Source organism: Scomber japonicus, chromosome 14, assembly GCF_027409825.1.
Source record: "Scomber japonicus isolate fScoJap1 chromosome 14, fScoJap1.pri, whole genome shotgun sequence".
Lineage (NCBI taxonomy): Eukaryota > Metazoa > Chordata > Actinopteri > Scombriformes > Scombridae > Scomber > Scomber japonicus.
In genome coordinates, this window is record NC_070591.1 from 24,981,080 (window position 1) to 25,531,112 (window position 550,033).

Here is a 550,033-nt window from a genome sequence, read left to right on the forward strand (position 1 = left end):
TTAGTGATCCTTTCACATTTCTTCTGGGGTCAGTAGGTCAAATTGGTTAATGACCAAATACCTTCAATAAACCTCAGCTGTACTTTGTGCTTAATGCTAATTAGGAAATGTTGGCATGCTAACTGGATGGTGAACATGGAAACACATAAAAACACAAAATCATGAACATATAAATGCTAAACGTTATATCTGCTGAATCTCAGTATGTTAGCATTGTTGTTATCAGTATGTTAGTAGTATCTAGCTCACCACTGTACCTAAGTGCATTCTCACAAAGTCATTTGTATGGCAGTGGACTGTTGTGTTTGAATTATGTTTCCAATTATTTTAACTACTATTCAAGTTGTTTGAATCACAATCATATTTAAGAGGCTTGTCTTGTCAGAAACTGAAATGTACATGCATTATGATGAAATGAAAGCCATCTGATGTAGATACACACTTTTTCTCATTCATGGACTATAATAGTTCCAACCTAAACAATCCCATAATATTCTAAGCACGTTTGCTGGTGTATCAGTGTTTTATTAAAATCAGACATAAATATCGTGCAATGTCAAATCAATTCCTTTTAGAAAACTAAGGCAGAGGAGGGAAAAAAGCAGGCGATTGTTAACTCAAGAGAAAGAGAGAGAAAGTCAGTTCAAAGCACCGTCAGCTGACTTGTACTTCACTACACATTCCTAGTGCTCTGCCATTTCCTCATAGCAAATCTGACATTGCAGCCCCCCTGCAGAGTGCCATCCTACATCCCTGGATGAGTCTGCTGTCTAATGAGGGGCTTAGATTCAGACCCATTACTTCACCACTATCCAGGGCCTGTCTTTCTCATCATGTTGTTCAGCCTATCTGCACTCGCCTCCTTTCTACTTTACTGTTCAAAGTGTTCTTAAAAGCAAGCACTGTGGGAACTGAGTGGAGGCCAAACTCTATTATTACTTGTGTTTACAGATAGTAAAGAATGCACCAGGGCACTCAACATAAAGTCTGTGAGAGACCCATCAGTCCTGCACAATGCTAATCTTTAAAATTGGAGTCTGTCACTGTATTCTCAGGAGTTTCTGGTCATCATAAGAGTATTGTTGAGTCTTAATACCGTGACAATAGAGGAGATTCAACTTTTTCAGCCTCAGGGTGTAATACCACTGAACTGTTTGAATTGCTGATTTAGCTTGATTTGCTGTCAGTATAAATGTGCGGGAACAGGAGGACAACTTGTTTTAACATATTATCCTCAAAATGAACAAATAAAGGAAACTCATATTTTCAACATTACATCATAACGCACGTTGATCAGACATGTTTGTCACATCATAAGAGCTTCACATTTTGAAAATCTGCTGATCACAAAGTTCAGCTTTTATGAAACTCTGAAGCACTTCCATAAAGCAGTGTCTTGGAAATCTTAGCACCGACTGATGACACCTTAAATCAGGCAACAGAAAAAAACTTCTCATGAAAGCTTTTTCTATTTTAATATATACATTATGCGATAAACACCTTATTTTTAAAATAGACTTTTCCATTCATTTTTTTATTCATGCTAATACTACCTGGCCTGTACTTCTGAAAACTGCACAATTGCACCAGTCTTGTTGTAATTACAGGGTGAGCAATGTGCTATTCTAATGTTAATGCAAAGATAACAGCTCCCAAGTACAGGTTATCATCATGTAATTACATCCATTATGCTGTCAAAACAATGAAACAAAAGAAAACAAGCAAATTTTAAAATGTTAAGGGGAAAATTCAGTGGAGCGGATCAGCACACTTCACCCACAGCAAGCGTGCGTCCTGCTCTGAGTAGACAGCGGTAAAACAAGCCCATCTTTACACACAAACGCAACGTGTCTGAAATGAGTTTTGGTGTGGGGCTTCTACCTCTTGCTGTGAGGTGCTTTCTTCATCTAACACCCTTTCACCAAATGTCAATTGGCAAATAAGCCCAGCCCACCCCCCCAGAGAAGGCCCTGATTAGTCTACCAATTCTCTTTATAAAGGGTGGGAGGCAAGAAGATGCTAAATGTGGGTAAATAAGGAATTATAGACCTTTAAATGGTTGCCACCTCACACAATACTAATCATTTTAAATCCAGCAAACACACAGATGCAGACGAAGACACACAAATACACAAGGCTAACACACACAACCACTATCTGCATGACAGTTGTCTTATTTATGGTTTGCTTTTGTTCACAAAAACTCTAAATGTTTAAAAGGTTATCACCTGGCAAGCACAATATGAATGGAGACAAACAAGCGGAAGAAATATGTTAATATATATGTTATCATCTGCAGTACAAATCTTCTCTGACAAGATAAAGACACACAGTGACCAATGAGCCACTCTACAATCATTTGGTAAGTAGACAGCATTCCTTCTTTGGCTTTTGAACTTTCTCTGCCTCAGGCACTTTTTTGCCTCTCCACGACTGCAATTGTTCCGGTGTGGTCATCAACAATGACTTGGGTGTGTACGTAGCGTGTCTGCTGCTCCACGCTCCTCTGATTCCTGTTTTGCCATCTGAACAGGCCTCAACGACACACCCCACATCTTTAATGCGCTCACAGGGAAAGGCAGGAGACATCAGCCAGAGACCTGTGTGAGAAAACCAAGACATCCACAACGCTTCACTGCCAAAAGACAATTCAATCCAAATAGAAACTATATGGCATATATCATTCATGACAGCTAACTGAAAAAAATACAGTTTTCTGTTTGTATGAGCCAAGGCAGTAGCCAAAGACAAAAACTGGACAAAAAAAATATGAATTGAGTCAAAACTTGTTGAGTTTTTCCAACTAAAATGACTCAGTTGTGAGACAATTTGGGTCTATATTTATGCTTGATTTAATGCACTGCGCAATTAATACACATTTTCACTGCCTTAAGCAACGCTTCAGGCTTTAATTCAACTACTGGACAAGTAATGACCCAATTACCATACCAATACCAATTATTATACAGCCAGTCACTGGGTTCAACCCCACAGGTGTCCAGAGTGCAAGCCCAGAAACATCAAAAGACATCTTTTATGATCCTTTTTATGGTCTACTTGCTTTGCCCATTCTATTTACCCATGATGTCTTTCTCAATGCTAAACGAAGCATCATCTAACAATCTATTGCATGTCCAGCTATGCAGATGGACACTTTGTACAGGCCTTTGCCTTCACAAAATTAAAGAGATTAGTGATAATCGTTAAGCTTTTTCATATGCAATAAGACTCCTACTAATAATCTTTTGGCCTTTTTTCCATTTAAGATGTATGAGATATTCAGTCAGTCTCGTTAAGACATTTAACTGAGTACATTATAGCAGAAATAAGCGTGGTGTGGTTAAGAGACTGGAGAAAAAGTAAATGTTATGTGACTAATTGCAAGTTGCAGGGAAAGGCAACCATTTCCCATGGAGAAGGACTCATTTTGACTATGGCCAGTTTTGGGTGGATTTCTTGCAAAAGTACCTTCTTTTATTACATGTTTATGGTATAATTATGTGGTATCAAAGGGGCATGTCCAAAATACATACTATAAGTATATAAATTGCATGTTATACAAGTGAAACTTATGCTGCAGGGTTTGCTTATAAGCAATAATACAATGTTTTGTTTTGGGGGTTTTTAAACCACCACTGCTTCAGGTGTATTCACGATTAGTTCCTCCTCTCCGTGACTGACTTTGTACTAATCAGTGTACTAATGAGTTTGGCTGGAATGCAAACCTGCAACCTTATGGTCCTACTTGGCATATGGTAGCTCATCCTGGCTCCAGACAGTAATGAATAGCTAGTTTAACAAACTGACTGTGCTAACCACCAGAAAAACAATGCACATCCGATTGTTTATAGCATCTAATTTGTGTCCAAGGCCCAGGCCGAGCTGTCTATCCTGAAACTCCACCTCCGGTCTATCTGCACAGTCTGAGGAGACTACCCTCCCTCTGTTGCATCCACTCCTTGTGCTAAGTTCCTGGAAGACCACAGGAGTAATCAATGAGTCATGTGTCCTGATTACAACCAACTCCCTATGGGGCATCTTCAAAGGGCTCCAGAGGAGAAGGAGAGAGGGAGCTGCATTGCCCTCCATGGGGTAATTACAAGTTGGGGCTCCATGGTTTCTACTCCTTTTCTGTTAAGAGCAAGTCAGGCTTAAAGGCAGACCCGTTAACAATTCAGCCAGTCCTGTTAGCGCAGTAGGAGGCTCCCCCAACCACTGATCACCGACTGGTGGTGCATGCCATCCTAAATTATACTTACAAATCCACCCTTATGCACACATAAAAATATATGATCAAGCACAGTGTTTATTAGTGAGAGTAAAAAAGAGGAGAAAGAAAGGCAAAGACAAAAGATACTACAGAAAAAACACTGGGACACAGTTTCATGTTTGGTGCAGCTGAGTACACGTCTGTCTATTCCAGGAAAACGAGCCAAGTGTTTGAGTGTTTATGAGTTAAAAGGGGCTGTAAAACTAGACAAACACACTTAAACACTGTCTGGCTACCTTTAGGGCTTTTTTTCTCCACAACTTCCGTCCTGTCCAGTGATATTCGCACATATTTTGTTTTCTTATGCAGGTATATCTTTTACTCAGATAAAGTTTAAGTCCCAAATCACATGTATTTTTTTTTTCTTGTTGCAATTAAACATATTTTTAAATGTCTGAATAGAGCCACCACGACCACACATCCACCTTTATAGTATGTTTATTAATAGATTTTTTTCTGTTTATCATAAAGAGTGATGAATGATGAATTGTAATTACTGTAATTACAGTTTGATCTGAAGATGCATAAGTGAATCCAGTGTTGAGCAACTGTTGTCTATTTAGATGTCATCCTTTATCATTATGAATGTGAAACTTGGTTAATTAGTGTTTAAAATGATGACTAAATGGAGCGTTTACCAGGAGTGGTAAAGCATGGAGACTGTGTGGCTGATGATGTCTTTGGGTTAAGACTCCAGTAAGCCCCGTCTGCACAATAGCAAACAGAAAGGGGTGATCAGAGAAAAAACAGTCATTAGCTTCCTGTAATGAGGGAGAATAATACAGCAACAGTGTGTGTGTACATGTTTTTGCATGTGTGTGTATTTGTGTATTTGTTTCCATGTGACCTGTGCTACGAGTGTCAGGCAGAGGATTCTCATACAGGTCCTGCAGGTCTTTTGAATTTAAAAAAAACCCAGGTGCTCTACTATCTAAGAAAATGTTTTAAAGGGTACCCACACACTGCTTGCACTGTTTGAATTCTTACACTGTTGTGAATAGAAATGATTCTGCTGGCATGTAACCTGGTATGACTGTTGGCCCATGAAAATAAAGAAATAAAATGTAGTTATATTTGATTGTTTTTTTCATTGTTCTGACTTATTTCAGACTTTAATTTAATTATTTGTAGCAATAACATGTAATAAAGATGACTTATTATTTGTTTCAGATTCATTGCAATCCATATGACAGAAAAGTAGAGATCTTTGCAACCACATTATCAATAACTCATTAGTTCACACTGGATTATGTGCTTTATTTTGATGGTTGAAACAATTCTGTGGTTGAGAATATGAAAATATAGTGTACATCATGTAGCAACATGAAGTATGTCATTTAATTTCTCACAAGCTAGAACTCATTATCCACTACTGCCCTCTTGTGGACAAAACGTGGACAGTGCAGCAACTTTTGGTCTCTCCAAGTAATTATCTATAATGTTTCAGATACGGACAGTATTATCATGATTATGGGTAAATATAACATTAATTCATGTAAATGGCAAAGTCAGAACCTCTCGCTAACTTAGTTTATAAATAAATAATATGTTAATGTTGTTAATAGGTTCTTCTCAATATATAAATGATTTAAGGTACCACATTTACGGTTTGATATACAGACTCCTGGAATGTGTGTGTGTGTGTGTGTGTGTGGGGGGGGGGGGTAATTTTAATTGCAAAGATCCAACCCAGACCCATGTTTTAAGATGTACAGAACACATGAGTACATGAATAATGTGTGTAATGTGTTTTTTCAAAAAAAGTGAAAAAATAAAAAAGTAAAAAAGAATAAACTCACATAATGATAATGATAATAATAATAATGTATTATTATTATTATAATTATTAATAATAATAATCATCATCATAACAATAAGAAGAAGAAGAAGAAGAAGAAGAAGAAGAATGATGATTGATAATGATAATGATGATGATGATGACAATAATAATAATAATAATAATAATAATAATAATAATACATTCAAAGTGAGATTTAATTTAATTTGACTAAATTTTTAATAAACAAATAACACATAGGCTATAGATAATATAGACAAGCGTCTATGGAGCAACAGAAATAAAAAGTACATTACAGTGGAGTATTTATACAGCTTCAATAATACCGGCAGTTTGCGTCATTGTTCGCTAAAATAATTTCCATGCGGTCAGTCCCAACAGACCGAGCTGTGGAAAGTCACTTCACATGTAGTCATACAAGCACTCATTCAGTGGAAAACTCTCTACCAGTCGTTGGAGGTATTTGTTGGGAGAGAGTCTGGCAGTTGCCGGAGTAAATTGTTTTGACTTTATTGCCGATCACATCCACCCTCATTTTTATTAGGCTACTTTGGAAAAATGTTTGGTTCCACAGAAAATTACAGGAGATCAGATCGCAGTTTTATTTGATTCATTTACTTACTCTTTTGACCCAATTTTTATATTCACAAATCCAAATTCTTAAGCAAAAAACAAAACTTTCCAGAGCTTTCTGACCATATCAAACAATACATTTCTTCAGTACTAAAACTTATGATGTAATCTTTACGAGATATAACTTTTTATTTTATTATTTTATTACAAACCTGGCGTGTATACACAAAGTGCTGTAAACGTGTTGTATTGTTCTTTCAATAAAGCTTTTTTTTTTTTTTTTTTTTTGAAACCCTCTCCCAGTCTGGTAACAGTTGTCATTCTGATATGTCTGACTGCACTTGAAGGTAGCATCACACCCTAAATTTTCCCAACATCCGGGAACCTTTGGGAGCTCAGCAGTGTGGAAACTGGGTGAGGAGAGCGGCGGAGAGGCGGACTGATGACAGCTGTCAGTGCGGACAAAAACACTACCAATCTCTGAAGAGAAGCTGAATGGCTTTCCCTTAAAACCGCCAGGGGCAAAGGGACAACTCCTCTGCGGTGTCTTGGGTCATTTAAAGGTGTTGCGAAGGTAACTTTCCATATATTCGGCGAGGGGGAACATAAGAGACGGGAGGATCAAGTGCCAGGTCGCTTTCACTGTCTCTTAGCCCCTGTGCTAACTATCCAGCTAGCCTTGGCTCCCAGGAATTGTCTTCGGCTCATTGCTATGGAAAGGACTTATCTGGGTCGTTTTTGTTAAGCGTTAGCTTCAGCGGGAGCGGGGTAAAACCCTCATGTGGGGTAACTGTTTAATAGGAATGACGAGAGGACAAAATGCTAGTTAGCGCACCAATGAGCTGGCTAGCATAACCTTTTCGTTAACGTAAGATAATTAGCAAGCTAACGCTAACAGGGCAGCACACTGGTGAAACGTTCATGTTAAGTCAACTGAAGTAGTTAATTTCCCTTTTCTCTTAACAGACACAATGCAGGCACTCTAAGATTAGTTTTGCTAGTGGGTGGAAACTGTTGAAGTAAATCGGCGGGGATTAGCCCATCAAACGTCAACCGGGAGAGCTCATATCTCTGATCAAGGCGTTTTCTCCACCGGTGTACCAGTCAGCTGCCTCTTTTTGTCTGGGTGATTGAAATTGTTTGGATATCCATCACCACACTTGTCACCGTAACGATCAAGATTACAACAGCCTAGCCTTAACAGTGATCACCATGAGATCAGATTAAGCGTGTAACTCATCAGTATCATGCTCTTTGTGGACCTCATCATGCTGTTGTGTTCCAATCCGGATTTATAAAGTGACTGTGGTCCTGCATGTCACATCTCAAGCTGGTTCTTGTCAGCCACAACTGTTTATCCAAAGCTGTTGTCGGTGCCATACACGAGTGACGGTCTGTTTTTGGAGGAATGGAGGTTAGAGATAGGGAGTGAGGTTTGTTAATGAGAAGAGAGTGCATGAAATGCACATTGAAATGCAGTGGGAATTGGAGTCAGCCCAAAAACTTTACTCAAGTTAGATTATTCTATTTGCAATGATCTCCTGGCTGCGTTTACACACAAATAAGTTGCTGTAGCATTTAATTATTTGCTTGTGTGTCCCCCCCCCCCACTCTAGGTATTTGCCTACAGTGCTGTGTATTTTCTGGCCGTGCATATAATCGGTGGAGCTAAAGTTGCAGAGGCAACATGGGGACACAAGGCTCTGGAAGAAAGCGTGCCCCTCTTAAAGATCGATTCTCAGCAGAGGATGAGGCCTTGAGTAGCATTGCCCGGGAGGTAAGTTCATCCATCACACACACACACACACACACACACACACACACACACACACACACACACACACACACACACACACACTCCTCTATTTCCGTTTTGGAGCTTACTGGGATGAATCTCAGCTCTCTTCTTTCTACATTGCTCTTTTCCTCCATTGCTGAATCGATGCTAATGTGATTTTTTTTGTTGTTCTTGTTTTTGTGGTTTATCCTCATCCAGTGTAATGGGCTTCCTAAAATAGGTAGAGGATTGATTTGTCAGTCTTACATGTAGTTGTGCATTTTTGAATAAGGGGAACTTGAGTAGACAGTGAAACCATTATCAGAACAAATAGAATGGGCTGACATCTCAGAGAAACAGCTTTTACACTAAAACATATCGATTAATTGTATATACTTTGATATCCTCCCAAATGTCTATTCACATAAATTAATCAGACCTTCCTCTCTTTATAAAAATTGTCTCAGAGAGACTTTAAGTGCAAGGATGGTGGAAAATGTTGATGTTTTTTAAAAAAAAAAAGCTATACTTAAAACATCGGTGTCTGTTATCTGTGGGTGAATATTTGGGACAAGATTTGAATGCACAAAGCAACAGATTGGTAGCTCTTGTGTCACGTTAAGCTTTAGGCATGCTTCCAAAATCCTACATTCAACAACCAGACAGTCTGTTTAGTCAAGCCAAGCAACCCAAAGGTGTACCTCATCTATTATGCAACCAGTTTCTGTCTATTTGAAGAGCGGTGGTCAAAGTTGTGTCAGTGTACGGGCTTTCGATGCTCACGCTGCTGTTACGTGGACAATCAGGTTCTGCTGGTTGATTTGCGTCTCAGCCTAAGTTGAGTGGAGACAGCTGGTTTGGACCACAGAGAGACTGAGTTGACTCCTAGTGTTTTTATTTGGGGAGGAAAACACAAGCGGAGGAGGGAAGCTGCCTGGCTTGTAACAACTTGCCCTGAGATTATTCCATTTTGTTCCACAGCAGGGCCGCCATTCCTTTGCCTGCTTCCAGAGTGGCGTGGCTCAAACATGAAATGCAAAGATCCTTTTTTTGTTGTAGTTTTAAAGGTTTTTCATGATTAGTAGGAATATGTAAAATACCTGGGTCGTCTGTAGTTTTATCTGTTAAAGGTTTTTGATCCAGTCAAATGATTTATTGCTTTCACAGGTAAGCATTAAACTCTGGATAAATCAGCTTTTCATAAACATTTGCCTCAAGCGTTTTTTTAAGAATGGTTCGCTTGTGCTATTTGAAAGCTTTGCAGTGCCTCATTCTTGGGCACTAAGCACAAGGCTCCATTTGCGCTCTTTATAGTCATGCAGGCCGATCATAGAAACATGAGTCATCTGACCCTCCCAGTCAGGTCATAAATCTGAATCTCTTTGTGGAGCAAAGCAGAGATTAGATCAACTGTGCGGGGAGTTCACAGGGTCAGTGTCTAACTTGTTGCACATCACACTCCCAAACAAATGTTCATAACACGGCAGCTTCTGCCTCGTGTTGTCTGTGAACGCATACATCTTACAGCCTGCCTACGCTTGGCACGGATCCCCACTGAGAATGACTGTGAATTTGAGCCTGCACTGTCACCAGGCTGCTTCTGAGGCCTCTTACATTACCGGGCAGTCATTCCTTTTGAGTACCAACGCCTTGCTTACAAATCTGACGCCGGCCAAGCGTTCGAATTAGATCACCTCGTACCTGTTGTCACTCAGATTAGGATCTAAGGGAGCCAGTGGTGCTTCAGCTAGGCAATCATTGACATTTGTGTGTGTATCAAGGGAGTATGTCTGTGGGAGGTATAGTTCATAGTTCATATCTTTGATTTGTGATATCAACAAGTCGTTATATGAATGGAAAATGTCACACTTTCTTTTTCCATGTCTGGTTAGGATATTGTTTATGCTGGAGAGAACAAGACACACATTAATGTGTCTGTCAATAACTGATGGGCACATGGTGGCTGCTGGGCTGGTTCACAGTGTGAGCCAAATTCATCCCCTGATAATGCATGCCTTTTAACATATACTGTTTTTAAAAATAGTTGTCATGTTTTTGTTTTGTTAAAAATATCGCCTTAAACACCAAACACCAAGCATCGATTAGTTTGATGCGATTTTAATGTTTGCATTAACGTTTGCACAACAGACCAGTTTAGTTCACATGAAGCAGACTGTACAAGCCTGTTTTTAAAACTGACTATTCATGCATTTCAAAAAATGTACCTATTTTAGGATCTATTGTATGTGTGTGTCTATAGTTAATTTTTACATACCTAGAATGCTGCTTGTTTTGGTCCTTTTTTTGACATAGATTTGATTAAATTGTTGAGTTGACTCAGCAAAAGGTTAACTATTTATCATTTAAATGCAGCTGCCTAAAACATACATTATTTTGAGATTCCTACAAAATAAATTCTCCATTTATTGATTATTCAGGATGTTACAGTATTACAGCTGCTGTAGTTTGTGTTTCATTTAATTGTAATATGTGTTTGCAAGTCCCATGTTACTTTAAATATTTTAATATTGTGTTTATTGTTTTCATTGTTGGAAAGCCTGCCCAGACTTCCCAGAAGCCAGATGTCTTCACATAACTTTTACTATCAATATCAAAATGTTTTGGTAAACTACTATCATATCAGCACTAGTTGATTTATTATTTTTTATTTAACACTGTGACACATGTAATTTTGTGCATATAAACAGATTTTACACTCACTGTGGAGTATTAGCTGGTTTATGGTACTCTCTGAGTTAAGACATTTCACTGTCGTGAGTGCTCCAGGTGATCTCACGGTTGATGGCTGGACTGTTACTGCCCAACGTGCTGGAGGTGTGTTTGACGGTGAACTTCTGCTGCTCAGATTTCCCTGCCAGTCCCATGATGTGGCTGTCGAGAGAGAGAGCTGAGGCCGGATGGTCCAGGCTATAGATAGGACAGAGACAGAGAGCTCAGCTGTGCTGCTGTGCAGAGCAGGTCATACTGTCAGACAGCTCAACAGGTGCAGAGCGCACAGCCAGCCGTCCCTCTTGCTTTCTCATTTGGTCTCTCAGCTTTACGTCCTTCTACTCCTTGTACAAAGTATGTTTTATTGTAGGCTAAAGACACAAAATCATACAGAGCAGTTGTGAAGTCTCACTTGGTAAAACAGTGTTGAAACATACGTCTTTCTTCTGTTTGGTTTTAATCTAGTTATAGAACACATCACGTCGTTGTAAATATAAGATTTGTGTTGTATTTTTATGTAATGATCAGCATTGTTTCTCACTCATTACAACAACAAATTATAACTATAAAACAAGATTTTATAGATATTACACTCCTGTTTAGTATTATGTCCATCTGAATACAAGTCAGAGCCACAAATGACTCTCTCTCTCTCTCTCTTTTAAAAAAAAAAGAAAAAATGTTTTCAATATAGATCAACATTTTCCTTTTCCACAGCATGTGCAAGTTTAAAAAAGAAAGAGTTGAATGTGGCTTGTTGTTCAGCATTAGTATAAAAACAGCATTCGTTCACTCTGGGCTGTTATTGAAACAGGAATAGCCGATACCCGCAGGCCTTCTACTCTGGCATCACAGATAAGAAATTGCTGGAATGCTGACCGTGTTTGTCTGCGATGAGTTACTGTACACATTACACACAGCATTTATGAACTGTCTTTTATTTAGAGATAACAGGCTAGCCTACATCAGCAAGTGTGACATTCTTTGTTTGTTGGGATGTTTTTAGTTTCAGAGCATGTATGATATGGTGACCTGAAGGCAATGGAAGGATCGTCTGTGCCTGTTTGTCACCTGTGTATGTGTGACTCCTCATGGCTGTACAGCGACTCGCCTAAATTAGCTCCTTCTGCTGAGGTGCTCTGTAAAATTAGCCGCTGTTCATATTCTGACTCAGCTGGGGGCAAATTGTGTGATGACTTTTCTTACCACCCCCCACCAACACGCTCGGCACACACACGGGAAAGTTTTATCGGGCCTAGTTTGGCTCTGAGTTCAACATGTTTGTGCTCCATAAGGGTCAGATATTCCGATATTGTTGAATCACCTCCATGTTTACTGACGGAGTAGAGCCCGCTAGCATGACTCACTTTCTCTTTGTACTACACTCTCTCTCCAGTGAGGTCTTGAAATGAGCCCTCCTGAAACTGATGGTTAGCACATGTTGCTGGTGATGAGGCGTCCTAAGCGCTCACTGAGGACAGGACTACAAAAAAATGTGACTTATTGAGCGAAGCAGTCAGCCAGAGCTCGCTGTACAGAATAGCAAGCTCTGATGAGCATTTATGCTATACAGTGTCTTTAATGTAGCCCAATGGATACATGTAAGAGTGTATGTGTATATATATATATATATATATGTGTATATATATATATATATATATATATATATATATATATATATATATATATATATATATATATATATATATATATATATATAACCTACATGTTTTAATGATCTCTAAATGTGTTGATTTAAAGAAGTGTGACTGCGATATGTACTGAGCTGAGTTTTAAATTGGGAAGTAAAACTTAAACTATGTGATGGCGTCACCGTCTCTAAACTATCTCAACCACATCCTTGGCATTTTTCCACTGCAATGTCTTGTGGCTTAAGGTCTGAAACGTGCACCATCATCAGTGAATCTGTGAAAATATTGGCTGATATGTCAACATGGCAGAATTGTTGGTTTGTTTCAATCTCTTCAACTATGTAGTGTTTTTTGTTAGCTATTAATAATCAGTCTCTTTTAGAAAAGTGAATGAATCTGATGCTGTGTGTTGCTTATCTCTATCTTGATAGAATATCAAAAAAACCTAATTAATGGCTAAAAATAGTTCAACACTTTTTCAAGACTGTAAAGGATACTGTAATCGCTCTTCATGATTATACTGAACCCGAAGAAACCGATTTTTAGGGAAAGTGAACAGGGACAAAGTCCACAGCTGAACTTGAAAATGCATTTTCTTTTACTCAGAATGGGGGTTTGTGGATTTTGGCCCTTTCACTTATGTACATTGGAATGGCAGTCGGTATGGACTGAGAGAAGAATTACAGCCACCAAAACCTGTTTGAGTGTACACACATGGGCACGTGAGTTCACAATGTGATCCGTCCTTTTTATAAGCTGCGGTGAAGGAATCAAATAAACCCATGTGCTCATTTCCTAGTGTCTTATGTCTTACAGGAAAGGAAGAACTCAAGTATCCAAATATACTTGTCTTTTTTTCTTCCTTTTTTAACTCAAAACCTTTTTTTTTTTTGACTGGGTGTGTCTACAGTGAACAGCACCTCTACAAGTTTCCATTCACTGCTAACAAGTGTGTTCATGTTGTGTCTCACAGGCGGAGGCCAGGCTGGCAGCGAAGAGGGCAGCTCGGGCGGAGGCCAGGGATATTCGAATGAGGGAACTGGAACGACAGCAGAAAGAGGTATATAACATGAAACTGCACACACTGGCAAACATGGACTCTATTCAACCCAACGAATGAGCCAGTACGCCTCCCAGTAACTGTTGCTGCTCCCAATACAGATCTCTTGTATGGACTGATCATGGGAACTCTGGTTGATTACAGCAATAACTGCCCCAGTGGCTTTAAAAATGTACAAAAATACACCCTGAGAAAACAAAAATAAAAGTGCTGCATGTCCACAGATGTAACCAAAACTTCTATTCTTGAAGTAAATGTCATCCCGTTTTTTTTTTTTTTTTTTAACATTTCAGCAGTTTTAAGTGAAGTATGGTTTCATGTTTTTTTTCCTGGCACTTCCTCCCCTCTGTCCAGCTTTCTTACCACCGCTCATCAGGCAGCAGTAGCAGCAAAAAATGGGGTCAGATCCACCAGTGGATGGTGAGCAAGCAAGCGAGAGAGAGAGAGAGAGAGAGAGAGAGAGAGAGCATCGCAGCACTCTCACTCTAACTCTACTAACACAGCCTGTTGTGTGTTGGATTGTGAGCCCTGGTCAACCCTGACCGTTTAGCTACACTTGACTCACTGTGCCTCACTGTGGAAATATGCCTCAGCGGCGTATTTGCTTTGGAGACACCGTAATCTGTGACCGTGTGTATTTTGTAGAGCTGCTTTGGCCTTTGACTTTATTTAGTGTGGGTGAGTCCGCATGAGAGGAGGCGGTTTGGGTTTTTAACTAAACTCCTCCAACCCTAAGCTACTTCAGATGTGATGGATGGTTCAGAATGTCGAAGAACCACTTTTGCATGGATTTAATCTGCAAGTGTGTCGACGTGGTAAAGAAAAGCAGAGATGCTTGTAGCGTGTGTCGTTCCATTTGCCTTTTTTTTTTAAAGGTCAAGGTTCTTGTATATCATTAGTCTTGCTATCGTACTCAAAAGGGGGATAACATATTTGCTAATGTTTATGACTCTCATTTGATTATAAACATGATGACAGAAGTTGTTTTTGCATGGTTTGGGCTTCGCCTAGCAACCGTTGAACATTGCCGTGACCTTTGACACGCCTGTGACTGAGCGTCTTTACTTTCATTCTATAATGCTGACCAACTTTCCTTCCTGACTCCAGGCTGACACAGAAAAAGCCAGATCCTCTAGTAGTAGTCGCTCCAGCAGCCGTCTCCAGCGGGTCTGTACCCCCCCCTACACACACGCATACACACACACACACACACACTCCCTCCCCCTTTTTTTTCTCTGCCTGTATTTCCTTTCTTCTTTCTCCTTTAATCCTGCAGTTAATCTCTCATCACCCATGTTCCTCTTTGTCTGCTTTTCTGCTGTGACTCCGTGTTTCCACATCAACAGGGGCTGGATGATGATGTCATGTCAGTCCGCAGCTACAGGGTGCGTACATGTTACACCCCCACCAGTGTTATTAAGACCATGCACTCATAGGGGCACAATGATGTGTGAAGGCCATTGTTCTCATTAAGAAAACACTGTTAAATCAACACATTTTGGTGAAATACTTTTATTAAGTGGTGCCCAACATACTTTTGTCCTAGAGAAGATGTGTCCCAATGTTTGACTTTCTCTCTGTTTTGTATTTGAAGTCGACCTCATCAGCTATACGTGACTTGCCGAGTCGATCCAGTTCCCGTAGAAAAGGCGGTTTGGTGCGTTTGTGTGTTTGTGTGTGAGAGCAAACTGTATATTTGTGTGCTGTTGGCAACATGTTGGATATTTGTATTCTCAGCATGTAAGCAAAGTTTAGGTCTGACTAATTTCTTCTGCTAAGCAAAACTAACTTGTGTTTTTAAAGACACATTTTAGAGTAAACAACTTCAGATAGTATACTTCCTGTATCCACTTATCGTCAACCAGCCCTCTCTACTCATGCTTCAGATTTTTATTTTTTTCACATTTCACATGACTCATTAAGTTACACCTGGAAGGAGACACCTCAGAATTTCCCTCTTCAAAATTTGGTATGAGAATATTTTAGCTACTAATTTTAGCTCCATTTTCTTTGTGCTGGAAATGCATTTATCTATGAATCAGCATAGCTAAAGGCAGTCATAATATACCATCAAACACCAACATGTACATAGAAAAACAAAGGAAATTGCTTTTAGCCATAATTCAACATTATTTATGACAAGCTTTATTTTTTTAAATGAAAGACTTCATAAGGACAGTTTAGAGCACTAAAAGTGCTGATGCCTTTGAATTTGTACCTGGTTGATACAGAAATAGAAACTAACCTTAAGGCCAGCACTGCATTTTCAACATCATATTTCCTTTAGTTAATAACTTCACACAACTGACGAGTGCCATTAACAAATGATTTGTTAGTCACCTGAAGCTTTGGGCACGGTGTGGGAACATAAATGGATTGCTGTGTTGGTTGATTAAACCTATTGAACAACTAACTTCTTGTTGGTTAGACACATGAAATGTATGAAGTCAGTGCAGACCTGACAGTCTAACCAGCTTCTCAGGTGTTTGATCTATTTCTGATCACATTTCTTGTGACTCCTGTTTTCTCTTCAGTCTGATAGCCTCTCCACCATCTCCACCCTCAAGACTTCCCGCTCCACTGTATGTACCTGTGTGTTGATCATCCATTTATCTCTGCCTCATGCTCCTCTGCCAGTCATTTTTTCTTATTTTAAGTTGTTTGATTGTTTTCTGGGATGAACAGAGTTCTGTGTACAATGACCTGCATGGACATAAAAAGACTTCATCCAGCTCCTCCAGGAAGGATCTGCTGGTCAGTGTACTCCTTTTAGTGTTATTGTTGTTGCTGCTGCAGCCTCAAGCATGGAGGCACTGTAGTCTAATCTCGGTAGCTTGCTTTGGTGATTTACTGTTGGATCAACTTACCCCTCAATAAGTCACTGTTTATTGCTTGTGAAGTGTTGTGCAGATATTAAATGGATCTGAGACAGAAGTCTTAACACTCGAGGATAAAATTTGTTATGTCAGTGTTTATTTGAGGTCGTATTATGTTGCTACCCTTCCAGACTGGACTGTACCACGATCAAAGGAATTACAGCACCCTAACGAAGACCAAACCAACGCCTTCTTCCACCTCTTCCACCTATCAGCCACGGGTCGGTTCTCTTCTCAGTGTTGTCCAACATTAAGCCTTTTACACAGTCTCATAGGGTTAAGGCCTTTCTCTCTGAAGTCAGTTGAAGCAGTATATTCCTATGTAGATGGATTGAACGTGTTCCAACTTAGCTGTTGTATAACTGCAATAACTTATTGTTTGTGTGTCATAGAAACATCAAGCAAAGAAAAATATGCCAAATGTTGCCCAGTTATGTTGTAGAAAGTCATAACAGTACTTTTAGAATGAGGTATCTATTCACTTGTAACAGTTGGTCATTTGAATTCATGCAAATTACTCGCTGAATGATGAAGGTGGTGCTCCACCAGCATTTAAAACAGTCGACAGGGACATCATCACCTCACCTCACCTCACTTCACTTTTTGGCTGCAGGCCCTAAATGTGTTACAGGGTCAGCAAAACATTCATCCTGTTTCCATGCACTTTAGCTCTTCAATCCTTCTCCACCTCCACATTCCCAGTACAGCCTTCCTCTGTCCTCTAAACTGGCCCTTCCTCTCCGACAGGCCACCACCTCCTCGTCCTCCACCATTGGCACGGGTCTGCCCCGCAGCTACAGCGTGGTCAGTCTCTGCCCAGCATCTCACTGCATGCCTTTTAGTTACCTTAAAGAGTATACGTTCCCCCCCCCTCTCTTGTGGCCACATACATCTGATAGGATGCCCAGGGTGGCCGCCTGAGGCTGCTTATATTTAGCTCCTTGACAATCTGAGCACTTGGCAGAGGCCCGGGGATTTGTGCGTCAGTTAGATAAGGCAGGTGTTTGTGTGAAGCCAGAGCTTTTGTTGTAGAGCACAGAAACAAATGGCCTACTTCATGTTAGAAATACTGTCTTTCTGTTCACTGCATGACGCAAAGAAAAGTCCTTCTTCTACAACCTACACAACTACTGCGTCATAAGTTTGTTTTCTCCCCCTCGTGTTTTGCTGAGTCCTGAATTGTCTCCCACGTGTGCCCTCAGGCCTCTATTTACGACGACGCCAGCATTTACGGCTCAGGCCACAGTTCAAGAGCCGTAAGTCCTCCTAATGCTTGTCAGTGAGCGTTTCAGCATTGTCACCGCCACAACAGCCTTACTGTTGTGGTGGTGACTTGAGGTCTGTTTTCATGTTGATCCCGTGTCCTGACATCCTCCTCCTCCTCCTCCTCCCCATCCACAGCCCTCTGAATACAGCTGGTACTCCTCTGGAGCCAGCTCCACTCGCAGCAGCCCTGCGGTGAGCACCCCGAAAACTACTGCCACCCATGCATGATGTCAGCTAACACCATACACAAGACACCCACTGCTAACAGATACCCCCCACCCCCCTCCCAATTCACCCCCTCTAGGCAGCAGGCCTGCCTCCGACTTGGGACTGTCACCTTATACCAACTGACTTGCTTTAGGGAAAAATCATGATTTGACATTAAATTGTGTGAATAAAGGGCTTCTTCTGCAGTGCTGTGCAAGCTAAGAATTGGTTGGAAGTTTGTCTGATCTGACTTAATTATTTTTGGTGCATTTGATAAAATTATCCTAATTGCATGATTGGCGTTACTGTAGGATTACAGGCATTGGAGTGATCTAATGATCTGTGTAATGTAAAGACTGCTGCTGGATATCTACAGATTACTGTTTGGAGGGGGAAAAAATGCATGCGTGTGTGAGAGAAAGCCTTGGGCATTCAGCCATTCCTCCATTACTTAGGGTCCTCATCATGTGTGTTTGTGTGTATGCGTGTTCCTCTCAGTCTTCCTCAGATGATGACACTGTCAGCAGCGTGTCCCAGGACCGCTTCAGACGAGGCCGCAGGGACAGTGCGGTGAGCTGTAGGGACCGGGCTGTGCACCATCCACACTGTTTAATGCTGTTCTTTCACTCTAGTCACACTTGTTGATGATCCAGTTATCAAAGCTTTTTTTTTTTGACTGTTGAATTCATTGTCAGGGTATAAAAGTAGTGTGGTGAATTGAAAAACAACAATGGTAATCTATTGAGTGTCACTGTTTTCATTCTGTTCCTTCTTCTATGTTGTCTTTTACCCTTTTTTTGGTGCTCTCCTATTCTTTGTTTCTCCTCCTTTTCCTCTGCTCTTCATCCTTTGTGTGTGTGTGTTGTAAGCAGTCGTCTGACTTCTCGGACATTAGTGAGTCGGCTGCTGATTATTTCAGCCGCTCCAACCGAAGGGGCAGTATTGTGTCCGATCTCGATGATTTGAGCATCCCAGATCTGGACGCTGTAAGTGGCGGATATGCAGCGAGACATGCAGTGCAACAATGAACAATGAATGGTTTTAAAAAAACTGACGCATGATTAAAAGTAACATTTTGGTTTTCAAAACTCATCTCACAGCCTGTTTTTTAATTTAATTTTATTGTTGTTGTTTTTTTTCTTTTTTATTGACAACCTTATGAATGAGTGGATTGGCACACGGGTTGCCGGTCTGGATGCGAGTACTGTGCTGCAGTGTGTGTGCAGCAGCATGGACTTGGATCTGATATAGTATTTTTTAGTAAATGATGTGGTGTGATCGATTCATAGTTTAACGTTCTGCACATTCTGTGAACATGCAGCACTTACCCCCGACTCACATAACCCTTCGACTAACTCCCCAATTTACAGATAAGGAAACGACTACGAGCATGACCACACAGGATGCACACTCCGCAAAAATAGTCTTTATCTCATTTTCCAATGTTTTCTTCTTTTTCTTTCAGCTGGATGAAAAATGTGACAAGCAGTATACAGATTATAGTCGGGTGAGTGCACCGTCAATTTGCATTTTCTTTGCTTCTTTTTCCAGAAACTCTCACCTAAAAAAAAAACAAAACAAATGGGTTTCCATTGAGAAGTTGTGGTACTTGGTTTTGAAACTCAGTAGCTACATATAGGGTACCACAGTGGCTGATTTCCTCAAGAATGTAAGAACAAGCCAAGCCTGTGTGCAGACCACAGTAGAGCTAGACTGATTTTGTATTTTGCGGTCTAAGCAATGCTATTTTTTGCGCAAACCCTCTGCTTACTTCAACTTTCACTCTCTACCACATCGTGAATAAGAGAGTGGGAACAAGATATATTATGATTGTGTCGTTTTAGAAGTCAGTAGGTTAAATCGTACACCGACTTATAAATTAGTGCCTACTGTGCAGTGGATTGTCACAGTTTAAGCACTACAACGCATCAACAAAGAAGTCCAGCCTGGCTTTTAAACACACAGCCTGGCTTTTAAACACATAGCCTGTGGAGACTGTGAGCTAGTTAATCAAGTTTATAAAGCTTCAGCTCAGCGTGTGATGGTGACAATGCCTCCCTCAGGGGGATTTGAATAGGACAGGGTCACTAAAGAGCCCTGCGGTGTCAGGTGATGGTGTTAAATGACATATTGTTTCTGTGTCTGTGTGTGTTGGTGTGTTTTTTCTAACTGTACTTCTGTGGCATGATGTGTTTCTAGCCGTCTTCCCGCTGTGCAACCCCAGGCCTCTCAGCAGCCACCTTGGCATCACTGGGCGGCACCTCGTCACGACGGGGCAGCACAGACACCGGCAGCGTCTATGACCCCGACACCAGTCTGAGTGAACTTAGGGTAAGGCCTCCACTACAACCAGTGGCACATTCTATACATTTGACTGAATAAAACGAATACATATAACGTTGACCCAAGCTTTTATTTGTTTATTATAGTTCTTAAATGCTAAATCACATTATTTTGAGCATTTTATGTTTACACCTTTTCCATCTGCATATGAACCTCCAACAGCATTGCCTCAGTTTTTACTCTCCCTGCTGTTCTGAGTCTCTGCTTTAACAGTTTTTTCTTTACGTATGCACGGGGACGACTGGATGTGACATGTGTCCTGCGAAGCTGTTCCTTATATCTGGGTGTGCAGGTCATGTGTATGCCAGCTGGACTGTCTTTGAGATGGCGGCACGGGTGCTTTGTTATCTCTCCTCCTTGATAATCCCCCCCTCCCCCCTCCCCATTTCCCCACACACCCCCTCTGATGCCCCAGTTCACCCCAACCAATTCCTTCCATCTGCTCTACAGGATATCTATGAACTAAAGGACCAGATTCAGGATGTAGAGGGGCGATACATGCAAGGGCTTAAAGAGCTGAAGGTAGAGGGGCTTGGGCTCACAGCATGCCTTCTCTTGTCCTCTGGGAGCAGTATGGCGTCACTAACCCACCCCCCCCCCTTTTGCCTCCCTACTCATACCCCTCTGTACCCCCGTCCCTTACTCCTGTACCTCCTAACACCACAGCCGTGTCTTTGCGTGCTCCCAGTCTGAATTGCGTAACGACCCTTCCTTTTTTTTTTTGCATGATCTTTCCCGCACTTCCTGTTTTGATTCAACTCACTTGGTCGAGTGGCCTGAAAATGAAGACACTCCCACTATTCTGCTGGGCTCAAAGTTGTAAGAAGAAAAGTAACATGCTCCACCTGCTGACAGATAACAGTCACGGTTTGACTCTCACTCAGGCTTTCATTGTCACGGTGTTGGATGGCCTTTTGGTTTGACTTCAGAAGCTTCCTGTTACCTTTAGGGGAGAAAATAGTAGTTTACTAACAAACCTGACTCCCGGCTCCTTCTTGGTAGAGTGTGATACAGCTGACACACTGCGGCTAGATTACTTTCCACGATCTTGTTTCCTGGTTCTCTTGTAGTTCTCTCTTTCAGATCCCGTTTTCACACTATCGTCGCCTTGTTTCACTCCTAAAAGTGACTCAATGCATTTTTTTAAATGTCGTGTGATCAGTTTCATTTCTTTCATTTACATATTAGTTCCAAACAGCCTGCTTATAAATGAGCATGTGCTAAAAAAAAAAAAAAAAAAAAAGTTCAATCAAAACTATTTAACCTCCTCAATCCAATCAATCTTACATTTTAAATATTAGGAAAGACTTGTTAGCGTGTTTGGTGTTCCGTGTTCTGCACAAACTAATTCTTTTTGTGCCAGATAAGCCCACCTGATGCATGTAGGTGAGCTGTGCTTTTTTGTTTTTAATCAGTTTTACTCTGCTCATTAACATGCACCCCCGCCCCCCTACCAGGAGTCACTCGTAGAGGTGGAGGAGAAGTATAAGAAAGCCATGGTATCGAACGCACAGCTGGACAACGACAAAGCCAACCTCATCTACCAAGTGGACACACTAAAGGACGTCATAGAGGAGATGGAGGAGCAAATGTCAGAGATGAAAAGGGAGCTGGAAGATAAGTCGAAGGTGAAATATGGAGCATGTGTGACGAAGCTTATTAACATACCATGTTAGAAATATTTGCACATTTAATGTAAGTACATTTCTGACTATTGATGTGGCTTTAATGTTCTCTCTCTGGTTTCAGGAACTAGAAAGACAAAAGCACACGTGTTCAGTTCTGCAGCATAAACAAGAAGAACTGAAAGAGGGAATCCGTCAGAGAGATGAGCTTATAGAGGTATGGCTGCTCCTGCATTGGGAGAACAAACAGTTTGTGCCAGTGTGCCCACATCAGACTTAACTTCTGTCAACACCTTGAAAAGTGTTGGTGCTTCTGTGCAGGCTGCAAACTAGACTCTGTCCTGCAGGAACCTGATAAGCAATGATTGGCACTGGCCTGCCTCTAGGTCCTCGTTCTCTGTCCCTTCTGACATTTAGCTCCTTCTCATTGTCCCATCTGACTCTGAACATTATCTTCCATTCCTTTCCCAGCATTTTCCTCATGAAAATAGTGTCTTCCCTTCTTGTTTCATCCCTTTCTTTCTCTTTCAGTGTTTTCATGTATGTGCTTTTTTCTGTTTTTTTTTTACTTCTTCTTGTTCCATTCAATTGTTCCTATTGTGTTCTTCTCTTGTATCGTGTCATCTTGTTACTGCTCAACGCCGCTCCAGGAGAGCCAGCGAATGCAGACTAAGTTAGATGCCCTCACCAGGGAAGTGTTTGATCTGCAGGAAACGATAAACTGGAAGGACAAAAAGATCGGGGTAGGAGGTCCCACACGGGTGCTCTGACAGATGATGAGAGGCAAAGGAGCTGGTGGTGGAGTTCAGCCTCCAGACAGAAAGTGTCCATCCAGCTCTTTTGCCTTTCATGCTGTCTCTGCATGATGGAGACCCTTAGGTCTTAGGCATTAGCACCCACCTGGACCCATTCACAGTTTGAATTTTTGCATGTCAAAATAACAGGGTTCCCAGTTTGATCCTGTAACCTGAGCTAACAGTGAAAGTGTGCTGGCACAGTGTTAAAGCTTGCAGTGGACAGTCTGTGAAATAAAAATATCAGGATGTGAAAGAGAAATGTGCATTATCATATCATTAGTGAGTAAATATTCTAGCATGACATGCATGTTTCGTCTGTGGATCAGTTCATTCGTTAGGCCATGAAGTCAGATCCTGAGTAATGAACGCATTATATTGTAGATATATATGCAGAGTGCAAAATCAGAAAGAATGACCTCCCTCCTTACAGACTCTCATTAGTCCCTGTGCTCTACCTCTTCCTCTCCTCTTAACTCCTTTCCTGTAACTTCTCCTGTAAGCATGCAGCCTTGTCCTCATCTGTGTGTACTGTTTGTTTCTCCATCTACATGTGCACAGTGCATGTTTGTGCATGGAAGATGTGCCGTTTGCATGTGATGTGGCATGTCTGTCCAGAGTCTATCCAACTTCTCCTCTGCCTCTTCTCCTCTCTTGTCTTCTCTTCTCTCGTCTGTGTGGCCAGGCCCTAGAGAGGCAGAAAGAGTACTTTGATTGCATTAGGAATGAGAGAGATGAGCTCAGAGATGAGCTCGCTGACATCAAGGGGAAGGCCAAAGCAGGAGAGGTAGGTCCTCCTAAGTCCCACAAGAAAAAAAAAAACAAGCTTAGAGGCATGAGTTGCTGGCCAAAAATGAGTCGTGGCCGTAAACTTACTTTTCTAGCTTTTCCTTCTGTTGGAAGCCAGTTTAATGCTATCAAACCTGCTACTGTGTTCTTTTTCATTTTGCCTTTCTGTTTTTCTTCTCATTTTTATTCTACATGTTCTTGCCAATGTTTTCACTACTTGCTGGCTCTGCAAAAACTCATATGGTACCATTATGTTAATCTTAAGTTTACCATGACTACAGTGCAACCATATCAAATTACTGGTGGATTTACCTCTCAGTGAGGGTATGCATTTAAAAGCCACTGCATGCAGTCGCCACGGTAACCTACCACAGCGACACACACACAACAGTCGGCATCTGCCATCCTGTATTCAAGTGGTACAAAAACTTCTAAAACGGTCAAGAGCGACTGCACAAACAAGATTCAGGAAGTTTAACAATATTAGATGAAATCTGAGTATTATAACAAACCTGTTCAAACACAACCACAATACAACTTTGAATTCCTTGTTATGATTAATAGACCAGATGTCATTGTTTGTGCCTTCAGGCTTTGATTGCAACATTAGTTCCTAAGTGTTGAGCTAAGTAATGTATTTACATGTGTTACAACATTTCAGCATCTACTTAGTGTTCAGACATTTGTTTAACTTTCTGTATCACGGCTCTGTTTGTTTGGTAATGATGAGGGTAGTAACATGGCAAACAAACGCTGCTGTCCTGCTCAGTATCTGTGTTCCCTCCTCACAGCAACATGGGCTGGTCATCATCCCAGATGGCACACCAAACGGAGATGTCAACCATGAGCCTCTGTCCTCAGGGATCACTGTGGTCTCCCAGGAGGCCGCCCAGGTGCTGGAGTCTGCAGGAGAGGGCCCGCTGGGTGAGTCAGAGACATGAGCTCAGAGAGATCAGTGTGTTTACTCAGTCTAACTCTTTTTCATCGCAGACTCTAATCAAACAGCTTTACTTTACTTTAAGGATTAGTGGATAGTGGTTTATTATCTTGATTAGTAATGGAATATTAAGCTCCATTTACATGTATCTAATTTCATCTGCGTGTTGTCAGTGAATTGCGCTCGTAAAATGTGTTTTCCTGCTGTGTTGTAGATGTCAGGCTACGGAAGTTGGCAGAGGAGAAGGATGAGCTGCTGGCTCAGATCAGGAAGCTGAAGAATCAGATGGAGGAGGAGAGACAGAAACACTCAAAGATGGACAGTGCGTACACAGACGGGGAGAGGATGGAAAACGGTACAGATCTCCACCTTATTGAGATGCAGAGTAAGTTGACTGTCCCCACCTCAACCTTTTTAAATATGGATCTACACACACATGAAATGATCTTTTTAATATTTTTATTCCTTATTCACAAACTCACTGATGTCTGTTTTCCTTTTTAGGAGATGCCAACAGACAGATTAGTGAATACAAGTTCAAGCTTTCTAAGGCAGAACAGGAAATAGGTACAATGGAACAAAATGTAAGTTAAAGAGAAAAAACTTTACTATATTTCAATTATAAAAAATATGATACACAGAGATCAGTAGAGGTCAGTTTGAGGGCAGTACGTCACCAGTTTGTTCTCTTTTTGTGTTTACTTTCAGATTAGCAGACTTGAAGGGCAAGTGTCCAGGTACAAAACATCAGCAGACAACTCAGAGAAAATAGAAGATGAACTAAAAGCAGAAAAGAGGAAACTACAAAGAGAGGTAAGGAAACAGATTAAGTTGTATTTTTATAGCGTGAATCTTGATCAGGCCTAATATAATATCCCCCATCTCTCACCCCTCTCCACACACAGCTGCGCACAGCTCTAGACAAGAACGAGGAGATGGAGATGACCAACAACCACCTAGTAAAGCGCCTTGAAAAGATGAAGGCCAACAGGAACGCACTTCTGTCACAGCAGTGAGGCAAGGCAGCGTCACCACAGAAGCCCTTAAACTCGCACCTCAGACCTCTGACTGCCATATTGCGCCTGGAGCACATTTCCTTCTCTTTTTTTTTTCAGCTGTAACACTTTAAGATTTGTAGCTAACCAAAAAACACTTACAAAACTTGTAGCACAGGCAAAAAAACGGAACTGTCTTTTTTTTTTCTTTTTTTTTTTAAACAGGAAGTTTGTTTCGTCTGGCAAGCCACCGGTATTTTCAGAGGAATGACTCAGAAACTTAACTAATAAAACTATAAAGTTGCTGGGAGATAAACTTGAGGAAATTTCTCTAGTCACTACTTAATTTTTTCAGAGCTTTGTACTACATCATGTTATCCACAAGATTTTATTTCTCTGGCTGGGTGCTTGGCTGTATTTAGTTTTGTTGTTTTTCTTTTTTTTTTTTTTTTTTGTTGTTGTTGTTTTGTTTTTTTTGATATGTTGCATGAATGAGTATAATGATGCTTTTAAACTATTCAACCCTCACGGCTGCTCCTCATGGCCCCTGCACCTTCCCAGCTTCCCCTTACACAGTGAAGTGCCTTTTCACACTATTCACACTAGGAGACTGGGGATCTGCACCGCTCGACGAAACAATAATCGTTTTAACAGGTACAGAATGATGTATTTAAAAAAAAAAAAAGGTGCAGTCATCGTTTGAAAATATATAGAACCAACTGTGTCTGCTGCGGTTTCATTGAAATGTTTCAAATATTTAAAAGATTTCTTGAAAATAAATGTGTAATTTACAGAACTATACAGTATACAATGTGTATCCTTTCCATGATGTAGTTTTGCATTTATTCAACCCTTCCTGTTGTCTTCCCCGTCGACTGTTTAACTTTTGTCTTCCTGGGTCAGTTTTGTCTTGTTAGACTGTTTATAAAGCATAAAATATAAATATACCTTTTTAGCCAACTCCATTCCAACATATTACCATTAAGGTTTACACTTATTTTTGGACATTATGGTCAATAGGCCTCATTTAAATGAAATCATCGCTCATTTTTGAGATAAGAAAGCATACATTTTTAATTATTTCAACTAAATTTAAGATAAGAGGAAAATATGTTGATGGCTTATCAAAAAATATTTGAATGGGCAGCACATAATCACATCTGTTGTTTCCCGGGCTAAAATTACCCCATTTGGCTCTTTTTTTAAAGCATAAAGTATAAATTATCATCCAATTCAATGAAAGTAGTTATACTTGCAAAGGATGTAAGTAATATGAAACCATCCACATGAACCAGCAGGCAAAAACCCATCTTTAAAACAGGTCAAATTTGACCCGAGGACAGCAGGAGGGTTAAATATTTGAATCAGTATAGTTAGGTGAGGTGTGAATGGTACTTTTTCCAAAGTTAATACCCAGTAATATTTCAGAATATTTAATCAGCTGCTATGAGGGAATTTTAAATGTCTGTTGGAAAAGAAAAGGCCAAATTTTGCCCTTTCAAATCTGTAGTTTGGCTCTTTATCCTCTTTTCTGTTTCCAGACAAGTTAATCTGTGACTGGAATAAGGATACAGGCGTAGTTAGGGATTTCTGTGAAGGAGTATAGATCATGGAAATACAATTTTGCAGGTTTCCTTCACTCATGGAAAATCTGTAGGAGCTGTAGAATGTAATATTCCAAGCTTATACAGGCTTTAGGAACTTGTAATTGTCTGTGAAGTATGTGGAAACACAAATTCAGGTGTTAATTTCCTTCATGCTGAGCTCTGATCCCTCAGCTCTGCACACGAGTCTCAGACTGACAGGGGAAGAGTAGATGTAATAAAAGTTAAGCCCGGTACGCTGCCACATTTTAGGCATCGTTATGGGACTCATGACCCAATTCTATTTTTCCTGGCTCCGTGTCCAGAGTCTTACTTTTAGAAAACCATGTGAAGGCTTGGCACTTATAGATAGACCATTCAGAGCCAGCATTTCCTCTGACAGAAACTCCTCATGGAAATATGATTTGCACAAAAAAAGTTTCATACAAAAGTTTTTATTTACAAGACAAATGTTACATCGAGTACAAAAGAGCAGCATATAGGGTTGATCTTTCAGTCGGATTCAGCACCTCTCAAACACTTTATAGAGGTCGGGTAAGTTGGCTATCTGCAGCACGGTGCCATCCTCGCTCAAGCGCTTTGGAGGACTGAAGAGGGTTCGTAAAGCCTTGAAGATGACGTGCTCGACTTTCCAACGCCACGAGTTCAGCTCAGCATCCTGAAAGGAGCGTAACAAATCAGTCATCAGTTCAACTCTTTGTCATTAACGTGTTATGTTCTTGTAAAGCAAAGGAAGTTCAAACGAGTGCAAGCATTCTGCTAGAATTGATAACAGAGGGCGTTATTGAACATGTGAGCTCCTCCACACCTGCTCCTCTCCCGGCTCTGCCTCCAGGATGTACTGCTTCCTGATGGAGTAGAAGACGCTGCACTCCTTGCTGAAGTCTCTGAAGCACTCCTTCTCATTGTCCCAATTCACCTGCACAAAACCACCAAGCAAAAAACTTTAGATGCAGTTTGTGTTTCCAGAAACACCTCTTCAAAAGGAAGAGAGACTAGACAAGAACTTTCACCTCAGTAGCCAAGCGTAGGATGAACATTGGGAGGCCCTCCATGACGGGAGTGTACTTATCGAGCAGTAATGGCAGTCCTATCAGATTTCCTTCCTAAAATGTAAAAAAAAAAAAATTGAAATTGAACCTCGAAGCTTTGGTCTTTAGAGTACAAGATAGTATTTCTGCCCAGTGGGCGTACACTGACCTGGTCTATCTCCATGGAAAAGTAGTCTTCCAGCATCTCAGCTTTGTTCTTCAGGAAGTCCACTATGTACTGAGCCAAGCCTTCTTTGGGCCCATCCTCCTCTGTCCAGCCGCTCTCCTCAGACTCCAGAGCCAGCATGGCCAGGTCATAAAGCGGTGCAGGTGTCTAAATTCACACAATTATCCATTTTAAAAATCATAATCTGTACAATATATTCAGATTATTCACAATCTAGACTCGATGTTACTTACAGATAGTCTTAATACTCCGAAATTCCCAAAGTCATAGATCAGTATTTGGTAGAAAAGCTCCTGGCTGCGACAGGAAAAAAAGAAAAAAGGAGTGAAATGAGACAAAAAGTGGTGAATGAAACCTCTGCAGTGAGCTGTGTGGGTTTGCTGTGGCTCTGACCTGAGTTTGCTGGTGTTGAGCAGGTACAGTTTGGTGTGATGTTGGATCAGAGTCCACTGGGGATTGACGCAGCCCACGAAGGAGTGATTCTGCAGCATCTCCTGAAGTCCTGCGCACACAGGTAGAAAAGTAAAATAGTCAATGAGTATAATAAGATCTATAATTGTTCTATTTACAGCTTTTAAACTTGACTAATAAAGTTGAAGCGTTTATTCTTCCATGGTACCTTTGTGTGTGTTCTCTGTGATCTCAGTTCTCAGTTCTTTGATGCTGTTCAGTTTGATAACCCGTCTCTTGGACGTGGCTGCAACCATCTGGTCCTCGTCTTGTTTTTCCTGCTGCTGCTCTGTCCTTGGCCGCTTCCTGGTTCATAATAAAACACACAAACACACCGCTGTCACACCCCCCACACACACACTGCATGTTCACTTCATATTATTTAATGCAAGCAGCCATAAACCCAGTCAGACATAACTCAGCTTACAGTGTGAGAAACATTTTATCACACAATTAATGAGAGGTAAATACTCGTCCTAATTAAAGCAACATGACAAGTTATATGTGCAATACAAAAAAATGGCCACTTGGGGGCGAAAGAAATTCACAATTTGACAAACTTGCTTTCAACATGCCATTATCTTATAAAAAGTAGTTATGACTATGTAAAAAAAACTGCCTATTTGTAAATCCTACAGACATAGAGCAACACTGGAAATTATTTGGAATCCTGTGTCTAGCCACTTGGTAAATGTGAGACTAATATTTACTTCTTTTTTTCTGATTTTGTGTTTACCAGCTCCATATGTCTGGGTCTCTAACTGCTAGTCTTCAGCAGCTGCTCATTAACATTGTCTCTCTGCTGTATTGTGCTGAGCAGGTCGCCCGCAGCAGGTTTATCTTTTTTTTTTTAAGAAAATAATTGCCAGCTGCTGAAAGCAGGGTTAATGAGAACTGGGGAGGCCTGACTGCACTGTAAAAAAGGTTAAAAACACTTAGCGAAAAGCTGCAAATACACTGTTAGTATAAAAAAGTATCAATTAGCTAGATCTTAATCTTAAACTTAATCTTTCAAAAACACAAACTGTCATACTGACCTACTATAACCTGCTGATGTGCTAAAGGTCAGTGATATTTAGTTACTGATTGGCCTGAGGGTGAATTACTTAAGTTATAAGGGAGGGATGTTTACTTTACTACACTCTTCTTCACACTCTTACTCAACTGTTTTTTCTGCTGTTCAATGTTCATGTCTGCTTGCGCTGCACTTACACAATCAACACCTTTTCTGAGTTGTGAAAGAAATCATAATTACTCACTATGATATAAAAATGATGTGAAGAAATACTGCGTAATACTAGCCCACATAAACGAGCGCTGACATGACGCACTAAAGTTTGACGTGATTTACACGCCAACGCCCACTTTCACAGGAAATCACCTTTGAACGTCGTGAGCACTGACGCTGCTTTCTTTGTCGTTTTGTGGCACCTCTGCCTCCTGTTCATCCAGGGCCTGCAGCATGTCTGCGTCATCTGTGTCATCCATGTCTACGCTGTGTGGCTGGACGGTCGTGGTCCTGCTGCTGCTGCTGCTGCTGCTGCTGCTGGGACCAGCAGGTTCAGGGTCAGGAGGCGGCTTCTCTTTTGGCTGGAGGAAGGCGTCCAGCTTCTGAGCACGACAATCGGTCCTCACCATCTGATGTGCGTAGACTCGCTCTCCCGGCTCTGCTGTGGTGCTGGAGGACTTCACCTCACTGCCGCCTGACACTGACAGCCCCGGCAGCAACGTCTGCACAAACACACCAAAAGTTTCTGTCATCATACACTGACTGGTGCATTTTTGTAAAGAAAGTGGACACACTTCTGACTGGTGATCTGCAGGAGGAAAGCTCAGCAAGAACATGTTCAATTGCTGTAATAATGTCAACACATTTACAGAAATAGTCATCCAGACATATCATACCTGAGTGAAATATGTGCGGGAGGAGTTGGAGCCAAGCAGCTTGCTCTCGATGTGCTTCTGAACGCTCTCAATGACGTTGTCTTCATGCAGGAAATGCACCTCGTGTTTTGTGGGATGGACGTTCACGTCTACATTCTGCGGAGCGATCTCCAAGCTGTGATGATGAGAAGGAATCCGAGAATATAGAAATGCATTTTTTTTCAACAATGTAGAACATAGACAAATGCACCTGTAGTTACCTAAGATAAAGAAAAGGGTGTGAATTCTTAGGCAGGTATGCAGCGTAAACCGTCTCGATGGCCTTCTTCAAAGCACTCGACTCCACCAGACGATCTGCGAGATAACAGATCACATTCTCCATTTAACAAAGTGCTAAACAAGATTAAACGATGTTCACCAGTGAAGCTGCGTTTCCACGGCACGTACGGTTGATGAAGAGGATCAGCAAGCATTTCTTGACCGAGTAGTTTGCGTTTGAGATGTAGCCTTTCATCTTATAAGCGAGCTTCAGATCCTCGCAGCCGACCTCGATCAGCTCCCTGGGAACATACCACAAAGCCAGTCATGCAGTCGGTCTTAAAGGTGATAAAAAGTCACATATTGTAACCGAAAAGCATCAAAGCCATTTCTTTCTTTTGTTTGATTAATACCTGCTGACTGCGTTGCCAAAAACTCCTCGAATATTATCCACCACAGATGCATTGGGCAGAGTCCTCACGTCAGCCACAGTCTCTCCTTGCTGGAAAAGAAGAAGGAGAACGTTAAAACAGACTGTAAAGTAAGATGCGCTTGAAATAGCTAGTTTCCTGCAGTAGCTTTGTTCTAAGTCAAGTATTTATTAAAAAAAACAAGAAAAAAAACACACCTTCTTGACAGAGAAGCTTTTCCCTGAATTGTGTATGGCGTACCTGCAAAATAGCATGCTTGATGTGAATCTGGATAAGAAGTTATCCAAACAAAATGATGTTCATCCAAAAAAAAAAAAAAAAAAAAAAACTAGCAGCTTTCATGAGAAACACGAGGAGAAAAACTCAGACCTGCTGACCACCTCTACGATCCTGGAGTACTCATCACTGGGGCTTTTTAAAGCTTTCCTCCTGGTGGATACATTATAAAAGAGGTCCTCCACCTGCGGACAAGACAGGAAAACGTGTAATGTTCTAAAACATCTGTTAACTTCATTGTGTAGGAGATGTAATGGTGCAAAAACTCACTATGATTTGTGTTCCCTGGTTTCCGGCACAGGGTTTAGGCGGGCCTTTTAGTTTGCCATCACTGTAGTTTGCTCTGCACAATAACAGAGTGACAGAAGTGTTTCATCAATAAAAACCCCATCATCCTGGTTAGTTTATAAACATGCATGAGGAGCAAATATTTCAAATGTAACCATACCTGTAGGCACACTTGGCATCTGCTGTCTTTGTTGTTATGGTCACATGAGCAACGTGGCTTATACTAGCAAGAGCCTGCAAACAAGTACGCAGACGACAGGTGTGTCAACATTTTATACAGTACATGTGTAGCTGAAGGTGGGATCGCTGCTGACAGAGCCGCTCACCTCTCCTCTGAATCCATAGGTCGCAATAGCCGAGAGGTCCTCAAAAGTCTGGAGTTTACTTGTGGTGAACCGTTCACAAACGATTTCCATATCTTCTCTCTGCATTGGAAGAAAGATGGATATCTCGGTCAGTCAGATAAAAGTAAAGTCTCTTATGTGTGTCCAAAGGGGGCAACTATTCCCATCAACCAACATCTTAATATCTAAGCTCATACTATGGTGTATTTGAGCCAGGTCCTGCTGTACAGCTGGTGCAGTGTATGACATCAATGTAACAGCTGTAGTAAATATTAGATGGGTGAAAAGGCAGCACCGGGACACGAGACTGAATGAAAACAAACACAGTCTCTGAACCAGAAACTGACCCAAACTGGTGGAGGGGCCAAACTCACTTAGGTCATGTGATTCAATCTAAGCCAGACATTTTCATTAAACAGACATCACTGAAGCCAACTAGACAGTTTGCACAGAGGTCAATTGCGAGGGAATGAGATGTATCACCCTGACGCCAGTGCCGTTGTCCTGAATCTGGAGGAGCTTCAGCCCGCCGTCCTTCGCTGTCACCTGGATGTTTGTGGACTTGGCATCCAGACTGTAATATGTCCAAACACAAACTGTAGTTATTACACAGCACTGTTGCTTTTGATGTGGAGTTATCCACTCAGTCTGCAGTGCTGCAATTAATAGAACTAGTGTTGTTAAGCTGCTTTGCCTCTAACGTGATGTAAACAACAGAGGCTACTTCACCACTGTCTACCTGTATTAGTCCCACAGCTGATTGTTTGAGACAGTACTTCAATATCTAACTTTAACTCACGATTTAAAATCAATTGCATTGTGTAACTTAGGCTAGTTAGTTACCAGTTTTCAATCATTTCCTTCACAGCATTGGCAGGACGCTGGATAACTTCTCCTGCAGCTATCCTGTTGACAACAGTCTCGTCGAGCCTCCGGATAACTCCTGCCATGTTTCACAGTGCCGCCTGCTCAGTTTCAGGGTTGTTAAACTGCACAAAGTAAACCAATCAAAATATCAAAAAAGGTGCATATTCAACCCAAAATGTCACATCGCCACTCGTGCTAAGAAACCGAGGCATGCATGAGATCAGAGATGACGAAAACATAGGAGCTCTCACTCCCCCTCAAAGTGTATCATTTCATTATTCTCGCTCAATAACCGCTGTATGTGTGTCACTTAGGAAGTTAAACCAACTCATTTACCTACAGCAAAGCCACAGTCATATACAATTGACGACTTCATGTCATTCATGGCAGCTATTTAAACTTTTTTTCTAAAAATCGACAATTTTCTTACGCTCAAGTGATTCATTATCTTAAACATAGACGATCTTCGATGATACAGCGCGGGTAGAATGACGCGGACGCGCTACATGGTAAACCCAGACCAGCAAAAGATATCGCGAGATTAAGTAGTTTGACCCAAACCACGATCTTTCCCTAAATTTACCTAAATGTGACCAAGTTGCTTTTGTGCCTACACTTAACCAGACTTCACCCACAGCGTTGTCACTTCATAAAACATCATTATTTTGCACAATGAAAAAAACAACGCGTGCAGGTCTCGCGAGACCCACGCAAATATAGGGTAACCATCTAGGCACGACCGGAGACAACGTGGGTCAGCGCCTGCTCTTATAAATAGAAAAACACTGCTGAAAGTCTTCTTAAATATTGTGGTAGATTGAAGCGTCCATATAGCGCTCCTGCAAATTAACCACAAATCATTTACATCCATAGATACAGAGCACACACTGTTCCACATGATACATTTTGCCACAAAGCATAAAAGAATAAAAGTTTATATCAGTATCTTTTCTGATAGATCTGTATACGCTTGTAATTCATGTTAATAATAAACAAACCAATGTAATGTAATTTTACCACTATATTTCTTTTGATCTGTGAGTGCTGGTAATGACCTGATTTAGTAGGTGTAATCTCTGCTGTGTCTACATAGGCAAAAATGTTAAGTAATCAGATAAAGTAAATTGTCACCCCGAGGAAGGTATCTTTTTGTTTCGCTTTCAGAGAGCTTAAAGGTTAGGATCAATTGCAGAGCAGCAAAAATTCCAGGTCATTTAATCTATACTTAGTACTTTCATTTTTATATGGTCATACAGTTTTACTACCTTACCCTCTTCAGTATATTCACTTACAAGGGCTTCAGTGTAATCTTCAACTGTGCACATAGTTGGCCAGACTGCTTATGGGATTTTTACCAGCTGAACAGTGGTGGTCCCAAAATCTGCAAATACAAATAATGTTCTCAGAAATTTTTTTCTCAGATAAAAACTAATCTAAGCTATACTTGCAAATGTTACAGTAGGGGCCAAAGTTATGTTGCTAGGCTGCTAAACTGTGGCCTCAGACTGGATGACCTCAACAGAATAAAATGTTGTAAGTAGGCTGTCCAGGGAGTGGCGCTATTTGGATGTCATGACCAAGCAATACGTCAATGCTGTCCACTCGACAAACGCACTATAGTCAAATACCTGCAGCTGGAAAATAAACTGGACAATTGGGGAGTTCAGTGTCTCCCTCTCTATCTGAAAATATCCAATTCAACCATTGTGGAATAGTGTTAGAATTTATATGTATTATACATATTCAGAAGACAATTGACATTTATATTCAATAGTCCTAATTCTCAAATATCTTAGTAAATATAGGTAGAGTTGTAAGGACAGAATATGAGGATAAAATGTACTGGTAATAATGTCCTGTTTTGTCTGAAAAGTGTTACTGCCATGTTTATCAGTCTCTTTGTCTCACTGCCTCTGCAGAGGTTAAGTAGGGCAACCTGGTTGAAAGAATATGATCTTATTTATAATTTAGAAAGCTTATGTCAATGTTTGAGTTATGAAATCATGCAGTGACATAAGACTTCTGACCTGTTTTCCTTCCTGACCTTGTAAATCCAATCACATTCCTTGACAGCCTCCAAACAAGGGAAACTGGCTGTTTCTGTATAACCTACACTTCCTTTTACAGAAAAATACAAACCCTCCACTGGAGAACTTGTAACGCTAACTTGACACAGTTTACTACTGTAGTTTAGAGGCTCATTGTGCCGCTCTTTGAACCTTCGCCAACAACTATTCAGTGCCACAAACCAGCTAACCACAGGCAGACGCAAACACAGATCACAAAATCAAAAGGAAGAACCAGAAAGGTCACTGAAAGTGTGACGGGAAGTCAGCTTGGAATTACAGACTAGTGGAAAAAAGTGACTCTCTAAGTCCATGTCTTTACTTTGCACATTTGTCACATTCAGTGATCTGCTCATTCAGCTGTGTATGCTCTTTTTGCAGCTGAATCCCAGGGTTGACTCAGAAAACAAGGAGTGATATCAGTAAGACAACAAGCACATTTTCCTGCAACAGCAATGCAGTCACTGAATCCAGATGGATGTATTTATACCTCACCATGGCATCGATCATGTACTGTTCAAGTTGCTCCACCTCTCCCTTTAGGTGCCGGTGGAAACACCGGCCATTGTTGTGTCTCATCAGACATGTAATGGAGGGATATGATGTCTATCGTGAGACATCTGTCTCTGACTCAATGCAGGACGTTCCAGTATGTGCTGTAGCTGCAGGATGTGCCACAGGATACAGTACAATAGACCTGCAAAGTAATCAGGAAAAACAAATTGATTGATGAAGGACAACAATGAAAAATGTAAAGCACAGTTGCTATGGCCTGTTGTTGCTGTCATCTCTTCAACAGATTGCGACTGTTTAAAAAGAACTGCCACTGCCACTCCTGTAGTGACCTGCCACTCACGATGACAGGCACACACAAGCACACATGCTAAAGTGATTGCACACATATTTGCAGGTGCAGACAAGCAAGCACACACAGAAGATAATGTCAAACTGTGTCTGAACAGGACCCTAAAAGGAGATCTCATTAAAGCGTACAGTACAAATCTCTTGTAGTAGCCCACAGATACACAGAGCTGAGTACACTCCTAAATAAATAAACACTGCCAACAAGCTATATGACAGTCAAATCAGATACAAATGCACTCCTGCTGATTAGTCCGCTCATTGTGTGGATTGAGGTCAGCACTCAATCGCAGCTTCATGTGCACATGATCTGCAGATCAAAAGAGAGATACCATTATATTATATTATAAACACAACCTGGACCCATTCCACACCTCTCTGCTGCTGTGTGTCGATAAGCAGCTGACATATATGCCACACTGACAAGAGCCTTTTGTTTCTACTGGTGTGGTTTTGTCTCACCTGTGTGTTTATGTCTGTGCCTTTTTCCACCAGCGAGGTGATGATCCCTGGCTGGACACCATACGTTCTGACAAAGCTGCGGGGCGATGACTGTCATTACACCCAAAGACAGGGGGGCTGAACAGTAGAGAAAGTAAATGTTGTGAGAATACAGTCATCTGTGGAATTTGGCATGGCCTCTCCAAGGGACAAATATAGAAGAGCCTGTTTTTCCTCTAATGATAAGGGAGGTCGCTCAGATATTAACTACTTCATTAAAATCAAATTAATTCTCCTCTGCTCTTCGCTTACGATTTTTTAAATTTCATAATAACTTCTGAATCACTGTTTAATATGCCCTTAAGGACTTTGTGTCATAGCCAGTCATCATCACATAACACTTAACGTTCCCGTCTAAGTGTCTTGACTTGCACTCATTTGTAACTGTGCTAATTCATCATCCTCTTAATTCTACCTTCATCATGTCTCTGGGTGAGCATGATCTCACCTCCTTGAGAACTGCTGAGACTTCCTGTGTCGTTCCATCAAATGTTGCATTCAGGAATGGATTCTGCAGCTGCCGCTCTTCCTTTTTCTATTGTTTTCCCATCCTCTTCCTCTCTTCCTCCTCCTACTTTCCCCTTATCAGCACCACAAAAGCCTTGAGACATGTTATAAACAAAACATGTACACATACATTCCTTGGTAAATGCAAGGTAGTGGTAGAAGTGGAAAAGTTTAACAGCGGCTGTTCACCTAGTATTACTGACCAAAGATACACATTATTACATTTTTAAAACTGTAGATAATAACAATAATAATAATAATAATCTGTAGCTATAGTCAGCTCCATATGGTTTATAATGAGGCTTTAGCAAGGCTAACCACTCTGTCAGGCTTCACTTGAAGACACAGTGGTGCTTTCAGCTACATGCTAATGCAGCATGCTAACATGCTCACAATAAGAATACCAATATGCTGATTTTTGAGTGTAATGTTTACCATGTTCCCTATATTAGTTTGGCATATTAACATGATAATATTTTCTCATTAATCCAAAACAAATTGCAGCTGGGGCTGATGGGAATACCATTCGTTTTGCAGGTATTCAGTCATTAACCAATGGACACATTAAAAATGTGTGAATGGAATATGAAGTTAGAAAATCACCAGTGTTTCATTGGTTTAGTAGTTGTTGAGGCATTTCAGTCAAAACCACAAATGTCAACTTCGTGACGCTAAAGAAAATGTCATGGGAAATGTTTTAGCCTGCACCAGTTGGGTGAACCCACCTTTTTACAACCTGTTTGCACATGTAAGTGCTCACATTAAAACACCAGTCCAGCCACACCTTCCATTTAAAGTTATGCTTTAAAGCACTTTGTGTTGAGCTACTGCTTTTAGGACATACAGTTATCATTGGATTTCCTGTATTTCTTTGTATATGTCATGTTCTTATGTTATTCCCTTAAACCAAATGTTTAAAGAATATCAAACACACCAGCTATAGTCTCTTAATATACAGTATGGCCATCGCAGCCCAAGCCCCCCAGGTTGGCACCACACCAACACACCTGCACTGTACATGTTTGATGTAGTTATTCAACAGTATCAAATCTTTGGGAAGCACAAATACAGTAAAACATCTTAAATCTGACCCCAGTGCTGCTGTAAGACTATATCCAACAGACGTAAACAGTAAGAAATATATCTCTTAAAACTTTTACTATGCTTAACTTATTCTACAAGGCCACCCACCATGTAGATGCAGTTATCAGTTCAATTTAATGTACTCTGGAATGTGTTTACCACAAGGGATACTGCGTTTTTGTCCACCTTTCACAATGTGACATTGTGTTATCACACAAATCATATCAGTTACACTGTGAGTTTATGTGAGAGTCAAACATTCCTAGAGATGTCTTATGAAGGGGGTGGGGTGGTGGTCACAGTGTTTGGATCAAGTTTCACAATCGAAGCTGTCAAAAAACAAAAGCCAGATAACAAATGTGTGTTTTTCTGAGAGCTACAAAGATTAAAGAGTCCAGCAATGAATGCTGCCAAATGGTATGTGATGTAGCAACTATCGATTAACCCAGTGAACATTAATTATGATGTTTCTATTCCAAGTGCTCTTCTGTGTGCCTGGGGTGGTGCCAGAAGGAAACAATGAGGAATTGTCTTCATGTCTTCACTTGAGCAGCTAAGTTGCATCACTTCCTTTACTTCTGTTACGTCGGATTCCATCCTCACGAGGCTATTTTAGGTCTGAGTGTGGAGCAATCCTTACAGGGAAAATCACAGTATTTTGTCTCTCTCTCTCCTTCCAGGGTTTAACAAAACATGCAATATAAGGTCCTATCTTGGACTCCCAGATGGCCTTCTTCCAACTTCAAAGCGTGGTTTCCACATAAGCCCTCTCACTATTTTTGTATCATAGAGTTACACCCTGTCTGGTAAGAGGTAAGCTCATCTCAGTCTGCGGGCATTATTGTAAATGGTGCTGGAAATGTTTTTAGTGAACCATGAAAAGCTACAAAAGATTGAATGTTAGCACCATGTTGGCAGAGGGAGCTTCTCCTGCAAGCTTTGCTCTGCTCTTTTGTTTGTGTTATTCAACTGAACCTCTGTCAAAAGATGACAGTCTTTATATTAATCGACCTCACCCAGTGCCATCACTGTTTGTTGATGTACTTGTCACAATAAGTAGGTTGAGGTTAAGACATAAACAGGTTTTCTTTGTTACCATTGGGACTTAAATCAAACATAGTTTGAATTCAAAATGTTAAGCAGGGCTTATTATGTATGGCTGGCCAATCACTGTGCAATGATAGATGTCCTGTTACAAGTACATGAAAAGGAGTCTATTATGGGCTTATGACAGCATCGGTTAATGGATTAATAAATGTTGAATAAGTCATAAATAAGTATAAATCAAGAGACCTTTACAGTTCAAGAAAAGGGCTGGAAGACATTTTACTTTTCCTGCAACTCTAGATACATTTAACATGAAGTGCTTTTTAGAGTGAAAGTCTTACAACCAGCTACCACGATGACATTTAATTATCTCCGTGACATTTAATGACAATTACTCAGGATTTCTCAATGTCTACAATACCCTTTTCAAAATACCAGTAAATCTGGTTGTGGGGTTTTCAGTGTACGCAGTAGTTTGACATTAGTAATGAATCATGTGGTTGTTCAGGTATGGCGTTAGTGGTATTACCAAACATATCTGCATTAACTCAAACTACCACCAAGTTATTGCCACTATTGCCAATAAACTGTGGGCTCCCTAAAGCTGTCAGCCTGGTTCAACTTAAGGGTTTGGAAGATACAGTGTCTGAAACGCCCTCGGACCTCTCATCATTTATGTGACTGTCAAAAAAAAACAATCCCACCCAATCCCAACTACTTCAAGCAGTGATTGGCTGGGTGTGCTGTGTTAAGAAAATAAACAGTATTTGTAGCCAAATGAGTGAAACACCTTTGAGAAAAGTTGTGTTATCCACATTTGAACATTTATCAAATTTCACTAATATCAACAACAGCTGAATTTTGATCCTGCCTTTGAGTGTTAGTATTTCAAACACCTTTGAACACCTTTGCCTTAAGACGTGGTTGGAATTCAAATTGTACAAACATCTTGTGAGTATGCTGAAACCTCAAGTGCAGTTGCCCACTTTATGCAACCTTCTTTATGAGGCTTCTTTTATCTTTTATAACAAGATAGTTTTCCTTGTTTTTAGAACTTAAAGTGGTACCAAATTCAGTTATGTCATCATCACCAAACTGACCCTTGTTTTACCTTTCAAACATTACTGTAATGTTTATGAAATTAGTAAGATTTGCATACATTTGATAGAAGTTCCTCTTTTTCAGCCCTGAAAGAAACATCACTTTGGAATTGACAAACCAGAGAAACTGACTCAATCTCCTGATGAGTCCAAGTTCTTGATGAATACTTTTAGCCAGACCAAATCTAATGTGGCCGTGCCCATCAAGAAAAAGGTATTTATTTCTGTATGATGAAAATGTCTTGTTATCTTCAAATCAACACCTTTCCTGTCTTTCTTGCTTCAAAAGGCTTTAAAGTCACGATTTTCCTTTCTTTGCTTTATCAGCATGTCAATCTTTTCTGTCCAACTGCCCAGTCCAGTATTCCCCTGCCTTCCAGGTCAATTAAAACAAAGAAATAACATCTTGAGAGAGGCAGCTGCTTGATGAGCTGTATTTATGGACATGGACTCCTTCTACTATAGCATGACTTCTGTGGAAACAGGTTTGGACAGAAACACAAACATAAAAATTTGACTTGTCTTTATGTATGTATGCATTGCAAAAACATACATTTGACTGTTGTTTTCATTCTCTCTGAAAGGTTGACGGTCATTTCATCTGGAATAAACACATGATTCAAGACCTTGTCAACCTTAAAGTAACACACAGAAATACAGAGAGACGCGACTTATGGTTGTTTTTTTATTACTAGAATATTTGAAAATTGCTTACAGTCATAGCATTTTTCACTATATTTTTATTACAAGTGTTTGCTCATAGAACAGAGCTGGCCCTGCTGAGTAAACTTGTCAGTTGCATGAGCAGATGATTATCAGGCTTCAGTCACAAGAGTATGAAAATACTTGGTGAATAGGACTGTTAACAGCTCTCATGTTGAAAGATTATCTGCTTTGGAAACAGAAAAATCAGTAGTTTTTTTAAATCACTGTAGCTTTTTTAAAGGATGACACAATATAGTTCTTTTCAGATTTTACACAATGACTTTAGGCTAGAATAAATATTAAAAGACAAAACAAGATAAAGAGACAAGCTGTGACGCAGGATAATGTTTGAATAGTGCAACATATGCTTTATACACACATATTATTAATTAGCCACTCGGCACTTTTACCACAGTCCATAACAGCAATTGAGCAGCTGTGAACAGATAACAGATGTGCAGGGTTCAGCATGGACACAGAGGAGTGAGGAGCAGAAGTGAATAAACGGTGGAGCTCTAATCGAGGCGGGGCGACATTTGACGACGGCACTGTGTTTTTTCTCTCTCTCTCTCTCTCTTTCTTTTTGCTCAGTCTCAAACATACTCGCCAACATGCCTGAAGCATGATAATAAACTGGTTCAGCTGGGTGACGTTGGGAAAGCGATGGACCTAAAACTTTAGGCAAGTCCCACCTGGACTAGAAGCGCGACATGTTGTGGAAGAAAACATGGTGAAGAGGGCAAGATGACGAAACTTTGAGGAGTAAATATCATCAAGGGTAAGTTGAACAAATAAAGCCGGAGCTGTACGATAGTCAGTTATTGACCGATGTTTATATGGAGGATAAAGTCTGACATATGGTAAGCGACTCTGACGTGGGCTGCTTCATTGTAACCTGATGTTGTTGATACGTTTAAGGCCTGAGTGGGCTAAAAGATTTGGACTCTCACAACTTTCATACCACTAGCTATTTAAATCCCTGAAGTGTTTGTTTTGTATCTCCAGTGTTGTTTTCTTAGTGTCTTGTATGGATTATTTAGTGATTATCTGTAGAAGTGAGGTTTTACACGAACTTGCAAATGGTGACTTGAGTTTTTGGCCAGAGGGAGGAGCCACACCCATAACCATCGATCCTGTGGTTACATCTTCTCCCATTCATCATACAGTTCATTTTTTAAATTTTTTTTTACTAGTATAGTGTAAACTGAGAAGATCATTGAGGTAGGCTAAAGGCTCTTTTTCTTGTTAAGAGAATAATGTCCAGAAATGAATTGTCTTGCTGACTGCCATGGTTGGAAAACATATTATGACATGTAGATTGTTTTTTCTGATATCATTATTTGGCAAAATCACATGAAATTATCAAGTGGATTTACAATCCAATTATCTGTCTTCCAGTGTTGTGCATTCCATCTGACAGAACATTTGCAACATGTGAAACGGAAACTACAATGACTAGTTGAATAGTTTCAGTTACTGTTTATTTGAAAACAATATGGACCAAGTGAAAACATGATGTGATCGATACATAATAATACACTTCTAATTAAAGATGATAACCAATGGCATAGACTTTAAGGAGGCAACTAATGATCTTTTTTTTTTATTTCTAGAGTATTCCTTTTATGGTTTGGTTAATAAAATGACAGATAATGGTGGAAAATCCCCATCACAAGTTCTCAAAACCCAATGTGATGTCTTGTTTTGTTTGGCCAAGCAGTCAAACCCCTTAACATTCATTTTACTGCTCGAAGTCTTTTTTTTTTTTAAAGGATTGAAGTGGTTGTCAAAATTGTTACAGGTAAATTTGTTGCCATTGTTAATCAGCTACAGTTCAGTTCAGTGCAGTTGTTTTTATTGTCTCCTAAGGGAAACTTGACTTACAGACAGGTTAAAACTATCTAAAACTTAATCACATGTAAAAACAAGACAGACAAATCACAGACAACAATCAAGTCTGGCTGAATTAAAACCACTAAAAAGAGAACAGCTTTAAATAGATGACAATCTTATTGTGTTGTTTGGTGACCCTGAAACAAATATGTGGTGTGAAAATTATTATGTAGCCTACAATAAAATGTATTATCTGTCTCTCCGTAGCCAACAACATGGCACGTCGCTCTCAGTGTTCCTCTGCTGGGGATAACCCCCTGGACCCCAACTACCTCCCTCCTCATTATCGGGAAGAGTACCGCTTGGCTGTTGACGCACTGGTTGAGGAGGACTTGGAGGGATACTACGACGTCCTCCAAAAATCAGATGTGGTGGACTTCTTGTCCACACCTGAGATTCACTTTATTCGGAGCTCTGTTCAGGTGCCTCAGCAGAGCAGCCAGAAGGAACACCATTTTCATGACACTGGGGGAGATGGTTCCTCAGACACATACTGGCCGATCCACTCGGACCTGGACCCCCCAGGCCTGGACCTTGGCTGGCCTCACCTGCATCACTTCAATGTACCCACAGAGGTCACTACTCTGATTAACCCCCCAGAGCCTTACATGCCGAGTATCAAGGAGCAGGCACGGAGACTTATTAAGAATGCTCAGCAGGTCAGTCTTTCACTTTCTTAATGGAGGTGGATTTAGACCTTTCTTTGAGTAATCATGCTCATAACAGCTTTGCTTTCATATCGTCTTTGTTTGTTGCTTTTGTCTCTGTAGGTGATTGCCATAGTGATGGACATGTTTACTGATGTTGACATGTTTGCGGATATTCTCAATGCTGCCATGAGGAATGTTGCTGTCTATGTTATTTTAGACGAGCAGAATGCACATCACTTCATCAACATGGTGTCCAATTGCAGAGTAAATCTAGAGAGCATCCAGGTGAGTCCATGTTGTTTCATAAAATGTTTTGCATTTTGAGCTGTAATAAAACTTTATTGTTATATAAAAACACAAGAGAAGCAGATTTAAGTTCCATTACAAATCCAGGATATTACGTTTCCTTCCTTTCACCTCATATCCTCCCAGTCAGCACAAGCCACAACCCCACCCACCACAGAGGCTCCCACTGTTTTTTTGGAAAGGTTTCAAACTCTGAACCTGAAGTTTTTAAAAGCAGAAGTGTAAATACTTTGAAAGTTGAATGAACTCTTAACTCTCACTTGTGACTGCAGTAACATTTTATTAACTAATTTTATATTCATCACTCTTTGACTACTGTTTGACTACAGAAGCAGAAAAACACAAACTATGTCGATGTGCTATTACAGTAGGTTTGTAGATAATTTAGTGATAAGAATGATGATATTCTATATTTTCCTTTTTTTATCAACAATTCCCACAGAAAGACTAAAACCAACAATGAACTGATCCTTATAAAAAGTATTATACATTTGCTAGAAATGTTAAAATCTAGTTATTACACAAAAAACAGTGAACATTATATTTAAGAACTGTTTTATTTTCATCCACCAATGTCTGTTAAGTCTGTCAAGTCTTACATGCTATGTCATGAGTCATGTCGTGTTCGCCTCATGTGTTGGTTTTTCTTGTTTGTTATTTGTTGTACATATTAAGTTGTATGTATAAATGCTTTATCTGTGTTATGTGCCTCTTGTATTTGCCTGTAATACTATTTTGTATTTGTTTTATATGGTTGCTTAGATATACATTAGTCAAGTGGATAAATCTGGCAGTTACCTCACAATGATGTCCCTCATATATAGTATTTTTCCATTGATGGAAACCACAAAAAATGACTAACTACTGCATGTTAATATAAAGAGGAACTTGAAAGTAGCCATTTTATATCTCTCTGTTTTGGAAGTGGCAGTGTTAATGCAATGCTGCCACCTACTGTAGCCTGAATTGCAATTAAGAACATAAACACCTCTGCATTTCATACTTAAGCTCAGTATTAACTGTAGGTGACCTGATACGTATGTTGCAGTTTCTACGTGTGAGAACAGTGACTGGCACCACATATCACTGTCGCTCAGGGAAAACCTTCAAAGGTCAGATGATGGATCGCTTCTTGTTGACAGACTGCAGGGCTGTGCTGAGTGGAAACTACAGGTGAGATTTGAAACTACTACAGAAAACCATAATTCTATACATTACACAAGAGTTTATTTTCTGAATGTATTTAGACACCAAATTTGTTTGGACGTGAGTTTGAAATAAATTTAGTGTGTTTATTAAGTCCTTCTTCTTTTCATTGTCCAGCTTCATGTGGTCTTTCGAGAAGATACACCGTTGTATGGCACACCTTTTCCTTGGACAGCTTGTATCAACTTTTGATGAAGAGTTTCGGATTCTGTTTGCTCAGTCACAACCGCTGAATATTGAAAATGTGCCTGCTCCAATGGAAGAGTTTAACCCTCTACAAAAGAGGCAATACCCACATGAAAGAACTTCACTGTACAGACCCCCCAGGAAGTTTCATCCAGATGATGATCGTACTGATATTGATTGGAGAATGATGCCCCTTAAAAATCCTTCAGATCCGCACAGAAGGTTCTCATCCATGCAGTCACTAGTAGATCCCTCATTGGATCCGGGCCACTCCAGGATGCCCACTATGGAAAATCCTGCCTTCAAACGGCACAGTTTCGCAGAAGGTGGTCATGGTAGATACTCTTATCCATTCCTGCAGTCACAGGAGTTGCCAGACCCTGAATCCCAGGGAAGGCATTTTGACAGGGGCCAACAGTCAAATGTAAGAGCAGGACCCGAGGCAAACTACAGTGGCTATGACAAATTTTGGAGTCAAGACAAGTCAGGTCATTCACCAGATGAGTATTCTGATCCTGGTTTACCACAAGACACGGATAACTTTGACCCTGTGCTAAACTATTTATCATCTACCAGAAATGTAGAATTTGACGAGGGCTCAGACAGCTTCCTGCCTGCAGGAGATTTACCATTAACTTCATCTTACCCTAGAAGATTGAGTTTAGACCAGCCCTATGCATGTCAAACCTCTCCCACACCCTCTAATCCAACTGATCAGAAGCAGTTTTTCCCACCTAGCAGTGACCGCAAGGATCCCATGGTGAAACGGGGCCTAAGAAACTATAGGATTAGCTCTTACCTCAGTGCTTTCGATAATCCAGGAGATGAAGGCCTGCCACTGGCACCACCTCAAGTGCCAGATCCTTTAGACGAACAATCTAACCCCGCCATACAGCAGAAAAAAACAGGCATGTTTTCAGTTCCTAAAATCCCTCAATTCAGAGAATTTAAGGTTCCTGCTTTACGCAGGGCAAGTCAGATGCCAAATTATGTCAAACATGTACGAGAACGATCAGAGAAATCACCTGATGAAAGTACTGCAGTGGAAGTGGAAACCAAATCGACACCAACACCTTCAGAATCATCATCCACAACTGAGGGAGACAAGACAGAGGAGGCAGAGCAAAATGAACCAAAGGAACCAAAGACTGGTGTTCTTCGAAGGGAGGAGTCATTCCGTAGGAAATACAATCCAGCAGTACCGAGGAGTTCGAGATTAAGATCTTCTCTGATATTCAGCTCTCTGGACCAGCAAACTTCTGCAGGCCAACAGGATGAGGAGGGTGACAAAAATGAGGCAGAACAGACAAAATTACCTTATGTTTCTAAGATTTTGGGACAAAAAAGAAAAGAACCTTTTGAATGGAGAAGTTACATAAAATCAGCCACTTTTGATAGCTCCGGACTTGAAGCTTCAAAACCAGATGACGGAACTAGTAAAGCAGAAGAGAGAGATTCATCCTCAAAGGACCCACCAGAAAACCCTGAGGTACAAGAGTCATTAAAACAATCAAATGTAGCAAAAGCTACTGATTCACCATCAATGCCCCGATCCAATTCCTCTGAAGCTGAGCTGCCCAAAACTGATCAACTAGTACAACCACCCATATCTTTGGTCACTCCACTCTTTTTAGATATGAATGATCCTGATGAGCGGCTCAAGTTTTTCAAAGAAATGGCAGCCAAACGCAGAGCTGCAAAGGCTGCTGAAGCTGAAAAGAGCACAGTGCATGCTCCGATGAAAGCAACAACTGATCTTAATGTCAGTGATGAAACAAAGAAGTGGGGAAGTCAGGTCAATATTGACCCCAATACCTCCAAATCTTGTGAAGAGGAACAAACCACAGTCTCAACTGATTCAGAGAAAATAGAGATGAAGAACAACCAAGCAGCAGCATCCTTGCCTGTTTGTGCAGAAATAGAGACCCCTCAGACTGAACCACCAGAAGACACAAAGCTATCAAAACATGCTGTAAAAGAGCCTAGTCCCTGTCAGTCACCTATAACAACAACAACAAATGCAAATGTTCCATCTCTTGTGCAAGGTACTGATAAAAGTGAAAAGCCCAATTCCATTCCTCAGACCACTCATAGTCCCACAGCTTTCAGTTTTGCCCCTCTTTCCACTCCAGCAGCGACTGTATCATCTGATATCACCCAAGAAGACTCAAGCTCAACCCCGACATCCAGCATACTGTCCCCAATATCTGACAAAATAGAAGCAAAGGAATGTGTCAGCCACCCCCTACCTGAATTGGGCCAATCAGTGGACAAAGCATTACAAACATACACTTCTTCTGACATGCAAGCAGAATCTACTCAAGCTCTGTTAGATTCTGTAGCAGTTGACTCCTCTCATGTTGAATTTGATATTTCTCCTGACAAATGTGCTGCTGGTTCAGTCCCCTCCTCATTAGAGTCCACTACAAAGACAAACTCTGAGGAATCTTGTTGGATATTGTCTGATTCACAAAAAGATGCATCACCAAAGGGCACTAAAGCGGATAGCATAACTCCTAGCCTTAGCTCTCCATCAACTGAGCGGTGTTTACCCATTGTATCTGATCTGGAAAGTGGTAACTCAGACCAGACATCAGACCAAAAAGGGGCCATTACTCCTAAACGTACCCCAGGAGACGCTGTAGATGAGCAATCAGGAGCTAGCTCTCTTCTTACTCCAGACATCCCTCCTGATGCCTCCCAGTCTGAAACAAGTACATGTTCTCAAGATGCACCGACACTAGCAAACTATCCCTCAGAACTTTATCCAACAGGCTCTGACTCTTCCACTCCTGCTGATTCAATACTATGTTCTTCTCCTCTGTCTGAGTCAATTGGATCTGTCATGTCCCCTGAGGCTGAAAAAACAGAAACCAACATGCCTGTATTGCACAGTTCCTCAGATGCTATTTCTTTCACCAGTGAGACTCCACCAGACTCAAACAATGCTCTGCACCCAACAGAATCTTCCTTTAGTCCAACTGAGCCTACCTCAATAGTCACATCAGTCACAACAGAACCTGATCTGCCAAGCAAAAGATCTGAATCTGTTACATCTGAAAGCCACACTTCAGAGTCATCTGTACCTGCCGATATTAGTTTTACAGATGAGCATGAACTGTCTGAACCTTTTGAGGAAGCAAATGTGGACACTGAAGCTACAAACAAGGTAAATAATACTACTACACGAGAATCAAATGACCAAGCAAGGCAAAATAACTCCTCGAAGGTGGCAGAAGCTGCATCAGATGAAGTCGTTCCTCTGTCACCACAGTCCGAGAAGCCAAAGTCTCGCTACCACTCATCAACTGCCAAAGTGCTTTCAAGCAGCAACCTCAGAGATGATACAAAGCTGCTACTAGGGCAAATTTCTGCAAATAGCCAAAACAGGAATGAGATGACCAAAGAGCTTCCTGTCACTGATGATGAGAAAGAAGATAAAGCTGATAAAAATACCATAAGGGCGAAAGAAAGTGGGATCAGGCCATTCAGCAGAGCACCGCCGAAGTCAGCTGAGGAGCGCAAGGAACTGCTGGAGAAGATCCAGAGCATGAGGAAGGAGAGGAAAGTTTACAGTCGCTTTGAGGTATGAATACATTAATATGATTGCTACTGTATCAGTTCATAATTAGACTCATTACATTTGTTTGCCTCTGCTGTAAAATCATTTTGTGTCACTTTTACTTTCACAGATGGCACCTTAGGTGGGATACGAAGAAAGTTGTGAGGATAAATAGTATATCCAGAAAAAAATGCAAAACGATGGACAAGTGAAATGATGAACAAATGATGAACTTACGAAAGACATGAACTTACAGAAAGAAACTCCTACAAATTAGTACAGATGTGCCATGATTGACAAAGGGCTTCCTTCTATGGGTGAGTCACCAAGAGTCTTCTGGTGAAAATGACATGAACTGAGACTACGTATGTGTGATGTTTTTACTGACTTCATGGGTGAAGTGCAATGTTATGGAGTCTGTCCTTGCCTTTTTTTACAGCATTGACAGCCATCACATAAATATCAGTTGGGGGTTTCAAGTGTAACATATAATCTAAAGTACCCCAAGCTTGTAAAAGTGTATCATAACATGCTGACATGTATTTGACAATCATTTTAAACAAAGATGCTGATAAAAATGTGTTTTTGTGAAACAGGTGGATATGTACATTCATATCCATGCAGGACTGTAAATGTTTTGATAGGAATTAATTGTAATTGTTTAATTTACTGAAATCTTAATCAAACATGAACAAAACTGAAATTGTGAACATAGTTCATTAGTGCATATGTCATTGCATACCATACAGTATGTATTGTGTTTCTTTTTCTCTTCTACAGTGAGAGTCTTTAAGATGTCAGTTATGTCAGTTTGAGTTAAGTTAATTCAACCAAATTACACGCACAGAAAATATGTAAAAATATGTTCAAGCTTACCTCTGTGGTACATTGCCATGCAGATACTTACCAGTCATTATTCTTTTTATTTTAGTTTGTTTTTAAGGCTAATGCCAATACTTGAGACATGACAGTCTTAACCCCTATTTGTACAGACTTTGAGATATTTTTCACAACAAAACAATGAAGGTAAAAATAGAGTTTGAGCAACACTAGAGTCAGATCAAAACCATAGCGACCTGGATGGCTACATTCCACTGCAGAGGAAAGTATGGTGTCATTTCTTTGTAATTTGGATAAACCAACCCTTTCTATTGTCTCTGAAAATTTGCCTGAACTTGTAATTGTCCCTGAAAATGTGCCTTTTTCAATAAGAACCTGTCATGCCTGTTTATAAAAGAAATGTTGAAACAGCAAAGAATTTACATCGTAATGTGTAGAGTTTTACTCTGCATGTTAAAATTTTTTAATGGATTTATGGTGGTTGTAAATATTTGTTTGTTTTTTAATTAAAAATATGTCTTTATCAGGATATCTATACAGAATGTGTTTTGTGTTTTTGGCTCCTGTGTCAAATGGAATTTAAATTGGTTTTGTTTGAATTCCAATTAAGAGAAATATATGAATATCCACATTAAATTCATTAGCTTTTAGTACATATTGTCATTTCAGTTATTGAATGTTATTGATCTTGAAAGGCTGTAGCTTTATATTGATATATAAAAGAAATCATTGATGTTAATTAACAGTAATGATAATTAATAGTTTTATGTTAACTGGGAAATTCCAAACTTGGGCTTAAGTGAACTTTTAATAAGCAGGAAAGGTCTAAAGAGGATCATTTTATCAAGGTACACAACTGTAAATGTGACAAACTCCTACTTTTTAAAATGATATTGTACAGGTAAGATATACACCTACATATTTGGTGATGTAACGTGGTTGATTGCAGTATACTGTATATTAAAAATTGTTTGATAACATTTTGAGCAACAAATTATGACAGAACTTACTTATGATTCTGATGCCACCCTCAGGCCACATTTTACTTTTCTGGCCTGTGTCTAGTATGATGTGATATGTGATGTCATATTTCTTTTCAGTTGCAAATCCGTCCTTCCATAAGCAGGTCAGAGGTCAAGGTCAGCTAACAAATAGAGTACCTGATGCTTGCTGGGATTGAATGTGTTACTCAAGGACACACGCTCATGGTCTACAATAAATGACAAACATCTGCCAGCTTGCTGCTTTCTAGTGTTTTCTGTAATAAAGACTTCAAATATCATTGTTAAATGAAACTCATTCTAAAGACATTTGTGTGATTTACTTAACATTGTAAGGCCTCTGTTGCAAAACACCAGGAACCCGATTAGGTTCACTGTGAATGAAATTTCAATTTAGTCACATGCTACAGTGCATTGCTTGTGAAAGAAGGACTCCTGTGCTTCACAAGAAACAGTGGGCCTCTTGTCTTGCAGATATCTTGATAAGCTCTGGCTGAATTACACTAATCTTTACAGAACCTTCACTGCCTGCAGTACCCGAAGGGAAAATTCACACTTGGAACAGCAGTTTTTACCATTGTTTAATGTATTTTTGCTGTTAGCATAAGTTTATAATAATGACTTCAATCCTGAGGAGAGTGTATCACATCACTGCATTCAGCTGGTATGCTTTTATTGTAAAGAGTCTTGCTGCAAAGGATGGAGAAGAGTTGCCACCAGGAATCTTTGTTTATGGAGGACCTTGGAAGTACCTCACTTTTTTGAATTTGGTGAGTACATTGTGTATTTCTAGGTGATAGACTTGATATAAACAATGTCATCATTTCTAAGATAGATATTTAGAAAGCATATTGGGGGGAAAATTGATTCATTCATTAATGTTACTTGTAATGTTTCAGTTATTGCAAATGTCATTCTTTGGACTGGCTGCAGTGAATGATCTCCAGCCTGGGAAAAACACAGAGAGCACCCTGCACAGATGTAAAGACCTTCTCTTCTCTGTGTTTGCCTTCCCTGTGGGCATGGTGAGAAACCAGTTTTAGGAAAAACTTCTGTTAATCATAAAATTGTTCTGCTTTGTGTTAACTCTGTTTTCTGCACTTCATTTAGTTTGTTGTTGCACTTTTCTGGTCGATCTTTGCCTATGACAGAGAATTGGTCTACCCTGCTACTATTGACACCTTCTTCCCCCCTTGGATAAACCATGCTATGGTCTGTAATTGTGCATTTTCAACCATCTTAGGCCAAAAATGTAATAAAGTTAATAATAATCTCCTGTCATAAACATAAACATAATGAGTTATTCCTTATCTGTTTTCTCAGCACACATTTGTCCTTCCCATTTTACTTGGAGAAGTTCTGGTGCAGCCTCATGTCTACCCACAGACTAAACATGCGCTGGCTGCATTAGGAGTTGTGGGTGTAGCCTACTTGTCCTGGTAAGTGATGATGAGTTAGCATGTACAGTAGAATCATGTCAAAGCTTGTATGCATTGCAACCTTTTCAGCTTTTGAAATAATGATATCTGTCTTGATTTAGTATTGTGTAGTGTTGTATATAGTCTTACTGTAACTAGTCCACGCTAGTCCACTGCAGCAGTATGTATCTTTTCACAATGCAAATAGCTTGAGGGTGAAAACTGTTTTTGAGATCTGATTCAGATTTGCATATGTCATGTAAGACGTTTTTTATTATGTTGAGTGTCAGTTGCATAATGGAACTAAGTACATTTAATCGTGTACTGTACTTGTGCTTTACTTGAGTATTTCCATGTTATGCTACTTCATACTTTCTACTCCACTGCATTCACATAAAATACAACATATTGTTAGAGATGAAACCAGTGGTTTCCAACCTTTTTGTCTTTTGACATCTTACAAAAACTAGTGTGTAGTCAGGGTCACATTTCAGATGTCTGTGAGTTGTTAACAGCTCCACCAAATAGTGATATATCCCTATAAACTTCACTCCCTCCTGTACCTCCCATTAATCAACTCATAACCACTCAGATTTATCTGCTGACACTTTGGAGGGCTCTGAACCCCAGGTTGGGAACCACTGGACTAAACTAGTTAACTGTATATAAGGTAGTTTAAACTATCTCCAACAGTTACAACACTGAAGTTATTAATAATCTAATGATTTCATATATAATGATATATCAGTTAGAGAGACCAAACCACTACTATTACTGCAATACTTTAACTACATCGAGCTGATGTAATTAAAGTACTTTTATAATATACTATACAATATGTACTTTACTTATACTATATAATAACACTTTTACTGGTCATGCAGGGCTTTTATTTGTAATGGAGTATGTTTACATTGTTTTATTGACACTTTTACTTAAGTAAAAGATCTGAATACCTCTTCCAGCACTGCTGGGGGTTTTCCTATCTTAATAATCAGTGTCATCAGTTGAAACTGTGCCGGTGAATATTTGCACAAGACATACAACATTTTTCTTAGGACAGATAGTACAAGATGAACTGTTAGATACAGTGATTGTGAGAGTTGCTTTTCCTTCCTTTTTCTCTGAATATGTTTTGCAGGATTGTATGGGTGTACTTGTCAGTTGGGATTTGGGTATATCCCCTCCTCGGGCACTTCAGCACAGCTGGTGTGGTGGGCTTCTTCTTTTTCAACATGTTGGTGGTGACTTTGTTCTACGTGCTAGGAGACAAACTCAACAGACATTTCTGGAGTAAGAGACCTTAGCAAGTTACCACTGGGGAGAAAGAAATTAGCTAAAGTTAACTCACCTCTAATCTCCTTATCTTTCTATCTATGTCTCTTTTATTGTAGGTAAGGACCTGAACAAAATGATGGCGAAACCAAAGTGACTCTGTGACTCTCAGCTTCTCTGCCAAATGACAAAATGGATTAATAGTAATCCCTGAAAGCAAGACTATGTAACTTTTGAAGGAACAAATAACACATTCTTCCTCTTAGAAATGAACACATGGATTTATTAGCAATGTAGTACACCATTGTCAATTTCAATACACTCAAGGCTTTTACTGCTTACAGATGTATTTGGTGGCTGTTAGCTAATATTAGCAACTTTATATTGCTAACAATACAATACAACTTTGCAGTCTTTGACTGTTTCTGTCCCACTGTCATACAGTTGCATTTCTTAATAATTGAAGTTTAGCACTTATATCACCATCATTTGTAGTCACAGTGGCTATTGTTCAGCAAGGATGCCTAATCTGACTTTAAAGGGATTCATTGCTTTCTCTATAGAAACTGTAACAACTAATGAATTGTGTAACACTCATGCTTCTTATATAAATGTAACAGTTTAAATGAATAAAGCAATTGAAATACCAAAGTAAGCCCAATAAAGCAAGTTCCACAAACAACAGAGCATGTAATCCTTCTTTGTCTGTTTTAATGTTATGTAATATATCAGAGGCTTTTTTTCAATCCACATATTCACTCATTTCAAATGTTTTTTTATACAGTTATACAAAAATAATAAAATAATAATTTGTAACAACAATCATAATAATAAAGCAGTCAGGATCCTTCATCAAAATGGTCACATCCACATTAAGCACCACAGAGTTCCTCCCCACATCAAGGGGGGGGGGGGGGGGGGGTTATATCTATTTGACTGAATAAAGTGCATATTTTTCCATTAATGATGGAACATTTGGTGCCTTGCCAGAGTAGCTTGATTTGGGGTAAAAAACAGTCCACAATGCTTAACAGCCGTGACCTCATCTCATCACAAATCCATCAATATCTCCAGGAACTGCTGCGTCTTTGTGTGTATTAACTACTGTAACTGTGCAGATTTTTCAAAGGAGATCATCAGCTGTTCAGGTCCCTGTAGCCTTTAAGGTGGTGGAGGTAGTTTGGATCTGCATCCACCAGTCCAACTGAAAGGATCCTGGCCAATAAATGCACATCTTCTTCACTAAGGTCCTTCTGATGAAGAGAAGCAAGTCAAGCATTTAAATTCCAGTTATTATAAATAATTACAGCATTTTCCTGTTTTTTTTTTTTTTTTTTTTAACTACTCACCATCTTGTTGACAGCGGAGTCATGCAACTGTGATTTTTGAAGAGTATGTCCCTGCCAAAGATAAAAATCATTTTAGAAAACCATACTTTATTTCCTGCTTCCTTATACTGGACTAAGAGCTGCAGGACACTTATTGTTTCTTTCTTTCTCGTTAATACTGAAATACTGATTCATGTATTAATACTTTTTTTCTTTTCATACTCATATTTAGATTTTGTTACTTTAAATACTCAATCATACACAACAGTAACAAAAATGTTTACTCACATCTTTGAGCCCTTTTGTAAAGAGCATTATGATGAAGAGGAGGCCAGTAACGATCTATGAACATTGAAAAGAACAGCATTCAGTATTACACAAAGGCCATAGTCCTCACAAGACAAGAACTGTGATTAATGGACACTGATGTTTACTCACAGCTAAAAGAAATGAAAATAAGCTATAAAGGCATTTTTACTTACAACCAGCAAGTGCAACATCTGTATTCCTCTTGGCTCTGTCCTGCTTGTGCGCTGATTTGTAACTTAATGTGAGTTAAATAAGTTCCTGCTGCTCCCAGACAGTCGACCTCAGAAAAAAAACACCCAGGAAGAACCAGCAATACTGGATTTTCAAGAGACAAACGTTCTCGCGCCTCAAAGATGTGATCATAAGACAAATGTTCTGTTACGCAAATGACTGCGTAACACAGGCTGTTGTTGTGGAAAGAAGGGCTATCCATGCTTTCAGTGTTAACGCATTATACAGTTTAGATCAATAGTTCTTGTTCGTCACCTGCAAATAGCAATTAAAGAGAAGAGTTATGACTGGTCCAGGAACTATGACTTCACACTATGAAGCAGCACTGAGAATTTCTTGGGAACCTAAAATAAACCACCAGCTGTCCATAAGCATTGTGTTTACACCAAATATACGTTTAAGTTTAATGATGTAGTTCATTGGAAATAAAATGTTGCTCTGTCAAAATAATACTTTATCAGAATTAAAGGACAAATTCACAATTTTTTCAAGTCTGGTGTCCACCTGAATATTGAAACAGGTTTTTCGCTTCATTCCTCCTGCTAATAATGACCATTAGAAGATCCCTTCATAATGCACTTACAAAGTAAGTAATGGGGGCCAAAATCGACTATCCTTTGTGTAAAAGGTATATTTATAGGTTTATCTGAAGCAAATAAGAAGCTTCAGCCATCTCAATTAGACAGATCAGATCATGTTTCACTGTGAGATGAGAAGAGCAAAAATGGGGAACTTGAAACTAAAGGGACTTTGTAAGACATTTGATTGATCTGAACAGCTGAAGCGTCATATAAGCTTCAGATAAACTTTTAAATACATTTTGCTAAAAAGGAGGACTGTGAACTTTGTCCCCTATCACTTACATTGAAAGCACATTATGATCACTTATTTTTTCATTGAGTGAGTGACTGACTGTATATATGTATATATGTATAGGCTATGTATAAAGCCAGCCACACTGCCTTATTTGCCCCTCATAAGACTAATCAGGTCTTCAGTAATCAGGCTTGAAAAAGGCAGATAAGGTTCAGTAGACATGTTCCAGATCTTTCCAGGAACCCAAGATAGCCAAAAATATACACACAGAATATAAAACAATTATTATGCTGTAAATACTTTAAATATTGCAATATAAATAATATAGACTATTATATTCACCTCATATTTTAATTTAATATCCTCTAGTACAGTTTTCTATATCACACTGTAATTTATATTGTGGATATTAATCTATACTTTAATTAGAGTTAGTTGATAAGAATATGAGCTCTGAGAACCTCATCAGCACACTTTATGTCAATAATAATGATGTAGTTATTCACAACGACATACATACAACATAATATACATAATAAACTGTGTATGTCTCTCTGTGTATGGGGGACTGTGTGTGTGTGTGTGTGTTTTCGCACATATACGGTGTGTGTATGGTGCTCATACTATGTATAGCTGTGGAGCTATCTCGAACATTTTAGATGCTTCCTGACGCTTATTCGCCTCTGTAAAGACAAAAGTGTGAAATCACTACCACTTCCGGTTTAATGAGCGTGCCTTCAAATTAAAGGTCAGCACATTTGTAATTAAGGTGCTATCAAATTTACATAACAGGTTTCTAATAATGAATAGTCTCTGTATTTGGTGAAACTGCAGTACTTTCAGGTGGTCAGTTAGAGATGCAGTGGGGAAATTTACACATAAAAAAAATCATCCATAGTGAATGGGCCGAAATGGGCCCTATGTGTCAATGGGTTTCATGTAGGCCCCCCATGTCATCTGCCCAAGTGGACTTGATGCAGGATTACACTTTGTTTTAGGTGTGCCCCAACTGGGCATCATATGCAGGACCCATCTCGGTCCCAGCATTAAGGTCTATGTGGGTACTACATGGGGACTACATGGGCTGAAATATGGGTTGAAAGTAGGTTTTTCCATGGGTTCAGTGTTGTCCCCATGCATGTCCACATGAGTTTCATACAGGATTACACTGAGTTTTAGGTGGATTAAATTTAAAAATGGTGCTCCACTGGAAAACACAATAACTGGAAAACAGTGGCTGGAAGTGTAAAAATTGAAAGTGATGCTTTTACTCATTCATTGTGGGGATGTTCTTTTCTTTCTCCTTTTTGAAAACAAGTAATTTAAAGTATGGGGGAGTGGTTGTTAAGGCCACTGCCAGAGTTTTCCTATAAGGAGATTGACCTCTCCTACCATTAGGCATGTCCAAACAAACTTTTGGACTTGTACAGGCAGGCCTTATTAACATTTCAAGGATTGTTCTCCACCAATGGAAGAGCCACACAAAACCAGATCTTACTGACCTTTTCAGGTTGATGGCAGACATTGCCTCTTTTGAGGCTCTAATCACAATGACGAATAATTGCCAAGGGAAGTTTTGTGAAGGTCGGTCTAATTTTCTGATGTATAAAGGAAGGACCCTCACAGGAAACATTTTTAAGGAAAATGTGTCACTTGTTGATACATGATGTCCCTTATATCTTTATATCTATCCTATATTTATATCCACAGTTTGTTTGTTTTTTACTATTCTTGTAGCTACTTCTGTTTGCCCAAATTTAGTTTGTTTTGTTTTCTTCTGTTTGCTCTCACTGCTTACTGTAACAACTGCTATTGTGTTTCATTTTGTATATTGAACAAGTTAATAAAAACTTTAATTACAAGAAAAGAAAGAAACTTGAATTTAAAGTTGCACTATCTAGTACAGTGGTTCAGGTCAGTACAGCCCCCCTCCAGGGGTTATTGAGGTCCTTTAATTCAATCCATAAATAACACAATGGCAGAATGTGTGACTATTTGGGTTTCATACACTTTCTGTAATAAAACGTTGAAAGCAGAAATCTTATCAGATAAGGGTCTGTGGTCTAATTTGTGTCAGTTTAGGGGTTGTTGAAGTAAAAGAGTTTGAGAGTCACTGCTCCAGACTGCATAGCTTCTCTGTTAAACACACAACGACTTCTATCTCTAAAAGTAACACCGGTAATAAGCATTTGCAGAGCGGCAAACTTGACACCTGTTTCTGCTGTTTGCTTTTTCCCCAACCTGCATTCCGCGATGAGCTTCTCTACTCTGCCTCTGATTGGCTAATACTTGTTGCCTTCGTTGGTTAGATTGGTTAGGAGTAGGCATGCAGCGTGAGATTGGCCGGGGTTGGGTAAGAATATCGGGACCAGAGCCAATCAGAGGCAGGGGAGGGCGGGTCTTTTCGGAATGCGGGTGGAGGAGAAAAATATCGTTTCTCCAGCAGTTGTTGACTGACTCTTGACAACAAGGTCTCATTTTGACATCTGACAACAGCGACTGAAAATGTGCGCTGGAAAACAGTAACTGTGTCGGGTTTGGTAAGATTTTCTATTTGGCTTTTTATCGTTCTAAGTAAGAAAAACTCTGTGTTATGGATAACGCATGACAGTAACTTGTGAACACACTTTCGACAAAGATAAAGAGATAACACGTCTTTTAGTTTGTGTTACTCAGCTAAGCAGTTACCTAAAATATATAATAATTTAATGAATGAACTCCCAGTTACAGTATGTTAAGACTGCAGGCTGTTGAAGGAAATTCGTGTTTTGTCCATGTTACCACGTGTCGTGAGCTTTATCTATAGTTTGTATCTTTAGACAGTTTACCGCCTGTAGTTACACCGGTGTTACACTTCATCTGGTAACCCTTTATATTTTGTGACCTGCAGTGCTAAAAGAAGTAGCCTACTCAGTTCCTTTATTTAAGTAAAAGTGTCAATACCACAAAAAAAATTCCATTACAAATAAAAATCGTGTATTTATAATCCTACTTAATAACCGTATTACCAGCTAAATTGACTAAATTAGTACTAAAGTTAAATTAAATTAAAACTAAAGTAAAAGTAAATTAATACTGAAGTGAAAGTAAATGAGTAATAAAGTAAAAGCACAAATTCTGCTTATTCTTCCTCTATATAGAATTGGTATTTTTTTAAGTAGGATTTTAAATGCATCTACTTGTATTTGAGTATCTTTACATTGCAGTACTAATTACAGCCTAACTGATTATTGGCTTACAACAGACATATTAGTATTGGCATATATGTCATATATCTGTTTTATGCATATATAGGCAGCATTTTATGTATATTTTATCCTTCTTCTTAATTCAAGTTTAATACATACCAATATTGGAGGCTAAATGTGTTTTTTCATTTATAGTAATTCATAAGTAGATTCTCAGTGATGTCATTTTATACAGTAAAGTTTATTGTTACAGTTTAGGGTACATCTCAAGTGTTTGATAACTGCATTTGAGGCATCAATGCAAAACATGTGTGTTTATATAGCTATACAGTACCAGTCAAAAGTTTGGACACACTTTCCCATTCACATCAATGAGAAAGTGTGTCCAAACTTTTGACCAGTACTGTATATATTCTGCATAGATAAGATTAAAAAATGTTATGCCCTAATGTCAGTATATTGGCCCCAAAAATCCAGTATTGGTCAGGCCCTAGATTTGATATCTGATCTGAGCACTTCTTCCAACACTGCAGGTCACAGAATCTGATGGGTCACCAAATACAGTGTAACACCCCTCTAATGGTTTGACAACTAAACTTAGGAACAAACAGCAGGTGATCCATAATAATATTATTCTGTATTCACAGTGTCTCCTGTGCAAAGAAAAACATCTAAAACAAATGTTTTGTCCCTGTTGCCATAAAACATCTTAATCAGTGAGGACTTTTGGACTTTTTGAAGTCAGCCTGCTCCCTCAGTAAACAGTAGCACTTTATATCTATTTATTTATAACTCTGATTCAGTCCTCACCATCGAGTATTTCATGCTCCTTTGAACCTATCTTCTGTTGAAAGTGTTTTAATGTGTCCTGTCTGGATGTGATGTGTTTTAATGTACTTGTTTTAATAGCAGATTTCTGCACATGCAAGCCAAGCACAAATTGCTGCCTTTTATACAAAGTTACATTCTATTAAACCCCTAATCAATATTCTTTTAACTTCTGTGGACCATGTTGGGTTTCACTTAAAGATGCTATCCTTTATATTTTTGTCTTTTTGTGTATAGCATATGATTCACATCATTTTCCAACTCTTTCGTGCTCTATGAATGGAGGCATTGTCATCCTGAAAGAGACCAATCCCATCAGGATGGAATGTTTCATCATAGGATAAAGGTGATCACTCAGAACAACTTTGTATTGATTTGCAGAGACCCTTCCCTTGTAAGGGAACAAGTGGACCCAAACCATGCCAGCAAAATGCCCCCTACAGCATAACAGAGCCACCAGATCCTCTCACTGTAGGGGTCAAGCATTCAGACCTGTACTGTTCTCTTGTTGTACGCCACACATGCGCTCGCCCACTCATCGAGAATAATGTGAAGGATGACTCATCTGACCATATCCCCTTTTTATGGGTTTTTATGGTTTTTGCACCACTGAACTCTCAAAAGTGCATTCATCTTTGTAATGAGTGGTTTATGCACTGCCACTCTACTATAACATCCCGCTCTATGTAATTGTTGACAGCCTGTTCTTGCTGACAGTCTGAGCACGTCCTGCATTGACATTCTCAGTCACCTGAGGAAGAGTTGCTCTTCTGTTTTTCCTTACACTAATGCACAAGCATTATGGTGTGTCGTCACCCCCCAATTTCAAACCCTATTCACTGATATCTTTCCCCTAGATCACTGTTCCTATTTAAAGAGCAGCCAGTTGAGCAATCATTGTGACTGAAGCTCCTGCCATCCGTGCCACAACAACAAACCCTCCTTCAAAGTCACTTAGATCTTTTCCTCTTGCCATCTTGATACAAAAAGAATCAACTGGGCCTGCTTTGCGTTTTTATACATGCCACAGAGCATGATGGGATGTTTATTGCTTAATTGTACCATGAAGTGCACCTGTGTGGATGCATCTGCTGTTATTTAGGTTTTTCCTTTCATTTCCCCCCAACTGTATGTAATATAATGGCAAATTAACTTAATCAACGGTCATGACTGATTTGACATTATTTCTGTTTTGAATATTGAAACATCATCATATAAATTACAATAGAGATATGTCGGTTTTTTAATCCATACGCTTTAATTTGAAGAGCCAGGCGCACAAACCGGAAGTGGTTTGTATTTTCAGGCGATAGTCTCTAGCTTAACTCCGCCATCGCCGTTCATTTTTACTGTAGCTTACTTGGCTAATCTGTTTACATGTTACCCGGCCCACTGCGAGTTCATTATTTAGTTGTTTTGTATGTCGTTAAACTCTGCAGACATTAATTTAGCCAACCACAGGGCCTCGTCTGTTTCACACCGAGAGATAACGGTCTGCAAGCTGTAACGTTATTGGGCTAACTTGCCTTGCTAGGTGACACCAGCTCAAAGTGCATCCTGCAGCTCAAACTATGGAGGTCTGAATGAGGTCTGTGAGGTTGTAACAGCCGAGGTATCTCTCGTGTTTCTACAGAGACGAGGATCCTGCTGGCGTGTGTGAGCTGGAGCCAACAAAGACACATCTACAATGTTGTGTTGGGGCAATGCTTCCTACGGACAGCTGGGCTTGGGTGGGATTGATGAGGAGATAGTGGTGGAGCCACGAAAATGTGAGTTCTTTCACGGGAAGCAAGTGTGTGATGTGGGGTGTGGCCGCAGACACACCGCCTTCCTGCTGGAGGATGGGACAGTGTACACCTGTGGCTGCAACGACCTGGGCCAGCTGGGACATGAGAAGTCCAGAAAGAAACCAGGTTGATTTTTAATACATCTTTTTTTTTTAAATCATTATGGCATTAAAATGACTCATCACATTAACACTTTGTCTTTGTCTTGTATTAGAACAGGTTGTGGCTCTGGATGCACAGATCATAGTGGCAGTGTCATGTGGAGAGTCCCATACACTCGCCCTGAATGACAAAGGGCAGGTTTTCTCCTGGGGCCTGGGCTCAGATGGGCAGCTGGGCCTAAATAACTTTGAAGAATGTGTTCGCGTGCCTAGGTGAATTAGAAATGTTATGCTAAGATGATGTCTCACAAGCCACCACTAAAAGAAATCACGTCTAAATCCTTTCTGTCTCTCTCTCTGAAAATGGCAGAAACATCAAGACGTTGTCAGATGTTCAAATTGCTCAGGTAGCCTGTGGGTACTGGCACTCCCATGCACTTTCAAGAGGTGGGGCATGCTTTGCACAACACATAATACAGATTTTTTTTCATTCATTATGTTTTCTTCACATGAATCCTTTTCGACACATCTCTATTCACAGGGGGCCAAGTGTTCTCCTGGGGCCAGAATCGATACGGACAACTTGGGATAGGAATAACCGGACAGAGCATTCCCCAACCCCAAAGCATTCAGTCTCTGCAGGGCATTCCTTTTGCTCAGATATCGGCTGGTGGCGCTCACAGCTTTGCCCTCACTCTCTCAGGAGCGGTGTTCGGTTGGGGGTGCAACAAATTCGGTCAGCTGGGTCTCAATGATCGCAATGGTGAGGGGATAAAAAAGATGTGTCCAAACCTTAATCTGTGAGTGAGCATTCAATCTCTAAATTCAGACTAATTGTATGAAGGGCTTTTTCTTTTTTTTCTCAGATCGGTGTTTCCCAGCACTGCTGAAGTCGCTCAGATCACAGAGAGTGATTTACGTCTCCTGTGGAGAAGATCATACAGCAGCACTGACCAAGGTAACGTATATATTTTTTGTTATGTGTGTGATTAGTGTTAGTGGTGAATTCATAGTTTTACATCTTGGAACTTAATAGTATAATTTTTGGAATTGTTGGCTTTGATTTACATTTTGAATTGTTGAGATATGGAGTCACATGGACTCCACTTAACACAGCTTTACAATGATGTAATGAGCTTCGCAAATACAAACATTTAGATCATCAGTTTCATTTACAGTTTCACTAAATGCTCCAAACGTCATTTAGAAGCAAAGATCAAGGTGAACAATTGAACCGAGGTGAATGCCTCAATCAGACACATTGTAAAACTGTGTTACGTGGCTTTGCTAAGTTCAGTAAGTCAAAGTGAAACCAAGGACCAGCCCTCCAAAATCTAATGGAAGGTTTTAGGGTTTAACTTGGGTAATTGTTTTGATTTCTACTATATAATAATCACCTCTTTTAAATAAGCTCATATCACAGTAATTAAACTAGTTAGTAATGCTGTCATAAATAAAATGACTGAACTACTACTTTGGTGGTTAAACTCATAAGTTCCTCCTTCAGTAGTGCAGTGTGTGTAATATTATATAGCTGATTGTCACTTTTTGGGGATAGCTTGATTGAAATCACAACTCTGATTAAACCCTCTGCGCTCTTTAATCCTGTATAAAGCACAGTTTGCTAACCTTTTTAGCCTCGCAGCGCTCTCGTCCATGAGAAGGTCAAAATAACTGCTGTTGTTGATTTCACAGGAAGGAGGTGTGTTTACATTTGGAGCAGGAGGGTACGGACAGCTCGGACATAACTCTACAAACCACGAAATCAACCCAAGGAAAGTGTTTGAGCTCATGGGAAATGTAGTCACGCAGATTGCATGTGGAAGGTAAAACGTCCTGTTTATTGTTCATTAAATGCAATGTTGCATGCACACTTCAATGTAATATGAAATAAACAGCATGCAGTATTAGTCTGGTGAGAAGATTTGAAATCATACTTAAACGACTTACAGTTCTCAAACTGCTGTGTAACGACAGGCAGCACACTTTGGCTTTCACGCCCTCGTGTGGAAAGATGGACTCTTTTGGGCTCGGGGGTAACGGGCAACTCGGTACACGCTCCACTTGCAACAGAAAAAGCCCTGGCCCTGTCAAATGCGCCTGGGTAGCCTCCAGTGCTCCAACAGGTGAGATGCAGTCAATTAAAGCAGCATAAAAGCATTTCTGATGGACTAGAGGGCAGAAAGAAACTTGAGAGAAGCACACAGAGTAATACGCTCCAGACCTGGCTGCTGATTTAATATCCTGTATCAAAAATATTACATGGTAGACCTTTATTCAGTACTCTACGTGTATTTAAGTCATTGCAACCTCTTTGTTTATTTCTTGCTTTTGTTACGTCACATTACAGAAATGCAACAGAGCTGCTGTGTCAAGAGGATTTATGCTGGAGGAGACCAGAGCTTTTCTCACTATTGCACTGCCAATGTAAGTTTTTATAAACACATGACTTCTGACATTTTGAGCACTCAATTAATAAGTCTGCTTATGTAAGTTCAGACTTGAATATTGAATATTATGTCTTGAATATTTCTTGTAGCAGAGCCTGCAGAACTTGGATGACGTAAGGATACAAGACCCCAGCAGGAGACTTTGCACCTTGAATGAGGACATTATACAGAAGTGGCTGAATCACTCACCAGGAAGAATCCCGCTGGAAGTCTCCAAGTAATGTCTCCTCACATGAACTTGAACCGCATATTATTGGATGAGTCGTCATGGTGCTGTAATGTCTTATTTGTGAACAGCAGTCACACTAATGACTTGCCTTTTATAATTCCCTTTAGTGAGATTGACCTCGTGTTCTCCTCAGCAAGCTGCCTCAATGGATCGTTTCTGTCTACGAGGTAATCACTATTTAAATGGAGTCAATGTTCATCCACAGTTGGGTCCAAAAGTCTTAACCCGTTGCTAATGACTTTGTTTTCATTATGGTTAAATCCAAGACATTTTCTTCACTGATTTTAAATTATTTTCAGACTATCTAGAGCTAGTATATGTTACATTTGATAAGTCTAGTTAATTAGTCTTATTGCCATAACATATATAATGTCAATCTATATTTATTGCACATTTTTAATATAATTGCATCATGTTAAATTGATTGTTTATTTTGCTTATGTTGTTTATATTAATTATAAATGAAAATAAATGTTTATATGTTTTATATGAATTATGTCCTCTGTTTTCAAATATATTAAACAGAGGAAGTGAAAATGATTAAAATCACCGTATTCATGTTTATGCAGTAACACAGCAGCTAATAACATCACATTGTTGCTGGTTGTTATGGTAACACAACATGCTTTGTAACATGTGAATTTTGCAGGTGCTGAGGACAACATTTCTTATGAAGGATGCTGACTCAGTGCTATGTTGTAGTATGAAGCTGTAGTCAGTGTAGTTGTTGGATTGGATTGTACAATAATGAGACTCCCTCATGTATGTAAAAGTAGTGGGAGAGTGGCCATCTTGGTCTCAGTCTCATTAACTGCCTCTCTCTTTTACACAGTCATCCAGATCACTACAGTACCAGCAGTAAATGTTCAGGGGTGGATATGAACATGGCTCGTCTCCTGTTACACAGAGTGATTCAGCAAGATCACCCAGAGATCGCTCAGCAGGTCAGTGGTCAGGAAGTAAATGCTTTAGTCAGTGCACCATATCCATGTCTGTTAGTCTCTCTACTAAAGTGTCAAAAATGATGCTTAATTATACTAACATGTAAACATATGGTGTATATATGCTGTAAATGTACAACATACAATCCTCCTCCACACAGCTATCATTCCTCTAATAGTGGCAGCATGTATTTTACTTCCCACTACCTCCTTTTATCACAGTGATTTTAAAACAAGCACTAAGTCATGTGGCCAGTTCAGATTATTACCAGACCTTAACAGATCTGCATACTGTCTTCTGTCACTCTCAGATTGCTGCAAGTCTGGAGAAGAACCTGATTCCCAGACTAAGCAGCTCTCCTCCAGACATTGAAGCCTTGAGACTCTACCTCACTCTCCCTGAATGTCCTCTCTTCAGCGACAGAAAAAACTATGTGACCATCGCTATCCAGTTTGCCAAATCAATCATCAGCTTGAAAGATGCTCCACTGAAAGTTCTAGGTAGGACCAAGAACGATTTTCATACATGCAGTTTTTTCTCGTGTTTGACATGTTTGGTCTTGTATTTGCTTCAGGAAACTGGTGGTCCACATTTGAACCCCCGTTCTTCCAGCGGCTGGTAGAGTTGTACAAAGAGGTGGTGGTCTATCTGCTCCAGATGCACAAGGTGGGCATTCCCTCAGTAGAGCAGAGAATTTTCACCTGTTTCCTGGAAACGTCCCTCCGACTCTTGGAGATCCTGCACATGGTGAGTAATGAGAAAATCTATGAATTTGTGTCACCACAGCTGTTTTACATCATGCAGTGCTTTGCAGAACAGAACTGTTGATGACGTGAATTTTCCTGTTGCCCCAGGTGAGCGAGAGAGCAGGACACATAATACAGTACGATAAATTCTACATCCATGAGCTGGATGACTTGATAGACATCAGAAATGACTACGTCACATGGGTTCAGAGGCAAATGTACCCAATGGTGAGTCTACTGTTGTTGTCAGCTCCACTTTTCTCTTTGTTACATTTGTTTATGATTCATTAATTAATGTCTCTGTGTCTTCAGGGTCATGATGGCGTGGTGACTCTGTGCAGGTATCCTTTTGTTTTTGATGCCCAAGCAAAGACCACACTACTTCAGACTGATGCTGTCATACAAATGCAGGTAATGCACATTCTCTCTCTAATTTTTCCTTCCCTCATTCGATCCTGAAACATAATAAGGGAATTATTATTATATTGATAGATGGCGGTGGACCAGGCACAGATGCAAAACTTCAGCTCCATGTTCCTGCCCGCCGTGGAATCTGTAAACCCATGCCTCATCCTCATCGTCCGGAGGGAAAACATTGTTGGAGACACCATGGAAGTTCTCAGGAAGTCCAAGAATGTTGACTACAAGAAACCACTCAAGGTTCATTTACTGGATATTTTATGAAAGTGATTATTACTTTTAGCTCCCCCAGAAAATGTTGTTTTTGCTCATCTCCTGTGGTGTGACTTGTTTCTGTGCTGCAGTGACGTACATGTGTTCTTTGACATCACTGTTGGGTGTGGTCAGAGGTGAAAGAGGCTTGAAACCAGGTCTTTGAAGCCAATTTGTGGCACAAGTGGCCAAATTGTGTAATTACAACTCTACGTGACCGAAAAAGACTTTTGTCCAATAGACTTGCATTGTGAAAGAGACATCTATTAATCAGTGGATGCATTTTTTTGAACGAAATTATTGGTTTCACTATTAAAAATTGGATCCATTTGGCCCAATAATATTTGGAAAGTCCACAAGAGACACACAGTTTAATTGTTTTATCCCCATTTAAATTACCTGAAGGGGTTAAACCAAAAGTTGCCAATGCACTTGATCTGTAGGCGCCACAGATTTGGAAGCTGTGCGAAAGAAATCAAACCTTTTTGGCTTCATACACCACTGAACATCTTTCATAGGAATGAACAGGATGCTGCCTCTGATGTTGTATCCAGAGAAACACTCGTTTTTAGCCTACTGTTTTACTCTTAAAGTTTAAAACTGGGTAAGATTATGTGCAGCTTGATTAATTTAAGGAGTCATACAAAACAATACTGATTGTACTATCTGTCATTCATGGATGAATTCTTTAAATATTGCTATTACTTTCCTTTTCCCGCTTCCAAAACACATGTTTACAAAGGTGTTAGTTGAAGTTCAAAGTTGCTATAACTTTCCTAACCTGTCCATGGCAGGTGATCTTTGTTGGAGAAGAGGCAGTCGATGCAGGAGGTGTGAGAAAGGAATTCTTCCTGCTGATCATGAAAGAGCTGCTGGATCCCAAATACGGCATGTTCCGTTACCATGAGGAGTCCAGGCTCATCTGGTTTTCAAACAAGGTACTTCACGGTGTGATTGACCTTCATACCCTCACACTGCTATAATATCACTTACCACTATGTAGAAGTGCACTCTGAAACAACCTCAATAATGGGGACACTGAAGTGGTCTTATGTGAATTGGTACAATTGAATGTCATATCCTGTTTAGAGCTAACCAGATAAATGAAATCTTAATCAAGTATTTTCTAGTTCTTTTTAGATAAAGATAATAAGTATAATAATAATAATAATAATAATAAGTACACACACTATTTGGCCTTAGTAATATTACACCAGTGTATAACTGTATTTATCAACTTTATGACTAGAGAGATACAAATGCATGGAAACCATGATTGTCACTCATAGATGGATTTTACAGTATATTCATGTCAGTGTTTTAAAGCAGACAATGTTACTCTGTGTGATATATGTTGGACTGACAGTCAATGAATGTTTCTTCCAGACCTTTGAGGACATTGACTTGTTCAACCTAATCGGGATCATCTGTGGTCTGGCCATCTACAATCTCACGATAGTGGAACTCAACTTCCCGGTGGCCCTTTATAAGAAGCTCCTGAAGAGGAAGCCGACATTAGATGACCTGAAAGAGCTAATGCCAGATGTGGGAAGGTCAGATCAAGGATCAGTCATCTGAGGTTTCCATTTATCATGTCTATATGAATGTCAGTTTGCCTCAGTATCACTTTTGCTGCACCTGAAATGTTTTCTTTTAATATTTTAATTATATTACCACACAAACTATGTCGATTGAAAGATTTTTGAAATAGTGTTGAGTATTAGTAAGTTAATCGTAGTCTAAAAAAAGTACCAAAAATATTGTAAAATATGTGTTTCTTTTTTCTGTCTTTTAAACTAGGAGTCTGCAGCAGTTACTGGACTATGCAGAAGATGACCTTGAGGAAACCTTCTGTTTGAACTTCACAGTAAGATGATTGTCCCCTGTGGAGCATTAAGAATAGAACTAGTTGTGATATCTGCATACTAAATCAGCAAAATCCAAACGTCTGGTTTTTTTTTTTAGATCACAGAAGAAAACTATGGTGCCACAGAGGTTTTGGAACTAGTGTCTAATGGCGAAAACATCAATGTTAATAATTCAAACCGGTAATATCAAGCTTTTCTTGGATGTTGTGTTAACCAATAGAAAATATTGCTTAAGAGCCAATTGTTTTTTGAGATGGTCTTCTGAAACACACTGTCTTGATGGTTGCACCAGAGGAAGGTTCATTATAGCAACTATATTTTATATATATATATATATATATATATATTTTTTTTTTAAATAATAATAACTATGAAGTTGTTCCTAACCTTTTAATCAATGAATCATTTCACCTCAGGATTCACTGTAGTCTCTTTATTGTTTGCTAAACTCTTTCAGTTTTAGCAATCCAGTCATGTGAAATTAACAGAAGTCATATTCTTTTTCATCAGTGTCTTTTTTTCTTTTATTCCTCTAGGCAGGACTTTGTCAGTGCGTACGTAGACTACGTTTTCAACACATCAGTGGCTCCACTATTTGAGTGCTTCTTTGCAGGCTTCCACAAGGTGTGCGGTGGCAAAGTTTTGGAGCTTTTCCAGCCTAACGAACTGCAGGCCATGGTGATCGGCAACACCAACTACGACTGGACGGAGCTCGAAAAGGTGTTGGGAATGGAAATATTTCAGTGATTCATTTTCAAGCTCGACAATGTAATCTTCAGAAAGGGACAATAACAATCTATCATGCAGGACCTGATGACAAAACTAAGTATCTAGAAATGTATCAAATATTTCTACTCTTGGTACACTGTCTTTTTTTATCTCTCATATCTCATCTGTCAGTGGATCATAAATGTATATATTATACATGCAGACACCTCCAGTTTTCAGTAAAAACTTACACATTTTCAAAGTTGGCTGAGTAACTTGAAATGGCACAAATAACTTTTTGTTTTCATTTTAGAGTACTGAATATAAAGGGGAGTACTGGGCCGACCATCCCACCATCAGGCTTTTCTGGGAAGTGTTCCACAGTCTTCCTTTAGAAAAGAAGAAACAGTTCCTCTGTAAGTGTTGCTCTTCATACATGACGTGTTAAAAATGTTAGAGAAGCTGTTGCTGCAATGAGATGTAATGAAAAATGTCTCTCGTCTCTTCAGTGTTCCTCACAGGAAGTGATCGCATACCCATCTTGGGCATGAAAAGTCTGAAACTGGTGATCCAGCCCACTGGCGGAGGGGAGCATTACTTACCTGTTGCACACACCTGTTTCAACCTGCTGGACTTGCCCAAGTACACGAGTCTAGAAACACTCCGCGAGAAGCTTCTACAAGCTATAGATCACAATCAAGGCTTTAACCTGGCGTGATAGAGCACAGATATAACTGGAACCTCAACTCCAGACTGTTGATGGCTACCACATTCCCAAATGATGATGTTTAGCAGACTTCTCTGAGTTCTGCTAAAGGAAATGAACATTGGATGGAAAGAAGAGGTGGCCACATGACACTACAAGTGATTAAAAGTTGGATGTCTTAGACGTTAATCTTGACTTCGATTTTTCAGCTTTTTTTTCCCTCCATGCCATCACAGTATTTGTTGCGCTATTACAAGTTGATTCACGTTTGATATTGCTCTTGTAGATATGCTTTTATTAATGTTTGGATATGACAAGTATGATGAAGCAAACTACTGTTACTTACAGTACAGGGCATGCATACAGCAACATAAATACCTGTAAAATATAATCAAATGCAGTAGCCCTACCTTTCTGAAGCTTGCAATGGAATTTAATGTAATAATGAGATGTTTCTTTTATGTTTATACTGATGAAAAAATATATCAGAAGCACTTCAACCTAACCTAAGCAAACACTGTCGTCTTAGAAATGGTCAGATTTAAATCAACACCTCTTTTTACATTTTAAGCTTCACTGTGGTAGTAGTTACTCCGTGGCTACTGCAGTGAATCATGCAGTATTTTGCAGGAACTAATGATGTTGTGTCCACTCCCTGTGCATTAAAATGTTTGATTCATTATGTTTGACATAAAGTTCTGTTGTGATGTTTGAGAAAGAGCAGTGCAAAGCGTTTGCTTTAGATGCTGAGTGGATTTTCTTGGCTGTAAGCTTTAAAACAATCCACAAATAAAAACTTAAGTGCAGCCATTGAAATGTGAATTACTGTTGGGAGAAACTACTGAATGATGAATGGCTGATTAGATTTGAGTTTACATTATTACACTATTTGGCTCTTTAAAAGCAATTTGTACATTCACCAATCACCTTGGGACTGTGCCGATGTACGAAGAGTTTTCATTCATTTTTAATACTGTCAGTTACAAAGCTGCATACTGTGAGCATATAACAGTGATCCATTGAATTTACAGTAAAGGGTCAAACATTTACAAGACAATGCTCTTCAAATGATGTGATGATATGGCCAAGACAAATTCTTAATCTACTGTGTAATACAGAAATAACTGAAGTCAGTGCATTATTTCTAGTATTTTATCAAATGCTGAAATCAATGAAACTAGTTCATATTTTTGGCTTTAATAGATTTCCTTGCTCTTTGTCACAGCTTAATTGATTTTAACTTGTTAACTTATCTGATGAAAGATTTCTGCACACTTCGATCTGTGCTGTATTCCCTTTATTTTTGAGCTTTCGTACTGTCAGACCTTCACCAAAAGCTTAAATGAAGTGAATACTGCATATATCTAAGTATGCAGATATCTCTTAAATCAAGTTTGGACCCGTCCATAACCTCATAAAGACTTAGTTGGGTGGAGCAGTGGTCATCTTGCATAACCTGTTTGTTTATTAAAAACCTAACAACAGAATTCTATTGAGACAGTCCAGTTCAGGCACACATTTTAATGCTACACTGTACACATGAAATGATATGCAGACATTGCAAGTATATGGCCATGAAGAAGGCAAATAGGTACGATACACCATTTATACAGAGCTTTTTGGTGTTGAGTTCAGTTTCAGTGGGGCAACTCGTGGTGGACCAGTTTGTAGTGGGAACCACAGGAAGGACAGCGCTGGCAATCTCCCTCATGAAGCCAGAACCACACTATAGCAGTGTTGTCTTCTTCACCTGCAGACAATTATATTATGGTAATCATGGTTTATCATCTACACAGTCATTTTTAAAAAAACAGACCATTCCTTTAATGTGTACTACTTACACACGCAGCCCACCAGCCTCTGGGTTCCAATGCATGGTACAATATGAGGATCTTCCTTGGTTCCACCATACTGCTTTTGCTTCAGTATACTGTAGGGATCCTGCAATGTGAATATGAATAGAACAGGTTCATACTGTGTAAGAATTAAAGAGAGCACTTGCACTTGTACAGTAGCCTACCTTTCCCTGTTTAAAGGCCTGCAGGACACGTCTCTCCAATCCAGCAGCCTGTTCCTCATCTGTTGGTATGCCTGAAAATTACATACAGCAAAGTTTTATTTGACATAAAGGGTCATTATAAATTTGAAACCACCTTCAAAGTCGCCATGCCAGCTTGTGCCCTGTGCACATCACACTCGGTCACTGGGTACCACCCACACCAACCAACCACTGTCCTTTATCAGGATACTGGCACCACACCAACAGACGCCTGCCAAAGAAGGTGGGTCTACCAGAGGCCTTTCCACTAGTTAGAATCCAAATGACCTTCATTATTTGATTTTAACACTGTGGGCGTATTGAAATTGAGCTTGTCCGTGGTACATACTTTTTTTTAACGCCACATAAAGTCACCACAAAGTTTATTTACTGAAAACAAACAAAGCAGTATTATCTACTATCTGTATATAACGCAGCACCAGTGGAGTGGTAGTTGGTTAAAGTGTTACAGACGCCCTGTATGATAGTGTATGGCGTTGTAGCCACCTAACTGCGTAATAAACTAAAAATACCGCTTGATACAGACTGCCAGTGAAGCCCCCTCAAGTTCCCAGCCTATACACATTGATAACCGCTGACAGGGAAGCTTTCACTTTTCAATCCATATGGGCCTGTTTAAAATGTCGTTAATAATCCAACTCTTACCTTTCAGAGTGCCCATGGCTCGGTGTGACCGTGTAGCCAACACATAGCTCCTCAGCTGCAATGTTTTTGTACAAGTTCGAAGGAGAAGTCGTCCTGCCATCCTGGTCTCACTGTCAGGTTACCGCGAATGACCCGACACAGCGAGCCGCGGACTGAAATGACCCCGACAACCGTGTGAGTGACAGGTGGTTTGGGCCAATAGGAGCAGAAACACAGCTGCATTAACCAATGACAGAGGGCAGCGCGAGGAACAGGTGTAAAATATCATATACAGACATGGCGAAAATCACAATAGGTCTATTTATTTTTATTGGCTTTTCATTGGATTTGTTTGTATTGATTTAATCCTATTGAACAACCGAGAGATTCACTTAGTAACGTTTTTTTGGAGAAGGTAAGGCAAGGCAAGGCAAGGCAAGGCAGTTTTATTTGTATCTAGCGCATTTCATACTCAATGGCAACTCAATGTGCTTTACATAAAACAGAAAAACATGTAATTTGAGAAACATTAAAACATACAATTAACCCCCCCCCCCCCCATAATAAAAACAAAGTACAGGAAAATAGAAAGACATAAATAAAATGATCGCAACATAAATTAATAAATTAGCTTTAAAATCATTAAAAGGACATAGAGTGCAAATTAAAGATTAAAATGCGAAGTGCTTTAAAAGAGCTCAATCATAAGCACAGGAGAAGAGAAATGTTTTTAACCTGGATTTAAAAGTGTTCACAGTTGGGGCTGATTTCAGTTCTGCTGGTAGTTTGTTCCAGTTGTGTGCAGCATAACAGCTAAAAGCTGCTTCACCATGTTTAGTTTGAACTCTGGGCTCAACTATCTGACCTGAGTCAGTAGATCTCAGAGCTCTACTGGGTTTATATTCTACTAACATGTCATTCATGTATTCTGGACCTAAACCATTCAGTGATTTAGGTACTGACATCTTGTTGGAAATTTCACAACAAATTGCAAAGCTAAAGTCATTACACACATGAACTGGACACACACAAAGAGAGAAAGAAAAACCTCTAAGTTATATCCAGTGTCGCAATAATTGGCTTGATTGATAGCTAGTAGATGACTCAATAACTACTTTCAACCATGGGCCAACTTGTTATAGCCTAGATAACAAAATAAATACAAAACGAAACAAAACAAAAACTCCAAACTGAATGCAAATCGTGTAGGGAAAATACTATTAGTGCTCTTCTTAATTAATCATCATAGTAAAACTCTGGAAATTCCCTGTGCCAGACTCGGGAATTATCAAATAGGCTGAATAAAACTTAAATATCTATAGTTTCCTTGGTGTCAAAAAGTCAGATTGGCAAAACACAGCGTTGTAAAGATTAATTAAATGAAAAATTAAACTCACACTTAAATCACTTCAACATTGGTATTTGAATTAACCTCATTTGTATGATTGATATACTCCAGTTGGAGGCGATGTCGGTCAAACAGCTCCGTTTCTGATGGTTCAAGTTATAAATAAGAAGTACGAGCATTAATGAAGCAGTTTTAACTTGTAAAGAAATGATGTTCTTGTGTATCTGTGATGCAGCGCTGCCTGTGATAAATAGTAGTTGCTTCTCTTGTCCAGGAGGAGGCAGTGTGGGACAGACTAAACTGCATTGGTTTGGGAGGTTTGTTGCAGTGGTTTCACATGTAAAGACGTGAGGTTTGAGCGTGTGTGTCATCACAGCTGTTTGTTATAAAGTGTACAGAGTGTAAAAAGACTGGGTCCCGCTGTATTACTCAGGCTGCACTACAGCGTCTATTCACAGGCGCGATCCTACTACTGAGCGGCACGGGGGCTTTGACCTGCTCCGTTTCCGACCTGGGCCGGTGCACCCCTCCTTAGACGACCTGGTAGTCCCGGGCTCCCCCAGGAGCACCATATCGATACCGAACTTAGTGCGGACACCCGATCGGCATAGTCCACTGCAGTTCAGAACTCCTGAGCTCAAACGATCCTCCAGCCTCAGCCTCCCAGTAACTTGGATTACAGGCGCGCGCCACCGCACCCGGCAAGAAATACCTGCATTCACCGGGGTTTTGGAGTTTAACGACGGTGACGTCACGAACACACTGCAGGGCATCGAGCGATGAAAGAACGGCTTGCAGTGTTGAGGGTTCATCAAGCACAAGTTTCCCAAAGATCATTCACTGATGAAGACTCATGTTTTTAATCATGATTTATGGATTTATAACGTGTCTTTATGTCTGAATGCTGTTTTAATTATATGTTCATGAGGAATTCACTGATATCATCCTCCTCTCTCATGTCCTGTAGCTTATTGACAAACAGTGGATTGCTTACTCTTATTTTCAGTGGTTTTGAGTGATACAATAACCTAGTGGTAGGCAAAAAGTGGTGCTTGGACCAAATCCAGCCCTGCAGTAAGAATATTTGACTCTGTGATGAGAACTTTCATGATGTACATCAAATTTTTACATCATTTTTCACAAAAATTCTGTAAATAACACATTAAACAGGCTACTGTAAATCCTAGCTATATGGTGATATAACCTTTGTAACTGCCCACATGTCAGTTCATTTAATTCTCATTTATTTATTTATTTCTTAGTTCCTACCTGCGTTTCAGTTGAGGCGGATGCATTGTTTTGTATTTGTTTCTACACGGTACAAATTTAGTGACACACCACCTGGCAGGGCATGGCAGGGAAACCACACGGTTGGTTGTCTCCACACTCGGTAAAGTTGATATGAGTTGAGTTACGACATTAAAGGTAAATAAAGAAGACAAAGACAGAAGAAAGGACAAGATTCAGCCCCTTTGGTAGTGTGCAGCCTACGAGGTGTGTTTTATTGGTGTATATGTGTAATATTATTAAGCTGCTAGCTCTGAATTAGCGCATGTATTTACCAGATTGTTTGTTTACTTTCATCTTCTTTAGTTCTCACGGGTTGGTCGGTGAATAAATTAAACCCTGTTTTGAAACGAGCTCGGGTCTCATGCTTTACTATCGAGAGGAGCTACAGTGAGAACTCGACTGCTTCGCGTGAGTAGCCGAGGAAACGCCGCTGGAGCACGGTGATCCACGGGCGGGATGAAGCTTATCTACGTTGCGGGTGCGCCGTTTTATTGCCGTCCTCACAGCAACCAAGGAAGCAGCCAGGAGGCTTAAGGTGTTATCGTGTGGATTTGAGTGAATAAAAGACCTTGAGTGCCTTGCACAAGAGACTTAAACATTTTTGCATTTTCAAGTTGTACTTACCTTTCACTGCTGAAGTCTGTTGACATTCATTGATGCAAATAATGAGTAGTGTTAATCGATAGTTACACTGTAAAAAATGTGTCAAAACAAGTAATGTTAATATTAAGATAATAGCGCCACAGTAATTTAAAGGCGCATTGCAAGTGTTTATTACATTTCTAACTTACCTGTGCTAGAGTTAACACTCACTGGTGGTAACAAGAGTATAAGTGAATAAGCCAAACTATTGAACAAAAAGGCATAACTATTGCTACATGTTAAAACTGAGTTTGATTCAGCTACGCTAAGGTTATTTCAGTCATTCTGTAAGTAACTACAAGGCTAAGAGTAGTATCACATTTAAATCTAACTGAAGTAATCAAAGTAAAATGTCACACATACAATCTTTCTCTGAGAGTGAGAGAAATGGTGGTGGTGAAGACATACAGCAGCATGGAACAGACACACAACCACAAGCATCTGAAGGCATCGAAGCTGCTAACCAGGCTTCTTCGTCAGAGCCACAAAGAAGTCAAAGAGCTCGCAAGTTAACGGAAAAGGGCCAAGAATTGCACAAGGAGCAACTTAAAAGGGTTGAACACCGTTTCATCAAGAGCTATGACAAGTGGAAAGCAGTCATTAAGGATGCTAAAGGAGTGCTGAGTGAAGAGTGCCCAAACAGCCTGCTGCATGAACACATTACTAAGGTGAATGATGCTGCAAATGACCTGAACGATGTCTATGAAGAGTTGAGACACATTGACATTCCAGACCCTGACACACGTCGCAGAATAGACACCTGTGAAGCAGTAACAAAGACAATAATTAAAACTGCTAAAGGTTATCTACACACAGAAACTGATGAAGATCAAGGGATTGAAAAACAAGACAGCAAAGAGAGAGATGGAGAATCTGTGTTTAAGTCTGCAGCATCAGATAGAACAAGCATCTCTCACCATACCAAATCCATGTCCGCCAGGTCTTCAGTTCATTCTCGAAGTAACTCAAAGGTCACATCCAGACGCTCAAGCCAGTATTCTGCTCACAGACGGGAGGCTGCTGCTGAAGTCGCCGCCAATGAAGCTGCTTTGCAGGTACTGTTAGAGAAAGAACGTCATATCAAAGAACTCGAACAACTTGAGGCAGAAAATGCAGAGAGGCAAAGGGCACTAGAGGCCAAGCGACGAGAAGTGGAACGATTGGAGACAGTGAAGAAGTTAAAGGTTGCCAAGGCACGTCAGAAAGTCTATGACGAAAATGAATGTTCAGATGATGAAATAGATCAACTGCTCCATCAACGTGTCTCCCTAAAAGAGAAGGAAGAAATTAAAGATGAAAGTAACCTGTCTCAACGTCAGCCTCCACCACAAGCGGTGACACTGCTAGGGAGAGAAGACAGCACAGCAGCTCTTGTGAGAGTGTTTGCAGAGTCCATCAGTGCAAGTCGTCTTCCTATACCTGAACCAACAATATTCAGCGGTGATCCACTCAGATTCAATGACTGGAAAGTTTCATTTCAGACACTCATTGACAGAAAAACCATACCAGGTGAAGAAAAGATATATTACCTGCGAAAGTATGTGAGTGGCACAGCCAAGAAAGCCATAGAGAGCTACTTCCTGCTAGGCACAGAGTCAGCCTATCATGCAGCATGGACTATCCTAGAAGAGAGATATGGCAATCCATTCCTCATCGCCAAAGCTTTCAGGGACAAGCTTGATTCATGGCCCAAGATAAACTCCAAGAGCAGTGTGGAACTTCAAGAACTTGCTGACTTCCTCCGCAGCTGTGAGGCAGCCATGTTTCAAATCAAGGGCCTTGAAGTACTCAATGACTGTAATGAGAATCAGAAGATACTCGCTAAACTTCCAGATTGGCTGACCTCTAGATGGAATAGGAAGGTCATGGAAGTACAAGAGCAAAGTCACAAGTTTCCAAGCTTCAGCAACTTTGTTCAGTTCCTCACACGTGAAGCCAGAATCGCTTGCAACCCAATAACATCTCTCCATGCTCTCAAGCCAAGTGAAAGTGAGAAGAACAAGGTTTCAAGGAACAGAGCCCCTGGAGCAAAGGTGCTAGCAACAAACTCAGGTGAAAAAACTGTTGTTGCCAGTTGTGCTTTCTGTGAGAAGGCAGGTCACAGTTTACTCAAGTGTTACAAGTTCATGGATGAAACAGTCTCTTCACGAGTTAAGTTTGTTCAGGAGAACAAGTTGTGTTTCGGTTGTCTACAATCTGGCCATCGCTCAAAGGAATGTGAAAGGAGACAGACCTGCAACATATGTGAAAAAGGACATCCAACTTGCCTCCATGACAATCGCACTAAAGAAAGAAAGATGCTAACAAGGGCTAATGGAGCAGGTAACCATGACAAGTGGAAGGACGGAGGCATTGAACGACGACCAGACAAAGCAGTGAGATCCTCATTTGAAGCAATGTCAAACAGAGTCATACAGAACATAAAAGACACTCATACATCCACTATCATTCCGGTGTGGGTGTCAGCCACAAGTGAGCCTGATTGTGAAATTCTTGTGTACGCACTTCTAGACACACAGAGTGACACAACCTTCCTCCTTGAAGAAACTGCAAAGGCTCTGCGCACAAAGAATGAACCAGTTCAGTTAAAGCTGTCCACCATGGCTTCAAGAAACACCATCGTGCCATGTGAAAGAATTACTGGCCTGCAAGTAAGAGGATTTTACTCAAACAAGGTAATTCCTCTGCCAGTTACCTATACAAGAGACTTCATACCTGCAAATAGAGAACATATTCCCACACCAGAGACGGCTAAAGTTTGGCCTCACCTTGAACACATTGCAGCTGAGATAGCTCCTCTTCAAAGTTGTGATGTTGGCTTGTTAATTGGCTACAACTGTCCTCAAGCTCTCGTTCCAAGACAGGTGCTGCCTGGCGAAGGAAATCAGCCGTTCGGACTGAAAACAGACTTGGGCTGGAGCATTGTAGGCTATGGCAACTTCTGTCTTGATTATGGAGATGCAATAGGAGTAAGTCACCAAGTTGTAGTGAAGCAAGTCATTCCAGATTGTCAGTTGGCTTCAGACGTGACAAGTGAAGTGCATTATGTCTGCAGAACACAGATCAAGGAAATAGTCTCACCTGTAGATGTCATTAAGGTCCTCGAGTCTGACTTCGTCGAAAGAGCTTCAGATGACACAAGCATCTCACAAGAAGACCTTCGATTCCTGTCGCAGATGCAAGGGAGCATCCGGCTCAACGATGATGGTCACTACGAGATGCCGCTACCTTTCAAGAAGGAGAGACCTAACTTGCCAAACAACAAGGTATGCGCCATCCATCGTCTCAGATGCTTAGAAAGGAAACTGAAAAGAAATGAACAGTACTACAAGGACTACAAAACCTTCATGGATGACATCATAGCTCGCGGAGATGCAGAAAGGGTTCCTGAAGAAGATATCAACAAGACTCCAGCGTGGTACATTCCCCATCACGGGGTGTATCATCCGCAGAAGCCCGGAAAGATCCGCGTCGTCTTTGACTGTTCTGCAAGGTTTCAAGAGACTTCCTTAAACGACCATCTACTAACTGGCCCGGAGTTGACAAACAACTTAGTCGGAGTCCTTTGTCGTTTTCGTAGAGGTCCTGTGGCGATAATGTGCGACATCGAGCGCATGTTTCATCAATTCTGTGTGAAGGCAGAAGACCAAGATTACTTGCGTTTCCTTTGGTGGGAGGAAGGAAATCTGGAAGCTCAACCATCTATCTACCGGATGAAAGTCCACTTGTTTGGAGCAGCTTCTTCCCCAGGCTGCGCCAACTTTGGACTAAGACATCTTGCTGATGAAGGACGGGGAAGATTCAGTCAAGACACAGTTCAGTTCATCAAAAGAAATTTCTACGTTGATGATGGGCTGGCAAGTGTCACATCTCAAAGGCAAGCCATCCAACTAGTGAAGGAAGCTCGAGAACTCTGCAGCACAGGCAAACTCCGGCTGCATAAGTTCATCTCAACTAGTGAGGAAGTCATGGCCACAATTCCTAAGGAGGAATGTGTTGAGGCTGCCAAGGATCTGGACATGGCGCTGGGTGAATATCATATGGAAAGAGCTCTTGGCATTCAGTGGTGTGTGACCTCAGATGAGTTCCAGTTCCGAGTAGTTGTCAAACAGAATCCACTCACCCGAAGAGGAGTCTTGTCCACAGTCGCCTCAATATTTGACCCACTGGGATTTGTAGCACCGTTCATCCTGGTAGGGAAAAGGATTGTCCAGCAGATGTGTCGCGACAAGCTCAGTTGGGATGACACCTTACCTGACGACCTTCGACCTCTGTGGGAATCCTGGCTCCTAGACCTGAAAAACCTGGCTGGTGTGAAGATCCAGAGGTGCTACGTTCCACCAAACTTCGAAGTTCTGCACTATGAGTTACATCATTTCTCCGATGCCAGTGTGTCAGGATATGGAGAGTGTTCATATCTCAGAGTGATCAGTACATCGGGTGAAGTGCACTGTACTCTAGTCATGGGAAGGTCAAGAGTCGCTCCTACTAAGGTGACCACCATACCAAGACTAGAGCTGTCAGCGGCAGTAGTGGCAGTCAGAGTCAGCGACATGCTCAAAAGAGAGCTTGAAGTGGATTGTGTGCAAGAAGTCTTCTGGACAGATTCAAAGATTGTTCTGGGCTACATCAGTAACGAAGCCAGAAGATTTCATGTGTTCGTAGCTAATCGTGTAGAACGTATCAAACAAAGTACAGAATCTGCACAATGGAGGTACGTTACTTCGGAAGAAAACCCGGCTGATCATGCCTCAAGAGGTCTCTCAGCTGACCAGCTGTTAACATCTAACTGGTTCACAGGCCCAGACCTGCTTTGGCAGAAAGAGTTACCAACTGGAGATGTCAAGGTGGGAGAGATCCCAAGTAGTGACCCAGAGCTCAAGAAGGCCCAAGTTTATGACGTGCAGGCAAAGGAGGTGAGGTCACTGTTGGATCGTCTACACAAATTCTCAGATTGGTCAAGGTTGGTGAAGGCCATTGCTAGATTAAAGCGCCTTGCTAGAGAAGTCAAAGGTCTGAAGTCACGGTCCTGTGAAGCCACAAGCCTAGAGGAAAGGAGGGAAGCACAGTTAACCATAATAAAAATGGTTCAAGAAACAAACCTCTCTCAAGAGATCCAGTATCTCCAGCATCATAAGGAGACACCACCGAAGTCTAAGCTGCACAGACTGAGTCCATTCCTGGATGATCAGAGTATCATCAGAGTTGGAGGCCGCTTGACTCATGCTCCCTTACATCCACATGTAAAGCATCCGGCGGTTCTTCCAAGAGACAGTCACATCTCATCATTGCTGGTCAAGCACTATCATGAAAGAGTGCACCATCAAGGCCGGGGAATGACCACAAATGAGCTCCGTTCTAACGGCATATGGATCCTCGGATGCAGCCATCTGGTCTCATCCCATATCTACAAGTGCACCAAGTGCAGGAAATTCAGAAGAGGTTTGGAACAACAAAGGATGTCAGATCTTCCTGTAGACCGAACAGAAGCAACACCACCATTCACTTTCTGTGGCATGGATTGTTTCGGTCCGTTTTACATCAAGGAAGGGAGAAAAGAGTTAAAGAAGTACGGACTGTTACTCACCTGTATGTGCTCCAGGGCAATTCACATTGAAATGCTCGATGACTTGACCTCGGATGCCTTCATTAACGCCCTGCGTTCATTCATTGCCATTCGTGGAGCAGTGCGGCAGATCAGGTGTGATCAGGGGACAAACTTCGTTGGTGCGAGGCGAGAGTTTGTTGAAGCATTGAGAGAGATGGATCAAGAGGAACTCAAGGAGAGGGGATGCGAGTTCATCTTTAATACCCCAGCCTCAAGCCACATGGGCGGAGTCTGGGAAAGACAGATCCGCACCATCAGAAGTGTTTTGATGTCTATCCTAGAAGAGTCTGCCAAACAACTTGACTCCTCCTCTCTACGAACATTCCTATATGAGGTCATGGCAGTAGTGAATAGCAGGCCACTGACTACAGATAACCTGAATGATTCATCCAGTCCAGAGCCATTGACACCAAACCACATTCTGACCATGAAGTCCACAATCATATCACCTCCCCCTGGGAAGTTCATCAGGGAAGACCTTTACCTGCGGAAGAGATGGCGTCGAGTTCAACTCCTGGCCAACAACTTCTGGTCACGTTGGAAGAAGGAGTATCTTTTACATCTCCAAAACAGACAAAGGTGGACTAAGGATCGCAGAAATGCACAGGTCAACGACATTGTTCTTCTGAAGGATGATGGGATACCACGAAACAGATGGAAGTTAGCCAAGGTCATGCAAGTTCATCCTGGGAAGGATGGGAGAGTGAGGACGCTCACGTTGTTACTCAGTGATCCAACACTGGATACAATGGGAAGACGCACTTCCAAACCAGTCTACCTGGAGAGGCCTATTCAGAAGACAGTTACACTGTTGGAAGCAGACTAAAGACCGCAGTGTACCATTCTCGCACTCTCAGTGTTATTAGCTGGCCTTATTGATTGTTATTGACTTGTTACATGATAGTATTTGAAGTAATGTTCATATACAGTATATATGTCTCCCATAAGTCGTTCTAAGAAAATCACTCGTGATTTGGTGGGAGTGTAACTGCCCACATGTCAGTTCATTTAATTCTCATTTATTTATTTATTTCTTAGTTCCTACCTGCGTTTCAGTTGAGGCGGATGCATTGTTTTGTATTTGTTTCTACACGGTACAAATTTAGTGACACACCACCTGGCAGGGCATGGCAGGGAAACCACACGGTTGGTTGTCTCCACACTCGGTAAAGTTGATATGAGTTGAGTTACGACATTAAAGGTAAATAAAGAAGACAAAGACAGAAGAAAGGACAAGATTCAGCCCCTTTGGTAGTGTGCAGCCTACGAGGTGTGTTTTATTGGTGTATATGTGTAATATTATTAAGCTGCTAGCTCTGAATTAGCGCATGTATTTACCAGATTGTTTGTTTACTTTCATCTTCTTTAGTTCTCACGGGTTGGTCGGTGAATAAATTAAACCCTGTTTTGAAACGAGCTCGGGTCTCATGCTTTACTATCGAGAGGAGCTACAACCTTGTTACATCTGATGCTGCCCCGGCAGGAGGAGAGGCATTCAAACTATGGTTGTGTCATGCAATTCAACAGTGAAGGTGCTGAAATCAAGTCTAATGAACCTACGAGAAATGAATGTTTAATGTGTGTTAATTTCTACAATTTGAGCCAGAACAGACAAAACATTTGTTCTTCACCAACACAAATGTACGATTAGAATAGAAATTTACTATAAAAATCAAAGGATTTTGGATAGAGACCAGCCAATGTGACAGCCATCAATTGTCATTTTTGCCTAACACTAGCTTATAGCATCAGCAAACCATTGAAATTGAGAGTAGGCAATAAACTACAATAATAGAGAGGAGGATAATAAGTGAATTTAAAGCAAAAATGTGAATATTAAGTGTGAATCGATGCATTCAGCTCATGTTTTAGTACACACCAAACAGTTCACAGTTTGACAAGAAACTCACAATATTTTTATGAATGCACAGAAAGAACAACCCAGTGATTGTTAAGAAAAGTGTCTTGTAAGTTGATCTGTCAGTTTGTAATAGCTAATTGCCAGGAAGTAAAACATGCAGAGAAGGCCTGATGTGTACAAGTATTTATTTATTCCAATATTTATTGGTCTCATTGGCCAGTCTCTATTAAAAGACATGTTATTTTTAATACAGAATTTCTACTTATATTAAATGCTTTGAATGTTGGTGCAGCTGCTCTTTGATTTACATTTAGATTGCAGATTGCAAGGGTCAGCAAGAGATTCAATCATGTGTCATTTAGTTGCGGGAGGGGGATTGTGTTCTTAAAAAGATTTTTCAGTGAATGATCTTTGGTAAACGGTTGTGCTTGATGAACCTTCAACACCACTAGATACCGCTGCAGCGTGTTTCCTGGTGACGTCACCGTCGTTAAACTCCAAAACCCCGGTGAATGCAGGTGTTTGTCACCGGGTGCGGTGGCGCGCGCCTGTAATCCAAGTTACTGGGAGGCTGAGGCTGGAGGATCGTTTGAGCTCAGGAGTTCTGAACTGCAGTGGACTATGCCGATCGGGTGTCCACACTAAGTTCGGTATCGATATGGTGCTCCTGGGGGAGCCCGGAAGTACCAGGTCGTCTAAGGAGGGGTGCACCGGCCCAGGTCGGAAACGGAGCAGGTCAAATCCCCCGTGCCGCTCAGTAGTGGGATCGCGCCTGTGAATAGACGCTGTAGTGCAGCCTGAGTAATACAGCAGGACCCAGTCTTTTTACACTCTGTACACTTTGTAACAAACAGTTAACCCATGCACGCTCAAATATCACGTCCTTACATGTTAAACTACTTCATGTTCAGCAACAAACATCCCAAGCCAATGCAGTTTAGTCTGTCCCACACTGCCTCCACCTGGACAAGAGGAGCAACTACTGTCACTCAACAATCAATACAGCAACACAGATACACAACACTACAGGCTATACTGTTCACTATTACAAGCTTTTCAAAGCAGAAAAAGCAGAGACAAAATGCTGAAACATAAATAAAATATGTCCACAATAATGTGGGCAAGACATTCAAACCCACAGAATCTTCTTATCACAAAAATTGAAGTCAAACATTTAGTTGTCAGGTTATTGTTGCTGTTGTTATGTGTGTCTTTCTAATATCAGCAAATATGTGAATATTAAGTGTGAATCGATGCATTCCGCTCATGGTTTAGTACACACCACACAGTTCACAGTTTGACAAGAAACTCACAATATTTTTATGAATGCACAGAAAGAACAACCCAGTGTTTGTTAAGAAAAGTGTCTTGTAAGTTGATCTGTCAGTTTGTAATAGCTAATTGCCAGGAAGTAAAACATGCAGAGAAGGCCTGATGTGTATAAGTATAGTACCGATGTAAGCAAACCATAATGACTAAGATTTATCCCAATATTTATTGGTCTCATTGGCCAGTCTCTATTAAAAGACATTTTATTTTTAATGATAAATTTCTACTCATATCAAATGCTTTGAATGTTGGTGCAGCTGCTCTTTGATTTACATTTAGATTGCAGATTGCAAGGGTCAGCAAGAGATTCAATCATGTGTTATTTAGTTGCGGAAGGGGGGGGTTTAAAAGATTTTTCAGTGAATGATCTTTGGTAAACGGTTGTGCTTGATGAACCTTCAACACCACTACATGCCACTGCAGCGTGTTTCCTGGTGACGTCACCGTCGTTAAACTCCAAAACCCCGGTGAATGCAGGTATTTCTCGCCGGGTGCGGTGGCGCGCGCCTGTAATCCAAGTTACTGGGAGGCTGAGGCTGGAGGATCGTTTGAGCTCAGGAGTTCTAAACTGCAGTGGACTATGCCGATCGGGTGTCCACACTAAGTTCGGTATCGATATGGTGCTCCTGGGGGAGCCCGGAAGTACCAGGTCGTCTAAGGAGGGGTGCACCGGCCCAGGTCGGAAACGGAGCAGGTCAAATCCCCCGTGCCGCTCAGTAGTGGGATCGCGCCTGTGAATAGACGCTGTAGTGCAGCCTGAGTAATACAGCGGGACCCAGTCTTTTTTACACTCTGTACACTTTATAACAAACAGCTAACCCATGCACGCTCAAACCTCACGTCTTTACATGTTAAACTACTTCATGTTCAGCAACAAACATCCCAAACCAATGCTGTTCAGTCTGTCCCACACTACCTCCACCTGGACAAGAGGAGCAACTACTATCACTCAACAATCAATGTAGCACCACAGGTACACAACACTACAGGCTATACTGTTCACTATTACAAGCTTTTCTGTCAACTTTTAAATGAATTCGGCGGAGAAAAAATGCTGAAACATAAATAAAATATGTCCACAATAATGTGAGCAAGACATTCAGACCCACAGACTCTTCTTATCACAAACATTTAAGTCAAACATTTAGTTGTCAGGTTTTTGTTGCTATTGTTATGTGTGTCTTTCTAATATCAGCAAAAATGTGAATATTAATTGTGAATCGATGCATTCAGCTCATAGTTTAGTACACACCACACAGTTCGTGGTTTGGCAAGAAACTCACAATATTTTTATGAATGCACAGAAAGAACAACCCAGTGATTGTTAAGAAAAGTGTCTTGTAAGTTGATCTGTCAGTTTGTAATAGCTAATTGCCAGGAAGTAAAACATGCAGAGAAGGCCTGATGTGTACAAGTATAGTACTGATGTAAGCAAACCATAATGACTAAGATTTATCCCAATATTTATTGGTCTCATTGGCCAGTCTCTATTAAAAGACATGTTATTTTTAATGATAAATTTCTACTCATATCAAATGCTTTGAATGTTGGTGCAGCTGCTCTTTGATTTACATTTAGATTGCAGATTGCAAGGGTCAGCAAGAGATTCAATCAAACGTTATTTAGTTGGGAGGGGGGGTTAAAGATTTTTCAGTGAGTGATCTTTGGTAAACGGTTGTGCTTGATGAACCTTCAACACCACTGGATGCCACTGCAGCGTGTTTCCTGGTGACGTCACCGTCGTTAAACTCCAAAACCCCGGTGAATGCAGGTGTTTCTCGCCGGGTGCGGTGGCGCGCGCCTGTAATCCAAGTTACTGGGAGGCTGAGGCTGGAGGATCGTTTGAGCTCAGGAGTTCTGAACTGCAGTGGACTATGCCGATCGGGTGTCCACACTAAGTTCGGTATCGATATGGTGCTCCTGGGGGAGCCCGGAAGTACCAGGTCGTCTAAGGAGGGGTGCACCGGCCCAGGTCGGAAACGGAGCAGGTCAAATCCCCCGTGCCGCTCAGTAGTGGGATCGCGCCTGTGAATAGACGCTGTAGTGCAGCCTGAGTAATACAGCGGGACCCAGTCCTTTTACACTCTGTACACTTTGTAACAAACAGTTAACCCATGCACGCTCAAACCTCACGTCTTTACATGTTAAACTACTTCATGTTCAGCAACAAACATCCCAAACCAATGCAGTGTAGTCTGTCCTACACTGCCTCCACTTGGACGAGAGGAGCAACTACTGTCACTCAACAATCAATGCAGCAACACAGATAGGTATATAACACTACAGGCTATACTGTTCACTATTTCAAGCTTTTCAAAGCAGAAAAAGCAGAGACAAAATGCTGAAACATAAATAAAATATGTCCACAATAATGTGGGCAAGACATTCAGACCCACAGAATCTTCTTATCACAAACATTTAAGTCAAACATTTAGTTGTCAGGTTATTGTTGCTGTTGTTATGTGTGTCTTTCTAATATCATCAAAAATGTGAATATTAAGTGTGAATCGATGCATTCAGCTCATGGTTTAGTACACACCACACAATTCACAGTTTGGCAAGAAACTCACAATATTTTTATGAATGCACAGAAAGAACAACCCAGTGATTGTTAAGAAAAGTGTCTTGTAAGTTGATCTGTCAGTTTGTAATAGCTAATTGCCAGGAAGTAAAACATGCAGAGAAGGCCTGATGTGTACAAGTATAGTACTGATGTAAGCAAACCATAATGACTAAGATTTATCCCAATATTTATTGGTCTCATTGGCCAGTCTCTATTAAAAGACATGTTATTTTTAATGATAAATTTGTACTCATATCAAATGCTTTGAATGTTGGTGCAGCTGCTCTTTGATTTACATGTAGATTGCAGATTGCAAAGGTCAGCAAGAGATTCAATCATACGTTATTTAGTTGGGGGGATTGTGTATTTTTTAAAGAATTTTCAGTGAGTGATCTTTGGTAAACGGTTGTGCTTGATGAACCTTCAACACTGTATGTCATTTTCTCACCACTAGATGCCGCTGCAGCGTGTTTCTTGGTGACGTCACCGTCGTTAAACTCCAAAACCCCGATGAATGCAGGTATTTCTCGACGGGTGCGGTGGCGCGCGCCTGTAATCCAAGTTACTGGGAGGCTGAGGCTGGAGGATCGTTTGAGCTCAGGAGTTCTGACCTGCAGTGGACTATGCCGATCGGGTGTCCACACTAAATTCGGTATCGATATGGTGCTCCTGGGGGAGCCCGGAAGTACCAGGTTGTCTAAGGAGGGGTGCACCGGCCCAGGTCGGAAACGGAGCAGGTCAAATCCCCCGTGCCGCTCAGTAGTGGGATCGCGCCTGTGAATAGACGCTGTAGTGCAGCCTGAGTAATACAGCGGGACCCAGTCTTTTAACACTCTGTACACTTTATAACAAACAGTTAACCCATGCACGCTCAAACCTCACGTCTTTACATGTTAAACTACTTCATGTTCAGCAGCAAACATCTGGACTACTTCATGTTTTACTTCCAGCAAACATCTGGACAAGAGGAGCACCTAGGCCTACTGTCACTCAACAATCAATGCAGCAACACAGATAGATATATAACACTACAGGCTATACTGTTCACTATTACAAGCTTTTCTGTCAACTTTTAAATGAACTCGGCGAAGAAAAAATGCTGAAACATAAATAAAATATGTCCACAATAATGTGGGAAAGACATTCAGACCCACAGAATCTTCTTATCACAAACATTTAAGTCAAACATTTAGTTGTCAGGTTATTGTTGCTGTTGTTATGTGTGTCTTTCTAATATCAGCAAAAATGTGAATATTAAGTGTGAATCGATGCATTTAGCTCATGGTTTAGTACACACCACACAGTTCACAGTTTGACAAGAAACTCATAATATTTTTATGAATGCACAGAAAGAACAACCCAGTGATTGTTAAGAAAAGTGTCTTGTAAGTTGATCTGTCAGTCTGTAATAGCTAATTGCCAGGAAGTAAAACATGCAGAGAAGGCCTGATGTGTACAAGTATAGTACTGATGTAAGCAAACCATAATGACTTTGATTTATCCCAATATTTATTGGTCTCATTGGCCAGTCTCTATTAAAAGACATTTTATTTTTAATGATAAATTTCTACTCATATTAAATGCTTTGAATGTTGGTGCAGCTGCTCTTTGATTTACATTTAGACTACAGATTGCAAGGGTCAGCAAGAGATTCAATCAAACGTTATTTAGTTGGGAGGGGGGGGTTAAAGATTTTTCAGTGAGTGATCTTTGGTAAACGGTTGTGCTTGATGAACCTTCAACACCACTGGATGCCACTGCAGCGTGTTTCCTGGTGACGTCACCGTCGTTAAACTCCAAAACCCCGGTGAATGCAGGTGTTTCTCGCCGGGTGCGGTGGCGCGCGCCTGTAATCCAAGTTACTGGGAGGCTGAGGCTGGAGGATCGTTTGAGCTCAGGAGTTCTGAACTGCAGTGGACTATGCCGATCGGGTGTCCACACTAAGTTCGGTATCGATATGGTGCTCCTGGGGGAGCCCGGAAGTACCAGGTCGTCTAAGGAGGGGTGCACCGGCCCAGGTCGGAAACGGAGCAGGTCAAATCCCCCGTGCCGCTCAGTAGTGGGATCGCGCCTGTGAATAGACGCTGTAGTGCAGCCTGAGTAATACAACGGGACCCAGTCTTTTCACACTCTGTACACTTTATAACAAACAGCTAACCCATGCACGTTCAAACCTCACGTCTTTACATGTTAAACTACTTCATGTTCAGCAACAAACATCCCAAACCAATGCAGTTTAGTCTGTCCTACACTGCCTCCACCTGGACTAGAGGAGCAACTACTGTTACTCAACAATCAATGCAGCAACACAGATAGGTATAACACTACAGGCTATACTGTTCACTATTACAAGCTTTTCAAAGCAGAAAAAGCAGAGACAAAATGCTGAAAAATAAATAAAATATGTCCACAATAATGTGGGAAAGACATTCAGACCCACACAATCTTCTTATCACAAACATTTAAGTCAAACATTTAGTTGTCAGGTTATTGTTGCTATTGTTATGTGTGTCTTTCTAATATCAACAAAAATGTGAATATTAAGTGTGAATCGATGCATTCAGCTCATGGTTTAGTACACACCACACAGTTCACAGTTTGACAAGAAACTCACAATATTTTTATGAATGCACAGAAAGAACAACCCAGTGATTGTTAAGAAAAGTGTCTTGTAAGTTGATCTGTCAGTTTGTAATAGCTAATTGCCAGGAAGTAAAACATGCAGAGAAGGCCTGATGTGTACAAGTATAGTACTGATGTAAGCAAACCATAATGACTTTGATTTATCCCAATATTTATTGGTCTCATTGGCCAGTCTCTATTAAAAGACATTTTATTTTTAATGATAAATTTCTACTCATATCAAATGCTTTGAATGTTGGTGCAGCTGCTCTTTGATTTACATGTAGGCTAGATTGCAGATTGCAAAGGTCAGCAAGAGATTCAATCATACGTTATTTAGTTGGGGGGATTGTGTATTTTTTAAAGAATTTTCAGTGAGTGATCTTTGGTAAACGATTGTGCTTGATGAACCTTCAACACTGTATGTCATTTTCTCACCACGAGATGCCGCTGCAGCGTGTTTCTTGGTGACGTCACCGTCGTTAAACTCCAAAACCCCGATGAATGCAGGTATTTCTCGCCGGGTGCGGTGGCGCGCGCCTGTAATCCAAGTTACTGGGAGGCTGAGACTGGAGGATCGTTTGAGCTCAGGAGTTCTGAACTGCAGTGGACTATGCCGATCGGGTGTCCACACTAAGTTCGGTATCGATATGGTGCTCCTGGGGGAGCCCGGAAGTACCAGGTCGTCTAAGGAGAGGTGCACCGGCCCAGGTCGGAAACGGAGCACGTCAAATCCCCCGTGCCGCTCAGTAGTGGGATCGCGCCTGTGAATAGACGCTGTAGTGCAGCCTGAGTAATACAGCGGGACCCAGTTTTTTTACACTCTGTACACTTTATAACAAACAGTTAACCCATGCACGTTCAAACCTCACGTCTTTACATGTTAAACTACTTCATGTTCAGCAGCAAACATCTGGACTACTTCATGTTTTACTTCCAGCAAACATCTGGACAAGAGGAACACCTAGGCCTACTGTCACTCAACAATCAATGCAGCAACACAGATAGTATAACACTACAGGCTATACTGTTCACTATTACAAGCTTTTCTGTCAACTTTTAAATGAATTCGGCGGAGAAAAAATGCTGAAACATAAATAAAATATGTCCACAATAATGTGGGAAAGACATTCAGACCCACAGAATCTTCTTATCACAAACATTTAAGTCAAACATTTAGTTGTCAGGTTATTGTTGCTGTTGTTATGTGTGTCTTTCTAATATCAGCAAAAATGTGAATATTAAGTGTGAATCGATGCATTCAGCTCATGGTTTAGTACACACCACACAGTTCACGGTTTGACAAGAAACTCACAATATTTTTATGAATGCACAGAAAGAACAACCCAGTGATTGTTAATAAAAGTGTCTTGTAAGTTGATCTGTCAGTTTGTAATAGCTAATTGCCAGGAAGTAAAACATGCAGAGAAGGCCTGATGTGTACAAGTATAGTACTGATGTAAGCAAACCATAATGACTTTGATTTATCCCAATATTTATTGGTCTCATTGGCCAGTCTCTATTAAAAGACATTTTATTTTTAATGATAAATTTCTACTCATATCAAATGCTTTGAATGTTGGTGCAGCTGCTCTTTGATTTACATTTAGATTGCAGATTGCAAGGGTCAGCAAGAGATTCAATCATGTGTTATTTAGTTGCGGAAGGGGGGGGTTTAAAAGATTTTTCAGTGAATGATCTTTGGTAAACGGTTGTGCTTGATGAACCTTCAACACCACTACATGCCACTGCAGCGTGTTTCCTGGTGACGTCACCGTCGTTAAACTCCAAAACCCCGGTGAATGCAGGTATTTCTCGCCGGGTGCGGTGGCGCGCGCCTGTAATCCAAGTTACTGGGAGGCTGAGGCTGGAGGATCGTTTGAGCTCAGGAGTTCTAAACTGCAGTGGACTATGCCGATCGGGTGTCCACACTAAGTTCGGTATCGATATGGTGCTCCTGGGGGAGCCCGGAAGTACCAGGTCGTCTAAGGAGGGGTGCACCGGCCCAGGTCGGAAACGGAGCAGGTCAAATCCCCCGTGCCGCTCAGTAGTGGGATCGCGCCTGTGAATAGACGCTGTAGTGCAGCCTGAGTAATACAGCGGGACCCAGTCTTTTTTACACTCTGTACACTTTATAACAAACAGCTAACCCATGCACGCTCAAACCTCACGTCTTTACATGTTAAACTACTTCATGTTCAGCAACAAACATCCCAAACCAATGCTGTTCAGTCTGTCCCACACTACCTCCACCTGGACAAGAGGAGCAACTACTATCACTCAACAATCAATGTAGCACCACAGGTACACAACACTACAGGCTATACTGTTCACTATTACAAGCTTTTCTGTCAACTTTTAAATGAATTCGGCGGAGAAAAAATGCTGAAACATAAATAAAATATGTCCACAATAATGTGAGCAAGACATTCAGACCCACAGACTCTTCTTATCACAAACATTTAAGTCAAACATTTAGTTGTCAGGTTTTTGTTGCTATTGTTATGTGTGTCTTTCTAATATCAGCAAAAATGTGAATATTAATTGTGAATCGATGCATTCAGCTCATAGTTTAGTACACACCACACAGTTCGTGGTTTGGCAAGAAACTCACAATATTTTTATGAATGCACAGAAAGAACAACCCAGTGATTGTTAAGAAAAGTGTCTTGTAAGTTGATCTGTCAGTTTGTAATAGCTAATTGCCAGGAAGTAAAACATGCAGAGAAGGCCTGATGTGTACAAGTATAGTACTGATGTAAGCAAACCATAATGACTAAGATTTATCCCAATATTTATTGGTCTCATTGGCCAGTCTCTATTAAAAGACATGTTATTTTTAATGATAAATTTCTACTCATATCAAATGCTTTGAATGTTGGTGCAGCTGCTCTTTGATTTACATTTAGATTGCAGATTGCAAGGGTCAGCAAGAGATTCAATCAAACGTTATTTAGTTGGGAGGGGGGGTTAAAGATTTTTCAGTGAGTGATCTTTGGTAAACGGTTGTGCTTGATGAACCTTCAACACCACTGGATGCCACTGCAGCGTGTTTCCTGGTGACGTCACCGTCGTTAAACTCCAAAACCCCGGTGAATGCAGGTGTTTCTCGCCGGGTGCGGTGGCGCGCGCCTGTAATCCAAGTTACTGGGAGGCTGAGGCTGGAGGATCGTTTGAGCTCAGGAGTTCTGAACTGCAGTGGACTATGCCGATCGGGTGTCCACACTAAGTTCGGTATCGATATGGTGCTCCTGGGGGAGCCCGGAAGTACCAGGTCGTCTAAGGAGGGGTGCACCGGCCCAGGTCGGAAACGGAGCAGGTCAAATCCCCCGTGCCGCTCAGTAGTGGGATCGCGCCTGTGAATAGACGCTGTAGTGCAGCCTGAGTAATACAGCGGGACCCAGTCCTTTTACACTCTGTACACTTTGTAACAAACAGTTAACCCATGCACGCTCAAACCTCACGTCTTTACATGTTAAACTACTTCATGTTCAGCAACAAACATCCCAAACCAATGCAGTGTAGTCTGTCCTACACTGCCTCCACTTGGACGAGAGGAGCAACTACTGTCACTCAACAATCAATGCAGCAACACAGATAGGTATATAACACTACAGGCTATACTGTTCACTATTTCAAGCTTTTCAAAGCAGAAAAAGCAGAGACAAAATGCTGAAACATAAATAAAATATGTCCACAATAATGTGGGCAAGACATTCAGACCCACAGAATCTTCTTATCACAAACATTTAAGTCAAACATTTAGTTGTCAGGTTATTGTTGCTGTTGTTATGTGTGTCTTTCTAATATCATCAAAAATGTGAATATTAAGTGTGAATCGATGCATTCAGCTCATGGTTTAGTACACACCACACAATTCACAGTTTGGCAAGAAACTCACAATATTTTTATGAATGCACAGAAAGAACAACCCAGTGATTGTTAAGAAAAGTGTCTTGTAAGTTGATCTGTCAGTTTGTAATAGCTAATTGCCAGGAAGTAAAACATGCAGAGAAGGCCTGATGTGTACAAGTATAGTACTGATGTAAGCAAACCATAATGACTAAGATTTATCCCAATATTTATTGGTCTCATTGGCCAGTCTCTATTAAAAGACATGTTATTTTTAATGATAAATTTGTACTCATATCAAATGCTTTGAATGTTGGTGCAGCTGCTCTTTGATTTACATGTAGATTGCAGATTGCAAAGGTCAGCAAGAGATTCAATCATACGTTATTTAGTTGGGGGGATTGTGTATTTTTTAAAGAATTTTCAGTGAGTGATCTTTGGTAAACGGTTGTGCTTGATGAACCTTCAACACTGTATGTCATTTTCTCACCACTAGATGCCGCTGCAGCGTGTTTCTTGGTGACGTCACCGTCGTTAAACTCCAAAACCCCGATGAATGCAGGTATTTCTCGACGGGTGCGGTGGCGCGCGCCTGTAATCCAAGTTACTGGGAGGCTGAGGCTGGAGGATCGTTTGAGCTCAGGAGTTCTGAACTGCAGTGGACTATGCCGATCGGGTGTCCACACTAAATTCGGTATCGATATGGTGCTCCTGGGGGAGCCCGGAAGTACCAGGTTGTCTAAGGAGGGGTGCACCGGCCCAGGTCGGAAACGGAGCAGGTCAAATCCCCCGTGCCGCTCAGTAGTGGGATCGCGCCTGTGAATAGACGCTGTAGTGCAGCCTGAGTAATACAGCGGGACCCAGTCTTTTAACACTCTGTACACTTTATAACAAACAGTTAACCCATGCACGCTCAAACCTCACGTCTTTACATGTTAAACTACTTCATGTTCAGCAGCAAACATCTGGACTACTTCATGTTTTACTTCCAGCAAACATCTGGACAAGAGGAGCACCTAGGCCTACTGTCACTCAACAATCAATGCAGCAACACAGATAGATATATAACACTACAGGCTATACTGTTCACTATTACAAGCTTTTCTGTCAACTTTTAAATGAACTCGGCGAAGAAAAAATGCTGAAACATAAATAAAATATGTCCACAATAATGTGGGAAAGACATTCAGACCCACAGAATCTTCTTATCACAAACATTTAAGTCAAACATTTAGTTGTCAGGTTATTGTTGCTGTTGTTATGTGTGTCTTTCTAATATCAGCAAAAATGTGAATATTAAGTGTGAATCGATGCATTTAGCTCATGGTTTAGTACACACCACACAGTTCACAGTTTGACAAGAAACTCATAATATTTTTATGAATGCACAGAAAGAACAACCCAGTGATTGTTAAGAAAAGTGTCTTGTAAGTTGATCTGTCAGTCTGTAATAGCTAATTGCCAGGAAGTAAAACATGCAGAGAAGGCCTGATGTGTACAAGTATAGTACTGATGTAAGCAAACCATAATGACTTTGATTTATCCCAATATTTATTGGTCTCATTGGCCAGTCTCTATTAAAAGACATTTTATTTTTAATGATAAATTTCTACTCATATTAAATGCTTTGAATGTTGGTGCAGCTGCTCTTTGATTTACATTTAGACTACAGATTGCAAGGGTCAGCAAGAGATTCAATCAAACGTTATTTAGTTGGGAGGGGGGGGTTAAAGATTTTTCAGTGAGTGATCTTTGGTAAACGGTTGTGCTTGATGAACCTTCAACACCACTGGATGCCACTGCAGCGTGTTTCCTGGTGACGTCACCGTCGTTAAACTCCAAAACCCCGGTGAATGCAGGTGTTTCTCGCCGGGTGCGGTGGCGCGCGCCTGTAATCCAAGTTACTGGGAGGCTGAGGCTGGAGGATCGTTTGAGCTCAGGAGTTCTGAACTGCAGTGGACTATGCCGATCGGGTGTCCACACTAAGTTCGGTATCGATATGGTGCTCCTGGGGGAGCCCGGAAGTACCAGGTCGTCTAAGGAGGGGTGCACCGGCCCAGGTCGGAAACGGAGCAGGTCAAATCCCCCGTGCCGCTCAGTAGTGGGATCGCGCCTGTGAATAGACGCTGTAGTGCAGCCTGAGTAATACAACGGGACCCAGTCTTTTCACACTCTGTACACTTTATAACAAACAGCTAACCCATGCACGTTCAAACCTCACGTCTTTACATGTTAAACTACTTCATGTTCAGCAACAAACATCCCAAACCAATGCAGTTTAGTCTGTCCTACACTGCCTCCACCTGGACTAGAGGAGCAACTACTGTTACTCAACAATCAATGCAGCAACACAGATAGGTATAACACTACAGGCTATACTGTTCACTATTACAAGCTTTTCAAAGCAGAAAAAGCAGAGACAAAATGCTGAAAAATAAATAAAATATGTCCACAATAATGTGGGAAAGACATTCAGACCCACAGAATCTTCTTATCACAAACATTTAAGTCAAACATTTAGTTGTCAGGTTATTGTTGCTGTTGTTATGTGTGTCTTTCTAATATCAGCAAAAATGTGAATATTAAGTGTGAATCGATGCATTCAGCTCATGGTTTAGTACACACCACACAGTTCACGGTTTGACAAGAAACTCACAATATTTTTATGAATGCACAGAAAGAACAACCCAGTGATTGTTAATAAAAGTGTCTTGTAAGTTGATCTGTCAGTTTGTAATAGCTAATTGCCAGGAAGTAAAACATGCAGAGAAGGCCTGATGTGTACAAGTATAGTACTGATGTAAGCAAACCATAATGACTTTGATTTATCCCAATATTTATTGGTCTCATTGGCCAGTCTCTATTAAAAGACATTTTATTTTTAATGATAAATTTCTACTCATATCAAATGCTTTGAATGTTGGTGCAGCTGCTCTTTGATTTACATTTAGATTGCAGATTGCAAGGGTCAGCAAGAGATTCAATCATGTGTTATTTAGTTGCGGAAGGGGGGGGTTTAAAAGATTTTTCAGTGAATGATCTTTGGTAAACGGTTGTGCTTGATGAACCTTCAACACCACTACATGCCACTGCAGCGTGTTTCCTGGTGACGTCACCGTCGTTAAACTCCAAAACCCCGGTGAATGCAGGTATTTCTCGCCGGGTGCGGTGGCGCGCGCCTGTAATCCAAGTTACTGGGAGGCTGAGGCTGGAGGATCGTTTGAGCTCAGGAGTTCTAAACTGCAGTGGACTATGCCGATCGGGTGTCCACACTAAGTTCGGTATCGATATGGTGCTCCTGGGGGAGCCCGGAAGTACCAGGTCGTCTAAGGAGGGGTGCACCGGCCCAGGTCGGAAACGGAGCAGGTCAAATCCCCCGTGCCGCTCAGTAGTGGGATCGCGCCTGTGAATAGACGCTGTAGTGCAGCCTGAGTAATACAGCGGGACCCAGTCTTTTTTACACTCTGTACACTTTATAACAAACAGCTAACCCATGCACGCTCAAACCTCACGTCTTTACATGTTAAACTACTTCATGTTCAGCAACAAACATCCCAAACCAATGCTGTTCAGTCTGTCCCACACTACCTCCACCTGGACAAGAGGAGCAACTACTATCACTCAACAATCAATGTAGCACCACAGGTACACAACACTACAGGCTATACTGTTCACTATTACAAGCTTTTCTGTCAACTTTTAAATGAATTCGGCGGAGAAAAAATGCTGAAACATAAATAAAATATGTCCACAATAATGTGAGCAAGACATTCAGACCCACAGACTCTTCTTATCACAAACATTTAAGTCAAACATTTAGTTGTCAGGTTTTTGTTGCTATTGTTATGTGTGTCTTTCTAATATCAGCAAAAATGTGAATATTAATTGTGAATCGATGCATTCAGCTCATAGTTTAGTACACACCACACAGTTCGTGGTTTGGCAAGAAACTCACAATATTTTTATGAATGCACAGAAAGAACAACCCAGTGATTGTTAAGAAAAGTGTCTTGTAAGTTGATCTGTCAGTTTGTAATAGCTAATTGCCAGGAAGTAAAACATGCAGAGAAGGCCTGATGTGTACAAGTATAGTACTGATGTAAGCAAACCATAATGACTAAGATTTATCCCAATATTTATTGGTCTCATTGGCCAGTCTCTATTAAAAGACATGTTATTTTTAATGATAAATTTGTACTCATATCAAATGCTTTGAATGTTGGTGCAGCTGCTCTTTGATTTACATTTAGATTGCAGATTGCAAGGGTCAGCAAGAGATTCAATCAAACGTTATTTAGTTGGGAGGGGGGGTTAAAGATTTTTCAGTGAGTGATCTTTGGTAAACGGTTGTGCTTGATGAACCTTCAACACCACTGGATGCCACTGCAGCGTGTTTCCTGGTGACGTCACCGTCGTTAAACTCCAAAACCCCGGTGAATGCAGGTGTTTCTCGCCGGGTGCGGTGGCGCGCGCCTGTAATCCAAGTTACTGGGAGGCTGAGGCTGGAGGATCGTTTGAGCTCAGGAGTTCTGAACTGCAGTGGACTATGCCGATCGGGTGTCCACACTAAGTTCGGTATCGATATGGTGCTCCTGGGGGAGCCCGGAAGTACCAGGTCGTCTAAGGAGGGGTGCACCGGCCCAGGTCGGAAACGGAGCAGGTCAAATCCCCCGTGCCGCTCAGTAGTGGGATCGCGCCTGTGAATAGACGCTGTAGTGCAGCCTGAGTAATACAGCGGGACCCAGTCTTTTTTACACTCTGTACACTTTATAACAAACAGCTAACCCATGCACGCTCAAACCTCACGTCTTTACATGTTAAACTACTTCATGTTCAGCAACAAACATCCCAAACCAATGCTGTTCAGTCTGTCCCACACTACCTCCACCTGGACAAGAGGAGCAACTACTATCACTCAACAATCAATGTAGCACCACAGGTACACAACACTACAGGCTATACTGTTCACTATTACAAGCTTTTCTGTCAACTTTTAAATGAATTCGGCGGAGAAAAAATGCTGAAACATAAATAAAATATGTCCACAATAATGTGAGCAAGACATTCAGACCCACAGACTCTTCTTATCACAAACATTTAAGTCAAACATTTAGTTGTCAGGTTTTTGTTGCTATTGTTATGTGTGTCTTTCTAATATCAGCAAAAATGTGAATATTAATTGTGAATCGATGCATTCAGCTCATAGTTTAGTACACACCACACAGTTCGTGGTTTGGCAAGAAACTCACAATATTTTTATGAATGCACAGAAAGAACAACCCAGTGATTGTTAAGAAAAGTGTCTTGTAAGTTGATCTGTCAGTTTGTAATAGCTAATTGCCAGGAAGTAAAACATGCAGAGAAGGCCTGATGTGTACAAGTATAGTACTGATGTAAGCAAACCATAATGACTAAGATTTATCCCAATATTTATTGGTCTCATTGGCCAGTCTCTATTAAAAGACATTTTATTTTTAATACAAAATTTCTACTCATATTAAATGCTTTGAATGTTGGTGCAGCTGCTCTATGATTTACATTTAGACTACAGATTGCAAGGGTCAGCAAGAGATTCAATCATGTGTTATTTAGTTGCGGAAGGGGGGGGTTTAAAAGATTTTTCAGTGAATGATCTTTGGTAAACGGTTGTGCTTGATGAACCTTCAACACCACTACACGCCACTGCAGCGTGTTTCCTGGTGACGTCACCGTCGTTAAACTCCAAAACCCCGGTGAATGCAGGTATTTCTCGCCGGGTGCGGTGGCGCGCGCCTGTAATCCAAGTTACTGGGAGGCTGAGGCTGGAGGATCGTTTGAGCTCAGGAGTTCTGAACTGCAGTGGACTATGCCGATCGGGTGTCCACACTAAGTTCGGTATCGATATGGTGCTCCTGGGGGAGCCCGGAAGTACCAGGTCGTCTAAGGAGGGGTGCACCGGCCCAGGTCGGAAACGGAGCAGGTCAAAGCCCCCGTGCCGCTCAGTAGTGGGATCGCGCCTGTGAATAGACGCTGTAGTGCAGCCTGAGTAATACAGCGGGACCCAGTCTTTTTACACTCTGCACACTTTGTAACAAACAGTTGCGTTGACATGCACGCTCAAACATCACGTTTTTACACGTTAACCTGCTTTATGTTCATCAAGAAACATCCCAAACCAATGCTGTTTAGTCTGTCCTACACTGCCTCCACCTGGACTAGACGAGCAACTACTGTCACTCAACAATCAATGCAGCAACACAGATAGGTATATAACACTACAGGCTATACTGTTCACTATTACAAGCTTTTCAAAGCAGAAAAAGCAGAGACAAAATGCTGAAAAATAAATAAAATATGTCCACAATAATGTGGGAAAGACATTCAGACCCACAGAATCTTCTTATCACAAACATTTAAGTCAAACATTTAGTTGTCAGGTTATTGTTGCTATTGTTATGTGTGTCTTTCTAATATCAGCAAAAATGTGAATATTAAGTGTGAATCGATGCATTCAGCTCATGGTTTAGTACACACCACACAATTCACAGTTTGGCAAGAAACTCACAATATTTTTATGAATGCACAGAAAGAACAACCCAGTGATTGTTAAGAAAAGTGTCTTGTAAGTTGATCTGTCAGTTTGTAATAGCTAATTGCCAGGAAGTAAAACATGCAGAGAAGGCCTGATGTGTACAAGTATAGTACTGATGTAAGCAAACCATAATGACTAAGATTTATCCCAATATTTATTGGTCTCATTGGCCAGTCTCTATTAAAAGACATGTTATTTTTAATGATAAATTTGTACTCATATCAAATGCTTTGAATGTTGGTGCAGCTGCTCTTTGATTTACATGTAGATTGCAGATTGCAAAGGTCAGCAAGAGATTCAATCATACGTTATTTAGTTGGGGGGATTGTGTATTTTTTAAAGAATTTTCAGTGAGTGATCTTTGGTAAACGGTTGTGCTTGATGAACCTTCAACACTGTATGTCATTTTCTCACCACTAGATGCCGCTGCAGCGTGTTTCTTGGTGACGTCACCGTCGTTAAACTCCAAAACCCCGATGAATGCAGGTATTTCTCGACGGGTGCGGTGGCGCGCGCCTGTAATCCAAGTTACTGGGAGGCTGAGGCTGGAGGATCGTTTGAGCTCAGGAGTTCTGAACTGCAGTGGACTATGCCGATCGGGTGTCCACACTAAATTCGGTATCGATATGGTGCTCCTGGGGGAGCCCGGAAGTACCAGGTTGTCTAAGGAGGGGTGCACCGGCCCAGGTCGGAAACGGAGCAGGTCAAATCCCCCGTGCCGCTCAGTAGTGGGATCGCGCCTGTGAATAGACGCTGTAGTGCAGCCTGAGTAATACAGCGGGACCCAGTCTTTTAACACTCTGTACACTTTATAACAAACAGTTAACCCATGCACGCTCAAACCTCACGTCTTTACATGTTAAACTACTTCATGTTCAGCAGCAAACATCTGGACTACTTCATGTTTTACTTCCAGCAAACATCTGGACAAGAGGAGCACCTAGGCCTACTGTCACTCAACAATCAATGCAGCAACACAGATAGATATATAACACTACAGGCTATACTGTTCACTATTACAAGCTTTTCTGTCAACTTTTAAATGAACTCGGCGAAGAAAAAATGCTGAAACATAAATAAAATATGTCCACAATAATGTGGGAAAGACATTCAGACCCACAGAATCTTCTTATCACAAACATTTAAGTCAAACATTTAGTTGTCAGGTTATTGTTGCTGTTGTTATGTGTGTCTTTCTAATATCAGCAAAAATGTGAATATTAAGTGTGAATCGATGCATTTAGCTCATGGTTTAGTACACACCACACAGTTCACAGTTTGACAAGAAACTCATAATATTTTTATGAATGCACAGAAAGAACAACCCAGTGATTGTTAAGAAAAGTGTCTTGTAAGTTGATCTGTCAGTCTGTAATAGCTAATTGCCAGGAAGTAAAACATGCAGAGAAGGCCTGATGTGTACAAGTATAGTACTGATGTAAGCAAACCATAATGACTAAGATTTATCCCAATATTTATTGGTCTCATTGGCCAGTCTCTATTAAAAGACATTTTATTTTTAATACAAAATTTCTACTCATATTAAATGCTTTGAATGTTGGTGCAGCTGCTCTTTGATTTACATTTAGACTACAGATTGCAAGGGTCAGCAAGAGATTCAATCAAACGTTATTTAGTTGGGAGGGGGGGGTTAAAGATTTTTCAGTGAGTGATCTTTGGTAAACGGTTGTGCTTGATGAACCTTCAACACAACTGGATGCCACTGCAGCGTGTTTCCTGGTGACGTCACCGTCGTTAAACTCCAAAACCCCGGTGAATGCAGGTGTTTCTCGCCGGGTGCGGTGGCGCGCGCCTGTAATCCAAGTTACTGGGAGGCTGAGGCTGGAGGATCGTTTGAGCTCAGGAGTTCTGAATTGCAGTGGACTATGCCGATCGGGTGTCCACACTAAGTTCGGTATCGATATGGTGCTCCTGGGGGAGCCCGGAAGTACCAGGTCGTCTAAGGAGGGGTGCACCGGCCCAGGTCGGAAACGGAGCAGGTCAAATCCCCCGTGCCGCTCAGTAGTGGGATCGCGCCTGTGAATAGACGCTGTAGTGCAGCCTGAGTAATACAACGGGACCCAGTCTTTTCACACTCTGTACACTTTATAACAAACAGCTAACCCATGCACGTTCAAACCTCACGTCTTTACATGTTAAACTACTTCATGTTCAGCAACAAACATCCCAAACCAATGCAGTTTAGTCTGTCCTACACTGCCTCCACCTGGACTAGAGGAGCAACTACTGTCACTCAACAATCAATGCAGCAACACAGATAGGTATAACACTACAGGCTATACTGTTCACTATTACAAGCTTTTCAAAGCAGAAAAAGCAGAGACAAAATGCTGAAAAATAAATAAAATATGTCCACAATAATGTGGGAAAGACATTCAGACCCACACAATCTTCTTATCACAAACATTTAAGTCAAACATTTAGTTGTCAGGTTATTGTTGCTGTTGTTATGTGTGTCTTTCTAATATCAACAAAAATGTGAATATTAAGTGTGAATCGATGCATTCAGCTCATGGTTTAGTACACACCACACAGTTCACAGTTTGACAAGAAACTCATAATATTTTTATGAATGCACAGAAAGAACAACCCAGTGATTGTTAAGAAAAGTGTCTTGTAAGTTGATCTGTCAGTTTGTAATAGCTAATTGCCAGGAAGTAAAACATGCAGAGAAGGCCTGATGTGTACAAGTATAGTACTGATGTAAGCAAACCATAATGACTTTGATTTATCCCAATATTTATTGGTCTCATTGGCCAGTCTCTATTAAAAGACATTTTATTTTTAATGATAAATTTCTACTCATATCAAATGCTTTGAATGTTGGTGCAGCTGCTCTTTGATTTACATGTAGGCTAGATTGCAGATTGCAAAGGTCAGCAAGAGATTCAATCATACGTTATTTAGTTGGGGGGATTGTGTATTTTTTAAAGAATTTTCAGTGAGTGATCTTTGGTAAACGATTGTGCTTGATGAACCTTCAACACTGTATGTCATTTTCTCACCACGAGATGCCGCTGCAGCGTGTTTCTTGGTGACGTCACCGTCGTTAAACTCCAAAACCCCGATGAATGCAGGTATTTCTCGCCGGGTGCGGTGGCGCGCGCCTGTAATCCAAGTTACTGGGAGGCTGAGACTGGAGGATCGTTTGAGCTCAGGAGTTCTGAACTGCAGTGGACTATGCCGATCGGGTGTCCACACTAAGTTCGGTATCGATATGGTGCTCCTGGGGGAGCCCGGAAGTACCAGGTCGTCTAAGGAGAGGTGCACCGGCCCAGGTCGGAAACGGAGCACGTCAAATCCCCCGTGCCGCTCAGTAGTGGGATCGCGCCTGTGAATAGACGCTGTAGTGCAGCCTGAGTAATACAGCGGGACCCAGTTTTTTTACACTCTGTACACTTTATAACAAACAGTTAACCCATGCACGTTCAAACCTCATGTCTTTACATGTTAAACTACTTCATGTTCAGCAGCAAACATCTGGACTACTTCATGTTTTACTTCCAGCAAACATCTGGACAAGAGGAACACCTAGGCCTACTGTCACTCAACAATCAATGCAGCAACACAGATAGTATAACACTACAGGCTATACTGTTCACTATTACAAGCTTTTCTGTCAACTTTTAAATGAATTCGGCGGAGAAAAAATGCTGAAACATAAATAAAATATGTCCACAATAATGTGGGAAAGACATTCAGACCCACAGAATCTTCTTATCACAAACATTTAAGTCAAACATTTAGTTGTCAGGTTATTGTTGCTGTTGTTATGTGTGTCTTTCTAATATCAGCAAAAATGTGAATATTAAGTGTGAATCGATGCATTCAGCTCATGGTTTAGTACACACCACACAGTTCACGGTTTGACAAGAAACTCACAATATTTTTATGAATGCACAGAAAGAACAACCCAGTGATTGTTAATAAAAGTGTCTTGTAAGTTGATCTGTCAGTTTGTAATAGCTAATTGCCAGGAAGTAAAACATGCAGAGAAGGCCTGATGTGTACAAGTATAGTACTGATGTAAGCAAACCATAGTGACTTTGATTTATCCCAATATTTATTGGTCTCATTGGCCAGTCTCTATTAAAAGACATTTTATTTTTAATGATAAATTTCTACTCATATCAAATGCTTTGAATGTTGGTGCAGCTGCTCTTTGATTTACATTTAGATTGCAGATTGCAAGGGTCAGCAAGAGATTCAATCAAACGTTATTTAGTTGGGAGGGGGGGTTAAAGATTTTTCAGTGAGTGATCTTTGGTAAACGGTTGTGCTTGATGAACCTTCAACACCACTGGATGCCACTGCAGCGTGTTTCCTGGTGACGTCACCGTCGTTAAACTCCAAAACCCCGGTGAATGCAGGTGTTTCTCGCCGGGTGCGGTGGCGCGCGCCTGTAATCCAAGTTACTGGGAGGCTGAGGCTGGAGGATCGTTTGAGCTCAGGAGTTCTGAACTGCAGTGGACTATGCCGATCGGGTGTCCACACTAAGTTCGGTATCGATATGGTGCTCCTGGGGGAGCCCGGAAGTACCAGGTCGTCTAAGGAGGGGTGCACCGGCCCAGGTCGGAAACGGAGCAGGTCAAATCCCCCGTGCCGCTCAGTAGTGGGATCGCGCCTGTGAATAGACGCTGTAGTGCAGCCTGAGTAATACAGCGGGACCCAGTCTTTTTTACACTCTGTACACTTTATAACAAACAGCTAACCCATGCACGCTCAAACCTCACGTCTTTACATGTTAAACTACTTCATGTTCAGCAACAAACATCCCAAACCAATGCTGTTCAGTCTGTCCCACACTACCTCCACCTGGACAAGAGGAGCAACTACTATCACTCAACAATCAATGTAGCACCACAGGTACACAACACTACAGGCTATACTGTTCACTATTACAAGCTTTTCTGTCAACTTTTAAATGAATTCGGCGGAGAAAAAATGCTGAAACATAAATAAAATATGTCCACAATAATGTGAGCAAGACATTCAGACCCACAGACTCTTCTTATCACAAACATTTAAGTCAAACATTTAGTTGTCAGGTTTTTGTTGCTATTGTTATGTGTGTCTTTCTAATATCAGCAAAAATGTGAATATTAATTGTGAATCGATGCATTCAGCTCATAGTTTAGTACACACCACACAGTTCGTGGTTTGGCAAGAAACTCACAATATTTTTATGAATGCACAGAAAGAACAACCCAGTGATTGTTAAGAAAAGTGTCTTGTAAGTTGATCTGTCAGTTTGTAATAGCTAATTGCCAGGAAGTAAAACATGCAGAGAAGGCCTGATGTGTACAAGTATAGTACTGATGTAAGCAAACCATAATGACTAAGATTTATCCCAATATTTATTGGTCTCATTGGCCAGTCTCTATTAAAAGACATTTTATTTTTAATACAAAATTTCTACTCATATTAAATGCTTTGAATGTTGGTGCAGCTGCTCTATGATTTACATTTAGACTACAGATTGCAAGGGTCAGCAAGAGATTCAATCATGTGTTATTTAGTTGCGGAAGGGGGGGGTTTAAAAGATTTTTCAGTGAATGATCTTTGGTAAACGGTTGTGCTTGATGAACCTTCAACACCACTACATGCCACTGCAGCGTGTTTCCTGGTGACGTCACCGTCGTTAAACTCCAAAACCCCGGTGAATGCAGGTATTTCTCGCCGGGTGCGGTGGCGCGCGCCTGTAATCCAAGTTACTGGGAGGCTGAGGCTGGAGGATCGTTTGAGCTCAGGAGTTCTGAACTGCAGTGGACTATGCCGATCGGGTGTCCACACTAAGTTCGGTATCGATATGGTGCTCCTGGGGGAGCCCGGAAGTACCAGGTCGTCTAAGGAGGGGTGCACCGGCCCAGGTCGGAAACGGAGCAGGTCAAAGCCCCCGTGCCGCTCAGTAGTGGGATCGCGCCTGTGAATAGACGCTGTAGTGCAGCCTGAGTAATACAGCGGGACCCAGTCTTTTTACACTCTGCACACTTTGTAACAAACAGTTGCGTTGACATGCACGCTCAAACATCACGTTTTTACACGTTAACCTGCTTTATGTTCATCAAGAAACATCCCAAACCAATGCTGTTTAGTCTGTCCCCACACTGCCTCCACCTGGACAAGACAACAACAACTACTGTCACTCACAACAATCAATGCAGCACCACAGATACATAACACTACAGTCTATACTGTTCACTGTTACAAGCTTTTCTGTCAACTTTTAAATGAACTTGGTGAAGAAAAAAATGTTTTTATAGGCCAAATCTTCAGGTATTAAGGATTGCGTACATCAGTACTAATTGTAAACATCAGGCTTCCTGTTTTATGTTCTTGTAACTATTACAAACTGACAGATCTCCTGTTACTTCATAAAACTATTGTGAGTTTCTTGTCAAACAGTGAATTGTGTGGTGTGTACTGAACCATGAGCTGAATGTATTGCTTCACCCTTACTGTTAACATTTTTGCTGATATTAGAAACACACATAACAGCAACAACAACCTGACAACTAAATGTATGAGTTAAATGTTTGTGATAAGAAGATTCTGTGGGTCTAATTATTTTATCCAAATGTGGAATGTTTTTTTTACCGTATCAGCATGTTCTCTCCGCTGAGTTCAGTAAAAAAAAAATGGAGAAACTATTGTAATAGTGAGCATAATAGATTGTAGTGTTGTGTATCTGTGGTGCTGTCTGTGATTAATAGTAATTGCTACTCTCGTCCAGGTGGAGGCAGTATGGGACAGACTAAACTGCATTCGTTTGGGATGTTTGTTGCTGAACATGAAGTAGTTTAACATGTAAAGACGTGAGGTTTGAACGTGCATGGGTTAGCTGTTTGTTATAAAGTGTACAGAGTGTAAAAAGACTGGGTCCCGCTGTATTACTCAGGCTGCACTACAGCGTCTATTCACAGGCGCGATCCCACTACTGAGCGGCACGGGGGATTTGACCTGCTCCGTTTCCGACCTGGGCCGGTGCACCCCTCCTTAGACAACCTGGTACTTCCGGGCTCCCCCAGGAGCACCATATCGATACCGAACTTAGTGTGGACACCCGATCGGCATAGTCCACTGCAGTTCAGAACTCCTGAGCTCAAACGATCCTCCAGCCTCAGCCTCCCAGTAACTTGGATTACAGGCGCGCGCCACCGCACCCGGCGAGAAATGCCCGCACTCACCGGAGTTTTGGAGTTTAACGACGGTGACGTCACCAAGAAACACACTGCATCGGTATCTAACGACGAAGGTTCATCAAGCCCAACTATTTCCCAAAAATCACCCACTGTTAATGTCTCATGTTTTTAATCAAGATTGATGGTTTTATAACATGTCTTTATGCTGTTTTAATCATATGATCATTATGAATTCAATGATATTATCTTCATCTCTCATGAATTGTAGCTTATTGACATAAGTGACTACTCTCCATAATTTCGCTGGTTAGCATGATACAATAACCCAGTGGTAGGCAAACAGCGGCCCGTGGCCCAAAGGAGCTCCACAATAGCCTATTTCAAAACATTTAATATCAGAATATAGATTTACTGTGAAACATAACAGGTCTTTGAACAGAGACTGGTCAATGGGACAGATATCAGTTGGGCTAAATCATTAAGGTTTGTTTATGTAGAGGGTGTGGAAAAAGCCTTTTAGAATTAGGTGAAACTAACGCCCCCCTTATTTTATTTTTTTACAAAAAATGTAATTTCATGTATTTAAAAATTACAGAGAACAAGTTACTTTCTAAAACTTTTCGAACATACATCTGGTTGATATTCCATTTTGTGACCATAGGTGGCACTGTGATACTTGAGCCCATGCTGCTCCCGTAGGAGACAGAATAAAGTGGCGCTTGAGGTAGTGACACACCACTGAAATGTGTTGTACTGCTCCACAGGTATGTACAAAAATTTGAAATACAACTATAAGCATACTGTGTAGACATTGGGAAATCATTTAATTACGGGTGCAGTTTAAAAATGCTCAAGTACTGGGTTTGAACGGAGTTATATTATGTTTATGTAGCAAGCTAGCGCACTAGCTATTGTTTTCATTTCTGACAGTGCAAATTTTAAGTTTTTATTGACTGCACTTGAAATATGATATCTGTCATTGTGTAGTGGTTTTGTAGCGTTGTAGTTTGTATAATAGCCACCAGCAGATAGTGCAGGTTCATGTACTTTGGTATATTTGTGTTAAGGAGCGATACATTAGGCTACATGTATATAAGCATGTTGCTATGGGGATGTAATGTTGTTCATTATTTCAATGTAGTTATTTCATGTGAGCTTTATTTTTATGTATTCGTTAATGTAGCCACAGCATGCGCTTTCACTGTTTGTCTTACCATTTATGTATTGGTAATGACATGCATTTAGAGTCAGACTAAAGCAGCTGCCTGATATTAAGGCTTATCGATACATTAATAGGTTTATTGAGTGTGAGATGAGATGTAGGCTACGTCATGTTGGGGAGACAGAATAAAATGGCGCTTGAGGTAGTAACACACCACTGAAATGTGTTGTTTCTTACTGCTCCACAGTACATCTTTCGCTGTGCAGCAAAATAGGTACCGGCCCAGGTACCCCTAAGCTTGAGGCCGGTAACATTTACATCAGTGTTACTTCTTGTAAATATCAGGCCTCCTCTGCATGTTTTACAGTACTTCATGGTACATATAAAAAATTGATAGATCAATTTACAAAAATATATTTCAAACAACGACTCAGGTGTTCTTTTCCTGTCTGAATTTCTGAACATAAAGAAAAGGAAACGTCCTTTTAGATGACAGAGCAATTTTGAAAAAACAAAAACTTCATAATTGATCAAAGTTATAGGCCAGTTCTGACATTCAATAATCAGACAATATGATGGAATATATCACACAACTTTATATATTCACTGGAGGTGAACCAATATGTTGCACCATGACATAGAGCAGTACAAAATTATGACAATATACAGTGTGGATCTGAAAATGGATTGCTATTTTCATCTCATATATTACGATAAAGGACACATTTTTGTTTGCATATATTAAATAACAAATTGACTTTGTTGTAAATGTTGAGTTTCTTGTCAAACTGTGCACTGTGTGGTGTGTACTGAACCATGCACTAACTGCATCATTTCACCCTTAATCTTTACATTTTGTGCTGATATCAGACACACTAACAACAACGACAGCCTTACAACAAAATGTAAAATTTGTTTGTGATCAGGATATTCTGTAGGTGTGATTGTTTTCCCAAATTATTGTGGACATATTTTATTTACTGTATCAGAAAAATAAACAGACAGTTTTTTCACAGAAAGTTCATTTAAAAGTTGTGAGAATAGCTTGTAATAGTGAACATTGTAGCCTGTAGTGTTGTGTATCTGTTGTGATTGATAGTAATTGCTCCTCTTGTCCAGGTGGAGGCAGTGTGGGACAGACTAAACTGCATTGGTTTGGGAGGTTTCTTGATGAACATGAAGCATTGTCACATGTAAAGATGTGATGTTTGAGCGTGTGTGTCATCACAGCTGTTTGTTATTAAGTGTACAGAGTGTGAAAAGACTGGGTCCCGCTGTATTACTCAGGCTGCACTACAGCGTCTATTCACAGGCGCGATCCCACTACTGACCTGCTCCGTTTCTGACCTGGGCCAGTGCACCCCTCCTTAGACGACCTGGTAGTCCTGGGCAGTGGTGTACACAAGGAGGAGGCGAGGGGGGGCGATTGCCCCTGCTCGTGTCCCAGTTGTTGAAAAACGTGTGCTAAACTGCCTTCTTGGGAGCTAAAAAAATGGTGGAGATATAATCTAATAAAGTTATATGTCCTTTAAATTTTCATACACAGTTTCTTTGGGGTCTGTAACAGTTTCTGTAGTGTAGTGGTTATCACGTTCACCTCACACACGAAAGGTCCGTGATTCAAAACTGGGTAGAAGCAGTTCTTTGATTTCTTTGTGTTTTCATTGTAGAATAAATAAAACCTCACAGCTGATAAACTTTGTTTAAAACTAATTTGATAACACTTCACCATGCCTAATAAACTATGTTATTAAAGCATTTTAAATACAGTTTCTATTTTTATTGATTTCAATCTTATATTTCTGTTTACAATGTACAACACTAGTTAAAACTGTAGAAAACAGCGTAGAAATTCATACTATATCTATATATATATGTATTTTAATTAGAGTAAATGTACTTATATTTGCCACGACTTTATTTGCGTGTGTGAATGATGCAGGTTTATATCCTGTCTGCATTTGACAGGGAGGATCATGCATCATGTTGTTGATATGTTGGTAAATAATGAACAGCTTGTAGAAAAGTGAAACCTCCCCGTCGGGGAATCGAACCCCGGTCTTCCGCGTGACAGGCGGAGATACTGTCCACTATACTAACGAGGAATTGAACTAACAATCCATCAGAGACGTTAATCATTTAGTATTTACGTACTAATGAATATGGTTGTTGATAATACTTGAATTCAGGACAGTTCTTCATCCCTTGTATGAATGCTTTATGAATAACGTTTTATTATTATTATTATTGCTATTTTGTGTAGGTGTTTGTGTAGCACTCAACTGACACCTTTTTCTGTTGATGAACTCATCATTTCAATCAAAGTGTGTGTGAGTTGTCAGTCTTGTAATAATATTTTTTGTCTGTAGTTGTATTGTAAACACAGTGATGAGGACAAATTCACAAACTCTTCAAATTTCATTCAACTGTTTACATCACTGATATTCTTTTGTTGTGTGCTTTATTTCACTGCTATTGTCCTAAATGACTCTTACCGTTGTGTTCAGTTCAAAAAGTGGATCTACACCCAGTGTTTTTTTATTTTAAAGTTGAAAGGAAAGAAAAAGAAAAACAAGATCATGAAAAGACAAGACAAAGGAAGCTATGGAAGTATATTGCTGCCACGCCAGAAAATCAGTATCAGTAAACATCCAAAGTTCATTGTTCAATAATTATTATCATTATCATTAAAATTATTGTTATTATCATTATTATTATAAGAATATACTATTTATCTCATTAATGTTGATCTGTTTTTCTTTTTCTGGGGTGGCAGCAATATGTTTCCATAGCAACAGAAAAATAAACACAAAGACTGCAACTTCTCCTCCTCCTCATTGTCTCTCTGCCTCTTTCAGCGAGTTGTTGTTGCTGTTCGTCTCTGACCTCCTCTACACACTCCTCCTCCTCCTGCTTGTCTCTGACCTCCTCTACACTCCTCTTTCTCCTGCTTGTCTCCGAACTCCTCTACACATTCCTCCTCCTCCTCACAGGACAGCACATGATGTTTCTTAAAGTCCTCATGCACCTCCTAAACACCTCCCCACACATGTTATTGGCAGCAGGAGGAGGAAGAGAAAAAGTCAAATCTTCAACAACTGGCCTCTGTTCCTCTATGTCTCTGTTGTCAAGGAGACCAGTGTCAATCTTCTCTTGGAACAGATGAAGGGAGGGTGATGGAACATTGTCTAGTATTTGTCTCTGTCCTCCTCCGTTTGGTCCTCTCCTCCTCTTCCTCAGGCAAGTCCTCCTCTTCCATGTACACCGCCTTTTCTTCATCCTCCTCCACTTCTTTCTCTCGCTCCTCCTCCTTGGTGTTGCTCGGCGTCTTTGCTGTTGCTCCTCCTGAAGGTCCTCTTCCTTCTCCTCACTGGACTCCTGCTTCCAAGAGTCGTCATCTGGTCCCTGAACATCTGAATTATTATTAAACTTACCTTCATAGTTGAAGTGGTCCTGCTCCTCTTCCTCCTCGTACTCCTCATACTCCTCGTACGCCTTGTACTCCTCGTACTCCTCCACCAGTCTTGTCACCACAATCTCATTGAAGGTGATAGGAGCAGACAGATGTTCGGGGCTGCCGTAAACCTGCAGTTTCAAAAGAAAAGCATCAAAATGATAATTTTCTTGTGTGTCTTTGATAGTGACAAATGGATTTACAGTGTCAAACACCAGCTGGATTTAAAAAGTGTACCTCAGTGAAGCAGTGGGCCACCGAGCAGAGGTACGGCAGCTTCACCGTTGGTTCCTCATCACCCTGGTTCTCCTGGTCCTTCTGGCACAGCTGGGTGTAGAAACCACAGCAACAACCATCATGCATTAAGTTAAAGAAAAGGAGAAAAAATGTATGTGTGTGTGTGTGTTGGCACTTACAATTAAAACGGCTGGTGTCCTCAGTCCTCAACTGGGGGATGAATGGAGGCTCTTCGTCCAAAAGGAACCTCCAGCAGAGACCTCTAAAAAACCTCACCTCTCCAGCTCCTCCTGGGGAACAAGTGAGACAAACAGATGTTGTAAATCCACACAAAAAATTGAGAATGTGAAGAAACAACAAGTCTCCCATCAGCTCTCATCCTGTCTCTATCCATGTCTTCATCATTAGTGAATGTGACACTAACCTGTCCCCAGACGTCTCATTGCATTCTTCTGAAGGAGAAGGCTGATCAGGTCCTGGGCATCAGTTCCTGGGGCTGCTTCCCCCTCTAGCCAGATGATATCATCTGAGAAATAACAAAAAGCACATATCAGTAATCCAAACATCTTTAAACAAGTTCAAAGTAAAAGAAACAAGAAACAAGAAATTCAACCACATGTTGCTAGACTTTCATGAAAATCACAAAGTAGGATAATGCACATTTTGAATGATCTTTTAACATAAAGAAAGATTCATTTAGATCTGCTAGCATGACTTAAATATAGAAGGGTCAATGATGTTTTTTTGTGTCCATATATTTATCATTCTTTTGTAGTTACACCATTTGACATTTTTAGGAGTATTCAGTCTAACTTTTGGTAAAAAAAAAAATGGGATGAAAGAGATGAACTGAAGTAAAGATTCTTACCTTCAATGATGCGCTTGTTCAGGTCGGCATCGTCTATCCCATCAAATGGAACAACACCCACCAGGAACTCAAAAAGGATGATCCCTAGGGCCCACCAGTCCACAGGCTTTCCATACCACACCTCTAGTATGTTCTCTGGGGCCATATAATAAGGAGTGCCCACTGTCTGAAGGTAGGAAACAGAACATAATTAGAACAACGATCCAGGTTTGAGCTCAATAAGCACAGAAGAGAAAAATCAAAGACTTACATCTTTGTCTGTGAATTCCTGCACGATCCTCATTACCGGTGCTTTTGGAATATCTTGGGCAATGTTCAGTTGACCGATTTTTGAGAGGCCAAAATCGGTCACCTTGATGTGGCCGGTGGAAGTGACCAACATGCTACAACAGAGGAAAGCAGAAACATGTCTCATGTTAGATTACACACCAAACTCTAACTCTACATGTCAGATTGATAGGACAGATTGATGACTCACTTGGCAGGTTTCAGGTCCCTGTGAATGATTCCATAGCTATGCAGATATTCCAAAGCCATGGTCGTCTCTGCTATGTAGGTTCTTGCCATCTTTGAGGAAAAGCGTTCCTCCAGCAAGGAGGCACAATCCCCACCTAGAAGGACAGGAAGAGACATGTTCTCAGTGTGTGTTGGGTGGGTAGCATGGATGGGCGCCATAGATAATAGAGGGAAGTCAGTTTAAAGCTCATTTATGTGTTCTATCTCTGTCTAAACAAACAACTTTCTTACCTGCTACATATTCCATGACAACACGGAGGTCTCTGTTTGTCTCAAATGCACAAAGCATTGAGACTAAGTAGGCATTTTGGGTGTAGGAGAGAATGGCTCTCTCTGCCAACACCTGCTCAATGTCGTCCTCCGTGGTCAGGTTCCTCCAATTAATAACTTTCATGGCGAAAGCTTGACTGGTTCCTCTGTGGCAAACAAGGTTTACAGATCTGCACAAGAAGGAAAAGGAAACATGAGCAGCTTCTACTACCGAACATCAGCTCTGATTTAACAAGAAACTAAAAGATTCTTCAGTATGACATTTCTCTGTGTTTTGACTGAACTCTCTGTGGAGTCCAAACAGTCTGTTAGAATGTAAAGAAGTCTTACTCACCCAAAGCGAGTTAAATGAGTTAAATTTGAGTTAAATGTTTGTGATAAGAAGATTATGTGGGTCTAATTATTTTATCCAAATGTGGAATGTTTTATTTACTGTATCAGCATGTTCTCTCCGCTGAGTTCAGTAAAAAAAAATGGAGAAACGATTGTAATAGTGAACATTATAGCCTGTAGTGTTGTGTATCTGTGTTGCTGTCTGTGATTAATAGTAATTGCTACTCTCGTCCAGGTGGAGGCAGTGTGGGACAGACTAAACTGCATTGGTTTGGGATGTTTGTTGCTGAACATGAAGCAGTTTAACATGTAAGGACGTGATATTTGAGCGTGCATGTCGTCGCAGCTGTTTGTTACAAAGTGTACAGAGTGTAAAAAGACTGGGTCCCGCTGTATTACTCAGGCTGCACTACAGCGTCTATTCACAGGCGCGATCCCACTACTGAGCGGCACGGGGGATTTGACCTGCTCCGTTTCCGACCTGGGCCGGTGCACCCCTCCTTAGACGACCTGGTACTTCCGGGCTCCCCCAGGAGCACCATATCGATACCGAACTTAGTGTGGACACCCGATCGGCATAGTCCACTGCAGTTCAGAACTCCTGAGCTCAAACGATCCTCCAGCCTCAGCCTCCCAGTTACTTGGATTACAGGCGCGCGCCACCGCACCCGGCGAGAAATGCCCGCACTCACCGGAGTTTTGGAGTTTAACGACGGTGACGTCACCAATAAACACACTGCAGCGGTATCTAACGACGAAGGTTCATCAAGCCCATTAACTATTTCCCAAAAATCACCCACTGTTAATGTCTCATGTTTTTAATTCAGATTGATGGTTTTATAACATGTCTTTATGCTGTTTTAATCATATGATCATTATGAATTCAATGATATTATCTTCATCTCTCATGAATTGTAGCTTATTGACATAAGTGAATACGCTAGTGATACAATAACCCAGTGGTAGGCAAACAGCGGCTCGTGGACCAAAAGGAGCTCCACAATATTTCAAAACATTTAATATCAGAATATAAATTTACTATGAAACTTAACAGGTCTTTGAACAGAGACTGGTCAATGGGACAGATATCAGTTGGGTTAAATCATTAAGGTTTGTTCTTGTAAATATCAGGTCTCCTCTGCATGATTTACTGCATGGTACATATAAAAAATTGATAGACCAATTTACAAAAATATATTTTAAACAACGACTAAGGTTTTCTTTTCCTGTCTGAATTTCTGAACATAAAGAAAATGAAACGTTCTTTTAGATAACAAAGCAATTGTGAAAAAACAAAAACTTCATAATTGATCAAAGTTATAGGCCAGTTCTGACATTCAATAATCAGACAATATGATGGAATATATCACACAATAGTCACTGGAGGTGAACCAACATGTTGCACCATGATATAGAGCAGTACAAAATTATGACATAAACTGTGGATCTGAAAATGGATTGCAATTTTCATCTCATCAGTTATGATAACGGATACATTTTTGTTTGCATATGTAGTACACTCAAAATATGTGATAACTGTGGTATTTATTTTGAAACTGATCATATATTATTTTAAGTCGTGCTTTATTTTTGCTTATTTTAATAAGAAAGACTGTGCTGTAGGCTTTATTGACAGAGGTCCAAAATAATTAATTTTTCACATCTGTTGTGAGGATAAATGTTAGTAGAAAAGAGCGGAACCAAAGTGCGCAGGTACGCTTGTCGGAGGCTTCCTCCCCTTCTCCCAGAGAAAAATTGGGAAGAGAGCTGGTTCGTGTCAAACTGTGAACTGTGTGATGCACTAACTGCATCATGTCACCCTTAATCTTCACATTTTATGCTGACAAGAGACACACACTCACAACAACGACAATCTTACAACAACATTTAAAAATGTTTGTAATCAGGATATTCTGTAGGTGTGATTGTTTTGCCCAAATGACTGTAGTGTAACCTGTAGTGTTATGTATCAGCGATTGGTGTGAGTGATAGTAGTTGCTCCTCTTGTCCAGGTGGAGGCAGTGTGGGACGGACTAAACTGCATTGGTTTGGGGGGGATACTCGATGAACATGAAGCAGCCAAACATGTAAAAACGTGATGTTTGAGCGTGTGTGTCATCACAGCTGTTTGTTATAAAGTGTACAGAGTGTAAAAAAGACTGGGTCCCGCTGTATTACTCAGGCTGCACTACAGCGTCTATTCACAGGCGCGATCCCACTACTGAGCGGCACGGGGGCTTTGACCTGCTCCGTTTCCGACCTGGGCCGGTGCACCCCTCCTTAGACGACCTGGTGGTCCCGGGCTCCCCCAGGAGCACCATATCGATACCGAACTTAGTGCGGACACCCGATCGGCATAGTCCACTGCAGCTCAGAACTCCTGAGCTCAAACGATCCGCCAGCCTCAGCCTCCCAGTAACTTGGATTACAGGCGCGCGCCACCGCACCCGGCGAGAATGTACTGCTCATATCGGCCTTTTAGCTTCGACAAAAGTGACGTCATCGCAAACTCTGGTGACTGCTAGTGGTGAATCAGTGCAGCTGCAGTGTTGTTGCTCAGCGTCTCAACAGATCTCCGAAGTTCATTCACATATTTATGATAAATATCGAGTTTAGATGAATGTTGATGTGCTAATTCGTGGCAATTTCCGTTTGAACCGTGTGCACAAACATACATGCTTCTTTCGGTGTCAATTCAACCTGCTTTAATGTCTCGATTCGCAAAACGTTCAAACCTGAAAACGTTTCCTGTTCGAAAACAGGACAGAACAGTTGAAAGTGCACAGCTCAAACATGTAACTACATAATGTAGGACACATCTATCTCTTCTCAGTAATATCTCTAGACTTACTTTCTGTGGTCATACAGCATGTTGATGTTGAAGTGAACCACATGCTTTTATGACTACCTTTCCTGTGACAACCACAACAATATTTCACAACTTCACTTTCTTTTATAAAATGTACGAAAAATTTACTCTCAACTCATTTGTGTGCTTTCACTACTGTCAGCACATTAATTTCTCTCAGGACATTGTCTTCAACTCACACTTCAAACTCAATATATAATCTACATTTCAACAGTTTAACTCCTTTCTGGGTTTTAAAATTCAACTGTACCTTCAAATGTTTTCAGAAGGCTTCTTTCCACTTATGTAACCTGCTTGTTTGATTCATCCACAGTATCAGCAATTTTACCTTTAACTATTTTGTAGGTTTAGTTTGCAAGAGAAAGGATATGGAGGTGAAAACTCAAAGTCTGTATTATTGACATTTGGAATTGAAACTGTTTTGCTTTGTTTTAGCTCAAAACATTTATGGGTAAAACTATTCTTATTTGACATATGTGTGGCGTATTTTCATTGATTTCTAACGCGCTCACTTGTTTCTGTTACTAATTTCTCAAACATCATTACATCTTGTAAAGTGTGCAGGTAAACACATAACTATGATCATATTTTGGGACCTTGTTTCTAACCAGGGGTTCAATATTATCCTCTGTGAAATTACTGAATATGAATGTTATTAATAATGTCTTAGTCCTCTCTTCCACAGTCTTTAATTTCCCAACATTAACAAATTGTCTGACTGTTTTAATTTGGCCTGTTTGTCTACACTAATTACATTGCAAGTCTTGGTCTATGTCTAGAGAAAGAAAGCAAACTTGGATAAATGAAGTGAAATGTTTGCAGCTGAAAAGGGGAACTTTGGACCGCTTCACTTTGTGAATGACTTGATAAAGAAAAGCAACACCTTTTTTCAGGTTAGTAGGATTCAACTTAATTAACAATTAAGTTGAAATACACTGATAACAATTAAGGTTACCACAAACCTCTCTGGTGGTTAGATATGTGAAATACCCCATCTTATTTAAGCAAGAATAGAAATCAATGAATGATCCATACTGATAGACATTTTATGACAATTAATCATTTTCATACTATCATTACAATGTAATCCATGAAATGATACATACAAGCAGTTTTTATGTTCCCAACAAATATGCACTCAACTCAACAGTAACACAAAGGTACACATTACAGCATTACAGGTACTAGTCCAGTATCAGTTTTGATCACCTCTCCAATTGTGCACGAATGAACATAACAACTGAGCAAGACTTACAACATAAATTATCCACGTGATCTGTCAAACTGTAGATTCACAGATCCACCAGACACATTTAGCTTGTCATCTCCAGTTTATAGAGAAAAGTACGTGAAGTTACCCCATTCATAAAATTTGACAGCACAGTTAACAGGGTCCAAAGTGAATCAATGTGACAACAGTAAGACACAAACATTGAAACAATATTTATTTGGTGGAATGTTTAAATCTCATAATTTCTGAACTTCCGCAGTAGATTAGATGGTGAGTCAGCAGCCCAGCGAAAACGCCGATGGCAGTAATCACCTAGGTAACAAGGATGAAAAGTTCAATTTAATACAGTGCAAATAATAGATAGTCCTTGTTGGATCATAGTAAAAACTGAATGTGATGAGACACATTACAACCTCCTGACGTTAAGCACTGTTCAATAACCACATAATTCATAATTTACTAATGTGACATTCCTACATTATTAAAATAAAATATGTATTGTGTAAATTATAATGCAGCACCAGGAATTATATACTGTCTTAAGCTAAGTAGTGGAAAACCATGCTTAAATCTTATGAGGTCATAATCACTGTAGTTTACTTTAATGTGACTGTACATTTTGTTTTTGGACCACAACATCTTTATGGTAATTGTATTCCACTCAGACGGTAATTTTATTATAATTAATAAAAATTATAAATGAATGTTATTCAGTTGTACAGTTAATAGGAACCAAACCCTTGCTGCTGTTGCTGCTTCACATCAAAAGCTTTTCACCAAAGACAGACAAGAAAGGAGTCGACTGTGAAGTAGCTGCAGATTTTTCTTTAGGGAAAATCTCAATTAACTTGAAGTGTCCCGAGTGACCTAGAACACTTTGGAACAACTGCTGTGGTAGAAGATTATTCTAACATATAATAAATATCAGAATGACAATGCATCAAAACCTGCAGAAATGTTGTCATATGTGATTATGGAAATGCTCTTCATACTTGAATAGACTTCTTGTCCAATTCTCTGAATTCAGTTCATTATAGTGGATGTCTTGAAGTGCACCACACAACATTTTTACAAACAAGAGTTTCAAAGAGCTTTCTATAGCTTAATGTAACACCAGTGGGGCACTTGAAGAACCTGGAGTCTGATCATCAAGTGCATCTTATGGCAAAAGAATATTATGTGCATAGAGGAGTTACTGCTGGCCACAGTAAACAGTTTCTTAATCTTCTGGCTGCCTTACTTGAGGGTGGCGTTGCTTCATATGGGGGGGTCTCTGGTGCTTCCTGCTCAAAATGAGGGTCCTCTGCCTGAGAGGTGATTGGTTTCTCTGCTTCTGGGGCTTCCAACATTGGTTCCTTTTTATTTCTCACAGCCCAGTGCATTGACTGCATATAGGTGACACAACATATCACAAGGATTTCTAATTATCAAAATTATAAAGAATTTGGGGGAAAAAAAGAGAGAAGTAAAGACATTACATACAGTTTTTACAGAGTCGTTCAGGGCTTGCCATTCACGGAACGGAATAGTGATTCCACTTCTTTTCCAAAGGTCATAGTTTTTTCTTTTGGCTTCATTGCATAAAACCTCTTTGGCTTCCTGTAACTTTTGAAAGTCGGCCACTGTCAGACAGGAAGAAAATATCATGTGTGTCATATCTAACATGGCACATAATATAACAGAACTGGGAGGAACAGCCTCCTCTTTACATGCACTTGTAAGCAGCTCTCCATTAACATATTTTGCTTTGAAGTCAAGACGTCAGAAAGAAGCATTAACACTTTGTGGGAGAAGTCAGAAAATGAAGATACATTGGCAAAAAAAAAAAGAGTTAACATTGATTTCAAATCTTGAACTTGGATTATAAATCTGAAATGTGTCAGCAATTATTTTAAAACATACACCAGTGTGTCACAGCAATGGTCCATGAATCTACCTGCGCCCGGGTTGTCTAGATGCTTATCTGGGTGACATGCCAAGGCTCTGATCTTGTATTCATTGAGAATCTGTTCACCCTGTCAGGAAAAAGATGAAGAAGAAATGTAATTGTCTTTTGTTAATTTAACCATGTACAATTTCAGTCAAACAGTTATTTTTGAGGGATCACATTCATTATGGTAAAGCACATTAGATACACATTTATAAAACATGATTTTCTGAATACTAGCACACCTATACTTTCTTCCGTCTTGTTGTAAATGATACTGATCAGTGTCTTGACTGCACTCATTTTAATTAATCTAATATGGTTATTATAGTTATCCTGACTGGTCATTTCAATGCACAAAATCACTCAGTCTTTAGACACACGTGCAGATGCTACTGTTGTCAGACTATGATCTAAAATATAAAACAAAACATAATAATATATAATAAAACATTCTACGGACCGTCTATAATATATACATGTTGACATGATGGCTAAGTAATTATTAGACACAAATACTGTAACACAATACGGATCTGACATCTCTCATCAGCATCAACAGGTCTCTGCTGGTTCAGACTAACCTCTGGAACATACTGGATAGAATGAAGTAACCTTTTGACATAGCAATTTAGACAATTGCTTATCTCTGTGGTGTGGATGCGGTATCTTATGTTAATCTCGACTTTATTCAACCCTTAAACGTGTATGTTTTGGTTGGTGGATCTAAACAACCATTAGGTTATGTCATCCAGCAATTAGACTGAGCCATACCCACTGGCAACAAACTTACCGACGATAATTCATCACATCCCAATAACCCGTAATAATCCTCCAAGTCCTCTGGTTTGCAGTTCAAAACAGCCTCCATGTGAATCTGTTGTGGAAATGTGTCAGATTTGTTGTAAAGGAGAAGCTTGAGTGTGTGCTGGATTACAGCTGTTCGCTTCAATAGTTGATGCTGCGTGACTCACTGACAATATCTTTCAAGTTTATTCTATTATTGCTCTGTAAGAAAGCTTTAGGGAATTAATGGACAAACTCCCAGCTGATTGAAAATTCTCCCTCGGGTATTTCTCCTGAGTTGTGAGCAAAAAAATGAGCTGTAAATTTTCAGCATGTGACGCATGATGCGTTCAAGTGTCTCTCTAAAAGCTCTCACTCAGCTCGAGATTTCGAGTATTTGTGAGGACATGAAATTAAAACATAAGGAGAAAAAAAAAACACTGACATTGAATATTATTTCAGTCAACAATCAATAATTAGGTCATATGTATAAATGTGCACATTCATATACACACACACACATGTTTAAACACGTTTAAACACACAAAAGGCAGATACTCAATTCCCACAAATCAATACAAAACAATAACACAATTTCAAAGATTTCTTTAGTCTGAAAGAGGTTACAGTTAATAAAGTCTACCCTACACATCATATTTGACCCCCAAAAAGTAACATCAAACAAGACAAACAAAACTAACCAAACAAAAAGCCAACGTACATATCTTTGACTGAAATACATAATGACATAATATATGACCCTATGATAAAATTATATATATTCATGATTGGGCTATGTTGTAATCAAAAGGTATACAAGTCATACAAAAGTTAAAGATCTCCTCCAGACATAAAATACTGTATGATCTGGCTAAAATCATTTAAATTCTCTCCTTTTTTCCCTCATTAAAAATTCAAAATCTATGAATATGCAAATGTATTTCAGAAGTTTAACTGCTGTACACAAGATGTCTAATAGCCTATTTCACTTGAGCACTGGTGGCTTCAAGTTTCCATATCACAAATTAGTTGTGATGTCACAAATGCTCTTAAACACAGCCCATAAAATCTGTTGTTTTTTGTTGTTTTTTGTTTTTGTTTTGTTTTTGTTTTGTTTCGTTTTTTAATTGAGCACAGAGAAAATTTCCACTTTCAGCAGATGATAGTGAAAATAACAACAAACCGTGAAGCTCCAACATCAACTGTAGGAACAAGAAGAAAAACACAACAACGTGAGTCACTTGTCATTATAGAAAACTTAGTTTATTCACCATTTTGAGCCGTCGTGAGCACTAAAAATAATCCGACGGTGTTTGAAAGCAGCAACATTTTTGTTATGGTTTTATGTCAGCAACGTAAAGCAAGTGGGACGTGACAGCCGCGTCCATTGGTGGAGAGAGAGTCACGTGCTCTATGCAAATGAGCCAGCTGTGTCCGAGAGGAAGGCTCTGCCCAGCGGCTCTGCGGGCTGAAGATGGCGGACGAAGAGAGCAGTCTCGGAACGGCCTTTTCAGGCGCCTCCGGTATGGACGAACCTGCCGCCAAAAGGGCGAAAATGAGTCCGGTGACTAAAGTCGCCGAAGCAGATCCATTCTCGTGTGTTTCTGGCGCCGCGGAGAGTTGCGAGGCGGCAGGGAGTTGTGCGCAGCCAGCGGAGAAGGAAGCGAAGCCGGTGATGGCGGTGGAGCAGGCCGCAGCGGGAGCGCCAGGCGGAGACAACAATGGACTGGGACTGCTGCTCTCCCAGCCGCACAGACCGGCTGTGAGACTACACGACAGCGCTGCACTCGGGACAACGGAGGAAGGTGCTGGTAAGAAAGGAGCCGGGCTCTTAACAAAGCTTCAAGGTTTTACACGCCGTGTACTTGTTTCACTAACTTAACCGGTTAAGTCAACTTAATGAGGAACAGAAGATATAATGTTAAACGCAGTAAATATGTGTGTGTTTGTTTGTGTGTGAGTGCGTGTGTGTTGAGTGGTGTCTACGTCTCTGGGCAGCAACTTGAACTTTTGTCCAGGTGCCGCTTAAAAAGAAAAGTGAAAACAGTCTGTGTGACAAGAATGGAAGTATTGAATTTCATGATTTAATATATTCCATCTACAAAACTTTATAACCATCTCTTACATACCAGTGATCTCATGACCAGTTAAAGTTGAGGTTGTTGTCATGGATATCGAAAGTAACGGACTAAAGTGGTTATTAAAGTTATCACTCATGAATAAGTCATGTCTCGTTTTATTTGTCCATTTTCCAAACTTGGCTGTGCTTTAGATTTTCTTGGGCATGACGACCTTCCCTCCAACGGCCTGGCTGTCACACCGGACCACATCACAGAAGAAGATGACAGATCATCACATGCGAGCTCCAGCGACTGGACCCCTCAACCACAGATAGGTAAGTAGGATTTGACAAAAGCTGTTCCTGTTGTACTTTTTATTAAGCTTGTGATATCAAATGTCAAGTATCAGTGGCACAGCCTCCATACAAGTCATGCTGAGATGTTGCATTCTTGACCAGGTTCATACAGTTTCATCCAGCAACACATCAGAGAGACCGACCCGAGGACCATTCTGAGAGAGCTGCTGCCTGAGACTGTACTCCCACCAGATTTAGACGACATGACGTTGTGGCAGATCATCATCAACATCTCCGAACCACCAAAGAGAAAGAAGCGGAAGGATATCAACACCTTGGAAGATGTAGTCAGGCTACTCCATGACAGTAAAAGGATCCTTGTGCTGACGGGTGCTGGGGTACGTATTTACAGCAGTATCACATAAATTGATTTTTTTTAAAAAGGTGCAATATGTAAGAATCAGAACCTGCTCTCATTAGTGACACCGGTGGTCATTAAGTGAATTGCAGCCAGCATCCTGTTGCTCGCAGGAGTACTTGCACCACATTAGCACAAACAAGCAGCATCACCAACATTAGCCAGTTCAAACCACAATATCACAATATATTTAACATACTTTGTGGCAATGTTAGCTTACCTGTCCAATAGGAAGAAAGACAGCACAGGGACACAGGTTAGTGGGCTCCATTTCTAAGTTCATGTTGGTTATGGTTGCATCGTGTTGTTGCTGTAGGGGATTGGGAGAGAGGCAAGGCACTCTGGAGCACGCATAAACGGCAAATCCTCTTTCCTTGCAAAACCATCCTGAGTCATTTTTTATATATACAGTACCAGTCAAAAGTTTGGACATACTTTCTCATTGATGTGAATGGGAAGGTGTGTCAAACTTGACTGGTACTGTAAATCAGTGCACATACTGTCACAAGCAACCGAGAAAGACAGTAAAAGTATGATTTTATTCCTCATCTCTTACTTCACATCCTGTTAGAGTTTTAAATTAAAATTCTTACATATTTCACCTTATAATTACTGAGTATGACTATGTGTAAGTTGTTATGTTCATGCTGCTAAGCCAGAATGCTTGTTTGCTGTTTTCGCAGGTGTCCGTTTCATGTGGAATACCAGACTTTCGCTCCAGAGATGGAATATATGCGCGGCTTGCTGTAGATTTCCCTGATCTTCCAGACCCTCAAGCTATGTTTGACATTGAGTACTTCAGACGGGACCCAAGGCCATTTTTCAAGTTTGCTAAGGTTTGTTTCATGTATGATTTTTCTTGTGCATATTCTAATTTGATACACATACATGCTAATATAAACCTTTTGTAAGGTGCTACAGAGATAATGTCATGCACAGATACAGAAGCCTCCACATACTTGGGTTTGCAAACTTTGTGATGCTTTTGGTCTTACAGGGAAAACAAGGAAGAAGGAAGTAATTAAAAATAATATTCATATTAAAGTATGGCAGCCAGTAACGACTGTTTTCATTATCAGTTAATATGTCAATAATTTTTTTATTTTAAATTGTTAGGTCTATAAAATGGTGGAAAAATGTTGATTACTGTTTCCCAAAGCTTAAGACATCCTCAAATATCTTCTTTTGTTTCACCAAACAATCCATAACTCAAATATATTTACTTCATTATCATTAAAACCAGACAATATTCATGTTTGAGAAGCTGAAATCAGAGAACCTTTTCTCCTTAAAGAATGACTTCAGACAATTAATTGATTATTAAAAGAATTGGCAATTAATTTAAAAGCTGGCAACTAATCAGAAGTCCATCATATTGTCACATGACTTCCAATTTCAGTACTTCTACTACTAGTACTAATATGATACAATGTTTTTGTTTTGCTTGAGTATACCCTAGATGAGATACATGCTCTTTGTCTAAAGGTCTATGAAAAAGCTTGTAATGTAATATATGATGCTCGGATCCTTGTGTGTAAAGGCATCTTTAGTGTTGACATTGTGTTTAAAAGAGGATTCAGATCTAAATCTAACATGAGATGCTCTTAAACCTCTTTAGTTTGAACTGTGAGACGATAATAAAAAGTGTCTTGAGCATATCAGAGGGATAAGATGTTCAGGTTGTGTTCTAAACTTATGCAGGTTTTGTCACAGACTTTAAAGTATTTTAATTTTACAGGTGCAGAGTTAAGAGAAGTCAGCACAGGGAGGATGTGCGTGATTATTGCAGTGTTTTGATATTTGCTCACAAGCGCTGAATGCCTGCTCTCTGTTACAGGAGATCTACCCGGGTCAGTTCCAGCCTTCACCCTGCCACAAATTCATATCTATGCTGGATAAGCAGGGGACACTGCTGCGCAATTACACACAAAACATCGACACATTAGAACAAGTTGCTGGGGTTCAGAGAATTATCCAGTGTCATGGTAAGTGGTACAAAGAAAGATATCGTTTATTGTTTTTAAATATATAAAATGGTATAGATAAAAGGTCATTAATAACTATTTTATTTCAGGGTCATTTGCAACTGCTTCCTGTCTTGTCTGTAAACATAAAGTGGACTGTGAAGCTATAAGAGAAGACATCTTTAACCAGGTATTTATTCATTACAAACTGATGAATAACACATAATAAATAATGCAGTATTGATTCTGCATTATCAAAGTCAGCAGGCACTGTGTTTGTATTAAGGTATCTCCTGCAGCTCCTGAAGCCTATTGCATACTCTGCCTGTTCAGCAACAATGGAACTGAAAAAGCATTTATAATATCCATCATTTCTGGTGGAGCTATAACATGAAAATACTCCTTAACAAGCAACTTCCAATAGTAACTCCTGTAGAGCCAAAAGAAGCTGATCTGTATACGTTTTCATTGCGTACGCCAAGCATTCGGCATTAACACAGTGGCTCTGAAACCAAAGGCGTAAAGTTTTCACAGCAGACATGTCAAACACAGATGTAACAAATAACATTAACTGCTCAATTACATTGCAATGATTGTAACAGAGCCATAGTTAATGTTATTAGTTCCACCTGTGATTTTTCTGCTATAACAAAATGTGTGCTGCGGAAAAAGGCTGCTGGCAAATGCTAGCAGGGCTATCAAGGTTTAGCGATATGTAGTCAGAGAGCAAAACAAAGTGCAAGATAAACTGACTTTTTACTGGGAATAAAAAAAAAAAAAAAGAGTAATGCTCTTAAATCACCTGCTTCCAAAGAGGGACTGAAGAAGTATACAGTTTACATGCCTTTATATGTAATGGAACCGACAAATATGTGATCAGCTGTCATCTTTATTTTGGTCATATCTTTTTTCATCAGCAATGTTCAAATGTAAATTCTGACACCCAGGTCTAAATTTGATACTTCAGCCATTGCAGTTAAAACATTGTGATCGTAAACACCAACCAGCATCATTAACTTCACAGTGATTTTGGTTTTGTAAGATTGAATTATGCTGAGCAAGCAAAACTTAGATTTTTTTTTAATATTACATGAACATATTTTAAAATGTGACATGAGGTTGTCAGCTGCAGGTTGTCCTTCCCAAACATATGGCAGCATCCATTAGTCTGTCAGAGGGGTGTAAAAGTAAATCAGTGCTGTAGTTGCCTACAGTGAGGACATTGTCTAGTATTGTGGATATTATAGACAGACAACCCCCATGAAAATAAGGTTGAAATAAGACTTTAAATTAATTTTAATACAATAGTTTGTTCTAACAAAATGTATTCCCGCTGCAGGTCGTCCCTCATTGTCCGCGGTGTCCAGATATTCCTCTGGCAATCATGAAACCAGATATCGTCTTCTTTGGAGAGAATCTTCCAGAAATGTTCCACAGAGCCATGAAGCAGGATAAAGATGAGGTGGACCTCTTGATTGTCATTGGCTCCTCACTTAAAGTCCGACCAGTTGCCCTCATCCCAAGTATGTTGATTGACATGAATGCAATAACCAGTGATTTTTATAATGTGCCTGCAGTAAATTCAGAGATTTTGGCATGAAACGGTTTTTCTCTTCATCCCATCTAGACTCCATTCCTCATGAAGTGCCTCAGGTCTTGATCAATAGGGAGCAGCTGCCACACCTCAACTTTGATGTGGAGCTACTTGGGGACTGTGACGTCATCGTCAACGAGCTCTGTCATCGGTTGGGCGGGGACTTTGAGCAGCTTTGCTACAACACGGCAAGACTCGCGGAGATCACAGAGAAACCCCCTCGGTTACCAGAACAGCCACCAAGCGAGGCCTTGTCTGCTTCCAGTGATGCAGCACAGGAGGAGCAGAAGCAACACAGTACAGACTCAGTAATTAACCCTCCAGAGGAGACAGAATGTCCGAATATCACAGAGACTGCTGGTAATAACATTACACCTCCAGAGCCTTGTCCGAACGCTCAGTGTCCCAGCGAGGAGACGGCAGAGCCTTCAGAGTTACCAGCAGAAGAAACACCAAAAGAAGAGGCAGCGGAAGTGAAGAGCCAAACCTCTAACCTCGAATTTCGTAGACGATGCTGGATGAGTCGAATCAACAGGAGTCCAATCAGTAAACGCCTCGAGAGTAGGTTTTACATCACAGAAGATAGAACATTACGGTTTAATTAACATAACTTTATATGTATTTGAATGAGAGACCTTGGTGATTTTAAACTAGCCCCTTCAGTATAGTTTTTCCCTCAAACAGCATGCAAATGTAAATTATATCTGATTACTCACTAAATAATTATAAATGCATCTTCTCAATGCCAAAACAAAGTATGTTTCAGAGTTACACATCAATAGAGTCTCTCTCAATACTGAACTGTCAATTGCTTGTATTTGTTTTCTACAGCAGGCCAGTACCTGTTCCAAGCACCAAATCACTATATCTTCCACGGAGCAGAGGTTTACTCCGACTCTGAAGATGAGACGTCGAGCTCCTGCGAGAGTGACAGCGAGGAGTCTGAATGCAGTGGAGATGGGCCAGAAGAAGAGAGCGAGCCCGAGGAAGCCAGCTCACTAGAAGAGAGACACAATACAACAGAACACACTTTAGCCAATGAGGCCACATCAAGTGTGCAGACAGACAGTACTTCTGAAAAGACTCAGAGCACCGCACACCTTTAAATGTAAAATACCCAGTCGACAAAGCACTAATTGTCTTTTTTATATATATATATATATATATATACATATATACATATATATATGTGTATGTATATATATATGTATATATGTTTCGTATATTTTTGACTCATCAACCTTACTATTATTTTTCATAAAGTTGAAATTGCGTGACAACTTTGTGTGAATATGCAGTAATTTTTTTCTCCTTGTTTTTCTTTGTGCCCAGATTGGTCACATGCATTGTGTCTGAAACATCATACTGTATACTACTTCCTAAATAGAATGCAGTAGTTATTATTTTATTTTATTTTTTATTTCTTTCAATGTGCTCATCTCATTTTGCATTCACATTTATAGAAATTTAGCTGCTTTTGTCTACTGCGGCTTAGTACAATTGTAACAGTAGATCAAGCTTTAACTCTTCAATTGCAGCCATTGCAAGCAAAACAAATCAAATGTCAATCTCAGTCTGTAGTGTGATCTCAACTGTGGTCTAATGATGTGTTTTACAGTTGGTTCATGTTACAATTGCAAAACATGTAAATATTGTAAGCCTACTGCCTGCTAAATAGTGGGAACTAATGAGTTTCAGACACATACATAAATTATCTTCAGACGGTTTACTTGAACACGTTGTCTAACCTGCAATATAAACGGTTCAGCTCTGCCCTCTCATGATGGTAAAGTAAAGGAACAGTACTCTTTAATTTTTAGACCAAAGAACAGTTCACTGACACGCTCTTACGTTGTCATAAGCTTTGTATGTTTATTCTGTCATTTAAATCTCGGAAAAAATATAATTATTGACAAGGTGTTCCTTCTGACATGTGGCAGCTACTTTTTATGGTCAAGCCTCTTATTTTTATACTCTGATGTGAGACATACTCATCAAAGAGTAGATGATAGTTTTTATCTGTACAAAGGTATACTGAGTTGTAATATTAAGCCTTAGGATTATATTCAATGAGCTCACATTGAAAAAAAATGGCACTTTTCTCCTTCTTACAAAGCCAATTTTGTTGCCCTTGTCACTTTTCATAGAACAGAAGTGTTAGAACAGTTTAATTCATAAGACTGAGGAGTCTGCTGCCTGTAAAGATCAAGTGTTAGCAGTTAGACATATTTGTTGGATTCATGTGTACGCCAACATAATTCACATTTCCAACACAATGTTTTGTGTACGGTTCAAGGAAATAAGTTTTTTTTTTTTTTTTTTTTTTTTTACATCATTCTAGTTGTTATTTCTTCTGGGGTTCTCAGTAAAAAGAAAAATAATGAAAAATACTGATCACTCATTTCTGTTGTTTCATACACAGTTGGGATATTTGTCATCATATAGAGTGGTTCACATTGGACGCCTTCCAATTTATGATGCAAATGTAGATAGTGCGCCCTCTACCACACATGAGCCCACCCTGTCAGATCATTACACTTTCAAAAACGGGTGAAAGAATTACACTAAGAGATCAAGTAAGGCACATTTTAACATTATTACACACTGATACAAGTTTTTTTTATAAGAGCAATACTACAAAAATGTTTAGCATTATTGAATCATTTTTTGTTATGAACTTTATTAATAACAATTCAACATATATATATCAAGTTGGGACAAATAACATTATAAAAACACTATATGAGTACATCTAAATCCAGATAGACTAGAGGGGGGAAAACTAATATAAATACACAAGATAATTAGGACAAACCCATTATGAATTCATATAATCTGACAAATATCCAGAGCAGCTCTTTCTCTCATTTAATATAATAAATGCCTTAAAGGATGCCACAACAGTCGTGTGTCTAAATGAATATTGAAACAGGTTTTTCTTGCTGTAATCATTCCTCCTGTACTGACCATTAGAAGATCCCTTAATAGTACACTTATAATTTAAGTTGATAGGGAACAAAATCCACAGTCCTCCTTCTGTTCAAACATTTTTTATTTATTTATTATTATTTAGCACTTTATCTGAAGATAATATGATGCTTCAGCTATCCAAATGAGTCAAATCAAGTAGATAGCTTTCAACGTTAGTCTTTATAGCAAAGTCCCTCTTTTCTTTTTGTCAGGTCTACTATACTTCCACTGGAGATAAATAGGGAAACACAAGTCATTTGATGCTAAAAAGACTAAATGTGTCAGATATCCACTTGATATGACTAACTCAGACTGCTGAAGCCTCATATAAGCTTCACATCAACTTTCAAATGCATTTTTGCACTTGATGACTGGGAGTATGGAGCCAAAACTAATGGCCCTGATTTGGCTCCATATGTGTGTACACCATCAAATAGATAGTAAACACAGAGTATGATGAACAGGAGGGATTTTTACAGTGAGGAAAACCTTTGTCACTATATGGGCACCTGGCTGCTGTTTTAAGACAGGCAGAGAAAAATGTGAACTTGTCCTTTAACGGCTCCTCTTTAGAATCACATTTCACACCAGTTGGTGGAGGTAAAGCACCACATCTCTGTTTGCCAGCAGCGAAAACGACACCGCGAGGTAGAAGAAGAACTACGACGTGTCGTAAAAAAAAAATCCAGTCAACAACAGCAAACCCGAGATGGACTCCGCTGCAGACTGACACTTTGTATCTTCATTGTTGTGTCTGAAGATGCGGATCTAACGAAAGCAGGCTTCGGCACGCTGGGGCTGAAAAGATGGAGGCCATGGAAGACGACAGTGTGGAACTAAAAGACGATCACAATCACAACTACTGTGCGAGCAGCAGCAGCAGCAGTAAAGTCCGCTTGTATCTTAGCAGCCAGCTGTCGGCTCCGCAGCCTGTCTGTGCGGCGCTGCCGGGAGGAGAACCGGGGACCCGGCGGGGGAAGCAGCGGTCCGGCAGCAGCAGCACCGCAGCGGGGTCAAAGTTCATGGACTCGGATTCAGGCAGTGAGAGCAGCGAGGTCAGTGAGACAGACTGTTCTGCTGCACCGGCCGCTGTCGAAGGGAAATTCACCCTCGACTCGACTTCCAAGTTCCGTAAGTTGGTTTTCCTGCAGGGCCTGAGGTCCTGCAGCCGCCCAGCAGCTCGGCCCCGGCCCGATGCTCCTGTCTGTCAGGCCTTCAGTCTGCTACAAGCAGCTGTCTACCGGGTCAACAACATAACCAGCTGTCCTCTTCTTCCTCTTGTTCCTCTCAGTTTTAAATGCAATGGCCGTAGAAGACTACCGCAAAAACCACTGGCCAAACCTGGAGAAGGCTATCGACCGTCTGCTGATTCAGAACCCCACAGACCACATCTCTGTGTCGTATGCACAGATATACAGGTGAGCCACAGCTGGAGGACCAGTTATTGTACACACATCTGTCAGAAAGTAGGTCACGTCTGTACACTAACTCCACAAAACACTACAGTAAATACTCTAAAGTATAAGAAATGTTGGTAGATTTATGATGGCTTTATATTTTCATATTTTCTAGATTGAGACAGCTAGAGCCTCAATGATAAGTCGATTAATTTATTAGTTTCCAACTATGTTGATAAATGTTTGAGTCATTTTTTTTAAACGAAGAAAATCTAAATTCTCTGATTCCAGCTTCTCAAATGTGAATATTTTCTGTTTTCTTTCATCTTTAACAATAAATTGGACTGTTGGTCAGGACAAAACATGAAATATGAGGATGTTACCTTGACCTTTGGGAAACAATGATTTAAAATGTTAAGACAATCAGTTGATCAAGAATATTATCAACAGATTGATCAATATTGAAAATAAAGACAGCACAGGTGAAGTGATGTTGAAATCACACTGGATGTGACCCAGATTTACCAAAACAACATCCTCTGTTGATGGGATACACTCTGTAAAGTTTCTCTACATTTGAACTTAAACCAGAACTGCTGACTTTCCTTCCTGCTCTGATTTCCTCTTTTAAATTTTTTTTTCTAGTTACGTCTACAAGTGTGTTTGTCAGCAGCACTCTGAACTGCTCTACAATGATTTGACATCCAAAATAACAAGTCATCTACAACAAGTATCCACCCATCTACAAGTAAGAGAAAAGCTGCAAATGCAAGTGAATCACTAAATAATACATAAAGAGACTATTACGTACTAATGCTTTTGTTACCTTGTTTCCAGGCCAGCTCACCTGAGAACTTCATTGAGACCTTCAACATTGCGCTGACTCAATACACAGCTTCTCTTCAGTGCATAGTACCTGTATTTATGTACTTGGTAAGTAGTATTTTATTGTTGTAAAACCACAGAACTACACAAAACTTGGACTATTATATCAGACTTATAACCCATATAAACATGTGCTTGTTATTGTTGCTTTCAGAACAAGTTCTACATTGAGTCCAAGCTGAATAGAGACCTAAGAGAGGATCTGATGAAGCTGTTTGCTGATCACGTTGCAGAAAAACACGTCAACACACTGATGCGTGAGTACATTGCTTCAGTTTATCAGGATATGTGTGTAGGGTTGTGGCAGGTGCACTAAAGATGTTTTATTCCCAGCCATCAGAAATGACCCCTGAGACATTTTGTGTTTTTTTTCTTTCTTTTAGCTCTTCTCATTAAAGCTCATTCCATGCCTTTTGAAGTGCAGCCATCAACAATGGCCAGTGTGGTTAAAGGCCTCTACAGTCTCCGACCAGGTGAGTCAGGCATGTGTTTGTTACGTGTATATGAGATGTTTTAATATCACAAATTTCTCTGTTTCTTTCTTCTTTTTTTGCCTTCACAGCAAACAAATATCACTTTAAACATCATCTTCTGACTCCTAGATTGTCCCTTTTCCATCTCTTTCAGAGTGGGCCCAGTTAGCTCCAGCGCTCTTCTCTGGGTTTATTCCACAAATCAATCCTCCGGCTGTGGAGTCTCTGCTGTCCGACTACGCCGCTCACGACCAGAAGCTGCAGATGGAGCTCTCTATGAACGGATTTCCACGGTCAGTTTTGCAAGTTTTGTGAGTCTCGGATCTGGTTTCGTATTATAACCTGACTTTTGAGCTCGTGCTTTACTTTAAATGACTGATGAGTCTCTCTCTCTCTATTTTTCCAGAGGTGACCAGTCTCGCAAGCGGGCCAGCGATGACTCATGATAGGAGGGGCTCGGAGTCAGAACTATTACTGTGCCTCCAACTTCTTAATCGCACGTTGGCTCACTGCACTAGGTACAATGTTAACAATGTGTCAGTCTCATCTCTCTCGACTCAAGGTCACTTAACACTGTGAAGAGCAAAGATGACATGACGTTGGGAAGAATCTACCGCACTAAAAAAAAAACGCCGGTATTTGTCGGACGCTGCCGTGCGTGCCAAGATTTACGTTTTCCCTTATTTTTCAGAGTGCCTTTATGGTTCTGACTGAGTATCCTATCAAGAGAGAGTGGCTGATCATGGGTATTTCATTCCTAACCTTTAACATGGACGTGTCTTGTGTCGTTTTGATAACCCTGGGCTAATTAAGACTTTCTATTGCTGCTAAATAACACAGTCCACGTGTTAATACTACAAATCCCCTCATTTCACCTACTGTGTCTGTAACTCCCGAGGCTTCACTCAACACAAATGAGTGTGGGAACAACGGGAACTTGAGTCATTTGACCTCAACTATGATTCTTTTCTTCATGTTGCCTTTACTGTGTTGGTAAACCGGATTGTATTTTCCAGTTATACCAAAGAGGACTTGCTGTGTTTTTTTTGTTTTTTTTGTTTTTTTTTCTCTCTTCATTTACAACACATTGAATTCAAAGTTGACATTGTTAATGTTGTATGCTGTCTGAGTCACTGAGCCAATTTTTCTACTAACAAGTTTTAAGCTGTGGTTGACCCGTTTCTTTTTTAGATTCGAGTAAAATCATCCATCATCATTTAGAACAACATGTTTGTTTTAGCCTCGTGGGTAGAAAAGACGGGGATTGCCACGTAAGACATTACACTGAGTGCCAGAAAGCTCAGGCAAACACCTAAAAGTATTTGAGGATTTCCTAATTACACTTCAGTTTATGTGACAGCTTTCCTGCTTCGTCCCTTAACTGTACATATATTGAACCCGAGGCTTCAAAAACTTCACCAAACACATTATATGCAAATGTTTGGCCCAGGTCTGATGCACTTGTACATTAAACGTTTCTAACATGTATAGCCTGTTCATGATGTAAATAGTTTTTGTCTTTGCGGCGTGGTCAGTGTACACTAGCTTTCATCACAGGTGCATTTTTGTTTTAACGATTCACTCGAAACAGAAGGATTTGATACAAGCTGTTACACTGTTTTAAGTGTGATGTTAGACACTCAGGCTTGCTTTTCATTTCCGTCTGTGAGTCTCATTGTCTATCGAATACAGTCAATTTAATAATCACAGGGCACGGGGACAAATTTGTTTTCCACTCTTTGAGGTTTTACTGATGAAGCTGAATAAAATCAGAATCACTGCAGATGCCAAACACTGGATGTATTATGTTACTTTCTGTTTTTTCTTTAACGTGTTGCAAAAAATATCCATGTTAAAACAACTGTGAATAAATTCCACTTGGCTCAAAGGCTGTTTCAGAAATCTCTTGCACAGAAATACATTTTTTCCAAAAACCAACATGATCCATGACCCTGCCACAAGTTTTAGCATCAAAGGACACTAACAGTATTTTTTTTTACAGTGCATCACACACACACACACACACACACACACACACACACAATGCTTTGAAACTGATAATTGCTGTTAATTTGCTGTGTTAACATTAGTATACAAGAGGCTCAGTGAGGGGCTTCTAATTCTGTAGGACGGACGTCTCTGACAGACCACTGGAGGTGGAATCCCTTTACAGCACGCCCCCACTGGCCAATGAGCAGGGACGCCACCCAGACACATGGGCCAGGCCTCCCTAAAATAACCTGAGACCACTGCACTGACAAATGTTGCTACGTTTACTGGTGACAGGTTACCCTAGCTACTCGGCTCCATATTTTCCTGTAAACTCCAAGGTTAACTCCTGTGCAAAGAAACCGGGAAGGCTGGACAGCTGCCTGTGTCCAAGATTTCCCCAGGTGGCAGCAACCGGAAAACTGGAATCTCCCTGTTTGAGCACAGGTGCACTCTGAGGATTTACCAGTCCTTTCACAGGGGCCAGCTGGGTTTATTCTGAAGGTAAAACACACCATCCCCTAATTTAATTGTTGTTCACAGTGTCCAGATGATAGTCTTTCAGCATCAGCCTCATATGCTGTGAATAGCCTCAGAAAATCTCTGACATTGAGCCTCAGACAGGCTATTTTTATTTGACAGTCTATGTTCTGCTCCTATTTAATTAAATTATCTGCAGCCTGCATGGATGTTTGTTCCTGTGTTTAAGCAGAGGCCTGTTGTTCTGTGTGGGCTGTTTTAACGCCATGTTTTCTCACTCAGCAGTCTCCCATTTATGACAATTATAGTCCTGTTTGTGTAATTTGATTTATGATTGTTGTGACTGATCAAAATTACGATAACAAGGGCGCACAGGATGAGGTGGACTGCTTTTTTTTGTTGATTTTCTGTAAACTGACCCCTCGCTATTATTAGATATGACTTGGTGGGCTTGGAGCCTGTTTGCAAGGGATTAATGTACACAACAGCTGCAGCTTCAGGTCTGTTGGAAGGGCATTGCTGCCTCTCTTAATTGCGCCGATTTGAGTGTCAGTAGCATATGTGTACCCTATCTCATGTCTGTATTCAACACGCTGCTCATGCCGAGGGTCAAAAAGTTGTGAAAAAACTAAGCGTCATGTAGGTGTTACTGTGGGGTGGACAGGGATGAAAAAGCCTGTATGTAACCCATCAGATCTGGTGTCAGGGCATGAACCTGATAGCCTGTTGAGGCAAGAGGAAGGCTGAAATTAGGCTAAAATAAAAAGCTATTTTTACCAGATAATTCCTGCTTTTAACCACAGCCTCTGCATTCATGTTCTATCTTTGCACCAACTATTTAACATGAGATTGTTTATTGTGTGTTTATATCTTCGGTGCATATCATGTTTGAAAAATAGTTTTTAAATATTCAAAAGGATGAAAAGCAAGATATTACAAGATAGATACTTATTACTTTTCCTCTGTGTTACACTCCATGGCTCCATCAGTCATTATTCCTTTAGTCACTTCGAGGCCTGTAAGAAATGTCAATGACTTAATGCATGTTTTTTTATCCATTTATATACACTTCACATTACTGCTTATACATTGATATATTGATGTTTCATCTTCCAGACAGCTACTGGTTACAGTTATTTTGAGTCCAGCATGAATATCAACTTTTAAAGATCCTGAGAAATCTGTGAAACAGGTAAACACCCAATGAAGATTTAGTTTCCTTTATTTATTTTGTCAGTTAGGTTATTGCACAGTAAATCAGTAGCAAATGGACTGTTGGTTTCAGTAATTTAATTGAATTAACTGTTGTAAAATGTCACCACTGTGTATTGAACAATGAAACCTTGTGTCCTGGCTGCTCTCCAGTCAAAATGTTACAGTATGAATTCACTTGAGAAAATTAAATCAAATAATTGAGTCAACTGCAAAACAGCAACTCTTTTAATCCAACAATTAACCTAATTGGCCTTTTCACAATGTCTCCAGTTCTCAGATTCTATGGAGGTTCATTTTAAACCTATTCTGACCCACCTGTGACGGAGAAAATAATCTTAAAACCTACAGTATTTGTATTTTACAACACAAATGTAAATAAATGTGTTATGATTATTTTCCCAGCATGCAAGAGAACAACATTGACCAGCCACCGTCACTCTCTCAACTCTTAAGGGAGAGCTACCTGGCAGAGGCCAGAGCCCAGCAGCGCCATAGCGAGATGAGCCGCTCAGATGCTTCTTCCTCACGCCTTCAGATCTACGGGTCACTCAAAGGAAAGGCTGAGGACTCTGTGGGCCACAATGACCCACAGCTCCCAGACCTGTCAGCCTTCCTCAGCCAAGAGGAGCTGGATAAGAGTGTCAACCTTGCCTGCCAAGCCATCGGACATGAGCCTCGAGAGGAGAAGGCAGAGGTCAAGGCCTCTGTTACACCATCAGCCCCCTCTAACATCTCCTCAGGATCTTCCTCAACACCCCCTTCTGTTCCCTTCGTTAACCCCTCTCCTGCTCCCCCTGCTGCCCCCTCCGCTGTGCCCTTCACACAGCCAGTCCCTGAATTAAAAGAATTGCCAGCAACACACACAACATTCGCAGCAGAAAGAAAGATGCACAAGGCCTCCACACAGCAGGAGAACAAGGTGAAAAGCAGCAGGGACTCCAGTGAAGGATTCAATGACTTGAACAGGTCAGCAAGGAACACCCCATATGGTCCAGAGACCCAGTCCAAGAAGGAGTTCCTCAACAAGGCAGCAGACTTCATTGAGGAGCTCTCCTCTCTCTTCAAGGCCAACAGCTCCAAACGGGTACGACCGAGAGCATGCAAAACCCACAGGAGCAGGGTCCAGAACAAGAGCCAAAATGATGGGACAGTTTATCCCCTCAGTGCAGACAACAGAGAGCGCTGTGTCATGGACGTGGAGGCGGAGGAGGAGGGACCCAGCCCTGCTGTTAGCCACCAACCAGAGGTCCAGCTGGGCTCTGGGACTGAGCATGTGGAGTTTCAGGACTGCAGGATTACTGAGGAGCAGCAGTACGACTCGGCTTGCCAGGAGGCGGAGGAGGCTGAAAGCAGTGCCTCAACAGAAACTCCCTCCTACCCAGCAGAGCCTGTGTGTGAACCTCCTCACTTCATCCAGAAACTGAAAAGCAGGGAGGTTCCTGAGGGCAGCAAGGTCCAGTTAGACTGCATTGTAAGAGGACTCCCAGTGCCTGAAGTCCGGTAAGAAAAAACGCAAACAGTCAACCTGACTGACAATTTCTATTCTGATTGTTGCTTAGATGCCTGATTAAAGTTGATTTCTTAGTTTGCATCAGAATCAATATTTTCTACTTAGAGGCTTTTATTTAGAAATGTGTTTCATTGTAAACCTAATACTTGAGCAAGCTGAAAGTCCAGTGTGCTGTCAGCATTCTAGATTCTGAAGAGTAGGAAGGATCCAGGGCAAATTTATGGAACAGAAATGCCAAATATATATTTAAAATAATTTAATAACAATATTGTCATCAGACAGTTTGTCCACTAGAGAGCACTGTTTATTTTGTGACTATAAAATGTTCTGTATATATCTCGGGCAGTATTTTTTAATAACCATATTTAAGGGATCTTTATCTTTATCAACAATGAGTGTCAGGCATTTTAAATGATCAAATATTTTCTTTCTCAAATATTGATATTGGTCTTAAAAAATCCAGTGTGGGTCAGGCTCTAGTGTACACAGTACTAGTGAAAAGTTTGGACACATTTTCCCATTCCCTTGAATGAGAAAGTTTTTGGCTGGTACTGTACATTGTTTAAAAAACTATGCGTAGCTCACAATGTGAGCCATGACATTTTGTGTCTGAGCCTCAGATAGTACTGAATATTTGCTAAGTACTTTGAGATGTGTAAATTCAGATGAAGAGATGACAATTTTTTCCTCTGAGATCCTGAGATGAAAGTCAACAGCTAATCTGAGTGGTGTGAGTGTGTGTTTATGTAAGTGTGTGTGTGTGTGTGTGTGTGTGTGTGTGTGTGTGTGTGTGTGTGTGTGTGTGTGTGTGTGTGTGTGTGTGTGTGTGTGTGTGTGTGTGTTGTGTGTGTGTGTGTGTGTGTGTGTGTGTGTGTGTGTTCTTTAGTCATCAGGGTAATGTCTGGGACAAATATTAATCACAGTACTCTGTTGTTCTTACGAAAAATACCAGTAGGTTATTATCTAAATAGTGCTGTCTAAATCATTCATCATCAACAGTCAAAATGTGCCAAAATATGAGTGAAATTTAAACCTCTCATCCCATTCAGTGAACCATTTGTAAATTAAGTAGAATAAATGTTAAAAATCAAACATGACAATACAATACTTACTAATAAACACTGTTCTTAATGGTATGCTTTTTTTGGTTGTGGTAGCTTGTTAGATTTGTTGTAAAATCCTGGCTCGACATGTGGTGTTCCTCCAAGGACTACAAAGCCTTGGATTGAAGTGAAGCTGAGGTGTAAGACTATAGGGGGCATGGGCTTGTTAGTCCTACTGAACATTGTTGCACCACTAACATATACTTGTCTGGGGAGAATGTAGCTCTCTGCCATTTTTAGACCGGACTGGCACAGCGAGCTGTAGCCGTGTCTGATAATGGAACCGACTGAGCTCTTGAACACGCAGCAGAGTTAGGTGAGAATATTTATTCAGTTGTTCTTTGGTGGATATTTTCATGTGGTTTTTGTCTGGTGCTTACTTTCAGTTCAGGTCTTTTGCAAATGTACAGAGACTTAAGTCTTACTTAAGTATGTTGAAGCTTATATTGTACATTCAGCTGACATAAAGCACTTTATATTGGCTTTACTGTGATCTTGTTTTTCCTGACCATGCAGCTACTGTATGTGTGTGACTATGACTTAAAAGAAGTCAAAATAGAATTGTCAGGTTCATATTTCCCATCAGCTTGCAGTGGTGTTCTGTCTCTGGTGCGTCAGGGTATAGCATTGTGTGTATTCAGAGTCTATGTTTAGTCAGAGCTCCCAGGCTTCAGAGGGAATCTCCTCTCTGGTTCTGAACTCCGGAGGGAAAATAGCCCTGACAGGTGCAGTGAGCAGGGTCTTTGCCACACAGACCAGACATCTTCTCTACTACTCATGCTTTCAATTTAGACCCTTACTCACTATAAATGACATGGCTTGCTTCAAGTAGAACATAGACGGCATATTACAGCAACGTCTCCTGGGAACTGATCTTCAATGTGGCTTCATATTTTCACTGGACACCAGAAATGTTTAAATGAATTTCTCCCCATTAGATCAGCCACAGATTAGAGATTTGGGACATATCTAGATTCGTCTACACACTGATTTGAAAACATGTCAGATCATATTCAGATCTTGACGAAAGCACTGGTTATGATTTATGGATGTGCGGTTACGTTTTGCCCGAGAGTAACACATCACCTCATTCCTGTTTGTTTATTGGCTGGATTTTTATAAAGGATCAAAGCCTCATCTGCTCAAAATAGATGTACTTTGACATAGAGGCTGCTGCGCATGTTGCTGGTCTATACAGGGAAAGTTAAGAGGTTCATTAACACAGTTTTACAATGAATACACAGACTGTTGCCAGCTAAGTTACTAAGTAGGACTGAGCCAGGTAGGAAGTTTTTCATTCATCCATTACGTTTTAATGTGATTTTTGTCTGTTTATTCTAATTTGACAGCCTGCACTTAGAATATTGGGGGGGGAAATGCTTTGGTAGGTTGGTTGTGGGTTGAAATCAAACCTGAAATTTGCAACTTATTGTTTAGCAAAGAAAAAAAAACAAGACAGACTTTTGGGAGTCCTGTTGGCTCAGGGGTTTAAGGGGTTTAAGACATCACAATACCATGGTTTGAGTCTACTAAGGGTCACCATGGTCCGGATACCTGATACTTAGGATGTCTGTTTCAAAAAATGTGTTTCTTTAAAAAAGACTTCAGACAGCATTCAAAATTCTTCAGTTTCATTCACAAAAGTGAACATTTTTTCATGCCAGCCATTAGATGTTAGTTAGACTTACATCTATAAACTACATCTGCACCTGGTTCTGCATTCTATGTGGCTTTGAAAGGGTTTAAAAAGTCTTAAATTTAATTTGGTTAACACTGCACTACTCTAACTACTACTCTAATAAAAATGCCCAATAAATACTTGAAAATTATGTCTTATCTTCATAAAGATGTTTTCATAGAAGTAAACTTTTCATCAACACACTAGATTCATTGTGTTGTGCTCAACATCAACAGTGCATCGATATGGCCTCTAAACTGGCGTGGCATTGCTGGTATTGCTTCTTGTCTTACAGGGAAATGGATAGGTCTTGCTCATCGAAACGTTTTCCTCTTGGCCTGCATAACTCTACCTAATGGCACAAGGCCAGAAGCACTATTAGGAAACTGGGACCACTACTGGGAACACTCCACTGCCACACTACATGTTGCCAGCCTCATAGAAACAGTGGCAGATGGTTAACAGAGACAAACAAATACACTACAAGTAAAATTGATCAAAAGTAGCAAAGAATTGCAGTTACACATGGTCATGTTATTATTTCATTACAAATGCACAACCAGCCAATCCATCTCCACTTTGCTGGAGCTTGGAAAGAGATGGTCATCTCCTCTTTAAAAAAATGCAACTGATTGTGACACAACTGCATAGCTGGAGAATATTACATTTTTCATTTTGCCTTTACAGAAGTAGGGAAAAGTCCATGATAAAGTTACCCAGTTACAGAGCACCATTTGATCTTTACATTCCACCCCAACTATTAGCATGTCATTTGTTTGGGTCCTAACGCATTTAAAGGCATAAAAAGGCATCCAGAATTAATTTGTATGACTTTTTAAAAAAAAATCTCTGTGTCATTTCTCAGAAAGGTTTCAGAAAACATTAAATTCTACTTCAGCAAAGCTATATTTCCAATTTCAGGTGGTTTTGTGAGGGCAAGGAGTTGGAGAACAGCCCTGACATTCAGATCATCACCAATGGCGAGCTGCACTCTCTGATTATCGCAGAGGCATTTGAGGAAGATACTGGACGCTACTCCTGCTTTGCATCCAATTTCTATGGCACAGACTCAACGTCAGCTGAGATCTACGTCGAAGGTGATTCTCACATTTCTTTTTCCTGACCGACACCTTTACAGGGTCATGTAAAAAGCACTGTTAGTCACTTGTTTGTTCGGTCCCACAGGTGCATCCTCTTCGGATTCTGAGGGGGAGCAGCACTTTGAACACGTAGCTGAGTGAGTTTTTACTTTTTTGTCATTAACAATCTCTCCAAAAGTATCCTTAGCTACTTTATTGCCATGCTAAATGAGATCATCATATCATTCTTCCCTCTGTGATTTTGAAAGGCTGCAGAGGAAACAACCAACGTCAGTTCCATCTTTACCTCTGTCAAACCAAACCTTCTCTGAAGAAGCTGAAGACTCTCTGTCACTTCAACATATAGCAGCCACTGAGGAACCAGCAGAGGAGCCCTCCTCTCTGCCAACTAGCCAAATAGTCCAAGAACCTCTTCTACCAGTCCAGACAACAACCACTGTACTTCCAGTCCCAGAGATTCATAAATTATCTGTAGCATCCGCAGCTCAGCCTGCTCAGGAGGAGACAGTAGTGCTACCTGTGCAGGTGTTCACTACTTCACCGCCAAGTGATATAGAAACCCAGGAGGTGTCAACATCTGTCTCAGTCACATCCACACAACAGCCAGTGCAGACAGTTACATCAGTTCCAGTGAACTCAGTGATCTCATCTGTGTTGCCTGTCCAGGCAGCTCCAACACAAACACCCCAACCTGAGGTAGAACAACTAAAATGCTTCTTTCTGCTACATATTTTTAAATTATTAGCTCTTTATATTTTGACCAACATGTCTTCAGTGGGTTTTTTCATTTGTTTGCCTGTTTTCAGATTCAAACCTCTGACCACAACTTTCTGCAAGGACTGAACGGGCAACCAATCATGGCTGCCCCTGTGTTCGCAAAGGTAGAGAACTGCCTAAAAAGGATTTTGTTTATCCTGTCTGCTACTGACTATTATGTGTTTACCGATGTATCATATATCATATGCTATCACACTAGAGCCTGCAGGACCTCTTTGCATCAGAAGGCCAGCTGGTGGTGCTAGAGTGCCGTGTGAAAGGAATGCCATCACCTCGAGTGGATTGGTACCAGGAGGGAAAATTAATTGAAGACTCTCCTGATTTCAGGATCCTGCAGAAAAGTAAGTTATACTTAATCTCTCTAACAGTGTGTTACAGTCACAAGAGAAATGCATATTAGCTTTGGGTAGTTTTTTTTTGAAAGGTGTGCCTTTTGTTAATTCAAACACTCATAATTTGGTATTGTATTAAAAATAAAATTTTACTGCAGATGCAATTCCATTGTAATGGATAAGAAGCAAGATGAAAAATATGCAAGAAGGAGTAAAGTTTAATGACATAACAGCATCTTAAATCAGATCAACTTATTCAGTTTAATTCAAATTAATTCTGGGAAGTTCAAAATAAATTTGCCACCAAGTTTCTCGAGAAACTCAGTGGTCAGACAAGAAAATACAAAGGCAAGGTTTCTACAGTAATCATTAAAAATCCCCTTGACATGTTTCAAGATACATAAAAATACTCTACTATAATAATTTGTGTCTAGCATGGTTTCTCCTTCCCAAAAAAAGATGAAGAGAATAAAAATGTTGCAGTAAAATATTTTAAGGTTAAGAATGTGTTTACATGCACAAATCATATTATACAAGAGGCTGTTGATGCATTTGTGGCATTCCTCTTTGAATATTTGTTGTAGTCGTGGAATTCAGGCAACAATACTTAATATATTTCTTATGGGAAATTATAAACCGAATGTGGTAAATTATCAGTGATACTGATTTCTTAAAATGTGTATTAATAATTATTATTGAACCACTACCTCAAAAATTCTAGTTTATTACAGTTTAATAATGATTTTGGTACTCTTTTTCTTTCCAGAGCCCAGGTCTCCAGCTGAATCAGGTACATATTTCATTAAATCCTCAAATGTCAAAAACGTGAGTTTTGACTGCAGCTGCCTGTGTGTGCATGATGCTGCGGTGTGTAAACATTACTCTGCTGAAGTGTTTATAGTCGTTGGCCGAGGCTTCTGCTCTTCCTCTGTACAAAAGCCAGGGCAGCTTTTCCCCGACTCTGGACCTTATACGGTAGTCTCTCATCCTGTGTTGAACCTCCATGGCAGATCATTTCAAACTGCATTAGCTTCAGATAGACTCTCAGCCACCAGTGATACAAAGAAACCTCCCTGCTGCAGCATTTGAAACACGAGTCATGTGTCTTTCCTCTGGTATTAAGGCTCTCAGCTAGTTGAAATATGATGCAGTCATATCAAATCAACTTGATCATGTGAGTATTTTTTTTATCATTGTTTCTAGAGGAAATATGCACTTTGGTTATTGCTGAGGTCTTTCCTGAAGATTCAGGGATGTTCACTTGTACAGCAAGCAACAAGTATGGAACTGTGTCCAGCACTGCAGCACTAAGGGTCAAAGGTAACACTATCTGTTCCACCTTACAGAAACATGAGCATCATTTCAGTCTTGTGTCAATACACTGACTTTACTCCATTTTTCTGATTCTCTTCAGGAAATGGCAGCAACAGCAATCACATGAGGCCTTTTAGCAGTTCAACGGAGGAGTCCAATCGAATCCAAGAAGCTTCCACATCAGAACTTACAGCACCAACTGTCAATGTCAAGACAGAGATTACTGTGACCAACAGCATCAAGCCCCACTCCAGCACCATTCGCCTAGATCCTCTAGTGTCCAGCACCGTACGCCTGGACCCCTTAAACACTAGCACCTTTCGTTTGGACCCCAACAGCTCCAGCATGTTGCGTTCAGACCCCCTCCGCACCAGCCTGCCCAATTTGGAGCCCTCTAGTCTGACCAGCAGCTCCAACCTGAACTCTCGCAGCGTCAGCACCCCCAGCTTAGATCCTCTCTACTTCCACCAAGACCTTCCTGGATACAGTGGAGCACGTTCAGAACCACAGAGCAGTGGACAGGTGCCCTCATACCCAAAGCCCTTCACTGCTCTGCATGTGGTTGAGCAGGAAGTGTCCAGACCTCCGCTGACATCACTTGATACAGGTTCCAAAGTTAAGGAGACCCCAAACCATCAGAATGGGACCCCGTTTGTGGTACCCCTCCCTGACCCACCTCCTAACTCCTGCCTGAAGACAGGCAACCAGACAAACCACAAAGTCTCACGCTCCGGCTCCAGAGTCGGTCTGCGTGTGCACTTCAAACTGCCTGAGGATGAGGAAGATGAACGAAGTGATGTATCCAGTCCATTTGAAAATGATGCTCAGGCACTGCTCAGCAAAGAACCACCACCAGTGCTGGCTAAACCCAAACTGTGAGTAGAGCAGATACATGTAAATGTAAATTAATCTCAGGAATAGTGACATGATCAACCACAAGGCTGTCCAAATGCTCAGCATCAATATAGTATGAAGAAAAAAACCCTTACCAGATTAAGATTTTGCACATGGGTTAATCAAATCATGTCGTAACTTTGCATTACATCAAAGTGAATTTGATCCGCCTCCTCCTCCTCCACTCCAATGTAATCCTCCTCCTCTGGCTCAAATAGCAGCTATAATCAGTTGCAATTCACATATGAATGCATGAGGACTTCAAATGTGGACGTTCAGGCTTTCCAAAACAAAGGATGGCATTTTCTATTTGTAAGTTAATTTGCTAACTATGCAAACATTTCCAGCAATACTGTACATCTAATTGAGTAATTTGCTGTTTATTGCTGTTTTGTACATGCATCATAGACTTACAATAACAAAGATGATATGAAAGTTTGTGTCTTATTGTTTACTCATTAAATTAACAGTAGTTGCTGTTATATGTTAAAGTTAAGAGACTCCCTATTTAGAATGAAAGCTGAAAGTGTCTCGACAGTGTTTTGTTTGTAGGCTACTTGTTGGTAGCCCATAAAAGGGCAGAGTGTTCTTCATGCTGACTTTGGCTCATTCCTGCTGGGGTATACAGCACTTACTGGACTTACTGTAATTTATGAGAGGACTGCTCTGAGCCTCCTTTAACTTCACCATGTATAGAGTCTTTTTTTTACAGTTGATGTGTTATTTTGGTTTATGCTTGATCGACAGGGACCCAGCCCAGCTCCAGCTCCTGCACAACCAGGTCCTCATGGAGCAGCAGCAGGAAACAGAACCTCCAACCCAAACCCACACCCAGACTCAGTCCCAGCCACCATTTCAGATCCAGATCCAGCCTGAGGTGCAAAGCTCTCATGATGATCCACTGTGGCCACCCAGAACCCACCGTGAACTTCATCAACCACCTTTCCAGCCCTACCTGAACACCACAACTGCCAACTCTGCGCCTCCACTGACCACTGCCCCCCCTGCTCCCTTACTGAGCTCTGCTTCAACGCTCAATACAACGTTTTCACCTCTCAACACGTCTCCTGCTTCTCCTTCAAGCTCCCTCCAGTCTTTTCCTCAACTGAAGACCTCCTCACTGGTGTCATGTCCTCCTCCTGTGCCACAGCTCAGCACAGCTTCTCTTTTCAATTCAGCACCTGTAACCCATATGAACACCATCCATGCCTCCCACCTCAATGTGTCCCCTGCAGCTCTTGCTAGAACCACATCTACACCCCAGTTTTGCTCTCCCCCTGCACCTAACCTCAGTACGATCTCCACAGTTTCAACCCCGGCTCCACAGCAGGTAATATCTCCCACTCCTCTACTAAGAAGCACCCACGCCTCCCTCATGAACCTGACCCCCACCTCGCACAGCTTCAACTACGCCCGGCCCAAAGAGTTCCTAACCACCCAGACCTTCTCACCAGTCAGGAGTCCCTCTCCAACAGAATCCCCGGTCCCCCGGCTCCACGAGCTTGCTGCTGAGTTCAACTCCTCTGCAGCCAGCTCCCCAACCCCACCATTCTCCCCGCCACCCAGAATATTACCCACAAGGGTCCTTACATCTCCCACCAGTCCTCCATCCCTGGTGTCCTCACCCACGCCGGGTTCAGCGCCATTCCTGAACAGCATGTTTGCCATTCGAGCCCAATCCCCTCCCCAGGCCTCCTCTCCCACCTCCAGCAGCTCCACACCCAGTCCTATCCAGAACCCTGTGGCTTTCCTCAGCTCTGTCCTGCCCTTCTTAACCCCGAGTCATCCCACCAACTCCATGGGCCTGCCAAGGGGAGCTCCATCAGGGTACGCCCTGTCAGACTGATTGCAGTACGTATGACATTGGTGACCTATCACATGTTTTAATACAATTTTTGTGTTTCTTCAGGGTACACAAGAAGATGCCTAAGGGGCGCCCCATGTCAATCGAAGATATCCGTGAGAGCAAAGAAATTATCCTCCAAGACATTGAGAAAAAGCTTCGATTTAAAGACGATAGTCCAACATTTGCACATCAACAGGTAATTTCTACTTTTTTTCAATGTGCTCACTTGCAGCAATATAGTATTATATAAATAAGTGGCTAAGCATAAAAAAATTATTTGCTCAAAAGTTGGGTAGATGGGATTTTACAAATGTGTGCCTCAGCCATATCCCTGCTTAGTTAGACATTAGACGAATATTTGAAGTCGAATTTGGGTGAATGACTAGTTTGTTGACATGTTTGGTATGTGATTTTAAACTAACCAACAGTTGCAACCTAGTTTCCAACTGTTGATGAAGAAAATATCAACTAATGACTGTGCTGCATTCTCACTTGTCTCCAGATTTCTACTCGTGTATTTGGTTTGAGATCATTGTCACTTGATAGCTATAAGATAATAAATTGATCTCTTTGAAAATGAGTGACTCGGGCCAATGAGGAACTTGCATCATATAAGTACCCTACCAGCAGAGCATCAGTCATCATTCCCCTCCCAGTCATTCATGGTTATTCATTGTGTGTCCATGTACTGTAACAACACATGCATGCTAATAACAGTAGCTTGTTTGCTACCCCATCACTATTTGTATGTATGTACAGTACGTGTGTCGTTTGTTGGTGTTTATCATCCATCCCTATCCTCTCATAGAAGCTGAGTTATGAGGGGAAAACAGCGAGCAGACCCCTTGGACCAAACATTCCTGCTACTGTCGTTAGCTATGACGAGGTACAAGGATCTTCTCGTCCCAAGCACTGCTTTGCTCGAGGCTGTATGAGTTACAATGTTTCAGACTGAGATGAGGAATCTTTGTCTCATATACTTATCTAATTACCATGATTAATTAATACATCTAATCAAGCAAACTCCTGTTAACTAATATATAACCTGCACGATTGAGAACTTATTTTAGAGTAAAAGTTAAGGCAGTTATGCTCATGAAATGTAATAACTCTGGCTAATTCTCCAGTGGTATCATTTAACTAATTTCACATTTTTCCCCACTGACGATTGCAGCCTGTATTTTCTGATCCCATTTTAGATTTTCCTAAAACACCATCAGAACATGTTTCTTGTTAACTACACTTCTCAGAACCTACATATTGGCTTTACATTTCACACACCTTTTTATTTTTGTCTCTTTGTTAGCCCAAGTCACCTAAAAGTTAGTTAAGAATGATATCAAAACAGGTGCTTAAATGTCTAGATTTATTTTTCAAATGTTCATCATCTTCTCTGTTCTCTGTTTTACCCTCACCGTCAGTCAGTTTTGTTTTTATTTTGGTTGGATGAGCGTCATTTTATTCCAACCAGGAGTAATACTATCAAAAAGAAGCCACTGCACGATCTTTACCATTAAGTGGTATAAAGTCACAATATGTACCGTTTTGTTTGAAGATTTGAGTTTTGAATTGTAACTTTGATACCACTGCTGCTACATGGTGAACAGCTGCATGTTGTCTCATGTTCCCAATGATTGCTTGTTTTTTCTATGTAAAATATGCGCATGATATCATAGTCACACATTTATTTATACTTTTAGACAAGAAAAAAATGTGTGTAGTTGCGATTACTTTTATGTAGTGGTTTTCCTTTCTCAGGAGTACAAAGTGTCCAGTTTTGAGCAGAGACTTATGAGTGAGATTGAGTTTCGTTTGGAACGAACGCCGGTGGAGGAGTCGGATGACGAGGTGCAGCATGACGACGTCCCCAAGGGAAAATGCATTGCACCCATATTTGATAAGAAACTGAAGAACTTCAGAGCCATGGAAGGCGTGCCAGTCACTTTCTCATGTAAAGTAGTCGGAATCCCTGTTCCAAAGGTGAGAGGTCAACAACTGTGCTGTGCTGTGTGTATAAATAACAGCAGGATCTCTCGCTTTCATCTCTTCCATTAATCATTCATATCTGTGTCTCTCAACAGGTTTACTGGTTCAAGGATGGTAAGCAGATCTTGAGGAAAAACGTCCATTACAAGAAGATAAGAGAGGGGGACGGGACCTGTGCTTTACACATAGAGTCCACGACCAATGATGACGATGGCAACTACACCATTATGGCAGCTAATCCACAGGTAATTCTCAGTTTCCTGTTAATTTGTCGACACCTTCTCCTCAGCTGCACAATCTGATTTTTTTATTTGATTACTATCAGGGACGAATCAGCTGCTCGGGTCATTTGATAGTCCAAACAGGACCTCCCCGAAGTCGACTGACACCTATTCACTCTCAGAGGTGAGCAGGACTGAGTGTGCAGTGTGATCCACAGAGGTAAGAATCCCTCTGCAGCACAGGGAACAAGCCATTTATTGCGTTTCCTACCTGACTACATTTTGGGATATTGTGCATCTATCTATACTGAAATACTAACCTAAACCACAGACAAAGACAGGAAATGGATTAATGTACAGGTTTGTGTTTGTGTTCCATTTCATGCTTTGCTCACCTCTGCATGTTTTCAGGGTGCGAGCCCGCATACAGGAAGTGGAGAGTGAGCAAACGCAGGAGCGCTTTTTTCGGCCTCACTTCCTCCAGGCTCCAGGGGATATGCTAGCCCACGAGGGGAAGCTTTGCAGACTAGACTGTAAGGTAGGTAGCGGGTCAGAGCATGAAGTCAAATTCCTAAAAAATATATGCAGAATGTGTCCAAAAAGCAGTTCTTTTCGTCTTCCAGGTGAGTGGCCTTCCCAACCCTGAGCTGATGTGGTTGGTCAATGGACGGCCTATCTATCCAGACATTTACCACAAGATGCTGGTACGGGAGAATGGCGTCCACTCCCTAGTCATTGACCCTCTGACGCAAAATGATGCTGGTACATACACCTGCATTGCAAGCAACAAAGCGGGACAGAGCTCCTTCAGTCTAGAGCTTAAAGTTGTGGGTGAGGACTGAATAAATCAGTGACACTTCGCACTGTTAACACATTTTCAGATGAAAACAAATTCAGTAATTATGATGATGCCTCATGTGTAGGGCTGGGTGATATGGATAAAATCAAATATCACAATATTTTTGACCGAATACCTTGATATTGATATTGCAGCAATATTGTAGGGATGAATATCGGTGCCTTCACAAAATATTTACACAATGTGATTTCTGATAAATAATCATCAGTAATGTTGGTGTAATGACAAAGTGGGTAAAAGGCAAATAATACAACAGCTAGGACAATCTGGTAAGTTCAGAAAATTACCTTTAAAACCAGGAAAACGATATTACAATTTGTCAAACTAGCCAGTCAGTTAAACCTAGGGACGGCAAAATAATGACAAAGTGGGAAAAAGGCAAATAACAACAGCTAGAACACCAGGAAAAAAACACCTATGCTATATCACGATATTACGATATCCACATTGTAAGACGATATGTAGTCTCATATCACGATATCGATATAATATCAATATATTGCCCAGCCCTACTCATGTGTTGTTTGGAGGTTTCCAGTAATATAAGGCATTTCCAATTTAGAAAAAGAGATGAAGCACCCTCCCCAGTTTGTGGAGAAGCTGCAGAACATGGGTATTCCAGAGGGAGCCCCTGTCAGGCTGGAGTGTCGGGTGGTGGGTATGCCCCCTCCACTCATCTACTGGAAGAAAGACAATGACTCCATTCCTAGAACTAAGGACAGATTCAGGTCAGTAGGAGATCTACTGACAAAAAAAGTCATACCTCTATATATATTTTTTAAGTACCTGGCACTCTCTTTGAAAGTTCTGATGAATTGTCAATTGTGCATTTATTTCAGCATGCAACAGGATGCCACAGGATATGTGTGTCTCCTTATCCAGCCAACAACAAAAGATGATGCTGGCTGGTACACAGTGTCGGCCAAAAATGAAGCTGGAATTGTATCCTGCACCTGCAGACTCGATATCTATGGTACTAGGATCTGCAAAACCTCCATAAGTATAATTTTGGTCTGTCATTCTTTTGCATGTAGTAATCCAAGCTGTCTACTTCACCCTTAGCACAATGGCACCAGAGCATCCCTCCACCCATGAAGAAGGCCCCGCGCACAGGTAGCCGCTACGCAGCTCTGACAGGCCAGGGGCTCGACATCAAGTCCGCTTTCCCCACCTCGGACACCAGCCCCATCCTGTTCTCCAGCTCCCCTCCAGAGGTCACGCTAGAGAGTGAGGAGCTGTGAGCGGTGTACGTCGACCCTCAGGGGGATACAAGAAGAATGATTATCTGGGCAGATGGTCATGTGATTTGTGTGATGCATTTGAAGTGATAGTTTCAGAAAAGAACGGCAAGTATTGTTGTGCCACCTGCTAGATGTCAAAACTAGCAGCACTGATAGTGGGTTTGTCACCATTCCTATTTACTCAAGTCCTATGAGGAGTGTTTCACAATTCACAAACAAAAAAATGACAGATTTGCAAAGTCTTAGCTCATGAGCCATCATTGGAGTTGAATTTTGTTCTCTGACTGGTTTAAATGATTCACATTTGTTTTTCTACATCATATTTAGCTGTGAAGTTGAAGTTGTTGTTGCTCAATGTTGATGAAACATTAAATTTCAAGTTTCATTTAGTTTATCATCTGTTCTTAATTGTTACATTTTATTTTCAAGGTGATCCTTACACCGTTTATTTTTATTGAAAAGCATATATACCTGTACTGGTAGTAGTTTCTTAAACTTTAATATAAACTTTATATAAAAATAGTTATTGTTTGTTAATAATCAGAGCTAGTTTATAGTAGATTAATATACATTAGAATAATCTTCAGTTTATTTAAATGTCTCCATCAAGGCAGGATAATTTAACATTTAACTAAATTATTTCTTGAAATCCATCACTGGCTCACGTACTTGCACCATGTTTTTCATGTGCACGCATGCCAATGGCTGATAGAGATTCAGTACTATATAACTAAACAAACACGTGTCACAGTCATAGTAATAGTCTGCTGTTAGATGAGTCTTGTTCATTGTTTGTAGCTGATACACTGAAACACTTTCTTTAGCTTTTATTGCTTTCAGGTGATTTAATTCATCTTTGTTTTATCTTTTCAGTTGCACCTACAGTTCAGGATGCTTTATAAGAGGGAAGAGTCAGATTAGACTAAAAACTCACTTGTTTTTTTGTGTTACGACAGACCGCTGATACCAAAAAGTCTGCATCCCACAGAGGTTATTATTAAACTTTGATAGACACTGATTAAAATGAATTCAAGTCAGTTTAAAAAGAAAGGTTTGAAAGCACATGATGTAAAGTTGCACATTGTAAAATAGTTTTGTCCTCAGAATAAAGTTATATTTATTCAAAGGAGCGATGTTTTCTTTTCTGGAACAAGTGGTTATAATTCTCCATGCTGTATGCACAATTATTGTATCCCATCTTACAAAGTCTATTGAAAGGTTGAGAATTCTATTTTTCAGAACATTACTCCCATTAAAAGAGGTAATCAAGTGTTTTTTATCTATGTATAAGGTTAAAATGTGTTGAAATCTACATTTCTGCTCATTACCGTGAGCTTGACTACGCTGTAATAAAAACCCTATTAGCTTACACTGATGCCAAATTCCAAACAAATTGGAAAGCTCAGAAGCCAATTAAGCATTGCTAATCAGTCCAATTAGAAGGGAAGAGAGTTCAAATAGGCATAAAATTACATTCACCTTACGTGACCTAATTATACCCCGAGCCTCATTTGACCAGCTGCCAGACCTACTTCTTAGCTGCTATTTGTATCTGTTGCTAAGTAGAAAATAGCAGTGGGCTTTAAATTTGATCTGTGTGTGTGTGTGTTTTTGTTTGTTTGTTTGTGAGAAAAAGTTTCTTGGAAACTTTTATTTGTAATTCCTTATTTTATTAATTACACTATTAGCTCACTTGTTCTTATTGTTGTCATCATTTTTCACATATTTGAATTTTTTTGTGTGTCCTCAACTTTATTTCTGTAATATGAACACATCAGGTTTTAACTCACCAATACTCTGTATGTCACAAAACCAGAAATTACCTTATTTATTTTAAACTAAAAATCTTAGCAAACTTTTGATATGTTCCTTAATACTAATTAAAGAAAGTATGAGCTAATATATAATCCACTAATGATAATGAGATTTATCAAGTCAATCACACATGCAGAGAGAATCTTTTTGTTACACTTTCTCCAGAACTGAAACATACGCTTTGTGGCCTAATCTCCATTTCTCCATAAGGAGATTTAGACTTAATATGGAACATGTTTCTGTCAGAGCAGACGGGTCACTCCTCAGTTGTGACATATGGCTTTTGACAAGAAGGCATGGCTCAGCCATCGGTGCTCAAACAAGCCAATCATGTGAGGCGTTGGAAAAAAAAGAGTGGAAGACACGGAAGGGCCGGGCCACGTCTGAGACAAGGCCCTCAGACAAGACAAGCAGCAGCTGGCAAACTACATCAATCTGTAATCAATGAACCAACTGGTAGATGGGATTATATGCCTAATTGCACAGCTAACCAGTCCATCCCAAAATGACCAGACAGCATCAGCTTGTGTCCATGACCCAGTACCAGAGAGAGGCATTATTCTGGGCCTCCGACAATGATTAATCATTCATAACCTGCCTCTACACCCAAGCTTTGAGTTTGTCAATACACAGTGACAGGAGCTACACGTCCATCCTCACAAAGGAGGACAAAGATGATCGCAGAAGATATAGCAGCAGAAGTAGAGGAAGCATTCAGCTTTTTTAATCAAGTGTAAGCAGCAATTACATAATATAAAATTATTTTATATTAAAAGTACAAAATCCTGTATTCAAAAATGTAGCTGTACATACAAAGGTGTTACCCAAAAGGATAGTACAGCATTTGCTATATAAAAATGTACTCATTATGCTGAGTGTATACTTTTTGGGGTGCAACATTACTATATACAGTACATTATATTATTGTATCATCATTATTATTATTATTGATGTGTTAATGTGTGAAGAACATTTTGGCCAGTCTGTTTGAGAGTTTTAATTACTTTATACACTCTTGTACAAATGGGAGTTTTTCTTGCCAATGTCACTTATGGGGAATGTTGGGTCTCTGTAAATTAAAGAGTATGTCTAGACCTGCTATATGTGAAAAGTGGCCTGAGACTACTTCTGTTGTAATTTGACACTAAATAAATTAAACTGACTTGACTTGTATGATCCTTCTGTACTTAAGTACAGAATCTTAATCTGAAAAGTCACAGTAACTGTACCTGACAGATTAATATATCAGAGTAAAATATTTCTCTTTGGAAGGTAGTGAAATTGTAAATGGAGTAATAAGTATAAAACAGTATAAAACTAGAATACCTCCCCAGTAAAACTATATATGGTAAATGAAAGACCAATGTTATGTTTTTGAATGTAAATCTGATTTCTGCAGCTCCTGGGTGACATCAGTAGTGTGTTCGAGTGAGTGGATGTGTGTTGAAGTTGGAGGAACCTGCTCAGATCCTCCTGAATTACAGAATTCAATGTTGGCAGATGGGGAGGACAGACAGACAAATTATTCTGTCTGTCTCATTTTCTCGGACCACTACACAGATCAATTATTTATTTCACATGTGGTCCCCAGTACGTAAGGAACATTAATGCATCCCACATACTGTGATTCATTAAGAGCACTGATGAACACCCTTACAGACCAACTTTTACTATATATAGTAGAAATGTCTAGAAGATTTTTCCCATAGAGGAAAAACCTGCTCTCCAAATCTCAGATGTTGCCATAATCTGTAAACCATCTTGGTCCATATTGTCTGAGAGCCTTAATCCCCTGATGTGCTGTTAAAATCCCTCAGGTTACAGGCCACACTTACACTTCTGTTGCCTCAGGCTAATCTCAGATTATGGTTATTATCACATGGAGACCAGTTGCACGAGAAGTGAAAGGATTTTTTTAGTGGCTTTTGTAACTTAATAAAAGTGAATGCTTTTATCGTCAAGGAACCTTCAGAGATTTCATATTTAGTTTGTAATCAATTCATTAAATTGTGATACTTCAGATATATTTGCGTAATTGAAGACACAACAGCTAAATATAACAATTATTAGGTGGTAAACGTATACAAATTCCTTGCAAAAAAGGGAGGGTAGATTTTAGAAATAGATTTGAACTAAAAAACAAAGCACAAATACCTTACAATTAGATAACCTAAGAATTATATGGTCAGGTGAGATGTGTTTGTGCATATAATGAGACAATAAATAGCACTTTATCCAAAACATTGAAAACCTTTCTTTGACATAGTGCATACAGTGACTATTTAATAAAACATTATACTTTTTAAATTGCTATCTACTGACATTTGTTTCTGTTTACCTGAGAGTAATCAATGTATAACATTATTGGTGGATTCTCTGTTTAAATCCTAAATAGTTAATTCCTAGATGATGGACTCTAATGTAAACTAGAAAATATCCACAATCTTAGCCTTTTAAAAGTTTGTTTGGACCATCAGCTGTGGTGAGTTGTGCTACCAGATGGTAGACTTTTGGTGTTTGTGACACATGGCTCTGAGTGAAGCCATGGCCAGATAGCCCAGCCCAAGATAATTGGAATTTCATTAAGGTTTTGTTTGTGTGTATGTGTGTGTGTGTGTGTGTGTGTGTGTTGAGAGTGGGTGTGAGTGAGTGAGTGAGTGAGTGAGTGTGTGGGTGTGTGTTGAGAGTGGGTGTGGGTGTTTATGAGTCTGCATGGGTGTGTTACTCTATGAGCAATATTGAAGATGGGCGGGGGGCAGGGACTCCACCTGCTGCCACCTGTTCATCTGCCCCGCCTTATAAAAGCTGGTTCCTCACTGTGTTCAGGATCACAGACACCTTAGACTCTTCAGGCTGTCCACTATCTGGAGATACGAATATTTGACACTCAACACAAAGCTTGGACCAACAGCTTGGACATCAGTCAGGCTGTAACACAGAAGAGACCTCTGAGGATCCTTGAGGCTGAAACTGGAAACATCTCAGAACAATCTGTTGACTCATATCTGAGTCCTTCTGAGCTGAGGACATTCACCGGTTTAATTCTTCCAACAGAAGTCATGAAGTCCCGTCGACCCAGCTGCAGTGACTCTGGATCTGAGTCCTCAGAGCTGGACTCCAAGAGTCCAGAGAAATATGAGACTGCCACACGGCGAAGGATGGCTGCAAATGCCAGAGAGAGGAAGAGGATGCAGGGTTTGAACACAGCCTTCGATCGCTTACGCAAAGTTGTTCCCCAATGGGGCCAGGACAAAAAACTGTCCAAGTATGAAACCCTGCAGATGGCCCTCAGCTACATCATGGCCCTCAACCGGATCCTGACAGACCCCAGGAGGCACAACGCTCCTCACAGGCAGTGGCTGGACCTGCAGTTTGACTGTGTGCAGCCTGATAACTACCCCAGCCTCATGAGGTACGACTCTCCTACTGAACAGGAGTACATCCACTCGTCGTTCTCATACCAGTTCGATGGCCATCAGGTCCATGCATGAAAATGCTACGATTCTGGTAGATAATCAGTCATGTTGTGAGTGACAATGTGAAGATGTCTCCTCCAATCCAGGAGACAGTAAATACATTTGTATTGCATTATTTTCTTTTTGTTATATTTATCTAGTATCTGTATGACCACTGACCATCAGAAAGGCTTCTATTTCAAGTCTTTTATTTATTTTTTCTAGGAAACCCAGCAATGTTGAGCAGCTTTTTGTTCAAAGTATAGTAATGAAAGACATGTAGTGTCGTTATAATGACCATTAGATTGTACTGAAGATACAGGCAATGGTGTATTTCTATCAGTTATTTTGATATGGCCTTAAAATGTTGTGCAATTTTTAACGGATTCTGAGAAAATCATTGTGGTATTAGTTGCACAGTTAAAATCAACATGTAACTATTTTGTCGAAGTCCAAGTACGTGTTTGTAGAGTTGAAAAATAGACTTGCAAGAAGTTATTTTCCACATGCAGACCTCTATTTTGTTGAATTATAGTTTTTGATTGAAAATAAAAACTATTTTGTATGAAAAACATTTCTCTTGTTTCTTCATTGTCTCTTGAGTGCAGCCATGAGCTAATAATGAAGTTAAGAACAGGGTTTTTTATATTGCAGAGGAAAATGCTATTACTTCTACATCTACTGTATGCTGTTACAATAGATGCTAAGTAGGTTTTCACTTGATACACTGACAAAAATACTAAAACAATATTTTTTGCATCCAAATTGCATTATATAAATTTAAACATATTTAAAAGTGTACATTTCTAAAAGTTTTATAGTTTTCAATTAATTGAATTAACTAATTAGAAAGCACTGGAATTCCAACCCTCATAATCTCACTTATCTCCTTTGTGTAGCATTAAAACAGAGTTATCAATGAGGAAGAGTAATTTACAACACATCCTTTGTTTCATGTGTGTCAAGTTCCCAGTAGGAGTGATGACAGGTCATGTCCACTGCACTGTCTAGCTCCGCTCCCCGGGGAATAAATCATCCTTTTGTCCAGAGCTCCTGTGCTCTGAGATAAGACACTGTTACGTCAGTGGGGAGAACAATCTACAACATTTAAAATAGATTCCCTTTTTGCTTTTTGGGGGAACGGAATTCAAATCTGAGTACAATTGTTCTGTATAAAAAGTATTCTTTATGAAAAAAAAGTTAAAATTTTCTCTTTGAAAATAACCTTAAAGTATTACATTGACCCGTTTCTGTTACAGCATACTCTATTATAATAAGGAATGTCATCCACAAATATTCATTTTGGGAGCCACGCAGCTTCATTTAAATGGCAGTCATTAGCCATTGAAAAGTGATTGTTATAGATTTGAAAAAGTTTGAATGGTGGCACAAGCCGCAGCAGATTAAGGAAGCCTGTGTGCCAGATCCTGCCAGGGCTTCAGCGGGGGAGCAGAAATTAACTCTATTGTGTGGTAATGGCTGTGTGTAATCGCTCTGTTCAGAGCCGCTGAAGCATGAACATCCATAGCTGGACCCAAAGTGCATTAAGTATAGGACATTTACAGCAGTACTGTCCAACTGCTACTACCCTAAACATCTTATAAGTTGCAATTTGATTTGATCAGGGTAGTAACGTCTGAAATCATGCTGTTTTTACATTAGTTTAGATCCCAGTCTACTTGGTTTAATGCCTCCAACTACACAGAACAGATACATAGAAGGACAGGTGGATGTGCAAATGGATATTAGATACAAAATCACTGAACACTAAATTAAATATATCTAAAGTATCCATTAATTTGTCTGCTTCACTAATCATTGATATTAGCCAAGGGTGTTTAAGTGTTGAGAGGGCCTTGCTGGGTTGGCAGAAGAGCGTCGGCCGATAGACAAGGTGCCAAACACTGATACAGATGGTCATAATGATTCATACGCCACATTGAATGTTTGCATACCTAATAAACGCTTTCTGACAGTTGGCATGCCAAAAATGAATAGATGGCAGAGTCAAAAGTGCCTAATGGTAATGAGGCGGTGACCGTCAGTGACACTGCAATTAAGCTCTTCATTAATTCAGTCACAAGCGGCGAACAGTTGGTGACAGAAAAATAGAATTGACGTGCAAATAATTGATTTCCTCAATGGGAGGACATTATTGGATGAGTTGTTAATCGATAGTGACAACAATGTGCTCAGCATGGAAGTAATTGAGAGGGCCAAACAAAATTAAAATGTCTTTCAACTGCTGAATTATTAAGCCTTCCAACACAGCTAATGTTCTCTTTTATAAGACATTTCCAGTTCATTCATAGGTCGTTATGTGGTTTTGTAGAGAATACTGCTACAGAATCAAGTTCCTTAAACTTGGCAGGGTATACATATACGATTTCAGCTTTCACTGATTAGTTTGTAGCAGGGCCATTGTCAAGTTTTTCTGTTGATTTAATTGCATTTTACCAAATTGGCCAAGTTATTACTTAATTAGAGGCACCTGCTAACTGAAAACATAATCAAATGACAAAAAATGTCCCAAAATTTGAAACATGCTTAGGACAAGGTACAAGCTCTTATTGATAAGGGGTTGAATTGAAAATATGACCACTGACCAAAATAAGGTTACATTGTTTTTTTGAGTATTTGGGTAAACCATAAAGTATCCATGCATACATAAGCCAGCCATTAAAAACTGTACACCACTACAACCATGTCATCACCTCTGTGTTTTAACTGGGTCTAAATCTCAACACCTCAAAGGCTGCAGCAGTGGACCAACAGCTCCTCCCTCAACAAAGCTTATGTCATCCACTCTCTTTATAATCATCCCACCAGCAGGTGTTCAAAAGCTGCCTGCACGGCTCTGCTTCACTTTCCTCCCTGACCCTGAACGCCATCAGTCCAAACAGAGAAACAGGTGTCTCGCATCATGAAGTGCCTGAACAACCGCGCCGACAGCCACCTGACCGGGCAGGTGGAGTGTGAGTTGGACGCCATGGGCAACGGGGCCTGGGTAAACCAGGCCTACTGTGGCTCCCCTCCACCCCCATCCCGAGCCGTCAGCACCATCTACAACCCACAGCCTATCTTCCAGGGCTCCATGGACAGCATGTACAAACTGGACACCCCTAGCCCATTCCCAGAAGAACCAGAATCGGCTGACCAAAGCGTTGTGAAGAAACGTAGAGGCTGCTGCTCTTTTATCAAAGGTAAGAACACACTGTGATGAGTATTTCTGCTTTGAATGTAAGTTGACAACCACAATGGATTACACCTTGACTTTCTTTGGTACTGGTTCAGTCTTTGCCTGTAAAACCAACTAACCTCTCTTAATATCGTTTTTTTATAACCTTAAATTCTTCACTGTAGGCCTTTCGTGGAACATCAGCTGCTTTCTGTCTACCAATGATTGAAATCAATATACCCTTTGCATGATAGGTCTTCAAAACTGTGTCAACTATATAAATCATTTTGTATAAATGGTAACTTGAGCAACTCATATTTTCTGTAGGTTTGTGGAGTACAACATTGACTGAAAACACCTCAAACAACAGAGAACTCTTTGTCCGAACCACATTACGGGAATTACTGGTGTATATGGTGTTCCTGGTGGATATATGTCTCTGTAAGTATTCTAATCCAAAATTTTTGTGCATTTTCAATATGAATGTCTGTTGCTGACATTTACAGTTGTCTCAGAATTGAAGTAAAAAATGATGTTAATCACTCGGTCGAACAGCATTTGCAATTAATTCTTAATTATTCAAGGAAAGTTGTGAGGCTTGAATTAAATTTCATTTTACACTTGCTTAAATACTTGAATTTAATTTACTGAATGGTCACGAAGCATGAAAATTACAACTTTAAATATATAAATGTAGGGCTACAACTAACAACGATTTTCACTATCTATTAATCTTCTTGTTTCTTTTGGTCAACAAAATGTCAGAAAAAGTATTTAATTCATTATAATTTCTTGGTCAGAGGTGACATCTTTAGATGATGATAGTCCAAGACCCAAAGATATTCAGTTTACTATCATGTATGACACAAAAAAGCAATAAATCCTCATATTTTAGAACCCAAAACCAGTGTTTTAATAACTTATTTGATTTTCAAATAGTTGCTGTTAGATTTTCTGTCAATCGTCTAATCAATTCATTCATTCATTGTTGCCACTCTACATAAATGATCCATGTTGCGTCAAAAAAATGAATCATATAATTTTGTTGACTGTGCTGATGACTTGTCCTCACCATGTATATTTGGGAGGATGTCACTGTAAAGAGCACTTTAGACTGTTGATATAACATCAAAAGCTTCCCTCTACTTTAATGCCTACCACAAATGCCCTCCCCATCCCTCTGCCTGAAAGCCATTGTCCAGCTGAGCATTAGGATTGAAAGGGAGATGGGCACTGCTTTCTTGCCTTTTAGCGATAAGAGCATTTGGCCTCGTCCATTGTTGCTTTGTCTCGGTTAGATTTACATTGTTTGATGAGGCTATTTGTGTCGAGCCAGTGTGCTCCCTCTTCAAACAAATGACAGCCTCTAATCTGGATCCTTTTGACTGCTGTGGCATAAACAAAGCTAAACAACAAATCTTCATTGAGGCCTTGCACGTCTGCTTCTGAGTTGTCTTATCTTCGGGCCATTGAATTAAGCAACATTCAGAGCTGAGCCTGAGCAAAGCCAGATAGGAATCAATGACTTGGCATTAACAATGTGATTACGTTGTCTTTCAGTGACATACGGTATGACCAGCTCAAGCACCTACTATTACACTAAAGCCATGACGGACCTGTTTGTGAATACGGCCAGTGAAAATGGGGTTAAGTTTCAATCCATTGGCACCATGGCCGACTTCTGGAGTGTGAGTTTTACTCCATATTCATGTTCACCACAGTGACTAATCACGGAGAAAAGCCTCAATATGAAAAGAGTGTGTGATAATGCCAGACAACTTAACTTGAATCATACACAAATAAAAACGTACTTCTGTGTGCAATTAAAACTGTATCCACCCTCTTTTTACATTAACAGTATGCCCAGGGACCATTATTGAATGGCCTCTACTGGACTAAATGGTACAATAACCAGTCCATGGACAATGGAGACCAATCCTTCATCTACTATGAGAACATGCTGCTGGGAGTCCCCAGGATGAGGCAGATCAAGACCAAGAACAACTCCTGCAAAGTCCACAAAGACTTCCAAAATGAGATCATAGGATGTTTTGATGTCTACAATGATAAGAAGGAAGATGATCTCAGCTTTGGTCTCATTAATGGCACTGCGTGAGTGGCTCACTGTTTTCATTGCAGGGTCACCTTGGGTTTGCTGTTAAATACAAGGATTGATTGAAGAAAAGACAGATTTTAGTATTAGGGCTAGAGCTATGTTTGTACTGTCTGTTTCCTCTGCAGCTGGACCTACCACACAGAGAAAGAGATCAAGGGTTCTTCTCACTGGGGCTTGCTGACAACCTACAGTGGAGCAGGATACTATCAGGACCTCAGTCAAACCAAAGAAGAGAGCTCCATCATACTGACAGAACTGGTGGACAACCTTTGGCTTGACCGAGGAACCAGAGTAGTCTTCATCGACTTCTCTACTTACAACGCAAACATCAACATGTTCTGTGTCATCAGGTAAAGACCAGCTGACAACAGTAGGTCCAGACCCTCTAATCCTGATATATGGCAAGTCATTCCTTTACTGCTTTATCCACATCTTGCAGGTTGGTGGTTGAATTCCCAGCGACTGGTGGAGCCATCCCTTCCTACCAGATACGAACAGTGAAATTGATTCGTTACATCACCTATTGGGATTACTTCATCCTCGGTTGCGAGATGGTCTTCTGTTTGTTTATCCTCTACTATGTTGTGGAGGAGATTCTTGAACTGCGAATACACAAGTTTGCCTACTTTAAAAGCATCTGGAACATACTGGATATTGTGGTCATAATGGTAAGAAAATGTATTTGTTATTTTATTCAAACGTCCTGCCTTCCGATAGTCCTCAAAGAAGTGACACTGTTATCCTTTCCAGCTCGCCATTGTTGCCATCATATTCAATATCTTCCGTACTGTCAAAGTGGATAACTTGCTTGGCAAACTGCTACAAAAACCTGGTATCTACGCTGATTTCGAATTTCTGGCATTCTGGCAAACACAATACAACAACATGAATGCAGTGAACTTGTTCTTTGCATGGATCAAGGTAAAGTACTGCCATCTTCCACTCTGAAAGATTATGTAGAAACATTATGTAGCTGTGGCATCATCCTGTTAGACTGTTGTGTGTTTCTTCTTGTCCCTCTAGGTTTTCAAGTACATCAGTTTTAACAAGACAATGACTCAGCTGTCCTCCACACTGGGTCGATGTGCTAAAGATATCTTGGGATTTGCTGTCATGTTCTTCATTGTGTTCTTTGCCTACGCTCAGCTCGGATATTTGCTCTTTGGTACAGAGGTTGATACTTTCAGCACCTTCGTCAAGTGCATGTAAGAGGTGTACAAAGCAGCAGCGCCAGCAAAGATTTAAAAAGGATGATTAAGCGTCAACTAATCAGTCCCTCTCCTTTCTTCTTCTTGCAGCTTCACACAGTTCAGGATTATTCTTGGAGACTTTGATTATGATGCCATCGACCGTGCAAACAGAGTTCTTGGGCCAATCTATTTTGTCACTTACGTGTTCTTTGTTTTTTTTGTTCTACTGGTAAGCTGATCTGCTACACTAGATGTTTGATTATAAAAAGATAAAGACAAGTGTTCTCCTTACCTTTTCACGTGTTTGTTCTTTAGAACATGTTTTTGGCGATCATAAATGACACATACTCTGAGGTCAAGGAGGAGCTGTCATCCCAAAAAGATGAGCTGCAGATTACTGATATCATCAAACAGGTAACAGGAAATCCCAGTGTGATGTACATATAATGTAAAACACTAATACTGTTTAACAAATGCTGCATAATGTTGTCTTGTAATTCAGAGTTATATGAAGACATTCATGAAGCTGAAACTGAAAAATGAGAAAATATCAGATGTTCAGAAGGCTCTACGGTCTGGATCTGGAGAAATTGAATTCAAGGACTTCAGAGAAACTCTGAAGGAGTAAGTGACAAAAATATAAAAGAAGAATGTTATGCCAACTTATCCCAGCACCAAGCACAAAATATAACCCTCACCACTCTGATGATCTTGTAGGATGGGACATGCTGATCATGAAATTTCTGCAGCTTTCTCACGATTTGACTGTGATGGGAACCAAATTCTAGACCAAGATGAACAAGACAGGATGAAAACAGAGCTGGAAGAAAAGAGGGTTTGTTGTCTACAGGCTGTAACTTGATCAACATGGCAACTTCATATCATTAAATGTTTTACTTTCTTCTTTTTTGACTTGACAATTGGTAAAGCAGATGTTTATAGAGATAAATTCAAACAAACTATTGTTTTCTCAGGATGCTCTTTGTGCCGAACTCAACAATCTTGGAATTAATTATGAGAAAGATTTACTGGAGAAGCCTTCTATGACCTCAAATGATCAGAAGAACCACTCTAGTCAAACCACTGTGGATCGGGAACAGTTTATAAGGTCCAATGTTTTGAAGTACCTATTTTGTTCTTCAAATAAGAATTACAGACAATCACAATGGACTGATAGACTGGAAAATCTGAATTACCTCTCTTTCCATGGCAGGCTGAACAGGCAGGTTCTCCACCTTGAAAGCTCTGTGGCAGGCCTCACATCCAGGATTGAGTTGATTATGGAGAAACTGGGGTTACAAGACAAAACTAAAGGGAACAAATCAGCAGGGAAACTATCTGTGACCAAAAATGATGTGAGTACGAAAAAAAAAAATTAAACCTGGAGAAATGTCAGTAGTTGTATGCATCAAATGATCCTTTAATGGGAAGCCACATGTCTAAAACAAATCGCCTTCAGTGTACAAACACTAGAGATTCTTGGTTTACATGAAGTACATAAAGCGTACATTGATGCTACATAACAAATGTGTTGTAAATAATGCCTACAGGGCATAAATATGACATCAGGAAAATGTCTCAGATATTTTGAACATTCAGTATATACAAAGTTAATCTAGCAAATTAGACTAGACCTGTATGTCTGTTTAAGTTTTGTTCCTATAAATACAAAATATTTCATTTTCAGTTACCCCCTATCCAGACTGATGAAACTGCCTCAGATGGGAATGTCCTGCTTTGTGTGGACAGAGGGACAAAGGCTGAGATGTCATCACGGAGACCAACCATTCGCAACAAGTCTACATTTGACTGTCATATGTGATTAAACTCTGAGAAACAGAATCATTATGTGGAAGTCAGCTGACATGAGAATAACCAGTTCATTCATCAAACAATACTTTGTGCGTAACAAATTTTCAGGAACATCTGTTTGATGAAAAGATTCAGGTTCAGGTTTGTAAATGTTATGGTCGCCAGATCAACAACAGATTTGATTTAAACATGGCAAAATTCAGCATTTAAAAGTGCTTTTAAGTTAGTTACTCACATTTCACAAAAATATGTAGATATTGTACAAACATGTTTGAGATTGCTTAATAGTCTGCACTAGAGCTAAGACAATGAACTGGTTAAAGTTGAAGCTCAGATATATGACTACAATGTACTATGTTGTAGAGGAGACCTGAATGTACATCTACATATCATTAGTGCTGTGTAATATAAATGTATTTGAAGAGTAAGTTAGACAATTAAAGTTGTGCAATATAATTCATTATTAGACAGTATGTATGCAAAATAACATCTGACTAAATCAATGCTTGCTTTGCTTTAGTCGTTTATGAATAGCTCAATTCTATTACACCTGCTCAAAAATGATCAGCTTGTTCGCACAGAAATAAATCTAAAAAAAAAATCACAGCAAACTTATGATAAATTGGTGTCCATAACCGCAGTGCAGTGTGGTTTTACACTTCTTAGCATAATGGCAAACAAAAAGAAGGGGATGGATTTTGAGCAAATGTATAGAAACAACATGCTGTCTAGTATAAGCATTTACCATAATACTGTACAAAACTTAGAACCTCAGTTCAACTGTTAAAATGTATTTAACTATGTTTAGTAGAACAACTGAAAATACATAGTTTACATCAAATGTATGTTTCTCTGTCTGCAAAAAGCACAAATTATTAGTGTCTAATAAATATACTGAATGACCAGGTTTAAATGCTTCTTTATTTGAAGTGATTGAGTTTTCCACTTAAATGGAAAATGGATTCCATCCTTTATTAACATCACTCCTGCTGTTCAACCTATATGCATTATTGTCATAAAAGCAAATCGCCATTACATTCAATATTTTAAGCTACAAATATATTACATGTCAAAAGCGTGCAGTTCAAGCTGAAACATCACCTGCTTTCTGCTACTACCTGAAAATGGCACACAAACTTAAAAATGGGAAAATACACAATGGAAGATCATTTAGATTTGTGATGGAGCCTCCGTAAATAGAGTTTGAATTTACTGACACATCAATTAAGGCTTATTCATAAATCATATTGCTGAAATTTAATGATGGCATTTCATTTCATAACATTCTACCTAAAGTATGTACATTATTTCTTTCATGAAGGTTTGTGATCAATGTTTATATTTACACAATCAGCCAACATGACCCTGTTTTTATTACATTAAGTTCCGATAGCTCTAAACAAATCAAAAAGTTACATTATTATCAGGTTTGTTGGCTAGTGCACCAAGAAAAAGAGAGTGAAGGAAAGTGAAGTAACAAGGAGAATAATACAATGTACAAAATGGCACATATGAAAATTAAATCCAAATGGCAGGACGTCTTTATGAAATCCTCGTCATAATTTGCCTGTGATATTTAAATTGATTGCCTGTGATGGTAAATAAATTGTGAATGCACTGAGGGGGCAAAAGCAGTGCCCGCTGCCCTGACAAACTAATGATACATTTAGAAAACCTTCCACTTTGAGAGGATTACACGTTAAGTAAGATAGACTAATTGCATTTTATAGGAAGTCTAACATCTGATCACTTGAAGTGATGCAATATAATAAGGGGCCAGTTTTGCTGCTAAATTAAAGTTTGAATCTTTGCAAAACTCTTACAGTCATATGAAAGAAATGACTATAAATTAAGTGAGGTTAACAAGAGGAAGGCAAAAGTACAACGGAGTAATAGGGCCACATGCGGAAAAACTTTTTTTCTTTTTAAAAACTCAACATGACAACTTTAATGTCAGCACTTCGACATTAAACTCAAAATGTAGAGAATAAAGTTGAAAGATCATGCTGACTTTAATCTCAGCGTGTTGACATTTAAGTCGTTAAGTTTAAGTTTTTTTTCTCCTCATGTGGACCTAACACTACGTCGTACAAAAGGAAGGAAATATTTAAGATTTAATATTCCTCTAGGAAACCAGCCCAGAATCAGCATACAGAGTCAAACTATGTTTACAAAGTTTGGGCGTTATTAAGATCTTTTTTTACAACATTTTATTTATACAGTGAGCATATCATGTAGCACTTCCTTTGCCATGAGACACAGGATTATAAATTAGTCCAATCTAGGCTACATCAAGGTCAACTAAACTAAAATCCATCAAAGGTCTGCAAAGAACATGCTGATCACTCCAATATTTTTAAAAAAATCTAATTTTTTTTTTGTCTTTTAGAGCTATGAAGGTAAAATATTTTTTGTACATAGTTTACCCAAGAGTTACCAACACGTGCTTAAATGTCTATTAAAGCCACAGTTGTTTATACAAATAAGATGAGTTTCTTCACATGTACTGGAAAGGTAAACTACCGTCGCAGGGCCTCTATTCACAAAGCATTTTTATTAATATATCAAAATGAGACTGAATTTGTAGCTATTGGCTGAAGCTAAGCACAGACCAACGGTTAATAGGTTTTTGTGGCTCAGTGCAGTTTTTAAACACAAATTCATTGTGGCCCGCCAAGTCCTCTTGATCTGTACAACATCTCCGTCATCTTTGTGTGCCATTTTAAAAACAGGCATATATTACAAACATTAACTTAATCAATACTTGAAGACTTGAAATTTTGTCATCTATTGTATAAAATGACAGAAAAAATATCCCAAGTATGACAAGGAAATAAACATTTTGACAAGTCAGTAACAAACAATTTTTCCCTAGAATATGTTGAAACATTATAAACATATTGGCAAACTGAGAGCAGATATTGCTATAGTTTAATAATTCAATATTAATTTTTTATAAAGTTTGAGGTTTAAAAGGACTTGAATCATTGTCATACTCCAGTGAGATGCTGGAGATAAACGATGGCTTGTAGTACGTGTGCTTTTAGCTCCACTGAAAGGACTCAATCATTCTGGTTCTATGTACGTTCATTTTCACACTTGATGTTTTTGCTCCAACTTTGAATTTGAGAGGGGAACTACACAGGTTTTGACCCTATGGTCAACTTACTCAATGTGTGATGAGAGGAATGGTATTAAATGCTCTCTTTGTTTGGTAGATTGCTTTCTAGTGACCAATGTTATCACTGCAAATCCTCTCGTCACATGCTGCGTAAAGTTTCCAGAGGGTCAAACATTCAAAAAGCTGGTAACATCTACTTTGACAAAGACAGTTGGTTTGGCTTTACTTCAGAAGCCCAAGAGCACTTTTCTATAACAAAACTATGAATTATCATCAAATAAACTTTTAAAAAGTTCAGAGTGAAATGAACACTATCATTTAAAAAATTACTGTTTCGGAGCAACTATTAGCTACAAAGGCTTTGTGAATATGGCCCCCGTCCTTCTTTTACCACAGCAGCTGTGCAGATGAAAGAGTGCTGTGTAGTCTAAAAGGGTTGACAAACTCCTCTTGGTAATAGACTTAGGTTATGGCCGGCTCACTGTGTTTGGTAGCCAGCCATGCTGAAGTTGGCCAGGTTAGACATGACTGAACCAGGCGGGGCTGCAGCCTGAGCTGACGGGGATCCAAAACTTCCCACCCAGGCTGGTGACTGGGACTGCCTGTAAAGTTCCCACAAAGATCTGGTTAGTGTAAGTCCAGTCAGTCAATATGTACAAACACTTCTGTTTCATCCTTAAACGGTTTTGAAAATCTAAAAGGATTCAGGAGCATGTAATGACTGGCCTGTGATATACAAGTCGTAAAAAAAATACTTATGGATTAACTGAGCACATACAACAAAGCAAACTCACTCTACTCCAAATCCTTGCTGGTTCCATGTCTGGCCATACATGCTGTAGGAGGGAACTTGCCATCCATTGGTCACATACTGCTGCTGCTGCTGCTGCTGTTGCTGCTGCTGTTGCTGCTGCTGCTGCTGCCCATACTGCTGTTGAGGATTCCCATAGAGCTGATTCCACTGCCCCCACTGACCATATTCAACCTGGGTGACACCAACAAAGTTAGAAAATAGTTGTCTTGACTGCTCTGTTAAAATGGCCTCAGCAATCAATCAGGAGCAAATAGTCTTACAATCAAGAAAAATGTAAGTTATTGTTTTGAAAGGAATATTTGAGTGTTTCTTCTTCACTTTCTGATTCCTTTTTTCCCTATGACATGATGTTTTCCCCACCTGCTGTGGATTTTTAGCCATGTCAGGAGATTCTTTGCCCCAGTAGCACTTCACCATGTGTCCTTCAATAGCTGTGCCATTTACTGAAACAATGGCATGAGCAGCACTGTCATGGGAGGAAAACCTTTAAAAAAGAAGACAGAAGCATAGCGGGTAAATTTATAAAACAGAAAACTAAATTAAACAAAAAAGATAACGTGTTCAGTTTACTGATTACTCATAGTAGCACTGAGATGGAGACAGACGAAACAGAAAAGGCCACTCAAGCTGAGTCATGTATTGACTAGCATGTTATTGAGTTATGCAATGTGGTTTTGTTGACATCTAGAGGCCAGATTGTGGCAGTACCTGATGAAAGAGTATCCTTTCTCTGGGAAAACTCTAATTTCCATTATCTGACCAAACGGTGAGAAGGTCTGTCGCATCAAATGTTCTGAAAGAGAAAAAAAAAAGATGTTGATGCTTTGGCTATTTATAGAATATTTATGGTAAGCAATGACAGTATAGCAGTGTGACTAAGGGCTGTAACAACAGTCACTTACCAGATAGTCCTGACTGGATCCCTCCACAGTACACAGTACAGTTCTGTGGACTGGACTGAGTCACTACATCGTCAAACCTCAGCTGCTTTGAGCCGTCTGAAATTAACACAACAATCAGGCACGACAAAGTTCACTTCATATAAAAAGGTTGGAGCTTAAAATCAAATCCAAGCTAAAGCTGTGACTTCCATGGGATACATCAGAGCTAAAAATACAGTCTGGTCTGGTGCTTGAACTTATTTGGCTATACTACTAAGGCTGAATGTTTTTGAAAAACAATCTACTTGCAATTACTTTGACTGATACTGCAATTGTGATAACATTTGCAATGTTATAGGGAATGATCATTTTTACAAAATATTTTCCTTTTCATTGAAAAACATTAAAATGACTATGGTGTGATTTTTGTGGGGAAAAACAAACAAAGATGTTTTCTTAAGTGTGTAGAACATGACGTGTAGGCCAGGACATCTCTGTTACACCACAATATTTAATTTAAAATGATATTTTGACACAGTCTGCATTTAACAAAAAATGCACCACCTGCGATTTGGATAATTCAAGTAGGCCATATTGCAGTTTTGATCAAATTTGGATCCATTGTTAACCCCTATTTAAAATTAACATAAATATATTCTGAGTTTGGAAAAATATTGTCACATTAATAATATCAAGGACTGGGTGTCTCATTCGCCCTAGCAACAGAATTTCTCGTCCTCTGATACTTACTGTCCTGAGCGCTCTTTGGAGCTGGTGGCTTTCGCGTAGCCCAGTTGGTCCTGATTTGGCGTCCTCCAAGCCACTGTCCCCCCATGTTAACGATGGCATTCTCTGCATCCTATAAATCCAAATCAAACAGTTACCCCTCTGAATTTGATTAATCCATGAAGCTTATTAGTTGCCATAATCAATAATAGGAATACACATTACTGTTTGTAATCTCACTAATGTTTAAAATGGTGAAATTTAAGAAGACATAATGTAATGTTAGATGATTTAAGTTGTGAATATGGTTTTAACTAGGATTAATTCTACTTTTAATTATTGCAAATGTTTTAAAAGTAGGATAATAAACAGAAAATAGAAATAACCTTCAGTCTGTGTTCTTGCACTGGAGCCTTACCAGTTTGTTGTAGAAGGACACAAATCCATACCCCTTTGATTTGCCTGTCGTCATGTCCTTCACAACACGGGCATCCCTGGAGGGAAACGTGAAAACAACGTCAGTGCACTTTTCAGTTTAAATGCTTCAAACTAAAAAAAGGAACCACGCAAAACACACTGAACTGTGAATCCTCTACACTGTCCTACATTAATGTACATTAGCTATCATGACCCTGGACTGAGCACTGACTCGTACTGTAATGTTAACTTCAAAGCAACACTTGAAAACAAAAAGTATGTACAAACACATGCAGCCTACAGTAGTGGTTTTACATAAGTTCAGGTGTATTAATGGAGCCTTGCCACTAGAGCACCACTTCTTGTTCAGTTTTCAAAACAGTAGGCTACTGATTTAAATTCACAAAAAGGAACAGATTATATAGATTACCATGCATTCTTAAAATCTGCAATTGGTGCTCTTCCTATAAATAGAAATATATAGAAAATATCAAAAGAGAAAAAAAGGAATTAAACGGCATACATGGCCTGTTAACAGATTTCTTTATTTTTCCTGGTCAATTCTTTACCACCAATATGGAGTATGGAGTTTGGGGGAGCTGCAAATTTTGAGAAATTGACATTTTCAGAAATTTTGGAAGAGGATCATTGCACTATAAACAATACTATGAAAATCAAAATGAGACAATTTAAAACATAAGTTTAGAGGAATACATTGAGTATTGGAATTTGTTAAATCTAAGCTAAATCACGTTAATACAAAGCATCTACAAAAAAAGACATATGGAAAGAATGGAATAAATAGAGAAAAAAACTACATCTGAGTCTCCAGAGTGCACAGTTCCTTGCTGTTAGCCTTCAAGCTCCTGTCCAATCCTATGAGCATTTCTGTAAAATAACCAAAGTGCTATTACTTCACTGAGACCCACAACTAAAAGCTGTTAAGGTTCATACACAAAGCTTACATTTTTGCTGACACACAAGTTACTTACCATACCCTAAATACGCAAAGAAAAGCAACATTGGACTAAAAGCTAACACTTAACATGTTTGACCCTATGACATAAACACAGAGACACAATGCACAAATCACAAGTGAATAACTGCAATAAAGCACTCACTGGTTTACGGTAATTATGTTGTAATCAATTAAATTAGGTTGTTTCAATCTTTTAAGAATGTTTTTGAAAACAAAGCAGTGCATAATATCATAGTAAAAGGTTAAATCCATTCTTCTACTTTCATGCAATGCTTACAATTACATTAGTCCATCAACCATGTTTACATGCATGATTGTAGTACTCTTATGACATAAAAATGACAAAGAATACATTGGGTTGAACCAAACACGAAGCTGTTCACCTGAACACTAACCATCTCTGTTGACTTCAAAATATTCTCACTTTTGTGTGAGAAAAAGCATCAACTTCCCCAAACCTGCATATCTATGCATAAAGTGCTCATTCGCAGTGTTGAACAATCAAAAGGGTAGATAACATAAATCCATACAGATGTTCAGTAGTTTTAGACCTGTTTTTCCTGCAGGTGTTGATTGCACATTAAGAGTCTGTTTTCTTAATATTCATTTTTGCGTCTCTGTTTTGGTACGTTGTATTTAAAAGCTTTTCTTACCATTAAATTTTGGGAGGCAATTCAATACCCATGTTGCATGCAGGTAAACATGGTCAGGGATGGTTGTTTCAGAACATAAACTTAGGAGAAATTATTAAGAAGTACCTTAATGCTACCCAACTTTAGAAAAAACAATATGCTGGCACTGTAGTAATTATTGAACTGACCATAAAAGGAAACAACCTTTAAAGCAAAAACTTACGAGATTTTCCCAAAAGGTGCAAATGCAGCCTTGACATCCTCAGTGGTAATCTCAGGGCTCAAATCACCCACAAAAACATGGAAGTGATCTACAAAAAAACAACAAGAGGAATTAAACCATTTCCTATTCTCTGTTAAACTTTTTAGTACAGCAGATTAGAAGATCAATAGGTGAACACTTACTGGATGTGTCTTTCTTCTGGCTGCTTGGAGTGGTGGCCCAATTTACTTTGACCTCCTGAAAGCAGAAAAGCCACAAAGCGCATTTAAAATTCTAAGACATCACTTGTTTGTCTGTTCAAGGAATAGGAGCCACAGCACAGTTCAGACAACAGATGAATTGTCTAGTCTGACTATTATTTTAGACCAGAAAAACAACCCACCTTTCCTAATATCTTCCTCCCATTCATGGCTGCAAGGGCTGCAGCAGCGTCTCTGTGTTCAAAGAACTCCACGAAGCAGTAGGGGTCATTGCTTGTGTGCTGCAAGACACAAGGTCAAATGCAAAAGTTCAAATTATTATATCAGCTTTCCTGCATTACATTGAGGATAAGTGTGACTGCAATTTAAAAAAAAACTGATATCACATTTTTTCCAACTGTGAGTTCCATAAATTAAATCTGAACTTGTTTTTGTGTGTGTGAAAAGGATGTGAATGAAAGGTATAGAGGACATGCAGACAACAAGGAAGAGACATTCAGAAAGATACAACAAAACAATGTTATGCTACTTACCTCTGTGATCATTTTACAACTTTTACAAGGCCCTATCTGGGTGAAGAGTTGCAGAATCAAAATTTCCGTGACATCCCTGGAGAGGTTTCCCACATACCTGACAAGGAAATGGGGTTAATTTAGTGAGGGCTCAGTATCATCTTAGTAACGATGAGGTTGTACAGACAGTAATGGTTATTATAAAAAACTGACTAACAGACAGATTATTTCGGGTATTATCGTGAAGTGATGGCGAATTATTGCTGTGACGTTGTTTACATTGACTTGAATGACTTTACAAGCCGGCCTAACGCGAGGCACCAGATTAACTACATGAAGATATGAAGTGATCATGTTTTTATGTTTTTATTGCTTACATTTAACCTCGTGTTAACTAATCCCGTGTCACTGTTGTTGTCTGGCTAGTTAACGGAGCGATAACGTAATCACCGGGTTTGTGAAGGCAGCGCGTAGCTACCGTTAGCCACCGGTTAAGCTACCGTCACCTAAAGTTATTATATCCCTATTGTTACTTACAGGGTTTTGGGGTGGGTTTCTTCGTCCATGGCTGCTGCGGACAGTCACCAGAGGGAGAAAACGTTTAGCTAATTGCTGGTTAGGTAACGTTAATCGACTCCGATATATACGCTGCTCCTACAAGTAGCTAACTAGCCGTGAAGCTAGCTAACCGGGACGCCAGAATAAACGTCACGCGTGTGAAGTGCGCCGATGACGTCACAGTAAAGTAATAAAAAGTCGTAATTTTTTACAGGTTTATACATTTATTGAATACACCTATGTTTATCGGTGTTATTCGTTGACTAAGAGCAAAAAAAAAATCCCAGAAAGCGAACACATCCAGTATTTATATTTATCACGTCAGGCAGAGGCTATTATTGAAGTGCGATGGAAGGGTGCGCTTGTTTTTTTCACCGCTGGTCAACGGTTCAGGGCAGTCGGGACCTTTCTGGAAGATGATGAGCTCAGATGTGGAAAGGCTTCAGTGAGAGCACATGTAGAATAACACATTCATATTATGATCAACAAATGATCTTTTATAGCTGTGTTATTCTAACTGTACAAAAGTTGTATTGAGAGAAAAGGACAATAAATCAATTGTTTTACACTACATAAGACTAGGTATTTAGACAAAATGTGGGTAAAAAAAGACATTCACTACATTTTTGTACATATACATTTATTTAATGAATAAACACGTTAGAAAGTAAGCTATTAATTTATTTATATTTAGGCTATATGTTATTTATTTTTCAAAGTACAACTGTCAAATGCTCTTTTACACTGTCATCAACCAAATAAGGCAACATAATACATCAATTATTATCATCAATAAACGACAACAGTAATAATAAAAGGGGACACATAAATATATGAACAACCTGTACACATACTAGCCAATATGAAAGTATAAATTATGCGGAAAAAATGTAACTGAATAATATAAGACTGCTGAAAAATTCATTGCTGTCATACCCAATGGGTTTATGTGGACAGAAGAATGCATTACCATCTATTTTTATGCTAACAGTGGGGAGCCAAAAAGAAACCTTAAAAAATATTCTCACATACTGGCTTTAATGAGTTTATGCCATTATTATTAAAATGTCAATAAGTATAATTTATCCACTTTCATTATTAAATTATCCAGAAAATCTCCACCAAAGATCCTTGCATCTCTGGCTCCAATTTGTGTTGAGTAATAACACTGAAGTCGCCACTTCATTACAAGCCACCTTAGATAGGGGTCCAGGCAGGCCAGGGTGGTGGGCGGATACCAAACACATATCAGTGTTATTAGAATTCTTGCTAGTTGCTGAAGCTTGCAGAAGTCAGAGATGCTCCCTGAGAGATGCAAATATTCTGGAAACAACAACCTCACCACTGAATGAAGAATGTGATAATTATTTGGTGGTGTGATTCATGACCGGAATTTATGGAATTGTATGATTTATGACTCACCCAAGGAAAATAAAACATTATAAAAAAAATATGCATGCTACTATTGCATACACATTTGAAGACACAATCTACAGTATGCATTAGACTATACTCTAGGATTCATTTATATCTCCTGTAAGCTTTGTGTCGCTATATAATCCCTATGATATATTGGAAAATATTTATGAAGCAGATTTTTACACCTACAAACAACCATTCACAGGAATTGGCTCCATAGACTATGCAATAAAGCTCTTGTTAATGTCAGTCTTTTTTATTGTTTTATACAGAAATCAATTTGTCCTCAACTGTAGTTTCCAAACTGTGTTTGAGTACATCCTAGCCAAGCAAGGATGAATTTGATTTACTAGTATTTCCTTTATAGTATGAAGCTGAATGGGAGAATTCCTATGATTAAGGAATAACTGTCATCAAAGGTGTCACTGTGCCCACACTGTATCACACAACCACCGTTATATAACTGTGCACCAGATAAGCCCAGACTGAGTTCCCTTGGACAAGATTTTCCTCTAGTGGGAGTGCATCTATTTTTGGGGAATCTTTGGTTATGAACACATGCTTATCGGGATTCCCTGAAAATAGGTGGTCAAAGTGGGGGTTCCAGAGAAAACACAAGGGGCCACTGAGGGTCTAAGGGTGAGGATTTCCAAATCACTAGAGAGACGAAGGAAGAAGTCACAGTCAGTATCCTCATCTGCAGCAAAAATAAATAAATAATCCAACACACAAAAAAATCCCAAATGTATATCAGAGTTTACTTTGGGGGAGGGGGGGGGGGAGGGGTGGTGGGTCTGCGCCACAACAAGTTTGGGAACACATGCCATCTTATGCAGCGTTGTCCGCCCCCCACCAACCCCCCTACGAACCCCCCTACCAACATTTAACCCTGCTATTTCGAGAAACTTCCAGCCCACTTTTTCCACGTCACTTGAAGGAATCTTTAAAGCGTCCGTCGCCTGTATAAAATGTCTCAGTACTCGACAGGCAGAAGCAACATGAACGGCGTCAAGACTCAGTCACCGATACTGACCATGGCGAATAATGACAACGACCCTCTGCCCCTCGGATGGGAAGTCAAAATTGACCCGCAGACGGGATGGCCATTCTTCGTGGATCATAATAACCGCACGACAACCTGGAATGACCCCAGACACGACACGAAAAAGGTAAGAAAAAAAAGAAGACATATAAAAGAGCGTCGGGATAAAGTTAAGGATATGAATATAATGGCTTTTACGCATTTTCTGCTGCGTGTTGTGTCTCTTTTAGTGTGCGTTTAGTTTGATACGCTGTCAAACCAGCAGAAGCGCTGCGCTACATCACTGTTATATATTAATCTTGTTGACTATAGGCCTTGTTTGGCACCGTTACCTCCCCCTCACAGACAGCTCACAAGCCTATTATAACGGGTGATCAACCCTGTTATGTTCCCGTGTCATGATCTAAGACTATAATTACTCGATGACTCACCCTGCAGTATGTAAGGGCTACCTATGATGGGCTCCCAATGTTTTAATACCTCCATGCCTAGAAACACTGCGTCGCCCTGCTCATATTAAACTTTTTCCCTTACAAGGATTGAGGCTGGTCCAGTTTACTTTGGCCTGTGGAGTAAAACGTGTATCAGGAGGCGCTGGCTTCCCTGCAGAGCAATATGCAGCTGCTTTAAAAAAAAACACTTACTGCAGAGAAAACCAGGATAAATGAGAGGGAGTGAAATGGGCTTCACCCGTGTCAGTTAGTAATCTTTCGTCTCAGGGAGAGAAAAGGGGGGGGGGGGGGGGGGGACTGTTGCCCAAAGTTAGTGTCCCAAAGAATCTGCTAGAAAGAAAACAGCTGTCAGGGGATAAAATTGGTGCAATGCTGCTGGCAGTGTCCCCTACTGAAATGGCAGAGGGCAAAGGGTCGTTCACCGCTATTTCATAACTTTTGTCTTTGAGGGAAAATGACAGTGACTTACATTTAAATGCAGTTTTTTTGTCCTGCAGCCTCTTGTATGTGATTTCAGAGGCTACAAGCAGAACTTTGAACACTTTTGAGATATATCATTGACAGAGCGCTGAACTATTAGTGGACCTGTTGCTTGTAACCCTGCTTGGCTGTCAGTGGCAGGTGCTTATACTTGGCACACTAAGAATAATACAAAATACTATCTATAGTGATAGTGAGACTTACTTTTAGTCAGATTATTATGTTTACAAAGTACTGTGATATCTTTTCTTAACATCTATAGGTGTGGTCAAAGAACAGCGACACAAGAAAGTTCATTGAGTAATCAAATTATCTTTATAATTTATTGGAAGAGTATTGAAAAAAACATCTAATGTTGTTTGTTTAAATTTTAAGAAAGAAAAAGAAGTATGACACAATAATGATTGAATAACAGAGGCTATGCCAAAGTATTGTGTATGGGAGTGTCAGGAAAGACAGCCAGCTGAATGACGTCATACTGATTGTAGCATAGCAAAAATGTGAAACACAAACACAACAACTGTGACAGGAAATGGGCTAAAAGTCCATGTTAGCAGTCAGAAGCTATTTTTCACTTATCAAATACTCAGGGAGGTGTTACTTTTGGCATCCCCCTATGGAAATATCACATTTTAACCTATAACCTTTGCAATTAGCTCAGGACCCACAGCACTTTTCTGTTGTTAATAGCACCCAGTTTTGTTTTCTACATTAATATTCAACTATACAAACTCTGATAAGACTGTTGAAATGTATATGTAGCTTAATTCATGCTGCAATTTGGATACAGCTGATTTAAATGTAAATCTCTTTGTGGGGGAGTTAAGCACCTGAATAATGCATGAGATACACATAGCATTACTCCCTATACTCATGTATTGTATCAGAAAACACAGCTTGCATAAAATATTCAAGCACTATATTAGTTTTTTATTAAAATGATAACGCCTAACTTCTCGAATCAAACCAGTCACCTGGAAAATATGTAATGTGATCATGGCCCGTTTTAGGTTTTGAGATAATAATTCTAACCGAGCTTATAGTGACACTGTAATGAGATCATCGGACTCACTAATCATGTTTTGTTGCGATTAAATAGTTTTAATAAATACTTAATTAGTTAATTATCACCACTGTAGTTGCTTAAAATGTTTATAATGAATTGGTTTTATAAGCGCCTTGAGTAGTTTTAATTTGCTTTTCTGGATATTATAAAGAAATGAAATGATCTTTGTTACTCTTTGTTGTAAAGTGATTATTAGGTGTTACATGACACTTATGACAATATATCATTATACTACTGACTGTGCTGCAGGTCAGAGAAGTGTCAGCAAATGGACCCAACATACCTCCAGAACCAAGCCCTCAGGAGACACAGAAGACCTTTGTGAGGGAGATGAAGCACCCCATTCTTCGCCCAGGTTATGTCCCGATCCCAGTCTTCCACGAGGGCGCAGAGCTCAGACAGCAACAGCACCCATGTTACTCTTACATCCAGCCATCCACTGCACAGAATATCCGGACAGATGGGCGGACACCATCCCCAACGCCAGGGCTCCACTGCAGGCCTAGATCACCTTTACATGGACCTTCGGACAGCTGCTCCACTGAGCCTGGAATGGCCAGCTCACCTGTTTCACAAACAGCAGAGGTGAGACGTCTACATATGCTGCAATACAGTATAATTAGTATTCAGTTAAGAATCATAATTTTGGATTTGTTAATAAAATGACCAAATACTGAATTTTCACTGTTTCAACTTGACTTATTTTCAAGGTTTACACTACCCCACATCACCAACCCCCACGGCCCAGCAGCACTGGTCTCCAAGCAGGTTACATCCCCATCCCGGTGATCCATGAGGGGGGAGGAAGCCAAACACCAACACAGGCTCAGTTAAATCCCACTGTCTACTCTCAGCGTGTCCCCTACCCAGAGCACCAACAGCCCTTCCATCGCCTTCAGACAGAAGAATGGCCCAGCTACTCTACAGTAATGCAGCCTCCTCGGGAAAGGGCTTCTCCGATATTGCTTCCTCAGCATCGTGATTCTGCTGCTATTCACCTCCCTCCTCATATAAGAAGCCAGTCACCCATTGTCACTCAGGTGATGGGAGAAAGACCACCGGTAATTTTACTTTTGTGTGTTTTTACTGGGTCATCCATCGACAAGTTCAACAAGCGTTTGATTTTCATGTCAGTATGTGTTGACCTGAATATTGACATATCCTAACGACTTTTTTTTTTTTTAACATCCAAGGCTCAACAGCATATCCTCACAAGAGACCCACCCCAGAAAATGGAGCAGGAACCACATAGCCCACAGCCAAAACCTGAGATTGCTCCTTTCCCCCAGCCTTTGCATACAGAAGTCGATGGCCAGAAGCCTCAACAACCTCAACACTTCCAACAGCCTCCACCTCCACAACCTCAACACTTCCAGCAGCTACCCCCCCAGCAACCCCAGCAGTTCCAACAACCCCAGCAGTTCCAGCCACCCCAGCAGTTCCAGCCACCCCAGCAGTTCCAACAACAACCCCAGCAGTTCCAGCCACCCCAGCAGTTCCAACAACCCCAGCAGTTCCAGCCACCCCAGCAGTTCCAGCAACCCCAGCAGTTCCAGCAGACACCTCCTCAGACATCGCCACAGCCTCAGCAGCCTGAACAGTTAACGCAGCTGCAGCAACAGTTCCAGCATCCCCAGAAACCAGAGCAACCACAGCAACATACTGCAGACATCACAGTCCAAATACCTTCAAAACCGGAACCCCAGGACACGGCACCTGTTCCTCCAGAGGTTCCACCTGTAAAGGTAGAGGCCGAACTGCCTGCTCAGTGCCCTGTCCACCCAGGTGTGGCTAAAGTACAGCAGATAGTTGAGCGGGTCTCTGAGCTGGAGCAGAAGGTGAAATGTTTTGATGGAAAGAAGAATGATAAGAAATACTTGTTATTGGAGGAGCTGCTGACCAAAGAGCTCTTAGCATTGGACTCGGTTGACCCAGAGGGTCGTATAGATGTACGGCAGGCGAGACGTGACGGAGTCCGCCGTGTTCAAAACATACTGGAAGAACTGGAGCAACTGGAGGAACAGCCAACCAGGCCTGCAAGTGAGACCTCAATGGAGGGAGACAACCTGACACAGAAAGGAGAGCCCAGCATGATCACCAAGGAGAATGTTGGGATGGCAAAGGAGATTTCGTAAAGACTGCACACGTCGTAATCATGGGGAGAGGAGAATAGCCTGCTGTTTATTTGAATCTGTTCCGGCTCACTCACCACCTCCTCCTCTCTCTACAGCATTTGTGGAAGTTGCATGCATTGATTAACTGTGTTGGTATTTCCTGCCATTCAGCACATAATTGATGGTAGCTCAGCGCTGTCATGTTTTCAAGCCAATGTCGCTGCCTTTTATGTTGTGCCAATGTCTTCATAATGAGACAGCTGTCATGATCAAGGTGTTGACAATGATTTTTAGTCAAATTAAGTTTGAATATGAGGCCTTTATCAATAAATGGAAGAAACAGTATTTTCTTAAGAAATGTTACATGTAGTTGCCTTTTGTCTGATCAAATATTGTACGAAGCTTTTCTTAATCCAGTGAGCACATGAGTTGGTACACAAGGGCGAACATTTGGGGCTTTAAAGCAGAACTCACTGCAAAACTCAGTCAACAGAAAAGCATTTTCCCCTTTATTGCCACAGGGCCATGTTGAAGCTGCTTTGTCACAAAACACAATGAATATGTTGATTAGATGCTGCTTTTTAGTGCATTTACTTTTGCCGTCTTCGCACTTTGCCATCATTGACATCTATCATGCTGAGAGATCAGCAGCACTTCATTTGAGATATATCAGTTACACAAGTTTTGATTGGTGTGTTTGAGTGTTTGTATGTGCATTGGTTTACCTGTAATTTCAAAACAACATTATATCAGTATTTATATCATTATATAGTATTTTGGTACATTTATGAATGTGTAATGACAAATGGACCTGAGATGTGTAACCTACTTGAGATGTCAGACAATCAGCACTCAATGCTAATAAAGAATCACAGTTTAAGATTGTCAGAATGTCCTTGTATAAGTACCAAAGCCACAATCTGTAATAGCACTACAACAAAAATGGCCTAAAAGCCTTAAAAATACCAACTGTGAGAAGTTATTCAACTAATGGACAACACATGAAGTGCACAAAAACATCAATCTTATAATTTAAAACGTTCAAAATTATTTTTATTATTGCCCTCTGAGTGTTTGTGTAGTAAATTAAGATCATAAGCCATCTGTAATGGAGGGTCACTGCCTAATTCACCTTTACAAATTATGGATTGTGGCTTAGTGTTGATCACGGGTTATGAGTAGCAGACTAATATGTTGTTGAAAGCAAATCACGTTGGTATGGTTGAAATAAAATGTATTTGACATTCATTCTGACTAATATTTGAGTCCCAACAAAGAAACATGTTTTAAGACACACAAATACTACTGTTTGGAATACTAATTTGTGTCTGATATATTTTCTCACAAAAAATTAAATTATCTATTTAAAAGAGTTCTTAAAACTTGTGTAACTTGTTTATTGGGCCAGGATTAGCCTCCAAACTAGTTGTGATCTTACAAAATGATGTGTGTACATATACACCTTAAACACAGTGGTAAGCTGAGAACACAGATACTTTTCCTCTTAAGCAGATGAATATGGAAACTATCTTCTTAACATACAGTACATCATTCTGCACAGTGACAGATAATTCAAGGGTACTAAAAGTAAATTTGTCAGTGGAGAGGAACTTAAATCATGTGTGTGATCCCTATTGGACTGTGAAGATTGACTCTCAGTGCTGGTTGAATTTTTGGATAGGTAACAGTTATGTCTGTGTCAGCTCAGCTGCTCCCTGCTTTTTCCCTCAGGGCTCCACTGACTCATAACTTTGAAATTTGTGCCCCCTTATTCCTACCATATGTGGGTGCGAGTGGGTGTGTTTTTGGCCTTTTTATATATACAAATTACCTGAACCTGTTAAATAAAAAGAGATTAAATGAAATTAGTTTGGCGATGTTCTCACATAAATTAAAACCACTGAATTCCTCACAACTCAGAGGTGCTGAGAGTCATTGCTTGCCACACCTTGAAGACAGGAATCTACAAGCTATAAGACAAAGAAAAGACAAGATTAGGATAACTCAGACAATTGTAACATCCAAAATAACATCTTATAATCAACATACTATCTCTTCTAGAAATAGTTACATAATCACATAATATTTATGTAGTAAATATATAGTAAATATTTTACCATCATTTTTTTTCATCACTTCATTTACAGAAAGTATTGCTTATACGATGTGTGCCAATGAGACAATAAAACAACTAGGAATCATAATGAAATAAAGACATGACTTAACTTTGAATTTGTTGATACAGCAAGGACAAAGGGTAAAATAAAATCAGAGAAATCCCTTAGAACAGGGAATTTGTGCTTCAAGTAAAAAATATAATATTCCTGTCAATCCAATGTTGCAAATATAATAATTTCAATATGTAGCTACTCATTGTTACATACTCTTATTGGGGGTGGAAGGTTGGGAGTATGAGTTTTATTGAAACAAGTACAAGTGTACAAGTACATTTGGTAAATTTACAGTACTTTGTGTCCATTCTGTGAAGCCAAGCATTTTTCCAAGGTAATAAAAAGTGATATGGATATGATGAGCAATAAAGTCGTGGCAATTTACCTTACAGTTTCTTTGTAGGCTATGAGAACTGGACCAAAATGTACCAGGGTTTCTCTAAGAGCCCCACTAAATGAACAACATTGTCTTTCCTGAGTTTCTATAAATAACAAATGAGTTGGATAAAACCTGTGAAGAATTGAAAGCTTATTTCCTTAGCCGTGATACCTGCACACACCGGTGATGACGGCCAGCATTAAGTCACATGTTATTGTTTGGAGCAGGAAACTGGAGGTCGGTTGCGTCGTGAACGCGGCGCTCAACAGCGGCTCCCCGGGACATTTCTTCACTCATTAATGACGAGTTTGCCTTTTACTCTACCCGACATGACCGTGAGGAGGGATGCTTATGTGACAGAAAGCGAATGTAATTTCCAGTATGCGTAGAAAGTGGAATAAACGACCTATTAGCTCGCTAAGTTAGGTGGCTAGCCGCCGTAGCTCAGCAGCAGCAGCAGGAGCAGCAGCAGCACAGCCCGTGGGAAAAACGAGCTAACCGTGGCTAGCTACAGTCAGCCTCCGAGACGTGGAAGTTGGTGATTACCTGTACCCGTCTGTACAGCCTGCTTGTGACTTACTGTTGTGTAACGTAAAGGGACAACAATGGAGCTGTTTCAAGCCAAAGACGACTACATACTTCAGAGCGGGGACCGGGCGCTGTGGTGTAGCCGCAAAGACGGGAGCATGACGGTCAAACCTGGTACGTAGTGTCTGGATGACAACCGGCCATTTACCTGAAACTAACCCATCATTATAACCCTTTATATTGAGCTGCGGGATTTCTACACCTGACAGGAGTCTGCTAACATTATTTCCCCCGCTGTGTTTGTGAATATAATGTGGTCAAATGAAGGTCTTACTCGCAGCTGTCATCCGTTCATCCATGTAAATAGACCTCATCTGTGTAAATACACATTATCGAGATCATTGCTTCAAACACTCGCAATTGTCCAGCTTTCTTTAACACAAAACAAACTGGTTTGCCGTAGAAGAGACTGGCATTATTGAGATGTGTCATTCCTAAGTCTTGAAATCACCATCCTAGCTTTCGTAGCAATGCCAACACCCCAAACAGACCTTAAAGTCCCAGCTTTGCTTATGTTACACACTGAGGGGAAAACTAGACTCTCCAGTTTTTCTATTCACAGAACTAGTTTGTGTCTGTAATGAGCTTTACAAATGTTGTGTTTGACATATGGCTGCTTAACAGACACACACTTCCCAGTGGTGACAAAACTAGAACACTATATGGAATTGTTCACTATGTGCTTATATCTATATTTATATATAACCTAACCTGTGTGTGTGTGTGTAATGTGTTATATAAGTCTGAATTTGAGTGGCAGTAAAGCAGCTGCTTGCGTTACATCTTGGTCACATTGCAGAAGTGAGTTCTGTGAAAAAGAATTGGTCATGCCTAAATGAAATATGGTTGGCCGTGGGAATTACACTTTCCCAGCCAAACTGAAAGCACTGCTGAACTTAAAGCAGCGTTTCACCACAGATACCAGAAAGCTGAGCGTGTTATTCTCCGTGTCGCTTGAAGTTGTGCGGCTGTGCAGCCATCCTGAACAGGTTTTTAGTTGCACCACTGTTTCATTATTTAATTGGAAAAATGGGTTTCCACTCCTTGCTGGGTTTCCACTCCACCCCCTAAGGACATAGTGAACTTTTTCCATGATATTAGACATTCTGACTTGTGGTATTGTTTTAGTAGTTTGTGTTTCTGCGAGATAGTCCCTGTGGGGCCCTCTCAGCCAGTTCCCTTATACATGAAATTCTCTGGCTCTTTGAACAGGAAGAGTCATTGTCTGTGGTTGCCAGTGCCTACAATCAGTCTTCTCCACCCGTAGCCACACCCTTCACATTTTTCCAATTTTCTCCACTATGATGTTTAATCCATCACCAATGCTAAGCATTCCAGTTTTTCCTTACAGTCATCATGTTGGTGCGTGGCCATAACTGACTTCAAACTCGGCCTGGTGTTTGAACATGTTAGTAAATGTTGACAGGCTGATGACACTACTTTTTGCAAATGTATATGAAGAATTACATACCACCAAGATTGTTACAATTCTTGTGAGATCTTTTTCTCTTATGTGTACATTTACCGCAGTTGGCATTTCTAGGCTAAATCATCAAGTCAACAAGGTTAACAGTGTTTGACCGAGTATTGAAAAACGTTTTTGCATTGTAACAGGAAATCCACTAACCATGACTGTTTTGAGGTACCTTCTGTTTGGTTCATGCATCTGTTTCTGATAGAAGAAGCACACAAGCTTAAATGTTTCAAGAGCTGACTCGAGGCAAAGTGGCATATACAGTAGGAAACTGTGCTTGCAAATATGCATATGTAATATACAGAGTGATAGCATATCTGGCCTAAAGCATGCAATGCTTCGATTTGGCTACATCATTGTTCTAATGTTTCATTTCCATATTTTTATTTCAGCAACAGACCTGCTGCTAGCTTGGAACCCTGTGTGTTTGGGTTTGGTGGAAGGTGTCATAGGAAAGATACAGCTACACACAGGTGAGTACTATAGTCATCGAAAAACTTTTTAACATTTTCTTAGACTTTTACTGCTTTTTGCTCAGAGCAGGTAGATTGAGCTGATGGTAATGAGTCAGCTGATGACGAATCTGAGAGTCTGATTTTGTTGATGTGCCTCCTCAAAAGGTTGGAGGTCTGAAATTAAGCATTATACCCTTGACAAGAAAATGGAATGAACAATTATATTATTCGAGTACATCTGATAGATTAACATGATTTAAATATTTATTTACCAGATGCCTGCATTACTTAAAGAAATCTGCAGTAAACTGCTGGCGTGCAGCTGGTTTCACACCTTTTCAGAATGTGAGGAATTCTGCACCTATGACGCAACCCCTCCCCACCCCCATCCTCCTTCTTCTTTTCCTCTTGGCAGATCTTCCTCTCGGCCTTGTATTAATCCGTCAAAAAGCACTGGTGGGCCGTTTACCAGGCAACCACAAAGTCTACAAGATCACCAAGATAGCTGTCATCCCTCTGTCTGACGAGGAGCCCCAGGAGCTCGAGCTGGAGGTGTGCATACTAATACTGTTAAGTGTTCATAGTCTACTGTTTGAATAATTACACTCAGCCCCCCTTGACAATAATTATTACAGTGCGTTTGAAAATCCTAAATTGTTATTTAATGTACCCAAGAATACTTTGTATGCGTCAATGTGTGATTCATCTCTGATGGGCTGACAGTGGTTCGAAATGTCTTGTAGATCTTTTTTTACTTTATTAAAGTTCAGTTTTATTTTCACCCACATATTTGAAGTGACTATTGAATTGCAGGCAATGATTGTAAATGATCTCAGAGGAAGTTGAATATTGCTAAGATTTCAGTTTTTCAGGGGAGCTTCATGGATGGTGAGACAGAATATTTTCAAGTGAGTAATAATGGACGAGATAGATGGTTCCTGGATAGGCTTTTAGACCCCATCCTGTTGTACTTTGTGCTTGTACTGCAGAATGATCATTCCTCACCTTTTTGTTCCCAGAAAACCTATAGCTCAATATTGCTGTTAAGCTGTATAGTGTAGTACTTTAGGAAAATGGAAACTACATAAAGTACTGTGTATTGTAGTCTTTCGGTTGTATGTAGTGGGTAGTAATATTAGTAGTAGTGTTTTTTTGTGGTGTTCCACTTCAAATCTCACTGATTTCTCTGTAAGACAGTTTTCTTGTTTTCAGAATTTAAGGTGGTACCAAATTCATTTATTTCGTCATTTGCACATTTGCATACATTTGATAGAAGTTCCTCTTTTTCAGGCCTGCAAGAAGCATCACTTTGGAATTGACAAACCAGAGAAACTGACCCAGTCTCCCGATGAGTCCAAGTTCTTGATGAAAACTTTTAGCCAGATCAAATCTAATGTGGCCGTGCCCATCAAGAAAAAGGTAATTTTTTCTGTACATTTGATGAAAATGTCTTGTTATCTTCAAATCAACACATCACCTTTCCTGTCTTTCTCACTTTGAAAAGCTTTAAAGTCAGGATTTTCCTTTCTTTGCTTTATCAGCATGTCACTCTTTTCTGTCCACCTACCCAATCCAGTATTCCCCTGCCTTCCAGGTAAAGGAAAACAAAGAGAAAGAACGCCTGGAGAGGCGGCTGCTTGATGAGCTGTACAAAATATTCATGGACTCGGACTCCTTCTACTATAGCATGACGTATGACTTGACAAACACCGTGCAGCGCCGGGGAGACTCAGAAAAGTCCAGTTTACCCCTGTGGAAACAGGTTTGTAGAGATATGCAAACATAAAGTTGGACTTGTTATCTAATCTTTATGTACGTATTCCAAAAACATATGTCTGTCTGTTGCTTTCTTTCTTTCTGGAAGGTGGATGACCGTTTTTTCTGGAATAAACACATGATTCAAGACCTTATCAACCTTCAGGTAACACACAGAAATACAAAGCTGCACGACTTGTTGTTGTTTTCTTTTTTTAGAATTGATTTAAAAAACTGTGTCCCTAGATTTGATTCTTTGACCATTGCTGACAAAGTCATAGTATTTTTCATTACATGTGTCTGCTCAAAGAACAGAGCTTTCCCTGCTGGGTAAGCTTGTACGAGTGAATAATTATCAGGGCTTTGTCACAAGAGTATGAAAATACTCTGTGAATAGAAGTGTTAACAGCTCTTAAGTTATGAAAGATTATCTGCTTTAGAGACTTGTCGGATGCAAAATACTTCTTTAATCAACATGGCAAACAGCATATTAAACCTCTTACATTTTGAATCCTCCAGGTCCCAGATGTGGACTTCTGGGTTATACCAATCATCCAGGGCTTTGTTCAGGTGGAGGAACTTGTAGTGAATTACAATGAGACCTCTGATGAGGAGAGGAGCAGTCCAGAGACGCCACCACAGGAGATCACCTGTGTTGACGACATCCATCCCCGCTTCACCGTTGCCCTGATCTCCAGACGTAGCCGCCATCGTGCAGGTAACAATCCTAAACTACTATTAGTTTGGCTGAGACCGACTTTGATTCAGCCTGAATTTATGAGTGGTGTTCACCCCGTGTTCAAATAGGATTTCTTTCAGGAGAGACTTTACATAACTTGGTAGACAATGTTTTTTTTTATTCCCTTCCAGTGAAGCGTGATCTGTGATAAAAATAATCTTTGACTGGTGTTTATGCATTCTCCTTGCCTAAAGGGATGCGGTACAAACGCAGAGGAGTGGATACAGACGGCCATGTGGCTAACTATGTGGAGACGGAGCAGTTGATCCACGTGCACAGCCACACTCTGTCCTTTGTGCAGACTCGTGGCTCGGTGCCGGTCTTCTGGAGCCAGGCAGGGTACCGCTACAATCCCCGGCCACGCTTAGAGAAAGGTCAGTGGATCCTACATTATCTGGCACACAGTCTACAGAGAGGGTTTCACAGTGAGTGCACTGGGCCTTGCACTTCAGATTGTCAGAAATAACAGTTTACTCAGTCAGCTAGGTCGTATATATTCATTTAAAGATATCCAGTTGGTTATCTGTCTTTATTCTGACTGGAATTTAGAGAGATTAGTGAATGGATTTGGAGAATTTGATACATTTCCAAGTGAAATAAAAACTATGATTTGGTCCTTAGATCTTTATGGCATATGAAACACAGCATCAGTCTCCAAAGTAACAGTGATGTAACAATGTGTCAACAGCTATCATTTCTATGCGTATTTTCTGATGTTTCAGGGGAGAAGGAGACCATGGCTTACTTTTCTTCCCACTTTGAAGAGCAGCTTAACATCTGCAAGAAGCAGGTACGGTTGCTTTTCACATATGTATATTTGGATATGTAGTTTGAATCTTCTCACTGAGCTTTTTTCATGTACACTACCAACCTCCACATGCTACCTGAAAAATGACTCTGAGAACCAGAACCGGTAACATTAACCCTGACGGTTTCCTCTTTTATGCACCACTTAAGTGTTTGAAAATGTACTAAAGCAGATGTATTAATATTCACACAATAGTGTTGCTGATTAGGTGATGAGAGAAAAGTGTTGCTGGGTATGTATGTAGGTTATGTCACGCTTTTGAAACTGTTTAGCATCTCACTTTGTTTCCACAGAATTGGTTGAGCAGGGCTTAAATGTTATTGCACACAGATCTTAACTCTTCATTGTCTTCTTCAGGTCATCATTAACTTAGTGGACCAAAGTGGACGGGAGAAGCTGATTGGTGACGCATATCTAAAACAAGTCCTACTTTACAACAATCCAAACCTCACATACGTTTCATTTGACTTCCACGAACACTGGTGAGAGAAACCATTTCCTCCTGAGTGCAAATTTCTATTTAAGAACAATCTATTTTATGTCACAGTGCATTAACTTCCCCCCGCATGCTTCTTATATCCTGTTTCACAGCCGTGGTATGAAGTTTGAAAACGTGCAGATACTGACAGATGCGATCTCTGATATCATCACTGACATGAAGTGGGCCTGGTAAATGTCATGCTAGGTTTTTGGAATTTTCAAAGATAATATGATCTCTTGTGCATCTTCATTCGTCATTTTAAGTTAGAAAACAATGTTTAGCTTGTTGGTAAACGTGATTATTTAGTTAAACATCTTAATGTCGTGAATGTCTCATTCTGAGTGTATGTTTTTTTATCAGGGTGGACCAGGATGGAGTCATCTGCAAGCAAGAGGGTGTCTTTAGGGTCAACTGTATGGACTGTCTGGACAGGACAAACGTGGTCCAGGCAGCTGTTGCTCGGGTGGTGATGGAACATCAGGTGAGATCTTATACTTAATGCGAGGGAAAGCACATCTAAAAATAGTTATTACATGCTGTAGTGCAGCTATGCACTGTGAGTGCATCTTCCTTCCTGTACCTGTGACCATTTTAACTGAAACTTACATTGTTCTTTATCAACATCAGCATCTGAGAGATATTTCTTTTTAAAATTATAACAATATTTATGTAATAATCATCATTATCAACTTCATTGACTTAACTTATGTAGCAGTTTTCTAAAATTGTGATGACAAAGCGATTTACCAGTGACTCACCAGATTCACGTGGCTTCTCTGTTAGTTTGCAGGCAGTTTATACTGTATTTGTACAACAGATTACTGACATTTGCTTGTATTTGTTCAACAGATCACACACTAACAGTAGACCTTTTTCATGTCTGTACAGCACCACATGGCAACAGTAGCAGAAGAGATCTTAGGGAACACCGGCATCATAGTTTACACACTCAAAATATTTTCAGCTTTCTTGTAATCCTGCAATTCCCTATGTATTAATCTCGGATTACATCTTGGATTACATTTAATGAGCAAATACAAGTGTAAATTGAGCAGTTCATGAAACTGGATACAGGCTGACCTTTTCCCACTGGTGCAATGTAAACTGAAAGAGAGACAGCGTAACTGCAAGCCAATGGAGAAATGTCTCTTCTCTTCCCACAGCTGAAAAAGCTGGGTGTGATGCCTCCCGAGCAGCCTCTGCCTCCCAAGTGTTACAGGATTTATCAGATCATGTGGGCCAACAACGGAGACACCATCAGCAGACAGTACGCAGGCACGGCAGCACTTAAGGTAACATCGCTGTCTTCACACATTTGTTCACGTGTGAATTAGTGCTTTGTTGATATCATAGTTTAAGCTCTTTCTTTATCTAATCATTTTGTAATTTAGGATGAATGATAAATAGAGCACACAGTATTTGCAGTCATTTAAAGGATGATAAACATGAAGTGATTCAGAATGCAGCCTGATAAAAGCTAACCTATAGACTAAGACATGCACTGTGCTCTCCATTCACTACCAGAGTTGCAAATGCTATATGTGTGAAGAACACTGTGTCAATTATTTTTAGGGAGATTTCACCAGGACGGGGGAGAGAAAACTGGCTGGAGTGATGAAGGACGGTGTGAACTCAGCCAACCGCTACTATCTGAACCGCTTCAGGGACGCTTACAGACAAGCAGTCATTGGTATGAAAGATTTCAGCTACATACTGCATGTGTGTGTCTGTACTCATCTTGTCTCAAAAACAGCCTTTGATTGGATTTTCTGCCTCTCCCTAAAGACCTAATGATGGGGCTGCCAGTGACAGAGGACCTCTACTCCATCTTCAGTAAGGAGAAGGAGCATGAGGAGAAAGAGAAGGAAAGCCAAAGGGGAGCCCAGGAGCAGGTCAGCCTCCTGCTGCAGACCTACATGCAGCTGTTACTGCCTGATGATGAGAAGTTTCACGGTGGTTGGGCTCTGATCAACTGTGACATGAGGTTAGCGGACACTTTCCTTTCTAAGTATTTATGTGTGAACCTAATTCAACAGATACATCTTCTATACAATCTAGTGGACGCAGCCTGCTTCAGATTTATACATTGTTTTCAGAAGTTTGCAAAGTGCTCTTATCATGATATTTCTCTCTTATTTCCCATCAGCATTATTGATGCAACCAACAAAGAGGTGGATGTGCTGCTGCTTTTGTCTGACAAAGCCTACTACATTGCTTAGTAAGTCTCACTACAAATTTCCCAGAATGTTTTTTCTTAGAAATAATTTCCGCTGAATTCACTTACGTTTGCTTATTTGTAGTTACGATGAGGAAGCAGATAAAGTCAACCAATACCAGCGCCTCAATCTAGAGGGTTTGGAAAAGATAGAAATTGGTAAGTAGTAAGTTCCACTCAAAGGAGAAGTGAGGTTTCTTCCACACTGACTGAGTCATCCAACACTTCCTGAAAGTGTGTTTAACAGTTTCTCAGTAACCTTTCAGCTATATCGCTGCTGATTATGATTCATGCAAAGAAAGCACAACACTGAAAGTGGAAGTTTCAAGTGTGTGTGTGTGTGTATGTGTGTGTTTTTTTTAATAGTTTGTTTGTTTTTTTGTTTGCAGGTCCAGAGCCTACACTGTTTGGAAAGCCAAAGTATTGCTGTATGCGTTTGCATTACAGGAGTGAAGAGACAAGCGGATACTTTCACACACTGCGAGCCGCCACACGAAATCCTGAGGACGATGGAAAAGGTAGGATATAAAATAATTCTTTAAATTCTTTGACAGGCTTGAAAATGAAGCTTTGCAGATCATATTATCTACAGTGGTTGAGAAATCCATTGTGATGTATTTCAGATACATTACAATGCATTGCGGAGATGCTTCGCATTACGAAACAAGCCACAGGGCTGGATCTACTAGTGGTTGAAAAGAAGCTGGAGAGGTGAGTTGTCATTATGATAACAATAATAATAATAATAATAATAATAATAATAATAATAATGATAATAATGATGATGACAATAATAATAATATAAAAAATAATTAGCTCTCTTCCCTCTTATCATATAAACGTTTGCAGTCATAATGGCACAATTTAGATGACAAGAGCTTTGACGAGGGCTTTGAATTGTGTATTTTGTGTCTGTGCTTTAGGCGGCAGAGTAAACCTCATGAAGACATAATGGGGATCCAGAACAAACCTGCTGACCAAGTCCAGGGCAGCTCTGGTCTGGCACAGGGCAAAAGTTTCCTCCTCAACAAATTCTCCTCTCTCAATCAAAAAGTGAAACAGACCAAGACAAACGTCAACATTGGCCCCTTCGGGAAGCTGGGAAGCTTCTCCAAGCCTGACGTGGCGGTCAGTTTCCTGAAACCAACTATGCATGTCAACCTGTGGAAGTCGGACAGCAGCTTGGAAACATCAGATAGCAACCCTGGCACCGGAGCCCTGAAAGATATTGGTGACGAGCACTCTGAAATGTCTGACTCTGATTCCTATAATTCTGACCCAGAGCACCCGTGTGCTGGCTCCTTAGAAAACGTGGACTATGTGCTGCCCAGCTGTGGCATTGTAGCATCAAACCCACGACTGGGCAGTCGCTCCCAGTCCATCAGTAGCGCAGAGCTAAATATACCCTCCGTCATCCGGGTCACTGGCTGTGACGGAAAGCAGGAAAGCTCCCCCCAAGTCAGTGATGACAAGTCCCCAGGTGCCGCCTCTGTGGCTGAAGAAGCCATTCTGATTGACTTTGGCACACCCATTGATGCCTACTGCCACCAGTTTGTCCACGATGCACAGACCAAACCTGTTGAGGTATTTGGAGAGCAGCCGCTCAACCCTGTAGTGCCTGTGCAGAATAAGATCCCAGCAGACTCAGACAAGCAGCCAAGCTCTAAGCCGCAGCATCAGCAGGAGGAGCCCCAGCTCCCCAGGCCATCCCAGCTAGATGTCCAGTCCACTACCTCCAGTTCCAACCTCCTCACTGTCCAGAAGCCCAGCTCTGCGGCGTCAGGAGGCTCTCAGAGGAGTCTGTCCTCACAGTTGGAGGGCAGCCTCGGCCCTTCACCTGCCGACAGCAACGGAAGCCGAGTGGTGTCCCCCTTTGCCAAGATCAAGAGCTCCATGGTCCAGGTGGCCAGCCTCACTCAGGCTGGTCTCACCCAGGGCATCAACTTTGCCGTGGCGAAGGTACAAAAGAGCCCAGAGCCAGATACTGTCAACGAGGCCCAAGAGAACGAGCTGAAGGCAATGTTTACACAGTGCCAGACCAGGATCATTCAGATCTAGTGCTTTCCTTGTAGCAGGATTTTGTAGTAGTGCGTCATGTAGAAACTTCCAGTACAGTAGCGGTAGCAAAAGCTTGCACACAGCGTCACTACTAGGCCAAGAAATGCGCTCCTAAATTTGCCCTTTAGTCAAACTTTCCCCTGTTAAGGATGACTCTTGTACAGAAGTTAAAAATACAGTCAAATGCAAATGACAGCAATCATGTTTACATGCACACAATCATGAAACAATTCTCATAATCATAACAAAATACAGTTGATTGATCACAGTGTCAGGTGTTCACTTTTCTATGCGTTAATTATCAGTTGTCATCAATACATTTACTCCCTTTGGAAATTGCAGTGATGGGGATACCATGATTTTTCTGTTGTTCCAATGGTAACTGCAAAATGTGCAGGCTGAGTATAGAAATGATTAGTTATAGGTGAAATTAACATTGAATTAAATGTTTCTAAGTATTTATGTGTTTATGAAAATTTTAGACGGTAGTACATTTGATTGGAATGGGGGCATCCAAACAATAAATCACTCCAGAAATCCTGCTCCTGTGCTAAGATAATCAAAGTTGAAGAATATTCTCATCACGATTACATATAGAAAACAAAGTAGATATTTAAGTTTTTAAAACTTTTAAACTCATGTACCTGTGTTTTTGTGCATGTAAACATGTGACTGTCCTTAGTCTGAAAAGTAATTTTTCGATTCCCCCTTGCATGTGAGGTCGATGGTAACAACAGAGTTTGACGAGGCAGGTAATTATTAGCTGCATGTTGAAAGACCAACTCTGAATTCTCATGTACTGTATGTCATCCCATATGTGCAGGTCACCTATTGGCGTTTTGTGATATAGACCTCGTAATAACCTACAATTTGTAACAGTTGTCATAGAATCCGACCAAAATAACTTTTGTGATTCCCAAAGGACATCTCCGTGTGAACTATTATCCTTTGTATAGCTGTCAGAAACTAGCAAGACAACATACTGTACGTAAATATCCTATGTAATATCAATGTTGTCAAGTGTAACTTAGAAGATATACCGTTATAGAAACTATGACTACACAAGACCTAAGTAAGAGTATCCCGGTTGTTGATATGTACAGTGAGTTTTATGTTTATGCGTTCCCTGAGTAGAGCCTTCCCTTCAGCTTTTTGTATTGATGGCAGGGTGGCAGCTTAATATGTTCAAAGGGGTAAGAGCAATTATATTTTCAAAAGATTGCCTAGTGCTGTCATCACTAACTATGAAAAAAAACAGAAAAACTACTGGTTAGAATTGTTTTTGATAGATTCTATGTATTGAAATAACTATTCTGCTAATGGTTGTACTAATTCACTATATGAGGGGTTTGTTTGAACCGAGTCCTCGGCCAGCATTGTACATTGCATGTTTTGACAAAGACAAAGAGAGTAGCATATAGTAGGTATATATGCAATTGCACCCACCCAACTATTAGAGACACTGACGCTTTTATGCACTCCCCAAACCGAAAGCATATTTGCCTTAACAGGGAATTGAAGTGGGATTATGTATATCAGGTATTTATGGCAAAATCTACCTTTTTAAGTCCATCCTTACATGTTACATTTGGTGTACTGTATTAAAAGATCATGTTCAGGGTTACTGTATGTCATCAACATTTATCTTGGGATATTTCAGTTGAGGGCACATACAGTATATTCTCCATCACGTAAGGCACATTATAGAAATGAGCAGACTTTAGAGATGTGTGTGTGTGTACTGTTCAGTATGATTGTGTTCTGTTGCTGCTGGTATTTAGGAGTGTTCACTCCCTACATATTTATGTGCTATGAAGATGTAAACATTGATATGTTATAGATGTTTTTCTCTCCTTAACCTCAAGATTCCTCATTAATCCCCGATACAGTTGTTGTCATGAGAAAACAATCTCCTCCAGAACTATGACAAATCATAGTCCCCCAGAAGAAATGATAGCAAACCTGGGCTACCATTACCCCAGTGCTGTGTGTATATTGGTGTGTATTTATGGTAAATAATAATAATAATCTGGTCTGCCTTGAGTCGGAATATCCCAAGATAAAGGATCAACATATTTCATATTTTGTGTCATGTTTGCCTGTTTTCTGCGTTCAGCTTGCTCACCAGCAGATAAGATGTGGGATACACGTGTGTTTTATCTGACTAATTGTGCTAAGTGAGACTGTAAGCCTTGGCTGCTTCGTGGGTGCTACATTATATAGTTATCCAACCTGCTGATAGTGTGTGGTGCTGCCAAAGCTTTAAAAGGTAATCGCTGTAATGCAATATTTTAATGCAGAAGGTTAAAGGTGTTTTTTTTTTTTTTTTTTTTTAACTTTCTTCAGGATTGCAAACACTGGAGCAGTTCTCACGCTGAGCAGAAACATAATTCTGTCCTAAACTGGCTGTATTAAGCTAAAAAAAAGGAACAGTAATCCTCAACATTCCTAATAGAGACCATAATGCTAGAATATTGGTGTCTGGATTTTATATGCAAAAGCTGGCAGTTAATATTTGATTCAATTTGCTGGGTGAGATTTTTCTCCTTTCCCTTTGTTTTATACACAAAGTGCTTTTTGTGACCACCTCTTCATTTTATGGTCTGGGGTTATCCTCCCTGCCCATTCAGACCCCAGACCGTCACGCCATCACGTGACAAGAGGTCTTAAAGCATTTGATTTGCACTGTTTCAGCACATTTTCTAGCATTAGCACCATTTCATCCGAATGTCTGTGGTCAATGGTCATACCTTTCCTCTTTATCAACTGACTATTGTCATTGTTTTCCACAGTGTACTGAGATTGTATTGTATATTAAAGTATCCTATTTATTCTTATCCTCTTTGGGTGTGTTACTTGATAACAAAGGGCACTGTACACTTTTTGTCTAGGAAGATATTCCATTGGAATAAAATGTATATGAGTGAACAAGTGTTGCATGAGGTTTATTGTCAGATGCTTTAAGAAGTCACTGCTGACGTGTCAAACAGTTTGCCGGTAACATAAGCTGAATGAATACTGATGAAAGAAGGAAAATGCACAGTGGGGAAGAATTCTGCAGATTTCATTACTTTATTTACATATTTTTGAAGTTTAAAAAAATTATGAACATAGAAAACTTTGATCTGCAGCATGTCAGAATCTGCTGGCATGTGCCCCTCAGACGGCTGAATTTAAGGCACGATGACATATGATGTTACTATATGTACAAGCCATTAATATCATTAGTTCTTTATGTGAAAATAAATCTAAGCTGCACGTTGGTTAGGTTAAAAAATAAACGAACTAAATGGCATATGAAAAGCATCTTTATTACAAACTTTTTTTATTTATTTTTAGGTATCAAAAAGAAAATAAGCCATCTAGTTTGTTCCACTGTGTGATCATGGCTCGTTGCCATTGACACACTTGTGCTGCTCCATCCTGCTCCTCCGCAGCATCTCGATGTGTTTGGCTCTTAGCCAGCTGTCTCTGGACAGAGACGTCTGTCCCAGGCTGAGAGACAGCAACCTGATGATAGAGTCACAGTCAGCTACATCCCACTCAAACACGTCTCTGCTTGAAACTAACAAAATCAATACTGTGGCAATGTTTGTTTCATAGACTTCTTCAGGCAAAAAGCTAAAGTAAAATATATTGTTTAACTTTAGTTGCATTAACGCATGAAGTGATTACCATCCTCATTATGTCATATCTGGCATTTTCATTGTTTATTATCATCACTTTTTGTTGCATTTCTGAACACTTAACCTTTTAAAGAGTGCTCCGCAGGTTGCTGTTATTACTCGACACATAAAAGCAAAAAAACACTAAGGAAAGAAGCTTATATAAACATAGTCATAGCCCACCTTGCCACAACCAACATCCTATGGAGGTCCTCAGCTGATATGCTCTGGGGGTCGTCCTTCCTCATATCTACAAAGTCATCCTCCACCGACTGAGAACACCATGAGAAGGACAAGCAGTTACAGGATGGTTAATAGCAGACTGCTCAACAAAGACATAAACAAGCCTCCTGGACACACAATAGGATCCTCTAACTTCAAAGGAACTGGTACCAGTTTATTATTTTTTTAATAATATAAAATATACACTTAAAATAATAAAACATACACTTTATGTAAATCAGACAGTTCCCTAATTTTTTAGGGCTCATACATTTTCGCTCCTCGCTAATATGGATGTTTGTAGCTACAACAAACAGAAGACAAATTAAGTCTCTCACCTTCGTCAATTCTTCAGAGATACTGTAGTCCAGCAGCCGAGGCACACTTAGGTAGAGTCGGAACTTGTTCAGCTGTGATGAAGACGTTGGATGCATGTGGATGCTGCTCAGATACTCGTCCATGTGGTCCGGGGTTACCTGAGACTGCAGGTGGATCTGACAGTCTGACTGTGGGGTCAAAGACAGAGAGAAGTTTCACACTGTTCCAGTGAAAACCTTTTGACCTGGTAAAGCTACATGTCTGTCTACATGATGTCTATATTTTTTTCCACAGGTGTTGCTATGCAAAATAGGCCCTCTCTGTCTCTGTGTGCATGTGTGGTTTGGCATTTTCTCAAAACTTCACAGCATGCTAGACGGGAGCGAAGCCTTAGCGAGCTGATGGCGAAGCATCTGATCAGCTCATCAGCCAATAAGTATTCAATGTAAACACAGCCGTGTGCTTCTGACTTCTAATCAACCCCGGGTTGTTTACAGCGCGCTGCCCTTCACCACGGCCCTAATAGATGGACGAGCCTGACGCCTCTCCCAGGATTGTTCCTGTGGCACACAGCTGCCGTCATGGCAACCCATTAGACCAACACACAGGAATAGCACACAGCACATTCCTCAGGCTGTTCGCAACAGAGCGAGACCCGGGCTAAAGCCACCAGCTGGAGGGGTTTCTGCAACCGGCCAATGGCGGCTGAGATGACAGTGTGACGCCGGCTGGAAACAACCTCCGGCGTCTGACACGACTAAGTCTCATGAGAGGCCGGTGGAAACCTTACCCCTCCCTGGCCGGGCTGGGGAGGGTGGAGTGTGGTGGTGGAGTTAAAAGGGTGGGTGGGGTGTTGAGTTTTTGCTTTGCACGCCTCATCCCCGTTTGTCCTCACCGGCAGCAGCGAACGGCCCTCTGACGCGATGAGCACGTTAATATTGCAGGGGAATTCCATCTGGTGGTAGTTAAAGTCATAATCAACCTTCTGCCAGGAGATCACGTTCCCCAGGGCCGTGACGTTACGCACACCTGCAGCACACACACACACAGGAGAAGAAGATCCAACCTGGTTAGAGTTAAATCAGTCAACTCATGCTGATAAGTGTCTAAACGCAGAGAGGACACATTAACAGCAGACTTTGAGCGTCTCAGTGTCGTCCCCTCGTGGTTTCTTGAAACCTCACCTGTTGTGTCCAGCTGTCCCTGCTCCAGCTGGGTCTCGTCCAAAAAGAGGGATGTGTTTTTGGCCAGCTGCAGGCCTCCGCTCACTAGCCGGTTGGCCACATAATCTTTCTTAGGCACCAACCGCATCTGGTTCATGTTTTGGAGGTTCATGCCCAAATAGTGAGACTGCAGGGTGGCAAAAAACAAAGAAAAAACATTTATGAACAAATACGTATACTCTGAGATGGCATGAATATTCAATCGAGACTGTCCTGCACTCCTGGTTACTTACTGGGACACATTTCATCTCTAAATTAAAGTTCACATTCATGGTTCATTTTCTTTGTCAGCTTTGCAGATGAAGTGTGTTCACTCACAGAAGGCACGAGCTGCTGGATGATCTGGTGGAGGCGTTCGGTGTACGAGGAGACAGTTGGACATCCGCTCAGGTTCAGGGTGAATTTCCCCAGCGGGAGAACATCGTGTCTCGTATACCTACAAGACAAATCAAGCACACAGTTAAATATTTGTGATTAGGCTGATTTGGGGGTTTAGTATGTAGCCACAAAACAAAAGTAGTAAGGTTGCTGTTTGCAATCAGATCAAACTGACACTTACACATCAGAGATGAGATGCAGAATTAGGTACTCCGCAGCCAGGACGTCTCCCAGGAGGACGTGAGTGAAGTATGTGAGCAGCTCTGCTCTGACGGAGGCCATCTCGCTCAGGGTCGAGGACAGAACTGAAGAAGAGAGACAAAAAAAAAAAAAAAAAAGGTTAAAAAGAATCCCTGCAGCAACCTTTACAGTGGAAAGCATTCACTGCATTCTTCTTCTTCTTGGAATGCTACACGACATACATGAACTTTAACATAACAGCCCCTTTTTTCTGCTCCTCTGCACACAGCTGCAGGATGACAAGATAACATAGGGTTTCTTTTTGCCTCTTTGTTTGAAACACAGGGTTTTCATTACAGCTGGATTCATTCAGTGAGGCAAAGAGTCTGGAAATGCTAGAACATCAAAATACTCACTGATCTTATTTTCTTTCGTATAATCAATTAATAAGAAGTCTCCAAGTGCTCATTGTGTCTGAATTATAGGCCAAGATTTCCAATAGAAAACAGATAAAAGCTTTAACAAGTTAATTTGGTATTTTGTCTTATTAAATTACATCAAATTGATTGTCAATTAATTATCTGTCAGCAGATTAACAGATATAATTTCAGCTCATTTAAAGTTTTTGTATTTTTGTAAGTACGTAACTCAAACGTGTACATAGTATAATGACATTAGAGTCAATGTATGTAAAATAGTTGTAACCATAACAAGTTTAGGCTTTTGGTAAATTCCAGGTTACATTCAACAGACTGTCATTAAGTTATTTTAGTTGTATCCTGCTATTCTTCAGTTAAGTGTCAACACAGTATAATACAGCATGCCAAGGTACAGAGTTCAATGTAATGCTTTATGATATTTTTTAACTCAGCTGACATTTAAAAAAAAATTTTGTAGCAGGGCTGCTGGATTCACATTAGGTGTTAGGGCTATGCTCAATAAAATAATAGATAGGTGCTAAACAGTCAAATTGTGTTTGCCCATGTTTCAAAAAAGCTCTACACTGACGCACATATAGTTGTATGTTTTTAGTTGTTTTCGGTTTAGAGGCACTAAATATGTGAGAAGAGAATAAAAATGTATACAAATAGCGGCTGCACCGGATTATCATGCTGATGGACAACCACATCAGCATGAACAAGCAAAACCACGTGTGAAATTTAAATTCTGTCAGTCTTTAAAGAGTGTTAAAGACTGACATGGTGAGACAACATATTCTGGCTTTTCTGTTTCACTGTGTGGACTATTGTTTTACATAAAGGCTGACTTTATATTTTCCCTGTTTACATTTAGAATTTAGTCAAATACATGTAAAAGTTTTAGTTTATTTATCTGTTTGCAGAGCTGAAAATATCAGTTTTTAAAAATACTATTTCCTCTTGAGGAATGAATGCACACTTTGATTGTGACAAATGTTCAAAATGCTGTCCCTCTGAGACAGGATTGCAGCCATTTCAGTCAACATTTCACTACATCTCTTCTGGCAGTGACTCTGACTGACTCTGACATTTACAGAGACACACACACACACACACACACACACACATACATATATACACTGAGGATAAATAAATAGAAACTCTACTGTGTGTCCTTACAGGCGCTGTTGTCCTCTAAGGTGGCACAGGGCAGCAGGGGGTTGTTGTGTGGCAGTCGTTTGGCGTAGAGCATGTGGAGGCGGGGAACGAGTGAGGCTGGTGGGCTGTGCACTCTCTGCTCCTCTGCCGTCTCCATGCACTCTGCAGGGTCCAGTAGGGATGAGGAGGCGTCCCTGTGTGGACGAGCCAAGAGTGAGCAACAAACTGGCTGATCATCGCCAGAGGAGGGAAATTAAACTAATTGAAATATCTTACTTCTCGTCTGCCAGAGCACTGAGAGCTGGACTGACAGACAGGATGCCGTACACCTCCAGAGTATCATTCAGTTTGAAGCTGTCCCAGTTCTCATACACCTGCCAGCAACACATAGTAACACTTAATAATTCCTCTTCTACACTTAAAAAGCCTGCTGATATATTAGGTATCATGTCTGGGATTACATTTCAGAACAAACCTTTGATTTGACATGAATCATACATCAAGAAGTGTGTCAAATAGCAAGTTTAACACATTAAAAACAAGGATAAAAGAAAAATGACTCTTTTCGTGAGGGATGACATACCTTTACTAAGCATGAAGGGCCTTTCTCTCCTGGCAGAGGGAAGTTGAGGTCGAGATGGGAGGCAGACGCCGTCTGGCTGGAAGGAGCTTCTGTCTCCTGCCGCTTACAGTCTCCGTTGCCGTGGTGTTCTGTGGGATTTTGAGTACCTGCAGTAAGAGAGGGGAGGGCAGTTTGTATATTTAGCAAAACACACTTTAATATTCTAGTGTTGTTTGATCATTTATGGATTGTAGATGATCATGACTTGTGATTAAGATCAAGTTAATTGAGTGATAGCTCTGGAACAGCTCCTAAATGGACCTTGTGGTTATTTTGTGGATTATTTTATCAGCAAATGTTTCAAGTCAGGAAGGAACTCTGAACAAAATGGAAGTTAGCACAGTTGTCATGAAATTGTAGATGTTCAAACCAGGGTTATTAGAATGAACTAAAACTAACATGAAAACTAAAACTAGCTGTGAAAAAATAATTTAGTTACTGAAATAAAATAAAAAAGAGTTTTGTAAAACACTAAAACTAAACTGAACTGCAGATCAAATCAGCTTAGTTTTAGTTTTCTTCCTCCATTTTTACTGTATTCAGTTCAGTTTGACTTCTTGAGATAACGGGCTAGTACCAGTAGGGAGACCAGAAACCTAGCTAATTTTTACCTCAGTGTCAGGCATTAAGAACGAATGAAAATTTCAAAACTATAATAACCCTGGTTCAAACTCCATCTGTTGATGTAGACAAGATATTGATTGGAATCTCCAGAAGAGCTATTAAATAGACCTCAGACCTTGTGATATGGTGTCAAGTGGCAGAAAATGTCTACAAAATCGATGACACTCCATTGCAGCTGCACTAAAAACATTTGGTGTAGCAAATTCTGTAATGTGCAGATAAAGTTTCCCTCCTACTAAAGCCTACACAGCTGTAACCCCTTGTGAGGAACTGTATATTCAAGATGAGAAGATTAACATGCATCTCTGCCCATGACCTAGACTAAATTTAGAAGTTAACTGAAGAAAAATAAAGTCTACTAAAAACACATCTTGGTGGACATCCTGCTTTTTCAGTTGGGCTACACACTTGCTCATCTCATACCAGTATGTGGCTCTCTCTGTTTCTGCGGCTGTGTGTCCATGTCGTCCATGTCGTCGTCCTCCTCGTAGCTGCGTTTCTGTCTGCTCGGCACGTACGAGGTGGAAGGAACCACTCTGGCTTGACTTGAGCCGGCATAGCTGTGTGACAGAGTTAAGGAAAACTGGGCAGAAAATGACACGTGATAAAATTCAATATTTAACCGTCTCCTGTTTGAGAGGCTTTCCCATCAGGCATAATCTGGACCAGAGAAGGATATCTCTTTCACCCAGGGACTTTCTCCAGGAATAGGCACACAGTAGAAAGTTTGTCTCTCAGCAGTCACTGTATTTTTGGAGTTAAAATCAACCTGGAGATAAACACAAAAGTGAGTGTAGTTAATTGGCAAAGCTGAAGCTGGATTGAGGCTTTTATGGACCAAATGAATGACTGAACAGAGGAGGACTTACCCCACATTCTGTCACATCTTTGTACTTCCCACATCGCAGCACCTGCAGTGTGTCAGACAGTATAATTAAGATGATACAATCACAGATAACACATTATCAAATGCAAAAAAAAAAAAAGAGTGCCGGACACATGAGGACTTTGTTTATGCAAATAAGTGCACAGGGCGAGGATGGAGAAGTGCTCACTTTAGCCTTTGTAGACGGATCAACGGTCTCGTACACTCCCATGTAGAACTCCGGATCAAACATGTCTTGGATTAAACAGCGAAACTTGACCAGGCTGTTGGGCTTCAGGTAGTGCAGAGGGACGTCGTTCATAGATGGAACCTGAATCAGCATGAACGTATTTAACATGTACAAGAGGAGAGTGAGCTCAAACAGGCTGTGACATTAAGGTTTACGGATATCTTTGGCATCTCAGTGAAATTTAAAAAAAGGAGAGGATCTTGAGGATTCATTACCGAGGTAGGAGCGTCTTTTTGTTTCAGCTGATCTTTGAAGAATTCGACCACTTTGGCCTCCCATCCAGAGTTCGGGTTGTTCTGGGAATCAGCTGAAATATCAACAAGGGTATAATGTTATTCAAAGTACCAGGAATATATAATAATAGTGGGCTTGCAACTCAAGATTACTTTCATAGTTGATTATTCCAAAAATGTAGATGTTGTCTATGTTGTTTGGTCTATAAAATGACAGTTTCCAAAAGCCCAGATGTCTTATTTTGTCTACCACTTCAAGATGTTCAGTTTGCTGTCATAGAAGAAACCAAATAATATTAACATGAGAGGCTGTAACCAAAGATCTGTACTCGTATTGTCTCAAAAAATGACTCATAACAATCATTTATCAAAAATAGTCAGGGACTTATTTAAGAGTTGCCAACTCATCAATTCAACTCATTGTTACAGCTCTAAATACTAGTTAAGTTAGCTTTTGAATGTAGTTAGGTTACTTAGATGACATTAGCCACAAACTTAAGCATGTGATAATCAGAAAACTAAATGTAAATGTGATAACCCTAACCCTAGAAATGCATCAAAACAGCTGCATGGTGTCCATATTAGTTACTATCAGTCTAATATTGTTGTTTCAGGGTGGATAAGTATTTTTGTCACATTGGCAGCATAAGTAAATAATATTACTTTAGGGCTGATATTAACACACTTTATTTATAACTGAGAACATAATTAATATTGGTTACTTTTAGATAACATACTACATATTGAAAGTACTCACTAAAAGAAATATATCAGTTGTATTTAAGTTTTTTATGGTTTCATACATTGAACAGTTTACAGGAATCATCTGACGATCTTTGCATTTGAAGATATAAAATTGTGTTTTAATAATAATAATAATAATAATGACGAATAAAGAGTTTGAACATAATTCCTTTATGTCAAGACAAAGAAATGGCAAGTTTACATAACCTCTGAAACTGCACGTTAAAGCCATTTAAAACGAGTGTGAGGACAACTAAAGGACCTGTGGATGCCTCATGCTGTGGATTTTAGTTCAGATATGTGTGCACACAGTAAGTCTCCTACACTATTTCATATAACTTAAAGTGATAGTTATGTGAGGTGCAGGTGACATTAAAGCATAAAACAATATAAGAATAGCGCCCAAAAACGTATTATTTGTTACTTGTGGAGAATATGAAAAGCACATACACACAGTACATGTGAAAAGCATGGCAGCTAGCATTGCACGTAGCCACCAAGCTAACTAGCTAGTTATGAAGTAGCCTTTGACTCTCACCAAACATCCCTTCAACGACGCCCAGCGGGCTGTTGATCCAGGTGTTAGTCCAGTCCTGTGTGGAAGGCATCGTTTGCCAGTGACAGAAGTCAGGAGTATATAAAACAGGTCCGGTAAAAACCACTGAGAAAACAGTAGTTTGTTGACTTCCTCTCAGACGGGGACAGCAGGAGTCAGGGCGGGAAAGTTGCGTCACCGGCCAGGAAGCGAGGGTTTGTTTGTTTTGGGTATAGAGACCGACCGGAGTGCGGAGCTGTAGGAGCGGTCACATTCATTCACTTTAACATGCTGATGTTAACAGTCTTATTTTACAGTCTATGTTCTGAAATAGATTAACACCCATTTTATATGAAATTCTTCTTTCATATAAAATAAATGTTCTCATTTTAACTAATTAATGATGATGTGTGTAATATGCCATTAATACTGTAGCACTTTCCCTCAGCTCCACTATAATAAAAAAATACGTTACAAATTGAATATATCATTGTAATTAAAATGTGAAACTATTAAATACCCTCGTGCAGTGACCCGCTCTCGCCTTTAGGTGGCAGTAGAAGGAGAGTGTGTTTGTTTTTCTACCACCAACGAACTGCGGGTCAACAGACCTGCGTGTCTCCAGTAGATCTACAAACTATGTGTGCTGTGTGCTAAACGGTGTGTGCTGTATGTAATGCTTTATAGATCAGTGTTAGGGGAGAAATCTGCGTGGCGAACTGAGCGTGTGCTGCTTGCCTGCTCCGGTAGTGGGTACGTGTAATTTTAGGGGAAAATGGCAGAGAGGAAAAATAACAATGTTCCCAATACAAGTGCAAATTTATTGTTCAGCGCTGCTCCGGAATTTAACTTCAATGTGCCTTTCATGCCGGTGAGTCGGGCCTCTGGTCCGGCGGTGCTGTCAGGAGGTGAGATGAACTACTGACGGAGGAAATGTCTGAACCGTGTCGTTAGCAGGCTAGTTGAGCTAACCGGGGGAGCTGTCAGCTGTTATTTAGCCTGAAGGAGATAAAACGAGAACTAAACAGGGTGTTTGAGCTGGCAGACTGATTAGCTTAACATGGACTGGAGGATTTAACGATGTGGGGGCTCCAGGTTAACACTCTTTATTTAGTTGTACCCATTCTTTAACTGGGAATAGTGGTAATGGCAGAGATAGAAGTACACACAACTGTTTTCATCAGTAAAACTGTTTACTATGAATAATAAAACTATCAATACCACACAGTTAAACTACTGTAAAAGACCTGCCTTCAAATACTGAAAGTGAAAGAGAGGTGTTACCAGCAAAATGCCCTTTATTTACTTAATGTCTATTCGACGTGGAGCCTTTCATTCTGTGTTTAATTGTTATATTTTGTGAGTAAAAATCTGAAACGGCAACATAACCAGTAACATTTATCTGTCTGGTAAATGTAGTGGTATTATATTTTCCTCTGAAGTAGAAGTATGTCGTTTTTAAAAGTGGTTTGGGGGCTTTTGTAAGTTATTGCAGGGTACAGTGAGTTAGAGATGTAACATCATTTAGTATTTTTAATGTATTAACAACATAGTAAGCCTATAGCTGAGGGGGGCCCAGTCAGTTGCCTATTGGTAAAGTCTGCCCCTGTTGACAGTGGTGTGTTTTGGTCTGATGTTACATTACATGACATGGGGTACAGCTATTTTTGGGAGATATATCAACATTAAATTGTCTATCAAGTCCTAAATCAAGCCTTCTGTCTGACTTCTTTACAAAAAACAAACAAAAAACATTTACTCATATAATGTATTCTATATTGTTTTTAAGATCTGCCATCACAGTTAAATGTTCTTACTGCAAATGTGATTAAGCTTTACTCTCATGTTTATGTCCATCAGATGACTCCACTGATGTTGGAGAGGAAGACAGCTTTCTGGGTCAGACCTCTGGGAACGGACCAGCCCCCTCTACATTCAACTACTTCTCCAGCCCAGTAACCAGCAGTGATCCATTCGCTGCCATCGGCCAGTCGCCATGCCCTCCACCAGCACTCTCAGCAGCTCCTACGACAACAGGCATGGCGTCTGTTCCCAGCAGCGTCGGCATGGCTCCACCGCCAACGCTTCCAAGCTCCCAAATGAACCCAGCTACTCCGGTATTTGGCAGTGCAGTTTATCAGAGCCCTATGGGGCGTCACACTCCTCCCCCAAGCTCAATGACCCCGCCGCCTCCTCAGATGCAGCAACAGAGTCATAACCCGTACCGACACACCCCCACCAGCAGCAGAGCCAGTCCTTATATCCCAGCTCCAGAGGTCCTGCCACCGACCCACACACCTCAGCAGAATCCCTACTCCCTCACCTCTGCGCCACAAACATTCCCGCCGTCAGGACCCACATTCACAAGGGTAGATACAGATTCAGGTTCTTGATTAACTCATTAAGTTAAAGAGCTGACTGTTAACAGCACCAGCTACATGCCTAAAATATAACCACAGAGAATGAAGATGTTGATAATCAGCACATTGAACTTTTTTTCCCTCTCTCTTCAGCCTCCACCCACACAGATTCAGGGACCTCCACTGCCACCCACCACTGCTGGAGCAGTAGTCCCCGCTGGTCCCATGATGCCGTACAACTATAATGTTTATGAGCAGGTTCAGCCGCACTGGTTCTACTGCAAGATAGTAGAAGCAAAGAGTGTCTGGCTTCCTTTCAGCATTATCGACTCCCTTCAGCTAGAGGAGACGTTCAACTCAGGTGATATGACAGACTACACATGGTTGTCACACATATATTCCTACATATCTTACAATGGATGATGTGAAACTCTGATCTGCTCTAAAATTGCTGTTGTGGTCATTTTTTGTTACAGTTCAACCAGACCCAGAAAATGTGATCGTGCGCACAGACGGAGGACGTTACGACGTGCAGCTCTACGACCGCATGCGGAGTGCTGTTTACTGGGAGGAGGAGAACACGGAGGTCCGACGCTGCTCCTGGTTCTACAAAGGGGATACGGATAGCCGCTTTATCCCTTACTCTGAAGACTTTAGTGACAAGCTGGAGGTTCGTCTCACTAATGCATTTGATCCAAAACAGATATTATGACGCATATATTTCTCATCTACCTCTGCTTTGAATGAATGTCCAGTTTCTGTGTTGATTAAATGGTACTGTAGTTCAAAAGTGGTAGATCATCTCAGGTCTTAATGGTAAATTTGCGTGTTTCTTTAAACTCCAGGCAGAATATAAGAAAGCTGTATCTACCAACCAGTGGCACCGCAGACTGGAGTTCCCATCAGGAGAAACCATTGTCATGCACAATCCAAAGGTAAACCATTAGTCTGATTAGTAAATGGTAAATGGACTGTACTTATATAGCGCGTTTCTAGTCTGTGCGACGACTCAAAGCGCTTTACATGACAAGTCATTCACCCTTTCACACACATTCATACACTGATGGCAGTTGGCTACCACGCAGGGTGCCAACCTGCTCATCAGAGGGATCTAACCATTCATACACACTCATACACCGTTGGCACAGCAACGGGAGCAATTAGGGGTTAAGTGTCTTGCCCAAGGACACATCGGCATGTGGACTGGAGGAGCCGGGAATCGAACCACCAATCTTCCAATTGAAGGACGACCGCTCTACCTCCTGAGCCACAACCACTTAGTCTTAAGTGGTTGTATTGTGATCATTAATCCTGTTAGTTTGATTTAATAAGTGACAAGGCTTTGTTCTGTGTGGCTCTGTAGGTGATTGTGCAGTTTCAGCCCTCCTCCATACCAGACGAGTGGGGCACAACTCAGGATGGACAGACCAGGCCCAGAGTGGTCAAGAGAGGGATTGATGATGACCACGATGAAGTGCCTGATGGTAGTCAAGTTCCTCTTAACACAAACTCATTTGAAGTTTAGGCACTGATAGAAAAAGGTCTGTGAAGTCGATGAAAATCAGATTTCACTGTGAGATGCATTTTTATATCAGATTGTACATGCAATGCAGCTTAATAGTATTTTAACATAGCTATAACATAGCTAGATATAATAACCTTTATTTATGTTGTACTTTTCAAAAACAGCAAGATGAGATGCCCAGTTTATAGAGTGCTGGAACTGATCTCGAAGATCAATGAGCAACATAAAATTCAACATTTCTACTCTATGTACCTTTTCCAGGTGAGCTCCCCAAGGTGGATCATCTCGTGTTCATGGTTCATGGAATCGGTCCCGTGTGTGACCTGAGGTTCAGGAGCATGGTCGAGTGCGGTGAGTACAAAACATTCAAACCATTTCATCAGTATTTGTGTACCCTCTCTAATGACTCCTTTGAAATAAACTGGTCAAATCTTTGTGCTTTCAGTGGATGACTTCCGTAGCGTGTCGCTGAAGCTGCTGCAGAGTCACTTTAAGAAATCCATGGATGATCACGCCATCAGCCGGGTGGAGTTCCTGCCTGTCCAGTGGCACACGGCTCTACATGGAGACGCCACAGGGGTGGACAGGTGAGGAGAGGCAGGCTGGCTTTGAAAGTTTAGGAATAATAAACCAGACATAACAGAGATTGCCAGTCTAACTAAATGTACAAAATGAGTTTCATCACCTTTTTTCTATTGAGTTGCTCATTTGCTTTTATTTAGACCGCGCTAAGAACCTATTGGACTGACCTTACAATCATTGAAAAACTGTGTTATTTGGTTGAGATCCATTTAGTGTGCACACCAAGGTCATCGTACAGAAAGACTGAATAGACTGAAGTAATGAATAGCCTTTTTTTCTCTTTGTAGGAGGATAAAGAAGATTACCTTGCCCAGCACTGGACGCTTACGTCACTTTACAAATGAAACTTTGTTAGACGTGCTCTTCTACAACAGTCCAACTTACTGCCAGACCATCATGGACACAGTTGCCCTAGAAATTAACCGACTTTATGCCCTGTTCATGACGAGGAACCCAGACTACGCAGGAGGCATATCGGTGTCTGGACACAGCTTAGGTAATAAACCATTTCATTAGTAGAAACACTCCTGATATGTGTTTTATCTTCTGCTTAGTTGTTTTTAATCCTTTATTCTTCCAGGTTCCCTTATTCTCTTTGACCTGCTGTCAAATCAAAAGAATGGCTCTCCTGCACTTGTCACACCAATCATTCCCACTGCCAATGGAGACACTAAGCAGGTTAATCTATTGATTTAAGTTCATATGTACAGTAGAATGTCATCACTTATCCTGCTAATCAGTTGAAAAGGAGTACTGATGTGCTTCAAAGTAATGCCTCTATAAATAATTGTAAATTCTGCTTCTCAAATCAGGTGACAGCCCCCGTTCCACAAGCCGTAATACCTCCAGCTGTGGAAGAGGAGCCCAAAGAAGATGGGGAGGAGTTTGAGGATCTCTCTGCTATGCTGGAACATCTGGGCCTGTCTGAGTACAAGGGTACCTTTGACGAAGAGAAGATCGACATTGAATCTTTTGTAAGTTTGTATGAAAATTGTTAAAAATATGAGTCAGCAGTAATGTGACTACATCTTGGGCTTTTTTTAATGTTGATCTTATGAGACAGAGGTGGTTGTTTCAGTTTGTCCCTTTCTCGTGTTCTTTTAGCTCATGTGCACTATCGAGGACTTGAAGGAGATGGGGATCCCGCTGGGTCCGAGAAAAAAGATTTCTAAGTTTGTCAAAGAAAGGGTGACTAAGCAGGTAGGTTTGGCAACATGTCTTTTTTTTTTGTATGAGTAAGGCAAATGGTCAAAGTGATGATTAACTTGCTGTTTTTGTCTCTATCTTGCACATCAGGCAGCTCAGGAGAAGAAAGCTGAGGTCAAGGAGGTCAGTCAAGCTGTGGCGCTCCCACAAGCAGCAGCTGAAGTTCTCCCTGATCCCATTGCAAAGAAGCTTCCAGTGGGCAACACCGTCTCCTCCATCCACGTCAACTACAATTACTTTGAAGTTGGCACTGGACAGGTAGGTGTGATTGTTAAAGAGGATCTTAAAACTGTAGATTTGACTGGATGTTGAATGTTGAGTAATAACTATTAATACTTTTGCTCTGTAGGTGTCAGTGGTCTATCATGCTCTGGACTTTGAACCAATGAATTTCTTTGCCTTGGGTTCTCCGATTGGGATGTTCCTGACAGTCAGAGGCCTGGAGAAGATCGAAGAGACGTACCAGCTGCCAACATGCAAGGGATTCTTCAATATTTACCATCCAGTAAGCAAGTCTGCCAAACTGTCATCCTGTAGGACCAATTAATGTGTAGATGCCTTAAAAACATATTTACCCTCTTGGCTTAGTGTGTAAAGTTATTTTATACATAATCATAATCAGATAGAACTCTTAAAAGGAGTATTTTTTCTTATTAAGGTTTGTTACATATTTAATATCTATGTATTTGCTCATTCTTCTGTCTCGTCCAAAATATTTGCTTTAAAGTATACTGGAAAAGTGATTAAAGCAAATTAGCTGAGTCACTTTATGCACTGCCAGCTGACAATATCATTAATGGATTTTTTATTGTAGTTGGATCCGGTGGCGTACAGGATCGAGCCCTTGATCATACCAGATTTGGAACTGAAGCCTGTTTTGGTCCCACATCACAAAGGAAGGAAAAGGCTTCATCTTGGTACAACACTCAAAAGATGCTTCTTATTTCTTATATAATTTTTACTGCACACAACTAAATATAAGTTTGTCACGAGGTTAATGCTAAAGTCTGACACAGCCACACCTCTTCATACTGAGTTTTTGTGTAGTGTTATTATATGTTGTGTCCACAGCTCAGGCCTCTCCTGCCACTTATGGGTGGGGCGCTCTAATTTGTGAGCTGGCAAAATACAAAGACACTATTCTTATGTTGAAAATGCTGCAGCTCTATATTAGAGCAAACCGACTGAATGGTCTCTTCATAGAAATTATCCGACATGTGAGCTGATGAAGTTGTTTCTCTTGTTGTTTTTTAGACTGACATTTTAATGTGGCATTAAGAATAATTAGTGTTTTCTAACCATTGTTTAAATAAAATTATAATTAGATTTCTTAACATTTCTTTCTGCTTAGATGGATAGCAGCATGGCAGACACTGCTTTTAGTTCTAATTGAAAATCAGTTTAATGTTTCAATGCCTCTTAATACAGATGGTTTCAGTAATGCATCTCTCTGTTTCAGAGCTGAAGGAGAGTCTCTCCAGGATGGGTTCTGACCTGAAACATGGTTTTATCAGTTCCCTCAGGAGTGCCTGGCAAACACTCAATGACTTTGCTCGCGCTCACACCTCGTCTGCTCAGCTCCAGGCCGAGTTGGCCATGGTAGCCAGTCAGATCGCAGAGGAGGAGAAGCAGCAAGCGCAGGAGGGTGAGTTTATCTTTTACGATTTACAACAAGCAACTCAATCACTTTGTTTATGGATTGTGCGCGACTGATAAAACTGTAATAAATTCTTTCTGCTTAGTCACAGAGCACAAGATCTCAGAGAGCCCCGAGCCAATGAGAGAAGAAGAGCCTCAGGTGAAAGTCGGGATGCTGAACGGAGGGAATCGAATCGACTACGTCCTGCAGGAGAAGCCCATAGAGAGTTTTAATGAATACCTGTTTGCCCTCCAGAGCCATCTCTGCTACTGGTACAGAACACTTTGTTTTATTCAAACTCTTCAGTCATGTTTAAGTTTAAAGTCAATCCCTTCACCAATTTACAGTCGTAACATATAAAGAAGAAATATCCTGCCTGTTGGACCATTTGTCTATAAACAACATATTGTATAGTTCATGTTTAAGTGATTGTCAATTTCCATTCAAATGTAACTTTTCCCAACATTTTCCTCATTTTCTATAAATAATAAGATAGCATTATTTTGTTACAGTTTTCTTACTCTCAACAGGCATTTTACAAGGTATAACTCAAATACTGTTACTGTTTTGCGATAAGAACTTAATGTTTGTTGTTTTGTAGGGAATCTGAGGACACGGCCCTGCTTATTCTCAAAGAGATCTACAAGACCATGGGCATCCATCCAGAGCAGTTTGTACATTAATAAAGTGAAGTACCTGAGATGAAAATGAGCCTGTCTGAAATTTTGCCATTTCCTGGATTTTGATGATATTTTTTTTCTATGATTTTTCTCCTCATTTATTTTCTATTCATGTAGTTTACTGTATACAGATGAATAATACAACAGTATTATACCATTTGTCTTAAATTAAGAAACATATGAATGACCTGATAGATTAAAAAAATGTCTTGATTTGTTTGATATTTACATTTTTATAGCATAAATTATAGGAGTGGTCAGGTTTACTGGAAATACTCTATGTATCTAATGAAGTGCTAACAGCAGAAATGACAATAGCAGCAGTTAATGCAGCCTCCTGTAAGTTTTATTTCATGGCCATGTCAAAATAAATCATTTCCTTGCACAAGTATTTTGTGTTTGAATTGTTTTCTTCTGCTGAGAGGAAGAAATGTGAGCAGAGTTCATCTACAAAAAAAGCAAGAATATCTGAAAAAACACTGATTAAAAATGATTACAGTACAGGATGAGATGCAAGATTGACCTGCTTTCCTTTTTTAGATAAAATAACGCACTTCTTGTCTGCTCTATGTAAGAATCTGACAACTCTGCACATCAACATTACGCCTCTCACTTCTGACTTAACTGATCAGCTGTAATACGCTCTCTCATTATGAGTTAAATTAACAATTCTACAGCTGCTCACGCAGCTCTTGAAAAAACAATCTCTTTAATGTTTACTTTGAGCTTGTAGGCACGTACGACAAAAGTATTCAACTTACATGTATGAAACAAAGACATATTAGAAAAGTATTTACAAGAGTGGCGATCACATTCAATCTCAGTCCAGTATTCTGAGTAATAGTGCTGCGAGTGATTCTCACCAGGCATACATGACAAATCTTTGTTTATAATAATACTGGTCCACATAGACCTGATATCATAGCGCTGCATGCTATAAGCAGGTCTTTGCTCCTGGCTCTTTAGCTATTTAATCAACATGCTTCTCTGTTAAAATGAAGCTGTTGCCAGCAAAGGAAGATAAGTGACCGATTGTCACATTAAACACACAATAAAAAAGGTCCCTTTTTTACCACTTTGCCAGTCTGAAACAACCTACAACTATAATACCAGCTGAACAGTATGGCTCCACAGACGACTAATACACTGGATGAAATTGAACGATTGTGAATTGCTTTGATCTCTCTGACAGTTGGAAGTCAGTAGGATGCTATTAATATTTGATTCTACTTCTATTTTGGGAAAGTGCAACTTCTCATTATACCTTTTGTCAACAGCTGACTTCTTACCCTTTTGTTACAGTATTTTGTATTAAAAAGCCACTGCAAACTTTGACAGCTGGTCATATTTGGAAGTGTTTGATCATCTGAAACAGCTGAAATCTGCAGACTGAGGTCACACTCAGCAGTAAACAGTAATGAAGCAGCAGCAGCAGCAGCGTGAAGATGGCAAGTCAGCTGCTGTGTTTAAAAGCAAGTAGGACTGCTTAATGAGAAGTTATGTCTCCCAAGTTAATATCTGCATGCTTATTGAATTGATGTCAATATATAAAGTACAAAGTCAACCTAAGTCTGAGAGATATTTGTTTGACATGAGTAAATTTTCCCCCAGCAGGTTAAATATTAACAATTTGATCATTTACTCATGTTTGATACTGCTGTAGTTGTACCATCTAGTAAAGATTCACATTGGTCAATGTAGTTGTTTTTTTGTACATTCATTTGTCTACAGCTGTGCGGTGAAATGCAGAAGGATCCGTGTACATATGTCTTTGTTGTAGTGCATTAATAATGTCAGCACCTCACAGTCGTAACACTGGAATGACGTTGAGTGCGCAGAGTGCTGCTCATTCCTCTGCTTTGCTCTGAGTCTTGAAGGCCTGCTTGCGTAGGTGTGCCTCGATCTCCTCACGGAAAACCAGCATGCCCAGGTGAGAGTGTGAGGCCTCGTTCATGGCTTTGGACTGGATGCACATGCGGTACTGCTCCGGCGTCAGCTCGTCCGCGCACTGCTTCTCGTGCCACATGTGGAAGAGACCCGACACCGGCGTCCGGATCACGATCAGGTCGCTCCGGAGATACTTCCTGTACAAGTGGACGTCTTCGACACCCCAGCCTTTCACTTCAAGATCGAACCCCCCTGGAAGAAAAAAAAAAAAAAAGGATTCATAAGTGTTCAATCAAACTGAAAAACAGTTTTAAGGATTTACACTGCTGAGTATTATTAAATGAAGCGTCAGCGCTTACCAATATTAAGGAAATCTGAGCGATACTGACACGTCATTCCGAAGCCGAAATCTCTCCAGAATCCAGCATCCTTTTTGTGGATCTATTTAAGAACAGATAATAATGACTGTTAATGTTTGGTTGAATCTACATTGATAACAAAAATGACATACCATCTTTCTACTACTCAGAAATAAATGTGAACTTTCACAGTTCTTACCAGCTGGAGTTCAATGGGTGGAGCCAGCTCCAAATTTCCGTAGACGATGGCAGGATTGTACAAACTGAACACCACTGGATAGAAGACCTTCTTGTCTACGAAGCAGAATTAAACAAATTGCACAATATTCAGTCAAACACACACAAAAGCTCAAAAACTCTATTATGGTAATATATCTGTTCAAAATGTAGAAACATACTGGGAGCAGCGTGGACACGGCAGGTGTTGAGGAATTCTAATGTAAAATGGATGTCCACGTCGCAAAAAAACATTAAGACATCGCCTTTCTTCCAAGCGTGGGCTCCGATATCAAGACCCCGACCGCGGGAAAACTCCTCCTCCACTGGTATCAGAGTGTAATTGGAGAAGTTCTCCTCCCTGAAAAACAACAAATGCTGCACATTTAAACTGCCATGACACATCACTCTCAAAAGTAGCACAAGCATATCAAAAGGTTTTTCTCGGTGAAGGCACAAACCTCGACATTCTTTCCAAAGATGACTTCACCTCTTGCAGGCTCTCTTGCCCAAAATAAACCACAGTGAGGTAAACTCGTCTGTCCTGTTGTATGCACACCTCCCTGGGGAAATTCACACGCAGTATATTACACATTTTTCTAATTAATTACAACCATACACTGTAAGTTTGTTTTAAATTACACAACAAAGATGAAACTGATACATCTATTGTTTGCAGTTGAACATGCAAAGTCATGTCTGGCAGGCAGGGAGAGTTTCGGATGAACTCACCTGAAGTTGTGCAAGAACTGTGAGAATGTGTCGACTCTGCCTGACAGAGGCACAATGAGGTTGATTATCATTCCTGATGTTTCCACAGATGTGCTCCTGACCTTCATCAAGGGGCCGAAAGGCCTGAAGAGCGTGACGTGGCGGAAGCTGCTGGAATCCTCTTTGGCAAAGAAGAGCTCGTAGAGTGATCCTTTGTCCCGCTCGGTCCTGTACAGACCTGCCAAGTAACACGACATGAGCAACAATGCTAGACTGAGAGGTCTGGTAGTTACAGTTATTGTTTGCCAGGTTGTAGCGAGGCAGTGCGGGTCTTACCTTCAGTAAAGTGACCCTCTGTGTAGGTTTGTCTCTGCATTGGCATGTCGTCCTCCACGCCGTCCTCCTCATCGGGGTTGTTGATGATGTCCAGCGCGGCCTCGATGACCTCCACCAGCTCGTCCCTGCGGTCTTTGCGGACAGGTTTCTCCTCCGGGTGCCGTGTCAGCCCCATCTCCAGCTGGTACACCTTGGACGAGGTGAAACTCTCAAAGGGCACCAGTGCGTACTCGCTGGGCAGGCGTGCCCCCGTGTTGACCTCAGCTTTGTCGATCTGAGAGTGAAGGTACTCCAGCAGATCTCCCGGCTCCTGGTCTTTAGCCTCAGCCAATCCCTGCACCCCGGGTAGCTCCTTTTTATCCTGCATGAGCTTCAGCTTCTCGCTCATTTCCTGCAGCTCCTGCTTGAGCTGGGCGATCTGGCGCTTCAGGCTGGCGGCGCGGTTCAGGTGGCGCTCCTCCTGCTCCTGCAGCATGGCCTGGTAGTACTCCTTCCCGTAGTTCTCACCCGCAATGCCGGGCAGGACCAGGCTGATGTCTGCCGGAGGGGTGCACTCTAGCAGGTACGCGAACAGCAGCAGTACCAGCAGCAGGAAGAGGCCCAAGAAGAGCCAGCGGACCCGGCCCTGGAGCGGCAACCCCCGCCTGGGCATGGCGCTCACATACAAGCTATAGCGGACAGCTCAGCATTCCCTTTCCCCCTGTGGTCTCCTCTGAGATTAACTCATTCACATTACTTAAAATCTACTTCTGCACGCCATCTCAGAGGTTTGGGAAGACTTTTACAAATTTTTTCCTGAGCATATTTTTAGCGAGAGGAAGTGAGGCTTCAAAGATTTCTGTCGACTTTCATTCTTGTCATTATACTGTGAAGGTCTTGTTTCGATGTGTCAGCATCTTCACACATGGGTCCACTGTAAATCCATAAGATGATCACCTGGGGAGAAGCACACAGATCTATGAGACCAAAATAGATTTTTACTACACAAAGAGAAGTTAGTGAAGCCCTTCAGATAAATACTTTTAGTTCAGGTTAAAACATTAATAATCAGCAGATAATCAGCTTTATAGGCCCTATTCAGACATTAACCAGATATTATACATTATGTCACCATTCAATTACCCACAGTAATTAACCAACCTGCCAATGACTGTTTCATTCACAATAAATGAGATAAAACTATTTTCTGTGGACATTTTCTGTCAACCTCCTGGAATATTTCACAGATCAAACAAGGGCAGCAGGAATTAGCTGCACCTGAACTGTCCCCGCTAGCACACGGCTGCTAAACAACAGCAGGGGGAAAAGTGGTGAGCCAGGTCAACACACAGCCAGATACCGAAGACCGACATCCTGCTTTCCTTTCAAAATAAAAGCACGACACTCTGCAGGACAGCTCTGAAAACAAAAAGTAAAACGCCACGGAGCACTTTGTAGAGTGACAGGATGTCAGACAAGGATGAAATGTTCTTGGTTGCCTGTTTTAATTATCTTGTTACTTAGAAGCTTAAGAGGGCTCAGCTACTATATATATGTTCATATCAGCTGTTGACATGGCAAGATGCAGAAAATTAAAACAGTAAGCTGGACTTAAGAACATTTCTCTGCTCATTTAAGGAACTTTTTCAGTTCTGTTACCAGGCAAGAAATCTGCATAGTCTAGCCTTTATTATTATTATTATTATCATTATTATTATTACATTTTTCAAGCTAGGAGCACAGTGTTTTCCACAGTGAGCATAAAAGACAATTACACATATAAAAGGAAAAACTCAAGAAAAGCTCAAATCAAGCACACAATTAAAAGAAAATGTAAAAGAAATGCCCAAGTACAGTAAATCATCCAAAACATGTGAAACTATTAAAATATACTTCAAATCAGCTGGTTGCAAATGACCAATAAGATTAGTTGTCAGGCAAAAAGGCAAGTCTGTTAAAAATGTGTCTTCTTGAAGGTCATACAGTCGAAGCTACAACACAGAGAGATGCTGTTTTTCTACCATGACAGTCACAGCCTTTACCTGGCCTCCCAGGTGTAAATCAGTCTCCAGACGGCTATAATGAAAACCAGCAGGGCGCTGAGTCGACACGGCCACAGTCGGGAACCAATTCAACAAAACTGCTGCAGTTGTTTGTAGCTCGACAGAGAAAAGTGAGTGTTGATTCTTTTTTTTTCCTACACTAAGCACTTCCCTTTTCTCGTTCAAAGCACACAGCGCTGTTTACCAGAATGTGCCAATTCATGTTTCTCTGTTAAAAATCAGAGTTGAAAGCCAAAAATGTATCTGCAAGGACATTAGTTGAAACATTTTCTGAATGATAACCACAGGGAGAAGAAATGTTCACCAAGGACTCGCTCTGCTGATGCTATATCTCAAGGTTTTTAACCAGTCTTTAAAAAAAAGGGGGAACCAACAACAACAAGCTGCACTCTGAGAGCTGTGTTTTTGGGCTATTTCTGTGCAGAATTCATCAGCGGCTCCAAAAAGGAAGTCATAATTTGCATGGTGTGTATATTTGTGCCAAAAGCGCAGCGATGCAAACAGGAACGGTTTATTGGTCACACAGAGTCGAATCAGTGAGAACTAGTTAGGATGATTCCTGCTTTTTTAACACTGGTGGCATTAAATAAGAAGCTCTGCCTTTATATAAGCAGTGACACAGCAGCCTCACATGCAAACACAATCACATATAAATACTCTCCAGACATAATAGATAGTTACTTAAAACAATGTCCTACATTTATTTTATTGTTGCATTTTTTCAAGCTGCCATGTACTATAATAAAAATAAATGAAACATGAGTGGCTGACAGTTACAAAAGAGATTAACACTGTGGCTTCATGAAAGCACTTATCATGCACACTCATCATTATATTTAGATACAAGAACACGAACTCACAACTTCTGGTAAATTAACTTCATTATGTCCAGATTGTTAACCATACGTTGGCATTTTTCTGTGCTTTTACAATATCGTGCCTTACTATGTGTGTATGTCTATCTTAATGCCATGTATGTCCCCATTTGCACTGTTTTGGCGAAGCTGCAGCCTTCCTTTCTCTGCTCGTGTGCCTTCACAAAGTGTACTGACACTGAAAATGAATAGAATTCCTGTCACCTCATTGTAAGGAGAAACATTTAAAGTCAGTTTTAAATGAAGTTTGGTCATAAAACACCGTAGGATGATATGAGAGGAATTCCTGGGTTGTATGTTTGATGAAGAATGTTGGGAGAGGATTGTTTACAACATTGCAGACTATATAAAAGAGGGAAATTAATTCAATATAAACTACATTATAGACATCTGTAGATATTATTACAGCCCCAACAAGAAAATGGGTCAAATTAAAGGCAGTTTATGTTGTTGTTCTAAAACAAAACACAAAAGAATGCATTGTGGGAAAGTCTTATGGTTTCAGAAACACATGGGTGAATGGGTTAGTGTAAACAGCCCACATTACAAAAGTTATGTCTCCTTGGGGACAAAACTCTAGTGCAGACTAAATTTGCATTTACAGTATTAACATCTGGCTTAATAACATGTGCCCCTTTGATTCTTATACGAAGGAAAGAGCTTCAAACTCCCACACTGAACATGTGGAAGGAAAACATGATGGAAATGATTGCATGTGAAAAGATGCAGGGAAGACTGAACTGGAAAAGTGATTTGGTTAAAGAGCAATGGGACAGCTTCAGCAGGTTTATGTCCGGAAAAAGCAGCCTAACCATGACTCTAAATGGTTTGATACAGCAACATCTGTAACATCTGTGACTGCTGCCACGTACTAATGCCCACCACATTATTATAACTAAATAACTGCCTGTCTTATATCAGTGTCTAGTCGTTTATCTGCCTGTTCCTCTTTGTTTTTATTGTTCGATTTTAACAAAATAAAATTCAACAAAACTAATAATTAATGAACAATGAAAAAAAATAGTTTGGTGTATAACAGTTGTTCTAAAATACAACACAGGGCTATCCATGTGACTAAACCTGAGCTTTCGGTCCTCTCTTCTTTACTTTGAACAATCTCAGCCGGATGTGGACTCTGTTCTTCAGTTAGCTTAGCGACGGTCGTGCCTCCGCTCCGATTTCAGCTTATTTTATATCTTGTTACACAGCCCGCTAAATTGGTTTTATACCGTAACACCAACTACTCACCTCGGCCAGTGTGTTTCCATCTGTACGTGTCCTTACGGCTGAGGGTTTGGTGTGAAACCAGCAGCAGCACACAGCCTGTGTTGCAAAATGCCACGGAGCAAAGAGAAAAGAGTGGGACGCAATCTACTTCCGGTCAGCAACTAACCAATGGAGGCTTTGCGAGTGAGTGTCGTCATCAAACACGCTGAAACTCCGTGTTCACAATAATAACATTTTAATTTTTAATAAAACATTATTTACATTACATTACAGTATTATTTACATTATTATGGTTGTGTCTTGTAAATATCAATTGCAGAACACATCTTGTTAAGTGAATTTTCATTAAAATACTTTTTATGTATTCGACTATTTAATGATAATAATGATAATAATAATAATAATATAACAATAATAATAATATCCTAGCATTAAGTTTGTATCGCACTTTTCATTCCTGGTGAAACTCAAAGTGCTATAGTATTAATAACAAGGGTTGGGAAGGTTACTTTGGAAATGTAATGTTACAGATGACTAGTCACTCTATTTAAAATGTAATAAGTAATGTAACTATTTTTATTGCTTAAAGTAGTGTAACCCATTACATTTGATGATTACTTTTCTAATTTTCTAAAGACTGTTTAAATGTTGGGGTAAGTGTACCCATTAAGCACCAAAATCTAAGTTCAGGTGTTTTTCATGTATACTGACATGATTTATAAGGGAGATCATTTCTTATAAAGCAAGATTTATCTCTCATTTGAAAATGTATTCATTAGTTCAGGTAGATTTTGAAATATAGAATAGAATATAGAAAAGTAAAAAGTCTGGCATGGGTTTAATTGGTACTATGCCCATGTCATGATTTACTTACAACATATAAAACATGTCTAGTTTAATTAAACAGCATTATGTATTCAGTAACATGTTGAATATTTAAAAATGAGGGAGAAAAAACCTGTTCCTGAACAAAATCTTAAAGGTCTGACTTCAGATGTAACCCCCTTTGTAATAATCAACAATTCATAAGTAACTGTAATTTAAGTTACTGTAACGTATTACAGTTACATTTATTTTGTAATTAGATGACGTAACGCTGCTGTTTTGTGTTGGTTAACTGTTGAGACAAACCTCTTATCTGTAATGATACACTGGCTGACAACTTCTAAATTGAATTACAGATGAAGCGGACTCTATGAGACAGATTGCTTGTTCAATGTTTAAACATGGGATCTGTTGACACTATGTGGGGACTGGTGGGAAATGTTCCCATGAGGATCTATTTTTAGTCATTCTTTTATTTATTTCCTTTATTCATTTCCATAAAGGGTGGCAGTAGTCTGGAGCATATCCAGCAGCAAGCAATATGTGGAAAGCACTGAGACACCAGGCTATCACAGAGCTATTTCAGTCAATATTGCACACAGATTTTCTTTATTTGACAGATGTTTTGTTAGTGTTTCAGTCACAAAGGAGTCAACCAGCTGATACAGAGTTGCTTATCTAGTGTTATCAAGACTATACCATGATCAAAGTCCTAATATAGGAAGAGATGAAGAAGAAAGGGATAAGGGATGTAATTTTTATTACACATATTTTATGTTTTATACCGTAACTACTATCATCCCGCTGGTGTTTTCAACCTGCTTTAACATCTTTTATCCTTTAAATTGAATGTTTTGGGGTTTTTTTTCTGAATAAGATCGTTACTTACAACCAGAAGGTTAAGTAAAGCAGATTGGAGACTCAGTGCAAATGTGCAAATGGGAAAGGCACATAGTGTAGCTGTATGCCAGTTATGACATTTTGCATTATTCTGCAATATAGAATATCAACTAATAAATTGGCTACTGTGGAGTAATCTAAAACTACTGCTAAAAATGAGAGTATATAATGAATATGAGCAGATCATGTCTGGATATGAACTGAATCTAACGCATTATATAATGACATTAATAAAAGATTATTCACATAAATCAGCAAAGCATTGTAAAAATAAAAATGATAACACTTTTTAGGCACTTTCTATCTCCATGGTTTCACAACAGACATGAGTTGGACAGACATACTGCACATTTTTACTGTTTATTATTAATTGGAACATAATCAAATAACATAACAATGATAACACTCATTAGTTTACATAATCATACATCTTTCCCACAAAGATTTCCATGACAATGAATGAAAAAGTGAACTGTAGTTTGACAGGGGACATGGTCACAATCTACATTAAGTCTCATGTCCTTATACTGGACTAGCACTCAAGAGTTGATATATTTCATGTAAAAAACAAAAACAAACCCAAGAACAAAGCAAGAAAACCGTTCACTCGACATGTCTGTGTTACTTTTCTTTGGTAAGAACAGTTTTGAAACATCATGTTGGGAAAACACAAAATGGGTCTTTGACATTGTGAGGAGCACAATCCTCTGAAGTACAAACTTTACATTTCCAGAATAAGTTCAGCATTTTCCTTTTTGTCCCCTCAATCCCAGCTGTCTACAACAGGTGATGGTAAAGACGTCCCCTTTAATTCCTGGGCTGGAACACGATCTTCACAGTCGCACATTAATAATTGGAGGCTATTGTAGAAGCGGCACAGGCACTTAAAAGACATTGACACTGACATACAATCTGGTACAATAGTCATGCAGTGATACAAACTTGGCCAACATGACCGTGAGGTAATAATTAACATACTGAAGAGCTGAATGAAGCATGGTCTATGTTGATCCAGCTGGTTTTGCAGCAGAAAGACCCCAGTTTTAAACGCTGAATACCCGTGCAACAGAAATAAAAGGGAACCAACTTTAGCATCAGATTGTATATGTACAGTCTCATAGAAATATACACATCTACCGATTAGTCATCTTTTCTACAGTGGTGGTTTGTCTTTAGCTATCAAGCTTGTCCACAGCTTTAGCGGGTGAAGGCAAAGCCATCCAGTTTGCATAAACACTATCATTGGCATATCTTGTAAAGACTGGATTAGTGGCATCATGTCTGTTGAGTGGTACCGGGCTCTTCTCAGGCCAGTTCGGGTATGACATGCCTAAAAATGAGAACATATCATTTTTCTGCACTCAGTGAAAGACAAACAGCGTGCAGACAGTAAGGCTCTAAAATCAAACTCTGTAGTGCTGATCTCTGAAGAAAGTCCTGATTTGACCCTTAGAAATGTACATTTATGGCTTTGAATATAAGTGAGAGATCATATACGTTATTATTTATAGTTTTTTTATAACGTATCAAGGCTATAATGTTGCTTATGCCCGAGAATTTAACAGCAAATGAGAGTCTATTCTGTTATGTTCTTTACTCTTAACTAATGTCACCTAAGAGTTGGATTTAAAAGCCTTACTGTTCCTCTGGTCAGCACTGTGGAATCATTATAGATTAAAAGCTTATATACATTAGAAAGTCACGAAATTTAAGACAATCTGGAATTCAAACCACAATGAGTGATCGATTCAGCGAGGACCTGTTTCAAATGTCACACACTGTTTTCCTCAATGCAAACAAATATAATGAAATGACATGGAAGTATGATGGAATGACAAATTGAGCTATGTACAAATGAAGTGAAGCGTGAGTGTGAGCTGTATAAATTAGGATGAAGGGTATATCCAGTATTTACAAATGGAGCATTTTTGGTCAGCATTCATGTACATTAGAAGCAGGTCCAAATGAAAACAAAAAAATGCAAGACACAAGATCTTTTTTTGTCACTGAGCCTCTCATTTACGATGAAATGGGAGATATGTCAGCATTAATCAGCGAAAGGCATGCCTAGATCACAGTCACACACACTTGACTACGGAAAGCCAATCACAACTTGCCAAAAAAGAGAGCTTGTGTGCCCTGTTTCTAAAATCTAGTAAATGCATGGGAAATTCTACCATAGAGCTTGTTTTCAATCCATGTGGAGGGGAGGGTTCGAGGGAGAGGGGCGTTATTACAGTCCACTAGTGGTGTATCCTCTTCAGAGAGGGCGTCGTCGTACAGCAGGGCGTCGGCTGGCGTGGAAGCCGCCAGGTCCAGGTAATCCTGACAAGAGCAGATGAAGATGTGATTAGGGTGATTAAGGAGGAGAGGAGTTAAGGCATGCAAAGGCTGAGTGTGCTTATGCTAAAGGTGAGACACATGCAGAAAGAAATGTGCAGCCTTACTTATTGACTTGACCTGTACACTACCTCTTTCTGATAAAACTAGCCTGCTGTATTTTGGGATGCTTGCATTCCTCTGTCCTTAAAGGCTTCTTTATATAGCCTCACTTTAACAGCAGGAGCCTGACTGGTATGCTCTGTGATTATACTCTGCAAGGCCACATTTTAGGATTGCTTTTTAAGGGCTAATTATGGTATCTAAAGGGTTTGGGAAGAGTGACAGATCATAGAGTTGAAGCAGTGTGTGTGTGTGTGGCTCTAAACAGCAAGCTGACAAGAGGACATGTTGTCCGGCCAAAACGATACAGCGCTCATTTTTGGGGCCAACTGCAAATCAAAGAGGAGAGAAAAGCAAAAATCTCTAACTTCCCACTGCCAGATCTCAATGATTTAAGTTTTTGTCCTCTAATACTATTTTATATCATGTCCTTAATATACAGAGCTTTTTATATTTTGTTACTATATCTTATGTCATATTTATTGACTGTTTTTAAACATCTTAAATCTACTATCCCTTACTTCTTTCCTGTGGAAGAACATGAATCACGTATCATGATTTATTGGATAGCTTCACCATACCCGACTTTTCACCATCATCTTTTCCAGCTCTTTGCTGATGTCTGAGAATGTCGGCCTCTTGTCTGATTCTTGTTTCCAACAGCGTAGCATGAGGTTATACCTGCAGAAAGAAACATTTTTTTTACAGTGGCTGAAGTAAGTATCATTTAATTCTCCCAGCAGAGAGTCATTTTCCATGGCTGGCTGTCTAAATGTGGTGGAGGTGAGTTATTGCACTCAGTAGAAGTGAGGAGATGCTGTAAAGTAACACAGAGCAGAGCTCACATTTCCTCCGTGCAGTTCTCTGGTCTCTCCATCCTGTAGCCGGTCTTCAGGAGGTTAAACAGGCGTTCAGGAGCAATGCCTGGGTATGGATTACCTCCCAGTGTTACTATCTCCCACAACAGCACACCAAAGGACCAGCTGGAAGAAAACACAAGAGCTCATAAGAATATTTTAATAAGCAGTGAATGGAATAATCTGTGTAACTGCTTAAAATAATAGTTAAACATTTTGGGCAATACACTTATTTCCTTTCTTGCTGAGAATTAGATGAAGACATTGTCATGTCTGTATCCATCTTCTCATCTAACGCTCCCAAAATGTCAAACTATTCACTTTAAATGATGACTCTACTCACACGTCACTTTGTGTTGTGTAAATGTGATCAAACAAGGACTCTATTGCCATCCATTTTACAGGTATACGGCCCTTAAAAACAGTGAGAGAACCTGTTGTTAATTTTGAACTTGAAAGCTTGTAGAAAATGCACCAAAATGATGAATTTTCTGTCCTTTTTTCTTTACCTTGCTCCTCTTAACATAAGAGTCCTCTTCATACACGTCTCTTGAAAGGCCAAAGTCCGAGATCTTCATCTTTCGTCCTTCAGCCACAAGGACATTTCGTGCTGCAAGGTCCCTATGAACAAGCTGTCGAACCAAAATACTCAATTCGAATGCCTTATCTTCACAAACAGTAATAAATACCTTGAACTGAAAAGACTCATACCTTCATTTCGGCCAGGTATTGCATGCCTCTTGATATCTGCCATGCAAAGGAGATCAGGTCGCCCATTGTGAGTGCCCTGTCGTCTGGGTTCTCCAAGTAGCTGGAGTTTCGGTTGGCGTCTCTTCCCATGTAGCTTGGGCCAACTTTCCGGCTCTCACGCAAGAAGTTGCGGAGTGACCCATACTTGGCATATTCCACAATGAGGTACAATGGACCTATTCAGAGAAACAGCTTAGACTCCATCTGCAACACACATGCTCTGACCAAGGATTGCAGGAGGACCTAAAGTCTTACCGTCCTGGCTGCACGCTCCATACATCTTTATGACGTGCGGATGGTTGACTTGCTTCAGTAAAGTGAATTCTGACAGCAGGTCACGCAGCTCACTATGTGAGGCATTTTCTGTAATGGAGAAGAAGAGGGGATTGAAATGATGAAACCATTCATTGCCTCGGACAGTCACTCCTCATATATCACCATCACTTCCCAGTTTGTCTGCTCTTTGTTTGGCTCGTCTTACCTTTAAGCATTTTCACAGCCACAGTGGTGTAACCAGCTTTTCCTTTCAGCCTGAATGCCGTTGCCTTGACAACTTTCCCAAACTCTCCTTCTCCTAAAGTCTTGCCAAGCACCAGGTTTTTACGAGGAAATTCCCACTTTGGATCCTCCTGTTGAAACAACATAATGTCATTTCTGACTTCTCAACTGGCCCAATGTACTACTGTAAGAGAAAAGTACATCACAGGAGCAGCTTACAGGTATTTTGAAGGTGTCTGTCTCAATGGATTCCTGTGAGCCTCTGCGTAGGTTGTTAGCAGGGAAGCTGATTGGATAAGCCTGAGCTGGCCGGCGGAAAGTCATCTCAGCCGAGGCTATCGGGGGCTTGGGTGAGTTCTTGTGGTACCGGTGGATGAAGTATGAGGACAGGAGGATGGAGACGATGAAGGACAAGAGCAGAGCCGTGGCAATGATGGTCTTACACATATCGTCACATATCACCTCTGGAGGGGACAGAGTAGAGGATATCGCACAATACTGTCATTTTTCAAGAGCACCTCTGGTTTATTCTTGAGACGTCAGGAAGTATGATTTCGGTAAGGCAGCAGAGTTTTGTAATGACTCACCTTCTTCAGCTTCCTTCTCACAGAAACATTTCTGAGAGTAGCAGTAGCAGGTTCCATGGCCAGCCTGGATGCCGTTCCTCAGGCCTCGTTCATGACCTCCGATTACAGGTTCCTCTTCATGGACAGAAAAAATGCAAACACAGTGAATGCAACAGTCAGTTTTCCATCTTTAATTATTGGCAGAAACCCATCAGTGTAATAAAAAAAAAGCAATGCATTGTTTTTTCTTACTTGTGCAATCTTGTGGGCATATTGATGCATCTTTGCTTTCAACAGCATCACAAAAGCTGTCTGGACAAGTTCCCAGGTCAGGGGAGCAGGTCGAGTAATTTTCAGATATTCCTGGAATATGAGCACAAGGGAGAGAAAAGTGTTAGCAGGAAAACATAACCAGATGACAAACCATGCACACAGATTAATAACTACACCACTTTTGTTTTATTGTCACAGTTTTGTTCGTCCTGATGTAGGAATTACACGCAGCATGTAGCAGTCTAGATCAATACATCGATGTGCTGTTGCCATCATATGGTGTTGTTTGAACTTGTGTTTATCATAATTAAGACCATATTTTCGTTGTTACTTCCTGTTGTTACTTCCTGTTGCAAAAAGGATGTTAATGGAAAGGATGCACATGCTGGATCTGGTCAATTTATCTGTTCCACCAGCACAGAAGAAAACATGTTCCCTGTGAGGTTCTGATTTGTTTCTAGTTCAACTAATCTACAGTCTCATCATTTAATGAAAAAACATTCATTGATCTTAAAATGTTACATGGTGTATAGTTTTGATGTGTGATCTGTGTGTCTAACAGTAAAAACGCACCTCTCTCTGTGCCTTGCCTCCACTGGCATCTCCCTGTCGTCGCCCCCAGGCCTCGGGCTGACTCACAGTCTCCTCGCCGTCTGTTTTCTGCACAGGACAGGAACTGCTGGCTGTCCTGACTGGCCTTGCTTGCTGTGTACAACAGTGCCAAAAACACACATAACCTATTTATTAAAAGGCATCTGGGAGAGGGGAAAACTGTGGAGAAGAGTCAGCAGATGTGTGCCTGTTGAATAATGTAGGAATACATCTGTGCAACCCTGCACTGCCTTACTACTGCACTGGTTTACTGCTATTATACTAGAGAATTAAATCTAACTTCAGTAAGAAAAAACAAAAAAACAACACCTGTAAAATTGTAAAATAGAAAGTAGACACTGTTATAGTATATTTGCAGGCATCTTACCGTCACTATCAAGTATGATGTGGATCTGAGTGCTAGTCTCCAGCTGTGTGTACTCCTCCTGGGCTATAACAATGTACTGCAGGTCTTTGCACTCAGGTCTGCGCAGTGCTTCGGTGTCATTCACATAGAGCAGCCCCCACATCTCATCGGGGGCCTGTGTGATGCTTATGGCTGCATAGCAGGACTGCACATCAGCAGACGCGTTCTTATCTGGCACCTCGAGCCGGTATGTGACACTGAAGCCATCAGCCTGCTGGCAGTTTTCCACACAGACTCTGCCAACCTGAGAAGGAGAAGGGTTGAAAAGTAAATATTTGAATGACAGTGGGTAACTTAAGTCAAAGGATTAGGCTACATAGTGAAACACTTTCGTGGTATCTTGGAGACACTGATTAGTGAATTGCAGGCGGTTAGCCAGCAGGTGGCGTCTTTCAATATGTTCAAGAGTGAGTCATGGATTTTATCTATTAAAATGATTATAGCTCCTCTGTTGTCTATAACATTTACCCTGTAAGACATTTCAGATTCAATCTTTTCCTTATATGATAGCAAAACCTACTGCTGCATCAAACAACATCAGATATGGATCCATTTTTACCCTCTGTTGACCTTTAGTGTCTTTTAAAATTGTATGTTAGGCTTTTTTTTAGGTCCTCTGGTGGACATCTTTATTATCTTAAAACCTGTTGAACATGTTGATGTGACACCTCTACAGGTCAAGAGGCTTTTAGTGTGGGTTATTCTGTGTACTGAAAGCACCCAAACACATATTAGTAATTTCATTTATGAAATGATGTTATCAAGGTATTTTCATGTGTGCCCTTTAATAGCTTTGCTTAGTCATGTGATATACTGCTTTGAGTGTACTTCAATGAGAAACATTATTGTGCTAATTTGACAGCTGATTCTTGACCATTAGATACAACATTTGAAAAAACAAGCTCAACTCAAGGCCCACTTACTCTTGTTCTGGAGCTTATGACCATATTACATAGTCTTCATCAGCAGATTAACTTTTCATCCTGTCAAGCTCAATTTTTGCAGTCAACATGCATGAAAACTCCTGAAAGTGCTCCAGTGCTGAGCAAACTCTATCTGCTCCATGAAGGTTGGAATTACAGGAACAAGTTAGTAAGTGGGCATTGAGTTGAGATTGTTTTTCCATTACTCTGGTAGTAGGATTTAACACTCACACTTCCTGCCAAAGTGGGTCTAGGTGATTAAAAACAGGGAATTTGAATTTGTATGGTAAGTCGTCACAAGTACCTGTGCATAAAGAGAAGCCCTGCGTGTCAGTGTGAACATATGTGTGACGTTGGCGAAGCGAATTTGGACTGGTAAGATGGTGACATTGAAGTGCAGCAACACTGTTCCCTGTAGACCAGGGTAGGTGGTGTCATTGACTAGGTAGTCCAGCTGCAGGGTGCGATTCTCAGTCACATACAAGTTCCTCTTGAGGACAAGCTCTAAAGTCCACGAAAAAAACATGAAAATTATTATTAACAGTAATGTGTTAATTAAAACAGATGTGTTTCAGTAACGCTTAGAATAGATCACTTACGGTAGTTGTGGACGGTCTCTCGAATGCCACCATAAGCAACTTTCTTTTCAGTGAAGGTGCCTTTTATATCTAATGTGTCTTTTATCCATGGATCGCTGTTGAGCAAGGTTCCCACATACTTATTTTGACTCTGGTCTATGGGATAGATGGGAGTTAAATCCCTGTCAAAGACATACAAGGTACCAAAGGAGCCACCCTGGAGAAAGACAGGACAGAGAGCAATTTGGATCGTTACATACATGTGTCTCTAAATGTGCACTACAACATCTTTATATTTACAGTACCAGTCAAAACTTTTGACATACTTTTGATTAACAACACTAACAACATATTAAACAAAATTGATGAGAATCAGTCATCAATTAGTCTTCTCACTTTTGTCCGATTGTAGCTGATGACAATATCTGCCGTGTCTGTTCCATTCACATACGGTGCATTATCATCCTCATCGTTGACAAAAACATCCAGTGAAGTTTCCACCTTGGTGATGAGCGTCTCTGTCCGAACTGTGCAAACCAGCAGGAGCCTATAACGTTCACTCTCCTCTCGGTCTAAAGGAGCCGTCACAATCAGCTCTGTGGTGTTCTCGTTTACAGCAAATGGTGCTGGTGTGTCTGCAGCCAAAGGGAAACACAAAAAGCAGGTGAGTGTGTGTTTAAAGCCATAAAACATTTGAAATATATTGAGTAAGAAGCGGTATGGGTGTAATTTAATGTCTCTAACCTGACTCCACGCTGTAAGAGATGGTGTAGTTGGGGCAGATGTTGAGTCTGGTGAGACGTCGGAGTTGCCGCAAGGGCCCGGGGAACCTGTTCTCTGTGATGTGGGGATTGGAGGCGTCTCTGTGAGGGAAGCACAGTTCCTTCATGTCTGTTTGAGCACACTGCGGTATTGTGGCATTGACAAAGTCCAGGCTGATTCGAAGGGGGCCTCTGCACAGGGGCCTCTTGGTGAAGTTAGGTAACACCGTGGCATGCAGGTCCAACTTCGTCACAGACCATGAATTTTGATCTGATGAGATGCGGAACAAAAACAAAAACAAAGAGGCATTTTAATCTCAGGCAGTGCTCGTCATGATGACTGAGCTCTTTTTTTCCTTGTATGCAATTACATTATCATCTTGAAGGCAGAAACCTGAACATGGAGCCAAAGCATTATTAGTATGCAAAGAGTGTAAACTAATTTACTGTCATGTGTAGAGGATACCTGGCAGCCTATCACTAAAATGGGACCATATATTACTATTAAAAGGCTTGTATCCAACTCACTTAGCAAAGCAAAGTCGCTCTCCTCTAGGGTTTTGTTCAAAGATAGTATCCCGGTGATGACATCCAGGCTAAACCAGGAATTGAAGGACAGTCCTCTGTAGGGGTTCATCCAGCACAAGTAGTAATGTGGCTGCTCAGAGTCATTGTCCAGCATGGCGTGGATCTGGAGGATCGGCGTCCCTGCTGTCTGACCAACATAAATCGTCTCAATGTACTTATTCTGAGGGAAGTAGAGTGCTGTAGCTCCTGCAGAGAGAAGACATGAAAACGCCAGATGTTTAAAAATAGGCAACCAAGTGAATGACAGGGGGATCTGGCTATATTACTCTCAAGGAAAACATTGTGGTAACTGAAAAATGAGGCTTGACATTACTGCTGAGACCCCGTCTTATTACAGAGGAGGATAACAGCAGTTATCAGACATCTCTTTCAGGATATTTAACTGTGGCAACAATGCCCACTAAGAACGCTGTCTAGGCACTGAATGAAAATTAACACATACATGGAATATGACAGATTCATTTTATCCCCCTCTCCTCTGATCTTTCATCTCTCCTGTTCACGGAAATTGAAAGGAGGGCTCAAATGACACTTATGCAGCTCTTTTAATGAATTTCTCATGTGGTCAATAACATGTGGTTTCCGATTCTCCTTGTGTTCACCTTGAGATGTTTAATTACAAAGGATAACATGATATGGAAAAGAAATTAATCATTACCTGCCAGAGGGTGTGTGTGGTGGGGTAATCTATAAAGAGCTAAAGCAGGCTGTGTGTTTTACAGGAAAATGGAGATGTGAGTGTTCCTCCTGTAATTATATCCCTGTTATGTTCCTCTTTGACGACGGTAGGCGACCATTTAGGGAGTGCACTAATGTCATTAGCAGACAGCAAAACTAGATTTTCTATTTCTGTTGGTGCAGTTGAGGCCTCGGCTCTGGTTTCAGACATTGATTTAATTTAGCAGGGCTTGGATGACAGGAGGCTGAACTGATGGATAAAATGTGGCCGTCCTTCCTGAAGGATGGAGATACACTCAGGGAGGCTGCAGCGCTTTTTATTAAACGTGTTCCTGAGACAAAAACAAACAGCGGGCCACTTGTTTGTTCAGCCTGCCGGGACGATGGGAGTCAGTTTCATGGCTGTTTAGATCCTGGAGATAATTATCTATTTCCTAAATCTATTGCAGACAAATCAGAAACATTCATGTTCATGCTTGAAAATAGTTTCCTGATTAAGACCTTATGTGTCTCAGCTTTTTGATTTTTTCCTCGGTTTATGTTGTAATGCATCATCTATGATTGTGTGTGCAGATATATGTACAGTATATGTGTTGGGATATAGCAGGGGGGGATTAATGTTATGTGGTTATCTGCATGTTTCTGTGTGGAATACGTAAAGTGACACCAAATTTCCTGCGGCACAATAACTGACTATCCATCTTTCTATGTTTTGAGCACAGTTAAGTGTTAAGATCTGTTAGATGCCACATGATTTTCATATTGTGTTGCTGAAAGAAAAATCACTAATGAATCACAACTGCTCAATGGGAATATATACCCAGAAAGATAACACAGAGGCAAAAGAGTGATTGGCAAGCCTTTAAAATACATTTATAAAAACGTCTTATTTACATCTTTAAATGGTGTAGGTGAAGAGTGGACACTTTCAAAAAAGCAACCACTGGAATTAATCGATTTCATGTTTCCTTAGATATTAAAATGAATTCAAGAAAACATTTTAAAAGATGTGCATCCTTCCATGTGCAGCAGTGGATGTGGTGTTCAGCCATCATTAAAATTAGGTTAAATACAAGGAAATGTTTGTTTCTGCCTGGCCTGGATAGTACAGGATGTCATTCAAAGTGAATTTTGTAATGTTACCAAGCTTTAGAGATCCAGCTGTGGATGCCAAACCAGAATTTGGGACTATGAAAAAAAGATTCAAACTTTCCTCTTCAGTTAAACTGAGTGGTTTCAGCATTCTTCTTCTTTTTTTTTTAATGTGGATAAATACCGTCATTATATTAAAGTTTGTCTCCCTCACTTTTAAAGTTACTGGAAAGTCATGATGGAAAACAAACTGGTTCAGTGATCGTGGGTATTATTACTAACTGTTTATTACTAGAACTGCTTATTTACTGTTAATAACTACCACAACATGTTATAGGAAAAAATGAAACAAAGTGAAAGACATTATACAATGTGTAGGTCTCATGGATGTATTGTAAGAGCTCTTATAATACATCCATGGTAGGTCTAATCTATACCTATTATGGCCATTAGAGGGAGCTATTATCTTTCTGAGTGAGGCCCAAACCTGTCAGAATGGAAAACTGCAGCTTAATCATGATCACAATTTATTGTTAGACTGATGTCTGCACTAATTTAACAAAATGCTAAACAGTATGTATTTTTAACAAGCTAGAATAATCCACTTTTTTCTTCAGCACTAAAATTAATAAATAAAAATGTTTTCTTATATACAGAAACCTGACACGTGACACCGTCATTAATCAAACAGACCAGATGACAGCAGCTCTACAAATAAAACTAGAGGGTCCAACGTGTTAACCAGTGGGAGCTGAACGTATTTATGAATGCTAACCTTGGCTTGAAGCCACAGTGGCTGGACCCCATGCAACACAATTCGTTTATATCATTCAAAATTCAATTTCTTTCCAGGACCGAAGCCAACAGAAAGCAAGCAGTTTATATCAAAACTAATTAATTGAATGGATCAAGCAGGCCTCTCCAAGCAAATGGCATCTATGGTCTGTGATGCCATGATGACCATTTTCAGAGGCATGACTCATTACCTTCCCCAAATGATGCACAAGAATGACAGTAACACAGATTGTAATGATGTTTCACCTCTGACCATGCAGGGTTAATGACAGGAAAATATTAGAAGATGCAGTTCTTGTTTAATTTCCCTTCTCTGTGTTGGGACTGCTGGGAAATTCTTACTTTGAGACTATGACATGTAGATGTACAATAAGCTGTTGTTTGGAACAGATATGACCTGACATAACTCAATGTGTGCAAACATTACCATCATAAACAGGCTATTTACAGCCTTCAGACACCCATAAAACTGATGCTGGGCTGTCACATACAGTGTCATTTCTTCAAAAGCATGAGTAAGTAATTTTGCAAACAAAGACAATGTTTGAACAGGAGGACTCTTGTAGCAATCCATGTTTACAATAGATATCATTTACTGCTGAGTGGATAGTGAAATTGAACTCAACGCTGAACCAAGTGAAGAAAACCCCACAATAACAGGCCATCCTTTCCCTGGTTGTCCTTGATGAGTATAGCCTCCATCAGTTAATTATGTCCTGTGTCTCATATTTTAACTGTGGAAGGACAAAAAGGACAGACGCTCATCTCAAAATCTGAAACGGCGGGGGTCAGCCAGCCACAGACCACAGCGTGTCTCGGACTGGTCTGAGCTGATAGGGTGGGACGCCCTCTCCGTTGTCCCAGACAAAGACAGGAACTCAATTAGCTCAATGCGTGCTTGGGCTGATAGATTTACCAGCTATGAGCTCATGTGCTGGAGTAACCCACCGGCTTGCTAATCTACCTCTGTGGAAGTCTTGATTAAACAAACCATGGATCCACACCTACCACCCAGACGTCCTCACTGAACATCACTGTCAACAGCATGGCAGATCAGGAAAAGTGACTGTCGTATCTGCTCTATGATTCATTCCCTCGCTAATCTTGTTCGCAGACTGGCGCTCCAGCAGAAAGGGCTTAGCCCATGCAATGCCCTCTGTCTCCCAAGGTCAACGTACGCTGCATTTGCCCCTAGTAACGACCCATTGGAAAGGCTGTGTATCTGGCAGCAGACTAATCAATAACCGTACTAATCAACAGTGATGCTGATTGTTTTCCACTGATGAGGCAGACGGGGAGAAAGGCCGATGGCTGCATGTTTGCAATCATCCCTGTTGCACGTAATAAGGACCCACTCTTTTAGGCGACGCTGCTGTCTACGTACATGGCCATAGAAATATTACATCTAATGTATGGGTTTAATTTCACAGCCAGCACAACAATTTGGTCCATCAATATCCACACTTTCAAATAACCCATCATCTATTACAAAGTAGCTGCAGCCAGCAGCATTAAGGCACATTTCACCCAGTGATATCATGGTGATATAAATACAATAAATATCATAATCACTCTAAAACCTATCAAGATTACTTTTCTCCCAAAGATGTAACAGTTATGGGAATCGTTCTCTTCAAGGATTCAATTAACTAAGAAGCTGCACATTGAGTCATAATTCCACTTATGAAAGCTATTATTGATCATGATGTTTTGAAATCTTTCCCTCTTGGTTTCCTGTGCCAGTATGCATGAATGCTTCATCATACAGTATGACACTGTATCCAGAAGGTAGATTTAATATAGCCTAGATTGCGATGCTTTGAATCTCAAAACAATGAGGTTTAATAAGGGAAGAAAGTCATTTCCTGTCATGATGACAGTCATCAAACTTTTCATCAGAGTAGTGCGATATCTGATCATTGCTTGACTCAGTTTGGAGGAGGTAGTCAGGTTCCAGGTAGTTTAGTCAGTTTACTGTGGTGCATACCGTAACATAATAATCAATTACCCCATAATGTAATCCAATTATCCCTCAGAGAATACAAGAGCTGAGATCCAATGAAGCATGTTCATCAGTCATCAAGAAATCTAATAGAACATGTCCTCAGGGGTTTGTTGCAGGTACAAATTCAGTTTAAGAATTCCTATGGGAATGACAATGGCATAAAAAATTGAACATGAGGTACATCATACAGCTCCAGACTTTGAGTTTGACGCAAGAGTCATTAGACTGCCTTGATAAAACATCTCTATTCTCATCAGAGCAGTACCAAAAAGTAATCAGATTCACTAATCAGATGCAGGCAGAAGACATTAGAGCCCATAGCAAGATGCTGTACTGTGATTTGTATTTGCATTAATGAAGGTTTCAGTTTACTAGACGCTATCTGACCAGTGTTAACCTTTTTTGCCTCTTTGATATTTCCCCCTACTAACAGCATTCCAAATAAAGAACAACTCTCTAGAAACCTTAGCAGTAGAAACAAACCCACAAATAGTCTACAGTCATGTTTACAGCTCTGTGAGTGTGAGGATGTACTTAAGACACAGTGGTGCTTTGTGTTGAATGCTAACATCAGCATGCTGACAGTGTTCACAATGGTGATGGTAATATACTTGTATATAGCAGTTAATGTTTGCAGTGTCCACCATAGTTGTGTCTGTCTGTCTGTTTATGCTGATGGGAATATCATTAGTTTTGTTAGTCTTTGCTTATAAACCAAAGTAAATTTCAATGGCAGAAATTGGTGAGATATTTGAGTCTGGACTAAAATGGTGGACTGACCACATGACTAGACATGTAGCTACAGTGTATGTTTAGGCTACCTGACACAAACTTCATAATAAATATTACTGTCTTTCTATCAAGAGGTCTGTTGTGCTAATAAATAACGAACAAATAAAAAATAATTCCAATAAATTAAATATAATTGTGGGACTCTCTTTCCAGTTTGCCTTTTAACAGTGCTACAGCATGTGTAGCATTTTAGCATCGTTAGCTGAGCTGTACCTTCTTGTGCTACTAGTCTCTATACTGCTTGTCATGTTGTTTGTCACCACATTAGGTTTCACGGTGAATCTGATGGATAACCATGTGGATAACATTATAGAACAAAGGGAGGGATGCTGCTATATGGCGGGGGATGGAGGGTGCTGAGTTTCTTACGCTGGCAGGTGGAGGGAGCAGTGAAAGGCTGGTGGAAAAATAATTTCCAGCATGTTTACCCACTTCAGTTAAGTGAAGGATCAAACAAATGGACGTAGAGTGATGGGAACATTGTCTTTGTGACTAGAGGGCTTTACAGGAAAATAGGTATTAATTTTGAGCTTGTTACTTTATACTTCCCCAAGAAGGTACATTGAACCTTTAAACTCCAAAATAAGTTAACTCACATCCTGATCTGAGTCACACGCACCATGTGGATTCAAATGAGCTCTTTGTTTTGTAGTAAATGATGGGTCGAACACAGCGTGCACCACTAGGCAACTGGAAAATAACTTGTCAAGGCCCATGTGAAACGAGAGGGCTAAATGCCCCGAGGCCAAAATTTCAATCAATGTCTCCTTGTCCTTTCAACATAGCAAATTAGATTCTAACCATGCATGAGAAAGAAGTGTGACCCTGAACTGACTAGAGGATCAGGCAGAGAGCTTTGACAGGTAGGAGCAGCATCCATGCAACAGCAGCAACACAATGAGAGGTTGACACTGAGGCTTTTACCAACAGCAGTAATAATGAGCTAGGCAGTGCCCCTTAATTAGATATGACATAAAAAGTGTCAGTCCAGTTTGGTCAAAAACTTTACGAGTTGGTGTATTTTTGCCAATATTTTGCTATTTAAAAAATGCAACATTTGGCAGCAGGAGGACCTATAATTGAAGTTCAAACTGTCAAACTTTGAAAGCCTGAAACTGCTGCATCACCACTCTGATTCTGATAAAAGTTGGAGAGATGATTTTAGGTTTTTACTGATGTCTGTGCTTGCCTATTAACTTCTTTTGAAATTTCCTTCATGGCTTTGACTTTCTTTTTTTTTTTTGTCATGACATGTCTTCTGAGTTGTACCAGTTGTTGCTCATTATCCATTTAGAGGCCAGGGAGTTTGGGGTGAGTTGGGTGGAGGGGAAGCTAAGGCCAGATGTTGGAGTGGGAAAATGATTCTGTGGTTTTAGATCAAATGGTGAGGCCTGTTTTAAAAGCAATCCATTGGGGAAAAAAATAACCAAAACTGCAAAATTAAAAAAGACACATTTCCTGCTTCGGACCCACTGAAAGGTGGGTTATAATCAGTAACAGCAGATTGGTTTACAGCTATAAATCGCTTGTTTTTCTCCCAAAGACACAAAGAGATGTGATGCTGTTTACACAATATGATATAAGAGACAAACTCCTCAGCAAATAACTTGAATCATGATGTTTTTCAATTATACTAAGAGAGACGTAGTGACAGCAAGAGTGGACAATTGACAAGATTTATAATGCTTCCATGGGCAACACAAGACAGAAGCTTTACTAAATCATGTAATGTAATAAGGAACTAAATCAAATAGCAGCATGTATCAAATGAGATTTATTGGTCTGGTACCTCTCAAAAGCAAAGATGCTGATGAAAATGATCGTTCTAATGCGAGGAGATGGAGGAGCAGCTACAGGGACTGCAAACACGGCTTCCTCTGGGACGCAACAGTCATCACTGGAGATTACCACTTGGTTAAGGTTTCAAAGGTCAGAGACCAAAGCAGGGTCAACAATACAGTAGCAAGGTCACAGCGTAAGGTAAACTGGTCGATGCTTTTATGTGAAAACATCTGTGCCTCTTCTTGTTGAAGTGATGGATTACATGTGAGTGTCTGTTAAAAGGATTTGGTTAATTTCGATAAAGGCTTTCATCACGTTTGTCGAGTTGTTTAGTCATAAAAGGTACCACTGAGTTTGAACTTTAAAGATTTTTTTTTATCTCCACAAAGCTGCCAAACAACACTGTAGGCCTTCATCAATTCTTTGAACTAGTGTAATCATTAGCCAGGCTCCATTTGATGAGTCAAATAAATCACACGTTGTTTCAGAACGCTCTCCAAATGCACACCATGTCCAAAAGCTTTCCCCTCACATCAAAAATTCAAATCTTATCAAAACCATGACTAACCAAAAGATTTTAGTGCCTTGGAACTTGCCAGATGCTTGCTAAAAACACTTTTACATACTCTATAATCTTTAACTGCAGAAGCAAAGAGGTATTCCAGCCTCCAATCCACTATGATTTATGTCTTGAACTGTCTTCCTTCTTCTACTTTTCCTCTAAGTGCAGGGTGACGTCACATTGCTGCTAGTCACATTTTAAAATGCTGATCACTCTTATAGTGAGCGCTGATTGCCAATTTCCTTTGTTTGATTACCTCAGCAAGAAAAACTAAACTAATCAGTAACCTGTAACCTGCAGCAGTGACAATGTGAATTACACCACTTACTTATTGCATCTTTGGTTTTGTTTAATATCCTAAACAAATATTGCACCATTGCTCAGAGTCTAACCAATATGAAAACATTTGAATGTTAATGAATACATATCATGCTTCACGTAGTTCATATTAGAGTTTATGGAATAAATCAGAACATAATTTAATCACCTAGAAAATGTTCATGGATGCATTTATGTAATACTTAAGTTTGATAACTTACTTAAAGAGCAATATTGCACTTTTTATATTGCATTTTAAACACAAACATAGACAAATCCAACACAGTGGACACAAAAACTGAATATAACTTAGATCCCTAAAACATCTCATACAGCAAGATGTTATACTCAACGATAAGATTACACACAATCACACAAACATGTTGAGGAAAATGTCATGGCATCTGTGTATGTAAATGTATAAGGACAGTAATGCAACAACTAAACATCTGGGGCCAGATGCATAAACGATGGGTACACACAAAAAAACATGCACACTCCATTTCACACACATAAACTGGTATTTATAAACACAGAATGTGCGCACCTCACGCACCCTTCAGACCAGCGGACACGTGTTTGTCTAAAGCGATCTGAGATGTAGATGAAATATAAAGGTGAGAAACGGAAACTTTTTGTCAAACGTTGTTTTTGTAAAATTTGGCTAGATTTGTAAAAATGCCAAAGAAGGGCACATTTTTGTACGTAATATTGATAAATTACTTTTATGTGATTAATTCGATTATTCTTTTAATCTACACGAGTCAACATTTTACTTTGCTCTTAATATTCTTGTTTTATTTTTTAGTTATGACACGCCTTGTAAAAGTCAGTTTAGACATGAGCGCTATAGAGACTCATCATTGATTACATTTCTGAGATCTCACTGCTGACGATGGTTTACAGTCCATGTGATGAATTAATGACATGGACGGTAAAGAGCCGCCCGCCGTGCGTAATGACAGCTGTTCTGCTGTTGGAGAGCTTCGCCGGTGCAACAGAATCGGTGACGGCACTCCTTCTTTCCCGTTTGTTTCGCTGACAGGTGTACCTAGACATCATGTTGATATGAAAACGGCTACTTCAGGGCGTGTCTTCATATATTTAAGACCAATTGTGGGGGGGATAATGCTCGTGCACGTGAGCCCAGTTCCTCAATGACTGAGACTTAATAAACAGAAACGTGTAGGCTACACACAACTTTTTAAATCTGACGAAAACAATGGCTATGCGTATTTCTGGCTTTGTATGTATACACAGTTTTAGTCAAGAATCTACACAGAGTTTTATGAATCTGGCCCCAAGAGAGAAAAAATGAGAAATAATCAGATAAAATTAATTAATTAAAAATATCTAGATTTTTAAAAAGTAAATTCAGAAAACAAAACACAAGAATAAATAAATAAATAAAAATCAATAAAAAATAAATATCCCATTTTGTGACCAAAAAAAAAGCCACTTTGCCTATTTTCAATAATGTAATGTCATACCCTTTACAGGACCACTGTGTAAGATTTAGTGAGATCGAGTGGCAGAAATTCAATACAATATTCATAAGTATGTTTTAATTAGTGTATAATCAGATGAAACTGATAATCATTGTGTCTACATAGAGAGCAGGTCATCTTCCACAGAGGTTGCACCGCCATGTTTCTACAGTAACCCAGAATGGACAAACCAAACCCTGGGATTTTTCATGAGATTTTATAGCCACGTAGGTTCTCCTAGACCCCTGGAAGGGAGGGTGGTGGGTGGGTCTCTCTGGTTCTATTACATATGGAAATTTCCTACACAAACTGCCATATTTCTTCTCACATTGTTTAATCTGTGAAATTGACGTTCCACATTTGTTGTTAATATTCATATATAAGTCAAGTTACTGGAAAGGTTCACCATACCATTGACCAAAAACAGATTTCTCGCCTCTGCTGAGGAGTAAACATCTTATCTGTGAAGTCTGACAATCAAAGAGGTCACTGCTTTGATTCTGAATAAAACTACACATTTGTATCCGGAGTGATTTCTGGGCAGACCATACTTCTATTGAAGCTGTTCATATTTAAGAATTACTCCTTAATCAAATTAATACCCCAGAGTTAAAATTCCTCTATCTCCCCAGATGTTAAATCCTTCATCTGAACAGGCTGGAGCAAAATCAATGCTACACTGTATGGGAGCCAGGAAAGACAGTGTTTTTGTGCGATCCTCTAGCTTTCTTATTGCTTGCCAGGCTTACAGACTTGTTCTAATTAAGATGTTATTATCCACAACACTTTTAATTTTCCTCAAGTCTACGGCAAATAAAAAAGAACTTGACTGGATAATACCTGCTTTAAATGATTCCAGATCTAGCCACGTTGATTCTGGGTCATTATTAATGCACTCAGCTATGTAAAGAAGCTGTGCAGCCAACCGATAGAGACTAACGTTTAGACTGGCTAAACCTCCCTTCTCCACAGACATCTGTAACTCAGCCATTTCCAATCATGGTTTCCTTTGTCCAAAACTAACTAGACATTTACCCTTTTAATTGTTTTATTAGAGACCATTTGAAAACGATTAAGACGTCTCAGTAGAATATTCACTGTATGTAAGGCGATCCTTTCCAACATAGAAAGTGTAAAAGATGTCTTACTTTTTTAGAAGAGCATTGCTTCTAGAGATGGAGTCGAAAAACCTTTGGGTGACCATTTAAATGGAGATGGGCGATAAGGAGTGCAAGACTTCAGAAAATAATTTTATACCCAGAAAATTCACAAAATTACTTTATTACCTCCAAAACAGCTGGTATAGATGTCTTTGAATTAGTTATAAAGAGTAAGACATCATTGGCATATAAGGCTATTTTGTGATCTTTTTCACTAAAAGAGCCTCTGGACATGGCTCTGTTGTTAATGATGTCAGAAGTCAAAGCATCCTCCAAAAATGAGACAAAATCATCAACTTGACTATATACAGCAAAACCAATTTGGTGTGTCATTCTGAGGGTAGTTTAATATCGACCTGCAATCTAAACGTGTGTGTGCACTTGTACAACAGGCGATATTTTCCTAAAGAAAACAAACAGCCAGTGTTTGCCCAGAGATAGGAGCAGCTGCTGCACACCTGCCCGCAGCTCGCTTCTTCTCCCCTCTGAATAAGTGTAGGTCTTTTGTTGCAACAAACAGGCAGGTGAGGGACAGCGGCGTGTACGTAGGGTGTAGATTTCAGCGCCCATTTAATTACCATCACGTCCTTGACATTCGAAATCGAACTAGACCAACTGTGCACATCTATAAATATCAGGGAGAAATGCCTGCTTCACTGACAAATCCTTGTAGACCAAAGCAGAGCTGAGATGTAAATGCATGCAGCGTATGACTGAGCATCATATACTTTATTATGTGATGTGAATCTACATTATACAGCCCTTGTGAATGATGAGAACTACAGAAAGCTGCTGTCACAATGAAAAATAATCAGAGGACATTACAAACAACTGTGGCACCTTAAAAATCTCATTAATCATTTTAACAACACTGCAGGAAACAGCTCCCTTGGGCGATTACGTCGGCCTGTAGTTTATCAGTAACTCCACTTTTGCAGACATGAAATAGCACTGACCCCTTCACATGAAAATTTACTCCTCCCTCAAATCTAAATCCCACTCGAAGACTATGATGACAATCTTACTTTTACACTCCACGACCCCGATGAAAGCACCGTTAAGACCACTTTAAAGTCCCATAACAAATTCAGGAATTCCACACAATGGCCTATATTTGTCCGAGCATCACATCTGACATGCTTGCTGCACACTGAGATTTGCACACTCCTGAGCTATGAGGGACACTTTAAATATAGACTGCATGGGAGGACAGTGTTGGTACAGTTGGGCTGTGGGATTGTGAATGGGATTATAATATTATGATATATGGCTGTATTCATTTGACTCCAGGTTCCACTGTGCCATACCACGCATAACAACCAGCACACAATGCAAGTATCACTTTCTGCAGCCTGAAACAACGCTTGCATTGCGTTCGTGCCATTTCGGATACTTCTCGGACACTTCTCAGCCTCACAAAATGTTGTAATTGAGCTTTTGACATAAGCAAACAATTTCAATGTGTGTTTTGCCATCTAGACTTAAGGTCATTGGCTCTGTTTTTAACCAGCTCAGAAATCTTTCCCTCTCTGCATTTCTCTTCATTTTCTCCTCTCTTGGTCTTTTCTCTCTCTCCCCATGATAGCAGTTTTACAATGAATCATACATCTTATGAATTTAAAGTGCATCCCAAACCAAACATATTTTAGTTGCTGTTGTGCTGTGCTGCTCATACAACAAGTCAATTCTGATTGACAAGGAGAGCAAGAGAAGAAAGAGAGGAAGAGGGCTCTAAATAAAAATTGATGCAGACAGATTATTAGAGAGTATTAGAGATGTAAAGAAAACACTAATTTATAAATAACTCATTTTTTAAATTTATAACCTGAAGACTGGCATCTCCATCTTTTTTCAAGAAAGCCACAATACATTTGAAAGCATATACTTTAGTGCATGCAAAGCCTTAAAACTAAACATTTCCACCGGGTCTAACAGTGAAGCTGATGATGAAGCTTACCTTCCAGCAGCAGTGGCAGCAGCACCACAGCGATGATTCCCCGAGAGAAACCACAACTTGACCCCATATTCGCGAATCATAAGTGAAAGTTTCTGAACGCAAACGCGATTCAAAAAAAAAAAGTTCCCTTGTAGAAGACAAAATGTAAAAAGTCAAAAATCAAAAATCAAAAAAAATCAAAGCGATGAAAATAAATGCAGGAGGAGGAGGAGTAAACCAGTGCGTGTCCTGCGGGCGGTCAGATGAAGTCCTCAGTGTCCCATAGACATGCTGCTGCGCTCGGCTCCGGTGGCTGCTGCTGATGGGCTGACTGGTTGGTTGGCTGGCTGGCCGATGGGGGGGGGGGGGGGGGAGGTGGAGGTGTGGGAGGGAGGGAGGAGGTGTGGGAGGAAGGGTGGTGGTGGTGGTGGTGGTGGGGGTCACTGCTTCACTACTCACTGCCCCGCCACTTCCGCAGCAGCAGCAGGCAGCGCAGCATCTACAGGAAATTTAAGAGCATAATTTAACAGCAGGTCAGTCATCTCATTAACACTCTGCGGGGGGAAAATTATTAACAATTATCATTAAATGTGTAATGGTTCATTTTAAAGGTACAGGCGCAGTTTCCCCCCCCCCCAAAAGGGTATGAGGTGTGTTCTAATCACTGCTTCATTAGTCTATAACTGGCTTGTAATCATTTATTTATGCATTTTGAAATAGATGTAAGCCTACATCCAGCATCAGTGAGTGAGATTGATTTACACTTATAGTTTAGACTTTTTTTTAAAAGAGTCATTTGAAAACAGGTGTTCATGTGGAACGGCTTTAAATGAACTCCTGGGAGATATTGCACTGGGTTTTAAGCTGAATCATGAGCCATTTTACTGCTGAGATGCATCCAAAAACACCATGTGGATTAATAACATTTCACTACTGTCCAGCAGACACCCGCAGTTTTTCTATCTGTTCATAGTTGCCAGAACAAAACCAGCAAACTACTGGAAAAGACCAGCTGTGCCTCTCCCCGCTCAGGAAAGTGTGTCCGAAGCTGAAGGATGTGTTAAAGTGTGGGATCTCTGTGTGACTGGATAGTGTGGAGTGATGCATTGCTGCAGCCTCGGGGCAGGACACCAGTCACTCACACAGCAATCGCTCTCCAATCAATGTCTCTGCATGTAGCGAAAAGCACTGGAGCTCACTGGGCTGCAGAGGGGACAGCAGGGGCTTCTCAGGAGCTCCAGTAACTCACAGAGTGGGGGGAAACATATTAACATCACTGCTCTTATGATTGCACCTCTCCTCTTCAGTTTAGTCAATTCATCTCATTTATATCATAGGGAATATCATTGTGTGCTTAAGTGAAAAGCTGAAATTACTAAAAGGGAGTCAAAAGGCACAACACAAAAGAAAAAACATGGAATTCTTAACAAATTGTGCATTTATTCTTACTTTGTGCATCATTACATACAGTAACTCTTGAATAAAAGTCTCAGATACACAAAAACGTAATTATCTTTCTATTGTAAAAGCAATATTTCAGTTGAAAAGCCTGAATATCTGTTTCAAAGAATGTTATTGCTCACATGAATAGGTCTTACAGTGCTTAATTTACTCAGTATGTCATACTATCTTCATGTCTGAAGTAGATGTTCGTATGTTTATAATAAATGACCTGTAAAGCAGATACTGTATTAAAGTTTTCACTTACACTGTATGGGAAGACAAACGTAATTCGGTTGAGATAATGGGTATCATTATGTGATATAAGACACTGAGCGGTTTGCATGAGAACATTGTATCTGGGATAAAGTTTCCATATGACAGACTATAGGTATCCTGAGACATAGGCTCTAAAACAATCAATAGGTGCAAGGAAATGTGGTGGTGAACACATGGTATGTCAAACCACATGGGTTTCTTATAAGCAGTTTGAAAATGCTAGAATGACATGGAGTTGGATGTGTTTATCAGAAATTCAAACTGAAATGTAAGCATAGTATTTCTCACCTCCAGTCTGGATACTAATGTGGATCCTTGCAGTCTTTATTACTAGCTGTTATATTCATTTGGTTTTGAACCCATTATGCTGCAGTTACACTAAATCTCTCTGAATGAGTCAGCTAGATGCTTGAATTTAAATAAACAAAGAAGATACAAAACATATCTTAAGCCCTCTGCGGTGAGTATGTATTGATTTAATTTTCATCTCATGAAAAAGAAGCAATGCATTTCCATTGCTGGCACTAGTTTGGGAAAGCAATTATAGACTTGAGTCTTATTCAAGAAGGCAGGATGCACCTACTGGGATTCAAACAACAACTTCTGCTCATAAGAGAATTACCAAAACCACTACACCATATTACGAAATGTTGTTACGGCTTCTGAGGAGTGAGTAATATGATTTCCTCTGGAAGAAGAGCATGATGCTGTTTCATTTCATTAACTAGATGGTCATTTCATGATGTACACACACCTGACCTGATGCTGAGGCCACGCTGTTCAACACTGTCATACATCCTGCAAAAAACATGTAACCACATTGTCAATCATGTGTAAATATTATAATCTGGGTCTGAAAATGAACCCTGTTTCAGTGTGTTATTAGCTTTGTGTATAAAAAAAAAATGTAAATTTTAGACACGCAAAGGGCTCAGGCACTTTGAGAGGGCTTGTCGTTGTCCTCTGATGAATTGGATTTGTGTAATTTCCCTGATTTTCTAATAGGATGAGTGCAAGAGGTGTCGTTCCCATTAATGACACTCCTTTGTGAGCTGTGCATCTTGACCCCTATTAAGTACTGTCACTCGGACAGCAGATGGTACCCACACACACATAGAGAGAGAAGGAGTGGCCATGGCAACAGACTCATAATGGCTGGCCTGGTGTGTAGTGGAATCACTCGGCCTAATTTGTTAAGTACCACCTCAGTATATTTGATTTAATCAGTCTATTCAGGGTACAAAACAAGTGGCATCAAATAAATCCACAGCTGCCCAACAACAACCCTGGATCTGACATCTTTCTTCAAAACTGGGTGGTGGTCTCAAGACTTCACACATGACCATTTTCTACTTTTTTCTTGTGGTGGATGTTGATCTGATTGTATTTGACAGAAACGTCGGTCTTTTCTTGAATCTGGGCTGATTGTTTTATCAGATGAGTGGAATATTATGGAATATCTGTGCACTTCATGCAGATGTGTGTCTGAGCAGGCTGTACATCAATAAGAATTAAACTAAACTGATTAGGCCAAGAACTGTGAGCCAGCTTTTTACTTACATAGATGTTATAATACTTATCCAACCATGACAAGTATTTGGTTTTAATAGGAAAAAAAACATGATTGCATCTACAGAGTGAGAGAGACAAATAATCATCCCGTTTCATATTTTGAGGAAGAATTTCTTTCTGTACAGCAGGTAGGAGATGAGCACCCACAGTGCAGTTCCCCACAGGTTTTGGAAGAGCCACTCCCAGTGACTGTCCTGGAAGCGCATCTCCCAGCTGAAAGGGAAGTAGAAACCCAGGAGAGAGTGGCCAACATACACAAAAATGGAGTTCATGCCTGGAGAGAAGAAAAATACAAGGTGTTATTGAACAGGACTTTTCTGTTTTAATGGAAAATGTAATTTTCTCCAGTCATAATAATCTTGGCACTCACGTCCTCTGCTGTAGAGATTAGAGAAATTCAACTACAGTTGAACAGTATACTAGGGAAAGCTGTTTAAACTTCTTAAAGCTTTCTGAAAAAACATACATTTGACAATAATTTCAAACACTTGTCTCTGAGTCAGACTAAAAGTAAACTAATGAATGGAAGAAAAGCTCAACTTAGATCAAGCTGGAAATGACCTTTGATCTCTGTATGGCAAGCGATCAAGCCCCTCAAGGGGTTAATATTTTTCTAATATTAACCCCTGCTGAAGTATGACAATGCAATATATAAAATTATAAGTAACACATTTCTTTTATTACAGTAGGTGAATAGACTGTTTAGTTAGCAACAGTAGCTAATCCAGGGGGCTAATTTCTGTGTTGACTTTTGGTTTAACTGATAATAAAATGCTTGAAATGACAGAAATTGTATTATTTGGAAAGCCTTAGAAGGCTCACCCTGGTAGCCCTGATACATTTGCTTTGCAGTAGTTTGTGTTTCCCAAATCTCTACAGCTGAATGAGAAAGTGCAATGTTAGCATGACTCATGCGAAAATAACAGCAATAGTGAGAATAAAGCTGCTTTTACTGATTTTTTGTTACTTGGAGGTAGCAAACTCTGATACATTGTTTAATTAATTATGATTAATTAAACAAAAACACTTATTAGGCTACTGCGGATATAACAACATTACCATTCAATTGCAGTCATGCTTTGAACAAGCCTAATGAATAAAACCTAACATTTAACTCTGTTGTGCTCTCCACCAACTCTCCAGCTACTCTCCAGCTGACCTTCAGTTTGAACAGGTTTGGCTGGAGAACTAGGACAGTTCTGGACAGGTGGCTTATAGTAGGGTTTCTACAGCTGAAAACAGCTGTCTGCTTCCGGGAACAATGCTGATGAAAGTCAACAAAAACTGAAAGACACTAAAATGCTCCGTATAAGGGAAACTGCAGAGTTCACATACATGTAGTTTGTTAATATAAAAGTACTGATGATACCCGAAAAGAAATGTATTAGTCTTTGTCTGGGTGTCATGTGCCAACCATGTGTCTGAGGTTTTTATTTCCACCAAAGCATATACACCAGTATCATACAGTGAGCACTTTGGTTCATGACTAAACAGTACCTGGATATATGAATGGCTGTCCTCTCCACCAGCCCTTGATGTCAATGACAAAGTACATGACTCCCAGCAGCAGGAAGGAGAAACAGCCCATACACGTCACATAGGAAATTGACCTGAAGAGAACAGACCATCAACAACACTTTACAACAACAACAACATTTCATTGTGTACATTTGGGCATCACTAAAATGTGAGCTGAACGGTGTGAACAAGGGTGTAAAAACACTCAGTCTATCAATCCTCCACTGCAGATAAATAACACCCTGGTGTCTCGAGCTCTAGGACATTTTGCTGGATCGCTGAAAAGCATCAGTAGTGGATCTTTGGCACGTGCCCTGTGGAGCCGTGCCAGCCAGCCATGTCCCTGTCTGTTCCTAAGTGCAAGAATGTTTGATGTAATATCATCTAATGTAAAATGGCTGCCTCCTGGAGGCTCCTTTGCAGTGTTTTTTTTTATTTATTTATTTTTTATCTCAGCTGAAGTGGGGCCAAAAAGGACTCTTAGCTGGGAGTTAATTACTTCTAGACATCCAGGCTGGGACTCGTACTCAAGAGCTCAATAACCTGCGCATGATGAACTGCCTATAAAAGCCAGGCAGGTAATGGCAGGGGATGAACGCAGCTTTATCGGGGGCCCCTGTGGAACATCATGAAGAATTTGCTTACACATCACAGATGAAATGGTATTCTTCCTGCTGCAACATTAAAATGATTCACATCATATTAAGAGGGAATGTGGGAGTGGAACAAAAGCGCAGGTCATAAAGTAATCTCCGCCTGAGGTAGTAATTGCCCTGTATTTCATTCAAAATCATTACAAGAATTCATCAAGACGCCATACCTTGTTTTTCCAAAAAGGCATATGATAGTTTGGGAGCAGTCAGCCCGCACTGTGGTTATATAGATGCTTTTCCCAGAGCCTGAACCTACTCCATCACACATGGCTGGTAAAATGTGTAGTGAGTGCTTCTGCCAGGAGGGCTGGCGGGGTAGAAAGGATAAAGCATCCTATATTTTTCTGGCTGTAAGGAGTGATCATGTTAGGAGGGATGTATAACGGCTCCACCTCACACTCCTGACAGCCTGGGTGATTATTTACAGTCGTAGCTGTCGTTAGAGGTAAGTAAACGCGTGTTTTAGCAGCCTTGATTTGTGCCCGTTGGAAACCCATCCTTTCTTTTGTGAGAAAAGTGGCTGGATTTAGAGGGTCAGGAAGCACTTACCAAAGGTTTTTATTGACAGGTATAAATCCTCCGTCTCGTGTGCACTTAGAAAGGATGGCTGCAGAGATTCCCTGAGGGTGGAAATGAAACAGATTTCAAATCGATGTGGAGGGCGATAAAGCAATCTGTACCAGGCTGCTAAAATGTGAGGCAACAGAATCAAGCAAGTCGGGCAGATTAACCGATTATCTTGGCGTCAGATGAACAAGGTCCAACAAGTCACACAAACACACACAGCATTGGACTGTAAAAATGCCTATTCTACCACCGTGCTGGAATGTTGCCCTCTTCAAAAAGTGACTCCAGTAGTAGTGAAGAATCCACTGGAGGCCCAGTTGACTCTGCAGCCTCAATAACAGTGATAGACAAGAACTGCACAATCTGATGAACTCCACATCAATAAAAGCTTTTATTGTCTCATCTATTTACCTTTACATATGATTTAGATACTTGAAGAAACATTTCGTACTCCAGAGAGAAACCCAGGGCAGTGGATCAGAAGCCAAACATGCTTGTTAGGTGGATATCCATCATGTGTATAGATGACAGAATCGATGGTGTGGAAATAGCCTAGCCGGGGCTGGATTGAGTCTCCAGGCTATCCAGGCAGCAGGATATGGGATGGGGCTGGTATGTGGGGCAATCGCTCAATTTCAATCTCTCACTTCTGGAGCCTGATCGTTGGACTTTAATTAACATGGGCTGTTGTTTATTAGGAAGAAGATGCATGGCCGCCCCCGAAATATCAATCCGCCGAAATCACACTACAGTGAGCTCTAGTGTAAAAACTTGGCTTGTGTTTACTGTATCAACACTTTCTGGTTCTTTGTGAGCCTCCTGTGCATAATATCAATCCTGTGGTTGGGTGCCTGAAGAAATGAGCTCCCTCCTCCACCGAGGAGACTTGCTAATGTCAAGAGCACATGTCTGAAACAAGAGGCAGTTCAGCTCTGTTTCCTGCCTCCCCTCTGAGCCGAAATCGTATTAGAGAAGTCAATATCAAGAGCAGGCCAATCACTAAAACTAATTTAGCTTTTTTTTTGTCTGTGAAAACACTATGTAGGACTATAAATAGATTTAGCTACTGAGATAAAAGAGAAACCAAAGCAAACATACATACATGGAGCATGCGGGATGATTTTATAGGATGCTTTACACGTGGCTTGTATCTGTTTCTAAAATCAATGGGAAAAAAACCAAACGTCCTGCTCCTCGTGTCCAGCCACAGCAATGTGAGAAAATCTATTTTATTGTTATCCTTTATTTCAATCAACCAGGATTTGAAGTCCCTGTATTGATTTGTCACTAAACGCTGTATGATTTTGAATATATCGTTCCTAACATCATAATCTTGAGCATTCACACCATCTATCATTAACTGGAGAACCATGAGATACATCGGAAAAAACATAAAAGCCTAATGTTTATTTATTTCATCATGTGTTACTTTATCACTCGGTGCCTCTGGGAGAAGCCAAATGGATCTAATTTATTTCACCTCCCTCCAGCCACTCGCTCCAATGATAGTCAATAAGATTCAACACCGGGAGACAAAATGGGGAAATTTGTCATTTAAGAATTGAGGTTAATGACGTTAAATTCACACAACAGAATTTCAATTGATTCTCACATATATAAACTTGATTTGTCCTGATTCACAAACAAAAAAGAACCATTTCTTCCACTTCTTGACCTCTAATATTGGATTTATTATATTAGTAGCCTATTAAACCTATTGTAATCCTTTTGTTGGATTATAATCCTGTTGTTATATTGTGTATTTTAACAAAATTTATGTTTGCCATTTTCCCACCTCCTACTGAACCCTGGCAGTTCAAGACAGTGCAAATCTTTCTCAATAACATTTTTGATGGTTTATTCCCCATTTTTTAGCCATGCTATTTGCAAGGCACAAGGGATGGTAATGTTGATTTGTCAGTAAGTCCACCAAGATAGTCCAGACTGAAATATCTCATCAACCTTTAGATACATTGCTACAGAGTTTTGTATGGACATTCATGGTCCCACTAACTTTGCTGGTCCCTAGTTGCTTAAATACGTTAACAATATTTTAGCATGCTAACATGGTTAAGAAGGCTATACCTGCCAACAACAGCATGTTAGCATTATCATGGAGAGCATGTTAGCATGCTGATATTAGCATTTAGCCTAAGTAGAGCCTCACGTAGCAGTCAAAATGACCACAGATGCTGGGTTTTGTTTTTTTTACTGTACATGCTGAGGCTTTTTAGGATTTTTTTCTTGCCTTTTTAGAGAAGTATGGGCTGGGCAAGGATCCACTGCTAATTTGGGGCTGTAAACCCCACTGAAATATTGCTTGTGACATTGGGCTACACAAATATACTTCCTTAATCTAAGGACCTTCAATGTGGTTTATCACATGGCTCAAATAAATAAACCCCATACAGTTACATATACCCATCTGAAGCAAACTGACATCTAATGTAACAAAAGAGTCATATGCAACAACAACATAACTTGAAACTAATGGGATCTATTACTGTTTCTGTGTTTTCCCCGGCCGACTCTGCTGGCCCTTACTTTTCATCCTGCACAGTTTGATTTCAAAGGCTGAGTGATGCAGCCAGCTCCTCCAGCTCCATCATCGCTCCAGGTCACAGGACTGCCAGTTCAGGATGTCTGCCTCCACAGCATGCAGGCTCCCACTAACCCCGTTTTACAAACGAGCTCCATCTCTGGAGCATCTCACTGTACTTATAAAACAGTGGCTAAGCACAGTCCACCAAAGCCTGGCCTTTCTACATGGATATCTGTCAGTCTCGTTAGAGCAGACTCACAGCCTCCTGTCAAAGGTTTAGAAATGCAAAACGGGCCATCTCGTATAACACTTGGCTTCTCCCTTTGGGACATATTTCCCCTCTAAATGAAATAGAGGCCAGCCTGGCTCTTTTTGTGTTTTGAGACCACCCAGAACCAACACAGGGTCAAAACAAATATAACCTCTGTACTATCCGAGTAGATTTATGATGAAATGCACCTTTTTTTTCTGGATTTGAAAGAACTATAATCTATTTCTGTTTTACCACTTTACCGATAGTGATGTGTTTCATCTGTAAATGTTTTCTGAGACTTAGCCTGCAGGTGTATGAATTGATCCTGCTCTTCATCAGAATCTAGTGTACTGAGTTCATTACAGTGTAAGTAATATGCACAACTCTTATGATCTAAAACCACATGTGAGGCACACACAGGCAATGAGAGACAGTGTGCATCCCCCTGAGGCGTTGGATACCCATGTCTGCCCGGAAACACAGCCACACATGGTTGTTGTTTAATTGCACTGAGATCACACACATGTCCTCTACTCAATGGCTTCAGCAGTTATGACTAATACCTAAGTGGCTGCAAAACACACCAAAGACTTCACCTGCAAGGTAATATAAAGCAGCAAGACAGGGCAAGGCTTTGTTTGAGTCATACAAGCAGGAAAACGACTGAAGTGATTTGTTGCCTTAGTTTTAAATGATCAATAGACTTTTACAGTGAGTTACTTTACCAGCTGTGTTTTAAAACATCCACACCATGAAACCTACCAGGATGACAGCCCACACTAGGAATCGGCAGAGGATGTGGAAGTTTAACCCCTTGAAGCAGATGATAATTTTCCCCGCCTGTAGAGGAGGAGACAGAGATAAGCGCAGACTCCACAGATCATTCAATCATACATTTAACTGGAAATACCATGTAAACACAAACAACCGGCGTGCTCATTTATTTGCCCTTGGGTAACAAAATAGGCCTGGGATGTGGGTGTCAATGCTGCGTCCCTGACGTGGCGGTCACATTTCTCCTATCCTGTCGAGCCAGATGTGGGGTGTAAGTCATCCGCACCCTCTGATTAATTTGGTGATGATGAATATGTTTCAGCTGAGGACATTAGCACGGGCGAACACAGAGGAGGGCAGCGGACACCTGGCGTGTCGTCTAAGACTCGCTGATTGAAGGGCTCAGTGCTAACCGCCCACCGGGAATTGAGTAATGTGACTGCTTTCGAATGGCAACTTCCCACAACACAAACGGTTATAAGTGACACTGCTGCCGTCAGGGTGCATGAGCTGCCTTAGAGACTCTGGTCTAAAGACCAAAAGCTTTCCTCTCTGACAACATTTTGTTAATAAAGGAGGGCAGCTGTGCAGACTGAGGCAGGAAAAAGTCTTTCATATAACCTTTGTTTAAATACAGAGTTAACAATGTTTTTCAATATCAACATATTAGGGTTACTTATCCTCTATGCAAAGAAGCTATATTATAGAAATTACATTTCTTTTTGTCTAAATATCAAATTAAATGTTTTAAGAACTTAAGATTAAGAACATTACAACACATGGTTATGGATGTTTTCTGTCTCACAACAATAATACAAAAATAATATTTTAAATCCATTTTCTACAGAGAGAGCTTCTCCTGAGCAAGTTTTATTACATTTGAATGAAAGAAGCAGCTGCTGTCAGCCAATCAAGCTCCAGTGTTTTGAGGATTTAAAGGATCAGTTCACCAAAATCAAAGAATTTGAGATTTGCCAAGCTGACACCCAAAATTGTGTGGCATTAAAACTTTATTTGTGGCATTCAAATGTTAAAAAAATAAACATTTTAAAATCTCAAAATCAGCAGCTTCTTGCCTGAGACGACTGTATGTTCTGGTTCGTCTGGTTACACCTTTGAGAACTGAGTTGACTGAGTTTCAGCAGCAGTTACTGATCTCAAAACCTATGTTATTATTGTTTTTTTTTGGTGTGATTTGGGTGACCTGACCCTTTAATGAATTCATAGCTACCCAGTAAATAACATATTGACTAAACTTAACTGTATATGTGCAAAATGCAGTACCATGAAAAATGTTGCAGAATAATATGGGCCCTTTCAAAAAAGTTCTGACAAGATAATAGAAATACTGTACCACTTGTTGAATCATACAGACAAAATACTGTATGTGATCTGTCTTACCTGCATCCCCAGAAATCCCATGACAATGGAGTTGATTGTACCCAGAACCCCCTCTGGGTCAAAGGGCTGTGTGGTGTGATACATTTCCTGGAGAAGGTAAGATGAAAAGAACCAGTAAAGCTTTAAATCCGAGGTCTGCACATGGTCTTCTTATAACAAGATTAAATAATGTATATTGTATGAAAAAGATCTTACTTTGCATGTGGGGTACCTATACATGTTATCACCAAACATCCATCTATCAACGAGTCCTGCGGCGCCTCCAGTGCAGTTTGGGTAAAGGCCATTATCACCAATTCCACCAGCTCCCAAATACCCTCTGATAGCATTAAAGCACATAATCATTATAGAATAGGAAACTGTGCAGCACTTACTAATATTATAAAGTTATGTACTCAAATTTCAGGAAAAAACACAAGAGCTCTGGGAAAAAAGTGTTACTATTCGTACCCTACACATTATTTTCACACTGATGCCATGAAGGGTCATACAGATGGGGGGAAGAACACAAAAAGCTGCACTGAGCAGGAGACACAGAGCGAGGAAGATGGATCCTCTGCCTCCGCACCTCTTATTGCACATGACAGACTGAGATTGGCTAATTATGCCCTCTGAAGCATCCACCACGAGCCCATAAATCACGGTGGTTCATAACACCAGCAACTCAAGGTGCACAGTAGCACCACTGCTGCATCAGCCTCAAACTGGAGATCACTCCAGCGAGCAGAGATGGATGAAATTTACAATTTTAGCATGCATGTGTGGTTTATTGAGTAGATTAAGGCATGATACTGGGAGGCTTTTCTTGGACCTACGTGGGGCAGTTGGGTACAGGCAGGAGGAAGGTGATGCACAGCCACAGAGTCTCCAGTAGGATGATAATCAGCCACTGTGGCCAATACAGGACCACATCCTGGATGGGGTTCCACCAGTGATACTGCAGCATAAACAATTCAAAAATAATGTTAAATAGCTTTATTGGAAAATAAACTGTGATACGCCTACAGATAATCATGGTCCCAAGAGAATGAAACCTATTAACTTCAGTGATTCCATCACTTTTTCACTAGTTCCACCACATATGTGTTTTTGAGCGATATATCTAAAAAAAAACTTTTGTCATGAAATTTGAGAAATGTTTGCCCCCTTTAGGATGAATTAAAACAGTTTTGGTGAGCTACAGCCTTTTTTGCATGACACAATAAGAAAAGCACAGACATAAATAATACAATTAAAAATGGCTGAACTCCATTTTTGTTTCAGTTTAGGTGTCCTGGTGTTGTGCATGTTGGCTTTGTGTCACACCGGCTTATATTGGGAAACCTGAATAGGACTAGAATAGCAATTGTTTATGTTATTAGCAACACCTGAGCTTTCCTGTCTGCTGTGAAAAAATAAAAAGGCCTATTAGGCTAATATCAGCAAGTCAAAAATATAACTTGTGTAAGCTATATACTGTGGTGTAGGACCTAACAGCCTATCAGGAAAACTAATGATGTTCCCATCAGCTAATTAATTATCAAACAATAGTGTGTTAATCTAAGATAGCAAACACAGCAAACATAACTGCTAAACATCAGCATGTTAACTTTGTAAACATTTTACTGTAGCATGCTAATTTGGTGTTAGCATTAAGCTCAAAGCAGTCTCAAAGAGCCACTAGCATGGCTGTAGGCAGATGTATGCTTGCTCAGTTATCTGCAGGAACAAGGACGACACCACATGACAAAAATGGACCCAGAAAGGCAAGGTGCACACTTGAGATTGGACTTCTTTAATGTTGTTTCCCTGTTGTGCAATGACTGACGAAACTGAACTTGACAGAGCTGCTCACCTCTTTCAGTGGGATTTCTTCCTGGCCCCAGAAAGTCTGCAGGAGAGACAGAGCAAAGTAGGTGAAGGCCAGACGCTGCAGCACTCCAGGGATCCTCAGCCAGGACCAGGACACTGCAACACAGTCAAAAACTCACTACATAAACCCTCGTCTGTGCTTCAATACCCAATGATGAATATACTCAGACAAGCTATAGATACACAAGCTATAGATATAACTCACTAATGTAAAGCTAGTCGTGCTGATTTGAGCAAATTATAAATCAGGGAACTGATTGTATTGGTTTTCAATCATCCCTGTACTACAACTACAGCACTGCTACTTCCTGAAGAACGATGATGGACAGCACGAGGCGGTGGGGAAAAGCTGTCAGCTTTCCGGATGTGGACATGTCAAGAATGTGGGAAGCTAATCAAAGATTCCCAGTTATCTCTTGTCTCGACAAATTGGGTAGGATAGGATAGGCTCCTGGTTGAGAGATTGATGGTAATCTACACATTAGTTAATTGAAAACCTCTTTGCTGCACAAAGTGCCATAAAAACTGTGTAATCCCAATCATTGATCCCTACAAATCAAATAAGAGGCGGAAATCTCTTTTTTCACAGGAAAAGAGAAAGCTCTTGCTAATGACACATTTGTTAAATCTGCAGGTTACACCCTCCAAGGTAATCTTCACTAGTGTACCAGCACAAAGTTAAAGAAAAATCATCCTGAAAATCACAGTTTCAAGGTGAAGTGCTGGAAACTGTTAGACTTTCTCTGTCTGATCAATTGATGAATGTTTTTGTGTGAAATTAAGATCCTTTTGAAGGTCAATATCTTTTAAGATGTGAAAGTTCTGCTGTCTACTTCCCATCTCTGAGGCCTTTCAGTGAGAGACTGAATAAAAAACATTACTAGGTACAGAACTGTTTAAATCCATCAGAAAGTACAGCAAACAGGTGATTTAAAACATGCTTTTTGAAACATGCTTTGACTTTCTGACCCCATCTTCATATGACTAATCCTTTCTTAATTCATGACTCATCACAATCCAGTAAAGCAAAAAATCTATGAAATAGTCAAAGATGACATTTCAAAAACACCTAAAGCCAAATGAGTCAAATATGTCAATATTCAAAGGAATCAAGAAATCAACCTCATTTTTGTTGGATCATGTGCGTTTCAATGTATCCAATGGACTCTAGAATTTTTATATAAGTGTATCAGAGCATGTAAATCTTAATAAAGATATAAAAAGAAAGGGAAAGTTTCAAGGCCTGCAATGCTGCTTGACCATGGTTTACTGTCGATTTATAACCATAGTAACGTTTATTTGAAATGACTCATAGCTGATGTCAAAGGTTAACACCTTTTTCTGTCTCGTCTGACATTGAAACAGTTTAACATATTGAGCTGATACGACTCCATTCTCTTATTAGATCAAACTCTGTGACTGAACTGCCGAGGACGTCCTTGGAGACAGAGGGCAGAGCTGCAGTTTATGGTAAAAGTCACTGCGCTGTTATGAGCGGCTCCAGCAGCAGCAGCAGCAGCAGCAGCAGCGGCAGCTCTAACAGCAGCTGCATGGGGCTGAAGGGTGTAACACTATCTGTTTGTAATTGTCCATTACCGCAGTGGTTTGTTTTTGCTCAATCTGCCTCTGTTAAACGTCCCCTGGTGCTGGATTTTGAGACAGCACACACAATAACAATATTTTTGTTAACCCAGTTACGCAGACATCCACACAGGAAAGTCCATTAGCACCGGGGATGGCTAATGTGTGAAGGGCGTCCTGTGCATCCCCAGGTGGACGATGAAATGAGGATTTTCAGCCTGCTTCCCCTCCTTTAACCCTGACAAAGCCCTGCAAGCTTTTATCACAAATCTGGAGCTCAACCCTTATAACATCTTTGTCTGTGTTACCAGCCTAACTGCAGTTTATGAAAACAACGTTGCATAATGTAAAGATACTATTATGGATGCTTTAAAATACCTTGTTCCTAACAGTAATTTCAGCTTGTTATTACACACGCTCTAATGATGTTCCCGATATAGACCAGATGTTCAGAACAAACACGTCTACACAGAATATATTTAGTCCATTAACAACAACGGCTACATATTTTGCACCTACGTGGTCCGTCTCTTGGAGAATAGTTGAGGAAGCAGAAGCCGAGAATCAGGAGGACGACTGTTCTCCAGGAGATTTTGCGCAGCAGCTGCAGGCGGGTCACTCCTCTCTTTCGCATGGATTTGAAAGCCAACACCACTGAAGTCCCAATGATGAACACAAACCTTTAAGAAACAAAAGTATTGTCTCATTTAAATATATGTATATACGAACCAAAGTGTGCATATTGATGTATACTTCATACTAAATGAGTATGGGACTGAACAAACCTACCATGGCATCACAAGATCTGCCACAGTTAGACCTGCATAAAAATCAGAGACATGTATTAATATCAATAGACACAAAGATACTTGATTTCGACGTCATTATACAGAGTTCACAGGTCTAATCTCAGCAATCCAAAAAGACCACGAGGTGAATGAAGAACAATGTTAGGTCCATAAAGTGCTGTCTCTGTCATTAATGTTCCATTTTGAAAAGGTGTGATTAATAAATATCTGCGCTCCTGTGACAGTAACGGCCCTGCAGCACAGAAAAGATTAATCAAACCACCTCTTAAATCGATACACTCGTAGATGTGGCAAAAATGCTATTATAAAATTTAAATTGAGCACATCTCCAAATATTTAATGTATTTCATTAAAGTTTCCATGACATTTTTTGGACAACTTTTATTCACCGGGGGAAATGGACCCAGCATGTTTTAATGTTTCAACTACCACTGGTCACTGGTTGCTCAAGAGTACCTCCAGACCGTCCATTATTACTCATTTACTTCTCCCTCCCATACTGTCCCAGCTGCCATTTAAACACATCCCTCCTCCTCCTCCTCGTCTCCTCCTTGGTTGTTAATAACAATAAGCATCTATGGATCTCGCCTTTTATTTGGCCTGGATGAGAAATGGCATCCTGTGTGTTGGGTTTGAGGCTGCATTTATCATAATTAGTGACAACAGGTCAGACAAGTGCTGCAGACATGGTGAGGACAATGCTGCCATTAAATAATAGTCTTGCATTCAGTGCAGACCAGGCTCTGTGTTAGAGATTATTAATGAATTAATAGTAGATGGCTTCTTCCATGAAACAGACTAGAAGTTCTTGGTCCTTTCTAGCTTTTAAATCTACTTGATTGGCAAATGTAGACAGAAGACAGGAAACAAACTTATGCAGAACTGTGATACTGAACAAGCTTTTTTTCCCAGATTTGCTTCATAATTTCGTGCAAGTCTTGTACTTTACTTAACCATTCCACGGAGCATGTTGAAAGAACCAGTAGCCTCCTCCGCCATAGTTCACAAAAACCATCACAGTGAGGGCAAACCTACAAAGACAGCAGAGTCAGTTAGCACTATATCGCTCTATTCAGCAAATAGTAAATAGATGATGGAAATTTGTGGGAAAATTAAAAGCTGTCCTCCATTTTTAAAACATTGTAAACACATCAAACAGAGAATAAAACATCCATATCTTGCTGTTTTCTTACCATCAACCCAATACTTGATTCCTATATAATATAAACTTTTAAATTAAACTTAAAGAGGTCTAGGGAGGGGCTTTTCATTCTGTCACATTCCAAATGCAAGATAATGCAATCTAAGCATTATGAATCACTCAGGAAATGAACACTTGTCCTCTGGATCTCCTCAAGCAGGAGTGCTGACTAAAGACTTTGCATCTAATATATGATACACTTTATACTTTAGCACCGGCCAAGGCTGCTGAAACACAGCACACGTGATGGAGTGCTTCACCGAATCAGACTCTGGAGGAAAAAAAGGTGTTTGCATTGCATGTCAGAAAGTGGGTGGTTGCCATTACACAACACAAACTCGCAGAGGAATGTAAATTGCGTGGTAGAGCTGCGGTGGATGTTTGCTCCGAGGTGCATTCAATCCTTTCACCAATCTGAATACCTGAATTTTTTTGATTCATGTGTTATTCAATCAAAAAGGGAAAAAAAATCATAAAAGGGGTCTTTAAGAGTCGTAATGAGATTAGGAAAACCTCTAAGACCGAGACTATCTGATAAGGTGTACTGCCTCCTCTTGTTTTTCTGCTGAGATTCAATTAAGAGGGGCACCAAGCCATTACTGCTCTTTTAGCCCCAACCTGCTGATACAAGATTTTAATCGGCCGCTATCATCTCAAAAGCGCTATTAAAGTAGAGTAAACCCAGCTGCATGTGTCCATGTACTCTTTCGCTCTCTCACACACACAGATATGCACACTGGCTATCATTTAAATTTTGACAAACACATCCATTAGTCGCCATAGTGACAAAGACAAAGGTTAAATCACCGGGTGAAAACCATTGCAACATCAGAGCTTAGTGGCCATCTTTTTAATTAAAACACTCCATTTTAGGCAGATGACATTATAAATGCAGCTTATGTGACACTAGTGGATGCTAATTATGATTAAGGGAAACTCTAAACTCTTCCTAATTAATATGTTGTGTACTGAGATGTCTTTGTTTTATGTTGCACCAGAGTTAATACAAAAACAGATTATTATGAGATTGAAGCACCACAGGCTTGTTTGATTATTCCTAATCAGGTTTAAGTTGTAAATAATCCTTCCATTGAACATGTGTCATCTTAGTAATAGGCTTAAGTCGTGTTCGGGATTCAGTATTCATGATTTATAGCTAACAGATTACAGATGGACGGGTCTTTCTTGCAGCAGTGACAACTGGTTTATGACTAACTGATAGACGCTTATGGACCTCTTTCATTTGAGTCACTGTACATGCATTACCAATTAGAGTATCAGCTTAGTACATTTCACCATTGCAAATGGATAGCCACACTCTATCACTGCACCGTATTGAGTTACCTTCGGGCCATATCAAGCACACGGATACCCATAGTCAAAATAAATTACTACTACTTGAGTGCAAATGCCAAGGTTATTGCTCTGTGGCCAAACATCAGAGCATATCTGAAACCCAATCAGTGGAAAACTTGGAGCTTAGTCAAAATAAGGTACAGAATGAGTCAGCCACCTGGTGTTAAATGTGACTGACAATCCATTGTTTTGCTGTAATAGTTGTACTTTCTGTTATATGGCACCACTAACTACTGACGGTGCGATTTTCAACAGCAGGGAAACCGGCGACAGGCTTTTAGCAGTGGGCCACAAGATTAAAATCCAAATCCTTTTAGAAAAATTAACGTGCAACTGTAACTCCACAGTTCTCTGTATATCACGTCAGTGGAGCCTGAGCAATGATCAGAAAAACCTTTCAGCTCCCAAGAAAAGGCCTTTTGCCTTCAGAAATGTCTCAGCGTTTATGGCAAATGACTGATGTGTCTGTTCTCTGTAGAAAGTTGTTACTTATCAGGGTTATGGATCATAAGTCACGGGGCTGAGGAGGCACACGCAGCGTTAATCTCGAGAGCTGAGTCACAGTTTGATTAAGTGTCTTGTCAGGTATGAGAATTTTCCAGTTATACCAATCAGGTTGTCAATATGTGACAGGTATCTATAACCCGAGAGTGACATTTCAGCTAATAAGATTGATCAGGACTGTATCTAGGAGTGTAACTGAAGGGAAGTCAAATTTTAAAAAAAGTATTTAATTTATCCTTTCTTTGAACCTTTGCAACGTCATCCAAAAGGAAGCCACAGATGGAGAAGATGTCAGTTGTCCGCTGGATGCTGCCTCTGTGCTGCTGGATTTCCTCTCACTCTCCATTTTGGCAGGAGATCTATGGCCGTGTGGATGTGTGCTGATATGTTGACGGTATTATTACATCAATTATTTGGCAAGGGAGAGGTCAAAGCCACACCAGCATCCTGTTTCCAGAGAGGCGTGCTTTGTGTCTACCCCCAGGCCACAATTAAGGCTAGCAGGGAGCCCAGATTCAATCACATGCATCACTCTTGTCCAACAGAAACACACTGTTCCAAACCCGAGACGCGCTGATATCAGAAATCATGCCCAAAGCTATACCGCCTGATAACAGAAGCTTGGGGGACCATGTGGCCAGACTGTGACCCCTGTAATTATTCATTATGCTGGGCCTGTACATCTTCATCATGCCTCAGACGGCTCTAAAAGGAATTAGCATGTGAACGAGCCGCATGTGGTGATAGGCTGATGAACGGGATGGTTGTTGATGGCGTACATACCCTCGGAAAGTGTCCAGTGAGCGCAGACGCGTTGGTTTTGGTTTAGAGGCGTTGTTTTCAGCTTCAGAAGCATGTGCTCCATCCTGCAGAAACATTATAAGACAAAATAATGTCAACATGTATACTTTTAAATAACTAGTATTATAAGTAACAAACATTAGTTAACTAAACAGACAGTATGTGCCTTCTGTATGCATATGATGAACCTGTTTTAACTTCAACTGATGTTTCTCTGGATTTAATCTGTGTTGGCATGTTTTCAACTATACATATTAAAGCTGTACTAATTGACTTTTTGACCATTTGGGGGCAGTAGAACCACCAGTAAACATAACATATCATATTGTCGCCTTGTCATGTTGATGAACTGCAGACACGCACAGCATTAGCCTTCATTAGGACTCATGTTTTGTTCCACCTGATTTTTGTAAATCCAATGTTCCCTTTGTTTTCATCTCTGTTTTGCTCTGCCAATTCCTGCCAGTTTAGCTGCTGGATGCTCCATCAACTTTATTAGCCAGTCACTAACTTTATCTATCTGCCATTTGGTCCTGATCAGCTTACTTTTGCAAATAATTGTACCAAAAAAGTAGCGGGGTACAATGAGAGTAGTAAAACGTAACCAAAACAGATAAGTTGCACTCTGTAAAACCTGCATTTCATATAGTGATTTGACCCATTGTTGACATAAAAACATTGATTGGTAGTGTTGTTGTTTTTTAACTGATGCTGATTGAGCCTCTTTGGAGCTCTCTCTCCCAATGTTGCTTTAAAAATCACAAATTACTGATTGCCAGGGCTCTTTTAATAGTTGACAAGTTATGCTAATTAAGTATATAATGACCCTCTTCAGAAGCAGCGGTTAATTATAATTACAATACTTCATAATTAAAGTGTTCATTAGTTTGTGTACTCTAGGTGATTTAACTTTAAATTTAAAAAAGTAGAGAGGCTGAAAACAGTTGGCACATTTACAAATGCATAAAATGACAACACAAATATGCACTTGCTGCAACTACAATGAATATGGACAATATTCTTCGTAAGATTTGGCACTATATAATTATAATTGTTCCGAGATGTAAAAATGTTGACCGAACTGAAAATGTAAATTGCCACATGGGTCAGAACTCCTCAAAATGATGTTGAGCATCTCTGTGTCCCCTGAGCAGTGTGGCGGCGCCTCTTTCTCCTTCTCTCTGTGAAGGCAGCATTCAGATGACTCTGGCCTGCTGCCCTCTCAGTTGGATTAGCCTGACTCTCTGGCCTCCATGCAGCAGTTTAAAGAGCCAGAGCAGGAAGACACCAGCACTAATATGTCATGATTGATCTGCATGCCATCCAGACAGCATATGGAGGACAGAGACATCTTGCTTGGAAGAATGAGAGGAGCTATTCATGCTCACCAAAAATACACTGCAGCTCTTGCCATCAAGCAAGATGATTGGACAAATGCTTCCATGTAAGTCTGCTGTACAATTGGCTCTGCTAACATTTGTATCAATCATTCCATTAGTGTCTCCCAAACGGCTTGATGACTGGAGTCTCAGAGCAATCTTGGTATGCATCTCAGGCTGCGTAGTTGGCCAATGAAAATAATGCAATGTAACTGTTGGATCAAGGCAATGTTAACTTTTGACTACCAAAGTCAATCATTTCTGCTGTAAGGAAATAACTTTTATCACAGGAACAGGAATTTACAGGATTAAATAGACTAAAACAAAGAATAAAATATCCTAATATAAATGTCCAAACATATTTCTCATACACACATTAACAATGAACCAAACTATGGGTTTAATGTTGCATCTTGAAAATCTTCAGGGTGTTTAGTATCTTAAAATCGTACAGTTGATACTGAGGATGCTGCTACTTGAGTACTAATTTGATGGAAATCACTTGATTGGTTTATGATTGATTTCAGTCTGATCAATCACATTCTGCATTTGTGTCATCTCATTGCATTTATTAAGATATTAATTGAATGCATTTGACTTACATTATCCACTGAGCCCTGAGAGCCTTGGCAGCAAATGGTCTTAATAAATTTTGATGTGCGACGTCTCCTGTGAAAGGGACAACAAGTATGGGCTGCCTGCTTCTGATGGAGGAGTAATCATTGATGAATGGTATTTTCATTGAGGATGGCATAAAAAATCCAAAACATACCTGTAGATGTAAGGTGCCACAACAAACAAGAGTGCGATTATGGCCAGCAAGAGAACTGCCACCAGAAGAGCTAGATGAGAACAAATTTACAAATTGGTGTTGTGTAATCAAACCGTATCACCCTACATCATAGCCTCTTTGCCTGGACATGCATGTCTCTATCAGAACAGGATCTGACCAGGGATAAAAGCCCTGATTACCAGCCCAAACTGTCTGCTTTGCTTGCCTCCAGGCTCCCTTGTGGCTCTCTGTCAGTCAAGCAGTGTCAAAGGGGATCCCTCAAGTGACAAACAAGAACCTAATGGAAAACTCTTGGCCAATCCATCACAGAGCAATCACTCTGGGTAATCTAACCCTGCGGGTATCCAAAAAGGAAAATGTAAGGCTACACTGGAACATGGGCGGGGAAACAAAGACAGAGGGAAAGAGCTGGACTGCCAGAGGGCATCGTAGATGAAGTGGGGTTGAGATGATGTTATGCTGCAGCCTAGATGTCTTTTATTTGCTAAATAAATAAATAAATAATGACACTTACAAGAATCATAGAACAAGGATCAGGTTACATTTAGGCACTGGGAAACGTTGTCATTCCTTATATGCCTGTATCTCTATACCCTTACAGTAAATCACTACTTAATTTCGATTGCAGTTAATAGAAACATTAGTACACTGTACACAAAGCCAAATGCAACTTGATCTCATATTTACTGTTTTCAGCAAACCAAAAAAAGGCTAAATTATTGTTCTCTCATGAACACTGTCAACATTCTGTTATCAGCGAGATGTTTTACAACTGTGCTACAGATTATAAAACTATAACACACAGGCTCAGGAGATATCAGTATGGTCTTCTTGCGTCAAAGCAAAGAAAACAGGGAGACAGTGCGTGCTCTGTTTATCTACAGTGGAAAAACAAACAAGAAGAAGCCATTTTAACCCGGGCTGACATCCACACTATGACATCCACTCTGAACACAGAGTGGTCACTTAATCGCCTCTGAAAAGTCATGGCATCTCTGGTGTCCACTCATAAAAACACCATAAAGCTCTCAGCGGATGAAGTGAAACAACACTAGATCCCTGTTCGCAGGCATGGACGCTCTATTAGTTACTGTCAAAATAAACAGAAAATAAACGAAGGCTTTTCAAAATAACTACATCCCTCTGTTCATCAATACCTTTGTGAAAGTCGAACAAACACTTAATAAAAGTCAATATCTTGGATTTCTTTGTGAGAATTAAGGCTGCGGCAGGTGACTTGTGGTTTGTGGTACAATGCAAAATACAGTACTAATGTGATTAAAGGGTGGATCTGATAGCAGCTGCACAGAAACATATCCTTGAAGAGCACCGCACCAAACAAATGACCTCATGTAGCCCTGCAGCCAATCAATTGGAGACGCTGAAGTAAACTTTGAAATTCCCTAGCAGGGCAACTCTAACCTGTCTTGAGCTGCTGACCAGACCATTACTTAAGCTGAGCAAGTCCTATGGGGAGTTTGTATAATCACCAGTCTGCGAAGCTAATGGAAGCTCATCATACTGTGAGGGGTGCAGTTCCACTGACCATATATCTGCTCAGATAATGGCTACTTGGCCTTAAAAATCTGATCTACAACATAATCTGCAATATTGTTAAGTAGAGTGTACATTATGGAAAGAGATGCTTTCAAAATCCCATTACTCCCTAATCCTTCCACACTCCCTAATGTATTACCCACAATCCTCCACGCGCCGAGCCAGGCCTTCAAAACAAACAGAAAAGCTTTTCTTTTATCCCTTTTCAAGAAAGCATGTCGTATCTGATCAATACACATCATGTCCCAAGAGATGGATGAGAGTTACTGCTCAGTAGATGCGGATGGCCCGAGTGATTCTCCTCTTTGCTGACTCAATTAAGTAGAGAGTGGATCAAAGGTTCCCTTACTGTCACTGTTGTTCACCAGCACAATTATGTTGACTGCGGCTAATTATCATTCTTCATCCATGTTGTCCACTTACGCAGGTGTGCGTTGTTTGGTTTTTTATCCCAAGTGTGACTGCAGCTGGGATTACTGGCAGCGTCTATCTCCTCGATCCACACTGAGTAATGACCACCTTCCTCATATATCTGACTCCACCTGCATCCAAAACAGTGAAACATTGAGACACACTTTCCTTAAGAGCATCTAAAACCACAGGCTGTATTATTTGATCCTCTGTGAAATTATATTTCTGTTGAACCATACATTAAATTACTTTCCCCCCCTCCACTGCTGCCGTTTTTTCTCTTGACCTGATTGAAAAAAAAGGTCTTCCTATCTCCTGATGGTTTCATAACACAGATGCAGCTCAGGTGCACCACCTAGTGCCCATAGATCAGAAGTACCCCCCTTACCTCTTTGACCATCTCCACTTTCAGGCACCAAAAACATGCATTAAACACTCATATTGATCCACTGCTGGGATGACATACTAGCTATCACTTGGAGTGTTTTTCAAAGGAGAAAAGGAAATCAATAGCAGCACAGTCTGGTTAGAGACCTCAGCATTGATCTAAGAAGCCAAAGACCAGACCTCTGAGAGGCCCAGTGGCCTGTCATGCTGCAGCTGAGTCCCTGGCACCATGTTTACAGGTGACCCCCGAATGGATAGATCTGCCCCTGTTTCTTGTCAGTCCTGATTGTTCGTAAATATGGCAACCGTCTCTTCTAGTTAGCATCCCAGGTAAGGTTTCCACAGGACGTGTAAGCTTTGAAGCTTTAATGAGCCCTTTTCATCAATATTGGAATGTCAGGTCTTATTAACCCCAAAAAGACTCCTGATCGATACCCAGTGAGGTAGTTTAAGGGAGGGCATCACTCAGGTCCAGAAAGCAGGTCAGGATTACTCCCCCAGCCCTGTAAATAATCCAGCAAACTGCTAATGTAATCATCGGATGCCACCACAATATATTATGTTTAAAGACAAGAGCTATACACTCCCACAGGCAGAGTTCAGATGAGTAAACAGGAAACAAATCAGCTGTTTTACCTCCCTGATGAGAGCTGGTTTAATGTTATTGTTGCTCTGTTACAATATTAAACTTGTTACCTGCAAATAGTAGAATTCCTCATTTCTGAATCCACTCGCAAGGTCAAAGTGAATTTGGTGCTGATCACTGCAGTTTTGTTGTTCTTGCCACCTTTCACACTGACCAAATGCTGGAACACACACTGAAAAATAAAAACAGGAGTAACACTGAACAAATGTATATTGGATTCAAAAGTTTTGAGTGTAAAACCAGCTGCAGTCAAACTGATGCGGTCACAAGATGATTAAAGATATAAAACAGACAAATATGTATTTCTGATAAATTAGGTTTATGTTTTCTGACTTTTCCTCTATTTTTTTCCTTTTTTACTAGTGAAATAGTGGATATTCAATTGGATCTTAAATACTTTCAAATGAAACAATCTAAAGAGGGAAAAAAATCCCTTTTTAACAATTTTAGTGACTGAATCTGGGTGAGGAACACAAACAACTGAATGAACTGTTGACTGTGTTGACTTTATATATTGTGTACATTGCTATGAAAATGTTCAAATTGACAAATTCATACAGATATTTATGTTTTGGGGTAACTGCACTGATTTCGATGATGTTGATGTCTTAATAAGCACAGAAACCGGAACAGACAGTGAATATTCTTTACCTCGTAGCAATAATCTGAGGTGTAGAAGACAAACACTTCATCGGGAAGCTGGTTATGAAATGTTAACAAAGCCTGGTCCATTTTCACAGACTGTCCTGCATGGATTTAAAACAGCACTGATTTACAACTGGTGCACAAAGCTTCATGCACATCATAAATATAAGATAACAGGAGGGTCATCATTATGTTTATCAAGATTGTGATACTTACTCAATACTATTGACTGAGTCTGTAAACGATCTGACATGTTCACTATTGTATAAAATACAAATTTAACTTTTACTACAAGGACTAAACATTGACACAAGAAGCCAACTGCTGGTTGGATGCCTGAGAAACACAATCATCATCCACTAACTCCTGGACATGGAGAGACTTTTGTTGGAAAAACTTGATTAGCTTTTTTTATTACTCCTAAGCAAAAGTCCAAACAAACTGGTACACAACTTGTTGTTGGAGGGAATGTGGAAAGGTCATGGCTGATTATGCCCAGATATTTTGGTCCTGCTCCTCCATCCAGATTTTCTGGAAGGAAGTGACAAAGAAGCCGACTGCTCGATTGTTGGAATCTGAACTGAAAACATGATTTAATCTAGTTTGTTGGATATCACAAATCACACCCACTTTCACCACTAATGAATATAGGAAACTCGCCTGATTTGATGTGTCCTCCACAGCTGCTGGTTATAAGGATTAAAAAAGTTAGACCTGCTTGTAGTAATCTCCCAAGCTCCATGTTGCCACTTGTAAACAGCCACTTCCTCTGCTCATCTTTATAACACCCACACCAATATAAAAAACGGTCAAAGGGCAGTATGCATGCGTGGTTTGTGGTGTATGGAATCATTTTTAGGGCAGTATGGGTCTACAATCTCATGGAGTGGATGAGTAAAATACGAATGACTGATTGAAACAGACGACATATATGTAAGTGTGTGTTTTGGTGGAACAACATTTGTGCTATCATTTGACTCCAATCTAATGGTTTTGCTTCAAATTACAGCTCGCTTTCCTTTATAACCAAAACGCTAAAGTACTATTCTCATTTCCACATCCAGCCAACTGTTAAATGTTGATCACTTGTCACATCCTCTCCCTCTTTTCATTTCATTAGCCAGTTCATTTCCCTGAGCGCTCGCTGTGACAGATGAGTTCAGCGGGTTGATCTCGCAGGAGCAGCTCATTAACCTTTGACATGAACTCCAGTCGGCCGGGAAGCAAGGATTGCTTTAATGTTTGCTGCCACGTTGCGCAGACACATTACTAACAGAGTACTATTATTCTGAGCAAGTTCATGTCTGATATGTGTGTATATGTACAATATATAACAGATAGAGACAGAGAATAAAAGAGTGTACAAGAGGTGTCTTTATGCTTTCATCACACAGCAAACATTGCTGCCTCCGGGGCTTTGTGTTGACCCCTTTTCCGATAGCTGCCCTCACACATGCCTTGTGCAGCAGATGACAGTTTATGATTAAACCACAGATGCATGGATTAAACCTGTGTTGACAGGTGGCCGGGTAACCTTATCAGCAAGGATGATTTCTGCTCAGGCTTCTGTAGGGGCAGCTAAGCGGGACCTACAATGCAGCGTGTGTGTCAGATGGATTCATTCCAGTTTCTGCCACAGCAGATTTGCCTCTGTACAAGAGAGAGCTGGAGCTGAACCTTCTCTGTGCATGAAAATACTCTGCAAACATGGTGAGTACACAACCTCTCCACAGTGTGTGTGAGACACATAGATCCGCTTATTGCTTCACAAACCTGTTGAAATTTACTTAAACTCATAGTCAAAATGATAATACAATATTTAATGCTTACTAAGAGTGCTGTGGATATTTGATAGCTACAGCACTTTTTAAGACAGAGTTTAATATGTGTCAGCATGATTTTGCAGTTTTAATTGAAACCCTGATGAAAAGTAAGTCTTAAAAATTCAGGGATAAGAATGACATAAACATTTTTTTGTAGTATGGTTTCAGCCAGTGAGAGGGATGAATAGATGAGGTTTAAGCCAGTGGTCATTGTCTGTGTGCAGCAGCTGATAGAGCAGATTAGAGCGTTGCTATGATACCTGTTGATGTCACTGCTGTGTTTCAGGCTGTGCTCGTGATATCTGTTTGTGCTTGTTTGTGCATGACTGCTCCTGTGGTGGGGACAAAGCCTTCTACGGGCCCCCTCTTGTGCAATAAAATCAGAAATCAATTTGAGGAATGTTGTGAAATGTTTAGATTTGGAGTCAAGGTCATGGAGGCTGAATGAGATAAGCATAACTGACTTTAAATGCATGTGATCCTGCATCATGTGTCAAGATTAGGAACCAAAAGGGAAAAAAACACAAGCCCCACCTCCTCTCCCACCACCACATACCTTTGAACCATGCAAGTTTTTAACAGGGAATGCAGCCTCTCATTGTTTCCAGATGGGACCCTGTGCAACCAATCACAGTTTGTGTTTGTGAAGCTGCCCCTCTCAAATCTGTTGTACTGTTACCTCTGCTCTGTCCCTACAGGCCGGTAAGATCCAGAGTCTGACTGAAGAGGAGAGGGCCCACCTACTCCCCTTGCTACGCAACGCTCAATGGGTGGAGGTAGTGGGACGGGATGCCATTTACAAAGAGTTTATTTTTAAAGACTTCAATCAGGTTCCTTATTTATTATACTTCATTGCACTTGACTTCCTTACTTACTTTCACATTACTGGCAGGAACTGTACCTTATTCATTACTTGGGATGTGATCTTCTGTCCTGTCCTCCAGGCTTTTGGTTTCATGTCCAGAGTGGCGCTACAGGCAGAGAAGATGGACCATCATCCTGAGTGGTTCAATGTATATAATAAGGTAGAAAAAATTAATTACGAATAAATATTCAATTCAAATAAGTTGATAAACACAATCACAGCCCATGATTGGCTTCCCTTGCTGAAAAAGAGGCCAATATTGCTTCAATTTCATGACCCCATTTGACTAGGCTTACCTTCATTTATCTGCAGTATCATCAGGAACATTTTTCTTATGCTAAAGTAGACAAATATGCTCCTGTCATCACCTTTTGCACAAACTCTGTCCTAATAATTGAAGTGTATTGATTGAACACAACCTCTGCTTTCACGAAACCTGGCAGCTCACAAAGAGGTATAAGTGTAAACTTGTACACAGCAGTTTTCCTAGCTGATGCACATTCTTGTCTTTTAGCTGAAGCGACTAAAGCTGAGTATTAAAAGTGTTAGAATCAATAATTGTATATTAAAATTGTGTTATGCTACCTGCTCAGCAACAAACAGCAGACAGGTGAGCACGGTGAAGCATTTAGCAGTTACAAAGTCAGATATTTTCCTCAGAGTTGGTAGAGACAAAACAGAGCTAAAAGGAGAGCTAATATTAGACTTACATTTATCAGGTGGACAGAAACACGACTCCAGATAAATGTTGTGATGTTTCTCCATGTCTGCCATATGTTTGATAGCAAGTTAGCTTAATTTAACGAATTGTGTTGTTTTTACAGCTTGCAGTGCTGCCTCCTAGTGGCCAAAAATAAATCGATGCAGGTTAATTTTTACCCTGGGGAGTCACTGGATGGAATAGTCTAACCTACACCTTCAGAATTATCCTAATTTCCTTTTCCTATCACCTCTCAGTTCTTGAACACTTTTTCTACATGCTAGTTATTTTTCAGACATTTCAATATTCAACATAGTGTGCAATGTGCTGATTTGACACTGCATTTTTTGTTTACTCTGCATCTGAGAGTTCAAAATCTTTCATCTTGACATGTCAGCTACTTTCAGTGTGTACTATTAAAATAATACAAAATCAAAATCATAAAATCAAATGGCATTTCAATTGCTTTCAAGGCCCTCACTTCAGTTGACACATCAGTTTGTTGTCAATTGAGACAGAGATGACTTAATTTTATCATTCATTTTAGGTTCACAATGGGAAGGCTACAGTTTTATTTGTTGACTTGAGACTTTGTGATTTTTACTGACCTGTTAGCTTGCTCTTGTCACATGATGAGCGTCATACTCACATTTTCATCTTCCTGTGTTCACCCAGGTCCAGATCACTCTCAGCACACACGACTGTGGGGGGCTGTCCCAGCGTGATATAACTTTGGCCACCTTCATTGACCAGGCATCTCTGATGTGACCAACACACATTATCAGTTGATTCAACAGTGAAAAAAACTCAAGTGTTGAAAGTCACAGCTCTTCATATATTCATTCCACTGAGAAATCTCTGAAGATGTGACCTGCAACACCCAAAGAATATGAAACAATTACTTTCAGTTGTGAATAATGTAGCAGTCTGTAGGTGTTAAAATGATGCTGTTGTTGGTTTTGCATTTGGTCAATATGTGTGACATTATCTTCATGGTTAATGATAAAATCAGATTTCCACTTTAACCAAAATACCATCTCCTCGGTAACCATTCCCCTTCTTAATACAGCTGCCATTTACGATAATGTGTCTTTCTGTGACCAACAGTGTCTTATGTGGCAAATTTTTTGTACTGTTAGTAAAAAAGTTATTTTCTGCAAACCCATTATTGTCAAACAGTTCTTGTTATAACAGAAAAATGACCAGAAAAAATTAGACTGAATGCATTTTATTGAAAACAACATGGTGGACCATCTGCTGTGTTCAATTTAAGAGTATAACTGTGTTAATGTAACTGATTTTACTATGTTTGCTATGGATTAATTGCTAGTAGAAACCAGCAGGTGGTTCCTCATTACAAAGAAATCTGTTATACAAGGAGAGATTTAACAAAACTCTTTAAATCACATGTGAAGACTGGGTTAGACAAATCTCAAAGACCTTAATGCAAATGACCAGAGCTGAATAAAAAGTTCTTTTTACAAAATTCAACACTTTAAGACTGACAGAAGGTTTAATTTGTAAAAGGGCTGCCATATTAGATTTTTAATTTACAAATGTTAGTGTTAAAGTGATTTTGTCCACCCTGTGTATGTTTGAAAGAGCAGAGGAAATTAGTGATGTCAGATATAAGCCAAATCCCTGAGGCTGTTAGAGAGAAAAAGTTGTTAGTATCACAACACAAGTCCAAACCTCTGAAGGCACAGACGTGAAATCTCATCATTGCTACGAAAAACATCACCAAACTACAATAAAAGCGAGACAGATTCTAGATTTTCAGACAATGTCAGTTACTGATTAATGATTGCATTAAAGGTTTTTATTGAAAATTTCTTGAGGATGTTTTTCCAAAGCAAACAGGAAGGGACATATAGCTGGAAAAGTCTTTGTTTTTTTGCAGGGGTGCAGGTTTCCACACCCTACTGGGCACAGTATTGATGAATGGATCGACACATGATGATGGTTTTAGCTCCAATCGTTCTCTGGCTGTTGTAAGGTCCTTTAACCAGGCACTGACTGAAAGCTGGAAAAATCCACATTATATCCTGAAGACTGACAGGTCTCTGTCGTACTGACAACCAGACATGTTAGAGCCTAAATACATTCATGTCTAATCTCTTTAAAATTGTACGTAAAACAGTGCGTAAAAACATTAACACACACAAAAAAAAAGACTCACAAATGAAGTGATTAATAAACACCCAGTGGTCACACAAACGGTAAAACTACACTAACAAGGCTGATCATCTGTCATTCATTACTATTACCTTTCATAAAACATTAATAGATAACTCCCCTTCATTTTACTTCATTAAAGGGAATAGTTACGTATTGCACAAACAGAAGTAATTTCATGGAAATATACAATTTCAATAAGCAATATTGGGTAAGCACATGAAAGAAAAAACAGACAACAAAAAGGTCCTTTTGGTGTTACAGTAAGCATCTTTAACATCCTGGTTGTAAATAAGTACATATCGTGGTGAATAGATACATATTCACCAAAACACATCCAGTTTACAGACAGGGCAAAGAATAGAATTCCCCCCCAAGAAAATGTGTCAGTCTGTGGATCAAAAACCTCAATCACAGTGGATATCTTTCTCTTCAGTATCGGTATATCTAAGAACACTTGAATATGGTTTGTCAAATGCCCGAACATCGTGAAGTTTGAAATATTATTAGAAATGGAACTGAACAGTTGCCCTGTTGTTAGGATGCGTCTCAGTTGATGAATACATGACAATTGCATTGAGTAGAAACTGAGGTAGATTGAATTAGGAAACAATTATTAAAACAAAGTGGTACACAGGTGACTCCATGCAGACTACACAGGAAATTATGAATTTCTGCTACTTGATAACATACAGTGGACTTAAAATGTTTTTAACCAGACAGCCACTTTTGTTTTTACTTCTGACAAAACAAGTGATAAAATAATCAATGTGGCTGATAAGCTTTGGATTCCAGTAGCTGCTTCCATGTTCCTGGTTACAGCTTCTCCCTTTTGGAAAGTTCAATTTTAAAAACTATTTTGTTGAATATTAATTCAATCAAACGCTCCCATAATCCAAATCATTCTCCCAACCATTGTAGATGGACCACGAATGCAAACTTAAATGTACTAAAATCATACTAAGTGCTAACAAACTAGGACATACCGTGTGTTCATGCAGACTAATTTTTACCATAACACCAGAATTGTAGTTTCAAGTGATTTACAGATTAACCTGATATGTTCTTGCCAGGGCATAGCAGTGCTTTAACATTAAAAATGTTGTGTAAAAGAGAACTGTTTCATGATAGTGATAACCATACACCTTCAACAAGTATCCAAACGTGTGCAGCCAGCAGTGCATCAGGTTTCATGCTAGAGGGCAGCACAGCGATTCTAACAAGCTTTCAGTGGTCTGAGTTTTTGCTGAGTCATCACAGCTAGTGGAACGGTGATGGCAGCGGACTGAAATGTTCTGGCATAAAAAAAAAAACTGAATGGTTTTGCTATGCGATCAGTACAGATTATGACAGAAATATGCATTGAACAGAGGTTAAAATTGAAATGAAAAAACAAATAAAATAACACACGCACACACACACACACACACACACACACACTTTCACTATATTAATAAAATCAAATTAAAGATTAAAACTCATTGAAACCAGTCATTGCTTCCCTGTGCCATTTAGGCACAATGTTAGAAGTGATATCCCTCTGGGCTGATTAAAATGATGATGGCTTGTGCTTTAAAAATCTTTGCAGATGTTTTCCGTATGCTGTGGGTATGCAAGATAAGGCAACTATTGAGCTATTAACTCAGAGCACGGGGGGGAGGCGAGCATGCTTCCCTGCGTGCAGCGAGGATGGGCCAGGATGGCCCAATCCTGTTTCAGTGGGCTTTGCCATTGCCGTTCATGTGGCTGTTTGCTGACTTGGGCACCTCAGTGCTGTAGAGGCAGTCTAGGAAGCCTCGGGAGATCTCTGTAACCATGGATCTGTCGGGGATGGACTGGGCCATGCCGTAGATTGCTCCCTGAAACAACAGGAAGACATGAGGGACTTTAGAGACATATACAATCAGATCATCACTGTGATACTTGCAAGTAGAATAAAGATAATGATAAATGACTACTTGTACTCCAGAATATTTTTTAACAACAACCACCAGTGAACAGATTTTATAACCAAGCTGTATACATGTGCAATAGATGCAGAATGATGGCATTCACCTTATTTTAAAACACAGTGGTGTATTTGGTTGTATGGTAGACAAACCTGATTTATTTCATAATGAATTAAGATTATTTTTTATCTTTATTTTTATCTTATATTTTATTTATGTTTTAGCAGAATATTTTTAGACCAAGATGTTCCTCTTGACTTGGCTTTAGTTTTTCTATCTTTGATATGCTATGGTCTCATTTATTCCTTAAATATGCAATATAGGTTGTTGTTAGTCAAGCTTTTATTTGTTGTTCTGAACTTCTGATCTATGGTTGTGCTACCAACAAACCTGACTGGCACAATCCACTCCATTTCAAACTGGCACACACGCTGCTTGTGTCAACTTAAAAAGGACAACTTGTACATGAAGACCGAAGACAGGATGATTATACAACAAGAGTGATCTAGACGTAATATGTCTGAACCCAAATGAAAACTGTCTGGCCAGAGACAATTTAAAGCTGGATAATAATAACAACACTAATGACAATAAATGCAAAGCGTGCATACATCCTTACAATGCAGCACGTTCTCCTCCATGGATGTTCTGGTTTCCTACTACAATCCACTGACATGCAGGTTTCATGAACTGGAAACTCTAAATTCCCCCAAGGTGTGAATTTGTCAGTCTACATGTGTTGAGCTGTGTTGACTGATAACCTGTTAAATGGTTGCATCATATAATTGTTGAACCAAAGCAAAATGGCCCATTTTTTACCCTTGCAACTTTAGACAGATTCAATATTTTCTGGAATACACTTTTCACTGCTGTAGTGTCTTGACATATTTCTGCTGTTTTCTATTATAAAACTCTTGATGTGAGGTTATCCTGGTTATTCTCAACTAGAGCAGCAACTGGCCAGTCTTTCCATGATTGGCTCATCTGCTGAATATTTCCTTGATTAGTTGATGCCCTTCACAATATTTCCAAAGCCTAATCTGAAGTCTTCTTCTGCCCAAAAAATGATCCCAAATTATTATATTAATTATATTAATCAATTCATCAGCTGTATGGGCTCATATTAGATCTTAAAGTCAACAGTGAAGCATAATGAATAATGTTGGACAACAATATTATATTTAGTGCATGTACTGTGTATGAATGAGGTGCATATGCAGCGCTATCTCACCATTCCTGTGGTTTTCTCTTTGGGGTTCTTCAAGATGATGGCAACCTGCTCTTTGACATCACCGATAAATCGATCAGCAACGCCCGGCTGGGTGTGCAGAACTGTGCAACAAATGTGGATGCTGTGAAAAGATCATACAGTTGTTACACTGGTGAATATTTGCTGTACAATTAAATCTGTGAATTTACTATTGTCTGTTTAATAGCTACCTGGATGGGTACTGCAGTGTGTTCAGATTCCATCCCTTTGTCGTGAGTGCATTAGACAGACGGAAAATATCAAAAACATCTGAGCCTATTGCCACCACTGACACCTCCGGGTCCCCGAACACAAACACACCTTTCATCTTGCGAATTCTGTCACAAAGAATAAAAAAAGATAATTTTAAAACACTGGAGATGAGTTCAAGGTTCTCAGACTCAACTGTAGATAACTAAACTGAAGTCAATCTCTAATTAAAATAATCTAATTTATTCTGCGTGTCAACATATGACTTCAGCAGTACTAAACTGGATGTCTTACTCGGTTTTAATTTTGCATGCTGCATTGATGATCTTCCTGGTTGCATCAATGTATCCGTTCTCTCCCATGTGCATCATGGTCGCCCAGCAGGCGGCGATGATTCCTCCGGGCCTGGAGCCCGCTACAGAGGGCGAGGCATAGATTCCACCCTGCCAGTCTGGTGCAACAAAGTACTGATAGTGACGGTACTTTTTATCACTGTAGAGGACCACTGAGGAACCTTTGGGGGCATAGCCATACTGGAAAAGATGAGACACACATGATGCAGAATTAGAACAACTATTAAAGAACAGCCTGGAGCCTTTAAAAGTCATGAATACTGCATTACACATAGTTCAATGTCAATTACAACAGATTTGTTAGTAGATTTAATTGATTTTACATAGTTTTTGTAAATCCAATTTACAAGTCCATCGATTATCATAAAATTGTAATACAGTATGTAGAAATATGCATGAGTAACAATGAAAACATTGTGTTCAAATATGATGTAGTGTGATTGTAGATTTTAGTATTGCATGTTCTGTTTTTGAATTTAAAGTAAATGCAGAGTCACTCCTCACCTTGTGCGTGTCTGCAGAGATGCTGGTAACACCTTTTACCCTGAAGTCGAACGGGGCAAGTGTGTACCCGGCCTTGGCCATGAACACAATGAGAAAACCTCCCAGACAGGCATCCACATGCAGCGGGAGGTTGTAGCGCACAGCCAGCTGAAACACACCAGAGGGGAAAGTGTCAGACAGAGGAACTTCCCTATTTTCATTTCAGCACCTATTTAAAGGAAAAATCTTTTCACTTCTGACCTTAGCGACTTCCTCAACAGGATCTATGATTCCATGAGGAAACTGTGGTGTCGAGCACACGAGCATGGCTGTGTTCTTGTTGATTGCTCTTTTCATGGCCTGGAAGAGAGGAGGAGAAGCAGTATGGGAATAAGGCATGTCAAAGAGCAGCAGTCAATTAGCACCTACTGTCTGCACATGCTGAATTCTCACCTTCACATCTACTTTCATTGTTTTCTTGTCCAGAGGGACGTGAACAAGCTTCATCCCAAAGTAGTGTGCTGCTTTGTCAAAGGCTGCGTGGACGCTCACTGGTGCAACACTAAAGACATTACAACACAAAAATAAAAAAAAATTGTTAAAATTTGTTAGGAACAAGACTTGAAATGGAAAATCATGATTAAATATTTCCAGTTGAAAAAAAGAAGAAAAAAAAGGCGATACATTATAGAGACAAAGATACAGAAGGTTCAGAGAAAGACGAGGAAGTGATATTTTATTTCTATTTTCAGGTTAAAACCGAAGGAAGTTAAAAGAAACAATAAACTTGTGCAAGAACAAGAAGTATTTAAAATCAACCATGTCTAATAAAGTTCATCTTACATTTCAGGGTATTTGACACCACGTTCATATGCCATGTCTCTGTATGCCTTGCAGGCCATCAGTATACTCTCAGTTCCTCCTGAAGTAACCTGGACGAAAAGGCAGAGAGCTGTTAAATTAAGTCAACCTTTACATCCATCCTCAGCTTATACATCTTGTGAGTGTACATAAATGATAACTTACTGTGCCACAGGAGTTGGGTCCACCATGGAAAAGTGTGCAAGCCATTCTGACAACCTCTGCCTCCATCTTTCTTACACCAGGAAAGATGTCTGGGTGAAGTGGGTTGCTCCATGCAAAGTCTCCGTATACCTACAAACAAACAAACAAACAAAACCCCCAAAAAATGAGACACAAGATGGGAAGATCTGTGCAAACTCACATTTTTACTGTGAGCTATGAGTGGGAGGAATGAAAGGCAGTTGTTTATCCAAAAATATACAAAAAAGAAACAACTCAGTCCTACTTAATGAAGCGAAAAGCAACATGTTTTCAAGTTCAGCCTTGACTATTTGTGGCTGGGAAGCCAAAGTCCAGAGATGTATACAAGGACGCATACCTTCACCAGGAGTTTGGTCAGCGTTTCATCTCCCCAGTACACTGCACCAGAAACACATCCTTTCTCCCACTTCACCTCATCTGCAACAACAAATCATCAGTTAACCCAACAGAAAAAATGTTTGAATATGATAAAAGGACCACATACGTATCGGTAATGAAACTCAGCTGTAAAAACACTGGGGAAACTTAAATCTCCTCATGCAAACTTTAAAGTGGCGGAACATCAGATTAGAAATGCCTTTCGTGAAGTCGGGTATAAAGATAATGAGACATGAGGCAAAGCTTGGGGGATGAATGCTCACTTACTCAGAGTCTCGTACTCTCTGATTTTGTCCAGCACTTGGCTCTGTGAGAGACCTTTTGAGGGCAGCTGCTTAGTGTAGCTCATCCCCTCCTTCAGAGTACAAAGACTGGTAGACATGTCATCCAAAGCCTTGTTCAACTGGCTCTGAATCTGTCGGAAAGAGAGGATAGAGTCACTTTGGATATGTCAAGAGTGTGTGAGTGCAGTAAAAACAACAGAAAAGTTAAAGTAATCCCCTAAAATAAATAAAAGGTGAAGTGAAGCAGCAGCTTTCTGTGTTTTAGACTGAATCATGTGGTGAAATTTTCATTGTGCTATCAATCCTTCATGTAATTTTTTTGATAAAGTCCAACAGTGACTTCTCAGCTGGCCAGCTATTGACCAACAGTAACTGAATGTTATCATCAGTGCATGATGGTAAGTGTGCCAAAGGTCTGCCCCACCTCTTCTTCCCTGCTGCACACAGTCATCGAAGAGTGACTCATAACTGTAAAGAGCCTCAGACGACACAGTCAGTGCACATCTGTCGGGAGAAGGGGGAACAGATTCACCACTGATACTTACTGCTCCGCCAACAAAGGGTATTTTTCTGATGAGTCGAAAGCACTGCTTCTTGATTCTGGACACGAGACCTATTAGACCAAAAAAAAAAGGGGGGAAAAAAAAGATGAGGAAGCAGCTGTGGTGAAAACGCAGGCTCACATTTAACCACAAACATTAAACAGCTGACTGGGACATATAATCACAAGTCAAGACAAGAGGAAAAAGGCTCAGATTCACAAAGCAGTTCATTCTGATCCTGAAGATACACAGCTAGTCTTTTTTGAGAAGTCTCACTCTGTCTTACTTTCACTGGGAGGTGAAGACAGACGGGTGGAGCTGACCTTGTCAGGAATTTGAGCACTGATTGATTGATTGCAGATCTAGATTTTCTTGTTGATTGACGGCATTTCTCAGTCAAACTTACAAGAGGAACAAGAACTGTAGCTTGTTTTTGGGTGACTGAAAAAGCCCTACATTTTGTAGCTCAGATTTCCACATTTTGATGTGATTAACACACAGTAGTTTGGAGTTATGGCGGTTATAACAAAGCTCTGTGAAGGTGGCCTTTTGTCTGATATTGCATGCGTCATCTTGTGTGAGAGATTACTTTCTTGCTGGAAGAGAAATCCTTTGAGCCAGACTGCTCCCACTGTGGTGATGAAGGTCACTCCGATGATCTGCCATGGCTCCAGGTCTGCGCAGCGTGAGTTGACCTGTCGTCGGCCCTCCTCCAGGTACAGCAGGATCATCTCCTTATACACCTCCAAGGCACTCTGCATACAAAGACACGTGGCTGGTTACAGGAGGTTAGGGTTAGGGTTCTTCGAGCCCAAGAAGTCAGCAGATGTTACAAATCTGTTCGCTCGTGACAATTTCAATAAGGGGAAGGGACCACTGCATGCTCTGCGTTTATGACTCTGAGTCATTGTTTGACACCATCGTGACCACTTGATTTTAACATTAGGCAATCATTTAATATCACTGGTTTTCATTGAGAAACTACTGTGGTGAGACACATGAAGGAACCTGCATTTCATATGTTTCCTTGTACAGATATACAGAAATAATCCAGAAATTGAACAAGCTGTAAATCATGTTTTGCAATAGATGGTTCATTGCATTGCTTGCTCTTTTAAACAACGCTCTTAATTAATGAATGTGCCCATTATTTTCTCCATGACTCAACTACTTATTTAGTTTTATGAAACATTCGAAAATAGAGAAAACATGTCCATCTGAAAATCTTACACCCCAAGATTCCTTCATTTTGTTGCCATGAAACTGTTTGGGTGACTTTAGTCTTCCAATTGAAAAATCACATTTCTAAACTAATTAATGAGTCCAATACTCCCACAATACTTATTAAAACATGCCCTCCATCACCTCCCTGATAACCTCCATTATTGACTCCTCTCTGACTACTGGCACAACTCCCACTTCAGTGGGACACTCAACTCTGGAGGAAAAAAAACAACAACAAAAAAACCAAAACTGGTTTCAATTCTAGTGACCACAACAACTACTGCCCTGTTTCCAACTTTTCAACTCTAAAATCCTTGAGAGGGTAACTGTATCTCAACTCCAGATCTAACCCGATAACAATCATTTCATTGAACAATTCCAATATGACTTTTGCCTTGTCTTGGTTAAGATTACCAGCAACCTCCTCCAAGCAGCAGATTCCAGTCCACTCTACGCCCACATTTTATCTATGGTTGTACCCATTTTATTACAGATCCTTTATTTATTGTACGTTTTATCACTGATCTCATGATGGAAGGTGACCTTAACTGCCACGCAAGATTCCATTAAATACTTAAAAAAAAAAATGTATAAATGAAATGTATTAACATTATTATTATTATTAGTATTATTATTATTATTATTGTTATCATTGCTTCAACGATTGAATCAATTTACTGTATTATAAGATGAAGAAAAGAAGCACTTTTGTTGAAAAATACCTAAAACAATGAATTAATTATCAATATAGTTAATACTAATATTCAGTCAACTGACTGATTGATTAATTGACTAAACATTACAGGTCTACTTGATTAAATAAAAAGTTTAAAACCAAAGGATTGAATGTTAAAATGTTCCAACAAATGACTTTTTTAAGAAAGACTAACTTTGTAACTAGTTACTTTTAAAAAGCATCTTTCTCGAGGTAACGTCCTTGCTGTAGTGTTAAAACTTTTAAAATGATCCTCCACTAATTCCCACATATGTAGACATAATCCTTATATAATTAACTACAAACATACAGGTTAGTACTTACATCAGAAGACATGGTTAGCTCTACTCCTTCCATCACACCAACACTGTCAGCAGTTTTCTGAGTGACTACAGCAGACTGTCAGCTGCACAGACTGTCGGCTCCACGTCCTCCAGGTGAGAGTGAGAGAGACAGCGCTGTCAGCTGACTGGACGACTATCACCCGACTCCTCCCAGCTACCAAACCGGCAACAAAACAACCAGCCAGCGGAGTGGATGTTTTGCAATCAATCGCAATCAGATAACAAAGTCTGCCTTTACATAAACCTAACTAAAATGATAAAATCCTGATCACCAATAACTGCAGAAAGAGTAAAAAAAAACCTGTGAAAATGAGCCCGAATCACAGTTACATCATAGTAAATGACTTATGAATCATATTTCATAAGCGCAGTAAAATTATCTGTTTGCTCTATCCATTATCTATCCCCTGCGGTGATTTTATGACGCAATAGCATATAGTTTGATAGCGAGTGTGCTTGTCTCCACAGAATCTGATGGAGTAAAGCTTCAAAAGGTTCAAAGGACAATATTTAAGTTATCGCAATCTGCCCTACTTGAAATAAACATCCCATAATAGGCCCCCACCACTTGTGCAATGTGTTTATTGTCTCAAAGGACGTGATGAAGCACCGACTGATAAAAACTCACACGTTCGCACAGGTTCTCAAGTGAATGAAGCTTGAATCTGTGGGTGTCGCTGAGCCGCAACAGGAGTGGAATCCGCCCCCACTCTGCCCAGACTGCAGCTGTCCTACCTGCCTGTTTGGATTACACCTTCTCATACAGGTTTGGCAAGACTGTCCGCATAGAGCAGAGTGGGAAGCTATGGAAAATAATGTGCCACGTGTTGCCTGGGAGTGTTTGAGTTGTTTTTTTCACCAAAGGGATAACGTTGGTGTGTTAAGGTAAAGGGCAGGTGGAGCCATCGCCGCCACAAGTCCATGCTTCACCTGCCATAAAGAACAGATTGCAGGTTGTTATTTAACGCCGGTGCAAAAGGCAGAGGGTCATATAATGAGTGCGACCCCTCAGGACACAGGCCTCACTCTCTCTCTCTCTTTCTTATCCAACACGTTTTCTGTCTGTATTTCGCCTTCAGATCCACCCACACGTTTCCAAACCATTCAAATCTATCTTTGCCTCAGGAAAACTTACACCGAGTTAACACAAAGACTTGTGTACCAGTATTGTCCCCCTCATTGTTGAGGCTGTGGACGCCCATTCCTTTTGCTCCCCCTCATACACAACATTTGATTATTCTGTAAGGAGGCCTTTTGTTGCCTCGGAGAGGAGGTCATGTTCTCATGGAAATGTACTGGGTGTGTGAGGTGGCTGCTCCTGGATACATCAAGGGAGAAACAGACGACTTTGTACACACAGGAATCACCGCTGCTTAGTCAACAAGAGATTTAGAGATCATTCAAGGAGAGAATAATTACAGCTGTGGTGTCTGGAAAGTATTCTTTGACTGTCTGCTGCGCCTCTAGGCCACTGTGTCATGACCTGAATTTTGAAACCAAAAATCAAAATGAGGGTTATTTTATTCCATCTTCTTTTCTCTCCGCTGCTCTTTGAATGAGTGTAGGCAGGTTGGATGTTCATCTCATCTTCACTGACAGCAGATCTGTGCCAGAAGGAGCCGCCCTCTAGTGCCTAGCTGCTCTTTTGTCTGGCTGCTTGCTGTCCACTATCAACAAAAAGTTGATTGTGCTCCTTTAAAGGAAAACCCCACACAAATCTCAAACTGCTCTCTGGTGGCCTCACTAAAGACTAAAGCTTTTTGTTTAAACTTCCTGAAGGTTTATGTTGAGCAGGATATCTAATTTTAAACAAGTTGGCGCTACAATAAACAATAGGTCGCAGCTTTTAAACCTTTTTTTTTTTCTTTTACAGAGGAAGTACTCTACACTAACACGCATGCCATTAAAAAAGAAGAAACAGATGTTACCCAATAGAAGTGTTGCATAAAAGCTCTACGTGCAGCATTGATGTGATTAAAAACCTACTTTCTGGTATAAAGAAGAAGCAAAGTTATTCATATAAACACTTTAACAAGCAGCCATAAATCTGTAAAGTAATGCCTTTGGATATAAAGGTCGTTGCCAAACACTTCGAGCATCCCTGAGAGCAAAAACAAGTCAGGTCATTAGCTCACTTCACTGTTGATAAACAAGTGTGAGCTTCTAGCAGCGTCTTGTAGCAGCTCTGTCATCGTGCCAGCTACGATACACTGTTTAATGTACGAAAACGGGTTCAAGTGAAGCCTTTCCTACCCAGTAATCCATGTTGTCGAGGCCAAGTCTCACCGACAGCCCTCTTTTAGTGTGTGAGACTCGGGAAAGTCACCTCCAGCTGCCTGCTTTCTTCGGGCTCTCATCTACATGCTACTATCAAACACAGCCGTAGAGCTAATCCCGATTCAGGAAGTAAGCAGAGGGCTGGTATGGCTGCGCGCCACCTGCGCATGTGCAGATCTGACAATGCTGTGGCTGGGTGCAGTCGGATGGAGGTGTGAGGACTGTGCTGCATAGAGGCTTCTATAGATCTACTATAAAGCAGCATTGGCGTCCCATGTTTGAACACCCACAAATGAAGGATTGATGCTGAGTTCAAATACTCCTCGGTCCTCTCACCATCCGACCTAGAAAGAGTGATTCATGCACTCATATCATCCAGACTGGATTACTGTAACTCACTTTACCATGGCATTTCTCAATGTCCCATTCCCGTCTACAACTGATCCAGAACGCTGCTGCCAGTAAGTAACAAGATCAAAAAAAAAACAAAAAACGAGCCTACATCACCTCCATCCTTGCATCCTTACACTGGCTCCCCCTTCATCACAGGATTTAAAAATGCTCCTAATTATCTATAAATCCCACATGGTCTAGCCCCCACATATATTTCAGAACTTCTCACCCCTCCTAGAACACCATCAGACCCCTCAGATCCTCCCACCTCAGCATGTTGGCAGTGCCCCCTTCATTGAAAAAAAAGGGGCTGGGCACAGAGCTTTTTCTGTCAGCCTCTCTGCTCTGGAACAGCCTGCCAGAGGCCATGAGACAGGCTGAGTCTGTTGAAACTTTTAAAATGCATTGAAGACTCACTTTTATTCTCTGGCTTTAAATGGTGTTTAATATGTTGTATTTATTATTATTATGGTTTTAACTTTGTGACTAAATTTTCTTTGTGTTTTTTTAAAATTTTGATCATTCTCATGCTTGTATGTGCATATATATGCCTGCCTTTGTGAAGCACTTTGGTGCCATTTGCTTTTTAAAGTGCTTTTTGAATTAAATAAACTTGAAACTTAAAGTTCAGTGTCATATTAATAAAAATATAGCCTAAGTCTTCTTGAATCAAGTCAGACTGAAATGCTCTGTGACAGCAGAAAATCTGCATGGGTGTGTAACTGTTGTTTATTCATGAAACACATTTTCTGCATACATATTTGGGAGGCTAAACTGCCAAAAAATATCTTATTATATTGTGTTAAATAACATTTTGAATTTTAAAATATATGCTAATTTTACAGTCAATCAGTTTTGTAAAAAAAAACAAACAAAAAAAAAAAACAACCAACAACTATAAATACAAATATGAACAATAATCTATTGTATAAATAAAGGATATAAAATAACAGATTTACTGTCATGCAAAGCAGAACAGTTATTTTTTGTCTTTCTTTTTTTTAAATCACACTGGTTCATTAAGTGTTTTAATTTACACTATTGACTCGTGCCTTGCATAATGTCCTGTTAATGCAGTTGGTAATTTATCTCGTACTAACTCCTAAAAGGTCTTAGCAAGTTATATATTTAGTAGTACACATATTTACAACTTTTGAGGAGTCATTCACCTTTACTCTACTTATAGTTTCCATATTTTCGATATTTCCTGAATGCATCATTAGGGTTGCTTTTGTAACGCCGAGAAATGTTGTTGTATTTTTCAGAATGAAAACAGCGCCACACAGCAGCCGAGTGAAGGAACTGCAGTCAACAACGATCTACAATGTGCACTAACAATGCACACTGCTACTATGTGATAAAGGCAGACAGTACAAGCTTACATCTCACTTCTAGTTGACATATATTCTGTTTATTTTCACAGGGATGTTTTTGACTTTTATATTGATATAGAATCTGGACTGACAGAGAGAAAGTAGCCTACCTCTGTAAAAGTAACGACAGGAATTATAACAGCTTTACTCATTTAATTATTTGTGGCTTAATATGGATGGACCAGAAATTGTGAATCAACAGCTCAGGCGGAGTTTGTAGTGCACACATGGTGCTGCAGCTGGAAGTGACTTGCTGCAGGTTATTACGGGCCTACAGACAGGTTTGTTACAGATTTTAGTGGTAAAATGGGCATAAATAGGCTATTTAGTGAATCATATTTAGATTATAGTCACTGCAGAACCCCACTTGCCCATTTGGATGAAATTACCACGATTAAACACTTTATTTGTTAAATTATTTTATTTTCTTTTCAAATTTTTAAATGTAAATATATTTCAAGAAAACACCATATATAGTGAGAGTGAAATGCAAGTATTGAACTATTGATACCCATTTTGTAGAGTTGTGATAAAATTATAATATATATGTCCACTGGGTTCATACTAACAGTTAAAGAACGTGACAAAGTCTGTTAAGTTATGGTGTGTTTATGTTGGGCTTACTCAGTAGGAATGCAGAACACTGAAAAATGAAATAAGATATTTAATTTACACCATATATTTTTTTACACAAATTGGGCAACAAACAGACTGATTACATTTCAAAAGCTCTGCAAATAAGACCTTCTGATAAACTATTTTTTAAATAAACTATATTTTGTTATAATTTTTTATATATCAATATGATATAATAAAGTCAATGTTCATTGGCTAAACTCTAAATAGAGTATAAATAAAAAATAAAAATTTGGAAACCTTTTTTTTTTAATCCACCATGAGCCATTAATGAACATAAAGTTGGAGATCTAAACACACTATCAGAATAAACAAAAAAACATTCTGCGGTAGTTTAGGGGGTGAAAGGGGGCGACTTGCCCACAGCCCTATTTGTGCCTAAAATCTCCAATCCTTAGAAAAAGACAAACTGCCTCCAAAGGACAGCTATTCCACTGTAATTGGTGTACACTGTCTTCAAAAGCTGAGGTGAGAGGCACAATGCTTTGCCTGTGAAAGGAAACTCCAAAGCACATTAAAAGTGAATTACGTCTTGTCTAAAGTGTGTTCGGGGTCATTCTGGTCACGAGGCGCGCACCTCTCCAAAAGCGCACACGTCTCCAAAGGCGCACTCCATACTTTCTAAAAGGCAGTCACATTGTTGAGGGGTTTCACAAGAGGTGTACATATGGCATCCGGGTTGCAATTAAATGTTTTTAAGATGTTTTTCTTTTCTTGAAGAAGTTTCCTTTTCCCTTTTTTCTCCCTCCCGGCAGCTCTTTGGCAGAAAGAACAAGAGGAGGGGGGCACATTGAATGGCTTCGCTGCTAGTTTGGGATGACAACAATCTGGTCAGCGAGTTGTTGGACTTTGATTGCCCCCCTCAAAACGTCCTTCAAACAAAAAGCTGAAGACGAAAATAAAGCCCCACCTGGTACCTCTGTTTGCTAAAATAATAATAAATAGATTTCGTTTAATAAATAAGCAAAAGAGACTGTAAAGTGAAGTAGTAGAGGAAGTATTAATCAGGAGCATCGGGCAGGTATCACCTGCTCTGGAGCTTGCTCAGTTTATTGTTAAATATTGTTAAATCACTTTTCGTACCAAGTCTGCTCCCGATATCTGCTATTTCCACAGCAACTGGGCGCTTATGTTTGCCCATACTTTGCATAACAAGCAGGACACTACAGCACACTGATAAAAACTCAAGGAGAGAGACTGACAACTTCAAACCCACACCTGTCCATGATATCCGAATATGGATTTGGCTTCAATGATTATTTGTAAAGTGGTAATATTCAGTTTACTTTAGACTTTTCGTGCCTTTTATAACAGCAAGGCACCATCTCCTATCTCACTAGTATATTTGTCCAGTTTATTGAAAGCATATGGTTATCAGATTGTTCCCAAAACACATATTTAGACAGAAAGTTAAGGACTGCTTTTTGTGATCCTTTGTTGGCTATTGTAAATCATGTTCGAGCTGTGCCACACTCCCCCTCTCCCTGCCAGCAGAGCTGAAACGTGTCTGGACGCTGCTGATATTTTTTCAAAACAATCTTTAATCTTTACCTTTGTAAAAGTAAAACCATCTAATGAAACTGCAATGCGTCACTGAGTTGTGGCGATACTGGGCATGTTTTTGGAGATGTCATAGCGCACAGTTATAGGCTCACATTACTGAAGAAATCGAGTTTTTATTGTTGTCACACACAACAAGAGCCTTTGTACTCTCAGTTCACACAACAGGTTTCACCCTCTCAAATCCTCTTTGTTAGGTAACACCATGCGTAATTGTCTTTGTCCAACTACAGGAGTTTTGCGCTCTAACGCAGTAACAAACGTTTGTCCAAACATTTGTGGCATTAAACACTAAATTGTATTTGATATACGTGAGATTTCCTGCGCTAACAAAGAGATAAGCTATTCTTCAAAATAACCTTTAGCAATACTCAAATGAGAACCTATTTGCAGCAGCGTCAATGCCAACCTCATCAGGTCATGTGATATACGCACAATCAAAAATACGCAATGGCATATTTAATAATAAACAGTTTATTTTACAATAATCGTGGAAATGCTGTTGAATTCACCTCAGTTTTCGGTATTATGGCGAACTTGAAGTTGATTACAGGAGACCGTTTTCCACGTTACCATGACCACTGTGTATCCTGCAGGGCATGTGCCAATATTTTGAGTGCGTAAAATGTGGCATTACAAGCACCCTTAAAGATAGAGATCTGATAACACGTGAAAAAGCAAACTCACACCTCGTGCTAAAAAGTATTTCCATTCTGCAAGAAAAATCATTAAATGTGCCAAAATATTTCTTGTAATTCCACAGCTTTTGCGCACAAAACGCAACGACAACCAGCCTCATTCCAATTAATTAAAATACAGATATGAGAAGTACCAAAAAGTGCTGAGCAATCTGAAAACTCGAGCTGGACTCTTCCACCTATACTCATGTGTACTGTATTATTTTTTTACAGCATTTAAGCTGGGTGAATAACATTTGCGTAAAAAGTATCTTTCGTATTTTGCTGCGCTATTGACGCAAAACCACCGAAATATGAGAGTTTTATTTATACCAAGACGTCCTATACATTGTCACTGTAAGGTCCAATAATGACTGCACACACTTTTTGTTTGTTTGTTTGGTTTTTTAGTACCTTGGACAGTAAGTATGAACAATTACATTAAAAAAAAGATGTAACAGCTCAGACCTTTACTGGCCTTACATGCTCCCTGATTTTTAAATATTACCTCTAGACAGATTTTCATGGAACTGATATTTGATATTAACTCAAGAAAAGAAAAAAAGTTTGCTCTAAATCAGGCTTTAAAATGTGCTTATTGTGAACCTCTGTTCCACTTTACCACACACGTGTATTTGACTGAATATTACAAAGAATACACAAAGAAATGCAGCAGTGGGACTAATGAGAGAGAGAGTGAGAGAGAGAGGGGCAGAGGCTGAAGGACGCGCTGCCTGGAAGCTGATTGGCCACTTAACAGGCGCTGTTGATTCAGGCGCCCACCGTGCAGAAAGATAAGATAAAGGCCATATAAAATGACAGAGATGCGCATCCATCCCTCACTGTCAGCTGCACTTGTACACTGTCTCCTGCCTCCAGAGACAGGAAGGGATCACAAGGACGAGCGACACACTGTCTCCTCGAACGTCACCTGTCACAAGTAAGTGCAAATATATCACTCTGAAGTTACATTATTTATCATTTTGTGTATTTTAAGATACATTTTCTAGATACTAGAGCAGTTTCTTGCTCATTCTGCCTCTTTTTCCATCACTTAATTATTAGTAAGTGGTGAAAACCTGCAGATGAAATTATGTGGAATCATTTCAGCACAGTGATTGAGGGTTGTGGAGGTAGGATGACTATGATGATGATTTTCAACCCTAACAATTAAAAATATGAAGATTTTTACATTACATTTAATTGGACGACTCATTAAGACGTTACTATGGTAAAAAAAAAAAAAACTTGTACAATGGTGTTAGATTTATGTGTGGTTGTGCATCAGACTTTTAATTTCATCAACTTTAATTTTTCTTAACAGGATGTCTCCTAAAGTGCAGTGCGCCCCCAGTGACCTGCGCTCATCCACACACTCGCTCGGCAGGCTTTCCCCAAATGTCCCCCAACCTGTGAGTGAAGGAGGTGACAGCTCAGAGGTGTACAGTGAAGTCTTGCATGGAAAAGCTCAGACTTATAGCGGAGGGGAAGAAGCGTTGATGGAAAACCCAAAGCACAAACCCAGATGTGAGAGGCCTGGACTGAGAGGCAGGCGCAGGATGAAGGCGAACGACAGGGAGCGCCATCGGATGCACAATCTGAACTCTGCTCTGAACGCGCTGAGAAGCATCCTGCCCGCGCTGCCTGAGGACGCAAAGCTCACCAAGATTGAAACTCTGCGCTTTGCTCATAACTACATCTGGGCGCTCACAGAGACTCTACGCATGGCTGATCAACTCGGACACACGCCGGATTACGTGCCGGCGTCAAACCTGAGCAGCCCAACAAGTGTTGCATCTGCAGAGTGGGACTCAGCATCACCTACTGAGTCTTGTTGTTGGACCTCAGCTGATTTTGATCCAAGAAATTCTTACACATCTGCTCCTGGAAAGAACTGTAAAACGCTCACACGACATGAATCCAGTGTTTTCCCCCTTACCTTCTATGTCAAATCATTCTGTGGGGAAAAAGATCTCAGAAATACTTGGCAATAGCCTTTCTGATGACTTTTTCTGTTGTCATTTTTATGTGGAACTCTTAACATGTAAAATAATACTGTTCTTCATGGGTTGAATACCTGGGTTTATCAGAAAAAGGTGTTTTCCAGCTGCAGCATCACCCACATGCAGCATGTTCAGCCCATACAGAGCACTGCAGTGATTTTATCATTTACCAACACTTAAACTGCATCAACAGTTAAAGATAAAGTATTTTCTGGAGTGTACCATAATTTCCATCATTTTTGAGCACTTGGCACCAGACAATGATTTCATGATCATGTTACACTTGTATTGTAGACAGAACAATTTTAAGAAACCTTGAAGCACAATCAGTCTAGAAAGACAAGAGGTAATTGGTTTAAGCTAAAAATATTTATTTGGCAATGATATTCAGATGTGTTTTTGAGCCTTTTTACTGCATAAAAGTTGGTCTATTTATTTAATAAAAACTGTAAAAAACATATCAAGTGTCATCTTGTGGTTAAAAGTGGTCTGAGTTTCCATTGTTTCCATGATTCAAATGAACATAATGAACATGTACAAAGACAAACATTACTGACACATAGTGGCTACTTTCATTCAAATAGAAAATCATTTTTTTGTAGGGAGAGAAAAAAAAAAAAGGAAAAAAGAATACCGTCATTTCAGCGATTTTCCTTTTGCAGATGCCAAAGTTAATGTGCAAATCAACATTTTCAAACATGTAGTTCTTTACTGTCCTGCCTGCCAGTGACTGTACTGAAGCGTATTGCGAGAGAAGACCATTTCATAGTCTGAGGAGTAGCAAGAGCTAAATGTTGTAACGTCTTGAATTATGTCGCGGTGTCCTATACTGTCGTGCAGTCCAAGGCGGAGCTCCGTGGGGCGCTCTACTTGGGGAAGACTGTGACTACGTCGTAGCCCTCGGGCGGAGTCATCCGCTCACGTGCGTGCTTCTCACAGTAAATCTGGTCCTCCACAAAGAAATGTCCCTTCTGTTTTAGGTTGATGTTGCAGTCTGTGCAGGTGTAGCACTCGGGGTGACGGAACTTGTCCCGCAGCTTCACCACGATCCCCCTGAAGAGGAGAAATAAGCATCATTTTAAACATAATTAAGACTCTCACTCAAGAACTGGACTGCAACTGTTAAGGGCTGCACTACATGGCCAAAAGTAAGTGGACACCTGAGCATTTCACCCATCTGTGACTGTTAGACATCTCATTCCAAAACCACAAGCACTATAATCTGCTGCTTTAACAGCCTTGACTCTTCTGGTTTCAGTGAAGTTCTTATGATAAAAATAACATCCTTACATTTACTGCACACCACTAAATTTAAATCAGGAACATTTCTGTCCTACTCACATCTTCATCAGGTCAAAATGAAAAAAGATTTCCATTGGTGCTGCTTTCTAACAGTCTTGCAGTCACGTTCTTCACACCAAAATTTGAAAACCATTTCTTTACGGACTCCGCTTTGTACAGAGCGACATGTCTTACTTAAAAAAGAGCAAGTATTTCCCAAACTGTTGCTACAAAGTTGTTCATATTTCCTTTCACAGTTTCCACATACATCTGACCACAAGTTGTTAATATCACTAACTCTTTCAAACACACACTGCAAACTGTGTGTGTATGCATTCTGTAAACAGTTCAAGATGTAGTGGCTTGATTTTCATTGGTTTTAAATTATGCAAATTTATAAAGAATATAACAAAATAAATCACCAGATTGACATTGTAGAAACTAAAAGACGACAAGAAAGTGATTTTATGTATTATTCTCCATTGTGATCCTCCTAACAATAATATCAAACAGTAACTGAGTGCATAATTATCACCTGAGCAGATCTTAAGTATCGAAAGTCTTAATTGCACAATCTGTTGAAAATGTCTGTCTCTGTAAATAAATGGCATCAAATACTGAATCCAAAAGAGGACACTCTAATGCAAGTCAATAAAGAATGTTGAGAAAATGTTTATGGGGGAAATCAACTTATTAAAGCAAATGTAAGCAGTTAAGTAAAACACCAGTATAACAGCTATGGATACTGTTTTTACTGGCTTTAACTACAATTAACCACCAGGGGGTGACAAAGTCTTCAAAGACTCTAACTCCAAACTCCAAACCTCCAGGGTCCTTTGTCTTTCCTCACAATACAGTGGTGTAACAACACTGATAAACAAACAGCAAATATGACTACATTTCCAGAGAACAGGAGTGAACACACATCTGCACTGATAAGGTTTTGGATTCGAATGAAGCCATAAAATGACTCACACACTCAATTCAGTGCAAATTAAAATAGTATTGCAGGATCATAAACTACTTACACAATCCCAGATCCACATTTGTCACAGACAGATAACTTTTCTGTATTTCCCACTGATGATCCCATCTTTGTTGTTGGCGCTTTAACGCTCCTGAACCCTGACGGTTTATCACCATCGCCTACAAAACAATCACAAAACATCACACATCACAAGGACAACAGATGTTGAGAACAGAATAGAGAAAGAATAGACATTTCAAACAAGCTGTGGCCTTTGACCGCCATTACTTTATAGAAGAAATGAGTAATCTTGTAATAAGTGAATAATAAAAGCTTGGAGGGAGCTGTGAGTGGTAAAAACGCTGCGTACCTGTCTCGAGAATCTCCTGAAGCACCTTGAATGAAGCAGACTGTCGTGGAGGCTCATCAGACTCCTGGTTCTCCTGCAGCATTTTGTAGACCTCTGAGTCCGCCGCTACAGCCGGCCGTGTGCCCGCCACTGCTGGATCTGATGGAGCTCTACAAAGCAAATACGTCAAACCGTTAATTAAAAGCAAACAGCAAACATCTCATCTTGTCTTTAACACGAACTCAGACACTTTTTATGCTGACTTAGCGCTAAAAACAAAGAATTACGTTTCTGTTTGGCATCCCCAACAGATGTGAGACACAGACTACATATTGTTTGACTTAATATTCTGATGTGTTAGAGCTTCGCCTTTTACTGGCCTTAAAAGCTGCATGAAGTGATTTCATTCATTTCCACATTACTAATGAATTTTAACAACAGGAAATATCAGAAAGCCTTTTGGGGAGCTCCGTTTTTTTCACTGGGAACCAACATATTGATGTTACTGGGAGAGTGTTTCCAATTAATATAATGGATTCTTGTTGCATTGAATAAGCAGAGTTACAAAACGCAACTGCAATGTTGAAAGTTTATCACGTTGGGTAATGGGAAGTAAATAAGTAGGGGGATGGTTAAGGTTAAACCAAATGGAGTGTAAAATGTGAGTAACACACAATGTAACAAGTGTGCCGTGTTGAACAATAAGCTAAAGCATGTAAACAACCTGGAGGGCAGTGAACGTGTTGAAGCTGATGGGATGTGGACACACTTAAAGGATTTTTTTTTTTTTTAAAGCTGAGGGGAAAGCATGTTAGGATAAAACACCCACATAAATGGAAGTAAATTCATTTGACCTTTTTTATAATGGGTGTGAATAATTATGCTATTGTCAGAAGTGGTCATACAGACATAAAAAGTAAAGTAATAAAAATAATAGATGCAACAAAACGCAGTGAAAAGTGTGTCCTAATTTAAACCTAATCCAATCTGCAAGATTCATCCGAGGCTTAGAGGCCCACCATGAGTGCCTCACTCCCTCATTTCCTGTCCTCCCTCTGCTATCATCTACCATCTATAATGACAAAAATGCTCAAATGATTAAGAAAAAACAAACAACTAAATCAAACCCTGAGGCAGCTAAAGATTTAAAGTATTGTGATTAAGTCATTTTGGTCTACAGAAATGTGATGATGCCCCCACATTAAGCAAAGGCTGGTCAGACCACAGTGACACAGTGCCCACAAAACAATGGTTGGGCGAGCCTTGCGAGGATATGTAATGCCTAACTTATGACATGTATGAAACTCATAGCCAAATTACTGTCACATTTTACATATTTAAGTGGGAACTTTGAAATATTGAGGGAAGCACCCAGGACCCAGGACTAGCAGTCACACTCACAGCCAGCTGAGTAGATACATCTACATTCTACAGTCACTTCATTGTTTTTACATTTACAGAGACATACATGCTGTTTATGACCTATTTTGGTAATGGTCTTAAACAACCCTGCATTCTCTTTGGGAGTCTGTCTGTCTCGACTTAATCTTCATCCTCTTGGGACCTATAGTCTGGACTCTAGACTGGACATAAAGTAGCGTCACGTCTGCATTTTCTTACTTGCTGCCAGGCTCGTTGGGTGCAGTCAGGGTTTTCACTTCGTCCACGGCCGAGTTGAAGTTCTTGATGTTCTCTGAAGAGTAGAGACCGGAAGGGTTGTTGTACTGGCTGGTCACGACTTTGGAGCCGAAACCGCTGAACGGCAGAGCGCTCCTGTTGTGGGCAGAGCCGATGTGTTTCACCTCCTGTCCAACGCATCAGAAAATGGCACGGTTATAGATTTTAGTGCGGAGGAAGGAGAAGGTGGAGCAGTGCAGGAATCTGACATGTGTGAATTAAAAACGCCTGAAACATGCACTTAACGGTGGCCACAACTTTTGACGTCTTCTGATGAACTCTTATTTGACTTTTTTTTAAAGCATCTGCACATAGAAAAAATGATTACAAAATCCTTGAAATCACCATACCTCTCATGTTTTAAATTGTGCAGAGCCTGTTCGACTGAAAACGTCAAAAAAACAGCCTCGTTCACTTTTTCAAACGGCTGCTTTTAGTTTCATACCGTCACGCATAATTTAACAGGATAATGTACGACTGGTTTCTGCCTTAATTATAGCTAACTGTCTTTAAAGACAAACACGTCATGACACTGGCATGCCATCAAAGTGGGCACATAAATACCACCAAATCTAGCTCATGCTTCACAGTGGGAACACGGAAATGCCTCCAAATATAGCTCATGCTTCAAGCATCTGACATTTAAATTGCAGAATTACCCGAAGATTCTTTAAGAGCAAAGCGAGCTCACACAAAAGAATGTGGAACAATGTTACAATAGCCTAATTTGATCCAAAAAAAAGAAAAGAAATAAAAAGAAAACAGTGAAGAGGCGTCAAAGTGACAAACTGCAGACAAGCGTTTGCAACACGTTAGTCATTGTGAGGGAGAAACGCACAACATCTGTGACCTGTGAAGCAGTTTCCTACATGAATTCACACTTTGGCCTCAACTTTCCACTCTGCGGGCAGGAACTGAGGGTTGCGTCAGAGCTTGGCTGATACAACTAGCGTCTCCTAGGAAACCTCCTGTTGGGAAGTAAACAATGACTTCATCGTTGGCTGAATGAGAAGAAAAGCCCACAAGCCCCTGTGGCATGGTGGGAAAGAACATACAGACTTTCAGACACTGTTGGGCTACCTGTAAATGGGATTTCCCGGTTGTTGTTTTTTTACAGTAAAAAAAAGACTGTTGCGGAGGAGCTAATCTAAAAGCTCAACATTTAGCTTTGATGTAGAGTGAGCAGACACGCACCTTTGGCTCTGATGCAAGATTCATCTTGTACGGATGCGTCTTTCCTTCCTCTGTTGAAAGTGGAGACCACATTTTATTTTCTGTCCTGAAAAAAAAAAAAAGAGAGAAAGGAAGAAAGGGCTTCATAAATACTCGTGAAAGACATGATAATCACAGACTGACTTTAAATACAACCTGCCTGAAGTGTTATCCTTCCTGTTTCTGGGTGTGTTTTCCTGTGTAGCTGCACTTGAACGTGATAATATAAGGACTGTGACTTTAAATGCGACAGATCCCTTGCAGGTATGATTTTTTGGCTTGGGTTCCTCCATAGATTACTCCACCCTACACTCAACCCTTCTCTCTTAACTTGAACAAACATAGTTGCTCCAGCCTTCCTGTTTGGTCCATTTCAACATCCCTGCTACTTCACACAGTCAGATAGCTACTAGATATTATGTAGTGTGACACAGGGTTACAACACAGCTTAGCAAACATGCAATTCTCACTTGTCTGCTGAAATAAAGAGTTGAGCAAAACAAAAAGCTGAATCAGCCTTTTAAAAAAAGAAAGAAGCATGAATAAACATAATGGCACTCCCCCGAACACCTGGATGGTGGCTGAGCTGTCTCATATTACTCAGTGTTTTTCAGGCCTGCGGATATACAACTCAGACGGGCACTTGTTGCTACATCTTACCTGTCTACGGAGAGCACCATTTCCTCTATGCAGCCCTTGATCTTGTTCTGCGCCTGCAGGTGAGTCATGTACTCTGTCGCTTCTCCGTCGATAGCCAAGATCATGTCTCCAATACACAGGTTGGCCTGGGCGGCTTTACTCCCGGGGCTGACCTACGATGGGGGAGACACACAAATAATCAAAATCAGCAACTCTTCAGTGTGCGTGAGTTTTAAATATCAACATCAGATGTTATATGTAGGCAAATATTTAGTCCTCAGGGATTTCTTTAAGAAATAACACCACACAAGCACTCACGTAACTTTAAAAGTCATCATCACATTTCTACATAAAGCTTTTCATCTTCCTCATCTTCTCCTCTGCTGCTCTTCTTGAGATTTCATTTTTTACCCTGCTTAAAGTTTTTTCGGGCAGAGGGAGGAGGGGTTTCCTTATTCTGATCAATGATCTAAGGATTTGTATTAGTGATACTGGGCTATACAAATAAAACTGGCATGACTTCATCAGAGTCTATCGATACTACTAGTTTAAACTTTGCCCTTCAAGAACTTTTACACTCATCTCATTGTTTACAGGTAACAGACAGAGAGGGAGAGGGAGAGATAGAGAGATAGAGAGAGAGCGAGAGGTGTGTGTTCAGGCAGTGGCTGCGGCTTGAGATCTGCCTCTGGGGCACACACACGCTGTGTTGGAAGATAAAAGCTTGGAGCTAGGAGAGAGACTTTGGCACAGTCCAGGAATTCCTGATCACTTTTCCATGGGTGGAGTGGGACTGACCAACCGACAACATTAACAACAGGAACACGGCACTGTTCACTCAGGCAAAGTACACAGTGAGGAGTCATAATCCTGTTTGTTACTGTCACAGAAGGGTTAGGGTCACACTATAAAAAAAAAACCCTATTAATCAATGTATTGGTGTGTATTAGATAACAGGAGGAGTTTGGCTGCCTCTGGGTGTACACAGGAGTTTGTATTTTTCTTTTGGAGTGAGGAATGCAGAGAGATAAGAAACGAGCCAGTACAATAAGTCAAGCCTGGAGACATAATGTAGACATAATGAAACTATATTTAGACCTTTTGTCTTCTCAAGCTGAAGGCTGAAAACTCATTATGAACAACAAAGAAGACTGAAGAAGTTATCTCTCTAATCAAATGGAGGTTGAAGCACCAGTTTATGTCTACATGAAAGGATTAAACACAAAGTACCAAATTATTATTGTGTGGAGCTCAAAGTAAACACTCACAGAGGCAACATACCGTAACTAGAAAGAAGTGAAACTAACTCTGTTTCTACTAGTCTGCCCTCAATGGAGTTTAGTGGAGCAGAAGAAGAAACAATGAGAGGTGAAAGTTTTGTTAGGACAAGCCCGAATTACAGAAGCTCGCGGTTAAAAACTTACCCGGGAAACAGTCAGCGGCTGCTCGAAGTCTTTTCCCCCAACCAGCCTGAATCCCCAGGGACCAGGACCCTGCATGGCTACCCGCACAGGCATACTGTTACTGTTCACAGAGCCGACTGTTAATACTGAGATACTTGTAAGTTGTGTCTGAGAGCAACAGCAGCAGCACACTTCCTAGAGCACATATGACATGTGCAATGACCGACAGACAGAGGTTTCAGCGGGGCAGGAGCTCTGGAGCAGCATTAGAGGAAGAGGAGGACCCTAGACAGATGGACGAATGAGGTTTGAGGTTTCCACGCTGATAAGTGCCAAGATCGTGTATTGTAAAGATGTATCACTCCAAGCCGCAACAACCACGGCTTGAATTTTTTTTGCAACAAGTCATTATGATTTCCATCTCATTGAAATGTTGCTCTGTTAAAAGTGCGATATACGACATTCAGTCCTGATCTGACATGCCCAAGCGGGTCCACCATCTTGGACAACTATGTATAACAATCCATACCAAATTGGAATCAATAATATTAATAGCAATTTAAAATTTAGTTAAAATTATGATTATGTATTATTTTGGACAGCACCTGTCATAGCATAGCATTTTTTTGTCAATTCAATTCAATGCAATAGGCCTAGCATGAGCATCTCTGACCAAAACAAATGTAGGCTACACATCATTTACACAACAGCTCATGAAACTCAGATTATTAAAGTGCATTGCCTATTTCTTGCCTCAGTTTCCAGAAATATATTAAAGTGTCTGTTTAGTTGTAATATAAGAAAAGTTTGTGACCCAGCCGCCATGTCAAAAATAAGATTTGATGTCTGCCTACCCTAACCCATCGACATACCAAATTCATCCTCATCCTTCAAGATCATAAAAACTAAACATTGCTCTCCAGGGACATGTTCATATCTGCCTACCTCAGCTGCCAATGATGAAGTATCTACCAGTTCTTAACTAAGCACACAGGGACAAAGCCTTCTCTGTTGAATTTAATTATATATTTAGTTATGTATAATAATCAGCTTTGAGTTGAATGGATTTTCTAAGCTTTGGTTTCTTATAAACACTTTGTTTTCTCTGTTCCTTATAGACCTTTAATGTTTTTTGTTTAACTGTATTTATATTACACTGCAAATTAGTTAAAACATTAACAGGATTTTTCATATAGGCCTAGCTGCTGTATATAACAATGACTAATTCCCAGTAAACTATGACCTCTCATTATCTCATAATATTCAGTGTGCCTGGGTGAAGACAGTTGTGCAAACCAAGGCCGAGATACTGAAATGACATTTAATAGTGATGAATCATTTAATGAATGTAATTTATATACAATTAGTAAGTTGTCCCATTCATTCTAAAAGTTTTAATTTGACTATTTAGACAAATCAGATCTGTGTCTCGCCAACAGATGACAGTCCAACAGAAGTGCAACTGTTTCTTAACAAAGAACGCGTTGACAAATGAATGTTAGGCAAACACATCCTTCTCTATCTATTCATCTTTCAAACTCCTGTTTTCACTGTTCACCTTCCTGTTGTGTGGTTTTGAGAAAGACATTGTGCATTTGATTGATAGCAGTTGGTTTACTTTGCTTTAATGATAACCTACAACAGTGGTTCTCAAACTGACGGCCATCTGATAAGAGTTTTCCTTCTAGATGTTTTATTACATACAGTGTGTGAAACTCATGTCTACAACAGTCACACATTCTGTCATTGTGTTACTTATTGTGTTACCTCATGCCTGGTAAGTCCATTCAAACTGATGTCTTGATATTGCTGGGCTATGTCTATGTCGTAGTTTATGGTACTGGTCATGATTTGCTCTGAAACCATGGTAACAGTAATTTTAACAGTGAACAAACCATAGTGGACAAATTAATTTAGTGGTCAAACTAACACAATATATTAAACATACTATACAACAATAGACCTACATCTCCCTGCACTTGTAAAACTATGTTGCCCCCTTCCTTAAACAATGCTGAAAAGATCTGACCCATGATTGAACCTAATTGCCGACCCATTCCTCAAGGCCTATAAAAAGATCTTGTGCCATATTCGTTCATTTCTTACAGGTTAAAAGAAATTGTATGAAAAGACCAAAACCAACAATGGATTTATCCCACTAACAAGTAGTCTAGTGTCTGTGTAGCCTGATACAGCCCATTCCTCCTCCTTCAAACCACTGAAAACACCTAAATGAACCACACTGTTGCACTGAATGACTCTTTTATAATCAATACAAGACCCTGTAGTTTATTTTGAGTTGATCCCACTGCTATGATTATACTTGCCATAGTTCACCAAATATGTATCAAAGACTGAAAGAACTGAAAATAGACCCGAACAAAAGTGTTTGTGTAATGTTTGCTCAAACCTTTAGAGCTTTTAGTCTTCAACAGAAGAAAAATGGGCTTGAGGCTGATCACTGCCATATACAGTCAGAAAGTGATAGATGGGTGGACATCCTGTTGATTTTGGTCTTTTCATGGTACAAGAAAAATAAAGGATAACTCCACCTTTATCCTTTAAGAGCGTCACACACATTCAAAGAATAATCTAGCAACTTTTGTGTCTTTTCTGTCTTAGAGGAAATGTATCTGCGGCTCCTCTTTCCTCATTATAATTGTATCAGGATGCCTGTGTGACATCACTTATTTCAAAATCCATGTTCATCCAATGTAATACTCACACATTTGCTCAAATAAGGAACCATTGTTAACAGTATTTTATAACAAACTTCAAATGCATCTTTAAATCTGATTAAACTGATCAGCTACAAGAAGAAACACTAAACGTTTTTTCACCATTATGTAAATACTTTGAAAAGTAGAGCAGAGTGATCCCCCTGTTTTTTTTTTACCTCTCTCTGATGAGCTCCACTGTTTGTTTTAGGGATGTTGGCCTGCCAGTACGTCACTGTGTTGTATGCAAGCTTACCATTTATGGTAGAGCTAAATCCCAGGATGTGGAATGTGCCGCTCCCAAAAGTTGAATTCCTGCCAAAGGATTGCTGCTGAAAGTGGAGAGAAAAAGCTCCGGGCAGACTGACTGAATGAAACACGTCCTTTCTTGTGGGGTTGACAAACCAAGATACATCCTGAACAGGCCTCAAGGCTTGTCAGTGATGTAATCTTTGTGACTGTTAGTTTTAAACTAAAGTCCTCACAATGTTTTAGATGTAAACGTTTAGAGGTTTAAAAGATTGAAAAGTTATAAGTACATCTCTAGTGGCTCTTCATGCTGTAAACACACAACTGTCAACATTATCACACTAATGGGATTTTTTTTCTCCATCTGACATACTTATGAACACACTGTGGTTCTATAGGCCTCACAGGGCAGCCACATTATTTACATAAACTGCCTGATAGAAAAGAAGTTATCCTCTAATATTTATCACCAGCTTAACTCACTATTGTAGTGTTTCTACAACTGATCAGGGTGTAGCTGAAATGATCTAGGGTATAACAAAAAATGTTCTATGACTTTTGTCATCAGACAACAATTTGTAGTTCATAAATCCAGAGACTAACAGCTCCACCTTTGGCTCACATTAATTTGCATCATGAATACACAGCCACAGAGGAACTCTAAAACCATGTAACCAAATGTAGATTTCTGCAAGGCTTTACTCAACAGGTGAACTCACAGCTCTAACTCTGCTCTTAAATAAAAATGAACACAGGTAAATACACCAGATGGTTTAAATGGTTTATTAAATATTGCATAATACCGAAGTCACAGCAGTGTATAGTATCTTTATTTTAATATTGTCAATGTAACAGCACTGCAAATTGAAGCAAACAAACCAAACCTGTTGCAGGTTGTGTGTCTCATCAAACTAATTCATTCTCATGATTATTAATTATTAAGTCGAAGCATCGTGTCACACTTTAGGTACTTGCACAGTAACTGACAAGTTCTCAGTAAATGTTCTCCCATCACAGAGACTAGGACTATGGGAAAACCAGGGTTACATTAAATATGTCATGGATACATTTCAGTGATACTCAAAAAAACAAAAAAAACATCAATTTATGAAAATGAGGCACAATTTTGCATCTAACATAAGGCATTATAATCCTCACAAATGGCAGCGTAATGTTTGTATGCGTCAAACTTCCTGTGCTCTGTAACGCTCCACTCTGTGCTTTGTCAAAAAAAAAACTCCTTCAGGTAAATAAACCGCTGCGAGTGACCGAGACCTCAATCTGATGCTCTGGTCACCTGCAGTCTTATTTTTTATTTTACATATTTACAATCCTTCTTGTGCCGTGCTGCTCAACAGTCTGCGTGTTCATTCAACGATGAAAATTCAGACATTTTTTATTTTATTTTTTTACATATCATGTGTACACTGTGCCACATTCATATATTCATACATTCATACATCCTGTGATGTTTTATGGAGCACAATATCATAGAAACAATCGATAGTGAGTTGTGTTTTGACTACGTGAGTGATTGTGTGTTTCTTTTTTTTGTCAAAGTCCTTCATGCAGTGTGTTTTAGATGGAGCACATCTCTCTATGAACAGGTCAACAGACTCCCAACTGATCAGAACATTCATGAGAAGCTGGAGTTACACAGGAACAAAAATGTTTAGCCAGTGGTGGAGCGGGAAAAAAAACAACATGCTTTTGTAGTGACGCAAAATACCTGAACTTTATATCAGTGCTATACAGGCAAACCCATAACGTAGTATACTGTATTAAGTGTTTTATCTCGCTGGGAAAACAGTCTGTCAGAGGTGATCTGGGCGGAAAGAAACACCTGATGTTGTGGAGGATGAAGCGCTGATTGCTACTGGATTTTGTCAAACTGACGTACTGTCGGTTACCCAACTTAGATGGTGCAGCTTCAAATCAGTCAGGTCAGTGTTTATCACCGCTGCACAGATGCTCGCACATTCAGATGCAAAAACTAAACATACACTATTTAGATCTAGTGAATGATTCTGTTTTATCTTTGCATTGTGATGCTGCGTGTGCTCAGGCAATCATTTTATACTATTATTTTAGATTCATACTAAAAGGTAGGTTCACTGATAGTCTGGCAACGTGTGATTAGAAATGTTTGGATTCGAAATAAAGGATTTCAGCTACTTTAAATTCACTATGGCAACCCTCCTGGTATGCCTGTAAACCAAACTTACTTTTAAATACTTTTTTAGCAATTGTCTTACAAACTGCACCCGTCTGCTGCTCCGAGCAGGCAGCGGCAAGCGCAGAGAATGATTTGCAAGTACTATTTGACGTCTCTGTCAAGGATTGATGAGCACATCACAGCGGTTGATGACGACGAGGAATTTGATGAAAACACAAGAAAAAGGAAAACAATAGCTATCGTCTTTCTTTCTGTGTGTGTGTGTGTGTGTGTGTGTGTGTGTGTGTGTGGAGGATCCATTCTGACATGGGGTGTCACGTTGCAGGATCTGATGGTGCAGTAGATGTGGGAGCTCTGTAACTCTCAGGAAGGCCGCTTTGATGCTTTGATAGCAGAATTCAAAGCAGTCTTCCATCAGGGAGCTATTGAAGCCTCAAAGAGCGGACTGTTAACCCTGTCATCACTTCTGTTTCTCCTGAAGCTGAAGGTGTGAATACTGAGGCTGATAATGTTTCATGCTCCCATTTGATTTGTGCATGCTGTACTAACGCTGACCGAACCGTTCCGCTAACTGCTGTAAAAGTCACTACATATGAAAATATGACGCCATATTTGGAAGGCCTCTTAAAGTTTTCTGTACACATTTACATGGCGAGAACATACAATCCTGTCAGTAAGGGCATGGTTAAAATCTCAATCTGCTTTTAAAAATCTTCACAATTATTTTCTAAGACACATGGTCGGCTTTCACTTAAACGATTAAATTGCTTTTTGTATCATCAGTGATTAATCTACTACTATCATGTTAGGTGGGATCTCCCTAAATGACCAAACAGGAAGTTAAGTGCTACCACGCCTGTTCCGTGGTTCTGCAGAGAGCCAGGCGTCTACCACCAGCTACCTTACAGGCGTTCGGTCCCCCCCTCCCTCCCGCCCCCGGATAACGTACTTTACTTCTATTTTGACAGAAGAGATATAAAAGGACAAATAAATAGTCTCTGAAAATATAGGATGTGCATTATTTACACAGTTTCTCTTCACTTTTATCAGACGTGCAACACAGTCCACGTGTCCTGCTTTAGTGTTTGACATGTTGTCGGAGAAAAAAGAGAAGCTAACAGCACACTTCAATATTTTAGTATCTCTAGTCATGCACATGACTGTGTAATAACTGTTGTATAACAACCTTTGGATAGAAAATGAAGGCAATACTGACCTGGTGTTGAAAGCTTTTGAGTTATGAAAGCTATAATGTTTTTTCCAAATTAGCCAATACTGACTATATGATGATTAAAACAATGTCAATTCCATAAAAGAAAAGAAAAACATGTGTTATACCATTCTTAAGGGCCTTCATACATAAGGCTTTAAGTATTTAATCTCTGGTGGGATTTGAGTTTATGTCATTTTCTTGAATTTAAATCTAAAGGAGTCCAAAAAGTGAATCACCACATTAAATATCATACATGTAAAGTTTGTTGATCCAAACACTGAAATGTCTTCGATTCATGAGTTGTGTGGTTTTGCATCATACCTAGCTACTCATGACAAACACCTCTGGTCCTGAAAGGTAGCTCATGACAAACAGCTCCAACCTCACATCACATAAAAAATACATTCTGATACCCCTCCCAAAATCCAGTTCAGGTAATGAGATCCACTCTTTGATCCATACACTTTGCTCTGCTGCTGCCCTCCACGCTGAGGTGCGTACGTAAACACTTGTGTACTGTAAATTACATGGACAGGATGGAAGCTATCGTCTGTACAATAAAAGCTACTTTTGTGGTAGGTTTTTCTTTTCTTTTTTTTTTCACAGAGAAATTCCACTTGTGGAGACGGATGAATTTCTGCCAAGAAGTGTGTAAGATGTGGTCAAGGTATACACCATACTGAGGTTCGGGCAGTGAGCCAACAGCCGTCTCTGTCTTCGCCTCGTGCAGTTTGACATACCTCAGACCCAACCGATCACTTTCCCAGACAAAATGGATTCGCCTGGCTAAATGACTACTCTAACCAACAGCCATGCGCGATAGTAATGACTTCCCAAGCTTGACAGGCAACCATGTGTTACAGCAAGATTAGATAGCTTTACAGTTTCACCTCCTTCACGTAATTCCCCGGGAAAGTCCCAAATTGTTTTGTCCTCCTTGATGTACCTGAAGAGGAAGAGAAACAGATACATACACGTCAGGGAAACGAAAGTAAAGCATTCTCTTTCAGATTAAAGGTTCATATCACTTTCTTTTAGCACGATAATAACACATTTGAACTACTTTTCAACTCAGTGTGAGGTCTAAAGCATGCACATGTCACTCAGTCCTCTGCTGTCACTCTTTAGAAACCCTATACAGAAGGACATGACGCACTGAAGATGACTTCTACTTCTCCAGAAGACCTGTGCATGCACATTTCACGTGTGCTGGCCTTTTGCTGTCATGCTGCGGAAACCCTATATAGATGAGTGTGACGCAGTGAGTGTCATCTCTGAGGAATCTATGCCGACACATACCGACAAACCAGCCGTCGTCGCACTTCTCCATGACGCTGACGAGATCTCCCTCCTGGAGCTCCAGCTCGTCGTCATTCTGCGGCGCGTAACTGTACAGCGCCTGGAAACTGGGTCATAACACAAGGATAAATCGGTAAACACGTGAGGCTGAGAAGACATGAAATCTGTCATAATTAAAGGGTGGGTTCGACTTAATTGCGAGAAGGTCGAAACCAAACCGCAGATGGTTCCACATGAGCATCTAGGAGGTCATACTCACATTCCACAGTTGAGACGGTTCGGCTCCGGGCTGCTGCTGTGGGACTGGGGTTGCTGGGAAATGATGAGAGATTGTTTACTGGGGTGCGGGTGCAGTCTATGAACAGAGTCATGAGGGTGGTGGGACAGGGTGCTGCAGTACCTCACCGAGGTCTCAGCTATATTCAAGATCTCATTACATACTGCCTCCTAGTAGTAGTGGTGGTAGTAGTGGGGGGGGTGAGGTCATCACAGAAAGAAAGACGGCGGGCCCCACCGAGAGTCCCGGAAAGAGGCCGAGGTGAAGTTGAGGAGTTAATAGAAGGAGGGACGCGGTGTATTGAGAGGGGAGGAGGGGGGAGGTGGGTGCAGAGGCGAGACAGGAAGGAAGTCCGAGTAAGTAGTGAGGAAGAAAAGGAAGTGATCCGTTAAAAGCCAGGTGGAAAAAGCGGAGGAAGACGTTGGTGGAGCCCAGGAGGGAAGGCATGGAAAGTCAAGACACAAGAGTGAGTGTACAGGAAACATGACACATTAATCCACTCTTTCTTTTTTATTTCCAGGGTATTCAGTATGAACATGCAGAATTAAAAGGAATGCAGCATAGTGAAAGAATAGTTTTTTAAAGATGATAGTGATGAGTTAAAAAGTTAAACAGGATGATGAGGATATGTTTGGTTTTAATCCATAAAAAACAAACTAGAAACTGCACATTTAGTTTGAAAATCTTTAACCTTACCGCAAATGAGTTAACATTGTTGTTATCCTGGATGTCAAACAGCATCACGGGGCTTCTAGAGGTCCGTCCGTGATGGTCAATCTCATTCTTCATGAGCTGCAAAACACACATGTAACATCAGATGGGAAATTCATGGAGAAAAAAAAAGAAGCTCTTCTCTGGAGCTCTGGAGATGGCACCACGTCTTGTCTCCACCTGCTGTCACTATTAATCACACTTCAGTCGCAGCCTGTGAAGGTAAAAATTTCAACTTCGTCGCAGCTTTTGAAACAGGAGCCCACGTGTGAAATCTATAAATACTGGCTAATAAATATGCCACTATCCTAAATAAACTTCCAACCTCCAGCGGCATCCGAGGTTGTCACACCTCTGCACTTAACAACGACAACAACATGCAACCATATGCTGAATTTTATGAAGACTCGGTAATGTGAGCTCTTGAATTGGGTCCTGTAAATGCCAGCACAATAGCTCCTCTTACACACACAGTGAGGGCATCTGAAGCAGTCTGCGTAAACACTGTAAAAACTTTTGGTGTTAGTAGCGCACACACAAAACAACATGCAGACTTGCAGCCTCGAGCGAGGTGACCGGGTTTAACTTTTTTCCTGTCTTTCATAAACCAGTTGTTTCATCTCTCCATCAGCTTCGGGTAAAAATCTACAAGTTAGTCTTCCACACACAAATGTCAGCATCATCGACCCATTTTAGGGAATCAGATTGTGGCCAAAAACCCATTTTTCAGAGTGACCCTGAATGCAACACGGCACACCATGCAGAAGATACCTCTGCAGGGCTATTTCTGCTGCCCGGGGTTGCGCCTTCCCCCTCTGTTAACTCCTTCTCCCCCCTCAGCCAGCCCTCCAGCACCGGCCCGCCACAGGGGCTCATGCTGCGCGACAGACGTGAGGAGGGAGGGGAGAGCAGGAAGTCCTCACCCTGAGGCGGGGTGAACGTGAGGAAGGGTGTGGTGGAGTTGGGCCTGGGCGGGTAGGGCGGGGGCAGAGGGGAGGCAGATGGTGAGGCCATGGGGGAGACGCAGTATGGACTGCCGGTGATGAGAGGCACGGGGCTGGCAGAGTAAGGTGGGGGCAGGTACTCGCCGCAACGGTAGGACACCGTGGGCAGTGGCGGCAGGGGAGGGGTGGGGGCTGCAGGGGGGCTTCCGCCTCCCACGGTCAGGGAGATCCACTCGCTGGAGATGGCGTGCACCTCGGGGGACACGGAGCGACGGGGGGAACGAGGGAGGGGTAGTGGGGAGGTGGTCAGGCGATTACGGTACAGCTTTTTAGAGCAACGGGACCGTGGGTGTGGGAGGAGGAAGGAGATGGAAGCGGAGAGAAGAAGAGGGGATGAGAGAAAGAAAAGGAAAACGAAAGATGAGACAAAATTCACTGGGAAAAAGAAATTCAAATTAAATGTCAAGGAATCAAAGATGAGCACAGAAGAGACCAAACTTTAGGGAGACAACAAAATTCAGATGAATGTCGTGAATGTTTCCGACCAGTCTGGGTCCTTACCAGAGGAGAGGCGTTGGTGCTGCGCTGTGGGGACAGGCTGACGGGAGGGTCGGGATACTCCAACCCGTTTTTGACACGAGGCCGTCTGTTCACTTCTACGTAGGTGACGGGGAAGATACCTTGACGGTTAGTGCCTGAGATTTTGCCTTCGTACCAGTTCTCATCGACCCTACGAATCAGTGTGATCCTCTCTCCCTGCACACATTTGTTAGGTTTATAAATATCATTAAATGTTCATTCTTGGGATAAATAAAGCATAGAAACATCTCTATTTATTTGTATGTAATTGTAACAATGAATCCCAGAATTCTCACCTTTCTGAAGGACATTTCCACCACTGTGTCTCCAGTGAAGTTGAAGCGGGCAATAGCATCTCCGTATTCCAGCACCTGTACTGGGACGCATTTCTTTGGCTGGGCTTTTTCTGTGGGTGGCAGGAGCTGCACGAGAAGACCCACAAACAAAATCTCAAACTTTGTCTTCAGAAATGCACTAATGCAAAGTAACTATTTTTATGAGTCACTGTCACTGTTCAAAAAATGTGAATGTTAACAATGTGTGATACATGAAGGGAAGAGAAAGCCCACTCGTACCTCAACGTAACTTCGAGGGAAAATTCCAACTCTCCCGTGATGCTCTCCTTCATACCAGTTCTGATCCACCTGTCGGATGATGTACACGATGTCTCCCTTCTGAAACGGTAACTCCCTAAAAGATGTCGATGCAGAGAGATGAGTTACTTACATGAAATGACAGGAAATCATATTTTACAGTATGAAAATTAAATCAGTGTGACTTCATGCAGGCCTTTGTCTAACACCATTTCCTAGATAATGTGCCTGGAGTATAAAATGGGTGGGATTTGTTCACATCTTGGAATAAATAGATTATAACTACTAATGCTAAACAGTGACTTCCTGTGATTGTCTGATTTTCTGCCACTGCTTTATCCGGACTTACTAACCTCACCTGTAAGATATCCCTGCATGAGGAAACTGGTGACTGCTTCATCAATATAACAATATAACAATATAATACAACTGCTGTAAAGTTGGTTTTTTGCTGATGCTGTGTCAGAGAAGTGTTTATGAAGCTCAGTGTGACTTTTTGAGGCTGTAAATTCTGATATTGTACTTGTTCACCCACATACAGACTTTACTTCTACTTACTTTAGAGTTTCTGCTCTGAAGTCGAAGCGTGCCATAGCTGGAGTTCTCTGTGTAGACAGAAAAAAAAAGACTGTCAAAAAACTAGAAAAAGATGTTTTTTTTTCTCTCTTGTACATGCGCATCCTTCTCTCTGTTTGGCAACTATAATTTTAACTTTCTGGTATTTGTTGTGAACTGTAAATCTGCCTGACTGAATTGTCTTTTCAGTGCTCCCTCTGTGCATAAATATTCAAGCAACGCCAGGAATGACACACTTGTGACTGTGTTCCTTGTCCTCTGGAGAAGGCTCTGTTTGAAGCTACTGTGTGTTGTTTACTGTGAGACTGGACTGCCAAGAGAGCAGACACACCTTGGTAAACACGGCAAGGGTGCGACCAATTCAAGTGATGTCAATATCTGACCGCTGATCTGCTACAGATATGTAACCCGGTCAACATTAACAGTCTGGAAACCATTTGGAAACATTCATCGATAAACTCAACAACTCATATTTTGCCTTCAATCCCTGCTCTCACCCTTTGAATTTTTGACCCGGAGGAGAAAAGCCATCTGTCTGCAGAAATCCTGCTGATAAACTCATCACCACCCCCCCCCCCCCCCCCGCCCCCCACACACACATACACAGTCTGACTCACACACAAACTGTCAAAGCAGCTGCCGTCTTTTTCCTGCTTACAGAAGGATAAGACGCAGCCCTGCATTGTACCTCTACGCCCGATTTCCTTTTCTCCGAGTTATCTGTGATGTTGAGCAGGTCTCCGAATCGCTCATTGGTGATGAACTGGTGGTGTGTCGGCACAATGCCCGTGTGTCGCCTCGACGCCGTGTCAGCCTCTTCCTGTTCCCGCTTTAGCCGCCGCTGCTCCTCCAAGATTTTCTGCAAGGGGAAACAGACTGAATTGTTTGTCCCTCCAGATATGGGCCTCTTCTTCAACTCTTTTATTCATGTGACATACTCTTTTTGGGATTTAAAATATATGATTTCCTCATTCATAACACATGTCTCTTTACTAAAACATTGTCAGTGAGGTGTAATTCATGAAAGCCCGGCTTAAATTTAAAAGGAAAATCACCTCTTTGTCCCCATGACGCCTCCTCAATACTTCATCCGGGCTCTCCCCGTGTGCTGGGGACGAGTCTGTAACAGAGACATGAAGCGGATTACATCGTGAAGCGTTTTCACAGTCCACCTCAGTTGATTTTGTTAAAGAACAAAACTTTTCAAAACATAAGATGATGATATTGCAGTCAACTCCTTAAATTCCAATGAACAGAATAATAAAAATATACAATAATTACAACCACGCATGCTTTAAACAAATGACATAATCTCTTGCGGCACTAAAAGAAAAAGCACACACACACACACACACACACATATCAAAAGAAGGCAAATGTAACCCTGCATGCACATAGGAACAAACAGAATGATCCAATGCGTGTTCATGAAAAAAACAACAACAACAAATGAATACAGGAAACTAAATATGCAACCTACTGTGTCTTGGCCAAAAGAAAACAAACATGAAATCATGGTTTTACTGATGTTGATCGACCAACCAGCATCCATTATTTTACTGAAGTTTCACTGTATCAGCTAGAAAGCTTCAGTACTAAAATTTGTTCGCCATGCCACCATAGATGTTTCATTCTGTATCCCGGCGAGGGGGTCACAAGAAACAACTATTCATGTTACGGCTCTGTGTACAGCTTGTACATGAACCGAGTACCTGCTGTTACATAAAGAAATCAAAACAGGGGGGAAAAAAAAACGAAACCTTGTCCGGCTAAGACAAACCTTCAGAGTGTGAGAATGAAAGATGGAAGACATGAACAGTCTCCAAAAAAACAGAAGGAAAAAAAAACAAAGCAAATACAGACATGGTGAGACATCAGTTTGAGAGAGAGTATGCAATGTTGTATCATAAACATTACAGCTGAATGCTGGGATTGTAGTTTGTAAGGCCGGATGATTTCATTTTAAGGTAATGTATTGAAGGATATTAAACAAAAACCCAAAAATGATGTCTTAGTTTCATTTTTTTTACACTGTGTTGATACTAATTCTTGTATCAATGTAATGCTTATGCAGACTTTTATCACTCTACGCTTGCATACAACTCAAATCTGATGCCACCAGAAGATATATACATTACCAAAAGCTGCCTGAACCTCCTACAGTCACTGAGGTGTTTAGATGGATTTGTAGGGACCATACTCATTCACAGTGAAATGGAAGAGCACCAAACATCAAACTCAGAATGATATGGAGGCTTCCCTGTCACTTTGTAAACACGGCACACAGACTAGAGATGGAGGGTGGCGGCATTGCTTTGTGGAGAGAAGGGACACAAGGTGAAGATAGAGTCGAGATAAATGAGTGACCACACAAGGAGAGAGGAGGGTGACAGTGGTGAAGGGATGGAGATAGCCACCTCTGCGGTGAGCTGCCAGCGGCTGCAGTAGGTTCCCGTTGGCGTCGTAGCCCTGCCCGTTACTCAGGTGGTCAGTGTTGCCTCCCTCCCCGTTACTCAGCCTCTCCAGGACCTCCAGGGAGGATAGGCGCTGAGGGATCAGAGGTCGGGGCTCAGGGGACACGCTGCAGGGCCTGTAGGTGTTCGTTGTCACCTTGGTGGCTAACAGGGTCCTCCGCGCCTGGTGGGATTGCGGGTTTTTTCGTAACCTGAAGGGAGCAGGGCCCATCAGGAAGAGGTTCCCAGGCAGCGTGGTCTTCTTCTCCGCAGGTGGAGGCCGCTCCTGCTGCGCTGTGGCCTGCTGGCGCTCGTGCCTGAGAATGGTGGTGAAGCGGGTGTAGGAGGCTGGGCAGGAACCTTTGCATTTGCTGGGTTTGAGGTGGAGGTGATGGTTCAGGTGATGCAGGAGGTGGTGCTGGTGGTGGTGGTGGTTGTGTTGTGGAGGGGACGCTGTAAGCAGTGTTAAGGGACTCTTGGATTCACTGACAGCTGGGTGGATCCGTTCTGGAGAACTGTTCCTGAAGATCTGTTCGACCTCTGCCTCGGTGGCAGAGGGGGAATCAGTCCTGACATTGTGTCCATCCTCTGGGGAGGAGAAGATCTCCTCCACAGTCACACTGCCTGGTGAGAAGGCCTCGTCCCCGGTGCGCCTGTCCTCTGCCTCCACCGGGGAGCAGGCATTCGTCTGGGTGGTGTCAGCTACCAAAAGGGACTCCGCTGACACTGCAGACGCCATGTAGAGGTGGGCGGGGCTGTGGCTGTGGCTATGGCTGTGGCTGGAGTTCAGGGTGGGCAGGGAGGAGGAGCGGCTGGGCGCCGAGCTGGACCGCTGAATGATCATTTCAAATTTGCTGACCCGTGACAACACGGCGTCCCGTGGAATGTTACCCCCGTCATCAGCCTCTGACCTTTCAGCCCCGTCGCCCTTTGCCCTCTCAAAAAGAGAGGCCAGGCTGCGGACGCTGCCTTGAGGGCTGCAGCCAGCTGAGCTGGGCCGCTGGATGTGATGCATGGTCCTGTACAGGCTCGAAAACTCAGATGCACTCCTCCTAATTGCAGGGGAAACATTCCTGAGGCCGTCCGCACACTCAGTGCCACAGCTGGACTTGGAGCCTGAATGCTGTCCACTCTCCTCGGCTCCGGCACAGTCTGGATCACATGTCCCTGTATACAGAGCCTCACAGCTGTGAGCCTTTGGGTGCCTCACAGATTTAGTCCTGCTGTCCTCGCTGTCACCACTGGGCGGCAGTAGTTTGGGCTTGAATTTAGAGGGCAGGATTTGGGGTATGCAGGCTTTGGCAGCAGATAGAGGCTTCTTACTCTTACACTGGTTACCTATTGCATTACTGGCAAGAACTGATCGACTATTTACAGAGGAGCAGGGTGAAATTATATAGCCATTCCCACCTTTATAATCCACTGGCAAGCATGCAGGACAACAGAATAAACAACATATTAGATTACAATGGTCACAGGTTCACACACATACACACTAAAACAGAGTCAGGCACGTTTCTAAAGTAAAGACTAAGTTCCATTAAAAGTAGATGAAAAGAGGATTCAGACTTGATGCTGTGTACATTAAATAATAGATGACTGTTATTTTAACAGCATGGTACTGCAGCGTTACATGAAGAACTTTGTTAAAATGGAATAAGGGGAAATCTACAATCTAACAGATTCCTGTATAATCAGTATCACTGTAAACAACAACATAAGCAGTGAAACGTATAGTAAAGTATTTAAAGAGCAATATGCCATGAAATGTTATGTGATGTTGGAGGTCACGTAGGAATTCTCAACACTGACTGCAGTATCAATACATTTTAACAACAAAAAGGAAAAATAAAAAACAACTCATTCAAATCTTTTCTTCAGTTCATGTTACAGCTAAAATATTCTCCCACATGACCGCTGCATGACCCACTTCAACCTCTCACATATATTCTCCTCTACTTTTAGCAATTAGACTGGGGGCCGCTGTGATAAATGGCCTGTGGCACGGCTGTTAATATAGCGCTCCCCATACACGGGTGTAAATAAAAAATGTATCCTGAGTCAACCTGCCTGGTAAAATATGACTGTCAAAACCCTTGGAGAAATACTCGTGTCACTTCCTGGCTGTAGTGGGGGTTCATGATAGCGTCGCAGATGGAGCTGGGAAATGACACAACAACTTTCACATGCTGTGAGACACTTCTGCTTCATGAGTAACCCATCTGTCACATTCATATCTCGCAGACACAAACACACTGCGGAAGTTAACTTGATATTACCATATCCACGGCATGTGGGAATTAAAGAGTTATCATTCTAGCCACTAAAAAGCCCTTAAGGAGGCTCAGTTCTTTAAAACACAAAAGATTAACAGAGATATTTTTCTATTTTATGAGCACATGACACAAACACATGATGAAGTGTTTGGTTTCTAGTGCTCAGTTATTTCTTTGGGGTTGTCTATGCTTTACCTTGTGCCTGAAGAACAGTAACAAGCAACAGACTTTAATGATCAAGGTGGTGCCTCTGGCTGGCTAATGAAGGAGCGTGCTAGTCAGTTGACTGGAGTGCCAAATCCATTTACTGCATGGGTCTCCAGTTCGACAGGGTAACAGCTGAAATACAACTATCTTGGTATATATGTGTTTCAAGATCTCTGAAATAAATCAGTGAATTACACCCCCATTAAAGTGTTCTTACGTAGTTTTTAGATAAGATGTTGTGGAAATATACCAAACTTTAACTCTCAGCGGAAACTTTATTTCTCTTGTGTGTCTTCCCAGATGTCCATGAGTAGGGTCACACTGCCCCTGAGACTGATCTGTCCCTTCCTTTCTCTTCCATACATCTCCTCTCCTCCCCCAGCGTTTCTCTTGCTGGCCATGTGCGCAGGCATTCCTGCCCCTGACCTCACACTGACAGCTGACTTCCTCATGCCTGCCCACCCTCTGTGTCCCTCCTGTTTATCTCACCCCTGTCCTGTCGGGTTGTGAAGAGCACAGCTCTGTTTATCTCACTCGTCCCTCCTCATCCATCCCCTCCCTGGCTCTGGAACGCTCTGGAGTCTTGCCCTAAGCCTGCCTAGCGACTGGCGGCTCACAACTGGAGCAAGAGGGGGGAAAATCCCCAAGGTTAGCTTCCATCGACTTAGAAAGACAACCTCACTCTCTCCATGAGTTTTCCAAAGCAGATGGCCGGTACACGGTTGATGAAAACATCCATGGCATCAATAATAAATCAAAAGTTTCTAGGGGAATGAATGCTGCGAGGTGATTGGCCAATGCTGTGACATCTGGGAGTAAAGAAAATGTGTGGATTCCAACAAAAAGGTAAACGGAAACACATGTAGCCCTGTCTGACACTTTCAACAGTCCATTGGTGTCTGTAACTCATTGGTTCTGTCTCAGCAGGGAAGGCCTTTAATGGTGTACCGTCTATCCCACTGTACACATACATAAACATACACACCTGACATTTTACTGGCCTCATGTGGTAAGTGGTTAGTGTCCTACCTTTAGAGGAGGAGGAGCTGCCTTGGCGCTTGTTTAGGGCCCGTAGACCTTGTAAGGGAATGTCGCCGCCTTCTAGGACACTCTTGTAAACATGGCGGTCGCATTCTGGAGCCGCAGGCTCGCCTGTGGATGATCCTCCGTCCTTCTCCACCTCGCTGTGTCCAGACTTGCTCGAGGAGCTAGACAGTGGTGAGAGGAACGCAGACACCTAATTAAACACAGTCTAATTCATTCTGGGGAGTTGTGTTACATGTTTTTATGATAGACAGAGACACACAAATTGGTTAATGAGCTGTCATATGGTTCTTATTTAGTATATCTTGAGGTAATTCCTGCCTTTGCAGACAAGTGGGAGACAAAATAATCCAAGACAGAAAAAGCCAAAGTTGAGAAAGTGCAGGATTTGAAGGCTGATGTTGAGAGAAGGCATTCGCTACCACACATATCTTGGCATTCCAGAGAGGCCAACAGGACAGATTTCTATAAATATTCTCTGAGCATTCCCACATGGTGCATCAGCCCCTGCATTGCACCTGTAAAACTCTCAGGTTTACTCTCTTCCACATGCCACTCATGTGTTACTCATAGTGCTGCTCTATTTGTACAGACAAACATGGTCATTAAACTGACAGAGACTCCAGTGTCATCTAGTTGACACAAACAAGAAAAAAAAGAAAAAGAAAAGCCATACAAACACATTTCTCCAGAATTGGGAGAAAAAGTTATGTCTTTTCCAAAAATGTGTTTTACATTTGCTGTGTTGCCAAGCCAGAATTTTTTTACAAGCTTGCACAAATGTATGGATACATTACTCTCCTTGTTAACTACCTCAACAAGAAGCTCTTTCATTGCTGTCAGAAAAAAACACATGTGAACTGCTGACTGCAGAGAACCATTAAAATCATGTTGGTTCTAGGTTACTTTCCAGGATTCACATAAATGCTGTAGACGAAACAACGCTCTACAGGAAATTAACAGTGGAGGAGCTACGCAGGATTTGCGACAATCTCTTGGGAAGCTTCTGGTGAAATTTACTATTACTGCCTCGGTGCGAACCAGTGACACCACCTAGTGCAGATTAATTGTAATGTTATCTGTTTATCTGTAATGATGAGGAGTTACTTTAGATGCAAGTGTGCATATTGGATCTGCTGATTGCTACTACTGACACATGATGACAGCAGGAATTGTAAGGCTGTACACACGATTTGTGATTATTGATATCAGTCTTCTGCCAATTGTAACAATATCCACTTGCTATTTCAGCTTTTTTCTAGAATAATAACTATGATGCACACAGTGGGAATCTAATAGCAGTCTCTGAAAAACACATGAAACGACTTAGATGTTCATTCATTCATTTGATTACCTTTAACAGGCACATATGGTTTTAGCATTTTACAATCAAATATTATCTTTACGACAAAGTTCTTGAAAATGTCTCCAATTTCACAAAGACCTCAAAGCACAAAAAAATCACCCTGCCCTAAACATATGTGCCTTTGAAGGAAGTCTGTTTATGACTTGAGGTTTCCCTTTGAAAAGTTTGCGAGAGTGAGCTTCCACAAAGGCTCTCTCGGCCCCACATCAAGTGCCTCTTCACTTCAAAATTTACAAAAAGTCAATGACCGAAAAAGTTGGATTAGAAATCTCTTGGCCATGATGACATAATGATTGTAGCAGATGGAAAGTTCTGAGGAGCAATGGAGGGAGAACTTTATTTTCCCTGGACCGTAGCACGAGACAGTCACCGAGGCTCAGTCTTAAATTCCTTACATTTTATTACACAAACAAAAATAGAAGGCGTCAATCTCATCAGACAACAACAAACAAGATCGAGGGCTTGCTGAGCTTCGTTTTTTAATGTCGGCTAGCATCCCTTTTCATAATCCGGTTGCTGGTCATAGTGCTGTTCATGCACCCATTCAGAAGGAGATAACGGTTTTTAAGTTATGCAGCAGCTGGGCAGCAGAGTTCCCTCTATCCCAGTGACAACCAGGTTGCTGTCTTTAAATAAATCACCACATAGCAGCCATGTCTCCACACTACAACCCCCCCACCACCCTGAAAAAACACCATGAAACACGGACAGAGGACACACTGTTCTGGTAGCTTTTTGCCTTATTAACAGGATCTCCTCAGGAAGCAGGAGTCCCCCCGATGTAGGCGGGCAAGCTCTGCAGGGTGGAGAAATCTCACACTGACATTTATCCCAATAACATGCCCTAAATAATCACCAACGTGATGGAAGGAGGAAGCAAGATTGAAAGCACAAGTATTCATATAAGAAGAAGAGGCATGGACTTACTACTGCTGCAGGTCGGAGGCTGTTTCCAGGGGGCTGAAAGAGGGGGCACTCTGCAACAAACCAAACAAAGAAGTCATTGATAGATCCACAGGAAGGTCTCCTCCAGCTAGAACAGAAACAGGAGCATTAGCTGTGGCCAGATTCTCTCGGCTTTTCCTCTGTCGTTCGCTTGCTGGTCTGGGTTTCTGTCTCCAGCACCCGGGGTTCTTAGCGGCTCTGGACTGGGCTTGGCATCGAGGAGTAAGCGTGTGTTTTGGCCTGCATGCAAGTTGGAGAAAACAAGCGGCGGTGAGGAGAGTGGAGGGGAGGGGAAGCGGGGGAGTGGGCGGGTGGGTGTGCATCGGTCAGGGGGCGCCCATGTGGGGAGGGGGCTGTCACAAGCTCAGCCAATGGGCTGCTGTCTCCCAGTGAAGCCGTCTCTTTTGTCTGGTATTGAGTCACTCTCATTACCACTGGACCAGACCGGGGGACAATTAACCAGCTGGTGGTGCAAGCAGGCCGAATTACACACATACACACACACACACACACACACACACATACACACACATACACACACACATTTGACACTATCTCACACACTTACAGTCAAAAGGAGACACAAATGCTTACTGACAAAGTATAGAACACAGTAAAACATTATGAAAAAAGATTAAAAAAATAACAATGTTAAAGAGAAAAAGAGCACAAACATAAAGACAGGAAGAAATAAAACTGTGAGCACAAAGTGAGTGAAGAAATGTTATGAGACCATACCAGTATACGGAGTGGTTATTTCGGAGCAGATATTATCTCCAAAACACAGGGGTGTCCATTCAGTGTGGTAGCACCAGCCCATGAGCATTTTGAATGGTTTAGAGGCAACTAATTTTAGCCCACTGTTTCTGTTGCTTTCCTCTTTTCGGACGTCACAGCAGGTAAAAATAACAGACGTGACACGGGCACTATGAATAAGAGCACAAGTGTTGTTTGCAAATACGATTGCACAATCCCCATCCGAGCCAGCCTGGCCCTGCTGTTAATACCACATCCACTTCCCCATGGCGCGGCCAAGCCTCCGCTTCCCACACCAATGACCAGACAAGGAGCATTCTCAACTGCTCATTTGCCACAACATGCCTTCCCACTTAGTTGCCAGGGCAGGACGATCATTAATAACTCTTCAGAATAAATGCCGATCTTTAAAAGAACAGAACATCAGTCTGGCAGGTCTATATTCTGATCTATTTATAAAGCCAAATGTTCCATGTCGACTCGGAGAACATGCCAGTGTCATTGAATAATCTGTGGCTCTTCCTTGCGTCGCCACATCTTGTATCCCCCTTGACTCTCATCTCCAACAGGGGGAGAAGATAGTGTCCTCTGACACCCCTGGGTAATTGGGCTTACACACGGAGCATCAGTGGAAAGTAAACAGGAAACAAGCATGGAAAGCTTATCTGGAGCAAAGGAATGGAATCTTAATCTGGTTATTTACAAGATGCCTGATTAGTGTCATTTATGTGAACTTTTCTTGATGTCAAAGGGTAAAATAGTTCAATTTCAGAGCAATCCTACACTGACATCAATGAGAAACGTCACATTACACTGAGATGATTATGCAACTTTTCATCCAGTAGAGAGAGCGTGAAATAGAAATGTTGGGACTCATTTAACTTATCAGATAAAGACACACGCAACAGATGAAAGCATTGGCTTGAAGCAGTAACAGTGTGAAATGTCTGACGCAGTATATGGACATGAGCTAAGGCCTTGGTGAGTCAGTGGAACACCGATGACAACGTTTCTGCACAATTTCATGTGCGTGTTTCCTAACAGGTGTCTCCGGGCTACTCAGAGACCGGGCTCCTGTGTGCCGCTTTCATATTCAAAATAGCGATCATGAGTAGGTCATGGTAACATGAATCTCATTCTTTCCAGCACCTTATTTGTGTTGATGTGCTCTCATGAAAACAAACAGCTCCCCCAGTGTGAAGGGCCTGTTATAGCCACGCGCCCCTCGTCTCATCTACACTAAATGCTTAAAGGTAAAGGTTAAGTGTATAACAGAGGTTAAATATGAAAGCACAATGAGCTGGCGGGCTTACGGAGTTTCCTCCTTTAGAATATGTCAGGTGGTTTGGGGGGGTGGGGGGTGGAGTGGGAGGCTCCGTGTAACTCAGCGCTGAGACAGTGTGGCAGCAGCCCCCTCGTCAGCATATGCTCGACAGATGGAGTCACTCTGGCGGTTGTAGGGGGCCAAAATGTTTTTCCTGACCATAGTTATGTGTGGAATTCCAGCACCAGATAGCCACGTATATATCGATGAGCCTCTGTTTGACCGTAACTGCCACTGTATGTGTTTTCTGACTCCACCTGAGGCTAGGGGCTTGTTAATATTAATAACCAGGACCATTACTGTGATTACATACAGGTGTCACTATTATTCACCTGCTATTAGGTAACTAGAAGTGGCCATACAGGGATGAGTGATGATGATTTGACAGGAACAAGTAAAGAAGGAGTAAAAACAGTGTAGTCTTGTATGAATATTGAAGGTATTACTTACAGTAAGCCTGACAACTGACTAATTAGCAATATGAAACCACAAGAAGACAGGAATCAGATGAACTCTGAGTACTGTCAAGAAGCTTCTCTTTATTATAATACCACCTCTTTAGGAGAAATGGTTCTCTACAGCACTTTAGTGGTTATTAATAAGAACGAGAACTCAATAGTTCTGAGCCATGAAGGGCCAGCTCTTCATTTAACCCCAGGGCACTGTCGTTTTTGGAGACTTCCAGCCATATCTTCCCTTCAGTAATACCGAGTGAGAACTGATATGTCAATCAACCTCCAATGAGCCAGTGTGTCTGGCCGAGCCTTAAGGTCAAATACTGCACATACCAGGTGCAGCTTTAGAAGTGACTTTGACATTAAACAGGAGCCAGTCATCAAGCCGAGCTCATCTGGCAACCGTCCAGGCAGAGAGTCGGCTGCCTCCACCATTAAACCTCCTCCACATATACACTAACCAGGAGCCGCTATCAGCGAGAACAGGAGACTCTCCCCCTGCGTCTGGCTGATGCTCGGACATGACCTCATGTCGTAGTCAGTGGTGCCACCTCATATTATCCAGGGCGTGGCGACGTGGCCCTCACTGACAGAGAGCGAGGAGAAGCAACATCTGTTTGTGGGCAACCAGTGCCACGCTTGTCTGGTGCCAGCAAAGGCTCGAGGCATGGATTTGTCATGACACCGTATACCTAACTTCAACTGCTTCAACATGCCTGCACTCCCTTGGATATTTCGGTAAATATACCAGATAGCAGACAGGCGGCAATTATTATTTCAAGGGTCTGGGATTATCTTGGAGCCTAATGCTTGTGTGGACCGTGGCCTCTCCAAGTGAAGAGTGACTTCTGGATGAATCAGCTGGTCCAGCCCCTTGGCTTATGATATGCATTCTAGTTGGCAGGGTGCACCCCAAAACGAACCAAACAAAGTGTTACTCTTGGCTGTTGAGTAAATGACATGTAAGAACTAGGATGCTGCTGTGTTTGGCAAAAGATTGCAATGTATTACCTGATGAACTTAGAAAAGCCCTGTGATAATTGAATTGGTCCTTTATTATTAGCACTTGTGCTACTACCAGAGTATAATCAAATCTCCTAATCAATAATCAGTGCATTAAATAATCGTTATCTAAAGTACACAGGGGTAAAAGCCACAGCTAGTGTAAGTGGTTGTCTGTATCTGAGCTGATTCAGCGCCACAGATACAAATAAATTGCTGAGAGACACTTTCGAAGAGGGCAGAAATAGATCTCAGTTGACTATTTTAGATGCTATTGGGGGCAAACTTCTTTTTAAATTGTATGAGGTGAAGATGAGGAATGACAGCAACTACATCAAGGAGGCTGGAAAACACTTAGCGCACAAAGGATTGCTAATAAACAACCTAAAAAATCATAGAAAAATCAAAGAAAACAGAGATTATGACGAAAAATATGGATGTTTAAAAAGTGATCAGTAGCCTGTCTCATTAAGCCGAGTTGAAACGAAGTTTCCTCTAGTGCATGCCGTCACATAAATACTTTTTATGTGGAAGATCAATTAAAAAAGGAAATTGTTCAGTAAGATATTGTAAAGTGACAGTAGGGGTAGAATTGGAGCAGTCCTTACAGACAGACACAGTTTGTTTAGGTATTATTTAAACATAGATGTTATCACATGCAATAAAATACAATATACTGCCACTTTGAAGACAGCAACCACTTACCGCTTTGTCAAACTCCATCTCTGAAAAGAATTTATACCAAGGCTCATTCTCTAAATCTACATCCTCCGGACTTACATCCTGAGTCTAGGGGCATGGCAACGAGAAGAGGAGGAGAAAGACAAAGAGAAGACAGTTCAGACAGCACAGAATACACACCAAGGTAATGAGCCTATCAGACATTGTTGAATTTGCCAATGTTTCTATCCCTACAACTAATGATTTCATTATGACCGGTAAGTTAAGGGATAGGTTCATTTTTTTCAAGTCTATCTTATGACATAATTGGAAATATGCTTGTTTGCTTTCTTTCCAAGAGTTAAATGAGTGGACTGATATCACTTTGAATGTCTGCACGGTGAAACTGAAGCTGGAGCCGACAGTCAAATAGCATAGTTTAGCGCAAAGACTGGATATGGGGGGAGATAGCAATCCTGTCCAAAGGAAACAAAATCTGTCTAGCAACATTAACTTCTGGGAGTCTTGTTGACCCTGTGAACTTGCTAAGCTACGAGCAGGAAGTCAATGCACCCAGTCAAGAAACAGTTCGGCACATCCCTCATAAAACAACAACTTGTCATTTTTACACTTAGTTCTTTGAACAGATGAAACTAGCTAGTAATGATGGTTTAATTAGCTGGGTATAGTACTGGTAGGTAGATTTTGTTACCATTCCAGCATGCTAGCTGTTTCCCTGCTTCCAGTCTTTGTACTAAGATAAACTAAGCTATGCTAATTGTCTCCTGGGTATAGCTTCATATTGACCATACAAACATGAGTAGTATCAATCTTCTCATCTAACTCTCTGTAAGAAGGTAAATGAGCATACCTCCCAAAATGTTAAACTATTATTCACATATCCATATGTACAATAAATTAGTTACTGGTCACTGTAATTGTTTATACTGTCCATAATGTTACCATCCCTCCCCAAGAGAGCTCTAAAAAGACCTTAACTTTAGAAGATACTCACTTGATTTGACTAACTTATTTGGTAAACTTTTTTAAAGCATTTTTTCCCCCATCTCCGACAGTAAAATTGCCAAAATGGACAGAAATAACAATTATAGGGACCAATAGCTTATTCAATGTACATATAGGCATGTGGAAAAGTGGTGTTGTGAGCCTATCCTTTAAGCATGCCAATTAACCCCCCACATTTAGCTATTTAATGTGACCCATATATTGATAATTTTCATTTTATTCTATCTAATTAGAAGACACATACTGATACTAACAGATCATGCAAACACTTTCTTGAGCTGTGATATAATCATCTGAAAATTCTTTTGGAAGACCTAAAGATAAAGTATGACCATAACCCTTAGTTCTACAGACAGTGAAGAATAAACTTGATAGGAAAAAATGACCAGCTAAAGTAACAAGGACACTGAACTCCACTAAATGAGCTTGTAACTGAAAAACAAGACCAGGTCTATTATTTAACAATGGGTCCAGGATGAACTGGAGCGGACTGATGAGTGCATTTGTTGTCACTGGGAATGGGCCAAATACTGGCTAACAATATCCACTATGTTGATGTAGCTGAACATCAGACACACAGTGATTACATAATCAACAAACCACTTAAGCACAATCATGAACATCTCGATGTCCCCTTTTATGTAGGAGGGAAATACAAAAGACTGCAAAGTGCAAATCTAAAAATCTAAATATGAACGCATTTTTTCTGTTCTTTTCTTTTAAATAATATACTTTAGATCTGGGGAGCAGCTGTCAATCATCTCCTATATGTAACGAAGCTCATTCTAAAAAGACAGCCTTCAAGGACATTGAATAATGCTGCATCACTGGATTCAGTACGATCTATATAAGCTAGAGACAAAAGTAGGGTAGAGAGCATTATACTTTGTCTCAAGATAACACACAAGATCCATGTTTTGTGTCTATGCTGGGATCCACTCGCACACAGCTGATTCAGCCCAATAACCTTAAATTGAAGACGAGAAGACAATAGCTATCCTTGTAATTGATACTCCCCCCTCTGCCAAGCAGGATCATCTGTCACCGTAACAGTACACCGTTTAGGAATGTGGTGCACATGGCGATTCAGGCTAGACATACGCCGCCTTCGGAGCTGTTAGTGAAGCTGCCACCCGGGAGCTTAGATACAGAGGTTGGTTGGAGGTGGGAGGGGTGGATGGTGTGGTGGGTGGAGTGGGGGACAGCTCACACGACATGCACGCAGAGAAGGAGACAGAGAGAGAGAGAGGGAGAGAGGGAGAGAGAGAGACGAGGCAAACAGACAGGCGACTAGCATACCGTTCTGTCCAGCTTCAGCACCGACGATTTCCCCGGCTCGTACTCAAAGATGCTCTTGGGCTCGGCGCGGTACTTCCTGGTGTCTACCTTCTTATCCGGGGGCTCCCACTCGTTCCTGTGAAGAGGCGGGTGTTAGGGAGGGGTTGGGTGTGGGATGGAAGAGAGCCAATCCTTATCAAGTAGTCTCCATAGCAACCAGCTTAGGCTAAGATGTCCCCCCCCCCTCCAATCTAAACATGACGTCCGCCTCATTATCCTCTCTCTCTCCTTCTCTCTTCCCTTCTCTTCCTCTAATGATGATATGACAGAAAATCAAATTCACGGTCGAGCCAAATTCAATCAGATAAACAAGATTGGACCCACTGACAAAAAACAGAGCGCAGCATTTCCTGGGAGAATTCCTTATTAGACAGCCAATGCCAGAATTACTCTTCAAATAAGAAACACCCAATAAATTTTTTTTTTTTTCATCCACACAAAAACCACCTTTTCTTTAACGAACTGCCTTTTGAGCATCAGGAACATCAGGCAGCATTTCTCAGAAGTGGGCAAAGATGTGTTTAGGAAGCCACCCCCCTCCACACATAACTGCTGAAGAAGGAGGAAGGTCAGCCCTCGACATGTCATCAGCAGCTCTGTGAGGCAACAGTTTATCCTCCATCACCTGTCCTCCTTCATCACTCTATCACTCATTTCTCTGGGAGTAGATCAGTCTATGTCAGTGATGACATGTATGTGTGTGTGTGTGTGTGGAGGGGTGGAAGACTAAGCACACATTACGTCAAAACTGGAGGACACGGTATTTGAAGCTGCTGGAAACAGAATTTCTTCATATTCACAAATTCAGGGAGCAGGACTATCTTTTCTGCTCTGCTGTGTTAACAGTCATATGACACTGTGCTGTATTTAAATAAAGACCAATGCAAACGGACTTTTTTCTGCTAGTGTGACATTGAAGTGAAACTGAGAGAACACTGTTTTTAATGATCTACCATTACAGCCAACTGCCTGTTAAAGAAATGAACAGAAATAGGGTTTCTATAGTCAGTTATATTGATGCTATAAGTTACGTAATTTGTATATCTTTGTGTGAAGTATTCTAAGCTGCAAACAAGAAAAGTACTGTGCTTTTGTGTGAAATATCAAAGTGAATGTCATCTTGGGTGTTGCTGACCTTTTGGCAGGAGGTTTGAGGGAAGAGGATCGTGTTGGCACCGGCATCGACCGGCCTCTCGAATCGACCTCGTCACTTTTTGAGCGTGGGACTCCTTTAACTGAGAACAGACACCAACACGATGATGCACAGCTGCAATAATATTCCCAAATGATATGTATTATATTTCCAATTCCCAAACTCACCATCCTCCAAGTAGCCGAAAGGGTTTGGACCATCATCTGAAAGAGGAACAGAACACAATCAAAAGCCATTTATTGTCATTTTTATCTACAATCAGTTTTTTTTTCACTAATGCATCCAGCACAATACTAAATTATTCAGAAGGCAATGAAAACACTCTTTTTCCATGTTTCCCCCTGCTGCCTTACACCTTCCATTAGGCCAAGTATCACAGGCTTAGCAAACACAATCAAAGTGTGTCAAATCAAAGCACTTTACAGGAAGCAATACTGAGCTAAAAAGGGATCCAAGCATCGATGAGCATCAAGGCTCTGTATAATTAATGCAATGGCCATAGCCGCCACATTCAGCAGGACTTTTGCATAGACTGTATATTTGGTGTAAAGCAAAATCAGTCTCAACTGCACATGGATGTAATCACGTCGAGCTGGGACTGAGAAACAAGCCAAGTAAGAGCTACAGTAAGGCAACTTTTTCCTCTCCTCCTACACTAGGACACCAAAAATCATGACCTTAACTTTACTGATGAAAACTAAAATCCAAAAGAAGCTTGTTAGAAGCAGCACACAGCTCTAAGGGGTGTGCACAGCCTGAGAGGCTACTTCAGGGCAGCATAGTCTATAAAGTGCAAAGGGCTGCAGCAGCACCTAGTGGCTAGAACACGACACTACATCCCATTAACAGTGGGTTAAAGACTACATGCTCTATCATCAGGTTAAAACTACAACAGGTTACCATTAACATATATTGATAACATAATATTGAAAATTAATATTAGGCATAATAATAATGGTTTACAGCAAAAGGAGAAAAGCCATGAATAAGTTGTTATAATTTATGTAAAAGTAAAATGACACTACAAGGCTTCGTGCATCATCCTTGCCAACATTTCATCATCACTGTAAAACTGGGCTTTATCTGTAAACCTGTTTAGAGTTGAGCATGTTTAATCTTTTTTTTCCCCACATTAACTACAATATTTTTATTCAGTTGAAAAACTAGCATTTCGTGCTACTGAACTGTTCATAGCTCAAAATACGGGTCTATTATTCACCCATGTTAAAAAAAACTGAGCTGAAGGAAAGCACAGCATATATTTATTTATTGTTCAGCAGAGTATAATGTATTTATTGATTTTTAGTGGTTGATACATGAGGTCATTAACTTCCAACAGCCTGCTGACCTTCAAAATATCCTCAGAACAGCAAATCCGTTACATCAGGAAATCTGCACGAAACTTGCAGTGTATTCAATATTCATGGAAACAGCTGCACTGTGATATGGAATGGACGTCCGAAAAAAGATTTATATCCTTTCAAATACTTAGCACTAGCCACATGGCCAGGTAGAACAGATGAAACACAGCTGTAAGTATTTGAAAGGGCCCATGATGGCCGCAGATTAGTAAAGCCGACGGGAGTGGAGATACCGCTTTCGGATACCTTTTGATTTCATCTGAATGTCATAGTTGTCAGGGAAAATGTAGGTGGGGCGATAAGGGTTTTCCTCAATAGCCTCTGAGCACAGTGATGGAGAGACAGAGCACAACGTGACATAACATACTGACACATTCAGAAACACAGACAGAGTGTGGACACAAACATAGAAACTCATCAGACATACAAAGAAATGATGACAAACTCTCTCTTACCAGGTATTCTGTGTATCTGTTTGAACATGGTCTTGTACCAGTCTTTGGACTTTTCAGTGTTCTGAAATTAGGATGCAAATAAACCAGAAATGATATTAGAAATACTTAAATGTTCTAATTCATTTAATATAAATACCATACTATAAATCCATCTTCCTCTTATTACTGTTCTACTGCAACATCAAAGACCCATGTATCATGTGAACCAAACACCCACTAAACATTTGCATTTCTAGTAGATTAAGTCTTTATTCAGCAGAAGGTTTTGTTGCTCACCCGTACAGGCACAGTGGGCTTGTTGATAGGACTGAGGACAGGGGAGTGCAGCGATAGTCGCAGCCTCTTCCCATCCATGTCCGGGACCGGACTAACTGAGTGTCTCCCTGGATCAGGGCTTTTGTCCCTTTCTGGGGTTGGATCTGCAACACAAGACACGAAAAATCATCAAAAACCTGTAAACTGGAGAAAACTTGTTGAGAAATGTCAGAAAAAACTTGGGAGAGTTTAAGTTATACGGATGAAGAGGGCTGCATACAATAAATGGAGAAGAGAACAGACCTTTTCACAGCAAATATTTTGACATGTCATCACAGGAAAACACAGGTGTACCACTGTAATTAATAACAAAATTTAGTATTGGCAGTTCTGCTGTCCTTGTACTGTCTTTGTACTGTGTGTGCTGTTTCACTGCCATTGGTTACTGGGACACTTGGATTGAACTGAGCCATGATTAGCATCATTAGCTCCACCTGTGCTTCTCCTGGTATGACGTTAAAATGTCTGACATGAAAAAAGTCAGTTGTACTGGTGCATGTCCAAAAGTAGCATCATTTGAACACATAATGATAATGAAACTCAAAGAACTGTTAGTGTATGACAGACTGGGTTAACAATAAATAAATAAAATGGGTACATAATATACATAGAGAATATATGGACACTATGCAGTATTGTATAATACAGTATGAGCTCCATTTTTTGGCACAAATTTTTATTCTCTGCTATGAAATGGCAGCTTGTCAAGACTTAGCTTTTTGTTTTACAGCTCAGCTTGGCCAATTTTTACTTGTTGTTTCATAATGTATACTGAGTGCCATAAAAATGAAGGAGAATGATTAGCAGGACCACCTTAACTGTAGCAGCTCTAGCACACATTTAATGCATGAAATACAATTTAGTGACACAAAGTGATTTTTTGTGATGTGCAAACAAAAAAGTTGTTTTATTGTAAGTATACAGAATTATATTGTGTTTTTGTGGGTGACTTTTTACCAAATGACATGACAGTGCATTTCTTCCAAAATGTTACAATATAGCCATAATATTGTAATTATACTCTTTTATGATTATTGTTCTTTCTTTTTTCCTAATCCAGGTGAAACAGATGTGTCAGGTGTCAGGTGTGTAAGAAGAAGAAGAAGTAGAAGAAGAAAAAGAGAGAAGAAAATGTGATATAACAAACTGGAGCTCTAGGTAATCAATATATTGTATTGTAAACCCAATTAGAGAACCACAAACTATATTAAATCTAGTTTAACCCAACTACAATTGTTAGATTTCACCTGTGAGACCAACATTTATATTTATTCATATATTGAAATGCTACAGAGACATTAAAGCTGGTGGTAAATCACCAAATAGATGAATGTTTCAATTCATCGGTTAATATTCTCCTCAGGATGATGACATGCTGACCAGCTGACCATATCAGGAGTCCAGCTGCCATCAGCTGAGATGACCGGCCGGTCTCACCCAGCCAGCAGCTCCTCACATCTCCGAAAACATTGGAGCAAAATTCCAAAAGGTCGTTATTTGGATAAACTGACCACATATTGGGAATATTTACTTTCGTGCCTGAAAAAATATTAAAACTTAATGAATTGACATATCAATAGTCCTACAGTGAAAATTACAGCCGCTGCTAGTTACTGTGAAATGCATTCTGTGATACTTTGCTGTCCCAAGCTTAGGCAGCCTTTGGCTGACTTCGGCTAACGAATGGTGTAACTTCGTCACTCGGTCAGTGAGTGACTCAGTGATGGAGAGACTTTCGTGTACTGTATATAGGTCAGGCCCTGCTGTTGCGGTCCAACCAAATAAATGATATGATACTTAAAATGAATTATATAACCATTATTTCTCTGTATAGTCTGATACATTCTCTTTCAACAACATTCTCTTTCAACAACTGATTGTTTACAATGTGTAAAACACATTGAGCATGAGAATGGACTCTTTTACATCACGAGGCTTGTGGCAAACACATTCATCCTGTCAACAGTCATGGCAGTAGGAGGGTGGGAGTGACGGATGCTTCAGTTGAGTTGTTATAAATTTGGAACTGCTTTTGGTGATTTAAGAATTTAAAAATAAATTACAAATATTTGTTTGACATTAAAAGACCCCAGAGCATACCTTTCAAATGAGAAAGATGCTTTTGCTGCTCTGTTGTGGGAGAAGACAGACAAGGACAGAACAGTGAAATGTGACAAAGCAATGAAGCAAAAGTGTGAAAGCACTGCCTATGTGTAACACAGAGAAGACAAGACAATATTAATGGATTACAGACAACACACAGTTTGACCCCCTGCAGTTAAAAGTACCATAAGGTATACAAGCACACATATAAAAACATGTTAATGATAAACTTGAAAGCTTTTGGAAATGTATCTCGATACCCGTCGTCCACTACTGACAAACAGGTGTGCTCACCTCTGTTGTGCTGTAGCAGGACTATGGTGGGGTTAACTGTGCTAGTGCAGGGATAGATGGAGGATGGTGTGAAACAGTACTGGACACTAGTGGAGGCTGGAGCCTGATTTTCTTTTATGCTTTCTGGTGAGTTGGCCTGAAAGTAAGAAAATACATTGTTAAAGAGTTAAAAATAAAAAAAACAAAATATATCTTAAATCAAATGTCTCAAATCAAATGGCCCCAAAAATAAAGAGATCACAGAGTTCTTTTAATTGTCAAACTGCAGAGAGGCAAACAAAGATCCTTTGTTAAATGAGGTGGAAGTAAACGTACCTGGCACTGAGTGTTGTTTACAGGAGGTAAATCAGCTGTGATGTTGCTGCCTCCCTCAGCCAATCCTGCTTTAGAGCTGTCTCCATTAATCTGGCTTGTCCAGCCACCTAAGAAGAGTCCAGAGCTCTCTCAGTTTGGCAGCCAGTGCAGCAAGATTAAAAACACTGAGGATGATACTAAAACGTACAGTATACCAATTAACTTATAACAGAAAACCAGAAAACCACCAACAGCTGACTGCTAATCAAATAAATCTCCATTTCACTCCACTGGGCGTAAATGCTTTCATTGGTGGTTTTCATGCGCAGAGATGTTAATATTTCCAGGAAAGAAAAAAAAAAAAAAGATTCTCCCACAATCTGTGAACTTTGTCATGAGGACAAAGCATCTATTCAGTGAGCAGCAAAGGCTGTTTGTTCCAATGGCCTTTATATTCAGGCTCTACAACAATTAAAGCATCTCCCCAAAAGCCTTGGCCAGCCTCCAGTCCGGTTCCAATGTGCTCTACGTAACAAACAAGCCCACAGTCAAGGCCCCTGCTGCAAAGTGCAGTGTGGGCAGGCTGTAACAAAAGAGCTCTTTGACGCGCACATGAAAATATGAGCAATCGCCCTTTATCACCACTCTGAGTGTGCCCGGCAACTGAGCATACACTTCAAAACGTGATACATTATATAACTGTGATATCAAAACAGACCACTGAGAGGCATGTAAAGAATTTTTACAACTTGAGAACATGATGAAATGCTTTTTAAATTACAGCAACATTCAAATCCTCAGTCCAGATTCCACAGTGATGTGTCCCTCTTTCACACGGCCGTGCAACTATTACTGCCCTCCAAATATTTTTTCATCATGTGGAGAGTTACTGTGAAACAGCTGCGGCATTCGGTCTGACTCACTTGGCGTTGTGATGATGTTTGGCTCTTCAGTGATGCTGTCCTCATCGTCTATGTGGACGAGGGTGGCCCGCAGGGTTACGACTCCTTTCCCTTTGCACACTCTGCTAGGGTCCAGATCTGAAAACATTCAAAAACAATGTTCTCACTTCCAGAGCTCCTCATTGTACGAGACATACAGTAGCAATCTTACACTGTCAAGTGCGCTCCTGCTTCAGAGCTTCTGGGAATCCTCATTACTGCTACCTCATGATCCAAATGACCAGAATAGAACTGTATCATCTAAATCAGGCTGGCAAATTAACATCCTGCCGCCCTGTAAAACTAATTGCCATCATCGCACTGTCAGAGCTGGAAGTGGAGCAGCTGTCCTTTAAGTCTTTTTTTTTTTTTTCACGCAGGTTGATAAAGTGATGCCACATTGTAAACAAATCAATTTTAAAAGCATTCTCCTAAGTTTTTTTTGTGTGTATGAAGTGTACCACAGTTGTAGGTAATGAAAAATTGATGATGATGAGGAAGACGTCACCTGCGGAGGGAATCAGGTCAGGAGATCCTTTCATGGTTGACAGAGGCGTGATCTTGACAGTGCAGACCGATCGAGGACCTGGCAGGAATTCAGCACACACACACAAAAAGGACATTTTGGTGTGTGGAAAAACCACCACATCATCAAGTAAAATGTAGAAAGACAAAACACAAGCAGAATCCTTACACATTTTGTACTTAGAACAGCTTTAAATTAAAGTGTCTGCACATGACTTGACTGTCTTTGTGTTTCATAAGCTCTCATCTGTTAAACAGCATGCTTTGTGACTATTTATCATCAACAGTACCTTAACTTAATTATTCTGTTAAGTCAGATAAAGAGGAGACTTACTGACGCTCGGTCTCACACTGCCCTCTGCTGGACAGACCTGAAACAGAAACAGAGGAAGGACAGATATTCAGCACGGTGAAGTCAATGAACGGAACTCATATTTGGGAAGTGTATATACAGCAAATCAATGTGATGTATCATTTATTAAATATCAGCCTGCATAAATACAAGAAGGCAATCCAGCAAGGACACTCAAATATCACAGTTAGATCACCATTGATGATTGACAAAGACAGAGATTGAGTGCAATGCCTTCTGGTTAGTTTTCTTTAGGTTTAAGCTTTTCTTCCCTGAAATCCCTGAAAGCACACAGCAGATTTTAATTTTGTAAATTTTGTCTGACACTACTTACATATATCTTCTGATAGCAAAGATAGCTCTAACTTCTACTTTTCCCAGGCTCGAGACCCAGGGTAAGTTTGGTAACCAAGTCAGTGGTTTATTGCAGTGACGGCTTGTGGTATGTTGTGTAATTCGATATAATAGGCTGTGAGCACCAATGGAACAATATCACACATACAGAGATTTTCTAGTTTTGCTGTAACTCTTGCAAATACTGGAACCTATGCAATCAACAGCTGCAACTGAGAACTACATACAGCTAATGAAATAGTGTACAGTCTGAAATGAGATCCAGTGCAGCCAGACAGGAGGGTGGTGAACTTCAGTCATCAGTTTTAATTCAATTCTTGAGTTACATGATTGATCTGCCATGATGATGATCTATCATCATGATGTATCAGAGGTAAAGATTTTAGATTCTGATAGTTGTGTTATTCACACAGCAAGAAAGGGTTTTAAAAAGTAATAATCTTTCATGTTTCTGACATACTGTAAATAATGATGTTTTTTCAGTGCTATCTAATCCTAGTAAACCAATCTCACTGATATTAAAACTTACAGCAGAGGGAGTGAAAGGCGGCACAGACCAGAACAATCTGTTAACTGTGTCCTTACAGTCCAATATCACTATTACTCATGCCGGGTATGACAGAATACACATCCAAAAACAATGAAAAGTGGATGTCAACAGCTTCTATGTGTAAAATGAACTAAAACACATGCTCAAGATGATGACAATCAGTTAAAGAGCTGCTTTTTCCATTAACCTCTCGTTCATTAAGAGCTTGACACACATTACTTCTGCTGGCACTTTGGATGCCTTCACTTCTTTGAATTTTGTGACGAAGTTTGGCATGCCTCTGACCAGCGATATAAATTCTGAATCTTATCTACGTTCCCCTTTAAGAACAAGAAGGGAGGGTGGGGGTGAGAGAGAGAGAACAAACATATGTTAATCTGAGCTGCATCAGTGGAGCATGCAGAAGCAACACCAAGGCCACCAGAAAAGTAGCTGTGAAACACTTCCCATTGCTGTGCTGGGCCTCCCATTGTGCTCAGCCAGCACAACTGATTTAAGAGACGTCCCCATTTAAAATGCCAAGAAAAGGACTGATTGAGTCGAGACACAAATACACACACAGAGGCACTCAGTCACTCATGCATACATGTACACAAACACAAACAGTGGTTTCAGCCAACCAAATCCATCTGGACTGTATTCTAGGATGTCAGTCTTAAGCTGCATTTGAATTCTTAGCTTTGCTATTTCCCTAATAGTTTATGTGGGACTGTGTGTGTGCGTGCGCCGTGTTCACACATTGCAGTAAACAAGCCAACCTGCAGAACACGCAGGGGACTGATGTTCCAGCTGGAAACCTCTACAAATAGGCCTAAATGGATGAGGGAAAATGGGAGCGATTCCAACAAAGTCTCTTGGGGACAAGAAGCGAAAACCTTTTAAACATCTTCCAGTCTTGGAGCTGAGCTGTCCCCGAGCATCAGAACTCTGTGTTTATTTCCCTTCTCTCTTTAATAAAATCAACTCGCTTCCTGACCCCCTGTGTCCGGGAGACGTGATGCATCCATGATCTCATTTCCAAAACCATTAACTAACATTCCTTTGAGAAGTGCTTACACTGATCTCAACGCTACTTCCGCCGTATCCTCATATGAACCCCAAGACAGTGAATATACAGCTTAATGACATGGGAGTATCTGAACCTCTCACATATGATAGATAATGGGAAGATGACGGTTTGCAGTGTTCGGTTAGCTGTATAAACACACGAGAGCAGAGATCACCCTTGGCCTTTTTAGGAAGAGATGCTTCAGCGCAGACCCGGGCAAAGAACACCATCCATCCAGCCTGTGAGAGAGAAGCCAGCAGTGATCGTGCCAAGACAAACAGAAAAATGAGAGGAGACTTTATCAGCTGAACGCTTGTTAAACTCCAATTTACCTGAATGCCCAATCACAACTTATAATCGAGGAGGCTAATGGAGCTATCCACTTTCAAATGGGGTCAATTTTATCTGATCTCTTGCAAAAACAAAGGGATATGATGATAAAGTGGGGAACTCAAAGTTCAGCAGATAGTGAGGTTAACCAAAAGGCCAAAAGGTTGTAAAGTAACCGGGTTTAAAGTTTTCAGCTAATGTTCTCCAAAAGGGATTCTTGGTGAGCTGAGTCAAAGAGGAGAATTTTGAGATTTCTAATGAAAAAATGAGGTGTGACTCTGTTAGATTAGACAAGCAGTCTTATCATGGTAGCAGACAAAAACTGGAATCAAGCAAACCATTTGTTTCTCCTTTTACTTAAAAAAATGAAGAATGTGTAAGCGAAGTACTGTACATATTGAAGCAGTCCTCTTCAGCTTTGACTTCTTCTGATTGTCTCTAGAGACCGAAAACTCACAAACTCCAGCAAATTTAAAGCTGCACAGAACCATTTGTAAAAGTACGGGAATTATTCATGCACTGAAAAGTTCACTGAGGCTTCCAGGAAATCACAGCGAATGAAACACCCTCCCAACTCCAACCTGTGTGATTATCTACAAGCAAAAAAGTCCAGATGATTCATCCCGTTTGAGTAGTCTAATACTGGTACGTGACACAAACACTCACACACACACATACTGCAGATACATAAATCTCCAACTGAACTGAAGCTCTTGGGTATAACTAAAATACCTTTCCAAAACAAGCTACTCCCACAAGGCTGTGAGCATCCCAAAGAAAGATGTATTACCTACTTGATGATGAGCACAGCAAGTCCCGGAGGGGGAAACTCACAGTCCACCTACATCAGGTCCCTATGAAGCCTCCTGAGATGTCTGGCTAAGCTTTGAGGGTCCTGTCTGGGTGGGACGGTCCCAGCTTTGACCTTGACCCTCACTATACAGGGGGTCTGTTTGTTTTATACAACAGGCGTGCCCAGATGGACCTGTCACCACATGCCACCTGGGAATGTAGCACCCACTCAACAACTGTGCAGACCACCACATAAACCCCCCACCCCCACCCCCTCTCCCTGGAAATACTCCTGCAGGGCCAGTAGAGGAGAGACAGACAGGCCACTGGAGGACGGATGGAATTCACTACTGGATGATTTGAACCGCCCGTATGATTTTAATACCTCAGTCAACATGATGAACGACTGCAACGACTACTATTACTTACATGTTAATGAGTAGTTAAGTGTCTCTGTTACCAGTCTTTCAACAGTGATTAGAACTGTAAGAGGGCATGAAGATGGTATGTAAATACTACAGTTTGAAATATTTTGGGCATGGAACTAACAACTATTTTTGTTCTTGATTAATAGTAATACATAAATAACATGTTTTGATTCATAAATTTGATATTTAGTTTAAAAGAAAGTCATGGAAATTATGAAAAGTACATAAATTCATCATAAGGTCCCAGAAACTAAAGAGACAATGAGATAAAAGAGAAAAACAATCTTCGGATTTAAGAGTGTAGCCTAGTGAGTGTTTGTAATTTTTGCTTCATAAAATAACTTTAACAACTCCTTGATTATGAGATCAACTCAATAACAGACATAGGAAATGGAAATGTGCTCATTCGCATCAAAGGAAAGCAATGCCACCATATCTCTGCATTAACTATGGAGGGAGAGTTAGCTTAGCTTAGCATGGAGACTGGGAACAGCTAGCCAGATTCCCCTCAAAAACAAAACTTCGGTTTGTATATAGATTAAACAAATAAATACAAAATGTTAATTGAGCTTTTAAGGGGGTCGGTAAGCATATTTTCAGACAATTATTCAAATGTTGCTAACACACGAAACCAAAGACGATGAACATTTGAAACATAATGCTACGATAAGAAGCACTGTTGTGACTAAAAACAGCTTCACAGCCTCAGCGGCTAGTGTCGCTAATGACTGTTAGTCTTGTTGTATAACAGCTGATATTTGTGCCTATATCTATACATTTAAAAAAATAATGGAAAAAAATACACAAATGAAAAACTTCCCCACAGATTTCCCTTTTAAATTTACTTAGAGTGAAGCTGAAAGACTGACTGCACTTTCTGAATATCCAGTGAATCCAATTATTTTGTATTAGCAGCAACAATCAGTTTATCTGAATCAGGCTCTGGATTCTTTCTGTCTGTCCTCTCTGAAAACCAAACAAAGGTGGGGTGGTTCCAATGATGTATTTAATACAGGGGGTCTCTGTGCCATAGTCAGAGGCCACCTTAAAAATGAGCCATGTTCACACAAAAGAGCTCTCATCACATGCTCTGCTGTACTATGGACGGACAGAAAGGCCCGTTATGTAACACCATTTGACTTCTGCTTTGTCAACAAATGGCAGAGAGGAGAGAAGAGAAGCTATCCAGCGCTGTGTGTGGATCCCACCAAACAGCTCCAAACATGGCTCGAAAGGGCTGCTCCGGAGCAGCAGCTTATCCTCCTAATTGAGAAGACCCCCCCCCCCCCCAACGCCCACCCTCTCTCCACCCTCCCAACTCTCTTCCATAAACAGCGTCCACACTGGACGGCAGCCTGGGATTCTACACATTCCTCAACCAAGCTATTTGAAGTTCATTTCAAACAACTGCAGCATAAAAGGAAATGTATGTAACTTACACACTGCAGTCATTATAGGCCTCAGAGCAGGATTATGCATTCATGTTGATAATGGATGGAGCTTAAGTTGAGTCTATATGGATACTGCTTCTATGCCTTTGAATTATGTGAACCTCACCTAATGAAATATCACAGTTAAACAGACACTTATAGCATTAACAAGTTTAGAATGGTCCTTTGGTATCAGTGTCATATTGGGGGATTAATTTTGGGGATGTTTATGACCTTTAGGAAAAAAAGTGTCCTTATTTTCGAGGGCACAAAAAAAACAAACAAAAGCAGCCATTGCACCAGCCAATGAAAGATGTGTCCCCTCAGTGTTTGGAGGGGCCCGCCGCCTGCCAGCGTGTTCATGAGAGGCCCTGACAGTTATTGGATGTCATCATGGCCGGATCTCAGGGACAGAGAACACTTGGTTGGCACGTGTGAAGGTCCTGGGGAGGGCTGCAGTTGGTGGCATGGCCAAACTGCCTGTTACAGACACTGTGGTGGAGAGCCAGACTGCTTATAACGTGTCTGCTAGGCTTTTAGAGCCAGTGTAATAAGAATGTCAGTGAGCTGACAGTTTACCCAGGGTGATACATCTTCACAGCGAGGGCTGCAGGCTACACTCCAAGAGCGAGAAAGCTTGGATCGCAGGCCTGGAGTGAGGATAAACATGGAACTGAATATTCAAGTAGCTTTGGCATGTCTCTCTTTAGAAGACTTTCAGGGAGTTTACTTTTGAAGGAGCTGAGTAAAAAGTTCAAAATAAGGAAAGCTTATGAGCAAATATGGAGATAACTGATACACAGTAAGTGATAAGACTGGGAAAAGCAACTACCAAGCAAGTTCTCAAAGGTAGACTGACATTTAATTTGGGAATATGAATAAGAGTCACACACACAATGTTCATTTGATGTCATCACTTGATAACGAGCTCAGTTGTGCACGATAGATTCCTCCCGGCTTAGATAATGGGAGCGTACTGCACATTAGGTGAGCAGTGATGACAATTCAAATTATTGTCTGAGAGAGTGCTGAGAGTGTTTCCTCATCTCTGCTGGATGTTTTGACTCCGACGTGGAATGGAAGCTCTGAGCACGTTCCCTAATATAACTCTCTGCGCGCCTTGTGCGACAGGACTACTTGATAATTGAGTCATAGGATATGGCGGCTAAACATGAATATAAACAGCAATGTGATAATCCAGCAATTTTAAGTGCTATGAAGGTATCCTCGTGTGAAATGAGCGTGCAGCGGGACTCCAGCGGGTCCCCATCATCTGTCTATTTCAGGAATGCCAGTACAGTCTGACTAGTCCCGTCACACCCAGACACAAACACACCAGGCACCGCCATCAATAACAGCCAGGCTTCATAGGTGGCAGCACACATATCAGATTTTCATCATTGCTTATTACATTTTGTAGTGAGTGATTTATAAAGCTGCAATGCATCACTGCCACTTGGTAATTCTGGTTTGTGTGATGAGTAAGGACACATGCTGGTTCTTATTAAAATATCTGCCAACAACTGCAGTGATGCCGTTGTTTTCCATCAGTTCCTGACATGTGACACAGGGTAGAGGGGTGGTGGTGGTGACTGCGATGGAGGGCGGGTGCTGTTTAAATCCATCACCAAAGCATAAATTGTCTTTTCACTGCCTTGTTTACATGCATCCATGATCAGGGGGGCTTCTTTGTGCCACGGACCTTGAGAAGCCAAAGCATGACACTTCACTTCACCATCCACTTCAGCCAATGGTAGCAGATGGAGAAAGCGGACAGTGGTGGGGGGAGGAGAGGGTTGCTAAGCAACCTGTTGTAACATTAACATGGAGTGAAAACAGAAACCTGGTGTCTGGCTGAAACATCCGGCCTGATCCGAAGCCATCGTGTATTCACAGTAAAGACAAAGCAGTTTTTTTTCTCCAAATGCTGTGATCACAAAGGTTTTGTTCATGTAACAATACATGTATCATACATGAACTCAAGCTAACAAATGAGGTGGTTTTAGGAAAAATATAGCAAAATCCCTCAATTAATTTTCCTACTGTCCAATTTAACTTTGTGCCATATTAAAAAAATCGATTAATAATGCGTCATTGTTAGTCCATACTGATTCTGAAGACTTCCATTGGTATAGTACAACTCTACTGTTACTGTATTCATCAGAGCAACAAGTAACAGACAGTCCAGTAAAAAAGCAAGCACATTCTAATAAAACTCACCTAATATACACTATGTGTACTGTATATACAGTATGTGGCCATTTTACTTGAATAGACATTAAGTAAATAGTTCATATTCTCTAACATTCAGCAACAGTAATTTCCAAACAAATGGTGATCTTCTTGAAAAAAAACATACTGGGTGAACTAGACGGTACCTAGCTATGTTCAAATCTTTGAAACTGAGTTTTGAGATTCATGTCTTGGAGGTTTGTTCCTCTCAAATCCAGGGGGATCTGTGTAACGTGACTCTGAACAAACCTCATGAAATATTAACAACTGTGCTGGGTCCATATGAACAGGTCCCTTCCTACTCTACAGGTTATCATTTCTTTTAGTCACGCTCAAAGGGCTGAAATGCAACATCATGATTTATGATGTCTGTCCAAGCAAAAATTGCACATAACTGGCTCATAAAACTCCCAAACTTAACCGTCTGTTCGCATATTGTTTTGCATAGCGGCACTCTGCAACCCAAAATTGTCTCAACACATAAAAAGACTTGAAAACATCTGTTTTATAAAATGTAACAACAGTGTATAAAAATCGCTCTAAATTGCTCTAAAACTCTTAATTACACTTAAAACTTAGCGTGAGCCCCATATAAATTACACTGAGGCAGCTTAATCTGAAATACAAGCTATTATAACAGGATATATACAAATGCTGAGTCCCTCTATCTCAACAGAAAGTGGCACCCGGCATAGTTCATATTTGACTTGCTTTAGTTGCACAATATGTGCAAAAGGTCATGGCTGCTCTTTCAGTGACTGAACAAATGGCCCATGGCTGAGCTGCTGGGTACCAAACATATGACTGATGTTCCTGTTCTATCTACACACGCAAACCTGTCACCATCTCTGTGTAAACATCTACAACTCCTCTGCTGCCATGATGCAAACCAGGAGGCTGAGCTGCTACTGAGTCAATACTCCCGAGAACCTGAAAAACCTGCCATCCAGTGATGGAAGTGGACACAAGCTGTGCCTGGGAGGGATTTAAAATATTGTTTCACTCAGGGACGAAAACATCTGATATTATCATACAACAACTCTTTGAGGCTGAACTTAATGTATCCATTAAGTTCTGTAGGAGTTTGATGGATGTTCTGTTCTTCCTGAGTAAACATTGTCCAGATACTGTATCTCTATAGTAGTGCAACCATGTGATAAGACAAGCAGAAGAGAGTGCGATATTGTGAAACCTGCTGGCCTTATAACAAAACACTGAAACAGGTTGTTTTGAAAAAATCAGTCTAGCTGCTTTTTCTATGTCCTTGAAGCTGTTTGATGAATTATTTGTGTTAGGGTTAATATTTTATTAAGCTTGTTTGGTGTCACGTAACCCAAATCCCTCGGATTGAAAAAGAAATCATCATCTAAGTGAAATTATGAATGAAAAAAAAAACCCAGATAGAGCCCAGCATCTCAGCTGAGATTCAGAGGAAAACTATACAATAGCAGACCATCTAAATTTGCAAAGAGAATGATTTATTTTCTTTTTCTACTGGATGATTTCCAGTGGTTGAAATGTTGGATAGTCTTAACCCGTGATGGAGCTTCTATATTTATCTAATTTCTTATTGTGCTTATTGTGCAATGCTTTGAAGTGACACAACAAGAGGCATCCCTGAGTGTCTGTGTGTCTATAGGTCCACACTTGTGCTGTAAGGCAGTTGTTCATGTCACATGCTGTTCATTAGGAGGCTTCAGGCAGACCTGTTTTCTGTCAGACATAAAGTTTAACTTTCGGGTCCTCTGTGTCAATAACTGCAGAGAATAGTCACACTATAACTGTGCAGTTACAGCTGAGGCTCACTGACATGACACTAGAATAAGAAACTGTGCTGTAGTGACATCACAACATGTTCTTATCTTCTTAAACTCAGGCACTTCATGGACCATTTAACCACTAACAAAACCAGACAATTCCTCCAACCACCTTCAAAATCTTCTGATCAAACATGTCCATAGCAACAGCCTAATATCTGACAATACAGTGATGTATCTTACAGTGAAATACTATTCAATAAAGTGTCCCTGGCACCTCCATGCCGCATAGTATGCATTCCATTAAGTGCATGTTCCTGATGTCACAGCCTTATTGTATGCATGTGGAGTAGCCTGTGTCTGCTCCCTGTGACTCACAATGACAAACACTGCTGGACAAGCTCCACTGCTTACTGCCAATATAAGCAGATCACACTAGAAATTATTCAGTAGTCTATTTTACAGATGATCATGATACCAGGCAATGTTTGGTATACAGTCAGTAAGCATTTAAAACCCTGACGCGAGTATTTGGGGTTTTCCTCATGGGCATTCAGCTTCAGAGTGCGGCACCCATGACGGGTCGCATATCCAGTGTATGGATGTCTATACTGCAGTAACTGTCCCAAAGCCAGAGCTGCTGTCTGCTGCGGGACACACAAAATAAATATCTATTTTATAAAAATCATAGGAGCACCTCTGTTTTAAGAAGTCTGCTGGATTCACATGTAATGCCCGAGTGATGAATAAGAAATACATGCGGTGGTGCTGCATCGCGCGCTGATAGTACAAAGTCAGCTGTTATGGTGCCAAGGGGGAAAAAAATAAAAAAAATAAAAATAAAAGGTCGGTAAGGAATAATCATTTTTAAAATTCTCCACAAATAACATAAAAGAAAGACATCAGCAGACACTCAGCAGTGATTCAGAGGAGCTTACCTGTGTGTGATGGTAATCCAGCGCGGCGCTCGCTGCAGCTGCAGACACACTTCACTGAGCTCTGTGCGCAGACGGCTGCTCTCCACCAACGTCCTGTCAGCCTTCACACACACACACACACACACACACACACACACACACACACACACACACACACACACACACACACACACACACACACACACACACACACACTGGCCACCCAGCACCGTCCTTCACAATAAACGCCTGCACTCAGTCACTTCCTAATGCAGATGAGAAACTGCTCCATTGGATGGAAGCAGTGAAGAGGGTAACATGGTTGATATCTGCACTAGAAATGAACCATCTCACAATAAGAGGAATATAAAAAAAAATGAGGAGTATATTTTGACTTAAAGCTACACTGCAAGGGTTTTTGATTCCCCCTCCTGGCAGTGAGAGTAACTCCAAAAACACCACAGTCTACTCCATCACTACTGTAGCACATGTAACATTGTAGATAAATTGTTTTGTTCATCACACAATCCTAGAGAAATGTTTTTTGAAGTCTTATATGATTAAATTATATTACTCACCTCCAAGTTTATGTTTATGCATTTATTCAGCCAGCACAGGAATGTCAAGCCCAACACCAGATTATAAACTCTAATATATACTGTGAAATACAGACATGTTCTGGTGGTGAGAGACTTAATCAGCGTAATTCATATGTAAAAGTTCTGTACTGCAGGCTTAAAACCGTATTCAGAAAATGTCCTTTTTTTTGGTCTTGAGAAGAGTGCTGTATCTTTAGCTGCTACATAGTTCACTAACTTATCCTGTCTGTCTTTTTTTCTCTGCAAACAGCTGCTGTGTGGGGGAGAAAAGACTAGCGAGAATGAGCCAAAACAGTAAAGTTGGGGGCAACAAAACCAAAATAATAAGATGCAAAACACTAAAACACTGCATAGAGCTGTGACCATTAGAAACTAAGATTTACATTAGATGCAAGTTCTAACTGGGGTCTAAACAAATGTGTTGGTATTTCTACTCTTCTAAATTGAATGACTATGAGAAAACATTTTGCAGGATTCCATGTGCACCATATTACAAATGAAAAACCTTATATGTCCATATTAAATGTGAATCAGTACATGTCACAGTCATAAAATGTATTCACTGATGAAGTGAATTATTAATGTTAAATAGGATTATTTTTGCTTGGCATGTTTCTAATATTAGATAACTGTGTGGATGACAGTGGTCACAGGAAACACACTTGTTAATTTCAGTTGACAGAGTGCATGAGTCACTGCCCCAAAATAAATAATAAAAAAAAGACCCTTTACATATGTCAGCAAGTTCCCATGAAACAGTTCAAGTCAGCTTATTTATGAGATTAAAAAAAAACTAAAAAGAAACAAGCAAAACAAAACAAAGAAGAAAAAATAAAGAATATTAATAGAAACAACTTTGTTTTAACGCGTTTATAACCCTGAATGGTCAGCAGCCTACTGTTCATTATATAGCAAAAATACACTCTTTTTTTTACCTTGTCTAACATTTATTAGCCACATATCTTTGAAATTAATAAAATATACTTGTAATGATATTACAGCAGAAATATATACAGTACCAATCAAACGTTTGGGCACACTTTGACTGAGAAAGTGTGTTCAAAGTGTGTGGTTTTTTTTCACTTTGATGCAGTGTGTTTGTCAGTAAAGATTTTATTTTGAAAGTTTTGACCAGAAGTCCTATCTGGCTCTACTTTGTCACACTTTGTATGCGTCTCTCCCCAGAGAACTTCAGACAGGACATTTACAACAGTCAGGGTTCATTTAAATTCATAACCGTGAAATTGTCTGTAATTTGTGATTTAAGCAAACTACTTTGAGACAAACAATGAGAAAACATTAAGTATTCACACACATATAACAGCTGTTGGTGGGATTTCACCTGTGAAGCACCAACAGAGAAAATGGGGCACCATCAAGTGACCAAACTTCATATTGCACAAGAACAGAGAACATGCATATTGTAAGCAAGAATATAAATGGACTATATTTTCATAGCATTTCATTGGGAATACGTGTGAAATTCAGAATTTATGAAATCTGATGTACAGTACACAAAACTACAGTACACATTTGAGAAAGATACAATACAAACATCACATCAAATCTTTAAGAACCTTAACAAGTATTATGGTGACACCATCTGAGGTAAAATAAGTAGATATCAATGTCGCAAAAATCATAAGCACTGGATTATTACTTACAAAAAGGAATATTACATGTTTTTCTCTGGTGAACTGAACATACACTCTCTACTGAATAGTACCACACACACACGCACACGCACACACACACACACACACGCACACACACACACGCACACACATAGCTGACTTTTATGGGTAATGCTTTGTTCTGACACTCACACATATAATTAATTCAAGCAAAAAAGAAAAAAAAAACAAACAAAGAGAAAATAAACTAAATAAGCTCATCCATTCCTCTTACATAAAAAAAAAATCCACCCTACTACAATCCATAAAACCATGTGTTTATCACCGCATGCGGCGAGGTACAGGAGGTGCTGGGTCTGTGTATCTTTGAGCGGGTCTTTGAGGAAGTGCTCGAGTTGGGCAGGATATGTAGCGCTCTTGCAGCATCTTGTCTGGGACCCTACAACATAGAGAAACAACACTGTAAGGTTACTGGCACTGCTGCAGTGGTAAATGTACAGTGGGTGGGTGTCAGATCATCAGCAAGTGAAAAAACTAAACAGCATAGAAGCAGTAATCACATCCGCACTTTGAAACTAGGGCTTAATACAGTTTAGTGTACTGTAAATGTAGAAACTGGGTAAATGATACTATATCCTAGGCTGTTGATATGGAAATAATTAATTAACTGGTTGAATACATCTGTCATTGTGGTGGTTTTTACATCGTAAATATGAACTGAATTAATTTTTACATTTAAAATACAGCATGCACAATTAAGCAGTTACTATAAAAACTGTGACATTTTCAGGCTGGATGGCAAACTATGTGACACTCAACACAATATCAATGCTTTCTGATCCATTTGAACTGGTTTGATTATTTACAGTTCCATAGCTAGGTTTGCAAGGTGTCTATCTGTCCATGTACTATTAATAATTGTCTTTAAATTAATATAATTAATTACTTTACATTCAAATAGCCCATGTGATTATAAGGCTACCTCACTGACTAACCTACCAGACATGGCTTTTCTTCTAAGATAGAGTTTAGCCGATTTTTGTCCTCAAATAGTAACAGATTTAGCCATTGGTTTATTTAGTTACATAACAAACTTAATTATCATATCTCAGTTCATCAAAATGAACATCTTGTAATTACAAATACCATCTGCTGCATTGAAGAAAATCAATGAATAAATGTAACTTTAGTATGAGTTAAGGTTATCTCACCTGCTATCTTTAACCTTATGTAGTGCTCTTATTTTAGCTGTAGTTGTAGGTAGCTGTGCACTAAGTGATATGTTTTTTAGCCCCCAGAAACTCCAATGCAGTTTTATTTAGACTGTTGTAGTTACTGAGGATTTAGAACAGATTTCCACAGAAATGACACATTTCTGCAGTTGGTCAAAAGTCATATCCTGATCTCATGTCAGGTTTGACCAAATATGTACTTACTGTGTCCTGTTTTTGATGAACTAATGAAACTTAGGCTATGAAGTGTCATATCATTTTGTGTCACACTGCGTTGTATCACATTACATTATATTACACTGTGTTATGCTGAATTCTGCAGCAACTTTGTGTGTATCATATCATATTGATTGTATGGTGTTGTGTTGCCTTTATTGTTTAGTTGTGTACAATGTGTCCCATTACAGTATTTCATTATACTACAAAGAGAAGATGCAAAATTGCAACAGTCACTTGATCTTGAGACTCAGTGGAACTCACAAGTTAACACACAGTTTCTACACGGTGTGAAAAAGACATTACAGAACAGTTACTTCTCGATAAGATCTCACAGTGCTGTGAAATGATCAAAAATCAAACCTAGACATAAATGTTATCAGGTCACGTGGAGCACATGAAAAAAGTGGCACCTTTTTTGCCACGACGGTGTTTACTTTTAGAAATTCTATTTTGTAAATGTCAAACCAGAAATATTAATACTGTGAGGTGCTTTGAAGAACTTGGCCGATGATGAACTCATTGTGGGGATTTTCACTTATGTCAAAGGTCGCATCTGTAATTACCCTTTTACAATTGGTTTATGTTTGACCACAAGTAGAGCCCATATTTCTTTTAATATAAGATAAGAGATGCAAAACAGCCTTAGTCAGTATCATCGGAGTTCATTTCTATATTAATTTAGCAGAAATGTATTACAGTTATAGTAAACATTTAAAACCACCTCACTTTTATCTTACCTTTAAAAAAAGATCTCAGTATGCAGTCTCTGACCTCTATGCATGGGAGGTATTTATATGTTTAAACAGCATGAACATCTCAGCCCCTTCAACACCTTCACACATTTCCTCCCTCGTGTGTGAACATTTCCTCTTTACCACTTACTGTCTCATTCAGCATTACTTTATGGGTCTCTGTGTTGCAGTCACAAGCCCACATATGCTTGATATCTACTCTCTTATCATACTGTCTATTAGTCATTGTGGCATTGTATTAGCATATGATATTTGCAACAATGTATTGTTTTGTATGCAGCTGCATTGTATCGTATTATTCAGTACTGTCTTGTTCTGCATCCTACTATTAGTAAACTGAATTATTGGTCTCTAGACTGACCTTTCAGGGATCCGTGGAGGAATTCTGGGTGGAGGGACGACAGGTGCATTATCAGAGGGTCGTGGAGGTCGTGGTGGAAGAGGGAGGTTTTCTAATGAGTCCTTTTAAAAAAAACAAAAAAACAAAACATTTAGAAATGTAGAAAAGCCTTTTTTTTTAATTCAATGATCCACTTTACTCCTCCATCATTATTTATAAGATATGATAATGACATGAGTTGTGTTTTCAGTGTGTGTATGAAAAGTAAAATCTGCACAAAAAGATATCTTACATCTACAGTGTGTAGTAATTTCTGAGAAACCATTGAGCAATGTGTGCCAAAGATCAAAGATTTCATAAGCATGATTTGACTGACTGAAACTCATTATAATTGAATTCTGAAATACAAGAATTTCCGTACTTGCAAGCAGGAACTGAAGTAGCTGAAGTGGATGTATGAGTATGAAATGAAATGAAACCAAAAGTCTAGACACTTTCTCTATTACATGACATGTTACGACCACAAGTTCAGGCATGTTGAGCACAGCGAGAGAAAAACAAGGTTCAGTTTGGTTTACAGACATGATGCAGCAATTAAAAATGCTGTCATGAGGTGTCTGATTTTCCAGCATCCCACTTCCTAATGTAAAAGGATGGAGGTGCGCACACTGTGAAAACTGTTGATACCAAGAGCACTGAAGATGCAAATGCTCCTGTTGTATTGGCCTCACCTCGAATTCGGGCTCTGTCCCACTGCTGTAGCTCACAGTGCTGTGAATGCTGAGTCTGTTGCTCTCTGTACCTGATGTGAAGCAACAAACATGATTAAGTGGGAAGAAAACACGTGATTTCAAGCTTCTCTGAGGTTAGGGTTTCTGGTGAACTATGCAAGAAGACCACTTCGCAAAATGTGGTTAAAAATATGTTTGAGTCTCACAAATAAGATACAACAGGCCTGCAGCGAGGCATATAAGCGATCAGAGCGAGATTAAATTGAGCACAAGCCTGCAGAGAACAGACTGAATGTGAGAATCATGCAGTTGCCAGCAAAGAAATTAAAAGCAATGTTTGTCCTCTTCAGGTATTTGTAGTATGCATGTTTCTGATGTACATGGAATAAAAACACTTGAGATAAGATAAAATGAGTTGAGAGAAAAAACAATATACTATAATATAAACATACAGTAAGTGTTAAGGATTGAGTCTGACAAGAGGTTGCTAGATATTATCGAGCAGAGAAACTGTCTTTCACCTAGAAGCTTAATTAAGTGAAATCTGATAAACGTAAACCTTTAAAGATTGGATGTGTGTCAATGCAGATTTGAGGTATCACACATTTTCCATCTTGAGACGATGGGCAAAGCAGCAATGCAAGTTTGCTTCTTTCATGCTACATTTTTTGGCGAGATCTCAGGAAATATGTATAATATTGTCTTTGAATAATGGAGTCTGTGAATGACTTTAATCTGAGAAAATGTCTAGAATTAGCAGAGCAAGACTGAATCCCGTCAAGACTTAATACCCAAAGCTCATTAAAGATTTGTTTTCTTAGGTCATTCCCCCATTTGGTCTAATTTGCATTAGTAAAGTGACACACAGCATATGTGATTAAATGTCATAGAGATAGGGCATCATCAAGGTAGGACTTATTTGTAAATTGTGAATTAAGACGAAGAAGTACCAAAGCTTTTTTTTGTGGGTTGTGTAGTTTCTGATGATCACAAATCTGATAACGTTACTTCTATGAAATCTGTTTTCTGCAACTGAACAAAAGTCCCACTCAGGTAAAGGTCACCAACAGTACATAAATCTAAGCCCCTGTGTTATGTTATGTTACCAAGTTCAACTTGCGATGTGGGTAAGATGTATATCAAGAAATTCCAAGAAGGTACGAAAATGTCCTTAGGCCCTCAGTAAACCTACGTTTGTTTGCAGACACTTAGTGCTGCGTATGATGACACTACTGGAGATTTATTTATTAAAAGACATCTAACATAGTGTTTCTGTTGTATCTGCAGCCACTGTAAATGGAATAAGAGTTTTTCAACAACAGTGAAGCAGTTTTCATGTTGAAGTGAAAGCCCAGCATGCATGTAGCTTAAGAAAAATCTTGTTTATATGCAAAAATAGGAATATTACTTAGAGAAAGCAGAGAAAGTTTATCCTTAGTGAGTAACGTTATCTTGTAAAAAAAAGTGAAGTGAGACTGTAGTTGTGTTTATTTTGGGTGTGTCATTTACAGAAAAATGCTACACTGGCACTGATAGATGGGTGAGTGCTAAATTGTAAGCAATTATTGGAGCAAAGTGCATCATGCATCATACTGTAATAAAACAGAATAAGTAAACTGTGGTTTGTTCATAGAAGGTTATCATTAAATAATATCATTACCGTTAGCCAAATGTGCATAAATACTTTAGAGTCTGGCAGCCACAGGAATCCAGAGGACACATTAACACTTTATATTCTTCATGATTGATTGTATTACTTATTTCATATCAAGTAAGAAGAAATGTGTGTATTGAAAAACATCCTTCAGTTGCTGTATGAAAACCCCCCCACTCTGTCCTCTTCTTAATCTAGTTTTGGATTATTCCACTGGATTAAACTTGAAGCATTTTTCTTACTTCAGTATCAACAATAACAAATAGTCACAACTACTAAGTTGCACCCAGTTGGTTAAATAAAAAATGAAAAGCTTTTTTATCAAAAGTTTCACCAGCTATGTTTGTTGGTACTTCCAGTGTTAAAAGTAGAGTATGTAGAGTATTCATCTTTTTTTGGTCACAGCTTGAAGGTAACATCTAGAGAGAATTGAGAAGTAAACAGCTGCAGTCCTCCCTTACATTTCTTTGAGTGCAAACCAGTTATACACATGCTAATATTATGAGCCCTGACATATTCAACACATTTCTCTACCTGCTTATTTCTTGTGTCAGCCATGTGGAGGCCAGTCCATCATAAAGCAACAATGATTTACATAAGTTTAGAGTCTGGATCCCCCTAACATGCGTGTAATTGGAAAGAAGGAGGAAAGCCAAGTAAAAAGGAGCTTAGGAGCTGCACTTTGGTCCTTCTTGTCTAGTCATTTTTAAAGGAACAGGACGCACCACTCACTCAGTCACAGAGTTGCAAAAAACAACAACCAAAAAAAACAAAACAAAGAGGAAATGATCATTAGGACTCACTGGATGTGCTGGATGTGCTACCTGTTTTCCAGGTGCCTCTCTGAACAGTCTGAGCCACTGATGGGGGCGGAGCCACCACTCTGGGTGTCGGCTCATACACACCACACTCTAATGTCATGGTGGAGCCCCAGTATAAGTTCCTTTGCATCGGAGCACTTATCTCATAATCTAAAAAGGGGGAGACCACATCAAACTTTGGTATTTTTGAAAACAACAGGATGTAATTTTCCACTGTCTCACTGTATGTACAGTGAGACACTTATTAAGAATCATCATTTTACAGCAGTGAGAGACAATCACATTCAATCCATAGTGGAAATATATATTAATTCTATTCCACTTAAAGTTTCAAATATTTAAATAATGAAGGTTCAAATTATTCTACCAAGATCTTTTCCTGTCTTCTCTCTTTCTTTGTGACGTCTGGTGATGCTGTCTCGTAATCGCTTCAGATTTTCCTGAAGAAAAAAAACACCCACAAAACAGCAGCCACACTTTAGATTCAGTTCTTGACCAGTAATCAGCACCTGATCAGTCGTCAAAGTTCATATAGCAGATTTACCTGCTGATAGCGTATGGAGGTGGCCCTGCGTTCATGGTCAAACTGCCAGGCCTTGAACTCTTGGACAGCTTCATCCACAGTAATTTCTCCCACTTTCACCCTCTCCTGCAGAGATATGAGCTGTCTCTGTCCAGGTGTCTTCATCCCAGCGTAGGGGTCATACACAGGTGAGGGGGGCTCCGCCACAGGCTGAGCTGGACATCAAGACAATATTGTCATTCATTAAAAATAGAAGAGATATTTAACATTTAAAAAAAATTGTATTTTGCTAAATCATACATTTCTGGCTCCCTCCATAGGATTGAAATCAACCAATAATAAATAAATGAAAAGTAGACACACTTCAAACCTGTCCCTGACTGGATTCTTAAAATTCTTTTCAAAATTTAAACATTATGCTTTACCTGTATGATATCCTGTGTCCACGTTTTGGGAGGTATCTTTTTCTGAAAATACTGTCAAAAATATTGAGTCAATTGTTTTTGCTTGGAGAAAAACTTAATTAAATCTGATGTAGATTAGAACATTAAAGGAAAAACAGACTGCACAATACCTCTAGAGATGTAGGTCATAGGCCTATCAGGCTTAGGCTCATTTTCAGGTCTGGGAATGGGGGCTGGTGGACGGTTAAGAACTGCTGGGTTATAGGTACTATCTGAATCCACAGTGTAATAGATATCTTCTGGGCACATGTCGTATGGGTCCTCTTCTTCTTCTATTAGTTGATCTGAGTTATTGTGATCCTCACTTCTAAGGTTGTAGTCCTTGACTGCACTGGCTTGAGGTTTTGCTGGATGTCACAACATAAAGACATTATACATATATCATAAACTATATAGACAATGTTGCTATATGACGTCACTCATTTAAAAGTTATTAAAATGTTAGAATACCTTGGAAGAACTTCCTAAGCATAGCTTCTTCTGGGTTTTCATTTACCGCCTCCATCACTTCATCTGACAAAAACAACCACCAGACGCAAGCATGAAGTTATCATTCTGGATCAAACATGCAGGAATTGTTTTATATGATTTATTCTCCAAAATTAAACAAAATAAAATGATCTTAAACTTACATAGGTCCTCTGCGCATTCAGGGTTTATCCCAAGCATAGACTCGTATATGTCCTCTGTGACACCTGAGTACTTCATCATGATATCTTGAGATGATGTAGTTGACATCATCTCATACACCTCTGCACACTCTTCTGTATTGACGGTGTCTGCAATGTGAGACTTGAGCATGTCTGCTGTCTCCTAGATTTGTTTGAAGACACAGGCAGACATGAAATTACAAGACATGACACTTTAGCTGTCAGGAGAAAAATATTCAACACAGTTTTGGAGACAACATAAAAAAAATACAAATACAAAACACACATTATCACTGGACTTACAAGAAATTCATCCATGAACTGTCTGAGATCTGAGAAGCCACTCTTCTCTGCCAGCGTGTTTGGGTAGTCTCCGTCCTTGTTCATCACGCTGTAAGCCTGCAGAGCCCCGGGACTCTGAAGCAGAATGGTGGTCAGCTTCTTCAGGCCATACTTGGCAGCAAAGTGGAGCAGAGTAGGAAGTTCTTCGTTACGCTGATCTGAAGGACAAAGAGCACAAGATAAGACTGACTCCTAAAACCATTGACAACTAATGGCACAAGAAGTCCGTGTACTATACTCACATGACGCCATATTGTCTTCTTCTATTTGTCTGATTCCAAACAGCTGAAGACTAGTTGCAGGCATCTTGGATTTCAGTGAGTCAGTTAGCATATGGTCCACTGATTCCCTTAAATTGGACGTCATGTTGAATGCCTGGAAGTACAAAATACGTTAAATAAACCAAAAGAACTACTAAAACCAGCAGAGCCAGCGATGCTACTCACTGCGCGACAGAATGTCTCACCTGGCAGATGAAGTTAATGGGATCCGTTGCATTTTCTAGATACCGACTGACTTCTCCCATATTTGTATAGTATGTGACAGGCTTCAAACTGATACATGATTGGTCAGCGTACATAGTGAGTGATACCACTCCAGCAGGCATATCTAGTGTAGAAAAAAATGTAGTGATGTTAGATTTAAACCTGCCATTTGATTAGCAAACAGCTGTCTATTTACACATCTAGCACACAGTATGTAGCAACATTAGCATTCATTTGGAGTTGTGTCACTCGGCAAACTCAAAGCTGATTTATTAAGTCTTACTGAAGATACTCACCAGGGGCAGTGACACTTATAGTGTATTCATTCTCCAAAGTGCCTGGGACCCTTTTAGCATCTACATTTTCACATGAAAACTCCACCTCTGGTACCGAATGCTCATCCACTTTGTGTGTGAAAATAATAAAAATTCTTTCCCGCTCCTTAATACAAAATAAAGCAGAATTAATACCTCCTAGCAATTATTTTCAATAAAGACTATTACTTTGCAGTCAGTTTTCAAGAGGAGCTCATATTTATATAACTTATATACTTATAGCCAATATTAAATTAGTACTATTAAGGTTGTTTTTTTTTTGCTACAATTAACAGCAGTAGCAAAATGTATACACTAAGCATTGCACTTATTTAAATAAAGAAAACATGGATATAAATGTTAACACACTCCTGACACACAGTATCTCCATAGGAACAGTTCTCATCCATACTAATAATGCCTTCAATGTTATTACTATGTAATTACTTAAGTCTTACCCCACACAAGACTCTGTTTGGTTGTACAGTGAGACAGGTGACGTGCGTGGGTGAACTCATTTCCTCAGTTGCTGAATTCCCCAGGCTTACAGGTCCTTCATCCTCCAGGACAGGTTCTTTCTGCTCTTCTGACACCACTTCCTCTGTTTCATCAGTGGTGGGATTTTCAGTTGAAGAGGCTGCTGTGATGTGCAACCCAGCTGTGGCTACAGATATGGGAGAAATCTCATGTTCAGCCTCCGCTCGTCTACCTTTGAATAAAACAAAACAAAACCAAGTCAATACAAAAATAACATACACCTATATATTCTAGAGATTAAAGGTGGTTTTTATTTAGCCTTGAATTATAAATATAAATGTCTCGCTTACTTTTGCAGAGAGTTTTCGTTTTATCTGCTTATGTTTCAAGGTATCAGTATCTGAAAGTGCCACCACCCCAAGACAACGCAAGTGTGTATAATCGTATTTGTATTGTTTAAGACATTCAATAATCCACAGACCTCATTTTTCACAAGTTTTCATAGGGACTATTTCTCCAGGGGAAAGTTGCTGCAGTGAAAACCTGTGTAATGTCTGTGAATTATCCTCTATTAACCAGGAACAGTGTTGGAATGTACATTTACAGAAGGATTGTACTTAAGTATAATGTTAAGGTATTTGTACTTGATTCCAGTACCTCTATTTTATGCCACCACATTTATTTGAGAGCAATAGTTACTTGTTACTTTGTAGATTCAGAGTTTACATATAAAACGTGTGATGACATTATAAAGGATGATGTATTGCTATATATTAAACTATCGATCAGAATATAAAGTAGTTAACAGTTTGCACTTGAACTGCTACAACTTAAAATGATGTTTCATGTTAATGCATCACTAATAATGACATGTGTGAATATCATTACACGGCCGCCCTGCTGCATAATGACTGCTGAAAATGTCAATACGGGAAGTATATTTTTTTGCTGATAATACTTTACATAAAAAAGTACCCTTACTTAAAAATCCCCTGAGGACATTTTGAAATTTCTACATTACAGGTCCCGAAAATCTTGCTCACAAATGACCCAAAATAATGCTCATACTTATGTCTTAAACTCAAATGTAATGTGAGCACGTAGCAGCAGATGATGTACTTCTAGCATCAAAATCTGCACATATATCATACTGCAAGGTTAAGGTCCAAGTGAAGTAACAACAAATACAACTATTTTTGAGTGGAGGGGGACTTTAAGTAATCTTTTGAATGCAGGATTGCGTTTTGTACAAAATGATATTGCCACTTTTACTTGAGTAAAGTATCTGAATACTTCTTCCACCACTGACCACCACTGACTTTTATCCACTACGTAGGGAATTTACTTTACCCCCATTACAGTGGAGCATTGCAGTTACAAGTGTCAGAGGCCGATGTCTCAAAACTGCAGCATATAAAAGTGAAACTCACTATATAAAGAAACCACCAGTGTTAAGTGAGAAAATGTGTTTACTCTTTGGGTCTCTGAGCAGCTCAACTAAATATGAAACCATTTTTAACTTGATTGAAACTTTTAAAATGAACCTTAAAAAACCAGCAAAATGTGTGAGATCTATAAGTGAACAAAACAGAAATCAAGAAGTGTGACATGAAAATTTGACTTAACACAGATGGCTGAACGACACCTTGACATTTGTAACTATTGACGTACTGTCAGCGATGGCCTCCAGAATGGTGGAGATATAGAGAGCAGGCTCATCCTCAGAATATAGTTTCCTCCAGCTCGGCCAGTCTTCAAAGCTCTTCGTCAGTATTTCATCCTCTGACAATCCGCACACCAATGCCACCACTCTGTGCGAAGGGTACAGGAGTCTCTCAAGTGCCCCATGCAGTTCGGGGTCACAGAGGAAAAGGTCTATGAACGCTGCAGTGAGGAGCAGCACAATGCACTTGCAGCTATGGAAATATTCATAGTTATATCCGTGGACTTGATCGTCTGGGCTGACTGCGTACATCAAAATAGACCTTTTGCGGAATTTTCGAGAAGATTTCAAAATCTGCTGCAGATACGCCGCCCATTCCTGTGCCTCAGCAGTGTGCAGAATTACCAAGTCATATGTGGGAAGGGATCCATAATCTGTCGAAAAACAGAATATATAACTGTGTGATTAGTATGTACAGTCGATGCATTCAAACAAATTGCTTTACTGTAGCATGAAACTGGAAATTATATAATGATTAGTCGATAATTAGTTCCTTTTAAACATAATTTATCCTGCCTCGCCATTTAAAACTAATCACAATCCTGTAATCAGCTCAAACATTACACTAATGATATGACACTGGCGATATTATGTGTTAGTTTCCATGTTGCAGCAGGTAGTGTTTACTGTGGAAATGCTCCACAACATACCAGCTGTGGAATGTCAAGGTGACTGTGGTTAGAGAATGAATGTCCGATCTGTTTGATATTTCAGTGCAGAGCCAACAAGGACTTGTGCAAACATTGCACTGTGTCAACACTGGTCAGAGTAATTTTGTTTGACTCATTACAGTGTTTAATCAGGTCAAGTTCACCTCTGTAAACGCTAACTGGGAAAGAAACCCAACATATCGAGTATTCACCTTCATCACAGTTCACAGCGACGGCAGGGCAGCAAGACGTGCTATTTATGTGTTAATGGCCCGATAACATGAGTGATTACAATTTCTACTCATGGGAATTTATAAAATAACTGACATCTGAACTGAACCACACAGGAAGGCTAAGATGTTTGCTTCCTCTTTTTTTTTTTAAAGTACAGAAAAGAATTGTCAATGAAAATTAAGTTTAGGTTTTTTTAAATACAGTTCAATAAAAATGAGGGTGTATTTTAAAACGAAAGATTAAACAGTAATCCATACATTTAAAAAACTATAAAGTGCCATTTTAGTACAAATAAATGTCTATTGGGTATATCTTTGCCACCTGAAACTGACTCGAAAGCCAAACACAGAAGAAGTATTGTAGTTTACCTGCTTCAACACTTGAGACGTGTTCATCCATGGCTGTGAAGTCTCAAAGGCGCATAAAATCACCGCACAAGGAGCATAATTTGCTGGATTACGTCCTTTCGGTTACTCAGGTCTACTGAAGGTTCTTCAACTGAAACTACATTAGCTTTCACCAGCTATAGCCCTTCTTCTCAGTTGTATTAATAGCAACACTTAGTTTCCTGATTTTGGTGACTCTGCCCCACTTCCTGAAACAGTTGAAGAAGTGAGAAAATGCACCACAGTCATGTCAGAATGTGCAACATGTCTGCGATTGTACGTCATTAGTCACTTCTGGGGAGTTGATCATTCACACTTACAACAAAGAACATATATATGCAGTTCTAAGATAAGAGTTAGTGGGTTAAAGTGAGAGACACAGACCTTGACATGAAAGATTGATTAACATATATACTGTAGTCTTTTGAACACACACACACACACACACACACACACACACACACACACACAAACAGACACACACAGACGCACGCACGCAGGCAAGCACACACACACTCGCGCACACACATACACACAAACACACATAACTAACAATTCACCTGTCGTGTGGGTCACATGCTTCCGTTTTTTTCACTTCCTTAACCGTGCAGTGATGTGAGGAGTTTCGTAATACTGCACCACAGACATTGTGGCGCTGTAAGACCTTAGCTCAAAATAAACATCATGAAAATGTTACCTACAGTTTTTACGTAATGCTTTCACACTGAGGGGATTAACACCTAACTCTCAATATGTGTATGTTTACAAGCAATAAAAAAGGTTTTTATCATGATGATATGCCGTTTCTGTCTTTGTAAAGTTTGATACAAAATACTCTTTTATATAAATAACTGGCCTTGAAAGTGTGAAAGTGATTTTATTAGGGCTAAAATACTGGCTAAAAGTATCACACACAAACAGCACATTCACACCTAAGCACACACAATGTATTTCTCAAGTGAAACTGAATGAATTAGTCAGTCAACTGAATGAATTATCTGTATGGTGTAACTATTTCTTGGTATGTGAAGTCCCAGATTCCTCAACACTCTTTCCTCGAACACAGAATAACCACTTGCACCACAAATACAGCACCACACAGATATGACCACTAGAGGGCAGCAGACAATCACTGACACTGGCTGAATAACATTCCCATAATTGGTTGCCATGTAGACAGTCACCATAAGAAAGCTGTCACTACTAGCCACACAGGTGAGGGATCCAGGTACTTCTAAACATGTGTGGTAAATACTTGAGCAGTAATATCCCATCATGCTTATAGTATACACAATTATTTTATATCACAATTTCTCTAGTCTCTCACAGATGGTTTGTGCATGTTTGCATGATAAAACTACAGCTGCAAAAACAAAACCCAAATTTGCAATCCCAGCCCCCAACAGCTTAAGATGAGCTAAAGACACTACTGCTATGCCACATCAAAAGAGGACAACTATTTGTACTTCTGCAGGCCAGGAGGAGACGTGCAGCCTGTCTTGCTTCGGAGTGATAGACTTTAATAGTTAAAGGAAAAGAAAAGAACTTTATTGGTTTATGAACCCCGTAAACATAATTTTTGGAAAATCATATTGTAATATAGTTAGAAATTAAATATGGCTGTTTTTCAAAATGTTGTTTTTATTTGCCCTTCTATGAGTAAATTCTGGGTGTGTAAATATATGCTCTAAGTAGTGCCCTCCCCTTTCCATCATGGAACAAAGAAAGACTTTATATGCTATACACTAAACTACTGAATGTCTGTTATATAGGGAGCAGTGAATGAAGGAGTTCACAGCCTACATGTCATTTCTCCCTCTCCAATACAGATTATATACGACATATTCTATGTGTTAAAACTCAAATGAAATAATATAGATTAAAAAACAGCAAAATCACCCTCAGTCTAAAATGTGAGCAGGTGGTTTGAGCTGCAAGAACTTTACAGAGAGGCTGCAGAGTTAAAAATCCCTATCATGCACACTGCTTGTCATGCATGTGAAGTGTTGAAGGCTACACTTGTGCTACATTTTCCTGGCAAGGTTTTAACCAATTAGAGGGCAAGGTAAACGCCAATAAATACAAAGCAATCATGAGTGATCACCATCATTATATGAGAATTGATTGATCTGTGCTTACAGATTCTGTGCACCTGAAACAGCTTTTTTGACAGTCATCAACAAAACCCCAAACCATCACATTTCTTGTAGAAATTCTTGAGCAAACCTCCGGACGGTTGTCGAATCAAAGCCAAGAAGCTGTTCTTGGTGACTCGAAGCTTAAACACCTTTTGTTGGTGTTTGGCTTATTTCGCCATGTACCTGTATGCTTGCCATTCCCTGAATCAAAGTTTCCTAAAACTATAGTTACAAATTCACAAGAAAGAGTTTATTCACTTGTCCAAGCATGAATCCCAGCCGTGAAATCAATTTACATAGCTTTGCCTTTCTCCAATAATACAATTAGTTTTGTGTCTGCTTTGACCTCTTTCTACGACGTAGACCTTTTAATGTCCGCAGCAAAAGTTCACTCTGACTTCTGAAGCTGCCTGTGAAGAGCAGGGTGATCCATGACCCGTCTTTAAGTACAATTTCCTGTAGAAAAAGAATCCCCCTAATTTCTTCTAACTCTGCCATTAGCTACCATAAGCATGACCGGCCCGTTACCTTTTGTTTGGGCTCCCTTGAAACCACTATCTATTAGGTGGCTCAAATCAAATCCCTGCAGCCTGAGTTTAATAAGAGAATATTTTTGCTCCTATATTTTAACCTTGTTATCCAATATCCTGTCTTTTTACTCCTCAGTGTGTTTTCAGCACACAGAGCGACTCTGCTAGAGAGCTTGCCTCAGTTCACAACAGAGACCTGACATCCTGCCTCTCGGAGCACAAAAGTTCACCCAGGAGCTGCACGGACTAACAGCTTTGTCCTAGTCTGCTTTACTGGCACAGGATTAGTGAGTGTTGCAAACAGTTTACTACCTTTGAGCCAACTGTCATTTTTTGGTTTTACTCTACCTGGGGCATGCCTACATGTTGGCTGGATTGCTTTTTATAGGTTTCAATATGAGGCTGTTCACCTACATTTGGCTTATTTTACTAGAAAGTGCATATTTCATTTTTTTGTATAATTATTTAAAATTTGCATCTCAGTTAACTTATTGTTAATCAAAGTCATGAAATCTCCTTTGTAGCTGAGAGACACATGATTAATAGGGACTATATGGTTTATTTGTGCCAATTTTCTGAACTGCAGTTGATTTTTTTAAAGTCTACATAATGCTCTTCCTGCATGAGAGCTTCAACAATGGTAATTTTCAAGAAATGATGAAATATTTTAACATTGATTACCAAATATTTTTGCACTTTGAAATTGGGGTCTCTGCGCTCATAAAATTAGCTGAATTCAAAGAGAATTGTTTAATTCTAAAAGGGCAGAAAAACATGAAAAAAGCCATCACAACTGAAGAACAGAGCCCTCCGAGGCAGGAGGCTGCAACAGAGTGACAGTATTGTAGAGTACTGTACATCTAATATTGCCGACATAATGGTCATGTTACCGTCTCATTTACTGTACTTCCCCCATCCCAGGAAAGCTCTACCTCATATCTGCACTGCCTGTTAGGCTGTTTCACAGACTTTTAAGGTGAAGGAAACTAGAAACAAAGCACAATCCGAGGACATGGAGTGCAATCTTGAAATGGAAAACTGAAATGGGGAAAAGGGTCTCTAGCTGAAATGTTATTTGGATGATAGCCTGCATAAGAAAGGAACTGTGTTTGGTTTCTCATTGAGAGTCACCAGCAGGGCTCATTGTGATAAGAAAATAAGTCTAATGTTACCTGATCTGGTATAATGTGGACCAATTACCACTCCATTGCACTTCATTACAGGACTGTAATAGGGCCGGGGGTCAGTGCTTGAGATGGAGTGGCAGAGGAAAATTGAGTCGTCATTGATAATATGATAAAAACTGACAGTGAGAGGCCCCTCCAACAAATTATTGAAATTTACAGTTGATAGGGAAACACTATAACCTCATTTGGTAAGCAGCTGGCAAGCACTTGTACAAAGTAGGTCCTCCAACACAATGAGAGGCTTATAGAGGAAAGGAAATCTAAAACTATCACAGAATAGTTTAGACTCTTGCTCATTGGCTTCTTGCTTTGAGTGTGCATTTATTCAGTAATTTAGAAATATCTAAAGTCACGCAAAGTACTCCAGAGGACAGTATTTCTCCTTTGAACGAGTGGAGACATTCTGTGAAGCAGCATAACTCATCATTATATGTTGCAAAATAATAAGCTGGCAAAGAAATCTGTCTGAACAAACAAATCAGCTCTGACTATCATTATATTTATTTCTAGTGTCTCTCCACAGTGGAATAGAGAAGTGCAGAGGCTAACAAAAATATAAAATCAGCCAGTTTCTGTAAACCAGTGTGCTGGCAACCATTTGTTTGCCTCAGTTAAAGTGCCTCCATTTGAGGCCCCTTGAATAAATAAATCAAATAAACTACCGTCAGACATACATTTTCAATCCATCAAGGTAATCAGATTCTGTTTACCTCAATGGGAACTATTCTAAAATGTTATTAAAAACTTAAATGGAGTTTAGGTGTGGAATAACTAGGCATAGGAAATTATGAGCAAACAGCAGGATAAGATTCCAATTACTATTAAACAAGCATTGCATTGACTGGTAAAGAGGAAAATAGCTTTGACATTTTCCACAGCCGGTGCTCCCACCTGACAGGCTTTGTCGTATGACAGCACGGCAAATTCAATTCATGGGTTTTTAGAAATAAGGTAGTCAAAGCTCTCTGTCTCTCTTGAAATGTTGCTTAAAGGCCCGTTTTCAATTATTTGGCCCGTGGTCAACATCCATATGTGAGGTTCAGGAATACATACTTATTAAGGAGTAATAGTTTATATATTTTAACAATGTAACTATGACAGTTTGATGGAAGGATTGGAATAAATATATAGTATAAAAAAGAAATAAGACATAAAATATTTTATTGTTATGTTATTTTTAAAAGCTGAATCAAATGCATAAGGCAGTATATGTTAAAATGTGTTTCTTCTAGCTCGCTGTCATTTTCTTGAAGCACTTACTTACAACATGAAGAATTCAACAAGGCCATAACCTTGTACTGAGGGAAATATAATTTATGAACCATTTAGAAGACCAGTCACGTTTATCTCTCATATCTAAATAGGCAATATATTGAATGCATGCTTCATTGATCAAAACTGTTGTGGAACAACTTATCGAGCAACCATCTTTAACTACTATTTAAAGATCATTTTGCTTTCATCTACAGTCTCCACTCAGCTGAAATCACTTCAACATGATAAGACAGTCAATTTGGATGTCAGCTTTGGCTACAGTAATCACACTGGCCACTAGATAACTGTGACTTTATTTATTTATATTGAGCCCTGTGCGTGTCTAGTTGAAGATAATAGTTTCATTTTGCAGAGAAAGTTTGCCAGCTACCCTCATTGTGGAGCAAATGTGACAGATTTCTGCTTCATTAGGATTCATCGGGCTGACAAAGATGGATTCATAAGATGAATCAACAATAGCAAAAGCAATCTGCAGGATACCATGAATCTCTTGACGTTGCTTCTACTGGCTTAAATATGTGCTTTACAGCCCGAGGTTTACAGATGCCAGGTGACAGCAAAATTAAATATATGAATAGGTGCACTCTAAAAAGTACTGGTTCGAGAAATACCAAATATACACAATCCCCGCTTGTTACACTAATTCAACATTTGAATTAGATTTTTCTCAAAATTTTGTAAGCTAAATGTATTTTGGCATAATTAAAAATAAGGAGTCTTAGACAAGGCATGTTTTGGACACACAGGGGTTCTAAACAATTGAAGGAGCTATTGAGAGAATATCTATCAGGTTAAACATTGTTAGTGAACTGGACATTACATCCATTAATTCATGCTTGTGTAAATGGTTTAACACTGACAGTGATATACAAATCTAACAGCCATTATACTGATATATGAAACATGATGAGTTAAGAGGCTGTATTTTATAGAACTGAATCATATGGAAACTATTTTGCTCACATTTCTTTCTGGCGTTGGCATGGCCTGTATTTTCACTATACTGTTGCTATTATTTATAGAATCAACTGCAGGTGTTGTACCATCTTGCATTACTGTACTGTACTGTGTCTGTATTTTTTGCATTCTTTACAGTTTACTTTACTTTGCATTTGATAGCAAACATTTGCAAATAGTAAACTATGAATAATGAAAACACCCCGGAGGTTTTGATGGGACATGTGATCCAAGGACCAGATGTAATCAATATTTCCACATCAGTTCATGTTGATTTCTTGAGTTACTTATCAACAGGTCTATTTCAGCTCTAAGAATAACACCCATATACATTAATACTTCAGCTAGTCCTCCAGTATCATTTAAAATCTTCAATATGTCCGCCTGTAGCATGTTAGGACCCTTTTTGGTGGATTCTTGATGATATCGAACTGGTCTGTTTCCAGAAGTTATCTGTGGCCCTCGGAAAGACTATCAGTGACAGACTACCATTGTTTTGCTTGATGGCACTGTGCCAGATGGGGCTGTTTGTCCAAGTTAGCAATAGTAACATCGAAAGGTGGAACATTAAAAGGTCACTTATTGCACTGCTTCATTACATATGACAGCAGATGAAGCAGTATTGTTGAAGGATTAAGGAATATTTTATGGCATTTTTGCTTTAATGGTGTGCAGCGGAGGGTGACAGGAATAAGTCGGGGATGTCAGACAGCAAAGGTCATGAACCATGTGGAACAATAGAAACATAAGGCACCACTAGATATGGGTTAATTAAATGCAGATTTGATGATGACATCCATCCTGTTTTTGTTCCATTATAGGCTGGTACAGTAACCTGGGTCTACCTGCACTGGTATGGCTCCTTTGAGAAACTGATAAAGGTTCCTTCACAGTTCCAGTGTGAACAACCCATAAATGGATCCTAGTGGAACATTTCTTTGGGGTTTTCAAAATATCACCCAAACCGTTCCTACTGGGACTATTATGAAGGTTTTTTGGAAGTCACCTCAGGGGTTCATAAAATATTAAATATGGAGGAACTGTGAAAGGGGCCTCCAAGAAGCTTTAATTTTTAAATTAAAGTGCATACTTACAGAGATATTGCATTACAGAGCTTGTTATTGCCACTATTGCCAGTATAGCATGAGGATTTTGCACTTCCACAATTAAACACAAGAGGTCAGAGCTCCACTGCAAATACCATGAAATACTGTACCCTGGTGTTTAATCCATAGCTACTGTATGCCAGACATGCACTATTCATTGTTATCATAAAGGCCATTGCCTGAAAGATGTCTGTTGAAATAAGTTTGCTTAAAACATCATTACAAATCCAATTAATAGTGTCATTAAAGTAGATGAAAAGAGTGACAACATTGTGCGATTTGAAATTCCCTGAAATTACAGAAAGCCTACAGCTGAATACCAGGTAACAATCTGACTTGTCAGTGATGTTTAAATGTAGACATTGTTGAGGACGGTACTGCTATGGGCTTTACAGATTTGCATGAGCTGTACTTTAATGCTACACTTACGGTAATTATTGGATTGATAAAAATAAAAAAAAAACCCATCAGTGAGGTAGACTGTTAGCTGAAAAGTCCATGTTAAACTGCAGTGTATAGCTCTTTATAATATAGTACGTCCAATAATAAATCAATCATTTAAATCTGATATAAACAGCACATTTTAAAACTCATAAGCTATAGCTGTCAGCTGATCTTGTGAACATTGTTTTTACTGAAACCCTTTATTCAGAGTCCATGGTATGTATCAGTTACCAGGTCTATCTCTACTAACTGTCCACTTGACAACATACCATCATTCATGCCATGAGAGGATCAACAGAGCCACAGGAACTGACAATTTACCAGCTGATCAGTGCAATCAATCTTGTTTGTAAAAGGCTCCTGTTTATGTTTCTTTCAGAGTTATAGCAAATTAGTTTCCTGGCTTTACGTAAATGCCACTGCTAAGATACTGGATTTAAAATGTGAAACACTTCTGTTGTAGCAAACTGACTGAATATTTTCTGATAGAGTTTGTTAAAATTGTGTTGATTAACTGAATTTAGTCTGTAATAACATGCCCTCATATTTCCATAGGATTGCATTTCTGGGTTAGGGATCTGCTGTGGATGCTGCTGTTTTTGGGCATCTGTTGTACAGAGGTACACATACAAAGTATCCTCCTTCATTAATGCATTTAACTTGAACATCAAAGCACTACTGATAAATGTTTAGCTTGAAGAAGGGATTTAAATTCTTCATTTGTTTTTTCATTCTTTGAAACAAGTCAAGTCTCTCCTGATATTCAAAAAGTAAATTAAGCCAATTTAACCCATTAAAGAACACTGTCCCATCAATGAGTTTGTGGGGTTTTGGTTGTAAACATGTAAAGAATTACCTTTCAAATGAGACCAGGGTTATGAACAGTAACCTTTTCATTTTGGGTACATCATTTTTTAGTTTGTGCACAAAAATAGAGGTGCCTGGTAAAAGGTTAAAGGAATTACTTAATTTCTGTACTGTATATGGCAGTATATCTGCAGTCATATTGTAAGTAGCTGTCATACTGTAAATAGTCCTTAAAAATAGACAACCTATGCTATCAGTCTTTCTGAGGAAATACAAAAATAGACCCAATAAAAACTTTTGTCTTTATTATGTCCGATTTCTGTGGAATTACTGAGCTGGATGAGTGAGATCAGTAGTTCCACAGAAACACAAGGCAGATGTGAAAACTAGTCTGCGTCGGTGTCAGGTCTAATCGCTGATTGCACTTCCTGTATCATCATGAATACTGGCTAAAGTTAAAACACAGCCTTAATCCATCAAATGAAACTCCCTTTACATTTAAGTAAAACATAAATTTCTCTAATTAGCAAAGGACGCTGTTTCAACTTGCAAACATCAGCTAATAAACTAATTCTCTTCTAGAAAGCATTTCAGACAAACTGAACAAATGTTGCTATAGTTGCTAAATCCTGACGTAAGCATACTCACAATATCCCTAAAACAATGATGCTATTCATGCTACCTGATGTATCAACATTTTAAAAATGGTTTTGACAGCCAATCATTTCAGTCCACTTGTATACCGAATGCCACATATGCAAACCCGACAGGAGAGAATGAACACCAGTATCCCATTAATGCTAATCTGTCGTCTCCTTTCGCTGTCAGAAAATGTCCTCCATCTGACACGCCGTCCCCATTTCCTCCTCCATCATTGACAGCATTGACACTGAGAGGATTACAAGGTAAATCAATAAACACCATAGGCTTCATGAATGGGCACAAGTCTCGATGAAGTGATACCTTCAGCCCGGGTTAGGTCTATTTACCTGTGATATCAATCCACAGTGGAATCCCTGGGATCCATACTCTATAGTTAAGATCAGATGTCACCACGCTTAACAATGAGACGACACCTCGCTACTCTACAGCACAAATCCACCCAGTGTTGTTCAATCATAACGTGAACACCAGCTACCCAGATGTCAACGTTGATGCTACGTGACACAAAAGAGCCTTTGTTATCCTGTCTATCCCTTCTGTCCCTCTTGAATAAAATCATTATATTCACGTGTGCACAAGCTGATGGACTTAGTGCTCAAACTACACGATAAATTTAGCTCTAAAACTGGATTTTCTTAACTTCCTGCAACTTTAGCGACTTCGTATTTCCATTTTCAGTTGGATGGTAGATCTCTTAACTTTCAGCAAATGGCATGGGACAAGAAGAGGCAAGACTGCCGACCAGACAGACAAGCGTTCCACTCTCCAGCTCTTAACAAGCATAGTAATACATCAGTCAAAAGCAATAATTTTACTATTAATGAAATTCCAATTTGCCTTCAGTGCATTTCACGTTGACATTTTCCACATTGCAACAGTGCTTTGATAAAGTTTTTAAAATGCAAAAACGCATCTAAGAGGCTAAAGACCAGCCCGGGTGTCAGCGTGCCTGGCAGAGGACTATGGTACTTAATTTTTATCGCCATGTGCCCGGGGCATTGGAAGCCTGAATGTTAACATTGGCTCCATTTTCATTATCATCATATGATTATGGATTTTACTGCATTTAGCTGATAATACAACTAGGAGCTCACCTTAAAAGAAGTTGCTCGGAGGTTTCATTTCTGCCCAAATGAAATTTTCATTTGACAAACAAGTATAATTAGGCTGCACTTCTTGTTCAGTGTCAGTCTGTTTTCTGATTGAACTTAGACCAATTTGCTGCCACTAAATGAGTTTGAATAATTTCCATTCTGAATGTCTTGGGGACATTAGCTTTAGGAGTGCTAAGTGGCAGCATGCTTTTTGAAGTTGCTGATTATTTGATGCCACCCCTGTCTACCTATACGTTTTTGAGCTTACTTCAAAGTTACCAAGGGGAAAAAAAGCTCCACATAGCCTACCTTGGAGTACAATGAGAATTTGAAAGTGTTTTTTGGCCAGGTCTGGGAGGCAAAGTGAAAATTACTTTAATAAGTGTGTAATACACTTCGTTAGCTTCAATGCTCTTTGCTTCTTCACTTTATTTCTTTCATGTGGCCACTTTTATTGTACTGAATGAGCGGATTTGTTTCTGTTGAAACTGTACACCTAATAACTAATATTGTAGTATCAGTTTCATTAAACCTGCTAATTATAAATGAATACATTATGAATTATGAGAAGTGCTGCACAGCCAGCTGTCTTACAGTTATTGATAATAATGTGACACAATAATGTTCAGTATCCATCAGAGAATAAATGGTAAATCTGCTGCCTGTTAGGAGTTATACCACACTTTACCCATATGAAGTGTTTATTTTCCATCATACAATAACCATAAATATATTAGGAGACAAAACTGTTGCAGATTACCTACTATTAATAGCACTGTAAGCCTCTGCAGCCACAAGATGAGAAAAAAGCAGACCGCTATGGATGTCAGAGTAAAGTGCAGTTATTTGTATATTTCCCCCTAATGGATTTGGTAGATGATCTAAAATCTGAGTAACAGCTATTTCAGTGTGGGTAATCCAGTCATCCTCAAAAAAAAATAAAAAAACACCAATGTGGAAGGAAATTGAACGCGAGAAATGGAGTAAATAAACTGCGTGAGGGAATAAGAAATAGAGGATCACAAATAAAGCTCAATGTAGGATTGATGAGAGGAAATGGGGATTTTGACAATGTGATTAAGTAATGGTTTTAAAATATGGAAGCAGTGGTAAAAAGAGAATAATTTACTCGGGTATAAGAGCACTGCATGTCAATAAAGGGCAGAATTATATTTCATTATCATAAATAAAAACCAAACTGTGGCTTGGTTATGGAGGAGTTTAAGAACTGGTGAGACAGTGATCCTCCAAAGCAGCACTGTCCTCTGTGCAGAAGGATCATTTGAAAACCGAATGTTTCTTCTAGACCTCCTTTTGTTGGATGAATTTAACGATATTTTTCATTCATCACGATGAAGCGAGTAGGTGGCACACTGTAGCATAACAATTATAAATATTTACACATATAAAATCATGGTGGGTGTCCTGTAACATTACATTTGTAGACATATGACAGGAATGAAAAGATCATTTTCAAAGAAACAAATTCAGGCCTCCCTCCGACTCTGTCAAGGAACTCTGTGCCCAGAAACACAAGATCAAGCTCCTATTCCTGAAGTGGTACTAAATAACCAAACTACATACAAAGCAATGATGGTTTGCAGTACAGGGGACCGTTGAACTAACATGACAAAGGGCTCAGAGACCACTACAAAGTGGAGATAATGCTGTGGAGTCAACTAAAAAGACTTACTTACTGTGGATCCAAAAGGATTGCAGCACATCTGCAATTCATTTGCATTGTACTCATATTTCCAAGGAATGAAACAACTTCAAAATTGTACAACAAGCTGACTTACACAGTGATATTCTGTGGCTTTGTCAGTTCTCAAATCAATCACTCAATGAGTACATTAATGTGGAAAAAATGCCGTCAATCTGGTGAATGGTAATGGATAAACAATGTTGCAACAAATGACGACATTGAACTGAATTTCAGCGAAGTTTTGCTTATGTTGGCTGTTGAATAATAGAATAATGATAGAAAGACATGGGAAATGTTCATTTAATTGCACAGTTTCTACGGAAGGTTTTCATTAGGGTTTTACACTCAGTGCAAACTGAAAGGTAGGTTTTTGAAAGGTTTGCTGTTAGTTTCTGCATAAACTTCCCTGAATCATTATTCATTTTTGGTCGAATTTCTGTCTTCATACTCATCTGTCTTACTGAACCACTACAGCGGTCCAACAGGCACCCAATCTGAGTGCTATTACCAAAGTACTATAATATATAGTGGATACTTTGGAAAAGAAGGACAACAACAACAGTAACAACAAAAAAACACATAAAGGTAATGTACTCAAATGGGTCAACTTTTAAATGTTGGTAGTTCATGCATTTACATTTCTATGATGATGCTGTTGCTACATTTCCATAATTTCCTGTTTTAAGTCTTTCATTAGCTGAATGCAGGTGCCATGCAAAAATGTGAAAAAGCTTCTTACCACAACCTGAAAGCACAGAATTTTAATTGACGTGATGAAATTCTTTGCCAGGCGTGATTTGTGTCTCGTTCTGTATAATTCTATGACAGAAAGTGCTGACTTTTGCTCGTTAACGTCTGCCATAATGATTACCGAGAGCTTCGCAGCATTGTGGAGACAGGCAGCTTCTACCTGGTTTTCACATATTTGTGGTGTGTGGTGAAAGATTTAACTTTAAAATACTTTTTAGAGGATAATGATTATGTCTCAACTAGAAGCACTACATACACTGTGTTGTTGGCTAACCAGAAATGATGATAATAAAACATGTCTCAAGAATTTCTAACACCAAGCCATAAAAATGGATCACAGATTGACTGGATACGTATACTGTATATCCTGCCAATATCTATTCAATGTGGACATCTCAGTATCCATTAAGCATTCAGCGCAAGTCATTCAGTGACATTTTTGGATGCTGATACTAAACAAGCTATTTTATTACAGCAGGATTTTAAATCATTTATATAGCAAATAATAGAGAATAAGTACTTTGGTTGGTTTAACAATTGTAATGAAGGTGTCTTTGTGTATAAAGTATTTTATTTGGTTAATCAGACCATCTAAAACAAGAGATTCATGATACTGATCATTTATTTTGTTATAGTTACTTCTTAATTGACAGTTACTTGTTACTAAACTATTACCATCAAACACATATTTTAATTGTACTGTTCTATTTATATACTGTACTATTTCACTCATTTATTCTGTCATATTTCTGATTGTTAATGTGATGTGTGACCAGGTCATCCCTCATTCAATGTGTAAACTGACATTAAATTGAAATCATGGACTTTATCCATTTGTACTCTGAACCTACGTACCTACTTGCAATAGTAATGTTGTTATATAGTAATAATATTGTACTTCTATAATAAATTGAGCTTTCATAATAACATTACAAAATGACCAACTTAAATAATGACTTTGCTTGCTAACTGTAGTGCAAACAAAAAGTTTTAGAAGTAATTAGAACAAGTTAGAGATGATTTGTCATCTCCCCTGTTAAGGATTTCTAAAGATTAAATCTCTCTTAGCCCCCTCCACAAACACAAACAGTGATAAAGCCAAAATCAGATTTTGGTATCTACAGCCCACAGTTTGCATCCCTATCCATAAGAAAGCTGCTTAGCCTTGGCAGCTAGCGCATATATGAATTGCTCCAATGGCAGCAGAGTGCAAGATACCTCTGAACCGAGCGGTTAGGAGCACAGTTAGGACGAAACAATACAAATGATTTGTAGCCATAATTATTGAAGCCCTTGAGGTCCAGCAGTTTAAGTAGCCTTTTCATCATTAATAGCAGAGTTGATCACATGCTTTTGCTGTTGAGAGTTCACTCAGCTTCAATAACCATCAATATTCTGCCTCTATTCAGATCTATGGCTAAATCCCAGGTGAGTGACAGGTGCCAGCTACAGGGCTGTTAGGAGAGAGCGTTTGTTGATATAACCGTGTTTTCCTCTCTTTGAGCGACTGATCTGCAAAGGTACACATAAAGGCCCTCCTTCAGCAATGTACACAGAGCACTTCGAAAGGAGTACATAAAATGCCCCCCCCCCCACCTCCCCCCACACTCCTCCAACCCCCCTACAACATTAAACAGTGTGGAGGGGGTGCGGTGGGAGGCGAGGGAGGTGGCTGGAGGACTCAAACAAACGCTGGAGAGTGGCAAGTTTGCATTTGCCCATACCAACAAGCTCCTATCTCATTAACAAACCGCTGAAATAAAAGAGTGCTTTTTTGGCTCACAGCTATAAAAAAAATTATCATAGTGATGATGTTCCTCAGCCGTCAACAGAGCTGTGATAACGTTGTTTGATGATGACTTTCCCATGAATGTTAAGCAGCCGCCGCGGCAGAGGAAAGGAGCTTATCAGCGCCTAATGCCCATCTCTAATTCCTGCCCTTCTTGAACTAGCCATTTTCTAACAGCGTTAACTGTCAAATTTACATCCCGTCTTAATGCCACTAAAGAGTACGGGGGATGAAGAGTAAATGACAGCAGTGTAATGAGGAAGGCAAGGCATTCCTTCCTCCACTTTCTCTCCCCCTCTCTTTCTCTAAGTAGAAGGAGATTTCCACAATATGGGGGCTTTTTTTTTCTTCTACTGTGCCATGATGCCGTGATGGAGAGCTTACCTGTGAACTTATAGTACTGTAGGTGCACATGAGCTTAATTAGCAGCAGGCTCTTTTGTGAAAGAGGAAAAACAGCGTTTGTTTTTTTAAAGGCACTACAAATAAACACTGTACACAGCATACAACAAATTCTGATAATGAAGCACATGGGTGTGATCTACATTTAGAAGTAATCAGCAGTTTGTTTAGAAACTGATGGTGAATGGGATCAACTTGAGCTGAATAACTGCCACCATCAACAAAGCCGTGATTTTATTACGATAAATGGAGGCTAAGAGGGCGTATTTAGAGTACAGAATGACTGGCAATCACATCGTATTTGCTTTATTTAAGTGTATTTTCAATAAATTATTCCTTTTCACGCACTTCCTAACATCAATAAGAAAACAACTATTTCCCCATTATAATTAAGGCTTATTGGAAAATAACAATAACGCTGTTCTGTAGTGTAATACAGTTATATCATCATCATAAATCATAACACTGTAATAAGATTTAGTGAAAGACAGACATCCTGTGCTAAATCTCTTCTACCAAATGTTTTTTACATGATATGGTGGGAGTCCTACTGTAGGTTGCTTCTGCACATAATGAAACAAAACAAAGAACTACATCAGGATGTTAACTGAGTAAAACTGAGCTTTTGTTATCTGGGAGCTGACCACTTTTAATTCTGTGTTTCTAAATTGGCATTTTGGGTATTAAGTCAATTAAAAATGCTGAACTATAGCAGGACACAATCACTTCTGACATTCAAATAAAACAACGAGAAAATTGCATCAGCTTCTGTGCGAAAACAAATTTAGTTTTAGATTGATAGGGTGTTACTTTTGATATGTGTAGTTGTGCAAGTTTTTAATTCAATTATTTATTTTTATAATAAAATCATCCTGTTACTGGATCCTGTCCCGTCAATTAATATTTATAGTAGCTAGAGTACATTTTGCTTTCACAGCAAGCATAGAATCAGTCACACGTAAGGTGTTTTACTAATTTTCTTCTCAATACTGCATGGATTCCTATATAAACTGATCAGGTTTCCCAGTGAACGTTCCTCCCTTTTTCCCCAAGAAAGCCTCCATATTTATGCACACTTCTGCTCCTTTTTATGCAAATGAGACAAGTTGAAAGTTTTCTAATGTCTGCATGTAATTTAAGATGGCATTTAAGCCTCCTACCCTAGATGCTATCATCATAATTAATTCATCAGGTAATATTTCCCATTATTCCAAGGCATTATTTTATGTCAGGGTAGGTAATGAAATGCTACAAGGGCATGCACACTATTTAGCTACAAAGTAAAACACTGTCCTGTCCTCAGTACAGATTATTCAGAAGTCTAGTGGAAACTATAGAAAGAACACATTTTAAAATTACATCAGCTTTGGAATGGGATAAAATATGAACTTGCTACTTACATGCATGTATATATGTGATGGGTGATTATTTGACAAGATGAGCGCCATATCATTGTGTTGCTACTTTTGGACTCAATCAGTGTGGAGGGGTGGGGGGGGGGTTCATTTTCAATATTCAATCTCCATTCTCACACAGGAAAATTGGAATAAAGATAAACAGAAGAAAGGTTGTACCTTCCATCTATGCTGTTATAATCAACCATGCAAGTGAACCTATGAATATGTAGTCCATTTCATCTGAGGGGTCTGACTCTGGTAGGGCAGGCCAGTGGAGATTAAATCTCAGCTCATCTGATTGGACCATATAAAGATTCAAACTGGGTTAATTTCATGCCAATCTGGTTGCCTCCAGTGAAACTATCCAAAAGGCAAGAGGCTATAATGATTTGGAAAGGAAGAGACAACAGATAAATGGTGAAATGAAGTTGAAGGGCCTTCTTACCTTTGAGAAGAAATATTTCAATTTAAATGTATCACTTTATCAGGGTAAGGTCCTCCAGCTTTGCAGCTCTGAGATTACACCAATTAAACATCAAATATGGTGAACTAACTGCAAATGAAAAAAATGCTCCTGTTTAAGAGTTGGCTTTCTAGCTGTTGTTCAGACACATTTGGTTGCAACTGCAATTAGCTAAAGCTGCTGCATATAGATTATATAGAAGAGGTTAAAACGGGCCATGAAATTATTAGAAAGTGAATGTGTCTCAAATCTCTCAAGTGAATTGAGTAGTAGTATTTGATTTAAAGTCAGTTAATTGATTCATAGTTTTGGTCATTTAGTCAAGTAAACTATAAATATTTGATCATTAGAAAGAAATTATGTATATATATTTGCACATAAAATATTGTAATGTATATAACAGTGTAATATAAAAACTAAGCAATGCTAAACATATAATATCATTCCATTGTCATACACAAGTGTAAACAGATTGTAAACATGGTGCATATACTCTCAATATATGCACATAAAACCACCTCTGTATATAGAGTAAGATCTTTTTTTTGTCCAGCTCCTGCTCACTTCTATTTGTTTATCTGGTTGTCTTAGTTCTTCTTGTCTAGTTTATTCCTCTGTGCAGTTAAATTCTTTGTATTTGCCAACATACTTATCCAATAAAGTTAAGTCTAAATCTGATTCTTATTAATCGAGTCAATCTTTAACTGAGCGATTAAAAGGTAGCTTGAACAGTCAATCATGAAAACAATGTTTGGATTATTGGAGCATGTGTTTTCAAACCTCCATTAAAACTTGTGTTGTTTCCAGACACTTTAGGCTGCTAACAATTATTGCTATTCCATAGGTAAAACTATACATCAATATCAAACCTACGAGTTTGACATTTCACCTGAAAGATCATACCTGGCCTGACTGAGTGTTGGTAAAACCGGAAACATCCAGAAGACGCAGCAGTGCTTCATCTCGGTGATGAGGGCAAACCTTTCCTTTGCTCTGCAGCTTGCTGCTGCTGAGCTCTGCCTGTGGACACAATAGATTTGACACAAGAGTGCTGATGAATCTCATCAGTTTAATGTGTTTATGCTCGCTAAGCCCTAAAAGCTTATTGCTGTTCAATGGAGTGCTACAAAGTTACCTAATTTCCCCCCTGGTCGTCTCTCAGCACGTGGCCTCTCTCTGGGTCTGCTGGCAACACAGACTCCCAATAACATGATGTGCTCTGCAACCTGTGGAAGACAGAAGGCACGCTGTGTCTCCGTGATTTGTGTTATCGGGCAGAGAATAGACCTTGACAGAAATACAGTGAGCACAGATATTACAGTTTTTCCCCCCCCACCTTAAATTCAACCCATGACTGTCTCTCTCCCTCCACATTGATCCCTTTTTACAGCCTTTTCACACTAAGTGCTTTAGTCTTATCTCCGCTGCCCCCACCTCGCCTGTTTCACATTCTAACCAATGAGGCGGGCTGCCTATATGACAGCTAACACCCAGTATTAATTAAAATGTCATGCATCCAAATCAATATTGTAAAACAGTTCAAACACAACTCATCGCCACTGCTGTGATAAGTGCTTTTGGGGTGACAGGTAAGTCCAAAGAAAGAGATGCGGGAGAATAGTATGATGGAATTATCCAGAGAGAACATGTAACATTAAAATTTATGACCCCCCCTATGTGTTACTTCATCGCTCACAATTGCAAATTCTCCACACTGTCATGAAGTGCGCCGCGCTAAACTGACAGATCCATAAGTCAGCAGCAACAGGCCAGGAGGCTCGACGTGAGAACTCTTTAGCTTCAGACGTCTGACTGCAACGCGTTAAAAAGTGACTAATACACACTCATTTGGGGAAAGGAGGCTGTCAGAGGGAGGATTTATCAGCGCTACTAAAATAGCTGCAACCCCATCTGATTATGTTCCATGTTAACTCAGCTCTGTTGGGACAAAAACACACACACACACACACACACACACACACACAAAAAGAACACCGGTTATTACCAAACTATTTTTCCAGCAGACTTCTGTTACAAAAGGTGCAGTCTTTCACCATGAAAAGTTTCCATGAATAAAGTCAATAAAACTGAGAGCCGCCGACAGTATTTTCTCTCTCTCTCGCAATATTCCAACTATTATGTGCGACAAATAGGGTCGATTCAAAACTTTGTTAGACGCCGTACGTGTTCACACATACTCATTGAAAGACATTGTTCAAAAGCAATGCTCAGGATATGGATAGAATGTGACAAATTCTGTCAGAGTAAATATGGTTTAATAAATGAATTAGCTTCATAAATAATGGCTGTAATGACATTTTAGGGGACAATAAGCCTAAGCGTTGTCAGGAAATAGTTGATGTATGAGTTTCATGCCTCAGCGGTTCCTCAAAATGAATAGGCTTGGGAAGATAGCAGGGGCCTGCAACCAGCCTATTTCCTCGAATTATCTACTTGTTGTCAATTTGCACAGTGGAATTACACATGCAAATTGAACTGCCTGCACAAACACCACTTGGAGATGATAAAAACAAATTAACAAAGGCTATAGAAGGAGGATTTATTTCACTGGCTAACCCAGGTCAAGCAATACATGTATTTTACGATTGTGTGTACCCAATTTTGGTGTAATTATATCAGCAAATTATTCTTTGTAATCTTATTATTTTTCCCCCAACCTTCTCCTTACACACATAATTAACTTCCTTCGTATCCTTATGAGCGGATGAAAAAAAAAAAAAATCTGCTTGCCTCTGCATCCCAGTAACGTAGTTTAATCTGATTTGGGGTTCATTCTCCGCACCGTTCTCTGCAGCTGAAATCCAGAAAAAAAAGGTGAGAGGTTAACAGTTTAGTGAACTGTTTAGTGCAAGCGGCGGGTTAAGGAGCAGACAAATCTACATAGCAGAAGTCACAGTGTTAAAATATATATAATCACCTCTTAACATCATCCCTCATATTGGGGAGGAAATTAAGAGTCCCCGGACCTCCACGTTTGCTATTAGATATCTCATTTACTTTGTACACACAGCGCTAATCTGCACTAATGAATTCTGCCACACCAAGCCAGATCGAGATGACTTAAAATTATTACCACTTCCACAGATATGCCTTTCCTCATTTGAGGCTCAATTTGGCTGGCTCGCAAAAACAGTCTGTCACAGTAAGATACTAATAATTAGGGTTTTAAGATGATTAGTTTATCTCTGTGCTCTTACAGTCCTGCCTCTTATCCACCATGGCCAAAACTTAATAAGAGGCTCTAAGTTTTAAACAGCCAACTCCAAATTACCAAGAAATGACGGAAATAATGAACTGGAGCACATGCCAGGAAGAGAGAGACAGAGAGAGAAAGACAGCTGGAGAGAGAGAGAGAGAGAGAGAGAGAGAGAGAGAGAGAGAGAGAGAGAGAGAGAGAGAGAGAGAGGGAGAGAGAGAGAGAGAGAGGGAGAGAGAGAGAGAGAGGGGTGGATGGTGGGAAAGCTGAGAGACATTAATTCATGTGTGAAATAGAACACAAAGTCTAGTAATCAATAAGGAAAATGATTCAGACCTGTAATGCCAAAATTGTTTAGTATTAACAGGACTTTGTGACTCTCATTTACCTTCAGACGCCACAAACCGTGCTCATCAACTTGTCACACACGTAATTAAAGTCACGATAATGCTGAGTGAGTGATACCAGTTAATGGTTGCATATTTTAGAGGATGAGATAGAGATTTTACATGTGCGAGATGACATTCAATATATTATAGCATAAGCCTTATCAGCCCCAGTTTAATATGCACTGCGTTTGGCAGAGCTGGACTGAGGAAAATCTCTCATCTTTGGGTACAGGAAGGTCAAGGAGAGTGCAAGGTCTCCAGGTTTATTTTACATTTAGGCTACAATGAAGCTGGTTATTGAGCCTATACTTTTTTTTAAGTCAAGTGTCAAAAGCTGTCATCCAATTTCAGGTCAGATTTGTTGTTTGATCAGGCAATTTGTAACTTTAGGGATGCAACTAAAGCTAGTCATTATCCATTTGTCGGCATTTGTCACTAATTATATTGATTAATTTATTAGTAGGCTAGTATCTATTGTGGGAAAGGCCCAACACAAATTATCAGAGCCCAAAATAGTCTTCAGATATCTTGTTTTGTCTGACCAACAGGTCCAAAACAGCTTCAATTCACAATGATTTACACATAGAAAAGCAGAAAATATATCCATATAAGAAGCTGAAACCATTGAATGTGTTACATTTGATAAGCTAATGATAAACATTGGTGTTGATTAATTATCTGTCAGTTGATTAATTGATAAATTGAATAATAGTTTATTATCTTTCACAATTTAAGACTATTTTGTTTCGGCAAAGTTAGTCCACCACTGCTTGTGAACAACATATACCCTCTATATGAGGATAGTAAGTTATTTTAAAATAGTTCTCAAAAATGATATTGTTTTATTGTCACCAGTATCAATTAATATCAGGCAGCTCACAGCTCATGCAACAATGCTATTTTACCTGACATCATCCAGATAGTCCTTTCCTTTCCACATACACTGTCCAGCCAACTTGAGCTTGCCCTTAACCTTTTTTTTTTTTACCTATACATTGCTGTTGTAGGTCTCACTCTTTATTTCACATTCATATGGAACACAAAATGCAGGCTATAATTTATGTATATTATTGGCTTTGCAATAAGATGCAACCAAAAGAAAGCCTAATGGGAATGAGTGTGAAAGAGCAATTTAAGGGTAGCTAGATGTGCCTGTGCCAGTGCCAGGGGCTATACAAGATTTGCATGCTAATCATTCTAATAATAATGTAATACCCAAAGCACTCTGAGCAAATTGCGAACCATTGGTCATAGAAGGAAGCTTATCTCGCCCAGAACATGACACAAATATAGGTTAACATTTGAATGATTCCTGGTAATTCATGGACCTGTCAGTAGCCTGGCTCACCTCAATTAGAAATGCTCCACAACAGCCAAGCTACTCTCGACTTTACTTCACTGCAAAGACTCGCTTAGACGGCTATATAACTCCTTAAATTTGTTCCACACCTCTATTCTTCCCTAAAAATGTCACTAAACCGGGAAACTTTACATACAAAAACCGCTCTGTTCGCCATTATGACGCCAATTTAAAACGCAAAATATGTATTGTTCTGACAAACAAAACAACCAATGAGAGCTTTTAACTCGCTCTCGTGCTCAGTCATTACAAGTACAGCTTTGATTGGGTGATGTTGCGTTCAGGTCCACCGGTGTTGTGTCGAAGTCTGTAACCGTGTCAATATGTGTTTACTCTTACCTGAACACCACCAAACCTTATCACTTATCACTAACCACAACCATAACCTCGTCCTAACCCTAACCGCAGAGGTGGTACATTGTAGTAGGAGTTGAACATTATTTGAGGAGTAAGGGAGTAACAGACTTAGACACAACACCGGCTCTCAGCCAATTGGTGCCTTCCTTACTGTAGACGTCATCGTGTTTACCCGGAAATGAGAGCCATTCCAGCTAGCGACCGATGCTATCGAAATCTCTAATATATCGTAATTTATGTTCTTTCCCCTTTAATTAAATGAGTAATTGCCGTGTGTCGTACCGTCAGTATGTACAGTGGACTCCTGCCGAAGGGTTTAACAGAAGAAGACCTCAGTCCAGATGACGAGGAGCAGACAGAGGGTGAAAACTGTGAGAGCTCTGCTGAAAAGCGGAGCTCTGTCGGGGGAAATACTGGCTGCATGGTGGAGGAACAATCCTCTCACACTGTCACTGATGCAGACTGTGAATCTGCGACATGCAGCCTGCCTGGTATATCCCAGGAAATGTGGCAAGTATGTTGTTTTACAGTCACACTGTGAGCTACATGATAGTTACTGCTGCTGCTGCTACTGCTGTTTACCATTTCTGTTGGACCCCAGCCCTGCATGAACCTGCACTATCAAAATGTCATTAATGACTGTGTGTGTGTATCATATCATGATACATGTACAGCATTAGGAGATCACAGGTTGTGGTAAATTCAATTTGTCTTGTGTATTCAAGAAATTCCAAGATCTGCGGAAGAAGAAAGAAGAGATGAAGCCAACAGAGGTCCCAAGAAGAAGAAGAAGAAGAAGAAAACACAAGAAAGGTGTCAGTGCTAATTCAGCAGGGTTCACCACAGGTGATCCTGATGCATGCTGTCTAGATCATTTTAGTTTGTGGATGATGACCTAAACATAAAACACTAAGTATAATAGCATTTGCAGTGTGAAATAAATCCTCCTGAGGGTTATTGTTTATATTTTAATTTCTCAAGATGACATTAGCAGAGCAGAGGTCATGGAACCCCTGTACAGTGGAAATTCAATGTTGGAAACTGTGTTTCATTGATATTGATTCACAAAGATTGTAGTACATGTGTCTGTATGTGCAAGATCAAGTGGACCAAAGTATTTTAATCAATCTTTTAGACAAATCAAAGATAAACAATACCCATTATTATCCACACTAAAACCTTAGGTCATCCTCTTCCTGCTACTACTACTTTGCACACATGTAATACTGAAATCTATGAACCTTTAACTGTGTCTCTCTTATGTCATTCAGCAGGACCAGACAGTGAGGAACCTGCAGAGACAAGGTACCAAAATGTTATAATATTTAATAAAATAAGTTACAGTTGCTTATTCAACAGAAAAGCCAACATTCAAATAACAGTGAGTCCAGCAGGACTTTAAAAACAGTGTTGGTACATATGTAATGAACATTAAAACCCATTTTCTCTGTCAGCAGAGAGCTTCAGGAGGAGCAGGAGAAGCCCTGGGATGGGCTTAAGCAGTATTTTGGTGTAAATGATCGATTTCATCCCCCCGCATGTTCCAAACCCCCTCCGAAGGTAACAAAGACTCCTGCCTACCTTCCAACTTCTCTGCTGAGATTTAATGCTGTGTCTGTCGTAGCTGTTAGTAACACCTTCACATCCCTTGTGTTCCGGTGCCACTGTATCCTCTCATTGTTTTATGTGATATGACACATGGATTAGAAGAATCCTTACTGTAACTCAGCCTGACACTGAGAAGAATATTAAGGATTATGCTCAGCTACATTTAGTGATAAGATTAGGGAGACTCTCCTTTCTTGTGTGGTTGAGATTAAAGTGAGATGTAGGTTTTTCCGCTGTACAAATCCTAATGAAAACCAAAATTTAGCTTGACAGAAGAAGAGAGGGTTAGAGCACCTGATACAGACTCTGTGATTGTAGCTAGAACATTTAGATTAACGGTTAGATAACAAATGGGCAGGTGCTTCTACTTCTGTGGAATCCACCATTGAGACAATTCAAACTAAACTTTCTTTCATTTGAATACATTCCTCCATTTAAAGATGAATGAATACTTTAAATGCAAAAGCATGCAAATTGCCTATGAAGCAAAATATTTGCAAGCTTGATGAACATTATATCTGACCCAGTGAATGGAAACTGTTCTCATTTCAATTTGAAATCCTTTTAATGATTATTTTGGAGTATTTTGTGCTTAATTTTTTTTTTTCTCAGAGCAGAATATAAAATTGAATTTTTGCTGATTTTAGCCTAATTCTGAATAGGGCAACTATGAAAGGATAGAGAAATGATTAACAAGCTGAATGAAACAGAACTTGTCAGATCGACATAATGAGGGGTCCTTCATCCCTCAAATGCAATTCCTTCTAATTAATATATCATATTTCTTTTAATTCTGCCAACTCTGGCACACAGTCACTTCAGGATAAAAAAAAGCTATCATAGCGCAGAGACATCATTACTTTATCTGCGAACAGCGTGTTCTTCAGTGACCTCAAAACACATTTCAAGTTCAATCAATGTCAGCACCAGTATATGAAGAATAATAAGCTAAATCAAGACAAAGCAACCAGAGTTATAAAAAAAAGTGTTAGGATGTACATTAGATCCTTTAGCAAATGTACTAATTCTGCATTTTTAAGCCTGATGGTATTGTCCTTATACTTTTGCAGCTCAGGTCCTCAAACAATACATCAGAGGAGACCCGTTCATAATTACAGCCTCTTTCCAGTCTTTTTTTTTTTTTAGCATCATGAAATTTTTGGAGGCTGAAGAAATCTAGTGCTGCGCTTCTTCAGATTGGCTCATCACAGCAGAACTGCCTTGCCATCAGTAACCGGGGGCCTCTCTCTCTGCACCCCCCCCTCTGCTTAGGCCTGTAATGGAAATGTGTAATTAAAGAGTCACATTTATGTTTGGTAATCTCCTGTAGCATTTCTAAGATTTCCCCACTAATATCCAATCAAAAAGGTTTTCATTTGTGAAGGGAAATCTACATATTTGTAGTAATGGCAATCATATTAAAAATAAGGCCCTGGGGACTTTTGAAGTTACTCTTTGATTTTTTTTTCTCTCTCTACCCTTATTTCCCAAAAAAAAAAAAGAGAAGCTGAATTTTTTTCCCCCCCTCTTCTGCAGTCCGGCCTAGAAAAGAGCATAGAGGGGGCCATAGCTGAAGGGGACATTGCAAAGGCGGAGGAGATGAGCGACAGACTCGCCACTCGAGAGGTACGTTGTGCTGATAAGAGATCTTTGGGGTGTTCCCGCTGTGACAAATCAGGCTAATGGATCCGTGGCCATTTCTGCTGCAAAGACATAGAGGAACAAAAACACACGCAGACACCCACCATTCAGTCCTGCAGCCCTTTTCCATTGAGTTAATGGAAAGCCCTCCCCTTAGTTTTGAAGTGCTGCAGTGTCTAAAGGACTTTTGGCTCTGCTTTTTAATGAAGAGTACATTGCTTTCAAGCCAACTGTTAAATCATTCTCCAGGTAAGAGTTTCATACCTTTGAAGTGTACATGTCCCTAAATGCAGTGCCTGAAGTTTTGTAACTAACCGCCTTGGCAGGCATCAAGGATCAAGTGGTTTGAAACTAATTTAGCATAAAATGTAGCCCACACACACATATAATTGTGTTAAAAAGACATACAGCTGCGGTGTTACTTCTCCACTGGCGGAATTGCCGTACTTTGAGCATCAAAGTTAAACTTCTTTGTTTCATGATGCATGTTGCTCACAGCATCCCATAAGCTTTTTCATTTTGTAATAGTGGCAACACAAACATGTAACATACTGCAGGGTCCTCGTTGGTCTTGGATTGCAATAGAGTTGCGAAGTGGGTGGGGCAGCTGTTTATGGAACTATATTTCTCCACTTTGAATTCTTATTAAAATTTTTCTTTTCATGTTATCCTGAATATTATCCAGCACATAACACTGGAGTCTCCTGGATAATGTCATGATCCTATAGGTTTGTGTTATGGCTACATGTTTTTTTCCCATCAGACAGGTCTGGAGAAGAAGCCGGCAGAGGTGTGCAGCAGACATATAGTGAATTCAAAACATTTAGTTTTTAGCAGTTAAATAAATATAGTAAATAGTAAATAAATAATTCATTATTTTGGGAAATACTCTTAATAACCCTCTTTCTGGCAGAGCTAGATTGTTATCACTCTAATGTCTACACACTAAATTTGAAGCTAAAGACGGCAGCTGGTTACCTTAGCTTAGCTTCCCTTAAAACAGCTTCACTGGCTCCTTAAAAAAGGTTAAATAATATCACTACCGGTTTGTCTGAAGCTCACTAATTAACATGTTATATCATGTTTGTTAATTCCATACAAAAACCAAAGTGTAAAACCAACATTTGATATAGTTATAGTTCTTTGGACGGAGCCAGGCTAGCTGTTTCCCTCTGTCTCTAGTCTTTATGCTAAGCTAAGCTAAATGGCTGCTGACTCTAGCTTCATATTTAGTGTACATACATGAGAGAAGTATTAATAATCTTCTCTAATTCTCTTCTTTAAAGTGAATAAGCGTATTTATTGAACATGTTAAACTATTACTTTAAAGCTGCAGGTTGTATTATCATTTCTCAATACCATAATCTTTAGCAGCTCACTGAATGGTGCACATAATAGAATTTTAAGCCCTGTGATTGGATGTTTCTTAGCAAAATGCACGTTGGGAGTCGTAGTTAACTTCTCATCTAATATTTTTTTCCATGTTAACAGACCACAGCACCATGATGTGTGTCAAAGAACCATATATTTTCTAAAACAGTTTCCCTTGTACTCATGATTCAACTGTAAGAGTTTTATGCTCATCTAATCCCTAAAAAGTGCTCCAACTATGAGTCATGCAATTTACAGTCATTGTAACATTGTTTATGGGAAAACTGAATGGAAATTTTACCTATGCAACCACTTTGCAACTGAGGTGTATCAGAAATAACAGGAAAAAAACATGTGATAATTGGAAATTCACACTTGGGTGCCACCCAAAAAGATGATGTTCACCAAAACTGACACCACAGAAACAGCAGCAAAGAATGTGATTTTAGTCTGGCTTTTTGAAAGTAAATAAATAAATAAATAATAAACTTGTAGTGCTAAGATTAGCTTAATTATCAACAATTAGTTGATTAATCAATTAGTCGCTCAACAGAAAATGAATTAATTCATGGGTAACTAATTTGCTAATTAAATAATTGTTTTTTTTACATTTTCATTGACCAAAATGCTTTTATTGTATCTCTTGTTCCAGCATCTTAAATGTGGATATTTTCTGGTTTCTTTAATCCTCTGTGATTGTAAACGTGATATCTTTGAGTTGTGGACTGTTGGTCAGGACAAAACAACACATTTTAGGTTGCAACGTGGGCTTTGAGAAACACTCATTGGCATTTTTCACAATTTTCTGACATTTCAAAGACCAGATGACTAATCAATATATGGAATAATCATTAGTTGCAGCCCTAAGTCTCAGCAAAGCTTTTCCTGGGAAACGTGGGATCCAGAAACAAGTATCTGTGCTTAAAACTGGAAGAAAAAAAAAATCAGTTGTACTATTCATTGAATTGGCATTACATAAATGGCCTTGGTATCTCCAATGTGTAATAGACATTAGTGTGCAGCATCAGAGCCCTTCATATGCTCATCTTAACTACGCGCAGAGTGGTCAAATATGAGGGAGTTAAATGAAAGCCGCTGTGAGTGGCACCTGCGCTGTACTTTCAGAAAGCCTCTTAGAGCACCGTTGGATTGGTTTTAGCCTGAGCCGAGGTTCTCGCCTCTCTGGCACCTGCCTCACGTCTTGCCAGAACCGTGATGGGACGTGACAGCAATCTGGCATCCAGCGCTCATCATTGTTTAGCAGTGATAACTTCATTTTTATGAGAGTAGTGAATTGACCATTTTGAAATCCACCGAAATCCTAGATGACGTAAAGTTCTGTAGCGTTCATTTTTGAAGACGAAGAAAGGAAGTCGTGATTATATGGTGAGCACGGAGAGAAGTGCTAAAACTCTGACAGATTCTGATTCAGATAGAAAGGATTATGGTATATTTTAAACGATTGCAGCCTGTAATGCAGATGGCATTAAGACCAACGTGTTTGTTTACAGCCCTCCTGTTTCACTTTTGACAGGAGCACTGTGACAAACATTTAGAGGATCAATAATCCCCGCTGTGGCCAGAATCAATTTCAAGGTTATAATTGAGTGGCTCATTTGGTATGGAATGGCTTAGATGTTTAATTTGTTTATGGTCATAACACCAAGACATGATTGTGGCAAGCTTTTCACCGAGAGAATAGGAACAGGTTTTCTTCTCAAAAAATGCAAAAGCATTGCGACAGCTGTGAAGAACTAAAGAGGCCTGTTTGTCCCTCTAGGCATTGTTTTGTAAAGAAAACGCTGGTACATGTTGGATGACAATATTTCTGTGTATTTTCATCCTCAATCTAACGGTTTCCCACTTATCTCCTCAAAGCAAAGGGAGGGAAGATAGAAAGCTTGCTGTCAGTATCCTCCTTTTTATAAGACGAAAATGTTTGTTTTGAGCTCCCACAAATCAATTAATGATTTCCATTTGCTCCACTTTCTTCTTTTTAATCTGAACATTAAAACAATTTGGTAAAAACCTGTTTTGAAGGCTCCTTACAATTTCGGAGATATGTGCTCTTTCATCTGTCAAACTTCTGAGACGCGCTGCTCGGATATTGCAGGTTGAGGTTTTTTATTCTCGTTACACTTTAAAAAAAATATTTCCCAAGGCTGTAAGTCTTTGTTTTAGATGAATTCATGAAGACATGCTTAGTTTTTAAGTGAAAGTATTAACGCCCCCGAAGATGGAGCAAAGAAATCACATCCCCTTTTAGGTAACAAAATATTATTAATGTCTACATTGCTTAAACAAAGCTCCCTAATGTATTCCTTTAAACTGTGAAGATAACGTACTTCCTTTTCTTAAAAAGATGTCTGTTGATCCTCCTCAGCATGTTTAGATTGCTTTTCACAAGCCTTAGAAGACACTAAATAATGTGAAAAGCTTCTTGCCTCTAAAGTATTCCTAGTAGTTCAGTAGATTAAGGTGCAAGTCCTCCAATTAAGAAGACTGGGTCTCCATCCTTTGATTACTGCACATCATTTGAAACTGCTGAAAGTTGCATGTAGGCTAATTAATTCTGTAATTAGCATAACACTGAGTGACTGACACATACAGTATGAACGGCCCTAAGCGTTGTCAGGAGACATGATAGCATCCAGCAGCTCATATTTGACAGATTGATTTAGCAGCTGTTCCTGCTAAGTAACCCGGTGCAGAAAGTTGATAACGCATCAGACCTATAAAGCTCTGTGGAGCTTCCTGTGTCATCTAAAGACTAGTTTGACCACTAACTACACATAACACACTTATATTCACAATTACAACAAATGACAGATTCAATGCAACATGGGACCTTGACATGCAAAAAACACAAGCTTACAATGTAACAAATCAGATTTACTATACATGTATATGATATATATTATGAAGCATATATCAAATTGAAGCGTGACACAGGATAAAAACACTAAAGGTTGATGTAATTTGTTTCCATAATGGTCCTGACCATACAGACTTTAATTATAGCTCATACAATATTACTTATTATACAATCAGATCAATAAAATACTAAGAAATGTTTAAATAAATAAGTGAAACATTTTCTTTTTTCAATTCCCTTAATTGAAAACCTTCTATACCTGCCTTTAAATACTGTAATAGATTCTGAGTATCTTACATTATCTGGTAAGCTGTTCCATTTTTTTTTATCCCAACGCTATGAAAGGATGTAGATCCAAATGAGCCATATCTATGAATTGTGACTGCTTAGGATTATACATGTACAGGTTGTCTAAACACCTGTAAATATCTTGGTTCCTGGCCATTTAGGCTTTTTACACATGGGACTTACTGCTACATACTGAAGCCCTAACTATAGTGATCTAAAATATACATTATAGAACATTGAATGCATAACTCATTGTCCATGTTGAACCTTATTCTATCATTCAGCTCAACAAGGCTTCCAAATCAGTACTGCATTAACAATACAAATGTAGCACTAAACATAAAGTGATCATTTGTTTGTCATTTTTACACTATACCCTAAATATCAGCTCAGAAAGGCAATACCTGCTTTGTCGACTTTACACTTAGCTACATTACAATACTTTCTTTGTCACACTAATCCACCCTCTCGTTATAGTATTTCATTCAACTTCATCCTTACAACAAATAATTACCCCCTTGCTCTTTTTTTCTTTTAATAAAACAGAGCAACTGAGGTCTTTTGAAACAGCGAGGAGCTGTACTTTATATACAGTAAGTGAGCATATTTCACCACAAAAGACCGTCACACCATGTTAGAGCTTACAGTTCCCCCATATTACTCATCATAGCTATTAGAACGGCATTACCACTTCAAAACAGAAACTATCTTCTCTTTGTCACAATAGGGGGTGTCAAGTCAATTTTATGACTACCAGGAGCTGAGGAATATGAAAAATAAAAAGTATGTTACATGGCTGCTGGCCTCTCTTGAACCAGAATGAAAGAAATGGGACTGCAAATGACACCACACACAAAGAACCTACCTCATAGTGCAATATTTTTCTTATTAGTCTAGTTCATACAATATTTTGAGGCACTATGAAAGATCAGAATATCACAGACTCACTTGATTCTTTGATTCTTGATCTAGCCCAGGAGTTCCAGCACTGTTATAATTAAGACTGTTCACATCTTCTCCTTGCACTTTTGAACTCCATCATTACAGTAACATCCCGCAGTCCTCTGAGATTGCATAGATGCTGACCCTGAAAACTGATTACAAGTTTGTAACAAGGCTAGATGAATAACCCGTTAGCCCATAGCAACCACCGTGACCTATAATGTCTCTGGAGACCAATGTTGCTTTCTCCCCACTGTATATGCTACAATCTCTGTCTTGTCAAACCTCTTAAAATATGCCCTTAAAATATATATTTAAAAAAAATCTACAGTAGATACGTGATATGGTCTCTAAAAATAATCAAAGTTCAATTACATGCAGCTTTACAAAACCAAGATTCAGGTAATCGAAAGTCTTGTATTCAAGTGTAATGATTGTTCACCATGGTGGTAAAGGAACACACCTGAAGGCAATAATGTTAACATACGCTGCTCCTCTTCTGTCTATTACAGTGATTACATATTAGATTCAGGTGCTCAAGTCCAGAAATGACTGTTCATCATCCCGAGCTTCACACAAATGTCTAATAGGATAAAAATGATGAAGTGATGACATTTTATATCCAAAAAGTCAAAAGCCAACTTCACTATGACATCATGATATTCTGCAAAAAACACTTTTCTGACTATTATGCATCAACGTAACTCAGGAACAGAAAGGGAGGTTTTGACCATATTAAACATTTGGTCAGATACTGAATTGGTGACACTGACCTTGGTATCACTGATCTTCTGAGCTGCCTCGTTGAAGACCTTTGAATTTGTAGCCTCTTAGCAGCAACATTAATATTTGAATTGTCTACTGTCATGACTACACTTTAAATTCCTTAAAAGCCTTCACTACAAATATTCTGAGTCTAAACAAACATGGATATAAAGTACAACTTGACTGGTTGGCAGGCAGAGGTTTATTTCTAGTATTTCTCTGATGTCTGATTTCAATGAAGGATGTCTCATGATTGGTTTTATAAATGGAATCATATCCTGCTGATGCTGAATAGTGCATACAGCTACTTGTCTTTTAATGCCTATTGTGTTGTGATTCTTAATTGATTGCTCTTGGTGGCAGAGGACAATTTGTGTCACACTTAACTGGACTGTGCCTGCTTTTTAAAGTCCCATTGGACCAGTGGCTAGCAGGCAGCTCTCTGGATGGCCTTTGGGTGGTGGGTCTTTCTTTAGTCATTCTTCAAAGTATTGAATATGATTAACCTGATCAGTCTAAATAGTTGAATAAGTGCTCCCTTCTCATATTTAGATCACTCCATATACAGTTATTAACCATATGAATATGTATTAGCTGGAGCCATTTATGGTTTGTGTAGCTTTTGAACATGGGGATGGGTATAATATTCCCTCATTATGTTCCAGCTCAGATTTCAGTGGAAGCAGCAGCTGAAAGGAAAAAAAAAAAAAAAAAAGCCCCACTGTCCTTGAAATCTACCCTTCGGAAAGCCCTCGCTTAAATGCTGTGAAACGAAGGTGGCGTGGCATTTTGTCGGAGGAGACATGGTGGCTTAGTCGAAACAAAGAGCTGAACTAAGAGTGTTTCATGATATTTATGTCATTTAACACCTTTTTTTTTTTCTTCTCGCCACCTTCTCCCTGCCATGCCCGTGTTTGTAATCAAAAAATTAATGAGCGGCGCTTTTGTGGAAAAGTGGAGCCTTATCAGATTTTGACTCTCCCCGCCCTGCATCAGAGCACGACGGCTGACTCCGTCTCCCCTGCGAGGCCCCCCCACCCCCAGGCCACCACGCAAAGAGTTCAGGGAAACTCTCTTCTTTGTTCATTTTTCCTTCAGCGTAAGCAATTTATCACTGAATGAACTTTTATTGTATCTCTGGATGACTCACATTAAATTTTCGCCCATTAATTTTGAAATGGATTTTGAAATGGGTACTAAGCTTTTATCAAATGCCTGGGAATCTCATTTGGGATTATTGTATTTCATTAATTACTTGATAGACAAAGCATACTTTTCAATGTAGATTTGTGTGCTGTTTAATTAATTAGCATGTTTTCTCTTTTAATTAAAGGCATTTTTTAAAAATTAAAGCCCACAGCAAAACACATATATAATTTGTTTGTAATTAGGCCTTAATTGGTGGTAGTGGAAGCTTAGCACCCTCGGTTTCTTTTTTCATGATTGCCATTTTATTGCCAGTCACTCATTAATTAAACTGTTTTTTCTAATTAGCTTATAAAACTGTTGATGTCATATTATTGTAAGTGTGGGTTCAAAGCTGGCTAATAAGCCTACCCTACTCAGAAGAGGCAAGATAATGGAATGTGCACAAAGCAAGCGAACTTTCAGAGATTTTTTTTTGTCTACTCCCTAAAGATGACATGTCATGTGTATCTAGCATCAGATTACTAGAAGAGAAATGGAGACATTGCTGTACTACTGTGCCCTCCCTGGAGTGGCTCTCTTTTTTGCTTGCCATGTAATTCTGTTTGTCAAAGTGGTGGCGAGATTAGGAAAAGCTCTTGTAAGGCTGCCCCGTCAAAGACTGATAAACTTTCCAGGGAACAGTGTGAGAACGTAGAAGCGTGGAAGTGCACGTTGTACATTTGGACTTATTATTGTAATAGAAATGATGACATAATGTACTTATGTACTGTTTATGCTTTTGCGTTACATATTGTTTAATGGTGATTTTGGCTGAATTTAGTATTGAAACTATCATCTGAGATCTAAATGACAAAGTCCCAAACAGAGCTGTTAAGATTAGTCTGCTCATCAATCGTTCATCCTGTGGTGGAATGAAAGTAAAACAGATCAACAGAAAATGAATCAGTTGCTGTTTTCATAACTGATTAATCATTTAAATCCTTTTTTAATGCTAAAATGTCACGGTTTTGCTCTTCATATGTGAGGTCATGCTGTTCTCCTTGTCTTAAATGAAAGTCAACTAGACAAGATCAATCAATAATCAAAAATAATCATTAGTTCTATCACTTTATAAAAGAGTCAACTGGCTCCATCTGAACAGTAGAAAAGAAGCTGCTTGCATCAGGATGACATATAACAGTCACTGGGACCATTTACTTTCCTTTTCATACTAAGTATATATTTCTAATAATACTTGAGTAACACATTTAAGTATTAAGTATTTTGGGTGGCGTTGCTACTTTTACTAAAATAAAGGATCTGGATACTTCCTCCATGATTGAAATTAAGTGAATATTAGTCAATAACTATAGTGAAGAACAGTTAACATAGGAGTTTATGACCTTTGAGGTGTGTATGTTCACACCAGGTGATCATTATCACATCTATTGTCATATGTCTGTGTGTCTATTACTTCACTTTTTAAGATTTCAGGATGGATTAGTTGAATGAAACGTTGCATCCCGTCTTTTTTAAGGCGATACGGGTGGTATTGATTCATCTCCTGATCTTTTGACCCCCCCTCAGCCCCCCCTTCTCCCAGTGTTGCTGCAACACTGAGGCTCCGCGGCCAGAAACACATTTTTCTCCCTCCTCCGCCTCAGTCTGAAGAAATTATGCTGAAATAACACGCGAGCTGGCTAATCTGATATTCATTCCTTTCTTATATAGCCCTGCTTTCCAAAGTTGACTAAGGCCACATTATTTAGGCATTAAGGTAGTGTGATAAGGGAATTAGGCTGGTCATTAATCGTTTACACGTCAAATGCAGCAGAGCAGCTCGGGGAGGTGATTTAGCGAGGCAAAGCCATATAGCCCTTGTTAATCCACCTCTCACACGTTTTAATTGGAAGAGGCTTCCTGGATAGGAAATTTATGAATGGGTTTAAGGCCATTTCTTCCTTAAAGCCATCATTTATTTCATATTGTTAATAGGAGCTTTAACACTTTATCCACACAGAGATGCATTTTTCTCATCTTCCATTCAGCCATTGTCTTTCTGCACTTGCTGTTTAATTGCCACAGTTTTTTTTTTTTGTCGACCCTGCACTGCTCATAAAGACTCTCTAATGCTTCTTTTATTCATCAAACACCTGAGAAATGATGCAACAGAAAAGACAGAGTGTGAAACTGTTATTAAGATAGACTTGGTTTGCCTTGTGTCATTCTCAGCAGCTATGTTGTGTTTTCATTTTTTGTTTTTTTTTCTTCCCCCAAATAGTATTGAGGCCCCATGTTTGGGTCTCCACTCGAATCTCCATGACGACCCAAACATGAATGAACAGAAAACGGTACTATTGACTTAACCCTCCTAGTGGCCTTAAGCTGCTGCTGCTGCAGTGCCAGCATTGTGCACCATGAATTTTTTTTGCCTTCAAATCTTCCAAAGGTCAGAGTATTAATCCTCTGAATAAACCTTATTTTTAACAGGGCTGTGCACAGGCCACACAAGAGAGAGAGAGAGAAAGCAGGCACAGAGACATGGCTGTGATGGACACTTAATTGTACGTTAATATGTGGTGTAGTGGGAAGAATTGCCTTTTAGGAGCCACATAAACAAAGAATGCAGGAGGGTTTCCTGCCTTTATTCCAGCTTTGTACTCTCATTCTTATTTTTCACCAGCCTCTGATGTGAAAGGATTTGGCACTAAGACGCACGCAAGGGGGTGTGTATGTGTGTGTGTGTGTGTGTGTGTGTGTGAGGGGGTTGGGTGGGGGTGGGGGGGGATCCTGAAAAGTGGATCAAAAAAGTAAATGAAAAATAATGTCATATTACTGAAAATATGAGAGGCTAATTTGTGCCGACTTTTTGCTAATTTTGTTCTCGCCACAGAAAGAGGAGCCGTCACCTGCTCGGCGCCACAGCGCTGACAGTGCCAGTGATCCATGAAATAAGCTGCCGCTGGCTTTGTTCAGATAAGAATGAACAAATCTGCACAATGTACTGCTCTCGGAATCTCATTTTCATACTTGCATGCAGGCTAAAAGAAATAAGCTGTTTGCAGGCTTGATTAATCAGACATTTGAGGGGTTTTTTTTTTTGTCTCTTTGATCTGTTCTGTCTCCTAGGTAACTTGGTTGACATTAATGTTGAGCCCCAGTAAAGACAATCAGGGATTGTAGACTAAACTGATAAATAAAAAAAAAATGAAGACCTTCAATGCTTTAAATGTAGTAAAGGCTATGTTCTGAATTTAAAAGAGGTGAAAATGAGGGGCATGGAAGTGGGTTTTAATTTTGGTTTGGGGAATGTTTGGAGAAGGTGTGTTTTTGAGACCTTTTGCATTTCAAAATGCCCCCACAGAAGAGCAGGTTAATGTGGGTAATCCTCTTGTTGGAAAAAAAAAGAGGGAAAAATCTCTGACTGTAAATCTCCAAATGAACCCATTTAGCATCATGCAGTTTCATTCCATTTGCTCCCTGAATGAGGCGTCTGAGCCAAACGACTTTATTTCCCCGCAAACACAGAGCTGCTCTCGGATTTGTCAACAATTTAATAAACGTCTGCTTCATAATCTCGGCGCGCATCGGAGCCACTCGGAAGCATTTAGTACCTACACCACTCCATCAAGTAGCAGGGGAAACCCTGGCGTGACGTTATCTGCTGGCAGATCTACCGCAAACGTAAAAGCAATCACCAGCTCAAACTCTCTTTAAGACTAGAAGACATTATTTTGGGAGGGGGGGGGGGGTAATTTAAAACCCTATAAAAATGGCAAAGAACTGGAGAACTGTCATAGCATGTACGCTCCAGGTTATGCAGACGCTTTCACAAATCTTCCAGTGACTGTATAGATGAATGCCTTGAGGGCCCAGCCGGAGCCCAGCACTTGCAGCCAGCCGAAGCCCTTATCTTAAATCCAAGCAAAGTACCATTAATCTTTTTGAAAGACCTTTATGGCTTTTAATGTATCCCAAATTAGAACATTTTACACCCTTGGTTCCTGAAATATGGTGATAAAAAGCCTTTAGAGTTTAATTTTTCCTGCCTGCTCGCTCTGACCTGCTTAATCCCAGCATGCATTAGGAGATATTTTAGTTTCAGTCTTTCTAATAAAGTTTATCCCACTTAATTATAATTGAAACATTTTTTTTTTTTCTCCTAGCAGGTCTTTTTTTTTTTTTTTTTTTTTTTTCAAGTGGCGCAGTGGTGGCACATTTCTTCATTACCTTAAGACTTCTTCCCCTCTGATTGTACTCTGAATATTACAGAGAATTACCCCAAAGGTTCGGTGAAATTGTTCCAAGTTGTTTATCAAAGTTCCCCTTTGCTTGAATAATAAACCTATCTCAGGAGTGACAGAGGAGGCAGGATTTTTCCCTTTGTTTCCTGTGCTTCTGTGTGACTGGGGTTATTGGGATTATTCTGCTTCACAATACACACATGTCTTCCCTGGGATTTGAATGTTTGCCTCTTGCAGTCACGGTCATTCTCTTCACTTGTGATTTCAGGGACTGCCTGCAGTATTCCAAAACAGAAAAGTCTCTTTTACACTCGTGATGAGTGAAAAATGCCATTGCAACGTTTTTTTGTTTTTTTTTTGTTGTCGTTTTTTTTTTTTTTTTTGTCAGAGATGGGAAGAAAAATGGTAAAATGCTGAACGTTATTTCATTTGCACATTAAACAAGAAAAAAAAAGAAGCAATCAAATGAAACAATGTGCAGAGGAGACTATAAGCCAGGAGCCTCAAAATATGACTTCCTCTTAAAACACCTCAAACAAAAGGCAAAATAGATTAGAATAATTTGAATAAAACAACACTCCTGTAATGTATGGAGCTATGGGGCAATTCACCACTAACCCCCTCCCCACAACCCCCCACACCCCTCACGCCACCCTACACACACACACAAAAATGCTTGCACACACAATTATATACTCACATGCACACTCTCTCACATTTTGATGATACGTATGAAGCTAATATTCTAATGTATCTGGTTTCTGGTCTAGAGATACTTCCAATACGTCATGTGTTGCAGATTATTTCTCTAAAGCTACAATTTACAAGTTATTGTTTATAATCTGCAACATCCACTCAGACAGTTGTTTTTTTTTTTTGAGAAAACCACAAGAGGCACCTAACGAAGGTTGCAATGAAATGATTCATCTGCCAGTTAATTTCCCCATTAATCGTTCAATCTCGAAAATGTCCAATGTGACATGTTCAAATAGCTTAATATGACCGACCAACTGTACAAAATCCAAATATACTCAAATGACTATCATAGAAGAGTAAGAATAGAATAGAATAGAATAAAACTTTATTGTCCATGATGATGGAAATTCTATTTTTCAGAGGCTGGAATCTGTACGTTTGTGCTACTTTTCCTCATGATATTACTCATTCCTTATAAGCCATTCATCGATTGTCAAAACACATTTTCGGTCCATCAACCGAAAATGTCAATTAATCAACTTATGGTTTCAGCTTCAACGTCCTTATTTAGACACAGTACACCTCATTTTTACCACGCCATCACCTGTACATCCAAATATATTCATATCATAACCACCTAGTGTCTAAAGAAGAAGAATAGTTTTTAACTGCAGATGTAGAGAAAATAAACTTCTTAATGATGTATTTTATATCATTAAATGTTCAGTACACATGTAACATTTCCTGATATTAGTCTTATAAACACCTGTTATAGACCTGCTCAGTTTTATTGATATTTTCACACTGTAGTGCTGCATTATATTCATATATGTAATGTATCTTTGCTGTTGGAAAAAAATGACTGTTTATAACCAATGTCCGTGTTTTCTACTTTTACTTTCTCGGATATATGTATGCTATATATTACTACTCCTAATGTCTTGTAAAAGTGACTAAATGTTGAGATAATTCAGTCTTTATGTGCTGCAGCACAGGCAGCAGACACGCTGATGAGAAACCACCCTGACACATCACAGTCAGAAAGCTCTTCTTGCCACAGACTGATTTCCATTCTCTAATGGGCCCTATCCTCTGTCTGCCTCCTAAATAGCTGGCTGTGAAAATCGCTCAAGCCGCTGATTGCCGAGACTTTGTGCAACGCAAACAGGAAGAGGAAGCTTTGAGGGCAGCGCAGAAAAGGAAGAGGCAAATACCCTGGGGGTACGTCATCTCTCTCTCTCTCTCCCTCTCTCTCTCTCTCTCTCTCTCTCTCTCTCTCTCTCTCTCTCTCTCTCTCTCTCTCTCTCTCTCTCTCTCTCTCTCTCTCTCTCTCTCTCTCTCTCTCTCTCTCTCTCTCTCTCTCTCTCTCTCTCTCTGTCCTCCTGCTTACGTTTTCCATCAAACCTGCCACGTGGGACACACAGCCCAGTTAAGACCGAGCTGCTGAAGCTGGAGTTTGAATCATTACTCACACAGAGACTGAAATTGACAGTTTGAGTGTCTTCGTAATGGGTTTAATAATTGAATGTGTCCCTGTGTTGCAGGTTTGAGGCGAAAAAACGATGGGAAACCAAAAGCAACATGGGCTTCATGTGACAAAAAGAGGAAAAGAAGAGAGAGTCTGATTTTTTTTTTTTTTTTTTTGAAGTTAATTCAATAAAACTTGTGTTTTTTTAATGGTGGACTGATCCTGTTTAAAGACTTCACACCAGCTGAGTGTTTTGGGGTGGGGTGGGGTGGGGGGGGGGGGAGTCATACAGTTGGCTGAGGAAAAAACCCCATGCTGAGAGCACGAGAGAGAGAGAAAAAAAAATGATGGAGCATTCAAATTAATTCCTAAGGCGCCCATTGGAGTCTGCATTGTGTTATTTTTCATTACATTTCAGTGATTTGAGCATTCTGGCCTTTTTTTCCCCCTTCAAATTAAATCTGGTGTACATTACTGGATGATGCGTTTATTTATTGCTGTAAAGTGGGTTAATCATGAAGGCGCTCCTTTCTTCTTGTGAGGAAGAGAAAGGAAAGATTAGGCCCCTAATGCAATGTACAGGATAATGTGCGATAGGATTTGTGGGTAGAAAATGAAATTTGGCTGCTGTAAACTGTTGTGAGCGGTCGTAAACTGGAAGTTGAGCGCACGGGAGGAGGAGGAGGAGAAGGAGTGCGAAGACATGAAACAGAGGCTTTGCTGTTTGGCCCTCGCCCATGCTGGGAGACATGCTATTGTTTCTGAGCTCGAAACAAGAGGCACGCGCTGTTTCTCGAAGCCTACACTCGCCGCTCATTGTGAGACGAGCACTCTTCAGCATCTGTAAACTCGTCTTAAAGCTCAGATTCCCCTCGCTCTTACTTTGATCTTTTTTTGATCTGCAGCGTTTGCCTCCGCAGCTACACGCACTTCTTGAAACGCTCATTCTGATTCCAGGAAGTGTTAATTGCAAACAGCATGCAAAAAAAAAAAAAAGCACCAAGAACAATGATTACTTTTATTCATAATGCTTGCTTATATATATTTTTTCTCTCCCCCTACCATGGAAAATGATTGCTTTGCTTCAAGGTAATGAGAATTAAAATTAATCCACCTAAGTTGTTTGCATTGCACATATTTACATATTTGGGTACTTTTGTCCCCCTGGTGAGGCGGAGTACTCTCATCGCTTTGCTGCGTAGGCTGAATCAATGTGAGGTGAAATTAACAGAACATCAGCAATAAAAGTTTGTAGTCAATTAAATGATGATATAAAACACTTCAGCCAAAGACGGCATGGCGGATTGAGCAAATAAAGATTTTTGTATCGTTTTACATTCAAGCTAATCACGACTGTGTGTCTGAGAAGCTGTCAGTTGGTGAGAATTTGTGCTAATTAAACTATTAATTATCTCTGTAATGAGACGCGAGTTAAAACTGTGTTAAGCACATCAAAGTACGACATGGGATTTCTTCACTTTGATGACTGCTATGAAAAATATATCTTGACTGCGGAGTGAGGAAACATCAGAGATGCTTCATTAACTGAACAAAAGGAAGCTGAATTTTGGGGCCTTGGAAAGTTCTGGAGAAGTCCTCGACAACGACCAAACAGTTGAATAGTCTGGTTTCATTTGCAGAAAGGATGTCTGGATGCAGGTGATTATGGCATATTTTATTATAACAAACAAAACTTTACCTCTAATATTTAGTTTGACCTGCTCTTGGGTTTCATTTAATATCCCAGTGGACACATTTGCACGAGCAAATAGTTAAACAGCATCTGTAAATGTATGTTTTCCATTGGTGAAAGCCATCCTTTAAAGCTAGTGGTTGTCAGCGAACATGACCAGAGCTGATCCAAGAGCAGCGCGGCGCCGTATCAATAGCATCTCACTTTATTAATCTCTTTGAACACAGGATAATGCCTTGAGCAGAGATGATTCTGCTTTTAAGCTGGAAAATCCACTTTCCCCTCTCGTCATGTTGAGGAGCTGTTTTCAATAGTCTGTTACTGGAGGCCAATCTTAGCCCCCTGACCTAGGCTGATTTGTTGTGAAACGCGGAGACAAATTCCTTGGGCACATGTCGAACCACTTCTAGGAAAAGTGTTTGTTGTGTGGAGCAGGGGTAAAGAGGGGGAGGAAAAACAACAACAACAACAATCCCATTAAATGGTTGGAAAGCTGCTGTAGTATGAAAGGGAACATATGTTGCTGGTAACAAGACATCAGCGCTATCACCTGCTTCTATCACCAGCTAGAAGAGGATTAACTGGAAGGAGAGATCTCTGAGATGCAGCTGATAAAGGCCAGCAATGTTCAAAACACCTCACACGTTTGTTTGCGTTGTGTTCACATTTTTAATAAAACTACAACTTGTTACTCCTGTTATTTGTGTAATCTGGGAAAGGAAAATTTTCACTCTATAAATAATAATATTGATTATATTCTATCAATGAATTAGTGTTAAAAATATTAAATGTTTTACCTTCTTAAGGGTACAGAAGGTTTTTAAGGGGAAAATCATTTTCACATAAGAAATTACACTTGTTCTCATTGAAAATCTATTGTACGGTAGCCCAGAGGTGCAAAATACAATAAAACTGAATGAAATTCAAAATTGAAGTAGAAAATACAGTATTTAACATAAAACTACAACACAAAAAACATAATATTTCAGAAAGACACCAACAAAACAGGAAACACTACAATCATTTTACAGAACACACAAATAAGAAAATGCCAAAACTGAAACACTGAGAATCAGAGAAAATGAACAAAACTGAAATCACCATTTTTGACACACATTATCAACGCAGGAAAACACACAAAAATTATAATCAAACTAAAAAGACTTAAGAGAAAATGTATTTACCAAACGGAAAATTTAAGAACATTTTAGAAAATCTGACAACTAAACAGAAAACACATCTAAATCTTGAAATGTTGATTACCATCATTTCCAAATTGTGAACTGTCGTTGTGTTTATCTTTGTGTATTTAATGATAACGATCCTTTTTATTTAGTGATTTGTCCAGCAATGTTGTTTTGCCCTTCAAGGCCACCATAGAAACCCCAGAAATGTCAGTTTTCACATATGATATGAAATAAATGATGAGCACATCTTTGTACTGAAGGTATTTTTGAGTCCTTTATCCCAGAGTAACATACTGTGGGAGTGACAGGCAGTGTGGATGTTGACATATTCCTTGGCTGATTTAATGACCTGTTAAATTCTGGCACGTCTGCAGCCCTTTCAAATGTTTTGCAGCTTTAATTAGTGTAATCATCGCTCTTGAAAAAGGCCACAGGGTTGTTTAATGGGTCATGTTTGTCAAGATGCACAGAATTATAACACAAAAGACATGCCATTTATTCAGCGCAACAGACTTTGAGTGATTATGGGTGTCACAATTGATAATTAGAGAAAGAATTGATTCATCTGGAAGCCAAAATGAACCTCTGTGGTGTGAGGAAATTAGTTTGACAGTGTTTGGATGAGCAGTGTTTACTCTGCAGTGTGGCGGTGTGGGAACACTTTACCACTCCGATGGTAACTGAAGCAACATGCACACACTTACGCTCTCTGGACACGAGAGTCAGGAGACGTTTGATGTGACATCTGGAGCAGCAACACAATATTTTCAGTGGTGGCAAAACTTCATATGAAATTATGAAGTTACTGTTTCATTCTGCAGGCTTCTGACACATGATAAGCAGAGGTTATGGTTCCAATTTCAGGGAAGCAAAGTACAAAGTGTTTTGCACAGTTTCCTCAAACTGTGTGAATTAGGTCAAGCTTACAATATTTACAATTTGATAAAGACTGTTTAAATGCACTTCCTCTATAATTAAAAACCATAGTGTCGAATGTGGGTTACTTATACGCCCTCTTAATTGTTTCTTAGACAGAAACTGCTTGGAAAGCATCTATTTTATCATTTAGCATAACTTATAGAACAAAAAAATGAAAATGAACTTTCAATTAATTTCTTCCTTTTTGCTATCATGAAATAAAAACATTCCCAAGCACAAATATGCTGAGCGTGCACTCATTATGCATTCATCTTCACTCTGCAAACCACATATTGCATTTTATCTGAATGAATTATTAACCAAGTTAATGAATATTTCATTTTTCTTTATGGAATCATTTAACAGTCCCAACAGAGGTAATGACATCTTAAGCAGTGCCAAGTACCTGGAGAAAGAGGACAAACACCAGGAGACCACTGAATGAATATCAGCCAGGTTGACTTGTGCAACATGTGAGGATATATCACAATGTTATATCCATTTATTCTCTGTATATTGTTTTATCTCCTGGGTTACAGCAAGTTAACAACATACATCTCTGCTTGTGTTGTTGTGTGGAAGCACGCCTTCACTGTACAGCTTACACTGACCTGCTTTTATTTCCACACTCTTGGACATGAAATCCCTTTGTATCTTAAGAATGGACACAGCATGATCTACAGCAGCCGGGGGGGATTTACACTGAGTAAATGAATTTAATGGCTTAATTAACATTACCTTGATTTGTCCCAGGAAAGACCTTAGTAAGTCTGGCTTGTGTGGTAATTTATTGCTGCGTTCCTATATGAAGAACACTCACCTACTGTAGAGCAGCTAATTACAAACGCTGGCTTGATTAGAGACTGCCCCAGACTTGTTATTGATCAATTAATACTGGTAATTCTGTAGTTACACTATAACAGCAGTCAGCAGTGGTACTAGCAAGGTACATTGAATTAAAATGCTCTGTAGCAACATCACACCATCTTCTACTGTACTCTCTTACACTGATCTAAACTGTTGTGTTGACTCTAGATCTGTACTGTCGGGGTGAGCAGTACAACCCTTTTGTAAGCAGCAGTGTTGCCATGTTGAAGGCTTGTCTGACAGTCAGGGCAGGGCCGATGAGCAGGGAACCAATTTGTGTCCAAACCCCAAGGAACTTCAAACTCTCCCAAGTAATTCCCTCCATTCTGACTCCTTAAAACCTTGTCTCCACACAAACAATGGCAACGCTTTGTAAAAGTGACTCTAAAACCTCTGCCAAGCATAATTTATCATTTGAATGACAATAGACCACTTAGCACTGCTTAAATTATTTCTGTGCTCTATCTGCTACTTGACTGTCTTTGTGTTGTAACAGCGGACGATCATTAACGCCACGGGTGATGTGGTGCTCTCTTATCTCAGCCTCGGTCCTCTGAGTTTACTTTAGATAAAACTGCTCGGCCATGACAGCAACAACTTGTTTTTTTTTTGAAGACAAGTCTCAGTCATGACTTATTAGATTTAAGTGTAACAGAGTGAAGAATGTAGGAAGTAAAGTTGTAGTTTTATAGTGTTTTTTGTCATGTGAGAGGCTTCTTATAATGAATTTATCCTTGGGAAGGAACGGTCTTAATTGCAGCGGTCAAAAGAATGACTTATAGAGAACCTGAGAAGCTGAACATGAGAAAGAAAAGCAATTTCACAAGACTATCAAGCTGTCAATGGTTTTATTGGTCTGAGTTTGAGAAGCTAAATGCCAAATTGGAGGGGGGAGAAAAAAAATACTTTGAACTGCTGATAAAAGCACACTTTCACATCTGAGAGGGGTTCATTTCACTGAATTTTACTGCCTTGTCCACTGAGTTGCACCACTGGAACAGCTGGAGCTAAAAAGGGGATTCAGACAGGCACGGTTGTCATTTTCATAGTGTTAATGTGCTTTTTTTGGCTTAGATGTACACTACTGTGTGTATCATCTTGAATAGAATTAAAAGTGGGCACAGAAAGTCGAATTGCCCCCTCTTTTAATTGCCTCTTCAATGCCTGTTTCTTGTCTACAAGCATTCAAATATTTATCAACAGGATGCAAATAGAGGGTCATAAAAACATATTTCTGGAATCAAATGTTTCTGAAAAGGTTCATCATCAAAGAAGACATCATAAGGTTGAGATGGAGATTCAAAATAAAAATGAGGAAATAAGGTGGCAAAACAATACCTAATTTTTTTAGATACTAAAAGAAGTTAGCTTAGAGATATATTGTTATATTTAGTCATTAACTTCAGTAAGGCACCATCTGTGTCTTTTCCCACATATGAAATGCAAAATCAGAAAGACCAGCTGGAAATGAATGGTTTGTACCTATAGGACTGGAGCCAGTTCAGTCCTTTATGTCTTAAAGCTCCACAGCTGACAGACTCATGATTCACCTCAACCCTTTAAACCCCTTATCTCCCCCTCAAATTTCACTGAAACTTTCTTTAATTTTCTAACAGTATCACAGATAGTATATTGTTCTATTAGCTATATGATGTGGAAATGAAATAATCAAACCCAGAGTTTGTGTGTTGAAACGTAAGGTTGAGTTTAAAGGAACAGCTGTTTCCCCCAGCTTTCAGTCTTTATGATAAGCTAAGCTAACTGGCTGTAGCTTCATATTTAGCGCTTCATATATTAGAGTAGTACTGACCTTCTCATCTGTCTGAGAAAGCAAGCAAATAAGCCTATTACCCAAAATGCTGAACTATTCAACCCCTCAGTTCCATAAAATGTGCTCTCCAACTGCTTATTGTTGATAAAACTAAGAGTATTAAAGATACATTGTGTGTGCTGTGACACTAAATGATTTTCCAATTTTGATCTAAACAAAAGCAACATTTGAATTGTCATCGTGATGTGACCTAACAGTACGTATCATGCTCACCAGCAGTCAGGTACCACATTCCTGCAGCTTTGTGGCCCATCGTTCCTGTCTTGTTCTTCATACAGTGATAACTGCCATAATGAGATTTGCCATTAAGAGAGAAAAGAATGAAAAGGACCCCGGCCATCTGTATAGCTCACCATGGTAAAAGGCTGAATGCTATCAAGCCAGAATTCAATCGCTGAATTATACCCTCTTTGTGTGCGTAGGGCCAGTGAGTACCTCACACTATATTCATTTCAAAAAGGCCTCAATTTAATTAGTTCTCATATGTTGAAAAATTCATGAATTTGTCTGCAATTCCCCGTGCCATTGTTGGGAGTGACTTAAGCGGTGGTGTTAGGCTTTCAGGCGGTTTGGAAGGAAAAATAGCCCCCCACAAAAAAGAAACAACTGTTTATGTAAATAGACACTGCGTGTTTACTTGGTGGAAGAAAGCGAGGGCCCTGAACAGAGTGCTAAGCTTAGCGTGGCTCTGCCAAAGGGGACCTCTCACCATCAACTTCAGTCTTATTAAACTGATTACCAACTCCAGCTAATTAATCAGAGACAGTGCCCTTTCTTGTCATGCAGGGAGGGAGCTCAGTGTGTCTCACAGAGTTCCTCTCTCACCACCACCCCCTCCCATCTGCTCGCCTCTGTTCCCCCCTTTCTCCCTTTTCTTTTTCCAGCTTTGATTGAAGTAGGGGAATGGTAATTTTCATGCATCATCTGGGCCGGCAGGATGGGAGGACAAGTAGTAATTACCTTAAACAAACAAGGCCGAGATTGCTTGAGAAGCTACCTCTTTATTCAAGCTCGCGAAATAAGAAAACAGACGGAGAGCATAATGATTTCAAAACACATTTTACAGGCCATTTTGTTCATTTTTGTGTTCGATACGGTTATCGTCTTAGATAAGGAGTCGACCCAAAAAAAAAAATTTGGAGTGAATGAAAGGCGACGAGAAAAGCAGTTGTGTTCAGGTGCTGTAATGTAAAACGGAGCTTTTCAAACGTGATTTCACAGCCTGTGGTAGAAAGCATGAGGAAGAGCGTGAGGAAGAGCATGGACTGCAGGAACAAAATGCACAGAGAATGCTATTGTGAACCATGTGATCGAGTAATCTAATTCACCAATAAACCTGTTTCTGATTCTGATGCCAGTGTCACACCTGGGTTATTATTAGAATTGGTTATAACTGTACTAAACCTGGTCAGAACCGCAAGTCAGTCCTGTGAATTTGAACTTACTGCACTTCAAACAGCTGATGACACTTTCTAATGAATGATGATGTGCAAAACATGCTAATATATTGTGCTGATGAATAGCATTTAGCATCTTAGATACTCTAGCTGGTTAGCACTGTGCTGTGACTAACCACTTATATCATTGGTAAGAAAAACTTCATCATTATCATTAATATTATGAAAGATACTTTTAAAAATGAATTGCTGTAACTAATGTTTTTTTTCAATCATGAGTAATAATTGTATTGATCTGAAAACCCCAAAAAATATATTGGGGAAAACCCTAAAGATATTCAATTCACAATGAAATGAACAAGCAAACAGCATATTCCTCCATTTGTGATGCTGGAAGAATATAAATATTTATTCCATTAACATTAATAATGAATTAATCTCAAATGACTGCTCAATTAATCACCTAAACAGCATATTATACTATTGTGATGTAGCTGTTGAGTAACCTCTATTACCAATGTTCATGTGATGTGATGAAGGTTGTTTGTTTACTGACAGGCCCAAATATCAGTGTGAGGTATCAGTGTCCCTCATGGATATGACTACTATTACTATTACTACTGCTGCTGTTACATCTGGATTCCTCTTTTCTTTCCCTCAACTAAGAACCTGCTTTGTCAAAAAAAAAAAAAAAAGATAGTCTGGCTGCAAATAGCATTACTCAAATAAACTTTAATTGGATTCTGGACATACAGTAAGTGTAAAGATAAATAGAGTATTTAGCCGTCGCTTTGCACTGTGAATGCCCAGTTTTTCTCTTGGAGTGCTAATCCTTTACTGCTAAATCAAGCCTTCCCTGTTTGCTCCTCATTCCACTTTCCCGCTCGCAGTGACCGAGGGAGCTGCGAAAACACTCTGCATCCGGACACAACTGCTCCTCAGATGAGTGACTGCTTCGTTGGTGTATTGGCACGCTCAAAAAGCTTTTAATAGTTGCTTTAACTGTGTTGCAGGAGCAAATATGTGACCTTTTCCCATACTTGGTTTTATGATGAATGGGGGGAAATGTGCAGATAAAGATGCATTCTATATAAAACTTATATCCAAATAAAAATGTGCCAAATTATTTCATCCAGATTGTCAGACCAGGATGCAGCAAGCATGAGTATCCAGTCTGGCCCTTTTTGCCTCAAGAAATATGAGCTTTTGCGGGGCTTGAGAAGCTCAGATCCCCTTTCTCCCAACTCACACTTCCTGCTGTTCTGTCTGATTGTGTCGTCTTTGTCTTAGGCTGATGTGCTCGCCTCCTCCTCTGGAGAGGCTAATGCAGGCCCCCTTTTTTTTCCTACTGCAATCTCACCAAATGCCAAGTGTAACTGGTGCCCCTATTGCTCCTAATTAATGCGTGATTAAAGAGTGAAATAAGGGATTCTACCAGTGATTTGTTTTTTCAAGGAGTAAGAAATTAATCCCCTTTGGATCTTGCAGAATCATTTAAGGATTCTCCTTGTTCTGTTTATCAAATAAACCAAGTAATTAGAGACTTTAGATAAGTAGGCTAAATTGATGCCCGCCCTATGTCTTCCCTAGCTAGTGTTCGCTGATAGAAACAGCTGTGTTGCTCTGGTAATGTGCGGCATTATACTTGTCCAATAACAATGCCCTTTGTGTTTGCTAGTCTTGTAATTACGCCGGGGAGCCTCCTTGACCTTGGTAAGCACATCTATCTCACTTCAGAATCAGTGTATTTCATTTCTTAACCCACAAAGATACATCACAAGGGAGTTTACTGACATCCGCATGAATGTAATTCAGAGTACAGGCTACATTACTGGCAATGCACAATTGTGTAGTATGCAATAGTGCAGTTATCCAGGCTGATGATACATGCGCAGCCTCTGGCTATTTAACAGCGTAATCCTCTGCTAACTTATTGTAGCTCAAGCTCCACTGTATCTGGAGAGGCAGCAGTGTGATTTTTATTACTTTCACCTGAGTACCCAGGGGAGGTATCTTATCTCACCACTTGGTTTTATGCAGCTTGCTTTTGAAAGGTCTTCAAATGTTGGAAATTTGAATTTAGGCTGCATTTCTGACCAGGTAGACACATGAAGTGACTTCACTTGGCTTTTTTTTTTTTTTTCTTAAAGGGGTCGACCATTTCTGGTGTTGCATCAGTGTTTCCAACACTGCACCTGCAGCAAGTGTCCAGTCTGAGACCTCAAACAGACACTTTGAAGGCGAGAAGAGCCCGGCTTTTTAAATGACTTCATCCTGTCCAGATGAAAGGGAAAATGTTAGACCTCTGCATCACAAACACAGATTGAATACATGTGTTATGTTTTCCTGCTCTTTGCAGGAGCTCTGCTTATATTTTGCGTTATTAGCCAATAGAGCCCCACACGTGTTGTTTAGGACATATATTTATTGTTTGTTTTATTTCAATGTGCACACAAATGGAAAATTGTGCTTTTGAATTTCTAATTTATGCAGACAAATTAATAAGCTCTTAAATGACTAACAGCAAATACTGAAGTTACAAATAGTTATATAAGCAGTGGTCTAACACTTCTTTATATTTAAACTGAGGTGCCTCAAAATACTGGATTTCTTCATATTAATATTCTTATTATGACATTCATTACATCTGTCTTTGCTCCCTCAACACTCCTTTCAACACAGCTGTCAAACTACACTGGAGGTTCAGCAACAGTCAACATATTCGCACATACTGTATAGTACTGTGTAACTTAATGCAGTGAAAACTACACAGTAACAGTTGCCAGGCCTCTGATAATCTAATCTACATAAGCAGCTATCATTTGACGATTTTGGGTGTGGTTATTTTTTGGATTGAGCAACATTGTGTTATCTTTGACATTCCTTTAACCTGCAAGAAGTGATTTTTTGGTGGAGGGCAACCAAATAAACAAAACATTGACATATTATCATCTTTTAGTAAGTAAACTGTTGACTATTTCCACATCCAGCAGATATGGCGCAACGTTAGCATTCATTTAAAGTTGTTTTTCTGTTGTCTGGTGCACGTCAGTTAAATAGCTCCTTTCCTTTTAGCTCTGTTTTTGGTCTCCACCAACTGCTGGGGGAAATATGTGACTCTTTAACAGCTAACAGCTTGACTATGTTCACCACCTAGTCACTAACTTTGTATATGTGCTGTTTGGTGCTGGCCAGGCTGAATATAGGTTGTTACTATAAAAATACTGATTATAGCCACTTTAAACATATGTTGACAATATTGTTTAGCATGATGTTCTTTTACTCTGCACAAAGTAGTAGCTCTAGAACAGAAAATACGTAATTCAAGAGCCGTAATAACTCATTTGTGCACTAGAGTACAGAATATATCACAATAATCCAAATTTGTTTTTCTTGTTTTTTTTTCCTGAACATTTAAAGATATTACTACTAGTGTGTTATTAGAATATCTGTTGTTTTACTAATCCACCTTGCATATACAAATCATGTGAATCTGTCTTCATGTCTTGCTGATTGATTATTGGATTGTTTCTTGGGGTTTATAATTGTGATTTTGTGGATGAGCAGAAAGGAAATAATCGTGTTGTGCACAATGTGTAGCATTGTTACCTGTTAAAATGTGTACACATCTGCCGTAAACAACACTACAATGAGCATGCTTCTCTAGTTTTACCAACGATCTTAATTAGATTATGAGTTTAGGTAGAGGTGTGTGGAATTACAGATTAGCCACAAATAGATTGAATACATAGACCTGTTTCCACACGTTTAGTATTACAGCAAAGCCAATAATCCCTTGACTAGATTAACTGTATACATTTAAAATATACATGCTTGTTACAGTGATGGTGAGTAGGTGGATAATAAGTGGTCAGCTGTGTTTACCTGTTCAGTCCACTGTACTGTGCACTTGTTTTCCCCTCCCTCTTCCCTTCTTCTTCAATTTCGCTCCCTTTCTATTTCACTGACTTCTTATTCCCTCCTTCTTCTGGGCACACGGTCTGTCTGTGTTCTTTATTCTTTTACGGCAGGCCTAGCGCTGAGCCTTCCTCTAATTAGATCAGGAATTATGGTATGGATTAGGTGATGGAAGGGCATGCCAGTTCTTCTGACCATGGTAGCTATTTCAAGTCACCATTTCAAAGTTATGCGCTTAATGCCTCTCCCCCCCCCCCCCCCCCCCTCCCCTCTTTGCTTTGCATTATAACACAGCTGCAGGAAGAGTGACAAACACTGTTAATCTCTTGTTTGCTGGCAGTCCATTACAAAGGGGTAAAGCAGGATTTTTCTCCAGCGCTGTAAACACTCAAAATTCAGCATTGTCCATTACCTCTTAAACACAGCTGATAACAAGCATCATTAATTAAACTGTGGGAGTAAGTGGGGTTACATAAATTAAAATTAATAATCGGGAGCAAACAGAAATAGAATGCATGTTTCCGAATTGTTTCCTCTGAAACTCCCAAATGTATCTACGTACATTAAGAAGGTTTGGCTCCTGTTTCGCTTGTGATGTTTCCACCAATCCTAGGGATAGGTTTAGTCATGGAGTGCTCTTTTAATTTGTTTGCCACATTTGCACATTTTCCCAGAAAAAAATGATCAAGTAGGCATTTAATTACTTTAAGAAAATAAATCACTTCCCATAGCTATTGTGTTGCTGCCAAGTCTATTGCACATAAGCTGCAAAGAACATGAAATATTTCAGCACTTGTATTTGAAAAACCCACAGTTGAGTCAATTTTCAGCAAACAATGGTTAGAAATTTGACTCTGGTTTGTAGTTAGGGAGAAGGTGGACACCGCACAGCCAGAAATGGCAAACTGAAGCATATATAAGCATCACAAAACGCCTGACAGACAAACAATATCCATAAGATGCTCATTGTGGCCCATTATGTCCTATCTAATTATTGTCATCATATGGGTTTAGCTTGGATTCCTGTGTGTAATCACCAAGACTCATGAGTAAGAGAGGTGTAAATGTCTGAGGCATGATACAAATCCAGAATAGCATGTTGTGTTTATAGTGTTGACATTATATGAAACACCAGCGAGCCCTCAGAGGACTTCAGCATGCCTGACTGAAGACACAGCAGCCTGTAGCTCTGTTGTCAAGGTGAATCAAGTCAAGACATGCCCATCTACATCTGACAGCCATGAGCAAGGGAACTATACTTCCAAAACGTTTTTATAATTGAATTAATTTCATAAATGCGAGGACAGAATTCCATCATTTCACGTGATAATAATCCACAATATTCTGCTAATCTGCCACACATTTTACAGGTGAACCTTGGCAATGACTCCCATGAGCGACTGCTGGCACTGCCGGCGACTGAGATCACTTTCATACATAAATAAAAGCCACATTGGGCCGTAATTACACCTCAGGGGGGAGAAGAAAAAAAAAACAATCCACCTGATGAAGACTGATAATCAAAATCTGACAGAAAACTCCAAAACTCCCAAAAGGTGACACCAAATCCCCAGTGAGCCAAATTGAGCGATGGGTTGGACAAACATCTGCCAAAAGTCACAGTTGAAATCCATATGGCTGGGAGTTAATTGGCGCATGCAGGCCCGGGCTTGACGTGAGCATGGATACATAACAAGCTCTGTGGGTGGGCAGAGGTGGCTGGAGGTTTGAGGTCGGGCTTCGGTCCCCTCTCGTACCGTTTCACACGGGTGACCTGAAAGCTTATCTGAAACAGAGGAGGGGGGGGGGGGGGGGTCTCACAGCATTTCCTGCAAATGACATGTTAAATGTCTCACTAACGCCGGTGACCTCAGCCTAATGTATCGTCTGTTTCCTTACGGGGAGGAGAAGCATTGCGGACGGTAACTAATCACACAGACATAAAGGGAAGTTTAAAGATTTTAAAGGTCTTTCCGTGTTTTGTCATTTTGATCTGACATAACAACAGTGAAGCAGGACCTTTAGTGAGTTTAGCAGGTTTGCTGAAGCCTCAGTAATAAAGAATCACAGTACCCCCCGCCCCCCTCCCGCCCCCCTCCGCCCTCGGTTCCTTGCCACATTGGAGAAGCTTGATTCATTAGGACAGCAGGTCTCTTGTGGGAAATCTCGAGGGTCTTCTAGCCATACATGTGACTGGGATAACACACAAAAACACTCAAAGGGAGGGAAAAAAAGCCTCCCTGTACTTTACAAGAATACACTATACTACACTGACATCATTTGCATGTTTTTTTTTTGTTTTTTTGTTTAAACATCTTTCCACATTCATTCATGGCAAAACAAATGAGTTCTCAGTCAACAAATTGCCATAAGCGCTCCACCCCCACCAGCCGAGGGAATTTCCATTAAAGGCGTTTGAGTCAGAATCGGCGTACAAATAAATGACGCGCTCCTGGGAAATCACGGCAACAAGCAGATACATGTTAAAACTCAAGAGAGGCTTCTCATTCGAGCTGAAGAGGGCTTCCCAAAATCCAGATGTGGTGGAAGCGCAGACGGGGCTCAGGCCTCCTCACCAGTAATGAAGCAATTAGACAGACAATTATGAACACCTGTGACGCTGATTGGCACCATGCGGCTCCATCTCCTTCCACGGCACTAAAGACGCTCGAATGTTGCTAAAGTTAACCTCTAACAAGGCCTGTAATGACGACGAGGGCCAAAACACACCACACCGATGAGCACACACACACACACACACACATACATACACGTACACACTCACAGGAGGTTCACATTAAGAGGACGGGCTCATCCCACACAGCCGGTTGCGTCATGTATTATTGAAACCAGCCCTTGTATAAACACAACTCCAATAAATTGGGGTCTCAATTTTTCTGATTCATTAAGGTTAATGCAGTTTTAATTAGTGCTTGATTTGAAGCCTATTAGACGCAATTTATAAGTCCTTTTCGGGGACCTGCAAAATGACGTTGCGTGGGATTAATAAGATAAAAGGCACAAGTTGGAATTGTAGTCCCTCCTGGGTTAATGCACAGACTCAGGGATTCCTCTCTTTTCACTGTAACGGCTTGTTTATTTGCACAACTGCTTTCAGGCACATTAAAACAATCTAATGAATAGAGAGCTTTGGCTTCAGGGATTGCATCACCCATTGGATGAACAAATGAAATGGTGGTTATGGCCTGATTAAAAGGATGCTCAGGAAATAGGCTGAAACAGCTGAGGGCTCTATAATTATAAAGCATATAATAGGGATTGTGACAGCTTTTCACCTATCAGAACAACTTTACAGGCCATGTCTGATGCTCCTGCAGGTTTGGTTGGAATCAAACTCCATAGTTATGGTAAAGTAGACCTGATGCTCACTTCAAGTGCTGGCAGAGATGTAGGAATTCCCAGTGGAATGCACAAGAGCAACCTAATAAAGTGGTAAATATGATTGTGGTAACACTTACTTTAACCTCCTAGATTTAGGGACTCTATGAACATTATAAGGGGGTTATGGGGTGATTTTGGGGACAGAGTGCTCAAAGGAAGGTAGTCTGTGTTTGTTGGCTGGTGTGTTTCAGTTTTTTCTAATATGAGATTTGTATTTTTTTTCCATTCATTCTGGGGTGAAAATATCCAATATTATAGTAGTATAGTATAGTATAATATTCAAGTCCATCAGCACCAACACTTTTGCTGCTTGAGCCCAGTTCACTAAGCTGGTGGCTGTAAGAAACGTTTAGTGTTGAACAGCTCTTCATTTAAAAACAGAGCGCGGCTGTATTTTTACACACGCATATATATATACATATACATATACATATACATACACACACACACACACACACACACACATATATATATATATATTCATATTGTGATTTTTTTATTTTTTTGTGGGACAACTTCCTTTGTTTTACCCCAGTGTTCATACAGCCCCTTGGCATAATGTAGTTGTAAGCTGCTATAAGCACATTTGAGGATTGTATTAATGTTTTTGTCAATAATTAAAGCTTGTAACTCTCTAATTAAAACTCTAATTAAAAAAGTTATGAAGAATGTGTAACTGGTGTATTAACAATGAATGAAGGATTAACAGCACAGTATAACATATCTATCATACTATCCAATAATAACAAATGAGAAGGGCTAGGGTCAGGGTTAGGGTTAACATATATTCATATAAATATTTATGTCATGTAGTGAAAGTATGTTTTCTGAACAGGGGCACAGAGATCTCCTTAAAGGCTGAGAGAGTTGCTTATAAGACTTGTGCTTTTTCAGTACATGAAGTTTATGAAGATTGGAGGGAAATGTATTGGCCCAAATGTTATTACAAAAAACCCAAACTCCATCAGTCACATAGTAGACTTACTAAACAAGACATATTAGTCAGTCTCCAATGACTTCACATTTTATCTTGTTTGTTTCTTCCTATTTATTTTCCAATTTAATTTCTTATCATCCAAAATGCCAAATAAATGATGGTTAGAAGTTGGGAAAAGTTCTGCTCTATTTACTGATACATTATGAGCAAATAAAATGGGGTGTGAAAAAATATTACGAAAAAAAGAAAAAGAAATCATTAGCATAGAAATAATAGTGGTCATAAAATAGAACCCTGTGGTACACCACATTATTTGAACTGTGGTGGAAAACCAACCACTTGTCATTATATTTAGGTCCTTCTCACTCATATAACCTGTCACATTCTTGTCACATAATTAATAGTGCTAGGTGCTTTAGAAACATAAATTAAAAAATTAAAAAAAGGAAATCTGTTGTAATTCATAGCTGTGTGTATTTAGTCGATAAGTCGTAAAACTGATTGTTTGCTGAGGAATGAATGAAAAAGTAATATAACTAACACTTAATAATAATTAATAGACATGTTTACAATGCAGTGTGTTGTATATCAATCATTCATTTTCTGTTTATACATCCGTTAAAGATGCTTTTACAGATGGAGGTATAGTTACTACACTTGAGTGTTATAATAGATGTATTTATTTTCAATATACTGTTCATAAATGCTAAGTAGGAGGATAAAATAAAGTCTTCCCCTGTAATTATATTTGAAGTCTTTGTTTATAGGTCAACTGCCATTTTATTTTATGGATAGACAAATGTTGAGCTTTGTGCTAATAAAAGGAAACCAAATTAATTACATCTCCTCTTTAATCTGTCACTATGGCAGAATTCAGCTCAATGATGCTTGATTTCTAAAATAAATCACAAAAGGCATTCTTTGTTTGTATTAGTTATATCTATAAATATTTATTCTGGGAGCTGGAACTCACAAGGAGCTCTTGAATACAGAATAAAACAGTCTGATCATCCTTTCAACAGGAACATCTTTAATTCAGCTGGGCCGCTCGGATATTTTGAAAGCATCTTTCTTCGCTCTCATACAATGTAAAACATCAAAACCAGAACAAACAGTGAATAGTTCCCGCAGCTTCAGTGTGAGTGATAGTGAGCAGGCTTTTGAAACGGTATCAGTGCAGTGGAGATGGCTGAGAATTACAGGAACAGAGTGTAGAGCTGAACTGCTGACAGCAGGAGTCACAATACATTAGCAGATCCTCCAACTGGCTGCTCTTTCTGCATGACATGCCCACTATACTCCGTTCAATTGTTAACACACATTGTTTGACATTGTCACAGCTACATTTTTTCCCTCCTCTCTGTAGGCAGGAAAATTGTGTTCCAAACGAGGTTATGAGACAGGTGGAACTCCTGCTTATGGCTCGCAGGTTGTGGTGGAGAGCTCTCAGTTTTGCATGTTTGTAAATTGCCACCAGAAGTGTATAAAATGGTCCCATCTGTAAACTCCAGCTCCGCAGACCCACTTCAGAGACCTGAGATCAATTTTGGTGCATTTATTCTCTGAGAGAGGCACACAATGGGAGTTTGCTAAGGATCAGTTTTCAATTGGATAATAGTTTTGTGAAACGAGGGGATCTAGAGGGCATTGCTTTCACACATTCTTATGGCTTCATATCTCTGTAACATGAACCATGTACCGCTTCAGTCTCAACACCTCCACAAGCCTTTTTTTTTTCTCCCCCTTAAATCAAATTCAATTTGCACCTACAGGACTGTTCCACTACTATATTTTCAGACCATATTGCAGCTTCTCTTAATGAGATATTCAAACATATAATCAAATTGAGTCAAATTATAGCTTTGTTTTCTTTTAATTTTACAGTAATTTGCTTCCAAAGTCTCAACTGAGTGTCAGCTAAGGCAAGACGGTGTAGGTTTTTACACTGAAAACATTTATGATATCTATCTATCTATCTGTCTGTCTTATATATTAACATTACAGTTAATACACATATATATACTCTGTTCTCTCGTTGACTTGTCAGTTGCCTTTAACACTGTCCTCCTCTCTCCTCCTCTCTCCTTTAACCCAGTGCAGCCACTAGATGGGGTATGATAACCACAGAGAGGCTCTCCCAGTGGGACGCCTCGAGCTCTAGTGGGTGCTGCTGCACTCATGGGAGAGGTGAGGGGAGGAAATTGTCTGCCAAGTTTACCACAGATCCCTATCAGCTTCTCATTTGTTTTTACTGTTTCTTTCCAATTCAAATAATTCTCGAGCTAATTTAATGTTTCACTCGTACGGTTAAGTATTTATTACACATGGGAATTTTCATTACCAGTAAAAGTCTGTTGTTAAGTATGCTTCTCTGACACTATTGCAGTTTTTCTTGTATGGAGTTTGGTTATCGATTTCCAGAAGGTACAGATGTTAATTGGCATACAGATGTTCATAAAATAAGTTCATCTAATATTGAGAAGTTTCACAATTTAAAGCTTAAGATTTTTGCTATTTTAATTCATATACCTTGCTTTCTGGGTGAAAATAATTTCATTTTAATTTATGCCAATATAAAGAGTAGTAAAGTGTGTAATCCATTTGGTTTGGGAAGGAAAAGTGACTCAGCTCAAAATAACTTTAACTTGATTCAACAGTTTCTTTTACTCTCCAGATGGAGACACTAGTATTATCATCAACCTTAAACTGTAATTCCTAGACAAACATTTCCATTTTTATTAGATTATTAAAAAGGACAGAAACACTATCTTTTTTTGTTGAAGGAAACTAAACTAAAAAAAAAAAAAAAAAAAAAAAAGTTGGTGTCTAGTTCAAGTGAAATTTACAGCCTATGCAGTGTGCGCCATCATTTATTTAACACTGTTTGCTAGATTTCTGTCAGTTCCTACACTTGAGTTCAAATACATGTGCAGATGTGTAAGTACACAGATGTGCGATGTGTTGCTGTGACATGACCCTCTCCTTTCTCTCTCTGTGCTCGGATCATGACCTGACTCGTGTACAGTCAACTACACAGCAGTAAATGTACTCTGTAATGCTTCTTTCTCTTCTAAATGTTACCACTGAGCAGCTGTTGTCTTATATCCAAAATCTGTTGAGAAAAGCGAGATTCAAACAAAAAGAGAAGTAGAGAGAAATAGGATGAAACTGTTTTCACTTGTATAGTTTTTTTTTTTAAACTAAATTGAAATAACACTATAAATGAAAACAGATTCATTGGTTAATTTTGTTCATTAACTTTAATGCCGTGCTTGGAAAAGATTTATTGAGATCGTACTTTGTGTCTCATGTGTCAGCGGTGCTCAAACTGAGGCTCAGGGACTCCCAGGGGTCTCACAGGGATCTCCAGTATAACGAGGACTTCTTATTTTACTGGCTGGAGGTTAAATCTATATTAAGATAGACATAAGTGACTGATCTGATCAAAGTTTTATTGTCTCTTATCTCCTACCTACAGTTCAGACTGAAACTAAAAACTTTAGTCGAGGTTCTTTCTCAACAGCGTTTCTAATTTTGTGGTGTTACGTATTCAACATCATTCTGACAAACATAACAATAAGAAACCCGTGCTGCAGATAGGGAAGTGAAATGTTCATTTGTCTATTGAATTCATCTCATTTATAAAACACAGCTGCATTACTCGGGATCATAAATTGAAACCATTTTTTAGAAAGAGGGTCTCGTTCGGCTTTTCTATAAGTGCTTATGATTGGTTGAAATCAGTTGAAATTCATAACATGTACTGTACTTGTGCCTGCAGTCCTGGAAATGGTTAAAGAAATATTTTGGGGTAAAAAAAAAAAAAAAAAAAAAGAGCTCTCATAATTGCATTTTGCTCCTGCTTGTGAGGACTATTTTCAGAAGCTACTGTATTGTACTAGTGTGTGTGTGTGTGTGTGTGTGTGTGTGTGTGTGAGAGAGAGAGAGACAGAATAATATATCTGAAGAATATAAACAGCAACATTATTTTCTTGAGTTGTGTAAATCATTTTAGACAAATTGAGGCTCTACTTTCTCTCGGCCATCGCAGATCTTTTTTTATTTATTTATTGTAATGTGTAATATTTTGAATGAATGTCTGCAAATGACCTTTTATATCATATTGGCCATGTTGGATGTTCTCATAGCTTTCAACTGTATATATCCCTGAGCAGATAATTGTTTCACATTCCCTCGGTTTTATAGAGATGTTATTGAAATTTAAAAGTGCTCGGCGTGGAGCTTACAGTAATAACTGTAAGTAGTTATATTCTAATGATCTGGATATAGAGAATGTATTATCCATTATCTACATTAATGCTTTAAATGGTTCACAGAGAGTTCATTCACATCAATGGCCAAAATAGATTTATTTTACTTGGGGCACCTATGTCAACAGTAGTTACAGGAATTACTCTGGATGCGATCCCATTATAGGATGTCAAATATTTTGATGCCATTGGTAAATGGCAGAATGGTGTGGAGGACAACAACTGGATGGCAATTCTGCAATTCCTGGATCAGAATAAAAAATATACAGCCTGTCTGCTCACCTTTGCAATCTCAGGGCTCACCCCAGCCGGCAATGTAATACTGAACAATGAATTTTAAATAAAGTCAAACATTTGCTTCATGCTCCTCTACAGTTTAAACAAGACATTTCTGATGGGGACGTGTGGATTTATTGTAAGTAAGAGATATAAGAGATAACTTAATCCCCAATTGGATTGTAAACCCCACCTCCACTTCACATAGCTCCACCCTGCCACACCGCTTTCTTGACCTTTTGTCTCATTTCTCGGCGGGTAATGAATGCTTTCGGACTATTTCAGACGAAAAGATCTTGCACATAGTCCAGAGCATTGGAATGTCATATCAGAAAATCACCCAATCAGCATGCTGGTGTTGAGAGCAAACAGAGAGCGAGGCCGCAGCGTGCGCAGAACAGTGGTGGACTGGGTCGTCTGGATGTCAATATAATAGACTGGCTTATGATGTGTAAATAACACACCGCTTAATGGTCCTCTCCAACTCTGTCAGAGCATTTTGAATCACATGAAGGGCAGCGTCTCCCTCTCCACTATCCACTCCACAAGGTCTCGTCTCCCTCTATTCATCCTGCCCGTGTCTTTCATGCACTGAATTTAAAGGCTACAGCTAATATTTTAATAACAAATCATATGAGAGTTTTACAAAAAGGGACGTAAAAAGATCTGGGACCTATATAACAGTTTATTTCTTTTGTTAGTGTGATAAAGGTGAAATATGTTTCTTTTATGTTCTAATACAAAATGTCTTTACTCATCTATCTCTTGCTTTTTGTCTTCTCTCTTCCCATCCATTCAGGCAAAAAAAAAAAAAAAAAAGGGCTTAAAAAGTAAAATATGAGATGTATTGAGAAAAGAAAAAAGGCAGACATAGAGCAGAGGAACTGATTGATGGGGCATCACCAGAATAGTTTTTGACATCAAGCTTGCATTGGTATTTTCCATGTAACAAAAAAAAAAACATTCCACCTTATAACCTGAATGTTCAAAATTTCTAACTGAAACCTAACTGAAACTATTTATTAAAGATAAATAAAAACATGAGAGTTTTTGCAACTTTTATGTGTCTTTGAATGATTATTACAGTTACAGCTGTGTGTTAATTAAATAAACTGTAATATTCAATGATGTAGTTATAGTCATATCCTTCAAGTCAAAACACTTAGAGGAAAATGTATGAAACATCAAAAGCTTGAACACATGCAGACATATTTAAAAATACATTTATCACTTTAGCACTTTCCCCCATATTTTGTATAATTCATTCAATATATAAATATACTTAAAATACTGTTATTCCTCATTTCTTGGTTGCCTCAGTATTTTTACTATTTGTTGTTTAAGCAAAATAAACACACTTTATTACATTCTGACCCACTGAGTGTAAACACTAAAATCCAGCATTTGCTAAACATCATAATTAATTCTGCCAGATGAATGAATGCACGCAGGGCGGCAGACGCATTTAAAAAATATTTACAAACCAAATATGCCCCAGAGATATAATATGACACATAGGGTAATATTTTTGTGAATTAATAATCACAATACACACTTTTTTTTTTAACAAGTGTTTGATGTTGGGGTGTCCTAACAATGGTGAAAAACACCATGACATTTATTACAATAGCCTTGAAATTACAAGACTAAGTCAATGACACACTCTCACTGTGTATTTGCTTTATTTGTTTACAAATTTGAACAATTTTGACATTAATACAATACAATGCTTTCTGTGTTAATTTCACACTCTGTGCCATGCAAATGAGGTGCAGCTCTCTGTAGTTAAAAGTTAGAGGAGTGCCGTCCTGTTTATATATGTAACTAAATAAAGAACTACAGTTAAAGTCACACACACACACACACACATACACACACAATAATGTGACGGTGCTGCAGAATAAGCACACACTCAGGTCCATACATGATTTAAGTCAGTTGTAGAAGCTGCAGTCACATAACTTAAATGATGACGAGTCATTCACACCTGCTGATGACATACATCAGCCGTCATTACTGTCCCTTCCATTATAGACCTGCTGTATATGTGATACTCTGCCCTCGCAGTAATAAATAGACGTGACCTCAGTCAACGTATCACTCATGAGCCGTCTTTGATTTGGTCACTATTTCCGTCAGACCCAGGAGACACCAGCGGTTCCCACATCCACTGACCTTGGGAGTCTCTTTAGAGCCTCTCTCCAAACCCGCTGCTTCAAGGTTGCATCCAATCTGTCTGTTGTTTTTCTACATTAGTAAAACCTTAACCCTCCCTCATCCCTGGAGCCCCTTTTTTGAAAACTAACACCTGAAGTGGAAGGGCTGCAGTGAGAGGTGGCGTGGGAGTGCAGGTTGAGGTGGGTCAGATAGGGTGATCAAAAACAAAGCGCGAGGATAAAAAATATAATTTTACCTCCCCCATAATCCCGGGCTTCCAAGAATGACCTTTGATCTTGCAGCATGTGTGGTATGCTGAGCCGCCTGCTCGTGCTGCATGCTGCTCTGATCCTGGGAAGCAATCACCGAGCGCACTGCTATCAGAAAGGCTGCTGGGGAAACACTCTAAGCCTGAGTCTGGAGGTGAGCGCCGAGCAAAAAGCAAATGTGCAGGGATGGAAAAAATAACCAAGTGCAGCCAACCACATAGAAAGCCTGATGGGCCAGAGCGCTACATGATAAAGGTAAAGTGGATACTGTATCTACAACACAGCCTGAGGCCGGCTGTGATTCAACACCACACAAAAATAGAATGATCTTAACTGCTGAAATGTTGTTTAAAAGAAGACAATTATTTCAGCCCTTATTTTAATGAGCTGCATAACTATATTACTGTTCTTCTACTGCTTGAAATTACCAAAAGAAAAACAAATCCTATTTACTAACATTTTCATGAAATGTAAATTGCTGTTTATGATTATAATGTTTTCTTTTTTTGTGGAGGAATAAACTTTAAAATAGACTTTTTGACTGACGTTTCATGTTTATTGTATTTGCTTAATGTTTTATGTTTTCAAAAGGTGTCAAATCCAACCAGTGAATGTGTAATCACTGCTTCACAAGTTCGATCTCAGGGCCTTGGGCATGGCAAATTCCCCGCATGTGCGTTTATTTGATTGTTTAAGAGCGATTTCCGGAAACCAAGTTTTGGACGGCCAGGAGCTGCCTTGTAACAATTATGGGGTTAAATGGCAGTTGGCCACACAGGAGGGCATTTGCCTGCTGGCAGCCCCCTTCCTGCTCAGCAGGGTCAGAGGTCGCAGACTTTTCAGGAAAAGTCCATTTCTCAAGCGCCCTGAAACAGGTGGAGGCCCGGACAGCCCTGTTTACTTAAACAGCACAGGGGAAAATGGGAAAGATTAAACCAACGTATGCGCTCGGTGAGAAGAAGTGCGCTGCAAACTTTCTTTTTTGTTTTAGATTGTTAAAAAAGCCTGCAGCTCGTACAGATGCAGCAGTAGATCTGACATTGGTTGCTTTTTAAGTTTTATCAACATCATTTTTTCACAATCTAGTAATCTCAGAAACTGATAACTTTATACAGAGAAGCTGTTTCATCTGCGTTCATACTTTATAGCAACTCTGACTGAACGAGAGGGATTCACTACACATAAAATGAAGACCAAAGTGTCAGCGCCGGCGTAAAAAAGGAGTTTGAAGAAATGTTTCCTAAAATATAAGAGTGAGCCATGTTTTTACACCTGCATCTATAGATCTTCAATCAATGGGAAAGGGTTAATGCACTGAATTAAAAGAAAAAAGGGGCAAAAGGCTGCTTGGGCCGAACTCGACCCCTCAGTGCTCTCACTATTTGGATTGGTTAAATCGCTGGGACCTGGAGCTGAACCCATCAGGAAGGGCTTAAGTGTTTAGGATTAGGGATCTAAAAGGCATTTGGAGGCCCTGAATCAAACCCGCAGGACCGGGGCGGAGGCAAACCTTGGTGTTTGGCCTGCGTCGTAATCAAACAGGGGGAGCTAGGACCTTAGCGAAACTTCAGGAAGGGCCCACAGCAAAGAAAAAGGGTCCCAGCAAGAGGGGGCAGGCGAGGCGGCGTGGGCCTTTTTTCCCCGGCTGCAGAGTGACAACAGCTGGGGCGGTGTACGGTGGTGTGGCCCAAGGGCAAGGTCAGCCTGGCGGACCGGGGGGAACAGCAGGCGGATTGTTTTCACTGCACTAGTGAAAACAGCAAGCCGTGGAGACACTGAATGTCCCAGCTGCAGTTGTGGATTTCTAGTCCACAGTCTGACCCCATATTAACACTATGAAGGGAAGCTGGATCGCTAATGACCAGTGGCCTCTGGCCTCACCTGAGCTCCTCCCATACAGCAGCCATACCTCCGGACACACTGTGAGTGGATGTAAGGAGAGTTAACATTAATAGTTTACACCCTGGATTCATTCAAGTTGCTATTTGTAACTTAGATGTAGATGACTTTTGCTGTAGGAATATTCTAATGTACGCGTGGATGAATATTTTTGTGGATACTTTGATAATTCCTCAAATCCTACATGTGTATTAAACAAGAGCTACTAGTATTACTCCTAATATTACAAATCCAACTACCTCTACTACTAATACAAATAATTTCATATTTTAAAAATCACAGTCAAAGATGTGATTTAATTTAGACTAAATTTCTGGGAGTTGGTGTGTGGTTGCAGCACACAGAGAGTCAACCTGAATCCATCCATGAAAGCGTCAGGACTCACACATGTCCTCGGGCCTAATTGGTCTGGACAGTTAACATCAAAGAAAGCTGGGCTTTATATGTAATCTGTTCGCTCCTCTGCCACATTCTCATGCCGGCGCTTTTTTATATGTTCAAACGTTGTAATGAAGGTCATTCTCCATCAATTCACTTTGATCTAAAATGACAAAAATTTAGCATTTTAATGAAAAAAAAATATATTCTTCATCGCTTTCTTGCTCGGCCTGCTCATCTCAAGCACAGTTTTCCTTCACTTTCTCATTTTCTCTCCCTCTTTCTTCCCTGCCTTTATTTTTCCTCTCTGTGTGTGTGTGAAAACAACTCAACACAGCTTATATAAGGTAAATGAGACTATTTGGGAGGAAAGAAAGATCACAATAAAAATACCCTGTGAGTCTCATAATGCAGCCTCTGACATGCCCTAACACCTGCAACTGATATGTAATTAAACTGTGAGAAACTACCATGGTTTATAATGATTAACTACTTTTATGGATAGTACAGACTCAATTATCTGTAGAGTATAAAACACTTTTTGTGGTGCTTAAAATTTACCTCAGTGGAAATTCCCTCATAGCAGACTAAAGATTATCATTTAGCTTCTTAAATTGAGGGGAGGATTGTTGACTCTGTTTATTGCCACGCCAGTCTAAATCAGTGGGAAACGACAGTAATAGTCTCTTGGAATTCTCTTATAAATAACAAAGTTGCTCTGAGATGAAAGTTGCACATCACGGCATGCTCGGGCGCCGTCTGCTGCAGCTGTGCGTTTCTATCACTCTCTTATAATGAGAAATCAACTGTCTGCAGATCAGCTGCTGAAATGCTGTAACAAGCCATGAGCGCTAATACTTGAGGATCAGTTGCACTGGATGAGGCGGCTTTATCCAGTTATTAGGGTAATGTAATGGAGTCTCCTAATCCAAACCCACCAAACCCTTCCACCGTAGGGGGCACAATAGTGAGGCAACACGTTATTCTGCCACAAAGCTGACTTCCCCGCTAATATAGCAGGACACTGAGGCTCGCGGCCTGTTCAAACAAGTCCTTCACAGTATCTCCCATAAAATGATTTTCTCCCTTCTTTCTCTCTCCCCCACTTTTCCCAGCTAACTCGCTCCTCTCCAACAAACGCTCTGCTGGCAAGGCATATTCTACGCTCCTTAATGCCAAATTAAACCCCAACTCTTTTATTTTAAATGAGAAAAGGCAAAAGAGAGTGCTGACAATCTTGATTAGGCCAAAGAGAAGGAGGGGAGAGAAGAGGAGCAAAAAATTAAACGGTATTAAAAAAATATAGAACATTACATTAATGCCGTCCGGCACAATTGGTGCTAATTGGCAGATAATCCAGGAGCTCTGGGCTGCGTAATGCCGGGCTGAGTATAGGAACAAGCAGGGCCTCTTGTCCTCTCCCACCACAGAGTCCTACAAGCCATGGGATGGGGTCAGAGCGCGGTGGAGGGGGAGGGATTAGCACTGGCATTGTTGGCTCTTTCCATTGGAACATGACCTTGACGAGAGTTTGGTTCAAACCAACCCCCCCCCCTCTCTTCTTCCCAATATTCCAGCAACATGAACTTTAATAGGAGCATAATGGGCGGTTTTAGAGTGCCAAGAGAAACACATGAAACACAGAGACACCCCAAATAAAACCTGACATTCCAACACCTTTGAATTTGAACCCACTTGGGGAAAGACCTCTCGGAATAGAGTTCGCTCTATATTTATGCAACCCCAGACTGCAAATAGCTTCTCAAATTAGGATTATATGGATTTGAGCAGAGTGAAGTGGAATATATAATCCATGCACACACAAAATTAAGGAAAAAAAAACGACGTTTTGTCAAAATGGAATGAAAACTGTTTATCCTGGATTCTGCGAGTATTAAAGCAACAATTATAATAACACTCTGTGCTCAGAAACAGCAGTTCCATGTATAACAATCAAGTTAAAGTGTGCCAAAACAAGAGTGGTGATCCAAAGTGCTGTGGGAAAGCCAGTAAATGTTATGTGTTTTGAAAATGGTTACTGATAATCTTTATCCTAATCCCTTAATTGGGAGTCAATGTGGTCTCCAGTGAACATACAAAGCCGCTGGCTGGAAGGAACTCAGGACAGAAAAGAAGCTCTTAAGAGGGACCATCTACACCTGGGCGCTGAACACGCTTTTCACTACTCTGAGGAGGCTTTCAAGCAAGTCCTTGGCTGTGAAAGTTCCCATGTTAAAAGCACTACCTATTAAGGTACATCCGAAAGAGATGTATTTCCGCGCGGTGTTTGAAGATTTGCCATTTGCATGAAAAAAGGGCCTCGGCAAAACTGTAACTTGTGAACTGATCAAAAGCCAGAGGCCGTGCTTGAGTTGAATGGCTTTCCCCCTTTGACACGAAAGAGGCTCTCTTGAGGCGCCTTTGCGGCGGTGGCCTTGGAGGTTAGGAAAATGTAGCCCCTCAGACCAAACGAGACTATTCTCTGGAGTCTGGACAACACTTGAGTCTGGAGCAATAGAAAAGAGCCGGTTTGCCGCTGTGGATCAGTTCTTCAACGGGCCTCACTAACATTCCATAAGAGGGCTTTTACTATTCGTATGGACGGCCTTTCATGTTGAGAGGAGTGTGTGTTTGTGTCTGTGTGTGTGTGTGTGTGTGTGTCCTATGTGTTTACGTTATGCATATCTATGCATGTTTATGGCTGTGTTGTTTTTAACATGCTAATATTATTTTAAAATTACGGTAAACACTAAAACTGACTTTTAATCATTTTTAATTTAGATAACACTAAACACGTTGTTCTCCTAATTCAAAAAGTCGAATTTTAGGATTGCTTTTGTTGGAAAAGGTAGAGTTAAACATCTTGTTAAGAGTTTTGAAACATAAGAAAGTATAGCCATGCGAGGGAAAATAAATGTCTTAATAGGGGTCTCGCAGGTCACACACACACACATCCTTCCACTGAATGTATATTGGCGCAATCCTCCCTTGCAAACATCTTCAAAGTGGAAAGTGGAGCGATAAGGAGCTGGGGCATTTGTTATTCTTTCCAGGTCTATTGAATGTGTTTTGACTAGATGCTTTGCTTGGGAGAGGAGCTGTGGAGTTGAGCTGTGGAGCTGTGGAGCTGTGGAGCTGTGGCTGGGCTCTGTGACGGAGGGGAGAGGGCTTCACAGCAGGCCAGCCGTGCAGCGCCGTGTCCGCTCAGATTGATGGGTAAGTGCAGCTCAGTGACTGTCAGTCCAATCCAGCCACGACGCTCTATACGGAGACCCTTCCTACTACCCTACCCCCCCCATCCCCGATCCCCTCTTCCCCCTGCTCTGTGACTCAGCTGGTTTCACTTAGAGAACACGGAGAGAGGGGGTCACAGGGTCATACCATGACCTCATCAAATTAGCCCCAACCGAGTGAGGTGTTTAGCACGAGTTAAAACAAGTAATCTGAAGGGCATTAAATGCAAATGCGACGACCATATGCCCACTTCAAACACCCACGGCTCCCATCCAGCCGTGCTCCCCCTCTTGCCCTCTCGCGTACACACAGCGGAACCATTCACATGTATCACAGAGTGGGGGGCTGTTAAGATGACAATGGGTTTCTGTCATGCCGACCAGGTGCAAAACATTTCAACTGCTGGCCGAGTCCCGAGCTGTTTGATATCTGTTAACAGAACATTTGCGACGAGAAAGTCTGCAACTGAATTACTCTTTGCCTTTGAGAATAGATATCTCTTACATATATGTATTATGAGCATCCATATCTCTTTTCATCCTGACCTTAAACTTGGAATATGGAAATAAAGAGGGGGGGAGGAGGGGGTGCTTAGAAAGGTTATCCAGCAGTTCAGGGAGGAGAGGAGAGAAAAAAAAAAAAAAGAGAAAGAAAACGGCGGGGTAATACTTCTGCTGTGCTTCATAAACGCTACGCCATGTGCCCCTGTTAGTGGGAGCGAGGGCCTGGTCAGGTTGTGAAGATTATGGGCGAAGACTGATTTTGCCCCCTCGGGCGGTGGCCGAGCTGGGAACATGTGGCAGCTTATATGTGCTAATAAGCACCTGTGGAGAAGGGTGGGTGGGTGTGGGGGGGGGGGGGGGGGGGAGAGAAAACCCCCGCCGGGCTCTACAGCCGTGCCACCTGCACAGACCTCCACTGTGCCTCTGACTCACTGAGGGCTGGGAAACCTGATGAACATAACTACCACTCAGACACAGCGCTGGAAAAACTAGCAAACCATCTCCACTGACGAGAGAATTGAAGAATGAATCTGGAAATTCTTGTTTTATTTGGGAGATATGTTTTGGTGCTTGCCCGTAGGCGCTACCGCACTGTCTTTTCCTTTTAGTTTTCACTCGCTACAGATGTTCTTTTCTTTTAGCTGTCACTGCTCATGCAAACAAGTTCTTCTTTTTTTATCACAAACAAACATGCAGGAAATGTAAAATGCATCACTTCCTGTGCAGCGGAGCATTCTCCAGGAACGCGGATGCAAAACCGTTCAAAACTTGGCAGATTAGCAACGTGATACGACTGTCTGTGAATCCACAAAACTGTAAAATGACGCGGAATAACACCTCCTGAAATGTGTCATGAGTAGCACATTGAGGCCCCGACGGAGACTTGTATAAAAGTCCCACTTGTTCCAAGCTCCATAATGTGTGTGTGCATGCCGCGCACATTTCCAGTCTTCATCTCATTCAAAAACGGCGCACAGCTGCTGACGAGGAATGTGATAGCAAAAAGAAGACATTGTGGGAGAGCGCTCTCCTGTCAATCAAAACAAGTCTTATTAAATTTGTTTAAGCTGTGAAAGCATTTTGAAGAAAAGAAACAATGTTCTTCATGTGTTCTCCACGACCGCAAATTTTCCTCGACAAAGTTTCCAAGCAGACAAAATTTTCTTCAAATTAAGGTGGAAAGAGTATTAGATTTATTTTTTCCGCCAACACACAAAAAAAAAGAAGAAGAAGAAAAAAAAACGAGAACATCTCCAACTGAACTCCCAAATCCATGTGAATAGATTCATTCTTTTTCCAGCCTCGAAAAAACGGATAAATAGATGTGTAGGAAGGCTTTGTGCAAGTTTTTAAGTTCATGCCTAAGAGAGTAAATACAAATGAGTTCTTCACATGCTCAGTCTCATGTCAGTAATGCATCTCAGCAGCACATGTTTAGATGTGTGGGAAACAGGCAAATACCTAAACGTCGACTTAAAGAATAAGACATCGGTGTCTCCAGTTTATGAATCTTGCTTGCTTGTTCTCCCATCCGAGCGCTCTGTAAACCACATTAAAACCTGTCACTATTTAGAAAATATGCAACTCTGTAATCTCCAGAAATCTGCTTTGAGCCATGAGTGATGTACTTATGTATTTTTCAATGGCCAAATGTAGAGCACTAATCAGCCTCCAGTGATTTATGGGATTTCATATTTTTCACATCTGGGTTCCATATACAAAAGGAATACTTAAGACACCACTTTACTAGACTGTGCATACTTTATTGACAATCGGACTGTATCACCACAAACCTTCTCCTCTCTTTACGATTCGGGAGGTAGATGCCAGAAGTGAGGAGGGCTGTTTAGTGAGTGTGTGTGTGTGCGTGTGTGTGTGTGTGTGTGTGTGTGTGTGTGGAGATAGCGTGACCAGGCGCTACTGAGGAGGAAACAGAAAGGAATAAACTTTACTGTAATTTAGCCCCAAAAACACATTGTGAGTGACTCAGGCTATTTCATATGCTCCATAGAGGCAAATGAAAAATATTTATATTCAATAATAGAGGGACATTTTGACTTTTATCTGGAAGCTACAACCACTTCAAATATAAATGTAGCAGATTCTTGCTACTCTCAAAAGTTAGTTGAAACATTATTAATAAAAATTTCCAATTTGAATTTTAATTGAAGCGTCGACGCAACGGAGCACTTGAGAGAATGAACTTAGTATTAATTTCTTCTCCAGTTAGAGGGATGTTTGAGAAAATTAGCCTGTGTCAGCAAAAGAGTTATCAACCACATAATAAGATCCGCCGCGTTGGAGCTGATGTTTCTCAGCACTTGCGAGTCAGAAACATTACAAATATACACACGCATGCGTCATTAATTGGACGAATTCACATAATCTGCAAATTACATAGTTTAATTCACAGTTTGGTCATAATTATTAACACAAGTTCTTCCATGTGATTTTTTTAAAAAGAAGCATAAACTTTACAATTTATCTTCTAATTTATGGTCACCCCACCCCATTTCTCTTTCTTCATAACTATTGCTGACTTTGTCAAACTTAAATTATTCCTGCTGCTTGATGTTAAACTGCAGAGAAGCTTCTGTGTTCTGCACCTGAGAGATACTGATGCAATTAACAGCATGAACAGGTTTTACCTTTTTAATAGACGCCATGAGAAAACATTCATTTGGCATGAGTGTTACACTGCTTCTATGGCAACCCTGGAAACACAAGCAACCATCAAGCTGGTTTGTACTCATTAAACTTTTTTCCCCCCCCAAGATTAAAGGTAATTTTAGGGGAAATTAATAGAAATAAATAATACATTTCTAAATCAATAAATATATGCAAAGGAATGTACTGTCATCAACTGAAACCTTACGGGTACTTTCTAAGAATAAAATGCATTAAACTGACTTCACATATTTTCCAACAGTGTGAAACCTCATATGAGAACATGCAGAGTTTTTCCTCTCTCAGAGTATTAAATCATTTCACATTAATTGAGAAGTTTACATTCTAAACAACCACTAATAAGAACCCTTTGCTTCCATAATATTCCCTCTTGGGCCACCATTTAATAACATTACAGTCTTTCATTAACTAAACAAAGGAGGGTCTTCCTAGTTTACATGATGCAGATCTATTTCTGTGAGAACTACTGAGTTAGTGGAGCGTATTTGCCGTTGGCTTTAAATGAAAATAAGCCCCACACATCTCAAATCCCTTCCCTGAGACTCTGTGGGCTTTTGGTCCTTCAAGGAGCAAAAGTCTTTGATAGTGACTACATGTTTTAGACCCCCCCCCCCCCCCCCCTCCCTAAACTTCTAATAAATAGCTTCAAACGTAAAGGGATCCTGATCAGCGCTTTGAGTAAAGGAAGCATTGCAAGAGCATGAGATCAACCCCTGGATTATTCTGCCATTCTCTGAAAAGCAGCCCTCTCCAGCTCTTGGCCCGGGTATAATACCCATTGGTTGCCACAAGGAACACTATTCGGATTAAGTGGTGCCCCTTTCACGTATGCAACAAGTGACAAAGGAGGAGATTGGGCAACTAACCTGCTGTTTAGATAAATAAAGGTACTCTATCAGCTCTAATAATTGCTAACCCTCTCTCCTCTTGCTCCATTGTCTACTGACAAGTGCTGCTTGGCCTCCTTCTAATTGCTGACAGATTTGATTTTTCAGCGACAGCAGGCGCTCTGTTTGTGGCCTTTACATCAAGTAATTACTCTCTCCCTCTCTCCCCTGCTGCCACCTATTTTGTCCTCTGCTTTTCCTAAATCCTCCTCTTCCTTTTCCTCTTTCTGGAAGTAAATTTCCCGCTCCCTAAAAAACCTCTTTATCAGTGTCCTTCTATGTGAATTGAGCTTGGTTTCAATAACCGATGCTAATTATCCAGCGCTACATGAATAACACACTGGTCCTGGACTAAGTCTTTATAAACAGAAGTGTTCAGCGGTGAGGAAACGTGCAGACACACATAATAAAGTAAACACGTCATGTAAAAGAACTTTAACTGTGATAAATGTGTGTCCTTTAGGTTTAAAGTCTTAAAGGTATTTATCAGCTATGAAAATGTCTGCTAATCAGCACTTTAAAACCTGTGACTGTTAAAACCCACTAAGAAGCCAAATTATTATGACTAAAAATGTAGATATATTAGTTACAAACTGCTAAATTGTTTATTTTATCAAGAGGAACAGAATAAAATGCAATGATGCCCAAAAAAAGAAGGTTAACGAATGTTGCTGCCACTGTTGAAGTATTAAAAAATCTATAAACATGCACATCTGCTTTACCAAGAATTATTCTTTATTATAAACCCAGCTAATGACTGCTATCTAATAGAAGTGCCTATTATTCAGCATTTCTAGAAAGTTACGATGAATATTTGCATTTAAATTTCATTTTAAAAAACTTTGTAATTAGGAAAAAATGTTAAATTTTTATAATAAACACAAGTCAGTAGAAGATATTGTTGTGCAGAGGATTAGTTGTTGTTTAACACACTGGTTTCTTAACAAGTGCCTTGCCTCTCCTCTCCTCTGGCCTGTAGGCTGCGTGTAACAAGCGCTTCTACCCCATGGGAGAGCTAGAGGGCTCACTCCAAAAGCAGCAGAGCCCAGGAGAGACTTCACAATCACCCTCGCAACATTCAAAAGCTAATTATCCCAGGAACAAAAGTGCACTTTATTTTCACTTAACACAATTAGTCATAAACTGCGTTTCTGAGTTCTAAATCTACACAGGCTCCCATTCTCTGCCAATTATTCATAGTTTCATGTTCATATCACATTCAGAGTTTCAAAGCAAACATATTTTCAGTGCTGGTGTCTGTGTTAATCATCCCACCCACACATTTCATGGATTAGTCATTCACATTGCATGAAATATGAACCGGAGTGCAGCTCTGCCAACTATATACGTACGTATTATCCACAATATTTCTATTGGGGAGTTTGAGAGGGTTAGGTAGACACTATATATACACTGAGAGAGAGAGAGAGAGAGAGAGAGAGAGAGAGAGAGAGAGAGAGAGAGAGAGAGAGAGAGAGAGAGAGAGAGAGAGAGAGAGAGAGAGAGAGAGAGAGAGAGAGAGAGAGAGAATCAATGATTCCTAATCCACTCAACAAGCGGCTGAGATAATTATGCATTTCATAAATGATTAGCAAAATACAGGAATATTTAATCCCTCTTTGCATTGATGTTCTTTAAACAGCTCTTAGGTACACCAGGGCACATGATGAGCATCAAATTGGCCTTTCTGCTGGAAAATAGCATATTTGTGGCAAAAGCCGTGTTTGAATGTGTGTGTTTTTTTCGCAGGCATTAGAATTAGGTTTTTAACATATTCATAATTGAAAATGGAGAACTATTTACGAGCAGATGGAAAGGCTTAAAAGGCACAACGCTGTTATCAGAATCAATTCAAATTTAAGGGATTAACTATCAGGTGTGCCCGCACCATATGTGGATAGAGGTTGTTTCATATATTATTAAAGGTCCCACCGGAGCCAAGGTGAAACATATACTCAACTTGTGCTGCATGTTCAGCCACAAAACTTAATATATACATTAACTATTTTAACAGGCAGTTTTTAATCAGAAATTCGGTGTTTGCATCATGTCTGCTTGATCTGCAATATCCATGTATGTGTGTCTGTGTAGCAGCAATACGGGTGAAAAACATGAGTGTCCTTCCCTTCCAGCTCTTACTAAGGCAGCTGTGGTTTTGTAGAGACAGCGAGGAAGCTTTTAACCAGCACACATCTCCATCTCCAAAAAAACCCAACAACAAACAAACAACAGAAATACATTTTTAAAAAGTCTCTCAAGGAAGAGATGCTCTAAAAGGACTCATTTAATATCAAGAAATCACAATACAGTACCAACTGTGTACATCACAAAAGGTCATGAGCCTCAAATTGCCAATCAGAGATGTCAGCTCTGCTTAATGTCATCTGGGTAACCTTTTGTGGTTGATATACCACAAAAATTAGACAATACTTCAGCATTTCTCCATCATAGGCCTTGACCTTTATTGTCACACTGACAATGTAAAAATCATTTCCCCAACTATCAATATGCCATCGCCTCGCAGAAGTACGAGGGCTAATATCTATTAAAATACACTTTTCTGCTAACTGCTAAATTGAACTTGAACACTAAAGACACTATAAGCAAACAAACGGTGGTTAACATGTTAAAGACGCTGTAATCATGACATCTAGAGGACATGTTAATCCATAAGAAGATCAGAATGAGAATCAGCTGTTTTGGCCAAGTATGTTTACGCATATGAGGAGTTTAAATCTGGTTTCTACTGTAGTGGCTCTCGGTGCACTTAGATGTAGCTGGTGGAGATTAGAAAGTGTCAGTGACATATGGTGGAGAAGGGAATGTTAGCAGAAACAGCAGTGTGTCTAACCTGAGCCTGAGTGAGAAGTGACTCCAGGGAGAAATGACCGCATGCCTTCATCAGACACCTACACATCCATACTGATTCCACACACAGTCCCTAAAACACACAAAAACGTATATTACTCTCATGAATATTGTGAGTGTTGATCACCAGCGCTACTGGGGGTACTGATACTGGTACATGGCAGATCATGGCATGTATCATCTGACCTGACAAGTGTAATCTTTGAAATGTGTCATTCCAGGGTGAAGGGGTTCACACTTGCATGACCTTTAGCAGAGTGAATACAAAGGTCATCTGTTTGGGCGTTTATTAGCCAAAGATGGAAGGACATTATCTGCTCATTCATGACCCTTCCTGACATTATGCTGCAAAAGGAAGCATTTAGGGTTATATTCCAGCTTTTTGGCATTAATTGCTGAGGTTACCACAGTTTAATGATGCACTCTGTATCTCTATGTTCCTTCATACAAACACAATCCTTACAAAGTGTTCAAGATTTCGCCATAATTTTAGTTTAAAACATTCAAAAATGAACTAAAATATCAACAGAATGTGAAGAAATAACAGTTCTGACGTTACCTCAAAGACGTCTATATCCATTAAAGTTAGCATGCTAACCAGCTAGCTCTGGCCCCGTCCAGCCCTTACTGTCTCATGATACCAATGCGTGCCGGAGTGCTGATAGTGAGTCACTGTAGTGTCTAGTCGGCTCTCAGTCCAACACGAGAGGAAGAAGTAGTAGCACTGCCCTGAGCAGCCCTGAGTGGTGGAGATGAGTCAGCCTGAAAAATGCTGTGCTTTTCTCTGTAGGACTATCAATACATCACTTTATTAAGTTTCAATATTATTATAGGAAAGAAAGTAAGCATTTAGCTTCCCAATGTGTGGTCAGTTCATCCAAATAACTTCTATTTGGAGTTATTAGTTGTATCAATGTTGTGAGAGCAGCAGGCTGCTGCTGCAGATGCTGGCCGGATGAGACATCAACTGTTCAGCTGGATCTGATGAACCACACCGAGTTGCAGCATGAGCCATTTGGCATCGAAGCACATCGTAGTAAGCTGGATATTATATTGGAATATTATTGAAATATCATATCAATAAATAGGATCTCAAATGGATTACTGTGTTGTAAAATGGCAGCAATTAATGACAAAAAAAGAATGCTGTGTGTGGTAGAATAACTGCTGTTTCACCATCAGTGAGTTGTGGGATATTTATATGATTTACACATACCCTCTAGGCATGTGTAAGTATTTAGTTCTTACTCAGAGTTATGTTGTAACTTATCTCTGTGGTGCAACCGCTTTCTGATCTGTGCACTTCTTTGGTAATTTACTGCTAGCTCTAATGTCTCTGTAACGTTGTGATATCTTGATGATAACGTACAGATTACGTGTCCAGTTCTTACACATTGCACCTTTAAAAGAGGTTTTGGAAGAAAGTATGAATGGTAGATAATTCAGGTTCACCACTTCAGCATTATACTTCTTTAGTGATTTAAGAGGATTGATCTTTTGGTGGTAAAAGGTTGTGACTAGATTTTAATTTAGGATCTTCACATAGATTTTAAATACAGTATCACTCACTTAATATAAGTGATATAGTTATGGTTATTATAGAGCTAGTTCAGCAGAGGAAACACATCACCTGCTATTAAATGACTTTTAGCAACTCCGTCATCAGATAACTTCTGATCTATATATTAGTGTACTAGATTTAGTGTAAAATGTACAAATGTTAAGGACAATTAGAGCACACAGCTGTTGTATTAATGCACTTATGCACATCTACAGTATATAGTACATTTAGTCCTGGTGGTTTTACATTGCAGCTTTAAGCGCAGACATGCATCAACACTTTCAGTCCTGTTTGTTTGTTTGATACTTCCAAAAATAGTTCACATGTTTAAGTGATTTCTGGTAGAAAATTGGAGTAATGTGCAAAATAAGATGCAAATAGTAAATTGTGGTCTAGATCTGAGTCCAATAGTGACATACTGTATGTGGATATTGGTCAATAAGTAATTATCTCACATCAGAAATCAAAACACATTTCACCCCAGATTTCTTGTTTCTAGATTCATCTGTCTTATACACACTTAAGAATTACATTCAAAATTCAAATACACAATTCAGACATATTTGAATTAGCCCCAAAAATAATAATTCATGTACTTTCTGAAATGTTGAATTGATTGTGCATATGATAATATAATTGATCTATTTATTATAAAGTAAACCATCATTATTCCTGGACAGGATTTTTTATTATTATTATTCATATTCTTATTCTTAGTAGAAGTAGTAGTTCTATATTTTCAACCACTTTGAGTATTTCTACTCAGATAAAGATACACAATATAGATCTCTTGTACTACTGTACAGTGTACTATTAAAGTAACACATTTAGATGATTGAGCAGTTAGTTTGCAGGGAGGGAATGCTCTCTATGAATTGATTATTATCATATTTGATTTTCTGCTCATAAAGTTAATACTACAGATACATTCACATTTAAACCTATGAATCAATGCTTATTTATTGTATATACCCCTCAATATACTTGTTCATTCTTTGTTATTTTCAGCTGCACTTGCCCAGATACCCACAGTTATCAGTAGTTTCATCTTTATCTATACAAAAAGTCTGACTTTGCTATGTTTAATGTTTATCTGTGTTGAGTAAAATGTTAATTTGATACTTAATATAGGCAAATTGCTATAAAACTGTGCAGACTGAGTGGCTGTGTGGGATGTTTATCCTTGTAGAAACTGGTAATAAGCTGATTCCATTCTGCTCCTAGCTTTGAAGACTGGTAAACGTAATGATCCAGCCCACTCATGTTTTCTGTAGGGCTAAGGTAAAACCCTACTTTATATTTGTGTGTGTTTTTAACGCACAGTCTCTCCAATCGCAGTATACGTATTACACGATGAACGTCTCGCTGAATGTAACAGTTAACATATAAGCACATATTTCCTATTGACTATGCAAATGCTGGTACACTATATGTTCCACTTCCTTAGAAAAATGTTAATCTGGAGACTCATTTAGAGCATGTTTTACATTCATTACTTTAATCATTTTACTGTAAAATGCAGTCGGGTGATTATTTTTTTTATTTTGACTATGGTATATTACGTCTTCAGCAGCCTGGTTTACAAAATAAAGTAGCTCAAGGTAGCGTTGGACTGAAGAGATCTAAACAAGCCGAGAAAGCAACAACATAATGCATGCACCATGTGCTACAAAACCACCCATTTCTTCTGGACATTCGCAAGCCCTCGAAATGGATTATACAAAGATATAAGGAGTTTGAAATGGCCTAACCTTTTCTGCCGTTCCCAATTCATTCAGAGCTGACAGTTTTCCTTTTCTCTGCGAACATGCTCTTGTCATTAGCATGCCTCTGAACTCTGCCTCACAATGTCTCTTCTGAACAGTTCTGATGAATTATTTCATCCTGTATGGGGCTGACTCCGGGGCATACACATGTGGGTGCTTCCTCTGGCCTGGGTAGAGTCTTTTCATACGGGTGCAGGGTGGACACCTGCTCGCCTGACCCGCTAAACATGACCTCAGAGTGTGCTGCTGACATTAAACTGTGCATGTAAGAATGCACTAATTTAAAAGCCTAAGGGGACGCAGAGAGATTAATATCTGTATTTTTTTTTTAAGTGTTTATTGTATTTAATAAAAACATTAAGCTGTTTCTCCTTAAACGGGCAAATAGAGAGATTAGTTAGCGGCTTAAATATGAAATATGCAAGCACAGCAAATGTATATCTGTTACAATATCAGTAGGTGGTTGCAAACACAGTATTTGCACCTGATCATACATGTACACTGACTAAGCTGAATTAATTGGAAATGCATGTTTAAGTACTTCAATGTTGACAAGAAACTTTATATTAACAAAGTTCCACTGTTATTGACCCTGTCTGTAATTATTAGTGAAGTAGCGGTTCTTTTAATCTAGAAAGCTGTTGTTTCATTTCTATTGTCATTATGAGCATTCAAAGTCTGTTTTGCTCATGCCATTTGAGAAATATGTCATTATTCATATTTAAGAATAAAAATTATTGGACTTTTAAAAGTGAAAATAACACAGCATGAAGTTCATATTTCCCTAAGCTGACTTGTGTTTTAAGTACATTTGGTGAACATATGGGTCTCTTTGAACGGCACTGATAAATGAACTATTTTATCCTTGTGTTATGCAGATTTTTAAAACTAGTTTAGCATTTGTACAATTTGTGATGCTAACATGCTTTTGCAGAAATATACTGAATATTACAGAAATAAGAGGAATCCATCCATTCATTTTCCTTCACTTCTCCTAGTTTGTGTGTAAGTTAAGCAAACTCCCCCAAACATCCCTCTGCAGCACCAAACCACTTCTTCCAGCTCTTCCTATAGGAGATCCTAAAGGTAGTCCCTAGACAAATGGGATATGTAATCCTTCCAACATGTTCTGAAACCACCTGTTTGACATGCTTAGAATATCTTCACAAAGAGGCACCCAGGAGGAACCCAATCAGACGCCCAAACCCACTCACACTTGCTTCCTTTCAATGTAAAGGAGAAGAGGTTTTACCCTGAGCTCCTCGCCCTGTTTCAAAGGGTGACCCGGCCCTCTAAAACTGGGCTAATCTCAGATGTTTGTGCCCGTGATCTCATTATTTTGCTCTCTAAAAGCTCATGACGTGATGGTTGGAACTTGGATCAACTGGTAAATTGGAAGCTCAGATCTTCCTGTACTCAAACAATGTGATAAAATTATACCACTGCTGATCCATCCACTCATCTAATGCTCCGTCTTACCCTTACTCATAAACAAGAACTTGGGATAGCAGAACACCTTCCCTTGGGACTCAGCTGTGTTGTGAGTCCTCCAACAGGCTTCCGCACTGGCCAGTCAAATACATACAAGCTCACGAACCTGGTGGATGACTTTGTAACTTGAATGGCTTGTTTCTAGCCATTCTGATGGATGGTGAATTGAAAATGCTGTACAAATTTTCCAGTGTTGTAAAACCCTGTCATGGACATAGACATAAACTGCTGCGCTTGATTTTGGCATCTGACAGATCTATTACTTAAAACTAGCCTTCCTGGATCACATTTCATTGTCTCCCTTATACCTGAACTAACAAGCCCCCCCCCCCCCCCCCTGCCCTGAACCCCCGCGCCCACTACCACTACCACCACCAACGCAGCTGCTGGTGTTTTTTTTATTTTTTTGTTCTGAACACCCAGTAAGGGCGTAGGTGGGTGTTTTTTTTCTGCGGAGCGCCTTGGGCTCAGATTTGCGTTTGATATGGCTTATCATATCATCCATATCACTTTACACTCACAGTATGCTAGATTCTAGATTTAGGATGTGACAGCACAATAAAGCCAACAGAATTATACAGTAAAAAAAGCAAAGATGCAATTCTGAGGTCACCAACGCAGACGCTCCTGAATCTTTAGCTGCACCAACGCGCTCAGTAACCACCCGGACTGGGCAGAACACGCAGCCTTGGCAGAGCCCTGCATCCACCAAGAACCACTGTGTGCTTTGTTTTGCACGGTTTTGTCTTAGTAGCCCAGTATGGTACACCAGAGGACATCCTGTGTAATCACTGGGTTGGGAGTAGTGAGCTGTGCACAGAATATGACTGACATGCAGGAAGGAACACCTCCTGCAAAAACAAACTTGCCCAAATTATTTGACTAGACTCAAGAGTAGGAAGGTTTAAGATGTGTTTTTTTTCTAGAATTGGAGTCACTGATGATGATAATACCAAAATTGTGGTTAAAGCAACGTGTTTGAATATCCAGAGCTTATTGGCCAGTAGTAGGGTTGTGGATGTTGTAGATTTTCTGCTGTTAGTTTCACTTACTCTTTTCGAGGTTACAAGGTACAAATCAGGGCCTTTAGGGAGTCACCGGGCTGACATGTTTCCCCAGCTTAGCAGCCCTTTTTAGCTCTGCTCATCACGCTGCAGTCGCACATCTGCACCTATATATCAAAGCGGTGCACAAAAACATTCCTGAGAGCAAAGCAGAGGTGATTTGTGTGCCTTTCCCCTTCTTTTTTTATTAAAATTCATCTGTGATCTAACTGTTCGCTCGGCTAAAAGCTAGGCCTTTTAAATCAGTCATCTGTCCAGAACTTAGACCTGCACCACATTAAGACCAGCTCTGACATCACAACTGTTTCCCCTCTCCCCAACGCACCTCATGGCTCTTTCATATATTTTCTGTTGTCCTCAACAGATGGACAATCTTGCAGCCAGAGATTTTTTAAAGTGTTTAATAAATGTAATACAACCTATATAGTGTTAAAGAAAGGGGCCTAAACCAGAACCATGTGCACGGAGTGGATGGCGGCCGTTAGGGGCCACAGATAATATAGTTCAACATGTGGACCGGGCCATGCAGGCAGGTTCACTTACATGTTGGACAGTTTATGACCTTCAGCGCTGTTCCCTCGGAAAGTAGACCAAGTCCATACTTTACTACTTTCTAATTTACCAATGTATTCTCTACCAGTGCAGAGTAATAAAAGGATACAGGTGAGGTTGGAATGCAGTCTTTCATGTTTTATCTCACAAAGGAGCAGCACAGTGGTATTATGTTCCAATAGAGGGTAATATATGAAAGTGTTTGACTTATTGTCAAATTAAGGAAGAGTGTCATGACCCTGGTGGTGTATATGCATGCCTCTGGTCGTTATTTCATTCAGCTCAACACGACACTGCTAACCAAAACAGATAATAAAATATTTCTAAAAGGAATGTGAGTGGTGATGGGACTGGATAAATCACAAACACTTGGGAGTCAGCCAGGAGCTATGCAGTGTAAAGACTTCTAACAGAGTAAGAATGAGAGGCTTTATCACCTCTTGTCTTTGATTGTAAATAACACTGAGTGGCCTCATTACATGTTTTGCTTGCATTAAAACTTTGTCCCTTCTGGCCACCGTACAGAGGCTCAAAAGTCAATCAAACCTTCAGATTTTATAATGAATGATCCACCAGTGTGACAGTCATTATAAACTCACACTTTGTGCAAAACCACAGAATCATATTTTAAATTCAGAGTCAGAGTCAGAGTGGCAGATTAGGATAAAATCTGGTGTCCTGTTTCATGTATATTTTGCAATCATTTTCAATATATCAAGGAATATATTTGAATAAATATTATAATTTTCTGGAAAACAATTTTTTTTTGGCCAAATCCAGTGACTAAGATAGTTGAACATCAAGAAACTTATGACACTGATGCAACAAATACCACTATAAATCAATAAAAAGATCTATCCAGGCACTCCAAAAAATAGTGAGGAACAGATAAATTAAAAAGCCTTTATTGTAACTGGCTACTGCATATAATAAAGCCAACATGTTTCGACCTAATGCAGAGGTCTTCATCAGGGCTTAGTATTTATGCCATAAATCAGATTTGCAACATTACACACTGAGAGATATTCAAGTGATAGTTAGTATAGTCAGTATCTACATTTTTGAAAAGGTTCCTAAAATTTCCAAACATACAAACAAATATTTCAAGCTGAATTTGAACAAAATCTGTACAAAATTATACCTAATGATGCCTACAATTGTGGAGCAATACAAAACATGGCGTCCTTAGTCTCAACATAACGAAGTGTCAATAAAAAAGCAACTATAAACTGATGCAGAATACTGTCAGATTCTGTTCAATTGGATGATTTTTCTTAAGGCTGCTTAAGAGAAAATAAAATGGCCACATTAATGAAAAATTGTGACCAAAACACAAACCCACAAGTGTGTGGCTTTAAATAAATTCAATATATATTAAAAATGTATTTTCCATTATATGTCTGGCAAAAACACATTTAAAAACTGTTCCAGTTCATTTTAGATTTGATAGAAATCCATTTTCAAACACTGACTGTGATACAATAAAGCAAACATTTTTCCACATCCTTTACCTTTACATCGCTCAGTAATTATTCACCCAATGTTTATAACAACAGTTAATGAAAAACATGAGTGTAAGATCCACACATGTATTAAATGTTATCTGACTTACATTTCTGTTCAGCCTAATATTTCACTAAGCCTTAGCATTTCATTCAGAGATGTACTCTAGATAAGTGCAATAATCTCAGTTTGATGGATGGCCCAGCCGGAGCCTTAGGCCAGCAGTGTGTACACACTGCACTGGTTGCAGCAGGACGATAAAAACCAACATAGGCAGGTGTGTTTGGTTAAGATGCACTTGTCAAGTGGGGTGACAAGCATGTCTGTGTTCGTTCAAGTGAATCCCTTAGGCCTATCTGTACCTCCATGCCCCACTCATGAGACAAAAGCACTTCCCATGTTTGTATGATTTACCTCTCTCAAGTGCACTCACACTAACACTCACACACATACACACTCCTATGCACATATATAACATGTCTTACAAAAGGAAGTGTTAGCCAAAAATAATTCACCTGTGTTTAGCCTCTCATTACAGCTTACCTGTAAAGTGCACCCGAACTCATCACATTCTTTCCCTCTTTTTCTTCCTATGTCTTCATTTCTTTCTTTTCATATCTCTTGTGCATTTTTTGCGCAACACAATTATTTACGTTTCTTATCTAAGTTTTAATAACTTTGAAGCCGGTGTTTGCTGAGCGCGAGCGTGAATGTGCGCGCGCGTGCGTTGTGGAGTTTTTTTCTGTTTGAACTCGCCGGGGTGAGGCGGAAGTGACGTCACACGGGGAAGTGAAGCTCGCCGCTGGTCGACAGTAGCAGTGAATAGCAATGGATAGCAACAGCGGACACTAGTTGGCATTTTGCCTCGAAAAGCCCTTGCATGAATGTATTTGAGAAGCCAGTCTGTGCTGAGATGAAGAGCTGAATGTCCTGCCAGCGACGGTGAAAATGACACCGAGGTAAGAGGCTGTGTGTGTGTTTGTGTGTCTGTGGTAGCTTCAGTAGCTAGCCGCATACAGCTAACGTTATCCTGCAGCCTGGCTGAATGTAACAACAATAGCAAAGCTTCAGGTGTGTTTAAAGTTGCTTGAATGTGTAAACAGACCTTACAAGTCAGCTAAATATCAACTTGGTTCGTCAGGACAAACCTGGACAGGGATGCTCACTCTGATAGAGAAACACCCTAATTGAATTCACGTGCTTATGTCAGTCCTGTAGTTGTCACACTGTTTTCTTCTTAATGTGTGAATTGAAACCAGTTCCTGTTCAAGTTGAAGAACTGAGAAACAGACTGTAGAGATGAGAAGGCAGGGTCTGTCCTGGAGACCAGCCAGGACCCAGTGAATGAGGTGGCTGAGAGGAGAGTGATGGTCAAGCTGCTGGCCATCATGGACAACGCCTCTCATCCACTTCATCACACTGTGGCCAGGCAGAGATGCTCAGACTTCTTACCCACTGCCATCAGACTCTATAATTCATCCCTGGATTAACCATCATCACTCAGTATGTCTTTTTCCAAGCACTACACATTTGTATATTTCAATCCCGTAGAGTTTATTGCTAACTTTCATCATTATCTTTCTTTCTTTCAGTCTTTATTATCCTAATTTTAAATCTTGAGTCATTGCTGTCACACTAATGAAATAGAAATGTCCCTTTGGTGATTAATAAAGTACCACACCTACCTACCTATCTACCGTGAGTCATTTACAGACCAAACCTGGAGCTGCTCTGTGAACACGGAGTTATAAGCGGTTCCAGCAATCATTTTACTTGTATATGATTACATTTAGTAAGTCTTTGCCAGAAGCCCTTTACTCAAATATAATATATATGGAAGTAATATGTGAAACAATCATTCCATCACCCCACTGAGTCATTAATCCAGTGACAATGTACAAGATGTGTCACCAGATGAGATCATCAATTTCTATCTTGATTTCCAGCTTTAAGGAGACCTGTTTTTAGATATTGAATTTACTTTCCAACATAATTTAATATAATAATCTATATTTTACTCTTTATTTCCTGGAATTACTTCAAAATCATATACTGGTGCAAGTGAATGTCATCTGAAGTGACATAAATCATTAGTTGGCTTAATATCAATGTTCTCTGTGCACCACGTGAGTCATGTCATGGTTCTGGGAAAGACACTGATGCTGTTCTGTTTCTTTGTGTGTTTCTTTTTCTTCAGATGACTCACCAGTGGCTTGGACATCTATGATTTGACAGAAGATGAGGCTTGCTCAGTTTGTCAGACTTGTCATCGCTTGTAATGATCGCTACTGTAGTCACATAAACCACACTGACATGGACGACAAACTATTGTGAATCATGCTTGTTGCTTTTTGCACATCGCACTCACTAAAAAAACCTACAGCAGAAATTATCATTTAGTTTGTTTTGAATGGCTTTCAGTTAATCAGTGCTGACGATGTCACTGGGTGAGCAGTCTCAAAAGTGGTTTCCAACCCATGTCCAAGCCACTGTCCTTCAAGCAACCGGTTTACAGCCCAAAGGCAAAAATGGCACCAATGATGCCTACACCATCATCCAGCTGGGCAAAGAGAAGTACTCTACGTCGGTGGCCGAGAAGACGCTTAACCCTGTCTGGAGAGAAGAAGCCTCCTTTGAATTACCCGGTTTACTTCTGGAGGGTAACCCTGAAGTGTATGAACTCTGCTTCATAGTAATGCATCGGTCCTTGGTTGGGATGGACAAGTTCCTGGGTCAGAGGTCCATCAACCTTAACGAAATATTTGATAATAAGGAGCGAAAGAAAACTGAGTAAGTATCATCAAACTGAAGCAGCTTAGTCCTACAAATTATTTCACAACAAGTCATCCAGTCAAGTCCAAGTTTGTAATTGGGCTGCATTCCTTTTATTCTTCAGGGATAAACACAGATAACTGTTTGACTCTGCTGGTTCATCAGGTGATGTGTGTACACCCATTAAAATATGGAAATCACCAATCCAGAAGAAAATACAAGAATGACTGTTGCCAAATTTTCACCATCATTTTTAATTAATGTCAATTAATTAATTTAATTAATTAATCAATATGCCTCTTTTGGATTATCTGGGCAGAATGAAGTAAATCAGTGAAAATTGAAAATAATATTAAGGGTGACAGGGGTGTAACCATGATCATCTATTTTTGTATACATAATATACATAATACATGATTTCCTTACAAGAGAATACTTTAATTCTCTGATTACTGTGAATGATGAAATACTTGTTACAGGATAAACCGCAGGAGCTGCTGCATTCATTTGTACGGTAACTGACATTTAGATACTGGGGTGTGGGTTTTTTGGATGCCACACATTTGACTCATAGTCCTGCATCTGTGTATATATCTGCTAATAGAGAAGCCGACTTTTGAGAGGAAGTGGAAACTATTTGCAGGACTATTTCAGTCCTGTGTGGATCACAACATGAGCTAAACTGGTTGTTATTTCTTATGTTTGCTACATGTGTTATTTCCATATCAGGCGACATATGCGGACATAATGACAGTGTGTCATGTCTGGTGTGTTTATATTTTATATTCTGCTCTCAATTAAGTTGACGACTTAATTTTTTTTTTTTTATAGCAGCTGATTTTAAATTGTATTGTCCTTTTACTCTCTTTATGTACTTGTTTAAGAAATACATTTTATTAGGTAGATCTGTTTTAATTTAAAGAGCAGAAATGAAGTTGTTTGTGACCCAGAAGGTAACTTCTCTAATAGAAACACCAGATAGTTTCTCCTTCAGTTTTAGACCGTCTCACACAACAATCACACATGAGGTTTTACATTTGCGCTCAGTTATTGACCGCAGATTGTTCAAACTGGGGATTTTTCCATCTTGTTGACCCTCTATTGTTTGAGGCTTAGCAATGACTTGCCCTACATTGTTAAGAGATTATTTTTAGCTTGATCACTGACATGGTTAGCACCAGTTGGCCTAATTGAAACTAGTGGAGCAAGCTAAACATGCCTTGTTAGTCACTCCTTTACATGCAGAACAATTTATTTCCAAGGCGTGGATGTCCTTAGCCCTTTTTTTTGTTTGATTTGTTTGACTCTTGGCTGCTTCTGCGTAGAGTCTACTTTATCTAGTCATGTTTAAATGCTCTGATTTCCCTCCAGAGCTCAAAGGAATGCAAGTCAGGTGAAATAGAGACTCTAAACTGCCTGTAGGTGTGATATATTAGGTGTCAAAATGGTCGTCTTTCTATCTGTGTCACTGTTTGATAAACAGGCGACCTGTCAGGCTGTTAACTCGCCCTCTGCCTAGTGTGTGCTGGGATAGGGGCCGCTCCCTTGTGATTCATAAAAGGCTTGAACAGGAAGAGAAAATAAGTGAATGAATGGAGTAAACTACACCATCATAGCAAAAAGGGGGCAGTATGATATTAGGCTCATTTGGGAGGGGGGTTGTTGACCCTTAAAACACACATGCTGTTGCTTAAATCTACATTAAGGAAACGGGAACAAAGTAACCAAATTGGATCTGGTGTTAATTAGCCCGCTGCTCATTTCAACATGGGAAGACATTAGCCCACTTCCTCTCTGGCCATCAGCTTCGAGAATCACAATATGTTATAATCAGTGTGGACGGTTTGTATTTGTTTTAGGTGACTGAGCCGATGCACCTCGGAGCCGCCGACTTGTTCAGCAGAGGGTTCTGTAACGGATATGCCCGCTCCGCTTGTTGGCCTAATCCCACACTGCAGGCATACTCCACAATGATGCCAGGACCCTAGATAATATATCCACACTCCACAGCGGGGTCTGTGTTTCGCCGCGGCCCATCCGCAATGTTTTTTGAACTGACATATTGGGGAGGAAAAGCCCGTCTTGATATCTGAGTAGGCAGCCCCATAATTATCGCACACCTGTGTTTGTTGATTGTGAGGAGGTTTCCCAGCGGTCCGGGGCAGAGTGGGAGGATTGCGGTTCCAAGCACAGGGAGGTTTATCTTGGCCTTGAGATGCACGTGAGGTGCAGCCCCGGCCCCACGGCAGCGGCACGCTGTGGCTGCTGATCAGACCGAGCACGGGCGCGCAAGCCTGGGAATTGGAACCAGCAAAGAGGCCCTTTTTTTTTTTTGAACAGGCTCCCGGGCCACGAGCTTAGACGGTGTATAATAGCGTTCAACAGCTGCGGTTTTTCATAAAGCCAATACCAACACTTTCTTTTTTGGATTGCTGTGATAACTGATATTTCACATTGGAATCCACATAGTATTACAAATCTCTATTTAAAGTACAGGAAAGAAATAACAGCAATTGTATTAGAACAAATAGAGCCATGCAGAATGTTTCAGTCTCAGTTTAAAGGTTCTCCACTAAGAATCAATGTAAGATGGAACAAAATCAAACTGCACCATGATGGAGGCGGATGAGTGTGTGCAGGCCAGTGTTTATAATACACCCACAACACTTCCGAGACGAATGTGGCCAAAGCAGACAGAATCCACTGATAGAGTTGTCTAACGCTGGCTTCCTGAAGGACATTGTGACAAGCCTTCTAACACAGAGGATATGTCTCATTAGCATGTATGAACTGTTTGGTTTGCCCTGCGACGTGGCTTTCCAATTTCCCAATTGCTTGTCGTTGCATTTCTGAACAAAGGCCAGATTTGTGCAAATGCCACTTTATTTTGCTCAGAGTGAAAGCATAAATCCCATTACTTCCAGTTGAAAAAGCAAGAGAGGTTAAACAAATAGGGGGGGCCCAAAAAGCAGCCTGAAACGATCTATATTATTCAGCAGTGGGCTATTTCTTACGTTCAAGTTTGCAAATAATAATGTTTACCCCCCCCCCTCTCCCGAATGATAAATCGTATTCTCACTTGTGTCAAAAAAAAGTTCAAGCGATTTAAGCCTCTGTGTTTGTGTGTTGCTTTTGGATTAGTCTGCTCAAATTAGCCTTTTCACTGGTGTCCACAAAGCAGTAGGTTACGCACATTAGAGAGAATGTGGACTATTTCTTTTCCATTTGTTACATTGTTTAAGAGTGTAAGGACTTTTACCACATTCTGACTTTATATACTTGTCTTCCTGAATCATGTTGCATTAGGTGCAATCAACACAAAGGATTCCCATAAATCCTGTTCCTTTTTATATAAACTATCTCATTGACTATCCTCAGCCTAAAGCATCCTCCACTCTCATTTCAGCTGGTATACTTTGGAGTCCAAGCCGGGGAAGAAGAGGAAAGAACGAGGCCGCATCCAAGTCAGCATCCAGTTCATGAGGAACAACATGACAGCCAGCATGTTCGACCTGTCCATGAAGGAAAAGCCACGCTCGCCTTTCTCTAAACTGAAGGACAAGATGAAGGGTCGCAAACACGACAGCGGCTACGGCGACACATCTTCAGCCATCCTGCCTCGCTCCGCCATGTGCGACTCGGAACCCAGACGTCAGTCGTACGCCCCGGAACCGCAGCCCCAGCCCGAAGCCAAGGCGAAGAGGCCGCTACTCGCCGGTGCCCACAAGCTATCCGCAGCCCATTCCATGTCGGACCTCATCGGGACCCACTTCCGCCCCAAACTGGACTCCATGAACTCCATAGAAGAGAGCGGTGAGGACAAGCACTTTTTACGTTTCATATTTTGCATATATCATAAATTATGTTATATGAAATGAAAGATGGAAAAGTTACTTTTTTATTCTTGCTTTGTCTGTAGGGGATAAATTACACCAGTTTCAAGAGAATGTTATTTTTTTATATGAAGGATAAAAGGGCTCATTCTCAAGCAGTAAAATGACAAAGCAGTGTTACCATCACAGTATTTTGCATTGTGTGATAGTGTCTCTCCACACACTACTTTAATTGTCTATCTGTGATTTTAGGCTTCATTACTTGTCTTAATCTTAACATGGGGAGCAGTCGCAGTATCTACTGGCCATCAGTAGAGGTTGATAGACATCACTGAGCTTTGGGAACATATAAGGATAAAGTATATAAACTTTAATTAACTTAAAGATTAGTTTAGGTAAAACGTTTAGGTAAAATGTTAATCTATGACCTGTTTATTGGTCTCTGTTGCTAACCGGTGTAATATGTAAAAGCAGCCTCCCATCTTCCCTCTCAGTCTTTGAATTATTATGCCTGAAACTAACAGTTTTCACAATAACAACATTTGCTGGTAAAATGTAACATAAGTTAATAATCATAAAAATGCTGTCTCGCTTTATTGCTTAAGAATATCAGAGCTAAATGCCACTGGCCGTCCTGCACCATAATTTAGCCGAAATAGAGGATGGGTAAAAGCGGGGTGGTCTGAAATGTCAGTGGGTGGGAACTTTTTACGGTTAAGCAGATAGATATGCTGGGAAGCAAGATGCTGCAAGCAATTAGGCAACAATAGTCTGATATTCATTGCCAACATCCTAACTAAATAATCATAAAAGCCAATTAAGAAAGTATTACTCAACTTACTTGCCTGCTTCATCTTGACTGCACAGCTGTCTGGGGGAGTTTTGGCGATTTTATCCTTATCTTATCTGCTGCTGTGTGATTATTCAGATTGGCATGCAGGGGAACAGGACATAGCCAAAAGTTTGAAGGGTAGGAAATCACTATTGACAATAAAATATTTCTTTTGTGGAGAGAAATTAGTGGGAAGAGCCACATGAACAACTTGGAAACTAATGAGTGAATACACAACACAAAGAGCTAATTTTTACAGGTTATTGTATCTCTGTTAAACTGTAAAATCGTGCCTGTGAACAGGACACAACCTTTGATCAGTTTTAAATTAATCAGATCTAATAACATCAAATTAGTGATTGGTGTTGGTTGTTAAAAAGCCTAATTAAACCTGTCACAGATAATCACAAAAAACAAAAAAAATCACATACTTTTTTAAGACTATAATTGCCTCTCTCCATACATTCAAAACATTTTTCACAATAACTATGTCATGAGTTGACGTAATGCTTTGGGTTTTTGTTCCAGGGAGTGCAGCCGGCCCTCACAGGCGTTCCCAGAGCGAGGTGCCAGGCTACCAGGACGGCGAGGCACACAGTGACCCTTTCACTGATATCAGTGACGCCCTGCCACAGAAGTATGCCACGCTCCCACGCAACCGCAACCCATTTGAGGGGGAGCACGGGCAGCTGTGGGACCGGGCGGAGCGGAAAGAGAAAAAGGAGAAGGTCAGCCTACTGGAACGCGTGACGGGAAAGAAGGAAGGACGCAAGACCAGCAACGGGGGGCGTTCGGGTAGCTCCGGAGACTTGCGTTCCCCCAACCCTTTCAGCAGTGACTCACAAGCAGACACTAACCCGTTCATCTCCAACTACAAAGCCAGGTATTCCCCTTTTTAGTCTGCGCTATATGACACATAAAAAATGAGGGTGTTTCCAGTTTCCTTATGTACAACATTGCAATCATCTCCTCTCCAAAGGTTAAATATCAGTTTCTTAATAGAAAAAAACAACTCATTCTTTGTTCTTTCAATCTTTTCCATCTCTTGATATTGATAGATAATCTTAACGAATTTCAAAATCAATCTGTGGTTGACTTCAACACATTAATCCTTTTAACAAAATTCCTCATTTAACCCTTTTTGGCTAATTTTGAAATCCAGAGTCCCTCCCTCTCTTAACGGACAGGTTCACAATTTTTCCAAGTCCGTGTTAAAACAACAGTCAGGTGTCCATGTGAATAGTGAAAGAGGTTTTCTTAGCTGTAATTGTCCCTGCTGTTCATACAGGCTGTTAAAAGATCCCCTTCAAATGTGCCTTCAGTGTAAGTGATGGGGGCCAAAATCCACAGTGTGTTCACACAGTCATTTTCTGCAAGAATGCATTTAAAAGTTTATCTGAAGCTTATATGAGGCTTCAGATTCAGAACCCTAAATTGCTCCTGATGGTTGCACCAGTACCCTGCGTAGTATGCCATCGGGGTGTGTGTGTGTGTGTCTGTGAGAAAGGCTGAGTGAGCAACAGAAATATTGTAAATGCCATGTACATGCAGCCCTTTACATTTTGGCCATTTATTTTCTATCTATATACTCCTAGTCTTTTTTTTAAGCATCAAATTCCCTCTTGTTTCCTCCGACAGTGTTTCCCTGTTTATCTGTGATGGAAGTATACAGTACTAACTGAGACAAAGTAGTAAAAAGAGGCACTAAAAACACTGAAAGGTTGAAAGACATCTACTTCATTTGACTCATTGACATTACCGTCAGATACACTTTTAAATACATACTTGCACAAAAGGAGGACTGTGGATTTTGTCCCCCATCATTTACATTGTCACTCACATGGTCAGTATGAACAACAAGGAAAAACATGTTTCAGTGTTCATTTGGCCTCCTGACTGTTGTCTTAAGAGAGATTCGAAAAATTGTGAACTCGTCCTTTAAGGAGTAACACTATAAAATCTCCCCCTCTCTGACTAATACAAATGTTTTAGTAATTTGAGTCAAATCTCTGCCAGAGTTTTGTTTGATTATGTGTCTTAGCAATGTGAAATGTTAACCCCAAACTTGTTGTTTATAGTTTGCATTATGTGTGTGACTAGGAAACATGACTAACCTCCAAATCTGTTTCTGCCATGCGTTAAATTTGGCCTCCATCAGCGTCCAGCTGCTGTACAGCAGTGGTTGTCGACTTCTTTCCCTTGTAAATTTGTAGCATATCAATACTGTATGTTTTTCATCCCTCATCCTCATCAAAAGTAATCTCGATACCCCCATGAGGCCCAACCCAGGTTGACAAGCTCTGATCCACAGGATATTGGTTACAGCATTCTCGTAGGGTTTAGAATACCTCGTTGATTGAAATCTACTATCTTGATAGACCCCCCCTCCTCCCACCCTCATCTTCTATCTCATTCTTGTTGTCGTGTATTGTTGTTCAAACATTTCCACCGAGCCGACTCCATCTATTTCCTGCGTTACATAAAGAGTTGGTGAGCTCTGTGGCTAAGTTCTGGTTTATCAGAACAGAAGGTGTCATTAGTGGCTCTTTAGAGAGCCTGGGCTTGATAACGGAGCCCTCTGAGCAATCATAATGAGATCCTCTGCAGAGATAGACCACCCAATTAACCACTTATCTCTGTAGGCACTAGTCCATCATTTTTACTGCTGCTTTTGTCATACAGTAGCTTAGTGGTCATTCGTAATGTGGAGCGCAAATACAAAAAGGTAGTTTTAAAGTATATAAATATGTTGAAAAATACATTTACAGCCCAAAATATATACTTTAATACCTTCATGTGAATAAAAACCTTCTGATTGCTTTGCAGTGATAAAAAATCAACAGGAAATGAAGACATCACCTTTGGCCAAAGGAAGAAAGACAACGGCAAGAAAAAAGTAAGAAAGACAGCACAACAGCAGACGATTTGAGTTGCACATTGTCAGTTTTACCTGATAATGATTGAGATAAAAAATAAAGGAGGGTGGGGGTGACTTCAACAGTTACAACCATGTCATTACTTCATGTGTGGCGTTGCAGATTTTTAATTGAGAACTCTTAAGTTTCATTTGACATAGCAGCTGGTGACATTGATCTCCGCGGCCTCAGAAAATTCAGATGTGCCATTCAACTAATTAGCAGCTGCACACATCGGTCATCATGTCTGATCCAATCATAATTTGAAGCAGTGTGAAATTTCGGTCCTGCGAGGTCAATCATAGTGGCGCACGCACAGGGCCGATTCTGTAATTGGGTAGTTTTTGTCGAGAAAAAGGCATCGAAATGTCATTTGTTTTTCTTTTTTTAATGATCGTTTCATTATTTACACACAGCGTTTTTTACCCTTTCGGTGGTTGCATTCTGTTAGAAATTCTTGCATATTTCTGTTTTCCGAAAAACCTAAAAAAAAAAAAATTTGCCAACTCTTTTCTCATTTACGCAGCAAAATTGGTATTTACGAGGGAGCGGGCGGGAGCAGTAGCTAAAGCGATGCCTAAATGAGAAAGAGAACGCCGATAATGGCTTTCCTCACCTTTTTTTTTCTTTGTGGGTGTTGAGGGCTGTCGGTATCCACACATGTGCCCCCCGCGCATGCCGCAATGCCTTGCAGAAATGGCAGCTCCCATTTCCTCTGCTTCAAGGCCCTAATTAACCACACACGGGTGGGGGGAGGAGGTAGGGGGTTGGGAGGGGGGGGGGGTGCGGCGAGAGATTTCAAAGGACTGAGCTTTTAGATTCTCAAAGCTGAGCTCATTAGAAACTGTAATGACACAACTGGAGAATGCCAAGTGTGCGCCTTATCTTCTCCTCACTACTGATCGCGGGAAAATGGTCATCATTACTTTGCCAGTTCATGGTCAATTCCAGGCCTTTGTCACCAGCTACTAAAGCTCCTGATTATTATGCTGCGTGCATATGTGTGTGTGTGCGTGCGTGTGAGTGTGAGTGTGAGTGTGAGTGTGTGTGTGAGTGTGTGTGTGTGTGTGTGTGTGTGTGTGTGTGTGTGTGTGTGAGAAAGAGCGAGAGCACGAGAGAGAGAGAGAGAGAGAGAGAGGAAGTGAGGGCACGTACACATGCAACATCTACTTCCATATGGCTGTCAGCTCTCTTATTCTCTCTCAGATGGCTTAAGTGTAGTATCTTTCAGTGAGATTCCTTTTTATTGTGTGTGTGTGTGGGGGGGGGGGGAGTAGGTTACGGAGCTCTGTTCCTGAAACCCTCCTTACATTTGGACATTTAATCTCAGTGGCAAATATTTCATTTTGGTTTGTGTGCCCCTCCCCTCCCCACAGTAGCCTCTACGCTGTTAGAAGCGATAAGATACCTGGTAAGCAGTGCCGCTCTGGCTCACTCTCTTCTCTCCGCATTGTCTTTACCCAGCAGTAGAGGCTTGAATGGTGCATGGGAGTGGAAGCTGATAAGTGTGGTATTTTAAACAGGGTGAAGGCTTTGCCGCTCTATCCTTTCGGGGTGGGTGTGGGAGGGAGAGGGGGGGGGGGGGTGGGTGGGTGAGGATGCCCAGCACTGAAGCGATAAAGTGGTCCCTCATTAAAAACGATTACAGCTCCTCTCGTACCCGCGCAATATGATCCGCACATACCGTACCGCTCTACCCCATTCCAAACAGACCGTCCCGCAAAGAGCAAAGCCGGGCTTGGGTTGCATCCATATTTTGGCATTTATTAGCATGACCTTTAATTGCAGAAATATGCAGCCTGGCACCCCCCCCTCCAAACAAAGATGCCTTTTTTTGTGTGTGGGGGGGGTTGATCTTTATTGTTAAGTGCTGGCAGGCATGACAGTACTTGAGTTTTTCCTGCACCTTTTTATAGATAGAGACAGAGATAGATTGCAGATATTTGAAACTAAAGAAAAAGCAACTTTCTCAAGATGTTAGCTGTTTCTCATAGTGTCAGACTGGAGTCCCATTAGAGCAGTTTAACTGTTCTTGAAGGGTCATAAACACTGTCAGGCAATGTTGGATCATGACATCTGCCAAACAATTCATTGACATGTCGAAGCTAATTCTCCAGAGAACAGTTTCATCTTAATAAATCTCAATTAGCCTTTATTAGCAACACAGAACAAGAGATAAACACATGACAGTTTATGTCACGTCAGACCAACACGTCTAATTAGTCTGTTTTCTCGCTCACATTGTGAGAGAACATAAAGAGTATCTTTATACTTTTCCTCTGTTATCAGTCACTGACATTTCACAGGAGATCATTCAATCATTCTCATCTACTTTTATAAAAACATATCTATGGCGACACAGGCCGCATAACATCAAAATCTGCTGAGGTTAAATCCAGCATTTAACTTTTTTTTTTTTTTTTACATTTTCAGGAGGCGACACAAGAAAGCGTGGCAGCCTATAGAAATTTGTCATTTGAAGAAGTTGTGCAGGAACTCATCAAGCAGAAAGAAGTGGTGAAAAAGAAAGACGCCCACATCAGGGAGCTGGAAGACTACATCGATAACCTGCTGGTACGCGTCATGGAGGAGACGCCTAGCATACTACGGACACCCTATGAGCCAAAAAAGAAGGCAGGTAAACTTAGTAAAAAGTAGGAGGCAGCGACACCGAGGATGAAGGTTACTAGTAAGGGGTGTAGCAGTAGCTCATCTATCAGTATCATATGATAAAAATAAGTGGGAACAAATGGGATTGATCAAAGCCAAATTTATGATTGAGTTATTTCTTTACCGTAGAACATTTTTATTCAACGGATGTAGTTTTTATAGACACTTTTTTTAATGTTTGAGTTCTTTTTAGTTGCAGTTCTTTGGCCTCTCATCTGAAATCTCATTCCTATATTTCAACCTTTTAAATTACATTCTTTATAAATGTTGCGGTGCATTTTTTTTAGGTACTCAAACAGGATGAGAGAAACTCATTAGTTGAAATCAAATCAGTATTTTTCTCAAAGATTAGGTTTATGTATATCGTATGCACTTGTGAACCCACAGACTGTTGCACAGACAGCTGCCATCATCTGCCCAGAAGCTCTTAAGGTGCAAATGCAGCCAAATTCATGTTTACCAGATGCTGTAAAAAGCATTTGTGTGCCGTCTGCTAAAAGGTGGTCAAGGGGGGGCTGAAGAAATAAAACTGTAATTATCGGTGTTTACACTCAAGCACAAGTCTTAAACTTGCCACATAAACCACGGTACACATTTAGCTGGGCAGTAACGGCTTCGTCCTGAGCTTCTTCCTCAGCTGTGGGTGATGGGGATGAAATCTGCTCTCCCACACAGCAGATTGAGTGGTTCAGATATTCTTAGAAAGGCTGCAACAACGTAACGGTAAAAAAGTTAATGGACAGAGTCTGCTTTCTCTCTAACATACTGAATCATGCATTATCTAAAAACAAAAAAAGAACAAAGTTAACATGCCTGTTATCAGTTACTGGCTTTTATCTTCCTTTCATTTAATTGTGAAGACTATCATTTAAGTTTCTTGGACCGAGGGTCTCGCTGGGGGTGATCATTTTACTGACTTTAAGTGCAATAATCATAACTTAAGCTTCTTTTGCTTTATGTTCTGCTGGTGATGTTCTTGTTTACATTTTAATCACATCTCTGAGTTACACTCACGTCTTAATGTTGATTTGATTGATTTTAGTTTGGAGTTCTTTGTTACAGCCTTCATCTCTTTCAGATACACTTTTGGCTGATGATTGTATTAATGGTACCTAGCTGCTGGATATATGCTGAACAGTCTTTATTTATAAATGTCTCACAACTCTTTTACATATTAATAATGTTTTAATGTGTTTCTATGGTACTCTAATGTTAAAAAGCTACTGTATCCCAATGCCCCCTTCCCCAACACCTGTTGGTACAAATCACCAATATTCATGTATTAAGGACTAATACTGACACAGATTTACATGTAATTTACATAGTCATTAATATATGTTTACTTTAAATGAAGCATATTCTAAAAGTATTGTGCTTCATTATATTTTACAACTTTGTTTCTTTTTCTATCAGCAAAACAATCAAATTCACAACAAGTTCAGTGAACACTAATGAGAATCACTACATAATTGTTCATGGTAAACAGCCAATCAGTGTCATTTAGGTGACAAATACATTTTTGACAGCATATGTCAGAGGCTAACTATCCTCATTTCACTGTTTAATGTCATCTCAAATGTCGCCTTAATCTGCGACGCCAATGTCATAACAACATATGTTGTCTCCACGCTAAACGTTGATTCTGTTGTTTTATCAATTTCCACCGAACAAATGCTGAGTGAGCTGCTGGATCACACTGCTGGTACTAAAATTAACTAAATGGCCAATTTACAGGTTTTACTTTGAGAAAGAGGCCAAGTTTGATCACCTATACCTGTGCTTGTGCTCGATGTTTAACAATAGTTAAGTCACTCACTGATGTATAGGTTTACACTTTAAACTGTTTATTCCTATTTGATGGAAAGCAGCTTCATGTACAGTGTTAGATCATGCTTTGTATTCACATTGTCTAATATCTCAAAAGTTGCACACCAAGTTTATTTATATATCAACACTCTTAATCAAATGATACCAACCACCTTGTCTTGATGCTGGTTTATTTCTGGTGTTCATATCACTTTTGTAATTACTTTCCAGTCGTCAAAACATTTGACCTTTACACTGTATGATACCAAATCACAGCTGAGATGAAGTGCTACACTGCATCTGTGGAATGTCAACCATCAAAAACACTTTGTGAAATCTTCATGAATGTCGCCCCACTCAGAAACATTTTTTTTTTCATGTACTAATTATTTAATTTTAGCGGTTGTAAAATTAGTTATTTCATCTGAAGGTATGTGATTTTTTTTTTTTTCGACTTGAAGCCAAAATCTCCTGTTACTGAATGTATTTAGTTTGGCTTTGAAATACTGAATTCTGAAATGTATAATGATATACACTGACAAGGCCATTGAACCTCGCTTGCCTTTAAAGTATTTGGTATATCCAAAGAGATCATTTCATTTGGATGTTTTCTTTTTTAATCTCCCTTCTGTTTAGTCGGACGCAACTCAGACGTGATTATGGACACGCAGCTGTTTGTATATACTGTTTTGTGCGCTGATGTGACACAGATGTTGAGGTGAATTGAATTTTTGTTGAAAACAAAGTCTGATCTCCATATATTTTGGGAAAAGCCAAAAAAAAAATTGACTTTTTAAGAGTCACGAGTATTATGTGATACTAATTAGGAAGATGTGTGGATAAATAATCTGTTTTCCATTATGGAAAAGCTTCTCACTTATTGCCTTCCTTCATGTGTTGAAGTGTAAACTGCTCATGTTACAGGCTTTACCAACCGCTTTAACTAGTCTTTATTGGTAGTTGGCCAGTTTTCATGGACCTTGACAAGCTCGTAATGCTTCCACTGTACATACTGTATACAGCAGTCACTTTGTAATATCGCTCTTTGACTTTTTTGCACATTTTCTTGTGCTCCAAAATGTTTTGAAAATGTTGTTCGCTGGTGATTTATTCTGTCCAAGCTTCAGTAAAAGTTGGATGAAAAAAGTCCACAAGTGGAAATAAAACCGCAAGAGTAAAGGGAATGATTCGCCACTCCTCACCTTTCATTTGAGCTCGACTGACCGCGACAAACAATGATTAAAAAGCAACACTCAGGCTTCTTAATTGTTTTACTACTCAGGCTTTTTTTAATAGTTATAGATTATTTCTCTACAAGCAAAGCAAATCCATAGATTCCTACCAGAGAAATTTGAGTGTGTAAGTCACATTGTACTTGAGTATAAAACAGATGATTAACACTCATGTCCACAATGCACGCTGTGGACCAACAGGACACAGCATCTGCTTTGCTCGTATGATGAAATAACAACATAAGATAAGGCCTGAGAAACATTAAATGTCGAACACATTTGGAACGGGAGGTTATTCAGTTCAAATAAAAAATGATGGGTGAGTAATTCAAATTAATTAATTTTGCCTGTCATTTTTTTTATTTTAGCTTGATTGCTACATTTGCTTTATGCCATAATATAATTTGGTGCTTTGGCGGATGTCAGACTTGAACACATAAATCTAAATGAAAAGCATTTTCAAATCATTTTCCAGCACAACAGTGTAAAGGGGTACATTGCAACAACAACAAAAAAAATGGTACTTGTTCTTTGCCTCTTTGCATAATATTTGTCATCCAATTAATGTCAGTTTTTGAATATGCAAAGCACTCAAAATGCTTGGAGGTAAGCTTTCCTATACATTTTGGTCATTGAGTTGATACAGATTGTTTTGCACATGTGTAAAAGTCTGTCTTATGAGGTGGAGGTGATTGTCCGGCCCATTTTGTAAAACAGTACAAACACATGTGTTTTTCCCCCCATGTTGACGAAGCATGCATTAAACCTTTTGATGAAGATGACATAAAGCTCGAGTCGGATCTCACAATCCTCCTCTGGCAGTCTTTTTAAGTCTTCTACTGATAATATGATGCTGCTTGCCATAGGCCACATACAGCTGCCAGACACTAAGACTTAAGCTGCAGCTAAATCCCCTGACGGTGCTTGTAATGTGGCACACAGTTTTTTGAAGGAAATGATGACTGTGTTTATAAAAGATCTCACCAGTTATCAAAGCGTCATTGAGTTTACAGAATTCTACGGGGCCCAGCGCACACAGGCCAACGCAATTATACATAGCATGAGTTGAGTTTAGTGCCCCGACATGGCGGACGCCTAAAATGACATTTTCATACTAATGTTAGGCAGACAGACTAACGGTCTACTCCTGGAGGTAATAAAGGTGTCCTGGAGCTCCCATTTTATTCAGACACATGCCTTGTAATGTAATAACAAAACAGTAAATGGGTGCATTTGGATTCTTATCATTTCTGCATGTCAATCACATTCTGATTATGTACAATTTTTATATTGTTACATAATCATAATGCATATTTCTCATCAGGTTCATGTTCATCAGCCTTTATAACACAACCTTATTGTAATGTATTCAACTCACAATCTGTACAGTGTGTAAATTGATTAACAAGTGTACCTTTCTGAGAGGTGGAAGGTAAATTAGTTTTTCCCTTTTTTAATATATTTCCCCATAATGGCCGATATGCAAGACTTTAAAAAAAAAAAAAACCTGGATGTTCGGGGACTAGAATGTATGGCTTTTTATTATTGTAGCTCTGGAAACATATTGGGGTTGAACTGGTGCGTGTATGTAATATGGCAACAGTGTAATGCTGTTAATGGTGACTGTATGTAAAGTGCCAACAAAAGCACTAATTCATAAGAATTTGATGCATTTCTTAATGATGACCCATGCTCCATGTGCTATTCTGTACAGTTTTTTTTTTCCTCCACAGTTTGAAAACATGAACTTTTAGATAACATCACCACCATCATTATAATCAAATTCAAACGTTCCACTGGATGTAGTTCGAAAGGCACAAGCAAGATTGTGTTGTCCTTTTCAATAAACTCACTGTAAATGAAATCAGCTGTTGTATTTGGGAGTTTTTTTTTTCTCCAGAGATTTTTTTTCAACATCAAAACACAAATGAAATCAGTATTGTAATGTGTTCCCTTATGTTTTGGTGCTGATCTAGTTAATCAAACATTGTGGTGTAAATCTTCCATAAAGTGGATTTCTAAGCTTGGTACGCTTTCTTCGCTGAACACCTGTCCTATCATTCTTATGGATAAATTAAAAAGCCATTCTCAATTAACTCTGATCTCACTGGCTGTTAAACCATGATTAGAGTTTTTAATTGTGCTGATTTGTGTCAAGCTTTTGTTTTCTCCCTGCTCAGAGCGGCTCTTCCTTTTGTTCTTGAGAAATTCCCATGCCCCCCTGACAACTGAGAGAAGTGGCATCGTTTGACAACTGAGTAGCAAGATTGCTTGTTAAAACTCCACTCTAATTTGCCTATGTGTGCAACAAGACTGTGTGAAATCTTTTGGGACAAGAAACACTTGTGTTGTTTACCGCCTGACGCTTTTGTTGGTCGCCTTGCTTCTCCGTCACCCCGCCACGTAGCAGGTTAAAACATGACCTCTCTCCTGTCACCTCAATCTAGTCCCTGAAGAGGTGCACCTCACAGCGCGGCAGCTGCCACCGCACACCACAGCACACCACAGCACACCACAGCACCGTCCACGATGGGATGATGGAAGATGCATAGCAGCGGTAACCAGGGACACCAAGAAAATACAGACATACATTTATACTTCATATCATAATACCTTTTAATGAAACAATCTTAAAAGTGACTGAACTAATGTGACAGAACTACCTGTGTTGACTGAATATTGAGGCTAGATCTTGTTTATATGAGGCTATTAAGGCTATTAAGTAACATATGATAACAGCCATGCACATAAAGTTAATTCTGTCTGGTGATAGCATTAGCAGCATGCATCATGATTAATATTTTATCATTTGTGTTAACTTATAGTCTACCTTGGAAGACACTGAACACAAATAAGTGTGTAATTGGGCTTTATGTAGGTGTCACCTGTTGTATTCATAAGCTAATTGGCATAGTCATTGTCATCCTTACACACTCATCAACAGATTGAATTTCACAGATCCAAGCGTTTGTACGGCGGTGGCACGTGTCATCTGAGTGCCTCCAAGATTAAAACCCATTAGTTCATTGTGCATTATATCATATTGCTGTAATTTGAGGAAATATCTGGCAAATGTGTTATGTAAGATTCTGTGGGTGCAGGAGAGCCCAAGCGTGCCAGAGCGGGGGCCACCCACAGGTCACCTGCACTTCTCTTTAAATATGGATGGGCGTCATAGCAGGGATCAGTGTCACCCCGCACGCGTCTGTGAATGGAAGTGCCTAAGGCAATCGTGGAGAAACTTATATGAGGAGAAATTCAGCAGATGGATGAGGTGTTTTCAGGGGAAAAAGCAGGCCTATTTAGGCAGCTGGCTTGAACTTGTTGGATGATCAGGGGCCAGATGTCAAGGTTAACCCCTTCGCACTCCCTAGAGTATTCGACCCCACCCAGTCCTCCAACGCAGAACTCTTTGTTGGATAGTTAACTAATCTGAATAGGTGCTTGAGATAAATCAGGTGTCAAACGTGCTGCAGATCCCGGTGTTGTGCATTGTATTGAAGGTATTGTCTTCCTCTGATAGCTGCCACGCGTCTGGTGTCAGGTGAACAAAGCCAGATGACAACCAGAGGAAAGAGAGAATGTCAACGCCAAACAGCAAACAAGGGTGAAGGATACGGGATGCAACTCATTTTCAAAGGAGGTATACTGTTGATATATAAATAAGATTCCTCATGTACATTAAAAAAATAATAACTGCACTCACCTCTCCAAATTACTAATCTTCCTGAATCCAATTTTCATTATTACAAATCATCAATCTAGTGAATTACTGAAAACAAAATCGACAGGAGGTATTGGTGATTTGAGTATCTGAAGAAACCATGAAACTAAGTGTGTATCTTAACACAGTAAAATCAACCACAGTTTTCTCAGTCATATTGTGAAGTTTAGTTTTTGTGTAGTCATTTTTTAGTCGTATTTGTGTGATAATTTTCCTGAACTAGAATTGAGAGCTGGAGTTTAAAAGCACCACAGTTAAGTTAAAAAAGAGGCTTCAATTTCAGTGTTGTGACAAACCGTGACAGCTCAGTTCTTTGTGTGTCATCCTAACACATATTTAACATACAAGGACTACTGAGTGGGTCCCTGGGGAACCCAAGAACAACCATCATAGCAAATGGTTAACATGTTGAGTTATGCAATTAATGACACCTGGAAAAAAAAAATTAGGAAAGTTAAGGTTAATTTGCATATTGTGTAAAATAAAATACACAATTTTCTTAAATACATTGCAGCTTTTATTCTCAGTACAATTTTCCACAAAACTGCCCCCTTCCCCACACTTACAGTGGGATTTTTGAAAGGCACCAATAAAAACAGAAACAGAAAATGATCTTAAATCAGTAGGAACAATTTAATTAAGAAAGTCATGAAAAATCAGAATGATAGAATAAAGCACCTGTGAGATACAACAGTAAGTATACCTCTGGGGTCTGTGGGCAGGCATACCCCAGACGGCAACATTAAGAATGATATGTGTTACTGCTGCCATAGGTGTTTGGGTATGTATTAGCTTGAGTTATAGTTTCTTGTCTTTTTCCTGAACACACAGGGTCTCATGTTGTACTTTTATGTAAGTAAGTGTTAGCTTAAAGCCTGTTTATTGTTAGCTTACATCCAACAAACAGCTAGCTAAGCTGCATAGCACAGAAACTACATTAAAGTTATTTTCTTGTAATGCTCTACTTTTACAACAATCATTTTTAGCAGTGTTTTTGACACATTCATACTTTAAATTTATACGTGTCAAATTTTTAGGTTAGCGGTTAGCTAGAAGTAGCTGGCTAAAACATTAAACTTAAGCTAATTTAAGATACTGCAGTGCACTTTTACTAGCACTTTTTGCACACTGTGCATTTTATAATTATGTACATACATAAATACATATATTTGTGTTAGTACAAGTTTTGGCTATTTTTATTTATTTTGTTTTTTGTTTGCTCCATTGGATAGTTAGAGATGTGTTTCTATGTGATGTTAAGCTATGTGTGGCTGTAGTGTGAATGTAGCTGCTGTAAACCATCTATCTAAATGCTATTATATAACATTAATGTCACAATTTTTCATAACACCATGCAGCATACATTACCAGTAAAATAGCTCCTCATTGTTTTGTTGGATGGAGACCTATTGTTAAACATGAAAGAAAAACAAACTTTAGTTGTTTTTTTTCAGTCTTTAATTTGAGCTACTTGTACACAAGTAGTACTGAAGAGTAGTCTATTTTATAACCAGTAATTTCACTTGTACACTTGTATATTTTGTGCTGCTTGCAGGCCTGGCTGCTTCTGGGGAACAGGTCAGGCTCATACGACCACAGTCTTTCTTCAGCAAGCTGGTGAGCGACTGGCCTCATTATCACCGTCTGAGCAGCACGTGCCTGGGACTTATCACTTAAAAGCTAGGAAACATGAGCTGTCAGCAGACCTTAGGTTTGTATTTAGTCATTTTTAGCCTGTAATTGGCACCACAAAGAGCTTGTAAAAGGATCACTGTGGTGGGAAAGCAGTATGAAACTCTTAAGTGACAACCTCATCTTGTTATTAACAACAGTGAAGAATTACATATAGTCATGATCAAGCAGAAGATGGCCTTTACACAGTAAAACCTACACTGTACTCACTTTGTTGATAACAATTCTGGGTTGGAGTGTATGTACCTTTAAAGTTTTTTGTGTCTGTGTGGAAGAAGGTTGAGTTTCTCCTAATTAGAAAAAAATCAGTCAATATGTGTATTGTTATCACTGTGGGTTATTATGCTAAGTTCACTTTTTAACTATGATTTGTGATCATCACAGCGGGCTAACCCAGCAGCAGGCAGGCCGCTCACTGCTTACGTCAAGTGTAGTTGTAGTTTGCAGTGGATAGATCACATTAGAACTTCACTGCAATAGCTCAGTAAAGCCATGCTAAAACTAGAGTAATACAATCAATCAATCAGTCATCTCCTGACTTCACAGCACAGGAGAGCTCTGCTGGAATGCTGCTAAGCTGCAGATGTACCAGCCAAATTACTCCAGCGGGGAATTACCAGGCCATAAATCCAGACGTCAGGAGGACGGCTGTAGCCTATTTCACGGTAAAAAAATCCATGCAACTTGTTTCCATTACCTTCATAAAGAATGTCTTGCTGTGCAGGGCTCAAAGTTATCGCTGCCGACAGATCTAAACATGTTCGCATCCAAACACGGCTTCGAATCATATGTGCTTTAGACAAAACATCATGAGAAACTGATGTAGTGCCTTACCATATCCTGACAGGCCCTTAAAAATCAATGATCTGTGACATGACAAACTGTAAGAGAAACTAACAATCATCTCCAGCTCATTCAATAATCGTCAGTAAATATGTGGCAGGCTGCAGCCTGCAGGTTTTACCTTTTGATAGATTTAAGCTTAGTTATCATTATGTGGTGTAAGAAGCTCATTCAGACTTAACAGTTGATCCTTAGTTACCTGCATTTAAAGATCCATCATCATTACATGTTTGTTATCAGATCTAATGGATTTAGAAAAACACGGCATCCTTTCACCTATTTTATTTGTGCAATTCTCCTGTAAGTAGCAGGCAAACAACAGACATACAGTCTAGTCAACACGACACAGTAACCACTGGCATCAGATTGTTGGCAGGTACTGGGCTTCATTATTGCTAATTAAGATGGTTAAATATGCTGTCTGGCACTTGACTTGTCGTTTGCAATGGGCCATTTTTCCCATCAAACTCAAAAAGTGCCAAGGTAGACAAGGTGAGGGCACGAGTGCTGGTAGTGATGCTGCAGTGTGTACTCTGTGGGCACACTTCAGCTCAGCTGGCATACATCTGACTGACGCCTTCGGGTGCCAGCAGCTAAACAAGCCCAGGTTTGAGGGGAGTGTTGTATGTTTGGGCTGAGCTCAGCGAAGTCTGCCAATGTCTTTGAGTGTCTGGCTCCATAGTCTCTCATACAGAGCTCCTTGTTGAGCCTTGTCTCTAGTCATCATACAGATGATGGCAATGGACAGTCTACAGTAGGAGGTACCACCTGGAGCATGTGACATCACAGCATGCTATACTAAAAGAAGAGATTGAACCTGTTGTTATATATATCAGGATTCAGTCCGCTGATTGTTTTTGGTTATCTATCATAGGTAACATCCTCCTCAGCGGCTGTGCAAAGCAACTTTATGTGTTGGTGGCACCAAATTGTTATATGCAAATTTTGAACATCAGTACCCAGAAGTAGATCTCAGAAAAGCGCCCAAAAGACTACCATCTAATCTATCTAAATGTTTACAACAGTTGCCTAAATATGAGTTCAGGGCAAACTTACAGCATCTCAATTACACAAGGTTTGGGATGTTCCTCTGCTTACAGAACAACTTTGTGATTTAGTTTGATAAGACAAGCATATTTTTTACATGCAATTGTTATCAATTGCAGGTGTAATAGTTTTGGAATTTGTAAGATACTCATTGTTTCCTCATCTGAACTCATAAAATAGTGTATAGTGCATGTAGAGTACAGCATTACATATCTATGTGATCACAGGCCTGCAAGCCTCTTAGATGGTAAATGTCACCTTATATCTGAATACTTCTACCAAATTGCTTTACTCCCCTCAAAAAACTTGTTCTCATTGATCTTTTTTGAATGTTATTACTGTTTAAACTCTTGTAAGTGAGGTTTACTTAGTGTGCTGCAGGCAGAGGCAGTTAGACAAAGGTTGCTGTGACCTCCTGATGACAATCACACTTCTTGTCACTGCTAACTTCACATGGGAAATGCTGTCAGATGTCATTGCAGAATCTCCTATGAATTATTCATGACAATAATGTGTGTGGTAGTTATGTAGAAAGCATCAGAGTGCGGTTGCCAGACAAGCCCACCACTCATTTGTTTTGTTTTATGAGGAGACGAGCTGCTTTGCTTGTAGTGATGGAGATATTCCTTTTTCTAAAAGGACAGTAGCAGTTAATCATGGCAGTGCAAACCCGACAAACCTGACATGGACTTTGATACACATACTTATTTATTTTAATCATTGCTGTTATGATGCTACATTTAAGTTGTTGTGTTAGAAGGATTGACTATATTATCTGTTACTGCTTCTACCAGATAAGTTAGGGTTGTAGTGCTTAACTGATTTATTTACAACTATTTTGATTATCCGTGGATTGCTTTTGTCACTTTCAAGCAAAAATGCCAAATATTGTTGAATTCCAGCTTCTCAGTAGTGAGGATTTGCTGCTTTTGTTGTTCTTATAATATAATATAATATAATATAATATAATATAATATAATATAATATAATATAATAGTAATCTCTAGCAGTAGCCCTATCCTGTTTGTTTAACCTGGAGTAATGCAATCCATGTAACCCATAATTTACATAAATAATTCAAAGCACAATATGTAATTATCTGCCGCTAGGGGTCTCTCACCCAAAACAATAATAAAAGACAGAGTTTGATGATGTTGTGAAGTAGGGTGGGATCATGGGAGTTGTTGTATTCATTGTTAAATCAACTATTATTGCCAGTTAGGATTCCTTCAGTGTTCATTGTTCAGCTGGAGGACCCAGTACTTAAAGCCAGGAAGAAAACACTCAATAAAGCAGTTTCATATTAAAAATCTGTTTTTCTCTGACACTGTTTGGTGGACACAGGATGTCCAGAGGGGCAATGAGCAGAGCTGCAACGTGTTTTCAGCTTGTTTCTCTGATAACTTAAGATACAGACATCTGATGCCTGGTTAAAAACTATAGTAAAAAAACAACCAGGATCTAAAAAGTGTTTTGTAAAGATGAGGCGTAAAACAGGATAAAAATTCCATTTATTACAACTTCTGGCAGACAACCGCAACACTGATGCATGTGCAAAGGGGACATGACGCCTATGACAAGTAACCAATGAAACAGACTGTTTCCTTGATTGAAATTAAGTTGGAACATTGTTGGAAACATTTGGAATGTCATTTTTGAACTTTTTAATACAGTAAAGTTACATATTTGGCCTTTAAATTTGGCTTAATTTAAAAGGACAGCACACCCAGGGTGCACCCATACAGATGGTTTCACTTATTTTAGATGATTAGAGCTTTTCTAAGCAGTGAGTGTTCTTGCATTACAGATGTTTGTATTATTAAGTAGAATTTCAATGTGAAAAAAAAATAGCATTCTTTAGAGTCGCTTTGTAGTAGTTTAAGTAGCTTTCCCAACACTGTCACTAGTTTCTACCCTTTATTTTCCGTATGATCCATACCAAGCAATTTGAAAATGTGTTATTACCAGGCAGCTCCCAGGCGTGAATGTAAACACACGCAACCTTTCCTCATTCTGGAGATACCACAGCAGATATTGCTCTGCAAATATAATGTGTTCTCACAGCTTGTGTGCTAACATCAAATGAAAAGCACAAGTGTTACGGTATGTTTTTGTCTGGTTTTCAGTCTGCTACCCTCATTTTGCTACTGCCAACAGGCGATACGATTTTTGCTGTGCATCAGTGGCATGATCTACGATTTCCATCATTTGTTTTGGGAATTTCCAAACACACGTTACTATATTTTCCCCCAATAATTTAGATTTTGGCTTGCATGTCTTTTTACTGTGTGTGAATCCTCTAATTCAAGTTGTGTGACAAGCACATTACTGTAAATGAGGGTCACTGAACAAAGCCAGTTATTCCTCTGCGGTGACTAATTAAGAAAAAAGAACAATTAGCCAATTGACCAATTAATAACAATCCTCTAATCTACAAAAAATGATCAGCAGCAAAGATCTACTGGTGTTTCTTTGTTGTGAGAAGAGAAGCTCCATGGGCGTTCTGCACCAGACGAGACTTAAAGGGTCTTTAATCAAATTAATCTGAGATAAATAATGGTTTATGCTATTATAAAATTGCTCATAGAGAGGATTACAATACCATAAAATACAAAGTAATAAGTTTAAATGAGGGGAATTCAGCCATCATTCCTTCTCTCTGTCTTTTCTCTCTTCAGCCATATCAGCACAATTCCTTGTAATCCACAACCGTTTGCTATGCGAGGTGAGAGCAATGTCTCAGTGCTTTATACCCTGCTTTACCTTCACACCAGGAATCCTTTTACACCCAACCTTTTTTGACTGATTCATGCAATTCTTTAAATATATATATACTTGTCCTCAGCCCACAAAGCTTTACTTTAAAAAATCAAGTCTTATATAAACCTTATGTTACTGAACACCAACATCCCTGACTTCATGATCCTGACAGCAGGGCTTCCAGCCAACAAGGTTTGTTTTTCAAATAAAGTTCACTGCAAATAATTATGAAGCACTTCTCCAAACAGCTCAGAGTGTGTGACCGACACTGTGCTCCTGGCCATATGGACTATCATCATTAGGACTCCGCATGTTCTTTTTCCAGCCTTCCAACATTATGGAATGTCTCCACTGTTTTCAAAGTGTCACATAGCTGCATGAAGACCTATCAAGCCTTGGCTGGTGAGAAGCAAGCTAGCCTCCACGGACTCCTTTGTAGGGGGGTAAAATACTTGCAATTTGCAAGTGAGATGAGTTGTCAAGCTTTGGTAGACTTGTGCAGGTGGCTCAATTTGTCTCCCTGTTTTGATGTAGCTGAGGCGGTGAGTATTGGCAAAGTGTTGGTAAAGCTCTACAGGTCTTTGTGAGTTCAGCGAGTGCTGCAATTAATTATGTCGCCCAAGTTTTGACACACATAACATTACGCTGTCAGGCCCTCAGAGGGATGACGTTGATGCCTTTATCCCTCGGAGGTAATTGCCGGTTGTCTGTGACTTTTCACGCCGACAGAAAGAAAGATAGATGGTCAGACGTGTTTGATAAAACTTAGATTAGGCATCCACAAAACAGTAGTCTGATACATCAAGGAAACGAGAAAATAAAGGGTTTGACTTCCCGCTACGTGCAAGTGATGCATCCACTTAAAGGGTTGTTAAATCTGCGGAAAGACAAACAAATGAGACATTAAAGTAATAATCCATGACATTTTCATATAAATAAATGTCTGCTTTGTAGCTCTCTGACACATCTACTATAATAAAGTCATGAATCAGCTTCAAGGAACAATGATGATTAGGTTTTGGCAGGGAAGTTCTTTGAGCACAAAGGAAGTTCTGTTTTTTTTTTTTTAGTAAATTACAGTTTCTTTGGAATAAATAGAAAAATAACTTGAGTAGTTAGCATTTGAGCTGAAATCAAATTTGAAGATTTTCTTAGTTTTGGACTCTTGGCAGGGGGAAAGCAATTTGAAGATATGACCTTCAATTTTAGGAAATGGTGGTTATTTTTCACTATTTTTTGACATTTTATAGATGATATCGATTCATTGAGGTAATAATCAGCAGTATTTTAACGGCAAGAGTTCTGCATTCATTTGGATGGTATTTGGCCTGACCAGCCCGAGGATGAGGACATGGTTGTTTTGAGGAGACAGCAGTCGTCAAGAAGCTGCTATGCTAGGTGGCGGTTCGTCTGGGGGTACGCGTTTGGAACATGCAGTCCCCTCTCTTCGAGCGGTGAACCAGAACCAAGTGGAGTGAGGCTGTCGGGCCACAAGAGCGCCATTGTTCTTCACATTAATCAAACTGAGGAAGGGCAGGTAGCATTTCCCTAGCCCACCCCACATGCACACCCTGCCAACCTCCATGAATGGACTGCTTTTTTAGCTGGCAGCGATTGGCCATCGGAGCTCAGAGAGGATGTGTGTCTGTTTAATTAGTGTGATGAGCTCAGCGGAGTTTATGTGCAGTGTCGGACACCAGGTATTAACCCCTCGAGTTTGACCCTGTGAGGGGGGCGGTCGACCTCAATCTTGACATCTCTTTCTTTCCACTGTTCTCGCTTTCCTTCTCTTCATTAGAAAAAGACAGATTAGACAGGGGAAAGCAGACTGGAAGAGGGGGAGCCTTCGTTTTTTAACCAGCCACCAGCTCGCCTTCAGATGAGGAGAATAATTACTGAAATGATACTTCTAATGATGCTGTCATTAGGATGTTGAGTTGTGGTCTGGTACAATGCTACAAGCTGCCGGCTCTCTGCTCTGAACACATGGAGCTTCCTAGAATTAAAAAAACTCTGATAGTATCACATCACATGTATAGATACAGACATATGTTCGGGTTATGTGACTTTTTGACAAGTTGAAGCGCAATAATAACTGTTGCCAATGTCACTTAAATCATCTCAAAGTTATAAAGATGAACACCCAAAGATAAAGGAATCATCTGGAGAGTCAAAGACGCATTGAAACCCCATAATTAGAGCTGTGGTCTCCTTCACTTTGTACCATAAACAGCCTTATAAATGACACAAACCGTAGATCATTCACTGGCAGCTGCCGTGCATACGCTTCGGATGAGAGAGTGCAACGTGTTAACATCACCCAGGGGCACTGTTTTCTAAATCATTTAACCACAGCAGTGTTTTCCTAACAGCTTCAGCCGGCAATTAAAAACCATGAAAAGATACGAAAACATTCTTACCATGCAAGACGCACTTTCCACAAAGGTAAAACAACCACTTCAGGCGCAATCAAAGCTTAGGATATCATCCTTTATCGGATTATGCACTTTATTAGTTCAGTGGAACAAACACAAGCACTTGAGGGGCATCTACTTTAGGATCATAATGCCTCTTTTGCTCACAGATGGTTAGTTTATGCAACAACAATTAATTAGCACAGCATATTTCTGCCTTTCTAATATTCCTGCTAATGGTCCGGAGAAAGTGACATGGTCAATGCAGGAGCACACATCCAAAAGTTAAAGGGCACTTGGAGGGCATTTCCACTGATGAGTTATGGTAATGATTTAGGAAACTAGTTTGGATTAATTCCATAAATGGCTAATTTGTTAAACCATCTGGCAATCATTTAAATGCTTTTAGCTCATGTGGCTCAGTCCAGCTAGGGATTTTTATGGGATTACAGCATAAGGACATCCTATAAGCACATTATGCAAGCCAGTGCAATACACGCCACAATGAAAGGTAAAGAAAGAAGTTATTTTTGTGGGAAAATTCTCCAAATCCACAGTAAAATGAACTTTGAATAATTAAATCTAGTGATAAACAGACTTTTTGCTTCATTTTTACTTCACCAGAGGAAAAAAAAAGCAAAACTGAATCCCAGTTTTCTTTTAGTGAGTGATTCAGGCTTGGGGTTGTATTTATTAATATCACCCTTGCTACTAAGGGAGTGAGGAACAAAGAAGTGGAGTCACAGCATGTCAGCTCTCTAAAAGGCAGTGTTTGCTGCACCCCCTCTGAAAACACTTTATTAATTGGATTTAGATATTTGCAAAATGATCTATTTAATGGGATTACCACTCGTATAATGATCTTATTTATGAGAGAAGCAATCCAAGCTTTGGGGCGGGCTGATAATGCATTTCCAGCTCTTTGGCAGTTAATGTTGTGTTACAAGGGAAGATAAAGTTGAAGTCCCATTGTAAATGAGTAGGTAAGTTAGCCCAGTGAAATGGAGCTGGTATGGTGGCAGGTCAGACGGGCTTGAGTGGCCGCACTCGCATTCCACAGGCCTGTCTGGACTGTAGGCTCAGACCTGCTGAACTCCTTACAAGTTCAAGGCAGACGTAAAGAGGGAAGGAGGAGGGGATGGAGAGAGATAGAGCACACACACACCCCTCATCTCAGCAGCATAATGGCCCTTTCTTACATCTTTATCCACCTCAATATCTCGCTGAAGCTTTTACAGACCCTGTTTCCACTTAAATGCCTGGAGGTAATGTCCTACCTTCTCCTCTCCATGAAAATTAAATTCTACTCCTCAAGTACAGTATTGGTAAATGAAGAAGTGATACTGTAAGAAGCAGGTTAGACATGATACATATACATATGTGTTGGGCGAAATAGCACAAAGAGAATATTTGAAGTTGTTTATTGTAGCTCTTTAAATGGATGTTTCATGTTTGCCAAGACATTTAAGCTGTTGGATGTTTTCCCTCATGGAGGTTTTAGCTCCGTTTTGTATCTTTTCATGTAGTATTGAGCCACTAATGAAAAAAAAAGTATATATGTAAATGCAGCTCTTTCCTGCAGAGCACACAGACTTTAAAACATTACCATTTCAATGTAACATTTGATTTATATGTGTTTAAAAAATAGGTTATAATCTTTTACTTTAAAAGGATGTATTCTCAAATGAGATTATGCTAATAGACTGTAATTTGCATAAAACGGGTGGAAATATTAAACCAGATTAAAAATTCTGAATATTTAAGGGTTTTATCCATGCTGTTAGTCAACAAATATATTCATTCTCCCGGAGAATATTAGAGCCTAAATGTGACATTGTAGGGGAAAAAAAACACAAACTGTGTTGCTGTGTTTGCGTGTGTGTTACTTGTTTATTACTAAATATCTAGAGTAAATAAAATAAGTGGAGTAAACTATCATTTCATTTGTCACATTTGCGTTACTTAGTTCAGAATGGTTTGAGGGTCTTTTGAGCATTAGTCTCAGGTGAGGGCCGAGGCACAATGTGAGGCCGGCGACAAAGAGTGCACTCACAAGCCTCCATTCAAGACATTAATCTGCAAACAAGTGTTTTTTTGTGTCGTGGAGGCTTATTTTCATCGCCATCAATTTAGTACACAGATTGAGAGTGATTCAGGTTGTGCTCTCAAGTTTCACATCCTCACAAACCCCCCCCATCCCTCCCACCCCCCCACCATCTCTTCAACCTACAGCCCCCTCAGTGGGTCAGCTGGCAGGTTTTTGCCTGTGAAAGCAAATGAATAACAGTACAGCCCCCCCTCACTTTTATAACTGTAAATCTGCACATGACCAGACAATACAACCCACAGGATAAGTAGGTTATGGTAATAGATACAGCTTACATTAGAAATGAATTATTCCTTTGCAGTTAAATCATCAAAATGATAAAATCTAAAGTGATGAAAAGGATAAATAGTTGGATAAATCATTTATTGTATTTGCTCTCACTTCTTCTACATGATGCAGAAAAAAATCGTACTGAAAGTCATCATGTGAAAAAATTAAAGGTTATTAGAATTAAACAAAAATATAAATTAACATTTATATTTGAAAAGTTTTTATTCAGCACCTCATTTTATTAAGCTTAGAAAAATAAATTAAATCCATTATATAAATGGCTTGAGTTTCACACGGATAATTTAAATTTCTTTTTTTTGTATTGTAATTTTCAAAGAACATTGTAAAAATAAACAAATACAATAGAGTAAAATAATATACTATGTCTGTAGTCAAATGTATTCTTTTTTAAATAACACAATAAAAGAAACGTTGCTATTTAAACTATTAAAAACATATATGCACACATTCAATACACACATGCGCCTGCACACTGCCTTTGTCAGTACCTGCAAAACCTTATTTCCTTTCCTTTGAAACAATCTAATCTTGGAAATTAAAAAGGAGAGCAAGACGGTCTGTTAATTCAAATAAAATCCATCCACTAAGAAGCCATTAATTGGTCATATAAAATATTCAGCATTCCTCTCAGCCCATTTTAATGGCATATTGAAAATTAATTGCCATTTTGGAATTAATAGACTATTGCTCAGGTTTCTTGCTAATATTAGTACAGTATATTGCCCTCAGAACATCATATTAACAGTGCAGGCCAGAGATCAACAGCAACTTAGCACATTCTACATTAAAAACAGTCACTCCTTTAACACAAAATAATATGGTAATTTATATTTACATTAAAGACCATATGTATTTAATCATAACTGTTATATGATACAGTCACATTTTACTTGATGACTTGTTTTACTCTTTCCTGTATTATCTTTCAACACGTGTAGTAATGGGGAAATGGAGCCATAAACACTTGATAACCTTAAGTGACTTCTGTGAGCCCACCCCTGCAGTGAATCAAATGTGTAACAGCACTGCAGCCCTCATTTGTCATGTACTGCACACTGCCCCTTGTGGTGTACTACCAACTGAGATTGAGATTGTGACTTGGCAGCAAGATCCTCTCTTTGCCCTGAGGCTTACACATTTGTACACTCATTTATTTATTGGTTTATTTGAATAGCTTTGCTATTGTGAACTTTGGATACGTTTTTATTTTCATTTTGTCTCGCTACAATACAGTCCGGAGTGATATTTTTTCCATCTGGCAGCGGCCCTTTCTGTGACAGCTCTCCTGCTTTATGGTTAAGAGTTGAAATTATCATTGCAATATGTTACGCAAAAGATTCCTTCTCATAATAGTTGGGTTAAGAAGACCCTGCATTAAATTAGTGTGAAAACTTGACATCCCTCTTCCGCCTCATTGTAAATTTGTGAGGCTTTAATCAGCTGCAGATGTCTGTGTGTCCTTTCTTCTTTATCAAGGAGTTATTACTTTCTAAATAATTGCCCAGCGGGTTACTCTTAATGTATATGTGAACTTTGCCTATTTGACCTGTACTCAATTTCTTTAATTGAAGCAAACATATTACACATATTTGCTATATTATGTGTTTTTTGAAGTTCTAATTTTGTTGATATAGATTTATGAAGTGCTAGCGACTGAGGTCACTGCCCTATTAGAGATTTATGAAATGTCCATGAGGCGCCATTATTCAAGCTTAATAAATCATGCCAGCCACTTTTATTATAGTACAACAAGCCTGATCAAATGAATCTCTTGCTTCCAAGTCAGGAGCAATATGTAGTTTTTCTATTTAAGATAATTACAGGTCATCTGTTTGGATGTTATCACCACATATTTCACAGAAGAGTTGTGAAATGAATGTTGGGTTTGACCAATTTATAACTAATAATAACTTTATTTATATAGCACCTTTCAAAACTACTTTTATGAAGTGCTTCAGAAACAAGGACAAATAAAAGAAAGCAGGAGTCAGGTACAACATTTACTACAGTCAACAAATAATTTAACAAATTAAACAGTTAAAAGTAATGATATCAGTAATGAATCAAAGTAACACATAAAAGCAAACATGAGTAACAAGATGAAATAATTAAGTTGAGTTCATTAAGATTAGTCATACATTAGAAGTAAGTTTTAAGAAATTATTTAAGAAAGCAGTGAATTTCCTAGTCTGACTACCTCAGGTAAGCTATTGTAAGGTAAGTGTTGGAGCTCTAACAGTAAAAGCCATGGTGCCCATGGTTTTCTGCCTTGATCGGGGAATAGTTAACAGTCTTGTTATAGGATCTCAAGGATACTCTGGTGAGTAATGATGACAATCTCAGCCAGATAGCTTGGTGCCATACCATTCAGGGCCTTAAAAGGCAAGATTAAAATTTTAAAATGAGTTCTAAAATGGACAGGGAGGGGGCTAAAATAGGGGGGACATGATCATGCTTTCGTGTTTTGGTTAAAAGTTTGGCAGATGTGTTTTGGACAATCTTTAAAGTGGAAAAAACTCAACTGAACTAGCCTTTTAACATGGGACGCAATAATGTACTGATAGAAGAGCAGGCAGATCTTGGCCATAAGTGCTGTAATAGGGATTTCCATTTTGGAGGAGTTAAGCTGAAGTTAAAAAAAAAATTCTGCCATTCAATCCTTAAACACAGCTATCGGCAATCATGTAGGGAAGATAACTGATTCAGATGATTTACAGGACGAGTACAGCTGAGTATAATTTGCGTAGCAATGAAATGAAATATCCTGCTGTTTGATAATCTGTCCCAAAGGGAATAAATAAAGAGAAAATAAAATTGGGCCTAAAATGGAGCCCTGTGGCATCCCATACATAGACAGTGCTTGAAAGGAGGTAAAACCATCAATAGACACAAATTCTCTGTCAGAAAAGTATGAGGGGAACCACTGGAGGGCAGTCCTGGAGATACCAACCCATGCTCTCAACCTTTGAATAGTAATATTTTGATCCACTTTTTCAAATGCGGAGCTAAGATCAAGCAGAACCAGCACCAAGAATTTACCTGCGTCAGCCTTCATCAAGATATCATTGAAAACTTTTACAAAGGCAGTCAGTGTGCTGTGTTGTTGTTGGAAACCTGATTGAAATTTCTGGAAAATGTTGTTACTGATTTAGACTTCTAACAATAGATTTGCGAGCGTTTTCTCAAATATTGTTTGATATAAAGGGAAGCTTAGAAATTAGTCTATAGTTGTTTGAGTCAGTAGGGTTAGAACCAGGTTTTTCAAGAAGTGGTCAGACGCTAGCAATCTCAAAATAATCAGGAACACATCCAGATGACAAAGAACTGTTGATGATTGAAAACAGGTATGGGTCTACACTATCTAGAACCTCTAATAAGAATGTGATAGGTGTTATCTCCAGTGGTCTTTATGATGTGATGTGTGAAATAGGCTCACTTAATACTTGGATAGTCATTTCCCTGGCATACAATTCAATCTAATGAATAGGAACACCGGGAGAACCTGTGTTGACTAAATGATTAATGGTCTTAAATAAGAACCTAGGAGTGTGCTGGATGGAAGTGATGAGCACTGAAAAATATTTTGCTTTTGCATCTTTAATTTGATCACAAAGCATTTAGTACTTTTTAGCCCTTGAGGCCTTTTTATTTTAAATGATCCTGCATAAGAACTGACTCCCTGTAGCATAGATCATCATTCAAACATCCTGCTGGCAGTTTTCCTCGGGTTCATTGAATAGGAATATCAAACTGCACAGAACTGCTTTAAATTCCGCACCTAAAACAAAACCAGTGCTGTTAAAATGAAGGTATGCATCTCAACAGGCTTCAGGTTATAGTCTTAAGGTGAAGGGGGTTGTAGATGTGAGGTGTAAAGGATGTGGATCAGTATTTTATCACTCGCACAGGCTTATAATGTAGGTTTCTTACATTGAGAGCAGTGGGCGTAAGTGTTGTGTTCTGGTGGGCAGAGACAGTTAATGTCCCAGATCTACAGTATGAATAAAGTCATATTGTGAAGTGTGTGGGCTGATATGCTTGGCAGTCAACCCTGACAAGTAGATTAGCTCTTATTGGGCCACCTCTGAATGGCATACACACGACTCAAGCGTTTCCAGTCACAACGCTACATATCAAACATCTAACGCCCAGCAACACAGATGAAAGCACATCAAAACATGAAAAAAAATGTTAAAAAAAAAAAACCTGCTGTATGTTATGTGGCTTCTCCACAGCGGCAGTGGTTAACAGGAGTCAAAAATTGGCATGTCTAAAAAGTGGGATAATGATTATAAATGTGACAGGCTGAAAACTAATTACAATTGTCTCACTGTGTTTTCCAATAATGCCTCTAACATTTCTATAAAACTCATTTAAATCTTCCACAAGTCCAAAATTCAGTCTTGCTCTAAAGCCATTTGGCACATTTTTCTTCAGTTTACATTTAGAGAGGATTAGCTGAAGAGCTGAAAATAATCATGCCAGATGTCTGCTACAGCGAGAAAACTGCCTCCCCGGTGGGCATTTGAATTTATTGAGTTTTTATCAATCTTAAGTGAATACACTTTGTGATCCTCATAATGCACTGCCTCATGTTGTGAAGTCATGTACACAAACTGAATATCATGTCACATTTTACAATAACTGTTTTTTTTTTTTGGATTTTTTTTTTTAAATAGGCCCTTTAACTCAGGCTCATATGAATGTATGAGGAGGAGTTCAAACAGTCAGCAACAGTCTGTTTATAGCCAAGTTTAAACAGACAACACATAGCTTAAATGGGCAGACTGGTGGAACAAACAGCATTATAAATAAGCCAAATTCAATGACAGGTTTAAACGCTAAACCACATCTGTACACTTTATAAAAACCATCGTAAACGTCACTGTCTTTAAAACGTGTTTAAAATTTCAGCTGTCAGTCACACTGACTCATTGAAGTTACTGAGATGATGAGCAGATGTAATTAAGAATTACAAGATTTCTTTTTTTTTTTTTTTTTTAAGGATTTCTCCTCCTTTTTTTAATGTGGAAAAGACCATGGAGGTTAACAAATTATAATAAAAAAAAAGATAAATCAATCAATAAACAGCAGTAACAGTAGTTGGCCTGTTCTGTATATTTCATGGTCGTGCTTTAAGACTGGGGCAGTGTTTGTTGGATTTGTTTTTTAGCTTTAATGAGCTCCACTGGAATGCAGTGTCTCCCACATGTCTTGCAGAGGGCGGGGCCATCTTATTGCTGCCACATGTTGGGCTCCTAGTGACTCTTCCAGGCTTGTGTGGTCAGCCAGTTCAAAGAGCCCAGGCTCATTTGTTATACAACTTTATGTAACAACGAGCCGATGCTTCAGTGTGTCTGAAGAGGCAACAAAGGAATGCCGCCATTCTTTCTTTGTCCTAACTGCCTCTGCCCGGAGAGACTTTGAGTTCATCTGTTTCTCTAATTAGCATGTTTGTCGGACAATATGGGCTATTGTGCTTCTACATGATGCTGAGATTCTACGTTCGAGTCCGTTCAGCGTTTGAACTCTGACAGTAATGTTTGTTGGATGGTTTCGGTGATCGGCAGTAGTTGATCACTGTCATTGCCAGAGTGGTGCGCCGTGCCACATATGGCAACAATCTGACATGGTAATTCAGTCTTGAGGTTATGAGTGACTAGGTGTGGGCTCCCTGGATCAGACCGACTCCATCAATTCTTCTGTTAGCCATTTCTGTGCTGGAGTCAGCGGTTGAACCCCTGCTGGTGGTTGACAGGACATCTCAGCAGGAGCGCAAACTCGGGCCTCACTAAATTCCCCTCATGCAGTTTTTTATGAATTCAAAAGTTACATTTCCACTTACTTATGAGCAAGACGAGGAAGATTTAGGAATGCTACATGTCAATTGAGGAGCCCACAGTGCTTTATTTCTGCTGCATTGACTAGTTCATTCTCTATTGATCCAAACTGCACTGACTACTTATTTTAAACTCCCCTACTTACACCCTAATAAAACTCATGTTCATTATTTAAAGTGGAGTGAATTACAGAGGCTCTTGATCACCCTTTACCACACACTTACTGCAAATAACCTGTTTTTCCTTTTTCACACATCAATTCCCCAGGGATGTTTTCAGCTTCACTAGACTGGTGAGTCTTCAGGGACCAGGTCCACTGCATGTGCTGGCTAGTAGGCCATTTGCAATAATCTCCTTTTTACCGTTTAGAGGCTAATTATGTAACATTACACCTGCCTCCCTGAGCCTTGGCTCTGGCATACTGCAGAATGAGTTGCTTTTTTCCCCTCACTACTCATAGGGGTGGTTAGAGTTTCTTAATGAGATTAGCCCAAAGCTGAAATCTGCTTTGTGTCCCTTGCTATATGGCGAGATACTGGATCAGCGGAATCAAAGCTAAGAGGGGGGAATCATTGGAAGATGCAGGCGGCCCGACCTCGTTTCTGCCTCCCCACCAACCCCCCTGCGTGTGACTTGGACGGGATTCGTCGCTATCACACATGACATTGTGTGCGAGCTTTGCATAGGAAATATCTTTGTCTCACTCTGATGTTTGCTTGCTTCGGTGTTTTCGTGCTTTTCCTTTATCTTGCTGTCCAGTTTATATTTGCTGTTGGATCAAACTTCTCAATAGTCATTTTCGCAATTGAGGACAGATGGGTTGAATATTGAACAAAAATAAAAAAAAGAAGAGCTTTTCCACCAGTCTGGAATATAAACTTGTCTAGCTGTGGTCACTGTACTACTGTCTTTCTGTCTTTATTAACTCAAAATATCTTGTATTTTACCGCAACTTCTAAGAGCGAGCCTAAACTCTTATTTGTCAGTAACACCATAAATGTGCAAGACAGAGCTATATAAAGACAGAACTACACCACCCACGACAGCCCATCTACAATGGGAGCCTTTCTTCCTCTAATTTATTGGACCCTAATGTCCTTGTGACTTTCAACTCAGACAAAAGATGAAAAACCAACAATGAAGCCCGGACAGAATAACATATGCACAGCACACACACACACACACACACACACACACACTCGCATGTGCTCTTACTGTACACACACACACACACTGTCTCCCACACGCACAGCGGGAGCACGTGCAAGCGCGCAAACAACTTCAGCTGAGAATTCCCAGAGTGAAGGCGAATTCTCACTGAACGCTGCGAGAGATAACATGTAAATATTTTGCCCACTTGCTCAGAATATGATGTTGATTAAGAGAGTAAAGGTTAAGGTTAGGGAAGGGGCAAGGATTAGTACTATGGACCACGTCTAGGGTTACCATAACAGCCTGGCTGCTGGGACTAGTAATAACAACAGAAGTAATAATAATCACAGACTAATTGATTGAACCCCGTGGCTTCCTTGCAAGAGTCATATTTGTAAAGCTTAATGCCTTCACTATAGCAGCTAAAGTAATGCCTCAGTTGCCAGCATTGCTTTTTTGTAATTTGTTTAAGTGAGTCTCATTTATTTATTCAAGCGGACCACTTTTTTTTTTCTTTTTCCCATTTATAGAATACAATAAAAATGCAATAAAATAAAGTATTTTTAAAAAATGCTTGCATTATTAATTTCAAAAGTTTCTTCCCTATAATTATATTGACTCATCAATGATTTGGGTACTGAGCATTGTGGTTCCTCTGTATGAGATCCTATCATTGCATTGTAGTTTGTTGAATTTACAAAGAAGCCTAGAAACCCTGAAGCTATATACTGCCACAGAGAGCTATTTGCTCTGCGTCAGCGGAGTATCCTGTCATGAAGAGAAAATCCCGTTTGAAGTATGGCCCCCGTCTTTCACACTGACGATAATGCTCCTGGCTTTATCATGTCCTCCGTGCAAAGCCCATGTCTTCTCTTTTGTCCGGCTCCCTCTCCCCCACTCCTGCACACCCCCTGGCTTTCCTCTTTTGTGTCACTCTCTGTCACATTGCTACCCGTTCACTGTGAGGAGAAGCGGTCCAAACCTTATCCCCCCGGGGCATGCTGGGAAGTGTAGTCGGAGTCTGGGTTGGTGGAGGGATTGTTGGATGTGGTTATTGGGGACTTTGCTGATATCAGCAAGTTGAAAATCATCAACGGTCCAGCGCTGGTGATGATTACATTTGTGTTATATTTCATACTGAATATTCACGACATTTACATAGACTAGTCATTTGCTGTAAACACACTATTATAGATATTGAATAAAAACATGTCTTTTGCTTTTATTTATAAGGTTTTATGGTTGAATAAACTCTAAGGTAAATACTTAGCATTTTAAATTAGATACATTATTAGTATTCATTCTGCTCTAGCTGTTCCTAAATCCACAGCTTAAATGCAAATGCACTGAAGTCTTTTCCATCCATGGCTTTGTTGGCCTCTCAGAAACCTTAAGCCGGTATCTTAAATAGGGGCCTCTCATGGCATATGCATGTGCAGTATCTTATCTGGTGAATATCACAATCATTCTCTAGGACATCAAATATTTAAACAGGCCATACAAACAAGAGACAGAAGGGGGGGCATGGAAACAAGCCTTTTGTGGGCCCAGTGTGAAAACAATAAATTTGCTACCAGCCCTCAATATTTTCATATTCAACGACTCTGTATGATCCATATGATCCCAACATAAAGAGGGTCTGTGAACCCTCTCTCTTAAACTGTAGCAGGCATATATTACCAGGCTTAGAGCTTGGCAAGCTCCGTATCCCAAAATAGATTTCAACAATACTCTATGAGGATGCATTAAATAAATCTCTGCTCAGCTAATCCGTGGAACAGTTCACATTTTCGAGAGAGACACTCCGGTAGGACAAAAGCGCTGCTCTGCTCGCCGCGCCTTCATCTGGGGACAGACACACATAAAGAGAGATATTTAGAGAGAGGGGAGGGGATTGGGGGGGGAGAAAGAAATCCTCCACTAATGTGACAGAGAATTCTCCCCAAAAAAAAAAAAAAAATCATCATTGTGTGCTCTTGCACTGCAAAGCAGATTCTGTATCACTCGATATTTTCTCTTTTTTTCTCGAGCGAGTGCAATAACTTAATCTTAAAGGCAAAATGTGGACACGAGGGCCATTTCGAAACATGTTGTAGATAAATGTTAATCACATTAGCATTTCCCAGACTTCCGTAAATCTCCATAAATAGCATGCTGAGGTTGATCCCTCTTTTTTGCCCATTGAGGCAAAATTACAGTTGATGAATTGCTTTTGCCATGCATGTAGGCTAATGAAAGCTTTGCTCCTGGGCCTTCCTTAACAAAGGCTCATAATTTTTCCACTTTCCACTAAAATAAGAACCTGTTCCACTTTTAATTAATAGTTTTACCCTCTCTTATTCAGGAGTGTATGCATAGTTTCAAATTAATTTTTTTAGGTGAGGCTTGGTTATTAATATTGAAGAAACAACCCCTTTTGTGTTAAAGTAACAGGGAGGTAATGTTAGCCCGAAGCCTCACAAAGAATTTTCCTCTCATGTCACCTAACAGCTTAACACAACTGATGACACTGCTCCGAGTCTCAAACATCTCACGACAGGTGGCTATTTCATTCGCTTGAAGTCACGTTTGTTCAATGAGTTGCGGTGGGACTGAAGATACAGCTACTTACATAAGCACTTAGGATTAACCTGTCCTGATGTTATGTTCTTGTAAACTGGAGCCACGAGCAATACAACGCTTAACAGATGGGAATTAAACTGGTTTCAAATCTCCAACAAGGGGGGTGATTTTTTTATTTATTTTTTTGCTTTAATGCCTTTGAAGAGATTCATATTAGTGCAAACCTTCCTTTAATTGTCATCTACAATTATAAATGACTTCTACATCGTTTATATGGTGCTTCAAAATGAGTTACCTCTGTTAATGAAAGTATGAGGTTAATAAGCAGCCATTAGCATGCATTAGGGTGCATGCCACACATAATGAGTACTTGGGTATGATTACAGAGGCAGCTTAATGTTTGAGAGAGCAAATAGCCTCGTCTAGCCACACGTAGCTATGGGACGCTCGCTATCCCATGACAGATCTAAGTAAGCCGGTTTTGACATTGAACTTCCTACAGTATCCTCTCACAGCAGTCATTCATTACTGACATAATCACTTGTCTCCTGAAGAAAGGCAAAATATTTCTTTGTGACATGAACGTATCTGGGGAATACTGTGACATCCTGTCGCCTCTGTGCTTTTAAAATGCTTATCTTCAGCAAGTTGCCAAACAGCAATCGTGTCATTCTGTTGAAATAATTTCATGTCATAATGTTTAGAATAGCTTCCTTTTGCACATGAGAATATCTGCGGCTTTTATGTGTTCATTGATAATGACAGCAAATAGCACTTGTATTCTCCGCTGCTGATAAGAGAGCAAAAAGAAATAGAGGAGATTTTCTGGTGAAAATCCATTCCCTCTTTGTACCTGTGACTTAAGCTCAAAGGTGGGCGATCCATATGGCAATTTTGCATTTGTATTTCCGAGCTGTCAAAAAGAATCGGCCCTGACATAGAGCAGATGCAGCAAAGCGACGCGGTAGCTGCACTTAAGCACTGTGGGTGATTTCATACCAATTAGCGCAAATCATGGAGTACTTAAGATTATTGCCCAGTGAGTTTAACAACACTTTGACACCTCCTCTGAAACTGACCCCTCTTGAGTTTATTTTTCCCCATAGATTTGGTACTTCTTTGTGGTACGTTAAAGTAATTTATCCAGGCTGGGACTTTTCATTTCACCAGCTTGAGGTTTTTTTTTTTTCTAAATATGGCCTGCGGTGACAAATCTGGCTTCCATCTAAGGTCAGGCCAGTCCCCCCTCATTTTTAGCAGGCAAAGGGGTGGCTGGGGCTGGGGACAAACTAACAGCCCCTTCCTGCTGCCCCCTCATCTTGGGGCTTTAGCGGAACTGCTCTGGCATGAAGCAGAAGCTGCCGTCTCCATGGTGACGAGTCACTTCAGCTCTACCAGCTTTGCCCAGCATGATCAGGCTGTGAATTGACTGGCTTTAAAAAAAAAAAAAAGAAAAACAAAACATTGAGAGAAAATATACCGTTTCATTCCTCTCTCCATTATGTCGGCTGGTGAAAAACAAGCCTAATATGGTGCATTGGCTGCTAACACGAATAATGGCTGGAGAATATGCGCTGAATAGCTGTTCTGCTGGTGAAAAGCTAATGGAGGGAGTCTTTGGCAGTGTGCTGAGGAGCAAGAGAGAGAGAGGCGGTCCCAGAGGTATGGATGGGGCTGCTGTGATAGTTGTGAACTCTCCCAGTGTTTATGTGTCAGCCAACAGCCTCCGGAAGGAGACTGGAGACATTCTCCACACCGTCTTGCAGACAAGGACTGGTCCCCTCAATTAAATGAGTTAATTTGAAACCATAAGCTTGTCCTTAATTAAGAAGAGCTTAGACATCTCCTGAAATGAAATATCTGAAATGAGCTATATTGACGACATACTATTCCCTTTGTTGGGATGTTGGGTCCCTATCCTCCTCCATGAGTCCATACGAAGGACTCGTCTCACTCAAGATGTAGATTAATGCCAAAGAGAGACATAACCTCAGCAAAATGTGTATCATTTTGAAGGAAGTTTCCATTTCAAAGTAGATCCATTGTGGACTCCCACCACGTCTTCTCTCACACCGTATTCCCCGTCTGCCTGCACTCTGTGCATCCCTGGTGTCAGAAAGAGGAGGATGAGAGAGGAGGAGAGGGAGAGAGGGAGAGAGATTGTGGCATTAAGTAAATAATTTGTATGATAATTCATTACAGCGCAGTCTTTTTCAACTTTAATTGGTCTAAATGAAGAGACATTTCACACCATTTAGATAAAAAAGAAAAAGGAGGCCAGCATAATGAAAAGGGGCCTGCCTATCGGACTTCAGAGGTTTGCTCTAAATGAAAATGTAATTGCAGGCGGAATGGTACAAGAGGAGAGACCCGCGCTGCAGATCCGGGGGTATCTTCAGACAGCCGAGCAAAAGCTAATGACTGAGCAATTTGGAACATTTACTCACCCCAAAGACTCTCATTAAGTCAATCACAGGCTTAGCTGAGACCCACTCGCAGCGTCGGAGCCGGCCCCGCATTTATTCCAACATCAATCAGGAGGGGCCGGCTTCTTCTTCTTTCAGAAGCCATGAAAAACGCCCAAGTAATTTATTCGGGATCTTTGAGAGGATAATGGCCAATTATTTGTTTATAACACTGGTTAAATTTTCATTAGGCAGATTAATGGAATATCATGTACTGTCAACACTGGACTGAGGGGTGGTGTGTCAGAGATAAACGGCCAAACAGATGATGTCGCTCTGTTAGTAAATTGGTTTTTCTGCAGCCCCTTTCCTCCATATGAAAATTTAAAGGTGGACAAGGCACTGGGGGTTGAAGCTGTCTCCAACAGGAGTGGAGACCGGGGGAAGACATTTTGATGAACTTCATCTAGCTGCAGGTTTTTTTGTTCTTAATATTTGGTTGCAATGTAAAATTTCATCTCTTTATTTAGCCTGTTAAAATGCTAAATATTCCACAAAGTTTGAATGTGCGCACACGTTTATTCACATTCACTCCCTTCTGACCCTTGAATTACCCATTCTATCAATCATACTCAACCCATAGCCAATACCTGGGAAACATATTTCACACAGGCAGTATTTGAAATGATAATTCTGGTGAGTTTTTAGAAGCTAACTTTTTTAATGAACAGAAGGAGCTACTTTTGGCAGTGACTATGGGTGATAGCCTAATCTGACATTATGCAGGCAACACAAGATACCTGTAAGTGACAGTTAAGAGTGAAATGACAACTACAAGGCAAGCAGGCTGGTGATTTGCTGACCCCATATGATGCTTAAAGTTGATAAAAAGCAGTTTGAACCTTAAGTTGTGCTTTTGACAGACCTCCACCTGAAAGTGGTCTGGGAATTGTCATTTTGAGCGTTGCATATTTGGGCTTCAAATAACCTCCCTATTCCCCAAATGCAGGGTTTTGAGAATTGAGATAAAATATGGCATATCAAATCTTAATATGTACGCCTCACCCACTAGTGTGCAAATGATGCATCGCAGGTTCACATTTCCAGATTTATGAAACCTGAATTTTAATGACTTTTTCTGACTTATAATATGTGAGAGCTAGTGGTAACTTTCTTAAAAATGCATGTTGTACTATGAAGCTTCAACAGCTTGGATCTCATTTCAGCAGAATTACATCTTTTAAGCCCACATTACATTATGATTACATACACATTTGAAAGAATTTATCCATCATTCTTCTCCATAAACGCCAGCGTCCTCGACGTGAGTTAATTTGGACTCCTGGATCACAATCTGCCAACCTTAGGGCACCACTAGCTCCCTTATCAAAACAATCATCAGCTGAAGGAGGTTATCGTTAGGCAGGGCTATCTGTCACCCGGCCACCGGCAGCCAGCGGGACACAAGGGCCATTTAATTAGGCCTACTGCTCCTCTCTGGTGTGAAAGACTCTCAGGCCCCTTTGATTCCCCGCTGCTCTCCCAGCAGGAAGTGGTTGGTGATAATTGACACAGGATTTCCTTGTTAACCAGCGGCAGACTCTGTGGATTAAAGTGACAGAGATCTCCAGAAGAAAGTGGGGAGTAGATAAGGGGGAGGGGTGGAGGTGCAGTGGGGTGGGTGGCGGGGGGAGTGGTGGGGGCAGCAGCTATTTACCGCTCTTGAGAAATCAGGGAGGAAATAGCAATATCAGACTGGTGCGCGGTCCTGCCGCGAGATGTAGCTCCCACTTATCTTAGCCATTTCAGCTTGGCTGATCAAAGATTGGCTTTCCTTAAAATAACCTGGGCCCAAGGTTGAGTACATGCTTCCACGCCACGGGTTTTTTTGGCAAATTATCAGTCTTTTCCAATCCCCCCCTATAAAGCTGCATGGATGTTTGTGGAGGACTAGAGAGATAATCTCATTTCATTTGTACAATTATACACTATCATGGAATAAAAGCATATTTGCAAATGACGTAATTTCCCGCTTTGTACCAACTGGGTCACAAGCCTTGACAAAAGCATTATCATGCAGACAGGAGAGGTACCCAGTCGGCTGTAGGGCAAAGATGGAGCTTTCAGAGGACATAATCCACTTTATTTATTTCTAGATTTCCTCTCTGCTTATCCAACTACTACACAGCTTACCAACAGACATTTTACAAGTGCTCATTGGAAGGTTTTAACACAGCTCTCCTAGAGATAAAAGAAAAAGGAGCAACAGTACTCTTCACTTTTCTGTGAGTCGCCATCAACTTGCTTCACTGTTGGATCCAACATGGTGCAACTTAACTTACAATAACACAGTTGGAACTCCACTTGGACTTTTTTATAAACAGTTCATAAACTTAGAATAACTATTTGAATGGCTCTGTGGCCATTCTAACTGAATGTAATAAATGAAGCTGCAAGAACACGCATGCATGACATATTTACTCATACACCTGACAGGACACTCCACTCCTTAAATGCCCAACCTGCCCAGATTGACCCAAACGTGGTGTAAAACGCTGTCTGGTCAAGTGCTTACTGATAACTGAATGGGGTGATGGCAAGCTTCCAGCAGTAGGACTGGGTCAAAAGCAGGTCCATCGTATAAATCAAAGGAGAAATTCCTTTCTCTCCTATTCCCCAGCCAATATATACATGCAGCTGTGGGTTTGTGAAAGGGAGAAAAAAAGGGAAGACGTTGCTTTATTATAGCAATAATGCTTGAGAGAGAGATCTTAACTGATATCAGGGGTCTGATGATGACGCTGAGTTTCCGAATGCTTGTGTATATTATTCAATTTATCATAGCTTTTATAACAGGTCCCCCTGCACCTGTGCTGCCTAAATATATACTTTTAAAGACAATAACTACACTCTGAGCAGTAAACTTACATTTATTACTTGTCGTGCATAGAATAAAATAATACTAGTCATTTTGTCTACAGTTAAAAATGTTTTATGCTCAGTCTGAGACCTGTAGCTCTGATCTAATCCATACACAGAGCAATGTATGGACAGCGACATCCACTAACCTCTAGGAATTTGAGAGTGGACTTATTCTTTAAGGAAGACAAACACGAACAAATCTAAAAAGCTAAAACAGCAAGTTAGTCTGACAGTCAGTGAATAAAAGCATGACTTAGTATGATTTAAAGAGTCATAAATCATAATGTAATGTCTGTCTGACCAATCAGTGGCAGAAAGTAGCCTAGTTTTAAAGTCAAAGAGCTAAGGCTGCAACAATACAGTTACAGGTCAAATATGTGTATACATTTCTATATGTTATAATTACCTTTACCATGAGATTTATGATAATGTACTTCACTTCCTATTGTGATTTAAAATGTGATACAAAATTGAGGCTACAGTATATTTTTGAAACAAAGTATTAGCATTAACCAGCTGTGTGTAAAAGCCAGTGTATAGCCCATTTAATGAGTACTTTTACACTTAAGGAAATACACTTACTTGTGTCAGAGTTAAATGAGAATATTAATACAATTCTGCTGTCTGAATGCTAAATATGAAGCTACAGCTATCAGGTGAGAAAGCCAAGCTAGCTGTTTCTTGTCTTTATGCTAACGTAAGCTAGCTGGCTGCTGGCGGTACCTTAATATTTATTTTCCTTGTACTGTACTAGTCCAGAAACTGAGTTGTACTGCTTCCCTCAATGCTTTGTTGGATGCTTCACATTGAGTCAGTGTTAGAGTGAGTCCTTTTCATCATTTCAAACTGATGTAGTGAACAGACCAAGGCAGTAGCAGTAATAAAACCACAGTAGCTACAGGTATTCTGAATTAAAAGCTTTCCTGTGATTTGCTGAGTACAAATCTCACTCCTGCTCCCATCAGGCCCCACATGGGTCAGAGCGTTTATCGTGTGCTGGGAGGGTGCACGGAAAATGTGCACAGTCATAGCCTGGCATGCCATTGCACGGCTGAAATGTGCTGCACCATGCCAGTGTAAATGAGGCATAAATCTCTTATGAGCCACTGATCAAGACTAGAGGTCAGCGTGCTTTTGCCATCTGAAGCACTCGTGTATGGTAAGAGAGCCATGAATTAGGCAAAGACATTGCTCTTATTTCCATTCTTTATGTAATTCCAACTTTAATCTTATTATATAGGCCTAATATATTTTGAACATTTTCAACAAAATGTAGTCCTTTTAAATATTTAAAACAGCTTGTGTTAATGCTTTTTGTAAAGAGCCTTGTACTTTATGCTTCAATTATTCATTCTTTTTTTTTTCTTTTTCAAGTAGTTTCCTGATTTTACAAAGATTTATTTTTATAGTATAATAGTTTTTCTTAAATGCAGAGCAGTAGTGATCATTATGTCATAACTGGAAAATACAGCTAAGCCACAAAAGGTATGCATTTACATTAGCTACTGCCAAAGTATCTACGTATGCTAGCCTTCGGTTACGACTCATCTAAAAATAATGTAAACAACAGACCTGAGTAACTTAGTAAGGATATCTGCTTTGTAAAACATTATTCAGCTGCTTTTTAACCTGAAACATTCAAAACCTCATGCAAAAAAATCTTCTCTAAACTGCTCTCTAGAAAGCTCCTAATCCAGAGTTGATTCGGGGATAAATATGTACATTACTGATTGGCTAAGCACAAGTCAGGTGCAAAGTCCAGAGATGAGTCACACCACCTTTGAAGTGTTTAGATGCAATATTACACAAACATGCTGCACAGAAACTTCGCATCACTGTCCACACCTTCTTATCTGTGCTCCCTCATAGGTACTGTATCTTAACCATGCTGTAAGACTTCAATATGTGAGCATTAACACGCTTCAAGGTCCTTGATTTCTCTACAGGAATTACTGTGTGGCAACCAGGAGGAGAAGCTGGAGATTTGGTCCCTTCAGTCTAAAGTAAATAGGATAGGCAGGGGAGGCAATCACATAACCAGCACAAGCTTTGCTATCAAGAAAACACAGGAGTCTAGATTAAGATTTTGTCATAACCAAAATCATTGCTGTTTAATTTAATCTGCAAGCAGATAAACTCTTTAACCTTTCCCACCCCCTGATGCTTTGGGAATGATAAGTTCACGTTCAAGTTGAATAACGTTGTATTGAGCATGTCGCCACTTTTGAAAAGTGGCCTTTGGAAACAATAAAATCTGTCCCTGTTAGCAAATGAGCCATGAGTATTGAAGTGGCACAGAGAAGTGTCAATGTGGCCTGAGTAAAGGCAGCGTGACGCTATTCAGACAGAAGATTTACCGAATGAAAAGAGAACAGAATCCCCTATAGCTAATCCAAATTCACTGATCCAGTAGCAGGTGGTTTAGTTTTTGATAGTGACCCTCAGTACAACTTAGTTTCCTTAGTCATCATAGTGTTCAGCTTCAAACACCTATCATTAATAAAGTTAGGCACTTGTATTTTTAGTTATGTAAGGTGACACATGAGTATAACTGCATGTGTTTTCACCTCATCTCTCAGTAACTGTGGTCAGTACTGTGATATCTTTCCTTGGATTTTCTTGGCCTTTGCTCTTGTCTGTCCAGCCATTGCGACTTTAGCTGATCAAACTGTATATAGCATATATATCTATATTTATTTTTTATTTATTTATTCCAAACAAAACACATAATGCATCACTTCCTGTGTGCCAGAGGGAATCTTTGCAATTGCAAGCTATAGTGACACCGAGGGTGCAACAAAAGCAAATGTCCTGATAAACTGGAGTCACTGTTGTATTGTATAATTTATAGATTAATGAATGATGAACATAGAGGGAAAGAATAGAAACTTAAAATATTGTTATTAATGTTCATTTTATACTAGTGTGACCATTTAAAATAGTGATTCTTAACCAGGGGCAATTGCGAAGTGGACAGTTGCAGTTTCCAGTCGGTATGTGGAGACATTGTGGAGTAGCACAATTTATTTTAAAAAACAACAGACAAACAAAACTAATTGTGGTTTGTTTAAAATTAAATGTATCAATGTATATGTCAGTTGTAGCACTGTAACATCACAAGTTGCAATTGAGACAAACCAGATTAGTCAAAACAGATGTAGTTAAAAGTAATGAATCAACATCCAGCTTCTGCCACTTGAAGTCGTAGTGCTACAAATCCAAACTTGCTCGCCTGCTATACATTATTCTGCTGTTTATTCCTGCTTTACTTTAATTAAAAACTGTTTATAAAAGGCTTCAAGCGGTGGTCAAACACTCCCAAAAGCAGAGATTGCAGCGCAGTTATTTCAGCAGCAGGCGTAACTGTATGATCTAAAACTTTCTCTTTTTCTCTCTGCCACTTCACAGTCAGGAAGAGAAGGGGGTCAACTTCCTCGTCTTTGTGCCACCGTGCAGCCAGACGTTGTGGGCTAATCTACGAGCGTCAGTCTTAACCTCATTATTAATATAAAAAAGCGGGCTACTTTCCATAGCCTTTGTTGCAGTGGAATATGTTTTACTGAGATACAGGAGGGAAAGCCCCAATTTCCTGCAGGGGTCGAGTATTAATGTATGAACTGCTCCTCTGGGACGCAGCGGCTCACAGCGGAGGTTGTCAACTTTTCCTCAGGCTCATTTTGATGTTCTCACTTAAAATTAATACCCTGTAAATAACATAAATCCCATATTATTCACATTGATACTAAATAGTGTAGGTTCATATGTCTTTAATTGTTTGTTTGTATATATGTGTGTGTGAATGAGAGAGTCTGCGTTTGTCTAGTTACAGAGAGCATTATGCACTGCTTCACTCAGAAATAGCACAATGGACTTTTATTTAGAGCCTACATTGGTTTCTGGGGGCAGATTTAATCTTTGAGTTAAACCACAATGGGTGGAGCAAAAGAACCACAGTTACTCTGGCTGAAACCATTGCAACTGCCTAAAAAACATACAGTGAGCCGTAGTTATAGAAGTTATTGAAGCTGACCTTCTACTTTTAAGTGGCCAACACTAGCTTTTTAAGTAAGGCACTATAGGTGAGCTCTAATGTATGTAACCCACTGGTACTACCTCTCCAAAACCCTGAACATCATAATATAGCTGTATGATTAATCCTTTTAAAGTCATAATCTCAATGTATGCCCTGTTTGCATCAGCAGGGAGATCCATTGCATAACATCAAACGCTCCCAATTTTCTCCCTAAGCTGTATCAACAAATGACAAGACAGCATCACACCATGTGATAGACTGTGCACAGGAAGACGGGGCAGATTTGAAAAATAAATATAACATATGCAACATGGTTGAAAGAAGCTCAGAAAACAAAAACAAAAAAAGGAGTCAGACACAAACGCCCTGCTGGTGAGGAAAAGGAAATATATTTTTCCAAACTCACTTCAAACAGTAACGTCGTGCTCTTACGTCATATTTGCCTACTTGAATTTTTTCGGATTTAAAGAAGACGATTACAGTTAAAAGCAGAGGTTGCAACTCCCCTGACAAACATGACAAATTGCTGGAAACATCACCGCAAAATACAATGTGATGAAGTCACGAAGGTTAAGAAAACTTCAGCAGAAAATTTCCACTCAACCACACAAACATCCATAACGGAAACTTTGCACAGTATATCTCCATATGTGATTGAGTCACCTAGGCACAAGAGATTACAGAGGCTATCACATACCACCATGAGAGAGATATGACTCCAACACTGTGGAAAAACAAGGGAATTTAAGATAATGATGCGCTGGACAAATATTCAATACCCTCCCACAGCTATTTTTCAAATGTTGCGCTACCTTGTCTGTATACTCACTGTCAAAGAGCAGTTGAGGCAGAAAGTGAGAAATGCATCATAATCATTTTGACCAGATTTATGGTCAAACTGAACCACGGAAACATATACGTATGAGTCTGGCAGTTCACTTTATTAGAAGTGATTTCATCATGAAAAGCCGGTACTTACAGTCCACGTTTTTCTCTGAGGATCACACAGGCAAGGCTGTCTGGACTGAAGGAGTCTTAACAGTTGTAGTTAGGAGGAAGAAAAAACTGGACAAAGCATCAGTGTTTTGCTCCCAGGCTGCATTTGGCTATAGATGAGCTATGTATTAAAGAATCCTCATTATTCTTATTATTTTTTCTTTTCTATGTGGCAAACTACTATATTATAAGTATACTAATTAACCAACTGATAGACTTCATGGGGGGCCTCTCAGCAGAGCAGTGTGTTAGCACCTCCTTTGTAGAGCCAGTTTTTCATGTCTTCAAAACATCAGCACTTGGTGTAGAAAGATGACTCTGATTTCACATGATCACTAAATTCAAGGATCCTGGACTACCTTCAGGAAAAGTTACAGTGATTCAAACACACAGGAGCTGCTGGACATAGCCACAAGTCTGGATCCAAGGTTCAAAATGAATTATGTCATTGAGGACATGAAAAGTACCCCAGGCCAGACTCAGAGGTGAGATCACCAACTTTTAGGTAATAACTTCATCAGCTGTCATGGTACATTAGTTTACTTTTAATTGTATTATTTTAGTGAGGAAGAGCTGAGAGACCTTTTGGAGTTCCTTTAAGGCAGCAAAGGGCAATGAGACACCATTATAGCCAGAGCCAGCTTTGTAAATGAAGCTACATTCTTATTGTCATATCTGCTAGTTTGGGGGGGGGGGGGGGGCGCGCAGGGGTTTAGTAACATATCTCCACTCCTCTTTGAATCCTCAAAAGGTTCATGATTGCCTTAATAAAAATAGGCTTGGTTTGCATTGCCATGTTAGATCATACTATATAATAATAATAAAATAATATAATTCTATTTACATTATATTATTGTATTGTAATTAATTAATTTATTATATAAAAATCATCATGGCATTTTTGTTTTGCAAAGTTGATTGGTTATCATAAGTAAAAATGTATGATCTCATTTTATCCAAAATTGTGCAGCCCTTCAGCTTAGTTGATAATGACTAGAACCAGCACCAATTATCATAGTTTGTGTTTTTCAGAACTATTGATGATACATTAAATATATCACAGTAAAGATATTGTAAAAATGCATTAACTGGCAACACTGAAAGCTGTGGATATTTGGCCTTACTTACTGAGATCAACCTAACTCAACCTGTGATATTATTAGTTAAGTTTGTATGCTGAACAGCCATGCTCTCCACACATACTTGCACTATACAACTAAATAACATTTTCTATTTAATCACTTTTTAACATAGTGATTTTGTTGGAGCATACAGCAAAGAGAGCAAGCTAGAAGGATTTAGGGAAGTTAACAGTTAACAGCGTGCCACAGACCTGAAGATAGCCTTCAGAGGACAGGGAGGAAACGAGTTGAAGGGAGGAGAAAGGCATGACCTCTTTTGGCCGCACCACCTTGGCCAAAGGATTAACCAAACATTGGCCACTGACAAACATTCAGGAAATCAGAACCACATGCTTGAAGGGAGGTGTACTGAGGTGCTTATTTGTTTTTGGTAAATTAATGGGGGCTAATTGATAATGTCATTACATCACGGGAGGGGCATGGGGAAGGGCAAGGGTAAAAATCAAGGAATGCTGCCCATCAATCCTCTTTGAATACCACAGATGCTGGACTCAGTCTACCCAGAAGATTAAGATCTGTTTAGCTAACCAGGAGCAGACCTGAGTCTAACCCACCGCTGCACCCTGTGCAGGATATGACATGGACACAGCAATACCACATCTTTCACAAGCTTCACAGAGGAGTTTAGAGGACTTAAAGTGATAACTACATATCATTTACTTCAACTGGTTGCAGAGACCTCTGTATGAGCTAATGATATGACACCAGTATAGATTGCTGAAGGCTTATGTGGTTATCTCATCATTCTTATAGTAATGATTTATAAACATTTCAGAACAGTCTTTTTCATATGACCATTGTTGTATCTTTCAAAAGGCTATTTTACATGTATAAAATAAATACATTTACGTTATTTTTTATACAAAAGTCAGAGAAACAAGACTGACTTGAGCACTTTGTAAAACATGCATACCTGAGAATATTCTTGTTGAAAAAATACTGAAGTTGTAAATACTGTGCTGGAGCAAAATTAAATCTTAATAGTGGTTTGTTTTTCAGTCAGCAGTTGCAAAAAATGGAAACAAAGATAATTTTGTTTTCAATACTTTCTAACTTCCTCAGCCTGTCTGTCTGTCACAAATATATACATATCATTTTATGAAAGGTTAAACAATTTCCTAACACAGCTGGGCACTGTAGTTTTTTAACAAATATTACTCAAACAGGACTAAATAGTGGATTATTTGAAGGGAGTTTGGGGTGCTAGCTCGTATTTATGACAGGATGTTATATATGTGCAGTTGATTCAAAATAAACTTCGGTGCTCAGGTTCATTTTCACAAAGAAACATATGCAGAGGAAGCAGGTGTTGCTTATTTGTGTTTGTTAATATTTTTGTACAATAGTGGAGGTCGATAGCTGAGAGGAATAAATGAGGCAGGAGAATCAATTCATTGTCAGTTTTGGTTTTTTCATAGGATTATTTGAAAAGAACAATAATATACAGACATATTCTTTAATTGACTCATTTGAGATAAGAACCCAGAGTTATGGCACATTTCTGCTCTACTAACAAAATTAAAGTGAAAGTGATCCATCTGTGTTAGCATAGTAAAAATGTAGACATGAAAATAGAAACTTTTGGGACCAACTGAGCGATAGAATTTATTACCACAAGAAGAAAAGGCTGAAAGATACTACAGTCAGTGTCATGTAATGTGAAACTCTTTAAAAGAGATATAAAGAAACATCCAGCTAAAGGATGAGACAGTTGACTCTTCTGCCACCAGGAGATGTCGAACAGCATCAGGGTTTACAACCCATGAGAGAACATGTTATGACAGGCTACGTCTGTTATTTATAAAGCACGGACAAATTCTCTTATCATTATTATTGCAAACATTTTATTTAGATCGTCTCAAATAAAACGGGGCTCACAATTTAGAAAAGACGACAGCATTGGAGCGGACAGAAGGTCTGTATCTGCTTACTATCAACACCACTTTGTGTAGTTGAGAGCTTCAGAGCAAGTGCAGCTGTGGAAGTGAGGATGGTGGCTCATGTGCTGCACAAGTGATTTAGGAGACAGCATGGGGGTTTAGAGGAGGAAAACAAGTTCATTACACTTCTATACTTGCATATCTCTCCCCAAAGACCTGTCAATGAAGACAGTGGAGAAATGAGCGGGCCTCATCCTCTCCTCAAAAAAAGTTATTAGAAGAAGCCCTAGGGTGAACATGTCATTTACAATTCTTAAACCGGGACCCTTGACCTCAAACTCTCTGGGGTCACCACTTCATTTCAAACTGTTTGTGTTACTCTGGTGCTCACCAGGCACAAGTTTCATGCTTTCTCCCAAATAGTATAAGCCGGTTTTGTGTGTGTATCTGTGTAGGTTGCAGGGGTGGTGTGATGGCAAATGATTACAAATGTCTCCGTTCTAGCATAATTGGATCAAGCTGACTCAGAGCTTACTGAACAAGATCTTGGTTGTTTCAAAGCAGATGGATTAACAATTAAATTTGTTTGGTAATTCCGTGGAATACACCTTGAACAGAAAATAAGACGCATTAACTTGAATAAATTACATTCTTCCCACAGGGAATATCATTAGCAGGGAATTCCTCCTTATAGCCTCCCAAAAGACTTTGTCTTACTTTTCATCTTTTAAATGGGGGGAACTGTCTACAGTAATACTCGTCTCTTTCATGAAGCCTGGCATGTCATAGTTGGTATTTCCATAGAGCTAATCTGTTTTACAGTAAATGCTATGAAGCCATGTCCTCTTGTTTTTGGAAAGCTGCTCCTGAATAAAATATCACAAAGGTCACTTAAATGGGGAGGCTTTCACACTCACAATCAAATCTATAATGTTTTATTATGGGGTGTATTTTGAATGATACTCATCATCTCCTTTTAAATAGTGATAATAATAGTACCTCAGGGGTGACCTAGCACTTTAGCTTGCTGACCATGTAATCACAGTGTCCCCAGTGCTAGTCCAGCTGGGGACTGTTGTTGTGTCCTTTGTCTCAACTCATTTCATTTGATCTCTCTACTGTCCTCTTTTTAATTAAAAAAGCTAAATAACACTGAAAATAATACTTTTAACGGTGTTAATCAGTGTCTTATCACTTGATGGGGACATACAATTTGAGTAATAATATATTAATATCAGTTCAATCGATATTCTCAACATATCTGTTTTTTTACATTAAAAAAATGCAATCATGAATAAAGTTGAGTTGTGGCTGATCGGGTTGTGGGTCATAAAACCCCAACACATATTCTGAGAAATAGTATCCTCAAATTAAGACTAGATAGATAGAAAATCAATATTATTTCAAATTCAATAACAGCACAATTATAATTCATGTAATCATAACATAACATGTTAAATGATACTCAGAACCATTGTGCTTTTTTAGTCAGATGGACATTTCATTAATATTTTTATAGCCAATCGTAAAACACAATCTCTGTATTATACATAACAATATTTTTGTGAAGTCATAGTAATGACATATAAATTATCACAAGTTGTCAAAACAGTTTCTGGTCAAAGTTGATTTCCAGCTAAATCAGTTATCAGCTAAAGTTTCCTTTATCAGCTTTGCCAAGTTGATAAAATGGTTCATCTTAAAAGAGAAGCCAAACTTACTCAAAGGAAAATGACTGCCGGATGTGTTTATGAGGAGTGAGCTTATTAGAAATATGTGCGTGGCTTAAGCTGCAGTGCCTGTGTACGAGCAATACTTTTCACATTAAAATCAACTGGCAAGCCATCAAACTAGTGCAAAGCCTCCCAACTTTCACTTTGCCTGTGAGTCACCAACTGCACAAAGATAAGACCTCGCCCAATAGAGGCGAGCCCGCAGTTAGCATATTAGCTTGACAGAGGAAAATAATTTGTCAAAACCTTATTTTAAAGCACTATGAATGTCATCCTGTGTTGCTGCTCTTAATTGAAATGTAGTTGGCCCAGCGAGGAAATATATGGGCACACATGGATGGTGCCGGCAGAATGTTTTATGATGATGGTAACAACACCTGGTTAATATTAGCATCCTCCTTACTGTATACTTTACATTCCTCACGTCAGTTTTACTTTGATTTATCCGTGAGAGGCTAGCTGTAGATAAAAAAAATAGTTTTATGTTTTAGCAAATCAAAGATTTTCTGATAACTGGAAAGAGATAAATATGTAAAACATTTTACAAATTATTTTGGTGGAAGGTCATTTTTTGGAGATAACTGCGAGCGTTGCAATAATATTGTGATCGTGATTTACGGCTAGCCTCTTGAGGTTTGTCATCTGTAAATGATTCAGGCTAAGGGACTAAGCCATTTCATGTGGCTTAAGATCTTCAGAGAACTTTATTCAGAGAGGCTGATTGGAAGTCTAACAGCTGCAGCAGAGGAAATAATTAACATTGTGTGTGCTCATCTTTAGTGGACTTTTCTGTCATTCCAATGGCTCAATTAAAGCAGTTAATCTTTACCTTTATATATCTAAATGGAAACTTGAAAATGATTGCACTGCAGAGCTTCCACACTTTTTGGTTGAGCTCTATTTAACAGACACCGCTGACTATGCACTTGTAACAGTCACAGCAGATGCACATACACTCTTACTTATATCATAATTCTCTTTACTAAAACTAAAGGGTTGAAATTAGTTTGCACCCCCCCCCCCTTCCCCCCTCCTCCTTGTGAACCTTGCCACAACCCCAGGCTCCTGAACCCACTTGTACATTTTAGGCCTCGATAATAAACCAACATCTGCAGAACTTACAAGTGCTTTACCAGAGTTAATTGAGTAAATTGAAGCAAGCTGCAGAGCAGTGCTGATCTATGATCCCCTGTTGAGGGCCCAGAAGGGAGACAACAGATTTACTGCAAGGACAGTGGGCGGCCTTTTGTTCAGGCCCTGGTTCATGGGAAGTTTGAGGTCAGTCGGGATTAAAATATCTTAGGGAACAAATGGAGTAATTTGAGTGCAATATAAGGAGTGCTCTGCCAGTTTTTACCAAGGATCCAGGTGTGATTTATTTGATTTTAAGCCCCATGTCCCTTTTTCATCTTTTTTTTTTTTTTTTTTTTTTGGACCCATTGCCTATTATTTGGGATTTATAGATAACACGAAGATTGGCCCTTTTTAACAAGCCCTTTAGTTCTGGTTGACATAACTGAGAGAGAAGGAGTCATGCGTATGAACACATACAAATACCAAAGAGGAAATATCTGTCCTTTCTCTTGGGGGCAATCAGCTCGGCCTCATTGAAGTGGTCTTTAAGAGACTATGACACACTACTTAGATTAATGAAAAGCAAACAATGCTGAATGGAGAAGCTAGTAGACTACAGACATGTGTCCAGGCTGTTCAATTTTAGCTCATTGGTGAGTCAAAACTGTTTTGACTGAGTCACATCTCACATATTTCCCTGTCTGTAAACAGTACAGTCATAATAATTCATGGAGAGGAAGAGTACTAGCATGTAAGCTCTACTCTGCAAATGAAGCAGGAGTTGTGGTGAGTGGAAAAGAGATATGTTAAGTAATCATGCATATCAGATTCATTTGGAAAAAAGGGGGTATAACAATTTTGGGCAAGAGTTTGATCCTCAGTGTGGTTTTCTCCTGAAGGAAAGATCCAGGTGGCTAAGGTGGTCCCTTTTATACGGTGATTGTGTTAAATTGAGCATTAAAGAGAAGCACTCAAGGGCCCTGGTAAAATGCAAGTGGGGAGATGTGACTGACATCGATAGCACCATAAGGACTGAGTGCGCTGATATTCAGTGGTGTGTACAGAAACCCTGCAAGAACCCCTTCATGTTTATTTTGCCTCACAAGCCTTTATTGATGTGTGCTTTTTAATTAACCACTTGCTAGTTTCATTTTTTTTTCATTCCAAAGACTAAAAACACAGCAAAACTATTCACATTTAGGTCATTTTAACAATTAGCTTTGAACCTACAGCAGTTATGACATATCATATTTGAGATAATTGTAGTTACTTGTAGTTAAATGTGGTCTATTGCTCTCTAGCCTGCTTGGTTTAGAAGGACAGCTAACAGAGTTTTCAGAGTGGGAGGCAGCCATGTGACTTGGAGAAAGACAAAGGCGAGAGGATTTATATGTGGATTTGAGTCTTGAACAATGGAGTGATGGAGCAAATATGCCTTGATGGCTCAGAAGGCCTCTACCGTGTAACAAAGGAAGCTGCTACTGATTTCTGTACAGCCTACATTTTCTTTGAAGTTGCAACCACCAAAGAAGAGTGACTCAGCCAGTCAATATAAGGGGGGAAAAGCTCACTTGTTAAGTCGTTGTTTCGTGAAAAGTGATGAGCTCTGAATCTTAGATTTGGCCAAGTATATAACTGAGGTCTGTTTTCTGGGATCATTTGTGAACCTACGACGCAGCGTGTTTAAGTTGTAAAAGAGCTTTGGGGAGCTTTGCCATATCCAACAAAAAAAGAAAAAAAAAGATCCATCCAGTGTTTGATTTAAGGTCTCAAATAAAAACTTATCAACAGAAGATGTTGAGGAAAAACAGAAAGCCGCTTGGATAGTGTTTGACCAGACGGAGAGCTGTGGATGGTTTTGTGCTCCTTGGCTTCTCATCAGAAGTGCGCCTTTCCCAAATGTTAAATGTTTTAAAGCAAGTTTAAAGCAGAAACCACAAACCTCATGTCAATATTTTGCTCCTGTGTGTTTAGCATGAGCAAAATGTGTCTGACAGTTACAACGGTTGTTTCAAAGTCCTAATTATGAAAGGGTATATATAGATAGTCCAATTTATTGTACATTAAAAAACCTGACCAAAATGTTTCAAACATTCAAAGGTTTGAAGAGAGTTTAAAAAGAGTTTTAAGAGATTCAGTATTATTTAATCAGTGTTTTAAATGTTCCATATCCAGCAAATGTAGACACATTGCCACATTAAACTGAATGCAGTGCAACCTGCTTTCTAATAAAATTGCACATTATTACTCTCATGGTAACCAGCAGACTTTCATTATGTTCAAGAACCTGAAAGAAGATCTCTGCTCTTGGCAGCTTATTGGGGGTTCTGTATTTCTTCACTTGCTGCTCTGCACGTCCCGTAAAAATTCCCTCACAGGAGAAGCTTCCCCCCACCCCCCGTTACCAAACTTGTCGTTACGTCATGGTTGCGAGAGCGCTGATTGGTTAGGATTATTGCCAGCCCGTAACACGCCCACTGATAAAGTATGATAATAGATTCGTCCAAATCTAACTCTATTTCCATGTGCGCTTTGGGTGGGCAACACATGTACAGCACAGTGCACCTGACTGCACTTTATGCCTCGCAACTTGATTCACAAAGCTAAAGCGTAACGCTCATGGAACATAAAGAAGAATACAGGACTCTACCAAACACTCAACCAAAGCAGAGAAGTGGCAGGATCTATATTTATGTTCATATGAACATTTAGTTTATGGTTACAGAGCAGACTGATTTTTACTTTTCTTCACTGCAAGTAAAACTAGAATAAGCTCCAATGAATCGATAATATATTTCTAGAAACATGTCCTCACAGCTATGTAGCAAACATTCAAGAGTGTTGGGCAGTATTTTTAGTGTCTTGCTGCAAGCAGGATGCAAACCTGCATCTGTAACCCCAGCTGTCTGTACAAGGAACATCCTCAGTCTGCTTTTGTTATTGCACTGTACAAATAACCTTAGCTGGTGGGGCAAATTGCCCTGTGGCATTTCCTTAGCACATTCCCCAGCAAAGCATCTTCCGACTCTTGGCTGTGTCTTTAATGTGTGTAATAATGTCTCTTAAAAGTTACCAGGTCCAGGTGAGCATTCACAGGTGAGGACAGTTAGTGTGTAACTGCCAGGGATTGATCCATTAAAGCCATCGCTGCCTCCACTGTGGAGCACTTCATTACAGCGTTTATTCAATGTATATTTGGCTGTTGCTTCTGAGCTGTCATGTGATTTTCCAAATCATCTGAACCAGACGTTCACTTCAGTGGTTCCGATTAAAGGGTAATGTAAAACATAAACAGCTGTTTCATTTGTAGGAAATATTTCTTATATCTCCCAGGAAGTTCACAGAACTCAGATAAGAAATAGAAAGCCAATGGCTTTTATCTAATACATAATAATCAAATTACTCTAATTGCTTCTACACTCCCCCTCAGAAACACACACACATTCTCACACACAGTCCCATCTGTCTAATAAGGACATTCACAAGCAAAAAAAATAAAGCATATGCTTTTATCACTGAAGATGATTAAACATTTAGACCAAATCTGGCTCTATTCTCAACCCAAATTTACAACCAGATCTTTTTCATGTCCCGTGTTGAAGCACACAAGTCTCATTATCTTGCCTAAAATACAAAGGCTATATTCCCTATGCCAATACATTTCCTCCTGATTGGACGCAAAAGATAATTAGCCATGTTGTATCAATGGGCTGCCAGCCACACCATCTCTTGAAACCTTTCACGCCCAGACGAGGCCAACAATTGGCTCCGTGCCTCCCTCATTCACATACAGTAGAGTCAGTGAGCAACTGCATGAGGGTTTCACAATGGGAAGGGGAGGGAGTGACACATAGAGAGCAAAACAGGCCGAGAGAGAGCAAGGGAGGAAAGGTGGGAGGGGAAAAAGGGAGGGAGAGAGAAATAGCGGGCCAAACTCGTTTTCCGCTTGATGGGTTAGCTGTAGAGAATGCGCCTTTACTAGGTAAATGATTAAGGGGGGTGGGGGGGAACCTATGCTGCTCTGCTATTATGTACTTCAAAGGTCTCCAAAGGCAGGTTAAATGAAAAGCAAATGTGTTGCCCTGCTGCTCAAATACCTCAAATGTTTTAGCAGGTGCAAGCAATGAAGAGGTGGGCAGTGACAGCAGTGTGCTGCACCTTGCTTGGGAATCGTGGATCCTCCTATTTGGAGAGAGAGATAGTGTCCGATCAGTGGGGTGTGAGACAGGTCCAGTGTCTGCCAGTATGAGGGAGGTCGAGCTCTGCTCAGCGTTCTCAGCACTCTGACCTTCACAGGTGAAAAGGTAATTGGGTGCAAGTGATGTAGCTGAGGTGTTGGAGATTGAGAGCTCTTGGTTTGCTTTACTCATTTATTGTTCAGTGTAATAATAGAAACATTATCATAAAGTTGATGCCAGAAGAGGGAGTATCAAAGGCCTCTTCTCATTTTAATACTATCACATATTACAAGTCTCTTTAGTAGCACCAGTATTTATGGCTCTCACAATTACTTTCATACACATACACTGTTTTATAGTCAACACATGACTTATGCACTAATCAATCTTTTTTTATTAATCAATAATTAATTACATATAATTACTAGGACAAATGTGTTCACTTATTCACTCAATGTATCAAAGGATAAGGCAGGTGGTACTCTATATGTTTTCTTCTTGTCAACAAATCCTGTGAAAAGACCAAAATCAAAGATTAGTCATATATAAATATATAGAATATATAGAATAGTTTCCAGGAGCTAATATTTGCCAGGTACTATTTTCAGTGGTGGATTAATACACATTTGGTGTTCTAGTGAGTATTAATGGCAGCAGGACGGTGTATGTGGGATCAACTTAAAATAAACTCCTGTGGCTGTGTATATGGTAATGAAAGCACATGTCTCCCAGTGCAATAACATTCAGTTTTTAAATATGTTTTTAATAGTTTTTAAACAACAATAAATATCTATGACTCAGAGGGATAAGCTATATCAGGCTGTGGCTTTGTTAGCAGGAACAATTCATCTTTTCATAGGATTTGCTGACAAAAGGAAAAACATATAATATCACCAGCTATATCCTTTAAGTTGGAAGTATTTGTCAAACCTCATGGTGCTTTTGTTGACATGCTAAACTATATTGATTACCAATAGCCTGACTAAGTCAATATTGTCACTAAGCTTGAACGAGACTCAATAAAATAACACTTGTGATGGGAGCCACCCACGATTTGGTGATGAGGTTTCATCACCAAATTACACATTAAACACAGTGATGACACTTGAAGAAATGTGCTGAAGGTTAATACATTTCTAATGATCTCTAATGTTGCTAATAAACAACAGCGTACTCCTCATAAATGACTGGGATCACATGTGCTCCTATTAAGGGAGCACTGACATAATCAGTGTGGTGTTTACATGAGTCCTGTTGCACCCATCGTTACTGCCTTAATGGCACTGTAATCTTGATTTCTGCGCATGTAAATTAAGTCCCTGTTGTGGATGCTCCAAATGAATTAAGTCACTCTCGGTTCACCTGTTCCATATCAGCAAGGTCCATTACATAATCACAGCACAGTGATTACAGGTCTCCTACTGGCAGAGCAATTACCCCTGCTTGGTCATTATCACCTCATAACATCATCTGCTCTCTACATATCAGCACAGACAACATAGCTGTATATTACTCAGTGTTATGTCACAAAGCAGATCTGCCGCACTAACGCAGTGTAATTCGTTCATTATAATAAGTGTGAATGTAATAAGTGTAAGCACTGATAAGCACATGTGATACCTGTTATTCTCATGTGTTTGGGTGCCGACATTTAAAAGATGATGGTTTGATGAATGGAGTGAAAGTTTTTGAGAAAATAAAAATGCAGGAGCAAAAACAAAACAAAATTCAGACCCCCTTCATGATAAGATTTTTTTAATATGAATAATAATGATACCTACACTACAAAATCTCATGATATCACTCTTGATAGTATTCTAGTATGATAAAACGGGTGTTATGAATGACTGTTCCTTCCCTAATTTGATCTACATCTCATTTTCTGAGAGATTTCAACTAGTATTAAATATTTAATAAATAATTTAGGGAACAGAATAATGTATCAAGTTGACTCGATATCATTATTTCATAGGATTGTGTTGAAAGACATTGAATTATTGAATTATTGCTGAACCATAAGTGCTGCTCATTTGGTTTATGCTGTGCACATTTGCAGTGACAGAGAGTAATGAGGTATTACTGTACTTGAATACAAGTGTGTATACTTTGTTTTCTACTTCTAGTCTACTACATTTTAAAGGGAAATATACTTTTTACATCACTACATTCATTTGACACAGATTTGGATTTTTATACAAAACATATAATTAGTTTGTCTTATACATTAAACTACCCAACAGTAAATGAAGCAGTTAAGATTTGCCCCTCATTGACCAATTACAACATTAATGTACTGCTTACATGTGCATCAACAATAATAATCCAGTGATATAATAGTATAACACTTGTGGAGGTCATTCTGCATAACGAGTACTTTTATTTGTTAATTACTTCTGTGCTTTTACTTAAGTAACATTTATTTTGAAGGCAAGACTTTCACTTGAAATAAATTAGTATTTTGTAAAGATTCTCAGTCTCATTTAAATTACACATCAGCTCCATCACTGTTTAGTTTAAAGACAAACAACAAATCCATTTTTTTTCCCTGATTCCAGTTCAAGCTCCTGCCTGCTAAGACAAACTTTATAATATGATGAATGTAAAGAATGATGAATCCTGGGTTCTTGCTTTGCTTAGTTTGCACTGTCTCTCAGTCTACAGCCATTTGTAAATCCATATCCAAGGAGTACAGGTGTTGATTAATCCTCTCGACATTTTCCCGAGACATTCTTTCATTCGTATTGACATTCTTGCGGCTGCCTGGAGAGTGGTGGGGAAATGAAAGCGCTACCATGGTATTTTGGAAGCCCCTCAGAAGTCAGACTTACACGGGCTCGCTGCTGTGATGGCCTACATTATGGAGTTTATGGCCTGTGGGGGTCTGCTCCCACTAGCCTGACAGGACTCCAGGAAAATGCCCGTCCCTGACTGGCTCACCACATGCCAGACGCATCAGCTCTAGTTTACTCCAGACAGATGCTGGAGTTTGAACTGCTGTGCTCGCTTTAACAATAAACTAAATGACCACATAAAAGCTAAAGCTACAGTAAGGAATTAATACATTATGAACATTAGTTTTGTGCCTGAACTATCATAATATTCATGTAACAGTATTTCATATTCTGCAACATTAGAATTTTACCCTGTCCTGACACAGCCAGCGAAACCGCAGCTCGCCCACTCTTTTCACCCTCGGAGCTGGACACAAATACAGTGGCTGCCCCCGCTGCCTGCCCTGGTGGAAAAGGGGTGGTTTTATTGTGGTTATGTTCTCAAGCAGAGTGGTAATGAGTCGCATTGCTCTGTGCTGCAGCTCTGACATGGTGTAACTGTGTTACACTGCGGTTGACTCCACGTAAGAGCCAAGAAAAGAATTTCATGGTGGTGGTTCAGCCGCAGATAAAGGCGTTCTCCTCATTAAAAAATAAATAAAAATAAACAAGGGAAGAAAAATGATATGACAACACATTATTGACATAACACTTTATTTTTTTATTTCCTCCCGTCTCATTACGATTCCTCAGCTGTGTTGTCTCCAAAGTGTCAGATGTAGAACTGCTCACAAACTAATTTAAAAGTTCAGTCGCGTAGTGGTAGCAGTTTGTACTTTGACGAACTCCTGGCACATCTCAGTTAGTGATACAAGCATATATATGTGTGTGTGTGTGTGTGTGTGTGTGTGTGTGTGTGTACAGTACCAACACTTTAAAAAAAGAATTAGGTCATTGCTGTTTAAGTGTTAAAGAAACAAACCCCACTGTGCAGCTGGATTGTTCTCTAAAATTTTTAGGAATGATTGATGCTGTTTGTTCTCTGAGAAAATTGTGTGCAGTTTAGAGAGTGTAGCTGGGGGTGGGATATTATGCAAAGAGGCATCTCAACCAAAAGGTTTTTTTTTTTATTTTTTACATTTTTTTAGAGTGTCAGGTTGAGCACTTACTGATGGAGCAGCGAGAGGAATCTTGGCTTCTGCACTTATCTGGTGTGTGGAGTGTGGGGTACTTTCCTCCCTCTTTCCTCCATTTCTTCTCTATCTCTGGCACCAAACTTATCAAAATAATGTGCAGTAAGATCATTTTTGGCTTGCGCCTGACAAACTGATATAAATTTCAATCTGACTCTGACAGAAGTTTTCAATTTGCCAAGAGTGCAAAAAGAGGCATGTGTGTGTGTGTGTGTGTGTGTTATGTGTGTGTTGGGAGGTGTACAGTACACGTCTAGTGAACACAAGTTAAAATGTGACCAAAGAGAAAAAGGAGTTGGCCTGAAAATGTTGTGTTTTCACACAACATCCAGGATGAACAAACATTTTCATTTAGGAGTCAATCAGTAAACCGCAAATTCTTTCACGTCTTACATCGCTCCCGAGCCAAAACACTGCCTCTGTTCCCGGAGAATCATTTTAATAACTCTATTATTATTCCTCATTATTAATATTATTATTATTCCCACCTGTTGGGATCAGCTCCAGTTCAGCTGAGAAACTCTGTTGTGAAAATATTCAGTATATTGAATCCAAGCCCCTCTCTGATATGCACAGCCTTCTGTCAGGTGTCCACCCACCGTGCTGCTCCGAGTCACAGGTAGTGAAAGCGAGGTGGCAACCCCGCTCTGGCTGGGATGCCACTCAACTGTGTGCCATCGGCGCCTCTGTCCAGTTTGGCTCCGGCTTCAGGAGCAGGAATCTTGCACCCTCATTACACCTCAGCCACTCTAATTACAACCTGCTCAAGAGCTGTTATCCTACACCTCACAGTGACAATGACAGCGCCTCCTCTTAGAGGCCTGGCCGGTTTTCTGTACCGAGGCGCAACACAACACCCCAGTAAATAAATGACGCTACTGCTGGAAACAACATGTAGCATGTAGCAATTACCAACTAAAATCTAGGATCTGTTGGAGGCAAACATTTCTTCTTTTATTTATTTTTTTTGATGGCATAAATGCTGCTTTTTCTTTAATTTTGATGATTGTGATGGCGAGGACGGTTTAATGTATTCAACTACACGATGATGAAACCGAGCAGAATTCTTTCTGGCCCTTCACTCGGTTTCATGGAGGAGAAATCCATTTACACAACAGGCAATGAATTCGGCTATGAATGTGTTCCATGGTGTCCTATCACACACACATTATTGTTTGAGATCCTGTGTTATGCTGACAAATCCTCTCGTGGCAGCAATCACCTAAGCGTCTTCCATGAAAGGGATGTACATATTCCTCCACTTATTTCAGAATTTATTGTGTTCATCACTAATCCAAAGATGGGTTCCTCATGTAATACCCGCCATCTAATCATTCTTAGTACTCCAAGGGCTTGTTAGACAAGATCCTGTAGACTGTAATTGTTTTGTCAATTGATCCCGTAGAAAAACAGAGATAGATTAGACAGCAGGAGACAGTGGAGCATAAACAAATCACACCAATACTATTATTTTAAATATATAAATTCCTTCCAATTAAAATCTGCTGTAGAAAACAGAAAAAACGGGCACATTCGCTGAATAGGAAATTGCATCTGTGCGAACACCTTGCTGGTTTCAGGAAAAAAACGTCACTTTGAATACAGTGCATGCATTGTTTTGATAAAGTGCTTGACTTTTGAGCTGTGTGACAGCGAGCAGAAGCTGCCTACTGTATGTCCCCCGCTGAATCTAAACATATTACACAGCATAATGTTTTTATAAAAGTCCATATTAGGCCGCGCAGATCTTAAAAGGTTTATGACGACCATTTAGCATCATGAGAGCGAAGCTTAACATGGCCATGTCAAGATAACATGCAAGCATCCATGTTGTTTTCATTGGCTGTCAGCACAGATTTTACAGTGGCTGCGGGGAGAAGGGGCATATGTGCTTAAGATGCTCCTGCAAAAAAAGGCTGTCACTGCAGGAGAGCAGGGACGAGGACGGGAAGGCGCAAAAATAGAACAAGAGAGACAGAGAGCTCTCCTGTCCAAAAAGATGATGAGGAAGAATAGGGCACAGTGGATAATTTGACTGGAGTAGGGGGGATAATATGGGAGCTGTATTTTATTTGAAACGGCAGATCCTCTCCTTCTCTCTCTCTCTCTCTCTCTCTCTCTCTCTGTATGTCTCTCTCTCTCTCTCTCATCCAAGCCTCATTCAGTCATCTGTGTGCTGCTCTGAAAAGAAGTGCATGGGCGAGAGCGCCGCTGCAGAAACTAGGTGGAGCTATTGCTTACATCTGCGTCCACTGGTGAGGAAACAGGGCCAAGAGAGAGAGGGGAGGGGAGAAGACAATGTTTAGGAAATGAATGCAGTGCAGGGCTGGGTCACAGCCTAGAATAAGACCTTGGGGGTATAAGAAGAGCAGTAGTACTGTGAACTGTGCACCTGTCACACAGGATCTACAGGGTCTCAGACTTAAAGTACAGCTTTAGGCCTGCTTGTTACTCCGGAGGAGGGCGAAATATGAGAAAAACGTCTGCTCCGGTTCATTCTTTATCGAACTGGTGCTCCCCTACACCCCTTAAAGATGACACCCAACAGAAATTAATCTATAGGGAGATTGTGTTGCAGTAATGCTGAGTTGAAATTTGCAGACTAAATTACTCTTTGGCTCTATCTCCCCCATCACCCATGCATCATAAAAGCAGGGGTTTAGTGTGAGATGAATAATCTCGCTCCAGCATGCCTCTCTTCTGCTGCTCCCCCTCACGCCATAATCGTCAGAAGGCAAGCCAGCTTAGTCAACCCTGTGCTACGGGCCAGGATAATAATTGCTGTATTAATTGGTGTTGTCCAGGCTAGACAGAATATAAGAGATCCCACTGGGGCTAATAATTAATGTTTTTTTACCCTCTCTTTCTCTCCTCTTGCTCTACCTCCACCACTACAAGCACACACACACACACACACTCACGGACACACACACACACACACACTCTCTTGTTCTCCCTCCCCGTCTTCGTTTGCTGTATCATTAAGAAAGCACTTCAATACCTCCACCAATCTGAGTAGCAGGATGATGACGTCTCAGAAGAGTATTTTTAGATAAGGCAGTGGACAACAGTACTATCGCCTGTGCTGATTATGTTTATTTAGCTTCTTTAATCTTGCGCCGCTAAAAGATATGGCTATCATGTATTCCTGGCTGTTCACAGTTGTCTGTAGGGACGTAGGGTCATGTTAAGGCCTGATATAGAAGCCCGGGCTCAACTAAATTACGCAGCCTCGATTGGAGCACAATGGCAGGCCAAGTCGGATACAAACTATTAATGTGAGGAAATCAGAATGTGCTTCAAGTCTAAATGCGATGTGCGGTTTGTACAGTAAGTCGTGTGTAGGAGTGCACTATATTTTTACTTGTCTTTGTTCTGCTAACCAGATGGCTGCTGTGCTACTGCCCCTCCTGGTGTGAACCTGCTCAGGTTCCCCGACGAAGCCCGGTGACTCAGTCTGCGCGAGTGATTGCCAAAGAGGAGAGAGAAGCTTTTTTTTTTTTTTTTTATGAAAGGCACACAGGAGCTCATGGCAGTTTTACGCAGCCCTCCACCTTCAGGAAACAGATAATTACAGGCTGCATTATGCGCTGTAGTATCATGTCAGAAAGTATAGTGACTGCACAGGACTGCTGAATGCTCTATTACAGCATGTGTTCCAATTGTAAAACGATGATTATACTCTATGATCCTTTTAATGACAGATATGGGGATTTTTTTTTCTTTTTTCTTTTTTTTTTTTTTTTTTTTTGCTCAGCTGGTATTTAGCACATATCTCAGTGTGGTGCTTTTAAACACATCTCACAATTTAAGGGGGAAGGGATGCAATTTTTGGGAAAATGTTCAGAGGAAATGCTCTAATAAGGGTCTCGAAGGGTTATTTTCAAATACAAGCACAACCGCACACTAACTTAAAGATCTGTCACACCTTTAATTTACTGACCCTCCCCTATGGTTTCTTTCTTTCTTTCTTTCTTTCTTTCTTTCTTTCTTTCTTTCTTTCTTTCTTTCTTTCTTTCTTTCTTTCTTTCTTTCTTTCTTTCTTTCTTTCTTTCTTTCTTTCCTACTTCCCGGATAAAAAGGAAATTATTGAGGATATAACCCTTTCTTTTTTGTGTTGGGGGATGAGGGGGGCTGATTGAAGGTCATTCAAACATGAGTACCTGTGCAGTGGAGATTAGGCAGCTCGGTATTAGCAGGCTTCATTTCAAGTCATTTAAGGTCATATCTGGCATGTCACAGAGACTGTCGCCTAAACGTCCTCCCTTATGTCCCCGACCAAGTCTATTTACTGTACGCCTTAATTGTAGCCGCAGCTTTAATAAGGCCCAAACCGGGTGAAAAAACAACCCCTCTGTAACAACGTGCAGGGGGAATTGGCCGGCGCACAGCTTGGCTTTATAAACAAGCAGGGAATTAGGACCATGTAGAGGCTCTACTTTGTTAACAGCCCTGACAGGGTTATTTGACCATCTGCTTTAATTACAGGTACTGACACACTCACAAGCTAATGCCTAAGTGTCACCCGTGCAAAGGTGCAAATTAGTTTCCACTTGAAGAACCAGGGTGTGCCACAAATCAAACTAACGACATCATTTGGCCCTCAGGCATTAAGCTCAATCAACTAAAGTGTCCATGCTAATCAATTTCATCAGTATTCTAATCTTTTAAAGAGCCAATGTGATCAGCTTCTTCTACAAAATAAATTCCATGAATAAAATGTACATATTTATGCTTCTCAAATCCCTTTTACTTACAACATTTGCGTTCCGTTACTCATCCTGTGAGAATTTATGTTGCATGAGAAACACTTGGCGCTCCATTACATGTGTACACATGTAGACGGTAGGATAGACTGTTGCCACCATGGTTGGTATTTCAAAGGCAAAGGTTTATGAAGCCTGGAGGGCAAATTAAACAGCTGCATTCTCGACATGCCTTGTTTCGCACCACACCGGCAGTTAACTTAACGAGAGCTTTGAATTTGATTGAGTTCCCAGATTTTAGTGGGACTTGATCAGTTTCCGGATTTTATTTGAACTCGCAAAAGTCAGACTACAACACGATCTTGTTAGACAGACAATTTTTGGCCCCATAATGCACCTCTCCGCTCCAGAGGCTTTTCTCCTTCTCTTCAACATCTGCAGCAGGCCAGCACCTCTGCAGAGGCCATGACACAAGGGAAACCTACAGTATTACTTTTCACTTTTCACCCGTGCTCACCTCTGACTCATGGGTGTTACCACAGTGAACTATCAACTAATCAGCTTTCCACACATATCTGCCTAACGTCGACAGTTTGCCTGTTATTCTCCGCTCTTGTGAGTATAAGTAGAGAAAGAGTGAACTCTGTGGCGTTTAAATCAAGCAGTCATTAGTCGAGGAACAGATTGTCTTTTCTTCCAGAGCCTCTGTCCTTCAGATAAACAGGCCTGAGTGCTGACATATGATCCCTTCAACTAACACAGCCCATCCTGACCAACTGATGGGAGGAATAGTAATCAAGCAGGCGGTCACATGGACGACACACTATACTACCCATAGGATAGATACTTTAAACTACTTAACAGGATTGCATGTAAAAAGTAGTAGTTTTTTGTTGTTTTGTATGGCTCTTTAAAGAGTATTTAATCTCTTTACAAACTGGAATTGTCCAATACTTCAAACTATCATATCATTATAATAAAATGCTACATTACACACATGGATTAAAATAAGCACCAGACAACTGTATGTTCTGTATTCTCCACAACACTTTGAAATGCGATTGTTAATCATCTGAGGCAGTCCAACAAGGACGAGAAATCAAAAAGGGGTGGCTCTCATTCTTGGCAAATGCCTCCTAATGGTGTGTTTTCATCCAAGCTAAACGTCTGTCTTTGTGATCTCTTCCTGCAGGAGCCTGGTGTTCTGTCAGCCACCCAACCCAGGCAATAACTGTCATTAATTAGTCTGATAAATTACGTCCAAAACAATGACATGTTTAAATGGTCCAATTTAGCTCAAATCCTAAATGAGATATTACATCAAAAGCCAGCCGTTTTCTCTCTTTTTACCCCATTTAAAGAGGCATACTGCCTTCCTGAAAGCGTTTTAAAGGTTACGATTTCCTCAGATGATAAAGCAGTACCTTTTAATGAAATTCTAATTAGTAATTTCATGGACTTTGTTACCAAGCATATCTGATTAGTGCACATTTTCACAGCCCACTTTAATTAAGCACACTTACAGTACAGTTTCAAACATTCCCCACTTGAAGATGGAGCTTAGCGCGTCAAAAAACGCACTTTGTAAACACAAATGTTGCAATTTCCTTTTTTAATTAGATTGAATTTGAATACATTTCTTTTTGGTGTATGTTTGTGGAAATATCTTTTTTTTTCTTCTCCCCCCTTCTGTAGCACGTGCCCTTGAACACAGAAAATGTGGTGATGATAAGGTTCTCATTACCTACTATGATTTTGGATTATTATTTAATATGATGTCAACAAAATTAGTTGGCTTCAGTTTTTTGGTTAGTTTTTTTTTTTCTTTTGAGCTTTTTTCTTTTCTTTTTTTGGAACTTTTTTTTTTTATCAGAGCTCAAACTCAGCTGCATATGTAATGACTCAGAGTATTTCCAGACATAAAATCAAAAGGTGCTGATTGGACAATGAAAAACACAACTACAGTATGTGTGGGAGGGGCCGTTCCAGGTCGTTGCTTCAACATGTCTACGGTTTTAAGCAATATGCACAACGTAATCACATTACACTTTTTCCAAGTAGGTTGCATGTCTCCCGTCTTATTTTGTCAAAGCCAATTACACACTGTTGGTGTGTTGAGGCTTGGGGACTGTTGACCAAAGAGCCCCGAGACATAATCTGATTTCACTTTCATTCAAATCGTTTTCCACTTTGAGATCTAATCCTGGTTTCACAATATGAACTCTGACCTTGAATATCAACTGGACTGCAGTTGGTATTTAATGTTCATCAGAGCTCGATGTGGGAGTCTTCCCCTCACAGTGGAGTGCTTTTGACACAGCCTTCACCCAGCCGCCCCACGGTGGGCCCCAGTGGACCCACTCAGGTCCCTAACCACACAAGTGTTTCCACGGTGGCGAAACTGTTTCAGTCTGACTGACATCCCAGTGTTGGGGAACACAGCTATAAAAGTGCACAAAGCGTGACAGACCACCTTGGCCCTACCTCCTTGCCCCATCTCTCCTTTTAAACATGGAGTCCACCCTGTCAAGTCACATGCCGGAGCTGTAATTTAGACTAATAATTACCAGACATCACCACAATGAAACATCAGTGTCTGAACTTCTTTGGACCAAACTGAATTTTAATACATTTGGAAAAGGTTGGCCGGAGGCAGGAACCTCGCGCACTGGGAAAGGCAGCGCACATGTGGAAGCACTTTGGGAAGTGATAAATGATTTGAAATCCACAGCGTCCCCGAAAATGGAAATTAGGGCGAACAGGTGTTAAATGGGAACCACTGGTGCATTTTGAACAGGGGGGAAAGAAAACGTCCCGGGTCTTTGGGGCCAGATGTGACAGGGGCCGGGCCCGGGATGGGGAGGGCGTTGCTGAGTGGTCATGGCCTGAGGTGTGTGATGTGTGGAGGCCCCATGTGCCTGACCTCCCCTCCAAGAAATAACGGATCACTTGTGTCAGCTGTTTCGGGGGAGAAGCTCTAACTTACCCCCCCCCCACACACACACACACACACACACTTCTCCCGTTGCCACAAATACGCTGTAAGACCGCACGTCTCTTAGACACATAAATAGAAATATTATCAATTTAGCTTTAGCGAAAGCCCGCCTTATAGATAACACGTGTAAAGTAATTTTAAGCTGTGATCTGCTGCACATGTGAGGTATGCGGGTTTAAGAATATGATAATAGCAGCTTCAGCTCGCACATTCTCATCACCTCTGGCATTTTTGCTAATTTGTATGGGTGCCGTCTTTAACATGGATAATTGCCATAAATTGGAGCTTTATTCACAGTGGGTCAGGAAATGGCCAAGTATAACAGCCATCAAGCGAAGAAGACTAATTTTCCCTCTGCTGTGCCTTCTACTCTAACTGGAATTTTCGGGCCAAGGGAACTGGGCCGTAACCTAAATGCCCATGATTTCATTCACATCATGCCTGGGGTCTGTTCACCTTTGGGAGCCATTTTAAATGTGATGAGTCATTTACATTGTCAGAGATAATGAATGAATAACAAAACGGCAAATGTTGCTGGCGTTACAGAAAGTAACTCAAGTAGGTAAAAAAAGAAACGTGGGATTGGGTTTCGTTTTTTGGACAATGACTATTCTCTCATGTTTTTGGACTAATCTGAGCACTGACGCAGCTGACGGTAAACCAGCATCTGTACCCACCCTACCCGCCCCGACCTCTCATTTCCTTCTTATACACACACATTTCCATATGTACAGATACTCAGCATTTCTCATTGTTTTGGTTCACTTTTCTGGTGATTTCTTTTTTTTTTTCACCCTTCTCCCTGTCAATCTCACTCTCGCCGCCGATTTCATGGAAACTTTCTCAGACATGGCTGAATCGTCCTCTTGTTTTAGCTCGAAAACTCTCAGATTGTTTTGTCCCAGCTGTCAAAACACGAGGAGTCAACATTAGGCACGTTTTGCAGTCTCGGGTGATGTCGGGTGTGTTATATATCGCCTCGACCTGAGAAGATCCCCAGAATGCATCACTCTGTGGAGGATTGCTATACTGATCTAGAAATTGGACAGCTGTTGGGACTCGTGATATTTCAAGAGTATAGACTCTATACTAATAGAGTGGCATAATGCCCAGATGGAGCCTAATCCTATCTATACATCAACATAAGTTAACCATTTCATTAACCCTGCTGTACTAACCACTGCTGTGAGAAGGCTGTGAGGCTGCATTGTTTTGCCATGACACCACTGTATGGGAGTTTAATTGGCTATTCCATTAATAACACAGGCAAACTAATTTAGTAGAACCTGTCCTCTTTAAACCACGGGAACAAAGAGTAGGAGGGTGGAAATCAATCTCAGCTTTGTGCCTGAGCCACTGACCCGTTCATGCTTTGAAGATTGCTGCTGTAAAAAAAAAAAGCATCTGAGAAGTTATTTAACTACAAACAGAGCCTACCTTCCCCATTCCAGCTGCATAATCAGGCATAATAAGTGACTGCAAAGGTCCACTTAATGTATTTCTAACACTGGAGACCTGCTAATCCTGTCAGGGGGAATGAAATGGAGGGGGGAACCGTGCAGAAGCCCAGCCATGGAGCTGAGCATTTAACTCCATAACCATGCAGGCAAATGCCTGGGCGCCTTTCACACAAAAAGAGAAAGAGAGGGAGAATAAGCCCAGCTTCATATTTCAACCCAAAGTGGGGATCCATTTTTCCGCTTTAGTGGCCATCGAGGAACAGTGGGAATAACAACAACAGCAGCCGCGGCAGTAACAGCCTGTCTCACTGGGCTGAGTCCTCATAAACCTATGCCATTATCACTCTCTTTATGGGCCTTTAAATAGAGAGCCCTTCAGATCAGCCATGTGTGCTCGCCTAGGTGAACATCAGCCCCCTCGCTTTTCTGCCATTTGTAACAAGACATTTAATGCTTTTTTGGCACTGGTTTCTTTGTCAATAATAATTTAGATAATCTGTTCCTTGCAGACACTGTGTACAGTACTCTGCATGGACGTTTATCTCTGTACATAAATATGAATGTGCACATTCTTATGAAATCAGCTTTTTTGTCACCTTCATACGCTTTTAGCAAACTCTTAATTACAAACACCAATTTATTACATTCGAACATCCACTTCTAAATTTAAAGTCTTAGATAACAATATGGTCGTAAATGACAGAAACCTAAATCGGCCATGACAAGAGGAAAATGCCAAGCCTTGGAGCGGGGATGGCCTGTGTTATAATGGAAGTATAAAAATGGACGAAAACAAACAAAGAGTCCCAAATCAACAAACACGCTGAGACTCATCAGATATCGTGTTTTTCCCCAGCTCTGTTTGTCAAAACACCTTTTATGGTGGTCTTTGAAATTCAGGGGCCCCATTAACAGTTCAAGCATATAATCACATCTCCGTAATGAGGTATTAATTAAGCGAGCGGCATCTATTGGCCCGCTAAACAGCCTCATAAACAATTGACAGGAGATTTGTGATTTTTGACTCCCTGACACCATTAAACAAATCAATATTGGGTTTTGCAGACATGCTCTCCGGCTGGCTCTCTCTCTCGCTCTTTGCCAATCAGCTCTGCGGAATACTAATGAGGGAATTAACTGCCTCATATTCCGCATGTGTCCCATCAAACAGATCGCTATCGAGGGAGTCTCATTTGCATGGAAGAAGACTCTGCTTTGTAGGTAAAGATTTCACAATATGTCACTCATTATGCCAGCCCACCCCACCCCAACTCAATCTCCCATCCTTTTACTTGTCTCTTATTTTGTGTCACACTCTTGAATACCCCTATAACCAGCACACACACACACACACACACATACACACACACAATCACACACACGTACACACTAAACATTCATAAGCCCAGTTTGGTTTTCTCATCCTGCAAAGACATGATGATGTAACATAATAAACAGAATAATGGTTTTCAAGTGGTGTGTTTATCCTCACTTTTTTCACTGCCCAGATTTTCTCCCACCACGCCTACAGTGTGTCCTTCTTTGAAATGACTGCCTGTTTGTTGTCGCCTGGCATTGCGCTCCTTTTGAGTGCTGCGGTAATCTTGTTTGATGAATATTGTGCTTAGAGTGCTTAATGATGTTTGCTGTTCAAATTATAATGCTGAGTCGTCCAAACCTGCTTTTCCACTGAGTGTTACACAGTCTAAAATAGTGTCATACGCTGTGGACTGAGGTGTGTTTATGATGCAAGGCAAACATGTGTTTAAAATAGAGAAAACAACTTAGAAATATGAATGTGATCTTTGACTATCTTTACGAGAATTAGCCTTAAGTTACTCTGTTGAGTTGTTGACCACTAGGGGTGCTGCGGAGCAATGTTTTTATGAGTGGGTCACGAGGTTTTACGCACAGATGCACAAACATAAGGCAAACGCAAATCACACCCTGGCATTGGTTTGGTATTGTTTCTACTATTTCTTGGATCGACAATTGGTGGTGTTGCCGTGCCAACAAATGTATTACTGCACCAACAAAGACAGTGAAGAAGACTGCTAAGCAAGCAGACAAGACTGTAAACAATTCACAGTTTTTTTTTTAATTCTCTCTTCTTTTTTTTTTCCAGGAAAGGATGCAGCACTAGGCGCCTGTGTTAGACCTTAAGGATACAAACAATGCATTTTGGTGAGTAACATTAAATATTAACATAAGTTTTTTACACATAATCTCTACAGGAGTATGGTCCTTTAATGTATCTACATATTCATGAGTTTTACCCTGTGGGGTTTTTGACCACTAGTTTCTCTATGGAGGGATGTTTTTACTAATGTGTACTCCTTTTGTTGATTCACATGTGCACAAGCACACATGTGATGTATAACATATTCCTGCAACTACAAATGGCCATAGCCTAGGTAGTGAAAACAAACACACCACTAGCATGCAAATGCTTACATAAACAATACAGAGTCACAAATATCTTTAAAAATCAGCTTTGATTTGCAAAGCTGTTTGTTAATGTATAAAAATGCATTGTTGTTAGTATTAATAAACTGAATGTAAACAGACTTGCACAAAAACTCAACAGGGCACCTTTAAATATGTAACAAGTGCGTCACGCTAAAGCATTTCCTCACACACGTGCAACTTTTAATTAATACATCCGAAAGCTTTTTTTTATGATTGACATTTTGACATGTTAGTAGGAAAAGCTCAGGTGTAAAAAATTGAATTAATGATGGCTGAATTCCATTTAGCTGCAGGGTTTTGTCGGTACTGTGCATGCTCTCACACTGTCACACAGTCACAGTCATTGCTTGATTAAAACAGAGTCCTTGTTAATGTTATTAGTAACACCTGTGCTTCTCTTTTCATGCCGTGAGAAAGGCCTTTGTCTTCAGCATACGTTCTAATACATTTAATGCTCTTGGACACTAAATACGCCACACTGCAATGATGATTGTGACACGATCGCATGGCAAACAAGAGGCGGAGTTGCTTTCATTGCACTTCCTCGCGGCATTACATTCTCCAAGTTTAGGTTTCAGCAGGTGAGCCCAGAAGGACAGAGCATCTAATTTAATCTATCTTGGGAGTGCTCTCCGCACTGCTCACCCCAGGAAAATGAGTGACAGGGGATGGCCTGTTGTCTTTGTGCTGTGTGTGTGGCCGCGGGGCAGCGAGTTAATGCAGGAGATTGACTCTTAATTGCAGTGGGGAACGCTCATCTTTTCTCATTAATGAGACGGAGCCAGAGCCTGGAGATTTTCTCATCACACAAATACACTCTTCCACCAGCCAGGTTAAGTGCTGTTTAGATTATTGGCTTCCCTGCATATGATTTTTCCCTAGCACTATGTCTCCGATTGTGAACACAGGAAAAAAAAAATGAGATGGGAGTGAAGCAGAGGGTTAAAGGAAGATGGTGTGTGTGTATGTGTGTGTGTGTGTTTGTTGGGGGGGGAGGGGGGGGTGTCTCTGAAGTGAGGCAGTCACATGTGTGATATGAGTCCAGAAGAGGAAAGGCTCAATAGGAGCTGGTGAAACCTCTTCATAGAGCCTAACGAGGCAGATGAGAAGGCCATTTATGGGATCACATTTCATTTACGTTTTGTCCAGCCTCCAGATCAAAAGACAATCTTAATTTGAGGGCTGCACCAATAGAAAGTGAGTGTTTCCTGATGGATACAGATGTTGCGGGTGAGCCAGAGCAGAGGCAGTGGAGAAGAGGAGAGCCGTGCTGCGGGTCTGTCTGTCTGCTTGTCTGTGTGTCTGGAGGTGGGGGTTAACCTCCGCCTAAAGAACGACCACTGGCTCCCCATGATGCATAACCGTGAGGGATTAGAGAGCACAAAGCAGCAGACTGTTTGGTGGAGCACTAAAATGTGCTCCTCTGGGGCTCATTGAAATATGATTGCCGATTAAGTGTTTGAAGTCTGCCAAAGACGAGTGTGCGTTTTTAGTGGGATGACGATGAAACTCTATCTTTCCTGCTTATGCAGGCAATTTTCCCTCTCTTTTTCCACTAACTGTACCATGATGTGTGTTCTCTTGTCGCGCCTGGAGTTGAGGTTGCCAAACTCATTTCACCTCTTGGACCCCAGCTTGACTGGAAGCCAGACAACCAAAAGTGATAAGAGTGAATTAAGCTGTTACTCTCCAGCGGGAATGTTATTATACCGCCAGGGAGAGGCATTGATTTCCTTATGAGAACAACAGGTGAGCTTGTAGAAAATAACTTGGAGTCTACCTAAATAGCAGGTAATACTGAGTCTGTAAAGATAAAATTATGTTTACGGTAATAAAGAGGATAAGCTTCCAATTCACACATAGTAATTGTGTCATGTCCTAATACCATATTTTGAGCACCGTTATAGTCATAATTTCTGGGCAGTGCTATTTAAGCAACAATTGGGATTGCTAAAATGTTTTCTTTTTCAAATGGTATTTTCCCAACATGATTTACTGTGTTCTTTGGTGTTTACTTAAATAGAAAACAGTGACTTATATGATTTAAACAAAATCCAGGTACGGAATAATGAAGTATGGCTTTGAGTCCACAGCGATGCCGGGGTCAGTCAAAGTCGCCCCACGCCGGCATATGGAACTGTGCTTCCTTTGATTAATTGAACCCTTAAGAAGACTAATACTCCGAAGTGAACTGGAGGAAATAATTTGTGCGAGAGACAATGTTGAGAGTGATGACAAACATAGCTTAGTGTTTCCGTGGTTGCACCTCAATTCCCCGCGATGTCAGCTTTGAAACTGCGGCACTCCTCAATATATTATCATGTTACACTCATTTGTTTTCATTATTGCATCAAAGAGGATCTGGTCATGCAGCGGCCATTTTCTGCTGTACAGAGGCCTAGAGAACAAATGTGACTCCGGAGTCACTTTGGGGTTATACAAACAATGAGGAATCTGCAGTTTAATAAAGGGTTAGACTCACATTCTTATGTTACTACCTAAAGAGAGCAACAGCCACTGGACTTCAGGGTGAAAAAGTCTTTAGTGTTTCTCTGTTCTGGGCTCATATTTGAATATCCATATGAGGTTTAAATTAATTCAAAACTACAGCTACCTCTTATTATAGAATCCCATGTCTCTGAAATATTATGTGGCTGTGTGACGCCATGAACTACACTTAAAAGCTGTGTTACTCCTTTCTAGTGTTGGTAAACAAAGGTAGAGTTTTGTTAAAGAGCTGTAAAAGGAGCTGAGCCGGGTATGTTAAGTAGTCTCAGAGAAGAAGCTGGAGGGCGAGGGGTGAAGGGAGAAGCTGGCCCCAGCGGACAGGTGGAGGTAAGCTGAGAGCCATACCACCCAAGGGGAGGATGAACTTGAGACGTGTCCCTCACCGTCCCGCGAAGGTGGAGGTCAGCAGACAGCCACGCCGATCGGCCGAGATGCCCCAATCAGCAGGAAGGGGGCGGACCTTTCTTCCTCAGATGAAATGAAGCCACCATGCGGGCCAGGTCAGTCACAATTAGGACTCATAAAATATAATCAAAACCTTCAAAAAAGCTGAGCTGCAGTACTCGAGTGGTCAGGAGTGAACAGAGCACATCTTTGTGCCGTGAGAGGTTTTTACTCATGCGTGAAACAGACACACCTTGTTCCAATGACTGAGACGTATCTCCTTCTTTTAATCCACATCTGCTCCCAAAAAGCAAAAAAATAATTAAGTGGAGGAAACTATGATTCACGCACTCTTTTTAAGTGTCACAACCTCTGCATAGATTCACTGCCACAATACATTGGAGCTTTTATGCTAATCTCCATAAGACATCAGAATATGGCGATAACCGTCTGTAAGCCCAGAGGTTGTTTGTTTTCCAGCAGCATCTCTATCTAAGGCAGATGTATTGTTTGTTTTTGAAATCCGGTAATTAAGGCAGCTGCAAATTTGTATTTCTGTTGTCTGAGGCCTCAGGCCAGGATTAACAGCATTTAGCATTGTAGAATGTACCCCGCCCCCCCCTTTAAATAGGCTAGATAAAAAGAAAAGAAAAAAACATGGAAAGATGAGTTTGTGTCCTGTAATATGCACAGAAAAGATCCTGTCTGACGCGTTTATATAATTGCTCAAAAATGAATCAGTCATTAATTGATCATTCACACACTTGTGGCATTCAAAGAAGCAGGCTGCCATTAACAGCTATAGCAGTATGTACTAATTATATAATGCCATGAATTATGGACGTGTGATAGTCAGTTTTATCCAAAGTTTACACAATTCTTATGACATCTCTTGATAGATAATAAACTGCCATGGAAATGATATTAGGAAATATTTGTGTTTCCTGCACTTCAGAGCTCACAGCTGACATAAATCACATATTCTTAAGTGAAACAATTACAGCTGCACCTGCGTTCGCATTGCGGTTTTGACACCAAAGTGACGCGTGATGCCAAAAGGTATTTGGAATGGCCACTGCTTTTTGACACTCATTACTTCAGTATTACAAGAACACATCAAGCATGAACATATTTCCCATTTCTGCTGTACAACTTGAACAAAGAGTTACATTATAGTCCAGGAATCTTTAGACGTTCACTAGGCCTTATTTGCCCTAGGCTGCACCCATGGGTGACATCTCAACTCCCTGGCTTATTACACCTGCCCGTCAAACCCTCAGCGCTCAAACCCTCTAGCTCAATAACAAACATGATTGGAGCTGTCACTGGGAATGACTGTCTGTGCAGACTTGCTTACCGGGAGGAAGTTTTCTGTTAAGATGGTGCTTTTGAAGGCAGATCAAGGTGATAAGCCAGATTTGAGCAGGTAATAAGTCATTTTAACTGATTCATCATTTAGCTTGGGCTGACATACTGATATCCATACTGATAATATCTGCTACAAATTATAGGCTATGAAAAGATCAACTTTACAGGTTCACTGATGTGACAGTAAAAGATTTTGCCTGTAGATTACGAAGCCTCGACTCTGCCTCTGCCTGAACCTCAGCTTACAGAAGGTCATGATTTACATTTTTTTCAGCCAACGTTCCCTCGCTATAAGAACTATGTACTCCCGGAATTGTTGCTGTAAATTTATAACTGACACAAGAAAGTGGACACTAAAAACATAGTTTTCCCTTTTACTTCTTTTTTCTTTTCTTTTTTTTACACTTTCATACAACTTAGAATAGCAAAGTAACACCTGACTGTAGAGAGCAGGAAAGCATTTTTTTCACTCTGTAGAAGTACACTCAAGTTTGTGCCAAAGTTAAATCAATCCACACTAAATTAATGTTCACATTAGATGTTAATATGTAAAACACTCACACAAAACATACTCATGATTTGAATCAAGTTATATAGGGTACCGTCCAGATAAATTCTACATATGAGAAACACTGCTTAGCAAATCTGTTCATTTCTGTTTCCCAGTTGACACAACAGACATCAGAGATTTGGACTACAGACTAACAAGTGTATTAAAGTGTGTAGATCTGCTGTTTTGGCAGGCCGGTGGTGCACGGAAGACAATACATGATCTATTTCCTGTTGTAGCAACCGGAGTGTGTTTGGGGTAAGTAGGAGAACCAAGCAGTTGGCATCAACAGTAATGAAGACATTGCCAAAAGAAGCATCTTTGCAAATTACACTTAAGACTTTAACAGTGTTTCTATTGTTTTTAGCATGTTGAGTTTGTGATGAAGGAGAAATGTCAAAGTGTGTATTAGGTGTTCCTCTTTGGGGTTTCGAGCTGGTCTCATGTTGAGATGAATAAAGATGGAAGGGAGTGTGGGAACTCTCCTGTTAAATAAGTGAAGAGCAGATTAGAAGTGACTGAAACTGAGGCAACACCTTGGTGAAACAATTGAAACCTGAAATAATGACAGACGGGCAGTAAAGTAGAATTTTTGTTTTATTACATTGTTGTGGAACAGCTGAAAGACAAATGATTTCTCAGTATGAAATACACAAATCATTATTTTCTTAAGTTTTCTAACTTGCTGTAGTGATGTTATGAATTGTTTCACTTGTGTTTTGTCTAGTGTGAAATAATTCACAATTGCAGACATCACTGCAAAACATATGCACCGGTCAGTTCATTTCATTGAATCCAAGAAACTGCATGCAGGATCTTTTTTAACAAATACACTATAAGAAGACTTGTGTGACTACATGAATGCATACAATCGGGCTGAATTGTAAATCTGCAAAGGTAGAGAGTGTGTGTCAGTGGAAAAGTTTATTTTTCCTCATACATTCTTCCACCTTAGCTCTGTCATAAGCTATTTTCTGCTCCACTGCAAATCCTAATTGATCGAGCTCAATCTTAGCTTTACATTACATGGGCAGATGACATCATTTGATACCGATATTTTGCGCCGCTCTCGCAGGCTAATGTTGTTTTGCCAGCTTCATGGCAACGCACTGTCTAGACAAAGGCGTATGTACACAGAAATCGAATGTATAAATGTTTAGACAATCATTATTTTAATTTAAAAATTTTAAGGTTGACTTACCTTTGGTGGAAGGTGCCAGTCATTGTTGGATGGTGGCAGCGCGAGTGTTATGCTAAGGCCTCCAGTGCTTTGGTCTCTGTCAAGCTCACATGCTTCAGGAGACTAAGTCAAGAGTGAAGAGACAATAGTGTAATTTATTAGATAGCTGAAGATCAGGCTTTGCTGTCAATCTCAGCTCGTCTCAAAGGTTATACCATACAGTGTACTCCTTTACTGTTTCGGTTATGAAGCAATGATGGAAGTAATTCTCCACATTCTCCTCTGTGTCTGTCACTTCTGACAGCCAGCTTTCTCATCAAATAATCCCTTCATAAACCTAAACCTTTTATGCGCATGACGTGATTAAATGGTGTGGAATAGTTTCTGAAACAAAATGCTGCTGTTGTCGAGTTAAAACCAGATGTCTCCTGTCCTGTTTTCTTGATGACCATGTACGTAGATTTGAGTTTAACTGTCGTGTTTAAAAGAAATAATAAACACAAAAAAGGAGAGATTTTTCCACTGACAAATCTATTTAACCTTTAATTTTAAGTTAAAATAAAAGATTTTTCACTCTCATGTCCCGATGAAGTGACCTAATACAAAGGTTCACTCCAAAGTTTGACAGAAGCATTTATCAGCTGTAATGTCTTCATAACACCTTAAAGTGTAGGGTTTTTTTCTCTGCTAACTCACAGCACCAAGAGAACATTTTCTTCCAACATACCATGCTCTTTCTTTTTAACAAGACAATTAAGACGCTCTCAACTATCAGTCACTGCAGGCTTTATTGGCATTCATTTCTTCAGGGTTGTACAGCAGCCTCCCAGAGGGCCTGCTAAATCAACCTTAAGACCTAAGACTAGTGCTTTAACCCCTTGACTACCTCTGTGCAACTCCTCCCCCTCTCAAAGCTTGTCCTTTAGACATTTACTAATAAACAACAGGTCAGCACCTGCGATGGCAGGTGATTTATTTGACCCTGAACAGCCATGACGAGCGCGCAGTGGGGAGGGTGGTGGGGTGGAGGTTAAGGAGGGGACTATCTCCAGCAGAAAACCAGCTACACAGCCCCGGAGGCCTGGAAGTCAACGCCCCCCACTGTAAAGCACTTACCGCTCACTTCGTTCTGCTTCTCATCTGACTGTTTTCTTTATTTCCCCAGTAAAAGACGGCCGAATCGTTCCCGTTTATCACCATGAGCTCATAAAAAGCCCGGAGGATAAAATAATCACCTCTATGGCGGGTGGAGGTGGGCGTGGAGGGGTGAGGGAGGTGTGGGGAGGGGGGGTATGTCCCCAGTGTGTGACATCACTCACTGAGCCTGACTGCATTGTCCAACTGCCTCCCAACTAACTCCATCCACTCGCCTACCTGCCAGGCGGCTCACAAAGGGCCACCATGTAGTGGACCAATGATAAAGGATTAAAGCAGGTTTCCCCTGCATCTGTCCAATGGATTGAGCTGATCAGACAAGGTACACTGCAGGATGTTGTCCAAGGACCTAACTAGAGCAGAATTATTGAGTAACAGGAAATTAAAAAATTCCTGCAATGCCGATCCACCACTCAAAGCAATTCTTTCGCAATCTGGCCTGCCCCTTCTCTGAACTCCAGCCATTGGGGGTTCATATTTTTTTGTTGTCGCCGCCAAAATATCTTAGAATAAAAAGAAAAAGCGGCAGCGCTTTTGCCTTTATTTCTTCTTTTTTTTTAACAGTATAGTTATTGTTTTATGCATCACAACATCAGTACTACAGTGTGAATCATTTCAGCACAGCACAGCGCCCAAAAGTTAATCAACATGCAGAGAAGTTTAATGATTGCATTTAGTGTGATTCTAGATGGTTTGGTTCAGCCATTTGGGGTATTTGTTTAGTTCCTCTTGCCAAATGCAGATAGCTCTCTAGCTGTTAATTCCCTGCATAATACATGGGATAAAGGCCTAAATGTTCCACTGTTCCAAATCTCCCCTGAATAATTACACTGAAATTTTATTCAACATTTATGCCTCTTAGAGACTGATCCTTTTCCAGGAATTACAGGAAAATGAACCAATATCTGACAAATCAGACCTTCATCTTACTATGTGGGCAGTTTCCTTTGAGTCAGAAAAGTAACTGTTACCTTAACCACAATATTTCCTATGAAGGCAATCATGCATAGTTGGAGGAATATGAAATGGCCCTGACTGTAAAATACACGTTAAATCAGACGGATATTTTACAAATTCTTTTTACATGAACAAAAACAGACAGATGGAAAATTATTACACCATGAAATGACCTTTTGAATGAGACTGTGTGCTTTTATGTGGGTGTTATTATGAATTATGTGGACACATTACACAACCACCTATAAGTTAGGAGCCGTCAGTGTCTGTAAAACTGTAAGCAGGTGTGAATGAAAGCTGACCAGAGGTATCAAACTGTGACCGCAGGCCCACTCAAACCTTTTAGACTCAGTAACGACGACTTTAAACCTGCACGTAAAATATTAACCAATGGAGGAAAAATTACAGGTGCATTACTTAAGATTTCAGCAGCATGTGGGAACGGTTAACGCGGCACCGCTAATGTGGCCTTGCTGGTTCCTCTCATCAGCAAGCAGGAGGGCCGGGGCGCAGGGTGATAGAGAACAGTCGGGCATATTTGTTCAAGACTTCAGCACACCTAAACACTGCATGGAGTATTTTGCAAAGTCACTTCCCAAGTCCAAAAAAAAAAAAAAAATAGCGACTCCTTCAGAAAAGGCAGTGCAGCTGGGAATACGTGCATGCTCCATCACTCCTGTGTTACCTCATTTTAACCCTAAACAGATCAGGGTCATATAGTGTTCACCACGTTGAAGCTGCATGTGGGCTGGAGTTTACTCATGTGGAATAATCCAGACAGCGTCACATCACGGGAAAGTGTTTAATTAACAGTCTTTTCCTGCAATAGTCAAAACATTTATGGGTTATATTGTTAATGTTTCATCTGTCTGACCTTAAGACAAGACAAATGTCATCATAAACGTCAGAGAATGACACTGGGATTCATTCAAGAAGCACTCGTACCAACAGAATTTAGATTATTTAAAACATTTAAACTAAACTTAGTAATAATGATAATCCAACAACACAAGTGTTATCCAACCATCCTACAACCTACAACCACTACATCTGTTACAAGTGTCCTCTGAACAGACCAAATAACATCACGTCAAAGTACTGAGTCTACTTATAAACTAAAAAAAGAAGGTATACAGTCAGAAACAAGAACATGTAGATGTAAAGGAAACAGGCAAAGAAGTGTTGAAGTCATGGAAAAAAGTCATTAGGTTAGGTAAATTATTCCAGTCTGCTTTAAACTTAAAAGTACATTTCCTAATTGCTTTAAAGATCCTGGGCACAATAAAAAAAGGTTGTTGAGTGAGTCTGAGTGAATATGATGATCTGAATGGAACTAAATGCTGTTTTAGGTAAATGAAAGTTGAAGTTAATGCATTTGAAAACAAAGAGCAACTCATGAAAATGTCAGTTCAATGAAACAATGAAACATGCATATAGTCATGTCATCTGCAAATAACTGAACATCTGAATTAATTAAGATTTTAAATATGACACCAAAATTAAGAAAACTTGAATATGTAAATAAACAAACTAACAAAATTGATATTCTGCTTACCATGTTTTCATCATCATAGCTGCCAATTTAATTCTTTTAGATTTTTATGTTTCGGGTCTCCTACTGTCACTCCTACATTTTTTATGTGTTTGTCTTTTGCTTTCTGACAGCTTGACATTGCGTGATGTTTTGAGTCTTTGGGAGTTTAGTGACTGAAACTCAGCCACTAATGGAGCAGAACTGTGAGCAATTTTTGAGGCATGGATTATGTGAATGATCACATCTGGAAAACATGCATTCTTCCTGATGAACCAGTGGCATCTTCTTAATTAACTGTATTGTTCTCTATTGTGGACAATTTTGAAAACAAAATCTGGTGGAACAAATTTTGTTTTACTTCTTAAATACAGTCTATGCCTTCTCCACAGTGTCCACAGTGACTTTACTGTCTATAATTGATTGTTTTATTTATTTAGATTAATCTAATATTCACTTTTCTTTTAGCTCTTGTTGGGTCGCCACCTTCTCCTGGGGGGAAACATATGTCACTTTATCTACTAAGTGCTTCACTGTGTTCTCCAGCTAGTTTCAAATTTTGCGTGTTGAGCAGGTAGTGCACAGCTGGTTTATCAAACCTTTTCTTTGAAAACAGCAACCTGCAGTTTCTGGAAATAAGGTCATGACAAAATCATAACAGTATAGTTGCGGGCTGTAAAACCTAAACAATGAGATGAAAGAGCTGAGGGGAGTGTGATATGTGACATATGCAGGTCTGCTCCTGAACAGAACCTTATCTGTCTTTTTACTATTGTTTGATTCATTTCAGTCACTGTTGAGTAAGCAGTGAGATACATTAGCTAGTTAGCAAGTCAAATTGTCCTGCAGTATGGAAACACTCTGCCTACATGACACCATAAAACATTTAATATAACAGGGTATACTCAAAGCCTCATATAAAGTGTAGCCATGTTTGGCTCTGTCATGTACATTACATCAACCTCAGTCTAATTCTGCACCATCCAAACAATCATTTGGATGAATTGTCAAAGAAAATCTCACATGCAGACACACAACTCCTGCACTGAAAGCGTGAAAGATTTTGTGTGTGTGTGTGTGTGTGCCTGTGCATGTATGTCTATGTCTCTGTGTATGTATTTGTGTGTATTACAGCTGTAATGCGCAGTTATTTTCCTCTCTGTCACAAATATGAGGACTGGGATGGAGTGTGAGTTGTGTTTGAAAGGTGGTAAACCTGCTGAGGCTCTTTAATTTCCCCCCTCTTCACCGGCATGAGGGATGGTTCAAAGGGTGACTCTCTGACAGGGCATGTGATCGCTCCTCCGTCCTTTATCTGCCTCCCCACATTAGCACGTAAATGAGGCTGCACTTTGGGTTTTGGGAGCTGAAGCGTGCTCAGTGTAAACAGGAGTTGTACTGTTATCATTATTGGACAGATTTCTGACATCCTAACACCTCCGTTTCATTAACATTCAAAAGGGCTAGGATTTTGACACTGCCTCTGTTTATACAGATTTTTGAATACTTTGCGGTGGGGATTGTATACAAAATGCTGTATACATAGTATCTCCACCGTTGAGTGGAGTTATACACTTCCATTTTGGCACAGTAAGCGTTGCATTATAGACAAACGATTGTCCCAGTAGTGCCAGTAAGTATTTAGGATGTTTCTTTGCTATATCATGACTTAAGAGGATGTAGTCTTATTCCAAAGTTGATCTGGAGGAAATGATCACATGCTTTTGGTGTAAAATGGTTCCAGTATTGTATGTCTAATTAGCTACAGTGCTATATTTCAATGAGGCTTGCATGTCGGTGTTGATGTGTATGCTGGAGTGTGTTCTCAGGCCTACAGTGGGGTGACTGCAGGGTCCTGAAACTCCATTGTGATTCGAGCAGAGCTTATCGCATGGGAGAGAACTGGCAGGCTCTTAGGTATTATATGTGCTCTCGTTCTCCTTCCCTCTGTCTGACAGGAGCCCTTGGGATGAAAGGGAAAAGCAGTGGAAAAAGAGACATCGGTTCCCGACATGGGGAAGTCTTTGTTTCTATTCTCTCCATCCCAAGTCTCTCCAGGAATCCTAATTTCCACCATTCACCTACCTATCGGCAGATAAAAGCTGGTTGAAGGGGGGGATTTCCTCAATTGAGACAGCTTGTAACCAGTCTGCATAAGGGGGGGAGCTGCACAAAGCTCTGGAGTGAGAGGAGGTTGGAGCACAGATTTCAAATTGCTTTGAATTCGAACACACTGGTGGAGTGAGTTGTTCTAAAAGGACATTTTCACAGAGGCTGATCTGAAACCTGGCTGGGAATCTCTGAGCTGAGAGTTCGGATAAGAACAGTGACACACGACATGAGATTATCCGCCAATCCTGAATATTCCCAGAGAAACGAACGCAAAGACGTCGCTCGCGAGAGGCTGAGCGTCGCAGCCGCGTCTCTCGTTATGTTGGGTTTTTTCTTTTTCTTAAAACCACTCTTATTAAGGCTGTTTTCTTTATTTTAGAGGGGAGGTGGGAAGGGGGGTGGTGCTTAGATGGTGATGTCCAAGTTCAGGGAATGCCAGGCTTGGCAGCTGACGTCCTTAATGCGGCTGCTTGGCATTAGAATGAGGGAGGGGGGAAAGTCCATGCCAGTCTCTTGGGAGTGGGAGGTGTTAACTTCTAATGGCTTTCTCTGCCACAGCCCTGACATCTGCAGGGCTCCCAGCAAAGAGAGTGAGGCCTTTTTGAAAAATTAATGGAGCTGAATGCATCTCACAGCAAGGAGAGGGCTGGATTAATCAGCACATTAAGGGCTAGCTCCGGATTGGAAATAATTATTGGAGCTGACAAGGTGCAGAGGTGCCGGTGCCAGCTCCTTTCAGGAATGCATTTTAAAAAGCAGTTTAAAAAGCCTTCAGATGTTGGCATTATCTTGCGTGACCAAATTAGGAGCAAATGAGAAAAGTTTATCTGGCATTTTGGAGTATTGAAAGAGCTTAGGCTTTATAAATTATACAGTGTGTGTTTGTGTGTGTGTGTGTCATCGTACGTGTGTGTGTCTGCATGCGTGCGTGCATGCAAAAAAAAAAAAAAAAAAGAGTGCAGATGTGTTTTCCGCGAGTGGGGGAAGGGATGCAGGCGATGAGAATTATGGGTAAATCCTTTTTCACAAAAAAAAAAACTAGAAAAAAAAACACACCATAGGTTTCAGATTAAAAGTGGGTGGTTTGTTTTTTTCTAGAGGGACTGCACAAAACTTTAAGGGGGATTAATTTAAATGGGTGCTTGAAACTATCATACTGTTTGTGCAAATGAAAAGTGGATGTCTTAACACCCTGAAAGAGCCAGACGGTAAACTGATTACTGGTGACCACCCATGAAAAGCATGAAGAAGAGAGAGAGAAAAGGGGGGTGGGGGTGGGGGGTGAAATGATTTAATAAGCGGCATGTTTTTCTGCCTTTCAGAAATAATCCTCTATAATTTTTCCGGGGAAGTGATTGGGCATGCGTTTACAGTCGTCATTAATATTCTCTACGTTTCAGTCATCATTTGCCAGATAATAGCCGCATTTCCATCGAAACTAAATCAAGGTGATGCAAGCTGAGACAAAGATAAGTCATTCTCTCCAAATGTAAACACTTATTTCCGTATATTAGCATCCGTGCAGCATAAATGTAACAGGTCGCTGATTTTAGGAGTGGTTAGGATTAGGATTTTTTAGGTAAGTAACTTTTAATAGTGCAGTTGGGAAGAATCAGGCTGTTTTTGAGTGTGAAAAATGTAAAATCTAACAATCCAAATTATCTTTATTATCAGATTTATAGCTAATAAAACAAACGCTACTGTTTGGTCTGTAACCGCTGCTTCAAAAAGCTCAACTCCACTGGAGCGAATGTGGTTTAGCTATGCAGCCGGACCTCGTGCATACTACGCATTTTATACATTTTCACCACTGTCTTAAACAATGTTATGAATGGTCAGTGATCTGAGCCTTTCTTTGGGCCGCCACTCTGCATAAAAATGAATATGGCTCTGCCCTGAAAGCAAACAGAATATGACCAAATGGATTAACAGTAATAATGTTTACATCTTCACGGTGGTATGAAGACAACACCTTTGAAGAGAGGTGGTCCACAACATCAAAAGAAACTCAGTGAGGAATGCCAAATGTTTGCCTGACTGTTTGATCTTTAAAGCCCTTCGATCAGATATGTAACCTTGGATAGAGATCTCCATTATGGCTGTTATTCCCTTTTAACTGCGGCGGCTCTCCAGGTAATGGCGACGTTACTGAATAACAAATTGGAGGGGCTGAGTGGCAGCAATCATCTTTACAATCTCTGTTCCGCCACAATGAAAGAGTCGCAAACTTCAGGCGACGGCAGAAACTTTAACGCCGCGAATGAGCGATTACTCCAGCCAATATCGGCGTAATTCCGTTGTCTCCGACGTCGCCGTCGTCCTCGGCCATGTAATTACACAAAGCGTGACTAAAGTCGAACCCTAGAAAATAGGTGGATTTGCAGATGCAATCAGGTTTGTGATATACCCAATTCAAGGGATACAAATTTGATTTAACTATTTCCAGGGGTGATGTATGGAAAAAGATATTACTGAAAAGGCACCTAAATTGAAAAAATAAATAGGAAAGAGATCATCTTAATTACCTTGAAATTAGACTCATATTCCATGGTGTAGATATGAGAAATTGACATAGGTTAGAGATTTCACTTGTTTATCCGGCAGTTGTGTTGGTGATTGCCGTAGATTGCGTATTACAGTTTGTATTCACACACAGCGCATCAGTGAAATTGTGTTTGTTTCAAGATGTAGTAGATTATCCACCCAAAGGTGTGAAAAAATTATACAGCTGAATTGCTTAATATTGAATACTAAATCACTTCCAACATAACAGTGTGTGTGTGTGTGGAGGAGTGTGTGTGTGTGTGTGTGTGTGTGTGTGTGTGTGTGTGTCTGTCTGCCACGTAGCCTGTGGGTGTAATGCTTAAGCTTTTACATTCGTGAAATCCAACAGGATATTTACCACCTGTAAATGCTTACATTTACGTGAAACTCTAATTTCCACAAATCCGTGTGTGTATGATTGTATTTCTGAGACCTCACCTCGCCTCCATCGCCTCAGGGGCCGAGACCGGTGCGGGGCGGCTGTACTCTGTAACACTAAAACTACTGAAACTAAACAAGCTCTGACTCTCCTTCTTGTCTTTTTGTTACGCTACTTATCAAGAACCACAGAGGATGTATTCTCAGTGTTTTTTGTATTCTACACGTATCCAGCTGTTTTAGCAAGTCATTTTTGGTCTAAAAGAAGTCATATTCATTTTAAAACAGAGGCCTGATGCTTCTAGAAATGAAATATGCCTTAAGGAGATGACAAACTTTACTAAAGTGGGTGTTTTTCAGGAAGACGTGTAGAGCTTGTCATTACTGGTTGTCCCACCTACTATTTCCCCCCTCTGTCTTACAGAGTATCCCATCTCTGCCCCGCGGCCCCAGCCTCAGGCGCAACATTCTGAGTAGTGTTTGAACACACCTCTGTCTCCTCTCTTCAAAAGCTGTTTGGATCCCAGGAATATTTATGGATCCCTTTTGATATCTTTGCATATACCGTAGTGTGGGGCGAACACACACAGTCACACACACACACACTAACACACACACACAGGAGCACAGACTCTTTGTTTTTACTTCCTCACGCACAATTAAAGCAGAAGTTGACAGATTCATATTTGTAATGGATTAAAGAGCTGTGAGAAAAGGCAGTTCTTGGTAAAGCTCAGTGTTTGTTTGCTGTGATGATCATTGTCAAACAGAACTAATCAATCCCTGTCTACATGTTCACACATCACCTGCTGAGTGATTAGTCACCATCCACCAAGTAAATTATGTGTAACAGAAACAATATCTTCTCGCTCACACAAAATAGTTTAAACATTTATAGATATCCAACTGCTATTACACCATCCACATATCAGTTTTACCATCTAAAGTAGTCCTTCTCAGTCTCTCTTAACTTATATCATCAAAACAGTAAATCTCCTTCATGTTTTCTTCATTTTGTTCACATTGTCATTAAAAAAACATACCGAAAAAGGTGTGTATGCATGTAAACCACCAAAAAAAAAAGAATATGTGTGATCTTCACAGCAGCCTGCAATTAAACTTTCCCAAAGCTACCAAAAAGAGATTTTGTGAAGGTCAAGGGTCCTCGGCTGGCACCATGGGTGCTGTGAGGGTGCTGATGGTACAGTACGGTGGCGGAGGCGAGCTGTGATAAAGGGCAGCTGCCGGCGATTTAATGAGGGAGCAGGGGATGTGGCCCCCCACTGCAACTCATCGCCACTTAATGGCACCACTAATCCCTGCAGAGACGGTGCTGTACACACAATTGGCCTGCCCTCCATGTGGCGAAATATCCCAGCAACACTTTCTCACACCAGCATCCAGTTAACCGTTGAATCACTGTGAAATAGTCCCTCTTTTCAAAAAATCGTTGACAAGAAAGGATGACTAGGCTCTCGCAGGTGATTTGGTCTGGAACACGGGTCTTTTGAATGTTGTTTCTTGCTAACGCCGCCACTTCATCCACTTTATAATTGAGGACATGGTGCACAGGTGTAAAGGGCTAGCGGGTGTAAAGATGCAGCCATTATTTTTCACTGTGAGACTCTCTTGTGTATGACTGCTGTTGGCCACATGCTGCTAACGTGCAGTGTGATGAGCGTTCATACTTCCACGGTTGTAGTGCTGAGGGTTAAGACAGATCCATCACTAACCTTTGGTCGTGTTCAGATGCTCTTGACGTTCTTTAAAGCAATCTTAATTGGCCCAGAGCGTAAAATGTGATCCGTGAGCTGCCGGTTCACTTGTTTTTCACAACACCGTGTCATTATAAAGTGGATAGTCCCTGACCTGTCAGCTCTGCCAGGAATTCTGTCCTACATCTTCTCTCACATGTACTCAACAAGAGCCTGAAGCCACAGCTAACACAGCCGATGTGCATATACAAACCTCCGTTAGCTCACTCATCAAACACGATGATTTTGCTTTGTTTATATATGGCACAAGCAATTCTCTTGTATGTATTTGAACAGAGTCTCATTAAAATAGCTGAGAGAGAGAGAGAGAGAGAAGTTGGATCTCTGGTACTGCTCACCACACATACACACACACACACACACACACACACATATACATATCCACCTCCAAATGCACGGCCCTCGCTGTTCCAAAGCGCAGACCAACATATGGAAATAGATTTGGAAGTGAAATGCACAAGCATGAAAATCCAAACCACACTCCACAAAAAGTTTGGTGGTCTGGAGAAGAGGGAGCACTTTGCAGCGTCACAGATCCTGAAAGGTAATGCGTCTAGCAGGAATGTCAAAGCAAGCATGTTTCACTTGTAAAACATCTCAATATGTTAACGTAAGTGCGCGATTAACATGACTCATTTAAAATACACGCAAGTAGAACACAATCAGTTTCATTCCCAACTGGGAGCCTGCCTTATTTTTTGGAGAGGAGATACTTATTCCCCTTGTCTGGATAATAATTTACAGATTTGCTGTCTCACAGAATACACTCATTCTTTGACTTAAGTTGATACTTTAGTCTCAGTGGGACTCCAGGGCAGCGGAAACAAAATCTTTATGATTCTTTACCCCTCCATATGTTTTTGTTTATGAGCAAGCTACCTCTGCCTGGGAATTCACCCCATCACACGAGGCATGTGTGTTTGCTTCATAGTTCAAGGGATATGCCCATACATGTAGGGCTGCCCACCTGCCCAACACACACAAACACATACACACACACATATACACACACAAGCTATCCGTCTGTATACATAACACACACACTTACACTATCCCTCCCTCAGCCTCGGATCCAGATGTGCTGTGCTCCCGGCGCAGTCTGAGCTGCCAGCTGAGGCGAGAGCATTACCCTGGCAAAGAGCAAAAAGGCCAGATGAAACAGACAGAGGAGGGGGATTAATGCTCCTCTCCTCCCACCTTTATTGGGAACCTGCTCTCGCAACAGCTCGCCACATACAGCGTGACCGACCCGTAATGCATTTACGGCACGCCTTGTTACTGACTTTAATGAAGAACAGAGCCTGGATGCCATTCTAATGCGCCAAAATTTATCTTGCACCTGCCCTAAAAAAACAAAAATGCAGGTTTCTAACTGTTTGTTATTGATTTAGACATCAAGTTCATCCCCTATTTTTTTTTTCTGAAAGCTGATGAAATTCTGCATTAAATCCTCACGGTAGTGAATTATTGTTTATGATATCGTGGCTCGTGGAGACGGAACCGACCTCTCTGGATCGCAGTGTTTTATGGCAAAAAAAAAAGAAAAAGAGGGGAGCTTTTATCATTCTGGCTTTATAAGTTAAATGAATGATGGCACAGATTAATCTTATTGTGCGTGAAAGGAAGACGCAGGGCCAAAGAGGGCAAACCTCAAGGGGTGGTGCTTCATATTTCTCTCCAAGAGGATTATGGGGGATTTCGTACACAGACACCTCTCGTAACCCAAAAAAAAAAAAAAGAGGACATGCTGAATCAAATATGGTGTGGTGAAAAAAAGATGTTTTCTTTTTTGTTTTTTTCATGTATGTTAAGTAGCGCAGAACACAAAAAAAGCACACAAGAATAAATTCACGGGTTCCTTACAGGAAAACATATGTCTTTATTTTTTGGTTCACTCTCCAAAAATGCAGTTTATTTGCATTTTGGAAAGAAAAAAAAAGCTCCAGCAGTGAAAAGACAAATCAATGTAATCTTTATCCCGTGGCGGTGAGTGCCTCTGATGAGCCACCAGTGAAAACAGAAATGGAGTGAAGCTCCCACTGCTATTGCCCCCATCATCCTTGACAAATGGAGCAGCGGTAGAAAGGCCTCTTTGAGTGAGTTGTAACTTTCGGCAGCCCCTCGCAGGTGTGGGTGATCTTTCATCCTCCCCTAGCCCTCCTCCTCCTCCTCCTCCTCCTCCTCCTCCGCCTCGGTGTCCTATCTCTGGCCTCCATCAAAAGTGAACGTGCTGCCCCAGGTTCAGATTAACTCCACTCTGACAGACCAAAGGGCCTCCCCTCCTCCTGCCCCTTTCCACCTCAACTCACACATCTTCTACAACAGGGGAAATTAGGGCTAGTTTAGCAGATCTTACAGCACCACTAAACACCGCCCCAGATCGCTCACTGATTGCCTGGCTCAATCCATTGTGTCCCCCCACCTCCACCTCCACCTCCTCCTCCTCCTCCTCCTCCACTCCCCTTCGCTTATCTTTGCCTTTGGCCAAAAGCAGCTTCCCTACTCTGAACCCACCTCCCCTTACTCACACACACACATACACACACACACACACACACACACAATCCTCCCTTCAGCTTGTCCACAGAAAATATATAACTAACTTATTGTGAACACTCTAAGCAGGGTCAATAGATAATATCAGTTTAGACTCTTACCATGTCACAATGTTTGCTTTGTGGTTTTTCCAGAAAAACACACTCAAAGTTAATGTTTCTTTTAATTGTGGATTAAAACGGATGGTTTGCTGCGTTTATGACAAACTGTAAGAGCTGCTTTATAGGTTATTATCCCAGGTTCATACCAGTCTGGCTTCAGCTGGTAACAGATTTACCTGGCCTGGGATGGCTCTGAACACAGTGGTTACCTAACATCAGTGGTAGACAGTGGAAAATTAGTAGTGGAGGGTAGACGCAGCTGTGGTAATTGCTCGAGGAAAACTAGTTCCACTTAAAGTGAGATCTCAAAAGACGTGTATCATTTAAAGACCTTTTTTTAAGTATTACTCTTGCAGCAATTATGGATGATCAACCTTTGTGGCAAAATGCTGAAACGCCCGTGGTTGGGTGAGGCCTATCATTTTTCTCTCTTGTCAGTTTCCTGTTTTCCTGAGTAACTCCCCTGACCTGGCTGGCAGGCCTGCCTGCCCTGAAGAGCACTTTCCCTTTCCTCATTCTGCGTTGGGAAGGGGGGGGTAGAGCAAGGGGGTCTAACTTAATCTGACCCATTGCTCAGGTCAGTGAGCTGCTTACCAGGTCTATCCAAACATAGGGGCTTGTTTTGCTAAAGCTGTGGAAAGAAGAAGTACCCTCTTAAATCAATGCTTTACTTAGAGCTGTGCACATGCAAGGTTATTATGCGTGAAACCACAGGAGGCAGAGCTGGCACACAACCAACAGCGTGCTCCTCTCCTTTCGCACTCCCCTCACCATGAAGGCAAAGAGAAGAAAAAAAAAGAAAACTTGCCTCTGTACACGGCCAAAAAAACTTTTTTTTTCTTTTTTTTTTGGACATCTCAGCCTGTGTTGCTGCATTTTTAAAGCATAGCTGAAGTCTGCGCAACAATTTCCCTCCAATTGCCATACGAAGCGCTCAAACGCAGCAGCATTTTCATTTAGGCCTTACACAGCGAGTGCTCGTCTTATGACAAAAGGGAATTGCACTCTAAAATGCATCCAGCTGTGTGTACTTATCTTTTTCTCTTGACATATTTCCACCAAAAAACGTCCAGCCCTGATCTTATCATTGACGCTGCGGAGAGACCCGGGGCCGAGCGGCGCACATGTACGTTAGCTGTGCACAAGGACTAGAGCAGTTTGAGGTTTGACTCTGCTCTTCAGGTATCATATGATCTAAAGAGGAATGTAGAAATCAGCCAGATTTATTGTTCCTGTTTGACTGAGTGTTCGCAAGAAAGCAAAGAGAGAAATGTTTCCTCTAGCTCGAGGAGGCATTTAAGGCATCTTTTGAAGAATCTCAAAGACTTTTTTTTTTTTTCGGGGGGCACTAAACGGCCCTGTTACAACGGCATCGCACACTACAGAGGCGAATTGTCATTTAGGCTGAGATTTTTATGAGCGCCCCAAAGGCACTCCTCTGGAACGGACTCTTTGCTTTCAGCGAGGCCGGGGCGTCGTGAAGTCGTTGTGCCTGACACTGGAAAAGAAAGGAATTCACATTCTCTTGTGTGTCTTCTGCTGTTATAACTCAAACACCTGTGTGAGGTATGTTCCCCAAACATCTAGTATCACAGCAGAGTAAAATATACACTTGAACCCAGGTTATATGGAGCTTCTGACAAACACGCTCGCTGGTAAAAGGCACTTGTTGTGACTGTAAACAAAGGCTCTAATTCACTATAATGGTTCTATGGGTCCAATGCTCTGGGAGATGCAATGGCCAGTCTCAGTAGCTTAATTATCTTTCTAATTTGTATTAGCACTGGCTATCCTCTCAGGGATAATTATGTATCTTGTGTGTGAGCGAGCTTAATGAGGTTAACTTAAGTCTTTACATGGAATAAGGGTTCAGTCACCTTATAGAGGAAAAAAAAAAAAAAAGGCCCCACTGCTGCTGATTGCCGTGTTATTCTCCTACATATACAGCGACCATAAAGCAGCAGTCTTATAAATCCCAGAGGAGTGCAGACGTACAGTGAACTTATTCTCAGCTCAAGCACAAGCAGAGAAAGCTGTGGAAGTTAAGTTTGTATGTTCTGGTTGTGAAGGTATGGTCAGTTTTAATCGGTGGAGAGTAGCGAGTGGTGCTGCACAATAGCTAAAAAGCTTGTTACAGATAGAAATCAAAGAATGTTCTTATCAGATCAATAAAACCTTGCTATCGTTCACCACGTCACCCCCCCCCCCCCCCTCCTTCCGCCTCCAGTGACATTTTCAAGACATCTCAACACTTCTACCCCCCCCCCCCCCCCACTATGTCACCACCTCACGATGAAGTGAATCATGTTTAGCAGGTATTGATAAGGCCCTGATAAGAGCTCTGGCTCGCTTCTCGATATCATCAGAATTCCCAAAGTCCTGTGATCACGCGGCGCTCCCCTCTCTCTCTCGGTTCACGCATGATATACTGCACGCCACACGAGCACAAAAGACTACATATTTTCCTCTTATGAAGTGTAATCCACAGCTAAAGAGCCCTCGTTTATTTGCCGCACCCCTCCCATTTTTGCTTGCTCAATACTTAGCTGTTTTTTTTTTACTGCAGGTTAGGAAGGGAAACCATCTTATCTGTGACTGCGGGGATTTATTAGTGCAAAAAAGATAATTGCTATTCATAGGCCACTGGGGGCTGATTTACAACCACTAATATTTAGGATTCCTCGAGCCATTTTTCCAGCCTTTTTTTTTTTTGAATTTTTTTTTATCTCCAGCCCCTTCACGACGAGGGGGAGAGAGGTCACGTTGGACGATGAGGGATGGGCTGGGCAAAACCTCCACTCAGAGCAATTTAGCTAAAGACTGATGTGTGAGGAAGTAGTCTACATGAAAAGACCTCATCCACGTAGGTCTGCCTGGAGCTGACAAACACCTGTTCTACTTAACCTGTAATGAGTCTGCAACAGAGATCTGTCTTGTCTTTTTTTTTGTCTGTGAGAGCAACATGAAACAGCAATAAAGAGGGAGGGGGGGCGGGAAGGGGGGTGGTATTACTTTAAAATCTCTAAGCATACAGCAAAATATCTAGAAAGATATACTTTGAAAATGACTGGAATCCCTTTTATTGTACTTTTTCCTTCTAGCGCTTTCCTTACAGTGAAAACACAACATGTCCTCATAAAGGTCATACCTCAGTTTATGTTGACTATACTACCTGAAACACAGGTAGCATTTTTTTTTTTTTTTTTTTGTCCCTGTTCAGTTTTGGGAAGGGTTGGTTGCAGGCGAAACAGGAAATGAAGAGTTTGGGGCCTGTCTGTCCACGCTGATCCTCCAGCTGACCGGGAGGCAGCGGGGGCTTCGGCGAGAGCGCTCAGATGTGAGGTCATGGGTTCAAAGCCCAGGTGTTGTGCCTCGCAGCAGGACACTTCCCTGTCTAAACAGTGTAAATGATTTTAAGAGAATGTAGAGGTTAACTTTAGATCAACGACATCCACCTCTGAGGAGAATCTGTCTACTGTATCTGTCAGTTTGGTTAAATGTTGTCTTCACTTTCAGATATAATAACATGTACTTTATGTTACATTCACATACATACCAGCATTTCTAATAAGAGTCTCATCACTTTTCTTACACACATTTTGAGATCACTTTCGATAAGAGTTAAACAATTATCACATTTAATTTTCAATTTGTTGTCCAAAAATGAAAAGAGTGTATCAGTGGATGCAAACTGTGATACTGCAGCAGAAGAAGAAGAAGAAGAAGAAGAAGGAGGTGGGGGGAAAAAAGGGTGCGCTGCCGGAGACTCCCAAGAACATGCAGCCACTCCTTTTGATTCCCCATTTCATTGATTTAATTTCTCATCCTTAAGAGATGTCACTTTGTCTGAAAAATGTATTCATCCTGCATACGCGACTCTTAATAACGCTAATCTTTTTGCCAGAGCAGAAATCTCATGGAGGGATAATCTGAGATAAATATAGTTAATTGAGGCCAGGTGAACTTTCTTTATCAGCGGCGCAGTCAACCAATCTGAAGTAAATGTGATAATTAGAACGGAGATGTCTTCACCAAGAACAGAGCGTGGTCCTGTCCCTCAGCCATTTTCCCTCAAATTAGATCTGATTTCACAACACATCAGAAATCTATCGCAAATTAGTGTGCTAACAAATGCAGTAATATTTTCCATCGATGGATATAAACATGATGATCTGGAAGTAATAAGTAAAGAAAGACGTCTCTTACAGTTGTTTGTTTCTGCTCTTAAATGACAGTTCTTAAACATTGCTCTTTAAATGATATAACAAGTGCAGCAAATACATAGAATCTCATCACAAGCAAAGCAACTAAAGAGCTCTCCTTCTTCCTCTTGGCTTCCTGGTGAGGTATGAAAGAGTGCTCTCTTTGGCCATACATACAGCCTGTGCTCCGCTGAGCCTGACCACCATTAACACCCCTGAGAAACCACGTCCTAATTACTCATTCAGCCTGACAGAATCTCCTTAATTACAAACTTCATTAGCCTGCAGGACTTTGTTTTTCTCCAGCAAAGGAGGGAGCCGGGGACGGCTCGGGCCAAGGTGCAGTGGAGGCGAGGGGTAGGTGCTTTAGCACCTTATTCCTCCATGCATTTCTTTTTCTTTTTTTTTTCTTTCTCTTTTTTTTTCAAAGGAGATGTTAAGACCTCAGTCAGAGATCTAATTAGATTCATGGTGAGAATCAGACACCTTTTAACTAGCCTCTGGAGTCCCCCCTAAAAGGACAGCGAGATCCTGGGTAAGAGAGGCACAGAGAATTAAATGGACCTACTACTGCCTTTCATGTGTGAAGTGGTCTGATTTGCCATGTCCTCACCTCCAAAGACAAAATAACCTGAAGCACTTACACACCCTGCAACCATTATACCTGGGGAGGGGAGGACAAAAGCTGCAATAAGACCATGTGCAATGCCTCTTGCAGTAATTGGACATGAAAAGACACATATTGCTATGAAGTCGTTTATATATATTCCACACACATAGTTACACCTGTTCCTTCTCACTGGTGTTTTATAGTCCACTATCATTAATCTGAGAAAGTGATGCACACTAATGCAGACCAACGCATGGCTTCAAAGTCGCCTGCCACTCATTTCTGAGAGTTGCATGCATTTAGAGTTCATACGTTCACACTGCATGCAATTATATGCCAGAAAGCACTTTAGCCAGCGAGCATTACCACCAGTTAGAGCCAGGTGAAGCACAGAGCGCTTCTCAGTTGCTGCTAATGCATAATGGAGTGCCGCCGACGTTGGAGAGGTCCCAACCATCGCTGGTCCGACTTCAAAGTCTCTCGGTGTGTACGAGGGGCGCGCGGCTGCCGCTGCTGGAGGAGTAATTATTTCACCTTAAGCTTACATAAACCCTCCACAAGAAGTTATGCTTGTTATTAATTAGAAAGGCGACTCTCGGAGACTCTACTCGAGATCGTTAGACAGTGTTAGCATCCTTCTCCTTCAATGGCTAAGCTGTGCAGTGTGCAGGAGGAAGAAAAAAAAACATTATGAGTGAATGAGAGTGAATGATTAGCCAGTTTAATTTGGGTTAGCTTCTCTGTAGAGGTGCTAAGGTGTTCATTGGCCCATAATAGATGTCACAACCTGAATTACTACCACCAATCATTTACACCGCCCGTCAAGCGACGCCCCGACTCTCAGTCATACTGAAAAGCCACGTTTATGCATTTGCTTAAACATGTCAGCGTTAAGACGTCAGTCACATCAGCGCACTGTACCCCCCCCAACCACCCCAACACATTTGGAACACATGGCTGCACTATTTTACAACAGGGAATTCACCAACATCTGCCGCCAAACCCAAGGAGTAACAAACATAAACCTTTTCATACATTTTCCGACCTCATATTCTCTCTATTACTTCCATGTTTTGCTATCCGGCTTGTGCTTCTTTCTCTTGCTGGCCTTCAGTTTCTCAGCCTCATGAGGCCCAAAACCACTTCTTTAGTTTAGGTGTTTGTGCTGAACATACAACCAAAATGTTTGCAGCCACAACCCAGAGCGTCCAATTTCTTCAAACAAAGCCACAGAGTATTTTGCCGTACATGCTCAAGAGCATTTTTCCACTAAGAAGCGCAGAGAATGCAGAGATACCCACTCCCTACCCACAAAATGCATATGCAAGCGTAGGCTACAAGAGACACACACACATACACACACACACAAAACGCCCACGGAAAATATTGTTTGTGAATATTAGTCATGTTAAAACCAACTTCAAGGCCCTGTTGTGCGCGGGGAGGAGGGTATTATGACAGCACTGACCAGAGAATTGGCAAGATTTCGCATCAATGCCACAAATAACTTCAGAGTTACATGAACAGCTAATGGGAGTTGGCGTAAGAGTCGGGTCAGCATTCATGAAGAGGCTTCGTGAAGCTGTGGAGCAGCTGAAAACTCAGCTGAAGTGTCATGAAACCCCCCCCCCCCCTCCCCCCTCCCCCCCCCCACCCCCCCCCCCCTGCTCTTGTCTTATGAATGTTGTCTGTTGTAAATTAGGCTTCATAGAGTGTACGATTCAGTGTTATTTGTCATGTTCAAAAAAAATGGAAGAAACTTGGGAGGGGGTGAAATTTAAAAAAAAATAGATGTATTTGGCCTGGATTTGGTAATACTTATAATTTCTTATGGTTACATCTGTAAAACTGATTCAAATGCAAAAGTGACATTAGTATGCTATGAGCTCCTTTCCCACTTTAAAAAAAAAACTCTTAATAGTGAATTATTGATCTATTAAGAAATATTAACATATGTTGTCAATCTTATTGGTCCCTTGCTGCTTGTTGTTCTTTCTTCACTATCAAATGTCATTTTTGGTTTGAAGAGAGCGAAATTTGTGAAATAGCAACACTTAGTGGTATTTTTGTTGTTTAACATGTCCACTGTAAAGAGTTCACAATGCCTTATTTTTTTTAAATGTGCTCATTGTTATTATTGTATATTGTGCAATATGGTTCGGAGGCAAATTATACAAATAAAATGACAAAATAATAATTTTCCAAACAGCATCTGATTAAAAAATAGTTTGCATTGCATCATTTAAACCAATAAAAGAAATACATGCTCTGCAGAATCATGTAATACAAATATATAAGGTCATAAAATAAACTGTACTTCAATGCTTTGCTTATTCAACACCGATCTATTTGAAAGTGAAAAATCCTAATCTAAGGTTGGATTTTAAACGTGTCACAGGCTCAGTCCTCTCTCATGTAGTAACAGAGTAAGGTAAGGCGATGCAACATCCGCCATCCAAGTGCACACAAGCCCCTTCCAAAAACTATACCACTACTATGTTGTGCTGATTCACTTTCCAGACACTAAGCACTCAACTGCCTTCAGACTCGGCCAACAGAAACTTGATATTTCATGTTTTTTGGAGTGTAAGTGAGGGGGGGGGGGCTGATTTCTTTCTCCCACCCAAGCTACCAAGAGGGGGAGACACAGCAAAGCTCAGACGGGTGCAAAGCTGGGACACAAGAACAGGTGCCCACAATTTCACCTGTCTGCTCAATAACCCACCACACTACCAGCTATATTACATTTCAGCTCTAATTGTAGCCACATTTACAGCACTTTACACACAGATGAAACAGCAGGAGAAAGAAAGAGAGAACAAGAGAGAGAGAGAGAGAGAGAAAGAGATTTAAATGTGAGCTAATTTCATTGGATGTGATCATATCCTGACATGGCCCCACACAAGAATTAGTAACTTTGATGTAGGTTTAACATGGACAATGTAGACAGCAGAGTTATATAGATTGAACAAGCTGCCATACAGTGTGTTTAGCCTGAAAGCAGCTTATAAAAATCTCTAGTACCTGTTTTTTTGTGCAATGGCACCAGCCAGCAAATAGATACACTGATGATGAGGGAGGGGACTCGCAGGTCAAGAGACACAAAATAGTTCAGCAGGCACATGTGATATATTTAGTGAGGCCATTGTTTGTTTTATTTAGGGAGCGAATTGAGGATTTTCCAAACTGCAGGGCCCCTGAGGTATTTTATCAGGTGTACAGTCCGCCATATGTTACACATTAGTGCGCTGAGGGGAATGCTGGTTGCAGATACAACTTATAAAATGTTTGGAGTTTGGAACTTCAGAGGACAGGGGGTCAACAATTGCTCTCTTCAGCGCTGGTGGATACATGGGAAACATGCCACTTATATGCAAATGAAACTGCTTCACATTACATCCCCAAATCGCCCCCTCTTCCCTCCCTCCTCTCACCCCTCCTTACACACACACACACACACACACACCCCTCATTAAAGGAGAAAAAAAAGAGCTTTAGGAATCTATGGTGCTGCAGCAGACCACAAGAATATTAATGCAGTGGAAAATAGATGTTTGGTGCTAGAGCAAGTCAAAATAAGAAGAGGAATAAACAGATCATAAATGCCATAAACTTTCTGAGGCTTTTCCTAAACTGAGCTGAACGTGTGCAGAGTGGTTACAGCCCAGTTCAGGCAGATGCTGGAGGTGTCTGAGAAGAAGAAGAAGGCGTCTGTGCATACACCGGGAAAGAAAAAAAAAAGTTTTCTAAATCGCAGCTCTTGAATATTTCTTTGTGAAAAGGCCATTTGTCACATTTGTTACATGTGTCATTGTAGGTTGTAGGTGTGTGACATCTCTCGGTCATAATGGCGTATGTGTGGTGACCTAAGTGAACATGCCCAATGGAGCACCAAAAAACCTAGTGAGTGAGACTCTGCATGGGTCTGTCAGAGCAGCTTGTAATGTGGCTCTTGGCTTCATTCATCTATTAACAATCACATAGTGGTGCCAGGCTCTTAGTGTGTGTGTGTGTGTGTGTGTGTGTGTGTGTGTGTGTGTGTGTGTAACCCTGTGCTGAATTCATTAACTGTGATGGAGCTTTTTTTTTAAGAAAAAAAGGGGCACATTTGGGAAACTGAACATGGAAAAGAGAAGAAAATAAATAATTGTATTAATATAATTGTAAAAATAACTTTACATATTACTGCTGTCATTTGCCACCAATTCATTTTCCCATTAAAAACACCATTTAAGTTTATTTTTCACAACAAATTGTCTAACACGATTAAGTTAAGAGTTACGGCTTTAACGCAAACGCTTTATGACATTGAACGCAGCAGGCCGATGTAGCGCCTTCACGCTGTGGGCCCGTGTGTGCGGCCGTACACTTGAACGCCTCATCTCCTCCTAAAATCTAAATTGAAAATCAATTGAAACAATAAAAAAAGAACACGTAATTAAAATGAATTTGGCGTCTGCGCAGTGGTGTGTTCACGCCGGCAGAAAAAGTGAGTGCGGCGTTTAGAGTCAGTCCGAGTCAATAAATGCTGACTGCAGCCGATGGCAAATTGGAAATTGCTGCGTTTGGAAAACATAATCATCAGATCGTGTCAGCAAACGCCCCTCCCCTCGTTATTAATAATAAAGAAAGAAACTGAATCCGAGGCTCCGATGTTTAATTTATTATTATGTAAGCTATTTGAAGGGTGATTGTATGGTAATTGCTCATTAGTCTTATTTATCGCTGCACCTTATGTCAAGGCCAAGGGAATTGTGTAGAGTTCATTCTCTCGTTTCAAGGATCAATTTCAGAGGTAATTTGTGAAACAGGACAGATCAAGTTAGTCCTGACGTGGTTTTAGTGACTGGGAGGGGGGCCTACAGGTGCCATCACCCCGGAAACATTTTATTTCAGCTTGGCAAGATGCTTTTTAGAATTAAAAATAACCAAGAGGGTTCCCTGCATGCACACATGTCCCCTCACACACATCTTTTAAAAAGACATTTCTCACAACTCCACAGATTTCCTCTCGATCAATGATTGACTTTCAGCATTAATTCGGAGCCCATCTTCCCTGGCCTGCTCCCCTCCCTCCGCCACTATTCACATTAGTGGTGTCAGCGGACGTAATTATACCTACTAATTGCAGATTAGAGGTTTTGGGTCAGTGGGGTCACTTGATAGGAGCCACTACTCTTTTTCAATGACGGATAATCATTTCACGTCGCTGACTAAATGTTTCTTGTAACGGGGGGCTTTGGGTCCAAAAAATATATGTCCAAACTGGTGTGAATTTTTTAAAAAGGAGTAATGGCACCGAGAAGTTGGGTGATGATTTATGGCGAGTTTGGCCCCCTGGACGGAGCTGGGGTGGGGGTGGGGGGCAGCTTAAGTTTAGATAAGCGGGTCACCGGAGGTCCCTGCATAGCTGTGGCCCTTAACGCACAGCGCGAGCGAGCGTCTGGGAGCAAGATCTGCTCACACATACACACACACACACACACACACACACACACACGGTATTTGAATTCTGTCCAAACCAATTATATTCATGTGACCTTAGTCTCAAATTGCGCTTGATCGTCCTCTAATAAGTGATCTGAAAAGAATGGCGAGTTGGATTTTTTCTTAAGACCCATAAAATGAATGTAAATGGTGAGATTTGCAACATAAATGCAATAATTTAATAATATAGGATCATTTTAACCGAGGCTGCTTGACAGAAAACTGTCATTTTACCTACCGCCGTTAATTGTTTTTAATTTAAATATTTTTGACTGGTGCCTTTAAAATGAGAAGCAATCGCAATTTTATTTTGACATTTCAAAATATACTTTTAAGCGTGTTTAAATTCGTCAACTGTGATAATAAATGTGACAAACTTGTGTTTTAAAATTACACTATTCTCCTGTCTGCAAAATACATATATTTCACTCCTTTCCATAAACAGAGCTGTGGCTAAATTTAAAAAAAGGAAAAAAAGAGTTAAAAATCAAACGCGTTGAAATGAATCAAACCGTGCCAGGCTCTAATGAGAAGCCTGTCCTGTCTCCTGTGTGTCCATACAGGCGCACAGAGGGGGGGAGAGTGCGCCAAATTTGTTTGCGGCGGATCAAGGCTCACCGCCTCCACTGCACTTTCTTTATCTTAATTCCAACTTGAAAAGATATAATTATCTAGTTTGAACAGGACTGCTATCAAATCCTTCTTTATAGGCAGGGTAGGGAAAAGCTCGAGTGGATTGTGAAGCTCTGAGCCGCTCGGTGTTGCCCGAGATAGGAGTAATGAAGTTGTGGAGTCCGGAGATACAAAGGGCATTAACCTCATTAGCATGAAACCTTTTCTTCTAACTATTGTGGGACCCTTTCAGTCCTCTAATCCCCCCTATTTCAAAGCTGGGTTTGTAATAAAGCTTTTAGGGTCTTTTTTTTTCCAAAGCTAATGGTATTCTCTAAAGATTTTTATTGCTGTTATAATCTATGGGCCGATTAAGAATTCCCTATATGCCACCCTCACCCCCCCCTCTCTCCCCTCCACCTCCCCACACCACAAAAACAGCTCCTTATACTTTATGAAACAATTAAACAAACACCTCGCATCACATATTAGAGACATTTGTCCTCTTATGTGCTCACGAAAAAATCAAATCCAGTTTAAATTAGTCTAATTTTAAAAAATCAAATCAAATCAAATGGATATGCTTATTCATTGTTTAGCAGCTGGTTGGTTGTGTGTAAATAGCCTACAGAATCATTTCCTGCAGTAAATAGCATGGTTTTAGTTGAGCCTGCGGGCTCCTAAAGAAGTCACTCGTGTTCTCGTTCAGTCCACAGCAGCAGAGCAGCAGCATTATGGAGCCTGCAAGACAAGATTTGAAACAAAGATCCCATTTTGCGGCACATTGCAACCTTCCCTTATCGCGTCGTGAGGGGTAGTCAGATTGTACTAAATTATGTCCAACCAAGCCCCCTTGGATCCGTGGATTAAGAGATTAAAGTGGACCACTGGGCAATGCATCCCCTTTTTCCCCCTCATATTACTCGCATGATAATTGCCCAAACTGATTTGCACTTTCACAAAAGCTTGTAGGGACTCTTTGTAGCTGGAGCGGAGCAGACGCTATAGCAGCCCCCTTAAAATCAAACTAATGCGGTGTCAAGACTGAGAAACATCAGCACATTACAGGCTGAGACACTGCTGTCCCTGCTCCACTCTGCACCTCACATGGCACACACTCAGCATCAACATAACCGAGCTAGAAAAGCATTAGAATGATCAGCTGCTCTCTACAATATAATAAAAGTCTTTACTTTTACTGCGCGCAACATATTGATAAAACTTTATTGACAAAATATTGACAATTACATACTTCTTGGAAGTATACTTTGTGTTAAAATTGTAGCAAACTTAACACAAACACAAAAATTATTTACATTCTGTAAAAGAGGGTTTAACAGAAACATTAACTTTTAGCATTTCTGTACATGGAATACGCTCAGTGCTTGAAGTTTTTTTTTTTTTTGTTTTTTTTTTCCTCAATTCTTGCATTTAGTCCTTCGTGGAAAGTTTCACTGGAGGGACCAGTCCTGTCAGGAGGCTGCATGGGGCCACAGCGACACATTTGTAAAGCTTTAGGTTAAAGGAATGTGCTGATACCTTCCCTTTCACTATTTTTATATCTGTGGTCTAATTCATTTGATTTCTTTTTTTTTTCCTCATCGGAAAAAAAAAATTCCCTTTTTGTTCTGTTTTTCTTTAAAATAAAAAAAAACACTATAACGCAGCACCGCTACTTCATATGTTTTCACAATCACTTTTACACGAGAATCATTAATTAAAGACTGCACACTTTGTAAAAAGGAAGAAGCACGACATCTCTCAGTTGGAAAATAGAGTTAAAAACAAAACAAAAAATTGTTTTTTTTTCCTTCTTGTTGGAGAAAACTTGTCAAATTAAAACAACTACCAGGAAAAAACTATACCATGCAATTCAAGTTTTACAAAAGCAGTTTGGTGTTTTGGTATCTTGAGTGGAAAGGTTTGTTTTTTTAAAAAGAAAATAAAACTTCTGAAGTGCAAACGTCCAATATGAATTGGAGGAGGGAGAGAAAAATAAAGAAATATGGTGGATGGGGT

The 550,033-nt window shown here is 40.1% G+C and overlaps 28 protein-coding genes, 1 long non-coding RNA gene and 1 other non-coding gene across 43 annotated transcripts; 16 read left to right on the forward strand and 14 right to left on the reverse strand.

The window, feature by feature from the left end:
* The first annotated feature begins 7,064 nt into the window (after positions 1 to 7,064).
* lrrfip2 (leucine rich repeat (in FLII) interacting protein 2) lies at positions 7,065 to 26,491 on the forward strand. 3 transcript variants are annotated; one of them, XM_053333450.1, is made up of 27 exons: positions 7,065 to 7,215; positions 8,258 to 8,418; positions 13,774 to 13,860; positions 14,215 to 14,280; positions 14,968 to 15,027; positions 15,207 to 15,245; positions 15,455 to 15,517; positions 16,395 to 16,442; positions 16,546 to 16,614; positions 16,868 to 16,957; positions 17,484 to 17,540; positions 17,939 to 17,992; positions 18,138 to 18,194; positions 18,708 to 18,779; positions 19,082 to 19,195; positions 19,675 to 19,716; positions 20,409 to 20,540; positions 21,003 to 21,074; positions 22,010 to 22,180; positions 22,302 to 22,394; positions 22,828 to 22,920; positions 23,657 to 23,758; positions 24,552 to 24,684; positions 24,912 to 25,082; positions 25,202 to 25,281; positions 25,406 to 25,510; positions 25,603 to 26,491. In XM_053333450.1, the coding sequence occupies exons 2-27, from the start codon at positions 8,329 to 8,331 to the stop codon at positions 25,711 to 25,713; spliced, it is 2,271 nt and encodes a 756-aa protein (XP_053189425.1). In that variant the 5' UTR covers positions 7,065 to 7,215; positions 8,258 to 8,328; the 3' UTR covers positions 25,714 to 26,491. The 3 variants fall into 3 exon arrangements, with proteins under 3 accessions (XP_053189425.1, XP_053189423.1, XP_053189424.1); XM_053333448.1 differs by lacking the exons at positions 14,215 to 14,280; positions 14,968 to 15,027; positions 15,207 to 15,245; ... (9 more) ...; positions 22,828 to 22,920; positions 23,657 to 23,758 and having other exon boundaries at positions 25,603 to 26,220; XM_053333449.1 differs by lacking the exons at positions 14,215 to 14,280; positions 14,968 to 15,027; positions 15,207 to 15,245; ... (10 more) ...; positions 22,828 to 22,920; positions 23,657 to 23,758 and having other exon boundaries at positions 25,603 to 26,220.
* Positions 26,492 to 27,720: 1,229 nt separating this feature from the next.
* Positions 27,721 to 35,902, reverse strand: mlh1 (mutL homolog 1, colon cancer, nonpolyposis type 2 (E. coli)). Of its 2 annotated transcripts, XM_053333445.1 has the most exons (20): positions 35,874 to 35,902; positions 33,289 to 33,434; positions 32,929 to 33,019; positions 32,428 to 32,526; positions 32,262 to 32,335; positions 32,084 to 32,156; positions 31,907 to 31,998; positions 31,735 to 31,777; positions 31,520 to 31,608; positions 31,296 to 31,408; positions 31,109 to 31,202; positions 30,870 to 31,023; positions 30,346 to 30,695; positions 29,134 to 29,270; positions 28,908 to 29,016; positions 28,748 to 28,811; positions 28,497 to 28,661; positions 28,310 to 28,402; positions 28,105 to 28,215; positions 27,721 to 27,954 (listed from the first exon to the last, which is right to left on the reverse strand). In XM_053333445.1, the coding sequence occupies exons 2-20, from the start codon at positions 33,393 to 33,395 to the stop codon at positions 27,799 to 27,801; spliced, it is 2,214 nt and encodes a 737-aa protein (XP_053189420.1). In that variant the 5' UTR covers positions 33,396 to 33,434; positions 35,874 to 35,902; the 3' UTR covers positions 27,721 to 27,798. The 2 variants fall into 2 exon arrangements, with proteins under 2 accessions (XP_053189420.1, XP_053189419.1); XM_053333444.1 differs by lacking the exon at positions 35,874 to 35,902 and having other exon boundaries at positions 33,289 to 33,696.
* Positions 35,903 to 41,750: 5,848 nt separating this feature from the next.
* Positions 41,751 to 50,361, forward strand: fam83ha (family with sequence similarity 83 member Ha). The gene is made up of 6 exons (XM_053333280.1): positions 41,751 to 41,960; positions 43,283 to 43,734; positions 43,846 to 44,010; positions 45,080 to 45,204; positions 45,355 to 49,009; positions 49,116 to 50,361. The coding sequence occupies exons 2-6, from the start codon at positions 43,291 to 43,293 to the stop codon at positions 49,125 to 49,127; spliced, it is 4,401 nt and encodes a 1,466-aa protein (XP_053189255.1). The 5' UTR covers positions 41,751 to 41,960; positions 43,283 to 43,290; the 3' UTR covers positions 49,128 to 50,361.
* A 1,082-nt stretch (positions 50,362 to 51,443) lies between these two features.
* Positions 51,444 to 53,551, forward strand: LOC128372555 (androgen-dependent TFPI-regulating protein). The gene is made up of 5 exons (XM_053332651.1): positions 51,444 to 51,596; positions 51,726 to 51,851; positions 51,937 to 52,038; positions 52,150 to 52,265; positions 53,386 to 53,551. Exons 1-5 carry the CDS (start codon positions 51,444 to 51,446, stop codon positions 53,549 to 53,551), a joined length of 663 nt encoding a protein of 220 aa, XP_053188626.1.
* Positions 53,552 to 54,565: 1,014 nt separating this feature from the next.
* On the reverse strand, positions 54,566 to 55,152 carry LOC128373151 (uncharacterized). Its single transcript, XR_008322934.1, has 3 exons — positions 55,136 to 55,152; positions 54,869 to 54,919; positions 54,566 to 54,772 (listed from the first exon to the last, which is right to left on the reverse strand). It is a non-coding gene; the product is annotated as an uncharacterized LOC128373151 (long non-coding RNA).
* Positions 55,153 to 61,563: 6,411 nt separating this feature from the next.
* Positions 61,564 to 71,781, forward strand: herc4 (HECT and RLD domain containing E3 ubiquitin protein ligase 4). Of its 2 annotated transcripts, none has more exons than XM_053332583.1 (23): positions 61,564 to 62,132; positions 62,221 to 62,380; positions 62,478 to 62,554; positions 62,649 to 62,870; positions 62,974 to 63,065; positions 63,803 to 63,933; positions 64,085 to 64,233; positions 64,458 to 64,534; positions 64,647 to 64,774; positions 64,894 to 64,953; positions 65,619 to 65,730; positions 66,039 to 66,228; positions 66,303 to 66,475; positions 66,583 to 66,702; positions 66,787 to 66,885; positions 66,967 to 67,134; positions 67,941 to 68,084; positions 68,533 to 68,699; positions 68,947 to 69,013; positions 69,112 to 69,194; positions 69,551 to 69,734; positions 70,036 to 70,138; positions 70,232 to 71,781. In XM_053332583.1, exons 1-23 carry the CDS (start codon positions 61,907 to 61,909, stop codon positions 70,438 to 70,440), a joined length of 3,141 nt encoding a protein of 1,046 aa, XP_053188558.1. In that variant the 5' UTR covers positions 61,564 to 61,906; the 3' UTR covers positions 70,441 to 71,781. The 2 variants fall into 2 exon arrangements, with proteins under 2 accessions (XP_053188558.1, XP_053188560.1); XM_053332585.1 differs by having other exon boundaries at positions 64,650 to 64,774.
* Positions 71,782 to 71,934: 153 nt separating this feature from the next.
* On the reverse strand, positions 71,935 to 73,284 carry LOC128372490 (cytochrome c oxidase subunit 5B, mitochondrial). The gene is made up of 4 exons (XM_053332586.1): positions 73,133 to 73,284; positions 72,449 to 72,519; positions 72,270 to 72,369; positions 71,935 to 72,178 (listed from the first exon to the last, which is right to left on the reverse strand). The coding sequence occupies exons 1-4, from the start codon at positions 73,230 to 73,232 to the stop codon at positions 72,066 to 72,068; spliced, it is 384 nt and encodes a 127-aa protein (XP_053188561.1). The 5' UTR covers positions 73,233 to 73,284; the 3' UTR covers positions 71,935 to 72,065.
* Positions 73,285 to 111,155: 37,871 nt separating this feature from the next.
* trnad-guc (transfer RNA aspartic acid (anticodon GUC)) lies at positions 111,156 to 111,227 on the reverse strand. The gene has a single exon. It is a non-coding gene; the product is annotated as a tRNA-Asp (tRNA).
* A 7,538-nt stretch (positions 111,228 to 118,765) lies between these two features.
* Positions 118,766 to 121,935, reverse strand: dnajc12 (DnaJ (Hsp40) homolog, subfamily C, member 12). Its single transcript, XM_053333037.1, has 5 exons — positions 121,621 to 121,935; positions 120,837 to 120,915; positions 120,383 to 120,522; positions 120,141 to 120,285; positions 118,766 to 119,212 (listed from the first exon to the last, which is right to left on the reverse strand). The coding sequence occupies exons 1-5, from the start codon at positions 121,696 to 121,698 to the stop codon at positions 119,130 to 119,132; spliced, it is 525 nt and encodes a 174-aa protein (XP_053189012.1). The 5' UTR covers positions 121,699 to 121,935; the 3' UTR covers positions 118,766 to 119,129.
* Positions 121,936 to 122,408: 473 nt separating this feature from the next.
* Positions 122,409 to 129,127, forward strand: sirt1 (sirtuin 1). Its single transcript, XM_053332652.1, has 10 exons — positions 122,409 to 122,413; positions 123,042 to 123,424; positions 123,886 to 124,008; positions 124,132 to 124,367; positions 125,071 to 125,223; positions 126,225 to 126,372; positions 126,462 to 126,541; positions 127,691 to 127,874; positions 127,979 to 128,506; positions 128,777 to 129,127. The coding sequence occupies exons 1-10, from the start codon at positions 122,409 to 122,411 to the stop codon at positions 129,049 to 129,051; spliced, it is 2,115 nt and encodes a 704-aa protein (XP_053188627.1). The 3' UTR covers positions 129,052 to 129,127.
* Positions 129,128 to 131,595: 2,468 nt separating this feature from the next.
* On the forward strand, positions 131,596 to 135,552 carry cacul1 (CDK2 associated cullin domain 1). Its single transcript, XM_053332815.1, has 8 exons — positions 131,596 to 132,046; positions 132,207 to 132,333; positions 132,958 to 133,060; positions 133,150 to 133,245; positions 133,352 to 133,454; positions 133,581 to 133,670; positions 133,825 to 133,963; positions 134,077 to 135,552. The coding sequence occupies exons 1-8, from the start codon at positions 131,722 to 131,724 to the stop codon at positions 134,114 to 134,116; spliced, it is 1,023 nt and encodes a 340-aa protein (XP_053188790.1). The 5' UTR covers positions 131,596 to 131,721; the 3' UTR covers positions 134,117 to 135,552.
* Positions 135,553 to 137,757: 2,205 nt separating this feature from the next.
* mypn (myopalladin) lies at positions 137,758 to 152,589 on the forward strand. Its single transcript, XM_053332653.1, has 19 exons — positions 137,758 to 138,854; positions 142,567 to 142,742; positions 142,831 to 142,882; positions 142,994 to 143,441; positions 143,552 to 143,626; positions 143,722 to 143,863; positions 145,058 to 145,174; positions 145,269 to 146,043; positions 146,810 to 147,889; positions 147,972 to 148,104; positions 148,717 to 148,794; positions 149,667 to 149,888; positions 149,990 to 150,139; positions 150,220 to 150,299; positions 150,527 to 150,653; positions 150,739 to 150,946; positions 151,537 to 151,702; positions 151,814 to 151,947; positions 152,037 to 152,589. Exons 1-19 carry the CDS (start codon positions 137,758 to 137,760, stop codon positions 152,213 to 152,215), a joined length of 5,439 nt encoding a protein of 1,812 aa, XP_053188628.1. The 3' UTR covers positions 152,216 to 152,589.
* Positions 152,590 to 157,089: 4,500 nt separating this feature from the next.
* atoh7 (atonal bHLH transcription factor 7) lies at positions 157,090 to 157,521 on the forward strand. Its single transcript, XM_053333282.1, has one exon. The coding sequence runs from the start codon at positions 157,090 to 157,092 to the stop codon at positions 157,519 to 157,521; it is 432 nt and encodes a 143-aa protein (XP_053189257.1).
* Positions 157,522 to 160,408: 2,887 nt separating this feature from the next.
* On the forward strand, positions 160,409 to 165,467 carry pkd2l1 (polycystic kidney disease 2-like 1). Its single transcript, XM_053332766.1, has 14 exons — positions 160,409 to 160,688; positions 160,991 to 161,104; positions 162,224 to 162,351; positions 162,522 to 162,775; positions 162,905 to 163,129; positions 163,219 to 163,447; positions 163,530 to 163,700; positions 163,803 to 163,984; positions 164,078 to 164,198; positions 164,285 to 164,383; positions 164,472 to 164,593; positions 164,687 to 164,804; positions 164,944 to 165,077; positions 165,183 to 165,467. Exons 1-14 carry the CDS (start codon positions 160,409 to 160,411, stop codon positions 165,346 to 165,348), a joined length of 2,343 nt encoding a protein of 780 aa, XP_053188741.1. The 3' UTR covers positions 165,349 to 165,467.
* Positions 165,468 to 167,540: 2,073 nt separating this feature from the next.
* On the reverse strand, positions 167,541 to 174,971 carry tial1 (TIA1 cytotoxic granule-associated RNA binding protein-like 1). Of its 2 annotated transcripts, XM_053332767.1 has the most exons (12): positions 174,824 to 174,971; positions 174,308 to 174,404; positions 173,957 to 174,055; positions 173,757 to 173,811; positions 173,575 to 173,662; positions 171,742 to 171,817; positions 171,348 to 171,456; positions 170,619 to 170,714; positions 170,425 to 170,509; positions 170,077 to 170,200; positions 169,697 to 169,887; positions 167,541 to 169,504 (listed from the first exon to the last, which is right to left on the reverse strand). In XM_053332767.1, exons 1-12 carry the CDS (start codon positions 174,850 to 174,852, stop codon positions 169,381 to 169,383), a joined length of 1,173 nt encoding a protein of 390 aa, XP_053188742.1. In that variant the 5' UTR covers positions 174,853 to 174,971; the 3' UTR covers positions 167,541 to 169,380. The 2 variants fall into 2 exon arrangements, with proteins under 2 accessions (XP_053188742.1, XP_053188743.1); XM_053332768.1 differs by lacking the exons at positions 173,575 to 173,662; positions 173,757 to 173,811; positions 173,957 to 174,055; positions 174,308 to 174,404; positions 174,824 to 174,971 and adding exons at positions 172,264 to 172,339; positions 172,559 to 172,794.
* A 2,163-nt stretch (positions 174,972 to 177,134) lies between these two features.
* bag3 (BCL2 associated athanogene 3) lies at positions 177,135 to 182,665 on the forward strand. Its single transcript, XM_053333173.1, has 4 exons — positions 177,135 to 177,432; positions 179,553 to 179,888; positions 180,014 to 180,364; positions 180,497 to 182,665. Exons 1-4 carry the CDS (start codon positions 177,232 to 177,234, stop codon positions 181,436 to 181,438), a joined length of 1,830 nt encoding a protein of 609 aa, XP_053189148.1. The 5' UTR covers positions 177,135 to 177,231; the 3' UTR covers positions 181,439 to 182,665.
* A 1,639-nt stretch (positions 182,666 to 184,304) lies between these two features.
* inpp5f (inositol polyphosphate-5-phosphatase F) lies at positions 184,305 to 197,377 on the forward strand. The gene is made up of 20 exons (XM_053332718.1): positions 184,305 to 184,669; positions 186,422 to 186,502; positions 186,900 to 187,036; positions 187,775 to 187,903; positions 188,079 to 188,246; positions 188,349 to 188,405; positions 188,759 to 188,957; positions 189,173 to 189,352; positions 189,701 to 189,768; positions 190,144 to 190,268; positions 190,378 to 190,455; positions 190,628 to 190,748; positions 191,431 to 191,559; positions 191,840 to 191,957; positions 192,053 to 192,251; positions 192,414 to 192,485; positions 192,568 to 192,641; positions 192,872 to 193,000; positions 193,106 to 193,193; positions 193,406 to 197,377. The coding sequence occupies exons 1-20, from the start codon at positions 184,573 to 184,575 to the stop codon at positions 194,538 to 194,540; spliced, it is 3,384 nt and encodes a 1,127-aa protein (XP_053188693.1). The 5' UTR covers positions 184,305 to 184,572; the 3' UTR covers positions 194,541 to 197,377.
* Positions 197,378 to 197,608: 231 nt separating this feature from the next.
* Positions 197,609 to 206,136, reverse strand: mcmbp (minichromosome maintenance complex binding protein). Its single transcript, XM_053332855.1, has 16 exons — positions 205,980 to 206,136; positions 204,680 to 204,771; positions 204,405 to 204,545; positions 204,219 to 204,260; positions 204,028 to 204,118; positions 203,773 to 203,910; positions 202,687 to 202,832; positions 202,380 to 202,477; positions 202,125 to 202,297; positions 200,528 to 200,651; positions 200,287 to 200,404; positions 199,930 to 200,095; positions 199,641 to 199,774; positions 198,766 to 198,933; positions 198,389 to 198,477; positions 197,609 to 198,050 (listed from the first exon to the last, which is right to left on the reverse strand). The coding sequence occupies exons 1-16, from the start codon at positions 206,047 to 206,049 to the stop codon at positions 197,924 to 197,926; spliced, it is 1,917 nt and encodes a 638-aa protein (XP_053188830.1). The 5' UTR covers positions 206,050 to 206,136; the 3' UTR covers positions 197,609 to 197,923.
* Positions 206,137 to 206,722: 586 nt separating this feature from the next.
* On the forward strand, positions 206,723 to 214,028 carry sec23ip (SEC23 interacting protein). The gene is made up of 18 exons (XM_053332704.1): positions 206,723 to 206,884; positions 207,837 to 208,345; positions 208,490 to 208,697; positions 208,813 to 209,006; positions 209,182 to 209,271; positions 209,700 to 209,820; positions 210,123 to 210,212; positions 210,307 to 210,448; positions 210,731 to 210,939; positions 211,024 to 211,121; positions 211,256 to 211,417; positions 211,548 to 211,643; positions 211,740 to 211,907; positions 211,999 to 212,154; positions 212,464 to 212,566; positions 213,109 to 213,294; positions 213,392 to 213,560; positions 213,890 to 214,028. The coding sequence occupies exons 1-18, from the start codon at positions 206,752 to 206,754 to the stop codon at positions 213,969 to 213,971; spliced, it is 2,916 nt and encodes a 971-aa protein (XP_053188679.1). The 5' UTR covers positions 206,723 to 206,751; the 3' UTR covers positions 213,972 to 214,028.
* Positions 214,029 to 215,777: 1,749 nt separating this feature from the next.
* csgalnact2 (chondroitin sulfate N-acetylgalactosaminyltransferase 2) lies at positions 215,778 to 221,760 on the reverse strand. Of its 2 annotated transcripts, none has more exons than XM_053332705.1 (8): positions 221,643 to 221,760; positions 217,478 to 218,413; positions 217,163 to 217,379; positions 216,892 to 216,993; positions 216,613 to 216,791; positions 216,414 to 216,508; positions 216,215 to 216,296; positions 215,778 to 216,107 (listed from the first exon to the last, which is right to left on the reverse strand). In XM_053332705.1, exons 2-8 carry the CDS (start codon positions 218,127 to 218,129, stop codon positions 215,815 to 215,817), a joined length of 1,620 nt encoding a protein of 539 aa, XP_053188680.1. In that variant the 5' UTR covers positions 218,130 to 218,413; positions 221,643 to 221,760; the 3' UTR covers positions 215,778 to 215,814. The 2 variants fall into 2 exon arrangements, with proteins under 2 accessions (XP_053188680.1, XP_053188681.1); XM_053332706.1 differs by lacking the exon at positions 221,643 to 221,760 and adding an exon at positions 218,618 to 218,732.
* Positions 221,761 to 223,692: 1,932 nt separating this feature from the next.
* Positions 223,693 to 245,534, reverse strand: ret (ret proto-oncogene receptor tyrosine kinase). The gene is made up of 20 exons (XM_053332454.1): positions 245,229 to 245,534; positions 232,541 to 232,786; positions 231,996 to 232,283; positions 231,648 to 231,886; positions 231,273 to 231,468; positions 230,978 to 231,177; positions 229,712 to 229,994; positions 229,306 to 229,437; positions 228,712 to 228,822; positions 228,481 to 228,594; positions 228,113 to 228,357; positions 227,877 to 228,024; positions 227,651 to 227,758; positions 227,357 to 227,571; positions 227,155 to 227,277; positions 226,989 to 227,059; positions 226,634 to 226,771; positions 226,370 to 226,469; positions 225,524 to 225,671; positions 223,693 to 224,676 (listed from the first exon to the last, which is right to left on the reverse strand). The coding sequence occupies exons 1-20, from the start codon at positions 245,293 to 245,295 to the stop codon at positions 224,519 to 224,521; spliced, it is 3,330 nt and encodes a 1,109-aa protein (XP_053188429.1). The 5' UTR covers positions 245,296 to 245,534; the 3' UTR covers positions 223,693 to 224,518.
* Positions 245,535 to 248,373: 2,839 nt separating this feature from the next.
* On the reverse strand, positions 248,374 to 270,456 carry si:dkey-192p21.6 (uncharacterized protein LOC565246 homolog). The gene is made up of 17 exons (XM_053332455.1): positions 270,134 to 270,456; positions 269,533 to 269,654; positions 268,462 to 268,580; positions 266,461 to 266,530; positions 266,291 to 266,357; positions 264,292 to 264,374; positions 261,402 to 261,478; positions 260,428 to 260,458; positions 260,158 to 260,318; positions 258,041 to 258,153; positions 257,022 to 257,143; positions 256,402 to 256,525; positions 256,207 to 256,293; positions 254,794 to 254,871; positions 251,219 to 251,289; positions 249,996 to 250,108; positions 248,374 to 248,772 (listed from the first exon to the last, which is right to left on the reverse strand). Exons 1-17 carry the CDS (start codon positions 270,212 to 270,214, stop codon positions 248,591 to 248,593), a joined length of 1,701 nt encoding a protein of 566 aa, XP_053188430.1. The 5' UTR covers positions 270,215 to 270,456; the 3' UTR covers positions 248,374 to 248,590.
* A 1,285-nt stretch (positions 270,457 to 271,741) lies between these two features.
* Positions 271,742 to 274,678, forward strand: pcbd1 (pterin-4 alpha-carbinolamine dehydratase/dimerization cofactor of hepatocyte nuclear factor 1 alpha). Its single transcript, XM_053332697.1, has 4 exons — positions 271,742 to 271,837; positions 272,649 to 272,780; positions 272,895 to 272,975; positions 274,191 to 274,678. Exons 1-4 carry the CDS (start codon positions 271,835 to 271,837, stop codon positions 274,281 to 274,283), a joined length of 309 nt encoding a protein of 102 aa, XP_053188672.1. The 5' UTR covers positions 271,742 to 271,834; the 3' UTR covers positions 274,284 to 274,678.
* Positions 274,679 to 274,813: 135 nt separating this feature from the next.
* On the reverse strand, positions 274,814 to 286,879 carry sgpl1 (sphingosine-1-phosphate lyase 1). Of its 2 annotated transcripts, none has more exons than XM_053332696.1 (14): positions 286,740 to 286,879; positions 282,793 to 282,958; positions 282,207 to 282,274; positions 281,645 to 281,792; positions 281,337 to 281,416; positions 280,961 to 281,089; positions 280,778 to 280,866; positions 280,388 to 280,496; positions 280,196 to 280,294; positions 279,956 to 280,102; positions 279,393 to 279,631; positions 279,080 to 279,226; positions 278,871 to 278,991; positions 274,814 to 277,549 (listed from the first exon to the last, which is right to left on the reverse strand). In XM_053332696.1, the coding sequence occupies exons 1-14, from the start codon at positions 286,749 to 286,751 to the stop codon at positions 277,406 to 277,408; spliced, it is 1,698 nt and encodes a 565-aa protein (XP_053188671.1). In that variant the 5' UTR covers positions 286,752 to 286,879; the 3' UTR covers positions 274,814 to 277,405. The 2 variants fall into 2 exon arrangements, with proteins under 2 accessions (XP_053188671.1, XP_053188670.1); XM_053332695.1 differs by lacking the exon at positions 286,740 to 286,879 and adding an exon at positions 284,467 to 284,593.
* A 5,848-nt stretch (positions 286,880 to 292,727) lies between these two features.
* neurog3 (neurogenin 3) lies at positions 292,728 to 293,396 on the forward strand. The gene has a single exon (XM_053332654.1). It carries the CDS (start codon positions 292,728 to 292,730, stop codon positions 293,394 to 293,396), a length of 669 nt encoding a protein of 222 aa, XP_053188629.1.
* A 364-nt stretch (positions 293,397 to 293,760) lies between these two features.
* pdlim1 (PDZ and LIM domain 1 (elfin)) lies at positions 293,761 to 301,145 on the reverse strand. Its single transcript, XM_053332721.1, has 7 exons — positions 300,955 to 301,145; positions 299,552 to 299,703; positions 298,874 to 298,958; positions 297,623 to 297,807; positions 296,024 to 296,172; positions 295,715 to 295,832; positions 293,761 to 294,458 (listed from the first exon to the last, which is right to left on the reverse strand). The coding sequence occupies exons 1-7, from the start codon at positions 301,045 to 301,047 to the stop codon at positions 294,272 to 294,274; spliced, it is 969 nt and encodes a 322-aa protein (XP_053188696.1). The 5' UTR covers positions 301,048 to 301,145; the 3' UTR covers positions 293,761 to 294,271.
* A 3,523-nt stretch (positions 301,146 to 304,668) lies between these two features.
* Positions 304,669 to 344,878, reverse strand: LOC128372410 (sorbin and SH3 domain-containing protein 1). The gene is made up of 27 exons (XM_053332445.1): positions 344,772 to 344,878; positions 334,895 to 334,931; positions 334,544 to 334,621; positions 334,018 to 334,134; positions 333,116 to 333,222; positions 332,801 to 332,936; positions 330,365 to 330,507; positions 330,089 to 330,149; positions 329,880 to 329,954; positions 328,440 to 328,475; positions 328,255 to 328,354; positions 327,081 to 327,195; positions 324,801 to 324,884; positions 320,541 to 320,590; positions 318,233 to 318,411; positions 314,685 to 316,142; positions 313,323 to 313,387; positions 312,956 to 313,126; positions 312,250 to 312,296; positions 311,674 to 311,788; positions 311,395 to 311,520; positions 311,081 to 311,275; positions 310,347 to 310,844; positions 309,561 to 309,656; positions 308,847 to 309,034; positions 308,588 to 308,694; positions 304,669 to 308,234 (listed from the first exon to the last, which is right to left on the reverse strand). Exons 3-27 carry the CDS (start codon positions 334,575 to 334,577, stop codon positions 308,167 to 308,169), a joined length of 4,371 nt encoding a protein of 1,456 aa, XP_053188420.1. The 5' UTR covers positions 334,578 to 334,621; positions 334,895 to 334,931; positions 344,772 to 344,878; the 3' UTR covers positions 304,669 to 308,166.
* A 1,246-nt stretch (positions 344,879 to 346,124) lies between these two features.
* On the reverse strand, positions 346,125 to 359,202 carry pik3ap1 (phosphoinositide-3-kinase adaptor protein 1). 2 transcript variants are annotated; one of them, XM_053333364.1, is made up of 17 exons: positions 358,963 to 359,202; positions 357,659 to 358,084; positions 355,969 to 356,219; positions 355,493 to 355,637; positions 355,178 to 355,320; positions 354,954 to 355,086; positions 354,673 to 354,869; positions 354,352 to 354,532; positions 354,170 to 354,232; positions 353,830 to 354,066; positions 353,681 to 353,731; positions 353,277 to 353,470; positions 353,100 to 353,172; positions 352,715 to 352,882; positions 350,258 to 350,328; positions 349,548 to 349,648; positions 346,125 to 347,422 (listed from the first exon to the last, which is right to left on the reverse strand). In XM_053333364.1, exons 1-17 carry the CDS (start codon positions 358,991 to 358,993, stop codon positions 347,305 to 347,307), a joined length of 2,583 nt encoding a protein of 860 aa, XP_053189339.1. In that variant the 5' UTR covers positions 358,994 to 359,202; the 3' UTR covers positions 346,125 to 347,304. The 2 variants fall into 2 exon arrangements, with proteins under 2 accessions (XP_053189339.1, XP_053189340.1); XM_053333365.1 differs by having other exon boundaries at positions 355,969 to 356,215; positions 357,655 to 358,084.
* A 21,996-nt stretch (positions 359,203 to 381,198) lies between these two features.
* Positions 381,199 to 398,169, forward strand: fam204a (family with sequence similarity 204 member A). 5 transcript variants are annotated; one of them, XM_053333045.1, is made up of 7 exons: positions 381,199 to 381,523; positions 381,735 to 381,855; positions 382,281 to 382,314; positions 382,467 to 382,569; positions 384,154 to 384,243; positions 397,679 to 397,788; positions 398,112 to 398,169. In XM_053333045.1, the coding sequence occupies exons 1-7, from the start codon at positions 381,299 to 381,301 to the stop codon at positions 398,161 to 398,163; spliced, it is 735 nt and encodes a 244-aa protein (XP_053189020.1). In that variant the 5' UTR covers positions 381,199 to 381,298; the 3' UTR covers positions 398,164 to 398,169. The 5 variants fall into 5 exon arrangements, with proteins under 5 accessions (XP_053189020.1, XP_053189021.1, XP_053189022.1 ...); XM_053333046.1 differs by having other exon boundaries at positions 381,735 to 381,822; positions 382,464 to 382,569; XM_053333047.1 differs by having other exon boundaries at positions 381,735 to 381,822.
* A 44,204-nt stretch (positions 398,170 to 442,373) lies between these two features.
* Positions 442,374 to 455,500, forward strand: LOC128372750 (rab11 family-interacting protein 2). Of its 2 annotated transcripts, none has more exons than XM_053332905.1 (6): positions 442,374 to 442,511; positions 443,750 to 444,342; positions 447,731 to 448,137; positions 449,518 to 449,872; positions 451,816 to 451,885; positions 454,338 to 455,500. In XM_053332905.1, the coding sequence occupies exons 2-6, from the start codon at positions 443,990 to 443,992 to the stop codon at positions 454,560 to 454,562; spliced, it is 1,410 nt and encodes a 469-aa protein (XP_053188880.1). In that variant the 5' UTR covers positions 442,374 to 442,511; positions 443,750 to 443,989; the 3' UTR covers positions 454,563 to 455,500. The 2 variants fall into 2 exon arrangements, with proteins under 2 accessions (XP_053188880.1, XP_053188881.1); XM_053332906.1 differs by having other exon boundaries at positions 449,527 to 449,872.
* The last annotated feature ends 94,533 nt before the right edge of the window (positions 455,501 to 550,033 follow it).

Bases quoted from the DNA above. Each gene is read 5' to 3' on its own strand.
- lrrfip2 (XM_053333450.1), top strand. From the start codon at position 8,329: ATGGGGACACAAGGCTCTGGAAGAAAGCGTGCCCCTCTTAAAGATCGA. The intron at 18,195-18,707 runs GTGAGCACCCCG...TGTTCCTCTCAG, and splicing joins CCACTCGCAGCAGCCCTGCG to TCTTCCTCAGATGATGACAC. The intron at 22,181-22,301 runs GTGAAATATGGA...CTCTGGTTTCAG, and splicing joins AGCTGGAAGATAAGTCGAAG to GAACTAGAAAGACAAAAGCA.
- mlh1 (XM_053333445.1), bottom strand. From the start codon at position 33,395: ATGGCAGGAGTTATCCGGAGGCTCGACGAGACTGTTGTCAACAGGATA. The intron at 31,999-32,083 runs GTGAGTTTTTGC...TCTTGTCCGCAG, and splicing joins ACCAGGGAACACAAATCATA to GTGGAGGACCTCTTTTATAA. The intron at 28,662-28,747 runs GTAAGTAACATC...GTGTGAATTTAG, and splicing joins TCGGAGTATTAAGACTATCT to ACACCTGCACCGCTTTATGA.
- fam83ha (XM_053333280.1), top strand. From the start codon at position 43,291: ATGGCACGTCGCTCTCAGTGTTCCTCTGCTGGGGATAACCCCCTGGAC. The intron at 43,735-43,845 runs GTCAGTCTTTCA...TTGTCTCTGTAG, and splicing joins TTATTAAGAATGCTCAGCAG to GTGATTGCCATAGTGATGGA. The intron at 44,011-45,079 runs GTGAGTCCATGT...CGTATGTTGCAG, and splicing joins TAAATCTAGAGAGCATCCAG to TTTCTACGTGTGAGAACAGT.
- LOC128372555 (XM_053332651.1), top strand. From the start codon at position 51,444: ATGACTTCAATCCTGAGGAGAGTGTATCACATCACTGCATTCAGCTGG. The intron at 52,039-52,149 runs GTCTGTAATTGT...CTGTTTTCTCAG, and splicing joins CTTGGATAAACCATGCTATG to CACACATTTGTCCTTCCCAT. The intron at 52,266-53,385 runs GTAAGTGATGAT...TATGTTTTGCAG, and splicing joins GGTGTAGCCTACTTGTCCTG to GATTGTATGGGTGTACTTGT.
- herc4 (XM_053332583.1), top strand. From the start codon at position 61,907: ATGTTGTGTTGGGGCAATGCTTCCTACGGACAGCTGGGCTTGGGTGGG. The intron at 62,381-62,477 runs GTGAATTAGAAA...TGAAAATGGCAG, and splicing joins GAATGTGTTCGCGTGCCTAG to AAACATCAAGACGTTGTCAG. The intron at 66,476-66,582 runs GTGAGTAATGAG...CTGTTGCCCCAG, and splicing joins TCTTGGAGATCCTGCACATG to GTGAGCGAGAGAGCAGGACA.
- LOC128372490 (XM_053332586.1), bottom strand. From the start codon at position 73,232: ATGGCAGGACGACTTCTCCTTCGAACTTGTACAAAAACATTGCAGCTG. The intron at 72,370-72,448 runs GTAGGCTACTGT...TTCACATTGCAG, and splicing joins AGGCCTTTAAACAGGGAAAG to GATCCCTACAGTATACTGAA. The intron at 72,179-72,269 runs GTAAGTAGTACA...AATTGTCTGCAG, and splicing joins GAGGCTGGTGGGCTGCGTGT to GTGAAGAAGACAACACTGCT.
- dnajc12 (XM_053333037.1), bottom strand. From the start codon at position 121,698: ATGGAGGCTGTTTTGAACTGCAAACCAGAGGACTTGGAGGATTATTAC. The intron at 120,916-121,620 runs GTAAGTTTGTTG...TTTTCCTGACAG, and splicing joins GATGTGATGAATTATCGTCG to GGTGAACAGATTCTCAATGA. The intron at 120,286-120,382 runs GTATGTAATGTC...ACCTATATGCAG, and splicing joins TGAACGACTCTGTAAAAACT to TCAATGCACTGGGCTGTGAG.
- sirt1 (XM_053332652.1), top strand. The intron at 124,368-125,070 runs GTACGTATTTAC...CTGTTTTCGCAG, and splicing joins TTGTGCTGACGGGTGCTGGG to GTGTCCGTTTCATGTGGAAT. The intron at 126,373-126,461 runs GTAAGTGGTACA...ATTTTATTTCAG, and splicing joins GAGAATTATCCAGTGTCATG to GGTCATTTGCAACTGCTTCC.
- cacul1 (XM_053332815.1), top strand. From the start codon at position 131,722: ATGGAGGCCATGGAAGACGACAGTGTGGAACTAAAAGACGATCACAAT. The intron at 132,334-132,957 runs GTGAGCCACAGC...TTTTTTTTCTAG, and splicing joins TCGTATGCACAGATATACAG to TTACGTCTACAAGTGTGTTT. The intron at 133,061-133,149 runs GTAAGAGAAAAG...CCTTGTTTCCAG, and splicing joins AAGTATCCACCCATCTACAA to GCCAGCTCACCTGAGAACTT.
- mypn (XM_053332653.1), top strand. From the start codon at position 137,758: ATGCAAGAGAACAACATTGACCAGCCACCGTCACTCTCTCAACTCTTA. The intron at 150,947-151,536 runs GTGAGGACTGAA...TTTCCAATTTAG, and splicing joins TCTAGAGCTTAAAGTTGTGG to AAAAAGAGATGAAGCACCCT. The intron at 151,703-151,813 runs GTCAGTAGGAGA...CATTTATTTCAG, and splicing joins AGAACTAAGGACAGATTCAG to CATGCAACAGGATGCCACAG.
- atoh7 (XM_053333282.1), top strand. From the start codon at position 157,090: ATGAAGTCCCGTCGACCCAGCTGCAGTGACTCTGGATCTGAGTCCTCA.
- pkd2l1 (XM_053332766.1), top strand. From the start codon at position 160,409: ATGAAGTGCCTGAACAACCGCGCCGACAGCCACCTGACCGGGCAGGTG. The intron at 163,701-163,802 runs GTAAAGTACTGC...TTGTCCCTCTAG, and splicing joins TGTTCTTTGCATGGATCAAG to GTTTTCAAGTACATCAGTTT. The intron at 163,985-164,077 runs GTAAGAGGTGTA...TTCTTCTTGCAG, and splicing joins AGCACCTTCGTCAAGTGCAT to CTTCACACAGTTCAGGATTA.
- tial1 (XM_053332767.1), bottom strand. From the start codon at position 174,852: ATGGACGAAGAAACCCACCCCAAAACCCT. The intron at 173,812-173,956 runs GTGGGTTGTTTT...TTCTGCTTTCAG, and splicing joins GGAGGAAGATATTAGGAAAG to GAGGTCAAAGTAAATTGGGC. The intron at 169,888-170,076 runs GTGGGGAAAACA...GGTGTCACCCAG, and splicing joins TGGCTAAAAATCCACAGCAG to GTTGAATATGGTCAGTGGGG.
- bag3 (XM_053333173.1), top strand. From the start codon at position 177,232: ATGTCTCAGTACTCGACAGGCAGAAGCAACATGAACGGCGTCAAGACT. The intron at 177,433-179,552 runs GTAAGAAAAAAA...ACTGTGCTGCAG, and splicing joins CCAGACACGACACGAAAAAG to GTCAGAGAAGTGTCAGCAAA. The intron at 179,889-180,013 runs GTGAGACGTCTA...CTTATTTTCAAG, and splicing joins CTGTTTCACAAACAGCAGAG to GTTTACACTACCCCACATCA.
- inpp5f (XM_053332718.1), top strand. From the start codon at position 184,573: ATGGAGCTGTTTCAAGCCAAAGACGACTACATACTTCAGAGCGGGGAC. The intron at 190,269-190,377 runs GTGAGAGAAACC...CCTGTTTCACAG, and splicing joins TTTGACTTCCACGAACACTG to CCGTGGTATGAAGTTTGAAA. The intron at 193,001-193,105 runs GTAGGATATAAA...GATGTATTTCAG, and splicing joins TCCTGAGGACGATGGAAAAG to ATACATTACAATGCATTGCG.
- mcmbp (XM_053332855.1), bottom strand. From the start codon at position 206,049: ATGCCTTCCACACAGGACTGGACTAACACCTGGATCAACAGCCCGCTG. The intron at 204,119-204,218 runs GTAAGTCCTCCT...GTTTATCTCCAG, and splicing joins AAGATGTGACAGAATGTGGG to GTTGATTTTAACTCCAAAAA. The intron at 199,775-199,929 runs GTGAGGTTTCAA...TGTGTGCTGCAG, and splicing joins GGGACAGCTGGACACAACAG to GTGTGCGTAACGTCACGGCC.
- sec23ip (XM_053332704.1), top strand. From the start codon at position 206,752: ATGGCAGAGAGGAAAAATAACAATGTTCCCAATACAAGTGCAAATTTA. The intron at 210,940-211,023 runs GTAATAAACCAT...TTATTCTTCCAG, and splicing joins GGTGTCTGGACACAGCTTAG to GTTCCCTTATTCTCTTTGAC. The intron at 212,567-213,108 runs GTACAACACTCA...TCTCTGTTTCAG, and splicing joins AAGGAAAAGGCTTCATCTTG to AGCTGAAGGAGAGTCTCTCC.
- csgalnact2 (XM_053332705.1), bottom strand. From the start codon at position 218,129: ATGCCCAGGCGGGGGTTGCCGCTCCAGGGCCGGGTCCGCTGGCTCTTC. The intron at 216,994-217,162 runs GTGAGTTCATCC...GAATTTCCCCAG, and splicing joins CAGTTCTTGCACAACTTCAG to GGAGGTGTGCATACAACAGG. The intron at 216,108-216,214 runs GTAAGCGCTGAC...TTTTTCTTCCAG, and splicing joins CTCAGATTTCCTTAATATTG to GGGGGTTCGATCTTGAAGTG.
- ret (XM_053332454.1), bottom strand. From the start codon at position 245,295: ATGGGGTCAAGTTGTGGTTTCTCTCGGGGAATCATCGCTGTGGTGCTG. The intron at 228,025-228,112 runs GTAAGCTGCTCC...TTGTTTCAACAG, and splicing joins CAGACACCTTCAAAATACCT to GAGGATCCAAAGTGGGAATT. The intron at 227,759-227,876 runs GTAAGACGAGCC...TCTCCATTACAG, and splicing joins GGCTGTGAAAATGCTTAAAG to AAAATGCCTCACATAGTGAG.
- si:dkey-192p21.6 (XM_053332455.1), bottom strand. From the start codon at position 270,214: ATGGACCAGGCTTTGTTAACATTTCATAACCAGCTTCCCGATGAAGTG. The intron at 260,459-261,401 runs GTTAAGTAAAGT...ATTTTTATGCAG, and splicing joins TCAACATGCTCCGTGGAATG to GTCTAACTGTGGCAGATCTT. The intron at 250,109-251,218 runs GTAAGTGCTTCC...TGTTCTCTTCAG, and splicing joins CCTGTCAATAAAAACCTTTG to GTCAATTTCCTATGTGACGT.
- pcbd1 (XM_053332697.1), top strand. The intron at 272,781-272,894 runs GTTCCTTATTTA...CCTGTCCTCCAG, and splicing joins TTTTTAAAGACTTCAATCAG to GCTTTTGGTTTCATGTCCAG. The intron at 272,976-274,190 runs GTAGAAAAAATT...GTGTTCACCCAG, and splicing joins GGTTCAATGTATATAATAAG to GTCCAGATCACTCTCAGCAC.
- sgpl1 (XM_053332695.1), bottom strand. From the start codon at position 284,499: ATGGAAGGAGTAGAGCTAACCATGTCTTCTGAT. The intron at 280,295-280,387 runs GTGAGAATTCAG...CCTCTCTTCCAG, and splicing joins CAATGAAAGTAGATGTGAAG to GCCATGAAAAGAGCAATCAA. The intron at 279,632-279,955 runs GTGAGGAGTGAC...CATCTTTTCCAG, and splicing joins TCTCTGCAGACACGCACAAG to TATGGCTATGCCCCCAAAGG.
- neurog3 (XM_053332654.1), top strand. From the start codon at position 292,728: ATGTCTCCTAAAGTGCAGTGCGCCCCCAGTGACCTGCGCTCATCCACA.
- pdlim1 (XM_053332721.1), bottom strand. From the start codon at position 301,047: ATGCCTGTGCGGGTAGCCATGCAGGGTCCTGGTCCCTGGGGATTCAGG. The intron at 297,808-298,873 runs GTGCGTGTCTGC...TGCGTTGGACAG, and splicing joins ATCTTGCATCAGAGCCAAAG to GAGGTGAAACACATCGGCTC. The intron at 294,459-295,714 runs GTAAGTAGTTTA...TCTCCTCTTCAG, and splicing joins AAATGTGGATCTGGGATTGT to GGGGATCGTGGTGAAGCTGC.
- LOC128372410 (XM_053332445.1), bottom strand. From the start codon at position 334,577: ATGAAAGGATCTCCTGACCTGATTCCCTCCGCAG. The intron at 311,789-312,249 runs GTAAGTAGAAGT...GACATCTTTTAG, and splicing joins TTCAGAGCAGAAACTCTAAA to GGAGTTACCGTTTCAGAAGG. The intron at 309,035-309,560 runs GTAAGGTTAAAG...CACTACTACTAG, and splicing joins ACAATGTTAACTCATTTGCG to GAGGCAGTATGTAATGAGAT.
- pik3ap1 (XM_053333364.1), bottom strand. From the start codon at position 358,993: ATGGATGAACACGTCTCAAGTGTTGAAGCAG. The intron at 354,233-354,351 runs GTAAGTTTAAGA...TGTTTTTGTCAG, and splicing joins TGAATGCGCAGAGGACCTAT to ATGAAGTGATGGAGGCGGTA. The intron at 347,423-349,547 runs GTCAGTCTAGAG...TCTATGTTGTAG, and splicing joins CCTCCACGGATCCCTGAAAG to GGTCCCAGACAAGATGCTGC.
- fam204a (XM_053333045.1), top strand. From the start codon at position 381,299: ATGTACAGTGGACTCCTGCCGAAGGGTTTAACAGAAGAAGACCTCAGT. The intron at 381,524-381,734 runs GTATGTTGTTTT...TGTGTATTCAAG, and splicing joins TATCCCAGGAAATGTGGCAA to AAATTCCAAGATCTGCGGAA. The intron at 382,570-384,153 runs GTAACAAAGACT...CCTCTTCTGCAG, and splicing joins GTTCCAAACCCCCTCCGAAG to TCCGGCCTAGAAAAGAGCAT.
- LOC128372750 (XM_053332905.1), top strand. From the start codon at position 443,990: ATGTCACTGGGTGAGCAGTCTCAAAAGTGGTTTCCAACCCATGTCCAA. The intron at 448,138-449,517 runs GTGAGGACAAGC...TTTTTGTTCCAG, and splicing joins GAACTCCATAGAAGAGAGCG to GGAGTGCAGCCGGCCCTCAC. The intron at 451,886-454,337 runs GTAAGAAAGACA...TTACATTTTCAG, and splicing joins AAGACAACGGCAAGAAAAAA to GAGGCGACACAAGAAAGCGT.